The sequence below is a fragment of the Homo sapiens genome, chromosome 10 (genome assembly GCF_000001405.40).
Source record: "Homo sapiens chromosome 10, GRCh38.p14 Primary Assembly".
Taxonomy (NCBI): Eukaryota; Metazoa; Chordata; class Mammalia; order Primates; family Hominidae; genus Homo; species Homo sapiens.
In genome coordinates this window covers 5,946,928-6,381,908 of record NC_000010.11, presented here as the reverse complement: position 1 = coordinate 6,381,908, position 434,981 = coordinate 5,946,928, and the positions used below count along the sequence as shown (strand labels likewise).

The window sequence follows — 434,981 nt, the reverse complement described above, 5'->3', positions numbered from 1 at the left end:
AGTGGAGGAGTGGAAAGGTCTTGATATAGAAGTCCTCAGATCCCTGCCCCTGTTTCCACAATGAAGGCAGCTATGTATTTAACACTTGTCCAGCATCTACTTGGGTAACATGGCTTTCCTTGGGGTGCCCTCTCTGCTTTATGGTTTACAGGACAATCACAGTTATCCACCTCCAAAGAATTGTCCATCAAGTCAGTCCATGGAGAGACATGGTGATATGGTTTGGCTGTGTCCCCACCCAAATCTCATCTTGAATTCCCACGTGTTGTGGGAGGGACCTGGTGGGAGGTAACTGAGTTATGGGGGCGGGTCTTTCCCGTGCTGTTCTTGTGATGGTGAATTAGTCTCATGAGATCTGATGGTTTTATAAAGAGGCATGTTCCTGCACAATCTCTCTCTGTTTGCCTGCCACCATCCATGTAAGATGTGACTTGCTCCTCCTTGCCTTCTGCCACGATTGTGAGGCCTCTCCAGCCATGTGGAACTATAAGTCCATTAAACCTCTTTTTTTTCCCCAGTCTCAGATATGGCTTTATCAGTAGCATGAAAACAGACTAATGCAGTAAATTGGTACCAGTAGAGTGGGGCACTGCTGAAAAGATACACAAAAATGTGGAACTGGGTAACAGGCAGAGGTTGGAACAGTTTGGAGGACTCAGAGGAAGACAGAAAAATGTGGGACAGTTTGGAACTTCCTAGAGACTTGCTGAATGGCTTTTACCAAAATGCTGATAATGATATGGACAGTGAAATCCAGGCTGAGGTGGTCTCAGATGGAGATGAGGAACTTGTTGGGAATTGGAACAAAGGTAACTCTTGTTACGTTTTAGCAAAGAGACTGACAGCATTTTGCCCCAGCCCTAGAGATTTGTGGAACTTTGAACTTGAGAGAGATGATTTAGGGTATCTGGTGGAAGATTTCTATTTCTAGGCAGCAAAGCATTCAAGAGGTGACTTGGATGCTGTTAAAGGCATTCAATTTTAAAAGGGAAACAGATCATTAAAGTTTGTAAAATTTTCAGGCTGACAATGTGATAGAAACAAAAATCCCATTCTCTGAGGAGAAATTAAAGCTGGCTGCAGAAATTTGCATTAGTAATGAAGATCTGAATGTTAATCACCAGGACAATGGGGAAAATGTCTCCAGGGCATGTCAGAGACCTTTGCGGCAGCCCCTCCCATCACAGGCCTGGAGGTTTAGGAGGAAAAAATGGTTTCGTGGGCTAGGCCCAGGGTCTCTCTGCTGTGCGCAGTCTAGGAACTTGGTGCCCTGAGTCCCAGCCACTCCACCCATAACTAAAAGGGGCCAAGGTACAGCTCAGGCTGTTGTTTCAGAGGGTGGAAGCCCCAAGCCTTGGCAGCTTCCACGTGGTGTTGAGCCTGCAGGTGCACAGAAGTCAAGAATTAAGTCGACTCTACCTAGATTTCAGAGGATGTATGGAAATGCCTGGATGCCCAAGCAGAAGTTTGCTGCAGGGGTGGGGCCCTCATTGAAAACCTCTGCTAGGGCAGTGCAGAAGGGAAATGTGGGGTCAGAGTCTCCACACAGAGTCCCTACTGGGGCACTGCCTAGTGGAGCTGTGAGAAGGCCACTGTCCTCCAGACCCCAGAATGGTAGATCCACCAACAGCTTGCACCATGTGCCTTGAAAAGCCACAGACACTCAACACCAGCACATGAAAGCAGCCAGGAGGGAGGCTGTACTCTGCAAAGCTATGGAGATGGAGCTGCCTAAGACCATGGAAGCCCACCTTTTGCATCAACATGACCTGGATGTGAGACATGGAGTCAAAGGAGATCATTTTAGAGTTTTAAGAATTGACTACCCCGCTGGGTTTCAGACTTGCATGGGGCCTGTAGCCCCTTTGTTTAGGCCAATTTCTCCCATTTTGAATGGCTGTATTTACCCAATGCCTGTACCTCCTTTGTATCTAGGAAGTTACTAACTTGCTTTTGATTTTACAGGCTCATATGCAGAAGGACTTGCCTTGTCTCAGATGAAATTTTCAACTGTGGACTTTTGAGTTAATGCTGACATGAGTTAAGGCTTTGGGGGACTGCTGGGAAGGCAAGATTGGTTTTGAAATGTGAGGACATGAAATTTGCAGGGGGCCAGTGGCAGAATGATATGGTTTGGCTGTGTCCCCACCCAAATCTCATCTTGAATTCTCACATGTTGTGAGAGGGGCCTGGTGGGAGATAATTGAGTCACAGGGGCAGATCTTTCTTGTGCTGTTCTCATGATAGTGAATAAGTCTCATGAGATCTGATAGTTTTATAAAGAGGAGTTTCCCTGCACAAGCTCTCTCTCTTTGCCTGCTGCCATCCTTGTAAGATGTGACTTGCTCCTCCTTGCCTTCTGCCATGATTGTGAGGACTCCCCAGCCATGTGGAACTATAAGTCCATTGAACCTTTTTCTTCCCAGTCACAGGTACGTCTTTATAAGCAGCATGAAAATGGACTAATACACATGGTAACCACCCACTCATTCAAATAATAAATACCTGGGGAAGAAATATACATTGAGTGTTTGCTGTATGCCAGACTGGAACATGCACTAGTCAACAAAGATGAATAAGACAGGCCCACTGTCTCTCTCTCCTAAATACTTGTAGTCTATGTGAACAATGAACCACAGTGAGGCCAGGTCTATAAAGTCCAGTGATGTGCTAGAGCCAGCTTGTACCAACTCTTTTTTTTCCCCAGGATGGAATGCAGTTGTGCAATCATGGCTTACTCTCAGGCTCAAGTGATTCTCCCACCTCAGCCTCCCAAGTAGCTGGAAATACAGGTGTGTAGCACCATGCCTGGCCTGAATCAACTCTTGAGAACTGACATTACATATCTCTTCCCAGCTGCAAGTTCAGAAATCTCAAGTTGGTAGCTTGAAAGCAGCCATGGTGGGAGTATTTATACTACAGAAATTGGCAAACACCACAAATCAGGATTTTGGTGGTGTTGGTTTGGGTTGGGTTTTGTTGGCTTTTTCTTCATTTCTTTTTTGAGATGGTGGTTTTTTACCAGCACACATCTGTCTGTAACATTAGAGTGATTGAATTGCTGTAGCAGAGAGCACATTTTTCTGCTTTTAGGTGGTGGGATAAGGCTTTACATAAGAGATGGCATCTTGGTGGCACATTTCAAGTTGAGTAGCCTTCTACCAGGCAGCAAAAGAGGAACAAAAAAAAACCCAGAAAGAATAACATAAGTAAAGCCATAGAAGTTTCAAATTAAAAAAATAAAATAAAAAAAAATTTAAAAAAACCTCTATGGATTCAGAGGAGGAAAGCACTACAGTTGCTGAGCTGCCTGGGGAAGCCCAATTGGTATCTAAAGACTAGCAAGGTGATATGGTTTGGCTCTTTGTTCCACCCAAATCTTATCTCGAATTTTAATCCCCTGGTATTGAGGGAGAGACATGGTAGGAGGAGATTGGATCATGGGGATGGTTTCCCCCATGCTGTTCTAGTAATAGTGAGTCAGTTTTCATAAGAGCTGATAGTTTAAAAGTGGCAGTTCCCCCTTCACTCTCTCTCTCTCTCCCGCCACCATGTAAGACATGCCTTGCTTCCCCTTCACCTTCGGCCGTGATTGTAAGTTTCCTAAGGCCTCCCTAGCTATATAGAACTGTGAGTCAATTAAACCTCTTTTGTTTATAAATTACCAAGTCTCAGGTAGTATCTTTATGGCAGTGTGAGAATGGACTAATACCCGAGGTCTTCAGTAGATGGATGGGGGCAGCAGTGGGAGAGGAGCTGCGAGAGGGGGAGCAAGCTGGCTATCAGCATGAGCAGAACAAACTAGGCTGCTTAACTCAGTGGGGCAGAGGAGACTGTCAGCATCCTTTCTCTGACCCCTTTGATAGTTCTCCCATCATCTTCCAGATGAAAGGAAAACTCCTTAGCCTGGCAGGCAAAGCCCTGCAGTTTCCGCACACATCTCCCACCAGCCCCAGCACGGGGCCTACCCTCCTGGGCCATTCATTGTCCTCCTGACCCAGGCTTTTACTTTCTCACTCAGGTTTTCTCTGCCTACTGTAATTCCCTTCTTCCATCCTCCACCTTCTCCTGGAGAACTCCTACACAGCCTCTAAACCTCTTCTAACGTGACTCTTCAAATACTGCATGTTTTCATTCATAAGTGAGAGCTATAAAGGAGATCTCATGAAGATACAAAGTAGATTGGTGGTTACCCAGCTAAGGAAGGGTAGGGGGAAAAGCGGGTGAAGAAAAGATGATTAATGGGTACAAATATACAGTTTGTTAAGAGAAACGAGACCTAGTGTTAGATAGGTCGGTAGGGTGACACAGTTTACAATAATCTGTTGTGTGTTTCAAAATAGAAGAGAAGAATTCAAATGTTTCTAACATAAAAGACAAATATCTAAGGTGATGGATATCTCAAGTACACTGATTTGATCTTTACAAATTATATGAATGTATTAAATTGTCACATGTACCCCAAAACTACATACATCTATTATGCATCAATTAAAAAAAAAACATTTGGCCAGGTGCAGTGACTCATGCCTCTAATGCCAGTACTTTGGGAGCCCAAGGCAAGAGGATCACTTGAGCCCAGAAGGGCAGCTGGGCAAAATAGCAAGACTCCAACTCTACAGAACATTTAAAAATTAGCTGGGTGTGGTGGCACATGCTTGTAGGCCCAGCTACTCAGGAGGCAGAAGTGGGAAGATTGCTTGAGCCTGGGAAGTCGAGGCTGCAGTGAGCTATGATCACACCACTGCACTCCAGCCTGGGCACAGGGCAAGACCCTGTCTCTAAATAAATAAATAAATATATAAATAAATTAAGAACTTTCACAACTCCCATTCCCTGATCCTGTCCATCATCAAATTCCCCAAAAGTCATATGTGTTTCGTTGCAATAATAAACACTTAATGAACTGATGGAGGCTTATGTATGTCACTTGTCTCCCTACCAAAGTATAATGTTCTGTAGGGAAAGAATGCTGGGCTGTCTTCTCTCTGCACCTACAGTATCCGATACAGTGCTTTCTGCTGAATAAGGGATCAGTAACTATTTACTGAACTGACTTGAAGAAGTGGGGTAGGGTTGGGGAATGGAGCACCTGAAATTGGTGAAGACCATAAGGCTCACTGTTAAAAGTTTGCCAATGTCAGGTGTACACTTTTTCCATTTTTTTCTGACTGTTTTCCATCTTTTCTGACTGTTAAGCTAGGTTGCAGTTCATCCATGAGGACTCAACCACATGAGTACACAAACCACATTTAAGATGGTTCAGGGGATACACTTAGTGTTTGCCTAGGTTTTATTTTCCACCTGACAGTTATATTTTATCTGCATAAATGGCCAACATTGATTTTGCCATTTCTTTGTGGTAGTGTCTTCGTAAAATCAATGGAAATCAAAGTTGCTCCACTGTGGGGCCTCAGCTTCTACCATCTCCTTCTGCTTCTCTCCAGATGTTTTCAGGATTTGGAGGATTTTTCTAGAGCAGAGGAAAGGAGTGGGAGGAATCTGTTTTAACAGCTCTGCAGGTGCCTGCTGCATCCCTGGGAGCTTGTTAGAAACGCAGGTTCTCAAGCCTCACCCCAGACCTACTGAATCAGAACCTACATTTTAACAGGATCACGGGATGATTCTTTGCACATTAACACCTGAGAAACGCTATTCTAGAGTCCTGTAGAAGAAAGATCTTTTCCATTAGGAAATTGTCATCAAGAACTGTGGCTGGTTAAAAACGGCCATGCAGTGTTACCACTTCTTCCACTCAGAGATAGGGTCTGTCTCCCATCCCCTTAAATCTGGGTTGGCCTGTGACTACTTTTGATCAGTAGACTATGGCAGCCATTGATGCTGTGTCACCCACACGGTTGGGCTTTAAGAGATCTGAGGCTTCTGTCTCTTAGAACACTCCCTGGAGGGACCCAGTGAATACACTGTGAGAAGCCCCCAGAGATGCACTGTGGATGAGAACTAAGACATTTGACACAACGGTGAGGTTCTTGGCTGACAGCTACTGTGCAGCCATGTGAGTCAGCCTTCCTGGATGTTCCAGTGCAGGTGAGCCCACGTGGAGCAGAAGAATATACCAGCTAAACACAGCCAGCTATAGACTTGTGTTAGGTAATAAAGAGTTGTTTTTAAGCCACTAAGCTTTGGGACGATTTATTTTACAGCAATAGATAACTGAGACAGTACAATAACAAGAGAATCTATCTCCTGAAGAAGTCTCTTTCAGGAAAATGATTTGCTGGGGGGAGGAGCCAAGATGGCCGAATAGGAACAGCTCCGGTCTACAGCTCCCAGCGTGAGCGACGCAGAAGACGGGTGATTTCTGCATTTCCATCTGAGGTACCGGGTTCATCTCACTAGGGAGTGCCAGACAGTGGGCGCAGGCCAGTGTGTGTGCGCACCGTGCGCGAGCCGAAGCAGGGCGAGGCATTGCCTCACCTGGGAAGCGCAAGGGGTCAGGGAGTTCCCTTTCCGAGTCAAAGAAAGGGGTGACGGACGCACCTGGAAAATCGGGTCACTCCCACCCGAATATTGCGCTTTTCAGACCGGCTTAAGAAACGGCGCACCACGAGACTATATCCCACACCTGGCTCAGAGGGTCCTATGCCCACGGAATCTCGCTGATTGCTAGCACAGCAGTCTGAGATCAAACTGCAAGGCGGCAACGAGGCTGGGGGAGGGGCGCCCGCCATTGCCCAGGCTTGCTTAGGTAAACAAAGCAGCCGGGAAGCTCGAACTGGGTGGAGCCCACCACAGCTCAAGGAGGCCTGCCTGCCTCTGTAGGTTCCACCTCTGGGGGCAGGGCACAGACAAACAAAAAGGCAGCAGTAACCTCTGCAGACTTAAGTGTCCCTGTCTGACAGCTTTGAAGAGAGCAGTGGTTCTCCCAGCACTCAGCTGGAGATCTGAGAACGGGCAGACTGCATCCTCAAGTGGGTCCCTGACCCCTGACCCCCGAGCAGCCTAACTGGGAGGCACCCCCCAGCAGGGGCACACTGACACCTCACACGGCAGGGTATTCCAACAGACCTGCAGCTGAGGGTCCTGTCTGTTAGAAGGAAAACTAACAACCAGAAAGGACATCTACACCGAAAACCCATCTGTACATCACCATCATCAAAGACCAAAAGTAGATAAAACCACAAAGATGGGGAAAAAACAGAACAGAAAAACTGGAAACTCTAAAACGCAGAGCGCCTCTCCTCCTCCAAAGGAACGCAGTTCCTCACCAGCAACAGAACAAAGCTGGATGGAGAATGATTTTGACCAGCTGAGAGAAGAAGGCTTCAGACGATCAAATTACTCTGAGCTACGGGAGGACATTCAAACCAAAGGCAAAGAAGTTGAAAACTTTGAAAAAAATTTAGAAGAATGTATAACTAGAATAACCAATACAGAGAAGTGCTTAAAGGAGCTGATGGAGCTGAAAACCAAGGCTCGAGAACTACGTGAAGAATCCAGAAGCCTCAGGAGCCGATGCGATCAACTGGAAGAAAGGGTATCAGCAATGGAAGATGAAATGAATGAAATGAAGTGAGAAGGGAAGTTTAGAGAAAAAAGAATAAAAAGAAATGAGCAAAGCCTCCAAGAAATATGGGACTATGTGAAAAGACCAAATCTACGTCTGATTGGTGTACCTGAAAGTGATGTGGAGAATGGAACCAAGTTGGAAAACACTCTGCAGGATATTATCCAGGAGAACTTCCCCAATCTAGCAAGGCAGGCCAACGTTCAGATTCAGGAAATACAGAGAACGCCACAAAGATACTCCTCAAGAAGAGCAACTCCAAGACACATAATTGTCAGATTCACCAAAGTTGAAATGAAGGAAAAAATGTTAAGGGCAGCCAGAGAGAAAGGTCGGGTTACCCTCAAAGGAAAGCCCATCAGACTAACAGCGGATCTCTCGGCAGAAACCCTACAAGCAAGAAGAGAGTGGGGGCCAATATTCAACATTCTTAAAGAAAAGAATTTTCAACCCAGAATTTCATATCCAGCCAAACTAAGCTTCATAAGTGAAGGAGAAATAAAATACTTTATAGACAAGCAAATGCTGAGAGATTTTGTCACCACCAGGCCTGCCCTAAAAGAGCTCCTGAAGGAAGCGCTAAACATGGAAAGGAACAACCGGTACCAGCTGCTGCAAAATCATGCCAAAATGTAAAGACCATCGAGACTAGGAAGAAACTGCATCAACTAACGAGCAAAATCACCAGCTAACATCATAATGACAGGATCAAATTCACACATAACAATATTAACTTTAAATATAAATGGACTAAATTCTGCAATTAAAAGACACAGACTGGCAAGTTGGATAAAGAGTCAAGACCCATCAGTGTGCTGTATTCAGGAAACCCATCTCACGTGCAGAGACACACATAGGCTCAAAATAAAAGGATGGAGGAAGATCTACCAAGCAAATGGAAAACAAAAAAAGGCAGGGGTTGCAATCCTAGTCTCTGATAAAACAGACTTTAAACCAACAAAGATCAAAAGAGACAAAGAGGGCCATTACATAATGGTAAAGGGATCAATTCAACAAGAGGAGCTAACTATCCTAAATATTTATGCACCCAATACAGGAGCACCCAGATTCATAAAGCAAGTCCTGAGTGACCTACAAAGAGACTTAGACTCCCACACATTAATAATGGGAGACTTTAACACCCCACTGTCAACATTAGACAGATCAACGAGACAGAAAGTCAACAAGGATACCCAGGAATTGAACTCAGCTCTGCACCAAGCAGACCTAATAGACATCTACAGAACTCTCCACCCCAAATCAACAGAATATACATTTTTTTCAGCACCACACCACACCTATTCCAAAATTGACCACATAGTTGGAAGTAAAGCTCTCCTCAGCAAATGTAAAAGAACAGAAATTATAACAAACTATCTCTCAGACCACAGTGCAATCAAACTAGAACTCAGGATTAAGAATCTCACTCAAAGCCGCTCAACTACATGGAAACTGAACAACCTGCTCCTGAATGACTACTGGGTACATAACGAAATGAAGGCAGAAATAAAGATGTTCTTTGAAACCAAGGAGAACAAAGACACCACATACCAGAATCTCTGGGACGCATTCAAAGCAGTGTGTAGAGGGAAATTTATAGCACTAAATGCCTACAAGAGAAAGCAGGAAAGATCCAAAATTGACACCCTAACATCACAATTAAAAGAACTAGAAAAGCAAGAGCAAACACATTCAAAAGCTAGCAGAAGGCAAGAAATAACTAAAATCAGAGCAGAACTGAAGGAAATAGAGACACAAAAAACCCTTCAAAAAATCAATGAATCCAGGAGCTGGTTTTTTGAAAGGATCAACAAAATTGATAGACTGCTAGCAAGACTAATAAAGAAAAAAAGAGAGAAGAATCAAATAGACACAATAAAAAATGATAAAGGGGATATCACCACCGATCCCACAGAAATACAAACTACCATCAGAGAATACTACAAACACCTCTACGCAAATAAACTAGAAAATCTAGAAGAAATGGATACATTCCTCGACACATACACTCTCCCAAGACTAAACCAGGAAGAAGTTGAATCTCTGAATAGACCAATAACAGGCTCTGAAATTGTGGCAATAATCAATAGTTTACCAACCAAAAAGAGTCCAGGACCAGATGGATTCACAGCCGAATTCTACCAGAGGTACAAGGAGGAACTGGTACCATTCCTTCTGAAACTATTCCAATCAATAGAAAAAGAGGGAATACTCCCTAACTCATTTTATGAGGCCAGCATCATTCTGATACCAAAGCCGGGCAGAGACACAACCAAAAAAGAGAATTTTAGACCAATATCCTTGATGAACATTGATGCAAAAATCCTCAATAAAATACTGGCAAACCGAATCCAGCAGCACATCAAAAAGCTTATCCACCATGATCAAGTGGGCTTCATCCCTGGGATGCAAGGCTGGTTCAATATACGCAAATCAATAAATGTAATCCAGCATATAAACAGAGCCAAAGACAAAAACCACATGATTATCTCAATAGATGCAGAAAAAGCCTTTGACAAAATTCAACAACCCTTCATGCTAAAAACTCTCAATAAATTAGGTATTGATGGGACGTATTTCAAAATAATAAGAGCTATCTATGACAAACCCACAGCCAATATCATACTGAATGGGCAAAAACTGGAAGCATTCCCTTTGAAAACTGGCACAAGACAGGGATGCCCTCTCTCACCGCTCCTATTCAACATAGTGTTGGAAGTTCTGGCCAGGGCAATCAGGCAGGAGAAGGAAATAAAGGGTATTCAATTAGGAAAAGAGGAAGTCAAATTGTCCCTGTTTGCAGATGACATGATTGTTTATCTAGAAAACCCCATCGTCTCAGCCCAAAATCTCCTTAAGCTGATAAGCAACTTCAGCAAAGTCTCAGGATACAAAATCAATGTACAAAAATCACAAGCATTCTTATACACCAACAACAGACAAACAGAGAGCCAAATCATGGGTGAACTCCCATTCACAATTGCTTCAAAGAGAATAAAATACCTAGGAATCCAACTTACAAGGGATGTGAAGGACCTCTTCAAGGAGAACTACAAACCACTGCTCAAGGAAATAAAAGAGGACACAAACAAATGGAAGAACATTCCATGCTCATGGGTAGGAAGAATCAATATCATGAAAATGGCCATACTGCCCAAGGTAATTTACAGATTCAATGCCATCCCCATCAAGCTACCAATGACTTTCTTCACAGAATTGGAAAAAACTACTTTAAAGTTCATATGGAACCAAAAAAGAGCCCGCATTGCCAAGTCAATCCTAAGCCAAAAGAACAAAGCTGGAGGCATCACACTACCTGACTTCAAACTATACTACAAGGCTACAGTAACCAAAACAGCATGGTACTGGTACCAAAACAGAGATATAGATCAATGGAACAGAACAGAGCCCTCAGAAATAATGCCACATATCTACAACTATCTGATCTTTGACAAACCTGAGAAAAACAAGCAATGGGGAAAGGATTCCCTATTTAATAAATGGTGCTGGGAAAACTGGCTAGCCATATGTAGAAAGCTGAAACTGGATCCCTTCCTTACACCTTATACAAAAATCAATTCAAGATGGATTAAAGATTTAAACGTTAAACCTAAAACCATAAAAACCCTAGAAGAAAACCTAGGCATTACCATTCAGGACATAGGCGTGGGCAAGGACTTCATGTCCAAAACACCAAAAGCAATGGCAACAAAAGACAAAATTGACAAATGGGATCTAATTAAACTAAAGAGCTTCTGCACAGCAAAAGAAACTACCATCAGAGTGAACAGGCAACCTACAACATGGGAGAAAATTTTCGCAACCTACTCATCTGACAAAGGGCTAATATCCAGAATCTACAATGAACTCAAACAAATTTACAAGAAAAAAACAAACAACCCCATCAAAAAGTGGGCGAAGGACATGAACAGACACTTCTCAAAAGAAGACATTTATGCAGCCAAAAAACACATGAAGAAATGCTCATCATCACTGGCCATCAGAGAAATGCAAATCAAAACCACTATGAGATATCATCTCACACCAGTTAGAATGGCAATCATTAAAAAGTCAGGAAACAACAGGTGCTGGAGAGGATGCGGAGAAATAGGAACACTTTTACACTGTTGGTGGGACTGTAAACTAGTTCAACCATTGTGGAAGTCAGTGTGGCGATTCCTCAGGGATCTAGAACTAGAAATACCATTTGACCCAGCCATCCCATTACTGGGTATATACCCAAATGAGTATAAATCATGCTGCTATAAAGACACATGCACACGTATGTTTATTGCGGCACTATTCACAATAGCAGAGACTTGGAACCAACCCAAATGTCCAACAATGATAGACTGGATTAAGAAAATGTGGCACATATACACCATGGAATACTATGCAGCCATAAAAAATGATGAGTTCATATCCTTTGTAGGGACATGGATGAAATTGGAAACCATCATTCTCAGTAAACTATCGCAAGAACAAAAAACCAAACACCGCATATTCTCACTCATAGGTGGGAATTGAACAATGAGATCACATGGACACAGGAAGGGGAATATCACACTCTGGGGACTGTGGTGGGGTCGGGGGAGGGGGGAGGGATAGCACTGGGAGATATACCTAATGCTAGATGACACATTAGTGGGTGCAGCGCACCAGCATGGCACATGTATACATATGTAACTAACCTGCACAATGTGCACATGTACCCTAAAACTTAGAGTATAATAAAAAAAAAAAAAAAAAAAAAAAAAAAAAAAGGAAAATGATTTGCTGATTTATAAAATTGTAAGCATCACAACTTTCATGAACTTTCCCTGAAACTCTCACAGGTGGATAGTTGTAGTTAATTTGCAAGATGAAGAAGCCTGTGAGTTGAGAACTGCATCAAGGAAAGCCGTGAATTTGCGATTCAGAACAGAGCAACTTTCCCATCATTCACAGCCCAGGATGGCTGAGCACAGCCAGAAAAGAGTGCTCTTCTTTTGGCCAGGGGCACCTGCCCTACAGACAACAATTTCTTCTAGAGCATAAATTGTTCACCTGAAAATATTGTAAAGTGTTGGTACTTTTAGCAAGGAAAAAAGCTTATATTCTAGAAAAATAAATTCAGAAAGGACACCACTCATAATTTTGGAATTACCGATAATTAAATTCAAGTCAATCAATTTTTATGGAGTAAAGTCCAGGTAGTTAAAGGCATACCAAGTTAAATAAACTATTCCTGGCCGTCAACAGGTTAAAAAACTCTAGGAGGCATGCAGGACATAGTAAAGTATAGTGGAAAAAAACATAAGCTGGGAGCCAGGAAACCTAGCAGCTAGTCCTGGCTCTGTCATGTCCCAATCGGCATCTGCTGGTATCAAGAAATAGATGCCAAAATTATCTTTCATTTAAGAAGCGGGGTGGCTGGGTGCAAATGGGCTTTTGCTGGAACTGGAGCTGGAACCAGAGCTACCCCAGGAACCATGGAAGTGTTACAGGAAAAAGGGTCCTGATCCAGACCCCAAGAGAGGATTCTTGATCTCGCACAAGAAAGAATTCAGGACGAGCCTGTAAAGTGAAAGCAAGTTTATCAAGAAAGTAAAGTGGTGAAAGAATAGCTCGTCCACAGGCAGAGTACGGTATTCCTGAAAGCAAGAGGAAGAATGTGTTCACCCTAGGTACAACATTTGTTTATATATAGGATAAAAAATAGATTACAGGGAGATGTGTTCTGCTGCAAGGATTTGTGATAAAGCATTAATTTTCTTAATTATTGTATTTTGCAAGAATCGCTATTATTTTCTTTAAGGCAAAATTAGGAATGCTTCTGTTCTCAAGATATCAGGATACAAGAACACTCCTAAGCCTAGGTCTGTTTAGTAAATGTTATCCATCTGTTCCCTTAACCATAAACATCTAGAGGCCAGGAATACCTAACTTTCTGGGAGCGCAACCCAGCAAGTCTCAGCCCCATTTTCCTAGCTCTCACTCAAGATGAAGTCGCTCTGGTTCGAACGCCTCTGACAGAAACCCAGGCTAATTCCTCTCTCACATGGGCCATGTGGTTGCTCCTTCTAGGACTTTTGCTTGCCGAATGTGCCCTGTTCCCTTTACTCTCTCCTTTACAGTTCAGGCTCCCTCCCAGTCTCAACTGCATGCTTCACCATAGCCATGCAAATGCCCTCCATATTACGACATTAGCAATTTCAGCTTCCGTTTCTTGGTTCACATTTCTAAGGGGGGAAATCTGATTGGCCAAGGTCATGTGTCAAAGGTTGTGAACAAATCAAAAGATCGACTGTACATGGGTCAGATGACCATGCTGGTTCAATGGACTGTCACAGGGAATTGGGGTCACGAGTTTCCCAAGATAGCTACCTGCAGATAAGCCAGTTTTCCTTAGAAGGAGGTGTTAGTAAGACAGGCAATAATTCTCATCCTTCCACGGCCATTAACTGGTTGGGGTATTTGAAACAAATCACTTAATCCCCCAGCTTGACCTTTTTCAACTGTAAAGGGAAGCGTTCAACATCTCCAAAGCTTCTTTCTTCTAGTACTAATGTCTGGTCATATATACTACACAATACAGAATACAATGGCAAAATATAAAGAAACCAGCTATACCTACTGGGGATACAGGGATTGCTATGTACCCAAGACTTGAAAACAGCAAAGGTCTAGAGCAATGAGTATTTTCAGGAGCACCTGAAAAAAATCTGGGTTTCAATGGCAGGACTGTCTCAGGGTCTTTGAATTGCTTGGACTATATACCTCTTGGACAAGATGGCTTTTATTCAACAGGGTTGGTGATTACCATAGCTATGAAAATGATGATGACAATTTAGGAGCCACAGCTGCTCAATCCTGCACCCTTCTCTTCTCCCTTATTGCCCACCTTCTCTTACAGGACCCCTATACCATCCCTGCCTATAGTAAGAGCTCAGTGGCCAGTGTGCCACTTCTAACAAGTTACTTCTTTTCATCTTTGAGTGTCCTAACACCTCATTCTCCCATTTGTAATCACTGATTGAGAGAGTTTAGATGTTGTCCCCCACCAAATCTCATGTCAAAATGTAATCCCCAGTGGTGAAGGTGGGGCCTGGTGGGAGGTGATTGGATCATGGGGGTAGATTTCTCACGAATGGTCTAGCACCATCCTCTTGGTGCTGTTCTCATGACAGTGAGTTCTCGAAAGATGTGGTTGTTAAAAGTGTGTGGCGCCTTCCCCCTCTCTCTTCCACGTGCTTTCTCCATGTGGTGTGCCTGCTTCCCTTTGCCTTCTGCCATGATTGTAGCTTCCTGAGGCCTCCCCAGAAGCCAAGTAGATGCTGGCGCTGGTGCAGGCTGTACAGGAAGCATAGCTTGCAGAACCGTAAGCCAATTAAATTCCTTTTTTTATAAATTACCCGGTCCCAGGTATTTCTTTATAGCAATGTGAGAATGCACTAACACACTGATCAAAACTAAAATCTGAAACATCATTTATGTTTTAGGGTGAATGTAAATCAGTGTGTAACCCCTCCTAAGGCATTTGCATTTAGCCCATGTATGAAAAGGGAGGTGTTCATTTTAGACAAGTTGTAGGGGGGTATCAAAGAATTATTTCTCTCTCTTATTTAACTTCCATTTTTCTATGAGATGGGTCTTTTTCGGTGCATCGCTGCAGAGACTGATAAGTAACCCCTCACTCTGTGATATACATATAAGAAGCACATAATGCATTGGCAGAGATAGCACTCAAGAAAGAAGGAATTAAATCAGCCTTGTGCACTCCACATTGCACCTTATGCAGAGGGAGAAGGGCACCAGAAATGCCATGGGAAATTAGGCCTCATTGACATGATAAAAGAAAAACCTCAGCAGAATTAAATTTAAAGGAGTTCAATTGAGGAATGAATGATTCGCGAATTGGGCAGCCCCCAGAATCACAGCAGATTCACAGAGACTCCAGGGGTGCCTCATGGTCAAAACAAATTTATAGACAAAAGAAGTAAAGCGATGTACAGGAATCAGAAGCGAGGTACAGAAACAGTGAGATTGGTTATAGCTCGGCGTTTGCCTTATTTGAACACAGTTTGAACATTCAGCAGTCTATGAGTGGTTGAAGCATGGCCACTAGGATTGGCCAACACTCAGCCATTGTTACAGGTGCATACTATTAAGCTAGGTTTTCCATTTTTTCTGACTGTTAAGCTAGGTTGCAGTTCATCCATGAGGACTCAAATATAGAAGTATGGAGTCCTTCTCCGGCCATATTTAGTTTGCTTTAACAGGCATATAGATTGTTTTGAGCTAAAACAACCACATTGATTGCAGGACAAGGCCTTTACCTCTTCCCTTACTCCCTAAAACTGGAGTATATAAATTTCCCCTCCTGTAAAGGAAATTTACTTTTATAATGGAAATCTCCACTTGTAAAGACGTCCCCATACCACGAAGAGAGCTACTCTCCAAGACAACAACTCTCATCACCTGACTTACCTGCATAACAAGGCAAACTTATTTACCCTACGTCTCCTCCCCTCCCCTTCTCATAACTTGCCTCCCCACTCAGAAGCCCAAGACCCCTTTTTACTGTGTTTAGTCTAAGATGATACATAAGCCTCAATCAACTGGCCGCCTCCTTGAGCCATGTGTTTCCTTGTAAGCTTTTGTACATGCCTACATAATTTAAATTGTTTTTTTTTCCTCTTGTTAATCTGCCTTTTATCAGTTTGATTCTTGGGCCCAAGTCATTGAACCTAGGAGGGTGGAATGGGAAATATTTGTTCTCCCCTGCCAGGGCTGCAATGTCTTCATGTTAGGAATGTGTCAACAGAAGAGAGATAATAGAGATAGAATCAGAAAAATAAACATCCAAAGCTGTTCAGGATAGAACAGCATGGGATCTCGGGGAGAAATTTTTACCAATCACTGAAGGAAGGCATTGGCTGGGCTCCCACTGTGGCCTAAAAAAGCACCCCTGGAGAACACCGCTTTGGCTTTGTTCTGGTTCCACGGTCAGCCAAATAATGACCAGCTGACCAATGAGTGTGAAATAAATGACTACTGTTAAAAGCCTCTGAGATTTCAGTTATTTGTTGTATAACATAATTATAGCCAAAACCTAACCCAACTTTTAAAATTAGACTTTCCTCCAAAACTTCACAGCATCTTAAGGATGTCAAGCACACACACAAGATGCAATGCAGTCATCCCTCATCAGGAAAACACTGACTGCAAGCTATTTGTGGATCATGCACACACTGAGGGCATCGGAAGCATCTCAGCAGAAACTGTCAAGTGGCCTCCACTTCACAGACTCACAGATTAATGACAGCTCTCCATGGCCTCTGTAAAACAGACTCAGTCGTGCCTGGAGCATACTGGCAGTTCACTGCCAGGAAGCTTATCTTCAGAGGCACACACTGGGCTGCTGTCTCTACTAGAGTCAATGACAGTGGTTCTCAAACCTATGCAGGCTCTTTTAGCAAAACATTCCACGATGAATGAAATATGAACACAAAAGAGAGTTGTTTCCAAAAAAACTAAGTTGAGTGCTTTGAAACGACCCAGTTAGGCAAAGTGTTATACATATATATATATGTGTGTATATATATATATGTGTGTGTGTATGTGTGTGTATATATATATATACACACACACACATATATGTATATATTCAGAAAACAATTGGCAGCTTCTTTTTTTTTTTGAATGATGGTAAAATACATATAACATAAAATTTACCATCTGTTATGGACTGAATGTTTGTGTCTTTCCAAAATCCCTATGTAGAAGCCTAACCCCAGAGTGGCTGTATTTGAAGCTGCAACCTCTAAGGAAGTAATTAAGGTTCAATGAGGCCCTAAGGGTGGGGCCCTGATCCAATAGGATTAGTGTCCTTATGAGAAGTGACATCTGAGAGTGCTCCCCGACTCCACCCTGCCATGTGAGAACAGAGAAAATGCACTACCTTCAAGCCAAAAAGAGAGGCCTCACCTGAAATTGACTTGACCAGCACCTCGATGTGTCACTTCTAGCCTCCAGAACTGTGAGAAAATAAATGTCTGTTGTTTAGGCCACCCAGTCTGTGCTATTTTGTTATGGCAGTCAGAGCTGACTAAGACACCATTTTAACCATGTTTAAGTATGCAGTTCAGGGTATTAAGTACGTTACCATTGGTGTGCAAAATTGACTTTTTAATGCTGTTTAACTAGAGGTAAATAAGACCATTGTAAAAGATGGGGGATGAAATCATAAAAGCCTAAACCTCTGCATTTGGATTGCTTTTCAAGCACCTTTAAATTCTCACTCCTTTATAAGGAACCCAAACTGGAAAAGGAAATAAATATTCTGACAGTACTCTATGAAGAAAGTCTGAAGAACTTCTATTAGAGAAACCACACTCAAAAAGTCTTCCACCAAAGGGTCAATAAATGAATGTTCTTATGTTTTAAGTGAGAACGTTTTACTCTGTTGGTTTTATTTATTTTTTTATTTCCTTCTTTGACTGACTGACTCTTTTGATTAATCAGCTGATTGCTGGTGTCTACCATGTTAGATAAGGGAGCTTGTGCAAGTTCCATTCCACCTGGCTGGGTCTTAAAGGATGAATGGACTTCCACCAGGCAAGGAGAATGAGAACAAAAATCTGGGTGGAGGAAACAGGTTGAACAAAGTCACAGAAGCATGAATGTACATGACATAGGAAGGAATTGGTGCAATATCAAGTGTGACCAGGACATAAGGTCATCAGGGCCTCCCAGGAGGAAAAGTCAGCAAAGTACATTGGTCTCAGATTGCTCAATGCCTTGAAAATCATGCTAAGATACTTAACGCTTGATCCTCTGGGCAACCATTGAAGGTATTCCTTGGGGCTGTGATCTGACACAAGCTATGGTTAAGCGCAGCACATGCATTAAAGGAAGGGATAACTAACTTCAGATGTTTTCTGCAAGAGCCCATGTAAGAGATGACAGAGGTTTGAAATACATAGTGGCAGCAAAAAATGGATCTGTGGGCACAGACATGATAGGCATTTTGCAAGTAAAATTGACAGTCAAGAATAAAAAGAAGGATGTTTTTGAGGATAGTGTGGAGATTTCTGGTTTCAGCAATGGATAAAATTGAACTGGCAGGAAATTAGTCTGTAGCTTTCTTCCAAGCAAATATCCTTTTAACATGGATAAATTAATTTTAACTGGCTGCTACATATTCCCCTGATATTATCACTTTGAACAAAAGGTGAGAACAGTGTTTGAAGTGAAAAGGTTTAAGACTCTAGAGTTCAGAGTGACCTGAAACCATAAGCAGAACACCTGCCAAGGGTCTGAAATCTCCTGGAATCAGCTGCATAGCCCAACAAGAGTTGAGGTGCTACCTCTGTTGTTGTTCCTCTGGCATGATTTCTTAAGAATACCAACTGTGTGCCAAAAGCAGTCCTTTAAAATTCTCTTCCAATACAGCTGGAGAGTATATTTTTACACTGTCTTTTTTGAAACATAATAGGATTGTTAAATTGAAATAAATTGAATTTCATTGGTCAGTTGCCACTGAAAATAACCCTATCCACTTCAATTCCTTTTCAACAGGAATCATTTCAGACATTTTCATGAGAGTTTGGGCCTTAAGCCCTTTTTTTTAAATCACTCAGAGTCCTCAGTAGTAGTTAACAGACCATGAACATTAACGAGTATACCTGTTGGCTATATATTTTGTGTGTGTTAATAATTGGTAGCAAGAATGTCCACTTGAATTTAAGTTAACACTGTAATTATGTTTATCTTACCTGTGAGGTGCTTAGAATCTGACAGAGAGAAATTGATAAAAAAAATTATAACACAAGTAAAAAGTTGAAAGTATCATAGGGAGGGAAGAGGTATAATGTTTTACTATGAGGACCTGAAATGTTATCATCTTAAGCTTATAAAAATATTAACCTGGTACTCTATGTCCTCTTCCTTCATTTCTAATTTGTCTGATTCAATTCTTTGCCATCCAAATGCTTATTTCCAAAAATGGCCTCTATGTCTTATATAAAGTTCTTCCATTCTCTCTTATTCCTTTCATTACAGTCTGAGACAGGCAGTCTCTGAAGTTCTGGGATGGATGTGCACACTTGAACTTATTTAGCCCATTAATGGAGATAAAGCCTTATTCAAGTAACGCTCTAGCCTGGATTTTCTTAGAGTCAGCCTATTTTCTCTTGAGTGTAAACTTCCTAAAGTTAATACTCTGTGCGAAAAATCCAAGGAAGTGTAGATATTGTAAAAATACTAATGTCCCTCTGGTTTGTACTCCCAGACTCTAGTCCTAGAGTAAGATATTGATCTGTTTACCCTGAAGGCAATTAAGCCTGATTTCCTCTGGAATATCAACGTTGTGTTCCTTGTTATGTATTTCCTGAAAGTTTCCATTAGAAATATATCTGTTAAGAAGACAGGGACAGAGCAAGATGGTGGAAGAAAACTCTCCAGTGATTATCTCTCTGCAGAAACATCAATTTGAACAACTATTCACACACAAAAATAATTTTACAAGAGCTGAGGAAACCAGGTGAGAGATTGCAACACCTGGCATAGCACAATAATAAGAAAAAATACCCTAAAGGGGGCAGGAAGGACAGTTTTACATTTCCCACATCATTCCTTCCCCAAACCCAGGCAGCACAGTATGGAGAGAGATGTCATTCATTTGGTGAAAAGAGAGAAAAGTGAGTACAGGACTTTGCCTTGGTCTCAACACCGGTCCTGCCACAATAAAACTCATTATTGGACAGGCCCACATAGCCCCAGACCCCAGACTGGTACCTGCAGACTGAGCCTTTATACCCACTCAGGCACCAGGCAGGACACAGGGCAAGCCAACTTCAGTGGCCCTGTGATCCAGACTGCCCTCAGTGGCAGGCAAGCCTTAGTAACCCCAGGTTTCTGGCCTGCTCCAGTGATGCACCAGCCCCAGTATCCCCAAGCTTTAGAACCATGCCAGATAGCCTGTCCAGAATCTTTGGATGAACTGATTGTTGAAAGGCTTTCCCAGACGAAGTGCCTGGGCAAAGAATGAAATGAGTACCTACTTCAAATTTGCAGACATCAATGCACAATCACTGGGATCAAGCACAATCAGGAAAACATGACATCACCAAAGAGACAAAATAAAGTGCAGGTGACTGGCCCTAAAGAAATGGAAATGTATGAACTGCTTGAGAAAGAATTGAAAATAACTCTTTTAAGGAAGCTCAGTGAACTTCCAGAAAATACAGATAAACAATTCAATAAAATAAGGAAAATAATAAGTTATCAGAACAAGAAGTCTACAGAGACAGTGAAGTAATTTTTTAAAGAAACAGAAATCCTGGAGCTGAAAAAATACAATAAGTGAAATGTAAAATGCAATACAGTATCAACAATAGAATTTATCAAGCAGAAGAAAAGGATCTGTGACCCCAAAGACAAGTTATTTGAAAATATTGTCAGAGGAGAAAAAAGAATGAAAAATAAGAAAAGCTTCTGGTACTTATGGGACAACATCAGAAGACCGAAATCCAAGTCATAAGAATTTAAGAGAAGAAAAAGATAAAGAGGTAGAAAGCTCATTTTAAAAAATAATCACAGGACACTTTCCAAACCTGCAGAAAGATGTAAATATGCAAATATAGAAAAGTCAAAGATCTCCAATCAGATTTAATCCAAAGAAGACTACCCCAAGACATAATCAAACTGTTGAAAACCAAAGCAAAGAGAGGATTCTAAAAACATCAAGGTGAAAGAAGCAAATAACGTATAAGGAAGTTCCGATACAGCTATCAACAGATATCTCAGCAGAAGGCTTACAGGCCAAGAAAGACAAGAATGATATAGTGATATATTCAAAGTGCTGAAGGGGGGAAAAACAAACAAACAAAACACCTGTTGACCAAGAACACTGTACCCAGCAAAGCTGTCCTTCAGAAATGAAGTAGATTGAGATAAAGATTTTTCCAGACAAACAAAAGGTTAAAAGTTCATCCCCACTAGACCTGTCATACAAGAAATGTTAAAGGGAGTTCTTCAAGCTGAAAGAAAATGATGCTAATGAGTAATAAAAAACAATAAAAATCACTGGTAAAACTAAGTACACAGTCAAATTCTGAATACTCTAATACTATAATGATAGTGTGTAAAACATTTATATCATTAGTATGAAGGTTTAGAGGCAAAACTATTAACTACTTATTTATATTGTATACTATATTGTATAATAGCTACAATAATTTGAGACACATGCCATATAAAGATTATGCCACCAAAAATTCAAATTAAATTTAAATTAATTTGAATTAATTACATCAAAATTCAAAATGTTGGGCAAGTGTTGGACTAAAACTGTACAGTTTTATTTTCTATTTTTTTGCAATCAAAGTTAAGTTATCTGCTTAAAATAACCTTTTATACTTCAAGATGTTTTTTGTAAGTTTCATGGTAACCACGAAAAAGCAAGAAATCAAAACATACTACTAGAAAAAAAATACAAAGGAATATAGCAAAAAAAAGAACAAAGGATTTACAAAACAACTAGAAAACAATTAACAAAATGAAAGTAGTAAGTTCTTACCTATCAATACTTACCTTGAATATAAATTGATTAAATTCTCCAATAAAAACCACAGAGTGGCTGAATAATTTTTTTAAAACAAACCAATTATGTGCTGTCTACAAGAGACTCACTTCACCTGTGAGGACACACATATGCAAAGTGATTTCATGGAGAAAGATATTCCATGCAAATTAAACCCAAAAGAGAGAAGGAATAGCTATATCAGATAAAATAGAATTTAAGTCAAAAATTGTACAAAGAAATCAAGAAGGTCATTATGTAATGATAAAAGAGTCAATTCAGCCACAGGATATAACAACTTTATATATATATATATATATATATATATATATATATATATATATACATACATACATACATACATACACACACACACACACACACACACACAGTCAATCCCAATGTTGGAGCACCTAAATATATAAAGCAAGTATTAACAGATCTTAAGGGAGATAAATTTCAATACAATAATAGTAGAGGACAACACCCCACTGACAGCAATGGAAAGAAAGAAAATTAATGAAGAAACATTGAATTTAAAGTACAGTCTAGATCAAATGGACCTAACAGACATATAGAAAACATTCCATTCAACAGCTACATAATACACATTCTTCTCAACTACACATGGAACATTCTCCAGGATAGATTATATGTTAGGCCATAAAACAAGTCTTAACAAATTTAAGAAGATTGAAATCATATCAAGTATCTTTATGACAACAATGGTACAAAACTAGAAATCAATAACCGGAGAAGCTTTGGAAAATTCACAAATACATGGAAATTAAACAACATGCTCCTGAAGAACAAATGGATCAATGAAAAAAAATTTTTAATTTTTTTTACTTTTTGAGAAAAATGAAAATTGAAATACAATATACCAAAACTTATGTAATACAACAAAAGCAATCCTAAGAGGGAAGTTTATAGCAATAAATGTCTATGTCAAAACAGAATAATGATCTCAAATAACTCACCTCAATGAACTAAAAGAACAAAAACAGAAACCATAAATATCAGAGCAGGAATAAGATCAGTGAAACTATCGGCTGGCTTTTTCAAAAGATAAACACAAATAAACAAACCTTTAGTTAGACTAAGAAAAAAAGAGAAAAAAACAAAATCAGAAAAAAAGGAAGACATTACAAAAGATACAACACAAATACAAAAGATCGCAAGAGACTATTATGAACAATTATACACTAACAAATTGGATAACTTAGGAAAAAAAACACAGGAATTACTGGCTTCACTGCTGAATACTACCAAATCTTCAAAGAATATTAATTCTTTTCAAACTCTTCCAAAAATTGAAGAGGAGGGAATACTTCCAAACTCATTTTACAATAGCAACATTATCCCAGTACCAGAGCCAAAGACACTACAAAAAAATTAAAAACTACAAGCCAATGTATCTGAACATACATACAAAAATTCTCAACAAAATCAAATTCAACAGCAAATTAAAATCATTCACTGTGATCAAGTGAGATTCATTCCATGTGTGTAAGGATGGTTCAACATAAGCTAATGAATCAATGAAATTCATCATTTCAATAGACGCATAAAAAATTGACAAAATTCAACATTCTTTAATGATAAAAAATGTTCAACAAATTAGTTATAGAAGGAATGTACACAATACAGTTCATATATGAAAAACCCACAGCTAACATCATCCCTAATGGGGGAAAGTTGAAAGCTTTTCCTCTAAGATTTGGAACAAGTCAAGAACAAGCCCTGTTCTGTTCAACATAGTATTGGAAGTCCTAGCGAGAGCAAGTATGCAAGGGAAAGAAAAAGTCATCTGTCAATTTTGGCAGATGACTTTTCTTTCTTTCCCTTGCATACTTGCTCTGGCTAGGACTTCCAAAGCAAGTATGTTGGCAAATGGGATCTAATTCAACTAAAGAGCTTCTGCACAGCAAAAGAAACTACCATCAGAGTGAACAGGCAACCTACAAAATGGGAGAAAATTTTGGCAACCTACTCATCTGACAAAGGGCTAATATCCAGAATCTACAATGAACTCAAACAAATTTACAAGAAAAAAACAAACAACCCCATCAACAAGTGGGCGAAGGACATGAACAGACACTTCTCAAAAGAAGACATTTATGCAGCCAAAAAAACACATGAAAAAATGCTCACCATCACTGGCCATCAGAGAAATGCAAATCAAAACCACAATGAGATACCATCTCACACCAGTTAGAATGGCAATCATTAAAAAGTCAGGAAACAACAGGTGCTGGAGAGGATAGAGAAATGGGAACACTTTTACACTGTTGGTGGGACTGTAAACTATTTCAACCATTGTGGAAGTCAGTGTGGCGATTCCTCAGGGATCTAGAACTAGAAATACCATTTGAACCAGCCATCCCATTACTGGGTATATACCCAAAGGACTATAAACCATGCTGCTATAAAGACACATGCACACGTATGTTTATTGTGGCACTATTCGCAATAGCAAAGACTTGGAACCAACCCAAATGTCCAAAAATGATAGATTGGATTAAGAAAATGTGGCACATATACACCATGGAATACTATGCAGCCATAAAAAATGATGAGTTCATATCCTTTGTAGGGACATGGATGAAATAGGAAATCATCATTCTCAGTAAACTATCACAAGAACAAAAAAAGCAAACACCGCATATTCTCACTAATAGGTGGGAATTGAACAATGAGAACACATGGACACAGGAAGGGGAACATCACACTCTGGGGACTGTTGTGGGGTGGGGGGAGGGATAGCATTAGGAGATATACCTAATGCTAAAAGATGAGTTAATGGGTGCAGCACACCAGCATGGCACATGTGTACATATGTAACTAACCTGCACATTGTGCACATGTACCCTAAAACTTAAAGTATAATAATAATAAAACAAAACAAAACAAACAAAAAGAAATAAAAGTCATCCAAAATGGAAAAGAAGTTAAATTGTACCTATTTTCAGATCAGCATGATCTTATGTATAGAAAACCCTAAAGACGCCACCAAAAAACTATTAGAACCAATTAATAAATGAATTCAATAAAGTTGCAGGACACAAAACCGACATGAAGCTATGGGGGAAGAAATTTCTAGAAACAAAAACTAAAATATTTAAAGCAAAGTGAATAAACAAGTTTAATAGCAAATTGGACACAGCTGAAAAGACAATTAATGAATTGGAAAGTTTCTCTGAAGAAATTATGCAGAAGATAATCCAGAGAGTTAGAGGATGAAAATGTGAAAAAGAGAACAAGTGTCATGTCAAATAAAGAAAGTAAAGCATAATCATAGTTGTAAAAGAAAAGAGAATTGAACAGAGTCAACAGGAGAAAAAGAGAAAATATCACAGAGGCATTTAAAAAGACTGTCTCTGAATTTTTTGTCATGATGATAGACATCAATCTACAGATTCAGTATGTCTGACAAATCCTAAGAATTACAAAAGGAAATATAATCTGGTACACCAGAGGACAAAGATATTGATTAACAGTTAGAATTTGATATAGTCAGTATGAGTACTGTAATTTCTAGTGTAAGCAGTAAGTGAATAGAAATATATGACTTTCTAACTACTGGAGGGGAAAAAAGTAGAATGAAAAAAAACTAATTAATCCCTCCCCTTAAAAATAGCAAAAAGGACAAAGAAATTTCAGGACAATTAAAGAGCATAAACTTAGATGGTAGGAGTAAATATTAGTACATTAAATATAAATGAATTAAATATCTATTACCTGCTCACTCTGCCTCCATCCTGTCCTACTCCTGATACTACAATGTATCCAGGAACAGAAAAAGTCGAGCTTTTCTCTTTTACCTCCCCTTCCTTTAGGACTAGGATTTCACCTGCATCTAATCTCCTGCCTTCCCAACTGCACTGCATGGGGCAGTCTTAATGGCAAATAAGGTTCAGACTGAGGAATCAGCTTGCCTATAAAAACACTCAATCAAAAGATCTGTTGAAGATATTATATTCCACCATATATAGTAAATGTTCAGAAAACATTATCTGTTGTTTCTTTATTATTATTTCCTAACAGGCCCCTAGCCCTCAAGTGCACAGCTTGGAGTGGTTGCTATGGTTGTTTCTGTGGCATTTTCCATGTTTAATCATCACATTTTCCCAATGATGTTATAAGCCCTCAAAGGCAAGGACAACAGTAGCACCAACAATAGTAACAATAAACTAATACCGCTGAGCAGTTCTGTAATACGTATGCATACATACCTTCACGCCTGGGTTTTCCTTGCCCTTTCGTCCACCTGACACATATCCTTAAAGAATCAGCGTGTGCTTCACCTGCTCTTAAAACTCTTTTCTAGGCTGACTAGGGGAGGACTTGTCATACTTTATTGTGTTTGCTTATTTACAGATGTCATTTTCCACTATAAACTCCTCAAAGATAGAAACCGTGTCTCATACCTGTGTAAGTCTACTCTGCTCAGAATATCATCTCAAATAAATGAGTGAATTGACTGTATACTTACAATGCTCACAGCAACCTGCAAAGTAATTCATTCTTTCTTAGTTCAGTTTTGCTGAGTTACAAGGCTTAGAAAGTAAATGACTTGCCCAAGGTCACACTCACACTCTATTACCTGCTCACTCTGCCTCCATCCTGTCCTACTCCTGATACGACAATGTATCCAGGAACAGAAAAAGTCGAGCTTTTCTCTTTTACCTCCCCTTCCTTTAGGACTAGGATTTCACCTGCATCTAATCTCCTGCCTTCCCAACTGCACTGCATGGGGCAGTCTTAATGGCAAATAAGGTTCAGACTGAGGAATCAGCTTGCCTATAAAAACACTCAATCAAAAGATCTGTTGAAGATATTATATTCCATCATACATAGTAAATGTTCAGAAAACATTATCTGTTGTTTCTTTATTTTGTTTCTTTGTTCATTTGGTTATTACCAAATTCTCACTCTTCCCACTCTGCCACATTACCTCCTCAAACTGCCTGTGTCTTTACAAAGTCCCCTGAGAGTTTGCTGATTTTTGCTTATTGTGCATCAAATGAAGTTGTTTGACATGTCCTGCATTCTGTAGGTGATGACTTGGCTACCCAGAGAAGTGTCACATTCACCTGAGGTCCCAGAGCTGGCCCCTGGCAAACGGGAAATTTACATCCCAGTCCCAGTTCCCAAGCATTCACTTCGCATCACCACCCTTGTAGGAACCAGTGTATGTACAGGCCCTGGACTGGGTACAGTTATAGAGCTCAGCTCCCGTGATGACTGTGAGCATCTACTGTCAATTCCAGCATTGGATCTTCCAGCAGTGACTCTTCCTAGCTTTCAAGTGGTTTGAGTTTAGCAGGAAAAAAAAAAAAAAAAACACTTAAAATGTGTGCTATGTAGCATTTTTCCCCTTCCTTTGGCATTTAAAATTTTCCATGTATTTAAGCGTAATTCAATATGTGCATAAACACAAATTATCTCATCAAAATGAAGGCAGTAAGATCAGCTGGTTGTTTCCAAGACTTTTTGCCAAAACCTCTCTTTACTCTCTCCAGAGAGCCAGAACTAGGCTGCCTGTTGCATATTTAGCATTCGGGTGACACTTTTCAAACCCAGCATTCATTTTTAATGAATTATTGCACCTATAAGCCTAAACTGAGAGGTTGTGGAACACAGCTCTATTCTAAAAGTAAAAGACAGGTAATAGAGACATAATACATCCAAGTAGTAGGAATCTGTGTTAGTTTGGGAGATACTTTATACGTTATTAGTTTTATAATAATTTTAAAACCTCAAGTAAATAAAAGATTTCTGTAAGATAAAGTTTATCGTTAATATGCCAACTGATCTCAATCCATTCAGTCATTCAAAATTACCAGGTTCTTTGCACATCCAACAATTAAAGGTGAGAAGAACTATATATCTCTTCACCCATTACTGCAATACTAAGAGATACGTGATTTAGACAGCTAGACAGCACACCCCAAACCAAATTCTGCCACACAGAGAAATATTTATTAGCAAACAGGCACAAAGCCATTTCTATGAGTTTAATACAGTACCAGGGTTCAGACATTTCCATGAAATATTAACTCTAAACAAACATAACAGCATTCTAGCAGTAGTCTTCAGCTAACATGCTAATGGGATTAAGTTGCTAGAACCCTCTGTTAGTATGTGGACACAAGACAGATTGGCATACCTGGTTTAGGCATCACTCCAAACAAAGTTTGTAATCCAGGATTACTAGATTCCTAAACCCTATTTATGCAAGGACAGGGGTGTCTTTAAATAGCACTAGCCAAATCACATATCTCCAACACTCCTTAATTTTCCAGTGCAAAATAACTTCTTTTATTTATTAGGCTAATTAGGGAACCTTCTAGAACTCTCTAGAGATAAAGATCATTAAGGCCTTATAGTAGTCCTTCAAACACTACCAACCACTCCTAAAAGATGTGTGTCCAGTTAAAGTATTTTAAATTTTAGCTACAACCTTATAGAGGATTAAGAATACACACACACACACGCACACACACACACACACCTGTCTATACTAGAATATTTAAAAGTAAGTTATAGACAATATAATAGCTAGATAAAACAAAAGAATAAGGTATATGGGTTTTATAAAGACACACAGTATAATGATGGTGTCTCTGGACTCTTCCATAAAACAAAGGCATATTTTTTAAACTTTAGTTTGGTTCTTAATTACACAGAAAATCACAGCTTAGTCCATAATTAAATCCAAAGAAAGTGAGGCCCAGATAAATGGCATGACTTGCTGTAGGTTGTCCTGATAATTAACGGCAGCGTCAAAGCTGACACAAATCTTTAATCTTTTCCATGCTGCTGTGGGGCCCACAGGTAATAGATGTCCACAAATAAAAAAAGGTTTTCTAAATATAAAAATCATCCATAATTCTTTGTAGAAACTGTGAAAAAGAAAATACAAATGTAAATAATAAAATGTTAGTAATAATTCTAGCAGCACTCAGATACAGCCACCATTGGTGTATTTTTCTAGATACTGAGGTCACCTTGTAATTTTGGTTTACAAAATTTACATACTTCATGCGTGGTTTTGTGAACTGCTTTTATTTCATTTGGTTTTATATTGGAATCAATTCACCATGACATTTAATAGCCTTCAAAACAGGATTTTTGTAATGGCTGCGTGTTAGTCCATCATATTAACATTTATTTATACATTCCTCTATTTTGGACGTAACAGATACTATTTCGGAAGATTTGTTTTTTATAATCTCTCTAAGATGAATATTTTTCTCCTAGAATGTAAACACTATAAAGGCAGAGAGTTTGTCTTACTGATCACAATACCCTCAACCCCCCAGAAGTGCCTGACACATAGTTGGAGCTCAACAGGGATGGATGGATGGATGGATGGATGGATGGATGGATGGATGGATGGATGGATGGAAATGTATATTTGTATTTACCTCTGATAATTTCTCAAAAGTCTTCTTAGTTTGAGCACTAACATTGATTCTCTAGTTATGCTTGCTACACAGAATACAGGGCATCTATTTATCTGAAAATATTCATTATCCCATATTGTACTAGAGCCATATCCATTCTTTATCTGACACATCTGAAATTAGTTGTTATTTATCTGAAATTCAAATTTAATTTGATGTACCACATTTTAATTTGAGAAATCAGACAAACCTAGTTCTTAACATACCACCTTCACAAGACAGCCTGGCTAGAATACTCCACTGGTCTCTGAGCAAAAGCCTAATCCCCTTAAAGAGTCTAAGCCCATTAACCTATAGCAGCCAAACTGAGTGCTGTAAACAACCTCTATTTTTGAGCTCCTGATCTTCTCCATTAGTCAAGACAAATTAGAAAAACAATAAGAAAGAGAACAACCCATCATGACAATGGAAGAACCAGGCCATGATCTTTCCAAGCACAAACTGCAGCATTTTAGCATCTTCCCAGCACTGCTTCCCTGTCTATCCCTACCTGTCCTCCCCTGCCTCTGACATTAGTCATCATGATGCCTTCCTGCTTCTCCAAGGGACTCAGGATCTGATCCTTGCCTCCCCATCCAACCACCTGCCTGCCTGCCTGTCTCCCTCTCTGCACTCCAGCCAGCTTGCATGTCTCTTCGTTCCTCCCCTGCACCAGGCTCCTTCTTGCCACAGGATCTTTGCACATGCTCTGGCTTCTGCTTGGAAAGCCTTCTCTGTCTCCTCCTCCCTCCTCCCATTCCTTGGTTAACTCTTAGTCATCCATCATCACAGCTGCAAAGTCACTTCCCTAGGGAAGCTGTCCCTTTTTGCAGGCTGGTCAGCTTCCTCGGATCTAAGCTGTTAAAAGTTCTGTGTATTTTCCCTTCTCTACACTTACCATAGTTGACATTTTATTTTTGCTCTGGGATTATTTGGTTAATGTGCTAGAATCAAAACTCCAGAAGGGCCAGAACACTATGGCTTTTTTTGTTATCACTATGTTCCCAGCACTCAGCAAAAGAAAAATAAAAAACCAGACCCTCATTGTCACCTAATGGTGGTACTGTAATTCTCTCATTCCTTCCAAATGTATCAGCTGAATTTTTCAATAAAGAAGACATTTCCCTTATCAGCTCTTCCGTAACTGTGAGGTACAGTTTATACAAGAAAAGCAGAATAAATGCTTGAATTTTCCCCTTCTATTTACCAGTTTTCAGAATAATCAGAGGTGACAGACTCCTCCAAAGGTAACAAATGAGTTTGGTTTTACCGTTTTGAGTATTATGAATTCATGGATGTATACATGTTGATGTGTTTCAGTCCACTAAAGTCATTATTCTTTGGGATGCTCAAATTGTCTCATTGTTGGCCAGTAGAAGCCTGGGCCCTTTTGCCATGACCTCAGTTGTCTTTAATAGCTGTCCGGCTTGTATGACAAGACATTCTTGGATCCCCTTGTACAGCTCCTGACACCAATCTGGTTCAGCTATTTCTTCAAGAAGGCCTGGTTCCTTGTACATTCTTATTCACCTGTGGTTTCAATTCCCTAGTCTCTAAAAGAAACACTACAAATAGAAATTCTGTTCTGATTTTTCTCCTGTACAGCGGACCTGTATACCTAACAGATGACTGGGCATTGCCATCTCTGCCCACAACACACATCCTGAATTTGACTTGTTTGCACATGAAGTCATCATCCCTCCCCAAGATGGGCTCTCTATTATGCCTTCCTTGGGGATCAGTACTTGGAGTCGGGTCAGGGCAAGATACTGTTAGTGACATGTGGAATTCAGCCACACCATCATGAGAAGGTCCTCTCTGTGTGTTCTGGCTAAACCAGCCTTCTACCAGGTTAGCACGATTCTGGGCTTTGCAACATTCATGACCTGTTTGAGGGCACTGAAGGAGATGCTCAGCCACATCCCTTAATTTGCATGAGCCTGTAGGAAAAATATGTTTAAGAAGTCTGGCTGTCTGAGCAGGCCAAAGGAGAAGATGGAAGAGAAGGTGGTTTCCTGAAAGCATGAAGCTGTATCTGTTCATATTTTGACACCATCCCAGGAAGAAGAGGCTGAGGTAGGAAAGTACAGTCAGCTCTGGGAGTTCCCTCTGGAGAAGCTGGCTATGAGACGTGGAAGAAGCTCCCCAGCTGCAGTAGAAGGCACGAGAAGGTTTCAGGCTTTCCAGGTGGGCGTAGAATGGGCAGCAGCACAGGCATAACCTGGAGTGGCACAGGTGCCAGGGAAGAGGGCAGACGCCATGCGTGACATAGCAAGGGGATCACACCGCATCCATTGTGCATGAGACCACTTTTCACCACCCAGGCGACTCAAGGAGATAACTGGATGGGTGGTTCCAGGAAAAGAATGGACATCCTGCTAGGCCATCATATGCTGTCTCAGAGCACTGAGGTTTGATAAATGTGGTGAATTTGGAGGCACTCACAGCTGAGTCCCAGCACAGAGTGGGCACATAAGCAACACCATTTTCTCATTGCCCAAGCCAGCCCCTGCCCACAGCACCTCCACTTCCCAGAGCCACACCCAATCAATGGCCAACTTATGATTCTAATCTTGAATGTCTGTCGAGATCTTTTCCTTCTCCATCACTAAGCTCTCTCCTTTAAGTAAAAATTTTTCTCCTGGAGGAATGCCTCCTGGCTGATGCTTCTGCAAATCACCTCACTTCTCTTCAAGCCCTCCTCTGTTACAGACTATTCCAAATTTTTTTTTGTTTTTTTGTTTTTTTGTTTTTAACTTTTGCCTACCTTGTCGGCTCACGCCTGTAATCCCAGCACTTTGGGAAGCCGAGGTGGGTGGATCACCTGAGGTCAGGGGCTCTAGACCAGCCTGGCCAACATGGTGAAACCCTAGCTCTACTAAAAATTCAAAAATAAGCCGGGTGTGGTGGTGGGTGCCCGTAATCCCAGCTACTCAGGAGGCTGAGGCAGGAGAATCGCTTGAACCCAGGAGGCGGAGGTTGCAGTGAGCCAAGATCGAGCCACCGCACTCCAGCCTGGGTGACAGAGTGAAACTCCATCTTAAAAAAAAAAAAAAAAAATGCCTACCTAAATCTAACGTAAAACTTTGAGCTCACTCTGAAATATATTCATATTTACTTACAAGGGGAAAATGCCCTATGAACTGAAAATTATGTGTATTTTAGAACATACACAAAAGAGAAGTTAAAAGAAAATGAGAAAAATAAATAGATGTGATAATACTTTATTTCATTACTCCGATTAATAGTCTTACCAAACTCACCCGAAGACTGCCTGCAAAGTTCTTGAAGGAGCTTGGGATTGTAGGTGCTTTTGATGTTTTATTCAGACTGGACTAGATGCTTTAACCCTGAAGGTGCATCTTACGTATCTAAAAAAGACTTCCCTTAGGGCTAAACATAACAGAAAAGTGATGAATGAAGGAATCTGTCCAACATGTCATCTTTGATTGAAGATAAATACATTCATCTTATGGTTCTAGCTCTATTAAATTGAGTCTGTTTAATACACCCTGTCTGCAGCTAAACTAATTATTTCAGGCTGGATTTTCAATTTCTTACCTAGCCCTAGGATAAAACACAGAGTTGAATGGTTACGTAATCACCAGGTGCCGCTCAAGTGGTGATTTTTCAAATCAAGTATGGATCTCAAAGAAGAGAAGCAAATAACAACAGAGATACTTCTTGTGCTAGGGCCCTGGTTGCAGGACGGTGTCCCACCAGGCTACAGCTCTTAAATGGCAGAGCTGCTGCTGACACCTCTGTCGTTCTTGCAAGATCAAATACCAACTGCGTTGACTTCAAATCTGGCTTAAAAATAGGCCTAGCAGGCATAGTTTTCTCATCAAAACAAATTAGCCTAAAAAATAGCATTCCGAGAGACCAAGGGTTAGGAAAATTGTCCTGTGAGTGTTTTGAATTCTTTGTCACCCTTCATAACTGGTGCCGTTCATGAGGGAGCTTATTGGCTTGGGGGATGACAACTTGAACAGCAAAACAGGATGTGTCACCACCAGGCCCCCTGCTCTGCTGCAATCTACGAGAATTAATCAGTTTTGGGTTTTTTTGTTGGTGGTGACGGTGGTTTTTTTCCTTTCTTTCTTCCTTTTTTATGTCAGCGTCTCAGATGGGCACACACTGAAACAGCTTCTTATTTGCATGCGGTGTGGCCTGGCGAGGGTGAACTGAGGACACGCAGAGCTCCCTCTGACTTGGCACCGGCAGGAAGTCGGCGGCAAGAAGCTACCACTTTTCAAGCCTGGGTGGCTTTTTCTTTTTTCTCTGTCATTCATTTTGGAAGAAAGCATAAGTTTGATTTCAAACAGAACACAAAAACTTGGAAGGAGGGCCAAACACAGGCAGGCAGATGATTCTTGTCCCCACTTTTACTTTTTTAAAATTTAATTGGAGATGCTGCAGAGGTGGCAGAAAGGGGCCAGAGGATGGTAGGTGCAGACTCGCTGCGGTGACAATGCCCCGGGCATCCCCTTTCTGCACAGTGGGGCACGGCATCCAGGGGCAGCCTCCTCTCCAGACACCTGGGCAAATCCAAATCTGTGTTTCTTTGTCATTCACCTGAGGAGAAGTCCCTTATTCCAACGACCACTCCCGTGTGAGCGGTGACAGGTTTGAGCAGAATGAGTCAACGCTGAAATGATGCCTGTGCCATTTCACAGGAATTTGCTTCTTTCTCGCTGGTTTTCAGATGCAGTTCGAGGCTTCCGTTTTTTTCTCTGGATTTGAATCTCGTCCACAGATCACTGCTGCCTTGCAGCTGAGTGTGTCATTTGCAGCCCTGCTGTCTGGGGCCCGAGACTCCACACAAGATGTGCTCAGAGAAGCAAATGAACAACTCTGCTCTGATAGGGGCAGCAAAGAGGCAAGCAGCTACCAACAGAAGGACACTGAGTTTCTGGGGGTGGCATCTGGCCAAGGTTCCTGTCATCTCTCTCAGATAAAACACCAAATTCTTCCCCAACAGAAGCAGCAAAAACATATAATATAGGCCAGCGCAGCGGCTCACACCAGTAACTTATGCCTTGGGAGGCTGACGGGGGAGGATCACTTGAGGCCAGGAGTTGGAAACAAGACTGGGCAGTATAGCAATATCCTGTCTCTACAACAAAATTTTAAAAATTAGCTGGGCATGGTGTTGCATGCCTGTAGTCCCAGCTACTTGGAAGGCTGAGGTGGGAGGATCACTTGGGCCCAGGAGGTCAAGGCTGCAGTGAGCCATGATTGCACTACTGCATTCCAGCCTGGGTGACAGCGAGACCCTGTCTCAAAACAAGACAAACAAATAAACAAAAAAAACCATAATGTAGAGTATTTATAAGTTGCCTTATTCCAAGGAACAAAAAATGGTGGGAAACTATGACAGTATAATATGGTATGTGGTAATATTTAGCTATGTCTAAAATGTCACTTTGATGAGCAAGTTTTATCATTTTTATACTCATCCTAAATTATTTGTTTCCAAATCAGAGTGCAATGGCCCTTGGGAACTGGGAAAGAATGTCTTCCCAGACCTGGAGGAAGCTCCAAATGACTGGATCCTAATGATTCTACAGGTTCCTGGCTTTTCCCAGCAGTCCCTGCCCCCTGAGTCACCCTTCCTATAAATATCCCCATCCCACAAGATAATGGTCTTTTCAAATTTCATTAAGTTTTTGTCTCTTACCAAATTGCTCTCTATACTTTTAACAACGTTTCATCACCTGAAGAGCTTTACGGGGTTCGCTAACCCCCTTGCCTCCTCACTAGCTAAATATCTCATCTCAGATATCCCTTGAACTTGTACCTCTGCAAAATTAAAACGACTACATACTATGGAACGTCTTGAAGGTCAACACCAAAATACCACATCCTTTGAAGGGCCAAGAGTACACGCTAACCTATGTCGTAGGACAAATTTATAACCTGGTGATCCAGAAAAGGACCATCCTCTAAGATGGGGGCTAACCTGGCTTTCCCCTGTGTGGTCATAATACCTGGAAAAGACATGATTTGAAAGGTGAATATATTTGAATTGCTACAATAAGCCACAATCTAACAAGGGTCCATTTCTATTGGCCATGGAGCTTCCATTTCATTGGGATTTGCCACTCTGGTGATGTCCTCTTACCCAACTGACCCAAAGACTTTTAACATCACACTTTTTTTTTCTGGGCTTTTAAAGCAAGTTTTTGAGGCCAGAGTAAATCATGATAGGCTGTACAAAAGTCTTTACCTGGAAGCCCATCAAATATATATTTCTATAAGATCTGTTTTTATGTTTGTGCAATCAGCGTGTGTTGGCTGGAATGAATTCTCTATTTGTTTGTCATGTGGAAGGATAACCCATGACAAGCCAGCCTAGCAAAGTGGTTCAGTGTGTTGGGTTCTTTGGAACCACATAGACACTTCCAACCTTATCCTGCATTTAGCTCTTTGACCTTAGGCAAATTACTTTATTATCTTTAGCCTCATTTCTTAATTTGTGGAGTGGAGATAACAAGGCTCATAGGGTTGTTGTGAAGATTATGTATTTAAATTGTGTAGCCGCAGTGCTTGAAACAACCAATAAACAGACGATTGAGAGAGAGAGAGAAGATAGATGGATGGATGGGTGGATGAACAAATGGATGGAAGGATGCATGGATGGATGGGTGGATGGATGGATGGATGGATGGATGGATGGATGGATGGATGCATGGATGGATGGATGGATGGATGGATGGATGGATTAATGGATGGATGAACAGATGGATGGATAAGTAGATAGATGTATGGATGGATGGATGGATGGATGGATGGATGAAAATGGATGGATGGATGGATGGATGGATGGACAGATGGATGGATAAGTAGATAGATGGATGGAGAGATAGACAAATAGATGGATAGGCATCAGCAAAAGAAGAGTTGCTACTTCTGGGATCTGATACTGAATGACTTGAGACAAATCTTGTGATCTGCCAATATCACAGGGTCATATGGAGCAACTTTGCTCAGATATTGGCAGCAAAAGGCCAGCAGGCACAAACAGAAGGACACTGACTTTCTGTGGGTGAGAAAAGGGGAAAAGAGAAAAGAAAAAAGGGGAGTGGGGCTAAACAAATTAAATGATATTTAAGGTCATTTTCAATCCCCTGATTCTGAGAAAACAGGACTCTGAAGTGTTTGAGCACACTGAGAAGGGCATTTTGTTAACGACACTACTGTTTATTTTTGACTGTTTAACTTTCACCACAATACACTCTTTCATGTAGATTCCTCTTTGCCTTTTTTCTCAGTCTAATTCCTTGAATAAGAGTCCTATGTGAAGACCTAGGCTTGACTAAGAAAGCTTGTCTTGCAAGCAGGCTAGTCTGTATTGCCTAGTCTCCTGAATTATCTAGAAATGGCTTTTGTCTGCTATAAGCAGAGACCCAAAGTAAGCATGGCTTAATCACATTATGGGATGACTTTCTTTCACATGGCATGGTCTGAGGAGAGATGACCAGGGAGCATAGGAGGGCTCCACATTGTCAGCAGGAACCAGGTACCCTATATCATTCTGCTCCACCACCTTCGGCTGTGGGATTTTGTTCTCCAGAACTCACCTCATAGGCACAAGATGGCTGCTGGAGCTCCAGTCATTCCACTTCTTTGCAGATACAAAAAAGGAGAAGACAGAAGTACAAAAGGTCACTTTTTCCAGCTGGGTCAGCCACCTTCACAAAGCCTTCCCAGAATCCCATCCAGTGACTTCCACTTACATCTCCTTGGCCACAATTCCAGCAAGGGACACTGAAATATAGGCTTTTAGCTGGGCACGTGTTCACCTTCCTGTGATAGCAACAGTAGGGAAGAATGGATATTGAGGAGGCAAGTAACAGCCTCTGATACAGCTCCTTCCCCGAAAAGCCCTTGTAAAAGGCCGGGTACCCTGTGACAGGTTCTCCACCTTGCTCCATGGGCAGCCTGCATCCCTGCCTACCCCTTTCCACTGTCTTTCCTCCTCCCTGGTTCTTATAAGCAATCCTAGCTCCTCAGAGGCAGCCCTCTAGCGAGGCTCCATCTATAGAGCTTGACTTTAGACTTGGCCAAGCTCTGCTTCACCTAAATAAAGGCATCATCTCAATACTCTCTAAACTCATCCTCCCACTCCCAATGGGAACAAGCACATGGAAACAAACGCAAGGGGAGGGAGAAGGCGGTCTCTATCCTTGCTTCCGGGATGGCATTTCTACCAGTGTCATCACAGTCAAACATGGGTGGCAGTTTCCTTTTCTTAGACCTCCCTCAATGTGTGACATGCCCCATGGCCCTTTCATAACTAGGAGGAAAAGTCCACATCTTGCCAGTGAAGAGGAGGCCACAGCCTCTGCCAGGGGCTCCCTTTCCCCTACCCAGGAGGTCACGATGAGATTGGGGATCGCAAAGCCAATGCTGCTCTTGCCCACAACCCATCAGAGTCCTCTCTTGCAGGCTTTGCTTTGGCATAGGGAGGGTGCCTGCTTATTAAGCATCCAGATGAGCAAACTCTGCCACTGCAGTTCTCCACCCAGCAGCTGGGAGCCTGACAGCAACCAGATGGAACCAGGCTGGGCAGGAATAGGGAGGGGCAATTCCCTACAAGGCTGGCCCAGAAGACATGGCTGCAGAAGACTGCTGGCAAGTCCATAGCTGAAAAAGATCCCATGTCATACTTTGCTGCAGAGTGCTCTCTGCAGAGTCCCCGAATCACATTGTAATAAAGCCAGATGGGTATTGACAGTTCACCTGGCTCAGCTGCCTGCCTCTAGATGTGGCTGCGTGCAGTAGGAAGGCCAGACGTGGGGATATTATTGGAAGCAACACACACATGTGCACACACACAAAATGCACATGCACATACACAAATATGCACACAGATGTGTGCATGCATGTGAACAAATGTGCACACTCACGCATGCACACATATGCATATACACATGTCCTCACCCTGCTTTGAGCCTGCCTACATCCTGGCCTCAGATGCAGGGCTGGGCAGGAAGCAGAGGAGAATCCTCTGCCACAGAAGGCCTGGCACCAGCGTCAGGACCATCAGCCTCCCCACGCTGTGTCTCTGCCCCAGGAGGCAGGAGGCTCTCAGGATGCAGCACCTCTGGATCTACCATGTCCCTCCTACACCTGGCACTCCATCACAAAACTCTAGGTGCCCTGAACCTGGTTCCAGAGACATGCATAGCCCCTGTCCACCCCTCCAACTCCACCTGGCCTCCTCTCCCTACTTCATTTTTTTGGATTTGGGTCCGAAGTCCTTCTCCTTTGCCCTCCAGGCCGTGGTGATGCCAGGCCTAAATTCCTAGGCCTGGAAAGCTTGCCAACAGTCCACAACATCTCAAGGCTCGCTGGTACCTGCAGCAGAGCTCTTTCCCCACCAATTTTTCTGACAGCCCCCAGCAGACATCCACTTCTCACTTGTGCCAGCATAGATTATGGTAACCCCATCCTAATCCAAGTGTGTGGCTGGTAAACTCTCTCCAGCTGAAATACAAAATTTTAGTAGTGTTTACTCTTGGGAAGTTTTTTTTTGTTTTTTTTTTTTTGAGAGTCTTGCTTGGTCACCCAGGTTGGAGCGCAGTAGCACGATCTCGGCTCACTGCAACCTCTGCCTCCCAGGTTCAAGTGATTCTCCTGCCTCAGCCTCCCGAGTAGCTGAGATTACAGGCATCTGCCACCACGCCCGGCTAAGTTTTGTATTTTTCATAAAGTTGGGGTTTCACTATGTTGGCCAGGCTGGTCTCCAACTCCTGACCTCAGTGATCTGCCTGCCTTGGCCTCCCAAAGTGCTGGGATTACAGACATGAGTCACTGTGCCCGGGCGAGGGAAGTTCTTACATATTGAGGAAAATCTCCATTATTCTACAACTAGCTCCTCTCTGCTACCCACTTTGGGGCCAGCTGGAGCATGTCCAGAAAATGCAAACTAATTCTAAGCTCCAAAAGGAGTCTCCTGCAATTAAAAAAGAGAGACCAGGAGAGAGCAAGAAGGAATTTCTCCTTCAACATATGTACATGGTACGGTAACTGACATTTTTATGACCATTATAATAGGAGACTGGCATTGCCTCTTGCCTGAAGATGAGAACGCTTGCTGTGTGGGCGTTTCTTCACTCTCTTGCCTGCGATCAGCAAAGCCTCTGTCAGACTAATTGAAGGAAAAGGAGGATTGCTATGCAAACAAAATAGACGGCATACAGACACAGAGCCTTTGTATTTCAGGTAGACTGCGGACCTTGCTGCTCTATACCTCCTTTCCCTCCTAGCCATCACTGTTTTTCCTTTATGTCTCGCTCTCTCTCATGCTGGGCCTCTCCAAGCAGAGAGGGTTTGATGGAGTTGGTTTAGTAAGATCTGATACTCAATGCCTACTTAGGTTCCAACCTGACCCTGTCTCCTGCCACCAAGGGAGCCAGTCATCTGCATTTTGCAGCTTGGAGAACCAGAGGTCCGTGGGACTAGCAGGCCTGCCCTGTGTACTTCGTTTCCATGCATTTTTATATTATTTTTAATTGACAGATCATAATTGCATTACATTTACGGCATATAATGAGATATTTTGATATATGTACACATTGTGGGGTGATTAAATCAAGCTAATGAACAAATCCCTCACCTCAATTGCTTGACATCTTCTGTGATGATACATTGAGTTATTTTGTTACATATAACTTAGTTATTTTGAAATATGCATCATTGACTGTAGTTACTCTGCTGTGCAATAGATCTCAAAACCTATTTTTCCTGTCGAGCTGAAACATTGTATTCTTTGACCAATAACTCCCCTTTCTTCCCTCTCCCCGAGCCTCTGGTAGCCATCATTCTACCCTCTACTTCTGTGAATTCAAATCGTTTTAAATAGTGAAGCTCCATCTCTACTAAAAATACAAAAAAAAAAATTAGCCGGGCATGGTGATGGGCTCCTGTAATCTCAGCTACTTGGGAGGCTGAGGCAGGAGAATTTTGAACCTGGGAGATGGAGGTTGCAGTGAGCCGAGGTTGCGCCACTGCACTCCAGCCTGGGCAACAGAGCAAGACTCCGTCTCAAAAAAAATTAAAACAAAAAATTGTTTTAAATTCCACATGAAAGTGAGATCATGCATTGCTTGTCTCTCTGTACCCAGTTTATTTCACTTAGCAGTTTTAAATATCTAGCGACTGGCAACTCTCATCCAAGTGCTCATGTCTCTGGTTAAAGAGAAAAGGCTAATTTGCTGGGATTCAAGGCTGACCAGTCAGGCCTGGTGTAGGCTTGTTGCACCTCCTGGCCTGCATTTTTTCCTACTGCCCTTCACCCTCCACCTGAGCAGTCCCCTCTCTCCCTGTGGTTTCCGTGACATTCCCATTCTATCATCTCCCATTTCCTTCCTGGCGCGTCCTGCTGAGCTCCAGACCTGTGTATCCAGCCCCCTATTTAACGCCCACCCTTGGGTCTTTCGTAGTCATCTCAAAGGTGGTGTGTGTCCAACCTGAACACTTGAACCCCCACTGCCCCACCTGCCCGCACCACCAAGTGTGTCCCTCCCCCAGCGATTGCTGCCACACTCTGTGGTGTTTTTATTTTCTCATTGCTGGTGCCAGAACAGGGAGCAGCTATCCCTGGCACCTGGCTCTCCCCCTGTCTCACCACCTCCTCCCATCTGGTTCATCACCCAGCCCAGCATAGCTCACCTCACCTGTGAGCAGGGAACCCACCCACTCCCTTCATCTCTGCTGCTCCATCCTGCCCCAGCCATCCTGGGCTCCTCGTGGGGCTACTGCAAGACCCGGGAGGCTTGTTCCCCCAACACTGGTTTCCCTTCCCACCCTCATCCCCCACTCCCTGCTCCCCATAAAGCACCCATGATGAGCTTTGTTTTAATGTGTTAGAATATACATAACATAAAACTTACCACTTTAACCATATATATAGATAGATAGAGATAGAGATAGAGAGAGATATAGATATAGATATAGATTTTTTTGTTTTTTGAGATGGGTCTTGCTCTGTCACCCAGGCTAAAGTGCAGTAGTGCAGTCTCAGCTCACTGCAACCTTCGCCCCCTGGGTTCAACCGATTCTCCTGTCTCAACCTCTTGAGTAGCTGGGATTACAGGCACGCACCACGACAGCTGGCTAATTTTTGAGTTTTTTGTTTGTTTGTTTGTTTTTTAGTAGAGACAGGGTTTCACCATGTTGGTCAGGTTGGTCCCAAACTCCTGACCTCAAGTGATCTACCCACCTCGGCCTCCCAAAGTGCTGGGATTATGGGCATGAGTCACCGCACCTGGCCCACTTCAACCATATTTAAGTGTGCAGTTTCGTGGCATTAAGTACATTCAAATTGTTGTGCAAACATTCCCACCACCCACCTCCAGAACTTTTACTTCTTCCCAAACTGAAACTCTGTCCCCAGGAAACATAACTCTCCATGCTCCCATCTCCCCCAGCCCCTGGCCACCACCTCTCTACTCTCTGTCTCCTTGAGTTGAATATTCTAGGGACCTCATGGGAGTGGTATCACACAGTATTTGTCCTTTTATGTCTGGCTTATTTCACTCAGCATGTTGTCTTCAAGGTTCATCCACGCTGTAGCATGTGCCAGAATTTCCTTCCCTTTTTAAGGCTGAATAATATTCCATTGTGTGAACAGACCATCCCTTTCCTATCCATTCTCCATCAGTGGACACTGGGGTTACTTCACTTCCACCTTTTGGCTATTATGAATAACACTGTTATGAACGCTAGGGTATAAATATGTTTGAGTCCCTACTTTTTATTCTTTTTGGTATATACCCAGAAGTAGAACTGCTGGATCACACGGTAATTCCATGTTTAATATGTTGAGGAAGCATAAAAAACTTTTAAAAACATTAGTAAGATGATATCTTTCCCCTTTGTAAAGCCCTCCAATGACGTCCCATGGCACATGGTCAGCAGGTGCACAGCCGCTGGGTTCTGCCTGGCCCGTCCTGGCCTCTCCAGCCTTCTCCCCCATCACTCTGCCCCTCTCTTGCCTTATTCCAGCCTCATGGGCCTTCCTCCCACAGCTCAAGGCTCAAAGCTCTTCCCCAAATCACCACTTTCACATATTCTACTCTCCTTCTGGTCTCCGTTTGAATATTACGTTCTCAGGGAAGTCTGGCCTCCTGCCCCAGCCTGAACCCGATGCCCTGATGGAGCCTCATCTCTCGGTTGGTTGGCGTAGGTTCATGCAGGTGGGGCTCACACTCCCATCTCACTACTCCCCTCAGCATCTGGCACATGGAGGGATGAATGGAGAGCTCTGCTATGTTACGGGTTGTTGTTACTGCCGCTGCTGTAGTTTTGGAGCAAGACTAAAGCTTATCATATGCCAGCAAGGCAGGACTTGTCTTCATTAAGTGATGGTGGAGCTTCTCCCATCGGTGCTAGTGCCCTCGTCGAGGGCCACACTGGGCACCCCAGGCTCAGCACATTACATTCGACTGGTGTAGCCTGAGCATGTTATTTAGGCTGCTGTTTGTCTCCTAATATAATGTATTGCTCACACACCTGTTTCTATCACCAGACTTAAAGCTAGTTGTGAGTGGGAAGAACATGTGATTTTTTTTTTAATCTCACTTGTCATTGATACATCTGGAACCATGCCATCGGTAGGTGCATCTTTGAAAGGCGACTGAAATGATTTGGTGGCTTGGTTTGAATACGACTCTCGAAATTTTACCACGTATGAACATATTCTATTTCTAAAAACAGCCTCAAATCAACTTGGCTTCTCAAATGTTAAATAATTGTTGAATCTTTTAAATTGCTATCTAGCCATATTGCAATTAGAGCAAACATAGGATGCATCAGCTCTGCCAACTCATGAGTGGTTTCTATGATTGCATTTCTCCTTAAATTTGTGGATGTTGTATCAGCATTCAGACTGTGTACGTCAGTCATTTAAATGCCTCTATGTGCGTGTATATGAATGTTCATAAGAACTACCATTTACTGAGCTGCTACATCTCTTAAACCTGCAGTGTTAGGCTCTTACACTATGCTAAGGGATTCATATATATATATAATTGCTCCATGTATATTCACATCATATTATTCATATATATCGTTTATATATATGAATATATACATATATAGGGCTTCATATATAGGAATACATGAATATGTATGTATATACATATATAGGAAGATATATATATATAGCCCTTAGCAGAGTATAACAGACCAACACTATGGGTTTATATATGGCATATACATATATATTAATATGTATTCATGTATATAATTTATATATATTAATATGTATTCATATATATAATTTATATATGAATTCATATATATAAATTATATATATGAATACATACATCTTGTAAACCCATATGTTGGTCTGTTATACTCTGCTAAGGGCGATACATATATGTATATATCTTCATATATATAATTTAATCAGTATGCAATTAAACGCTGTAAATATAAGTGTTTTTATCCCAGGTTTATAGAAAGAAAATTTGATTTTTAGAAAGATTGAATAATTCCCTTAAGGCTACACGGCACATAAGTAGTAGCTCTGATTTAAACTCAGGACTATCTGACTTCAAACCCTGTGCTCTGTGTATTTTTCATGGATAATGAGCTGGCTTTATCTTCACTAAAATTCTTGCAAAGCCCATTTCCTTCTTCCCTGCATCCTCGGTGAGAAAGAAAACAACCACATCCTCTGAATGAATCTTATTTCTCAAGGCGGGGACGCATCCCTGAGGGCTGAGATTGCAGTGTAGGGAAAATATCCATTGCTATAAGAGTCAGGACAGGCTGGGCCATACCACAGTAAGAAACAACCTCAAAATCACATGACCCACAACAATAAACAGTTCACATTGGTGTGCATGGCAGGCCAGCTCAGCTTCCGCTCCACACCCGGAACTGAGTGGCAGCCTCTATCGGAAGCATTGCTGATCTTGAGACAGAAAGGAAACAGGAGATGGAGAAAACCCATCAAAAAATGGCTTCATTGGCCAAAGTAAGTCACAACTCACTAGAGTCCATTATAGAATTCTCTTTCCCTGTGGAAGAAGCAAACGATTCTAACCCAGCAGGAACACTCTCGCTCCTTATCTCACAAACCCACAGCACTGTGCTATTCCCAACAGAACACCATGAAAATTACTTTTTTTTTTTAATTTAAAAAGACATTTAATCTAAGAAGTTAGAACTCATATACCTTTCTTTGTTAAGGTATATGAAATGGAGGCCCTTTTAATAAACACAACCATATAAATAGAATAAAATTTTTCAAAATTTTCCGAAATTCAAATACAGAATTTTCTATGTATACATTGTATTTCCTGAGTAACAGGCATTAACTCAAAGATTAGAAATATTTTCAGGTCAGGTGCAGTGACTCCTGACTGTAATCCCAACACTTTGGGACGCCAAGGCAGGGGACCGCTTGAGCCAAGGGAGTTTGAGACCAGCCTGGCCAACATAAGGAGACCTTGTCTCTGCAAAAAAATTAGCCAGGCATGGTGGCACGTATCTATAGTCCTGGTTACTCGCTAGGCTTACATGTCAGGATCACCTCAGTCCAGGAGGTCGAGGCTGCACTCCAGCCTGAACAACAGACACTTCACCCTGTCTCAACAAAAAAAGAAAAGAAAAAGATAAAAAGGCTGGGTGTGGTGGCCTATAATCCTAACACTTTGTGAAGCCAAGGTGGATGGATCTCTTGAGCCCAGGAGTTCAAGACCAGCCTGGGTAACATGACAAAACCCCATCTTTACAAAAAATACAAAAACAAAAAAAAATAGCCTGGCTGCACCTGTGGTCTCAGCTCCTTGGGAGGCTGAAGCAAGAGGATTGCTTGAGCCCAGGAGGTAGAGACTGCAGTGAGCTGTGATTGCACCACTGCACTCCAGCCTGGGTGACAGAGTAAACCCATGAGAGAGAGAGGAGAGGAGAGGAGAGGAGAGGAGAGGAGAGGAGAGGAGAGGAGGAAAGAAAGAAAGAAAGAAAGAAGAGTGAAAGCAAGCAAGCAAGCAAGAAAGAAAGAAAGAAAGAAAGGAGAGAGGGAGGCAAAAAGGGAGGGAGGGGTATTTTCTCCACTGGATCTTGACCCTGAATCCTCACTCGAGCTCTCTGCCAGCATGTGGAGCGCTTTTCTGGCATTGCAGCTTGTTGTTCAGTCTCACTCTTTGGAGTGATTGGTTCAACAGGGCTGCCTCCGCCTGGCTCCTTAGCTGTTTGGTGATCACCCAGCATCTCCTCTACTCATCAGTACTGTCCCCTACAATGAGCTCCTGTTTGTCTGGGAACTTCATTCCATTTTCCTGTAATCTACTCTACTCTGCTTATTCAAATCTCCCATCATTTTCTCATGTGGACTGAGCTTAATTTAAACAGCTTCAGAAACTTTGAGTTTGCCAGCAACACTTTATTTTAGAGGCAAATTTTCCATATTTTATACCCTATTATGCACAATATGAGCAAGATCTGCAGAAATCCCCTAAGTAATTACTATTGCTACCATGACAGCAACAAGCCAGGCCACATCTGGACCGTGTGCAAAGTTTGCAAGTGCCGTGGAAGTGGCAGTTGCCAATTTCTGACAGGGGCATGAGTTTCCATTGAGTGTCCAATGCTCCTAGACCTGTCCATCATGCATGGGGGTGATTGCGATATCCCTTCCATCCAGTGCTCAGGTGGAATGGGCTTCCTCGGGACATAGGATACCTGCTCACCATGTTTGGTCATCAGTAGCTGGATATGAATCCCATCTTTGCCAGAGACTGGCTTGGGCAAATTATTTAACCACACCCTTTTTCAGTTTCAGCATCTATGAAAAAAAGGCACTAAAACTTATGGGCTGGGCGCGATGGCTCACGCCTGTAATCCCAGCACTTTGGGAGGCAGAGGTGGGCAGATCATGAGGTCAGGAGTTCGACACCAGCCTGGCCAATATGGTGAAACTCTGTCACTATTGAAAATACAAAAAAATTAGCCGAGCATAGTGGTGGGTGCCTGTAATCCCAGCTACTTGGGAGGCTGAGGCAGTAGAATCACTTGAAACTGGAAGGCAGAGGTTGAAGTGAGCCAAGATCGTGCCACTGCACTCCAGCCTGGGTGAAAGAGCGAAACTCTGTCAAAAAAAAAAAAAAAAAAACCAACACTTACTTCATAAGGTTGCTGTAAATATCAACATTTAAACAAGATTCTGGATAACTCCACTGGTAGACCACGTGACTTGTAACTGACCAATAAATGCAAATGACATGGGAGCAGAGTCTCTGTTTTGTTCCCTGCTAGGTCCCAGGAGAAGGGCAATACCTGGTCAGTATTTGTTGAGTGAAGATGTGAACAAGCTTGCGACCTAGGACCCAGGTGTTTAGCTGGTTGCTCGCTTTTCTTCCTGGTCAAATGGTTCCAGGGCAGGGGCTGTGTCTACCTGGCTTACCTCTGTATTCCCAGCACCTATTCCACTGCCTGGCACGGACAATGCTCTCAATAAATATTTGTCCAATAAATGAATTAACAAAGACAACATGCATAGCACATTTCCTTTCAGTAACAAGTACATGATGAATGTCAGCTGTATATCTGATAGGAGCTCCTGAGACCAAATGAGCCTACTTGAGACCTGATATTCCATAGATGTGAATATTACAGATTTCTTCATGTGCTGTGTCCTGTATCCTGCAGCAGCTGTAAGTGTCTTATTGGATACTCCTCCAGACTGATGCTCAGAGAGCATCTACAGCGGAACTGCCCAATATGGTAGCCACTGGCGACATGCGGCTATTTCAATTTACATTAACTAAAATTAAACAACATTTTAAAATTATGTTCCTCAGTTGCACTGGTCCCATTTCAAGTGCCAATAACCACATGTGGTTAGCAACTATCATTTCAGACAGTGCAAATATAGATACAAAATTCGCTACTACATAGAGATTCATTTTTATGGAAAAAGGGATACTACCATGGTGTCCTCTGATACTTCTTGAGCCTGTAAGCACCTATCCAAGGTGCTTCACAAACATCTCAAAATACATCTGGGAAGAAGAGGGGGAGGGTTAACCTTATGTATCAACTTGATTGGACCACAGATGCTCAGATATTTGGTCAAACATTATCCTGGGTGTCTCTGTGGGGGTGTTTCTGGGTGAGATTAACATTTGACTTGGTGGATTGAGTAAAACATCTAATCAATGTGGGTGGGCCGCATCTAATCAGTTGAGGGTCTGAAGAGAACAAAAAGGCTGAGTAAAGGAGAATCTGTTGTCCCTCACCTGTCTTCAAGCTGGGACACTTGTCTTCTTCTACCTTAGGACATGGACTCAGACTGAAATTATACCATCGGCTCTCCTGAGTCTCCAGCTCACTGATTGCAGATTTTGGGGTTTCTCAGTCTCCATGATCACAGGAGCCAATTCTTTATAATAAGCCTCTCTCTAGATATATCTTTTCACACAACACAAATATAGATGAAAAATTCTTTCTCTCTCTTTCTGTTTCTGTCTCTTTATATGTATTATATGGTTTGGCTGTGTCCCCACCCAAATCTCATCTTGAACTGTAGCTCCCACAATTCCCACATGTTGTGGGAGGGACACAGTGGGAGGTAATTGAATCACGGGGGCAAATCTTTCCCATGCGATTATCGTCATACTGTCACAAGATCTGATGGTTTTATAAAGGGGAGTTTCCCTGCACAAGCTCTCTTCTCTTGTCTGCCACCATGTGAGATGTGCCTTCCACCTTCCGCCATGATTGTGAGACCTCCCCAGCCATGTGGAACTGTGAGTCCATTAGGCCTCTTTCTTCTGTAAGTTCCCGGGTCTTGGGTATATCTTTATCAGCAGCATGAAAACGGACTAATACAATGTAGAATCTCTTACTGGTTCTCTTTTTCTGGAAAACTCTGACTCACACAAAGAGACCAGAAAATCTTCCTTCTGTACAGATGGCAAAGCTCTGATTGAAAGAAATAAGCCTTTTCTTGGGTCTGACCACAAGCAGAGTTTCTGGATTCCAGACTGGAATTCCCAGCTTGCCCGGAGCCCACAGCAGTGCAGAGGGACTGCCGTGCTCCATGAAGTTGCCAGCATCCCCCTCCACCCCAGCCCAAGGCAGCATGGACCAGTTGGGCTTTGATGCCTGTGGTTGCTTCCCTTAACCAGGCTCCAGGGATCTAACAGACGCCTGACCTCGCCACATGAAGTTCAAGGAAGGGAGCATCTGTCTTCCAAGGAGCTGCTGCATTCATGAGGCATTGTGCTCTCAAGTGGTCTGCCTCCTGGTAGGGGATTTTCAAGGACAAGGTCAGAGATTAATCTCCGCTGGCTTCATCTGCACCAGCCAAAATAGTCTTGATCATAATAACAACAAAAATGAAAAGAGCCAAATAACACGGGCAAGGACCAAACTTTCCATGCCTTAAGCCCAAAATCTGTTCAAGACCAAGGAATCAAACGAGGTCAAGAAAATTATTTTGTTCAGCTGAGGTGGCTCCACATGACTTTCTGCTTCACTTCTAAGCAGAGATGCACAGTAAATTGCTTGCCCACTCTTACCACGCTGGTTCTACATGATGCTAGCCTGCAGGTAAATAGGCTCAGCATGATACACCTGGCTTTGTCATTTACAATCTAGAATGAGTAACTCATCATCTTTGACCCTCGGGATCCTGATTTGTAAAAGAATTGTGAAAATATCTAACACATGCAATAACTGTAAAAATTGCAAACATTTCCGAGAGATCTTGCGTATGGGAGTTTCTCAACCTCAACATTATCGACATTTAGACGGGATAATAGTTTGTTGTCAGAGGCTGTCCTGTGCATTGTCGGATGTTTAGCAGCCTCCCTGGCCTCTACCCACTAGATGCCAGTAACACTCTCCCCAGCTGGGACAACCAAAAATGTCTCCCAACATTGCCAAATGTCCCCTGGGGGAGGGAGTTGCCCCTGGTGGAGAACCAGTGCTTATATATAAAGACATTTTGTAAAGTCAAAAAGCATTACCCAAATGTTCATAATTATTAACATGCAATAATTTTAAAGCAATCTCAGAGTTCCTTCCAAATATTGATTGGTTATATCATATTATTTGCAAGAGAACAGTGGCACTGAAAATGTAAAAGCCATTAGGATTCTCTACAAATGGTTAGTGATTGTTGCATTGCAGAATTGAAGCCCTGATCATTTGTGTTTCTTGGTTGTTTTGTTTTGTTTTGTTTTGAGATGCAGTCTCGCTCTGTCACCCAGGCTGGAGTGCAGTGGCTTGATCTCGGCTCACCACAACCACTGCCTCCCGGGCTCAAGCAATTCTCCTAACTCAGCCTCCTCAGTAGCTGGGGTTACAGGTGCACACCACCACACCTGGCTAATTTTTGTATTTTTAGTAGAGATGGGGTTTCACCATGTTGGCCACGCTGGTCTCGAACTCCTGACCTCAAGTGATCCACCCGCCTCAACTGCCCAAAGTGCTGGGATTACAGGCATTAGCCACTGCATCCAGCCAATCATTCGTGTTTCTAACAAAGCGAAAGCAAACATCAACCTTTGATAGAGAAGGCAGTCAAGTGATCCAGGCATCTGAGCAGCAGGGAAGAGCCAGCAACCACGTGTATCCCTCTCTCTTTCATCTTTGATTCTGTAAGCCACTGGGATGTGTTCCCATGAAGTACTGGGACATTTCTTCACCTTCATATTCTTAGCATCTGTCTTAATCAATGTAGGCTGCTATAACAAAATTATATTACATGGGGTGGCTTAAACAACAGACACTTACTTCTTACAGTACTGAGGCTGGGAAGCCCAAGATCGAGGTGCTGGCAGATCCCACACCTGGTGAGGACTCATCCCCATTTGCAGAAGGCCACCTTCTTGCCGTCCTCACATGGCGGAGAGGAGACAGAAAGAGATCATCTCTCCTGTGTCTCTTCTTGTAAGGGCTCTCTCTCACCCTGTCATGAGGCTCCATCCTCACGACCTCAGACCTGCCCGAGTCCCCACCTCCCAATACCATCACACTGAGGGTGTGACTTCAACATACAAATTTTGGGGGACACAAACATTCAGTCCCTACCAGCATCTGACGCCGTGCCTGACACATGAGAGGGGCTTCATATGTGAAGTTCGCGTTGAACAATAGTTCTCAACCGTGCTGGCGTACTGAAGTTACCTGTTTAAAAATTATCAGCTTATATGATCACACCACTGCACCCCACCCTGGGTGACAGAGACTCTCTCTCTCTCTCTCTCTCTCCCCCTCCCTCCCTCCCTCCCTCCCCCTCCCCCTCCCCCTCCCCCTCCCTCTCTCTCTCTCTCTCTCTCTCTCTCTCTGTAGATATATATAGCAGCCTCCCTGGCCTTTACCCATTTGATGCCCACTGTGGTCGTTCCCATTAACCAGGCTCCAGGGGTCCAACAGGCGCCTGACCTGTTCACACGAAGTTCAGGAAACAGAAGATCTTACATAGATATAAAATTATCAGCTTAAAAAAAGTCCTAATCCATCGACCCTATCCCGAGGGATTCTGCTCTGGGGCACAGTCTGGACATTTTAAGCTCCTCTAACGACTCTAACATGCGGTCAAGGTTGAGAACCACTGACATAGAAAGAACACCTCGGCCGGGCGCGGTGGCTCACGCCTGTTATCCCAGCACTTCGGGAGGCCGAGGCGGGCAGGTCACGAGGTCAGGAGATGGAGGCCATTCTGGCTAACACGGTGAAACTCCGTCTCTACTTAAAAAAAAAAAAAAAAAAAAAAAAAATTAGCCGGGCTTGGTGGCCGGCGCCTGTAGTCCCAGCTACTCCGGAGGCTGAGGCGGGAGAATGGCGCGAACCCGGGAGGCGGAGCTTGCAGTGAGCCGAGATCGCGCCACTGCCCTCCAGCCTGGGCGACAGAGCGAGACTCCGTCTCAAAAAAAAGAAAGAACACCTCAAAGCCTCCTGCTCTCCAGTGCACAGAGGGTCACGTTCCGCAGGGCTCCCGCCTGAGCAGCTGCTCCCTCCACCCGTGCTCCCGCCGCCCACGCTGCCCTCCAGCACGTCCCACCCATCATAGCAGGGTACGCGCAGCCTCCACACACACGTTCCTCCGGTCTGTTTTCAATTCTCCCAAGTGCATTTCTGCATCATTAACTTTCTCCCAAGAGTCAAAGGCCACTCACCCTCAAATCAAATGTAGGTTCCAGAACCTGGAGAAGTTCTGGAGCCTGTCTATAAAAAGTTAGGTGATTCAACCTGAGCAACATGATGAAACCCCATCGCTACAAAAAAATACAAAAATTAGCTGGGCGTGGTGGGCTCGCCTGTAGTCCCAGCTACTGGGAAGGCTGAACGGGGAGGATCCCTTGAGCCCAGGGGGTCCAGGCTGCCGTCAACAGTGATTGCACACCATTGCACTATAGCCTGGGTGACAGAGCGAGACCTTGTCTCAAAAAAAAAAAAAAAAAGAAGAAGAAGAAAAGATTAGGTGATGGGAAGGAAAAAGGAAGACTGAGGTGCTGGAAATGAGAGTGATAAAGGAGTCTCAACTCAAAGGTTTAGAAAAAGGCAAAATTATCCAATTAACTCACAAGGGTTTCAATAGTTGTTGCGCAGTGCTCAGGCCTGTTAATCCCAGCACTTTGGGAAGCTGAGGAGGGTGGATCTCTTGAGCCCAAAAGTTTGAGACCAACCTGCCAACATGGCAAAATCCCGTCTCTAAAAGAAATGTTTTTAAGAAATAGTTGTTAACAATGCCATGTGCAGCTCTGAAGAACACAGCTTTGGGAAAATGTCAGTAATATCACTGAAAGGGAATGTTGGGCTTCAAGAGCTTCTCGCATTCTGGAAGCACACCAGTGGTCAGCTTTCTTCTCCACCGGGTGGTAGAGATGTCTTTAACTCTCTGGAGGTTGGCGAGGGAGGAATCCCTTACATTGAGCTGGTGAGCAAGGCCATGCTCGAGCTGAAGCCTCTGGAGTCTTCAGACCTCACCAAAGTCGTGGTTTATGGCTACTATTTGTACAAGCTCCAGACCAAGTGGATGCTCCAGTCCGTGGCTGAGTGGCACCGCCAGCGCCAGGAGTGAGGGATGCTCAAACTTGCAGAGGCATGAATCCCCTCGAAGTAGGCCCTTGGATGAAGCCAACCAGCTTCCAGCCAATGCGATGAAGGCCAGGATGTAGAGATTACATTGTGCCCAGAGCTAGAGGGATTCCTCTAGTTTGGTTTAAACTCTGCTCCAGCCTGATAAGTTAAGGGAAAACCACCTGTTTAGGGGTCTCTGACCTTGCTCTGAGTCTTGCTGTAAATATCTCTTTCATGGTTGCCAGTAAAATAAAGTTAAAAAAAAAAAAAAGAAAGAAAATTGCAGAAGAGAAAGCAGAAGAAACCAGAGAGTTGAGCTCCCGAGTTTTGATTCCGTTGTGAGTCAATGTGCAGGAACCTGAGGAGCTGGGACACTGCTAATCTTAGACCTGGCTCAGTCCTACCCCGTGGGCAGCAGCTGTTGCAGGAACATGGACACAGGCTGGCACCAGCGTGTTTGGGTGCTGATTTGGGGCATATTTCTTTTCTAGTTGATTTGTCGTGGCATTAGGGAGCCCAGATGAGGACAACTATCAACTCTGAGGCCCTTAAAGAACAAGTTGGAAGTGAAACTGAGCTCTTCCTGGTTTCTTATTTGCTACTCTGGAGAAAAGAGGTGATTAATACTTATGCTATTGGGTCTTTGAATGCTCTCAGCACCTATAGGTTATTAACTGAGACTCTCAAACTTCAGATTATTTCACAATCAGTGGCTAATAACCTGAGCAGATGCATTCACTTATAATTTTTACATATGTACATGCAAGGCTTGCAACTATGAGTGCCCTCCAACAATGGAACAGATGCAAAATAGAAATCATGTTATCAGATGACGCCATAGTTGTCTCGCAATTGCTTTGCGGAAGGATTTTTCATGGGAATTTTTCCATCTCTTTATACTTTTCACACATAGGTTGTTGGCTTTAGCCAAGTGCGACGGAGAAGGACAGGCATGTGTGAAGAGGCCTGCCCAAATGTTACCCGGTGCGGAGGCCTTTGTTTAGCCCATTGGCAAGAGAAACACCAGCACCACATTCTTGGTGAAAAGCCTCTTTCACAGAGAGAGTGCATTCAAGGAGAAAATCAGCCTTGAATTGCCATTTCTGAGGCAGAGCTTGAAAGACAGATGGAAGGAGTAGGTTCCATGGGAAAGGAAAGGAGGAAAGAAAGGGGATGGCCTCACTTGCCAAAGTAAAGCTGGCTGTGGCTGAGAGCTCTTTCAAAACTGCCAGGAACCTTGGGAGCCGTACACTTCTCTCTCCCGGGAGGAGACCCAGGGCCAAGTGACACTGCGGTAACTGGAAATCCCTTCTCCAAGGCCAGAGCCCTGTGCAGAAAGCATGGGAAGACTTCAACAAAGCCCTCTCTTCTTCAGGGAAGTAACTGTGGAATCGGGAAAAGACAGAAAATTCCTGAGTAGAGGAGTTCTTAACTTAGACTCCATAGGCTAGTCTAGAGGGTCATGAATAAGCTCTAGGAGGTCTGTGCACAACCTGAATTTATGCAGAAGCTGAGTTTGGGTTCAGTTCAGAAGAAGGGTTCTATGCCCAATTGGTCATGTTTGGAGGACATGTTCATTTCCCAACCATTGTCCTGCCTGCATTTTCTATTCTTGACCAATGTAGATGTAGTTGGCCTCACCATGTTCCTTTTTGAGATACGTAATTTTTCTTGATGTTCTGAAGCACTGGTTGGTATATATTAAAAGTAGATGTTGTAAACGGACATATTTTCCAAATATCTTTTTGTTAAAATCCACATGAAACATTGTCTTTGGGCAATGGAATGGCCAAACCACCTTTTTGGACAGGACACGTTGTATTTGTGTTCTGGTCTAGGGAAGAGCAGAAAGGAGCAAATGCCCATGGGCTCCCTGTGGTGAGGCCGGATTAACCAGTGTCTCACAGGGCTGCGTTTTGTCTCACTTTGCTGTGCGTGTAGTGTATATGATCAGCAAACAAGTCCTAATTTTATAGCACCTACTCTTTCTATATGTTACAGAGGTTGCCAGCGTTTGACCAAAGTCCAGTTAGTAAGCAATTTTGTAAGTTTTGTGTTAAAATTCATAGGAAAGACTGTCTTCCAAAAATGACTTGTGGATATCGTGAACATCACCTCTAAGCATTGCACATGCGTAGATTTGCCCAGGGGGTTGATAGATGTGAGAAGGGGAAGGGTTCTAGGCCAGCATGTTCCTATGTAGAAGATGCTTTCAGGACACAGCCTTTGTTGCATGTGTGCAGTTAATGCGGATGAACTTCTTCCATCATCTCTGAATCATGTAGCGTAAGTATTTAGAAGTGCACATATATGTTAAAAGTAGATAATGTAAAATAATACACTTTCAATTTTTCTGCTAACTTACAGGTATGATTATCTTTTTAGAGTGGTGTTAAATTTGATCTCTTGGAGGAGAGGGGTGCAGAGGGAAGTTTAGACAATTTCAGCCTGTCTGACCATGGTTCTGTCTGTGTATTTTCATTAATTTTGGTGTCTAGTAAGGAATAAACAAGTCCTGAGTGCCCGAAGTGTGTTAAAAGCAGAGGTAGCAAAACAACCCCTTTATAAATGTGGGTTGTTTTATTACCTCTGCTTTTAACACACTTTAGGCATTTTTGTTTTGCCAGTTTATAGGAAGGACTGTCTTCTGGGAGCGACCTCTGTCAACCCACCTCTTGGATGGAGCCAGAAACGTTTTCACACTTCCTCGTCGGGGCAACGGAGCAGGGAGGAGAGTCACGGTGGAGCTCCTTACTGGTAACTCCATATCTAGAAGACAATTTGGGGTTATCAGCACAGTTCCAAATGTGCAGTTTTTAGTAAGTGCTTGTGTTTATTATAGACCACGTTCATTCTTTTCTATTTTTATTTTAAGTTCTGGGGTACATGTGCAGGATGTGCAGGTTTGCTACATAGGTAAACGTGTGCCATGGTGGTTTGCTGCTCCTATCAACCCGTCACGTAGGTATTAAACCCAGCATACATTAGGTCTTTTCCCTAATGCTTTACCACCACCACCACCCACACTCCCCTGACAGACCCCAGTGTGTGATGTTCCCCTCCCTGTGTCCACGGGTTCTCATTTTTCAGCTCCCACTTATGAGTGAGAACATGCAGTGTTTGGTTTTCTGCAGGCGTTAGTTTGCTGAGCATAAGGGCTTCTAGCTCCACCCATGTCCTTGCAAAGGTAGACCATGTTCATTCTTTATTTCACAACATCGTTGGTTTTTCAGATGTCTTGAGATGACAATGTATGATAAAAGGTAGAGCTAGTGAATTGGCCCATTTGTAAATGTTTTTATTATAATTAACACAAAAGAAGCCTCTTGAACGTGGTATTATGAAGCCACCTCTGAGCAGTGCACCCCAGGACTCATTAATTGGGTCAGCAACAGAGCGGCAGAAGGAGCATGAGGAAGGAACTATACAGACACATTGCTATTTCCATCTTGATGATAACCATTGATGTACGTGTGTATCTCTTTGGGGGTTACTATAAGAATACACTGCTAAATAACTCAGTGGACACATACCTTCTTGCTAACATTTTACTAGGACAGCTCTGATCATTCTCTTAGAAGGATTATATCCCATTGCTTTATACCCTATTTTAAATTGAGCATTAACGGAACACAGTATTTTAATTGTAACTCTGCCAACATCTTTATTCAGAGGACTGTTGCCATTTTTGTCTTTCAGGAAATTTTTGTCTCCATGAAAGGCAAAATTACATTTTTTTTCCTGATTGAAATGGTGTAGTGTATTCTTGGTTATCAAAATACTCTTGGCTTTGGGACTTTAAATTGATAAATATTCATTGTGTGTGAAAATATGATACATATTGTGTGATCTCAACAACATAACAATATGCATTCAATTATGTGTGTATACACACACAAGGACTTAGAAGAGCAAGGTCACATGTAATCTGCTTGTGATTACAGGTGACTTCTGAGTTCTGTCTTCCACGTGCTCTTCATTTTCAATAAGCACATGTTATTAACTTTGAAAGTTTGAGTGCTTACATTTTATTTTTAAAAATTGTATGCCAGGCTGGGCGCAGTGGTTCACACCTGTAATCTCAGCACTTTGGGAGGCCAAGGGAGACAGATTGCTTGGGTCCAGGAGTTTGAGACCAGCCTGGGCAACATAGCAAAATCCCGTCTTTACTAAAAATACAAAAAATTAGCAGTTGTGGTGGCCGGCGCCTGTAACCCCAGCTACTCGGGAGGCTGAGGTGGGAGAATCACCTGAGCCTGGGAGGCGAAGGCTATAGTGAGTCAAGATTGCACCACTGCACTCCAGCCTGGGTGTCAGAGGGAGATCCTGTTTCAATTTAAAAAAATTATATGCCAACACTTGTATGCATCTGTATATACCTATGTATGTATTTATGGGAAGAGGTAATAGCTTTATAAACAAAACTCGAAGAAGTTGTGAGCCCTAAGTTAAGATCCACTGCTCTACTTCCAATGCTCTCTTCTTTTTTTTTTTCCTTTAAATTGTGGTAAAATATATATAACATAAAATTTGGCATTTAACCATTTTTAAGTCTATAGTTCAGAGGCATTAAATACACATTAACAGCTGGGCGCAGTGGCTCATGCCTGTAACCCTAACACTTCTGGAGGCCGAGGTGGGTGGATCATTTGAGGTCGGGAGTTCGAGACCAGCCTGGCCAACATGGCAAAACCCCGTGTCCACTAAAAATACAAAAAGTATTAGCTGGTCGTGGTGGCGGGTGCCTGTAATCCCAGCTACTCAGGAGGCTGAGGCAGGCAAACCACCCAAACCCGGGAGGCAGAGGTTGCAGTGAGCCGAGATCACGCCACTGCACTCCAGCCTGAGCGACAGAGCAAGACACAGTCTCAAAACAAAACAAAACACATTAACTTTGTTGTGCAACCATCAACACCATCCATCTCCAAAACTCTTTTCCTGTTGTAAAACTGAAAGTCTATACCCACTACAGAATTTCACCGTAAGTATTAACCCCCTATTACTCCCCAGCTTGGCCCTGGTAACCACCATACTACCTTCTGTCTCTATGAATTTGACTACTCTGGGAATCTAATGTAAATAGAATCATATGGTGTCTGTCGTTTGTATCTAGCTTATTCCACTCAGCGTCATGTCATCAAGGTTCGTCCATGTTGTAGCATGTGTCAGAATTTCATTCTTAGTTAAAGCTGAATAATATTCCATTGTATGGGCAGACCACATTTTGTTTATCCCTTTGTCTATCCATGGACACTGGGTTGTTTCCACCTTTTGGCTATTATGAATAACACATCTATAAATGTGGGTGTACAAGTGCCTTGGGTTGTTTCTACCTTTTGGCTCTTGTGATTAATGCTGCTATGAACACTGGTGTTCATGTCCCTGCTCTCAATACTTTGGGGTATATGCCCAGAAGTAGAATGGCGGAATCACGCGGTAGTCCTCTGTTTCATTTTTAAGGAACCACCATCCCATTTTCCACAGAAGCTGCAGCATCTCACCTTCCTACCAGCAATGCACATGGGTTTCGATTTCTCTACATCTCGGCCAATACATGCTCTTTTCTGGTTTTTTGATAACAGTCATTGGCTTCGGTGTGAAGTGATACTGATGGTCTTTTCATCGTATTGGAGAGGCACGGAGTGAACAATTCTGACCTGAAATCCTCATCTCTCCAAGTGTGCCAGTTGAAGTAAATTTCTCAATCTGTATGTGAAAATTTTTTTCCTCTTCACTAAAGTAGAAAAGTTAAATTATTTATATAGTCAATACATGTGGAGTGCAAAACACAGAGCTAAGCGCTGCAGGGTAAGAAGTGAGAAAGGGGCATGAGGCTGGACAGGATATGAGAACCCTACTTTCAAAGGAGTTCAGAACCTGCCAAAGACACTAGCCTGTGAGCAGAGTGAGGTGAGGCATCCCTCTCTTTCTGCCTATGGACATTGAAACTCTTCCTTCTCGAGGCTTCGGCCTCAGATGGGAGTTACAACATCAGCTTTCCTGGTTCCCAGACTTTTGTACTTGAACTGAATGTCACCACTGGCTTTGCTGATTCTCCAGTTTGCAGACAACAGATCTTTAGACTTCTCGGCCTCCATAATTGCATAAACCAATTCCCATAGTAAATCTCTGATATATCTATGGATATAGATACAGATATATCCAATGGGTTCTGCTTCTCTGGAGAACTCTAATACCTGAGCATATCCTGTGTGAGGCTTCGAAGGCCTCCGAGGTCATGATGAATGATCCACAGAGGGATTCACATTCACTCATCTGTTTCACTCAACAGGCACCTGTTAAGTACTGACAATGTAACAGATGGTCTTAGGTCCTGGGGATGCAACAGTGAACCTGACTCACCAGGGTCTGTCCCCATGGAACTTACATTCTAATGGCAAAGACTGACAATAAACAAGTAAATAAAATAACTAGGATTATGAGAGGTTTCATTCAATGGGAAAAAAGAGTCACGACAGAGAATAATGAGTCAGACACACATTAGAGGAGGTGGACAGCAAGGCATCTTTCAGACGACACTCAAGCTGAGTTTCAAGAGATGAGAAATTTCTGCTGTGAGAAGAGACCAAAGAAGACTAATCCAGGTGAAAGGAAAGTCCATTAAAGACCTTGAGGTTCAAAGAGTTCAACATATTCTAAGATCTGAAAAGGACATCAGTGTTACTGGAGCATCACGAGCAAGGGAGGATGGGAGCCAGTGTGGCTAATGAGGGAGGTAAGGGAAGATTGCACTGGAATTTGAGGCATGGTGGGAAGCCATTGACAAGTTTTAAGCAAGGAAGTGAGATAATGTGATTGACATTGTTCAAAGATCATTCAGGCTACTGGGTGAAGTGTGGACTACAGTGGTCAAGAGTGGCCACAGGGAAGCCATTTAGGACTCTATTATCATGAGCCAGGTGAGATGATGATGGACTGTCCTGGGGATGGTGACAGAGGTGAAAAGTGGTAGATGGATTTGAGATATGGCTCTTTTGAAGGTGGAATCCATGGAGGTCGCCGAATGCCGAATGTGTAAAGGAAAAAGACTGGTGAGGAAAATGGAGACATTGAGGGTCTGGGGCTGTAGTAAGGGGGTAGACGGTGACAAGGTCGAGCTACAGAAACAGAGAACACTGGAAGAGAAATTTTAGATGAAGCAGAAAGGGAGATTTGAAATTCACATGGGATATGTTCCGTTTGAGTCGCCTGTGAGTCAGCAACTGAATATGTCAACAGACAATTTACCAGACTAACACCCAGGGGAAAGCGCTGGATTAAAGAGAGACATTTAGAAGTCACAGTTACATGGATGGTGTTTCATGGAAATGAATAGAGGTGGAAAGAGCAGAACGAATGGGAGAGAAGAAAAGAGGTCTTGAGCGGAAGCCCTGGGAATGTCTGTTTAGAAACCAGGAAGTGGAGGCGGAATCGGCAAAGGAGAAGGAGCAGCCAGTAATGAGGCCATCTTGGATGCTAGGATGCCTACAGGGTTGCACTGCAGAATTTCTACATAGAGTTGAGCCATCAGTCAGGTTTGCAATTCATTGTGAAGCCAGTTAGTGTGAGCTTCTCAAACAGTATTCAGCAGTTCAGTCCAATCACAAAGAAAGTAGATCATTGGGTTCAACCAGGGTTGGGTGAGTGAGTGATTTTTGCTGGGTGAGTGCAAAGGAGAGTAGGAAGTTAGCAAGAAGGAGGGAAGGTAGTAGCCAGGACACAGGGCATTTAAAATCAAGATTCCAAAAGAGATGCAGTTTCTGCTGATGACAAGACACAGAATAAGATGATGAGGGTCAATGGCTGGGGTTTAGGGAAGGAAAGGATCACACTGGAGGGGGAAGTTTAAAAAGTAAACAAAGGAAAAAACTGAGAAGCAGAATGTTGGGTCACATATTTCTTTTTTGTTTGATTGTTTACTGAATTAGAATGAAATTAGAAGAAAGGATACAAAGAAAAACTGAGAACTTAAAAAAACAACAGAGAATGGGCATGACAAGGAACTTACTAGGTGACGAGGACACAGCTGAGGGAGGAATAAAGGCATCAGTTTCAAAGGAGCATGGGGTTTTGCAAAACAAAAAGTTTCGGAATCAGCAGTTGGGAGGAGAGAGGACACACACCCTACTTCTACTTCCTGGGAAATGAGAAGAAGGAAAATATTTGTCCCACAGAGACCACCAGGCCCAGAGGGAAGGCTTTGAGAAGATGGATAAAGGTCAACTTTACATTTAAATTGTACAGAATGACTTCTGTTCTATTCCTCCCTTATGAGTTGGAGAACTGATGTCCACTGCAGGGTAAAAAGGCATCCTATTTCCATGGACAGTGGTTGGTTCAGAAATGGACACAGAACCCAACGCTCACCATTTAGAACTGGGCAGAAATTCACTGGAGGCCTTCAGCAAGGTGATTTCCCACTCTGAAGGCCATGGAAAGCCAGCCTCTCTCCTGTCAGGCACAAATGAGGGAACATGTGGCTCTGAGAGCTACTGGCAGCTGTTCCAGAACTGTGATGAGAGCCAGTTTTAGGTTAAAGTCAACACTGCAACAGGCAGGGTGAAGAACACAGACAGAAGCTGCTGCTTCTGGCCAGGCGTGGTGGTTCAGGCCTGCAATTGCAGCACTTTGGGCAACTGAGGCAGGAGGATCCCTTAAGCCCAGGAGTTCAAGACCAGCCTGGGCAACATAGGGAGACCTCGTCGCTACTGAAAAAATGTAAAAATTAGCCAGGCATGATGGTGTGCACCTGTGGTCTCAGCTCAATTGATCTCAGGAAGCTGAGCAGTGAGTCGTGACCGTGCCACTGCCCTTTCACCTGGGTAACAGAGATCCTGTCTCAAAAAAAAAAAAGAAGAAGAAGAAGCTGTTTCTTCATGACATCCATGAGCCACTGCTGCTACCTTGAAGGTCAGCCCAACCTCTGGATTTTCTCCTTTATAAGCTCATACATTTCTTCATTTTTCCATTTTTTTAAAACCAGGTTGAGCCAAAAGCATCCAAGGAATGACTTTGAGATTCCTGAGAACTACAGCTTCATATTCCTCATTTATCCACTGTAGGCTGTGTCTCTTAGAAGATGCATTCTTCATTAATTTTATTTTATGTTATTTTGAGACAGGGTCTCACTCTGTCACCCAGGCTGGAGTGCAGTGACATGATCACAGCTCACTGTAGCCTCAACCTCTTGGGCTCAAGCAATCCTCCCACCTCAGTCTCCCAAGTAGCTGAGACCACAGGTGCATGCCACCACCCCAGCTAATTTTTTGTATTTTTTCGGTGGAGACAGGGTTTTACCATGTTGCCCAGGCTGGTCTCCAACTCTTGGGCTCAAGTGATCCTCCTGCCTCAGCCTCCCAAAGTGCTAGGATTACAGACATGTGCCACTGCGCCTGGCCAGGTTCATTTATGTTTATTGACCTGACCAAGAATGGTCCCTTTAACAAGATGTTTTGTTGTTTATTTCTTGAAGGGAAATAAAACCAAATTAATTGGTAGAAATACAGAAAGATAATAGAATGTATCAGGAAGAAAGAGAATGTATCAAGGGAGTTAATTTTTTAGGACTCATTAGAACAAGAATTTTTGTCCATTTTTTAATTTTTATAGACTTAGGGGATTTTTTTTTTTACAATTTTACAATTTTTTACAATTTTTAAATAATTTTTACAATTATTTTTACAGTTTTGTTACGTGTTACATGGATATTTGACATAGTGGTGAAGTCTGGGCTGTTAGGGTAACCATCACCCAAATGGTGAATATTGCACCCAATAGATAATTTCTCATCCCTCACCCTCCTCCCACCTTTCCAAGTCTCCAATGTCTATTATTTTACTTTCTATGTCCATGTGTGCACATTAGTTAGCTCCCACTTATAAATAAGAATGTGTGGCATTTGACTTTCTGTTTCTGAGTTGTTGCACTTCAGATGATGTCCTCCAGCTCCATCCATGTTGCTGCAAAAGACATGATCCTTTTTCATGGCTGAGTACTATTCCACTGTGTATATGTACCAAATATTCTTTAACCAGTCATCCACTGATGGACACTTAGTTTAATTTCTTATCTTTGCTATTGTGAATAGTGCCACAATGAACATAGGAGTGCAGGTATCTCTTTTATAGAGTGGTTCCTTTTCTTTTGGGTGGATACTGCATAGCAGGATTGGTGATCAAATGGTAGTCCTATTTTTAGTTCATTTTGTTTACTGCTGAATCTCTAGCATCTAGAACAGATAAGGCACTTTTAGAATATTTATCAAAGTCTTCCTCCCGAGAATATTGATCAAGGGTCCACAAAGTATCAGACACTGTGCTAGCCTCCGTGTTAGGGTATGGGAAAATGTGAGTCTCAAATGGGAAAAAGCCAGGCTTCGGACCAGACCCCAGGGTGACCGTGGAACCCATGGAAGCAGCCTGGAAATTCTGACTTGGCCTCCAGACCTTCGCAAGTCCCACTCATGTTTCAGCAGGACACATCCTCATTTCACCGCAGAGACGGAGCTGGTCCCGTGGCCAGAGTTCACCACCCCGAGGACTGATTGCCTCCTGGGAATAATGTTTTTCCCCTTTACACAAAGTGTCAGAGGCCTCCCACACGATTCCCTTTAGGCCCTTGATCTGTGAGGCTCCTGGGATTTTTCCACAGTGGAGCAAATAACATCAGTCACGAGAAAGCTGCAGCAGACAAATCTTCGTGGTCAGGCAAAAGCGCAAAATGAGCATCTCTGTTGCAAGTCAAAACAGGGCAATGGATATTGGCAGAGGTGGGGCCAGCCTCGGGCGTGCAGGCAGAGGCTGGAGCACAGCTCCGGGAATGGACAGGATCCCCTCTACCCCCTGGGGAAGAAGGAGAGCTCACCTCTCAACTTTCCATCCATATCTGAGTTTCCGAGGGATAAAATCATCAGCCAATCAGGTTGTCCTTAGAATGCAAGGCCGTCATGGGGCTTCTACCAACAGAAGGAAGCTGGTGGTGTATGCTCCAATCTCCCCACTCCGATGGTTGTCCTCATCACGGAGGAGCCAGTTACAGTGATCCAAGATGCATCTGCTCCCAGGGGCAGCTTGAGAAGGAGCAGGTGGCCCTATGGGTGCATGGATGGGCAAGGGGTCCTCCCCACAGGAGGAGCCCTGCACCCATGCCTTCCCAGAAAGAGGAGTGCACTGCAAATCCAAAAGACACAGCCCTGCTAACAGTAGCTATTTCCCGGGAACTGAATTTAGGGTGGAGGGGGCATGGTGTCATGAAAAGGAACTTTCGCTTTTCAGGTTATGTATGTATAGTTTTCTGAACTGGTATCACAACCACATGCTGCTTCTGTGTAACACTGATTTGGTCAAAAAGCCCTGTTCCTCCTGAGAATCACCAAATTGCTTCCCAAAGATGCTATATCCTTCACACCAAACTTAAATCACTGGCTACTGAGAATACGCAGTCTTTGCGCACAATTGCGTCTTCTGTCTGCCCCTCCCGCAGGTCCCAGACACAATTTCTTCATGGCTTCTTCAGCCTTTCCACCCTCAGCCTCTGTCTCCAAATTGTAACCCATTTTACATGACCACACAGGGACACATCATCATTCTTTATGGAAGAAGGTGAGATAGAAACAAATAATGAGGTGTTGATTGATTGAATTTCCTGAATCCTAGACCTTAGGATCTTGAAATGCCCCTTTTCCTGCTACGATAGCCCATCCAATGCCTTCCGCTCCACCGGCTCCTCTGAGAGCTCAAACTCATGAATAACTCTCTACAAATGCATACTCTTTCTTCATGAACATGATGATTTTCTGGACTTCCTGCTCCCTCCTTTGCCCTGATTGAGTTGGACAATCTAGGAAGAAACCTGAAAATTGCCTACACCCTTTTCAGTCATCATTTAGCCTAAGATGCCAGCTTTTCTCTATTCCAATGTCAGCTCTCCTGCTTCTCAGGGACCCAAAGATCCCAGGAGAATTTATCTTCTCTTTATGAAGGTTCATTACCAAAGTCAATGAGGAAGGATAATTGAGAGAGAATGCCTGCCACCCAGGGAGATGCATCACTGCACTGCCTCTCATGGTTGTCCTGCCCAGATTGCAACCATTGCCCCTTGCTAGAGTTATAACTCTTGACAGTATCAAGAGCACGTCCCCCATGGGAGTATGAAGTGCAGGTGGAGAGTCAAATCCCAGGGCTCTTCAGGTGGGGTCCATGGGCTTCAAGGCATCCATGAATACCTTGAACTTGTATTCAGGATTTAGGGCTTCCATGTATGGTTGTTTTTTTCTGGGCAAATGAGCCAGAATTTTAGTTAGATTCTCCATACAGTCTGTGTGCCAGTTGAGTTCTTCCTGGAGAAGACTGCAGCAGTGTTTGGAGTACAAAAAGTGGACTGGGGAGTCATACTTGCAAAATGCAATTGGGCAGGGGGAGGGTCACACCATGATGCAGACCTGGCCAAGAGTCTTCCAGCCTAGCAGGGAGTTCCAGAGCAAAGGTAGACTGTACCTCATATGCAGAAGGCTGGAAGAAGATGCCACTCCCACTCTATAGTAAGAAAAAGCTTGGCCAGGTACAGTGGCTCATGCCTGTAATCCTAGCACTTTGGGAGTCACTTGAGGTCAGTAGTTCAAGACCAGCCTGGCCAACATGGCGAAACCCGGACTCTACTGAAAATACAAAAACTAGCCAGGTGTGGTGGTGCATGCCTGTAATCCCAGCTACTCAGGAGGTTGAGGCACAGGATCCCTTGAACCTGGGAGGCAGAGGTTGCAGTGAGCCAAGATCACACCACTGCACTCCAGCCTGGATGACAAAGCAAGACTCTGTCAAAAAAAGAAAAGGAAAGAAAAGAAAAAGCTTGAATGTATATTTAAATTATAACTTTTCCTGAACCCAGGATGTCCTGTGTTGGGCAGAAACAGAAAGGCTCTTGTGCCATTGCCTTTTGAAGTCATTGATCTTTGGTGGTCATCCTGGTGAAAGCATGCCTTCAGCTACCTCCACGTGGCTCTGACATTGGTCGAGGTGCCCCTGAGAAGAGTGTGACCTCAGCTCAACAGCCCAGGCAGATCGGGAAGGAGCTCCTAGAGGTTTTCAGCCAACCACACTCTTCACAGCTGGGCAGTGAGTCCTTTCTTGAAGGAGGATCCAAGGTGGGTGTCTACGTCTATCACAGTCCACCTCATGAACCTCACAAATCCACGTCTCCATACACATACACCACCTTACAGAAAGAATACTCAGTTTTAATCTCTTCCTTTTTCTGTATTCCACTATAAGCCATGCTATTATGCCCACATTTTCAGGAAAAGTCTCTTATATATAAATGGATTTGTAGTAATGGTTCTTTTTGGAATGAAAGAGAAAGAAACTATTCTGGATTCCATTCTTAAAGGATCAAATATATCAAATATACTGTCATCAACAGGAAAACAGCCTGACATTATGAGCCACATGGTATAATACAGTATGTATTATGTAGTATCACCTATTGTCCCAAAAGCCTTTCTTCTGAATCTAATCAGAAAATACTAGGGACAGGGACAGGCGTGGTGGTTCACGCCTATAATCCCAACACTTTGGGAGCCCAAGGCAGGAGGATCACCTGAGGTCAGGAGTTCGAGACCAGCCTGGTCAACATGGTGAAACTCTGTCTCTACTTAAAATACAGAAAAATTAGCCAGCCATGGCGGTGCATGTCTATAATCTCAGCTACTCAGGAGGCTGAGGCAGAAGAATGGCTTGAACCCAGGAGGCGGAGGCTGCAGTGAGCCTAGATCGCACCATTGCACTCCAGCCTGGACAACAGAGACCCCATCTCAAAAAAAGGAAAAGAAAAAAAGAAAATACTCGGGGACAGAGGAACAAATTAAGTGACACCTCCAAGAATAATCATGCAGCTCTAGAATGTGGGACATTCTATAAGGCAACTGGCCTTTACGTTCTTAATAAACTTGCTTTCGCTTTACAGACTCGTCCTGAATTCCTTCTTGCACAAGATCCAAGAACCCTCTCTTGGGGTCTGGATCTGGACCTTTTTCTGTAACAGTTTCATGCGCACTCTGGGATGGCATTCACCGCTGGGCAGCCCCTCTCCCTCCCCTGTTTGTTTAAGGAGCCTGACTGGATTCAGGCAGTTCGTGCCAAGTCCCTAGAAATGAGCCAGGGTTAAAGTCAACCAGTCAGGGCAGTTTCATTCCTTTTCACTGCTGTTTGGCCTAGGGGTGGGCAGGTGGGCTGGGTCTGGTGAATGCCACTTAGAGAGTCAGCTGGTAGCCTCTAGGGAGGCTTTTCCTCCTTAACCACAGAGTGAGCAATGTGAGGGAGAGTCCCTGCAGGGCTTCTGGCCATGCTTCCTGCCTGGACTCTGCTATTCAAGGCCATGCCCCTTTGAGCTGTGGCATCAGTCATTTCCTGGGACGGATAAAAATGCAGAGTGGAGAGAAGAGACGTCCTGGGGTAGGACCCAGCCCAGGAGATCCCTAGTTCCACATCAGCTTCTCATGATGGGTTCGTCACAAACTCCGCTGAGCCCTTCCCGTCAGGCTGTCTAGAAGGGGCAGCTCGTTAGTTCCTACCCTTCGACCCGGCCATTCCCCTTCCAGACACTTATCTTAAGGAAACTGTTCAGCATTTGCTCAGTGAATGATTCATGATTGTAAACAGCACAGGTATGGTTCTTAACAGTAAAAGCCAGTTTAAAACCAACTTAAATGTCCAATAATAGAGTGGGGGGTTGAAGAAGTCATCATATAATGGCACAGAGCAATATTAGCTGCTAAACGTAATACTGTAAAGAGCACATAGGACTATGGAAAGATGCCATGATACGTTATTAGGAGAAAATTACATCACAAAACAGAATGTGTATTATGGTTCCTTTTGATAGATCACACACATATGCACAGACACAGACAGAGACAAAGAAAAGATCTCTACCTAAATCCTAATGGCAATTATCTGTGGGTGATGGGATTATGGGCATTTTGAAAAACTTTCTTTCTGCCTATTTCCATTTTCTGATTTTTCTGCAATGAACATGTGCCTCTTTCCTGGTATTTTCCATAGACCCTAGAATCGTGCTGGACCACAGTAGGTATTCAATTAAACCAAAGTTAATGGAATGAGTAAAAAGAGGAAATCATTTTGGCCTTTTTGCTTCTAGATTATTCCCACATATAGAATGGTTTGGGGAGTGGGAATACTCTATTCATAGGCAATGTAAATTCATCCTAAGCTTTACTTCTCAGGAAACAGTGACTGCCCTTGCTTTGATGTCAAGGGACGCTGCACAGTTTCTAGAAGTCTGGATTTCGCGTCCCATTCCTCTGTATCCTCACCCATACCTGTCCCCTGCCTGCCTCCTCTGCCCACCACCTTGGCGCTAGGGTGAGTGTTGAGGTGTGCGAGGCAGCGGCAGGGGGAGCACCTGTGGAGAGGGTGTTAGCCGCTGAGCTGACAAAACAGAAAAAACTTAGCGTAAAGAACAGTCTCCAAGCCAAGCCTAATTTAATAGCTATTGAGAGCCACATCATTCTTCTTTCATTCCAAGAGTGATGATTTAGCACCCATTATGTGCCAGGGATTAGGCTGGGAACTGGAGACACTGAGATGAATGAGCTGTGATCTCTGCTCTCCATTAGCTCATCATCTAGAGGCAGAAAGAGACTAACAAATCATGAAACCGCAGCACAGCCAATGCAAGGATAAACTAATGCACAAAGGCAAGAAGGGAAATTAAAACCGATCATTTAGGCGAGATGGAATCGGAAGAGTCTGGCAGAGGAGGGGCTGTGAACTGAGTCTCAAAGTGGGAGCAGGAACTTACAAGGGGAAAAGCATCATGCTTGAAGGAACAGCAGCTCGGCAGGAGACAACCGGTCACACTGAGCAACCAGCACCCAGCGTGTTCGGCACCTGGGGCAGGTCGTTTTTAACACCATCTCCCTCCATAAACTACTGATAGTGATAATTATGAAATTAAATGAATGATAGTAACAGCCAGAGTAAAACTGCTGATTGTAGCATTTTCCTTTTATCAAACTTTGTGTGTCTCATGTCTAATCAGACAGTTACAAAAATTAGCAGTAAATGGCAATAAAATCAAAGCATTTGCAAAAGGTAAAAGGTAGGCAGCTATGAAATCATGTCACGGACATTTAATTTCTTGATTTGTCCTTTTGTTTTCAAACAAGCAATAATTAAAAAGCAGTTTCACGTTAAAGCTATCATCACATTTAGTAAGAGATTTCTCATGCGAGCTAAAACTTGCTCTTGCCAAACAAAAGTATTCTACCCCCCAGTTCATACAGTTTCACCAGTTTAAATTTTAAACACTGATTTAGAAATTCCAGGTGGTCACAGGGGATGGCAAAGCGAAATAACTCAAGTTCTGTTTCTTTTCCAGTCACTGATAATCATTGCTTATTTGATTCCACTGTTTAAACAGAAGAGTATGCAGCTCTCACTATGTGCAAAGTCAGCTAGAAGGATTCTGAACTATTAACGGCTTGCTCTTGAAACCAGGGCGTATAGCTAAGTTGACATGTGTTGGAAGTTGACTGTGAGCAGTCGGCCGGTCTCCAAATTTACTTCCATATAGAAAACAATATTTACAAACAAATGACTAATAAAAATCTGCTAATGTGAAACCTTAACATATCATTAAAACTCGGCCAGCACCCCAGCAGTTGTTTAGAACGCATACCAACCAGAGATCTTTTTTCTGGAAGGTGTGTTTAGTAGCTGACATTGTTTAGAATTGCCAGCACATGGCAAAAGTAGATTTTAGCCTATTTTATGATTGTTTTTAAATTTCTCTATGGGCAGTGTCCCTGTTATTGCCTGCACCCCAGGCAGATGGCTCACACGGCCCCATTCTTGGCACACCGCTGACAGTAGGTATTTCATTAGAGCTGAAACTTCAGATAAGATTGGAGCCGAGATGGAGAGACAGTGGTGAGAGATGAGGACAGGTAGAAAGAGCCCAGGCAAAAACAAATTGGAAAAAAATGTATATTTTATTCTTCCAAGATACAAATTATCCTGGTAGATAGAAAAGGAGCTTTCAATCCTACCTCTGTGTTCTTTACCGAAAAGTTCAGCCAAGCTTTCCAGCCCTCCACACAGAAGCCTGTCCGCCTAATCAGGACCCCTCCAAGAGATGACGACAGACAGCCAAGACAATCCCGGAGGCCAGAGCTAAGCACAGCCCCGCTTGCCACCCCTGAGATCAACCCCCAGAGCTTTCCTGTAACCTGCTACTTGGCTACTTTGTCATTTTCCCTTCATCATTTGGCACTTATTCCTGCCCCCGATTCTTATGAACAAGGCCCTCTTTAAATGTAGTCTGTGCCTCTACTTGCAGAAACGTGTGATTCTTGGAGCTATTTCAGGGACCTGGTTTGACATTGCAGCCTTTATACCTTATAGGGACAGATGAAGAGGAATGCAGTGTTCCCAGCTCAGGGAATGCCTGACTTCGACACTTTCAGGCAACTCCAGTGGTATTACTACTGCACACCATTGTGGGTTTGCCTTTACAAAGCATTTTCTTTTTTTCTTTTTTCTTTTTTTTTGAGACGGAGTCTAGTTCTGTCACCCACGCTGACGTGCAGTGGTGCAATCTTGGCTCACTGCAACCTCCGCCTCCCGGGTTCAAGTGATCCTCCTGCCTCAGTCTTCCGAATAGCTGGGATTACAGGCGCCCGCCACCACACTCGGCTAATTTTTGTATTTTTAGTATAGACGGGGTTTCACCATGTTGGCCAGGCTGGTCTCGAGCTCCTGACCTCAAGTGATTCGCCTGCCCCAGCTTCCCAGAGTGCTGGGCCCAGAGAGCCACTGGGCCCAGCCAACAAAGCATTTCTTGACTATAATTTGTAGTGGCTTGCTGGTAGGTCTTCCGTAGGGAACCTGAGAGGTTCTGCCAGAAAAGGAGGAATTAGGGAGAGCAAAAGGCCACAGGTGGCAGGAACAGAACTACCTGGGATCAGAGGAGTGCTTTTGGTGATTTTCCATGGCGGCCCATGCAGGGAGATAGGGGAGCATGGGAAATTGGAAATCAATACAGGAAATCACATTCCTGTATTGATAATGTCATTTTCCTATCTGAGAAAGGGCTGTGAATGTCTCTTTTCTGTCAAGGGCAGGATGAAAAGCAGTCGTGATATGACTGGAGAGGCTGTGAAACCACAAAGCGTGCGCTTCAGTTCTGTCTCTGTTCATTCCCATTAGTGAAGAGTGAGGCAGAAAACTTAGCTTTTTTTGAATCTTAATTTCAACATCTGTTTCTAAGAAGATGAAATTCCATGGGTTTTTTTTCTCTTTTAACTTCAGTTTATTAATCTGCAAAACATTGACCTGCTACCTCACAGCATTCTTCACATATGATAAGAAACAGCATGTTAAAATACTAAACAAAGTTTAAGAAATGATGCAGATATACTATTAGGGTAGATTGTAGATTATAGTTCTATCACTTATCTCTTTCTTATTTTCTGAGAAGCTCTTATGAACATCGATTTAATTATTTCTTTTCCCTCTTTATTTACGAGCATACATGTCTTATTCAAGATTTAAAATATCACTTGGAAATTAACAAGGCGTTTCACAAATATAGTAGTATTCCTTATTTGTTCACGATATTTTGTCCCAAAATGTTGCTTTTAAAAAAATAAAAGAACTACATATAAAATTGTGGTAGAGTAGAGTCAAGGCCGACTATAAACAAATGCTCGTCAGCCAACAGAAGAAATCTATCCTGCAATATGGGTGACTTTCCCAGTGTACCATGATAGTTCCTTAAAGCTGTTATGAAATATTCCATAAACCTGTATTTAGAGACTTTTTTTTTCGAATATCTTTTTAATGACTTAAACACCAGCGCAGAGACTCGCGATGTAAACAGCCTCATTTCTGTGCTCTGTGCTTTGGGAGGGACAGGGACACCATTTCCCACCTTGGCTGAGATAAAACCTGCCTTGTAAATTAATAAATAATTTCCTAACTAACACGGCAAAAAAAGAAAAAAAAATCCCAACGAGACCTAGTTTCCATCCAGGGACAGGATGTTTCTGGACACCCCCGGTCACTGCTCCTCCTAAGGGCCTGGCTGTGGCTACTGCAGGGAGGATGTAGTGAGAATGGCTTCCCTTCTGCTGTTTGCTGCTGTCTACACCGGCCAAGAACCTGCTCCTGTCTGCCTGGGCTGATGGAGTCTCGCTCTTGAGAAAAATCTTGCTGGGGCAGGTCCTCTGGCAGCCCCAGCACCTTACCCTGAGTCATGGGAGAAATTCCATGATTTATGCGAAAACAGCTAATGCCCGTCAATCCAAGCTGTTCAGAATATATTAGCTTACATCTATTCAAGTGAATAGAGTCATATAAAGTAATTCATTTCCTGCATCAGTAGATTGTGAGAATTGACACATTTTTAAAAAATGTTGTATTCAGGAAAGTGAAACATTTATGGAAACAGCACAGTATCATGAGCTGGTGTACCCATCACCCGGTCTCTGCAATCAGCACCTCATGACAAACGTGGCTCTTTCTACACTGTCCTCTCCCCCATTCCTGATTATTTTGAAGCAAAAATCCAAGACAGCCTATGATTTCATCCATAAATATGGCGATATGTCTAAAAAGTTATTCTTTAAAAAAATTATAATACTCTTTTGGCTGGTGGCCGGCGGGGGTGAGGGGCGGGGATGGAGTCTTGCTCTGTCGCCTGGGCTGGAGGGCAGTGGCACAATCTCAGCTCACTGCAACCTCCACCTCCTGGGTTCAAGAGGTTCTCCTGCCTCAGCTTCCCAAGTAGCTAGGATTACAGGCATGCACCACCATGCCTGGCTAATTTGTGTATTTTTAGTAGAGCCGGGGTTTCGCCATGTTGCCCAGGCTGGTCTCAAACTCCTGACCTCTGCCTCCCAGGTTCAAGCTATTCTCCTGCCTCAGTCTCCCAAGTAGCTGGGATTACAGGCACATGCCACACACTTCGGCCTCCCAAAGTGCTGAGATTATAGGCGTCAGCCACCACGCCCAGCGAAAAAATTATAATACTCTTATTACACCCCAAAAATGGCCAATAATGCCTTACCGTCATCAAAAACCCAGTTGGTATGCAATTTTCTAGTTTGTCGCATAAATGTCACAAATGTGTAGATTTAGGTTTTCATTTTTTACAATTTTTTTGAATCAGAATCCAACTAGGTTTCTCACATTGTAATTGGGGATCTGCCTCAAGTGCCTGTATGGAGACTGGACATCCCACCCGCCCTCTCTTTTTTTTATTTGTGCAGTGTTTTGTTGAAATCAGTTTGTTTGTCCTGTAGAGCATCCCAAAAGTCCCATGGACTTGTTGGCACATTCCCGTGTGCCTTTTAACTTGTTCTTCTATTCTTTGTGTGTCTCATAAATTGCTAGTTTCTTTTTGGCAAGACTACTTTATGGGGTGGCCTATCGGCATCTTTAAAATGATGTTTATAAAATGACTTTCCAGGGGATTCCAGAAACAAGAAAGATTTACACTGATCAAGAAGGTAAAGACATGGTCCTGGCTGATGCATGGTGATGATTTAATAATAACGCTCGCTGTCATGGGTGTAACAGATTAACTCACAGTATAATAAATAGGAAGTTTAGAATTAAGCCTAACTGTAGGCAGCAAATGTTTTTTTTAAAAGAGAACATGCCTTTAGCGCCTGTTTTTATTATCTGAATAAATTAAAGGAGTCTAAATGCACTTGGTGGTCTTAACTATAATGAGGTACATTCAAGCTGTTTTCTTCCCTGTTTATTTTATTTATTTTTTGAGACAGAGTCTCTCTCTGTCACCCAGGCTGGAGTGCAGTGGCATGATCTTGGCTCATTGCAACCTCTGTCTCCCAGGTTCAAGCTATTCTCCTGCCTCAGCCTCCCAAGTAGCTGGGATTATAGGCACAGACCACCACCATGCCCAGCTAATTTTTGTATTTTTGGGAGAGATGGGGTTTTGCCATGTTGGCCAGGCTGGTCTTGAACTCCTGACCTCAGGTGATCCTCCTGCCTTGGCCTCCCTAAGTGTTGGGATTATGGGCATGAGCCACCGCACCTGGCCTTCCCTGCATTTTAGAGAGAAGTGGGTGAAGTGTATTGAAAAGGCTGTTTTGAAGTCAGTGGCTTCCAAATCAAACAATGATGCTTTCTCCTTGTCTTGATCCATTTTAAACTGCTATAACAGAATACCGCAAAAATGGCTAATTCATAAAGAAAGGAAATGTAATTCTGGAGGCTATGAAGTCCCATATGAAGGTGCCAGCATCTGGTGAGGGTTTTCTCTGTGTTATCCCATAGCAGAAAGCAAGAGCGTGAGAGAAAGGAATGGGGAAGGGGGCAGAACTTGTTATTTAATAAGAAAATCACTCCCATGACAACTAACCCATTCCTGGCATAATGGCATTAATCCATTCATGAGACAGAGCCCTCATAACCTAATCACATCTTAAAGGTCCCATCTCTCAACACCGCTGCATTAAGGACTAAGTTTCCAACACATGAACTTTGGGTGACCCATTCAAACCCCGGCACTCCTCAATACCTTTCCCACTGGATGCATCTGCAAGGATTTTCATCACCTCAGGCTGTGGCACCAGACGGTGGAGCCTCAGATTCTCAATCGGGACAATACAGACAACCATCATGCCACAGTGGGGCAAGTATGGCATTGTGGCAGAAAGAAAGAAGGAAAGGGAGAAAGGGTGGGGGAGGGAGAGAAGGAGGAAGGAAGGAAGGAAGGAAGGAAGGAAGGAAGGAAGGAAGGAAGGAAGGAAGGAAGGAAAAAGAGAAGGAGATATTTTAAACTACAGTCTATAGTCCTAATTCATTCTCAGTACATAGAAATGTTCCTTTCTTTGGGGCCACTGCTGGTAGCCATCTACATCCTGATTGCGTTCTCCAGAGAAACAGAACCAGTAGGGTGAGTGTGTGTGTGTGTGTGTGTGTGTGTGTGTGTGTGTGTAGTACGCATGCATGTGTGTGTGTCTGCATGCATGCATGTGTGTGTGTGGTTTATTATAATGAACTGGCTCATGGGATTCTGGGGGCTGGCAAGTCCAAAATCTGCAACGTGAGCCTCAGCCTAGAGACCCAGGATAGCTGATGTTGCAGCTCAGGTTCGAGGCCATTGCTGTAGAAGCAGGAAGAGCTGATGCTGTGGATGGAGCCTGGAGGCCGCCTGCTGGAGGATTCCCTCTTGCTCAGGGGAGGTCAGTCTTTTGTTCTATTATAGTGAGGTCTTCAACTGATTGGACAAGGCCCACCCACATCAGGGAGGGTGGCCTGCTTTACTCAAAGTCTACTAATTGAAACGTTAATTTCACCCAAAAGCACCCTCAAAGAAACACTCAGCATAATGTTTAACCAAATATCTGGGCACATTGGCCCAATGAAGTTAATACGTAAAACTAAACATTACACTGATGAACTGAGAAAGTTGTCCTGTCACTACTTATGACCCCGTAACTTGGTTGTCTCACATCCTACTGGAAGAGCCTCATGAAAGAGACATGAGTGTGTTACATCTTTGGCAGGTCCCTGAGACCTGCTCTCCTTTGCAGGGCCCAGGACACGGCCTTCCATGGGGGAAGTCGTGATGAATAGTTATTATGTTGAATAGAGGCTCTGTGTCTGGAGTAAAGGTGTTATCTCCTTCCTCCACTATCTCAAATCTTAATTCATCTTTCTGGGTTTTCATACATTTCTTTTTTTAATATCTAATATGTAGGGAAATCTGTTACATTTTTGAAAAGCAACCCTGACTTCAGCTACTTGTTGATCTGAGCCCACGGCCATCCACCACATTGTGATGATGGCCTCTGGCCTGTCCCACAAACCCAGAGAGAGGCTGAAGACACAGCCTGTTTCCAGCCATCTGAGGACTAAATGCCCCCAAAATACCACTTAACCATTCCACAGATATTTTCAAATGCATCTCTGAGAGGTAATGCAATATCCAAGCCAGCTTGCATCCTGAGTTTCTGCTTTGATAGATGCATAGGGTTCAGGGACAGGAGACAAAGCCTAGAATCATCATAGAAAACTGGAACCCCCTTTGCCCAAAGGGCAAATCCTCAGAATAAGAGGAATGAGAAGGCCAAGTGCAGTGATGCGCACCTGGAGTGCCAGCCACTCATGAGGCCCAGGCGGGAGGATCACTTAAGCCCAGGAGTTTGAGGCTGCCATGAGCACTGATCACACCTGTGAAGAGCCTCTGCTCTCCAGCCTGGGCAACATAGCAAGACCCTGTCTCTAAAAATAAAAAAGAGGAAGGAGAAATTAACCCAATGTAAATAACAAAAAAATAAAGGAAACAAAACCTGCTTGTCTTGACCTCAGCACTCTGGGGAGAAGGGGAAAAAAACCTGCCCTTAGAAGTTGTTACCTCAAACCAGGTTCCAGGCAGATTTCCAGTCTGAATTCACATTACCTGTGTGATCTGAAAAGACCCATTTGGATATTTACGTTTAAAGTGTTCAGGGATGGTAGTCCTCCTAGGCAACTGACAGAAGCAGATATTCTCTGGAGAGATTAAGGTGCTTCAACCAGGCCTTAAAGAAGTCCCACAGATAAAGTAACCAGGAAAGTCAGCAGCTCACAGTAAAAGAATTTTTAAACACGAAAGAAAGAAAAGCCCTCTGTGTGCAAGCAAACAGAACCTCAGGCCCCAGAATCCCACTTGCCAATACTTCAGTGCTTAAGGAAATAAATCAGGAGCTTAAAAGCAAGAACGAGGAATGAGAGAGTGCAAGGAACGGCTAAGCATGCTTGAAAAGAAAACAAATTTCATAAATGTAGGAATGCCTACAAATTGGCTGGGTGTGGTGGCTCACGCCTGTAATCCCAACACTTTGCAAGGCCAAGGCAGGAGGATAGCTTGAGCTCAGGAGTTCAAGGCCAGCCTGGGCAACATAGTGAGATGTCATCTCTACTAAAAAAAAAAAAATTCCTAATATTTTTAATTTACAATAGTAAGAGATGGTGGCTTATGCCTGTAATCCCAACACTTTGCAAGGCCGAGGCAGGAGGATAGCTTGAGCTCAGGAGTTCAAGGCCAGCCTGGGCAACATAGTGAGATGTCATCTCTACTTAAAAAAAAAAAAAAAAATTCCTAATATTTTTAATTTACAATAGTAAGAGATGGTGGCTCACGCTTGCAATCCCAACATTTTGCAAGGCCAAGGCAGGAGGATAGTTTGAGCTCAGGAGTTCAAGGCCAGCCTGGGCAACATAGTGAGATGAGTGAGATGTCATCTCTACTAAAAAAAAAAAAAAAAAAAAAAAAAAATTCCTAATATTTTTAATTTAAAATAGTAAGAGATGGTGGCTCATGCCTGTAATCCCAACACTTTGCAAGGCCGAGGCAGGAGGATAGCTTGAGCTCAGGAGTTCAAGGCCAGCCTGGGCAACATAGTGAGATGTCATCTCTACTAAAAAAAAAAAAAAAAGTTCCTAATATTTTTAATTTAAAATAGTAAGAGATAGTGGCTCATGACTGTAATCCCAACACTTTGCAAGGGTGAGGCAGGAGGATAGCTTGAGCTCAGGAGTTCAAGGCCAGCCTGGGCAACATAGTGAGATGTCATCTCTACTAAAAAAAAAAAAAAAGTTCCTAATATTTTTAATTTAGAATAGTAAGAGACGGTGGCTTATGCCTGTAATCCCAGCACTTTGGGAGGTCGAGGAGGGCAGATCACTTGAGATCAGGAGTTTGAGATCAGCCTGGTCAACATGGTGAAACTCTGTCTCTTCTAAAACTACAAAAAATTAGCCAGGCGTGATGGCTAAGAGATAAAAAGAACATACTAGATACATTTAATGTCTAACGGTAGTAGTAGCCCGCAGAGGATGGCTGGACTGGCATATAGGCCTGCAGAAGGGATACGTGATGCTGTACAGAAAGATAGATGGATTCTTAGGGTGTGCTGAGCTGTGGGGACTCATGACCCCAAATCCACCATGTCTCAGGTTACACAGGTTTAGATCTGCTCCCTAAAGGGCAGACTAACTGCCCTGCTGGGTCAAGTTGTCATCAGTTACATCCATTAGTGCTTTCCAGAGAAAATAAAAGGGAGCTTTCTATCTAAATATTTAAATCTATCTGTTACTGCAGTAAGTAAACAATCTGAAAATCCAGATTAGCACAATTGGTCTTTAACAAGGATTCTTCACTTTAAGAAACAAGGTGCGTCTCTGGGGCACTAAAACTCTGATTAGAAAACAGATCAAAGCAGCACTCTGTGTTGATGGCTTCTCCACATGGTGACTCAGGGACCCAGGATCCTTTCATCTTGTGTCTCTGCCGTCCCCTGCACTCTCATTTTCATTTGGGTCCAGCCAGCCACAGGTGAGACTGTGGGGTGCATCCATGTCGTAGAAGCTTCAGCTAAGAGATGGGACACTTCACTCCTGTTCTGTTCTATTGGCTGGAACTCACTATCAACACTTATTTTTCATTTTCTTCATTTTTCCATTTTCTTTTTTTTTTTTTTTTTAGATGGACTCTCACTCTGCTGCCCAGGCTGGAGTGCAGTGGCGCAATCTCGGCTCACTGCAAGCTCTGCCTCTGGGATTCAAGTGATTCTCCTGCCGCAGCCTCCCGAGTAGCGCCTGCCACCACGCCCGGCTAATTTTTGTATTTTTTGTAGAGATGGGGTTTCACTATGTTGGCCAGGGTGGTCTCGAACTCCTGACCTCGTAATCCACCCGCCTCGGCCTCCCAAAGTGCTGGGATTACAGGCGTGAGCCACCGTGCCCGGCATTGATTTTTGTATTTTCATCAAGAGTAAATAAAGGCTATTTCAGCATTGATTGTCATTTTTTTTTAAACTGGACCCACTTATGTAATACTTAAACTAATAAAAATTGTAATATGAAACCATCGTTGCACTCTGAATAAACCTTATTTTGTCATGGTAGGATGTTGCTACATTGCACCATGTGCTCATATTTTTATTAGAATTTTCACTTCTCTATTTATGAATAAAACCAGTCTACATCTTTCTTTCTTTTTCTTTTTCTTGTTTGTTCTTGCATTAGGATTCTGCTACCTTTGTAAATAAATCAATGTATTCCTCACACAGCATATACATATTTATCAGTCTTGTAAGCTTAGAGCAGTCCATAAATCATAAAAGAGTTTAGGGTGAATTTTAGAAGAGAAAAACAAAAATGAAGTAATAAACAAACAGTTGCTGACAAACAAATATTTGTGCTTTATAAAGCCAGTCCTACGCTTGATCTTACCCACATGCCCTGGACAGATGACAGGAGGCCTGAGTTCTCATCTCTGCTCCGCTCCTGTGTTATCTCACAAGAGTCATGACATCCCGTTACCTCGAGCGCCCTTTCTATGCATAAAGAAGGCACTGGGGAGACGCCATGTCCAAGGTGCCTTCCAACAGTCTGACAGTTTTTCTAAATTTCAAAGATGACTTTCTCAATGCAAAAGCCAAGAAAGATCACATAAAACACACACACACACAAATATATATATATATGTGTATGTGTATATGTGTGTGTGTGTGTGTGTGTGTGTGTGTGTATACACACACATATTTTTATTTTGGGCTCCCACCAGAAAGGAAGATAGGTATAGAAAAACCACAAGTATGGGCCGGGCACGGTGGCTCATGCCTGTATCCCAGCACTTTGGGAGGCCGAGGCAGGTGGATTGCCTGAGGTCAAGAGTTCGAGACCAGCCTGGCCAACATGGTGAAACCCCGTCTCTACTAAAATACAAAAATTAGCTGGGTGTGGTGGCAGGCACCTGTAATCCCAGCTACTTGGGAGGCTGAGGCAGGAGAATTGCTTGAACCCAGGAAGTGGAGGTTGCAGTGAGCCAAGGTTGCACCACTGCACTCCAGCCTGGGCAACAGAACAAGACTCCGTCTCAAAAAAAAAAAAAAAAAAAAAAAAAAAAAAAAAAAAACTGGCCAGGCACGGTGGCAGTGGCTTATATCTGTAATCCCAGCACTTTGGGAGGCCGAGGCAGGTGGATCGCCTGAGGTCAGGAGTTCGAGACCAGCCTGACCAACATGGTAAAACCCCACCTCAACTATAAATACAAAAATTAGCTGGATGTGGTGGCGCATACCTGTAATCCCAGCTATTCAAGAGGCTGAGGCAGGAGAATCGCTTGAACCTGGGAGACAGAAGTTGCAGTGAGCCAAAATCATGCCACTGCACTCCAGCCTGGGTGACAGAGCAAGACTCTGTTTCAAAAAAAAAAAAGAAAAAGAAAAGAAAAGAAAAATCGCAAGTATGTTACCTTCGTATAAATAACAAAGTTAGCTCACTTCTCTGTTTCCTCCTGTTAGGAAGTGGATAAAGCAAAATGATCATCCAGTCACTAACCTGTGTGGTGGGGAACTTACGAGGTTGGTTAGTCATTAATCAGAGCAGATAATAAAGCATGTGACTCTCAGCCCAGTTCTCTGCACTGGAATAATGTGATCCTCATTTCCTGAAATTTAGTCATAACGAAGGAAGTGATTTGAAATTAGCTTCTCTTATAAAGATAGAGGAATCCTGATGAATTAGAGCTCCCTTTCACCTGGGACTTGCCTCCATCACACTTGGCGATCCCCACACCGCCCTTTGAGCTGAGCTGCTCTTGAGGGCAGACGAACTGCCCTACTGGGTCAAGTTGTCATCAGTTACATCCATCAGTGCTTTCCAGAGAAAATAAAAGGGTACTTTCCTCAATCTATCTGTTATTGCAGTAAGTAAAAAACCTGAAAATCCAGATTAGCACAATTCATCTTCAATGAGGATTCTTCACTTTAGGAAACAATGTGCTTCTCTGGGGCACTAAAAACAAGTTTATTTCCAAAACAAATTTTGATCAATGCTCAACAGTTTTTAAGGATGTATCTCAAATGATCTAAGAATATGCATCGACCATTATTTATAAGTAAGGGTGAAGGAAATGCACCTTTATGAAGTCCCTGAAGCACCCAGGGACTGTACCAGATGCCTTACAGGTGTACATATGTACTAGGTATAAAGGTTAGTTTCCTAATCTAGGTATGTGTAAATCCTCATCTTACTTTATTTCCTTGAGTCAAAGTCAATTCCAAGTCACCATTCCATTGAGATAATGAAAAGCCCAATGGTGGATGCCTCCTCCTAGTCAACATCTCCCCCCAAATTATAGGAAGGCACACAGAGCAAGATATCATCTCATGTTCACATGGCCCACGAAGTCTGGCCATGCCAAGCTTGGGCAGAGGAATCTTCTGCAAGATGGCAGCTTCCACTGTTACGGACCAGCCTCCATGGTGCACCAGAAAGGCACTCCCCTCAGGTGTCCTCCCACCTTGCTGGATGTTGCCAAAAATAAAAGAACAAGATTCCTCTATTTCTGGCACCCACAGCTTCCTGTCTCCTTTCAAATCCTGCGTAATTACCCTTCTCTCAAAGGCAGTAGCTTCTCTCTAGTACCTACAGCATAATCGCCTCAAGAAACCAAGGCTTCCAGAACTCAAACCCAGGAAGGAATCTAGGAGGATTCCAGAAATCAAGCCCAGGAATGAATCAAACCCAGCTGCACTCAACTCTGGACTTCCACGGTGCCTCGCGAGACTGGCTTTGCTAAGGCAAGGGCTTCTGGGTGGAGTTAATAAGAAAGCAGCATGAAAAGGTGCTTTGAGACACGACACATCGTTTCCTGCTAACGATCAAAGAATATACACAGCTGTTCCCGTTTCGGAGCAGTTCTGGCCCCAGGAGAGAGTTGCTGAGTTGCTTTCTGGAAAAGCTGGCTTTGACTTTTCAAGGCAGCTCATGCTGCTAAAGGTTGCATAGGCACAGAGAGAGGGAGCTGCCGGGGGCATGGGGGAGCCTTCCCTGATGCAACTGAACTTGAGCTGAGCTCACTATGTCTCTAGAATCTACTACCTATTCCTATTCAATAAATACAAGTATTTATTAAACATCTGTTACGTGCCAGGTCCTGTGTCAAATGATGGAGGAAGTGAAAATGCGTAAGACACAGTCTCACTTTGAAGAGTTCTCAGCCTTGTGGGCAAAGGCAGGAAGGTTCATTGTGTGGCTTGAGTGCACACAGGGAGGCTTTAAAGAATGTGAGAGGAATATGAGGAACAGATGCTGCCCTGGAGTGACTCGCATCTCGCCCGAAGAGACAAACAAGGCACCCAACAACCACAGAACCAGTAAGTGCCAAACCATGGGTACTAACCCTAACTACAATGGGTATTCTGAAAAGGCAGAAAAAATTTAAGTGATCTTAGCATAATCAGACTTGGTGAGGCTTAACATTCCTCCCTCTTCACTAAAAAAAAAAAAAAAAAAAAAAAAAAAAGTCTTCTGAACAGGCACTGCACTAGGCTCTGGGAATGCAAGCCTAGGAAAGTCCAAATCGACGCCTTAAAATGTTCAGCAGACAGTGAAGGAAACATGGAGCTCCAAACCAGGGGCTAAGTGCCACCCTCAACACAGCTTCAGGCCTTCACTCTTCCCAGGAACTGGGGACTGTTTCAGAAAGGGGGTGCCATCTCTGCTGAGCTTTGAAGGAAGGGTAGAAGTTAGCCAGGGAGCAAGGTTGGAGGTAAGGGGTTCTAAGCCCAGGAGACGCCAAGAGTATAAAATTGGGTAAATTCCTGAAAAGTCAAGGTCAAGCAATTCCTGTATAAGGAGAAGATTTGGTGAAATCAAAGAGAAGACAAACTTGAGGCCAGTAAATTATTACCCTTTATCGGTCTTAACAGACGGGAACTAACAATATATCCCTGCGAAAGATCAATGCCGGAGTGAGGCTCAAGTTCACCTCCCGCAGCCTGTGACTCACGGCACACTGACTCAGCCATGCTACCTGCAAGGAGGCACGTTAGGACAACGCAGGGACCCAGCACGTGCCAGTGAGTCTCTCTCTGTCCTAACTATGGGATGCCACCCTCCTGGGTCAGCTGACTCACCCCTGCCTGTAAATCCTAGTCAGGTCTGTAGGTGCCTGGGGAAGAATCCTACCTACCTCTGAGTAAAGACAGGAATAGAAGCTGGTTCGTCTAGAGCAGCAACACAACCAACGTTGAAAAAAGCAAACACCATTTCTGAAAATTGCATGCAGAGTGCATGGTATCAACTGACGTGTCTCCCCTAGGAGAGTGAGCCATTAATGCTTTGCTAACCACAGCGCTATCAAGACCATCGTTTCCAATCCTACAAAGGAAACACCAGGAAAAACAGAATTTAAAGGTTTTATTTGTCAACCTAAAGAGGAGGCAATCAATATCATTTGAGTGCTTTCATTACATCCGAGAAGGAAATGAAATCAGGATGCACCAGCATGGGTTTTAGGCTATGCAGCCAACAGAGATGAACCAGACGTGTCCTCAAGGAGCTTAGAATCAGGTGGAGAAAATAAGATGTCATATAAATTACCTAAGCAATAGTTGGCACAGCACTATAAGCCACCAAATGCTGCATTCTTTTTCCGCACCAACAGATCCGGTATGTCTTCAGGGAGCACCTGCGTTGGGGTGCGTTAGAGATCCATCTGGAAGGCCAGGAAGACATTCAGGACCATTCACAGCTGGAATGCTCCTGAACAGCTGCCCAAGATCCAGGCCTGGCCTTTCAGGATGCCCTGAAAATGCACTGAACAAGGCCAAGTGCAGTGGCTCACACCTGTAATCCCAACATTTTGGGAGGCCGAGGCAGGAGGATTGCTTGAGGCCAGAAGTTCAACACTAGCCAGGGCAACATAGCAAGACCCCATCTCTGAAAAATATTTAAAAATTATCCAGGAAGTGTGCCTATAGTCCTCGCTACTAGGGAGGCTGAGATGAGAGGATCTCTTGACCCCAGGAGTAGAAGGCTGTAATGAGCTATGATCACACCACTGAATTCCTGGGCAAAGAGCAAGACCTTGTCTCAAAAAAAGAAAAAAAAAAAAAAAGTGCCCTGAACCATAGAATAAGTGGACTCTGGACTCTGCCATTCTCCTACTTCCCTTTCTTGAGCCAGTTTCCACGGGCATTGGCCAAGGTAACCTAGGGTAATCCGAGGTTACCCTAGGAGAAGCAGAACTCACAGCTCACAGAGCTGAGACAGAGGAGAAGTGTGTTTGGCTTGGCTTAAACCTAGACTTCCTAGGCCAGGTCACAGTGTCTCCTCCACTTTTTCCCTTTAACTTTTGCTCAAGAGATCAGACTGATTTATAAGATAAACAGACTGCTAGCCAAGAAGTCTCCTTCCTCCCCCCTTCTTTCTGTTCTGGTAAGTTCCATACCTAAATAGAACATAGTGACTTATGGTTCCAGCCCAATTATTAAGAGCCTCTTCAGTCTGGAAGTGTAATGTATATGTTTGTTCATCCACATTCTTGACAGATGAACAGACTGATACCCCCAGGAAGTCATCAGCAGAAGAGAGACGGGTCTTTAGGAACACCTGTAAGCCAAGGTGTTATACAAGACTAGAGATGTGTGGAGCAGAGGTAGAAATACCCACAGATAGGAAAGAGGACCCTTCTGGGATATGGAGAGAAGGAAAGGTCAGCCTACTCAAAAGTATCCTCGATCACTTGACACACCCTCCACAGGGTCATCATCAAGGAGCTGTAATTCATCCATGACAAGAAGCTTCCAGCTCAAATGCAAACATTCCTGAGACAGTTCCCACAGGAGCTCAGAAACGTCCTCCACGTACCCCTCATGGGGACATCTTGCTCCTACAGCAGTAAACGTCTTGCTTCCCTCCAACGGTGCTTCCTTACCTGTCCCTACCTGTGCCACGACCACAGGATGCCTACAAAAAAAAAAAGAAGGACACCTCACTGGCACCTCTCTCCTGATTCTCATCTGCACTTTGTTACCTGGGCTCTGAAGCAGCCCTGCTCCTGCTCTTGGGCCACACAAAGTGCTCACGGATGTGGCCTTTTTATCTTTTGCCTACTCTCTCCCTAGGGTTCAAGCATCATCCCTGTGTCCTAACCAGGGAACAAGTGGCATGTTCCCTTTTCTCCCAGGAACCTACACACAATTGCTTCTCCGATGAAAGCCACTTCCACTGTGCACATCAATCAAGGCAGATGCATAGCAGGGGCCGGGGGACCCTGGGCTGCTCTTCCAGCACTTAGCCAAACACTGAATCTGTTTATGCTCCACTGGGACACAAAGGAATGTCACAGGCACTAAAATATTCCACTTCCTGGTTACGCCCAGGCAAGCCTGGTTGGTGTTAGGAGACCCAGATTCTACCTCAAGATTGTGCTGCTGTTTTCCCTACAGCATGGTTGGTCATACACAGGTGAGGTCCAAGCTTTAATTATCCCTTTACCTTGGGTTCCTGTCAGAGATGTTCAAACCAGAACAATTCCATCTTGAATAGGGGCTGGGTAAAATGAGGCTGAAACCTACTGGGCTGCATTCCCAGGAAGTTAGGCATTCTAGGTCATAGGAAGTCGGCACAAGATACAGGTCATGAAGACCTTGCTGATAAAACAGGATGCAGTAAAGAAGCCAGCCAAAGCCCACCAAAACCAAGATGGCGAAGAAAGTGACCTCTGGTCATCCTCACTGCTCATTACATGCTAATTATAATGCATTAGCATGCTAAGAGACACTCCCACCAGCACCACGACAGTTTACAAATGTCATGACATCAGGAAGTTACCCTATATGGTCTAAAAAGGGGAGGAACCCTCTGTTCCGAGAATTGCCCACCTCTTTCCTAGAAAACTCATGAATAATCCACCCCTTGTTTAGCATATAATCCAGAAGTCACAATAAGTGTAAGCAACTGAGCAGCCCACACCGCTGCTCTGCCTATGGAGTAGCCACTCTTTTATTACTTCACTTTCTTAATAAACTTGCTTTCACTTTATTCTATGGATTTGCCTCAAATTCTTTCTTGAGTGAGATCCAAGAACCCTCTCTTGGTGTCTGGATTGGGACCCCTTTCCGGTAACATTCCTCTAAACTAGGTCTGAGAGTCCTTTTTTTGAATTGAATGGCTACTGAGAAGTTTCCAACAATATTTGTAGAGATCAGTCTATAGTGGGTACACATCTCAGTCTACAAACTTACATTTACTTAAAAAAAAAAAGAAAAGAAAAGAAAAAAAAGAAAATGCCAACTTCCAGTAAAGAACTTGGAAGTCATCTCTCCCATTCTTGCAACAAGAAAAAAAGCTGAACAAACTAAAGATCATCAACTTTTTGATCCATCAGAGAATTGAGGTCACAGAGCCAATCTCTGTCCCCAAAACTGGAGAGACAGAAAAATACAAAGAATGACAGCTTCCTGGGAGCAGAAACTCACAGCTGGAGCCAATATCTGTTGTAGTGTGTGAAACTGTCATCAACTAGTTGCTGGAGGCTCAGTGTAAACTAGCTTGAGAATTGAAAGCTCTAAAGGGACCCAGTCTTAGGGAGGTGCCCACGCTTGTGTGAGTTTTGCCTTGGGGAATTCCACCAGGTCTCCATTGTGAAGATCAGAGAAAAGTACCCTCTAACTTCCAGCAGAGGAGGGGGAAAGTAACTGTTCTGAAATACACCCAGAGCTCTCTGTTCTCTTTAACAAGTTCTGCCCTCAAGGGAAACTACTTTGCCAGAGTCTAACCTACTGGGGTTTTACCAAGGCCCAGCTGGCCTGGGGGAAGAGAAACACCCAACTCAGGCTCACTAAAAGACTAAGACTTGATCAGAAAAGTAAAGAATGCTTCCCTAACCCCCACACCTCACCACCACATCAAGATGGCGCCTGTATAATAACGGGATTTCAGCTTAAAAAAAAAAAAAATTGGCTGGGTGCGGTGGTTCACGGCTGTAATCCCAGCACTTTGGGAGGTCAAGGTGGGGTGGATCACCTGAGGTCAGGAGTTCAAGACCAGCCTGGCCAACATTGTGAAAACCCATCTCTACTAAAAATACCAAAAAAATTAGCCAGGCGTGGAGGTGGGCGCCTGTAATCCCAGCTACTTGGGAGGCTGAGGCAGGAGAATGGCTTGAACCCTGGAGGCAGAGGTTGCAGTGAACCAAGATTGCACCATTGCACTCCAGCCTGGGCAACAAGAGTGAGACTCCTTCTCAAAAAAATAAAATAAAATAAAATCTACAAGCCTAAGACCCTATTCAAGGAGTCTCTAGGAAAACCCAAGACATCACAGGAGACAAAAACAAAAGTGTTCAAGAAAATTTTAATCTGTGACACTACAGCTACAGCAAACAGTGAACACAGCCTCACTCCTAGCCAGATAAACACACTAGAGATCAATCTATGTCATTTCCTTTTACCCAATACATCATATCTGACTTTCAACAGAAAATTACAAGGCATGATAAAAAAAAAAAACAAAAAAAAAACACCTTCTGAAGAAACAAATCAAACATCATACACAAACCTAGGTATGGCAGAGATGTGGGGATTATCAGACCAGAAATGTAAAATAACTGATTAATATGCTAAAGGCTCTAATGGAAAAGTTGGACAACATCCAAGAGCAGATGGGAAATGGAGGCAGAGAGATGGAAACTCTAAGAAAGAATCAAAAGGAGAGGCTTGAAATCTAAAACTTACTTATGCAGAATGACTGGAGGCAGTGATGGCAAGTGGGTCCTTGTGGTCTAGAAGAATCCTGCAAAAATATCTCTCTCCATCTCTCAAAGATTTGAAGGTAGACTAAATAATTCAGGCTCAAACTGCTTGATATGGTTTGGCTATGTCCCCACCCATATCTCAAATTGTAGCTCCCGTAATTCCCATGTGTCATGGGAGGGACCCGGTGGGAGGTAATTGAATCATGAGGGCGGGTCTTTCCCATGCTGTTCTTGTGATAGCGAATAAGTCTCACGAGATCTGATGGATTTATAAAGGAGAGTTTCCCTGCACACGCTCTCTTGCCTGCTGCCATATAAGACATGACTTTGCTCCTCCTTTGCCTTCCACCATGACTGTGAGGCCTCTCCAGCCATGTGGAACTGTGAGTCAATTAAATCTCTTTCCTTTATAAATTACCAAGTCTCAGGTATGTCTTTATTAACAGTGTGAGAACAGATTAATACACTGCTTTTGCTGCAAACCCTGCCAACCCAGCAATTTTGTCAGAAGCTTCTGTTCACATCTCTCAAGATGGAAACCTCTATTCCAAACTATATCCAGAGCTCTCTCAACACATAGGCCTGAGTTTAAATAAAGAAGAAACACATGCAAATATGACCATGGTTTCTGGTGCGCCAATTCAGGGCCAGTTGGTAGCAAGACCTTCCAGTACGAACTATACAATGGCTCCTATAACTGGTAATGATGTTGGAATTTGTAGAGCAGAAATTAAGCAAGGGATTCATGAAGCCATTGGATCAAGATGGAAAATTCGTGAAGCCATAAGGACCAAGATGGAAAAATTGAACTCTGGCTTAAATCAATAGATAATGGTATATGTGTTCAGCAAGTCAAGGATAACTCTCCAACCTTATTGGTTGGTCTGAGATTTGGGAACCAAGTACTCCAAATCAATGGTGAAAACTGTGCAGGCTGGAGCTCAGATAAAGTGCACAAGGTGCTCAAACAGGCTTTTCAAGAGAAGATTTCTACGTCCATTCATGACAGGCCCTTTGAATGGACAATTACCATGCATAAGGATAGCACTGGACATGTTGGTTTTATCATTTAAAATGGAAAAATAGACCGGACGTCGTGGCTCACGCCTGTAATCCCAGCACTTTGGGAGGCCAAGGCAGGCAGATCACCTTATGTCAGGAGTTTGAGACCAGCCTGGCCAATGTGGTGAAACCCCATCTCTACTAAAACTACAAAAATTAGCCAGGCATGGTGGTGCACACCTATAATCCCAGCTACTCAGGAGGCTGAGGCAGGAAAATTGTTTGAATCCAGGAGGCAGGGGATGAAGTGAGCCGAGATTGCACCACTCCACTCCAGCCTGGCCAACAGAGTAAGACTCCATCTCCGAAAGAAAGAAAGAAAGAAAAGATAACATCCATAGTGAAAGACAGTTCTGTAGCCAGAAATGGTCTTCTCACAGAACACAACATCTGTGAAATCAACAGACAGAAGGTCACTGGACTGAAGGACTCTCAAATTGCAGACATACTGTCAACATCTGGGACTCGAGTTACTATTACAATCATGTCTTCTTTTATCTTTGAACAGATTAAGTGGATGACACCAAGCATGATGAAAAGCCTAATAGACCACACCATTCCTGAGGGTTTAAAATTCATCACACGACGGAAATGTAGCTGAACGTCTCCGTTTCCTTCTTTGGCAACTTCTGTATTCTGCACGTGAGGCTTTCTGGGGCCAGCAATTGAGCATACGCTGCATGAGGATCTTTCCATCTCACATTATGGCTGGGAATCTTACTGTTTCATCTGATAACCTGTTCAGATTTCAAGAGAGCTGTAGCCTTATCCTGGTTTTATAGAGGTGAAACTTTCAAGAGATTTACTGACTTTCCTGGAATAGTTGCTTTTCCGGAAACCTGATACTTTCATAAGCCATTGTGATTAGAATGACTGATACAGGCTTAGCTTTGTGTGAGAACCAGTCACCTTTCTCCTAGGCCATGAGAAGTGCTGTTCATGTTACTTTAGTTCTATGGGATGTTTGCATTTTTAACACATTCTACCACAGTACACTTAGAATGATTGCCCTTGATAGTTTTTTTTTTTTTTAATTCTGTGTATGTGTGTATAAAATGCCAATTAAGAACACTGGTTTCGGGCCAGGCACGGTGGCTCACGCCTGTAATCCCAGCACTTTGGAAGGTTGAAGTGGGCAGATCACGAGGTCAGGAGATCGAGACCATCCTGGCTAGTAGAGATGGTGAAACCCTGTCTCTACTAAAAATACAAAAAAATTAGCTGGGTGTGGTGGTGGGCGCCTGTAGTCCCAGCTACTCGGGAGGCTGAGGCAGGAGAATGGCATGAACCCAGGAGGCGGAGCTTGCAGTGAGCCGAGATTGCGCCACTGCACTCCAGCCTGGGCGACAGAGTGAGACTCTGTCTCAAAAAAAAAAAAAAAAAAAAAAAAGAAAAAAAAAAAGTACACTGGTTTCGGCTGGGTGCTGTGGCTCACACTTGTAATCCCAGCACTTTGGGATGCTGAGGTGGGAGGATCACTTGAGATCAGGAGTTCGAGACCAGCCTGGCCAACATGGTGAAAACCTGTCTCTACTAAAAATATAAAACTTAGCCAGGCATGGTGGCACATGCCTGTAATCCCAGCTACTCGGGAGGCTGAGGCAGCAGAATTGCTTGAACTCGGGAGGTGGAGGTTGCAGTGAGCCAAGATCAAACCACTGTATGCCAGCCTAAGCAACAGAGTGAGACTTTGTCTCAAAAAAAAAAAAAAAAAAAAAAAAAACCACTGGTTTCCTTCCACGTAAGCATTAAACAGTGTATGTAGGTTGTAAGAGATGGTGATGATTGTTCTGAAATCTTAACTACCTTCACTTAATGTGCTTGAACTGTCGCCTTAACTGTGTTAAGCATCCAGACTAAAAGCTGAAATAGAATTACTGCTGCCTTTCTAAAACGCAAAATGTGGTTCTCTATTAATCTGAAATGTACACTAGCCCAGAGCAGTTTAATGATACTTAACGAGCTATAGCATAGCATAGCTGCTTAGTTGTATTTGAGATTTTCTAGTCAATGCATAATGGAAACTTCTTTCTTCTGAAAGTTGCCAGTAGCACTATAGATTGAATGTAAAAATTGTTCTAGTAAACAGGACACTTTTTTTTTTTTTTTTTTTGAGACAGAGTCTCACTTATTCCACTGCCCAGGCTGGAGTGCAGCGGCACAATCTCTGCTCAATGCAACCTCTGCCTCTTGGGCTTGAGCAATTCTCCTGCCTCAGCCTCTTGAGTAGCTGGGACTGCAGACATGCACCACCATGCCCAGCTAATCTTTTTATTTTTTGTGGAGACAGGGTTTCACCATGTTGACCAGGCTGACCTCAAGTGATCCGCCCACCTTGGCCTCCCAAAGTGCTGGGATTATAGGCATGAGCCACCACGCCCAGCCTGAACAAGATAAACTTTTGACTCCTCTTTTTTTTCATTTGTGGATTAAGTGGTATAATACTTAACTTTGGCATTTGACTCTGAAGATTATGTAACCTAGCCACTTCAGATGGTTTTAGAATATTTTTCTAGTAATTTGTTGCACTTCCTGATTCCTCCTTGCAAACTAAATGACAGGACACTTTATCCTGATTATTTTCTTGTTTTTGATTTATGCCTATTCTATTTTAATTAAATATGTACACATAAAGTTAAAAACAAAAATAAAAAATGAAACTCATGTATGCAACAAACATGTAATGGGAATACCACACAGAAAAAAAGAGAAAGAGACAGAAAAAAATATTTGAAGTAATAATGGATGAAAATTTTCCAAAATTAATGACAGATACCAAACCACAAAACCAGGAAGCTCAGAGGAGGATAAATACACCAAGCATGATAAATACCAAAGAAATGTACATCTAGAAAATCAAAGACAGGCCAGGCGTGGTGGCTTATGCCTGTAATCCCAACACTCTGGGAGGCCAAGGCAGGCAGATCACCTGAGGTCAGGAGTTCGAAACCAGTCTAGCCAACATGGTGAAACCCCGTCTCTACTAACAATACAAAAAAAAAGTTAGCTGGGCATGGTGGTGGGTGCCTGTAATCCCAGCTACTCAGGAGGCTGAGGCACAAGAATCATTTGTACCCAGGAGGTGGAGGTTGTAGTGAGCTGAGATCGCACCACTGCACTCCAGCCTGGGCAATAGAGCAAGACTCTGTCTCAAAAAAAAAAAAAAAAATCAAAGACAAAAAGAAAATCTTGAAAGAAGCCAGAAGATTATCTCAATAGATGCAGAAAAGGCCTTTGACAAAATTCAACAACGCTTCATGCTAAAAACTCTCAATAAATTAGGTATTGATGGGACATATCTCAAAATAATAAGAGCTATCTATGACAAACCCACAGCCAATATCATACTGAATGGGCAAAAACTGGAAGCATTCTCTTTGAAAACTGGCACAAGACAGGGATGCCCTCTCTCACCACTCCTATTCAACATAGTGTTGGAAGTTCTGGCCAGGGCAATCAGGCAGGAGAAGGAAATAAAGGGTATTCAATTAGGAGAAGAGGAAGTCAAATTGTCCCTGTTTGCAGATGACATGATTGTATATCTAGAAACCCCCACTGTCTCAGCCCAAAATCTCCTTAAGCTGATAAGCAACTTCAGCAAAGTCTCAGGATACAAAATCAATGTACAAAAATCACAAGCATTCTTATACACCAATAGCAGACAAACAGAGAGCCAAATCATGAGTGAACTCCCATTCACGATTGCTTCAAAGAGAATAAAATACCTAGGAATCCAACTTACAAGGGACGTGAAGGACCTCTTCAAGGAGAACTACAAACCACTGCTCAATGAAATAAAAGAGGATACAAACAAATGGAAGAACATTCCATGCTCATGGGTAGGAAGAATCAATATCATGAAAATGGCCATACTGCCCAAGGTAATTTATAGATTCAATGCCATCCCCATCAAGCTACCAATGACTTTCTTCACAGAATTGGAAAAAACTACTTCAAAGTTCATATGGAACCAAAAAGAGCCCGCATCGCCAAGTCAATCCTAAGCCAAAAGAACAAAGCTGGAGGCATCACGCTACCTGACTTCAAACTATACTACAAGGCTACAGTAACCAAAACAGCATGGTACTGGTACCAAAACAGAGATATAGATCAATGGAACAGAACAGAGCCCTCAGAAATAATGCCACTTATCTACAACTATCTGATCTTTGACAAACCTGAGAAAAACAAGCAATGGGGAAAGGATTCCCTATTTAATAAATGGTGCTGGGAAAACTAGCTAGCCATATGTAGAAAGCTGAAACTGGATCCCTTCCTTACACCTTACACAAAAATTAATTCAAGATGGATTAAAGACTTAAATGTTAGACCTAAAACCATAAAAACCCTAGAAGAAAACCTAGGCATTACCATTCAGGACATAGGCATGGGCAAGGACTTCATGTCTAAAACACCATAAGCAATGGCAACAAAAGCCAAAATTGACAAATGAGATCTAATTAAACTAAAGAGCTTCTGCACAGCAAAAGAAACTACCATGAGAGTGAACAGGCAACCTACAAAATGGGAGAAAATTTTCGCAACCTACTCATCTGACAAAAGGCTAATATCCAGAATCTACGATGAACTCAAACAAATTTACGAGAAAAAAACAAACAACCCCATCAAAAAGTGGGTGAAGGACATGAACAGACACTTCTCAAAAGAAGACATTTATGCAGCCAAAAAACACATGAAAAAATGCTCACCATCACTGGCCATCAGAGAAATGCAAATCAAAACCACAGTGAGATACCATCTCACACCAGTTAGAATGGTGATCATTAAAAAGTCAGGAAAAAACAGGTGCTGGAGAGGATGTGGAGAAATAGGAACACTTTTACACTGTTGGTGGGACTGTAAGCTAGTTCAACCATTGTGGAAGACAGTGTGGCGATTCTGCAAGGATCTAGAACTAGAAATACCATTTGACCCAGCCATCCCATTACTGGGTATATACCCAAAGGACTATAAATCATGCTGCTATAAAGACACATGCACACGTATGTTTATTGTGGCACTATTCACAATAGCAAAGACTTGGAACCAACCCAAATGTCCAACAATGATAGACTGGATTAAGAAAATGTGGCACATATACACCATGGAATACTATGCAGCCATAAAAAAGGATGAGTCCATGTCCTTTGTAGGGACATGGATGAAATTGGAAATCATCATTCTCAGCAAACTATTGCAAGGACAAAAAACCAAACACCGCGTGTTCTCACTCATAGATGGGAATTGAACAATGAGAACACATGGACACAGGAAGGGGAACATCACACTCTGGGGACTGTTGTGGGGTGGGGGGAGGGGGGAGGGATAGCATTAGGAGATATAACTAATGCTAAATGACGAGTTAATGGATGCAGCACACCAGCATGGCACATATATACATGTGTAACTAACCTGCACATTGTGCACATGTACCCTAAAACTTAAAGTATAATAATAATTAAAAAAAAAAAAAAAGAAAGAAGCCAGACGAAAGAAAAAAACACCGTACCTACAGAGGAACTAGGATTAAAAAGTATAATGGGCTTCTTTTTGAAACGAATGCAAGCAAGAATAAAGTGGAGTGAGATATTTAAAGTGTTGGAAGAAAAATAATCAATCTAGAGTATTGTACCCAGTGAAATTATCTTTCAGAAGTGAAGGAGAAATAAAGACACTCCCAGAAAAATACTGAGGAAATCTGTCTCCAATAGAACTGCCTTGCAAGAAATATTAAAAGAAGTTTTTCAGAGAGAAGGAAAACAATGTTGGTCAGAAGCTCAAATCTACATAAAGAAAGGATGGAGAAAGAATGAATGAAGGTAAATAAAATCTTTTATTTTTCTTATTCTTAATTGATCTAACAGATAGCAGTTTGTTCAAAATAATAATAGTAATAATGTATTTGGTGATTATAGCTTATAGATAAGTGAAATTAATGACAGCAATCATATAACGGACAAGAGGGAGGAACTGGGAGTACTCTGCTATAAAGTACAGTCAGGTGTCACTTAATGGCAGGGACGTATTCTGAGATATGTGTCATCAGGTGATTTTGTCCTTCTGCAAACATCACAGAGTGTACTTACACAAACCTAGATAGTATAGCCTACTGCACACCTAGGCTATATTGTACAGCCTATTGTTGCTAGGTTACAATCCTGTACAGCATGTTGCTGTACTAAATACTGTAGGAAATTGTAACACTATGGTAAATATTTGTTTATCTAAATACATAGCCAACATCAGAAAGGTACAGTAAAAATACAGTATTATAATCTCAGCCAGGTTCAGTGGCTCGTGCCTGTAATCCCAGCACTTTGAGAGGCCCGGGCAGGCAGGTCACTTGAGGTCAGGAGTTCAAGACTAGCCCAGCCAACATGGTGAAACCCCGTCTCTACTAAAAATACAAAAGTTAGATGGGCATGATGGTGACAGGTGCCTGTAATCCCAGCTACTCAGGAGGCTGAGGCAAGATAATTGCTTGAACCCAGAAGATGGAGGTTGCAGTGAGCTGAGATTGCACCACTGCACTGTGGCCTGGGTGACAGAGTGAGGCTCCAAAACAAAACAAAACAAAACAAAAAAACAGTATTATAATCTCTTATGGAAGCACCATTGTATATGCAGTCTATCATTGACTGAAACATCATTATACAGTGCACTATACTTGCACTACCTGCGAAGTTGTTCAATGTTATTTCCAAGTAAAACTAGATTAGTTGTAAATGTATATTGCAAATTCTAGGGCAACCAATTAAAAAGGTTAAAGAAGAAATATAATTGATAAGCTAAGAGAGGGAAGATAATTAAATCATATAAGATGCTCAATTAAAACCAGATAATGCAGAAAAAAGAGTGGAAAAAAAACAACAGCAAGGACAATGAGGCAATCAATACAAAATACTTATGAATACAGTAGATATTAAACCCACTATAAAAATAATCACTTTAAATGTGAATGGTCTAAATACACCAGTTAAAAGCAAAGACTGGCTGGGCACAGTGGCTCATATGTATAAACCCAGCACTTTGGGAGGCCGAGTTGGGCAGATCATGTGAGGTCAGAAGTTTGAGACCAGCCTGGCGAACATAGTGAGACCCCATCTTTACTAAAAATACAAAAATTAACTGGGCACGGTGGCCTACGCCTGTAATCCCAGCTATTTGGGAGGCTGAGGCAGGAGAATCACTTGAACCCAGGAGGCAGAGGTTGCAGTGAGCTGAGATCATGCCACTCCACTCCAGCCTGAGTGACGGAGTGAGACTCCATCTCAAAATAAATAAATAAATAATAAAATAAAAGACTGTCAGAGTGAATTAAAAAACAAGACCCAGCTATATGTTGCCTACAAGAAACCCAAATTAAAGATATAAATAGATTAAAAGTGAAAGGGCCTGGCGTGGTGGCTCACGCCTGTAATCCCAGCACTTTGGGAGGCCGAGGTGGGCAGATCACAAGGTCAGGAGATGGAGACCATCAAGGATAACACAGTGAAACCCTGCCTCTACTAAAAATACAAAAAAATAGCCAGACGTGGTGGTGGGTGCCTGTAGTCCCAGCTACTCGGGAGGCTGAGGCAGGAGAATGGCGTGAACCCGGGAGGTGGAGTTTCCAGTGAGCCAAGATCACACCACTGCACTCCAGCCTGGGCGACAGAGCGAGACTCCATCTCAAAAAAAAAAAAAAAAAAAAAAACAGTGAAAGGATGGTCAACAGATGAATGGATTTTAAAACGTAGTACATACATACAATGAAATATTATTCAGTCTTAAAAAAGAAGAAAATTCGGTATGACAATATGAATGAAACTTGAGAACATTATGCTAAGTGAAATAAACCAGTCACAGAAAGACAAATACTGCATGATTCCACTTACACGAGGTATCTAAAATAGTTAAATTCATAGAATCAAACAGTGGAATGGTGGTTGCCAGGAGCTGGGAGGAAGGGGAAATAGGGAGTCATTAATCAATAGGCATGAAGTCTTAGTCAAGCAAGATGAACAAGCTCTAGAGATCTTCTGCATAACATTGTACCCAGAGTCAACAATAATGTATTGTACACTCAAAAATCTGATAAGAGGGTAGATCTCACATAAAGTGTTCTTACCACAATTTTTTTAAGTAAAGAGATTGAGCTGGGCGCAGTGGCTCATGCCTGTAATCCCAGCACTTTGGAAGGCTGAGGCAGGTGGATCACTTGAGGGCAGGAGTTTGAGACCAGCCTGACCAACATGGTAAAACCCCGTCTCTACTAAAAATACAAAATTAGCCAGATATGGTGGCACATGCCTATAATCCCAGCTATTCAGGAGGCTGAGGCAGGACAATCGCTTGAATCTAGGAGGCAGAAGTTGCAGTGAGCCGATATCACACCATTGCACTCTAGCCTGGGCAACAAGAGTGAAACTCCATCTCAAAAAAAAAGACAAAAAAAAAAAAATAGAGATTGTAGCACTTGTGTATTGCTGATAGAAATGAAAATGGTACTGCTGCTGTGGAATAGTTTGGCATTTCCTCAAAACCTTAGACATAAAACTGCCATATGATCCATCCATTCCACCTCTAGATTCATACCCCAAAGAACTGAAAGCAGGAGGCTAAGCAGATACTTGTATACCAATGTTCATAGCAGCATTATTCACAATAGCCAAAAGGTAGAAACAACTCAAATGTCCATCAACAGATGAATGGATGAACAATACACGGTATACATGCAATGGAATGTTATTCAACCTTAAAAATGGGAAAAAATCCTGATTTATGCTATAACATAGATAAACCTTAAAAACATTATTGTAAGTGAAATAAGCCAAAGACAAAAGGACAAATATTGCATGATTCTACTTACATGAGGTAGCTAGAATAGGAAATTTATAGGGAAAGAATGTAACATAGAGGCTACCAGGGGCTGGAGATGGAGGAGAGGGAAATTGGGAGTTACAGTTCAGTGAGTTCAGAGTTCTTGTTTCCAAGTTCTGGGAATGGACAGTGGTGATACTTGGCAAACACTATGAATATTCCTAAGACCACTAAACTGTACACATTAAAATAGTTAAAATGGTAAATTTCATTGTGTATATTATGCCAAAATAAAAAATTTTGAAGTAAAAGGATGAAGAAAGTTACTAATCAATATTATGTGCTAACACTAATCAAAAGGAAGCTGGAGTATTTGTATTAATTTCAGACAAAGCAGACTTCAGAGCAAAGAAAATTATCAGGAATAAAGAGGGGCATTACAAATGATAAAGGGGTCAATTCTCCAAGAAGACATAACAATTTTTAATGTATATGTGCCTAATAACAGAGCATCAAAATATGTGAGGCAAAAACTGAAAGGACTGCAAGGAAAAATAGATGAATTCCCGATTATAGTTGAAGACTTCAACACCCCGGTATAAAAAATAGGTCTAGCAGGCAGAAAATCAGTAAGAACACAGTGGAACTGAACAGCACCATCAATCAACAGAATCTAATTGACATTTATTAATAATCCTTTCAACAACAGCAAAATACACAATCTTCTCAAGCTCACATGGAACATTCATCAAGACAGATCATATTCTGGGTCATAAAATCCACCTTAACAAATATAACGCTGAAGCACTGGATTTTCGCAGTGAGAAAGATGTATTGTGAGTCAACTCACAAGGAGAGAGGAGGAAGCTCTCTGCTCTGTCTCCGTGAGCTGGGGGCTGCAATGGGTTTTATAAGCATAGGGTAATGAGGCATGATGTGATTGGATCTTGCGATGAGATGATACTGGGAGGCATGATCTGACTGAATCCTGCCATGGGGTGGCACCAGGGTCCAATCTGATTGGATCCTGGATCCTGCCTGCAGTGTTCGCTCCTTAATTCAGTCCCCACTGCTCAGTCTGAGCACTTAGGTTCCACCCGTGGTTGCACGATTGGTTCACCTGGGCATGCTCACGTTACTTGAACTTCAATCTGGGGGTCCACAGCAACTGAAAAACAACTCGTAACTTTGTTCACTAAAAACTGAACAAGGTTGGTCTGATATGGCTACAGCTCCTCTCTCCAGTGCTTCCATCTTGCTTTATTTCTCACTTGCCCACCCTCTGCTCTTTCCTCTCATTCAGGGCTGAGTCTTCCAGCCTCCATCTTTCTCCCATGCTGGATGCTTCCTGCCTTCAAACACTGGACTCCAAGTTCTTCAGCTTTTGGACTCAGTAGGCACAGCAGGGATGGAGGTGGGGCAGCCTGTTGCCTCAAGATGGCCAGGCCTCCTCACCATTCCCATAAGGACATAGGCTTTGGGAAGAATAAAGCCAAAGAAACTTACTTCTGCTTTGAGTCATGTTCTACCCACCTGCCCCCATACGCACACCTCCCAAGGCAATAGACACAGAATTGTCCTGATTAAATAGAATAACTTGGCTGGGCGCGGTGGCTCACTCCTGTAATCCCAGCACTTTGGGAGGCCGAGGCGGGTGGATCACCTGATGTCAGGAGTTTGACACCAGCCCAGCCAACATGGTGAAACCCTGTTTCTACCAAAAATACAAAAAAATTAGCTGGGCATGGTGGCAGGCGTCTGTAATCCCAGCTACTCAGGAGGCTGAGGCAGGAGAATCGCTTGAACCTGGGAGGCGGAGGTTGCAGTGAGCCAAGATCGTGCCATTGCACTTCATCCTGGACAAGAAGAACCAAACTCTGTCTCAAATAAATAAATAGAACAACTAGCACAGCAGGAAAATATAGGGTGAGTGAGAAAAATAAATCACTCCATAGAAATTCCAGATTAAACCCCATACCTGGTAGGTCTAAAAACCAAACATTCAGACATACAAAGACAAAGGAACTTTCTATACTCTTATCGCTGAACTGAACACAGCTCCTATGTTTGTTGATGGCAGAATATGGCATAATTTTGCCAAGTCAGGGTAAACTCACTAACCTCTGAATCGTCTTCTCCTCTTTTGAGTAAATTCTTGGTTACTTTAAGGCTCACTTTCCCCCTTATTCGCACCTTCTTGGTGGTGATATGAGTTTCAAGGAGCTTTTATCTTGTCCTCAGAGAAAGAGAGACATTTGGCCTAGAGCGGCCTTAGGTCTATGCTTGTCTTTCCTGAAGGGTAGCCTGGCCCATTGGATGGTAGGGCTAAGCCCCAGCCTCACTACATCTGCTGCTACGGTCACAGCTGCTCCAGAATCCCTTTAAATTTACAGTGGTGCTATCATAATCAGAATAGTAATTTTAAAATTAAGCTGCCATGTTCCCAACAGACACACTGAGTCAGACCATGCAGCGGGAATCTGGAAACATACATTGAGCCGCCCAAGGGTATGTTATGCACAGAGAATCTGAGAACCAGTGGAGAGGCTCTTATGATCCTGTCTCTTGAGAATCTGACCCAAAGAGGAGGAGCCAGGGATCTGAGCCTGAATCCGGTCACCACCAATTCTTTTCCATGCCCTCAACTAGTCCATGCTTTCTCTCTAGCAGGAAAACAGATTTTACACCAGCACACAATCATCTCCATTGTGATCATTTTCATGATAAAATTCAGCCGGGCATGGTGGTGTGTGCCTGTAGCCCCAGCTATACGGGAGGCTGAGGCAGGAGGATCACTTGAGCCCAGGAGTTCGAACCTGTAGTGTGCCGTGAAGGTGCCTGTGAATAGTCGCTGCATTCCAGCCTGAGCAACATAGTGAGACCTCATCTCTTAAAAAAAAAAAAAAAAAATTCATGCTCTGAGTCCTTCAGGATTTATTCTTTGGGCTCAAAAATCTTTCCATTTTAATTTCCTTAGATTTCAAGCTCATGAATTTGTTTTAAAATCTACTTAGAGATTCAATCGATCTTTGCTGCATCTGCCTTCTTACTAAAGTGAAGCCTGCTTCAGCCTTGTGGGTCTAGTTCCCTAGGAGGATCCTGGAGTGCAGTGCCAAGTAATAGAGACAGAGGGAGATTAAGGAAACTTTAGTTAATACCTCAAAGTTTGCCCCAGTATAACTTTTTTTAAAAAAAGCATAGAAAAGAAAGAAAATCCTGATTCAACAGCTTTTCAGTGAGATGAACCCTACTTGGTTTAATTGGAGGGTGGGGGAAAAACAGTGGAATGTATCAGTTAAGAGAAGTGGCACTTTTTAAAACCTCAAAGAGCTGTCTGAGCCTCTATGGAAGATGCTGTTATGGGAGCCCCGATATCTGTTATTCTCTTCTTCTACCAATGCCAAATTTTTAGCTGGGCATGTGGTTGTCCAGAATCAAAACTACACAGTCTGGGCTTCACTTGCAGCTAGATGGAGCCGTTTCTGTATGCCCTAGGATGCAGTCTCCATCTCTGTGTTAGTAAGTAAAGTTAAACTGAGTCAGGCTGGCTGTTGTAACAAAACAATCCCAAACTTTCAGGAACTTTCCCAATTAAATGCTTCTGCCTCACCAATTCACAACTGCAAAAATGTGGAACCAACCAAAGGCCCATCAGTCAATGAGTGGATAAAGAAACTGTGGTGTATATATATATATATATGATGGAATACTAATCAGCCATAAAAAGGAATGAATATATGGCATTCACGGCAACCTGGATGAGACTGGAGAGTATGATTCTAAGTGGAGTAACTCAGGAATGGAAAACCAAACATCGCATGTTCTCACTCATAAGTGGGAGCTAAGCTATGAGGATGCAAAGGCATAAGAATGATACAATGGACTTTGGGGACTCAGGGGGAAAGGGTGGGAAGGGGGTGAGGGATAAAAGACTACAAATTGGGTTCAGTGTATACTGCTCGGGCGATGGGTGCACCAGAATCTCACAAATCATCACTAAAGAACCTGCTTATGTAACCAAACACCATCTGTTCCCCCAAAAAACTACAGAAACATAAAAAATTTAAAACAAAAAAAAAAGCATGTGCCTCACTCTCATAAAGCCCAATTCAGTGTTCCCAATCAGGGAACAGTCCCCCTTGCTTCTAACCAGGGACGCTGACTTCTGCTATCTGTGGCTCTGTCCTCCTAGAGAGCCTCATGCCCCTCTCTATTCAGCAAGCAGATGGAGAAGACAGCAGGGCTCCTGCAGAGAAGGTTTTTCTAGACTGGGCTAAAAGTGACAAATTCCATGGCCAGGATTGATGCTATGCTCACATCTAACACAAAGGCAGTGACAAAAGACATTACACGATCTAAGGGTGTGTCCTGAAGGATGAGGAACACAGGATATTGGTGAGCACTGAGAGCCACTGGCCCGTCCTACTTCCTCCCACCGTCAGGCGAGCCAGGTTCACAAACACTGGCTGATGCCTTCCACAGGCTGGGGCCATGCACATGTTTCTAGGGACATGACATGGCCCATGCCCAATCGTACCATCAAGGCGCTATCCGCCCAAAGGAGGAAGACGGATGGTCTACATATCCAAATAAAATAAGGCGGCAAGTACTACATACAGCTTAATAAAGGACTATGTCACCACAGAGGGAAAAATCCAATTCCTTCTGCCTGGTAGACGTGAGGCAGTTATCCTGGAGGAAGAGACGCCAGCACTGGGTCTTGATTGATGAAGAGAATGTCTCCAGAGAAGGGGTTTTAGGTAGAAGGGGCAGCTGAGCAAAGATGTCACAGCTCAAAGGTAACGAGCCAGGTGTGTCCGCTGTGTGACACGGACAGCGTGGAAAGCCCTGGAACCCTGTCTCCCAAAGCTATCCGGTCCTATCTGCCTATTGATGTCCTGCCCACCTGCAAAGCTCTGAGTCTTCCAAGAGGCCTTCCTTCACAGCCTTTCCTACACACACAGCATGCAGCCAGGGTCAGGCCAATGTCTAATTAATCCCCAGAACCCAGCAGAGAGTAGCCCAGCACCTTCCGCATAGGAGTGCCTTGAGAAGTCAAGATCAATGACTCCAGCCTCATTTATGTAATGGTAAATAGCACTGGTCTTTGTCAAATGGCTGGAAATTTTGTTCACCTCCTGGTGTCCCCGGAGCTAGTTAATGGTTAGTTTCTGATTGCCGCCTCATGCTGTCTGGCGGGAGGTTCTGAGTGACTCAGGGCTCTGCTGACATTCCAGGAGGTCACCGGAGAGACGGAGAGACATTCCCCCAAACGTGACCCCAGGCACACAGACAGCAAACACAGCAGGAAGCAGGAAAAGAGCCTTTCTCTCTTCTAAGTGCTCATACATCAACCAAAGAACCAAGATCCTTGTTGTTCCTCCAGATGAATTTATAATATGATGAACAGGAAAAATAAAATCTGCTCAGCCCATTTTTATAAGAGCAGATGCCCTTTCCCAAGGTTGATAGAAACCCGATTGGCGGCACAGAAAAGAACATTTCAGTCCTTCCAAATTTCTAAAAATATGCATACGATGTTAGATAGTTGACCACTAATGTTCCTAAGATAATAACACTAAGAAAGACTTGTTATTTAAAAAAGAAGTCAGTTGAGACATTTTAAAAATTCACATTTACATGACTTAAAAATTTAACCATGCATGAATATAGACTATATAAATGATATGTCCTCATTGGAGGGATAAAAGCATTCAGAATAAAAGCCATAATAAGTTAGTAGCTATTGCATTATTATGATCTTATGCACATCAATGATCTATTCATAGTAATCATCACAACTGAAGGTTAGTGAGCAATTGCTGTGTGGCAGACACCACACTCAGGGCTTCATGCATTTCCTCAGTGAATTCTCGCCGCAGCCCTATAACAGCAGTCCTGTTCCTATCTCGTTTTACAGATAAGGAGCAGAGGCCTCTGCATGGGACCTCTCAGGGAGAAAGTAACAAAGTCAGGCCTAGCATTCGAGTCTGTCTAAGTCTAAAACCTATGATTTTACCACCCACCACACTGTCTCCTTAAATGGCTCCTATGTGTCTATTCATTCCTTAAACGAGCATTTATTGAGCATCTGCATGCAAGCACTAGGCTAAGTCCTAGAGGATAGAAATGTGTACAAAAGTCTGCCCTCCGCAAACCTCTGCTCTAGAAGTTAGTATCCACTTTAGCTTTAAAATGGCTATGCAGATGGCTATTTTATTCCAAATAACCTCAAACTGGAAACAACCCAAATGGTCTTCAGGGGATAACTGGTTAAAAATCAACAGTGGCTGGCCAGGCACGGTGGCTCACGCCTGTAATCTCAGTACTTTGGGAGGCCGAGGTGGGCAGATCATGAGGTCAGGAGTTCAAGACCAGCCTGAACAACATGGTGAAACCCCGTCTCTACTAAAAATTACAAAAATTAGCTGGCTGTGGTGGTGCGTGCCTGTAATCCCAGCTACTCGGGAGGCTGCAGCAGGAGAATTGTTTGAACCAGGGAGTTGGAGGTTGCAGTGACCCAAGATCGTGCCACTGCACTCCAGCCTGGCAGCAAGACTCCCTCTTAAAAACAACAACAACAACAAAAAAAAATCAACAATGGCTGACCCAAACCACAGAATACCACTCACTAATAAAAAAGAACAAACTAGCCGGGCACTGCGGCTCACGCCTGTAATCCCAGCACTTTGGGAGGCCGAGGCAGGCGGATCACAAGGTCAAGAGATCGAGACCATCCTGGCAAACATGGCGAAACCCCGTCTCTACTAAAAATACAAAAATTAGGTGGGTGTGGTGGTACATGCCTGTAGTCCCAGCTACTCAGGAGGCTGAGGCAGGAGAATGGTGTGAACTCAGGAGGCAGAGGTCACAGTGAGCCAGAGATGGTGCCACTGCACTCCAGCTTGATGACAGAGCAAGACTCCATGTCAAAAAAAAAAAAAACTATTAATACAGAAATGACTTGGATGGATCTCAAAGGAATCCTTCTGAATGAAGAAGTCCACTAGCAGGTTACATGCTGTATTAGTCCATTCTCACACTGCTATAAAGAAATACCTGAGACTGGGTAATTTATGAAGAAAAGAGGTTTCATTGGCTCATAGTTCCTTAGGCTGTACAGAAAGCGTGGTGCTGGCATCTGCTCAGCTTCTAGGGAGGCCTCAGGAAACTTACAATCATGGCAGAAGGCAAAGGGGAAGCAGGCACATCTTACATGGCCAGAGCAGGAGGGAGGTGCGGGGGCAGGGATATGCCACACACTTTTAAACAGACAGATCTTGCAAGAACTCTGTTGTGAGCACAGCACAAGGGAAATGATGTAAACCATTAGAAACCACCCCCACGGCCGGGTGTGGTGGCTCACACCTGTAATCCCAGCACTTCGGGAGGCCAAGGCAGGTGGATCACTTGAGGACAGGAGTTCAAGACCAGCCTGGCCAACATGGTGAAACCCTGTCTCTACTAAAAATACAAAAATTAGCTGGGCGTGTTGGTGTGCACCTGTAATCCCAGCTACTCAGGAGAATCGCTGGAACCCAGGAGGCGGAGGTTGCAGTGAGTCCAGATCGCGCCACTGCACTCCAGCCTGGGTGAAAGAGCGATACTCTGTCTCAAAAAAAAAGAAAAGAAAAGAAAAAGAAAAAAGAAAGAAAGAAAGAAAAAGAAACCATCCCCATGATCCAATCACCTTCTACCAGGCCCCACCTGCAGCACTGGGGATTACATTTCAACATGAGATCTGGGCGGGGACACAGATCCAAACTGTATCACATACAATATGATTCCATTTATGCAACATTCTGAAATGACAAAATTACAGCAATGGGGAACAGGTTAGTGGTTGCCAGCAGGTGGGGAGGAGAAAGGAGGGAAGGTGACTTGAGGCTCTAGAGGGGTAGCATGAGGGAGCCTCCTGGTGATGGAGCAAAATCAAGATATATCTTGATTTGGGTGATGGTTATAAGAATCCACACATGTGATAAACCTGCCTACAACTACACACACACACACACACACACACACACAAATACATATAAAATGGGAAATCTAGGTAGGTTCTGTGACCCAATCTCAATATCATGGTTGTGATATTGTACTGTAGCTATGTAAGATGTCACATTGGGAGAAACTGAGGGAAGGGGACAAGGACCTTCCTGCACACTTTTTGTTTGCATCATCCTTGAATCTATAATTATGTCAATTTTTTTTTAATTGAATTACTCCTCAAGTTTTTTCCTTTATTGGAGGCTATTTAACCCCACTTGCAGCTGCAACATCTCAGCTGTTGCCCAGAGAAAGCGAAGTTCATTGGTACTTGGCCGACCCCAAATTGGAGTTATTGTAGCTAGTAGTTAGATAAGGCCAGCAATTAATCTGTAACTATCCTGTCTGCAGCTAAATGATAGTCTCCCATACAGAGATTTCTCTTTTTGGCATTTTTTGGTTTGTTTCTTGGGATTTTTTTTTTTTCTGAAGCATGGCCCTTTTATGAAATAGATCCATAAACACATTTTCCACTTTCATACATTTGCTAAGTTATGATCTAAAATATTTTTATGACACATACATATAAATAAACAACAACCCCTCCCATTCTAGGCCATGTTTCTGTTTGAAGAATTATCCCATTTGTTATCCTATTTCTATAGCATGCCACCCATGAACCTGATTCAAAGGCCAAAATCCCACAAAATAAAGATAGCATTTGGCTGATAATCCACTCCAAGCAAACAAAGCCTTCTCTTGGGTCAGTAGAAGTTTTGGTTCTGTTTTTACCAAAAATCCTCTCATTCCCTAAAGACAGACTCTGTCTTTACGCAGTCTATTTGTCAAATACAAGGTGCCATGAATTGGGAGACATCTTGATTTCAAGCATGAAATAGCAAGCATATTTCGAGGAATGAGATACTCCAGCATGAAGAAAGCCTGTCTCCGAATGGGTGGGCTGCAGAGGGAGCACCACCCTCCACATGGAGAAAGCATAACCCCTGCGTGTATTTGAAGAGCCATATACCCCTTAAGCCATTAAAAAAAAAATGTTTCATTCTTGATGATGTAATCCTCTCTATGAAAAATACAAAAATTAGCCGGGCGTGGTGGCCCATGCCTGTAATCCCAGCTACTCAGGAGGCTGAGGCAGGAGAATCCCGGGAAGCGGAGGTTGCAGTGAGCCAAGATCGCACCACTACACTCCAGCCTGGGTGACAGAACGTGACTCCATCTCAAAAAAAGAAAAAAACCCACAAGATCCAAACCAAGGTTTCCCTTTTGCACAATAAGAACGCGTGTGGGGAACAATTGTGTGGTTCTTTGCACTGCCCAGATGAGCTCATGAGAAAATTCCCAGCAAGAGCAGCGCCTGGGTGATGGCGGTGAGTCACCGGCAGAGGCCTGACTCCATCACAAGGCTGGGGACAGCGTTCCCGGCATGCAGTGTCAGCTACTTCCTGGCATGGAGTGTCAGCTACTTCCTGTCTGAGTCAGGCGCAGGCCCCGAGGGTGGCTCCGCTGAGGGAACTGGCACCTTCTCCACACACCTCCTTCGCCGAGTCACAGACAAGCTATGCAGAGAAATCTACCGGAGCCACGGCAAGGCTCTGGAAGAGGACAGAGAAGGGAGCAGCTTCCAGAGGCCACATCGGTTTGTCGCCATGACAACAGAGGGGCGGGGCCGTGACCACCTGCCCCTGGCACAAGGCCCCCAAGTGCCGAAGGGTCACTGAGTCTTAAGCAAAGAGCAAGAGGCATCAGCCTCATGGGACAATCCACCCAGAGTCGCCTAACCACAGACCCCAAAAGTCCCCTAGTGGACACCACCCAGTCCAGGAACAGATCAAATTCAAGAATATGTAAACTTGGGTGGGAAAAAAAATCTTTTCCTCCACTAGCCAGGAACTAATATTTAGCATTTTCATTATGAAGATAGGCAGCATACCACATGAGCAGCCTCTGTGTCGGTCACCAGTAAAAATCATAATATGTTCATGGCACATGATGGTTATTGCAGTTTTGTTTTTTGTTTTTTTTTTGAGACAGAGTCTGGCTCTGTCACCCAACCTGGAGTGCAGTGGTACCATCACAGCTCACTGCAACCTCGACCACCCGGGCTCGAGGGATCCTCCCACCTCAGCCTCCAAGTTGCTCGGACTATAGGCGTGTGCCACCACACCCAGCTAATTCTTTTTAGATGGGGTCTCACTATGTTGCCCTGGCTAGTCTCAAACTTCCGGGCTTAAGCAATTCTCCTACATCAGCCTCCCAAAGTGCTGGGGTTACAGGCATGAGCCACCACACCCAGCCTGTTGCAGATGTCTTGAAAGAGTATTTACCCTTCATCTCTACTGTGAAATTACGGTTGTTTTCAGACTTGCCACTATTGAATGCATTATTAAAGTGGTACATATATTTCTACATCGTAAATGTTTATATTTGGCATTTTGATATCAGTATTTCAAGAGTTCTCTCCTTCGTAATCCAAAGTGTGTTATTTTTTAAATGTAAACATTATTCTAAGAAGGGGCTCAGGATCAACCCTGGAGGACCAGAGGGGCTACAGCACACACAAAAAAGCTTCAGTACACTGTATTAGTGTGCTGAGGATGTCGCAACAAAGTACTTCAGATGGAGGGACTTACACAACAGTTTTTTAATTTTTTTTTTTTTTAGAGATAGGATCTCGCTCTGTCACCTAGGCTGGAGTACAGTGCTGCAATCATAGCCCACTGCAGCCTTGACCTCCTGGGCTCAAGCGGTCTTCCCCTTCAGCCTTCCAACTAACTGGGACCACAGGTAAGTGCCACCAGGCTCAGCTATTTTATTTTTTGTAGAGACAGGTCTCCCCATGCTGCCCAGGCTGGTCTCAGTCTCCTGGGCTCAAGTGATCCTCCTGCCTCAGCTTCCCAAAGTGCTGAGATTATGGGAATGAGCTGTCGCACCGGCCCACAACAAAAATTTATTTTCTCCTGATTCTGGAAGGTGGGAGTCCAAGATCAAGGTGTCGGCAGGACTGGGTCCTTTGAGGCTGCGGGAAGGAGCTATCCAGGTGTCTGTCCTTGACCTGTAGTCAGCTGTCTTCACTCCCTCTTCTCATCACCTTCTCTCTGCATGTGCCTGTCTCCAAATTTCCCTTTTTTATAAGGACATCAGCCATACTGGATTAAGGCCCATCCTAATGACCTCATTTTAACTTGATGGCCTCTGGAAAGACTTTTCTCCAAATAAGGTCACACCCTGAGGTGCTGGCGAGTAGGACTCCAACGTGCTGTTTTTGGCAGGGATGCAATTCAGTCCTTAACATACTCCAGTCCAATCTCCATGCTTTCCTTAGAGAACCCTCAAGCCCAGAGTGACTGACAGAACTGTCAACAGAACACAGGTTTCCCGACAGCCCCCTCAAGGTTTGAAGGGCTTTATACACTGTAAAGGGCCGTGCGATTGTAGGTTGCATGGCGGCGGGGATCCCTTAAAGAGCAGGCGTTCTCGGGAAGGCAACGCTTTTCACCCACGGGTGGCAAGCTCCTCGGGCCCCAGAAGAGGAACGGGGAAAACTCCAGGCCTCATTTTTGTTTGTTTTACTTTTGGTGGGCAGCTGCTTCTAGTCACATCTCTAATTTCACGGCCATCATGAGAATATGGATCACATCTGTGAGGTGGGCCCAGCAAACCCCGTCTCTACTGAAAATACAAAAAAATTAGCCGCACGTGGTGGCAGACACCTGTAATCCCAGCTACTTGGGAGGCTGAGACAGGAGAATTGCTTGAACCCGGGAGGCAGAGGTTGTCGTGAGCTGAAATCATGCCACTGCACTCCAGCCTGGGCAACAGAGTGAGGCTCCACTTCAAAAAAAAAAAAAAAAAAAAAAGCCTGCAATCTCAGCCCCACTCACTGCACAGGAGACATGTGAACACTTTAGGAGAATGGGAAGTATTTTCTTTTCCTTTATTTTCCTCTGAGACTTTCTCTATAAATCAAGCCCTCAGGCCTATTGTCCAAATCTGAAATAAAGCCTGCCTCCTCCATCTGACCCTGTTCTCAAGAGACCTGAAATGAAATCTTCCCACATAGCCCTTGGCATGCACAGATCCAGGATATGGAACAGGGCTGACGGAAACTCATGAAAGCACAGCGCGGCTGGGGCCCAGGTCGACCTATTTCTTTTTTCTTTTTTTTGAGACAGAGTCTCCCTCTGTCACCCAGGCTGGAGTTCAATGGCACGATCTGGGCTCACTGGAACCTCTGCCTCCCGGGTTCAAACAATTCTCCTGCCTCAGCCTCCCAAGTAGCTGGGATTACAGGCACCCACCACCATGCCCAGCTAAAATTTTTGTATTTTTAGTAGAGACGGGGTTCACCATGTTGGCCAGGCTGGTCTCAAACTCCTGACCTCAGGTGATCCGCCCGCCTCGGCCTCCCAAAGTGCTAGGATTACAGGCATGAGCCACCGTGCCCAGCCAGACTGACGTATTTCAACACGTTGGCCAGAATGCATAAATCCAAGGCATCATTCAGGGTTTAGTTAAGAAACCCCGATGTCCTAATAGGGCAATTGGAACGATCACCTTCACTAGACAGCCTGGAGTCAAGGGAGGGACACAGGAGACCATTACCTGCAAGTCCTAAGGGACAGAAGGGACATTTATCATCTCCCAGCACTGCCTTCATCAGCCATTCACCAAACTAGACAGTTACAGCCCCTGTCTGTGAACTCGGGGTGCTTTGCACTTGTTCATAACATACAACATACATGCACAATGGCAAGTAAGCACGTATGTAATGCTTCACATCTGCCCTCCCTGCTGGATGGCAGCCACCATCGGGGCAGGGGCAACTGTCTATCCCACCCTCTGGTCTATCCTCAGTGCTAAGCACAGATTCCCACACATGGTAGAGATTGGTAAATATTCCCTAAGTAAATAGGTACCTGCCTCTCCCACTTCCACACCCACCCTCTGATAGCCTATTGCCCTTTTGCAATACTTCTTCCCATTCAAGGTTGAACTAGGATTCATTTCAATTTAGCTTTAAAAATATAAATACATGCCCACAGTGTGGGGGAGAAAGCACACACAGATACCCATAGGCTCCACCCTCCACCCACGGGAGAAGGCGCTGTGGCTATTTGGGGTCACAGTATCCTGTTACCTTTATTGAACATTCACTTTTTATCAAAGGTCTGAGGTACACTGTCTCATTTATTCTACACAACCTTAGTTAGAGACTCATAGGCTTGGGGCTTGAACATCTTGTCCAAGATCACACACCTAGAGAGTACTGAACCAGGACTGGAGCTAAAAGAGGTCTGATTCAAACACTGGGCTTCATCAGCTCCCTGTGCTACCTGCCCGGAAGTGGCTTCATTACTCTCAAAGAATTCGGCTTCCCAGCCCTTCCGCAAGCACTGCTACCAGGCTCTTCATCCTGCCATTCAATAGACACATCTGAAGTTTGACTTCCCGCCTCTTGGCTCCCACACCCCCAGGAGGCAGCTGTCAGAGTCCTTCAGTGGCTAAAGGAACGTAGCCTGGGCCTCCCAGGCATCACACACGCACCAGGAAATCATAAATTGAAAGGTAACGCTCTTCGGTTCTCGTCCTTACCTTAGCAGAGGTGTTGGAACAAGGCTGACATTTACAATGCACAGGAGCTTGGCTACTTCAGCAATTGCATGGCCACTGGTGTTCTGGAAGAATCCATTTAAATGCTAGACACATTTTCTCTTGGCACTTGAAACTAGGTTCCAGACGGGGGAAGTGGTTGAATACTAATTACTTGTAGCAAGGCCATTGGAAGAGCATCTTTCACTTTCTTTCCCAATTTCAATAATCTGTTCCTGAATGCTTCTTATCCAAACCCACGTTTCAGAAAACAAGTTTAAGAACTGGGAAAATCTACAGTTAGGATGAAATGAATAAAAATGTCTTTCCTTCATTTATTTGGCAAATATTTAGTGGGTGCTTACTATCCCAGGCAGGGGGCTAGATCTTGGGAAGAGAGTGCTGAGTCAAAACTGGCCCAGTTCCTACTCTCAAGGTGCTTAAGTCTAGTGAGAGAACGGGCATGAAGCAAATAATGACACCAATAAAGGTGAAACTGCAACTCTGGGTGTCCTACAAAGGAGGCATGTGGTCCGATGAGCGCATGTCATAGGGCCTAATCTAGCCCGGAGGGTGGGAAGACTCCTTGATGCCATGACACCATCTGATGCATTAGAAACCACCTGGTAAAGAGGGAACCGGACCCTTACTATCCAGAGGAAACAGCAAGCACAAAGGTGTTACATGGGAGGGAGTGTGCAAAAACAAGAGTTCAAGAAAGCCTCTGTGGCCGAGGAGTGTAGGCTGAGCTGAGGCTAGAGAGACAGGCAAGAACCAGATGCCCCAGGACACGGTGAGCTGTGGTTAGGACGTGTGTCATTAAACGCAAGAGCAACAGGAAACCATTGAAGGGCTTTTAAACCTTGCATGACACAATCAGTTACCTCAAAAATATTCCTCTAGTTTCTTGGTAGAAGAATGAGTAATATTAGGTAACTTATACTTCTCATATGAAATGGGAAAAAGAAGGCATCATTATCTCCGTGAGAGATTTGTGGAGAGGGAAAGCAACTGGTTCCGGGTCGTAGCTCACCAGAAAGTAGAGCACAGAATTCTTGTCCCATGTTCCTGAGTCTTAAACACCCATATTCTTTTGTTGTTGTCGTTGTTGTTGTTTTGTTTTGTTTGTTTGTTTTTGAGACGGAGTTTTTGCTCTTGTTGCCCAGGCTGGAGTACAATGGCGCGATCTCGGCTCACTGCAACCTCCGCCTCCCGGGTTCAAGCAATTCTCCTGCCTCAGCCTCCCAAGTGGCTGGGACTACACGTGCACACCACCACACCCAGCTAATTTTTGTATTTTTAGTAGAGAGGGGGGTCTCACCATGTTGGCCAGGCTGGTCTCAAACTCCTGATCTCAGGTGAGCCACCTGCCTCAGCCTCCCAAAGTGCTGCGATTACAAGCGTGAGCCACCACACCTGGCACCATTTTCAAAATAAATAGATAAAACTGTGTCAGATAGAGTCACATCATATGGCCCTCTTCATTTATGCATTCTGACATGCTGACTTCTGAAGTTGTCCAGGTACAAAATAACTCAGTCAGTGACCAGAAATATGAGCCATTTAATGTCTACCCCTGGGAAGAGTTAAGTCTTACTGCCTCCTCTCTCCACACACTAAACCAATTTCTCTTCCCATTTCTCCACCCTAAGTCACTTCCACTTTCCTAACTGCAACGTCTTACCTATGGCAAAGCCTATATTCACTGCATTTTCCCCATGGCCTCATCACACAGATAACAGACCCCGGAATCTGGAAAAGGGAAAAAAATATATGTATGTGTTGCTCCTTAAGACAAGACCAAATCATCCTATCCAGGTGCAGTGGTGCATACCTGTAGTCCCAGCTGCTCAGGAAGCTGAGACAAGAGGATTTATTGGGCCCAGGAGTTCAAGACCAGCCTGGGCAACCATCTCTGAAAATAAATAAGTACATAAATCATCCTAGATCACTGAGTCTATAATTCAGTCTTAAATTTGTTTAGGAAAAGTTATTTATGTTCTTGGTATCTCAGTATCTTTATCTAACAGCTGAAAAAAAAAAAACGTAAAAATAATCTGCTTGGGCATATAGGGAAGTAAAAATATACTGAAGAATCGCCATTCAGGGAAGATGAAGACCCAGGGAGGGGAGCCCATGTTGACAACTACTGTTTTAAAAAGCAATTGTCATTTCTACATACTAGCAGTAAATAATTAAAAAATGAATTTTTAAAAATCTTTAACTTTTTTTTTTTTTTTTTTTTTTGAGACAGGATCTCACTCTTGTCTCCCAGGCTGGAGTGCAGTGGTACGATCTCAGCTTACTGCAGCCTCAACTTCCTGGGCTCAGGTGATCCTCCCACCTCAGCCTCCCAAATAGCTGGGACTACAGTCATGCACCACCATGCCCAGCTAGTTTTTTGTATTTTTAGTAAAAACAGGGTTTTGCCAAGTTGCCTAGGCTGGTCTCGAACTCCTGGGCTCAAGCAATTGGCCTGTCTCAGCCTCTCAAAGTGCTGGGATTATAGGCATGAGCCACATCACCCAGCCTCTTTAACCTCTTTATGTTTGAAATTTGTGAATGTATGATCCAGTACAAAAAAAAAAGTTAACTAGTCTTTTTTATTAAATATATTTATATAATTTCTATTTATTTATTTATTTGGAGACGGAGTATCATTCTGTCACCCAGGCTGGAGTGCAGTGGCACAATCTTGGCTCACTGCAACCTCCACCTCCTGCGTTCGAGTGATTCTCCTGCCTCAGCCTCCTGAGTAGCTGGGATTACAGGTGCACGCAAACATCCCTGGCTAATTTTTGTATTTTTAGTAGAGATGGGGTTTCTCCATGTTGGCCAAGCTGGTCTCAAACTCCTGACCTCAAGTGCTGGGATTACAGGCATGAGCCACCGTGCCTAGCCTTATATAATTTTTATAATAGTATAGAAAAGCACCCCCAAAAAGGTTCCTAGCATGAGGCATAATAGCAGCCACTTGAATTAAAAACCCTCTACGCAATCTCCAAAAAGAAGTTTATCAAGAAGTACAAATAAGACACACATGCTTTCAGCATTACTGGGATACAGAGTAACTTCAAATGATGCCAAGAATTCCACACCTAATCTCAACATAACCACCTTAGGGGCTCTGCCTGTGGCTTCCAGACCATGGAAGTGGCGTGGGGGAGGGGAGACAGGAAAATCCTTGAAAAGCAGCGGACATGAGAACTGCTCCGTCGCACAGGGCCCCATGCTCAGGACACTACACATGGTTTAACACTGTCATTGCCAGCTTGAAATTCTTAGTAATTTGATTTTTTTTTTTTTTTTTTTTTTTGAGATAGGGTCTCGCTCTGTCACCCAGGCTGGAGTGCAGTGGCACCATCTCGGCTCACTGCAACCTCTGCCTCCCGGGTTCAAGCGATTCTCCTGCTTCAGCCTCCCGAGTAGCTGGGACTACAGGCGCCCGCCACCATGCCTGGCTAATTTTTGTATTTTTAGTAGAGACGGGGTTTCACCATGTTGGCCAGGCTGGTCTCGAACTCCTGACTTCAGGTGATCCGCCCGCCTCGGCCTCCCAAAATGCTGAGATTACAGGCATGAGCCACTGCACCCGGCCAGTAATTTGATCTTTGAACTGATGTTTGAGAAGTGAAGCTTGCTGCCTTGATGGCTGGGAATTCAGCAAGTGAGTAGAAGGGGCTGAAAGGAAGCGTGCTATGTCTACAAGTGAGTAAGTAAGAACGCCAACAGCCCCGAGACACCGCACTTTCTGTTTGACCCAGAACTTGCCCTGACTGCAGAAAGAAGGCAATGACGTTCTAAGAAACTCTAACCACTAAGGAGCCTCATCCTGACCTCCTACTTCCCTGTATTAGCCAAGTACACATGCTGAAGTGAGGAAAGGGAAAGCCAGTGAAACCCACAGTTCCTTCTCCTTTCAGACCTTCCTCACTCATTAGTACGTACGTCCAGGGTAGCCAGCAATGGCAGAACATGAGCGTTATCAAGCGGTGAATAAAAGCAGTGAGTTTGTTTTGTACAATATCTCCATTGTTCTCATAAGAACAAGATACATATGCCTATACAAGCTGGGAAATACCAGTTGTGTGATTGTGGTGAACCCACTTATGAGTTAAATGCGCTTATGTTTGCATGTAAAATTGTCACTGCACAATATAAGGACGAACTGTAGAACTCATGCTAATAACTTGTTTCTTTATTTTGAATAACATTAAATAGCAAATTTTAAAAAACAACATGACAAGAGAAAAAAGGTGAAAGATTTATAATTTAGCACCTCTAAATTCTGCTTTTTTCTTTCACATAGTCCCCAAATTCCGCAGACAATCTTGCGTTACGCTGTCAATGCTGTGAGCCAGCATTCTCCCTGTGAGCATAATGGAGGCAAGGCCTGCTTCGCACGCATGAGACCAAGGCCATCATGCGGGGCCCCAGGTTTGGCAGGGACCCCTTGCCCTTTATTTGGGTTAATGCTCTGCTGTTGCTGTTTTGAAATACTGAATAAATTTTGAAAACGGAGTCCTACATTTTACTTGGACTCTGCAAAATATGTGGACAGTCCTGGGTGAAAGAAGAACATTTGCATTGAATTAGAATTGGAGATCTCAATATGAATGTATATTTCCAATAATACAACCATATATAGATATAGATACACACACATACATATTATAGTTATTGTATGGTTTTATTTACGCATATGTGAACACACACACATATTTATCCCAACTCTGGCCACTGAAACACCCTAGAAGCAATGACACCCACTGGCAATAACACAACTACAACCAGATCTAGGACCGAGGGCTTGTTAGAGACATCGACAGTCTTAGAGCTGAGACAGGGAAGGCACAAGATGAGCCTGGAGTATTGTACAGGCCTAGAAATCAACGACGTCCTCAAAGCAGAAGAGGAGAGCATGCCGAAGGATACAGGAGCCAGCCTGAAGATGCTCCTATGACCCAAATCTGGGACAATTTGAGTGTCAAAATAAATAAGGACACTATGGATTATAACTCATTAAATATAATAGGAATCAATGAATCCATAAAATAAACAGTCTCAAGCTCAGTGGCTCATGCCTGTAATCCCAACAATTTGAGAGGCCGAGGCAGAAGGATCACTTGAGCCCAAGAGTTTGAGACCAGCCTGGGCAACATAGTAAGGCCTTGTCTCTACAAAAAAATTTAAAATAACCAGGCGTGGGGCACAAGCCTATAGACCTAGCTACTCAGGAGGCTAAGGCAGGAGGATTCCTTGAGCGCAGGAGGTCAAGGCTGCAGTGAGCTATGATCATGCCACTGCACTCCCACCTACGTAACAGAACTAGACCCAGTCTCTAAAAAATGATAATAATAAATAGAAAAACAAAAAAAAAAATGAAGGACAAGAGAAGTCTCCTCCTGACAGCAGAATCCTGAACAATAAACACAGAAGGAGGGGGTGGAGCTGGAAAATTATGTTTCTGCAATCATTATAGCAAAGATTGGTTGAGACAAGAATCATCAGTGAAAGCTAAACTTAAAAAGAAATTTGGATGAGGAGTAGGATGTCTTCGTGGCACCAGTGTTTCCCCATAGATTGCTTATTAGCTCCAAGGGAGAAAATAGTAAATATACGGTGGAAAAATTGAACAATACCTTGGGCAGGTGGTCAAAATAATTACCCGCAAGAGGCAGGTGGGGTGACAGGCCTTCATAGGTGATACCCCAAGAGACACAACATGACTTCCATAATATTCTAGCCAGGGATGTATAGCCTAAACATAATAGTGGAGAAACATGAGACAAAATCAAATTGAGAAACATTTGATAAAATAACTGGCTTGTATTCTTCAAAATTGTCAATATCATGAAAAACAAAAAGCTTAAGAAACTATACCAAATTAGGTGAGGGGCGGTGGCTCATGCCTGTAATCCCAGCACTTTGGGAGGTTGAGGCAGGCAGATCACATGAGGCCAGGAGTTTGAGACCAGCCTGGCCAACATGGTGAAACCCCGCCTCTACTAAAAATACAAAAATTAGCCGAGCATGGTGGCATGCACCTGTAGTCCCAGCTACTCGGGAGGCTGAGGCAGGAGAATCGCTTGAACCCGGGAGGTGGAGGTTGCAGTGAGCCGAGATGGCGCCACTGCACTCCAGCCTGGGTGACAGAGTTAGACTCCATCTCAAAAAAAAAAAAAAAATGAAAGAAAAAGAAACTATGCCAAGTTAAAGAAAACTAACACAAATTGACAACTAAATGCAGTAGGTGTCTCTGAATGAGACCGTGTACCTCCAGGGAAACAATGCTAGAAAGGACATCATTAAGATGATCGATGACTTGGAAGATAGACTACATTATATACAAGTATTCTATCAAGGTCAAATTTTCTGAATTTGGTAACTATACCATGGTTATATGAGAGACTCTCTTTGTTCTTACAAAACACACACTGAAATATAAAGGAGTAAAGGAGCCTGATTTATGCAATCTACTCTCAGATTATTAAGGAAAAGATGGAAAATAAAAATAACATACACGTATAGAGAGAATGAAAAAGAAAGAGGGAAACAGAATAAACAAGTGAATGTGGCAAAATGTTTTGTTAAATGTTGAAAAACATTTTGAGTAAAGGGAACAAGGGGTTTCTCTGTACTATTCTTACAGCCTTTCTTTAATTTGGAAATTACTTCATAATAAAAAGTTAAAAAATCAAATACCTAAGAATAAATTGATAAAATAGGTGTAATACATCTACACAGAAGACATAAACATTAAACAAAAAACCCTAAATATATGAAGGAATAAGCCATATTCTTAGATTGAAAAAGTCAATATTGTAAAGATATCAGTTCTTCCCAAAGTTACCTATAGAGTTTATGTGATTTAAATTAAAATCCTAGCAAAATTTTCATGGAAATTAAAAAGCTTATTCTAGAATCAAATGGAAATCCAACGGGCCAAGAATAGCCAAGACAATCTTGAATAAGAACAGAGTAAGATGACTTACTCTACCCAATGTCAAACTTGATTTTAAAGCTACATTAAGGGAGTGTGATATTGGTGCAAGTTTAGACGAATACGTAATGGAACATCTAGAAGCAGTCCCTCTAGATTAATGACAAAGATGGCACTCAAGTGCAATGGGAAAAGGCAACCTTCCAAGAGTGGTGCCAAGTCAATTCGATATGGGGAAAAAGTGACACCAAACCCTTGTCATCATTCACAAAGACCAATTCCAGGCAGGTTTTAGGTACAGCTAAAAGGCAAAACCACAAGGCTTCTCGAGAAGATAACCGTGGCTGGACACAGTGGCTCACGCCTGTAATCCTAGCACTTTGGGAGGCCAATGCTGGAGAATCACTTGAGGCCAGAAGTTCAAGACCAGCCTGGCCAACATGGCAAAACTTCATCTCTACTAAAAATATAAAAATTAGCTGGGCATGGTGGCACACGCCTTTAATACTAGCTACTTGGGAGGCCAAGGCACGAGAATCGTTTAGGCCCAGGAGGCAGAGGTTGCAGTGAGCCGAGATTGCACCATTGCCCTCCAACCTGGTGACAGAGCAAGACTCTGTCTCAAAAACAGAAGAAAATAACCATTATTAAGCTCTTGTCTCTCAGCTCCACACCCACACTTCTTTGTCCTGCATTGTAATTCTGGGGCCAGGACTCTTCATTTCCCCCTTGCTGGTTGGCTTCCTGCTAGAATTTGCAATAGGAGCTGCTAGAAAGAGATGGAAATTCAGGAGGAGCGAAGTAGAGATGTCCTCTGCACTGTTACCATCACCTGGGCAGTGTTGGGAACAAGCCCCCCAAAATCTGGCCATAAACTGGCCCCAAAACTGGCCATAAACAAAATCTCTGCAGCACTGTGACATGTTCATGATGGCCATAATGCCCACGCTGGAAGGTTGTGGGTTTACCAGAATGAGAGCAAGGAACACCTGGCCCACCCAGGGCGGGAAAACCGCTTAAAGGCATTCTTAAGCCGCAAACAACAGCATGAGTAATCTGTGCCTTAAGGACATGCTCCTGCTGCAGTTAACTAGCCCAACCTATTTCTTTAATTCGGCCCATCCCTTCATTTCCCATAAGGGATACTTTTAGTTAATTTAATATCTATAGAAACAATGCTAAGGACTGGCTTGCTGTTAATAAATACGTGGGTAAATCTCTGTTCGGGGCTCTCGGCTCTGAAGGCTATGAGACCCCTAATTTCCCACTTCAACTTCACACCTCTATATTTCTGTGTGTGTGTGTGTCTTTAATTCCTCTAGCGCTGCTGGGTTAGGGTCTCCCCGACCGAGGTGGTCTCGGCAGGCCAGCATTTTGGTTCCAGCCTTCAGCTTCTTTCAACTCCCCTGGAACCAATCTCATCACAGCCCCTCTGGGCTATTAGCACCGCTGGACAGCAGCTCCCCCTTAGAAGTCTGAGTCTCCTCGCTGTGAGGGATCCCTTCTCTGAGCTACTAGGTTTTGATAACACCACCCTCTTGCCTTTGCTCCTCTAGTCTTTGAGGCAGTACCCATTTCTGAAGCTATTCTCTCTGTTACCTTAGGGCTTCTGTTTTGGTTTTCAGACTCTGAAACCTATGTGACCATTTCTCTTTATTAGATTCTCTCCCTTGAAATTTATAGTGTGATTTCTGTTTTCCTAACTTGACCATGACTGATACAATAACACACACAAATATCCTTATGGCCTTAGGGCAGGGAAAGATTTCTTAAGCAAGACACAAAAAGCACTAACCATAAAGGGAATAGTTGATAAGTTAGATTACATTGAAAATATCCAAAGACAGCTTTTTTTTTTTTTTTTTTTTTTTTTTTGAGATGGAGTCTCGCTGTCGCCCAGGCTGGAGTGCAGTGGTGTGATCTCTGCTCACTGCAGGCTCCGCCCCCCAGGGTTCACGCCATTCTCCTGCCTCAGCCTCTGGAGCAGCTGGGACTACAGGCACCCCCCACCCCACCCGGCTAATTTTTTGTATTTTTAGTAGAGACAGGGTTTCACCATGTTAGCCAGGATGGTCTCGATCTCCTGACCTCGTGATCCGCCCGCCTCAGCCTCCCAAACTGCTGGGACTACAGGCGTGAGCCACCACGCCCGGCCAACAGCTTTGTTTTTACTTTTATTTTAGGTTTGTGGGTACATGTGAAGGTTTGTTAGGTAGGTAAACTCATGTCATAGGGGTTTGTTGTACAGATTATTTCATCACCCAGGTATTAAGTCTAGTATCTAAGAGTTTTTTGTGTTTTTTTTTTTGTTTTTTGTTTTGTTTTGTTTTTGAGACAGAGTCTCACTCTGTCCCCAAGGCTGGAGTGCAGTGGCATGATCTCAGCTCACTGCAACCTCCGTGTCCCAAGTTCAAGTGATTCTCCTGCCTCAGCTTCCTGAGTATAGCTGGGACTACCGATGTGTGCCATGATGCCTGGCTAATTTTTGTATTTTTAGTAGAGATGGAGTTTCGCCATGTTGGCCAGGCTGGTCTTGAACTCCTGACCTCAAGTGATCTGCCTGCCTCGGCCTCCCAAAGTGCTGGGATTACAGGTGTGAGCCACCATGCCTGGCCTAATTTTTGTATTTTTAATAGAGATGGGGTTTTACCATGTTGGCCAGGCTGGTCTCAAACTCCCAACCTCAGGTGATTTGCCCTTCTCGGCCTCCCAAAGTGCTGGGATTACAGGTGTGAGCCACCACGCCCAGCCCAAAATAGTTATCTTTCTGCTCCTTTCCCTCCTCCCACTCTCCTCTGTCAACAAGGCCCCAGTGTCTGCAGTTCCCTGCTTTGTGTCCATGCATTCTCATCATTTTAGCTCCCACTTGTAAGTGAGAACATGCAGTATTTGGTTTTCTGTTCCTGCATTAGTTTGCTAAGGATAATAGTCTCCAGCTCCATCTATGTTCCTGCAAAAGACATGATCTCATTCCAAAGACAGCGTTTAAGGGATTAAAAGGCAACTGACAGATTAGGAAAAGCCATTTGCTACTCATTTAACAACAAAAGAAAGACCTTGCATCCAGAAAACATCCTACAAATAAGGGCAGAAAATTCAGTTTTAAAAAATGAGCAAGACTTCAAAATGTACTTCACAAAAGATGGTATCCAAATGTCTAGTAAACATATGAAAAGACAACCTCGTTTGTCATAGATGGAATGCAAATTAAAATCGTGAAGAGATACCACCACTACGTACCATCAGATAAGCTGAAATTAGAAAGACTGGTGGTACCAAGTGATGGTGAAGATGCAGGGAACTGACCTCCTGTCCACTACAGGTGGGAAGATAAATTAGTGCCACTGTTTAGGAAAGTTGTTCAGCACTAGCTACCAAAATTGAACACATGCCTACCACCTCCCATTTACATATCCAATGTAATCTCACTCTCATTTACATATCCAATGAAATGACTGCCCTTTTTCAGTGGAAGATGTGTGCAAGAATCATTATTCATAATAGTAAAAAAACTGGAAAAACACACATGACCAAATACAGTAGAATGGAAAATAAACTGTAGTATATTCATACAATAAAATACTATACAGAAATGAGAATCAATCACTACCTAATGAAACAGCAAGTATGAATTTCAGAATTTAATGTTGAGGAAAATAAAGTCACTGAAAGATACATACAATGTGATTTATGTAAAGTTTAAAGTAAAACAAACAGGCGAAAGAAAACTATAGCACTTGGGGATACATGCTTAGATGGTAAAACTATAAAAAGAAGCAGAGAAGCCACTACCACATATATCAGGATGGTGGTTACTTCTGGGGACAGGAAGCAGGTGGCAATTAAAAGGGGGCATGAAGGAGCCTTCTGGATGCTGGCAATGTTTGAATTTTTTTTTTTTTTTTTTTTTTTTTGAGACGGAGTCTCGCTCTGTCGCCCAGGCTGGAGTGCAGTGGCGCAATCTCGGCTCACTGCAATCTCTGCCTCCCGGGTTCATGCCATTCTCCTGCCTCAGCCTCTCCGTGTAGCTAGGACTACAGGAACCCGCCGCCATGCCCAGCTAATTTTTTTGTATTTTTAGTAGAGACGGGGTTTCACGTGTTAGCCAGGATGGTCTCGATCTCCTGACCTCGTGATCCACCTGCCTCAGCCTCCCAAAGTGCTGGGATTACAAGCGTGAGCCACCGTGCCCGGCCAATGTTTGAATTTTTTAACCTCATTGTATACATCTTTGTTTGGCGATAAATTATAGAACCATACTTTACATTTTCCATGCTTTTTTTCATGTATGTTGTACTTCACCATAAAAAGATTACAATGTGGACAATAATACACATATCTTAGGATGACCATTAGAATTAGAATTAAATGAGCCAGGGTGTACAGAAGGCTTTGCTAAGTGCCTGCCATTCAGCCAGCACTCATCACATAATGGATATTACTATCTGATGTTCCACTACTGAACAATGAAAATAACTACTAATGCTGGGCTAGGAGACAGCAAACTCTAATGAGAGGACTTAAAATTGTTTCTAGTATATTCTCAAAAACTGCAGGTAAAGGCTGGAGGTAAGATTTAAGTGTGTTTGCTGCAGGTAAATGCCAGGAGACAAGGTGACTACCACAATGCTTGGTACATGAGAGTCACTCAATAATTACTAGAAATATGGATGGAAGGATGGATGGATGGACGGATGGATGGATGGGTGGATGGATGGATGGATGGATGGATGGATGGATGGATGAGTGGATGGATGAGTGGATGGATGGATGGATGGATGGATGAGCAGATGGATGGGTGGGTGGATGGATGAATGGAATTATGGGCTGATGAACAAATGGATGGATGAATGAATGGATGAGTGGATGGATTTATGAATGGATCAATGGGTGGATGGATGGATGAGTAGATGGATGGGTGGATGGGTGAGCAGATGAATGGATGAGTTGGTGAATGGATGGATGGATGGGTGGATGGGTAGATGGATGGATGTAGATGGATGGATGGATGGTTGGGTGGATGGATGAATGGTTGGGTGGATGGATGGATGGTTGGGTGGATGGATGGATAGATGAATGGATGGGATGAATGAATAAATGGATGGGTGGATGGATGGATGGATGGATGGATGGATGGATGGATAGATGGATGGGATGAATGAATAAATGGATGGGTGGGTGGATGGATGGATGGTTGGATGGATGGATATAGATGGATGAATGAATGCATGGGTGGGTGGATGAGTGTATGGATGGATGAGTGTATGGATAGATGAACTGAAACAAGAGTGGTTTTGATGAAAATCTTGCAACCCCAAGGGTGTAAATACTTCCTCCATGCAGTTTTCTCTCTGCCCAAAGCTAAACACAGCACCATATATGATAGAGTGTAATTTTAGGCTTTGTGGTAACAGGAAAGTTGGTGGCCATTTTTGCAGGCCTTTCCATGGTCATTCCTGGCTGTTTACTGACCAGGGGAAAGAATTATGTCAGCCTGGATCTCTAACCTACCACCAAGTGGGAAGAGAGTTTATTTCACCTACGAATTTAATGTTCTGCCAAGGCCATCAATCCAGGCTGTGGGCAAAGCATGAGAGTAATTTTTCCACTCAGACAATCCCCTACAGGGAGCAGAGGCTAAGCTAATGAACATCCAGTGGATATTCAAACAGGAAGAGAAGACACTAGGCTAAGAGCAGGTTTTCCTAAGACAGCCTAAAATGACAATCAGTCATCCAAAATGAGGACCACTGAGGCCACAATTTCCAGTCCAGTATTATGTTTAATTGCAGACTTCAGAGTGCTGTTCATTCAAGGGAAACATCCCTAAATTCACCAAGTGGTCCCTATGGTCTACTTAGTGTGGCCTGTCTGGTCCTCAGGCCCAGAAACAGAGAAGCCCATTAACTGCACAGGCACATGCTCCTGCTGTATGGCAGAGGCCTTGTGCATTTCTGTCTTTTTTGTTCCTGTTATAAAGCAAGACATACCTGCTCATAAAATCTGAATGTCTCCATGATCCCTTCACCCCTCTTCCCCAATCTGAAACTCTCTTATAGTAACACAATAAAGAGTTGGGTCTGTTTCCTCCCAGACTTTTTTCTGTATGTGCATACACATATTTCTTTTTCCAAAAAAAAAATAAGATCAAAATATATATGCTGCTCAGTAGACTGCTTTTCTCACTCAGTGCTTACCATGAAGAAATTCCCGTCGATGTACTTTGAACTCTACTTCCTTCTTATTGATGGCTGCATAGTAAAGCAGGCCGTCTGCTTCTACCCGCCGGTCCCTTTCTCATTTTGGAGTGTCCATGCCTGGGCTTAGGTGAGCTTTTGCTTTAGGTGTTGACCCCTATAACTCTCTTCTGAGACCTGTCCTTGGGCTCCCAGAGCCATTGTGCTAGGAGGGGCTGAAGGATTACCAACACCTGGCTCCTTGTCTCCAGTGGGTGTAATCTACACTCCAGAGTCCCGCATGGGGATCAGGTGGGTGCCAGACCCGATCTGAAATTACATCCTGACTTGTTCCTTCCATCTCCCTTCCCAGCTTCCCTACTCCTTCACAAGGTTGTCCTAGGAACTCTTCCATAATAAATCCCATGCACAGAAACCCTCATCGCAGGGTGTGTCTGGGGAAGGTGACCCACAGCATGCAATACTCCATGGCACAGGACATGCCACCATTTACCTAACCAACCTCCTATTAGTGGACTGTAATGTTTTTTCCAATTTTTCCCATCACAGACCATTCTGGACACGGGCTAGCACACTAATCCTACAACAGGGTCCTCAACTGCCCTCCATCCTGGCCACTCTTACAAGTCCCTACCATGGTCAAGTCACTTGTCTGACCTCCCATCGTCATGATTTAAAAATAAGAATGTAAACATGGCTTCAAGGAACCCACCACCTTTATTAGTGACCATGAATATAAATGACTCGTGTGCTTGTTTATTTTTCCCAGAGTTGAGTTAGGATCAAAAAGTTCAGCCCACACAACTTCCTGAACCCCCTTGAGCTCAGACTCCCAGGTAATCAATGGTTGTTGTCACACAGCCTAGATACAATAGGCTGGAACCTGCTGGTGTATTTTCAGATCAATGACTCAGAAAGGGTTCTTTGTATGACAATCTGGGGTCTCACACAGCAGTGCCTGTCTCTTCCCAACTCCTCGGATGGCCCCAACTAAAGATGAAATTGTGATGATGGAAACACTTCATTTATGATGCTGCTGTTGGGAACGAATTGTGAGGACAGTGAAAGCAAAAGAAAGAAAAAAAAATTTTAAATATGATGCTGTTGTGATGTTTCCTGGGAATTTTAGAAAAGAAAGAGCTCTAAGTAGGTTGAGTATTTCTTTTTGAAACGTGAAGCTAAGACATCTAGAAATCTATTTGGAACGCTTTTGTCTAGGAAACCTCTGAAAATAAGCTAAACTCTCACTCTCTGGGGAAGCAACAGAGTGGAGTCTCCCTTCGCACGGTTCCCTTTGCCCAGAACCCACCACAGCAATGATCTGAACCCTTTCTTCCTCCCATGGGTCGATTTGAACATCCTATCCAGGTCTGAAAGGCCCTCCCATCTCTGCCTACAGGTTTCTACTTACTGAATAGTTCCTTCGTGAAGTTTCAGGATTGCAAAATGCAGAAGCTTCGTCACGTTAAATACACCTGGGAGGAGCCACGCCTCATTTTTAAAGCTTTCCAGGGCAATGAATGAAGTCAGACCACTGACAACAGCCACCTTGTGGAAAGAGAGGTGTGGTGGCTGCCATCTCCATGCACATGGCAGCCTGGCTGGAGATGAAGTATGCGAAGAAGGCGCTGCAGACCTGAATTTATTGGCACAACCCTGGGACCAGCTGGGGACCATGTAGAGCCTCGTCCCCTCCGGGTACTGTCATGCACATCCTTGGAAGAACAGACTCCATCCTTTTTTCTTTTTCCATGAGGGATGACGAAACTGAAGGTAGGTTCAGTTACCTACACCCCCCAAGTCCTTGAGTGACCTGCCACTTCCTATCCCAAAACAAAATCCTGCTTAGTCCCTGGGAATTCATGTCCTCTGGTTTAGGAGTACTACATCAAGCCACCCAAGAAAGGAGATTTAAACCTTCTCCAGAAAAGTACCAGTCTGGATGCTGAGAACAGAAGATAGAGTGGGTTCAAAGGGCACAGGCCCTAAACTCTCAGGGTTAGAAAGGAACCTAGAGATCAGACTGTGATGGGGCCGGGGGCGGAATGACTATTTTTCTGAGTTTATGTGGCTTATCCCAAACCAGCTCATTAGTGGCAAGTCAGAGGCTGCAGCCTACGCCCCTTGTTCCTGGCCTGGGGCTCTTCCCGCTGAAGCACGCGGCTAATGCTTTTAGAACCACGGCGAGCCCAGGAGGAACCGGGTGAATGTCAGGGCTGCCCTCCCACCCCGCCAACGCTCCCTTCCAGGATAATGATGATAGAATGCTGCTGTGACACGTCTCCCGCACACGGTGAGGCTGAAGAACTGAAGAGGAGGCAGCTGGGTACTTTTCCATCAGCTTCGTACCCCGCCTACCCAGTCCGCTTCTCTGAGCCTGGACATTGGAGCTTCCCCAGCCGACTGCTGTTGTTCAGAACATGGAGTTCCCGCTCACACCTTCACACAGCCGACAACCCTGGCAAACTCTGTCCCATCAACTACATCGTTTGTTTGGCCTGGCAGAGTTCTGGCTACTAAACAAACAAAACAGAAAAGTACACTCTATTCCTCCCAGGTGTACACAGTCAGATAAGGGAGACACACCCGTTGAAGTACCCTTCCCCGAAAATATATCTTGCATTTTTGCATTATTATGGATTAATTAAAAAACAAATGTATTAAATTTTGCTTCGCTTACATGGGGACTAGAAAGAAACAGAGGTTGGGCCAGTTGCGATGGCTCACGCCTGTAATCCCAGCACTTTGGGAGGCCGAGGTGGGCAGATCACCTGAGGTCAGGAGTTTGAGACCAGCCTGACCAACATGGAGAAACCCCATCTCTACTAAAAACACAAAATTAGCTGGGCATGGTGGCGTGTGACTGTAATCCCAGCTACTCAGGAGGCTGAGGCAGGAGAATCACTTGAAACCGGGAGGCAGAGGTTGCAGTGAGCTGAGATCAGGCCACTGCACTCCAGCCTGGGTAAGACTCCGTCTCAAAAAAAAAAAGAAGAAGAAAAGAAACAGAGATTGGCCAGGTCCAGTGGCTCACACCTGTAATCTCAGCACTTTGGGAGACCGAGGTGGGCCGATCACTTGAGATCAGGAGTTCGAGACCAGCCTGGCCAATGTGGTAAAACCCTGTCTCTACTAAAAATACAAAAATTGGCCAGGATGGTGGCACGTGCCTGTAATCCCAGCTACGCGGGAGGCTGAGGCAGGAGAACCACTGGAACCCAGGAGTGGGAGGCTGCAATGAGCCAAGATCGTGACACTGCACTCCAGCCTGGGTGACAGAGCGAGATTCTTTCTCAAAAAAAAAAAAAAAAAAAAAAAAAAAGAACAGAAAAAAATAAGAAAATATCATAAGTCAAAGATGCAGTTGAGAACACCTAACCTACCAAACATCATAGCTTAGCCTGGCCTCTCTTAAACACACTGAGCACACTTACATTAGCCTATAGTTGGGTAAAATCATCAAAGTCTATCTTATAATAAAGTGTTGAATATCTCATGTAATTTATTGAACATTGTACTGAAAGTGAAAAACAGAATGGTTGTATGGGAACTCGAAGCACTATTTCCACTTCTACAAAATGCGTATCTCTCTTGCATCATTGTAAAGTGGAAGTGTCATAAACTACCCATCATCCATTGGAGACCTCTGTATTTTACACAACTGACACTGACCTGGGAAATCCCACATAACCACAGCATAAGGGAAGCTTCTCAGAGTCCTCAGCAGCTCAGGTTAATTGGTCTCTTTCAGCCAGGTATCATTAGGAGCCGCTTGCCGCAGAGCCAGAAAGGTGAGGAAGCGAGACCAGTCTGGGCTCCGGGATGCTTGGTGCAGCCCCGGGTCCACTCCTGGATGCCACGGTCACCTCTCTGGGTATCCAGAGAATGCTCTGCCCTTCAGGGGGCTGGACTGGTGGCTCAGGGTCCCTTCCAGGAATTCCACTCTTTAACTCCTAAACAGGAAGGAGTACATTGTGGATTAGATTGAGTGGATACCTCAGAAAGGGCTAAAGAGAAAAAAAAAAAAAAAAAAGCCATCTGAAAGTACATGGATGAAAAAGACCCTCCATTCCTCATCACCCTTTTTTTGAGACGGAGTCTCACTGTCGCCCAGGCTGGAGTGCAGTGGTACGATCTCGGCTCACTGCAACCTCTTCCTCCTGGGTTCAAGCGATCCTCCTGCCTCAGCCTCCCAAGTAGCTGGGACTACAGGTGTGCACTACCATGCCTGGCTAATTTTTGTATATTTTTTAGTAGAGACGGGGTTCGCCATGTTGGCTAGGCTGGTCTCAAACTCCTGACCTCAACTGATCTGCCCACTTTGGCCTCCCAAAGTGCTGGGATTACAGGCGTGAGCCACCGTGCCCAGCCAGCATATCACCTTCCTGAAGACTATGCTTTCTCTTGTCTAGGTGAAGTCCAAACTGCCCTCTCTATCCCTCATCCCCCACCACCAGGATATGACCGCATCTTTTTTTTTTCTTTCTCCTCTCTGCACCAGCACCTGAGGCAGGAGAATGTTGAAATCAAAGATAGTGGGAAGACATTTCTGAGCTCATGTCACAGAACACACCCCCGTCCCCCGCTGGCACCCTGGCCTGGGACAAATCCAGCTCCTTTAGGGTACCACTTCCCTGATGCATGGCCATTGACCTTAGCCAAGGGTGTCTGCAACCTGGCCTGGTGACTCGTTCACCTCAAAGCAATTGCCCAATTTGTTAAATTTTCGGAGAGCACTTTAATAGAGAGAGTAATTTGTTTTTCATCCTTCAAAAGGCAGCCAAGCTTATGAGAAGCCACCTAGGAAGAAGACTAACAGTCAAGCCTTTTCAAAAGAAGCAGTTACGATTTTATGATTTTTAATTACAAGGGCAATCGATGTAAATGTTCTTGTTGTAAAAGATCCAAATATAGGCCGGGCATGGTGGCTCATGCCTATAATCCCAGCACTTTAGGAGGCCGAGGCGTGTGGATCACAAGGTCAGGAGTTCAAGACCAGCCTGGCCAAGATGGTGAAACCCCGTCTCTACTAAAAATACACAAAAATTAGCTGGGTGTGGTGGTGGACACCTGTAATCCCAGCTACTCAGGAGGCTGAGGCAGAGAATTGCTTGAACCCAGGAGGTGGAGGCTGCAGTGAGCTGACATCGCGCCACTGCACTCTAGCCTGGGTGACAGAACGAGACTCTGTCTCAAAAACAAAAACAAAAAAAGATCTAAATATAAAAGTTTATGGAGTAAAACAGAAAGGTCCTTTTATCATCCCTCTCCCCTACTTCTAAAAAACTATTTACCTCTATTAACAGTGTGCTATGTATCCTTCTAGTGTTTTTCTATGCACTGGCATAATATACACATAGAGAGAGACATGAATGGAATTATACGATACAACAATATGTACTAGAGATATTTTCAAATCTCTGCATATATATGACCCCATTATTTTTAATTATCACATAGTTTTCCATAGTGTTATATCATATCTTTTAACCAATTCCATATTGATGGCCATTTAAGCTATATCAGATATTTTCATAATCACATATGGTTCTAAATGTGCGTATTATATATATCTCATTCTTCTATGTAAATAAGGTATTTCAATCATTTCTAAGTTTGTCCTTATCATAAATAACTTTCTTTATAAGCCTTTGTCTGCATGTATGCCTTGGGAGAGATTTCTAGAAACTGAATCGATGAATCAAGAGAGATGAACTTGTTAAAATGAAACACTTACATGTTTAATTATCCAATTACTAATCCACAAGTATACACTATTGTTAACCCCAAACTACATCAAAAGAAAAAAATCGCAAAGGAAACTTACAGAGAAAGTTCTGGGTATCTATTACCAATTATACCATGAGTTTGGCCTGAACCATCTCAGCCATTCTCAGATAAAATAGAGTTGGATGTAGCAGTCACAAAAGCCAAAAGGCTCTCCCATAAATACACCAGGATAACAATTTAAGCCAAAGAGTTTTACTTCTGTATTAGCCACTCCGTAGGAACAGTGGGTTCTTGCAGCCAGTTACACAGATGGTGTAGACAAAGTGTCCAGGTTTTAAAGATGGACAGGCATGAATTTGAATCTATCCCTACAAATTGAAATTTATTCTCTCATAAGGCCTTTATTTTATTTTATTTATTTATTTGTTTTTTTGAGACAGAGTCTCACTCTGTCACCCAGGCTGGAGTGCAGTGGCACAATCTTGGCTCACTGCAATTTCCACCTTCCGGGTTCAAGTGATTCTCCTGGCTCAGCCTCCTGAGTAGCTGGGATTATAGGCACCCGCCACCACACCTGGCTAATTTTTGTATTTTTAGAGAGATGGGGTTTCACTATGTTGGTCAGGCTGGTCTTGAACTCCTGACCTCGTGATCCACCCTCCTCGGCCTCCCAAAATGCTGGGATTACAGGCATGAGCCACTGCACCCAGCCAAGGCCTCTCTTATTTGTCTCTTTCCATCACAATCTGACACTGCCCTCCTCTCTGCACACATCCCTGTTCTCCTAAATTTAACTTTTCCTGCCTTGGCCACCAGATTGATCTTCCCCACACACCAATTCATCTCTCTCTTCTTGCGAGGCTTCCCAATGCCTAATAGGAATAGTTTTGCTTCCAACTGAAATGTACAAGGTTGTAACAAACCATCACATCCACAGCTACAACAACTGAAAAAAGAAAAAGGAAACTGGATAAGCTAACAAAGACATATTTTTCAAAAAGCTATTGGGGAACTATTAATTCAAAAAACTCAAGAGAGCAAGGACTCTTCCTGGGTGAATGGAGACGGGCACCATTCCCTGGAGATGACGGCTGAGTCTGGATGGGCAGGTGGGTGGCTGGTTTTGCCACAGACTAAGGGAGATGCAGGGACTTTTTGAAGATTCAATGAGATAAAAAGATATCAGTCTGGTACTCTCTTTCCACCCCATCCTTGCCTTCTGAATATCCAAAGTCTATTTACATTGATTTCAACTTGTGAAATATTTGAGCTGGAAAATATATTTTGGGTTTTCCTGGTTCAATGGTTTCAACCTAGGCTGCAGATTAGAATAGCCTACAGAACCTCTAAAAATACCCATGGGGACGGGGGACAAAGCAGTATTCAAACCAATTAAAACAGAATCTCTGTGGGGTAAGGCTCAGACCTCAGCACTCGTGAAAGGTCACAAGATGATTCTGGTGTGCGGCTAAGTTAAGAAGCGCTGGCGTAGTTCAACCCACTCATACCATCCTGACTAAGACAGGTTGTAGTCCCTTAGTCCATTTGCCATTTGGGCCGGTTATAACAAGATTCCTGGGACTGGGTCATTTATTAAAACAGAAATGTATTTTCTCACAGTTCTGGAGGCTAGGAAGTCCAAGATCAAGGTGCCAGCATCCGGTGAGGGCCTTCCTGCTGTGTCCTCAGATCACAGAAGGTGGGAAAGGGGAAGAGGGAGCCAATCTCTCCATCAAGGCCCTTTATAGGGTACCTAATCCCATTCACAAGGGAGGAGCCCTCAGGGCCTAATCACCTCTCAAAGACCCCACCTCTTTTTTTTTTTTTTTTGAGACCGAGTCTCGCTCTGTCGCCCAGGCTGGAGTGCAGTGGCGTGATCTTGGCTCACTGCAAGCTCTGCCTCCCAGGTTCATGCCATTCTCCTGCCTCAGCCTCCTGAGTAGCTAGGACTACAGGCGCCCGCCACCATGCCCGGCTAATTTTTTTTGTATTTTTAGTAGAGACAGGGAGGGTTTCACCGTGTTAGCCAGGATGGTCTCGATTGCCTGATCTCGTGATCTGCCCGCCTCGGCCTCCCAAAGTGCTGGGATTACAGGAGTAAGCCACTGCGCCTGGCCGACCCCGCCTCTTAATACTGTCACATTGGCAACACCTGAAATTTGGAGAGGACACATTCAAACCATAGCACATCTCTTATATTTTATGTGTTAAACTATTTTATACCATAGCCTTTTACCTCCTGAGGGCTCAGGCTATTTTTGGGTCACCCTTGTCTCTTCCACAGCACCCAACATAACACTTTCCCTGTAGTAGGAGTCCAATAATTGTTTGTGAGGTGGTTGATGCAATATGCTTCCAGGAGATTTAGCCTTTAGGAATGCAGCATCAGGAACAAAATGCTTTTTTAAATGTTCACATTTTTAAATTGTAAATTGGCAAATAATATTTATATATGGCTAGGGTACAAAGTCTTGTTTAGATTTATGAATACAATGTGGAATAACTAAATCAAGCTAATTAACATATACGTCACCTCAAATACTTATCATTTTTGTGGTGAGAATATTTAAAATTTACTCCCTTAGCAATTTTGAAATGTACATTATTATTTTCTATAGTCACCATGCTGTACAATATCACACACACACACACACAAATATTCCACCTGCCTGAGATTTTGTACCCTTTGACCATCAGCTACCCATTTCTCCCATACTCCAGCCTCTGTAAACACCATTCTTCTCTCTGCTTCTTTGAGTTTGACTGTTTCGGATTCCACATATAAGTGAGGACATGCAGTATTTTTCTTTCTGTGCCTTGATTATTTAATGTATTTAAATGTTTTCCAATTCCATCCATGTTGTTGCAAATGACAAAGTTTATTTTTATGGTTGAATAGTACCCCATTTTGTATATATGCCATATCTTCTTTATCCATTCATATGTTGCTGAACACTTATGTTGGTTCCATAACTTGGCTATTGTCAATAGTGCTGTGATGAACATGGAAGGGCACACATCTCTTCAATGCAGTGATTTCAAATATTTTGAATAAATACCCAGAAGTGAGATTGCTAGATCATATATTAATAGTAATTCTATTTTCCACATTTTGAAGAACTTCTATACAATTTTTCATAGTGGCTGTACTAATTTACATTCCCACCAACAGTGTACAAGGGTTTCCTTTTCTTTTCTTTTTTTTTTTTTTTTTTTTTTTTTAATTGAGACGGAGTTTTGCTCTTGTTGCCTAGGCTGGAGTGCAATGGCGCAATCTCAGCTCACCGCAACTTCCACCTTCTGGGTTCAAGCGATTCTCCTGCCTCAGCCTCCTGAGTAGCTAGGATGACAGGCATGTGCCACCATGCCTAGCTAATTTTGTGTTTTGTAGTAGAGACAGGGTTTCTCCATGTTAGTCAAGCTGGTCTCGAATTCCCGACCTCAGGTGATCCGCCTGCCTTGGCCTCCCAAAGTGCTGGGATTACAGGCGTGAGCCACTGTTCCCGACCTAAGGGTTTCCTTTTCTCCACATCCTCACCAACACTTGTTATCATTTGTCTTTTTGACAATAGCCATTTTGACAGGTGTGAACTAAAAATCTCATTGTGGTTTTAATTTTCATTTTCCTAATCCACATGAATGCATTAATGACGCATTAATCAACATTAGTAATATTGAACATATTTTTATATATCTGTTGGCCATTTGCATGTCTTCTTTTGAGAAACATCTATTCAGATCCCCTGCCTTTTTTTTTTTTTTTTTTTTTTTTGAGATGGAGTCTTCCTCTGTTGCCCAGGCTGGAATCCAGTGGCACGATCTCAGCTCACTGCAGCCTCTGCCTCCCAGGTTCAAGTGATTCTCATGCCTCAGCCTCCCGAGTAGCTGGGATTATAGACACGTGCCACCACACCCAGCTAATTTTTGTATTTTTAGTAGAGACAGCATTTCACTATGTCGGCCAGGCTTGTCCCAAACCCCTGACCTCAAGCCATTTGCCCACCTCGGCCTCCCTCCCAAAGTGCTGGGATTACAGGCATCCTTGAACATTTTTTAATCAGATTATTTGCTGTCTTTCCGTAGAGTGGTTTGAGAAATGCATTTTGAAAACCACACATTTAACACTTCAAAACAAGGAGAGAGAATAACATTTCCAAGCCAGCAAAATGAACAACTTTATATTGGCCCAGGAAAACTGGGGGTGAATATATTTCCAGGGAAATCACAACAATAACAGTGAAAGAAAAGGTCAGTTTTCATTCTCAAAAGGCCCTGCTCCACTGGGTCTCTTACCTTTCTGGAAACTGATTAACTTTTCTCCAATCCAAGGTGAGTCCAGGAAAATAACAAAGGCATTGGCTTGATGGCCACTTGGCAGCCATTGTTACCTGATTTATTGCCTGCTCTACCCAGGGTGACCTGTGTGATCTGGGGCAAATATTCTAACCTCCTACATTTTTAAACCTCTCAGCCTGAGTTTTTTCATATATTAAATAGGAAAAAATAAATAACCAGCTCATAAAGTGGTGGGGAAGATTTCATGGGATGCTCTAAGACTAAAACCCACTGCAGGTATTCTAATAGGACACTTGTTTCTTCTTTGAGACTATTGATTTATTCATTCCCTAGTAGGAAAATCAAGTTCATATGAGACACCCCTGTCAAGACGAGGAAGGGTTCCTTAGGAGGGGTCTGGAGGACACTCCATCACGGAAGTGGAATGGGTCAGGGCTCTGGACTGGCCAGGAGAGGAGAGGGAGGCGTTCCTTAGGAGGGGTCTGGAGGATAAACCTTCACAGTGGAATGGGACAGGGCTCTGGGCTGGCGGGGAGAGGGGAGCTCAGCTTTTCGCTTAATGAAGGGAGAGCTGAACTCTTGAACCGATTGGATGTATTTTTCCTTTGTTTGGCCTTGGCCTGAACTGGCCAAGAAGCAGTGGGCGGATGGATGTCACTGCCTATTTCCTCCCAGTTGTTTTTGCAGGCCTACATTTTAGAAGGCTAATTGTTAGAGTCCTCATTTTTCTTCCCCACAAGAAGAGGGCTTTGTTCAACAATTAAATCAGGCTGTGTCAGAGGCAAAGCCTTTCCATTTTTGACCAAGGTTTGGCTCCAAACATAAAAGAAATTTTGGCTCTATTTCATTTAGCTGACAATGTTTCCTCCCTCAGAGCCTGAACCGAAGTTTTCTACCCAAAAGAAACACTGGCCCCACCGTGACGTATCCTAACATCCAAATACCAGGAGGTGAGATCCCTGGTAGCCAAGCCGAGAATGAAGACAGCCGTTTAGACATCTTGCTTCTGCTTCCAGTGAATGAATGAAGCCAATGTTGCCCTTGGTTTATCTACATAATGGCCTCGGCCCTTCATCTGACTTCGTTTGGGACTTGTTGCATGTCCGGGTCTGGGCAACAGACCCACAGGGCAAGGGCGCCGCACCAGCCTCGGGTTAGGGATGCAAGCTGTTGCATCTCAGGTGGCTTCTTCGGCACCTAACTTGTAAAATGGACATTTTTCTCCAGCGTCCTAGAGCTGCTGTCTAAAGCAACTGCTTACGATGGGAACAGCAGACACTGGGGATTCCAAAAGCAGAGGAGAAGGCACGGGAATCAAGGGTACTTAGTTCACTTCTTGGGGGACAGGATGATTAGAAGTCCAAGCTTCAGCATCATGCAATATACCCACGTAACAAACCTGCACATCTCCCCTCCAAATCTAACATTTTAAAAATATTAATATATAAATAATACATAAAATAGGCCGGGCGCAGTGGCTCTTGCCTGTAATCTCAGCACTTTGGGAGGCCGACGCGGGCGGATCACCTGAGGTCAGGAGTTCAAGACCAGCCTGACCAACATAGTAAAACCCCATCTCTACTAAAAATTTTTAAAAATTAGCCAGGCGTGGTGGCAGGCGCCTGCAGTCCCAGCTACGCAGGAGGCTGGGGCAGGAAGAATTGCTTGAACCCGGGAGGTGGAAGTTGCAGTGAGCCGAGATCGTGCCACTGCACTCAATCCTGGGAAACAGAGTGAGATTCCATCTCAAAAAAATTAATAATAATAATAATAATAAATAAAATAAATAAAAATAAAAATGTACATCAAGAAAAAAATAAATAAATCAAGTGATTGTTACCGGATTAAAGGATTGTGTTCTGTGTTTTTAATCTGAGTGTAAACTGCTCCAGTCCTTTCTTTGGGAAATTCTGTCCAAATTTCCCTGTGCAAGTCACATGGCAAATTCACTGTGTCAATGGGAGACCCTCAGGAAGCCTGGGCCCAGCCGGGTGAATGGCCATCACCAGAGATCAACCCAGGGCATCCAGGCCATGGGGAGGAAGTGGGAGGCTAAAGGGATTGCATAGAGGGTCTTCGAGAAGAAGGAAGAGGAGGCGGCTTTCAGGAGAGAGAAGGAAATTGTCTTCTTATCAGTTAGCCGTAGCTGCCATATCCGGCATCCTAGAACATTCTCCCTAATGCTACTTAGAGCTTCTGACAACTCCCAGGGCACTGTTTGCCTTCTCACTCTTTCCAGGTAAGTAGTTTTAACTGAAAAGAGAGCCACATCAGGCTGGTCTGAGTGCAGTAGTGCTTACAACTAATTGATCACAATTCATTACAGATTACTTTGTTCCTCTCCACTCCCATTGCTTCACTTGACTAGCCTTCAAAAATAAAAAATAAGGCTCACACTTGAAATCCCAGCATTTTGGGAGGCCGAGGTGAGCGGATCACTTGACCCCAGGAGTTTGAGACCAGCCTGGACAACATGGAGCAACATGGAGCAGAAATTTAGTCTCTACTAAAAATACAAAAATTGGCTGGGTGTGGTGGTGCACACCTATAGTCCCAGCTACGGGGGAGGCTGAGGACGGAGGATCCCTTGAACCTAGGAAGTTGAGACTGCAGTGAGCCCTGATCGCACCACTGCACTCCAGCCTGGGCGACAGAGCCAGACCCTGTTTCAAAAATAATAGTAATAATAATAATAATAATAAATCAAATAGGCCGGGTGCAGTAGCTCATGCCAGTAATCCTAGCACTTTGGGAGGCCAAGGCGGGCAGATCACAAGGTCAGGAGTTCGAGACCAGTCTGGCCAACATGGTGAAACCCCGTCTCTACTAAAAATATAAAAATTAGCCAGGCATGGTGGCGTATGCCTGTAATCCCAGCTACTCGGGAGGCTGAGGAAGGAGAATTGCTTGAACTCAGGAGACAGAGGTTGCAGTGAGCTGAGATCGTGCCACTGCATTCCAGCCTGGGCAACAGAGCAAGACTCCATCTCTAAATAAATAAATAAGAGAGCTAGACCACAAGTCAAGTTGTTTAGTCCCAGCAGCTGTGACACCTGACCTCGCTTTCCCTCTGTGAGCCTCAGTTTCCCCACCTGTAAAGTGGTGGAGTTTAAACTTGCAGATCTCGAAGGTCCCAGCTCAAGCAAACTGGGCTTCTAAGACTAAAAATCTCATTTTATGGTGAGTGTATGCTAGGAACTGTTTCTTTCATTCATATCTTATAAAATGAACTCCTAGCTTTCAGCACAATCTCGGGCCATTAATAGGAACTCTCCCTCTCAATTACGAATGAACGAATGAACCTGATTTAACCCAGCCTTTCTCACTTTTACATAACACCCTCTGGGTGATGAGGGCATTTCCAGTCCAACGTGCTTATATCCTTAGCTGCCCTTTCCAGCTTCTCATCCCTCCCTAATCCTTTGTGAGCTGTGGATTTAGAAGACCAAGAATTACTTGTCTCGGTCTAATCTGCTTGCAAAAGAACTAATTTATTACCGTGTAAGAGAATAGCGACAGAATCTTAGCCCAGATTCTCAACTGGGCTAAGGTGTGCTTTGTAGGAGGACCTGCCCCAGAGCACCTGCTAAATACAGCTTTTCTGGATGCTGCGCCCAAATTCTCAGGCCTGCCCCGAATTGGAATACGGTTAGTGTTTTCCTCAAAAAGAATGAGCAGCCAAGTTGGTCCAGAAAGACCATGGTCCCTCCAGAAATTCCCTTCCCCATGGGCTTCACTAATATTCCTGCAGCCTGTGGTGGTTAAGCTGCCTGGGAAACAGGAAGTTTGGTCTTCACTACGTGGCCTTCACTTCGTGTTTCCCTGTGTGTGTGGTACATTCTCAGCCCTAACAAGCGAGTTGATGTCTGCTCTTCATTTGACATCCAAACAGCTGAGTTAAGGCCACGCTCTCCCCTCAATGGGATGAGGAAGAAATCGCTGACACCAGCTTCAGGTGCAGTGGCTCACACCTGTAATCCCAACACTGGAGAGGCTGTGGAAGGATTGCTTGAGCCCAGGACTTCAAGACTAGCCTGGGCAACATAGTGAGGCCCCATTTCTACAAAAAATAAAAGTATTAGCTGGGCGTGATAGTATGTACCTGTAGTCTCAGCTACTCGGGAGGTTGAGGTGGGAGGATTGCTTGAGCCCAGGAGTTCGAGACCAGCCTGGGCAACATAGTGAGGCCCTATCTCTACAAAAAATAAAAACATTAGCTGGGCATGATGGCGCACACTAAGTAATCCCAGCTATTTGGGAGGCTGAGGTGGGAGGATCACTTGAACCCAGGAGTTGAAGGTTGCAATGAGCTATAATCGTGCCACTGCACTTCAGCCTTGGGCGACCTAGCAAGACACTGTCTCAGAAAAAAAGAAAAGGAAAGAAATAGCTGACACATTGCACTCCTAAAGCCTGGCAGTTATAAAATGACAGAAGAATAATTTCTCTCACACCTTCCCCACTCCATTTGAGGAGCTCTGCAAAGTTGAATTAGGGAAAGAGAACAGGCCCCAGAAGGAAAACGTCTCAGCCTCTATGGGGAGCGTTGCAGGAAGCGGCTGCCTCCACTGATGGGACTAGGGTGACAGCACCCAGAGCCTGCCCAGGGTCGTGTCCCAGTTCCCTTCCCAGGGGGAAGAAAGGGTGTCTCCAAAGCGAACACTGTGGGCTTCCTTTTCTTTCTTCCTCCTCTCTCTATGCTTGCCATTCCTGACTAACTTCATCCATGATGCCTTCTGGGATTTAATAACTAAGTAAAGATAGTCTTGGTTGAGTTTCCTTCAAATCTCAGAACTGACAAAATATTCTCAATATGTTGTCCCAGGACCAGCTGCTTGGGACGTGCGGCAGTTCCGAGGATTACAACATGGTTGTTAAAGGGATCTCTCTTTTTTTCTCTAATGAAACGCGCTCTGGAGCACTGGCTTTCTTCACAGATCTCTTGGTTGTCTTGGAACTTGAAGGACCTGAGCATTCCTAGAGAATCAATTAGACGTTAGCTCTGGTAGGGTGTTGCCGAGTCTTCCAGTATTTTTTTATCCCTAATACTTAGAACAGTGGCTTGCATATAACAGGCATTCAGCAGATACTTGCTGATACAGACAGCCTCCCCCAAGTCATATTATAAAAGCCTCACTGGAAAAACTAAGACAAGCCCCTTTGGGCTGGTCAGTAACTGAATCTGCTATAAAGTAAATTATAGAAATAAAATGTTTAGGCCGGGCGCAGTGGCTCACGCCTGTAATCCCAACACTTTGAGAGGCCGAGGTGGGCGGATCACCTCAGGTCAAGAGTTCGAAACCAGCCTGGCCAATATGGCGAAACCCTGTCTCTATGAAAAATACAAAAATTAGCTGGGTGTGGTAGTGTGCACCTGTAATTCTAGCTACCTGAGAGGCAGAGGCAGGAGAGTCGCTTGAACTCAGGAGGTGGAGGTTGCAGTGAGCTGAGACCACACCATTGCACTCCAGCCTGGGCAACAGAGCGAGACTCCGTCTCAAAAAAAAAAAAATGTTTACAGAACACTGCTTCAGGGCACTACGGTGGGAACAGTTTCATCCCACAGGTTCGCCTGCACACATTAGAGACCATGCATAATAGTTAAGGCGCATGAGGAAAACGAAGTGAGGATGTGGCTGGGCTGCCATCAGGCTGGAAAACGAGGTACCTGCTTCTGTACATAGGGGTGATGGTGTACCCTGGCCAGGCCCGTCCTGGGCAGGAATATAAAGTGTTAAATATTCTGGAGAGTGGGAGGCAAGGAGTTCATGGAAATCAGAGCTTGCAGAGACTTAGTTCAGAGACTTAAGAATTCATCTACAAAGGAATGATCATGAGTCCACAGTAGTATAAATAAATGACTGAATAAGTAAATAAATGGGGAGACGGAACAGATTTTCCTTATGAAAGAATTACAAATAAGTGTAAAAGGAATAAGGAAAATTGAAACTCACGAATAAGGGCCTGGCAAGGTAGCATAAGCCTATAATCCCTGCACTTTGAGAGGCTGAGGCGGGAAGAATCACTTGAGGCCAGTTAAAGACCAGCCTGGGCAAAATAGTGACACCCAACTCCACAAAAAATTTAAAAATTAAGCAGGACATGGTGGTTCACACCTGTAATCCCAGCTACTCGGGGGGCTGAGGTGGGAGGACTGCTTGAGCCCAGGTGTTAGAGGCTGCAGTCAGCTATAATTGTGCAACTGCACTCCAGCCTGGGTGACAGAGTAAGATCCCCATCTCTTAAAAAAAAAAAAAGAAAAGAAAGCAAAAAAAAATTAAAAAAAAGAAAACCACCATTAGAACACCACAATACAAATAATATCTGCTGCAAGGAAAATACACTAATGGATGCTAAAATTAGAAAGTGAAACATTAAGGAGAAACAGGATATTTACATACCCTCAAAGTATCTCCTTCACTGGTAGTTTTTGTATGTTGAGATGGGGTCTCACTATGTTGCTCAGGCTGGTATCGGACTCCTGGGCTTAAGCGATCCTCCCACCTTGGCCTCCCAAAGCACTGAGATTACAGGCATGAGCCATGCGACCTGGCCTGGTGATGGTTTTAACACATGGCCACAGATTCTTTGATACTGCTCCCTTCCGGAGGTGGAGCTCATTGCCCTCCCCTTGAAAGGGAGCTGGACTAAGTGACTCCTTCCTAAAAAATTGAAAGTTGAAGGGGAAAAATACCAGCCTGGTAAGAGTGGTTAGACACCACCTTCACCAAAGATCAAAGTTAACATCCCCAGAAGGAAGTCCTGTGTGGCCGTGTCCCCTCAGAGAGGATGTCATGAGAAGGGCGCTTCACCTCGGTGGGATTCTTCCCAAAATCCCTAACCAGACTCAGTCCCATCATGAGAAAACATGAGACAAACCCAAACTAAAGAACATTCTATGGCCAGGCGCGGTGGCTCACAGCTGTAATCCCAGCACTTTGGGAGGCCAAGGTGGGTGGATCACGAGGTCAGGAGTTCGAGACCAGCCTGGCCAACATGGAGAAACCCCGTCTCTACTAAAAATACAAAAAAATTAACCAGGCATGGTGGTGTGCACCTGTAATCCCAGCTACTTGGGAGGCTGAGGCAGGAGAATCACTTGAACCTGGGAGATGGAGGTTGCAGTGAGCTGAGATCATGCCATTGCACTCCAGCATGGGCAACAGAGTGAGAATCTGTCTCAAAAAAAAAAAAGAACATTCTACAACATACCTGACTAGTACTCTGCAAAAGCATCAAGGTAATAAAAATAAAAAGGAAAGAGTGAGAAATTGTCACAGATTGAAGGAGTCTAAGGAGATAAGGTGACACCCTGGACTCTGGATGCTGAAACAGAAAAACGGCATTAGTGGAAAAACTGGTGAGACCTGAATGAAGTCTGTAGTTTTGTTACTAGTACTGTACTAATCATGTTAACTCATAGTTTTGACAAGGGTACCATGTTGTTGTAAGATGTTTATATTACGGGCAGCTGGGTGAAACATAGACAGGAACTCTCTGTACTGTCTTTGCAACTCTTCTGTAAATCTAAAATTATTTCAGGCCAGGCGCGGCGGCTCACGTCTGTAATCCCAGCACATTGTGAGGCTGAGGCGGGCGGATCACCTGAGGTTGGAGTTCGAGATCAGCCTGGCCAACACAGTGAAACCCCATCTCTACTAAAAATGCGAAAATTATCTGGGCGTGGAGGCGGGCACCTGTAATCCCACCTACTAGGGAGGCTGAGACACAAGAATCGCTTGAACCCAGGAGGCGGAGTTTCCAGTGAGCCGAGATAGTGCCACCGCAGTCCAGCCTGGGGGACAAAGCGAGACTCCATCTCAAAAATACATACCTACTTACATAAAATAAATTATTTCAAAATAAAAAGTTTTCCAAAAACCATCTAGTCTAAGCCCTTTCTTGTACATGTAAGAAATCTAGGAATGCTAACTTGCAAACGTCCTGCATCCTAGCACTGAGCATGAGATAAATAGGAGCTTGGCCTATTGTTTGCAAAGCAGTAAAAGACTATTGTGAATGTAAGCAAACTTCTCAGTCTGTTTTAGAAAAGGGTGAATGTGGAAGTTGGGGATCCGAAAACATTCCCTTAAAATTATCTATGCAAATGTACCCCTCAGAAATTCTTCATTGTCAGGCACGGTGGCTCATGCCTATAATCCCACCACTTTGGGAGGCCCAGTGGGGCAGATCGCTTGAGTCCAGGAGTTCGAGATCAGCCTGGCCAACATGGTGAAACCCCATCTCTACTAAAAATACAAACATTAGCCAGGCGTGGTGGCGCACACCTGAAGTCTCAGCTACTCGGGAGGCTGAGGTGGGAGAATGGCTTGAGCCCGGGAGTTCAAGGCTGCAGTGAATCGACATCATGCCACTGCACTCCAGCCTGGGCAACAGAGCAAGACCCTCTCTCAAAAAAAAATATTAGAAAGTCTTCATGTTCTCCAGGAATAGGAAATCCCCAAAGATGCTGTCTGGAAGAGGTAGGGAGGGAAAAACACATAGCCTTACAGAATGGACATCTGGTCCCCAACGTTATGTGAGCATCTTGAGTTATGACCCACTCCAGAAAATCTGTTGTTCGTCTGGACACTGACAAACCTCTCCACAGCCCCAGGGACAGGAAACCCTGCTTGCTAATTAATATGCGACTCAACTCCCTTTCCTGTGATCTGCTGACTCATGCAGGAGCATCCTGGCAGTCTGTGGAGCCCTTAGGCTGTGATGTGACTCATCTGCGAGTCTAACAGACCTGGTTTATCTCAGTTATGGCTGAGCAAAATCAAGCAGCGTCCTTAAGCTCTCCTGACTACAGTTCCATATCTGAAAGGTGGGGATAATAGCATCTACCTTGCATTTGAAACGCCGGGCATGCATGCTCAGATGAATAACTACCACAGCGGTGCTCTCTCTGTGCCAGGAACTGTCAGGCGTGTTTCATTCATATTTCATCTTCCCCAGTGGGGCAATTCTCAACCCCTAAAGTCAGAAATACCATCCGACCCAGCAATCCCATTACTGGCTATATACCCAAAGGAATACAAGTTGTTCCGCCATGAAGACACATGCACGCGTATGTTCATTGCAGCACTACTCACAATAGCAAAGACATGGAATCAACCCAAATGCCCATCAATGATAGACTGGATAAAGAAAATGTGGTACATACACACCATGGAATACTATACAGCCATGAAAAGGAATGAGATCCTATCCTTTGCAGGGACATAGAAGGAGCTGGAGGCCATTATCCTCAGCAAACTAATGCAGGAACAGAAAACCAGATACCACATGTTCTTACATTTAAGTGGGAGCTAAATAATGAGAACACATGGACACATAGAGGGGAACACCACACACTGGGGCCTATCAGAGGGTGGTGGGTGGGAGGAGGGAGAGGATCAGGAAAAATAACTAATGGGTACTAGCTTACTGCCTGGGTGATGAGATAATCTGTACAACCAACCCCCATGACACAAGTTTACCTATTTAACAAGTCTATACATCCTGCACATGTACCTCTGAACTTAAAATAAAAGTTAAAAAAAAAAAAAGATTTAGTTCTCCCAATAAGTCTGAGAACTATGGCATTCCTTCACATCTTTTTTTTTTTTTTTTTTTTTTTTTGAGATGGCACCTCAGCCAGGCTCAGTGGCTCACACCTGTAATCCCGGCACTTTGGGAGGCCAAGGCAGGTAGATCACCCGAGTTCAGGAGTTCAAGACCAGCCTGACAAACATGGCAAAATGCTGTCTCTACTAAAAATATAAAACTTAGCCGGGCTTAGTGGCATGCACCTGTAATCCCAGCTACTCAGGAGGCTGAGGCAGGAGGATCACTTGAACCTGGGAGGTGGAGGTTGCAGCGAGCTGAGATTGTACCACTGCACTCCAGCCTGGGCAACAGAGCCAAACTCTGTCTCAAAAAAATAATAAATAAATAAATAAAAATTTCTCCAAAGACATTTCTCAGGGACTGCGCCAGGGGTCCTCTTTAGTCCCAAGGGCTGAAGTGTCATATTTTGAGGCGATTCGGGTGTCTTTATGGGGGTTTTCTTTTCACCTGGTCTTAGGAGTATGTCAGAAACTGTAGGTTGAAACCAGCGCCTTCACAAATTGTCTAGACCATCAATGAATTGACTGGAAAGACCGGCTCACACACCGAGAACAACTGAATCCAAACCCACTTATGTTGTCTTGCAAAATATGAGCTTAAAATGAAGTTTATAAAACAGTCTTTAGCTGGGCGTGGTGGCACACGTCTGTAATCCCAGCACTTTGGGAGGTTAAGGCAGGCAGTTCACTTGAGCTCAGGAGTTCAAGACCAGCCTGGGCAACATGGCGAAACCTCATCTCGACAAAAAATACAAAAATTAGTTGGGCGTGGTGGCACATGCCTGTAGTCCCAGCTACTCGGGAGGCAGAGGTGGGAGGATGACTTGAGCCCTGGAGACGGAGGTTGCAGTGAGCTGTCACACCTCTGCACTCCAGCCTGGGAGACAGAGCAAAACCCTGTCTCAAAAAACAAACTTTAGAACTCACAAGTATTGTGAAATTCAGATTTTGAAAACTCACAGAAGGCTTTGAATTTTTGTTAATACAATATTTTTAATTCAAAAAAAGTTACTTTCAACGACATCTTTGCTCACATTTCCTTTCTTCTATAAAGCCTTCCTAAGCCTCCTTCTGCAAGCTGAATGAACGCCTCACTCTTCACCAGCACATCATCTGGGTCTTCTCCCCAGCACTGGTTATCCATTTAGTGACAGAGCCCACTGCGGGCCAGGTCCGTATGGACGATGACGGGGCACAGGGAGCTGCCCTGCTCTCCGGGATCTTAGGCCCAGGTTCAGGAGACAGAGGGCAAGGCATTCAACACACACTGCGAAAGGTGTGCAGGGACTCGGGAGACGGGAGGCCTTTTTGGCATAGGCTTTGATAACTGAATGGGGATGGGGAGGAAGTGTCGGGGAGAACCCCGGATAGCTGGGGAGACCTCCCAGGGGAGGGAGCGGCACTCTCGAAGGCCCTGCGGTGGGTGCACGTTGGCAAGTTCGAAGACCTGCAGGAGGCCAGTGTGGCCGGAGCTAAGGGAGTGAGAAGTGGAAGGAACCGAGCCCAGGCAGCGAATGGAAACGACTGGTGTGTACAACGTCCACCCCTCTCCGGCCCCAGCCCTCCTCTCCCCGACAGCATCCACCCGGTTACTGAATCTTCCGTATTTAGTCAGTGACTGTGGACCTAGCCCATCTCTCAGATGAATCTCAGAGCTGGCCCAAAAGGTCAGAGCCCCTGTGGATCCCCACAGCCCGGCCGGCCCAGGACCTTACGATACACAGACATCCTCTTTGGGAGCAGTCTTTTAATTTTCTGGGTAGTCAGCCTGAAAGGCTAGGCCAGATTTCCGTCAACGCCACTGCTCCATCCCTGCACCTGACACATCTCACGCCATCAAACGTGGCTCAGAGCTTGAGGAGGTGGCCTCAGGTTCCCCAGAACGCTCTGCCCCGTCACGCTGCAGCCAGATCGCAACCCTGGGAGTCATCTCGCAACAGAGGTGCCAAGTCTCTGCCGCCTGTTCTCTTCACAGCGTGGGCGGCAGGCGCCTAAGGGATGAAGACTCACTGGGGAGTCAAGGCTATTTCTGGAGCGCAGCAGTGGGGGGCTCCGGAAAAAAAATCAGACCAAGCAAGACGCTGGTCACGCATACCAGCTGCAGAAGGAACCACTCCAGGGCTTCCTCCACGCATGGTGTTTGCCACGCTCCACCCTGAACCCTGCCCCATCTGCAGAGATGCAGACGCTGAGGCTGGAAGTGAAATAACCGGCTCAACCTCTGGCAGCCAATGAGCGGCAAAGAAGTCACAGAAGCTTGAGTTTTATTCCCTGCAGAAACATGGAAGAAGCCAGGAGATGGGGAAGGGCAGGTGAAAGGAACCTAACATGAAAGATACCTTCTGTAGTGCCAATGAGGCAAGAACTGGTGTTTAAAAGGGCGCGGGGAAGGGGTATAGAATGAAGGGAGTAAAACCGACGTGGGGCCAGGCACAGTGGCTCATGCCTGTAATCCCAGCACTTTGGGAAGCCGACGCAGGCAGATCACCTGAGGCCAGGAGTTCAAGATCAGCCTGGCCAACATGGTGAAATGCTGTCTCTAATAAAAATACAAAAATTAGCTGGGCATGGTGGTGCACACCTGTAATCCCAGCTACTAGGGAGGCTAAGGCACGAGAATTGCTTGAACCTGGTAGGAGGAGGTTGCAGTGAGCTGAGATCGCGCCACTGCACTCCAGCCTGGGCGACAGAGTGAGAAACAGTCTCAAAAAAAAAAAAAGAAAAAAAAGAAAAAAATTAAATTAAAAATAAAAATAAAACATGAAGCCTATCAATTAGAAGAAAAATTGAGACAGCTCATTCTCCCCAAATGCAGGCACTAGACACTCTGTACTTGAACATCCTGTTGAAAGGAAGATAATGAAGTGGTGAGTTGGCAGCTCCGTGGCGCATCTGCCGTAAACATCAATTAAAGACTCTTCTTTCCCCCACGAAAAGACCAGAGGTTTACTTCGTCCATGTATTTCAACCAGGTATTTTATTGGTCTGGCAACTGCAAAATATACAAATTTCTGAAAGGCATCTCCTGTTTGAAAGCTAGCATAGCTTTATATCCCAGGTCATTAATTCAGACAAATACACAGAACACAGAGAAGTCATAAGTCACACATAGGAGGCTCCCAAACCAATTAACAATGAAACCCAATCTCTACAGCTTTCTATTGTTTAGGCTCCTTATACATATTAAATAAATAAATAGCACATCTGCTATCAAAATAATAAAAAAATAAATTTCAAGTATTACAAAGAAAAATATCATTGGTGTGGTTCCAAACAGTTTTTCTTCTCTCTCAAAATGAAGAGCTTTGCCCGTGGTCTCAGGACAGAATAAGGAGGGGGGAAACTCACCCAAAAACAAATAGGCAAAGTTAAAAATATTGGTCCCCGTTATTTTGTGGGGTGGAGAGTTGGAGGAATCAGTAGACGCCAAAAGTTCATGACTGTAGCTCAAACCCAACCCCCGCCCCCGGCCCCCGTCCAATGTCCCCTCAAAAGGCAGGTCACTGGCTTGCAAAGTAGGCAGTGTTCTCCTTTCTATAGTATCTCCCTCCCTGTCCAGATTCATGTTACCTCTCTCCCTATCTAGGCCCTTCGCAAACTAAAAGTCCCGTGTTAGACCAAGGCTTCTGTATTTAGGTATTGATTTTAGGTAGTCAGAGGGGAGAGGGGACCACAGCTATCAAGCCCCTATCTGTATCAAACTTCAGAGTCGATGTTCAAAGAATGAGGCCTGCGAGGGGGACACGAGAAACTATTCTCAAGAGCAAAGCAACAGGCCTTCCATGTCAAATCGAAAAATACAACCAAGTTAAGCACAATCATGCACCCGTGCACGTCCACCCCCTACCCACATATTCTGATGAGACTCAACATCCAGGGAGAGAGAGAAAACTGCGCGAGCCTGGAGCTGCACGGGAATGCGGACAGAGACATCCTCTCCAGCAGACGCCAGCCAAAGTGGGTGCAACGGGCGGGGAGGGCTTGAATGGTTCAGCATGAAAATCCCCCACTTGATTGTACCATACCTGAAGCACAGCCTCAGTTCCTACTCAATTCCAACCAGGAAAAAAACATGCATTCTTTAAAAGCTCTTCCCAAAAAACAAACAGCAACGGCTCTTCTCTCCACGCCCAGTTTCAGGTGTCTAAATCTCCCACCCTCACCCAGGACCTGTCCCTTGAGCTGGGAGGAGGATCTCAGGGCTCACAGCAGAAGGCAGGAAAGAAAAGTGACCTTTGGCACAAGCTTTGAGACATCCTGAAAAGGGTCATTTGGACAAACTCTGCTGCCGAGTTTCCAAATGGTTTCATCTGGGCACGAGACCCCCCGTCCCACCTACCCCAGGGTTTGAGGCAATGAGGAGAAACCAACAGGCTGAGACGACAGGTCCCATGCTTTCCATCACCACAAAAGTGTCATAGACGCCATGAAGGGAAGGCCAGGACAAAGTCCACTCTTCCGACCTTCCCAAGGCACCGGCAGAGTGCCAGGCACAAGGCAGATGCTCCAAGACAGTGTGCAGGCAGCTCTTGAAGAAGTGGCTGCGAGTGAGGCCTTGCTTGGGCCACTGTCCCCACCTGGGAAGAGCAGGGACGGTAATGCAAGTGCTGGGGAAGGATGCCAGGTGTTCCGCTCCCCACCTTCAGAGGTTCCAAGCCCCCCAGGGCAAGACACCCCAACATCTACGTTCCTGAAGAGAAGGTGGGACTCTCAGGTCACACTTCTGCCATCAAAAAAGTGCAAAAGCCAGCAGCTCCAGGAAAGTGTTTCTCAGTTCCCCCCAAGTCCAGGTGGGAGGAGAGAGGGGCCCTGGAGCTCCCTGGGAGCAGGAGGCCCCAGTTCTCATATTTCGGCAAAATACTTCCCTCTCCCCGTGCAGCCAGCCTGCCCTTGCACATCTTTGGAGGCAGGCCACAGGCCTGGAAGGTGTGTGGACCTGCAGGAGAGCCAGGGTGCGGACCACCCAGCCAACTTGCGTCTCAGCTCAGGGACTTCCTGCAGAAGAGGCCTCAACCCAACACCTGTCCAAGTTCGTTCCCATGAGGCGTCTTCCCAGGTCAAGATGCACCAAACAGTCACGTGGAGGTTTTACACATTCCTTAACTTTCAGCAACTAGGAGCCTGCCTCCTTTAATTTTAGGATTCTGCCACCAGTGTGGTCTTCCCAGCTCCAAACGTGCCGGGAGATCACAGAAACGAAACAAAACAGCACAGTGTCCCCAGCGGCCTCCTGTCAGGACCAGCACTCATCACCCTCCCAAGGCTTTGTGAAGGTCTCCGAGGCTGGACATTCCTAGGAAACCCAGAGAGTGGAGGTGGGGGCCCCACGGCTAAAGGCAGGGCGCCAGGGACCCACGTGGCTTTCTGGTGTCCAGCGGCCGAGGGGACACAGACGGTGCCAAGCATGGTTCTCTTCGGCCAAGGCTCCCCCGCTGCTCCACCCCACCCTCTCCGGAAGAAGTCCTCAGGATACGTTTTGCCTCGGGCGGAGGGCAGGACACAAGCTAAGCTGCAGAAATGGAAATGGAATGGAACCGACACGTCTGCCTCAGTGTTTCCTGGAGGAGTCAGCGCTGCTCCGGGAGCCTTTCATGTTCTGTTTTCAGGAGAAAAGAGAGGTGGGGAGGGAGTTAGGATTTGTAGCTGGCTGAATTCTAAAGCAGAAGACGCGAGCCATGCAACGGAGAATTCTTCCCTCCCTCCATCCCAGACAAAGAACATGATCCAAGAAAGGTGCTGCCAACCTCACAGGCGGGAGAGAGCCCAGGTGGGCCTCAGAACATGACGCAAGATAACCCCAGAGTCTCAGAGAAGGGGCTGGGCACCAGGCCTGGAGCCCGCCTGGTGGGGGCCGTGTGGCTCCTGGAGGACCGTGAGCTGCGCGGCGCTGGGCACCAGTAACTACAGGAGCCTCATGCTCACGACCCCATAGAAATCCCACAAACCACAGCCAGGCAGAGGATGAGCCCGGGGCCTCCAAGGACACACAGGGCCCCTCCTCTCGACTCAGCTCAAAACAGAGCCACACTCCCAGCTCCTGCATCCAGATTCTGGGAACAGAGCTTGACAGGCAGAACACAGGTGATACATGGAATGGCTGGACGTGGTGGGGAGGCCCAGGTGGGGAGCCAGGCAGAGGGGTGTTGTTAAAGCCCTGCCCCACTTCTGATCACAGTGGCCCTCGCAGGGAGTTCCACCCCTAAGGCACTGGCCAGTACCAAACCCCCCCGCCACCCACCCCCCGCAAAAAAACATGCTCCAAAATCAGCGAGGAACACAACTGACTGCAGCCACTGCACAGCGGGCCTCCTTCCGTGACCTGCTTCACCTACGCCTCAAAAAACAAGAAAACACACAATGTTTAAAACTATTCTCTCCAGTCCTGAGTGTCTCCACCTGGACTGCTCTAAAGAGGGTGGGAGAGAGCCCAGGCACACAGGGCCACCGTGGCCCATGCCCACCCCACACAGAACTGGGGGTCCAAGGCTGGAGCCATCCACAGGGAGGAAAGTCACGGGGCTGGGCAGCATCAGAGCTATCGCCCAGGCGTGGGCCAGACTCAGGAACCCAGGTGATGGGTGCCCACCGGGAGGTGATGGGTGCCCGCCGAGAGGTGATGGGTGCCCGCCAGGAGGTGATGGGTGCCCACCGGGAGGTGATGAGTGCCCACCAGGAGGTGATAGGTGCCTGCCAGGGGATGACGGCTGCCTGCGGGGGTTGATGGGTGCCCGCCGAAGGATGATGGAAGTGATGGGTGCCCACTGGGAGGGGGCAATTCTCTTCAGAGAGCCCTGGGTCCTCATATCTAGGGAGAGCCCCAGCCGGGCTGTGGGATCACAGAGCAGGGCTGACATTTCCCTCCGCATCTGCTGGCTCCAACCTGTCCTCAACACCACCAGCCCACAGCTTCCGGCACCCACAGGTGATGGCGATGCAACAATAACAGTGGAGAGCCTGCAAGACCGGGTGATGTCCACGTCCTTCACCCAGGGGCCCCAGCTCAGGACACGTGGGGGGTGAGAGACAGACTAGAAAGGACCTCACGACAATGGTGTTGCACTTAACAACCTCGGCATGGAGACAGATGAGCCCCGCATTGCACGATGGCCAGTCTGCACACAGACCCAGATGCCGTGACGCGGTGCGGGACAGAGGGACATGCACCCAGGCATTTACCTTCCACAGTTAGTAAGGAGAAAACTTTGAGAAAATGTGACAGACAGTTCGTCTTTCAAGCAGAGTGGGGGAGAGGAAGAAACAGGTTGGAAAAGGAAAAAAAAAAAGAAAATCTTTAGTAGGATTTTCTAGTGTGCATTTGAAATTTTAAAAATGAAGGTTGCATCACAAATGCCAGGTGATCTCTCGATCCCAAGCAGCCGGCACAGCCCCCAGGAAGGCACCCCAGAGCACCAGGTCCGGACAGTTGTTCGTCCCCATCTTACTGGGAAACCAAGATCACAGGGGTGAAGACTCTAGGCTGGGCGTGGTGGCTCACATCTGTAATCCCAGCACTTTGGGAGGCCAAGGCGGGTGGATCACCTGAGGTCAGGAGTTTGAGACGAGCCTGGCCAACATGGTGAAACCCCATCTCTACTAAAAATACAAACATTAGCCGGGCATGGTGGCGGGCGCCTGTAATCCCAGCTACTCGGGAGGTTGAGGCAGGAGAATCGCTTGAACCCGGGAGAAGGAGGTTGCAGTGAGCCAAGATCGCGCCACTGCACTCCAGCCTGGGCAACAAGAGCAGAATTCCATCTCAAAAAAAAAAAAAGACTTCAGGCCATGGCCTTGAGACCCCAGGGATTTCCCCTCCCCAAGTCTGGGTGTTCCTGCTGCCCCAGAGAAGAAATCCCTCAGGTTACAGGAGGGTATCCAAAGGCTGACCCAATGCCAGCAAGCCCAGAAGTCTCCACAGGCCCAGGGCACCAAGTTCCTCCCTGATAACAACAGCAGCCGTCATCCCCCACGCACTTCCTAGGGGCCAGATATTGTGCTAAGTGCTGTATCTATAGTCTCATTATGACAACTTTATGAAGTTATTATCTCCATATTACAGATGAGGAAGCTGAGGTCCTAGAATTGCTTTAACTTGCCCAGAGTGCCAAGGATAGAGGCCAGGAGGAGTAGAACCAAGATGCAGGCCTGGCTTGGTCTGACTTTCATCATAAATTCTGGTCACAGAGCCCAGGTGGACTCCTAGAATCAGATGTGGCTACAATCCTAGATGTGGGGTCACGCACCCAGGATGGACGGGACAATGGGACTCCAGAGTGAAATTCCAACCTGAGTCAGGTGTGATGGGTCCATCGGATGTATTTTTGCTGAACAGGAGGGATTCTAGCAAACGCACTATTATGTTCATCTTGGAGATAGGTAAGATCAGCTTTAGCGGGTGGGGGACTATCCCCGAATGGCTCCTCCCAGTAGAAAGATTTCTTTCCTGGCAACATGAGGCCACGTGTCTAACGCAGGGGTCCCTAACCCCTGGGCTGTGGACCAGTACCCAGTCCATAGCCCACTGAGAGGCGGGCCACACAGCAGGAGGTGGGTGGTGGGTGGGCCAACATTACCACCTGACTCGGAGGAGCACACACGAGGGATCTAGGCTGTGCGTTCCCTTCAGAGAATCTAATGCCAGACGATCTGAGGCAGAACAGTTTTATCCCCAAACCATCCCCTACCCTGCCATGGTGGGGAAAATTCTCTTCCACGAAACGGGTCCCTGGTACCAAAAAGGTCGGGGACTGCTGGTCTAAAGGATCAGGACATGCACAGATGTAAAACCTTCAGGCTCCAAGTCCAAAAAGTTTCACACAAGGAGAAGCCCAGATCCTGAAGCACTGCACGCTGGCCCCGCGCATCACAGACACTGGCCCTGAGGATGGAGGGTGCGCCCCAAGAAGCTGGAAGTTAAGGGCAGGCCCACCTTAGGTAAGCAAAGCCTGGCTGTGGGAAGCAGCTGCAAGGGGGTGGCTGTGGGGGTACACGAGGGTCCAACAGCTGCCCATGCCTTGCGGGTCACAGGGCAGGGGCCTCAGGACAGCAGCAGGGAACGGGCACCCAGCCCACTCCCAGAAGCCGCAGAGAGGAGGCGGCCGGCTTTCTGAAGCAAGGGGCCTTTCAGGCCCCGGCTCTGCGGCTCACCTGCTGGAAGCACGGGCCGGTCACTCAGCCCCTCAACCATTAAACGGGGGACTGACTGCCCTGCCGACCTCCCAGGGTGGTCTTAAGGAACGTGGACATGGAGGACACTGGTACATCCTCTGGCCCTTCACCCCTTTGCCACCAAAATCTGAGCGCCATGCCAAACCTCTCCCATTTCCAAAGCCAGTCATTCTTTTCAGCATCTCAGGCTGCATTCCTCATCACACCTTTCCAGTTTCTGCATAAAGTAGTTAAGGTAACTTAAGGAGCAAACAGGAAATAAAGGGGCGGGTGTGTTTTTGGGGGGGCAAGGGGATGACACTTCATGTGGCTGTCATTAAAGTTCTGTGGCAGGAAGGCCTCTGCTCCTGGTGGGGAAGGGATCCCAGAGCAGTGGGAACACAGCCCCAGCTACCCAGTGGCTGCCAGAGCTAAGGCTGAACCTGAAACTCTGCAGAGAGCTCTGGGAGGAGCAGAAGTGACCACATGGGTTAGAGATGGAGGCTGCACCCAGCCCCGGGCGTGACTATGACGCTGAGCAGGCTCCAACCCAGGACAAACGGATCCCCAAGGGTCTCCACTCGGAGCTCTTTTGGGGTGTGGGGGGTCCTCATGGGGAGGGAGAGGCTCAGAGCTCAGGCCCCACCACACTCCCACTATTCCCCATAGGTTTGGTTTACAGATTAGGCTCTGAGTAAGTTTTCCTTCCAAAACAAAGGACACTCCTGGGGCAGGAGGGGGCTTTAAGGCTAATGGCACCTGGCACAGATGCAGCTCGCCACCAAGATCTGATTCTGATAAGGAAATGTGGATTTATGCCGAGCCCTAAACCACGGCCATTACACACCACGACCTGCAGCCCTGAGAGGGTAGGGGAGAAGCCAGCGGTCGTGCGGCGGTGTCGGAACACACCCAACAGTAGTGCAGCCACCATGACCGCCTGCACGCTTTTCCAAAAACATTCAGGAATCTCTCCTCCCTACTCCTACGCCCATCTCCTCCTTCCCCCACGGAAGACCTCACATCACAAAACTGCTCTCATCCTCAATATTTTAACAGGCAGGAGGCCAAATGAGCAAGCAGGAAGAAAGCAGTGCAAGCAGCAGCGATGATCGGAGAGATACTTACAGACAGGCTTGCCCTAGCAAAGGCTGCGGAGGAGAAGCAGAGAGAGAAGTCAGTCAGGAGGCAGGGCGCAATCTGCAGGGACGAAGCCCTGAAAAACCCCACGCCGGCCCAGCCAGCAGCTTCAGACGTCCCTAAGAACCTGGCCACCCTGAAGGACTGTCCTCCCAACGCCAGGGGCAGCTCTGAAGCGGACAGGAGGATGCAGCCCCTGCCACTGCGTCCTCCACGACGGAGGTCTGTGCAGCTCAGGATATCAACCCCCTTCCCCAGCCTGGTCCCCCCAAGCATCAAAGCAGCGGCCTCTGAACTTCCAAATACAACTGCACATTTCCATCAGAACGGATGCCACAGGGACACCATTTCAGTTCTGCTGGCTTTTCATAAAAACCCTCAGATCTGAGACCTGCAAGGGAATATGTATGAGAGCTCTCCCAGTCCTGCTCCTATCATGTGCAAAGCTAAGGAGACTGAGGGCCTGGGAGGGGAAGGAACCTGGGCAATTAAATTGCTGCACTCATGTTAGTGTGGAGCTACCACCAAAGCCAGGCCTCCAGGCTTCCGCTAATCACAGCCACCTCACCGTGTCTACGCGTCCCCACCACATGCCCGACACTGGGCCTGATGCAGGGCATGAATCCCCTCATCTGATCTGACTTCTGCACTGCCATTATTCCCCCATTGCCTGGATGAAAAAACTGAGGCCTGGAGAGGTTAAGTGACCTGTGGAGGCTGCAGCATCTCCCAGGTCACATTCCAGACATCATGAGGTCTAAGGAAGTCTCGGAAAAGGCGGGAAGAGGTGGCAGGCTGAAAAGGATGCTCAGAGCCAGCACCAGCATCCGGCTCATCAACAAACCTGACCGGAAGCTGCACTGGGCTGATTTGTGGGGGCAGGCCTGGAGGGTGGAGGTAGGGCAGACCCTTGGGTGGTACCTGAATTTAAGCACAGAAATTCCTACATCTCACATATTTGCAAGGGTTCCAGGCTGTAAAGGAAAAGACCAGTTTTCTGAAAACAAACAGTTTTCTGAAAACAAATCTTAATGTCTGACAACCAAAATCTTCCAGGCCTGTAACCTTCAAAATTAATGAAATAAGTGAAATCGGGTTGGGGTTTTTTGCTTTTTTTTTTTGAGACGGAGTCTCCCTCTGTCACCCAGGCTGGAGTGCAGTGGCACCATCTCGGCTCACTGCAACCTCCGCCTCCTGGGTTCAAGCAATTCTCCTGCCTCAGCCTCCTGAGAAGCTGGGATTACAGGCGCCCGCCTCCACACCTGGCTAATTTCTGTATTTTTAGTAAAGACAGGGTTTCGCCATGTTGGCCAGGCTGGTCTGGAACTCTTGTCCTCAGGTGATCCGCCCACCTCGGCCTCCCAAAGCGCTGGGATTACAGGCGTGAGCCACCGCGCCTGGCCTTGTTTGTTAGGTTTTTTACTACCTGCTGGGATAACCATGTTATTTATGTGAGAAAGTAGCCACTTTCTTTGTTTTAGAAATAACCATTCACGAACGTGAACGGGTCTTGGACATCTCACTCTTCCTTCTGCACTGCCTGCTTCTGCCCTGTAAAGACCCCATCCTCAGAAAGGAGGCGAACGCAGTCACGGTTGTCACCAGCAAGGAAAGCCCCCAGGATCTTAACTTCGGAGGGTGCTTCCTATGTTCTCCCTCAACACGTGAGTGTGTGCACATGCCCCCACAACACACGTGCACAGACACCTACAACATACGCACGCGCACCCACACGCACCCACGCACGTATTCTTGCAAACACACACGCACGCAATCCCAGATCTGTGGCATCACGCCCGGCATGCGTCCCCCAGGCAGGAAGGAAAGGGGAGTGCACTGACTTGTCCAGGCAGCTGCGTGGGCACCTCCGGGGGCAGGCAGCTGGGCAGGGCGGCCGAGGTGGAGGCCACATGCTCCTCAAAGCTGTTGATGCGAGGCTTTTTGGTGGGTTCGGGGCTGGCTAGCGGGGTGACACTATTGCGTCTCATGAGCGGGTTAGGTCCCTTCTTTGCATCCTAAGCAAGACAAAGACAAAAGAGAGAAAGGCGACAGTTACAAAGAAGGGGAGGAAAATTAGCCCCAAAAAAGTTTCTCTGCTCCTGGATTTTAGAGAGGCAAAAAGACTGACCGAGGGGAGTGGCCGGGACCACGGGCCAGGGACCATGGGCTGCTGAGTGTGCGGTGACTGCCAGGCAGCAAGAATGGGGGCAATTCCCTCCCATGCCCCCTTCCTCGGATGGTACCAAAGGATTCCCCACACAGACAAACACGGTGCTTGCAAAGCAAGGAGGGAAAGAATGATGATCACAGCAGAGCGTGAGGTCGGAGAAAAGAGCTTTGCTTCCAGCCTCTCTTGAGAGCTGAGGAGGGGCATCTAGGAGGGAGAGGCTGGGCCTGAGGCTCACAGGCTGGGGAGGGGAAGGCAACTGTGCTGACTCCCTTCCGCTGACCCGAGGCAGGATCTGAAGAGCCATCTCTACTACACAAAGGGCACCCTGGCTTAGGATGGGGCACGGAGGCTGCAAAACAAGCCTGGAGACCAAAGGCGCAGAAAATGTGCAGCAGGAAGCAGGTTCTGCGGCCAGGACCAGACACAGCCCTCCCATGAGAGGGACAGCGTGATGGGGTGTGGGCCTCCAGCCTCAGAACCGGGATCTGTCTCCATCATGGCCCTGCCCCCATTCCCTGCAGGGAAGAGCTCCAGGACCGGCTCAGGCCCAATCCCATAGCGGGGGCAGTGGCTCCCTGACCAGGGCTGTTGTCATATGGCTAAAGGCAGGACAGCATCCGGTGACCCACATTCCGAAGTGGAGGGGGTGACAGGGACCAAGGCGGCCAAGGGACCCCAGCCTCTCTCAGGTCAGCCCACCAGCCAGGCAACTGCCAGCGACTGGGGCGGACACCTCATCCCTTCATGCCAAAATCCGAAGGCCAAGCTTCCTGGGACTAGACAGTCACCTGTTTCGGGAACGCCATGACAGAAAGTCACGCTCGGTCTAAGAGAAAGGTCTGACTAGTACTAGCACAGTGTTGTACTTTTGGCAGCCTGTACACGGTGAATTCAAACTCACTTTCACAACACGCGTCCACCTGAGCAGAGGCCCACTCTACTCAGTCAGAGGCAGCCTGGCCCACCTCCAAATGTCAGGCCTCCCCCCAAGGTAGACAGCAGCTGCACGGCCAGGCCTCGAGGTCTCCTGAAGCGCCTCCCCACCCGCCACCCCCCAGGCCTCTGCTCTCCACGCCTCCCGTCTCTCAACACCGTGTTCTTGGTGGTTCTGAGCCTAATCACAAGCACATGGCGGCGCTGACCTGCTGATCCTGTTTGAAACAGTAACTCTGGAAACTGAAAGCACTGGTTTTAGCTGCCAGAAAGGAAAGGCAACAAGAACTGTGCCATGCTGATGTTAAAGAGAAGAGACGCTGGGCACAACGGCTCACACCTTTATCCTAGCACTTTGGGAGACTAAGGCAGGAGGATCACTTGAGCCCAGGAGTTCAAGACCAGCCTGGGCAACACAGTGAGACCCCATTATCTAAAAAAATGAATAAATTAAAATTAGCTGGGCATGGTGGTGCGCACCTGTAGTCTCAGCTACGCGGGAGGCTGAGGCGGGAGGATCACTTGAACCCAGGAGGTTGAGGCTGCAGTGAGCCGTGACTGCGCCACCGCACTCCAGCCTGGGGAACAGACTGAGACCCTGTCTCAAATAAAAAAAAAGAGAGAATGTATCTTCCTCACTAATATTCATATCTCGAGCTCAGCAGAAATGGGAGGAAGAGGACACAGGAAGAAAGAAAATGAGAAGGCCCCAGAAGCCACAGAACAGACAGGCAGGAACAAAGAGGTGCTGAGGAAGGCAGCCAGCAGGCCCATGGCCCCAGACAGGCCAGCACCTGCAGGCAAGCGGCCCCGGGGCCTCCTGAGCGCCCATCACCCACTAGGGCTATCGTGTGATGATGGCCAGGATGAGGCTTGGGGCCTCCACTCACCTCTGACCTCTCCCGGTGTGTGCAGACGGACTCCACGTTCAGGTAGATGGATTCCACACGGCAGCCTGGAGGGCGTGGGATGGGGGCAGAGGAAGCTGCTGTTAAAGGGACAGCACCGCTTACAGCCCACGGCCACAAGAAGCTACTGTGGCCACCTTCAGGGGGACAGGGCTTGGCAGGGGTTGCTACTCACCATAAGCGACAGGCGTCAGTTTCAGGACGGTGTGAAGAGGGCATTTCAGGTAGGGCATCTCCTCTGAAATTGAAATTGTACACCCACAGTTAGAAATGAGACACGGCCAGGCGTGGTGGCTCACGCCTGTAATCCCAGCACTTTGGGAGGCCGAGGCAGGTGGATCACCTGAGGTCAGGAGTTCAAGACCAGCCTGACCAACATGGCAAAACCCCATCTCTACTAAAAATACAAAATTAGCCAGGGTGTGGTAGCACATGCGTATAATCCCAGCTACTCAGGAGGCTGAGGCAGGAGAATCGCTTGAACCTGGGAGGTGGAGGTTGCAGTGAGTGCATGCATTGCACTGCAGCCTGCGCAAGAAGAGCAAAACTTTGTCTCAAAAAAAAGAAATGAGACATGAGGGTGGGGGAGGCATGGAAAGACCTTTACGGTCCCCCCAACAAGGACCCTCGGAAGCCCTGTCGGGCAGGGGCATCTGTCCCCAGCCACAAGCTGTCCCGGGCAGCAGCTGGCCCCAGAAGAAGACTTTAGCCCAAAGAGTGCCATCAAACCAAACCAAAAGACTCGCCCTCACGGTGACTTAGAGTTGGGAAAAAGTCACTCCCAAACAATTTAGGTCTGTCTAGGGATTCAGCTGCACTGGACTGGACATGCTAAGACTTAACATTTCAATGGGATTGTCAGAGTTTTCCGGGCTGTTTGTTCCTTAGAGGGCACTGAAGAGAAGTGCAGCCCCCACCCCAAGCCAAGACCCTGGGATGTGTGGAGCCAGGGGCGGGTCTCAGGGAGCTGTTTATGAAGCAATGAAGTCCCCGGCATCAACCTGGGCTCCACAGCATTTCCCAAGGGCTTCAAGGAAGCGCTGGACAGAGAGGACCTGAAGCAGCCGGGAGCCGACACCTGTGCCCTTCTCCTAACACCCCATGGCACAGCAGCCAACACAGGGCAGGCCACGGCAGGTCTGCGGCTGACCCCCCGCCGAGTGCCAGTCCCCTCCTCCCTCCATCCCGGGGCCACGACCTGCCCGAGGTACCTGCACTCTTATCCAGGAAGTAGGCAAGCAGGCAGCGCAGGACGGCCTGGTGGCAGATGACCAGCACATTCTCCTGCCGCTCCAGCTCCATGATCACTGGCTCCAAGCGCTGGACCAGGTCCTGGTAGGACTGAGCACAGAGGGCCGGGCCCACGTGAGCTCAGGGCACTCGGGAGGGGCTCTGCCGCTGGCCACAGACTGCATCAGACCGGCCAGAGAGCCACGCAAAATCAATCATCCATCATCAGCAGTGGTTGAGAAGGAGCAGGGTTTAACGTGGACTATTGCTCAGCCACAAAAAGAGTGAAGCCCTCCCCACTCCGCTCCCACACGGGGGAACCTGGAAAACTCAATGCTGTGTGAAAGAACTGGGCGCAAAAGGCACGTGTGGCATCTGACTCCACTGACATGGAATGCCCAGAATAGGCAGATCCAGATGCAGGAAGCAGACGGGCCGGTGCCGGGGCTGGGCCGGGCAGGCGGGAGCGGCTCCTAACAGGTCTGGGTTTCTTTGTGCAGTGAGGGAAAGGCCTGGAATTTGTGGTGATGGCTGCACAGCACTGTGAGTACACTAACATGCACTAAATCATAACTTTAACGTGATGAAAGTGGTCAATTTTAGGTTATGTGTATTTTCTATCAATTTAAAAATGTAAAAAGAAGCAGGAGGGCTGTGACTTTAGAAAAAGACCAGAAAAGCTCCTGCTCCTGTGGGCTCTCTGCTGTGCTAACCAGGGCCCCGGTGTGTAAGGCTTAGTCTGAGGCCAGAGGACAGTGGGCCTGCAGGGGCCTGAGGCACGACACTGCTCAGCAGGGCACGGGCAGGGAGGACACACCAGGCCCAGGAGGATCCCATCGGCAGAGGAGGCAACAGCGTCCTCAGCCACAGCCACCCGGGCACCGTGCACGGGGAAGCACAGACGCTGCCCAGGGGATATAGAGCCACCCCTCCTGCCAGCCTGCCCACCACCCTGCCCAGTGGACCTTCACACACCACCTTCCTCCTCTCCCATATAGTTCTATGTCCCTAGGGAAACACATCTCACTTCTGCTTATGGGAAAATGCACTTCACCCCAGGCTGTTAGAAGGTTCAGTTTGGGGGGACTCAGTTCCAAGGTGGAGGGTGTAGGAGCCCCCAGAACCCACACGGAAGTGAACTCCCTGGAGGGGTGGCCCAGCCCTGCACAGCAGTGGTCATGTGTGCTGGGGACCGTCAGCCCGCCCCAGCCTGCGCTCACCTCCCCGGTGGGGTAGCGGTAATAGTACTTGTCCTGCTCCCGCAGCGCATACTCCTCAGGGTAGGTGTCCCTGATCTCCTCGTAGGTCAGCTCCTCACAGACGCCCTGCGGGGACCCAGTGGTCACTCAGGGGAACAAACCACAGGGGTGTCTAGGGCCTCTTGGGAAGCCGCCCCATGCCCGAGGGTGAGGCTGCCTGCCCGCCTCCCAGGACTCACCGCGTCGATCTCATTGAGCGCCTTCCACTGCTCGTAGGGCAGCCGCAGCGCCTCGGCCGTCTGGATGGTGCTCTTCAGCTGGCTGGTCCACACGCGCAGGTCCTTCAGGTTCTGCTCCTCCACGAACTTGCTCAGAGCACTGGCAAACTGAGAGGTGGTGGAGGGGGACCACTGATTCCAGATGCCCGCAGCTCCTCCAAGAGCCAGGGCTGGAGCAGGCAGCCCACGTAGGGCTGTGCACTACCTGGTTACACCGTGGGGGCCCCAGGCCACTGGGACAGCCACAGCCGCACACACCCTACCCAGAGACCAGGCTCAGCTCTTCCTGCCCCTTCCCTTCCTAGTGCACAACCGCGCACACATCACACACATGCACAGAGATACACACACCAGAGACACACATACAAACACATACAAAGTAACACAAAGACACACACACACAAAGCCACATGGATAGGCGTAGACACACACACACACAGAGCCATACAGAGATGCACACAGATATGCATAGAGACGTGCAGGCGCACACACAGATAACACACACAGCAAGCACACCAAGCAGCAGCAGCAGCAGCAGCAGCAGCACACAGCTCCCCACCCACCCTATAGACCCTGCAACCGCCCTACAGCCAGAACGGCCCATGCGGCAGCACACCCCGCACCTTCTTGCCCCGGCTGGACAGGCCTGAGTCGCCCCCGATGCGGCCCTGGAGGTTGTGCTCGTTCTCGCCGTGCCGGCACAGGTAGATGGTACGCGGCTGCACGTGGATGTTCATCAGGTAGTACACGATGCGGCTCTGGATGTGGTCCTGCACCCGGTTCACCAGGAACCTCCGGCCCACGTCAATCACCTTGATCAGCGACAAGTCCCTGCAGAGAGACCCCACCGAGAACCACAGCTCAGGCCACCACCCACAGCAGGATGCACCTGGCCCGTCTCCGAAGATGTGATCCCCAGAGAACAGCAAGGCGGGACCGTAGGCCCCTCCAGGGCACAGACTGAATCCTTCTAAGGGGCAGAGCATATGCGTAAGACAACTCCCACAGCTGGTGTCTGGCTGTGAGGCTGGCCTGCCTCCCAGAAAAGGGGGAGAAAAAAGAAAGAAAATGGAGAAAAAAAGAAAGGGGCCTGTGCAGTGGCTCATGCCTGTAATCCCAGCACTTTGGGAGGCCGAGGCAAGAGGATTGCTTGAGTCTAGAAGTTCAAGACCAGCCTGGGCAACATAGCAAGACCTCATCTCTACTAAAGAAAAAAAAAATTAGCTGGGCGTGGACACCCACACCTGTAGTCCCAGTTACTCATGAGGCTGAGGCGGTAGGATTACTTGAGCCCAGAAGTTTGAACCTGCAGTGAGCTATGATCATGCCACTGCACTCTAGCCTGGGAGACAAAGGGAGACCCTGTCTCTAAGCAAGCAGGCAAGCAAGTAAGTAAGTAAATAAATAAATAAATAAATGGAAAGAAAGGAAAGAAAAAAGAAAGGAACTATCGGAGGGACAGTAGCAAAATCAGGCTCAACTCTATGTTGACTTCCTGTACTTCTACACAGTGTTCAAAATATTCCCACTGAATATGATTTGTCATCAAGGATTGTTTTTAAAAGATATTTTCAAAGAGAGTTGATAAAGGTATCCAGCGGCTGTATGTGGATCACCTGAGGCCAGGAGCTCAAGACCAGCCCGGGCAACATAGCGAGACCTCATCTCTACAAAAAAAACTGTCTTAAAAAAATTTTTTTAAAGGTATCCAGGAGCAAATCCTTTGTGGGAACATCAAGAATTCAGTAAGAACCCTCATGTGGGTCTTGCAGAGACGGCCAGCCACGGGAATCACCTGTCGCATTTGTCGGGGTCGAGGGGCTGGTAGCTGGCTTCATAGCAACTGATCCTCTTCATGAAGTCGTCCATGGCTTCTGCCGAGTTGCAGTCTTTGTAATCCGGGCTGGAGATTTTAACTTCCTGCAACACCACAAAGGGGTGGCTGATAAATCACGCTGGAAGGCTTTCTGCTGAGATTAAGCAGGATTTGGGGCTTTCAAAAGGGGAGCGCACAGAAGGCTCAGTATAAAGATTATCCGGCCCAGCGTGTAAGAGAAAGGGAGAAAGATGCTGGGGGCTGAGTCACAGCCTGATGTTACATGGGGAGGATTCCCTGGGGAGATGGAGAACTGAAGCCGGAAGGACAGAGACAGGAAACCCACAGGGATTCCATAATGAACACCTCTGAATGCTCCAGCAAGTCAGGATCTGTCCCGTGCCCGAGTCACCGCCAGACAGCCTGGCGCTGAACTCAACCGAGCTCCACGTGAGGATCCGCAATGCTCCCCGTGCCGGGAGGAGGCTGCTGGTTCTAAGGTATGCTCAGGAGTTCCCAGAGATGCCTCTGGCCTTGTGTGGTTTCTCCTCCACCCCCCACTGCCTGAGGCAGCCCCAGTGTGACCAGTCCGTGGTTAACTGCTTCTCCAACTAGGGCTGTGCCGGCTCCTTTGCAGGGCTCGCTCTCCTAGGCAACAACACAGGTCTACCAACACCCACAGTGGCACAGGCCCCAGAAACCAGGTGGATTTTAGGGAAACTCAGCATTTCTGAATGCCTGGGCTCTTTTTCTCATCAACCACTGCCGTCACTGAGAGGCAGCCACTCTTCAAAGATCGAGTCAGTCGGGAGCTGTGCCTGTGTCCTGGCACAGTTTCAGCCGGGGAAGATGAGAAAGTCCTGCGGATAGAGTGTGGCGGTTGCCCAACAATGGGAATATAATTTGCTGCTGTACTGCACACTTAAAAAATAGCTAAAATGGCCGGATGCAGTGGCTCACGCCTGTAATCCCAGCACTTTGGGAGGCCAAGGCAAGCAGATCACTTGAGGTCAGGAGTTTGAGACCAGCCTGGCCAACACAGTGAAACCCCCGTCTCCTCTAAAAATACAAAAAAAATTAGCTGGGCGTGGTGGCGCACACCTGTAATCCCAGCTATTCGGGAGGCTGAGGCAGGAGAATCGCTTGAACCCGGGAGGCAGAGGTTGCAGTGAGCCAAGACCGTGTCACTGCATTCCAGCCTGGGCAACAGAAGGAGAGTCCGTTTCAATAAATAAATAAATAAATAAATAAATAAATAAATAATAAAAATGATTAAGATGGTAAATTTTACATTATGTATATTTTACCACAATTTAAAAAAAAAATCTAAGTTCACAAATGCCTGGCTCTACCAAGCTGCTTTGAGATTTCATCAGAAAGAGATTTCTGAACATGGTGGGTTGGGGCAAATGATTATCTGCTAGTGGACAACCAGACAAATGCTAAACTCCTTGCTAAGCACATTGGTGACCACTCACTGGGAAAAATGACTTCACAGCTGCACCCTGCTGTCTACCAAGGGGAACAACGAGTGCCCAGCCAAAGAAAGGTGGCAAACCCTCATACTCTGAGCCTCCTGCTCCCACTGGACAAATCTAAACTGACTTTTCACAATTCAAATAGCCCTTCCTGAAACAGGAATTCATTTCCTAAAGATATCTAGAAATACTTCCACCACCTTGGGGAAGATACCGGGGCTAACACATGCTTAGCATCCCCTCTAAAGGTGCAAAGATGCCAGCACCACAGCGTCCCAGTGTTAAGTTTTCAGAACTGCTTTTCTTTATAGAATTGTCATATTCTGATATGTTTAAGCTGAAGAGGAAATTATCTCCAACACAGGGTGGCAGCTTGTAGTAAGTCTCCATAGTAACCATTCCTGTTTATATATATTGCTATCAAGTGGTAACACTGGAGAAATTCATCAAGTTATGATGCCAAGTGCCCTCAATTTATCTGGGCAAGCTCCCCTGCACAGCACAGACAGGAGGGTTTGTGGCAGGTTCACGAGATGCATCAGCAGGAGGAGAGTCTTACCTCCCAAACTCAGGAGGCTGCTGAGCCCTATGGACTTTTGCCAATGCCCAAGCATTCTTACCTCCTGGAGCTGTAGCAAGTGATCCACTTGCTGCCACCTGTCCCATTAGGGGCAGTGAGCGGCCCTCTGCCCCAGCAGCTCCATCACCACTAGCTGTCAGGCTCCTGCCACCAACAGAAACTAATCCTATCTCCCTGAATTATTTCCTACGTCCCATCCAAGCCTGCCCACTGCCCTGGATGGAGCTAGTCCCTCACAGGACAGGCCTCTGGGTTAAAAACCGCTCTGTAGGTCTGACCTCCCAATCAACAGCCAGCTGGGGGCTGCTCATCCTAAGGGCTCAGCTGCGCTTCCGAGCCGGACCCGGTCCCCCACTTCCTCAGACTGCAAATGCCCTTGTGGTCTACGCTGCCGCAGAAGCACGGGGCTCCCGGCTGTCTTACCATGATATTGGAGGCCACAACTGTAGGGTCGTCGCACACCGACTCGATGAAAAACGCCTGGTGGAAGTGAGGTGGGGATGTTAGAAAACAAACACCACGAAGGATCAACCTTGCCATCACTGCGATGTCATCACCCGGACAAGGCGGAAGCACGCCACCCACCAACTCCCAAACACAGGAAAGCCCACCTCCTCACTGCAGCCTCTGGAACGCCCCATGGCCCCCAAGAGCCCTACCACACAAAGGCCCAAATTTAAGGCCACAAAACGTGGGCAGCAGGAGGGGAGGGACCGAGCAGGACTAAGGAACATGGGCAGCAGGAGGGGAAGGACCAAGCAGGACTCAGGCCGCTTCCTGAAGCCTTTTCCTCTCTCCCGAGCCCTCTAGCACAACACAAGACGCTCAGCTCACCTTAAAGTCATTTTCTTTGGCAAAATGAAGGATCATGTGTCTCCTCTCTCTAGTAGTATTGGTGGCATCGAAAACCTGATATGGAGAGCAAAGGGCCAGGAAGAAAACTCTAAGTTTGAGTTTAACAACGTTTACCAGAACAGCAAAGATGCCAGACCCATCATCTCCAGGAATAAGCCCCAAAAGTGCTTCAGGGGAGCTTGTGCCTGCCCACAGTCCTCTCCAGGGAGTGCTTAGGAGGCAGGCCTCCCGCAACTACCAACAGCACTCAGGGGTGGTAGCGTGGGGGAAATACCCCAAAAGCAAACAAGCAAAACAGTAATGTGCAATGGGACAGTGTACAAGGAAGGGCCAGTGGTCCTGTGGGTAACTCGAGTCCTGCCCGCCCTGGAGGTGTGGGACTGGCCACAGAGGGGGTGGGTCCCTGAGTCCACCCCACATCCTCCTTCCTGAGCCATTGGGCTGCCCTGGCCACCTGCTTTCCTCCACCCTCAGGGCCAGAGGCACAGGTCTCGGTACACCCCAGGCCGGTGAGGACACCCTCATGGGTGGGACTGGACACCGAGCCGGCTACATTGCCTGGACTTACCGCAATTTGTCCCCCTTCTTTCGCCAGGTAGCTTTTGACATCTCTCAAGGCAGCTAAGGCACATTGCCTGGAATGCACAAGACATTGCCCGAATGTCAGCGCCGGTGCATCCGCTGGGGCAGCCCAAGCAACTCCCGACACGCCCCGACAAGCAGAGTAACTGGTGGTTCCATTCTACACTGCTTAGCGCTGGGCAGGCTGGCCAGCACCCCTCAGGCCCAGAGGCTTCCAACCTGGGGCCCCACACGGGTGGCCTCAGGAACCCTCGGGAGGCGGTGCTCAAACCGGGCTGCACGCGGGAACCACTCCTGGGGAGCTGCTAAGAAATGGCTGCCCAGAGCCACCCACAGAGTTGCACTAACTGGTCTGGGGTGGGGCCTGGCATCAGGGATTTTAGCATCCCCCAGGAGACTCCAGCATACAGCCGGGGCTGAACACCCTTGCACTAGGGTTTCACAATCAACTCGCACTTAACAAGAAATCCTTTCCAAACATAAACAGACACTCCCGATGAACAGGACTTGCTAATTCTCAGTGAGGGTGCTTCTGCGGCTCTGTCCCAGTGAGGGTCAGCTCAGCGAGACCCTCAGGGGACAGATGAGAGCAGCAACCTTGTTCCCACACTGCACAGCCCTGAAGCCACCAGCAGGACCCACCCGCAGGCCGGCTTTCTCTGCCTCCTACAGAGCCTGGCTCAGAACAAAGCAAGCCCAAGCCCGCAGCCCAGCCTTACACCCGCAGCCCCGCAGCCCAGCCTTATTCCCACAGCCCAGCCCTACGCCCGCGGCCCAGCCTTACTCCTGCAGCCCAGCCTTATGCCCGCGGCCCAGCCTTATTCCCACAGCCCAGCCCTACGCCCGCGGCCCAGCCTTACTTCCGGACTTTCATGGCTTCCTCATTGTCGGGGCGGAAGAAGTTGTAGGAGCTGTACTGCTTCACAGCCTCCCGGCGATACTCCCCGACGTTGAACACTGTGGACGGGAAAGAGAACAGTCTGGATGATCGAGCAGGAGGAAGGGGCCAGCTCACACCGGGACCATAGGATCGACCAAAGGAAGAGCCACCAGGCCAACCACACCGACTTGAATGAGATGGTGTGGAAGCAATGCCGGCGCCCAGTCCTACGCTACCCTCAACTCCTGAGGACAGCAGGGCACAGGCTGCCCGGCTTCCCCAGTCCAGCTGCAATGCCCCTGCCGCATGCTCTGCGACACTGTCCCCTCCAGCCAAGTCTACAATCTCAGTCCCACAATATCCTAAACCAGAGACTGAGACTGTGAGGATGGGTGGGGGGAGGCCCCAAGTCTAGCAAAAATAGGGACAACACATTTCCACCAATGGTATCAGAAAGCGAGTGGGGCCTCATGCCCACCGCCAGATCTAGGTCAACCCTTCTGCTGGTGCAGCCGCCAGGGCCAGGGCCGGAGACATGTGTCCCATGGTTCCTGGGCACTGAGCTGGGCACAGCGGGGATGGTAAACATAAAAACCATCCTTTCAAAAGAGGGGAGGGTGGGAGATGAGCAAGGGTTAAAAAATAACCAGTTGGGTACAATGTTCACTATCTGGGTAACAGGTTCACTAGAAGCCCAATCCCCAATCAATATGCAATATACTCAGGTAACAAACATGCACATGTACCCGAATCTAAAATAAAATTAATTGAAAAAAAAAAAATACCCAGTGCCTATCCACAAGATGTTCCCCATCTAGTTGGGAAGACCAAGCAGAGATTCTTAAATGTGTCATCCACAACAGCAGTCCCCATCCTTTTTGGCACCAGGGACCACTTTCGTGGAAGACAATTTTGCCACGGACAGGGAGGGGTTGTGGGTGTACGGCTTTGGGATGAAACTGTTCCACCTCAGATCATCAGGCATTAGATTATCATAAGGAGCACACAACCTAGATCCATCACATGCCCAGTTCACAATAGGGTTCACTCCCATGGGAATCTAATGCCACCACTGATCAGACTGGAGGCGGAGCTCAGGCAGGAATGCGCACTCACTGCCACTCACCTCCTGCAGCCAGGTTCCTAACAGGCCACCCAACATAGCAGTCCACAGCCTGGGGGTTGAAGACCCTTGATCTACGGTAGGCAGTGCTTAGGGCTATCAGCAGAGGAATGTTAGCTAGGACTGAGTGCGACAGGAATGTAAAGGACTGAGGTGGCTGGAGATGGCTTTGAAGGAGGTGAAATCTGAGTCGGGGCAGGACTTAGAGGAGTGGGAAAGAGAATGGCCAGTGAGGAGAAAACCCCAACAGAAGAAAAAGGGTGTAGACACAGTGTGAAGGGGACCCAGCTGCATGGGAGGCAGGATCAGACTCCCCGACCAGGGGACAGAGGCGCCCAGGGGTGGTCCTGCCTGTGAAACCAGCAACTGAGATGGAAGGTCAAGTTTTTGCACGAGCAGGGGTCCGGCCTCGAGACCCAGTCTCACCTTTTGTGGGGACGCCAATCCAGTTGAGGTAGCGAGTCAGCTTCTTGGAGATGTAGGTCTTGCCCCGGGCGGGGAGGCCCACCATGACGATGACGGTGGGGGAGTTGGTCAGCTTTGGCCCACAGGCTGGAAAAACAAGCAAGAAGGGTGTGTCATCAACCAAGTGACCGGAGAAGAGGAGCAGAGGCCACACCCAACAATAACACTGAAGAATTTCACCAAAAATGTTTTTGAGACAGGGTCTCACTCTGTTGCCCAGGCGGGAGCACGGTGGCCACCATGATTACTGCAGCCTCAAACCTCTAGACTTAAACAATCCTCCGGCCTTAGCCTCCCCAATAGCTGGGACTACAAGTGTGTACACCACCATCCCTGGCTAATTTTTTATCTTTGTAGAGATGGGGTCTCGCTGTGTTGCCCAGGCTGGTCTCGAAGTCCTGGTCTCAAACAATCCTCCCAGAGTGCTGGGATTACAGGCATAGCTACCACACCCAGCATTCATCGAAATTTTCATTTCATCTCCCCATCCTGAAGCCCCTGGCATTGTACCACAGTGGGACCAGGCAACCCTAGTGGCCACAGCCCCCCAGCCACACCCTGTCCCTCAGTCCTGCCTTTAGGTTCTACTTGGCAAAGACAGTCCCAACCCCAAATTCCTGAGCTGATACCCAGGGCGCTAAACCTAGCAGGGAACCAGTGACTGACACCACAGTGAAAGTGGAAATGCTCCTGCGGGTGGGAGGAAAGGATTCCTCTCCCGAGGGAGAGTGGGGCTAAGAGTCAAGAGGGTGGATTCCAATACAACATGGGGACAGAGGGGCAGGGGCTGGGGCCCAGGGGTCAAGAGACAGAGAGGCCCACCATCAATATCCAAACCTCCACACAGAGGTATGGGCAGAGTTTCTAAAAAAAATCTTTAAAAAGGCAATTTTTAAAAGTAGGAGTTTACAGCCAGGCGCGGTGGTTCATGCCTGTGATCCCAGCCCTTTGGGAGGCCGAGGCAAGAGGATCACTTGAGACCATGAGTTTGAGACCAGCCTGGGCAACATAGCAAGGCCCTGCCTCTACAAACAAATAAATTAAAAAATAATTAGAAGAAAAGAGTTTATCAAATGAAAGTAGGTCAGGGAGGCAGAATGCTAAAATTACCCCAGTGGACAGGTAAATCCTCCACCCGAGCCTCTCACGCCCTGTCTGACCCCCTCTTCTGGTGCCAGGCTCGGATGAATGCTGGGGCCCTGCCGAGGGAAGGGCCGGTCACGAAGCCTCAGCCAGGGGCCGGCTCCACCACTGTCTCCAGGAAACCTGGAGATGCTCTTGCCTGCCAGCTCCCTCCTGGCTTCCGCTGCTACATGACGGTCTTGGCATCTCAGTAAGACAAAACAGCAGGAAGGGGGGTTTTGCTGGGTTTTTCAGAAAGCAGCCAGAAGCCCCCTGTTCTGGGAGCCGAGGGCCCAGTATCTCCCCGGCTGTCGCCTGGCCCTGGGAGTCTCAGGCAACTCCCGCATCCTGCCGACATGCAAGCTCCAGGGCCAGATGATACCCGCCAGCTCCCGCCTGGGCGGCACGGCCCAGCACTCACTGCCACGTGGTTAGCCTGGCTGTCCTCATCATTCCCAGACACAGCCCACATGGCCTGCAGGAAAACCTCTGAAAGCCGCACACAGAACCAGGCAGATGTCAGACTGGACAGAGGCCCTGATGTCCGAGCTGAGCAGGCTTATGCTGCGGGAGCCACCACCCCTCAGACGGGCCGCAGCTCAGGAAAGAAGCCCCTCTGTAAGCCGGAGCCCCCAGCAGGGCTCCAAACTGAAGTCAATGTCCAGGATCTGCCGCTAGGCCTGGAGGTGGGGGCAGGGAAGCAGGCATGGCATGCCGGGCCTTTGTCCCCTCCATGCTATTTGGAGACCATTAGTGGCCTTCTCAGCAGGCAGAGTAAGGAGACAGACAGGCTATCAGCAGATGAGGAGACGCTAAAAGCCCTGGGCTGCCATGCTCTTGATGTCCAGTGACCTAGAACAAACAGTTCCTCGAAAACAGATGCTTTTCACTGCCCAGGGTGAGCCGGGCATCCTGAGCACATGAGTGGAACAAACAAGCACAAAGCACCAAGCACCCAGGGGCTTTCTTGTGTCCCCAGGGGCACACGGAGAGATGGTGGCCTCCCCGAAAGCCAGTGAGGCACACCCCACCGTGCCCAGGGTCATTCTGGCAGCTGTAGCTGCCATATCAGGAAAGTAGCAGCAACTCCTTGGAAACAATACCCATCCACTGACCCTTCCCCTAGGCCAAGGGTCCCTCCTGGTCTTACCAGGTGTCCCCACTGCACCGCTGCTCCTAAGAGCACCCAGATATGCAGAGACAGACGCACACACATACTCTCAGCTGTGCACATACGCAGAATATTTCTGTCGGAACCACGCCAAGGAAGCAGAGGCTGATTGATTTATCCAACAGGGGATTATGTCTACCCACTAATCATAGGAACAAATGTCCTCTGGCAGTAGACATTTAGGGAGGGAAAATAACAATAACAACAATAAAGACAGCAGAGTAAATACACAGGGCAAAAGGTCAGACTGGATTTCAAACCCAAATAAACTGCCAGTCCCTTCTTGGCAAAGCAGAGCCATTCTCCCTATGCACTGCTCTGTCGCATAGTAAGATTCAAAGAGAGGGGCGCTATAACTGGGGATATAGCTCAGGGGTAGAGCATTTGACTGCAGAACAAGAGAGGGGCGCACCGGGCACGGTGGCTCACGCCTGTAATCCCAGCCCTCTGGGAGGCCGAGGCGGGTGGATCATGAGGTCAGGAGATCAAGACTATCCTGGCTAACACGGCGAAACCCCGTCTATTAAAAACACTATCAAGACTATCCTGGCTAACATGGCGAAACCCCGTCTATTAAAAACACTATCAAGACTATCCTGGCTAACATGGCGAAACCCCGTCTATTAAAAACACTATCAAGACTATCCTGGCTAACATGGCGAAACCCCGTCTATTAAAAACACTATCAAGACTATCCTGGCTAACATGGCGAAACCCCGTCTATTAAAAACACTATCAAGACTATCCTGGCTAACATGGCGAAACCCCGTCTATTAAAAACACTATCAAGACTATCCTGGCTAACATGGCGAAACCCCGTCTATTAAAAACACTATCAAGACTATCCTGGCTAACATGGCGAAACCCCGTCTATTAAAAACACAAAAAATTAGCCGGCCATGTTGGCGGGCGCCTGTAGTCCCAGCTACTCGGGAGGCTGAGGCAGGAGAATGGCGTGAACCCGGGAGGCGGAGCTTGCAGTGAGCCGAGATAGCGCCACTGCACTCCAGCCTGGGTGACAGAGCGAAACTTCGTCTCAAAAAAAAAAAAAACAAAAAAACAAAAAAAAACAAAAAAAAACAAAGAGAGGGGCGCCTGAGGTGTTTGCACCTGTCCCTCCCTTCAGACACCCACCACTGTCTTGGACAGATGGGGTAATCACAAATCCTTACTAAATCTTTTTGTCTTATTCTCCAACCTCAGCCCCTTTTAAAAACTCACAGCACATCTCATGTTTCTAATTCTGTGACCCTCAGTTTCTTCTTCTCTTCTCAATGGGCCTTTTTACCACCAAAAAAGAGACACCCCCCACCCGCCTCATCACCCTCCCTGGCAAGGCACAGTGATTAGAAAAGATAAGTATTAGGCCGGGCACGGTGGCTCACGCCTGTAATCCCAGCACTTTGGGAGGCCGAGGCGGGCGGATCACAAGGTCAGGAGATCGAGACCACAGCGAAACCCCATCTCTATTAAAAATACAAAACATTAGCCAGGCGTGATGGCAGGCGCCTGTAGTCCCAGCTACTCAGGAGGCTAAGCCAGGAGAATGGCGTGAACCTGGGAGGCGCAGCTTGCAGTGAGCCAAGGTCACGCCACTGCACTCCAGTCTGGGTGACAGAGTGAGACACCGTCTCAAAAAAAAAAAAAAAAAGAAAAGGTAAGTATTGGCTGGGCATGGTCTCCCAGCACTTTGGGCAGCAGAGGAGGGCAGACCACCTGAGGTCAGGAGTTCGAAACCAGCCTGGTCAACATGGCAAAACCCCGTCTATACTAAAAATACAAAAATTAGCCAGGCGTGGTAGCAGGCACCTGTAATCCCATCTGCTGAGGTAGGAGAATCGCTTGAACCTGGGAGGCAGAGGTTGCAGTGAGCCGAGATTGTACCAATGCACTCCAGCCTGGGAAACAGAGCAAAACTCTGTCTCAAAAAAACAAAAAAAAAATTATTGAGTTTAACACAAGATTTTCCAAAGAGTATTTGTGTCTCATTTCATTTTATGTAAATGTTCAATATTTTAACTTCTTTTTCACACACCTAAAGTTTTTGAAAGTTGTGAAACTTAAATGTGTTTAGATGTGGACTTTAGAGGTCAACTGAAACATGCCTGGGGGAACACAGATGTCACCGGGTTACAGGGGAAGGAACAACTGTGTAAAGACCCTGGGTAACAGACTAAACACCCGAATTGAATCTGGGGGACTCGAGCTCAAAGTGTTGTCATGGTTACAACCATGGCCACGTGGGTAAGTCCTCCCAGAAAGTCACCAAGTCCCAGGCACGGAACTTCAATTCTGCAAGGTTGCTACGTTCATGACACGCTCGCTCACTGGGCACATGCACCAGGTACATGCACTGGGTACCCGTGAGACAGAGGCTACTTGGGGGATACAGGGTCAATGTGGCTGAGTAGTGCCTTTGGGCTAAGCCCTGGCTGTCTACAAGCCCGCAGTACCATTAGTGTACAACGGAGACTGCCTACTGGGGCCCGTTCCCTGCAGGCAAACATACACAGGAAGCCAAAAGAAAACTGAAGGCTGGCTGGTGAACACTCAGCCGTGGGATACAGTGACACAAGGAGCCAGTTATGGAAAGCAGCAGCCAGATGGATGGTGAATCCCCCACCTGGACAGTGAGAGGCTGGCACCCCCGGGTTCCTACTCCTGCTCTCCCGGATAGATTAAGTTACTAACCTCTCTGATGGTGTGCAATGCACAGACAGACAGGCAGCAGCCCGCACAGCCTGTATCCCCCACTGACTCAAACCCTAACACAGAATGCATCCCCAGTAAATAAACTGTAGGGGCTACCCAGGGATAAGGCAGGGATTTCTCTAGGACATCACCCACCCAGCTTCCTTAAGCTAGAACACCAGCAGCCGGCGTAACTCGCTACTGAGATGAAAGTCTTTCTATCCGTATTTGAGTGCCACATCAACCTTTCTTCAGACTCAATTTCCCATGGTGTCTAAATCCTGAGCAAAGACAAGCTGGCAGTTTGTCTCATTCCACTGTTTTTAAGAGGCAAAAAAAAAAAAAAAAAAAAAAGGCCAGGTACCCTGGCTTACACCTGTAATCCCAGCACTTTGGGAGGCCAAGGGGGCATTGCTTGAGGCCAGGAATTCGAGACCAGCTTGGGCAACATAGAGAGACCCCGTTTGTGCAAAAATATTTTTAAAAATTAGCTGGGCGCAGTAGCACATGCCCCTAGTCCCAGCTACTCAGGAGGCTGAGACAGGATTGCTTGAGCCCAGGAGTTCAAGGCTTCAATGAGACGTGATTGCACCATTGCACTCCAGCCTGGGTGACAGTGAGACCCTGTCTCAAAAAACAAAGTTTGGTGCTTTAAAAGGCTGTCTTTTACCTGTTGCTTACAAACCTGCACTGGCCTGACCAGTACTAATACCCCCTCCTTTGCTCCACTGATCATGGCAACTTCTGATGTAATGCCAAGTCCCAAGCACCATCTTAGGACTCAGCCCGGTACCCAGGATCCCTCAGAACACACAGGCTCTTGAATTTTAGTGACGATGAACAGAAAGGAAAGCTAGACCTTGCCAGTCAAAAAGGTACTTCTTGACCATTATGCTGACTCACAAATTCAGTAAGTCAGCAGGAGTTACAGGATGCATGCGAAGGAAGCTACAGGTTTTGTAAGAAGCATTTACCATCATGTTGATGTAGCAACAGGGCATCCCGTTAAGGTGCCTCCAAGGCAAGAATATAATGCAGCTTATTGATATAGTAATTTTTGTTTTGTTGTTTTACTGTTCTTTGTCTATAAAAAGCAGGGTCCTAGACACCCTCTTCAGCAATAAACCTCAGGGAGGCTGGGAATGGTAGCACATGCCTGTAACCTCAGCACTTTGGGAGGCCAAGGTGGGAGGATCACTTGAGGCCAGGAGTTCGAGATCAGCCTGAGCAACATAGCAAGACCCCATCTCTATGAAAAAATTTTTTTAAGCTCCAGCTCCCTCTCCCTCTCCCTCTCCCCACGGTCTCCCTCTGATGCCGAGCCAAAGCTGGACTGTACTGCTGCCATCTCGGCTCACTGCAACCTCCCTGCCTGATTCTCCTGCCTCAGCCTGCCGAGTGCCTGCGATTGCAGGAGGCGCCGCCACGCCTGACTGGTTTTCGTATTTTTTTGGTGGAGACGGGGTTTCGCTGTGTTGGCCGGGCTGGTCTCCAGCTCCTAACCGCGAGTGATCCGCCAGCCTCGGCCTCCCGAGGTGCCGGGATTGCAGACGGAGTCTCGTTCACTCAGTGCTCAATGGTGCCCAGGCTGGGGTGCAGTGGCGTGATCTCGGCTCGCTACAACTTCCACCTCCCAGCCGCCTGCCTTGGCCTCCCAAAGTGCCGAGATTGCAGCCTCTGCCCGGCCGCCACCCCATCTGGGAAGTGAGGAGCGTCTCTGCCTGGCCACCCATCGTCTGGGATGTGAGGAGCCCCTCTGCCTGGCTGCCCAGTCTGGAAAGTGAGGAGTGTCTCTGCCTGGCCGCCCATCGTCTGGGATGTGAGGAGCCCCTCTGCCTGGCTGCCCAGTCTGGAAAGTGAGGAGCGTCTCTGCCCGGCCGCCACCCCGTCTGGGAAGTGAGGAGCGTCTCTGCCCGGCCGCCCATCGTCTGGGATGTGAGGACCCCCTCTGCCTGGCTGCCCAGTCTGGAAAGTGAGGAGCGCCTCTTCCTGGCCGCCATCCCATCTAGGCAGTGAGGAGCATCTCTGCCCGGCCGCCCATCGTCTGAGATGTGGGGAGCGTCTCTGCCCCGCCGCCCCATCTGGGATGTGAGGAGCGTCTCCGCCCGGCAGCCACCCCGTCCGGGAGGGAGGTGGGGGGGTCAGCCCCTGCCCGGCCAGCCGCCCCGTCCGGGAGGTGAGGGGCGCCTCTGCCCGGCCGCCCCTACTGGGAAGTGAGGAGCCCCTCTGCCCGGCCACCACCCCGTCTGGGAGGTGTACCCAACAGCTCATTGAGAACGGGCCATGACGACAATGGCGGTTTTGTGGAATAGAAAGGGGGGAAAGGGGCGGGGAAAGATTGAGAAATCGGATGGTTGCTGTGTCTGTGTAGAAAGAAGTAGACATGGGAGACTTTTCATTTTGTTCTGTACTAAGAAAAATTCTTATGCCTTGGGATCCTGTTGATCTATGACCTTACCCCCAACCCTGTGCTCTCTGAAACATGTGCTGTGTCCACTCAGGGTTGGATGGATTAAGGGCGGTGCAAGATGTGCTTTGTTGAACAGATGCTTGAAGGCAGCATGCTCGTTGAGAGTCATCACCACTCCCTAATCTCAAGTACCCAGGGACACAAACACTCTGCCTAGGAAAACCAGAGACCTTTGTTCACTTGTTTATCTGCTGACCTTCCCTCCACTATTGTCCTATGACCCTGCCAAATCCCCCTCTGCGAGAAACACCCAAGAATGATCAATTAAAAAAAAAAAAAAATTTTTTTTAATTAGCCGGGTGTGGTGGTGCACACTTATAGTCCCGGCTACTGGACAGGCTGAGGCGGGAGCATCACTTGAGCCCAAGAGTTGGTGGTTACAGTGAGCTATGGTCGCACCACTGCCCTCCAGCCTGGGTGACAGTGTGAGACTCCACCTCAAAAATGAATAAATAAATAAATAAATAAATAAATAATAAACCTCAGGGAACTCTGCTGCAGACCTCCAATGAGAAGGCCACTTATAAAGGTGGCAACAAGTTTAGGAGAAAGAAAACCCACCCAGCTGGGCGTGGTGGCTCATGCCTATAATCCCAGCACTTTGGGAGGCTGAGGTGGGCGGATCACTTGAGGTCAGGAGTTCAAGACCAGCCTGGCCAACATGGTGAAACCCCGTCTTTACTAAAAATATGAAAATTAGCTGGGCATGGCGGCGTGCGCCTGTAATCCCAGCTTCTCGGGAGACTGAGGCACGAGAATCGCTTGAAACCCGGAGGCAGAAGTTGCAGTGAGCCGAGATCGCACCACTGCACTCCAGCCTCGGTGACAGAGTGAAACGCCATGTCAAAAAAAAAAAAAAAAAAAAAAGGAAGAAAGAAAAACCCACCCAATGTCCCAAATGCCATTAGAGAATCGAGGGAGGGTGTCAGGAAAGATACCAAATAGAAACACCTTCTTCCCTCCATTCCAGTAAGAGTTAAATGTGACTATATAAACTGAGAAAGACACCACCACTTGAAATAAGGATGTGCGATACCCAGGCTGCGGATCTTTTTACAAGAAGGAATGTGTCTGAGACTATACCTCAAAGCCACACAGGAGGATACCAGCAGTAGGCGGGACAAAAGAATTAATCCATTGGCTTTAGCCAAATTCCCACCCTCCAGCTCTGAATGATTCTGACAGGGATTCTTAGGCAAATCTCTCACTGCGTGTGAGACGTGCAGGTTGATGGGGTCTAATGGATCAGGATCCAAGCCTGGAGGGAGGACGCCTTGGTGCACGCTGGAGTTCTCAAGATCACAACTGAGCTGATGCCAACAGATCTCAGAGCCCTGGAAGTCACGGGACACTCCTCTCAGACCCGTGGGCATTCGTATACAATCACATGTATTTACATATGTGGGACTAGCCTCCAATGCAGTTTACAAAGTGCTATAGAGATAATACTTGCTTTATGCAAAAGTTGTTTCTGCATTTGGCCTTGGCCAAACCTCCCTGGGGATTTAAGAGCTGCATTCCACTCCACTTACAGGTTTTACACAAAGACAAGAGAACCATGGGCCACCCCAGTTCAAGCGCATCTGACTGGGCTGGGCAACACACCCACATCCCCCAGTCCTGGGCTACCTCACAAAGAGGGGGAACAAGACCTCTCCTGAGGGCTACCCCAGAACCCTGAAGTCCACCAGGGTGGATCTGCTGACGTCCCCACCCAGGGCACACCATGGGGGTGGGTGTGGGGAGAGGGGCAGGTCTGGACGAGGCCGGTGATTCAGACCGAGCAGGGCTCCAGGAGAGCTGCCAAGTCCCGCGGGGGCCGTCCTAAGAAACGTAGTAGCCGGGCAACCCTGCCTGCCAGCCGCCTGCGCTCAGGCGCCTTCGGATGACCCGAAGCCACCTCGAGAGTTTGCACCTGGATCCCACGGTCACTACTCAGGCTACGACCTGACCTGGGCAAAACCGCACCAGGCGGCTCCCTGTCCAGCCCATGGGAGCCGGGGCGCATTACCTGGAGAGGCAGCGTCGCCCCTCTGCGCTGCCCACCCGCCCTTTTCCGCGGCGGCGCTCCGCAGCTGAGGTGGAGCTCGAGGTAACCCTCTCCCAAGCGATCGCTGGTGGCGGGGGCGGCGACCGGCGGGGCGGGGCAGGGTACTGCCAGCCAATTCCGAGCACCGGGGGGTGCGTGCGCCCGGGGCGCGTGGAGCAGCGCCAACCGTGCACTCACCAACCCACCGACCCTCCCCAAAGCCGGGGACACAGGCGTGGCTCCAGGTGGCTCTCCTGGCGCCCCCAGCACGGGCGCCCCCATGGCACTGGAGATGCACGGAAGAGAGAGAAGGAGAGAGAAAGAGATAAAAGCAGAAAGAAACAGTGGGAGAGGAAGGAGGTAGAAACAGAGAAAAACAGAGACATATATATCGAAAGAGAAAACAGGACAGAGAAATAGGTTATTAAGTGAAGCGAGGGGATAGGAATGCATAGCAAGGCGGGAGAGGAGATGGAAACATGCAGAGAGAGGAGATCCGGACGGTGAAAAGGGGCGGAGGCGCGAGCGGCCGGGTCCCTGGGCTGCGCTCCGGCGACGGCCGCCCGAGACGGGTGTCGAGGACAGGGATCGCGGAGGATGTGGATCCCCTCCCTGGCCTGCCCAGGCGCGCGCGTCCCTCCGTCTCGGGGTACGCAGCCCGGCCGGGCGCACTCGCCGTTTCCGGGCCGGCGGGGCAGCCACCGGGACAAGGGCCACAGCGCCCCCGCCGCCCGGCCAAGGACGCGCAGCCCGCGCCTCCGCCCCGCCCCGCCGGCGCGACCCGCACGGGCGCGCCCCCCGCAGAGGGGCGTCGGCACAAAGCCGCCCCACACAATGGCCCGGCCCGGCGCAGCCCGCCCTGCAACCCGGCTCCGCGCAGCTGCACTCACATCTGGGCAACGAGGGCCTGTGGTCCACGGGCACCCAGATCTTCTGCACTCGGCTCTGCGTCAGTTCCAACGGCATCTTCGCGGCTGCGCCCGACGGCCCGCCTCCCGGGGCCGAGATCCCGACGCTGGCAGGAGAGCGGCCGCCGACCCCCGGAACAAAGGAGGAGAGGGGGGCGTGCGCCGGCGCGCGGCCGGGCGTTTCCTGCGCTGCCAGGGGAAACGTGCTTTGGGCTAAGTTCCGGACCCTCGCCTGTGCGGGGCTCGACGTGTGCTGCGAGGGTAGCGAGGCTGGGGATGCCCGGCACGGCCGGCTCGTCCGCTCGGAAAGCTCTGGGATGCTCGGGCGCAGTGACAGCCGCGCTCTCGCCACCAGGCCCTGCTGCTCGCCTCCTCTCCGGCTTGGCTGGGATGCCCCGCGCACCGCCGGCTTTTAAAGAGTCCGGGCTGGCCGCAGACGCGTACGTCAGCCTCGGGGCGGGCCGCATTCCTTGGGTCCCAGCCCCCTTCCACGTGGGGAGGAGGGTGGGCGAGCCGGGAAGCAGCCTGCGAGCTCCCCCTGCGGGCCGGCGACGGCGGTGCACCAGCTCCCGCCGCCCTGCCCCGGGCCTGGAGCGCGCCCAGCCCTGCTGAAGGGTCCTGGCTGCTGTTATCCCCTCGTCCCGTTGTCCCCTCGGGACGTCTGGCACAGCTTCCCCGACTAATTCCGGCCCCTCACCTCAACTGTGCTGGCCGGGAGGAGAGCAGAGACGCAGTCCTGCCCAGTGTAGACCGTGGACCCCGCAGCCGAATCCCTTGGGAAGCTGCTTAAAGTGCATCCTACCAATGCAGCTCCTTTAGGGCCATGGAGCCCCAATACTCTGCATTCCTAACACGCGCTGTGGGGCAGGCGCAGTCCAGGTAAGGACATGGGCCAGGCTGCTCCCTGATAATACCCGTGAGCCCATCCCCCGCCACGACCCGGGCGACCCGCGGGGAGGAGGCTTCCCTGATCCTCCCACCTCACCTCGTCCTTGTCCACTTTGCTGAATCCCTTAGAAACCTGGACTTGAACTGAGCCTTGCTCCCCTCCCCTAGCCCAAAGACTGGGAACCTTGAGAGGCCCGCGGTGCTGGGTACGAGGAGGGGGCGGGAAAGCCCCGGGGAGCTGGACTGAAGTGGACTGGGGCTGGGGGCAGCTGGCATCTGGTTTTCACACTCACCATGTACACCATTCAATAAACCTTTATCGCCCCGAGTAGAAGAATGAATAAAACTAGACCCATTTCGATCTGCAATTCATTACCTAAGTCGAGGGAAAACTATTGGGGGCGGCCCCTTATTAGGCAGACTCCTAAAATTCACTCCGTTATCCTGCACACCCTGCAGCTCTGCCTCCCCACTTTTTGGTGCATGCGTGCCCCGTCTCCTTTCCCGGCCCTCGCAGTTTGCACCAGCTCGCGACTTGTGACAGTCGTGCAGTCAGGTCAGAGGCGTGCGGGGAAGATCTGGGTTGCTTTTGGTGGGGAACCGCCGCCCGCGCCGGGACGGATGTAACTTTTGCAAACGAAGCCTCAGTACGGGAGCGCTGCGCCGCCTTGCAGAGAGGTGCACACTTAGCGCTGAGGCTGGGCTGTGATTGGAGGGAAGGCGGCGCTCGCTGAAACCTACACCGCGGCGGAAAAGTCTGCGCAGAGGCTGCCACACGTCGCTCACGTCCCGCATGCTCCACAGGGAGGGCGCCCGCGCCCAGGCGGCGACCGGGGCTGCTCCCGCCCCGCGCGCCCGCCCCACCCGGGCCTCCACTCCTCCCGACCCGCCGCCTGCCGAGGGGCCCCGGAACGCGCAACATCGGCCACCTGGCCTGTGCCCCGCCACCCTCCCCCACGCCTCGACCCCCACTCCCCCTCCCGCCTCGACCCCCACTCCGGCACCCCGCCCCCCGCGCCGCCCTCTCAGAGCCCCTGTTCCCGCGACAGCTTTGCTGACGGTCTGGTTTCCGCGCTCTGGCGGCTGTTCAGAAACCCGATGCGTTGCATTTGGACTTGTTTTCTGCAGTGGGAGCACATGCCAGAGGCGACACCCTAAACGCCCAGGGGAGAGTCCCACTCCACTCCTGAAATAAGAGTGGGCTGACCCGAAGAGGGAAACAGCAGGCAGCGAGCGCCCGCGCCACCGGGACGAGTTCCCGCCCTGGGGTTCGCGGGGGTCGGGGAGGGCTGTAGGCTGCGCGCGGGGAGAGCGGCTGCACCCCTGCAAAGAGCGCCCGCGGTTCCTGGGGAATGACGGTGCACCTGCGCGCCCGCTGCTTGCCCACCGATTTTGCACACGTACAGGCGAGGCAAGCGGACCAGGGGGCCTTCTTCCACACTCCCTACAAGCTTGCAAACACTGCTGGTTTCAGCTCACAGGGAGAGCAGAGAGACGGCGTCTGCCCCAGCAGCGGCACATCATTCATCTCTTGACCTAGATAACGCATCTGACAGCGGTCAGCTCTTAGGGCACAGGGAGTTGATGTCCCGGAGGTCCAGCTGAACTTTCGCAGACCGGGCACTTTTCCTGTCTGTCAATAACGCGTTCCGAGTCTAGAGGGAAGACTATGTTCTTCCCCCATTCGCCTCCTGCACTTGCTCTGCAGCAGGCAAAAGGAAGTTAACTCAATCCCCGCCCCACCACCACCCCCCGCCCCCCCCCCCCCCCCGCTCCTTACATCTAAGTGCAAACTGGGAGTGCGTGGGAGCAAGGACGAATGCACACCTGTTTTTGTTTTTTTAATGGCCAGCTAGAACTCCTGGCAGCCTTTACAGCCCCAGGTAAGTTAGGGTAGAGCCCTCATGAGAGATGAAACTGCTTCACTACAAAATCACTTATAAACAACCCAACTGCAACTGTATTCTGGTAATTTACTGGTTCCGAGTTTACTAGTTTGGACATCCTCCTAACTCATTCCCTAGCTCTGCTAATGCCCCATCTTCACCCCAAATGTCCAACTAGGGCTTGGCCAACTTCCCTCCTACTAACCTGGGTATCACAAAGGCGGCCCTTCAGAAAACGCTCCCAATAACGTAAATGTTCCTCTAATACGATGATTCTTTTACAGCTACAATAACACCAAGGCTAGCGCAGATTGATGATTTCTCCTAGGTCGTGGTCCTAGAAACTATGAAAGATAGAAGGAAACTTCAAGACTACCTAGTCAACCCCACTTGCTTTATGGGAAGAAGTAAAGGGAGTTGAGATTAGAGTAGTCAAGGAACCAGGTCAGAGATCAAAGAAGAAAGCCAATTAGGAGCAGAGTTTGCTGGGGTTTTTGTTGGTTTTGTTGGTTTGTTTTTGTTTTTCCCTTCTGCTTGACACGGACGCAGATAGCTAGCTCCCTAGGAGACTCATTATAGGGCCACCCTAACCCCAGGGTGCTGAGTGGAATCCTAATTTAGCCGCTGATCAGGCTGTGATTCAGACTCACCTAGAACAATTGAGCTGTTTGGGAAGGAAAGGTCAGAGAAGGACCTTCCGTGAGTAGAATGAGACATTAGCAGGGCAATTATTGAAAATGATCCTGGCCAGTGCAGTGGTTCGCACCTGTAATCCCAGCACTTTGGGTGGCTCAGGCGGACGGATTGCTTGAGCTCAGGAGTTAAGAGACCAGCCTGGGCAACATGAAACCCCATCTCTGCAAAAAAAAAAAAAAAAAAAAAAAAATTTAAAAATAGCTGGGCATGGTGGCTCGCACCTGTGGTCCCAGTTATTTTGGAGACTGAGGTGGGAGGATCACCTGAGCCCAGGAGGCAGAGGTTGCAGTGAGCTGTGATTGCACCATTGCACTCCAGCCTGGGTGACAGAGTGAGACCCTGTCACAAAAAAAGAAAAAAAAAAAAGCAAGTGCCTGGTGAGGTGCTCACATAGCTGAATTCACTGAGCTCGGTCCAGCCTTGAGAGGACAGTGGAGTGGTTTTTCTCCAGGATCACCTTTGTTCCCACACTTCTGTGCCAGCCAATGTCATCTAACTCCTACCAGTGCTTCCAAATGCTGCTGTAACAACAAACACAAGCAACCGCATTTCCGTGATCCTGTGCCAGCCATAGCCAGGTTAAAACGTTCAAACCAAGCTAGGACCTACCCGCTGCCCCAGAGAGAGTGAGGTGACAAGCATGGTAGTCTGGGAGCAATCAGAAGTTGCTCATTAGACACCAAGTGTCACTATTTGCTCTTGAGAAAAATCCCATGTATGAGGGAGAGAAGTGAGACACCAAACAAAACACTGAAACAAACCCTTCCATCATCACCAGCCAAAGACACGGGGAGGGGGCTCTTATTTCAATAAATTATTTGTAACTCACACATGATTGAGAACAGAGACTGAGACTATCCACACAATGTCATGTTGGGGGTTCGAAAAACCAATTCATAACATGCACATAGATGTTTATACCAGCTTTATTGGTAATTGTTAAAATATGGAAACAACCAAGATGTCCTTTGGTAGGTAAATGGATAAACTATGGAACATCCAAACAATGGAATATGATGCCGTTCTAAAGAGAAATGAGCTATCAAGTCATGAAAAGACATGGAGAGGCCAGGTGTGGTGGCTCACGCCTGTAATCCCAGTACTTTGGGAGGCCAAGGCGGGCAGATCACTTGAGGTCAGGAGTTCGAGACCAGCCTGGCCAACATGGCAAAACCTCGTCTTTACTAAAAATACAAAAATTAGCTGGGTGTGGTGGTACACACCTGTAATCCCAGCTACTCGGGAGGCTGAGGCACAAGAATCACTTGAACCCAGGAGGTGGAGGTTGCAGTGAGCCAAGATTGTGCCACTGCACTCCAGCCTGAGTGACAGAGCGAGACTCTGTCTCAAAAAAAATTATTATTTTTCTACAAATATCATATATTTTTCTCCAATCTAGTGGACTTAGTGTCTCATTAAGTGGATGTGAGGAGAATACACAGCAGCCATAGCCTGGCTCTGGGTGAAGTGACTCAAATTGCTCAACTTAAGTCCCGGCAAACCCTCCAGTAAGTTTCCATTTCTCTCTGCCCCGACCCTGTCACTCCATCTCCTGTGGGCATTTCCTTTTCTTTTCTTTTCTTTTTCTTTTTTTTTTTTTTTTGAGACGGAGTCTCATGCTATCACCCTGGTTGGAGTGCAGTGGTACCATCTCGGCTTACTGCCACCTCCGCCTCTCAGGTTCAAGCGATTCTCCTGCCTCAGCCTCCTGAGTAACTGGTATTACAGGCTTGTGCCACCATGCTTGGCTAATTTTTTTTGTATCTTTAGTAGAGACAGCATTTCACCATGTTGGCCAGTCTGGTCTTGAACTCCTGACCTCAGATGATTTATCTAAGTAAATTGTTCCAGAAAATAGAAAAGAATAAAAGCAACTCTAGTCATTTCTGAGGCTAGCATAACCTTGATTGGTAAAACAAAAAGTAAAAGAAAAGGAAATTTTAAGTTCATTTTATTTATGACAGACAGAGATATAAGATTCCTATGTAAAATATTAGATCGTGAGAGCCAACCATATACAGTTGACCTTGAACAACACATTTGAATCACACAGGTACACCTACTTTCTCCTGCCTCTGCCACCCCTGAGACAGCAAGACCAGCCCCCTCTTCCTCCTTCCCAGTCTACTCAACATGAAGACGACAGAGAGGAAGACCTTTATGAGGATTCACTTCCACTTAAGGAATAATGAATATGTTTTATCTTCCTTAAAAAAAAAATAAAAGATGTGGAGGATGGCTTGAGCTTTTTGTGTATTTCTCAAAAGTTTTAAGATGTCCTAATTTATTGGTCAAGCAAAAGAAGAAGAAAAGAAATACAGTCATGTGTTGGCTAATGATGGGGATATGTTCTGAGAAATGCATCACTAAGCAATTCCGTCATTGTGCAAACATCACAGAGTGAACTTACACAAACCTAGATGGCAGAGCCTACTACACATCTAGGTTACATGGTATAGCCTGTTGCTCCTAGGGTACAAACCTGTACAGCATGTGACTCTACAGAATACTGTAGGCAACTGTAACACAATGGTAGGTATTTGTATATCTAAACATAGAAAATGTACTGTAAGGCCAGGTGCTGTGGCTCACACCTGTAATCCTAGAACTTTGAGAAGCCGAGGTGGGTGGATCATCTGAGTTCAGGAGTTCGAGACCAGCCTGACCAACATGGTAAAACTACTAAAAGTACAAAAATTAGCTGGGCATGGTGGCGGGGACCTATAATCCTAGCTACTTGGGAGGCTGAGGCAGGACAATCGCTTGAACCTGGGAGGCAGAGGCTGCAGTGAGCCGAGATCACGCCATTGCACTCCAGCCTGGGGGACAGAGCAAGACTCTGTCTCAAAAATAATAATAATAATAATAATAAGTACAGTAAAAATGCAGTATAAAAGATTAAAACAAGCCAGGTACAGTGGCTCAGGCCTGTAATCCCAGCACTTTGGGAGCGTGACGGGGGGAGGATTGCTTAAGGACAGGAATTTGAGACCAGCCTGGGCAACATAGCAAGACTCCATCTGTGATGGTGAATACTGAGTGTCAAGATGATTGGATTGAAAAATCCTGGGTGTGTCTGTGAGGGTGTTGCCAAAGGAGATTAACATTTGAGTGAGTGGACTGGGAGAGGCAGACCCACCCTCCGTCTGGGTGGACACCATCTAATCAGCTGCCAGCAGGGCCCGAACAAAAGCAGGCAGAAGACCGTGGAAAGACTAGACTGGCTTAGTCTCTGCGCCTACATCTTTCTCCTGTGCTGAATGCTTCCTGCCCTCAAACATCAGACTCCAAATTCTTCAGCTTTGGGACTCTTGGACCTTTGACCACAGACTGAAGGCTGCACTATTAACTTCCCACTTTTGAGGTTTTGGGACCTGGACTGGCTTCCTTGCTCCTCAGCTTGCAGACGGCCTATTGTGGACCTCACCTTGTGATCGTGGGAGTCAATGCTCCTTAATAAACTCCCCTTATATATACATCTATCCTATTAGTTCTGTCCCTCTACAGAACCCTGACTAATCCACCATCTCTACAAAAAATAATACAAAAAATTAGCCGGGTGTGGTAGCAGGCGCCTGTGGTCCCAGCTACTTGGGAGGCTGAGGTGGAAGAATCGCTTGAACCGGGAGGTGGAGGCTGCAGTGAGTTGTGATTGCACCAGTGCACTCCAGCCTAGGAGACAGAGCGAGACTCCATCTCAAAAAAGAAAAAAAAAAAAAAGGCAAGCTCACGAGGCAGCACCCTGCTGCCCGTGCTGTCTCATGTGCCTTGGCTCTCAATATCTCTCCCGCCCTCTCCCCCGAATAGTGTTTGTCCTTATGAAAGCAAAAGAGGAAGGAGAGCCAGAAAGCTTGATTCTGGAAAATTCCTCTCAAAGTCTTGAAAACAAGGGGAGGGGTAGAGTAGAAAAAGAGCAGGATGTTGGAACCCGCAACCTTGCCACATTAAGTAGTGACGGGCCTCACCTCCCCAAAGGAGATCACCATCTGCCATGAGAATAAGTGAATGGAAAATGGACTGAGAAACTCACGTATCACACCACCTTGGCTCTGCCAGAGCAGCCAGGACAGTAGCCCGAATTCTCCCTTCTCTGCCTCGCCACACACAATGGCCCCTAACTCCCACCTACCTTCTCCCCCAAGAGAATTCTGCGGGGAGCCCCCCGAATACTCTCTGCTGGCAGTTGTGATCCTCCTGGAAGTGAACCACGTTTATCTGCATTCTCTTACCAGTTTGCTTGGTGACTCAGTCTCCCTGGGTACACTGCCAAAACCAACTTCTAGAGGAAAGTCTGAGTCCTGGGCCGCAGTGACCCCATGCAGACATGGCCAGCCACCTAGGAGGCATGTCAGGGTTGCAGGGGCCCTTGAACACTTGGATCTTGCTTGTTTTCATGCTTAGCCATGGAACTATGTCCTAGAACATGAGTAGCTTTGTTTCTTGCCAGACAATTCCTCAGTATTGTGCAGACCCAGACACAACAAGATGAAGAAAACTCTAGACGTCTGTGAGGCCCAGATAAACCCGATGGAACAGCCCTGGGCAAAGCCCCATTCAGGGTAGGGGAAACATGGCCACTACTAATGCCTAAACCACCCCACCCCATGTCTCCTCTCTAAGGGTCTTCTATGACCCTGACACCATCTTCTTCCAAAGCGTGGATGAAAAAGGAACAGGAGGCGAGCGCAGTGGCTCACGCCTGTAATCCCAGCACTTTGGGAGGCTGAGGCAGGCAGATCACTTTAGCTCAGGAGTTCAAGACCAGACTGACCAATGTGGTGAAACCCCATCTCTATAAAAATACAAAAATTAGCCAGGTATGGTAAGAGGTGCCTGTAATCCCAGCTACTCGGGAGGCCAAGGCAGGAGAATAGCTCGAACCTGGGAGGCGGAGGTTGCAGTGAGCCGAGATTGCGCCACTGCATTCCAGCCTGGGTGATAGAGCAAGACTCAGTCTCAAAAAAAAAAAAAGAAAAAAGAAAAGAAACAGGAGCAAAAGCCCATCCTTGCCATGAGAAGAGTGTTGGTGTTCTATGCCCTTCACAGAGTGAAGCTCTAAGTGCAGCACCAGGCAAACTGTGCAAAGGGACAAATCAGGTGGTCACTCCAAGGCCCTTGAAAGCTCTTGGGCCAGCTTCCCACTGAATCCACAAACCCCTGTTGAAGAGTCCTGGGATCCTCAGCTTAGACCTCTGGCTCTTTGGCTCCAAGCTGTTTGCTCCATTATCAGATGGCGCTACTGGCTAGAAAGACATTGCTTACACTAAGCTGAGTTGATCTTCCTGGAAATGCCCCCTTGTCTCTTTCTGTTGCTGCACATGGGTTAAGCCTGCATCCCCCTCCAACAACAGGTGCTCGCCCTTAAATGTTTGAAAGCAGCTGTCACGTCCCATTGAAACAGGCATCCTTCAGGCTAAGGAGCCCGCTCCTAGACTTTAGCGCAGCGGAAACATAGTTTTCAAAAGTCTGTGCAATTCACCAAAGAGTGAGTTCATCTTGTGATGTCAAGAGCTGAATTAATCAGGGACTCAAGAAGCAATTCCAGGGAACCTCTGCATATCTAGGTTTAGAGACTCAACCGTGATGAACCAGGCTTGTCTTATCTCCAAAGCTTTTATCCAATAGGAATGGGAGGGCAAGACAGTGACTGCGGTAGGTGGCTGGGGACGTGGCTTGGGAGTTAGGAACCCCAACCTGGTTTCTGACCCTCTCTACACCTCGTCTAGACCTCTGCTCCCTTATCTGTCTAAGCATCTCTTCCACTTCCCAAATGGCAGACACCAATGGTTCCCATTGTTCTCAATGAAATACAAATATTAATAGAAACTGTCAGGCCTCTGAGCCCAAGCTAAGCCATCATATCCCCAGTGACCTGCACATATACATCCAGATGGCCTGAAGCAACTGAAGATTCACAGAAGTGAAAATCGACTTAACTGATGATATTCCACCATTGTGATTTGTTTCTGCCCCAACCTAACTGATCAATGTACTTTGTAATCTCCCCCACCCTTAAGAAGGTTCTTTACAATCTCCCCCACCCTTAAGAAGTTTCTTTGTAATTCTCCCCACCCTTGAGAATGTACTTTCTGAGATCCACCCACTGCCCCCAAAACATTGCTCTTAACTCCACCGCCTATCCCAAAACCTATAAGAACCAATGATAATCCCACCACCCTTTGCTGACTCCTTTTTTGGACTCAGCCCGCCTGCACCCAGGTGAAATCAACAGCCTTGTTGCTCACATAAAGCCTGTTTGGCAGTCTCTCCACACGGACACCTGAGACAGAAACCTGAGAGTAATCACTGGACTACAGGCAACTTAGAAACAGGGACAGCTGTTCATCTTTGAATCACCAGATCCTACCACAGTGTCCGACATGGAGAAGGTGTTCAATCTATGCTTGCTTAATGAATGAATGAATGTTTACCTTTGCAGCGATTCAACTAATGGATACACAATACTTTTTTGTTTTGTTTTGTTTTGTTTTTTTGAGACAGGGTCTGGCTCTGTTGCCCAGACTGCAGTGCAGTGGTGCAATCACACAAACTCTAGTGCAGCCTAGAGTTTCTGGGCTCAAACTGTCCTCCCACTTCAGCCTCCCGAGTATCTGGGATTATGGGCGCATGCCACCACACTCAACTAATTTCTATCTTTTGTTTTTGTAGAGACAGGGGGTCTCATTATGCTGCCCAGGCTGGTCTCAAACTCCTGGCCTCAAGCAAATCTCCTGCCTTTCAAAGTGATGGGATTACAGGCATAAGCCACCATGTCCAACCTCAATATATAATCCTAAGTAGGAGCGAGTACTGGCTCACATAAGAAGCTGGAAGCAGCTTCCATAAATCCTGCAGGGCTCTGAGGTGGACAGACAGCCATTCACAGTAAAATCATCTGTAGAATGAGAACAGCAGCCCCATCTACCTCAAGAGGTCCTTACGAAGACCAAACTGGATATGAGCAAAAGCACTTTTGGAAAAACTATAAAGTATTAGGTCAACCAATCCCTGGATGAGCACTTTTTGTAACTGTGCAAGCCCACCCCAGATGTCTGAATAGATTCCCTCTGATCTGGGCTGCTCTATGATTTGGTCTTCACCCCTTGGTTTCCCCAGCAGATCAGTGACATCCCCCAACACACACACACACACACACACACACACACACACACACACACACACACGGGTGAGGGGAAGAGTCAATGTCAAAACAACTGAGTTTCCTAACCCAGGACTAGGGAGAACAGAAACTGGAACCCAGATCACGTTCTGCTGGGTATGGGAAGCATGCCCGGGTGACCCGCAGGGGCCAGGCAAGGCCGGCCCATGACTGCAGTGTAAACACATGCCACGGAGCAACCCTAGGCTGGCAAGCCACAGCTGGCACCTCTCCCTGCTCTGTTCCCCTCATATTTCTTCCTTCTCCCAGTGGAAAACATTCTAAAAATAGAGCCAAATCAAGCCAAAAAAAAAAAAAAAAAAGAAGAAAGAAAAAAAAAACGGGCAGGTTTTGGACAGCGATGCTAGCTGCTGACGAGATGTTAGGAAACCTCCAGGCTGGGCTGGATCAATGTGTAGGGTTCATATGAGAGAATGGGACGGTCTGTCATCGCCAGTGTTGAGACTGGATCGTGTTCCCTTCTGTGTACTCCTCCTCAGAAAGCTGTGTGTGTGTGTGTGTGTGTGTGTGTGTGTGTGTGTGTGTGTGTATTGGGGAATGTCATTGACTCTGCTGGGTAAATCAAGGAGTGAAGGCCAAATCACAGAGTAGCCAAGATCAGAAGAAATCTATTCAGACATCTGGGGTGGGCCTGGATAGTTAAAAAAAATACTCATCTAGGGATTGATTGAATACAATTTTACCAAGAGTGCTTTTGCTCATATCCAATTTGGTCTTCATAAACTCATCTACCCCCAGAGAACGGCGACCAGGGTGTCCGAGCCACCTGGACACCATCCCTACGAGAAACGGCTAAAGAGCGAGACAGGGAGAAGGAACAAGGCTGTGACAGGAGTTAGAGCCACTGACGAAGGCGCGGGGGTTGTCGTGCATCGCGTTGCTCCTGTGAACAGAAACCAGATGCTGATTTGAAGGTAGAAAGAGATGCCTTCTCTGTACAGTGGACAGCGGTGGGCCAGAGGGACGGCAAATGCAGCAGCCAGATCCTACCTGTCGAAACCATTCCAGAGGGACTTCCCCAACAGCTGCGACTCAAACTCGCTGGCTTCTGACTAGCCCTGGACGTAAGGATCCTGTGATTCTAGGGGGGGCCCGAGCCCCCATCCCAGCTCTACCTCTCAGCAACTCTGTGACTTTGCACAATGCACTGTCCTGCACCTCAAGTTCAGAATGATCTCGGGGTTCTCTGTGTAAAAGTCTCTGAGTCTAGAACTGCTATATTAAGTGAAACCGCTGATGGAACAGTGAGGCATACATTTGACCAAGTTGGGTAGTCCAGGGGCTAGGAGCCCTAGATTGGGTGGGACATTCCTTTGTCAAGACCCTTGGCACGCAACGGGTCTTGAGCGGTCCCTGCTGGTGGGGATTCAGAGTGTGATATGGGGTTCACACCCTAAGTAGAAATAGTTCTGTTTCAATTTCTAACTTCTTAATCAATCAACGTATTTTTAACAAATGTATCTTTAAATAATTTTCCTGTGGCAGCCTTCGGTGTTCGGCCACTTGACAGCTTGAAATAGATTTAATCTTTGTTATTTCGTATGTCATGTATACCCACAATTGATCACTGTTGAAAGACAGGAAGTTGGCTGGGTGTCGTGGCTCACCCTTGTAATCCCAGCACTTTGAGAGGCCGAAGAACTGGGAGGATCGCTTAAGCCCAGGAGTTCAAGACCAGCCTGGCCAATATGGAGAAACTCCATCTCTACAAAAACTACAAAAATTAGCTGGGCATGTTGGCAGACGCCTATAATCCCAGCTACTCAGGAGGCTGAGGCACCAGAATTCCTTGAACCGGGGAGGCGGAGGTTGCACTGAGCCAAGATCGCACCACTGCACTCCAGCCTGGGTGACAGAGCAAGACCCTATCTCCGAAATAAATAGAGACATGAGGCACAGAAAACCCTGATGTTGAAATAGAAGTTAATGGGAAGATGATGTGGATATATCAAGAAACACACGAGCCTATTCTAAAGGGTTCCCCACTGGCCAAATCTGGTACAATCTGTTGTTTTTGTTTTTGTTTTTTTGTAGGGATGGGGTCTCACGATGTTGCCCAGGTTGGTTTCAAATTCCCAGCCTCAAGCAGTCCCCCCTGCCTCAGTCTCCCAAAGTGCTGGATTATAGGCATGAGCCACTGCACCCAAAATCCTGTACAATGTGAACAACAAAATGAATAATGATAGTAATAGACTAAAACCCAGAGAAACATAGGAACACATGAATCCACTCAACTGTGGATACAATGAATGAATGAATGCATGTAGGAGATGGGAAAGCTTTTCCTTAGAGTAGAATATCAACAAATAAGTACAGAAGGAACGACGGAATCTGTAGGTCATCCCTGGGTAATCACTGCAGGAATAATTGTTTCACACAAGAATCACCGAGTGGGTGGAAGCTTGATAACAAACAAGATATTTGCAGCTGGGCGTGGTGGCTCACGCCTGTAATCTCAGCACTTTGAGAGGCCAAGGCGGGTGGATCACTTGAGGCCAGGAGTTTAAGACCAGCCTGGCCAACATGGTGAAACTCCATCTCCACTAAAAACACAAAAATTAGCTGGGCGTGGTCATGGGTGCCTGTAATCCCAGCTACTCGGAAGGCTGAGGCAGGAGAATCACTTGAACCCGGAAGGCAGAGGTTGCAGTGAGCCGAGATCACACCACTGCACTCCAGCCTGGATGACAAAGCGAGACTCCATCTCAAAAATAAAAAATAAAAACAGATATTTGCAGAGACTCAAAATATCTCCCCACAGAATCCTTACTTATCACAAAGGGACAAAATAGTGACCATATAGTAGAGAAAACTGGCGGGCACCATCTTTAAGCAAGTGATAAAGTTACCCTCAAGCCAGGTGCAGTGGCTCACGCCTGTAATCCCAGCACTCTGGGAGGCCGAGGCGGGCGGATCACTTGAGGTCAGGAGTTCGAGACCAGCCTGTCCAACATGGTGAAACCCCATCACTACTAAAAATACAAAAATTAGCTGGGCTTGGTGGTGCATGCCTGTAGTCCCAGCTACTCGGGAGGCTGAGGCAGGAGAATCGCTTGAACCTGGGAGGTGGTGGTTGTAGTGAGCAGAGATCGCGCCACTGCACTCCAGCCTGGGTGACAGAGCGAGACTGTCTCCCAAAAAAAAAAAAAAAAAAAAGTGAACCTCACCATCAGCAGTCTGGTCTGTGACAGGCACATCACTACTACTCGAGCATCCCTGACAAACACACAGAACCTAAAGCTAATTAGGAAGAAGCAACAGATGGACCCAAGTTCTAAATATTCTAAAAAATTCTAAAAAATAAGTGACCTTATTTTCTAAAAACTAAGGATATTCTAAAAAAATTAGGGATATTCTAAAAAATAAGTGACCTGACTCTGGAAGAGATACGTGCACACGTATGCCCATTGCAGCATCATTCACAATAGCAAACAGGTAAAGCAACCAAAGTGTCCATCGACAGATGGAATGCATGAGCCAAATGTGGAATTTACAGACAATTGAATATTAGCCTTAAAAAGGAAGGAAATCGCCAGGTGCGGTGGCTCACGCCTGTAATCCCAGCACTTTGGGAGGCCAAGGCGGGCGGATCACGAGGTCAGGAGATCGAGACCATCCTGGCTAACACAGTGAAACCCCGTTTCCACTAAAAAATTTTTTTAAAAAATTAGCCGGGCAAGGTGGCGGGCGCCTGTAGTCCCAGCTACTCGGGAGGCTGAGGCAGGAGAATGGCGTGAACCTGGGAGGCGGAGCTTGCAGTGAGCCGAGATCGCGCCACTGCACTCCAGCCTGGGGGACAGAGCGAGACTCCGTCTAAAAAAAAAAAAAAAAAAAAAAAAATTAAAAGGAAGGAAATCCGTCAGAGCTACACCAGAGGTCAACCTTAAGGACTTTTTGCTAAGCGAAGCAGGCCAGATATAGAAAGAAAAACACCGTATGATTCCACTTACACAAGGTCACTACAAGAGATTCACAGAAACAGAAAGCAGAACGGGGGACGTCAGGGGCAGGCGGTGGGGGAAATTAGGAATTGTTGTTTATTGGGTGCAGAGTTTCAGTTTTATAAGATGAAAAGGTTCTAGAGATCTATTGCACAATGGCGTGAATACATCTAACACTACTGAACTGTACACATTTAAAAATGATTAAGATGGTAGATTTTGTGTCACACATTTTTATCGCATTTTAAACTTTTGAAAAAAAATGTTTAAAAAAAAATCAGTGCCTGCACTTTTCAAAAATACAAAGGCCATGAGAGGCAGCAAAGATTGAGGACACACTAGATGAAAGGCTTGTGAGCCTGGATGAAACCTTGAATCACTCTAAATGTTGTTCTTGATTTTGCTAAAGGTAAAGAGCAGTAGTGGGAAAATTGGTGAGACTTGAAGTTTGCATATTAGATAACAGAACTGTATCAGTGTTGATATCCTGATTTCAATCATGATACTGTGCTCGTTTTGAGGAAATACACCCTGAAGTACTTAGGGACAAAAGGGCATCATGTCTGCGTCTAACTCTCAAATGGTTCAGAAAAAAAAATAGGGGCTGGGCACGACATATATTTCTCTCTGTCTTCAGACACACACACACGCACACGTACACACATATATCCATATAAATATATTTTCTCTTCCTCTTTATGAGGCAGATATATATATATATATATGTAGGTAGGTAAATGGATGGATGGATAGATAGATAGATAGATAGATAGATAGAAATGGAGAGGGAGAGAATGATAGAGGAGTCAAATGGTAACACTTGCAGAATCTAGGTGAGAGTGCTATGGAACACTTTGCACTATTTCTGCAACTTTTCTATTAAGTCTGGAATTATTTCAAAACAGCTAAAACTCAGAAATGTTAAAGTTCATGAGAAGTATAAATGCTAATAATTCTGCACATTCACCTCAAAAGGATGATCCTCAGTTTCGGAAGGTGCACACTTCTGAGCAAAATTCTTACCTTTTTTAAACCCATGGCAGCTAAAAATTCTATTTTGAATAAACAATGAATCAAGACATCACTAATATTTCAAACACCAATGCTGAAAGATAATGACAAATACATTTAATTTGACTTTCCATTTGCTGACAACGAAAGACCTGCCCAACGTGAAATGAGTAATTTGTAGAGACGCAGCCTAGAGCAGTTGTCTAAACTTCTCCCATCTCATCACTTACTGTACATGAGACAGCGTAATATAAACCACACTGCACCTGTTACACTATTTAAATACCAAGCTACTACTGGCAGTAAGGCGAAGTGAGATAGGACAAAAAGGCCCTTGCCTTTTCACTTTTTTTTCTGAGACGGAGTATCACTCTGTGGCCCAGGCTGGAGTGCAGTGGTGCAATCTCAGCTCACTGCAACCCCCACCTCCCTGGTTCAAGCAATTCTCCTGCCTCAGCCTCCCAAGTAGCTGGGATTACAGGCACCCACCACCATGTCCAGCTAATTTTTTTTTTTTTAGTAGAAACAGGGATTCACCATGTTGGCCAGGCTGGTCTTGAACTCCCAACCTTCAGTGATCTGCCCGCCTTGGCCTCCCAAAATGCTGGGATTACAGGTATGAGTCGCTGCGCCCGGCTGCCTTTTCACTTTCGAGACAACTTTTCAGAAGCCCACACCGCACTTCCACATTGGTCTCCCCTGCCAGCTTCAGTCGTGGCGGCACACCTCCCCGCAAATGCAGGGAGGCAACATAGCCTCTGAGCTGGGCAACTGCCTGGGATTCTGCTACTGAGGAAGCAAGGAGAAGGGGTATTGGGGGATGCTAGCAGTCTCAGCCACAGTATCTTCTTCCTATAACATACTTTTTCAACAAGCACCTTCTAAAACATAGCCTTTTATTACAAAAAGAACGAATAAAGGCTAGGTGCAGTGGCTCACACCTGTAATCCCAGCACTTTGGGAGGCTGAGGTGGGAGGATGGCTTGAGACCAGGAGTTTGAGACCAGCCTGGGCAGCATAGCAAGACCCCATCTCTACAAAAAATGAGAAATTGTTTAAGAGCGAGAAAAGATACTACACTTTGCAGCCAGACAAGACCATGATGTTTATACATTTAATCTCCAATCCACATACACAGTGCCATTCTTGAAATGATCTGTGACAAATTCAGTTTCCCCTGATAACTAAATAGCATGTAGTAATAGTAAAAGAAAGGTGAAGGTGAATTTCACTTTATGTGGGGGCACTGTTCACTGGTATACCTGCGACCACTCCACACTGCTCAGCTGAATGAACCTTGATTGGCTAATGGAGGGAGACAGAGACTCCCAGTTTCAGAAAAAGTTATTTTCCATTCCATCCACAGGAATGAGTCATCACTGGGCCCATCTACCCCTTTGCTGAGGATGCCACAGGATGTGGTCGTGTGATTAGTTCCATGGAGTTAAGCCACTGCTGGTCCAGTATCCAGTTACTTACAGCCAAAAGCATCCCTAACTATGAAGTATATTATGAATATCATTAAAATGCTAATACAAACTTTCTAATTAGAATATTAATATTAAAATAAAAAACAAAATAGTTTTATTTCTAATCATTTCTCCATCATATACCACCGAAAACACCACCAATCACCTTCCTATTCTGGCCTTGCTCTATCTCTGACAGCCAGGGTCACCAGTAGTTCTACTGGGCCACCAAGGTTCCTGCTCTTCCCTATCAGCAAGACTTTATACCACTGGGAGAGGGGCTCGAGTTCTTAAAACTGGAGGACAGGGGCCAGGCGCGGTGGCTCATGCCTGTAATCCCAGCACTTTGGGAGGCTGAGGCAGGTGGATCACCTGAGGTCAGGAGTTCAAGACCAGCCTGGCCAACATGGCGAAACCCTGTCTCAACTAAAAATACAAAAATTAGCTGGGCGTGGTGGTGGGTGCCTGTAATCCCAGCTACTCGGGAGGCTGAGGCAGGAAAATCGCTTGAACCCAGGAGGCAGAGGTTGCAGTGAGCCGAAATCTCACATTGCACTCCAGCCTTGGTGACAAAAGTGAAACTCCATCTCAAAAAAAAAAAAAAAAAAGGAGCGGGGAGGAAGTACTGATCTGGTATAACTGGGTGAGGGCCTGAGTGCCAGGTAGTGACCCAGATGAGCCCCTGGCTGGACCACAGGTCCAGCAGCACCCGGTGGAAGAGGGGCGAGACCAGAGGTGAGCCGATGGGAGACCCTGGCGTCCCTCTGCCGTCTCCTCGCCCCCGCAGTGGCCTGTTTCTATGGTGTGTTCTCTCCATCCTTGTGAAAACGTGTTTTCAGAAAAGAATGTAAGCCTCATGTGAAGTTATCAATGACTGATAAACAGCTTAGTGGCTAACCCTCCTGCCACTGTGAGTAAGCGGATGAGTGGAACCAGCTCGGAACGGCCCACCCCAAGGGGCCTTGTAAAGAGATTACGGAGGAAGCCAGCAGTTCTTTCTGTAATCCACCCCCAGCAGAGGGATCAAAGGAGAGGAGCAGAGAAAGAGCTGAGAGTCCTTGTGGGCAGAGAGTGATGTGTCTCAAGGCCACAGAGGCCCTCGTGGGGCGTGCCGTGGTCACCCTAGTGCTTCTTCCTCTAGTGTCCTCATGGAAATAACTGGGCCTCCTGGTTATTTAAATCAGGGTTTTTGTGTCGGGTTTCAATAAATTGAGATCCAGGCTAACTTGTTAAATAATCTGGGGAGAGAAAAAGAGTGAACGTGCGAAGCTGATGGCTAAGTCTGACCATGGTGGAGATCAGTGGCTTTCAATACCTGTGGCACGTAAGAGCCATGAGGAAGGCCGGCAGGCTGGCTCACGCCTGTAGCCCCAACACTTTGGGAGGCCGAGATGGGAGGATCACTTGAGCCCAGGAGTTTGGGACCAGCCTGGGCAACACAGCTAAACACGCTCTCTTAAAAAAAAAAAAAAAAAAGGCCAGGCGCGGTGACTCACACCTGTAATTCCAGCACTTTGGGAGGCCGAGGCAGGTGGATCACCTGAGGTCAGGAGTTCGAAACCAGCCTGGCCAACGTGGTAAAACCCCCGTCTCTACTGAAAATACAAAAATTAGCCAGGCACAGTGGTGGGAGCCTGTAATCCCAGTTCCTCAGGAGGCTGAGGCAGGAGAATCACTTGAACCTGGGAGGCAGAGGTTGCAGTGAGCCGAGATCACACCATTGCACTCCAGCCTGGGTGACAAGAGTGAGACTCCATCTCAAAAAATACAAAATAAAAAAAAGAATCACCAAGGAACTTCAAAACTACCCATTGTGTCAACCCCATCCCAGACCGATTAAACCAGAATTGCCAGGATGGGGCTTTTGGGGGTGCAATGTTTAAAAAGCTTCTCCAGGCTGGGTGTGGTAGCTCACACCTGTAATCCTAGCACTTTGTGGAGCTGAGGCAGGCAGATCACCTGAGGTCAGAAGCTCGAGACCAGGCTGGACAACATGGCGAAACCCCGTCTCTACTAAAAATACAAAAATTAACCGGGCGTGGTGGTGGGCACCTACAACCCCAGCTACTCGGGAGGCTGACGCACAAGGATCACTTGAACCCAGAAGGCGGAGATTGCAGTGAGCCGAGATGGCACCACTGCACTCCAGTCTGGGCAACAGAGCAAGATTCTGTCTCAAAAATAAAATAAAATAAAATAAAAAACAAAAAGCATCTCCAGTGATGCTCATGCCTGTCATGTAAAGATTCCAGCTTTGAGGCCAGGCGCGGTGGCTCACACCTGTAATCCCAGCACTTTGGGAGGGCGAGGCGGGTGGATCACGAGGTCAGGAGATCAAGACCACCCTGGCTAACACGGTGAAACCCCGTCTCTACTAAAAATATAAAAAAAAATTAGCCGGGCGTGGTGGCAGTTGTCTGTAGTCCCAACTACTTGGGAGGCTGAGGCAGGAGAATGGCGTGAACCCGGGAGGCAGAGCTTGCAGTGAGCCGAGATCACGCCACTGCACTCCAGCCTGGGTGACAGAGCGAGACTCTGTCTCAAAAAAAAAAATTAAAAAAAAAATTCCTGCTTTCAAAACTATACATGTAATTATTTATATATTATTTATATACATATATATATATATATATTTTTTTTTTTTTTGACCAGGCTGGTCTCGAACTCCTGACCTCAGGTGATTCACCTGCCTCAGCCTCCCAAAGTGCTGGGATTACAGGCATGAGCCACCACACCAGGCCAGACTCCAGTTTTCACTGCCACCTACCATGGTGCCAGCTACAAGCCCAGCTTCAGGCTGGTGGGGCTGGGGCACCTGACTGCAAGCATTCTATTCCTTGTTGAGGAAATGAGACAGGTGCACAGGAAGCAGTTAGTAAACAGAATCCTAGTGGAGCTGGAGGTGTTTTAGAGATAATTTGTGAGCAAAAAAATAGTCTAGATTCTAGAATAAGCCAACCCCAAAGTTGGCGTGGTGCTGGGCCTGCGGACTTTTCTCCTGTGTGGCTTATGACAAGCCATTCCGCAGCTGTTCAAAGTCTTTGTGCTTTGTTTTTGAGAATGAAGAACTGGGTGATCTTCTGAAAGAAGATTGGATAAATTCTTAGGACCCTAAACTACTAGGTAGTTTCCAGAGAAAATCCCCTGCAACTCCAGGGAGAACAGAGGTGTGACACAGAAGGACCAAGTCTCCTAGGTTTGGGGCTGGGGCGTGTATGGGCTGTGGCTGTGCACTGTGTCCTGGAGCCAGGGACCGTGCTGGGCACCGCCCCATCCATGTTCTCAACCTGTGGCGACAGGTGGGTCTGTGGGGCCCCATAGTCCTTCCAGCTGACCCTCTGTGAAGCAAGTGAAGACCCTGGGGGGCTGGGAAGGGCACTGCTCTGTCTGGCAGAGGCTCAGCCCTCTGCCCTCCTGCCCTGGCCATGGACACTGGACTGCAAGGCGAACTTCACTGCATTTGGATTTCGCCCAGCTAAGCCAGGAAAGCACTGGGCAGTCCTGCCCGCTCCTCCAGCTCCCCCTGCCCCCACACCCAGGCTCTGATTCTTAGCCTGGTGTGGCACAAGCCTAGAAGGGGAACAGGGCCTGAGGCTGGGAGACAATGACAGGCGGGGGCCTCGAGGCCACATCCCGGCACTCCCGCTCGGGACCTACTGCTCTGCTGGAAGCTTTGCACTTGTGATGAAACACAGTGCTGGCGTGGAGACCTGGCCTGGGAGGTCTGGCGAAGGGATCGGCCTGGGACTTCAAAGGCCCCTCATTCTCCCCAGCCAGCTCGGCCCTAGGATGGAAAGGCTGCCGGCAGCACCAGGACCGCTTCCTTCCCAGCCTCCACTCCAGATTAGTCTTAGGTGCAGGACAACTTGTTTGTGACACTGCTGCTGCAGTGGGGAGGTCTCCCAGCTCAGACCCTCCTGCACCCAGACCCCCAGTCTAGACCTCAAGGGGTGTGTGTGTGCGTGCTTCTGTGTGAATGTTGGGGGGATGCATATGCAAGAGAGAAGGGGGTGGTGAGAAGCGGGCTGGCCTTTGCCCAGAAAAGCCAGGTGAGGGATTAGAGAGAAAACTTGGGGAGACAGGGAGGAAGAATCCGCCAAGACTGAGGAGGCCAGAAGCCAGGGACCTCAGCTCCAACTCTTATCTTTTGCTTTTTGTTTTATTGTAGCAAAACATACATAAAATTGTCCATTTTCCCCATCTTTAGGCACACAGTTCAGGGCAGTAAGCACAATCACAGTGTTATGCAGCCATCGCTACCATCCAGCTCCAGAATTTTTCCATCTTCTCCAATGGAAACTGTGTCCCCATTTAAACACCAGCTCCCCATTCTCCCTCCCCAGCCCCTGGCCACCTCCATTCTACTTTGTCTCTGTGAGTGTGATTCTTCTAGAGATCGCATATGAGTGGAATCATGCAGTATTTGTCTTTTTTTTTTTTTTTTTTTTTTTAAACGGAGTCTTACTCTATCGCCCAGGCTGGAGTGCAGTGGCACAATCTTGGCTCACTGCAGCCTTGAGCACCTGGGCTCAAGTGATCCTCCCACCCTAGCCTCCTGAGTAACTAGGCCCACAGATGTGTCCCACCACACCCTGCAGTGAGGCCTCGCTATGTTTCCCAGGCTGGTCTTGAACTCCTGGACTGAACCAATCCTCCCGCCTCAGCCTCCCAAAGTGTTGGGATTACAGGCGTGAGCCACTGCACCCAGCCAGTATTTGTCTTTTTATGTCTCGCTTATTTCACTCAGAACATTGTCTTCAGGGCTGATGTATGTTGTAGCATATGTCAGCATTTCCTTCTTGTTTAAGGCTGCATAATATTCCACTGTGTGGATGGGCCATATTTTGCTTATCTGTTCATCCCTCCATGGAACTTGGGTTGCTCCCACCTCTTTGTTACTGTGAATAATGCTGATATAAACATGGGCGTGGGCTGCGTGCAGAGGCTCATGACTATAATCCCAGCTACTGAGGCTGAGACTAGAGGATCACTCCAGGCCAGGAGTTTGAGACCAGCAGAGCCAACACAGCAAGACTTTATCTCTACAAAACATTTTTTTGGAAATACTAGTCAGGTGTGATGGCACACACCTACAGTACTGGCTGCTTGGGAGGCTGAGGTGGGGCGATAGCTTGAGCCCAGGAGTTTGAGGTTACAGTGTACTATGACTGCACCACTGCACTCCAGCCTGAGCGACAGAGCCAGACTCTGTCTCTAAAATAATTACAAATGAAAATAAAATAGAACATGGGTGTGACAAATATCTGTTCTAGTCTCTGTTTCACTTCCAAACTTTATCTTTTAAAGAGGTATCAGCCTCTGTCACGTGATCAGGATACATCTTAGTTTTAGGAACACATACCACAATTCTGCTACTTGCCAGAGAACTAACACACAGAGTAGAACATCTTAGTTTGGGTCATTAAAAGTAAAGCACTCAGAACACAGAATTGCATACATTGGTGATAAACTATATTAAAATAACCTAGGGCACGGTGGCTTGCACCTGTAATCTCAGCACTTTGGAAGGTGAGGTGAGAGGACTGCTTGAGGCCAGGGGTTTGAGACCAGCCTGGACAACATAGCAAGACCCCATCTCTACAAAAAATTTAAAGATTAGCCAGGTGTGGTGAAGCACACCTGTAGTTTCAGCTACTCAGGAGGCTGACACAAGAGGATTGTTTGAGCCCAGGAGTTTGAGGCTGCAGTGAGCCACGGCTGAGCCACTGTACTCCAGCTTGGGCAAAGTGGGAGACTCTGTCAAAAAACAAAACAAAACAGCAACAAAACCAAAGGAAAGAAAAGAAAAAACTTGAAGAAAATTGAAATGTTAACAATGGCTATTCTGCTATGTAATTATGAATGATTTCTTTCTTCATATTTTCCTGTCCTTTGTACAATAAGCCTGTTGTTAATGTTAGGAAAAAATATTACATGGTCCCCCTCAATCTGATTGCTTTAAGCCTGACTCTGGAACCTGAGGTTCATGCTGTCTTGCAAAGCAATCATTCATTCATTCCTCCATCCATCCATTAAAAAGAATGTCAATTACAGCATTTTTTTTTTCTTTTAGAGACAGGGTCTCACTATGTTGCCCAGCTGCTCACAAACTCCTGGGCTCAAGCAATCCTCTTGCCTTGGCCTCCCAAAGTGCTGGGATTACACGCGAGCGCCACCGAGCCTGGCCCACACACATTTTTAAAGCTGGTTATTTTGAATGGTTAAATGCTGCGAGTCCAGCAACTCGACTCAGGACCCGACTAGCACCTGGATCCTGTCACCAGGATCGACCTCACCGGGCGTTTGTCAGTGGATGCTCCTGGTCTCGAGTTAGTTACATGCTTGGGTGTCACTCTGGGGGCTCAACGGTCTTCTCATCACTTATCACCTGGGAACAACCACTCCCTCCCCACTTTGGAGCCAGCAGCCTTTGGGGAAGGTGGGCTCTCGTGGTTTCTGTGCCTGGCAGAATGTCCTATAATCCTGGCGTCTGCATGCTCAGAAAACAGGGTCCCCTTCCCATCTGAGCTGCCGCAGCCTTGGCACCTTGGTTTACCAGTGCAACACAGCCCATGATGATCCAGTTGAGGGGAGACGGGTTCTTCCTTTTCTCCCCTCTTGCCTGCAGTCCTCCTGGGCCTCCACACCCGTCCTTCGACGACCCCCATGGACAGCAACATCCCACCATAGGAGAGAAACCCTTCTGTTCATTCCCGGGGGGCTCGCTAGGGAAACGCCTGAGTGATCTATTTTACAGCCTCCCCCATGCTCCATTCCTGCCCCTTGCAGCTGGGGGTTGTCCAGCACAGAAGGGAACAAGCTGTTAACTGATTAATGATCACAAAACTTCGAGAGAAAATAAAGGATTTGGATGATCCCTTATTTGGATTTGTGTGGCTCAAAAGCAGCGCAGCGCAGATGAGTTTGGGCTCTTGTCGGCTTCGCCCTCATCCACTGCTCTTCCCCAGAGGGAAGCCAGACTGCCAGGTTCAAATTCCAGCTGCCCCTTCCTTCCCGACTCACACGCTGTGTGACCTCGGACCAATAACTGAATTTCTCTGTGCCCCACTTTCTCCTCCAGTAAAACAAGGCAGATAAACAGAGCTCAAGAAGTGTTCACTGTTTTTCTTCTCAGCTGTTAAATGAATACTAGCTCCCTTTTATTGAATACGGCAGGCACGTGTTGGGCACTTTGAACACATTGCCTTTCATTTTTAGAACGACTCCACCAGGGAGATAGTACTGCTCTTCCAGAGATAAGAAAGCCGCCTCAGAGATGAAATCACCTGCGGAGGACCCCGTGCTGGGGAGGTGGTGGCTGGTAGTGAGACGGGAACTGGGTTGGGGACACTTCTCAAGGGAGTCAGGCCTCCAAGGTAGGGACCAGTGCGCTGCGTCCCGGCTCAGCCAGGCCACTCTCCAGAAGCAGATTGGGGCCGAGGGGCAGGTGGGGCTGGACACACCCCAGGCCCTCTGCCTTCAAATCCCCCCCAGTCCGTGCTGCACACGATGGGGTGGCTCTGACAGCAGTAAATCCTTTCAGATCAACTCGAGGCCGAGATGCCCACCCTGGCCCCGGGGAAAATAACGCCCAGCTGCTCCCCAGTCATCTCCACGGCCCAGGGCAGGCACCGAGGGAGGGCAGGAGGGACCCGTGGGGCGGACTCTGTCCATCCCGGAAGCTCTCCAGCAGCTCCGGGTCAGTGGCTTCACCTCCCTGTTGTGACCCTGACCCAAGTCCCCTCTGAGCCAGGCCTTCCTGGCCCCAAAGCTCCCGCCTGAGCTTGCAGCCCCCTCTCCTGCCTGCGTTTCCCCTAAGCCCATATCAGCCGCATGTCCTACGCCTCCTTCGCTGTTCTCTTGTTGCTGGTTGTGTCTCCCCAAGAGGACAGGGCATTTTTGTTTCTGTTGCTGATGGACCCTGGAACCAGCCTGGCCCACAGCAGGGGCGCCCCACACAGTGGTCAGGTGGGTGAGTGGAGGAGGAATGAATGAAGCTGCGCACATCAGCAGGTGCCCAGCATCACAGACAGGCCCAAAACTGGGGCAGAGACGCTGGGCAGATAAAGCCCGCCAGCTCCCCACAGCCCAAGGTCACCGGGCTTCAGATTCCCAAAGGTCCTGTCATCACCAAGACTGGGGCCAAACCAACACTTGCAGCCTGAGGGCCTCCTTGGACGCCTTGGCTCCCTCCTGACTAGGGTCTTCATGCCAGCCCTGAACCAGCATCCACCCTCTTGACAGCCACCCTCATGATATCCACCCTCACGTGTGCACCTCAGGTGACCACTCACACCCACGTGTCCACCCCACGTGCCCACCTCAGGTATCCACTCCCAGTGTGTCCACCCCATGTGCCCCAGGCCGTCAGTGGTGTACACCATTTCCCAAGTTCCCCACCTTATCCCTGCATCAGAAACATCCTGGCCAGGCACGGTGGCACACACCTGTAATCCCAAACTTTGGGAGGCCAAGGCGGATAGATCACCTGAGGTCGGGAGTTCGAGACCAGCCTAACATGGTGAAACCCCGTCTCTACTAAATACAAAACAAAATTAGCTCAGCATGGTGGCGGGCACCTGTAATCCCAGCTACTTGTTAGGCTGAGGCAGGAGAATTGCTTGAACCCGGGAGGCAGAGGTTGTAGTGAGCCGAGATCGCACCATTGCACTCCAGCCTGGGCAACAAGAGTGAAACTCCGTCTCAAAAAAAAAAAAGAAAAAGAAAGGAAAGAGAGAGCGAGAGAGAGAAAGAAAAGAAAAAGAAAGAAAGAAAGAAAGAAAGAAAGAAAGAAAGAAAGAAAGAAAGAGAAAGAAAAGAAAGGAAGAAAGAGAAAGAAGAAAGAAAGAAAGAAAGAAAGAAAGAAAGAAAGAAAGAAAGAAAGAAAGAAAGAGAAAAGAAAAGAAACATCCCACAAACTCCGTTTTATTGACCTCTACTATGTGTAAGAGAAAAAGCAATCTGGTGAGCATTCTAAGACATGAACGCCCATTTCAGTCAGCAGGCAGGTTCTGAATTTTCATCCTAACTACTCCAAGCAAACCACAGAAGCCGGTCAAGCCTACCCTGTTAGAGTTCACTGTAGAGCTAAGGAATCTGCCACACAGGAAACCATTAGGGAACAATTCAGTGCTGAACCAGGACACTGCATGACCAGGAGAACTTGAAGCCACAGGATCTGAGAGGCCAGCCTGGGAAATCAGGCCCCAGTGCAAGAAGCTCGTCTCCCACAGCAGGCAGGAGCGGGAAGTCAGGCACTGCCACCCACATCCTGGAGCCCAGTGACAGCCGTCTCCTGTCCTGTCCGGAACTCACTCGTGAGTCCCACCAGGTAGCATTTTATGTTCAGATTGCAGGTAAGGGCTTGTTTGAAGAGAGGGTTCTGTGGCTAGGACAGATCTGAAAACCACGATCTCATCCAAGCCATTAGTCTTCCAGAAAGTGGAACCGGAGACAGCTTGAGTCACTCACAAGTTAGAGACAGCCAGGACTAGGGAGGGCCCATGTCTCCTGGCACCCAAGTCACTTTTCAAATAAACATATTATGGAAATATAACATGGAGGCCGGGTGTGGTGGTGCAAGTCTGTAATCCCAGTGCTTTGGGTGGCCAAGGCAGGAGGATTGCTTGAGCCCAGGAGTTCAAGAACAGCCTGGACAACAAAGAACTTAAAAATTAGCCAGGCATGATGGCGCACACCTATGGTCCCAGCTACCTAGGAGGCTGAGGTGGGTGGATCACTTGAGCCCAGGATTCGAGGTTGCAGTGAGCGATGATGGGCCCACTGTACTCCAGCCTGGGCAACAGAGGGAGACCCCATCTCTTGCACAATTAAACAGGTAAATGAGAAGTATAGAATACATTCAGAATGCACAGCTCGACGATCCTCACAGGAAAGCATGCCTATGCAACCCCCACCCATCAACCAGGTCGCTACAGAAACCCCCGTGCCCCCTCCCATCACCACCTCAAGGGAACCCATGTCTTGACATCGGATACAGACGATCTGCAGGGTCTTGAACTTTCTATCTGTTTTACTTGGCCTGGTTTCCTTCCCTCAGCATTTTCCCCATAAGATTCTTCCACCGTGTCCCTTCCTGCAATAGCTGGTTCTTCTTCATCCTTCTGTAGTATTCCACTGCACGAACACCACACTTGACTTCTCCACACTGATGGAACGTTGCATTCTTTCCGTTTGGGGGCTCTCACCCGTTGGGGTGCCGCAGTGAACATTCTTCTGTGCACCTTGAGTGCATGCGTCTACGCCAAGGCGGGGGCTTCCTGGATCCTTCTGTGTGCAGATGCTTGGCTCTGGTAAATGCTGCCAAGATGATTGTATGGATTTCTACTCTGATATGAGAGTTGGTGTGAGTCACAGTCTCCCCAACATGTGGTCTTTTTCTTGTTAGCCACTCTAACTAAAACAGGTGTGGAGTAGTATCTCACCGTGGCTTTAATTTGCATCTCTTGAATAATTAGGGAGGTTGAAGTGCTTTCTATGCTTACGGGCCATTTGGGTAGCCTCTTTTATGACCACCACCAAATGTAGAACTGGGTCCCCAGGCTAAGCTTTTTTTGGCTTACTTGGTTTGGATTTTGTTTTGTTTTTGTCTTTCTCTACAGTGACTTTGTTGATCTAGGCAAATAAGAACAACACTGTTCCCGGATAAGAGCCCGGGCCCTGGAGCCAGCCAGCCAGGTTCCTATTGCAGCCCTAGCGCTGGTCAGTGAGAGATCCGGGCTAGTTGGCGCCTGCGGTGCCCCAGCTGTGCCATCTGTCATACGGGGATGACAACAGCACTGTGGTCCCCACACTCGGATGAGTTCCCACCTACAAACACGCAATCCATGCCAGGCAAATCCAAGTGCTCCCCACCTCAGGATATTTACTGTTATTGCCAACACTCTGTGTACCTGAAAGTGCCCCAAAGTGCCATGATGGAAAGGAGGGAAAGAAGAGAGGGGACGGAGCAAGACTGAGAGATGCAATCTCACAATTTTCTGGTCATAATGGCCATTGAAATGACAACCTCATATTCTCTCTACTTGTGCATGGGAACCAAAGAGGGGGTAAAACTGAGGTTTGAGGAGAGAAGCTGGGGACAATTTAATTTTGAAAGAAAAGAAACAAAACAGTCTGGGGGCACTGGCTCACGCCTGTAACCCCAGCACTGTGGGAGGCAGACGCACGGAACACTTGGGGTCAGGAATTCAAGACCAGCCTGGCCAACATGGTGAAACCCCATCTCTAATAAAAATACAAAAATTAGCCAGGCCTGGTGGCAGGCAGGTGTAATCTCAGCTACTTGGGAGGCTAAGGCAGGAGAACCCCTTGAACCTGGGAGGTGGAGGTTGCAGTGAGCCGAGATCGTGCCACTGTACTCCAGCCTACATGAGAGTGAGACTCCGTATTAAAAAAAAAAAAAAAATTAAAGAAAGAAACAAAGTAGAAGCTATTCCTCAGGCCCAGAGTTTTTACACACACAGGGACCCCAGAGCTTCCCCCAGCAGAGCCGTGGGAGGGCTGCACGGAGATCACAGGGCCAGAGCCACCAGAGCGCACCTTCCTCTGGGGCTTTGTGCCCGCACACTGGTCCCAACCCTGGCTCTCACCCTGCGCCAGTCACTGGGTCTCCACAGTCCAGGGGCAGCAGGCCCAGTGCCACAGAAACAGAAACACGCCTGACAAGCGAGCCCCAGCTCCTGGCTTTCTCGGCGGGGGCCGCAGGCAGCTCCAGGCCTCCAAGCCCAGGTCAGCCCGGGCCACGGAATCTCTCGCTCCACAGAACTTGAGCTGATGCCCGCGTCCCATCTGCCAGTGTGACGTGGCCAGGCAGGTGTGGGGGCACCGCGAGGCAGACGGAACAGCACTTGTTTATTGTTTACCAGAGAGGACTCTTCTAAGAACCCCTGTCCTGGATTGATAAACTAGGCTGTAAGGCTGGACGGGAAAGGTCACGATGTCTGCTTCTCCTGGTAAACAGGCCTGGGTCATTGGCATGAAGGAACCAGCAGATCTGTGCCAGGAGTCCAGAACAAATAACAAGAGATCCAAGCCCGTTACTTTACAGAAGAGGAGACTAAGGCTCAGAGAAGTCAGCAGAAAAAATACAGGCTTTGGAGTAAGGAGCACCGTGTAAGGACTAATGACTCCTTCTACTGGAACTTGCCTCTTCAAGCCGCTCCAATCCCCACACCTGGTCAATCCCCAAATCTCAACTCCCGCACACATCATCTATGTTCTTTCCGTGCCTACTATCTGTGCGGATTAAATTCTAAATGCCGCACCTGGACCACAGGCCCTCACTCCCCATCTCTTCCTCCCCGCCTCCCGTTTGCGTCCACTGCGCATTCCGCTGACAGGGACTCATCTTCCTAAGACAGTACTTTGGTTTTCTTCCCCTGCTCAGAAACAATCACTGGCTCCCGACTGCCACTAAGACCAAGTTCAACCTCCTTAGGCTTCACGGAAGGTCCTCTACAATGAGGCCTCAAGCAACCTTTCCCCTCCCTCTCTCTGCACCCCCGCAGCTGATCTGCTTCTCTCCCAAAAAAAGCCTTCCTGCACCTAGCCCCCCAGATCTCTGGAGACCCAGAAACCCCCTTTGCCTCTGTCTATTCCCTCTGTGTCTACTAACATCCCTCCCTTGCTGTTCTCCAAGCATTTATTTTCTGCACTACCTCAAATACTTGTCTGCACCTTTTCACGTGAGCATATATAGGTGGGGGAAGGGGTGTGTGTTTCCCGCCACACCCTAGGCCTCTTTAAGTTTGTATCTTGTTCTCTGCATTCAGCACAACCCCTAGCTCAACTCCTTCACAGGAAGCGGTGCTGTAACCATATGCACAGGACACATAAAAGCTGCACACAAGTGGACAACCTCTTCCTGAGCGCCCCCTCCAGGCTGAAAGCACACCACTGCCCGGCCCCAGCAGCTGAGGACTACAGGTTGCGCCTCGACCTCTTGTGGGCTGCTGGCAAACACAAACATGACCACCAGCAACGGCTGTGGTGGGACAGTTTCTGCTGTGGAAATGCCCAGGGTGAGGGCTCCAACTCTGCCTAGAAAGTCAGGGAGGGCTTCCTGGAGGAAGGGTGTGAGGTGAGTGGTGAAGGAGAGTTCCCGAAGTAGACAAGTAGGGCACAATGAGGACAGAACTGAGAGAGAGTGGACGTCCCAGGTTGAAGGACATGCAGGCCAAACCATGAAGGGAACACAGATCCTGTGTAAGGGGATGCTGGGAAGAGCTGGGCCACTGCAGTGGACGCTGGCCTAACAGGAGGTGAAGGTGTGGGAGATGAGCATGGAGCGGCCTGCTTTCAGGACAGAGGACAGATGCGCCCCAGCACTGCAGTCACAGGAACATCTAGCTCTGCCCTCCCTGGACAAGTTGTCTGCCTTGGGTGAACTTTTTTTTTTTTTTCTGAGATGAAGTCTTGTTCTGTGGCCCAGGCTGGAGTGCAGTGGCACAATCACAGCTCACTGCAGCCTCGACCTACTGGGCTCAAGCAATCCTCCTGCCTGAGCCTCCCAAGTAGCTGGAACCACAGGTATGCGCCACCACACCCAGCTAATGTTTTAATTTTTTGTAGAGATGGGGTCTCATCATGTTGCTCAGGCTGGTCTCAGATTCCTGGGCTCAAACAATCCTCCCACTTGCCATTTGCAAGCCCTGTGGTCTTGGATAAGTCACTTAATCATTCAGCACCCCGGTTTCCTCATTTGGAACATGGTAAAAAGAATACTGGCCCTGTGAAGTTGCAATTTTAAGTAACAGTGTTTAAATGTGCTTTCTGAACGTTTGCTCACACTGGTCGCAGTGTCACCGAGTGACAAGTATGAGGCCAGGAAAGGCCAGCGAAGTGTCCTGTCTGCCCAGCTCAGGGCTGCAGCAGAGGAACTGCACCCAGCTTGGACTCCTCTGCCTCCTCTGCTCCAAAAGGCCCGCCTGTGCGCCTCCCTCTCCTTCCTGCAAAGGAGCATGCTTCTCTCAGGCTGCACCACACCTTGCCCTCCCGACGTGGGCTGCAGAAGCCATGGGACCAAGAAGCAAATCGATACCAAGAAGCACAGCCGCATGCCTGATGGGAACTGATCCCAGCAAACGAGTGAGCCAGCAGGGGCTTTCTCGCAGTCCCCAGGGTGTTCCGGGAGAATGCGTCAGAGTATCTGTCCCGGACACCGGTGGTTTTCGGGTTTCCCTCCATGACTAAGACTCTCAATGGAGTACGGCGGCAAAAAGAGGAAAAGCACCAACTCATGTTTTCTGAATCAGCCCGCCAGCTGCAGAACTTTGGGCTCCAGCCAGATCTATGGAACAAGAATCTGCATCTGAACGCCATCTCCAAAGGACTCCTAGGCATTTGAGCTTGAGAAGCGCGGGCTCCCTCCCCACTCTCATCGTGGCTCTGAGCTGAGATATCCAAACTTTTCTGATCTGATATCCAAACTTTTCTACCCCCAACAACCTGTTTATCTATATCTAATATACATGTGCTATTGCACGAACACATTATGTACATGATAGAAATTTCATATAAAAAATAGATATCTAGGCCAGCAGTGGTGGCTCACACCTGTCATCTTGGCACTTTGGGAGGCCAAGGCAGGAGAATCTTTTGAGTCCAGGAGTTTGAGACCAGCCCGAGCAACACAGAGGGACCTCATCTCTACAAAAAATAAAATTAGCCGAGTGTGGCAGCACACGCCTATAGTCCCAGCTTCTTGGGAGGCTGAGCCGGGAGGATTCCTTGAGCCCAGGAGGTTGAGACTGCAGTGAGCCAAGATCGCGCCACTGCACTTCAACCCGAGCAACAGAACGAGACAGTCTCCAAAAAAAAAAAAAAGAAAGAAAGAACAATTTTAAAAGATGAGTTAAAAATAGAGAAGAAGGGCCGGGCCCGGTGGCTTACGTCTGTAATCCCAGCACTTTGGGAGGCTGAGGCGGGTGGATCACCTGAGGTCGGGAGTTCAAGACTAGCCTGACCAACATGGAGAAATCCCGTCTCTACTAAAAATACAAAATTAGCCAGGCGTGGTGGCATGGTGGTGCATGCCTGTAATCCCAGCTACTCGGGAGGCTGGGGCAGGAGAATCACTTGCACCCGGGAGACGGAGGTTGCGGTGAGCCAAGAACACGCCATTGCACCATTGCACCACTGCACTCCAGCCTGGGCAACAAGAGCGAAACTCCGTCTCATAAAAAAATAATAATAATAAAATAGAGAAGAAAGACTTTGTAATATTTCCTTCCTGCACGGAGTAATCCTTTTGCCCTAAGGAAGGGCCTGAGGGTATCCTGTCTTCCCAGCTGCTGGATTAGGCAGATTTCCCCTGGGGACCTGTCATCTTCCTCTTCCTGAGCTTTTCTTTTTTTTTTAACCTTTAATCTCTTTGGACTTTATCCTTGGGCTTTTCTGAAAGCACTTTCTGTCCAGCCCTTGCTGTCACCCAGCCAAACCTAGCTCCTCACAGCCCCCAGCAGCTTTCCTGCTCTGCTCAGCCACCGCCTCCACCTCCATACATTGTCTCCACCTCCATACCCTGTCCCCACCTCCATACTGTCCTCACCTCCACACTGTCCCCACCCTCTACTTTTGCTCCCTCTACTTTTGCTCCTGGTCTTTCCATTTGCACCTCAATGACCCCATGGATTTTTGTGGTTGAAAGTTTCTAGTCTGGTTTAAATATACTTTTTAAATTTTTTGTAGGAAGGAGGTCTATGTGGCCCAGGCCAGTCTCAAACTCCTGGCCTCAGGCAATCCTCCTTCCCAAAGTGCTGGGATTACAGGCATGCACCACTGCACCCTGCTGTAGTCCAGTTTATATTTTCGTCTTCTATATTTCATTTCTTAGAGGAACAAGAAAGAAAACATAAAGGAGGGGTGGGGGAACGAGTGAGTCTAGAAGGTGGGTTTCTTTAATGTTGAAGCAATTAGCGTTCTCTCTCGTTTCTAGATTACCAAACAATCCAAAAAGTTGCCCAGGATAAAGTGACTAGTCAAGCTATGGAGGCTTTAAATTGCTTCTAGACACACCATCACCTCTGTTTGGGGATTAAATATCTATTTCCAGAGTTCTGGTTAATGGTAAACAAGGTTCTTTTGCTTAAAAGGAAAACCATCGTCTTCATTAAAGAACCACGGGGTGGGCCCAGGCATGTCCTCCCACCCCCACTTCAAAATAACCACAAACAGAAGTCCCAGAAATTCAATGCAAAAGAGGGTCCCAAAATGTGACTAATTTAAGGGAACTGCAAATAGGCAAGAGGAAAAGTAAAGCCTTTCCAGAGAGCAAGGCCAGTGCACTCCCAATGTTTCAATCTTCTCAGTGTCCTAGACCCAGAACCAAAAGGAACCTGGGAAAGGTTTAAGGAAATACACATCCAAGACATAACAATGTTAGGGAAACATAAAACCGGGAGCCAGGCAGAAGCCAGTCCTTCCTCGGTGCTCAGACCCTCCTGGCCACTCCCATATATAGAGCTCAGGGCTGGGATTTCACCCTGGGACATAAACATTTAGAGAGTTCCAAATTCTGAGTGACTTTTAGATTCCACATGTTTGTAAGCCTCTAGAGAGCCCAGGATACATCACCGAATTCTTAAGCAGTACTGGACGCACTCTTCCTGTTCCTCAGCCACCCGCCTTCACCATCAGCGCAGCAAGTTCATACCCATCTTATCCCAGGAGAACCCTCAGGGCCTGGGGAACAGACACAATGGCCCAAGATCACAGTCAAATATCCTGGAGGAAGTGGGTCTACTCTGCATTTATGGGTGACGCCAGTCTCCTACCCACACCCCGACAACTCCATGGTGGCCCAGGTCTGAGCATTCGTGCCCCTTGCTCACTAAAATTAAGACCCCCTACCCTGCTCACAGCCGCCAGAGTCCCAATCACAATCCTCCCTGCGTAAGACTAAGAAAAGAACAGAAAATGTGCTCTCCCCCAGGTAGGTGCACCTGCCACCCAAGCAGATGCACTGTGACAAGAAAATATAAGAAGACTGGGCGCGGTGGCTCACGCCTGTAATCCCAGCACTTTGGGAGGCTGAGGCGGGGGGATCACTTGAGGTCAAGAGTTCGAGACCATCCTGGCCAACATGGCAAGACCCCGTCTCTACTAAAAATACAAAAAATTTGCCGGGCGTGGTGGCACATGCCTGTAGCCCCAGCTACTTGGGAGGCTGAGGCAAGATAATTGCTTGAACCAGGGGGAGGTTGCAGTGACCAGTGCACTCCAGCCTGGGTGACAGAGCGAGACTCTGGCTCAAAAAGAGAAAGCATAAGGAGTGGGGACTTTTAGATAACTTTTCGGGGGGCAGACGGGAGAGGCATTCAACGAAGGACCACTTTAGGAGGTTGTCTGGGCAGATGGATTCCGTGAAGTGCTTTGAATGTAAGTCAGACCACTGGGGCTGCCTCGCTCCTGTCGCGCACATTCACCCACATCCATCCCCAGGCCTGAATGTAAGGGCTCAAACAGACCTGCAAATACACTCGGCACCTGCGAGTGGGCAGCTGCTGTGCAGACCACCCCATCCCATTTTCTGGTCCGTTAAACTCATGCATAATGGTCGTAGCAATGGCCAAGTTGTCATTGCTGGGCAGAAAGTTCCTTTAAGACAGGAATAATAAGGCCCACTTAGGAAGCACTCTGGATTGTAATAGGGTTTCCAGTGGCCACCAGCAGGGTGGCATCCTGATTTTCTACCAGGCCATGTAGAAGCCTTTTGTGCTTAGCTGCTCGTGTTAATCCTCACAACTGCATAAGGCTGACACATCAGGGAACTGAAGCACAGAGATGTTTGGGAAATTCTCCAAGGTCACACAGCTACTCAGTGGTGGAGGTGGCATCAGAACCCAGGAAGGCTGACTGAAGCCACCGTTCTGCCTCGCTCACTGGCATCCTCAGCCTCCAGCCTGAGGCAGGACATTCTAGGACAGCTGATGAATACAAGCATGGTCAGTGTGGGTGGCCAGGGCCCTCGCTCAGCAAGTGGGAGCAAAGTGGAGGATTCCAGGACTCACTACCTCATGATCTTCCACCAGCCTCCCACTACCTCTAGTCACCCCTACCTAAGCTGCCCCTCTGTATGAAAATGCTGGGGTTGGAGAGTGGGGCAGGCTAGGGAAAGAAGACAATGTGATTTAACCTGTCCCTAAATGGTTAGATAGCATCTCTGGAGTTAAAGATCTCAGCTATCAGTTAAAATGCAAACTGAGCTACTATCTGTCATTTAGAGATGACGCAGATGAAGAAGCTGAGGATGTGACCTAGAAAAAAGCAGGAACGACCTAGGGACTTAGCAAGGGACAAAGGACCAGAAACAGGCAAAGAGAAACAAAATTTAACCTTCTCTACAGTGTCGCTTAGGGCTGGGCTGGCTATCTCCATAGATATCCAATTCCTTAACACCTAAGGGCGTAGGAGAGGAATGAGACCAAGGTTTAGGATGAATAATCTAGGAAATCCCTTGAAAGGAAGAAAAGAGGATCATCAGAGACATCTTCTGGAGCTCCACAAACTGCTCAGAGCAGAGAGGCCACCAGATACGAATGCTGCCTCAGATAATCCAATGGAGGAAGAGGGTTTGGCTGGTATTTTCTGGCTGAGTTCTTGATAAGAAACTGTAATCACATCTGCTAGCTAGGGATCCAAGAAAAACAAGATATTGTCTCTTTATACACATTCCACAGCCCCTACCTTCTCTCAAGAGATGTTAAAATGGCTTAAAATGTGTTAAAATGTGACAATTTAATAAATGTGGCAGAAACAAAAAAGAGACTCCTAAAGTATTCCTCTCTTCAGAGAGTATGAAGCTATTAATTCAGCAAATGAATCCAGGAGCTCAGAAAGGGTTACCCCGTTATGCATCCTCACTACAGACTCAGTATCAGACAGACACTGAGGACCGCAGAGCTGAATGAGACCCGCACAGGCGTTTTCCTCCCGACTTCTCAGAGGACTGTACCTGGTACCACCTGGAGGGCTGAAACGTACTCAGGTAAAAGTTACTCACTCCTCCAGTCCTCAGCTCTTCCTGTGTGAGTCCCATGCTGGCCTTGTCTAGGCACATGGGGTGGAGGGGAGGAGTGTCAGATTTGCAAAAAAGAAAGGCTAGGAGGCCAGGCAAGGTGGCTCACGCCTGTAATCCCAGCACTTTGGGAGGCCGAGGCGGGCCCATCACCTGAGATGGGGAGTTCCTGACCAACATGGAGAAACTCCATCTCCACTGAAAATACAAAATTAGCAGGGCATGGTGGTGCATGCCTGTAATCCCAGCTACTCGGGAGGCTGAGACAGGAGAATTGCTTTAAACTGGGAGGCAGAGGTTTCGGTGAGCTGAGATCGCACCATTGCACTCTAGCCTAGGCAACAAGAGCCAAACTCTGTCTCAAATAAAAAAAAAAAAAAAAAAAAAGAAGAAGAAGGGCTAGGAGAAGTGGGAAAGGTGGACTGCAGTGGAATACTGTGACCACATTTGTTAAACTCAAAGTCATGATTATTCTTCTAGCAAGTCCAAGGGCACCTGGGCCCCTTGTTAAAGGGGCAATGGGCCGAAACAGGTGCTACTCAAGATCCGACTTGCGGTGAGATGGGAGGCTGCCTCCGTCTGAGAGAAGCCCTGGCATTCTCCTCTGACCAGCGACAATCTCCCTCTTCCCCTGAGGTAGACAATGACAAAGCTCAACAGGGCTGGGCAAACCCTCCAGTCCAAAGAAATCAATCAATACACAAACACTTTATTACTTCATGAATAACTGCAACATCATTGTTCACAAAGGAACCCATTCCACTAAAATAGATGCATTGAGTGGAAGGAGGAAGAGGCTCAGAAAAAAAAAAATACTAAGCCGGGCGGTGGCTCATGTCTGTAATCCCAGCACTTTGGGAGCCTAAGGCGGGTGGATCACTTGAGGTCAGTAGTTTGAGACCAACCTGGCCAAAATGACGAAACCCCATCTCTACCACGGTAGCTCACACCTTAATCCCAGCACTCTGGGAGACCGAGGCGGGCGGATCACCTGAGCTCAGGTGTTCGAGGCCAGCCTGGCCAACATGGAGAAAGCCTATCTCTACTAAAAATCACAAAAATTAGCTGGGCGTGGTGGCGGGGCACCTGTAATCCCAGCTACTGGGGAGGCTGAAGCAGGAGAATCGCTTGAACCCAGGAGGCGGAAGTTGCAGTGAGCCGGGATCGTGCCACTGCACTCCAGCCTGGATGACAGAGTGAGACTTCGTCTCAAAAAAAAAAAAAAAAAAAGTTGAGCCTGGTGATCCACGCCTGTAATCCCAGCTACTCACGAGGCTGAGGGAAGAGAATCGCTTGAACCCGGGAGGCAGAGGTTGCAGTGAGCGGAGATAGCACCACTGCACTTCAGTCTGGGCGACAGAGTGAGGTTCTGTCTCAAAAAAAAAAACAAAGACAAAGAAAAAAGAAAATAAAATACTGGGTACTAGGCTTATACCTAGGTGATGAAATAATCTACAACAAACGAGTTTACTTATATAACAAACCTGCACATGTACCTCTGAACTAAAACATTTACAAAAAAATAGACGCATCGAGAAAAGGCAAGGGCTTTGGAGTCTGGCAGATGAGAACTTGCATCTGAGCTCCACTATTCTCCCACTAACATAGGTAAACATCTGGCTCCTGCAAAGAACGCCAGACATGTTCATCCCTGCCGGCTCTGTGTAACTGACCTGAAATTCTCCACCTGGGAAAATCTGTTTTGTGCCCCCAGGGAGAAGGAAAGTCTAGCCTCTTCCTCATAAGGAAGTTGTGGGGAAAAGAGAGATCAGATTGTTACTGTGTCTATGCAGAAAAGGAAGACGCAAGAAACTCCATTTTGATCTATACTAAGAAAAATTGTTTCTGCTTTGAGATGCTGTTAACCTGTAACTGTAGCCCCAACCCTATGCTCACAGAAACATGTGCTGTATTGAATCAAGGTTTAATGGATTCAGGGCCGTGCAGGATGTGCCTTGTTAACAATATGTTTGCAGGCAGTATGCTTGGTAAAAGTCATCGCCATTCTCCATTCTCGATTAACCAGGGACACCATGCACTGCAGAAGGCTGCAGGGACCTCTGCCCAAGAAAGCCTGGGTATTGTCCAAGGTTTCCCCCCACTGAGACAGCCTGAGATATGGCCTCCTGGGAAGGGAAAGACCTGACCGTGCCCCAGCCAGACACCCGTAAAGGGTCTGTACTGAGAAGTAGTGAAAGAGAGGGGGCCTCTTTGCAGTTGAGATAAGAGGAAGCCTTCTGTCTCCTGCTCATCCCTGGGAATGGAATGTCTCGGTGTAAAGCAGACCAATCCCATTCGTTCTATTCTGAGATAGGAGAAAACCGCCCTGTGGCTGTAGGCGATATGCTGGCAGCAATACTGCTCTGTTACTCTTTGCTACACTGAGATGTCTGAGTAAAGGGAAACATAAACTTAGCCTATGTGCACATCAGGGCACAGTACCTTTCCTTGAACTTATTCATGATACAGATTCCTTTGCTCACATGTTTCCCTGCTGACCTTCTCCCCACCTGTTGCCCTGCTACACTCCCCTCGCCAAGATAGTAAAAATAATGATCAATACTGAGGGAACTCAGAGACGGCCACCAGTGCGGGTCCTTCGTATGCTGAGTGCCAGTCCCCTGGGCCCACTGTTCTTTATACTTTGTGTCTTATTTCTTTTCTCAGTATCTCCTCCCACCTGACGAGAAACACCCACAGGTGTGGAGGGGCTGGCCCCCTTCAGAAGTCTTTCAAATACTTCCAGACAGGGGTCAAGTGTGCCCAGTCCTGCCATGTCTGGGTTAAACATCCCCAATTCTTCAACCATGCCTCCTGTGACTTATTTCCTGACCCTTCACCCGCTCACTCACTCTCCCCAAATTCACCGCAGGCCCTGTTCATGAAGATTCGGATGGAGCCACAGACCCAACGCATACGAGGTCCTCAGGGAGTCTGTGTCCCACACTGGGGGCTAGGAGCGGTCCCCGGGTGCTCACTGGCGGCGCCTCCACCGCGGACCTGCCCCAGCCCCGCATCCACGCGCGGGGTGGGGTGGGCCGCCCACTTCTCCCGCGCCCTCAACCCACAGGGAAACGGGCTGCGCGCCCGGGCCGCCCCGCAGAGTCCAGATGCCTAAATCCCTCCTAGTCTGTTTCCTCATCTGCGGCCTGCACGCCCGCCGCAGCCACACCCAACGCCGGGACGCGCAAAAACACCTGCCGGGCCTATTTCCTCTCGGGTATTATTTACAGCCGCTCCCAGGCCTTCTCGGAAAACATCCTTTGCCGGAAACACAACCCCAGGTCCCCAGAGCGTAGGGGGCCCAGCGCCGGATCCACGCGGAGCTCACGAGCCGGACAGTCGCCGCAGAGCAGGCTGGGGCCGCGCGGCGCACGCCGGGAGGGCGCGCGACAGCACGTGAACGCGGCGTGCCGCACGGCCCGGGAAGGGCGGGGTGCGCGCTGACCGGCTCGTGCGCCGCAGGCAGCAGCCAATCCGCGCGGACCACCCCCAGGCCCCGCCCCCGCCGGTCCCGCCACGCCCCCGTCGGGCCCGCAGCTGCTCCCGGGGCCCGGGACCCAGCTGGCTTAGGCGCCCGAGGTGCACCTGGGAGGAAGCAGGCGCGGGGTGCAATGGAGGGTGGAGGCGCGCACCGTGCCCAGAGCGGGGCTCCCGGGAGCTGATGTCCCGTCTGGCCCCCCTACCTCCCAGCTGGGTCCCCACCTACCCGCCCTGTCTTACCGCCCTCAGCACAGGGACCTGCCTCTGTCCCCACGACGCCAGGCTCCAGGTGTATCTAGGACTAAAGAGTTGACATCCAGTCTATATAGGGTTGTGGGGGGTTACCTTAAAAGTTCCTTTTTGTTATTAAAAAAAGTAATATACACTTGTGCAGTGATTGAGAACAATAGAGGGAGGGAACATAAAATATTCGTGATGGAGTTCCCTTCCAGACTTCCCGTCTCTGGAGATATTTTCTTAAGCCCCAGGAGGCTTGGTCTTGGCCCCCACCTCTGCATTGAATGTCTGATCTCCCTCAACTCGGTGTCATCACACATGGGATAGGGGTCAGAGGTTATCACGAGGAATTTTATGTTGCTAATGAGTACAGCCAGTAGCAAAGGAGATTCAAGATGAAGACAACATTCCTGGGGAAAACACAGAAAGCAAATGAAAGATACAATTATGGGACGGGGGAAGGAGAGGAAGAACTCTGTGCTGCTGGACTGGAATAACTGATCCGTTTGAATTTACAATTTTAAAATGTTTCCCAGCTCCATCCATGAAAAACGCCCTGGAAACACGGACACTCCGGTAGCAAGAAGAGGCACACAAAAGCCCAGATCCAGCCTTCTAAGGACCATCCTCCACTGAAAGTACCCAGGGATCCTTGGAGGAGTGGCTGCTCCCAAGGCCGAGACTGGGAAGGACACAAGGAGCCTGGAACAGGAGTTAAGACAGAGCTCAAAAGCTGAAGGGGGCGTGTCAAGGACACAGCAGCCAGCCTGAAAGGGTTCTCACCCAAACTGGGAGTGGCTTGAGCATCAATTGAGTATGTCAGGAATGGATTCTAACACATGCAGTCATAATTTTAAAAATCCCGGAGTCCACATTGGTACTATTACTACTATTAATAATGATGATGAAATTAAAGCTAGTAAAAGGGAGGATGGGCAGGAAAGAGCTTCTTTACAAAAGAATGCCAACTAATAAATGTGGAAAGAATGACAAAAATGGTAAATAGCCATTTTACGGACACTCTGATAAGTGTTTCACTCAAGAATCATCAATAGATGCTAAAGCTATGAAATAAAAGATTATTCCTTGTATATACACACCCCAAAGAATTGAAAGCAAGGTTTCAAAGAGATGTTTGTAGACCCATGTTCGCAGCAGCATTATTGACAACAGCCAGAAGGTAGAGTAATCCATGTGTCCAACAACAGATGAATGGATACACAAAATGTGACTAAACACACAGAACATTACTCCGCCTCCAAAAAGATGGAAATTCTGACCCATGCTACAACGTGGATGAGCCGTGAGCACTTGATGCTAAGTGAAATAGGCCAGGCACAAACAGACAAATGTTGTAAGATTCCACTCACATGAGTTCCCTAGAATAGTCAGATTCAGAGACAGAAAGAATGGTGGCTGCCAGGAGCTGGGGATTGTGAAGAATGAGAGTTATTGTTTAATGGGTGCAGAGTTTCAGTCTTGCAGGATGAAAAAGTTCTAGAGATGGTTGGTGGTGATGGTTGTACAACACTGAATATATTTAACACCACTGAGCTGTATACTTAAAAATGTTGAAGATGGTAAATTATAAGTGTATTTACCACAATTAAAAATGTTTACATTAGAAATTAAAGGCCACCCTGGGCAACATAGTGAAACCCTGTTTCTACAAAATTAAAAATTAAAAAATTAGCCAGGCATGGTGGCACCCTCCTGTAATCCCACCCACTCGGGAGGCTGAGGTGGGAGGATCGCTTGAGCCCAGGAATTCTAGACAACAGCAAGTCCTGATGGCACCACTGCACTCCAGCCTGGGTGACAAAGTGAGATTCTCTCTCTCTCTCTCTCTCTATATATATATATGTGTGTGTGTGTATATATATGTGTGTGTGTATATATATATGTGTGTGTGTATATATATACATATGTGTGTATATATATACATATGTGTGTATATATCTATGACTCAAGGACATGACAAAATGAAATAAAATAATTTTTTAAATTTTTTATAAAGATTATTGGGAACAGGATATTTTATTCACACTTTGTGAGTGACTGCAAAGGATCCCTCCACAGATAACTTTTTAGTTACAAATGGGAAAAGTTACCTTTACAAATGATCCAAACAAATGGGATCCTCATATTGCTGGTAAAGAGTCACCCTATCACTGCTCCAGGCAGGGGGAACTTGCAGAGGCCCTGAGTCGTAAGTCTTGAGTGTTTGAGCAACAGAAAGAAGAGGCCAAATGAGGTCAGGCGCCGTGGCTCACACCTGTAATTCCAGCACTTTGGGAGGACAAGGCAGGTGAACCATCTGAGGTCAGGAGTTCAAGACCAGCCTGCCCAACATGGTGAAACCCCGTCTCTACTAAAAATACAAAAAGTAGCTGGGCATGGTGGCAGGCACCTGTAGTCCCAGCTACTCGGGAGTCTGAGGCAGGAGAATTGCTTGAACCCGAGAAGCGGAGGTTGCAGTGAGCCAAGATCACACCATTCCACTCCAGCCTGGGCTTCAAGAGTGAAACTCTATCTCAAAAAAATAAAAAAATAAATTAAAAAAATTTAAAAAAAGGCCAAATGCATCAAGGTTGGGAGATGACTGGAGAAGTGACCTGTCATTTCTCTTTTAACTTCTCATTTTGACGTAATTTCAAATTTAGAAAATTTTTAAGTAGTACAAAGAATCTCCATATATCTTCACTAGTTATTAACATTTTACCATATTTACCATATTTGCTTCATCCTCTTTTTTTTTTTTTTTTTTTTTGAGACAGAGTCTTGCTCTTGTCGCCCAGGCTGGAATGCAATGGCGAGATCTCAGCTCACTGCAGCCTCCACCTCCCGGGTTCAAGCAATTCTCCTGCCTCAGCCTCCTGAGTAGCTGGGATTACAGGTGCGTGCCACCATGCCCAGCTAATTTTTTTGTATTTTTAGTATACAGTGTTTCACTGTGTTTGCCAGGCTGGTCTCGAACTCCTGACTTCAGGTCATCTGCCTGCCTCAGCCTCCCAAAGTGCTGGGATTACAGGCGTGAGCCACCGCACCCAGGAAACTGCTGATCTTGTAACAGGTCAAAAGGGAACTCTTCATTCTTTCTTGCTTTCTGGACCTCAGGTAGAGAGGGTGGGAGCAATCACAGTCCTCGCCTCATCTCAGGCTCTCATCACTGATCCCTGAATGGCCCTCTTTTGTATTTGTTTGTTTAATATAACAGACAACTATGACCCCATCAGCCAATTGACATCTCAATTATTGACATTAAGTGACATGTATTTGTATATTCCCCCATCCTCTGCTTCTGCCTCCCTTCAAATGGAAGTAACCATTATCCTGAATCTTGTAAAAATACATAGTTTTATTATGTATATATTCCTAAAAAGCATTGTTTAGTTTTAGTTGTTTTAATTTTATTTTAAAAAGTATCGTAGGCCGGGCATGGTAGCTCATGCCTGTAATCTCAGCACTTTGAGAGGCTCAGGCGGGAGGATTGCTTGAGTCTAGGAGTTCAAGACCAGCCTGGGCAAGATGGCAAGACCTCGTCTCTATTAAAAAAAAAAACAATAGCCAGGCATGGTGGCACACACCTAAAGTCATAGCAACTGGGGAGGCTGAGGTGGGGGGATTGCTTGAGCCTGGCAGGTCAAAGCTGCAGTGAGTCACTGCACTCCAGCCTAGGTGACAATCCGAGACCCTGTTTCAATAAGTAAATAAATAAAAAGTACCTTACCATATGTAATGATTTTGATGTTTTTGGTTTTTGGTTTTTTGGTGTTTTGTTTTTTTTTTTTTTCCTCAGACGGAGTTTCACTCTTGTTGCCCAGGCTGGAGTGCAATGGTGTAATCTCGGCTCACCGCAACCTCCTCCTCCCGGGTTCAAGCGATTCTCCTGTCTCAGCCTCCCGGGTAACTGGGATTACAGGCATGCACCACCACACCCAGCTAATTTTTTTGTATTTTTAGTAGAGACGGGTTTCTTGACAGCTGGTCTCAAACTCCCCATCTCAGGTGATCCCCCCGCCTCAGCCTCCCAAAGTGCTGGGATTACAGGTGTGAGCCACCATGCCTGGTGCTTTTTTTTGTTTTTTTTAATTAAGACAGAGTCTCGCTCTGTTACCCAGGTTGGAGTGCAGTGGCGCGATCTCCTCTCACTGCAACCTCCACCTCCCTTGTTCAAGCGATTCTCCCTTCTCAGCCTCCCAAGTAGCTGGGATTACAGGTGCCCACCGCCACGCCTGGCTAATTTTTGTATTTCTAGTAGAAACAGGGTTTCACCATGTTGGGCAGGCTGATCTCGAACTCCTGACCTCAAGGGATCTGCCTACCTCCGTCTCTCAAAGTGCTGGGATTACAAGTGAGAGCCACAGCGCCTGGCCTGTTTTGGGATTTTTTAATAGTCATCAACAATATTGAGAGTTGCTGTCTATTTGAGTGTAGCTTATTTATAATATTGCCTTGTGTGAATATACTAAGAATAATTTATCCTCCTGTCAAAGTGCATTTGTGCTGTGTAAAGGTTTTTCTATGAGAGTGCTGCTATGAACATGATTGTGTGAACATCAGCAATACTAGGAACGGTATTGCTGGTTTCGAGTAGGTGAATTTCTTTTTTTTTTTTTGAGATGGAGTCTTGCTTTGTCACCCAGGCTAGAGAGCAGTGGCGCTGCGATTTCAGCTCACTGCAGCCTCCGCCTCTTAGGTTCAAGCGATTCTCTTGCCTCAGTCTCTGGAGTAGCTGGGACTACAGGTGTATGCCATCATGCCTGGCTGACTTTTTGTATTTTTAGTAGAGATGGGGTTTCACCATGTCGACCAGGCTGGTCTTGAACTCCTGACCTCAGGTGATCCGCCTGCCTAGGCCTCCCAAAGTGCTAGGATTACAGGCGTGAGCTACCGCACCTAGCCGAAGTATGTGAATTTCAACTTTACACCAAAGAAAAGACCAAACTGCCTCCAAGGCATTTGTACCACTTATCGGCCCACCAGCAATGTGTGAGGGGCTTTTGTGGTCCACATTCTGTCAACACTGAAAGCCATCAGGCTTCCTCATTTCTACCGGGCACACAGAGTGAAACGTGTCTTCATTTTGGTCTCAATCTGCATTTTCCTGATCACTAAAGAGGTGAAGTTTCTTTATTTCCTTTTGTTACACACTGCCTGACTTTTATTTTATTTTATCTTATTTATTTATTTATTTTTAAGATGGAGTCTTGCTCTGTCCCCCCAGGCTGGAGTGCAGTGGCGCAATCTCGGCTCACTGCAAGCTCTGCCTCCCGGGTTCACACCATTCTCCTGCCTCAGCCTCCCAAGTAGCTGGGACCACAGGCGCCCGCCACCACGCCCGGCTAATTTTTTTTTTTTATTTTTAGTAGAGGCAGGGTTTCACCATGTTAGCCAGGATGGTCTCGATCTCCTGACCTCGTGATCCACCCGTCTCGACTTCCCAAAGTGCTGGGATTACAGGCATGAACCACCGCGCCCAGCCACACTGCCTGACTTTTAAAAGGCTTTACCCGTCATTCAGTTATTTCTCACAGAAGCCAGAGAAAAGAACACAACCACAGAGAAACAATGGACTGCCTGCTTATTCAGTCAAGTCGGTTTTTCCATAACGTGGATTGGGATTTACTGTCAGGCCATGTGTTACATATTACTCATTCAAAAATGAATTTTCAAAAGTTTTAGAAGGTTAAGAAATCCATTTCCTATAAAGCAGTCATGATAACATGACCTTTTGCTTCACTGAAATCATAAGTGAAAAAGCCTTTCTATAATCCAGGATTTGAACAACAGATGATTTCAGCTTGAAGTGGGTTCCCTTTGTCATACCCCATTTATAAACAGGACCCGGGAAATGGGGTGACAATAGCAGACGAGATTCTTGGAGGACCACATGCTGACTCATTTATTATAAACAGATGACGTTCAACTTCTAGAATGTTTTCACCAAAGACACAACTATTGGCTGGGCGCCGTGGCTCATGCCTGTAATCCCAGCACTTTGGGAGGCCGAGGCGGGCGGATCACGAGGTCAGGAGATCGAGACCATCCTGGCTAACACGGTGAAACCCCGCCTCTACTAAAAATACAAAAAATTAGCTGGGCGGGGCGGCGGGCGCCTGTAGTCCCAGCTACTCGGGAGGCTGAGGCAGGAGAATGGCGTGAACCCAGGAGGTGGAGCTTGCAGTGAGCCGAGATCGCGCCACTGCACTCCAGCCTGGGCAACAGAGCGAGACTCCGTCTCAAAAAAAAAAAGAAGACACAACTATTTACAGATTCAGACACCTTTGTTGTTACTATGAGGCAGCAAGTTGATGACAAAATCCTTGTTTCCATTTTCTAATAAGCCTGGCAGAATTGCTTTTTAAAATTTTTTATCATTTATTTTTATTTTTTTCAGATGGAGTCTCGCTCTGTGGCCCAGGCTGGAGTGCAGTGGCACCATCTCGGCTCACTGCAACCTCTACTTCTTAGGATCAAGCGATTCTCCTGCCTCAGCCTCCCAAGTAGCTGGGATGACAGGTGCCTGCCACCACGCCCAGCTAATTTTTGTATTTTTAGTAGAGAAGAGGGTTTGCCATGTTGCCCAGGCTGGCCTTGAACTCCTGTCCTCAGGTGATCCACCTGCCTCAGCCTCCCAAAGTGCTGGGATTACAGGCGTGAGTCACCACGCCCAGCCCAGATACTTTAAAAAGAGAATTTGGGCCAGGCACAGTGGCTCACAACTCTAATCCCAGCACTTTGGGAGGCCAAGGTGGGCGGATCACGAGGTCAGGGATTCGAGACCAGCCTGGCCAACATGGCGAAACCCCATCTCTACTAAAAATACAAAAATTAGCCGGGCATGGTGGTGGTGGGAGGCTGAGGCAGGAGAATCACTTAAAATCTGGGAGGCAGAGGTTGCAGTGAGCCGAGATTGTGCCACTGCACATCAGCCTGGGCCGCAGAGCGAGACTCCATCTCAAAAAAGATAAATAAAAAGTAATTAATTAATTAATTAATTTAATTTAAAGTGAATTTGCTCTTCTTTGGAGGCTGGACGTGATGACACATGCCTATAATCCCAGCACTTTGGGAGGCCAAGGTGGGAGGATCATTTGAGCCCACGAGTTGGACACCAGCCTGGGCAACACAAGGAGACTTTGTCTCCACAAAAAGTTTGAAAAAAAAAGCAGACTGTGGTGGCGCACACCTGCGGTCCCAGCTACTCAGGATGCTGAAGCAAGAGGATTGCTTGAGCCTGGGAGGTGGAGGTTGCAGTGAGCCATGATCGTGCCACTGCACTCCAGCCTGGGAGACAGATCACAACCCTGCCTCTAAAAATACACACACACACACACACACACACACACACACACATATATATGTACATATATATAATATCTCTTCTTTGGGAGCTAAACAATGGGTAACACACAGACACACAGGATGGAATAATAGACATTGGAGACTCCAAAAGTTGGGAGGATGGCAGCGGGGGTGAGGGTTGAAAAACTGCCTATTGGGTAGGATGTTCGCTATGTGCATGTAGAACATATCTCCTAAACATAAAAACATTTTAAGAAAGAAAAATATCTTCCAAAGTTTCAAGCCAGTAGCCCAGGGCCATAAAGCCTACTTTCTTATTCTTTCTTTCCATGTTCAAACACGAATGAGGTTTTTAAATCTGTTTTTCTAAAATGAGGCCATCTAACTTTCAACAAGCCTGTGGCACGAGGGTTAGCTGGAGGTAGGGGTGACCTGACTGTCGAGGTTGAAACCGGGGAAATATGGACAAACCAGGACAAGCCAGTATCCTGATTTGGAAGTGAACCCGGTCAGCAGGTGCCTGGGTGGGGTCTGTCCAGGAAGTCTTCCTGGAGTGGGGGTCCATGCTTCCCCCTTACAGTGGAGCCCTTGACATTTATGGAAACGGAGGAAGGACAGACATTTGGTTGGTAATTGTGTAGTATTTACACGGAAACCCTGGGAAAGTGAAAAAACTCGGCCAGGTGCGGTGGCTCACGCCTGTAATCCCAGCACTTTGGGAGGCTGAGACGGGCGGATCACGAGGTCAGGAGATCGAGACCATCCTGGCTAACATGGTGAAACCCCGTCTCTATGAAAAATACAAAAAAAATTAGCCGGGCGTGGTGGTGGGCGCCTGTGGTCTCAGCTACTCGGGAGGCTGAGGCAGGAGAATGGCATGAACCCGGGAGGCGGAGCTTGCAGTGAGCCGAGATCGCGCCACTGCCCTCCAGCCTGGGCGACAGAGCGGGACTCCGTCTCAAAAAAAAAAAAAAAGAAAAAAACTCGTAAGTGCTTTTCTCCCAGCTTGGAAGAGAGCATGCTCAGTGCCCGGAGTAAACCCCTCAGAACCTTTCGGAATTCTTTGCCAGTGGCAGTAAGCATCAGCCCCCATTGTCCAAGTCATTTGCTTCTTGAAATGGCTCTGTCTGATGACTGACCTGGGGCACAGTGGACTTTTCTGGAAGGCTGCTTACTGGGTCCCATCCTTTTGAACCACAGACAGAAACAGAGCTGCTCATGGAGGTCACCATGACCTCCTACGGGCCACTCACAGCCTCTACCAAGGACAGGGCCTAGAGGAGGTGCAGCTGCTGTGGCAGTGCGGGCTCCCCGCAGCTCACTACAACCCAGGCCTCGACCGCCTCGGCCACCTGGCTCCCAGCGTCTCCCCAGATCAGACAGAAGGCAGCTGGGGGAGCTACCCATGATTCACTCTCTCTCACCCCACAGCAAATCCATCAAATCCCGCCGCCTCTGCCTCCTAAATATATTCAGAATCCAGCCACCCCCAACACCACCCTGATCGCAGCCACCTGCAGCAGGCCCAGAGACTCCCACCTGGTCTCCTGCCTCCCCCGCCACCCCACAGTCTGCTCTCAGGATAGTAGCCACCCGTGGCGGAGACGTTTTATGGTGTCACGTTAATTCAGCCCACCAGGCGCGGTGGCTCGCGCCTATGATCCCAGCACTTTGGAAGGCCGAGGCGGGCAAATCACTTGAACTCAGGAGTTCAAGACCAGCCTGACCAACGTGGTGAAATTCCGTCTCTACTAAAAATACAAAAAAATTAGCTGGACGCGGTAGCATGCACCTGTAATCCCAGCTGCCCTGGAGGCTGAGGCAGGAGGATCGCTTGAACTCGAGAGGCAGAGGTTGCAGTGAGCCGAGAACGCGCCACTGCACTCCAGCCTGGCCAACAGAGTGGGACCCTGCCTCAAAAAAAAAAAAAAATTAATTCAGCCCACACCTCCACCAAAACCCTCCCAGGCCTTCCTGTCTCCAGCTGAGAGGCCAAACAAGGCCCTACCATGGGAGATGAGGACGTGCTGAGCCGCCACTCCCTTCCTAAGCCTGTGTCCACCTGGCTTCCACCCTCTCACCCTGCAGAAGCGGTGCTGGCCCGCAGGTTCCTCCTGCACTCAGCCGCTCTGGCCACAGGACCTTTGCCTCGCACTTCCCTATTTGGACATGCTCCTGAGCTAATGGTACTGTCTGCTGCCTCACTCCCCTCAGGCTGTCTCACTCCCCTCAGTCTTGGTCCAAATGTCCCCTGGAGTGACCATCCTGTGTGCAACCACAATCCTCCCTCCCGGTCCCTGACTCCCTCTCCCCTCTCTTTTTTTTTTTAGATGGAGTCTCGCTCTGTCTCCCAGGCTGGCGTGCAGTGGCGCGATCTCAGCTCACTGCAACCTCACCTCCCAGGTTCAAGCAATTCTCCTGCCTCAGCCTCCTGAGTAGCTGGGATTACAGGCACCTGCCTCCACACCCAGCTAATTTTTGTATTTTCAGTAGAGACAGGGGTTTCACCATGTTGTACAGGCTGGTCTCGAACTCCTGACCCCAACTGATCCGCCTGCCTCGGCCTCCCAAAATGCTGGGATTAGAGGTGTGAGCCACCTCGCCCAGCCCCTCCCCCTCCTCTTTCCTGAGTTATTTTCTTCTTGGCATTCACATCCATTGACACATGCAGCGTTCACCTGCTCACCAACCCAGGGAGGTCACCATGACCTCCTACCAGCCACTCAAAGCATCTACCAAGGACCAAGCCACACAGGCTTACCCCATTCACATGTAAGCTCCATGGCCGAGGTTTGTCTGTTTTGTTCACTGCCGCAGCCTCTGCACTTACATCCGCCCCTGGCCTACTGGGCACTGCTGAAAGGACCGAAGAGCTTATGGAAGTGACTTCAGTTGCATCATAAATGAGGGTAGGCACCCGCAGGACAGGGCAGCCCATCGGCCTTTCAATTACATTTCTTGCTTTTCTCTGTTCTTATTTCTTTCTTTCTTTCTTTCTTTCTTTTTTCTGAGACAGAGTCTCGCTGTGTCTCCCAGGCTGGAGTGCAGTGGCATGATCTTGGCTCAATGCCTTCCAGTTCAAGCAATTCTCCTGCCTTAGCCTCCCGAGTAGCTGGGATTACAGACACCCACCACCATGCACAGCTAATTTTTTTGTATTTTTAGTAGAGATGGGGTTTCACCATGTTGATCAAGCTGGTCTCGAACTTCTGAGCTCAGGTGATCTGCCCACCTCAGCCTCCCAAAGTGCTGGGATTACAGGCGTGAGCCACCGTGCCCAGCCTCTTCTTCCTTTTTTTAAAGACAAGGTCTCTTTCTGTTGCCCGGGCTGGAGTGCAGCGGTACGATCAAGGCTCACTGCAGCCTCAACTTCCCAGGCTCAGGCAATCCTCCCACCTCAGCCTCCCAAGTAGCTGGCACTACAGGCACATGCCTCCACACCTAGCTAATTTTTTAATTTTTTATTTGTAGGGACAGGATCTCACTATGTTGCCCAGGCTGGTCTCACTCTCCTGGGCTCAAGCAATCCTCCCACCTCAGCCTCCCAAGTAGCTGGGGCTGCAGGTGTGTGCCACTGCACCTGGCATACATTTCTCGCTTTTCTACTGAATTTCCTCAGCTACCAGATCCGCAGCCCTCCTCTATTCATGGGTTCGGAATGTTCCTCGTGCAAACGTCCCAGAGAGATTTAGCCCTTGCAGGTGGCTAGTTATCGTGATGCCTTCCACCCTCCTACCAGACGCTTCCTCCCCTGCTGCCTGGCTTGGGGAGCCTCCATGGAGGCTCAGAGGCTCCACAGCAGTGTGGACGGGTAAAGCCTCCAGCAAGGCTTCTGCCTCACTTGGACCACCTAGAACTTGCCGCAGGACCTGAATCACACTGGAGACCGGCTGCAGGAACTGTTCCAGGCATCAGTTCCCACTGCAGAGCCTGGGAAGGGAGCTGTCCGGCTCCCCAGGCTCTGCAGTGGGAGGTGATGCCCGGAACAGGCATCTCAAAAGTGTGGGTCACCACCCATTAGTGGCCTTGAAATCAATTTACTGGAATAAGACCAGAATCTTTCTTAATGAAATGGAACAGACTAGAAAACATCAGCATGTACAGTATTGTCTGAGGTGAAGTATTGTTTCAGGACATTTTTTGTCTAGGCATCAAGGCAGAAACTATCAAATCAGAATTTCTGGGGCATCAGGTTTTTTTTTTTTTTAGCTCCCCAGTTAATTCTAATGTGAAGCCAGGAACAGGAGCTGCAGGAGGGCGGTTCTGTCCTTCCGAGAAACAAGGCGTCCCCACCACGGCTGTGAGCCAGTGCCTGCCGCCCGACAGCCACAGCACTGTGGCACTGAGGACCAGCTTTCCCTGAAGTCCGCCTGCATCAAACAGGTCTACCCCATGCCTAGGCAAGACCTTCCTCTTTCTCACTTCCTTTTGAAAGTCCACACTTCTCAGGGAGCGGGGAGGGTACCCTCCCGACTTCCCGTTTGCCCCTGCCTGCCTGATTGGATCTTTCTCCACTGCTGTGGCTGGACAAGCCTCTGGGACGACTTCAGCAGCCTCAGGAGAGGACTTCCAGAATCTGATCGCCAGGGGTCAGTATCTCAAGCAGACAGTCACGACAGCAGACCAACTCCACCCTAAGAAAGCACAGTTGTCAGTCACCCCTCAAACAGAGGTAGCACCCCAGTGTCCTCACCAATGCAAGGGGCCACAGCCTCTGGGAAATCTGCTTCTTGCTTCTCTGGCCGAGGACTGGGGCATACAGGACCTCACTTTCTGACAAGTGAGTGTTGAAGCCCAGGCCAGGGGGAAGTGTGTTTTTGAACTGTCATGTCAGAGCACCTTCCGGAGCTACAGCTGGAAAGGCTGCTTGCGGAAGTGCCAGGACGACCAAACCCCGCTGCTCTTCAGACACCTTGTGGCTGCCCCAACCAGAACCTTGGATGCTCCTGGGGCCACGCCCCCTAGCTCAGACCCGCACACAAGATACCACCAAGACTCATACACACTGCCAGTGGGGAGCTACGGTAAGTGGGATGGTGTTCCACAGACTGGGGCTCCCTCCCTGTGTCCGTCTCCCTGCTGTCCTGGTCCACCGTCTCAACCGCCCAGCTGGAAATCTTGGAACTCTTCCCCTGCCGTCATGAATGATAGGCAATTTTTGCTTTTTGTTGTTGTTGTTCTGAGACTGAGTTTGGCTCTGTCGCCCAGGCCAGGGTGCAGTGGCAGGATCTTGGCTCACTGCAATCTCCGCCCCCCCAGGTTCAAGCGGTTCTCCTGCCTCAGCCTCCGGAATAGCTGAAATTACAGGTGCCCGCCACCATACCTGGCTAATTGTTCATACTTTTAGTAGAGACGGGGTTTCACCATGTTGGTCAGGCTGGTCTCAAACTCCTGACGTCAAGTGATCCACTCGCCTCGGCCTCCCGAAGAGCTGGGATTACAGGCGTGAGCCACCACGCACAGCCTGGGTATTGTCTTTATTTTAAATTACGCATGGGGAAATGCCATCATCTTTCAGCATTTAGGGTTTATAAGGATTTATTATTATTGTTATTTTTGAGACAGTCTCGCTCTGTCGCCCCGGCTGGAGTGCAGTGGCCACGATTTCAGCTCACCACAACCTCCGCCTCCTAGGTTCAAGTGATTCTCGTGCCTCAGTCTCCTGAGTAGCTGGGATTACAGGCGCCCACCACCACGCCCAGTTAATTTTTGTATTTTTAGTAGAGACAGGGTTTCACCATGTTGGTCAGGCTGGTCTCGAACGCCTGGTCTGAAGTAATCCTCTGACCTTACTCAGCCGTCCAACGTGCTGGGTTACAGGCATGAGCCACCGTGCCTGGCCTATAAGGATCTTAATGTGGCTCTGCAACTACTCATTCCAAAAGAAAATGACAGATTAACCAAGTAGAAGAATTTATGAAACACTTGCTACCACCAGGTCCAATATAAGCATGAGGTATAGACCGTAACTCAAATAGCTCTCCAAGTTACCATGCAGAAAGCATTCTGAGAACAAATGAGTGTTCCGGTCTGGTTATGGGACAAGATATGCCTGCAAGAGGTGCTATGTGCATAGAATCAATGGAAAAGGTGACAGAAAAGGCATGAACTTAAAAGGCGTGAAGAGACATCCAAACCCCAAGTTTATTGCAGCGCTATTCACAACGGCCAAGACATGGAATCAACCTAGGTGTCCAACAACAGATGAATGGATACAGAAAATGTACATATACAACATGGAATACTACTCAGCCATAAAAAAGAGTGAAATCCTTGGGATGGAACTGGAGGATATTATAGTAAGGTCACACAGTGCATTTTGAGAGCTTGTTTGGAGGTTCTAGCAGGGGAGTGCAGCTACTCGTGTACCCTTGACTGAAGATGAGTCCTCCTCTATTGGGGATGGTCATCCTCTTGGACCGAGCACACAGCTTTGGGAGGGACGCACATGGAGTGGTGAGGGAGGAAGGGGACACCCACCTAGCCAGCCAGATCAGCCAAATCAACCCTGACGATTACTGGGGTGACAGATGTCACAGCCAGATTGCCCTCACATCCCACACAGTGCATTTTGTATCTTTTTTTTTTTTTTTTGAGAGGGAGTCTCACTCTGTCGCCCAGGCTGGAGTGCAGTGGCACGATCTCGGCTCACTGCAACCTCTGCCTCCTGGGTTCAAGTGATTCTCCTGCCTCAGCTCCCCAGGTAGCTGGAATTACAGGCGCCCACCCCCACCCCTGGCTAATTTTTGGATTTTTAGTAGAGACAGGGTTTCACCATGTTGGCCAGCCTGGTCTCGAACTCCTGACCTCAGGTGATCCACCCGCCTTGGCCTCCCAAGTGCTGGGATTATAGGCATGAGCCACCGCACCCGGCCTTATTGTTATTTATTATTAGAACTTTCACCTGCTATTCCCTTGTCCCTCTGAAGGTGGAACGTACAAAAATCCTTGGAACACTGCTGTCTGAAGACATTGTTATAGGATTCTAGACTTGAAAAGGACCTCAACGATTTATTCAAGACCACAGTCTCTTAGAGCCACGCCTCCATCACCTGAGATGAGTCACCGTCTACACCATCTGTCTTATTTATTTCTCTTTAGAGAGACAGGGTCTTGCTCTGTCACTCAGGCTGGAGTGCAGTGGTGTGATCGTAGCTCACTGCAGCCTTGAACTCCTGGGCTCAAGCAATCCTCCCATCTCAGACTCCAGAGTAGCTGGGACTACAAGTTCACGCCACCACCCCCAGCTGATTTTTAATTTTTTTGGTAGAGAGAGGGTCTCGCTATGTTGTCTAGCCTGGTCTCAAATTCCTGGCCTTAAGTGATCCTCCCACCTCGGCCTCCCAAAGTGCTGGGATTACAGGCATGAGCCACCACACTGGCCCATCTATTCGATTTCTAAGGAGAGAAGTTCTTGCAGAGGAAGAACTGCCCCAGCGTCCCTCCATTGTGGTTCCCAAAGTTAGTCATGATATGCATGACTTTCCTCTCCGTGTCCAGCTGAAGTGCTTCCTGCCTCCTTTTCGTCTCATGAATTTCTTTTATGTTTCACGTCAAGATACTAACTTCTCCTTCTTCTAGACAGATTGGCCAAAGACTCAGACCTTCCTCCCACTCTAACCACCGTCACCCTGGAGACCCACAGGAAGAGCTGTGAGCCCTGAAGGCAATGCTTGCACCATCCTTCCCCCACCTGGGCCAGGACTGCCACTGTCAGCTGCTGCTCCAGCCTCACGCTGAGCATAGGGGACATGGCCCAGATGCAGCCACCACCCACTTGATATGGTTCCTGCCTGCCACGTGCCATACCACTGCGGTCCATGTTGGACAGGTGCAATATGAGGTCTAAGTCCCTCTGGCTCCATTCTAGCCAGCACCATGGCACCAACCTAACCACAGCCTGTGTGACAGTCCAGGAGGTCAACCAGTGCCACACCCTCTCCATGCGGAGTTCAGCCTCCTCAGGTGGGGCTTCCTACTGAGAACTGCTCTACATTTGGACTTCTGACTCCCCTCCCTGGCACTTGCTGGAGAGCACAGGAGGTGGGCTCCAGGGAGGAGACACCATGTCTTGCTGTTCAGCTGGTACCTAGCGTGTGCTGGTGCATAGCAAGTGCCCAATCTAGAGAATGAATGAATGCCGTGGTACACAACCACTCATCTTTCCCATAACTACATTCAGTAGCTGTCCACTAGTTCCTCCCATAAGTGAGGGACAGGACCAGCACCTAAGATCTTTGGTTGCTTCTCTGTTGTACCCTGAAGACCCTCTCTCCTCCAAAAGGGAAATCCACCCAGCTCTGTGTCCCAGCAGACTCCCCTGTATGGACCACCCCGTCAGGCTCCCCTGTATGGACCACCCCATCAGGATCCCCTGTATGGACCACCCCGTCAGGTCCCCTGTATGGACCACCCCGTCAGGCTCCCCGGCCCTCTGGCTGCCAAAGCCATGAGATCAGAGGGAGGAAGGAGTGAGGTCTAGGTTGAGGATTCTCCCAGCTCCCTCTCTGCAGGCTACACACTGCCCGCCCCCTCCAACAGAGGCCACAGTCCCTGTCAGGCTGTCCCTAGTTTTGGCTCTGCCACTTGACATTTTAAACCTCAAGGTGCTAATGCCCAGGGCTCTGCACTATCCCTTACGGTTTTCCTATCTCCTACCCAAATCTCCCCATCATTAAACTCCTCGACTTGCCTGGTACCCGCTGGGCCCCTGACGGAGCTGATCCCAAAGTCTGAAGCTTGTCAAGAGGCAGAAGCACAGCCTGGGGAGGGAATCCACAGTTGTCCCTGCTCAGCTTCCAGCCCGCAGAGGATGGACGCCTTCTCCGGATGGCTTCTCTTGGTTTTGGGAGCAGGGCGGCAAAGTCTTTTCATTTCCCAATTTTTAAATTACTTTTCTGAATAGTTAACACATTCAGATCGCTCAAAGGTCAAAAAATACAGAAGAGTAGCTGCACTGGCGTCTCCTGCACCTCCGTCAGTGCAGGGTTGACGTGCCGTGCTGTCCCTCACAGGAGGACCTTGTCCCCTCCAGGCAGCTTCAGACCACGGCTCAGCACCAAACCCAGCCGCGGCCTGGCTCCCTGCAGTTCCCACTTGCTGTGCTTACTTCTAAGTGAGAGGTCCCACCTGCAACTGGGGAAGCTCTGCCTCGATAAAGCCTCCAAGAGCCTGTGCCCTGGCTCACACCAGGGTGACCGGGAAACGCAGACAGCACTTATGCCAAGCAACAGTTTCTTACACTCTGGGACCTCCAGGAAGTAGCATCTGCCAAATGCAAGGATAACATTTTCCTCTTCATGCAGCAAGGTCTCTTCAGATTAAACAATGATAATAACCAAAAAACCAAAGCTTACCTTGGTTGGCAGTTTGCAAATGTTTTGTCCTGTGTGATCTAATAATGCACTAAAATACGCTGTCATAAAGCAAAATCTTCATATGCAAACAATACATTAGCAGCTTGGCTATTTAATACTTTGCCGCATAAGGCTCTCTACTGAGCGCACAAGTAAACAGAAGTCTGTCCCTTTTAGGAGTTTCCCAACCAGAGCCTACATCGACAAAAGTGGGCAGAAGCGATGAAGTCAGAGATAAATGATTGTCCCCTGCAGTTAATGAGTAGGGGGGGAGGGACACTCTGAGAGCCTCCAGAGAACCCACAGAGTCAAGGTGGCCGAATCATACCTGGATTAATGGAGACACCGAAGACAGTGGCCTTGGGACTAAACGTGTCCAGCTGACAGAGGAGTGGCAGAGCCCCTGCTTGCTGGCTGTCACCTTCCTTCTGGCCACCCTCCCCCATCTCTCTACCCCAACGGGACAGGAGAGTCAGCAGCCACCCCCTTCACCGCCAGGAGCCCACGCTGATACCTAGGCACCCTCTGTTTGAAAAACAAGTCCGGTACAGCCTCCAGGCAACCGTAGCATCACGCTGGCCGTGCCTCTGAGTTATGAGAGAAGAGAGGCAGATGGGTGGGTGCGGGAAGGGAGAGACGGCACAGCACAGGCCCAGTGCCAGGGGAGGCCAGGCTCCCCCCACACACACCCCCAGTCCTCAACGTCCTTAGTGTGCCCAGGTCGCAGTGGGGGAGTCTCGGGTGTTGAGTGACAATCATCACCAGAACTCAACCCCTCCCAACCCAAACAGACGGCGCAGGAGTCACACAACTCTGATTTGAAAGTCAAATCGAGGCCCCCCTCCCCACACTTCTGCAGCTCCCACTTCTCTCCCGGGTCTTTGAGCTGAGAGGGGCCCAGGGCTCTGGGCAGTGCTGGGCCTCCAACCACCCGGCCTGTAAACCGGGGTCCGGTGCGCTGGGACCCCCCGGTGCGGGTAGGAACACCAGGTAGCCGGGCCTTTCTGGCACGCAGGGCGGAAAAGGCGGAGGGCAGCCCCTGCAGGAGGGGCCGGGCCGCGCTCATCAGCGGGCCTGAGTTTGCTTTTCTGGGGACGGCTCCCATCCTCACGCGGCCGTCCCTAGCCATCTGTCGGTTTTGCCCAGGAGGCAACTGGGGCTGGGGGCTGAAATGACTGCCCGGGGGTCAGAGGGCGGGAGGGGCAAAGGTGGGACTCAGGCCAGAGCTGCCCACCTCCCGCGCCGCGCTGCCCCTCTCCGTGCCCCCGAGCCCACCAATCCCGCCCTCAGGACCCCGGGCCCCGCCGCCCTCCGGGTCTCTCCGGGTCCGGAGCCCTGGTATATCTGCGGCCCGGGGCTGGAGCGCAGCGGGAAGCGGGAATTCGCTGCAAGTGCCGCCCCCGGCTCGGGCACGTGGTGGCGGCCGGAGTCGCCAGAGGGGACGCGCGGGTCTGGAGGAGGTAGCGCGGGTCTGGAGGCACAATGCGGGGCTGCAGAGGAGACGCGGGGCCGGAAAGGAGACGCGAGGCCGGAAAGGAGACGCGAGGCCGGAGGGGGACGCGTGGGGCCGGAGGGGACACGCAGGACCGGAGGAGACAGTGCGGATCTGGAGGGACACGCGGGTCCGGGGCGCAGCGCAGGGCGGAGGGGACAAGGCGGAGCGCGTCTCGCTTGGCCCCGGGCGGCACCGCCGCAGCCCGGGTGCACAGTGCTTCCGCGCCTGGCGAGGACCCAAGGCTCGGGTACCCACAGGCGGCCGCTCAGGTCCCCGCGCGCGCTGGGGGCGTGGGCCGCGTCACCGGGACTCCTACCTTTCCTGAAGGGCATCGCGCCGGGGGCGCTCCCCGCGGGGCCGGCCCGCGACACCCAGACAGGACGACGTCCAAGCGGCAGCCCCGCGACTCGGGGCGCCTGCGGGCGGCGGGGCGGGCGAGGGAGGGGAAAGGGACATATTTGGTCAAAGCCTGGCGCGTCACGGCGCGGAGGAGGATCCGCGGCGAGGCAGGAAGCGCGGGGCGGCGCCAGCCGTGAGCTCCGGGCGCCCTCGGGCTGCTGGGGGAAGCCGGGGCGTGGGCCGGGCCGCCCTGTCCCGCCCAGATCCCCCCGGTCCCGCAGGGGCGGCCCGCAGCCCCCCAGACGCGGAACTTGCCGGCCTTGAAGCTGCCGCCTGTCTTGTGGACTCCACGGGACAGGGGAAAACTGGTCCGGGAAGAAACCAACTCCCTTTTCTCTTTCGGGCTGTTCCGAGCCATCCTTCCCGAAGGACGAGACCTGAGGGAATTCCATCTTATTTTTACTTTTATGTCCTACGGGCACAGGGGACACGCTCGAATCACCAGCTGACTCAAATTGAACAAACTGAAATTGTGTAATTTTTTCTTTCTCTTTTTTTTTTTTGTTTGTTGTTTTGGGGGGTGTGTGTGTGTGTGTGTGTGTGTTTTGAGACAGGATCTCACTCTGTCGCCCAGGCTGGAGTGCAGCGGTGCGATCATAGCTCACTGCAGCCTCCACCTCCCCAGGCTCAACCCATACTCCTGCTTCAGCCTCCCAAGTAGCTGGGATTACAGGCGTGCGCCACCACGCCCAGATAATTTTTCTAAATGTTTTTGTAGAAACGGGTATTGTCATGTTGCCCAGGCTGGTCGGGAACTCCTGGTTTAAAGTGATCTGCCCACCTCGGCCTCGCAAAGTGCTGGGATTACAGGCGTGAGCCACCGCGCCCGGCAGAATTGCAATTAACTGCTGGCTAGAGGGAGCACCCCGGAAACTCGCGTCTTTCACTGGGGGCCTCCCCACTACCTCGGTTTAACCTCGACCCTTCCACGTCCCGCCGGCTGCCTTCTCTCCACCGCACGGGTCACCGCCTGACCGACTCCCTATGTGCTTATTAGTGTGTGGGGTCTATGAAAGCAGCCAATTTGTTTTTATTTTGTTCGCTGTTTTCCCGGAGCCTGAAACAGTCTCTCACACACAGCTCAATAAATATTACTCAATATTACGTCCCTTACTCAAGGGAAGTAATAGTGCGACTTAAGAAACGGACATACGGAAATGCAGGGAGTCACCTCCCGGCACCACTGACCTTGCCTCCGCAAAGGCCAACATCTGAGAAGATGCCTTCTATTCCTCCCTAATGTCTAACAAGCAGACCTTCTTTGGAGCCAGTTAACAGTTAATTGTTGTGAAAAGTGCTATTTTCTGTTGCACTTCGAAAAAAAATTATGTCAGGAGCAAATCTCCTGATCTCCTGATATTTAAAACACCCAGGCAAATAGCAATTGGCCCGCTTCCCATGCGGTGGCAAAAATCATGCAGGAAAGGTACAGCCAGTAGGTGTGGGTGGTTTTTTTTTTCTTTAATCTTTCGTAATCATAATTTGTTTCTTAGCCTGCTATCGTTCGTGGGTAATAGTCCAAATTCCTCCCTCTTTGGAAGGGAGATGACGCCACGGGGAGGAAGCCACTGTCGGGTGGGACGGTGTCTTGCCAGTTGGCTTGGGACACAGCTGCTGGTGGAGCCTTCAGAACAGACCCTGCTCGTGGGCCTGGCTGTAGATGGAGTCCTGAGCCCTGATTTCAGCTTCTGCGCCACCGCCTTTGGGGGTGTGAGTGTCAGCGAAGCAGGAAGTGGGGGAACAGAAGGGTGCCCCAAATCCAAAGTTAGGTGTAATCGTCAGCTCCCTCTGTCCTTTTCCCTGCCATAATTGCAATGGCAGGTGGACCTGGACTTAGCTCCATGGACGTAACTGCTACAGAAGACAAATTTTATCCAAGGCCAAGGGTTCCAGATAAAGCGTGCATCATCCCGCCTGTATCAGACTCGCCACCGCCGCCGTCATAGTAAGGCCAGAGCACATGCCCTCAGAGGTGGATGGGGCCGTGGCTGCATATTTGGTCTTTGATCCTGTTTTCTGGTCCAGAGCTTCCAAAACCCTTGGGATCTCCAGAGGGATGAGTGTTTTTTGAATGTCAGTGAGAGGACTGGGCAGCTCCAGGATGGGGGCTGGGAGCTGGAATTAGTCAGAACTTTCAGCTCAGACCTCTGACCTTTGGGGAGGGGAGAGGGGCTGGAGATTAAGTTAATCACCAACAGCCAGTGATTAATCAATCATGCCTACATAATGAATCCAAAAAAAAAAAAAAAAAGAGCCCCAAATGACAGAATGTGAGCCAGGCAGGGTGGCTCACACCTGTAATCCCAGCACTGGGAGGCCGAGGTGGGTGGATCACTGGAGGTCAGGAGTTTGAGACCAGCCTGGTCAACATGGTGAAACCCCGTCTCTACTAAAGGTACAAAAATTAGCCAGACATGTGGCAGACACTTGTCATCCCAGCTGCTCGGGAGGCTGAGGCAGGAGAATTGCTTGAACCCAGGAAGCAGAGGTTGCAGTGAGCCGAGACCGTGCCACTGCGCTCCAGCCTGGGTGACAGAGCAAGACGCTGACTCAAAAAAAAAAATGTGGAGAATTTCTGGGTTGGTGAACACATGGAGGTGTGTTGGGAGGGGTGGCAGCCTGGAGAGGATGAGGAAGCCCCTTGGCCTTCCACCCCCCTCACCTCGTCCTAAGCATCTTTTCCATCTGGCTGTTCTGAGTCCAATGCTTTATATTAATAATAAACCAGTACCAGTAAAGTGCCTTCCTGAGTTCTGTGAGCTGTTCTAGCAAATTACTGAATGTGAAACTGGGAGGGAGGGTGGGGGGAATGTAGGAAACCCCCAACTTTGTAGCCAAGTTGGACAGAAGTGTGGGTACCCTGGGCTGGAGTCAGGAGGCTGGCGTCTGAACTCAGGGCAGTCCTGAGGGACTGAGCCTCGGAGCCTGTGGAGTTAGTGTCACGTTTGAACGGAATCGTAGGCCACCCAGTTGGTGTCTGGAGAGTTGGGAGAACTGGTTTTCGGTGTGAAAAAAACCCACGCACTTGGTATCAGAGGTGTTGTGAGTAAAAACAGGTCAGATTCATGTATTCTGATCTCGCTACTCTGAGTTCGTTTGAATCCTGTGTAGAAAAAAAAAAGAACATTGGAACTCGTTACTGTCTTGTTTCTGTTCCATGTTCAGATAACCGCCCTCTCAGATTTTTGTGGTTGTTTAATAGTCCCTGGGAACATTTGTCCTCTCACCACCAACCAGAGTCAGCCAACTAGGATCGATGTCAGTGTCAAATAACTCAGAGTGGTTCTGTGTTGTCCTTCGCGGAAGGCAAATCCACCCGGCAGGAACGGCTGCCTCTGCAGATCCATGCGGCGATAGAACAGGGCGGAGGGGGTTGGATTTGCTGAGCCATCCGGGATTGAACAACGAACTCGCCACAGCCGTGCTGGTCAGGGAAACGGCGGGGATCGTGGGCACGGTCCCTCTGGTTTTCAGACCTGGAGAAAAGATCCGAAGCAATTTTAAATTAAGACTATATTCCCAGACCTGTCAACACTATAGTATGAATCACGGAACTGAGTACTTTCATTATTACTCACCAAACTTGCAAGTGTGTCTGCTGACATCTCCGTGCTCAATCTGCTGGACTATTGATGTGAGCACTGCTGTGCTCCAGAGGAGTTCTTAGCATGTCCCAGTGATGTTCAAAATGTAACCCGATTGCAAGGGTTCATGAGGAAACCAAGGATTGCCCGGCCAGGCTCAAGTCTTCCTCATCCTTCTTCCTTCTGCCATCTTTTGAGAATGGTCACCGTAAGTGGCATGATTTGGTAACCGGAGGTCCTGAGCACAAAGGTTCTCAAACCTGAACAGATATCGGAACCACCCACCTGGAGGGCTGGGCACACTGATTGTTTCCCGAGTTTCTAACTGAGTAAGTCTTGTGGGGATTGGGGGCAAGAATGCGCATTTCTAGCATTCTAGGCGGAGTCCCAGGTGATGCTGACCATTGTGCTGCTTAGTTCAGTCCACTACTTCTGGACCACACCCCAGAGCTGAAGAGGAAAGGAGCGACTTATGCCTGCAGGTGACCAAGGGTAGGGACCCCAGGGCCCCAGGGGCTACAGACCCCTTATGCAGCGACCCCTCCCTGGGCAGACCTACCCGCAGATGAGCTGTCAATCCTGAGGCTCCTGTGGCCAGGGCAGGGGAAAAGGGAGGCGCCGCCTTCCTCCCTTACGTCGGTGCCCAGGCTCCGGGGACAGCAGGTGCCGTGGCCACAGCTTCCGGTTGCCCTCATTGCAGGAAGAAAAGGGCTCCTTCCTGGAGTTCTCTCCAGTTCGTAGGCTGACGGCTCCCATGCTGTCTCAGAAGGGAAAGTGGCACTCAGTAGGAGGGGATCTGACACTCCCTACTCAGAAACTCCTGCCTGCCACAGCCTCTCTCTGGCTGCATGTTTGCATTTTGGGCCTTTCCTCTCTGATGATAGAAAGTATGGCTTTGTCTCCCATTCCCAGCAAAGGAATTCCAGGCTGTGGGAAGCATGCTGGGATCCTTTGATGCGGGCGGGGACAATGGCAATAAAGAACCTGTGTGAAGGAGTGCGGCGGGCAGGGCCAGCCAGGTCCACGGAGTACTTGAGGCCAATGCCTTTCCTGTGCACGCCCACCCGAGGCCTCTGCCACATCTCCGATGTGAGAGTCCAGAGCCCACCCCAAGGCCTCTGCCACATCCCCGACGTGAGTGTCCAGAGCCGTTCCCACTACCGGGCTGTCCCCACGCCACGGCCCGCGTGTGGTGTGGATCCGCCTCCTCAAGCTCCCCATCTCCTTGGAGTTTGCCAGAAGGCTGGGGGATCTGGGATGGGTCTGAGTCCCTGCTGGGTCCCTTCCTATGCTGTGTGAAAAACGGTCTTTGAGCCTGTGTTTTGTCCATGCAGCACAAGGAGAGCTTAATAAATGGGTGCTTCTATTGTTATTATCATCAGTATTACCATTATCATCATCATTATTATATTACCATTATCATCATCATTATGATCATTGCCATTATCATCATCATTATGATCATTGCCATTATCATCATTATTGTTTAGCTGGGAGCAGAGAGGGGCTGCTTTAACCGCCCCAGGGTAGTGAATAGGAAGCTCTGGTCTCCAAGAAGAGTGAGGAGGAGGGGGCGCCTGGGTGGGCACCACAGCTGAGAAGGACAGGACAAGAGAAACCCCACCTGCTGGGGCATGGGCTCTCAGACCATTCGTGTGTGTGTGCACGCACATGCATGTAACTGTGAAAGGATTCATGATTCACAGCATCGGAGAGAACTATGAACACTGCAAGTAAGTAAATGAGGCCGGGCGCGGTGGCTCACGCCTGTAATCCCAGCCTTTTGGGAAGTCGAGGCAGGTGGATCACCTGAGGTCGGGAGTTTGAGACCAGCCTGGCCAACATGGTGAAACCCTGTCTCTTCTAAAAATACAAAAATTAGCTGGGCATGGTGGCACACGTCTGTAATCCCAGCTACTCAGGAGGCTGAGGCATGAGAATCACTTGAACCCAGGAGGCGGAGATTACAGTGAGCCGAGATTGTACCACTGCCCTCCAGCCTGGGTGACAGAGCACGACTCTGTCTCAAAAGAAGCAAAAAAGCAAGCAAGCAAACAAACAAGCAAGCAAGCTAGAAGAAAAAAAGAAAGTAAATGAGTGCATCTACCTCCCAGGTCTTGGTATTCTAAATACCATCCTCCAATTAAAGGAACCAGGAGATCTCAGAGGGTTAGAGGGTTAGGGTGGGAAAGCACAACATGAGCTGGGAGCATCTGTGGTGCCCCAAAACGATGGGGACATGTCCCAAAGACACCAGGGCTGACCTGAAGGGGCTCTTCTGGGACAGTCTGAAGAACAAGATAGTATGGTAGTAGATGGATTGTGACCCATGGAATTAAAGAAGAATCTTGAGCCCATACTGATTTAAATAAATAGATGAATGAATGAGGGAAGAGAGAAAGCTTTTCCTTACAGTAGAATTCCAACCAATACATGTAGAAGGAATCATGGAACTAGAAAAATCACCATTTGGTGAATGCCACAATGTACTTGTTTCAGGGAAGAATCATCAGTGGGTGTTAAAATTAGTGGGCAAAATACCATGAGAAACAGGATATGGACAGATTCAAAGCATCTCCCCACCAGACAATTATCCATTACAAAGGGGAAAATGGTAACTTTATAGGGGAGAAATCTGGCAGACCTCACCAGGAATGGGCGGAATCAACGTCACGTCCTTCCCGACATGGTTCATAGGAAAGGATACCGAGTCACATCTGTGGTATTCCTGCCAAAAATGCATACGCTGAATCTGATCGCAAGGCAACATGAGACACCTAAAATAAGGGATGTGCAACAAAATACCCAGCCAGGACGTCTCAGAAATGTCCAAATCACGAAAGACAAAGCGGGTGGAGGAAGCGTTCCACATTCAAGGAGACTGAAGAGACATGATGACCAACAGCCGCACCCTGGACTGATCCTGAACCCCCAAAAGGCTATTCATAGGACAGTTGATGAAATGCAAGTTAATTATTATTCACTGATTATTAGCCAGTTATTAATTCTCACATTTTGATAATTGTGCTGTGGTTATGTGACGTTTAGGGAAGCTGAGCGAAGGATAAAGTCATAATAAGTCATTTAGCCACGAGGATGCATTCTCAGATTGGCCAGGTACAGTGGCTCATGCCTGTAATTCCAGCACTTTGGGAGGCCAAGGCAGGAGGATCACTTGAGGCCAGGAGTTCAAGACAGCCTGGGCAATATAGCAAGACTCCATCTCTACAAGAAAATTTTAAAAATTAGCTGGGTGTGGTGGCAGTGCACGCCTGGACTCCCAGCCACTGGGAAGGCTGAGGAGGGAGGATGGCTTGAACCTGGGAGGTTGAGGCTGCAGTGAGTCATGGTCACGCCATTGCACTCCAGCCTGGGCAACAGAGAGAGACACGTTTCGAAAAAAAGGAAAAGAAAAATCAGTTTTCTTCCACTAAAACAGTAAGTTTAATTTTCCTAATTTGCTGTTTGTACAGTATGGTCCTCTGCTCCAAGCTTAAAACAAAAATCTATAGGAAACGTCACCTTTCTAGAGGAAGCTGAGATGGAGCAGCTCTCGTTCTACAGGAGGGGCTGCACAAGCTCTCACCACACATCTCTGTCCTCAGGAAAAGCCTGTGCTGAGTGACCAGGAGTTTCTTGTCACTGCTGCATTTTCTTCTTCTTGTTTTTTGTTTGTTTGTTTGTTTGTTTTTGAGACAGGACTGTGGCCCAGGCTGGAATGAATGCAGTGGCGTGATCACCGTTCACTGCGGCCTCAACCTCCCGGGCTCAAGCAGTCCTCCCATCTCAGCTTCCCAGATACCTGGGATCACAGGTATGTGCCATCACACCCAGCTAATTTTTTGTATTTTTGGTAGAGACGGGGTTTCACCATGTTGTCCAAGCTGGTCTTGAACTCCTAGGCTCAAGTGATCTGCCTGCCTTGGCCTCCTGAAGTGCTGGGATTACAGGTGTGAGCCACCACACCTGGCCTCATCCCTGAAGCATTTTCTGCCACGTCTTAGGCTGCATTGGTGACATAATCTGGGGGCTGCCGCCCCTCACAGCTACGTGACTTCATATGCAAGCTCCTTGGCCTCACTGTGCCTCAGTTTCCTCATCTGTAAAATGGAGACAATAATAACACCTGCCCCTAGGGTGGCTGTGAGCATTGCATGAGATAACATGTGTGTCAGTCAGGAGTTTTGGCTGCAAGCTAGGGATCCAACTCTGGGTGATTAAATCAGAGAGGAATTTATTGGAGGGTATCGAGTAGCTCACAGGTTTGGGAGAAAGTCAGGAGAACTAGCCAAAGCTGCCAGAACTCTGGCCAAATTCACATCAGAGGGCGGCTCTGGCAAACTCAGGACGCTAGATCCGCATGGGGGCACCGCCTCTTGAGCCTGCTCCTTTGTCTCTTGAGTTACCTTAAGAGGCTGGGCAGGAGCTTCTGGCTCCCCCCGTGGAGGTCTCAACCTCACCCCCTTAGCTGCAGGGAAGGCTGGGGAAGTATCTGATGGTTTCAGCAGCTACTGCTGCCTCCATGGTAAGACATACCTAGTTATGAATAACTAACTAAAATAAGTCTGTAAGGTGGGGAATTCCCCAACCTAGGAAAGGAGCTCAGATGAGGAGCAAGAGAGAAAGAAGAGGGGATGGGGTGTGGAGAAGAGGAGAGGGTGCCTTTGGAGCAGAAGCCAGCCGTGGCAAGCACACGGGTTGGTCATCGCGGGTGTCCTCCACCACCCCAGGCTCCCTTGCCTCCCCTTGGACTGCTATCGGATCTAAAGAGGCTACTGAAAAAGAGGAGGCGCAAAACAGAGGCATGAGTTGTTCAAAGTCAAAGAACACAATGAGGGAAGAATTAGTCATTTCAGAACTGGAATGAAACTTACAGCTCATCTAAACCAGATGCCCCATTTTACAGAGGAATGAGGCATTCGCAGGCTAAATGACTCGTGCGGGTCCCCCAATAGCTGATGGCGAAGCTGTGAATTCAGACCCCCACTTCGCTTGAGCAGTGACGGGAAGCTGGTGACTTCAGGCTCTGGCAGGTCAGCCCGGGGTGCAGGGGGCGGCTCCTGGGCTCCTGCTCAGCAGGAGGTGGAGGGGGTCTCTCCCTTCCTGAAGCTTTGAGAGCTGGGGTGCTGAGTACATTCTTGGGCTGTTGGGTGACACCATTCCCCTCTCTGAGTCCCCCAAAGGAATAGCTTTGGCTTCCTACAGTTACAGGGCTTCCTATATTAAATCTCAGCTCTTCGAAACACCCAGAGTAGTTTATCTTGTTCCGACTGGACCCCAATTGAAACGGACAGAACACAAGGAAAAGAGCCCAGGATTTCAAGGTGGAACCTGGTTTTGCCACTTACCATTTGTGTGGCTTTGGGTAAGGCATGTAACTTTTCCACCTTAGTTTGTCCGTCTGTAAAGTGGGCATATTCATACTTCACATTAGGTCTATAGAATAGACATTTCATCAGGGTTGAATTTTTTATGTGCTTATATAAATGAATTTCTTTCTTTGTAGGGGTAAATGGGCTCAGATGGCTCAGAAAAAAAATACGCACTCGCACATGATACACACACACAGAATGATTTAGCAAATACATAGACAACTGGTGAGGAACAATTGGTCAGTGTGGGAGAAGAGGATAGAGGTGTTTTTCAGTTTGAAATTGTTTCAAAATAAATGCTTTCAGGGCCGGCATGGTGGCTCATGTCTGTAATCCCAGCACTTTGGGAGGCCAAGGCAGGCAGATCACCAGAGGTCAGGAGATCGAGACCATCCTGGCTAACACGGTGGAACCCCATCTCTACTAAAAATACAAAAATTAGCCGGGCATGGTGGTACACGCCTGTAGTCCCAGCTACTCAGGAGGCTGAGGCAGGAGAATCATTTGAACCAGGGAGGTGGAGGTTGCCGTGAGCTGAGATCGCACCACTGCACTCCAGCCTGCGCAACAGAGTGAGACTGTGTTTCTAAAACAAAACAAAACAAAAAAAATGCTTTCAGGAAAGAAGAGACAGCTGTGCTAATTTACATCTACTGAACTTCAATACATGTGCAATTTAATGCAGGGGATGTTCGTTTACTTTCTATTGCTATGTAGTGTTCTTTTTTTAAAAAAACAAAAAAACACACACACACACACACAGAAATTTTGTGGTTTAAGCCCCACCCCTTCATTAGCTCCCGATTCTGAAGGTTAGAAGTCACACTGCCTGCCTGTGGCTCTGCACAGACCTCGCCCAGCGGAGATCAAGGTGCTGACTAGCTGAGTTCTCATCAGGAACCTCTGGAGAAAACTCCACTTCCCAGCTCCTCCTTGTGGGCACAATTCAGTTCCTGTGGAGTGGGAATAGGGTCCCCATTTCCTCGCTGGCTGTCAGCGGGGTCACTCCTAGAGGCCACCCTCGTTCCATGCCACGTGGCTCCTCCTTCCGCAGGGGCAAGGGCAGGTTGGATCTTTCTCGTGCTTTGAACACTGATGTCTTCTTCTGGGTCCTGCAGGAGAAAGCTCTCTGCCTTAAAGGACTCCGGCCCCCAGCAATCTCCCATCTTACAGTCAACTCATGGGGACCTTAATTCCATCTGCACAGCCCTTCCTGGCAGCTCCTAGGTCAGAGCCGAGCTGAACACCTGGGAGGAGGCGCACACACGGGCCCAGGAACCTGGCAGCAGGCTGCTGGTGGGGGGCATGGGCTCCCCAAGGGCCCACGGTTGGCCTGGCCCAGCCCTAGCACAGCTGGTGTGCTGTGTGCACTCTTTCTGTCATCCTCCCCTCAAAACGCAGCTCCTACGTGCTGCCCTGGCTCTGGGGAAAGGTGATGAATTATCCTTTCTCCTCCATTCAGCTGAAGTTTCAGACATCAGGATTTCTCTCTAGGGAGAGGCTCTTTTCTTCTCTGTGGTGATGTCCCCGACAGAAGAAGAAGAGCGTTGTGTTGATTGTCCCGCCGTCCTGGCAACTCCACAACCAGGGGAGCAGGACAGTGCCCAGGACCCACAGGTCGGGCAGCCATCCCTTCCTTCATAAGGAACGAGGGGCCACAGGGAGGCTGTAGAGTCCGGGAAAGGCTCTTGCCAGCTGTTCACAGCGTCACTTGGGGCCTCCACAGCCCGCTGAGCCCAGGACAGTGTCACAGGGGAGACGGAGGCCCTGAGGACCCCAGAGCCGTCAAGCACGCTCAGCTGTTCCCTGTCCACTCTCAGAAAGCCCAGCCCCTGGCAAATATGCAACAGGTTTATTTTATTTTATTATTTTTTTTAATGTTGCAAAGAACCTTCATATAATTTTTTCCATAGCATCCTGACAAACTCTGGATTCAAGCGGAGGCAGCATTCACCCATTTCTCTGCCGACAAAGCTGGCCTCGGCCAGGGTAGTGACTTGCCCGGATTGCTCAGCCAGACCAGGGGCAGAGCCCCAACACCAGGTCTCCTGGCCGGCGCTGTGTCTCCTCCCGCCTCCATCCTCATCCGAAGGTTGGGACGTCACAGTCCTTGGAGGCTCGCTTAGCTGGGAACTGAGGACCTTCAATTTCAATGTACTGAGTCTTCATGACCTGCATAAGGCCGAGGAGCCTGGCTGCCTCTTTCCCAGAAATTAGTCTCAGTCTCCTGGGCCAAGTGGTTGCTTTCTACTGCATTGCGCTCCTGGAATCCTGGAATACGCTGCTGAATTCTGCAGAGGAAATCAGAGTCATGGTGACTTCAAATTAATCACATAAGCACTCCCAGAGAGAAACGGGATTCTCTGTGGTGGGGCTGCACTTTGCTTGTAATGAGGACGCTTTAGAGGCCAAACTAAACCAGGCGGGAGAGCCAGGCCGTGGGGGCGGGGCGGGGCCTCTGCTCCGGGCACTCCCTTCCTCCACCTGTTTCCTCACCTGTAACATGCAGACAGTGTTCATCAGTGGCCAAATGTGAGGAGCAAATGCCCTTTTTTTTTTTTTTTTGAGACAGTCTCGCTCTGTCACCCAGGCTGGAGAGCAGTGGCACAATCTCAGCTCACTGCAACCTCCGCCTCCCAGGTTTAAGCGATTCTCCTGCTTAACAAAATAGGATTCTCCTGCTTAACAAAATAGATTTTTCTCCAGCTCAGGCTGGAGTGAATTGGCGCAATCTTGGCTCACTGCAACCTCCACCAGGTTCAAGCGATTCTCCTGCCTCTGCCTCCCGAGTAGCTGGGATTACAGGCATGTGCCACCACACCCGGCTAATGTTTGTATTTTTAGTAGAGACGGGGTTTCACCATGTTGGCTAGGCTGGTCTCAAACTCCTGACCTCAGGTGATCTGCCTGCCTCAGCCTCCCAAAGTGCTGGGATTATAGGCGTGAACCACCACGCCCGGCCTGCACCCAGCCTATTTATTTATTCTTAACTTTAACTTTTTTTGCAATAAGCCTTTTGCAGTCCTACATTTATTTATTTTTAACTTTTATTTTAGGTTCAGGGATACATGTACAGATCTGTTATATGGGTAAATTGTATGTCACAGGGGTTTGGCGTACAGATTATTTTGTTACCTAAATTATAAGCATAGTACCCAACAGGTAGCCTTCTTTTTTATTATTTTTTTTAAATTTGAGGCAGGGTCTTGCTCGGTCACCCAGGCTGGAGTGCAGTGGCATGATCATGGCTCACTGCAGCCTCTACCTCAGGCAATCCTCCCACCTCAGCCTCCCTAATAGCTGGGACCAAGGGCATGCAGCATCACATCTGGCTAATGTTAAGTTTTTGTAGAGATGGGGTTTCGCCATGTTGCCCAGGCTGGTCTCAAACTCCTGAACTCAAGCGGTCTGCCCTCCTTAGCCTCCCAAAGTGCTGGGATTGCAGGTGTGAGCCGCCGCGCCCGGCTGACAGATAGCTTTTTGGTCCTCACCCTCCTCCCACCCTCCACCCTCAAGGAGGCCCCGGTATCTGTTGTTCCCTCCTTTGTGTCCTTGTGTCCTCAGTGTTTAGCTCCCACTGATAAGCAAGAACATGCGGTATCTGGTTTTCTGTTCCTGTGTTGGTTCGCTTAGGATAATGGCCTCCAGCTCCATCCATGTATAACTTTATTTTATAATACAGAAAACATCGAACAGTCATTGTTAAGGAAAACTTTGATGACTGTTCCCATTCAGAAATTTATTTATTTAAATGTCCTTGAAATTTTTTCTTTTGGAGACAGAGTCTTGCTCTGTCACCCAGGCTGGAATGCAGTGGCGTGATCTCTGCTCACTGCAACCTCCACTCCTGGGTCCAAGCGATTTTCCTGTCTCAGCCTTCTGAGTAGCTGAGACTATGGGCAGGCGCACACCGCCATGCCTGGCTAATTTTTTTATTTTAGTGAAGACAGGGGTTCACCAGGTTGCCCGGGCTGGTCTCAAACTCCTGAGCTCAGGCAATCCGCCCGCCTCAGCCTCCCAAAGTGCTAGGATTAGAGGCATGAGCCAACGCACTTGCTGCCTTAAAATTTTTAAACTGCATTTATAATATTAATACTTTATACTTTTAAATACTTTAATTTATTCACAAGCATTCTCAAGTGCTTAACAACTAACTCTGGCGAATCTCTGGTTTTTTTAAATGTTCCCATACTGCCTACAATCTTAATAAATTGGCGTTGAATATCTGAGTTTAAATCACAAATCTATATCAATTACCCAATCACATATTTTGAATTGGAATCAAGAGGCCAGTCCATTCATTGCATTTAAAATTACAAGTTAAAATATGCCACATCCTCTTAAAACAGCAACTTCTTAAAATATCAAATATGTAAAGATTGCCTAAACGTAACCCCAAAATATCAAAAGTATGAGTTGGTTTCACACTCCTCTGTGTAAACAGACTTTTCCAGGGTTAAGAGAGACTTATCCGGTAAAGAAACAACGATGTCATTACCAGCAAGTCTGGGGTCCTGTCCCAAGGAACTGAAGTTGCTTATTGACCGGGACAACCCCTGCTCAGGACCCAGAATTGAATTCTTGCCTGTAAAAGGGACAGAAAATACGGAGGCCTGTTGGAGCTCTTATAACAGGAGCTCCTGGCCCCCCACGGGGAAGGGGTCCCCAGCACGCTTGCTTCCAGACCTGCTGACTCTCCTTCGAAGACCATGGTGGTCTCAGGGGGTCAAGAGCCCACCCGTCCAGGTGCCTGGCTGGTTGGCTTGGGACACCCCTGGCCCAGTCACACCTCAATTCAGGTGACAGTCCAGGAGCTGTCAGCAGACCCCCTCCTGGGAGTGTGGAGAATGAGCATTTCTCTATCCTTGCCAAAAAGCAATCTCAGTTAGGGCAGATGCAAGAAAACCACATCATCTTTCTCTCCCTGTGGGGCAAGAGCTAGCTTTATTAATTCTGGTGTACAAATTAGTCATTGCTGTCATTCCAGCTAAATCGAGGTCAGCTTTCTCCCAATTTATGCTGAAATTAGCAAAGACCCTTCTGATTTGACAGTCAAATGGGAAGGGAATTGATGGATCCCAGCACAGAGGTTGAAGGTGAGAGGCTGCAGGCATCCCAGGGTGCCCTGCGCTTCTGTTGCAGTCTTTTTTTTTTTCTTTTTCTTTCTTTCTTTCTTTTTTTTTTTTTTTTTGAGATGGAGTTTCACTCGTTGCTCAGGCCGGAGTGCAGTGGCATGATCTCGGCTCACTGCAACCTCCGCCTCCCAGGTTCAAGTGATTCTTCTGCCTCAGCCTCCCGAGTAGCTGGGATTACAGGCACGTGCCACCACACCTGGCTAATTTGGTATTTTTAGTAGAGATGAGGTTTCCCCATGTTGGCCAGGCTGGTCTCGAACTCCTGACCTCAGGTGATCCACCCCCACCCTCAGCCTCCCAAAGTGCTGGGTTTACAGGTGTGAGCCACTGCGCCTGGCCTTCTGCTGCAGTCTTGATGCCACGTGCTTTACTCCCTGTCTCAGAGAAAGAAAAAATTTTTTTGCTCTTTCCCTAGAAACCAAGAAAAGTAGGTTAATCAGACAAACAAGTGGTAAAGATAAAAGACTCCCCCGCTCCCCACTGACCGCACCACACACACACACTCACAATCACACAGACACACACACACACACACACACACACACACACACACACTCCTCCAGGTCCTGGCTCTCCTCCTACTGCCCCAGCAGCTGAGCCTGCAGCTCTCCCTGCTCCCACCTCCACCTCAGGGGCTTGGACTCCTCTGCCCTCTGCTCACCTTCCCCATGGCTGCCCAGTCATCCCCAACTGGCAACATTCACTGTGATGGGAAGGGCACAGGCAGCTCAAGACTAAGTCGCTTCAGGAAGACGGGAATCCCCCTGTTCACACCACAGAATGAGGTTTCCTGTGTGCAGAGGAGGAGGAGGGCTGGGAAGAAGAAGCTGGAGACAGGAAGGAATGACGTGCAAATGATGTGAAGAGAAACGACACTTCTAAGTCATCAAGAACAGAGTGCTAAGGGGAAAGAGGTCTGTACTAGAAAATGAAAGATTTGGATTACATGGAGAAATTTTCTGAAAGTGAAATCTGTTACAAATAGATTTGGCTGGCCAGGCGTGGTGGCGCACGCCTATAGTTCCAGCACTTTGGGGGGCCGAGGCGGGCAGATCGTCTGAGGTCAGGAGTTCGAGACCAGCCTGGCCAACATGGCGAAATACTGTCTCTCCTAAAAATACAAAAATTAGCCAGGTATGGTGGCACACACCTGTAATCCCAGCTACTCGGGAGGCTGAGGCTGGAGAGTCACTTGAACCAGGGAGGTGAAGGTTGCAGTGAGCCGAGATCGCGCCATTACACTCCAGCCTGGGTGACAGAACAAGACTCTGTCTCAAAAAACAAAACAAAACAAGAAAGAGAAAAAGAAAAAGAAAAAGAAATGGCTTCTGGGATATAGGATCTGCAATGCATGAAACCACAGCCTGGCTTTCTGTCCCAAGCTCCTGCGCTGCCGTCTACACTCCTGGTTGTTCAGGCCCCTCCTAACAGCTGTGTGTGCATGTGTGTGCATACCACGCAGATTGCGTGTGGCTCTGCATGTAGAAGTTCAGGCATCAATAACAGGACTGCTGGAATTATTTTAGGTAGGGAGGCCTCCTCAGTGCACCCCAAATCTCACCCCCTGGGAAGATCACTAAGCTGTTAACATGAAACCAGTGTTGACTGAAAAATGTTCATCAACTTCACCTAATGGTTTTTGCTGATGGGGTAGAATCTTATCTTTCGAGTGTGTTTGCACCCTTCAGAAATGCTTTCGGCTACATGTAAATGAGAACCTGACTCATGGAGGCTTAAACACATTGGGATTTGTTTTTCTCACAAAACAGGAAGGTCTGGAGGCAGCAGCAGTTAATCCTGCTTTGAAGGCTGAATCATGTCAAGGACAGCCTCTGTAGCTCCTGCACCCTCTTCCTCAAGGCTGCAGCTGGGCTGCGGTAGTGGCATCACGCTGCATTTGGGATTCGGGCAGCAGCGTATGTCCCTTTAATCCGGAAGGCTCAGCACTCTCGGAACTCCTCCCCACCCCCAGTGGATGTCTGCTTGCGTCTTCTTGATTAGCTGCAAAGTGGTGCTGAGAGAGAGCAGATGGAACGTTTCTGAAAAGTTAAATACAAGAAAGGGTTTGGGAATGTGAATCGGGTTGGTCTTTTCCCAGGTCAGCCCCAGTGCACCTCTTTCTAGAGAACACACTGCCCCCGCCAAAGGCTTGGAGGGCCACCCTCAAGACCACCTGAGCCATGGCATCCACCTTCCCGAGTCCTGCATATCCAGATGAGGTGCAGGCGTCCGCCTGGGGTCCAGAGGGAGCTCCTCATGATCCCACCAGCTATAGCCCAAAGACTTGTAGTCCATCATCAACACATGCAGTAAGGAATGGTGGAAGAGGAAACAGACCATTGCAATACAATCCCCCTTCAGAAACTCAGAGGATGGGAAGACAAAACGAGTCACACGCAAGATCCCGCTGGAAGGAGCAGTGAGGTCTCCCTGCCCTGGCGATACAGCAAGCTCCCCAGTGAGCCAGCCTGGCACCTCGTATCAGACCTTCCCACTGACTTCTCTGGTCTCTGGGAGGGTCCTCCAAGACCTCATCCAAGCAGGGCCCTGGGCGGGACACCCCTGATGGAGAACATAGGGTTTTGCAGTTCAGTTCTTGAGTATGGGTTCAGGGGCTGCAGATGGCTTCACGGCCTGAACAGACAGGGGCTACTGCTAGCCAGCCTGAGGGCTGCTTTGTTCTTTGTTGCTGTTTTTGAGATAGGGTTTCACTCTGTTGGCCAGGCTGGCGTGCAGCAGTGCAATCATAGCTCACTACAGCCTCGACCTCTGGGGCTCAGGTGATCCTCCCACCTCAGCCTCCTGCATAGCCGGGACCACAGCAGGCATGTGCCACTGCACCCAGTTAATTTTATTTTTTTTAGAGATGGGCTCTCACCGTGTTGCCCAGGCTGGTTTCAAACTCCTGGGCTCAAGTGATTCTCCCACCTTGGTCTCCCAAGGTGCTGGGATTACAGGAGTGAACCACTGCACCCTTTGGTTTCTTGGACAATGTAATTACCTTACACATCTAGCTGTAAATTCCTGGTCTATTCTGTTTGGTCCCATGCTCAAGCAGCCATAGCAAAGGCCTTCTCTCCACACATCATCCAACCTAACACCTTCCCTCTCCCAGAGACTGGCCCTGGTGACCTGCCCACCTCCTCTTCTGTCTCCTGGAGGCTGGCCCTGGTGACCTGCCCACCTCCTCTTCTGTTTCCCAGAGGCTGGCCCTTGTGACCTGCCCACCTCCTCTTCTGTCTCCTGGAGGCTGGCCCTGGTGACCTGCCCACCTCCTCTTCTGTCTCCTGGAGGCTGGCCCTTGTGACCTGCCCACCTCCTCTTCTGTCTCCTGGAGGCTGGCCCTGGTGACCTGCCCACCTCCTCTTCTGTCTCCTGGAGGCTGGCCCTAGTTGCAGGAAAACAGGCTTAGGGCTGCCACTGATTCTACATTATGGTGAGTTGTTTAATTATGTCATTGCATATTACAATGTATCAATAATAGAAATAAAGTGCACAATAAATGTAATGCTCCTGAATCATCCCCAGACCGTCCCTCAACCCTGGTACGTGGAAAACTGTCTTCTACAAAATTGGTCCCTGGTGCCAGAAAGGTTTGGGAACCACTGTTTTACGCTACAGCTTTAGTCTCTAGGTCTCACAACAGGTGAGCATGCAACTGATCATTCACCATCAAGCAGGACCCTGATTTTCCAGGCTGAAGGAGTTGGGTCCCCGCCCCACCACTGGACCTCCTCTTAGCCAACGCCGTACATTAGTGTCTGTCCCCTGGAGCCACTGGCTCTCAGATACCAAATTCCCTATCCGTTAGGTATAGGTCTGTTTTTTGTTTGTTTTTGAGATGGAGTTTCGCTCCTATTGCCCAGGCTAGAGTGCAATGGTGCGATCTTGGATCACCGCAACCTCTGCCTCCTGGGTTCAAGCGATTCTCCTGCCTCAGCCTCCCGAGTAGCTGGGATTACAGGCATGCACCACCATACCTGGCTAATTTTATATTTTTAGTAGAGACGGGGTTTCTCCGTATTGGCCAGGCTGGTCTCGAACTCCTGACCTCAAGTGATTTGCCTGCCTCGGCCTTCCAAAGTGCTGGGATTACAGGCGTGAGCCACTGTACCCTGCAAGTGTACATCTGTTAAGTAACAGAAACCCCAACTTACTGTGACTTAACAAAAAGGGATTTCTTTTTCTTGTAGAAGTCAGGGTGAGCAGTCCAGGACTGGTGCAGAGGCTGGATAATGTTCTAGTCCACCCACTGCAGTGGGCTGGAGTTGCTCACGGTCTGAGCCCTCCCCTGCATCTCCAGGCACCGGGCCCCAGTTCAAGGTTGAAACCAGGGACACAGGAGTCGCAGCAGCTGTGTTTTTCCTTTCACCAAGAAAATGAAAGCTTTCCCCAGAAGATGGAGATATTTCCACTTTCATCTCACCGGACAGAATGATGGCACTTAGGTGCTGGGGAAGTGAGAAATTTGTTTCCTATAGAAGGGGTTTCCCGGAGAAGGGCTGGAGATGACAGGTCACCAGCTCAGCAAGGTCCACAGCGCTGCTCTCTGGGTAGGAGGAGACGGCCTCTGCCGGCCTGCAAGGCCTGTTCAAAACACCCTGAGCCTGGGGTATTTAAGGTGCTTCGTGCCTGATTCCTTACAACTCACTCAGAGCAAATGGTTTAGACAAGCACCAATCTTGAAGGAATTGAAAACACTTTGCTAAATAAAATGAATCATTTCAGATTCCCAAGATTAACTGGCGTTCTGTAGGTCGGCACAAAGTCGTGGCTTTGCCATCTGACGGAGGACGCGCAGCGGTCGTCTCTGGCTGGGTAGACTGAGACCTGAACGCTGAGGGACTTAGGACCAGCAGTGCCGTCCAGGCCTGGCTGCAGACGGTGAGTCACTCTGCCGCTCCAGGATCAGTCAAACTGTGCAAGCCAGTGTTAACTTTTGAAGTTTTGGCGTGGATGAGAGTGTTCAGTGGCTTCAGTGAAGGGTTCACGCTTTGGAATTACAATTTTTTTCTTTTTTTTCTTTTTTTTTTGAGACCGAGTCTCGCTCTGTCGCCCAAGCTGGAGTGCAGCCGCGCGATCTTGGCTCACTGCAACCTCCGCCTCCTGGGTTCAAGCGATTCTCCTGTCTCGCCCTCCCGAGTAGCTGGGACTACAGGCGCGTGCCGCCACACCCAGCTGATTTTTTTTAATTTTTAGTAGAGACAGGGTTTCACCATGTTAGCCAGGATGGTCTCGATCTCCTGACCTTGTGATCTGCCCGCCTCGGCCTCCCAAAGTGCTGGGATTACAGGCGTGAGCCACCGCACCCGGCTGGTTTTTTGTTTTGTTTTGTTTTGTTTTTTGAATCTTCAGTCACCAGAATTGTTTTTGTTTTAGTAAGGCTGTAAAAGCCAGAAAGGGGGAAAAAAGTAATATATTTTCTCTAAGCTCTGAACGTGGGGGTTTCTTGGGCCAAATTATATTATACCTTCATTTGTTTACTAGCATTGTTGTTTACATATTTTAGAATCATATTTGTGTCTTTTTGAATAGGATTTTGGGGTATCTAATACTTTAAACAAATTCTCATACTGCCTAATAGTAAGCTCTTAATAAATCCCTCTTCAATGGTTAACTTCAATGCTATAAAAATATATACTTTCCTGAATATTTCTTACTCTGTGGTTAAGTACAGAGGTGGCATCTTTCAATACTGGAAAAAACAAGTTATATCACTATTTCCTCCTTGCCTAATATTTCCAAATTCATTTGTTTCAAAAAGAAGTTCTGCCTTGAGTCTCTCCTTCCCGTCACGCCCAGGGAAGATAATCTACCCAACACAAATCAGCTCACTATGGGCCACTAAACAGCTCAGCAAATCCGGTGGCACCACCCCGTTGGAAATGTTATTTCAGTCTCTGGAAACAAGTTCTGGGTGTGCCCGAAGGATTGGCATTAGCGGGAGGGGACTCACTTCTCGGAGCGAGAGGCTGTGTGGGAGAGCAGTGGGAAGCCTGAGAGGACATGTGAGCCGGAGGGATTATTTTTGTCATAAAACATGCTTTGTCCAAAGGCTTGGAGGAAAAAAGCACTGGCTTCATTTCTGCACAGTCATTGTTGTTAAAATAGCACAATTGGTGCCATGCAGAAGAATGTGAAGATTCTGTATCATCCTCCTTGCAAGGGAGAAGGTGTTTGTGAGCTTTACATGCCAATGTCCACCATGAAGGCCAGAGGGCATCGGAGACTTTTTTTTTTTTTTTTGAGACAGAGTTTGACTCTGTCACCCAGGCTAGAGTGCAGCGGCACAATCTCGGCTCACTGCAGCCTCTGCCTCCTGGGTTCAAGTGATTCTCCTGTCTCAGCCTCCCAAATAGCTGGGCTTACAGGCACACGCCACCATGCCAGGATAATTTTTGTGTTTTTAGTAGAGAGAGTGTTTCACCCTGTTGGCCAGGCTGGTCTCGAACTCCTGACCTCAAGTGATCCAATATTGTTGAGCTGGATCAGCAGGTGTTAGGCATCAGAACTGCCCTTGAAGGCTGGTATGGTGGCTCACACCTGTAATCCCTTGCACTTTGGGAGGCCAAGGGTGGAGGGTCGCTTGAGCCCAGGAATTCAAGCCTGCGCGACAAGAGCAAAACTCTGTCTCAAAAAAAAAAAAGAAAAAAGAAAAATGCAAAAACCAAAACAACAACAAGAAAAAAAAACAAGAACTGAATGTGTTTTCCTTTGGAGAATGGGACTGGTGGAGGCAGAGTGCTGTTCTGATTTATGAGTATTTGAAGACTTAGTTGATTTTATAATTATGTACAGATATTATTTTGACAAAAACTAAAATTAAATAGGAATGCCAACTGTAAACTTACTTTTCAATCCAAATTTTGGTAATAATTATGCAAAATTCAGTTCAGAATGACTTAATCCAGTTGCACCCTCATAAAATACCTGTGTATACAGCGGTCATCTGGGAGAGTTTATTGAGTCACCATCAGCTTACTTCTGAAGAGATTCAGCGTCAATTATTGTTACTTAGTTCCTTATTCTGAACCTAAGCACAGTACTGCAAGTAACTGCAAAGCATGTCTGCCAAATTATCAGACTTTTATTCCATTTATTCCTTCTGCTTTTTTCCAAGAGAAATGAGTAATAAAGTTCCCTTAGCAACCCCCTTCTTGTCAAGCCACTTCCTCCCCTCATGTGAAACCTGGTTTCAGCAAGCCAGGGACCCACAGGGGTTTGTCACGAACCCGTCCATGGATAGACACTGTCTTAGCTTATCGGAAACCTTATGTTTTCACTGCTTAGACTTGAGCCTTAAGTTGTGGGAGAAAAATGCAACAGGAAGAGAAGAGGATAATAGAGATTTAATAGGAGGTATTTTAATATTGTGTGAGAGTACAGAGGAGGAAAAAAGGGTGGTTACTAAATGAAAAGACCCAGCTGTTATCAAATCTGCAACTTGCTGATACCCTTAGACCATATTTAAAAATGCATTGACCAGGTGCAGTGGCTCAGTGCCTGTAATCCCCACACTTTGGGAGGTCAAGGCAGGAGGATTGCTTGAGTCCAGGAGTTCGAGACAAGGCTAGGCAACATGGTGAAACCCCGTCTCTACAAAAAATACAAAAATTAGCTGGGCATGGTGGGATGTGCCTGTAGTCCCAGCTACTTTGGAGGCTGAGGTGGGAGGATTGCTTGAGCCCAGGAGTTTGAGGTTACAGTGAACTACGAATTTAATAATCTTGACATTTCATATAAATGACATTTCAAAATCTTTACAATATCTTGCTATAAATAAAGTAACGTGTATGGCTCCATCATTTACATAAATCTAGACCCTCACGGCTCTGGTCAGGACTCAACCACCTCTATACCTTAGTTCCTTAGATCAGGGTTGCCAATAAAAGAGAAAAGAGAGAGACCAACCCAGAAATACACTGACTAGTAAAAGTCCCAGAAAGAGAAATACAGTGAAGGAAGGAGGGTCAGTTATCAAAGAACTATCATGAGAAACATTTCCAGAATTGAAGGATATGAATTTCTAGAAAGAGATCATCCCCTGGCCAGGCACGGTGGCTCATGCCTGTAATCCCAGCACTTTGGGAGGCCGAGGTGGGCGGTTCACTTGAGGTCAGAAGTTCAAGACCAGCCTAGCTAACATAGTGAAACCCTGTCTTTACTAAAAATACAAAAATTTGCCAGGCATGATGTGCATGCCAGTAATCCCAGCTACTCGGGAGGCCGAGGCAGGAGAATCGCTTGAACCTGGGAGGTGGAGGTTGCAGTGAGCCGAGATCACACCACTGCACTCCAGCCTGAGCAACAGAGCGAGGTTCTGTCTCCAAAAAAAAAAAAGAGGGTTCATCCCCAATGCCCACCATGCTGAACGAGAAGAGGTCCACGGCATAGTCGTGAAACTTCCAGACAGTGGTTCCAGAACCTTCCAGAGAGAAGAAAAACAGGTCAGCAAGGAGGACACTGACTTTACCAACCGCAAAACAAGAAAATGAGAATGTAGCAATGCCCTCAAAATTCTGAGGGAAAATGGGTTTTAATCAAGAAGTCCACGTTTAGTCAAACTAGCAATTCAGCATGACAGAATTATGATTTTTGTGGGTGGTGGTGAGTGCCTGTGGTCCCAGCTACTCTAGAGGCTGAGGTGGGAGGATCGCTTCAGCTCCTGAGTTCAAGGTTGCAGTGAACTATGACCGCGCCACTGCACTCCAGCCTGGGCAACGGAGACCCTGTCTCAAAAGAAAAATAGAAAAAGAAAAATGCAGAATTAAGATTTTTCAGACATGCATGGCCTAACAAACTGTATCTCTCCTGTATCTTTTCTTAGGAAACTACTTCAAGATAAGCTCCACCAAAAATAGAGAGGAAATCAAGAAGATTAAGACGCAGGATCCAGCGCAACGCTCCAGCACAGGAGAGACCAAAAGAACGTTTGACAATCCACTGACTTCCTAGAAAACAGAAGAGTGGGCTGGGCATGGTGGCTCACGCCTGTAATCCCAGCACTCTGGGAGGCTGAGGTGGGTGGATTACCTGAGATCAGGAATTCGGGACCAGCCTGGAGAAACCCCGTCTCTAAAAATACAAAAATTAGCCGAACGTGATGGCGCACGCCTTGTAGTCCCAGCTACTCAAGAGACTGAGGCAGGAGAATGGCGTGAACCCGGGAAGCAGAGGTTGTAGTCAGCCAAGATCGCGCCACTGCACTCCAGCGTGGGAGACAGAGCGAGAGTCCGTCTCAAAAAAAAGAAAAAAAAAAAAAAAGAAACAAAGTTTAGCTTTCCCATGCCCCCACCCCCCGCACCGTTGCCCGCCGCCCCCCCCCCCCCCCCCCGCCCCATTCATTCTTTCAAGCTGGGCCCAGGGCAACATTAAAAAACAAACCTGTAATCAGTATTTATATGATATGGCATTTTGTGTATTCATCTCAGCTGAGTCAGTTGTATATCATGGTTAATTACCATTATTTTACAACTTTGGAAAGCCCCTCATCTTCCCGCTCCCGGATGGACCACGAGTTCTCCAGGCCCCTGTATGGCTATGGACCAAGACTTCTTTCATGATGACCTTGGGAACTGCTTTCGTCTCTCCTACTTTGGGTTCCCTATTTCCCCGAGTCAATGCCATCTTTTTCTGGGTTTACTCCTTCAGTTGTAGCGAGTTAAAGACTGAATGGAGATGAGGGAGGTGGAAAGTAAGTACAGCCTCTTCTTCCGAGACATCTGCTTAGGAAGAGAGGGAAGGAGCCTCATGAGGATGTATTTAGAAGTATGGAGGCAGAGACCAGCAGCAGGCCAGCTAAAAAGTTAAAAGTAGTTCCCGCGGGGGAGGTGTGCAGCTGGGGACTGTTGTTTCTCAATTATGGGGCTGTGGTGCCAATAAACCTCGCATGAGTAGCAACTCAGCAGGCCCAGGATACGTGTTGGAAGGGGAATGAGGGAAGGGGCAATTCTCCAGGCAGCAGGGAGAGCGTGAGCAGAAGTCACTGCCAACACTCCCACCACAGGAACCTAAGGGAAGGCGCGGCGCAGCGAGGGCAGTGAGAACGCCCCGGCTTCCAAGCAGGAGTCTAGACGCGGTAAGGATTGTGTATACGGGAGTGGCTTGAACAGCTGAGGCATTGCCTTGGAAGATGAGAGGGGTGCACGGTTAAAGCAGGGAGACCAGCGGGAGCCCATGGGCCTACTCCCAGGAGATAAGGGGTCAGAAATGAAGGAGCTCCACTGTATTACCATGAAAGATGGAAAAGAAACAGAACCGGCGGTCCTCAACTACAGACTGGATCTAGATAGAAGGGAAAGTGAGGAATCGAGGGTGATTCTTGGGTTTCTGAGTTAGATGACTGAATAGATGATGCTTTCCCCCAAATCAGAGAGTTTAGCAGGAGAGCTTGAAAGGGAAGAAGTGAGTTAAAGTTCGGGACATGTGTTTGAGGTGCAAAGGGGACAGCCAGGGGATGATGTCTAATAGGCACTTGGATACAGATCTGAAGTTTGGTAAGGAAGACTGGCTGAGATTCAAATACAGGTGAGTCACAGAAGCAGCCCAAGGCCAAGGTAAGGAGATAAAAACACTTGGGAAGAGGTAAAGCGTGAGCGATACTGGCAGGGCCGCGGTCTCCGTCCTCGGGAAGGGAGTGGTTACCAGCGTCAAGTGCCATAAAACGTCAGGAGACTCACCGCACGGCTCTTAGCTGAACTATCAAGGAGGCCTGGTGGAAGCAGAGGTCTAATTTGTAGTCGACGCAGTCCTCATTCTGCAAGTGTGGGCTGAGTGGAAGAGGCAGTAAGAAGCAAGGAGGTGGAGGCGGGATGTTGGGATTCTCTGAGAAGAATGGGGACACCAGGGAGTTGGGGAGTGGCTAAAAATTCAAGGTTTGACCTATTTCCATTAAAGATGGGAGAGATTTGAGGAAATTTATATGCCAGTACAGAGTTTGAAAACGGGAGAGACAAAAGGAAAGTCTTACCATGTAATCCAGCAGTCTCACTCCTAAATATGTACCCCGCTAATGTGAAAACGTGTCCATGAAACACCTGCACATGGATGCTTATAGCTTTACTCATAGCTGCCAAGAACTAGAAGTAATCAATATGGCCGTCAGTAGGTGAATGGATAAACATATGGTGGTACATCCGCACAGTGGAATAAAGAACGAGCTATCAAGCCACAACAAGAGATGCATGAATCTGACAGGCACGTTGCCAAGCAAAAGCAGCCAGTCTGAAAAAAGCTGCATGGTATGTGCTTTCCAGTTACATGACATTCTGGCAAAGGCAAAACTATAGACAGTCAACACATCAGTAGTTGCCAGGAATGCAGGTGTGGAGTAGGGTGGAAATTTCACTACATAGATGAAGCACAGGGGATTTCTTAGGGCTTTAAAGCCATTCTGTGTGATACTGTAAAGATGAATACATTTTATTTTTTTATTTTTTTGCGACAGAGTCCCTCTCTGTCACCCAGGCTGGAGTGCAGCGGCACAATCTTGGCTCACTACAACCTCCGCCTCCTGGGTTCAAGCAATTCTCTGCCTCAGCCTCCTGAGTAGCTGGGATTACAGGCATGCATGCGCCACCGCACCTGGCTAATTTTTTTTTAGTAGAGACAGAGTTTTGCCATGTTTGCCAGGCTGGTCTCAAACTCCTGACCTCAGGTGATCTGCCTGCCTCGGCTTCCCAAAGTGCCGGGATTACAGGCGTGAGCCACCGCGCCCGGCCACGACTAAATCTTAATTTATGTACATTAAAAAAAAAAAAACCAGGCCAGTGGCTCACATCTATAATCCCAGCATATTGGGAGGCCGAGGCAAGCCATAACACCAGCCTATAGTCCAAGGAACAGCAGCAGCTTGGCTAAATGCCTCACCACCAAGTAACGAGGTTCACCAGTTCTTCAGCCCAGGGAAACCGGGTCCTTACCAGTCCCATCCTACCTCCTCCATCTTTCATCTTTCAGGATTTGTCATGTGCAATCCCAGCTATCAATCTGTTATCAGTCAGGGGTCTTAGGTGCAGATTTAAAAATTCACTCTAGCTTGTTTAAGCAGAAAGAAATCTACCAAAAAAAAAAAAAAAAAAGGATTGGGTGCGGTGGCTCATGCCTATAATCCCAGCACTTTGGCAAAAAGATAATTTGAGCCCAGGAGTTCAAGACCAGCCTGGCCACCATGGCGCAACGCTTTTTCCACTAAAAATAAAAAAATTAGCCAGGCATAGTGGCACATGCCTGTAATCCAAGCTTCTTGGGAGGCTGAGGCACAAGAATTGTTTGAACCTGGGAGGTGGAGGTTGCAGTGAACTGAGATTGTACCACTGCACTTCAGCCTAGGCAAGAGTGAGACTCTTGTCTCAAGAAGAAAAAAAAAAAGGAGGCCGGGCGCGGTGGCTCACGCCTGTAATCCCAGCACTTTGGGAGGCCAAGGCGGGTGGATCACGAGGTCAGGAGATCGAGACCATCCTGGCTAACACCATGAAACCCCGTCTCTACTAAAAATACAAAAAATTAGCCGGGTGTGGCGGTGGGCGCCTGTAGTCCCAGCTACTTGGGAGGCTGAGGCAGGAGAATGGCATGAACCCGGGAGGCAGAGCTTGCAGTGAGCCGAGATCGCGCCACTGCACTCCAGCCTCGGCAACAGAGTGAGACTCCGTCTCAGAAAAAAAAAAAAAAAAAAAAAAAAAAAGGAAAAGGCCAGGGACAAGCCGCAGGTTTTATGTAAAGCAAAAATCCCAAACCCCTCCATAGACTGCTCTGCCAGATACCACACACCAGCAGAGGTGACAAGGTCTCTGCCACTGCTGCCCCCAGTGCCACACAACACTGTGCAGAGGAACCCTTGCCAAAGTCAGACGACAGACTCTTCACACAGCTTCTCTCCCACACTGCGGTGCCGGTCTGATCAGAGATCCCAAGCGCACAACCCTACTCAACCTGCAAGACAGGCTGGGAAAGCAAGTTTCTAGTCTCTTGCGGGGAGGAGGGAAACAAGGAAGTTCCCCACACAGAAAAAGGCGTTTCAGGCTGGGCTCGGTGGCTCACACCTGTAATCCCAGCACTTGGGGAGGCTGAGGCGGATCACGGGTCAGGAGATCAAGACCATCCTGGCTAACACGGAGAAACCCCGTCTCTATTAAAAATACAAAAAATTAGCCGGGCGTGGTGGCGGGCGCCTGTAGTCCCAGCTACTTGGGAGGCTGAGGCAGAAGAATGGCGTGAACCCAGAAGGCGGAGGTTGCAGTGAGCCCAGATCATGCCACTGCACTCCAGCCTGGGCGACAGAGCAAGACTCCGTCTCAAAAAAAAAAGAAAAAAAAAGAAAAAGGGGTTTCAAAAACTCACAGATGGGCCACCAAGAATGACAAACGTCTATTACACGGAAACTTGCCAGTTACATTGTAGCTTACATAATTTTTAATTTTTATTGAAATTTAAAATTTTTATATTAGCTTAAATGTTAATATTGAAAATTAATTTCAAATTTCTCAAGTACTAACTTGCAGGAGATTTAGAAATTATTCGACTATCAGAAATTCATTATAAATAAAGCACTAACTGATTAACACAGTTATTTTAAAAATAAAAGACTGGGGAGAAAGGCACACACCAAGCTGTCCTCATGCGAACGGAAATCAAGTAGTATGAGTTGGTTGCAACTCTCTGGTTGCTGACCATGAGAATGTTAGGAAAAGCCACCCATTTAGGTGCAAACAATGTTTTACAAAGCATAACAACAATAAATGCATGCATGAAAGGTGGGTTGGAACCATTAGTTTCTAAAATTAAACAAGCACACTCCGGTACTTGTAAGCACAAACATGGTTTCCACTTGAGGAATGGTATGCCTAATTCCATAGATAACTGAAGTTCCAGGGCTGCTTTTGATTCTGTCTTCCACAATGTTCAATTATGTAATTTACCTCACATTCCTTAACCCCAACTTACTTTACAGAACAGGTGCACTTTTATCATAAAACTCAATTTTATTCAATAAAATAATACCACAAAAGATAAAATGTTATTCTTTTATTTATGTTAAATAAAAACATGAGAAAATCCTTTTTTAAAAAGGGTCAGAATATTCCTTATGTCTCCAAACCAAGTCCATGGATGCAAAGAAATGCTGAGTTCTTGATACACTTTCATGTCATAATAACCAAAGGAGACAGCACGGGCTCGAGTCTTTCAGCTGCCGCTTAGGAAAGTCACATGCAGTATTTGGGAAAGCAAGGAACAGAACACAGGCATGAGTATTTTCTGGAAATACCTCCTGCCCTGGCAATGAACCTCAGTACCAAATATTTTTGTTTTCTTTTTTGTGGTCCTGATAAATTTTTAAGCCACACATCCTACTGAACTTCAATGATACAATTTCTCACAATTCCAGAATTCTATTGGCAGTACAGTTTACTTGGCCAACGTGGATAATCTTATAAATTTTAAAATTACATACAATAGAACACTATTGCAAATTTTGCCAGTAGAAACATGACCCCAAGGAACTGCCATTTCCAAAACATAACTGGGCACACATTTACAATGCACCTGCTAGGTTTTGAATTCATTTGTCATTTCTGATCTACCCTTAAGACTATGCTTGAATCTCTGAAAACAAATGCTAGATTCATGATTTCTATACCCACATACTCCATAAATCCATCACAAACCCTACAGTCTGATTTAGCCTACGGCAAATGATTCATCCAATAGGCCATGGTATGTTCACAATTCTTCAATCTTATTCAGGTTGTAAAGACGTTTTTCTACGACTGGAGTCACTAAGAATTTCTCTGTTAGAGAAAGCATCATTTTCACCTTTGGCACACTGCCAAGATGATACTTTACTACAGAATTTATGAAACTACAATTTAGTAACTTGCAGGCTTTATTAAAAGAAAAAGAAAAACAAAGAATAATTTAATATAACCCCATGTCCCAAAACTTTCTAGTTTTTTTTTTTTTTTTTTTTTTAGTGCAAGAAATGCTGCATCATTGAAGCACTTGAGAATTACCATGAAATCTAACAAAAAATGTCATCAACTCAGGAGTAATAATAAAAAAGAGAAACAACCAGAGAGGCACACAGATTGTTGTTTTTTTAAAAGGATTTTTATACTATATTAAAAAACCACAAAATAAAAAAGGGATCAATCAACATATATCTTAGAAGTCCTTCCAAGAGTCTTGGTATGCAACAGCCATGGAGGCTGTGACCTTTTTCCTTCTTTTCTCAGCCTGCAGTTCATTTAAGGATCACCGGAGATGACTCGTGCTCTAGTTCTTAAAATCAAACTTGTTCTGCCAAATCCAAGACCCTGAATTTGTCCAAATTGTAGAAACATGCTTTTACCACCCGTCCACCAAAATACCTCCCATTCAAGTCAACAACCGCTGAAAGGCAAACAAAAGACAGTTAATACAGGTATCCTATAAGATAAAGGTTTAACTTTAATTAAACAGTAACTTTACTTGTAAAGATTAAGGCTGTAAATTCAACTTTTTTATTCTTTAATATTTAGCTGTACCACTAACCTTTAATTGCTGATTCAACTCTCTCAAATTCTAAAAATATCCGTACTGCTTCATCATCAGGGGCACCAGGAATCTGGAAGAAAATGAGAGCGTGATGAGTAAAGGCATTTGAGATTGCATTGAATGAGTTTTCTCTTTTAAATGATTTCTCAGAGTGGATATTCTAATTATCATCATATACAGTCAAGTAGTTGTCAAATACCAAGGAAATAAGTATAATTTGTTCATCATCAAAAACGTACTGAATGCCTGTTTTTATGACAGGCATTGTTAGGTGCCAGGAACACAGGGCTAGGCAGTCTCTGACCTCATAAAGGCCCTGTGCCAGCTGATGACGTAAACAAATAATTATGTGGTCAACAAACAGCAACAGGATAAAGAAACAGAGGAAGCAGAGCTTTCAGATTAAAAAGGCTGGTGCCCTAGTGGCCTTTCACATCAGGTCTCATTTTGACTAGCTCTGTCTAGCTTTCCTAGCCCTCTGTAATTCCACCCACCTAAGCACTTCTGCTAATCCCCAACAGGCCCATCCATTCCATTTTGGTAGTCCTGATCTTCACTGTCTCCTACGAGCCATTATCCCAATCAGAATACCCTTCCCTGCAAATCCCACCTGTTCGTTTCAAAGCGCAGCCCATATCTGCTATTGCTCACAAGGCAGTCTATTTTTTCACTGATCTAATCCTTTTCTCAACTCCTGAACTTAGTCAATACTACCTAGTCTAGTAACTGAATATCTTTCAGTTATTTTATGTGTTTCTTCAACTGAACACACCACTGAGAGTACAGAGCATGCTTCCTGTAATCCAAGTGCTCTCCGCACAGTGCAGTGCATGTGAGAGGCACTAAATACTCACCAAATGACTGAAACCAAAGGCATGTCTAAGGAACTAAACTACTGAGCACGCTAGAATCAAGGTCTTCAGTCATCATACTGATCCTCAATCATGAAGCATTCCTGTTTCTTCATCAAATAAAACTTGAAATCATTGTCTTTATGTTTAAAACTGTAATAATTGAGCAAGAGAAGTACAAATAACCAACGCCTGTCACCTTCTGCAGTAAGAATGTTACTTATAGCATACCCTGTCCTGTTTGTAGAAAATGTTTTGTAATGTGCCAATTACAACTTGTGTTATAAACATCAAAAGAAAACACTCTTACTTCAAATATCACACATTTTCCAACTTTGCCATATTTTTCACATTCTTCCTTGGTTTCAACTTCCAAGTCTTCATCCACCTCTCCCGCACCAACCATGTTCTTTAAACACAAAAATAAACAAATTCAAGTACCAAGTATAACTTACAAACACCTAGCAGAGGTATATAAATATGACTTAGTGATGGTAAATGTTCTCAATCCCAAACGACATAATGAAAAATTTCATCCCCAAAGTACCCAAAAGTTAGTATTTCTTAAAACACTAAAACATATATTAAGCCTGTAAAGAGTTACAAAAGCATCTATGCAAGCACCAAAATGTATAAACTATCTGAAGCTCTAGCAATTTCAAATATTTAATTACTCACTGCAGTCTTAAACACTGTACTTAGCAAAGAGACTTACACATTAGTGAAAAATCTAAAATCAGCCTTACGTGGGATCTGCCCAAAGTATTATTTGCAAAAGTATCATTTTCAGTTTTAACTTTTAGGGGGAGCAGGGTAGGCTGGGGTGACACACACAAATCTAGGCAGGCAGAGAGCTTGCTTTCCTCAGCTTCTTACCCTTAGTAAGACCACTTTAGTAGGACACTTAAGTATTTCAGTCAGCGGATTTGAATCTGACTTCTTGGATGCATCTGTATCAAAACATACCATTAGATGTGTTACAGAACTGAGCAGCATATCATTAGATGTGTTACAGAACTGAGTCCTACTTACAATAATTAATTTAATTTCAATAGCGATCCCCACCATTTATGTCCTAGGCATCTACACAATTGGTCTCTGAGCGAAAACACAGCCTTATCTGCAATAAAAGCCTCTGCTTTGCTTTGGCATGTTTTTACAATAGCATCTGGATGTTTTGAGCCTCCACCATTACTTGCAATTTTTGCTCATCTCACTTCCCAAAGGGCTGACAGGGCATGTGAGTGATAATTCCTATAGGTGAGTTGACTTGGAGCAAACGTTCAAGGTCACGGGCCCAGGGGAATATGCAGTTACTAATCCAGCCACCGGCTGCCTTACTTCAGATAACCTCACAAGTCGGGACAACTGTTGGTTTCTGGCACTCACCTGTCAGGCTCGTGATGTATCCTAAGCTGTGCATGAACGGGGCTGCCAGAAAAGTTTTCTTCTTTCTTTAGCAAAGGAAGTTCAGCTAGGCTGACTCAAACTTAATTCCCTGATTAAAATGCTAACATATGTTTGTCTCTTTCCTGAATTCCCTCAACACAGAACAGACTGTAAAAATTAAATGAAAATAAAACACCAACTAGGCATCATTTACCAAGAGACTGCAACATAACATCAGATCTCGCAAAGCAAACAATCTGTAAGAGAATCAGAAATCACATCTATACTGAAAGGGCAAAAGGGAAAAGTAGAGACGACCTCTGAGATGGAGATAGCAGGTATATTCACTGCCACACTATATGGCTCTGTCCTTCATGCTCTAAACACATAACCAAGATTTCTTCCTGAGGACTACTCATTTTCTGCCCAAGTCTCTCACCATCTTTTCCTCCACAAGCCTTCATCTCTCTACGTCTGTTCTGAAAAAATAAAGATGAGCCTCAGGATTCCTGGTTTCACAAAACGGAAGTGGCAGTGCATCATATGAACAGGACGGCCTGTGTTCTAGTGATGGCAGGGCCAGCCCTCTCCCTCTGGCCACACGCCTCATTGTCCCCCTGCTGACACATGAGGATCAAGACTGGCCATGTCTGATATGGATGGGGCCAGTCCTTTCCCTCTAGTCACACGCTTCCCTGGGGACACACCTTTCTCTGTGGCGTCGCCCACGATGATCTTGCCGCCACGCTTGCTGGTCTTCTCCACTGACAAGGCAGTGCTCAGGCCCTGCTCATGCTTCCCCAGACCCTGGCCCTCCCGGAAGCCGTACTTCTGCATGATCTTGTGCGCCACCGTGCCCCTGGCAGGAGAAGAAGGGAAAGGACTCTTAGCCTTGACATCGTCAACTGGAGATAGGTTGCATTTTTCCATCACAACAACCTCCTTCTGGAGAGAGTGCATGCTCCACAGGGGCTTCAACAAAGTCACTCATTAACTAGGAGTGGGCTATTAGATGGAAGCTGTGGGGATGTGCAGCATGAAAGAAATAGAAAAAGCTATGAATAAAATCCAGAACATCCTGTTGTCTTGGAGGGGAAATGTCAGTTTCTCTGGTGGAGTCTCCTCAGTGCCCTGCTAGGAAACACAAGACCTTTTGTGTGCTCCGGACCTGCACTGCCACATAGCTTATGACCACAGTTTATTAAAAAGTGGCTATCAAAAAGTAAGTATGAAGTTTCGTACAATGAAGATGATCCCATTTTCCTAAATAGCACAGGAGAGTTTCCAATGACAGACTATACAAATGAAAGAACCCTTAGAGATCACCTATTTAACAAATGAGAAATAAACGGAGGCCAAGATTAGCTGACTAGCTTAAGGGGTGGACTTAGAAGTAATGCAAGACGCCATATTAGAAATTATTTGTACAGGCTGGGTGCAGTTGATCACACTTATAATCCCAGCACTTTGGGAAGCCGAGGCGGGTGGATCACCTGAGGTCAGGAGTTCAAGACCAGCCTGGCCAACATGGTGAAACCTCATCTCTACTAAAAATGTAAAAATTAGCTGGGCATGATGGTGTGCACCTGTAGTCCCAGCTACTTGGCAGGCTGAGGCAGGAGAACTGCTTGAACCTGGGAGGCAGAGGTTGCAGTGAGGCGAGATCGCACCACTGCACTCCAGCCTGGGCGACAGAGCGAGACTCCATCTCAGAAAACAAATAAATTATTTGTACAGCTGTTAATGGTAGAGCTGAAACTGGACCCCACAACTCTCAGTCACTGCTTTCTGTAACAACCAAATGGCTCTCACACTGCGCTCTGAGGCGCAGCATGGGTCTGAAGGGCACCCCAACCCCATGACCACTGCTGCTTAGGGCTTAAGCCACAAAATCCCGCTTCAACTGGAACTGCACCTACATTACTTCTTGTATTTAATTCCCTTAACATTTTCATTTGAACAAGCTATTCTAGGGCTAAAAAGACCAGAAACTGCTGAATGGTACCATCTTGCATCTTTCCTAAGCACAAGTTAAAGATGTAATTCCTGGTTAAAAGCAAATTCGCTAAAAAGTCAGTTTTTATCATAAACAGGGAAAACAAAACAAAACAAAACAAAACCAGCTTCATGTCTGTCCAACCCTCCAGTACACAAAGCTTCCTGCAGCCACGGCCATGTCCTATGTCTGCACCATCCAACATCGTCACCACTTGCATGTGGTCACTGAGCACTTGAAAGGAGACTAGTGAGTTTCAACCCCACTCACTGTCTCACCGGCTGCATTTCTGCTACAGGCAGCAGCCAGCAGATGCAACACAGCACAGAACAAAGCCTTCATGTGATACTGCTTCATGGGACAGCCGTCTCACAGGATCAAAGTCAACAACACAGAATATCCTCTTAACCAAAATGTTTGCCAAGCCCAGCACAGTTTAAAAAAATCCCCAAGCCCCACCTGAGCGTCAGCCTTACAGTCAAATTTTATATGCTGGCAAACATGTCAACTTGTAGTTAGAATGACCCCGAGTTTTTTAGACCAAAGGTTTAGAACCATGACCTGAAAGCAAATGGCCCACTTTATCAGGAAAAAAAAGGTATCACCTGCCCTTTGGAGACAGTAAGTCAGCTCTGATTCATATGAGCTATTTTATTTGCAAACGTTATGAAGGCAAATGTAAACATTAATCAGGTTCTGTGCCTGTCTAGGAAAATAATGTTCAACATCAAAATGAGTCAAAACTTCTACTGGGAGGTTGCTGTTTTGAACAAGCCCCATCATTACACTGGAACACGCTCCACACGATTGAGGCAGGTACCGTGTGACCTGCACACACCAAGGGTCCTGAATGTCCTCAGTTTCAAACAAGCTGCATCTATTGAAAGGGCTATCAACGCTTCACACTGTCTCTCAAGTCCTTAGATAAGAACATTAAATCATTACCCCATGTTAGCGAGGAAGGAGTTGCTAGGTCCGGTTGGAGATCTCGGTCTGTCTTGTTCCTCGTACACTGGGGGAGGAATGGCTGCTTTGGAAGACTGTGATCGAGGTCTTGAGTCCTCTTCATAAGGAAAATCTCGGGGTACTATTGGAGAAAAATAAAGTAGGCTCACCAAAATACTATAGAAAACACTCTGAAACCTCACTTGTATCAATTATTTATCTTGAACAAATTTAACCTACTTTTTGGTTTACCACAAGGAGAGAAAAACACCAAATCAATTTTACAGCCTTTATACGACTTTTTTTAAAACCACAGAGGGAGGACGCTACTTTCCTGATTCTAACTTTCCTTTTGCTATTTCTATCTCCTCAAACGTCTTTTTTATATCTTACTGAAATGTTATTCACCCTTTAAAATCTTCTTGAATGAATATTCTTGCCGGAAAGATGTTCTGTATGTTCTAAGGAGATACAATCTGGCCATCTTTTGACTCCTGCAGTAACTTGGGTGCACCTGTCTAGACCCCGACCTCACTATCTCATCAGCTCATGGCCCACAAAGGTGTCCGAGGTTAGGGGCTACGCACTGGAGCGGTGGCTTCAACCCTAGTTAGATGAAAGTCAGTAGGACGCTTTAAGACCATCCAGATGCCTGAGCCCCACTCCCAGAGACTAGTTTCAATTGGGGTTTATTGTTTGTCTGTTGTTTTCACATAATAGGTATTTCATAATATCTTAGAAATTATCTTCTTTAAAAGATAAAGAATTCAACAAGTTTTAAAAAGTACTATAAATGAGAATATCTGCTTGGGATAGTTTAAGTATGGTCCAATCCAGAGAATGGGAAAATGACCTAGATGATATTCAGAAGTCCAGTCCCAACCCCCAAATTCTAGAGCAGATCACTGCGAGAAGGAACAGTGGGTGAGGGTGTTTTGGCAACGCAATGACACGCAAACCCACCTGCAGTGAAATGGAACGGGAAGAAAAAATCTAATCAAGGAAGGCATTGCCACCTTGTGGAGGATCATGAATATAACAGCCTCTAAACCTCTGAGTTAAAAAACTGTAACGATCTGCTGTTTTAACTCCAAATGAATCTAACAACAAATAAGAAATGTTAATGAAATCAAAGTGAATTGCATAAAAAAGAGATGGATCCCACTGCATGAAATCCAAGCCTCAGAGCCTGGCGTAGAAAGGTCTCTCTCTGCAGGAGGGCGCTGCATTCTGAGATCCAGGTGCGGCCTCAGGTGACAGAGCCAGGCAGGCTTGCAGGCCGTTTCCCTCTACGCTCAGGAAACCTGGGGGCCCAAGCTGAGATCCCCCATGGTTGGGTTAAAGACCTGTATCAGAATAAAAGAGGAAGAAACAGATCTACTTACACTCTTTGTCTTTCTCTACCAGAGAAGTGGGTGGGGCAATGGCAGCTCCGCCCATACCTGCAAAACCACAAATCCAAGCATTAAAGGAGGTTTCCGATGCCAGACTCCCAAACGACTATGACACACCATATATCTATCACCCACCCCCCTAAGAAAAAACTAAAAAAGGAGGACCTGCTACTTCAGATGACCTCCTGCTACATATGAACAAACCTCTGATGCTAGGATTTAAAATGTAGAAAAGTGGCAACACTCCCTCAGATATGCAAAATTGTTCCTTCATAAAAGGAACTCAAGAGCCCCACAATGTAGTCTGCAAATGAATTTTAAGGCAAAACAATACAACCAAGAGAACCAGCAGTTACTTAAAAAGAGAGTAATGTAACTATTTACCGAGAGCAATACCCATTAGGCCCTTTATACACATGGCCTCGTTCAGGCTTCACAGACCTCTGAAGTAGATATTACTGCATCCAGTTTACAAATAAGAGAATGATCAGAGGGGAGTGAATCAACAGAAAGGGAGTAAACCCAGCTCCCTGCGTTGCCATATCTCCCCCACCACACAGCACGCTCCTTTTCCAGTGTGCAAACCACTGGAACTAAACACATATTTGAAAGCGTGGGTCCTTCTGGCTCCTGAAGAAACTGCTGCGTGTTGTCACTATTCCTGGTGTATTTCCTGGACAACGAATGGTGAACACAAACAAACCAAAAGAGATAAGACAGATCTTTTTATCTGGTATCCGACAACTGGAAGGAGAACATCAGTGGAGACCACAAGGAATTTTGCATTAGGCATAAGTCCTAACATATATGGATTACGTATACATAATATTACATAATACATATGTATTATGGCTTAATCAACAATGAAATAAAAACAAAATGTAAAACTTTAAAAATTGATTACAAAGTCATGCTGCATCAGCACAAAATGTTTGACAAAAGAAATTATTCTGGCTGGACGCAGTGGTTCACTCCTGTAATCCCAGCACTTTGAGAGGCTGAGGCAGGCAAATCACTTGAGGCTAGGAGTTTGAGACCAGCCTGATCAACATGGTGAAACCCCATCTCTACTAAAAATGCAAAAATCAGCTGGGCATGGTGGCACACACCTGTAATCCCAGCTACTTGGGAGGCTGAGGCAGAAGAATCATTTGAAACTAGGAGATGGAGGTTGCAGTGAGCCGAGATGGCGCCACTGCACTCCAGCCTGGGCAACAGAGCAAGAGTGTCTCCAAAAAAAAAAAAAAAAAAAAAGAGGCCGGGTGCAGTGGCTCATACCTGTAATCCCAGGACTTTGGGAGGCTGAGGTGGGTGGATCACTTGACGTCAGGAGTTTGAGACCAGCCTGGCAAACATGGTGAAACCCTGTCTCTACTAAAAATGTAAAAATTAGATGGGCGTGGTAGCGCACACCTGTAATCCCAGCTACTCTGGAGGCCGAGGCAAGAGAATTGCTAGAACCCAGGAGGTTGCAGGTTGTGGTGAGCCGAGATTGCACCACTGCACTCCTGCCTGGGCAACAGAGTGATTCCATCTCAAAAATAAATAAATTCATTCTTCTAAAGAATTATTCTAGAAATTATTCTAAAGCCAGTGTCCATGCATTTTGATTAACAGGACTGGATGATATAAAATCCTCAAGGAGAAATATGAACCTGAGTAAAACCTTCTTCTATTTCCTTTGAAATACTTCCATGATCATTTTACTAACCTTGTCACTAGGACCTAGAGTGATTACTGATTCTGAAAAGCAGATTAGCTCTAATAAGTTCAGTTAAAAAAATTCAGGGTGATTACTGGAAATCTGCTACTAATCACATTAAAATAAGAACATCAATCTGTCAACAACTATACATATGATGGGCATGCCACTACCTCCCTATCATGAGCTACAAGGTCAAACAAAGTCTTCTCATTCAAAGCTATCTAGTTCCTGCTGGTGTTTAAGAAAAAAAAACAAATGTCCTTAGTATGGAAAGCATGCCTCCTTATTAAAAAGGGCAGTCAATTTATAAGCTGGAAAAATGAGACCTACAAATATTCAACCTATATACTGAATTCCAAAAGAAGTTAATAAAAACCAAACATTTGGGGATTAACTAAGATAGCGGATATGAAATGTGTCACAATGCCCAAAACAGACACACTCAATGTTAACTATGCTTCCCCCCTAAGAGAAACAACAGAGTGGATTCAGCATCGGCCAACTGGACTGTGCTGCAGGTAAAGACAGTGCAGGAATAGATTTTAAGCTAGTCCCAAAGTATCCAATAAATAAATGTTAGAAAGTGGTTGTGAAGCTCAAAGGAAAATACATATGAAAACCCAATATAAATTAAAACTGTGACGCAAATGTGTATTGCTGGGATTCCAGAAAGAAAATTACCCAAATCAATGTCAAATGAACTATTTATCAAACTGAAAAGAAAAAGCACATAGTGGAATTGCACTTCCAGTATTTATATATGTTTAAGACATATTTGTTCATGCCTTACTTCTTTTCCTCCTCTCTCGCTCATAATCTTCATCTTCATCAGAATCTGGATCTGGTCTCCTTGCAAACCCACTTGCTTCATGTCTGTCTTTACGCCTTCTGTGATAACAAAGGAAATAAATGTTCATCACAGATGAACCAATTTAGAGACCTGAACCTGGGATGACTTCCTCTTGACCAGAAGATATCCAAATCCTGTCACAATCAACTATGAAGTTGCAGGGGTAGAGGGGGTAGGAAGCATAACTGGTAAAAGACTAAAGTAGATAAAAGTATGAAAAGTGAGAAAAATTCAAGAGATAAATTGAACCAATAAGTATACGAGAGCAACCAGCATGAAAAAAAAGGTTCCTTGACATTGACCTCTTCCAATGTTAAAGCCTATCAACATAGTAATAGTTCAATCATTTCAATAGTCTATAACACTTTCACTCATGAAATGATTCAATAAATGGGAAACAGTATATTAATATTTAATACATGTTAACTATTTGATAATACTAAATATTTTTAAAAAGAACTACAAATACATCCTACTACTCGTACTTTGCAAAAACATAAATAAAAGCTGCATATGAATTTTTAAAAATTCCACCTGGCTCAAAAATAGTAAAGTTAAGAAGAATATTTCAAGTACTTTAAATAGCTGTGATTTTACAAGTTGAGAATCCCTTATTCCAAATGCCTGGGACCAGAAGTGTTTCAAATTTTGGAATATTTGCATTACAATTACCAGTTCAGCATCCCTAAGCCAAAATCCCCCAATGCACATTTCCTTTGAGCGGCATGTTGGCATTCAAAAGATTTTGGAGCATTTCAGATTTCGGATTTTTGAATAAGGGATAGTCAACCTATAGCAGAGTATCAGCATAGAAAAAAATTTTCAACATCAGGTTTATAAGTTATTTTTCTAACAACTCACTCAAAATATACACTTTAGGTCTTCAGTCTACAGGTGAAGTTTGCTGTGATTCTGAGATGTAACAGGTACAAATCGTAAAACAGTTTGATTCCTTGTAGTGACTGCTCAGATCACCCATGACAATTAACTTCAGCCTTACAGACAGCAGCGACGCTCATTCGTTAACATTTTAATGAACATTTCAACTGTAAAATATCCCCAAATCCAAAGGAAGCCTTACTTTTCCCTTTCTTCTATTTCCTTTTGTCTTTCCAGCTCCCGCTGTCTCTGTCGTTCCTCTCTTTGGCGCTTCACTACTTTCTCATAATCATTAGGAAACATAGGGTCATATTCGTCAGCTAAGGGAATCAGAACTTCCCCTGCAGAAAACCCACTGGGAACAGGATCCTGAGGAAGGTAAAAACAGCAGTAAGAATCCTCTTTATATCTTACCAGTTTACTCACAGGATTCAGGTCAAAGCGTATGGGAGATAAAAGGACTCTGAACATCATCTAGCCCCTTCCTCTGTTTTAAAGACAAAGAAAACAAATACCAGACAAGGCCACGTGCCTAGTCAGGTGGTAGCAGAAACAGGACACAAAATTTCACCTCTTAGATTAGTACTATTTCTATAATACTCTATGGCATTTTTCCTGGAATTCCTAAATAAGCCACCACCAGCTAAAATATAAGTTACTAGTACTTTGAGTCAAAAAATTAGAATACTTATAGTAAAGCACTGAATACTTGTTTTTATAGATCTCTATGACAACTTAAAAAATAAAACAACCATGAACACCACAATCATTCTTGCAGTCATCATTTTAACAGAATAACTTCAGATTCTGATTACATGGAGATAAGAATATATGGAGATCTTAGAAAGCATCTTCTTGGTCTTTCTAATCCTCTGAACACATGTCCCTTCCCAGGTAGGCTGCATTTCAGGCACTGAGTTTGACACAAGGGGATGTAATGTCCCTTCCAGCATCATAATTTTTTTTAAGGTTCACTAAAATCAGGTTTAGATAACACTTCGTGTTTTCTCGTCTATACATTCAGAAACTTGGTCTACTCTTTGAAAGAAAAGAGGTAGCCATGACAAAGAAATTAGCAAAACGAGAGGCAGAGCACAGCCAGTATACTAGGAAATACATGAGCAGACACAGAACTTTACCCTAGGCTGGCAGCCTCGGTCTACACGTGGTGCTGGAAGCCCTGACCCCACTTTCCTAAACCTTCCCACACTTTCTCCTGTTAGTGTTCTTAGCATAATTCTTCGTTATTATCTGTAACAATAAGATGCCTTCTCTGGTTTTGAAAGACACCTCAAACAAGCACAGGTTAGGATTAGTGTCCCCATTTTTTTTAAAACACACATGCAAAACAACAAGGATTCATGTCCTTGAGCGCCCAGTCTGTACCTCTTACAGGAGGTACAATGTCCAACTGTATCAAAGGCAAGAAGGTCGTTTGTAAACGTGTTTCCTGCTTGAACACAGAACTGACAAAATCAAGACAGCTTACACGCCATATTAACAGACCTAAATCGAACAGTTCCTGTGTTTCATGGTTCGGTGTGACATTTTGCACTATAAAACAAACACTTCACCATTTCCTTACGACGAAATATCAGGAAATGCTATGATCCAATGAATAAGAGCAATTAGGAAAATAACTATAATCACCTCCCAGGCCCTACCCACTGGAAAATGTATTTAATGTAGGGCTCCTAAAGGTTAGTTATACATTTGTATTCATTTTATAAAAGACATTTAAAAAATACAAAAGCACATGAAGATTTCTTTTCAGTTATTATTTAGAGAGAAAATGACAACCAGCCACTCAATTTATCTAACACAATTATCACAACGTGTCTAAGAGAACAAACTGTCAATATGAAGGTTCATTCTCTGACACTTCAAAATTTCAAAGAAAAAAACTTTTACATATAAACCCTGCTATGCTTAACAATGAAATCAATCATCCTTTTCTAAATGCTGCAATGAATAAAGTGATTTGTTCAATTTAAAAAAATTAAAATGTTAATACCCTCAATGCTGAGGGGGGAGGATGGGGTAAAATTCACCCTCATATGCCTGAGGTGATACTGTGCACTGCTGGGAGTAAACTGGTGCCAGAACAGATTGGCCATAAAAATGGCTGATATCTTAATGCCACCTCAGAAAATCTAAGAAAATAACCCTAATTACATAGAAACATCTCTGTAAAGATGTTCATTAGAGGGCCGGGTGCAGTGGCTCATGCCTGTAATCTCAGCAATTTCGGAGGCCAAGGCATGTGGATCGTTTGAGCTCAGGAGTTCAAAACTAGCCTGGGCAACATGGTGAAACCTCATCTCTACAAAAAATTAGTCAAATGTGGTGGCATATGCCTGTGGTCCTAACTACTCAGTAGACTGAGGTGGAAGGATCGCTTGAGCCCAGGAGGAGGAGGCTGCAGTGAGCCAAGATTGCACCACTGCTCTCCAGCGTGGTGACAGAGCAAGACCCTGTCTCAAAAATAAAAACCACAAAAAGATGTTCATTAGAGTGGTATTTATAAAGGCAATGTAAAAGCAAATCTAGGTGGTTTTACAGTTAGGGAATACTTGTGTAAATTATGATGCATTCGCTTAATGAGAATTAAAAACTGATCGTGAAAACTATGTAACAAGGAGGAAAAAGGCTTACTCATTAAATAGGAGACTAATATTATAGGTACTAGAACCAATACACGATTACAGAAGAAACTATGAACCAGTTTTTAAATTAGATGTAGCAGGAATAAACTAGGTATCAAATTTATGGGGGAAAATGCTCAATGACTAGGAATCAGCAAAAAAACACCTCCACCATGTGGTGCTTCCCCTCCAGAAGAACTACCAGCCCTCAGGAACAGCACCCGCTCCCCTCAGAAAAGGACAACTCAAGGGTAAGCTGCAGCCACAGACTGGCCCAGAACATAAGCAGGACAGGCAGGAGACGGAGCCCAACCCAGAACAGTGACGTGAAACAGATGGGCAGGAGTGTGCCCTTTGCCCCAGCCTGATGCAGCCCTTCCCACAGGTGGTGGGGAGGACAGGCGCGCCTTGCTAAGAAACTGTCTCGATAGCACTATTATTAATCTTTTGGTCATTTTTCATCAAGCGGTTTTGTGCAATTCATGATGCTGTTTAAATGACCACAGTCATTATTTGAACGCCATCTGTGGAAAGATAAATGTATACTTAAATTGTGGGTATAATTTTAACTAGTTTATTCACTCATTTTACCTCATTTTGTCTAGTTTTAACTATGATTTTGAGTTATCCTTTTCCAGATCTTCTTCATCCTCAATAACCCAATTTATAGAGTTGACCACATGTTTGTTTTTAAGCATATGTAAAATCACTGGAATCATACAGGTTAGGGTGGTAGAAGTGGGTTTTAAAACCCCTTTCTCTGTTTTAATCCACAATAAATCAGTAAGTACTAACACTGTTTATGATAGCAAAAAATAGAAACAACCCATATATCCAGCATTAAAGGAATTAAATTATAGTCCATCTATATACAAGGGAATATAGTGAAGCCATAAACGTGATCATACAGTCCTGTATTTTTTGACAGAGTCACAACGTATTAAGTAAGAAAAGCAAGTTAGCAGAAGGTGGAGTAGGCACAGGATGGAAAAATATTACGTTTTTCACTTCCGGATTGTATGACTGAAGGTAATTTGTTTTTCTTTCTGCGTATCTCTAGTTTCTGATTTTTCTACAACAAACTATTTAATTTCAAATAGATACATTTTAAAATTGGCAAAACAGAAGTAAAAATTAGGTGGAAAATGATACTAACTTGGTTTCAAAGGCCCACCAAGGAGGCCATCTGTTAAGAGTAACTCATATGCAAAATAAGCCACATGGGAACAGAGACACGTATCAAGCTCACAGGCAGGCGCGGGCTTACCTTCAGCCCAGCTGCTACATGCGGTGGAGTGTCCACAATTTGCCGGTCATCTGAGGAGCCACCTCGCTTCAGGTCAATGACTGGGGCGAGGACTGTACTTTGTTTCGTCCTTTGGCTCTAAAATCATCAAAAACAAGGAAAACATACTGAAGTTTCAAATTAAAATTCACACTGTTTGCAACAAAGATTTTCTTTCTGGTCCCTGCAACAAACCTTTGAGATATGAGAAAACCATAATCTCAAAACAACAGCCTTTTAATTTATTACTATAATCATATATTATTTTCTTTCAGCTTTTTCAAAAACATGAGATTTTCTCCATTTCTGTGAAAGGTTTACAGTAAACTTAGTCACTTTCAAAAGATACTTGGGGATAAGAGTTTTGTTCCCTCCTACTAGGATATAGAATCCTTCCTATCTCCTTTATTATGAATCTACAAAAAAAAGTTTTTAAAAGAAAATCATTTCTATACATTCAATTATTGTTAATGTTCTACCATACTTCTTGCCCTTACACCTGTATTTTTTGCTAGACCATTTGAAAGAAAGTTGGAGACATCATGACACTTCACCCCAATCTCCTGAAACCGTGGACATTCTCCTGTCAGATTACTACCCCTAATAAAATCACTAATTCCCATGTCATTTCCCATCCAGTTCACATTCAGATTCTCCAAGATATCCCAAAAATGTCCTTTAAACAGCTGATTTTTTTTTTGAACCAGGATCCTACCAAAGTTCCTGAAATGCTTTTGGTTTTTAAGTGTCTTGATTAAGAACAGTCCCTCTTCCCCATCATCATCATCACCATCATCTTCATCTCCTCTTCCTTTTTTTCCTCTGACACTATCTTGTAAAATGCTGTTTGTTCTAGATCTGTCTAATAACTACCTGGTTATTTAGTTGAGCTTGTTCCTCTATGCCTTGTAATTCCTGAAACCTGGAGGTTAAAGGCCTGATCGAATTCAGGGTAAAGCTTTTAGGCAGGAACACTTCCCAGGTGAGGCAGTGTGCCCCTTCCTGCAACACACAGCAGGCACACTGCGTCAGGCCGTCTAACAGCAATGCTAAGGTTGATCATATGGGTATGGTGGTAACCATTAGATCTTTTGATTAGAAAGGTTTAATTTTTCTCTTTTGCAATTTAAAGTGTTACAAATTTTCATTACCACTATAAAAGGCACAAAATAAGCCTTCATCTCTCTTGAATATAACAATACTTATAAATTTAAGCAAACAAAATTTAATCCAATTAACAACTCACAAAGTAAATACGAAAGTTTACAGAACGGAAGGGGGATTTATTAGAATCACATATTTTCTTTCTTTCTTTTTTTTTGAGATGGAGTCTTGCTCTGTCACCAGGCTGGAGTTCGATCTCGGCTCACTGCAACCTCCGCCTCCCAGGTTGAAGCAACTCTCCTGTCTCAGCCTCCAGAGTAGCTGGGATTACAGATGCACGCCACCACACCGGGCTAATATTTGTATTTTTATTAGAGATAAGGTTTCACCATGTTGGTCAGGCTGGTCTCAAACTCCTGACCTCAGGTGATCCACCCGCCTTGGCCTCCCAAAGTGCTGGGATTACAGGTGTGAGCCACCACGCCCAGCCAGAATCACATATTTTCTATTATTATTATTTTCTATTCAATATAGAGTTGGCCCTCTGTATCTACAGGTTCCACATCTAACCCCAGGCTGAAAATATTAAGAAAATAAAACAATACAACAAAAAATACAAATAAAAAAACCAATACGGTATAACAACTTTTTACACAGCATTTACATTGTGTTAGGTATTGCAAGCAATCCACAGATGATTTAAAATATGGGAGGATGTGTGTTAGTTACGTGCAAATACCACACCATTTTATATAAGGGACTTGGGCACGCTTGGATTTTGGTATGGGCAGGGGGGTCCTGGAACCAATCCCCTGTGGACACCAAGAAACAACTGTATTTTTTCAAATGGAGATACAAATGAAACCACAGCTTCAAATTTTCTCTACCAAATAAATACCTTTACAGGTTTGGCTAGGCCAATCTAGTATTCTGAGTAACTAAACAGCCTAAGAGAATGCAATCTTCACTTCCCTTAAAAAAAAAAACCCACAAAACTAACTGTACATAGCAATCTCAAAAGTTTTATAAAGTTAGTAGAAATAACTTCACAAGCTACCTCAAGTTTTAAAAATCTATATGAGGCCGGGCACGGTGGCTCACACCTGCATCTTCCCTGCAAAGCAAAAGTTACATGAAATCTACAAAGATTTTATAAATGTACTTTTAAAAAAAATTAAAGAGAAAAACGAGGTTTTGCTAACCCTCCTTACATTTGGAATGAAACCTTGTTTTAAAAAAAACACAAAATACTGGCATCCAAAAAATCTAAATTTGGTAATGATGAATTTTAAAAACACAAAAAAACCTCTCTACAATACTGAACAATCAAATGTAAGCACTTCCATGTAAGTATCTATTGATGTGGTAAAGGGAAAAGAAAAATGAGTAGAACTTTTAAGAAAAAAAACCTGTGTATTGGCCGGACACGGTGGCTCACGCCTGTAATCCCAGCACTTTGGGAGACCAAGGCAGGCGGATCACGAGGTCAGGAAATCGAGACCATCCTGGCTTACAAGGTGAAACACCGCAGGCGCAGTGGTGGGCGCCTGTAGTCCCAGTTACTCAGGAGGCTGAGACAGGAGAATGGCGTGAACCTGGGAGGCGGAGCTTGCAGTGAGCTGAGATCATGCCACTGCGCTCCAGCCTGGGCTACAAAGTGAGACTACGTCTCAAAAAAAAAAAAAAAAAAAAAAAAAAAAAACAAAAAACCTGTGTATTACGGAAATTTTCAAACATGAAATTAGAGATTAATATTAATTCTTAAGTCTCTACTATCCACATCCAGTTTCAACAATTATCAACTCATGGGTAGTTCTGTTCTTCCCTCCCTCCCCTGCCCGGGACTGAATTGTTTAGAAGTAAATCCCAAAAATGACATCATCTTATCGGTAAATATTTCAGTACACATCTCTAAAGTACTTTTTCTCAACTTTAATTACTGCCTCCCCAGCAAGGAGCCTTTGACTAAATTTTCTCCCGCACATGAAATTTTCACACCACAGATACACTGTGCACAACACGAGCAAGGTTTTTTCACCCCCAAAAAGACCAATATTCGCTCTGTTTGGGGGGATATAGCCTCCATTACGAATGCATACTCTAGAACATAAAGATCTCTAAAGTAGTAAACAAACCATAATACCATTCTCATGCCTACATTTTAATGGCAAATATCCAGTCGACAACTAGGTTTTTAATGTTTTACATGTTATTTCAAGGACATTGCCAATACCCAACATGTACACAACAGAAACAAAAGCAATCAGCATCCAGACTACCTATGCCTGACGCCTTCACAATCAACCTGAGCCCTCAATAAGTTGCACGCAGCAGCTTAGGTATTCTGTGGAGCTTCTTCCCAAAGTGCTGCTTCCAAACTACCTCCACCAAACCAGTAGGAATGCTACTTAAAAATTCCCACTCCTGGGGCTCCAGCCTGAACTACAGTTTACCAGAATATCAGGAGTAAGGCTACAAAATTAGCACCTTAAACAAGTTCTCACTCAATCTTAGACCTCCACTACTTAAGTTTGAAAAGCAGTGTCACTGCTGGTTCAGAGTACTGTTTTTTTGTTTGTTTGTTTGTTTGTTTTTGAATCGGAGTCTTGCTCTGTCGCTCAGGCTGGAGCGCAGTGGCGCGATCTCGGCTCACTGCAAGCTCTGCCTCCCGGGTTCACGCCATTCTCCTGCCTCAGCCTCCCGAGTAGCTGGCAGTACAGGTGCCCACCACTGCGCCCGCGGTGTTTCACCTTGTTAGCCAGGATGGTCTGGATCTCCTGACCTCGTGATCTGCCTGCCTTGGCCTCCCAAAATGCTGGGATTACAGGCGTGAGCCACTGCGCCCAGCCCCCGCAGAGTACTGTTTTTCTTCATTCCTACCCCACGAAATGTTCCTATTCCCAGGAGCCAGGAGTAGCAAAGTGGCCTTAAACTCCTCATTCCTCTCCCCCTACAAATGCTTAACACCATTTACCCAATACAAAGGCAGAAGAGCAAGCTGAAACCAAATTCCTTGTCATCCTAATGAGGAACCCACTCTGGAGGCCTCTGCTCTCATGCTCTGGGCTTGTCTTTACCTTTGCCTGAGTGAGAGCTGCCTTCTTCACCTGAAGCTGAGACTGCAGAAGTTTGAAGTTTTTGGACCAGCCTTCTGTTTTTGAGTCACTGGTCTCCACTCCTAGGTCATCGTACAGGGACATCTTTTCTTCAGTTTAATGCTGAAAGGCAAAAGGGGTGGGGATTAAAGAATGCACAATTCAATAAAGGCTTTTCATGTTAAAATAAGTATCATGAAATTTTAGAGGTAAAAGGTCCAGGACCTTTCAGCAACAGAGGCCCAGGCTCCTGGTACCATTAATGTAGGGCTATTCCTGATACATGAAGCTAGACCATGGATTATTTTTAAAATAAGCCTCTAAAATTCATTTTTCCATCTATAAGATCATGCAGTCAAGTGATCCATGAGTGAAATCCTTCAATGCTAGGGCACATAATGAGGTAAGAATTGGAACATTATTAATTACATATATCCAATTTTTAAAAAATTCTATTTATGTCAGTGCCAAAAAGTAGAAGCTTTACAAAAACACCAATTAGCAGGTTGATGTAGCACAATTAGCTACCCTTTTATAAAGAAAAAATTTAAACGTACTCCTAGGGAAAAAAATGACAGAAATGATCTCTTAGATGTGATTTTGTCAATTACAATTATCAAGGGGGGAGTAGACTGGTTACATCTTAAATACTCTGATTTCCTCATATCACACCAAGTGGAAATCTGTCATCTTTAATGATAGTGATTACAAAGAGACAATCAACAATCTGCATGTGAACGAGCAACACACAGCTTCCGTGCAGAACAGAGGAACACGTGGAAACAAAAACCGAGTCAGCAGGCGCAAAGCATGACATGCAATGCAGCATCGGCAGCAGGTCCCATGAAAGCCCAGCACTGCACAGACATGGATGCTGGGGTTTAGGGAATCAATCTGCCCAAGGCCACAGCGGAAGCCCCTTCCAACCCAGCCAGGCCAACTCCAGAGCCCTCGCCAGTGAACCCCAACTGCCACTTTTTAAAAAAAAAATCAACATTCTGAAACCCACCAACATAGCTTACTTCTTCAAATAAGAAATCAATCTCACAGACAGAAAGAGAACTTAATTTAAACAGAAACCCACAAATTGCAAGTAAATGCTTAGCACAGTAGTTCCCAGTTTATGGACAAATAAGTCTGTCAGTTCCCAGGGGGCCCATAAAGCATTTTCCCATGGAAACCGTGTTATTGAAAAGCCTAATTTGCTTGTGTTCTGTGGCTCAGGAGAGGAGGAAAATATTTAACACATACCCTCCTTAGGTCTGATTCGGCAAGCATTTCTCTTGAAGGTACTCTTACTTCTCAGCTCCCCCATTACAGGGATTCTAAGACCCTGCCGCCCCAACACCTTCGCTGATGTTGGTACCACACTGTGTGGAGTGGGGGACGGAGTGCACACCAACTTCTGTTCCCTCAGAAGAACTGCCCTGGTCTTAAGTACAGTAACTCCCTGCCTGAAGTCAGCACCCCAGAAAACTGTCACCACTTTTTAGTTTCTTCCATTCCTTCATACGTGAACCCTCAAATTAACTAAAACCTCTCCATTTTGATTTTTAAATGAAAGGTCCCCGCAAGGCCGTAGAGAAGCAGGGAAAGCAGACTGTCCAGGGGTATTGATGGCCGACTGCTCAAATGAATCACATAAGAATGAAGGGATGGTCAGGCACGGTGGCTCACGCCTGTAATCCCAGCACTTTGGGAGGCATAGGTGGGCGGATCACTTGAGGTCAGGAGTTAAGAGATCAGCCTGGCCAACACGGTGAAAACCTGTCTCTATTAAAAATACAAAAATTAGCTGGGCGTGGTGGTGGGTGCCTGTAATCCCAGCTACTCCGGAGGGTGAGGCATGATAATCGCCTGAACCCGGGAGATGGATGTTGCAGTGAGCCAAGATCACACCACTGCACTCCAGCCTGGGTGACAGATAAAGACTCCGCCAAAAAAAAAAGAAAAGAAAAGAATGAAGGGATGCCGGGATGCAGACAGACTCTCCTCCTGATAGATGTCTTCAGTGCAAAACTGACCTTTTTCAGGAACTTGGGGATGTCTCGTGACAGGCCTGAAGCACTGAGGCCAAATCAAGAAAAAATAATGAACTCCATTCCTTAAGAAATATGGATGAAATATAACCATGTCCTCAAAGTCTTGGAGGGAATCCCCTGATGTCCACTTCAGAGCCTAGTTTAATAACTCTGAACTCCAAGAAAACCTAGATCCAGGTTGTTCTGTTCACTGCTCTATCCCCAGACTAAGATCAATATCCAACCCACAGCTAAATAGGAAATGAGGCCAAACTGCAGTTTATACTCCATTTGCGAAGCCCTCTCAATTAGAAATTTCTGGCCAATAATCACTGGCCAGAAGGAACAACACTGCACCAAACAGCTTTTGAGGCTTTTGTACACTTTTCTTCCAGCTTACCCAGAACTCAAAACTCATTGTTCACATCTAGATACATACCCTTAAATTTTAATCTAAGAAAACTCAAACAGAGCAACAGCACAGAAAAACCATGCTGAGTGTCCAGCTTAGCACTGTGGCTCCCAAACACATTTCTTCAGAAATGACCATGCACCTTTCATCTAACTTAGTTTAATCTTTTGAGCCCTCTTCATCCAACTGGTCAGCAAACCAAAGCCTACTGAACTACAGGTTCTTCTGTTCTTTCTTTATTCTTAAAATGGAAAGGGAATACTAACAGATTCTGAGAAATAAACAATGCGACTTTCTGGGAAATCACAAAGATAAATCAAAATTTGTTTGCAACTCAAACTAAACTCTAGATATTTGCTTTTCTCAATACAGACTATCTCCAGTATGAAAATCTGAAATCCTTCAAAACCTAAAACGTTCCGAGCAACAACATGACCCCAAAGTAGAACATTCCACACCAGGCCGGGTGCGGTGTCTCGCACCTCTAATACCAGCACTTTGGGAGGCTGAGGCGGGTGGATCACGAGGTCAGGAGATCGAGACCATCCTGGCTAACACGGTGAAACCCCGTCTCTACTAAAAATACAGAAACAAAATTAGCCAGGCATGGTGGCGGGCACCTGTAGTCCCAGCTACTCAGGAGGCTGAGGCGGGAGAATGGCGTGAACCCAGAAGGCAGAGCTTGCGGTGAGCCAAGATTGCACCACTGCATTCCAGCCTGTGTGACAGAGTGAGACTCTGTCTCAAAAAAAAAAAAAAAAAAAAAAAATTCCACACTTGACTTCATGTGATGGGTCACAGTCAAAAACAGAGTGAAATCTTTTTGCATGCATAAAATTATTAAAAGTATGACATATATTGCATATTCAGGCTATGTGTAGAAAGTATATATGAAGCATAAATGAATTTTGTGTTTAGACATGGGTCGCATCCTCAAGGTATCTCATTATGTATATGCAGGCATTCTAAAAATCTAAAAATATCCGAAATCTGAAACACTTCTGGTCCCAAGCATTTTGGGTAAGGGATACTCAACCCATTTCTCTTTATAACTTGAGAACTTTACCGAAAGTGTTTATGAATACGTTAGTGCCACCAGAAATGGGTTAACCAAATGCCCATTAAACTTCGAGGGGAAAGATTCACTTATTTATTTTTGCATCTACAATTTCTGTCATATAGCAAGCATTTAATAAGCTTTATTAAAATACTAATAATGGGCCGGCTGCGGTGGCTCATGCCTGTAATCCCAGCACTTTGGGAGACCGAGGCGGGCGGATCACTTGAGGTCAGGAGTTTGAGACCAGCCTGGCCTACGTGGTGAAAACCCATCTCTATTAAAAATATAAAACTAGCCAGGTGTGGTGCTGCACGCCTGTAGTCCTGTCCCAGCTGAGACAAGAGGGTGAGATAGGAGAATTGCTTGAACCCGGGAGGCGGAGGTCGCAGTGAGCCAAGATTGCACCACTGCACTCCAGCCTGGATGATAGAGCGAGACTGTCTCAAAAAAATAAAATAAAAAATAAATAGGCAAAGAGGCAGCACTGGGGAATAAGGGAAGGAAGTAACCCCCAGAGAGGGAGGCAACACTCCTCACCCTCCCCAGAAGAGTCAACTCTGATGAAAAGAGTTCTCTAAACTTTGAGGCTAAAAATCTAGCAGTGTACTAGATCTCAGCTGCCAACAGTTCTTCCATCAATAGATTCAATATTTAGCAAAAATTAAATAGTGAATTAATGAGATTTTATGAGACCACACATCTCCTCTGATTCCATGTCATTTAAGATGGCTGACTGACAATTCCAGTTGATTTGCTGCATTGCGCAAAAGTTTCAGAAATCATCAGGCAGCAAATCTCATGCTCATTTAAAGGTCCTCATTTCTCTTCTCAAACCTGCAAAACGCTTTAAATATTAGAAACTGATGTCATCTTACCAGCACCTGCTAGTTTTCTGTAACATTGAGCTTATAAAATCAAATCTCTGCATCACAGCAAATGCAAAAGTGCTTTCTTCGTTTTTCTCATTTTCACTGAATTTTAAGTTCACAGAATGGGATTAATCATAGTAACATCACACTCTCATCCATTCACACACTTATTACCTGCTTTTGTTTAATTATTATAATGCTGCAAGCACCTGTGAATTCACCACCCAAAACAAGACAGGATCTAGACTAAGAAACCACACTCAACCATACTACTCCCCCAACCCATTCATGTAATTTCCCCGGAATCCTCTTCTCATTATTTCCTTGCTTTCCTCCTTTTATGTTAATTTTATTTACAGTTTTAGTTAATCTATTCCTTAAAAAGTGTGTATTCTTTATTTTCGCTATATTAAGCATTTAATATACAATAGTTTGTTCATTAATTCTCCCCACCGCAACTACTGAAATGTAATAAGTACATTAATAAGACTGCCAAGACCCAAACTTACCCTAATTAACGTTGACATTATTACTTAGACAACATAACACATTTATTTCATTAGGTCTGCTGCCAGGTAACAAAAAGCTGTACTTTGTAACAACTGGATATACCATAAGAAGCCAGGATCAAAAGTAAATACAAATTGCTGGTTTTTATAACTTTAAAATATTTGCTATTTCCTTCCTTTTTGTGGCAACACTTCCCTTTGAGCAACCCACGTTTCATATATGCTACATTTTTTCTTAGGAAACATAACAAACATGGTTCTGCCAGAAGGAAGAATGGTGAGTTTTCAAGATTCCACCCAAGCTGGAAAGTATTTTTTTAAAACATGTGCAACTGGCAGGAAAAAGAACATGGAAGAGTCTTCTCAGAAGCACCCCACCTACTTATCTTTCAAGTGCATCTCAGAAGCCTTTAGTGACTATTGCCCCCACATAAAACTAACCCCCCCCAACTGGTTTCCTCAAGCATACTCAGATCACAGCAACCTTGGCAAGTTATGCTGCCTATTGTTTCACACAGCGGTTTCTTCCTGCAGTGTAAGCCCCCTAAAGGCAGGGGTGTTTCTTATGTTCAGCTTTGTATCTCTAGCTCAGCACCATGCTTGAACATTGTTAAGTGGCTCTATTAATATTTTTTAAATGTGTTAGTGAATGGATGAAAAATGTTAGTGCACCTATTTAAATCACATTATTATGAAACAGTGAGATCTGCAGATCTGCTTTTTAAGCACATAACTTATGATAAGTAGGATAAAATTTAAATTGCAAACCATAATTAAGGAGAAAAAAACTACCACCACCACACAACCAATAACGAGTCAAGGTCTGAGTTCTGAGCACCTAAAGAGGCAGGCTTGTTAGCAAGAAATATTTCTATCACTAAACAGATATTCATGCATCATAAAACAAAGCATGCCTCTTTGAAGCCTAAAGAATATGGCAAGACCGGGCCCAGTGGCTCACGCCTGTAATCCCAGCACTTTGGGAGGCCGAGGCAGGAGGATCACTTGAGATCAGGAGTTCGAGACCAGCCTGGCCAACATGGTGAAACCCCGTCCCTACTGAAAATACAAAAATTGGCCGAGCATGGTTGCGAGCGCCTGTAATTCCAGCTACTCAGGAGGTTGAGGCCAGAGAACCATTTGAACCTGGGAAGTGGAGGTTGCAGTGAGCCGACTTACACCGCTGCACTCCAGCCTGGACTATAGAGTGAGACTCTGTCTCAGGAGAAAAAAATATATGTATATAAATATATATATAAAAATATATAAATATATATAAATATATAAATATTTATATATTTATATACATATATATGGCAAATATACCCAGAAAGGAACAGGAGGGGTGGTGCACTTTGGTGTCCGCAAAAAATACAGCTTAAAAAGCATCTACCTCAAGTATAAGATCTACCATGACTTTCTAAAGAATTAAAAAAAAATTTTTCCCATACCTCCATCTGACGCCCTTGTCAGTTTAATCTTTCCATTCAATCCCACCCTCTGGCTGTTACCAAAATGCCATAGGCTAGTATTGCAAACACAGTCCACTACAGTCACCTGTAATTTAGGCGAATAACAGAACTTCCTTCACTATTGACTATTATGAAAGGTTTGAGAGATGACTAGCCTGGGATCATCTGTTCCCTGCTGGGAGGAGGTCTGAAAAATTCATAGGCAGGGGAGAATGGGAAGGTAAGTTAAAACAAACCAGGTAAAAAGAAATCCACTTTAAATAAAGCTGCATTTGGAAGTGTACAACAATTCTCTCAAGAGCCTCCAGAAAGGCTGCCTTTGGTTCCGCAGAGCTCCACAACCGCACAACCTGCTCTGTTATAAACTGGACAGCACGCAGCACCTTGCTTAACTAACTCTAAAAATAAAGCCCTCTCGTTTAGCTCACTAAACTGTTACCCCATATTCCCTAAAAGCTGTCATTACGATCAAAATGTCTGCAGCCTTTACAACTAAAAATGTGGAAACTTGTGTTGCATCCTTTTAAAAACTCCATCTGCTGCGGGGAGCCAGTGCACATCTACCCATCTATTTGAGTATATGCGAATCTTGCCCTTATCTAGAATATCCTATTTCCCATCCATATGCCTGGCTCTAGCAAAATAAGGACCCTCAATGGCGCTTCTTTACTGCTTCTCAAGAAACCTCCATGTTCTGACCTGACTACTCCTGGAAACACAGCAGCCCCTCCTCAAACCTTTCTTTCTGCCTAACCTGCAGCTTCCAGAACGCACTACGGGGCTTCGCTTCTGCTACTTTCGCACTTACTTCCTCCGCCGGCAGCCTTTTTCCCACCTCTCACATCTAACAACGTACCTTCAAGACTCAACATAAGCATGACCTCCTCTCTCAAGAGAGGTCCTTCCAGACCCCACTTGCGTTTCTCAAATCAACCCGGGCCTGGGTTTTCACGCCTGCTTTCCCAGAAACCAAACTCCTGCAAGCAGGGGCAGAACCTCATTCCACCTGCATTCTCCGATCATTACACATTCTCGGGGCAAGAGGCGAAGCTCAAAGACTGCCTGGGGTCGGACGTGAGCGCTGAAACACCGCTCAAACTGCACGAGCCGAGGCGACGCCGGGGTTAGGGCTGCATTCCTGTCCCGGGCAGCTCCGGAGTCTGAGAAACGCCAACGTCTGCACTCCCAGTTCTGAGACCCCGGGAGGAACCGGCTCCGAGCCCCAGAGAGGGGCAACCGTGCAGGGCCAGGGGGGACACGCTACGGGCTACTCGGTTCTGGTGACCAGACAATTTCGTCAGGATGCGGTGCACGAGACGGAGAAGAAACGCTCTTCAGCACCAAACAGCCCGAGGCAGACATGAGGAGGAGGAGGAGGAAGGGAAGAGGGAGAAGGTCAGGGCCAGGGTCACCAGAGGCGGCGGCGGGCGGAGGGTACCGGGCCGCAGCCGCGTGGAGAGACCAGCGCCCGCCGCGGGGACTGAGACCCTCGGAGGCTCCGGCTGCGCTGGCCCGGCCTCCGCCCCTCGCGACGGGCCTAAAGCCGCGGGCTTGCGTCTAGCGCCTCCCGGGAAGGCGCGCCCGCCTCAGGTCCCGCCAGGCCACCCACCCGGGGCCGCCGGGGCGCCACTTACCCGGCCCGCCCGGCCGACTCTGCCCATGAGCCGCGCCGGCGGCAGAGCGGAGCCGGGCGGCACTCCGCGGAAACCCGCCAGCGGCAGGAGGCCTCGGCGGCGCCCACCCTTCGCTGAGTCCTCAGGGCGCTCGGCGGCGCGGGGTCAGGGAGCGCGGGCTGCCGGGAGAGCGCGCCCGCGCCTGCGCCCCGCCTGCGCCTGCGCCTGCTTCGGCCTCTGCGCCTGCGCCGAGGGCGCCTTGCCGCACTGCCCCCTGCCCGCGGGAGGACCGCACTGCACGCTCCCCTCCGCCGGCGTCTTCTTACCATCAAGAGGTGTCGCCCTGGCGCACATTTTCGAAATTCCACAAGGCTTGGGGAGCGCGGCAGCGCCCCCAGATGGTGAGGAGGAGAAGTGGTCCGAGGCCGGGCTTTCTGATAGGGGAGGTGGGGGAAGTCCCTCCAGGCCCCTCGATCTCATTCATTCAAAGCCACTCCTATATAAGCAAAAAGTTGAAAATAAGTCTGCATAGGCCAGATGCTGCAAAAGGATGGCAAGGAGCACGAGGTTAAGCGTAAGATTATGGAAACAGATGCCGCGATTAGGGGTACAGAAAAGAATGTCAATGCTATAAAGCCTCGGTCTTTAAAAACGACGTCGCTGACAGAAGCAGGGAGGGAAAGGGAAAGTGGGACTTCGGGTAAATATGATTTTTACATCTGTAATTAATTGGGTGTCAAATAGAGTTCAAGCCGATAAATCAAATAGTAGAGATTTAAGCAGACGTCTTAGTCCGAAGGAGTATACCAAGAAAGTTACTATAATCCATTAAAATCCAGTCATTAAGAAAACGGGAAAAGGGGGAAAAAAGAAATACAGTGGAGAGACAAAAGACAATCTAAAGAAATAGAGGATTAAGGACGTCATGGGATGGTATGATTCTGAGGGTAACCCAGAACAAAACTACAAAGCTTTCAAATAATCCACACATACATGCACCCACACATACATGCATGCACACACACACACACACACACAAAACCACAGCAAAAAAAATATATATATAGGGAAATATTTTAAAAAGTTACAAAACAGAAAGCGTAACCAAACTATATGACAGAACAAGACCAAATGTCTCACAAGAAGAAATATAGACCTAAGCTTACCTACTAAAAAACTACAATCTCAGATAGGAGCACAAACCATCATGCAACTCAGTGTTGTATACAAGAAAGTGCTAACGTTATTCTGAGTTTGAAAATACAAGATTGGAAAAGATATACCAGGAATATGCAAAAAAATTAAAAAAATCAGGAATCACAAACCGCTTACTACAAAGTTGATTTCAGGGCAAAAAGCATTAAGTAAGATTAAGAAGGACATTTTATAATCTTGAGGAGCACAATTCACAATCAAGAAAAAAATAGGAAAAATAGGAAAATCTTTGCACCAAATCACATAATCTCATTATTCATAGCAAACACTGTAGGAGTGAGTGAATAGACAGAAATAATTGGCACACTCCTTGCCAGACGAAGAGTACAAAAAGTAAATGGGGATTGAGAAGACCTAAAAATACAATTCCTATGATAGATCTAATATATCAAACACTGTCCCCTAAATAGACATTACATCTTTTCCAGTGTCTAAGGAATATTCACAACAATTAGTCATATTTTAAACCACAGAGAAAAATCTTAACATAGTCCAATAAGTAGAATCATATCGGTAATATTATCTGCAGCAATTCAATAAAAGTAGAAATTAATGAAAAAACAGAAAATAAAACATGCCTACCCCTTGAAAATTTTTAAATGCTTAAATAACACTTGGACTAAAAAGGAAAACAAAATCAAAATAACATAATATCTAGAAAAGTATGAAAATGACATACTCATGGGATTTAGCTCAGAGAGTACTAAGAGGAAAATTCATGGTTTTAAGTTTTTGTATCAATTAAAAACTTGGAAAAAGCTAAATGAATTAAGCACTTGTGCAAGAAACTGGAAATAAAATAAAAATGTGAGAAGCAGAAGGACGTACTTGGTCAATAAAAGAAGCAGAAAGTAATAGCGTGTAAACAGAAAAAGGAAGAAGGGCAAAGATAGAAGGTGTCTAGACTGGGTCTCTCCCCACCCCGTGATCAAAGCACCGGTGGGGGTGCAAAAGCCCTGATTAGGAGGTCCAGAGCTGCAGGACTTCCTCCAGGTTGAACCTGCTGTCTACCTGTACTCCCTAATCTGCTTGGCGTCTCCACTCTGCAGTCTGAGACCACTCCTTCCTCCCTTTTTGGTTGAAAATTTGTGCCTTTGTTCCCAAATCATTCCATCATACATACACAAGTAACTTTTTGGTTTACAGACCATAGATGCAATCACATCCATTGTTTAGGAATTTTCTAGTTTAACTTCCAGGAGGAAAACTGCCTTACTTCATTTCCTAGTACGTGAGCAGTCTCATGCTTGCCTCCATTTCCTGTCAATAGTAACAAATATCATCTTTATTTTATGCACCGAGAATCCAAAGCTTAACCCAATGGGGGAACAGAACCCAGGCCATGCAACTATCAGAAAGCGCACACAAAACGGTGGAGCTTTAGAAGAGGGACAAGACAGACGCGCTGGAGCGCCCCCTCGGGGCTGCAGAGCAAACATCGGTAGTGACTCCTGCGTAAACAAGTCGTGTGATCTGCTCCAGCTGTGCTCAGCGCCTGGCAGGAGGCTGGCAGGCAGCAGATGGTAGAATTCATCGGAAACTGGGAATTAGCAGGGCAGATGTTCCAGGAAGAAAGAAGATAAGGGCGGTGTTTGGGCTGGCAGGAAAGGCTGGGTGAAATGCTACAGTATGCAGCATGGATGGAACCGGGGGACCCCGAAACAGGAAAAGAAAGGGGTGTGGGCCCTGGAGGGAAGACAAGCTAGTTAAGACAATTTGATCAGATTATAATTTGATCAAAAACAAGTATTCCCAAGGATTCTGTGTGTAGGGATGCTTTCGGTGCACCGTGGAGAATGATTTTTGTCTCCTTTTTTGTATCTTTTTTTTTTTTTTTTTTTTTGAGACGGAGTCTTGCTCTTGTCACCCAGGCTGGAGTGCAATGGAGTAATCTCAGCTCACTGCAACCTCCGCCTCCCGGGTTCAAGCGATTCTCCTGCCTCAGCTTCCTAAGTAGCTGGGATTACAGGTGCCCGCCACCATGCCCGGCTACTTTTTGTATTTTTAGTAGAGACGGGGTTTCACCATGTTGGCCAGGCTGGTCTCGAACTCCTGACCTCCGGTGATCCGCCCACCTCGGCCTCCCAAAGTGCTGGGATTACAGGCATGTATATCTCTAAGCAGCTTCGGCCATTTCAGAAATCTTTCCTTCCTTCCTTCCTTCCTTCCTTCCTTCTTTCCTTCTTTCCTTCTTTCCTTCTTTCCTTCTTTCCTTCTTTCCTTCTTTCCTTCTTTCTTTCTTTCTTTCTTTCTTTCTTTCTTTCTTTCTTTCTTTCTTTTTCTTTCGATGGAGTCTCTCTCTTGTTGCCCAGGCTGGAGTGCGATGGTATGATCTGGGCTCACTGCAACCTCCACCTCCTGGGTTCGAGCAATTCTCCTGCCTCAACCTCCTGAGTAGGTGGGATTACAGACGCCTGCCACCACGCCCTGCTAATTTTTGTAGTTTTGGTAGAGATGATATTTCACCATGTTGGCCAGGCTGGTCTCAAACTCCTGACCTCAAGTGATCCACCCGCCTTGGCCTCCCAAAGTGCTGGGATTACAGGTGTGAGCCACCATGCCCGGCCCATCTCACAGATTTTTTAAAGTTTTTTCACTTTTTTTGTCTTTCTAAATCATTCTCTACAGTTATTCCTGCTCTGTAAGGTTTCTAATAGTAAAAATATAGGAACAAACTAGCGAACAATAACAACTTAGGGAAATTCAATTATGTTGAGAGACAAATAATTTACATGGAAGGATCCCATTTTTGTTTTAAAAATTTATAAATATATACAAAGTATCTATAAGGTATTTGCCAATATGGCTGGCTCCAGATAGGGATTATCAGGATTCTTTATTTAAATTTTTTTGCTTGTTTGCCTTTTTTATCTCTGAGTAATATGCTTGCATTGCTTTTGTAATAAAAATAATGAAAGAAGGCTGGGCGCGGTGGCTCACGTTTATAATCCCAGCACTTTGGGAGGCCAAGGTGGGTGGATCACTTGAGGCCAGGAGTTCCACACCGGCCTGGCCAACATGGTGAAACTCCGTCTCTACTAAAAATACAAAAATTAGCCGGGCATGGTGGTGGGCGCTTATAATCCCAGCTACTCAGGAGGCTGAGGAAGGAGATTCGCTCAGACCTGGGAGGCAGAGGTTGCAGTAAGCTGAGATCTCACCACTGTACTCCAGCCTGGGCTACAGAGTGAGACTGTCTCAAAAAAGAGAAAAATAAAAATAAAAATATAATGAAGGAGATCATCAATTTTTAAAGTACATAGAATTTTCTGAAATTTTTAAAGTTTTAATTCATCTTCCACCTAATTGGTGTCTGTTCTGCTTGTTTGAAAATATTTTCATACATTTTTAAATTGCATTGATTAGTTGAAAACTAATCTTTTCAATAAGAAATTTACTTTTTTAAAAACATAACTTTTGTGTGCAATTTATGGCTTTCATATGCATATTTTTTATTTTGATATAGTTTTGAGACAGGGTCTCACTCTGTCACCCAGGCTGGAGTGCAGTGGCATAATCACTGCTCACTGCAGCCCCGAAATCCCAGGCTCAAGCAATCCTCCCATCTCAGCTTCCCAAGTAGTTGGGACTACAGGCATGTGCCACCATCCCCAGCTAGTTTTTTTGTATTTTTTGTAGAGACGGGGTTTTGCCGTATTGCCTAGGCTGTTCTTGAACTCCTGAGCCCAAGTCATCCACCCACGTCAGCCTCCCAAAGTGCTGAGGTTACAGGCATAAGCCTGCACCTGGGCTCGTGTGGATATTTTTTAAGTGCCAAGCTTACATATGCACACAACCTAAAATGGTCAATAAAATGATAAACTGTTTTTATCCTTTCCCAGCTGGGAGGTTCCCACTCTTCAGCCAGTGAGGCCAAGAGCTTCATCTGTGAGTGATGCCTCCTTGGGGCACTGTTATCCTTTCCGTTGTGCCCTTTAGTGCTATCCCCAGAGAACAGGGGCAGAACAGCAAACCTTGCTCCAACGCTTTGAACAGGAGTACAGCTTTGAGTGGCAACCTTAATGTGGTCCCCAACGTGTGATCAGGTTATCAAAGCCAGATCATTGGCTTACGTGGCATGATCGGGAAATGAGTTTATCTGTGATCTGAGGGTTTCGAGGGATTAGTAACCCTTTCAAGTTACATCCTCCCCCTCCGTGGAGCAAAAGTGTTGCAAAGAGCAGTGACAACAGCTCAGCACAGAGGAAAAACATTCCTAGGAGAGTCGGGGAGAACTACTGCCAACCGTGTGCCAGGGGTTTTAGTGTAAATTATCTCACGCATTCCCAGTGACTCAACAAGACCGGTGTTGTTATGCACATTTTTCAGAACAGGAAACTGATCCTCAGAGAGGTTAGGGGATTTGCTGAAGTCGGACAACCAGTGAGTGACTGAACTCTGATGAGGACCCAGGGTTGCCTGACTGAGGTTAGTGTGCTTTTCAGTATCTTAAGCTGCCTCATAAGGGGAATATGATTTAAATAATGAGCAGGACAGCGATGCTCCCACGAGGCGTATCTCTGGCACTGTACTGTTTAGTCCCCCCAATCCCATTGGAAGTCTGCCATTCTTCCCACTCTGACAATAATGTCGTTTAACAAGCACTTCCTATGCACCAGGCTCTGGGAAGAGTGATTTACATATTTTAGCCAATGTAATCCTCCTATAGGCTTTACATGGTAGCTGTGATCATCTCCATTTGGCAGCTTGAAGTTATTTCTCCAAGGTCATAAATACCTGGACCCAGAGTTCCCAGCTTCCAAAGCCGTACTCTGAAATTCCACGCCTTGCTCCCCCAGGAAAACATGGGCAGAGCTCCAGCTCACTGTGACACACCATCTCTGTACAGGGAAACAGATTTGCAAGTCTAAGATAGCATTTTTATTTCTAACAACATTCGGGTAAGACTTGGGAATTTGGGATGATTCCTTAAAATGTTTGAATTCCATCTTGGAATTTCTGAGTCTAGTTTATTAGAAACTCATCCTAGATCTGTATCATAGTTTATTGATGAAGAATTCTATTTGGCTTTGACTGTTACAACCCAGGCTGAGCAAGCGCTTGAGTTTTAAAAGGGAGAAGTTGAGTTGGCCCTGGTCTTTGTCATCTTAGATATCACCTGAAGCCACAGATGGATAAGAAACAGAAGTGTAGACTTGGTCTTTAACCAGAATACGCGTCTGACTCTAGACTACAGGAAATGGCTGCCATATGCAGGCAAAGAAAAACAGGACAGGATAACGCTCCCTGCGCTGAGCACCTCAGGTACCAGAATAGCACAGCCCTGCACAGTAAGAGGCTTACATAGATGAGCAAAGCCAACATTCCCTTGCTTGGACCAATAGAAATGGGATGTGCTCCTGGCTGCTTTTGCAATGCAGGAGAAGTAGAAGAGGCAGTGATCTGGGGGATGAGGAATCACACTTTTGCGGGAAGCAGACTGTGACTGAGGTAAGTAAAAGAAAGAAACTGTAAGCATTTTTGCAGCTGCTGATGGAGTGAAATAAAGGCTAAAAGAACAGATTCTACACACATCCTCCCTGTGTCTAAGAATTTCTGCTACTCTGGACCAGGACCTCAGGATATTCCCTACCCACACCCCTATAAATGGCTTGCTTAGGAAGGAACTGACTCAGAAATTTCCACAAAAATGAAAAAAGGTACCCAACACAGATCAACTCAATGTTAAACCAAAAAAAAAAAAGGGGGGGAAAGTAAAATAGCCCCAGAAAGAGATTGTGATGGAACAGGCAAACACCTGGGCTGAGTATACAGTCATGGATTTTGTTAATATAATAGAGCAGTAACCTCTATAAACTAAGAGCTTAAAGCAGAGATCTAAGGGACAATATGGTGGGAAAAGGAGGTGAGACCTGGGCTGATTGTGCTCAGCAAATTAGAGCAGAAGTTGCTGTGAAAGTAGGACATCAGATAACAGACCCTGCCAAAAACATAAGAGGCCCAGATGGAGAGACCAAGAAAAGATAGCAAACCTCAATGGACATGGACAGTCATAATTTTAGCAAACTTTCCAGGTGCACTGGGATGGGATACCTGGGCAAGGGAGGGCACTAGCTGGTGTGTGATGTTAGGTGTTTGAGAAGTGCGGGAAAATGGTATCTCTAAGGACCATGGAATTCGACGGCTGTTGCTAGGTTCCATTGACGTTCTACAAAAGGTAGCTGTAGTCCCTGCTACTCGGGAGATTAAGGCAGGAGAATCACTTGAAGCTGGGAGGCGGAGGCTGCAGTGAGGCAAGATCACACCTCTGCATTCCAGCCTGGGCAACAGAGCAAGACTCTGTCTCAAAAAAAAAAAAAGGGTGTCAGAGACAACTGGGTGTGTCACTCGGTACGTGTGTCCCAGCACACCCCTGAGCAGTGGATTCCAACATTTTTACGGATGTGGCAGCCTCCAGCATATTATTAAGAGTCCCTCCCACTCTCTGCAGCTCATGTGCCTTATGGGGACTTCCAACACGTTAGCTACTTCGTGCTCATCTGGCCTGGTTGGCAAAATATCCCCGTGATGTTCAGCAGAAGAGCTGGACCATCCAGTTCTCTTCCCCATTATTACAGAGGGCAGGAGAATTAACGTAGGCCTAGGATAAAACTGTGAATGTATATTGTTCCCCCTTGCAGCTATTTCTGATTCTCTTTTATGGTTAAAAAATAAATAGCCGGGCATGGTGGCTCATGCCTGTAATCCCAGAACTTTGGGAGGCCAAGGCGGGTGGATCACCTGACGTCAGGAGTTCAAGACCAGCCTGACCAATGTGGTGAAACCCCATCTCTACTAAAAATAAAAAATTAGTGGGGCATGGTGGTGCATGCCTTAATCCCAGCTACTTGAGAGGTTGAGGCAGGAGAATCACTTGAACCTGGGAGACAGGTTGTGGTGAGCCGAGATCACACCATTGCACTCCAGCCCAGGCAACGAGAGCAAAACTCTGTCTCATAAATAAATAAATAAATAAATAAATAAACTTGGCCAAATCGTAATGCTGCACACAAGCTACCTGAGGCTGTGTTAATCTGCTCTGGTGGCTATGACTATGGCTTCTATTTCACTGATTTTGTGGTAGTCTGCTGTTGTTTTCAGGATCTCTCTGGTGTCTTCCAAGGTCAGACTGGTGAATTTAATGGAAATATGATGGGGACCACCACCCCTGCATCCTTCAGATTAGTAGTCCACCATCTATGACCCACGGGCCAAATCTGGCCCACTTCCTGTTTTTATACCACCTTTGCTCTACAAACGGCTTTCACATTTTCACATAGTTGGTAAAAAATCAAAAGAATAATAATATTTTGTGATATGTGAAAACTGTATGAAACTCAAATGTTGGTGTCCATAAGTAAAGTTTTATTCAAACTGAAAAATGTTCATTCATTCACAGATTGTCTCTAGTTGCTTGAGTGCTGCTATGGCAAAGGCAAACGGTTGCAATGGAGTCTGCATGACCCACGAGGTCTAAAATTTTAAGCAAGTCCTGCTTCAGATCCTTAAGCATGGCACTCATCTTTGCCATCCTTGCCAGCCCCTGGGCTGTGATATTGTCTTTGTTTTTTTGTTTGTTTGTGTTGAGATGGAGTCTCACTGTGTTGCCCAGGCTGGAGCGCAGTGGCACAATCTCGGTTCACTGCAACCTCCGTCTCCCAGGTGCAAGCAATTCTCCTGCCTCAGCCTCCAGAGTAGCTGGGATTACAGGCACCCGCTACCACACCCAGCTAATTTTGTATTTTTAGTGGACACGGGGTTTCACCACGTTGACCAGGCTGGTCTCAAACTCCTGACCTAAGGTGATCCACCCACCTCGGTCTCCCAAAGTGCTAGGATTACAGGCGTGAGCCACCACACCCGGCTTGTGACATTGTCTTTAATTTTCTATCTTGATTTTAGAAGAGGAAGCTTCAGCATCTCTCTTTTGGCTTTTCTCACTATGATGCCTTCACTCTACAGACCAAGGAACCGCCTTGGGGAGTGTGCCAGTTCTCTAGAATGTCAATCCCAATTGCATATTCAGAGACTGGGAAAATGGACCATGAGGTGGGTTCACGTAAACTGGACCTTGGCAAGGAATTCATTATTTTCTGCTCTCTACACCCACAGTCTAACCTCAGATCTCAAGATAACAATGTCAACACTAATTCTTCACATGGTTGGTTATTTTCCTTTCCGTAGGATGTTTGCCCAAGTAAAGGATCACAGGCCCATTTGGTGAATGACTGGGGAGTTATTATTATTATTATTATTATTGGGATGGAGTCTCATTCTATCACCCAGGCTGGAGTGCAGTGGTACGATCTCGGCTCACTGCAACCTCTGCCTTCTGGGTTCAAGTGATTCTCCTGCCTCAGCCTCCCAAGTAGCTGGGATTACAGGTGCCCACTACCACACCTGGCTAATTTTTGTATTTTTAGTAGAGATGGATTTTCACCATGTTGGCCAGGCTGGTCTCGAACACCTGACCTCAAGTAATTCACTCACAGCCTCCCAAAGTGCTGGGATTACAGACAGACATGAGCCACTGTGCCCTGCCGATGGGGAATTATTACACTGGATCCTTGCAATGGTGTTGCAGATTCCTTCCTCCTGGTGGGGAGGGTGGTCAATGGATGCTGGGACCGATCATCGCCTTAGAACTGAATACTGGACAAAGGATCATGATTTTCTACGGGGATGACTCCCCAGCTCACAGGGGAGGGAAAGGCCTGAGCTTGTTTTACATAAGCAAGTTCATTATAAAAATGCAAGCCAAAAATAGACAGCAGATGCATCCCAGCTTCACTGAGGAGTGGCCTTGAAAAATGACAGTGAGAGAAAATCCCTTCAATGGGCAGAGCATTGAGGGGTACACCCAGCCATCCACTCTGTGTGGGAAGGAGACGTGGTTTAAGATTCCAATAGACACCTACTTGTGAGTGGTATAGAAGACTTGGCTCTCTGGTCAGAGATTTGGGAAAGACTGGGTGTGGTAGCTCACGTCTGTAATCCCGGCACTTTGGGAGGTCAAGGTGGGTGGATCATCTGAGGTCAGGAGTTCAAGACCAGCCTGGGCAACATGGTGAAACCCCATCTCAACTAAAAATGCAAAAATTAGCTGGGTGTGGTGGTGGGCCCCTGTAATCCCTGCTACTTCGAGGCTGAGGCAGGAGAATTGCTTAAACCTGGGAGGCAGAGGCTGCAGGTGAGCCGAGATCATGCCATTGCACTACTGAAAAAAAACAAAAACCAAAACAAAAAAAACAAAAACAGAGTGAGTGTGAAGCATGAAGGTCTTTGTATCTCATGACTTTGCTCCCAGGAAGCATCCATCACAGAAGATGCACTAACCAATCAAGCAGACAGAACGACAAAGCCAGCCCTGGTGACACCAGCCAGCCCTGTCATTCATTGGTCACCCAAGTGCTGGCATGGTAGAGCCATGAAAGAAGTGGCAGGATAAGAGACACAGAGGCTGTCCTGGAGCCCTGCAGCATGGACTCCCACTTCCCTAGGCTGATCACACCACAGCCTGCACCACGCAGAAGCTGCCGGCCCAAGCATTGAAATAGTTGGCTAAAGGGGCACTAAAATGTCAACTCAGAGGTGACAGTGTGTGATGGTGGTGCACCATTCTCCAGAATGCAGTATACACTTTGAATCAAAAGCCTTTACGCTGCCGGCCCTGGTGGCTCAGGCCTATAATCCCACCACTTTGGGAGGCTGAGGCGGGCAGATCACTTGAGGTCAGGAGTTGGAGACCAGCCTGGCCAATGTGGTGAAACCCTGTCTCCTCTAAAAATACAAAAAATTAGCCAGGCATGCAGTGAGCCAAGATCGTGCCATTGTACTCTAACCTGGGTGACAGACTGAGACTCCATCTCAAAAGAAAAAAAAAAAAAGCTTTATACGGTCTGACCCCCCCCAGTAGGAAGAACACATGGGTCTGGAAACCAAACGGCATAAGTGGCCTTATCATTGCTCCCGAAGACCCAGCAGTGGACCTTGTGTTTCCTAGTCCTGCAACTCTGGGCTCTGCAGGGCTGGAGGTCCTGATCCCCAAGGAATCACACTTTTGCCAAGGGACACAAAAGTCTCAGTGGATTATGAGTTGCACCTGCAACCTAGGCACCTCCGGCTTTTTGTATGACCCTGATCAGCAGATCAGGTGCACCTCAGCTCCTCAAGTCACTCCTTGTGCCATTTGTGATGCCAACTGGACTAGTGTATCCTTTCTGGCCTAAGAAGGACATGATGACCAGGGACACAGACCCCCCAGGGATGAGGGCTGACCACCCCACCAGGTAAGCCCCCAAGACCAGCAAAGATGGTGGCTGGGCCTGCGGCTCTCCGGGACACAGGGTGCAGGTGAGGATGAGCATCTGCTGTGGCTCAGGGACAGCGGCGGCAGCAGGAGTTGCAGGTCTTCCTTTTAACCTCCCTCTCCTCACTTTCCCCAGAAGAGAGGTCAGCAGCAAGCTGGAGGGCCTGTTTCTTGGTGTCCATGGAGAAGTCTATCCGAGCAGTGCTGAGATGGATGAAAGGGAACACAGAGGTGCCCAACCAGGCCCCCAACGAAGGACATAGCCAGCTGCTGGGAGCTAACAGCAGATAGACTTTAGCCAGAGTTGTATTCTGGTTGGCCTCAGCTGTAGAGAACTACCTCACCCACTTGGATACCCTTCTTCACAGGATCCAAAATGACAGATAGTGGTGGGAGCAGACAGGGTCGGCCATGCCGGCGCACCCCAGGATGACTGACCCGCCAGGTGCTCTGCAGCTCCCATGGCTGGCAAAGGTTGTGTGGCAGTTTGGCTTCTCCCGCTGCCCAGTCCTGTTTCTTCCTTCCCCGTCTTTTCACAGAGGTTGATCCCAATCAGTATCCTGCAATCCCAAATCCATCTCCTTGTCTGCCTTCTGAGTGTCTAGACAGCACTGATGACTATGTATGCAACATGCTCCTACACACTTAGAAAACTCTCTGGACAAATGCACACCAAAAAACTGGTTCGTCTCGGGGGAGGGTAAGTGGGTAGCTTGGGACAGGGAGTAGAGGGGAATGTACTTTTTATCGTTTTCCCCTTTTGGATCATATAAATTTTTGTACAATAAACATGTATTTCACTCAAAAACAAAAATTTTAAAAGTCCAAAGAAAAGAAGGTCTAAATTATTAGTATAAGTTATTGTTTGATCTTGGTATAATGAGTGGGATAGAAGTTAAAAAAGAAGAAATGTTCAAAATGGAAAACAGCAGGAGAGAAAGAGAAAAAGTAGAGATAAAAAGAAGAGGAAAAGTAACAGCAAAGCAGAGAAAAAACATTTTATGTGGTGGTTTGGAACGTTTGGGTAGTGTGAAAAGCTTGCCCTTGGTGTCTTCCAATTTCCCCTCTCAGACCTGCTCCCTATCCTAACAAGCACCACCTCTATCCCCCACAACCTTCCACCATGTTATCTCTTGCTGTCCCTTGGAAGCTCCAAGCACAGATCTCTTTGTTGTTGTTGTTATTGTTTGAGATAGAGTCTTGCACTGTTGCCCAGGCTGGAGTGCACTGGCACAATTTCGGCTCACTGCAAACTCCACCTCCCGGGTTCAAGTGATTCTCCTGCCTCAGCCTCCCTAGTAGCTGGAATTACAGATGCATACCACCACACCCAACTAATATTTTGGATTTTTCATAGAGACAGGGCTTCATTATGTTGGCCAGGCTGGTCTCGAACTCCTGACCTCAGGTGATCTGCCTGCCACAGCCTCCCAAAGTGCTGGGATTACAGGCGTGAGCCACTGAACCCAGCCAGATTTCTTTTTTTTCTTCTTTATTCTTCTAGTGTCCAGACTTTGATTATAATTAATCAATTAATTCATCGAGCAACTATTTATTAAATATTCAGGGTATATTTACAAGGGAAGAATTGTGGTATATATTCCAAAACACAATCATGTTGAGGTGTGCATGAATAACATGACCCTGATTAAGCGTTAGCCAAGACGTTTGATTTAAACATTTAAAAAGAAAACTCCAAAGATATAAGTGTTGGAAATACTTAGAAACTAATAGTGAGCTCACCTCTGTGCTGTCCTGGTGCACAGGTGGTGTGTCTTTACATTGCTCCTGGTGCTACAAAAACAGTTAGACGGCTATTGTCATTTTAAGACCATGTGTACAGATTCCAGCTGTCCAGGATTTCAACATCCCAGGTAGTCACCTATTCACACCTGAGTGTATGCAACTAAGCTGTGCGCTGAATACTTTGTGCAAAAACGCCCAAAGGGGACTGTGGGGTGGAGGGGACTGGGGGGTGGAGGGGACTGCGGGGTGGAGGAGACTGTGGGGTGGAGGAGACTGGGGGGTGGAGGGGACTGCGGGGTGGAGGAGACTGTGGGGTGGAGGGGACTGTGGGGTGGAGGGGACTGTGGGGTGGATGACTCCCAAGTGCACCAGGCAGGTGACTGGTGAATATGCTACAGTGCTCGGAAATATACCAACATACCCCCCACACATATTTATTTTCAGGAAGGGCTAACTGTTGCAATTTCACCCCCCTTTCTCCCAGAAGAATAGATCGTACACCGCTCGGTTGAAATGAAGTAGTTTCATCAGTTCTAACAAATGCGCCACGCTGGTAGGGGTGTTGATAGTTGGGGCGCTGTGCGGGTGTGAGGGCAGGAGGCACAGGGGAACTCTCTCTCCCTTCCACTCGAGTTTGCTGTGCGTCTAAAACTGCTCTAAAAACAAAGTCTATTTGAAAAGAAACCTCGCAGTTGCAGTCCCCACAACTGCCTCCCGCTGCTGCCCCATACCCTCTGCTCCACTTTGGAGCACAGCCTCTCAGATGAGCTGTTGGTCCAGCACCTCTACAGCATCTCCATGCAGGTGCCGATTGCCACGGCCGGAGCAGAGCTCTCAGCTCCTCATAATCCTAACCAGCTCCCTATCTTAGTAACTTATCTTAGTAACTGGCAACATCTTTCACTGAGTACGCAAGCCAGAAATCTGAGTCACGTTGATTCTTCTCTTTTCCTCCCACTCAACCCTGCTGCATCCAATCAATCAAGTTCTGTGGGTTCCACTTTTAAAGTAGATTCCCTAAGTGGTCACTGCTTACCGTCTCCACTGCTATGGCCTCAGACCTCACCACCGCCTCTTCGGCTGACAAATGCAATGACCCCATCACTTCTCCTCTGCTCCCAACCTTCCCATAGTTTCCCATCAACTCAGAATACAATCCCAAACTCCTCACCTGGCCTACAAGTCCTTCACTGACGCAGCCCCTACCTACTTTTTCCACCTGCATCTCTGACCTGGGCCCCTGGCTCATGCAGTCACGCCAGCCTGCTTGCTGTTCCTGGGACATCGAGTCTTTCCTCCTCAGCGACGCTCTTCCCCCAAACAGAGACATGGTTTGTTCCATCACTGTATCCCGGCTCCATCCAATGGCTTTCCTCAACTTCGTCACCTGAATGAGCATCCTCTCCACCCCATCCCTGGCATGATTGACTTACCTGCATTGTTCTTCTCTGTGAGACTCACCATCCAGAGCATTACACCATATTTTCATCTGATTATTTGCTTCTTGTCTGTTCACCTCCTCAGAACTTGAGCAGCATTATAATAGCATGGATTTGGTCTGTCTTATTCTCAATATGATACAAGTACTTATGTACCTGGCACATAGTAGGTACTCAATAAATAGTAGTGGCAACAGAGCACCAAAAATGAGCTCGGCAGAAAATGAAGAATTCCATTATTTGTCTTAAAAAGGCAGACAAGCTAGGCACAGTTGCTCACGCCTGTAATCCCAACACTTTGGGAGGCTGAGATGGTTCAATCCCTTGATCCCAGGAGTTTGAGAGTGGCCTGGGCAGCATGATGAAACCCTGTCTCTACAAAAAATACAAAAATTAGCCAGGCAAGGTGGCACGAGCCTGTAATCCCAGCTACTCGGGAGGCTGACTGGGAGGATCACCTGAGCCCGGGAGTTAGAGGCTGCATTGAGATCATGCCACTGCACTCCAGCCTGGGCAACAGAGCAAGATCCTGCTGTCTCAAAAAAAAAAAAAAAAAAAAGGCAAATAAGTTACTAACATGGGGAAATATGGGTCATAAAGGAGAGAGCTGGCTTTTTCAGAAAAAGACAGTTATTAGGTATCCAACAACAGATAAATGGATAAAGAAAATTTGGTATATATACACAATGGAATACTGTTCAGCCATAAAAAAGAATGAAATCCTGTAATTCTCAGCAATATGGATGGAACTGGAGGAATTATAAAAAATGAAATAAGCCAGGAACAGAAAGTTAAACACTGCATGTTCTCAGTCACATGTGGAAGCTAAAAAGTGTCAGTCTCACAGAAGTAGAAAGTAGAAGGAGGATACTTGAGGGTGGGAAGGGAGATGGGAAGGGAGTGATAGGGACAGATTTATTAAAGGATACAAAATTACAGCTAGACAGGAAGAATAAGTTCTAGTGTTCTGTACTACTATAAGATGACTACAGTTAATAATGTATTACATAGTTTCAAATAGCTAGAAGGAGGTGGGGCGGTGGCTCACACTTGTAATCCCAGCACTTTGGGAGGCCGACGAGGGTAGATCACCTGAGGTCAGGGGTTTGAGACCAGCCTGGCCAACATGGTAAAACCCTGAGTCTACTAAAAATACAAAAAATTAGCCGGGTGTGGTGGCGGGCACCTGTAATCCCAGCTACTTGGGAGGCTGAGACGGGAGAATTGCTTGAACCCGGGAGGCAGAAGTTGCAGTGAGCTGAGATTGCACTGTTGCACTCCAGCCTGGGTGACAGAACGAGACTCCATCTCAAAACAAAAACAAAAACAAAAACAAAACCCAAAATAGCTAGAAGGAGGATATTGAATATTCCCAACACAAAGAAATGATGGATGTTTGAGATGATGGATGTGCGAATTATGCTGATCTGATCACTGCACGTCATATGTATCGAAACATCACTATGTACGCATGAATATGTACAGTTATTATTTGTCAGTTTTAAAGTAAAATTTTTAAAAAGAAAGAGAAAGAGAAAGAAAAAGACAAGTGAGAGAACTAGAAATTCATCCCACACCCACCAGGGATGAAATTAGCCTAATCTCAACAGAGTTCAGTCTCTTCATCTAACAGACAAGGAACAGAATCTTTCATCGCATGTTGGGGAGGGGAAGAATGAGGTTACTCAAACAAAAAGTTTCGAACTTCTCAGAAAAAAAATGAATTTCGTCAATTCGAGATACTGTTAATACCCCATCTGGCCATGATTGACGAAACAGACCTTTGGATTCCGTGAAACGAACCCCTTGCTAATGTCGCTTCTGGGTTCTTCAGACCTTCTTGGCAGGTGGCTGGCTTCTCTGTTCTAACTTAACCCTCCAGATGTCACATGAAAAAAGTATGCTTGTTATGAAATAATCCTCTGGCTTCATTACCCAGGAAGTCCCTGCTTTGTTTTTGGTCTTTGTTTTTATTTTCTCAAGCTCTGACAGAAGTTTCTGGGGGAAACTGTGGGTCTTTATGGATGAGGGTGAAGTTGTTTAGAAACTAAAATAAACAAGATACTGTATTTTCTTCCTCACGCTCTCTTGCTCATGCACTCAGAAGACAAAGGTACCCCCTTCAGTTCCCAGAAGCTGGTCTGCTCTTTTTTGTTTGTTTTAATTGTAGAGACACGGTCTCGCTCTGTGCCTAGGCTGGAGTGCAGTGGCACAATCGGTAGCTCACTGCAGCCTCAACCTTCCAGGCTCAAGGATCCTGCCACCTCAGCCTGCTGAGTAGCCGGGACTACTGGCACGCACCAACACACCCAGCTAATTTTTAATTTTTTTCTAGAGAATCTGGTCTCACTATGTTGCCTAGGCTGGTCTCAAATTCCTGGTCCCAAGCAATCCTCCTGCCTTAGCTTCCCAAAGTGCTGGGATTACAGGTGTGAGCCCCCACACCCAGCCCACTTCCGCTCTTAGGGAGAGGCGAGTGCATTTCAGAGAGCACTCGATGCTCCCAAAAGAAGAAGTTGACAGAGCCCACGTCCCCTCAGCCCTTCACACAGCCTCCCCTTGTCTTCCTCTCCTACTCAGCACTGTGGCTGCACTAGGACCCCTCATGATGACCAAGATCCTCATAAAGAGGACAAGAAGTTCATCCAGTACCAGTCAGGCCAATATCCCAAAATTAGCATAACTGGCAGAAATGCAGAGGCATCAACAACTCCTCTTGACAACAGGGTTGGTAGAAGAATCAAGGGCCTAATTTTGATGCCTGGCACAGGTTATGGGAGCAGCAGAGTACATGCTGCCCAGCGGCTTCCAGAAGCTCCTGGTCCACCCCGTCAAGAAGCCGGAGGTCCTGCTGAGGTGCAACACATCTCAGTGTGCTGAGACTGCCCTCAATGTTGCCCCCAAGAACTGCAAAGCCATCCTGGAAACAGTGGCCCAGCTGCCCATTGGAGTCACCAATCCCAGTGCCAAGCTGTGCAGCAAAGAAAAGGATTAGACTGCTCATGTGCACGTTTTATTTGTTTTTAAATTAAAAAACAAAAAAAAGAAAGAAGGAGGAAGTGGAGGAAGAGGAAGGAGGAGGGAGGAGGAGGAGGAATTTACATCAGCAGGCCGATCACATACTAGTCCTTGAATTCATGGTTGAATGTACTGACCATTCTCCCTACGGACACTTGAAGGTTTCCATCAAACCCTTCATAACATATTGCATAATTGTGGACTCTAGACTTGGGCCACAACTGAGTGATTTTTTTTTTCTCAAACCCAATTCCACAAAGTAAAAGCCTGATGAAATACAGTGAAGGCTGATGCCTTATTAACTGTGTTTCCCAAATCCAGAGCTCTAAAAAGGTTCTGCATACAGTCATTCATTCAATGCTTAACGACTGAGCATTAATTCCATGCTAAGTACTGAACTCAGCACTAGGAATAAGAAGGCGACCTAGAGGCATATCCTCTCTCTAAAGATGCATAGAGCCTCATTGGAATGATCAGCCGTGTCTCCAGAGAGCTACAAGGCAGTTTTCAATTGGTAAATGCCCTGAGAGTGATGGGCTTGTGGCATGTGTAAGGGTTAGACAGACCTGGGACCTAGACATGACACCACTCCTGACGAATTATGTGAGTGTGGGTGTTTCACAACCACAATGAGATGCAATGCCTGCACTTGTAACATGGAAATAGTGATGGCATGCCGGCCCCGCCAGATTGCTGTGAGAAGTCAGCGGCAGAGACATGCAACATTCTCAGCACAGTGCTTGCCATGTAGTAAGGGCCTAGTCAGTGCTAGTGATTCCTTTCAATATTCCTAAGATGCAGATAAGGGAACAGCCCAGAGGAGGGGGAGCACTTCCAGAGGGAGGGATGCGGTGAGACTTCCTTCAGCAGGGTAGCACTGGAGCTGGGTGTTAAGGAGTGAGTGAGCTTTGGGCTTATGGATTTAACAGAGGAAACCAAGAAAAGAGGAGGCGGTGTTGCAGGAACAGTGAGCAGTTGATGATTTTTATTTTGTTCTCTGGTCTGCTTGGGAACATTTTTGTGGCAAAGACAGCATGAAGGATAGCGAAGAATTAATACTGAAGAGATAGGCCAGGGCAGGTTATGAAGGATTTTGAATACCGGGCTAAGAAATGTGGGCTTAATTTCAAAGACATTATGGACACTCCTAAAATGTTACGTTGTAGATAAGGGAAAAGTATTCTTCCAGAAGATTAAATTGGGGCTGGGCACGGTGGCTCACGCCTGTGATCCCAGCACTTTGGGAGGCGAAGTGGGCAGATCACCTGAGGTCAGGAGTTTGAGATCAGCCTGGCCAACGTGGTGAAGCCCCATCTCTACTGAAAAAAAAAATTAGCCGGGCATGGTGGTGGGTGCCTGTAATCTCAGCTACTTGGGAGGCTGAAGCAGGAGAATCACATGAACCTGGGAGGCAGAGGTTGCAGTGAGCCAAGATTGCACCACTGCATTCCAGTGGGCGACAGAGCAAGACTCAGTCAAAAAAAAAAAAGATTAAACTGGAAGCAATGGGTAAGAATGGTGGAGTGGAGAGACACATTTGAGTGAGGGAAGCCAGCTGAAAAGCTGTACAGACGTCTAGACAAAATGTGACACAAGCATGCCTTCACCTCCCTGCAAAGACCACAGACCACTGAGCTCCAAAGGGGGTTTGGAATCCTTGTCCTGGGCCGCCATTGGTAACTCATCAGTGCTGGCTTGAGAGATAAACTCTATTATCCATCCCTGAACTAAAATCATGACAGAAGTGGCCAGGGAGCTTTGCTGCTATCCCCCCAGGAAACACGTCCTCCACTCAAATGGAAAGAGGACCCTCTGACAACATCTGTGGGACCCAACAGCACTGGTCACCACAAGCCACAAAATGTTAACAAAGTCAGTTTTCAATTGTTAGGGACGGAGGACTCAGTTCATGATTCATACAAACCAACTGTTCTCTCCCAGTGTTTTCTGGGTGGCACAACCCACAAGTCAACAGTGGCTTGGGAACTAGACATTTGAGTAGAGTTGGGTTATTTGATTCATAGTGGATTTTGGTTTTCCACGGGACCCCTGTGCCCTTGTCTAGTAGAATCTGGTGGAAATTACAAACTGCAGAAATTCAACTCAGTGCCGCAATAACAGGATGCACCTGTAGATTTCGTAGAATTAGCAGCAGCATTCTTTCAATACCAGTTTGAGAGAAATAACCCTGTTTGCATAGTGCCAACTGGGGCAGAATCTGAAGTGTCTTGCCTGCCTCTCGGCCATGGGAGGCACCGATCTCAGCAACATCTATCCAACCGCCATCCACTTAACAAGCAAAGATGGAAGGCCCTCGTGCTCCAGGCTATCCTGCAATGGTTCATTTGCTTTTGATGGGATTATCACTTTGACAGATGTGCTTGCAATTAACTGGGGGCTTTCTGCTTCCAATCCAAATTCCCACAGGTGGATCACTGGCTCTTGGGGAGCAAAAACCCTTCTTTGTTTGTTTTTGCTTCTCCCAGAGCCTGGGCAGAGCTCCCCATTCCTGGATCCTACGTTGATATGCACTGAATTGAATTATACTAAAGGGTGCACCCAAGAGTGCATGAGCGAAGTAAAATGTAATTTGTGGGACCTCATGTGGACATTTCAGGTCCGTGTGTACAAGATAAAGGAGAGAAAATCCTGGGGGACACCACAGGCCTGGGAAAATGACCTCCTACTAAGCCTAACAAGAACATCCAGTACATAAACAGCAGGCTCTCTGCAACCGCTTCAGTCCTTCCACTGCCACGCTCCCAGAAAGCAAAGGGTTATCTCCTGTTCGGATTTTGGCTCTGAGACCACAGCTCAGCACATCACTCCTCTAGAGAAAAGAAAGTCTAAGATGAGAGAGTGAGGCTGCTTTCATGTGGTGCCAGCGTATAGTGCAGGGCAGGCCTGATTGCTGAACGGATCCCTGCAGACGTGAGCGGTCACTTCCCCTTTTGAGGGCCCATTTCTTTTCCTCTTTGAGGAGACTGTGAGCGTCCTCAGTGCAGGGCTATGTTTTAGCTTCTTGGCTCTCCTCACAGGTTCTAGCATAATTCTTTGATTAATTGCAGTCAACGTTTATTGATGGATTATGTGACAGAGGTGAAATTCTTTGATCTGGGTTTCAGCTTTTCCTTTCCCCCACTCCCTCCTTTTTCTTTTTTTTTTTTTTTTTTTTAGAGGCGAGGTCTTGCTCTGTGGCCCTGGCTGGAGTGCAGTGGTGCAATCATAGCTCATTGCAGCCTTGACCTCCTGGGGTCAAGCGAACCTCAACGTCTTGGCCTCCTGAGTAGCTGGGACTATAGGCATGCGCCACCACGCTCAGCTTCACCTTTTCCTTTCCTTGTGCTCCCCTGGCAGATATGCTGGTAAACAATGAACCAGTCAAGAGGACAGCAACAGGAGGAAAATGGGAGAAACCCCATTATTCGTGGACTAAACAGGCTTCCCACTAGTCCTGGCTCACAGAGGAAGTCATGCTCCATGTTTCAAATGTCCTCAAAGCTCGTTCAACTCCAAAATGCATGAAGACAAAATGGGAATTTTACTCAAGATTTTTGTGGGCTGTTGGGGAGAAGAGTTAACATTGCAAAGCATATTGCAAACTCTTATCTTCAAATGATTTTAAAATTTTCTTCCAAGCTCTTTATTATTTCTCCAGAGCTGCCCTGCTCTTCCCACTCTGGGTCCTTTCTCTGCCACTCTCCTCAGCATGACTTCTCCCTAATCGGCCAGCATTTCTTTTATTCTATAGAGCAAGTTTTCTTGCCCTGGGCACCTCTCATTTGCATGTTATACCACCACACCAAGTGAGCCTCAGAGCACCAGTGTTTTAATCCCTGAAAACAGTCCTTACGGGATTCAGCACAGAGGTCCTCTTGGCAGCCTGTAGTCTCCAGAGTGACACGTCCTCAACAGTCAAAGTGAGCAAGCTATGGTGCCCATCACCAAGTGGGGCTCACCATTTCCCTCTGCGTTCACTTCTCTCCTACCTTCTTCCTTATCCCATCCTTCCTCCTTCCTTTTTTTTTCTGCATTCAATTATTCATGGTTATTCATTTCATACGGGCATCTGTGCCACTTGGTTCTACAGGCATTTTTTTTTTTTGAGACAGACTTTTGCCCTTGTCCCCCAGGCTGGCGTGCAGCGGTGTGATCTTGGCTCACTGCAATCTCCACCTCCTAGGTTCAAGCAAGTCTCCTGCCTTAGCCTCCCAAGTAGCTGGAATTACAGGCATGTGCCACCAAGCCCGGCAAATTTTTGTATTTTTAGTAGAGACAGGGTTTCACCATGTTGGCCAGGCTGGTCTCAAACTCCTGACCTCAGGTGATCTGCCTGCCTCGGCCTCCCAAAGTGCTGGGATAACAGGCGTGAGCCATCGTGCTCGGCCGGTTCTATGGGCATTGTGGAAGTGACCGTTAACAAGCCCCAAGGGTAAGTAAAGGAAAATGAAAGGTGATTGATTCCTCACCACCTCTCCCCTTTTTTCCTCTACTCTTTGCCCCTGCTCCCCAATCTAGACTCTAATAAACAGAAATGATTTTTGTTGCAAGCTGAAAACTCGTTCTTGTGGTTGGGGCTAGGGGGGTGGCAAGTCAAGCTTTAGAGTTGTCTGGATAATAAATGCTGTCTTCAAGGACTGTCCAACATTGTAGGAACAAGAGAACAACCCAAGTGAACAACTAACTCCTGTTCACAAATGCTACTGCCTCTCTGCCATCCCCTAACCTCAGCCTCACACACTTGAATTTCGCCAATCCATTTGATGAGCTCAAATCAGTGAATTTTCTCCTCGCCAAAGCTCACAAATTCTGTTCCCCGCTTCTTGCCCCACATCCAGGCATTACCAACTGCATTTTCCCTTTGCCTGATATTCTGGCATCAAGCCTCCTTGCCATTCCAATTTATTTCACCTTCCTCCAGTCCTTATGATTTCCTTCCTGAAGAGTATTTCAGCATCTCTATGCCTCAATCTTCCCTGCACACCACACCAGCTCGGCCTCATCATCACATCACTTGGCTATGTCCCGCCTGGGTTAGACAGCTTCAGTGGCTGAAGTCCATAGATCTTATTCTGTTTTTCGAGGTCCACCTGACTCTGAATCCAGCTGATATTTCTGCCCTTAGCTTCTACCCCTCTCTACTTCTGGTTAACTATGGACCACACTCTGCTTCCTCAGGAACCACCTACCAAGGCCGTATCCATCCTTCAAGGACAATACGTGGGCCTTTCCTGATCACATCAGCTCAACAACTTTTCCCTCCTACATTTCAATTGCTCTTCTTACCATAATCATTAGTATTCACCCCACTGTACGTCTAGAAAGAAAGTGGTCTTAAACCTAAGGGAAGGCAGTCTAGGTCAGAAATTTGTTGTCCGCTGTTCTGAGCAGTTTCTTCTAGGAAGTACCAAACATTTCTGATAATAGAATTGAGCAATTTCCTGATGAAGTGAGACTCAGCTTGCACTGTTGACCGGCTGTCCCTGGATGAACCTAGTTACTTTTAACCAAATGTTCCTTTCTTGAACTTGTTCCTTTCTTGAACTTAATCTACCAATGTTATCTAGATAACTTTCCTCAAAAAAAAAAAAAAAAAAAAAAACCCTCTACTAGGAAAGAAATCTTTGAACCGGACTTATTGGAAATTACCTCCTTGCAGCAGGTTTGAAACAAAACTTTGAATTTGCCTCACAAAGAATTTGTCTGAAACTGCTTTAGTATATGCTAGTTATATTTGTATGCACATGTGGCTTCATACATAGTGGTTGGACACCCATATGTGTTATGCACTTTGTTAGGTGACGTAAGTTCACAGATAAACTGGACATAGGGCTATCCTCTAGAGGCCCACAGTTTGACACCTTAACCTGAGATCCTTGGACCTTTGAAGTTCAGAGTGCCCACAACCGCTGGGTGTGGTGGCTCACACTTGTAATCCCAGTACTCTGCAGGGCTGAGGTGGGAGGATCGCTTGAGTCCAGGAGTCTGAGACCAGCCTGGGCAACATGACAAAACCCCATCTCTACAAAAATTACAAAAAAAATTAGCCAGGCCTGGTGGTGCATGCCTGTGGTCCCAGTTACTTGAGAGGCTGAAGTGGGAGGATCACTTGAGTCAAGGAGGTAGAGGCTGCAGTGAGTTGAGATGGCAACACTGCACTCCAGAAACCCCATCTCAAACAAAACAGAGCAAAACAAAACAAACTGCCCATAATGCTCCTGAAACTTCCTACGGATTTATCCAGAGTATGTGCTGATGTGCATTTTTTCCAAGGAGGGAAACCAAAGGTTCTATCAAATTAAGAAAAGAGTTTTTACCATTGTGGAAGACAGTATGGCGATTCCTCAAGCATCTAAAATCAGAAATACCATTTGACCCAGCAATCCTATTACTGGGTATATACCCAAAGGAATAGAAATCATTCTACTATAAAGTCACATGCACCCGTATGTTTATTGCAGCACTATTTACAATAGCAAAATGGAACCAACTGAAATGCCCATCAATGAGACTAGATAAAGAAAATGTGATACATATACACCATGGAATACTATGCAGCCATGAAAAGGAATGAGATCATGTCCTTGGCAGGGACATGGATGAAGCTGGAAGCCATTATCCTCAGCAAACTAACACAGGAACAGAAAACCAAATGCCGCATGTTCTCACTCATAAGTGGGAGTTGAACAATGACAGCACATAGACATAGGGAGGGGAACATCACACGCCAGGGCCTGCTGCAGGGTGGGGGGTGGGGTGTGAGGGGAGGGAACTTAGAAGACAGGTGAGTAGGTGCAGCAGACCACCATGGCGCACTTATACCTATGTAACCAACCTGCACGTTCTACACATGTATCCTGGAACTTAAATTAAAAACAAAAAAGAGTTTTTAATCCAAAAAAGATTAACAGCAACTAGAAGAAAGAAAGAGATATAAACAGTGAATTGCAATGCAGCACGGCAGGTGTTATGATGGAGTAGAAAGGACTGGAAAAGGCCTCCTGGAGGAAGGGACACTCAAGTGTCTTTCCATTTCACCTGTAAACTCATTAAGGGCAAAAGCTTTGCTACAGCTTCAGTATGAGATCCTGGGCAATCCGTGACAAAATGGGTCTGCTTTTGCACCCCCAACTTCTTCTCACATCCCTGCATCGTGCCATGCAGCATCAACTGGAAACCTCAGCATCAGCAAACGACGACAGAGCGTTCATCCGTAAGGTGAACCAGAAAAGCCAGTTCAATGACTTGTTTAACCATGGTCCATCTCAGAACCAAGAGTTGGGCCTCTTATTTACCAGAAAAATTGTGGGGGCTTTGTGATATGGCTTTAAAAAAATCTTGTAATTGCCAGGCGTGGTGGCTCACACCTGTAATCCCAGCACTTTGGGAGGCCGAGGTGGGTGAATCGCCTAAGGTCAGGAGTTCGAGACCAGCCTGACCAACATGGTGAAACTCCGTCTCTACTAAAAATACAAAAACTAGCTGGATGTGGTGACGCGTGCCTGTAATCCTAGCTACTCAGGAGGCTGACGCAGGAGAATCACTTGAACCTGGGAGGCAGAGGTTGCAGTGAGCCAAGATTGTGCCATTGCGCTCCAAAAAAAAAAAAAAAAAGACATTAACATAAATTTAAATATTTTATAATGACAATCCACATTAACTACTTAAAGCATAAGCTATTTTCCAGGAGAGGCAGCAAGTGCATTCTACTCCCATGCCCAAGAAGAAAGGAGCGTGACTTTGGTGGGAGTACTAGGAGTTTCTACTGGAGCACTTGCCCGCAGAGTGAGAAACGTTCCTAGAGAGGAAGTTATACCTGCTGTGGAATTTAAGAGAATCTTGTCATATTTTGACAAGTTTTTTGAGATGGAAGTCTCACTCTGTCGCCCAGGCTGGAGTGCAGTGGCGCAATCTCAGCTCACTGCAGCCTGCACCTCCTCGGTTCCAGCTATTCTCTTGTCTCAGCCTCCTGAGTAACTGGGATTACAGGCGCCCGCCACTACGCCTGGCTAATTTTTGTATTTTTAGTAGAAATGGGGTTTTACCATGTTGGCCAGACTGGTCTCAAACTCCCGACCTCAGGTGATCTGCCTGCCTCAGCCTCCCAAAGTGCTGGAATTACAGGCGTGTGCCACTGCGCCTGGCTAATTTTTTTTTTTTTTTTTTTTTTTTTTTTTTTTTAGTAGAGACGGTGGTTTCACCATGTCATCCAGGCTGGTCTCAAACTCCTGACCTCAGGTGATCCACCCACCTTGGTCTACCAAAGTGCTCGGATTACAGGCATGAGCCACCAGGCCCAGTCAACGTGATGTGTTTTGGAACCCTGAATTCCTTGGCTTGCCCGGAGGGTTTTCTTTTTGTTAATATCTTTGCTTGCTTTCTAGTATTTAAAAAATTGTGTTTTGCTCTAACTATGCAATGGCTTTAAGTCTTAGACAAATTTCCAGGGAGCAAAACACACTCAACCATTTCATAATAATCAGAAGAGAGCTCTGATCAATAAATAAGCAAGACTGAATTTTACAAAATAATCCAAAGTTTAAAACCAAAGCCCACTTTTTGCATGATCCTTTAAGAGAAAGAAATCTGGAAGCAAAACACCTTATAAAATGACAATGCACTTTCAGGAGCCCAGGGCACTGTGGTGAAATGATGATGGCTAGTACAGGTTATAAGCCTTGGGGAATTATTTATGAATTCTCAGGATCCTTCAGTTCGCCGCATCCTTCTCCATTATTTGAATATTGGAGGCTGCCTGACCAGAATCTTGTCAGGACTTTGCTCCTTCATCCCAGGTGGTCCCGGCTGACTCCTGAGGACGTTACAGCCCTGAGGGGAGGACTCAGCTTATGAAGTGCTGGGTGAGACCACTGCCAAGAAGTGCTTGCTCACCCTACCTTCAACGGCAGGGGAATCTCCCTCTCCTTTTATGGGCGTAGCTGAAGAAAGGATTCATAAATGAAGTTCAATCCTTCTCATCAACCCCAGCCCACACCTCCAGCAATTGAACTTGAAAAAAAAAACCTGGTTTGAAAAATTACCGCAAACTATATTGTCATCAAAAAAAAAAAAAAAAAAAAACACTTCCTATATTTGAGATGAGAGAAGAGAGTGCTAGGCAGTTTCCTGGCTGAACACGCCAGCCCAATACTTAAAGAGAGCAACTCCTGACTCCGATAGAGACTGGATGGACCCACAAGGGTGACAGCCCAGGCGGACCGATCTTCCCATCCCACATCCTCCGGCGCGATGCCAAAAAGAGGCTGACGGCAACTGGGCCTTCTGCAGAGAAAGACCTCCGCTTCACTGCCCCGGCTGGTCCCAAGGGTCAGGAAGATGGATTCATACCTGCTGATGTGGGGACTGCTCACGTTCATCATGGTGCCTGGCTGCCAGGCAGGTAAGGGCCTGTGGGTGCCCCCGGAATTCCGGGAAGGCTGATGGGCATCCCTCTTCCCAGCCACAGAACCAGAGGGAGTCCCCAGGTAGATGGTTCCAAGAAGGGAGTTGAATCTTGGGTTCCACCTCTTGCCTGTGACCCACGGGGACCCCAGTTTATGCCTCACTGTTCCTTGGTCTGTCAAGAGAGCCTGAAATAGCATTAGGTTCTCCTGTCCTTCTCAGTCCTTGACAATTAATTCTGGGAAGAATAGTGTGGCATGATATTTGGGATATTTGGATGTTAACAGGGTCCCGATGAGCAGGTTTCTCAAGAAATTATCTTTTATTCTTCAATGAATTTCCTTTTATTCTCTGCACTCCCACCCCCCAACTAAGAAGCTATCAGGAAGCTCTTTAAGTTCAGGTTAATTTGCTGGAGACATGAGTACTCATATATCAAACACTGGGAGAATTTAAGATCTCAGAAAAGTTTAGCTTCAAGGATGTATACACTGCTTTTACGTCTTAGGAAATAACACCTAGGAATTTCCTTACAAGTGCAACTTTACAGAAATTTTTAAAAATATGCATACTCACTTTTAGAACATTACTACTTCTCATAATCCTATGTATATACATGATATGTATATGTATACGTGTTTATATATGCAAATTTTAAATTTCATTCCTTGTTTCAAATGGATTTTCTCGAAGATTTTTTTTTTTTGACACTGTCTCTGTCAGCCAGACTGGAGTGCAGTGGCGCGATATTGGCTTACTGCAACCTTCGCCTCCCAGGCTTAGCGATCCTCCCACCTCAGCCTCCTGAGTAGCTGGGACTACAGGCATACGCCACCACACCTGGTTAATTTATTTTTTTGTAGAGATGGGGTTTTTGCCATGTTGCCCAAGCTGGTCTTGAACTCCTGGGCTCAAGTGATCCACTCACCCTGGCCTCCCATACTGCTGGTACTACAGGCATGAACCACCGTGCCTGGCCAATATTTTTTTTTAAAGAAATAAAAAACCACCAACTTCTACCTCAAACCACTCTTCCTAATTGAGTGTGAATTTTCTAATAATGTCTTCCCTTTGCTTACTCAGGAAGACAGATAAGAAAGTTTATAGTGTTTTTTGAAAGTCTATAATGGCAACAAGTAGAATGCTAACTGGCTGTAGAAAGAATTTATTAAGAAATGAAACATAATGATGCATTTCAGGAGTCTGCTTGCTTGTTTAGGGGAAGTGCCCAGTCATGCTGGGCTGTGTACTGGCCCAGATGTAGGAGTGTCTTTAAAGAGGGCATTTTATTTACTTATTACATTTTTATTTATTTTTTTTTTACTTTTTGAGACAGAGTCTCACTCTGTTGCCCAGGCTGGAGTGCAGTGGCGTGATCTCAGTCCACTGCAACCTCCACCTCATGGGCTCAAGTAATTCTCGTGCCTCAGACTCCTGAGTAGCTAGGTTTACAGGTGCGTGCACCACCACGACCAGCTAATTTTTGTATTTTTAGTAGAGATGGGGTTTCACCATATTGGTCAGGCTGGTCTCAAACTCCTGACCTTGTGGTCCACCAGCCATGGCCTCCCAAAGTGCTGGGATTACAGGTGTGAGCCATCGCGCCTGACCTATGTGTTTTATTTTAATAGGTTTTGGAGGACAGGTGGTGTTTGGTTACATGAATAAGTTCTTTAGTGGTGATTTGTAAGATTTTGGTGCACCCATCACCTGAGCATGTATGCTGTACCCAATGCGTTGTAAGATTTTGGTGCACCCATCACCTGAGCATGTATGCTGTACCCAGTGCGTAGTCTCTTTTCCCTCACCCACCTCGCACCCTTTCCCCTGAGTCCTCAGAGTCCATCGTGCCGTTCTTATAAAGAGGGCATACTTTTAGGAAGGTTTTTCAATGTGATTTCTACATCCACAGGGTCTTTGCTAACTCAGTCTAAGCCAAGAACAGGAAAATCTTGACAATTAATCATGCTCTGCCTCTGGAAGACACATTTCAAGTAAACTCGTGTTATTTCTAGCTATTGGTGACTTATCCAAGGGTCTGAGTGGTCTTGGAGGGAGCAGGGGAACTAGAGTCCCATAAGGACTCCTTCACGCCATTCTCAACATCTATCCATACCCCATCTGCCCCTCAACACTATAGGAAATACAAAAATGAGGGAGATATAGTCCTGACACTTAAGCAACTTATAACCTGGTGAGGAGGAGAAAAACATAGATATAAATATAGTAATACCAGTCAGAGTGTGGTAAGATCTACGGAGCGTTGGGCTATCAGAGAAGGCTTCATGAGGATGACATGTAAAGGGAGCCCCAAGGGACCAGTAAATTTCCATCAATGAGATTCCAGGGAGAGAGACCCCAATGAGCCAAAACACAGGAGTGCCTTAGGGAGCAGCAGGTGGTCCAATGTGCTCCTGCCCTGGACAGGGAGGGTGGGGATATGGGGAATTCAAACTGGAAAGTTAGGATGAGGTAAAATGAATCATCTAAGGCATTAGGCATTTTTAGTCTGTATATTGCTGGGCCCTGGGATGTGGTCAGAAAGAGAATTCTCCTAGTGATAACTTCTTAACTTCACCTAGTAGGCAATAAAGAACTACAAGAAAATTTAAAACTACCATTTATAAAGTAACTTCTATGTGCCAGATATGTGTCCTATTGTAATCTTCATAGCCACTTTGCAGTATGGATATCATGAACCCCTAGATGAAGCAAGAACCCAAAACTCAGACTCGCACAGGCAGTGAGAGTGCCAGGGTTTGAACCTGGTCTCCCTGGATTGTTCTGTTTCTGTTCATTGCAAACAGGGTCAGCGCTTTATGGAGATGATACTGGCATAGAGTGGAGAGAGATCAGGTGCACAGAGACAGGTCATGAGGCTCTTAAAATAGTCCAATCACAAGGCAAATGAGGACCCAGTGGCCAAAGACAATGACAGGGGTCAAGTTTCTGGAATCAACAGGAATTTCTAGGCATCACTCCAGGGTAAGAAACCATCTCATCACAGACTTTTTCTCCAAGAGGAACCTAGTCTTGAAACAAATCAGACTTTTTATTCCTCAGGGTAAGAGTTCTCTAATGAAATCAGACTGTCAACAGATGCAATTTCTAGCTGATTCATAAGGGCAGATTTTCATTCTGAAAATTTCCAAAGCCACCATTTAACATGGCAAGGGTTTATGAGGACATATTAGTCAACTTGAGTGTTTTTAGTCTCTATATTACTGGGCTCTGGGATGTGGTCAGAAAGAGAATTCTCCTGGTATTACCAATATGGCACGTTATTGAAGGCACCTTTCTCAGAACTGTGGAAATTCTGAGAGCTTGTATGTCCCTTGATCATCTTTCTTTCATTCTAGGAATTCTGTGATCAAATCTTTATCCTCTAGACTCAAAAATAATTCTTTAAAAAAACAGTGTGGAAACCCATTGAGATAATGTGTTTGTGTAATTATCCATTCTTGTAAAGACAACTGCCCACAATGGAATTTCCCATCTTCACCTTTGTCAGTCAAACACAAAATGTTTAACCCTTCACATTTAATCTTTCAACTTCTTGAGATCCCAAAGTATTATTGCTACTGTTACTTCATTCATCTTCAAGACATGTCTTGAGGCTGTAAGGGCTTTCCTAAACATTGGGAGCTCTTCATAAGACAGTTGCTACTTTCCTTAAAACAGCATGCCTTAAATAGGCAGTTTGATAAATCACCTGTGCATATACTTCATTTTAGATGTGAGAATTGAAAAAGAAAAAAATTGACTTCACAATTCTGCACCAAAAGAATGAGTTTCACGAATGCGTCAGTTAGAGGTGCTAATATAGAACGGTTGCTGAGCTCTAAAACTCCACTACTCCACCCCACTCCCCTGATAGAGAAGTATTCCCAGACTGGTTTTTGCCTAAAGCCTTGGGTATTCTGAATACCTCTTTGTGATTTTTTTTTCTCTTCCTTTTTGAGACAGGGTCTCACTCTGTCACTCAGGCTGGAGTGCAGTGGCGAGATATTGGCTCACTGCAACCTCTGCCTCCCGGGTTCAAGTGATTCTCCTGCCTCAGCCTCCCCAAGTAGCTGGGATTACAGGCACCTGCCACCACGCCTGGCTAATTTTTGTATTTTTAGTAGAGACGGGGTTTCACCAAGTTGGCCAGGCTGGTCTCGAACTCCTGACCTCAGGTGATCTGCCCACCTTGGCCTCCCAAAGCACTGGGATTACAGGCATGAGCCACCGCACCCAGTCCTCTTTGTGACTTTTTTGTTGGAGTCATTCTTCTGCGAGCTATGGATATCATCAAGGCAGGCAGTCCCTCAACGTGGCAGCTGTTCCCACCCTTCCCTGCTCCTCTTCTTGCCCAAGGATGAGCAGAAACTTTACAGAAAAAGAGAGAATTCCCTCAGGAAATGAGGCATGTTGCTTGAGGTCACAGGGAATAGAATTAGCAGGAAAATAAACCTTGCAGGAAGCAGAAAGTGGGCCAAAGCACTGAGGAGAGGACACGGGGAGGGCGTGAGTTTTTGACAGATTTCTCTCTGTAAAATGAGGAGGTCACCCAGGGATCTTGAAACTCCCTTCCAGTTCCTTCACTCTATGTCAAGGATTCCAGAAAGGAAATAAAATAAGCTCTGCTTAAAAGGCATTTTCAAGCTGGGGAACTTTGGGATGAAAAAGTTTCCCAAATGAAGACATACTGGCACGGTCAGGGTTGAGCGACTTTTGTGTATCAATGCACCCAAGCCTGATGTCTCATTGTGGGTTATTTCCAGCTCTGAAGAAGTACTGCCTGGCAGCCAGCATGACCCACTGCTTCTGTAATTGCTGCAGTTGCAGGTGTCAACGCAAAAACTCCACTCACTCAATTCTCAAAATCTATCCAATATCTCTCATGCCCCTTTTCAATACTATAGGAAATGTAAAAATGAGCGACATAGTCCTGATCCTTAAGAGAGTCATAAGTTGGTGAGGAGGAGAAAGGCATAGATATAGTCATGGTAACACAAGTCATATGTGGTAAGATCTACTGAGCATGGGGCTATCAGAGAAAGCTTCATGAGGGTGACATGGAAAGGGAGCCCTGAGGGACTGGTAAATTTCCATCAGTGACATTCCAGGGAGAGAGGCCCCAAGACACAGGGGCAGCAGGTGGTCCACTGTGCTCCTGCCCTGGACAGGGAGGGCGGGGTCCTCTGCTGTTTGTTTGCTTGTGTAGGAATTTTCCCCTCAAACAATGTCCTTGTCTCCCATGGGAGAAGTTTTACATGAGTGGGAACCTGTTTCTCTTCTCTATCCCAGGCCATTCCCTGAGAGAAGAGAAAGGGGAATCTTTTTTTTTTTTGGACAGTTTCGCTCTGTCGCCCAGGCTAGAGCACAGTGGTGCAATCTCAACTCACTGCAACCTTCAGCTCCTGGGTTCAAGTGATTCTCCTGCCTCTGTCTCCTGAGTAGCTGGGATTACAGGTGTGCACCACCATGCCTGGCTCCTTTTTTGTAATTTTAGTAGAGAGGGGGTTTTTGCTATGTTGCGTAGGCTGGTCTTGAACTCCGAGCCTCAAGCCATCCATCTGCATGGGCCTTCCAAAGTGCTGGGATTACAGGCATGAGCCACTGTGCCCAGCTGAAAAGAGAATCTTAATTCAGTTGATTACTTCTAAAAGTTATAAGACCTTCTTCACTGAAAGAGTTCACATAGAAGCTGAACTTGAATCCAGCCCTCTTAAATTTCAGTTCAATATTCCCTGCACATCTGCACATCTTTACATGAATTCTCAGTGATATTCCTTCATCCATCCATTCATGCATGAGGATTACAGAGATGAAGAAAGTTCCAGCTCTTATCCTCTTGTGCTCACAGTTTAACACGGGAGATGAAACTGCTGCTGAATGGCTCCCATTCTGAAGTCAGCCAACAGTGTTTGCCAATAGCCCCCACTGAATACCCCACCATATTCTCAAGTAACTCACTCATTTAGGGGAAAACAATAATATAATTGTCTCTAGAAATTTTAGGTATTCTCCACTCTAAGATTACTCAGTGTTTTGACTGATCTCAAGGCGACTCCGTGGTTTGCTTCTGTCAAAAAGAAAACACAGTTCCCACTGGGAAATGTGTGGAGAGTAATGGTTCAAAACGCCAGCTGTACATTAGTGTATATCCAGGATGCTTTAAAAAGTGATGGCCAACCCCTACTGGGAAGTGAGGAGCCCCTCTGCCCGGCCAGCCGCCCCGTCCGGGAGGGAGGTGGGGGGAGTCGGCCCCCCCGCCCGGCCAGCCGCCCCGTCCGGGAGGTGGGGGGCGCCTCTGCCCGGCCGCCCCTACTGGGAAGTGAGGAGCCCCTCTGCCCGGCCACCACCCCGTCTGGGAGGTGTGCCCAACAGCTCATTGAGAGCGGGCCAGGATGACAATGGCGGCTTTGTGGAATGGAAAGGCGGGAAAGGTGGGGAAAAGATTGAGAAATCGGATGGTTGCCGTGTCTGTGTAGAGAGAGGTAGACATGGGAGACTTTTCATTTTGTTCTGCACTAAGAAAAATTCCTCTGCCTTGGGATCCTGTTGATCTGTGACCTTACCCCCAACCCTGTGCTCTCTGAAACATGTGCTGTGTCCACTCAGGATTAAATGGATTAAGGGCGGTGAAAAAAAAAAAAAAAAAAAAAAAAAAAAAAAAAAAGTGATGGCCAAGACTCATAAGATGAATTAAGCGGACTCTCTGGGGAACAGAACCGAACATCACAATACCTTCCCTTCCAGTTCCTTGAATACTTCCAAATCGCACTTAGGATTGAAACTCACCAAATTAGAGAGATGGAATAATGATTTCCATGGTTGGTCTGATTCACTAGGAACAGGTATGCTCAAGCAGTACTTCTCAACCTTTAATGCATTTAGAAATCATCCAGGGATCTTGTCACGGAGCAAATTCTGACTCGGGAGGTCAGGGGTTACCGCCTAAGATTCTGGTGCAAACAGGTTCCACAGGAGGCCTATGTTGTGGGTGCATGAACCCCATTTTGAGTAACAAGGCTATCAAGTCAGAGAATAAATACGCATTGCTTTTACCCACACAGAACTTGCGACTGAAATGAGAAAATAGGCTGAGTGTGATAGCTCATGCCTGTAATACCTGCACTTTGGGAGGCCAAGGCAGGAGGATCCCATGAGCCCAGGAGTTCAAAACCAGCCTGGGCAACATAGTGAGACTCTGCCTCTTAAAAAAAAATTAGAAAAAGGGAAAACCAATCTGGGAAAGATCAAATATTGATCAAACATTGCAAATAATGCCATAAATGATCAGAATAGGGAGAGTAACATGCTACCTGGAGAACTAGAAAAAAAATTCTCAGAGAAGGTGGCCCTGGGACCTCCTGGCTCTGAATGGTGGTTCTGAATATCAGGAGAGGGGCTGGAGAATGGTGTTTTCTAGTGATGCTGCTGGAGTCGTGTACATGGACCGTGTTCCATGAGTAGTGAGCTGACCAATTAGAGAGATGAGGGGTTTGCCAGGACAACTACATAATGAGCCATATTTCAACATACATGAAGTTTTGTGTGTGTGTGCCAAGCAAATGAGTCTCAGATTCTCGGACAAAAACGAATACTTTTGCTCAGACAGACAGCATGTGAGTGCTTCTCCCCCAGCTTCAACCCTGCAGTGTCTACAGGTGTCATTGGTCCCCGGTAGACGTCCTCGGTTCAATGGGTCACTGATCACTTATCACCAGCACCACATGACCCTGGATGGCAGCCAAAGAGTTCCTGGGTCTTGTTTCCCTACCTCCACATTTTTTTCCTGACCCAGCCCGAGCCACGTGCACACCACAGGGCTGGAGTCCCAGTGCTTTTGTCCTGACAGCCCATTCTCCCACTCCCACACCCAACCAGTTCCCCGGGGGGTTTTTGACCAGCAGCTCCGCCTGCAGCCCTCGACCCGGATCCAGGCATCCTGCTTAAGGAGGGGTTCAGGTGGCAGGAAACTCCAGGGCAACAAAGTGTGGGTGGCATGGGTGGGGTTGACCGGAAGGTCACTGTGCTGGGAGGAAGAGGAACGGGTGGAGGGAAGGCAAGATACGGATCAGGAGTATTGACATCCTGTGCCAGTAGAGGGGCCTGCCCCATGGTGGAAGGTGTGGCCGGATGAGCTCGCTGGCCCATGTCCCCCCGTTTCCCAGGCTTTTTCCTCCCACGCTGTATGCAGTGCAAGAACAAGCTGGTGCAATTGGACTAGCAGCAATTGAGTCCTTTTACCCAAAAGAAGAAGAAAGAGCAATGTTTCAAAAGAATAAAAAGGAAGCTGCAGCCAGGTGCAGTGGCTCATTCCTGTAATCCCAGCACTTTGGGGGGCCAAGAGGGGAGGATCCCTGGAGCCCAGGAGTTTGAGACCAGCCTGGGCAACATAGTGAGACCCCACCTCTATTTTTTAAAATGATAATTAATTTTAAATAAGGAAGTTTGTGAAAGCCATTGGTTTCTTTATTCTAAAGAGCGTGGAAAATAGGACAGTCTCCAACAGGCCCTGATTTCCTTTGGTAAGAAAATGAGCAAAGCTATAGACTAGGAAACATGACTGGTTAAAGCCGGCCCATGCACCAACTCCGATACTGATAGTTATGTTTCCTTTCGTTCTTATTTGCTTCAAGCTTTGTTCCAGAAAACATTTGAACACTAGCTAGAACCACCACAGTGAATATCCATTGCCTAAATGCTATCTTTCAGGTATTATGTTCAGACATAGTATTACTTTGGTTAATTCTCAAAATAAAGTAGGTCATATGATTATCCCCATTTTCTGCCTGGTGAACTGTGGTTAAATGGGCTTACAGAGATTAAATGGGTTGCCTGATGTAGCCCAACGAGGAAGGGGCTAGGATAGGAAGCAGGCGCTCTCATTCCAGAACCTGCCTTTTTTCCTCCTGTCTAAACTGCTGCTAAAGGTCAAAGACAAAGGTGCCATGTGAGCAGGGAAGTTATTTTTGTTTTTTACAAAGGTGAAGTAATAGGCTGTGAGTAATGCCCACTGCTCCTTCAGCCCCAGGTACATGCAGTGAGGCGGTACCCACAGAGCCGCGTGGCACTCCTCAACCTGCTAGAGCAGCCGGCCTCCTGCAGGATGGCTTAAGGACCACCTGGTCCTTGGGGTCTGGGTTCTCCGGGTCCTGCTGTTCCCTGCAGCCTTCCTTCTACCCCCAGAGCAGCTTGGGGGCATCTTTAGAGAAAGCGGCAGTGTCGCACCTGCCCCAGCAGCCACAAAACAGAGGAAATTCTGAGCACCTCCGGGCGTGAGTCACCATACCACATTCAGGAATTGCCACCTCTGCCCACAGAATCACCCACTCTTTTCTGTTTGGGACCAAAATAGATACCTCCTTCAGAAGCCGCTGCTTTCTGTACTCTCAGCAATAAAAAAACAAAGGCTAGGATAGGTGTGTGCCTCTGAGGCGTGAGGGGGGGCGCGTTTTCTCCCCTGGGAAGGTTTTCAGAGAGAAGTTGTTGCTACAGCAGTACAGGCAGCTGATGGGTTGAGGGTACAGGAGGAAGAGGGAAAGTCAGGGAGATTGGAGACAACCTCTTGTGTGGTAGGACTTCCGGCTATTGGTTTGTTCATTCCTTTGTTCATTCATTCATTCAGCAAATGTTCATTGAGGAACTGCTATGTGTCAGGCACAGGGTTTGAGACACAGAGATGAATAAGAGCCCATCCTTGACCTCTGCACAGACAATTATGACACAGGCTAAGTGCTGAGATACAAGTTTAAAGAAGGAGTCGATGGAACACACAGATCGATGTTCATTACCCCTGCAAAACCCAGCACATCTCACATCAGGGACTGCCTCATTCACATCATGTTAGATGTGACAGAGAGGACAGCAGAGAGCGTTGTTTTGTCATCAACTACTAAAATTATTAAAACCAAACACCACTAATTTTGAACTTCAGGTAGACAGAGGATGTAGAGTTTTCCTTTGCTCAAGAAATTCCTTTACAGAGAAAATGGGAACATTTCAAGTGGGAGTATTTCAATTCCTTTAATAACAACCTGTTTTCTAGCTCCCACATTCCCCAAGTATTCTAGAAGCACCTTTCATAATGGACAGCTCTGACCAACTGCCCCACACACATGCATGTGAACCGTTCTCCAATCCTAAAAGTCTGTGACTTCTCCAAGGAAAGGAGGAAGGAATCGTATTAGTCCAGTTTACATTATTATATACTTTGTAGCAAAGCAGCAATGTTTCCTTAAAAAATTCTATATATATATATATATATATATATAGCTGGGCATGATGGCTCACGTCTGTAATCCCAGCACTTTGGGAGGCTGAGGCGGGCAGATCACCTGAGGTCAGGAGTTCGAGAACAGCTGACCAACATGGTGAAACCCCGTCTCTACTAAAAATACAAAAGTTAGCCAGGTGTGGTGGCACATGCCTGTAATCCCAGCTACTCAGGGAGGCTGAGGCAGGAGAATCCCCTGAACCTGGAGGCTGAGGTTGCAGTGAGCCGAGATTGAGCCACTGCACTCCAGCCTGGGTGACAGAGGGAAACTCCGTCTCAAAAAAAAAAAGAAAAAAAATATATATATATATATATATATATTTGTGTGTATTTTCTCCTCATGAAATGAGCTCCTTGAAGCAAATCGGCCCATCTTTTCAGAGAAAGATCAGTTTATTACGTCACCAAGTAAAGGGCAAAGGAATCATTTCTAAAAGTTTCGTTTGAAGTCCCCGGAGTTAAAGTTGACGTCAGCCTCTTCCTGCCCTGGTGCCCCGAGAGTTTCCCGGGAGTTTTGGGGATGACACCCGGCTGCATGCGTGACATCTCGCTGGCTGGGGGCAGGCCTGGTGGCTTCCCCGACAATGAAACCAGGCAGAGCCTGCAACCCAGCTGAGCACCAGTGTGGTCTCTGCTTCCGGTCCTTGTGGTAGCACCTCTGTTTACAGCCTGATTTAGAACAAAAAGAACTTTTGTAAAGGAGAAAACTCCTTATATTAAATGGAAAGCAAAACAAACAATTACCAAAAAAAAAAAAAAGTTGGAGGGGTGTTTCAGAATAAAAGAGCCGTCTCTCCAGACATCTGTCTGACGCCCAGGTGGCGCTGAGACCACAGGGTGAGCCTTTTGGCTGGAGATGTTGATCCCTGGTTTACTGCACTTCGGGCTTTCACTACCTTTCACCCACCGGACCATCAGTTTCACTTTCCCTCTCCCAGCGTCTCTCAAGCTCTGCTTCTCTGGCCCCGTTTTCAATCTAGTGCAAGAGGACCTGTAGCCAGGGCACCCATCCTCCTCCTCCTCGTCCTGCACTGGGATCCCAGCTCTGAGCACTCCCGGGCCAGGGAGGCCTTGCTGCGTGCTCTGCTTCTGTGATCTTACAGATTCCTCATGGCCACCATAGGAGATGGGGACTGTTAGCACTATTCCCCCACCCCAACCACCTTTTTTTTGAGACAGAGTCTCACTCTGTTGCCCAGACTGGAGTGCAGTGGTATGATCTCGGCTCACTGCAACCTCTGCCTCCCGGGTTCAAGAGATTCTCATGCCTCAGCCTCCCCAGTAGCTGGGATTACAGGCATGCCCCATCGCCATGCCTGACTAATTTTTGTATTTTTAGTAGAGACAGGTTAGTAGAGACCATGTTGGCCAGGCTGGTCTCAAACTCCTGACCTCAATTGATCCACCAGTCTCAGCCTCCCAAAGTGCTGGGATTACAGGCTTGAGCCACCACGCCCTGCCACCATTCCCATTTTACGGATGAGGAAACTGAGACCATGAGGCAGTAATTCACTCTCCCAAGAAAGCAAGGAGCCAGTAGATCTGAGCAGAACCCATGCATTCAGGCCGACACAGGAAGCAAGCTGTCAACAGGCACTGTTCATCTCCTGGGCTGCCTAGGCAGGCCCTGAAGCTCTGGTTTTCAGTCACCCTGTTATTCATCCCCAAGTTAATCTCCCCTGAAAGCACCTGTCGTGATGCCCTTTCGGCTGCAAGAGCTCCAGTCATTTCCATTGCCTCAGGGGCACTTTGCTACCTCCTCTGCCTGGCACACAACATGCTCCCCAGCCAAGACTGTTCCCTCAGCACATAGCACGCCTTGGCCAGCAGGTCTCCTCCTGTCCTTCAAAGGGAACCTCCTCATTTGTGATTTCAAAGCTGGACTCCCAGGAACACCCTCCTCCCTTACTGGAACAATCTTCCCCATCTTGTCTGCCTACCGGAATTTTTCCCAACCAGAAAAGCGTCTTGAGAGAATGGAAAAGTCTTATGAATTTGGAAAGTTGACAGCTTGAATTCAAATCCTAGCTTGAACTTGTGAATTTCTACTTTCCTTTACGAAAACCTTTGCATGCCATTCTGTGCAGGCACTAGCAAGGTGGTGGGAGGGAGATGGATACAGTAGGGTGAGTGCCGTGTAAAGAAAAGGGAGCAAAGTCTGGGACTGCAGAGAAATGCCACAAAGCACAGACAGAAGAGTCCCGGAGGCTTCCCAGAGAAAGATGACAGCCAATGGGAGACCTCCAGGGAAAGCAGGAGTTAAGAAGGTAGAAATGCATTAGGGAAGTGTGGCATGAGCATGATGGTCAATTTCAATGTGTCCACTTGCCTGGGCTAAGGGATGCCCAGATAGCTGGCTAAACAGTCTCTCTGGGGGTGTCTGTGAGGGTATTTCCAGGAGACACTAGCATTTGAATTGAATAGACTGGGTAAATTTCTTGTTGGTAGACTGAGTAAAGAAAATCACCCTCACCAGTGTGGTGGGGATCATCCAACCATAGAGGACCAGAATAGAACAAGAAGGCAGAGGAAGGTTGCATTCTCTCTGTTCAAGCTGGGACATCCGTCGTCTGCTCTTGGACATTTGCACTCCTGGTTCTCCAGCTTTTGGACTCTGGGACTTACAGCAGGGCCCCTCTGCTCCTCAGGCCTTCAGTCTTAGACTGAGCCACACCACCAGCTTTCCTAGTTATCCAGCTCCAGCTGGCATATTGTGGGACTTCTCAGCCTCCATAATTGAGTGAGCCAACTCCCATTATAAATATTCTCTTATTTATCTACATACATCCTATTGGTTTTGTTTCTCTAGAGAAATTCTGTTTCCCTGAATAATACAATGACCAAGGCCCAAGACAAAACACATGGTGAGCTCCAAGAGCCACGCAGAGTCCCGCAAGGCAGGAGAGCTCAGGCACATAGTGGAAGCAGAGATTTTGAAGTTGGGCATGAGCTGTGTCTTGGAGTCTCCCCATGTCACTGGGCTTAAACTGTGTCCTGGAAGGAACAGAACATCCCAGAGGGGTCTCAGTCAGGGCATGGCTTGTACTTTGGAGAGACAGCATTGGGTTTATGTGAAGAATGAAGGAAGAAGAGAAAGCACTGGGTTTATGTGAAGAATGAAGGGAAGCAGAAAGGCAAACCCATAGGGCATTGAGTAACCTCCATGGAAGTCCATGAGGGTAGGGTTTTAACCTCGGTGGGCCTCAGCTTCTGTTCGTATAAAATGGGAATAACACAGACCCTGCTGGGTGCTGTAAGGCTACATAAGCTAGCCTGCCTAGAGTGACCAGAGCACACAGTAGGTGCTCACTAAATGTGACTTGCTGGGCTTCTAGTCTGCATGGCCAAAGGCCCTTCCCTCGGACCTTTCCGTGTGGATGCCTCACAGGCTGCTCAGTCTACACATCCAGAACTGTCCTCCCTCCCTGGAACCTACTCTTTCTCCTCTCTTTGCTATCTCAATGAATGGCACCCCATCCTCCCCATCGCCCAGGAAATCTGGGCAAAATCCTCATTTCTTCCTTGCTGTCCTCCATGCACCTAATAATCCAGCCTCAATTTTTGGCAATTCCAACTTCTAAAATCTCTTAACGCCAGCAACCCCTCTTCTTGCTTACTTATCACCACCCACCTCAGGACTCCCATGACAGCCTTCCTGTGATGCATGACGGGCACATGACAAGGGCAGTTGAGGGTCAGGGGCCACGGGAGCAGGATGCAGCCAGCACATGAGGGAGGATAGGCGGGAGGACAGGCAGACACTTGTGCGTAAGAGCACGCACTTGTCAGGCTGCCTGGGTCCAAGTCCTAGCTCCACCACTGAGGGGCTGTGTGTCTCTGGGCAAGTCACTGGGCCTCTCTGTGCCTTAGTTCCTGCCTCTAGAGAACGGAGATGAGAAGAACACATCACCTCATAATTAATTACTGCATAAGTAATAATTTTAATTATATTGACTATTATACTCTATTAGTGTATGATGTCTTTTATTATATATATTTATCATATAATATACTAATTATATTAATGAGTATACTATAGTATTTTATATAACATACCCTAATTGCTTATTATATATCTGTATAATTATTTTATCATATAAGATAATTTCATAAGCTAAGATGGTATTTTATATATTTCATTTATTATATATTTATATTTATATACTTTATTGTATTTGAATTGTGATGTCTAATAAAATAATAGATACGTTAATTATCCTTCATATTCATAATAAGCTCCTTCATTGGTGTCTGGGAAGCCGAGAACATTTGTGCGTGTGAGCTCTCCTGTGTGTTCGGCATGCAGTGTGTTGCGTCTCAGCTGACGTGATTGCTGTTTTTGGTGGCCCGGAGGCACAGGGTGCATGCTACAGGCAGGAAGAGCTTTGGAGCAGGCTGACTCCTGAGCTCTCCTCTGGTGCCGTGGCTTCTGAGGCCCCCAGGTGACAACCAGCCTTTGCCATTCTAGTGTTTCCTCTATGTTCATCCCGCGTTCTGAGTGTGGCACAGGCCACACTCCTGACCCCACCAGCATCAGGTGCTGTGCACATGGTATGAGGTCGGGATGGAGTGCTGTTGGCATGGGGGTTGTTCCTTGGGCTACCTGTGTCCACATGGTCTGATTAACCCCTTCTGCACATCAGCAAGGGTTCAGCACCTCCTCAGGGTTAGGGCATGCGCAGGGCATGCAGGGATTTGAGGGTCCTTGGACAATGCATGTTCTCCATGCAAGCATGCAGAGACATGGAGAGGGTCTTTGTCCCTTTCAGTCCTAACATTCTGTGGCTTCATAACTACTTGTCCCACACCCGAGTAAAAAGCAGGATCTTCTCAGCACTGTGCTGAGGAAGTCTTTAAACCTTCCAGTAGGACATGGGATCCCTGCCTGCATCTTAAGTTCCCATGTCCTTAGGAAACGTGGCCACCTTGGAATTCAGCTCTCCAAGAAGCCCAGTGTGAATGCCCATTGCAGGAGCATCTGAGCTCACCCCCACTAACCCTGAGGTATCTGTTGAAAAGAATAGAACCCACCCACTGAAACTATCAGAGATCAAATGTTGTGTGTTGACTAAGAATTTGTGTTAAGGCAGGGATAGTTGAGCACCAATGCTTTCAAGGAACTCTGGAGAAATGCAAGCCTGTATTTCCTCTCAGCATGGCTGCAGAAGAGGGCCAGGGCAGCAGACAGGCATTTTGACCCACTCACAGATGAATACAAAGACTAAACTCAGCAAAAGCCTTGAGGTTGCATTTATGTGTCTGAGAACAGTCCCTGGAGCACAGGCATGGGCTTTTGGTACCACGTAACCTACAACCGTAAGCTCTCTGCTCTATGCTGTCCACTCCATCAATCCCACAGTGCCTGAAATGTCATTGTCTTACCCGATGTCTGGGGTAGCATCTGTGAACACACGGATTTGACACTTTTATGATGCTGTTTGTCTCTACTGAACCCTTCTTAAGCAAAATCACAGTAGACTAGCAGATCATGGTAGTATCTGAAAGCGCCAGGACCCCAGAACCTCAATCAGTGCTCCCCACTTCCCATGGTTTTCTCCCTGTGTTTCCACATTTGGATTGTCATTGTCTGTGAAAAGGCATGATCCCTGTCAACAACACACAGTGTATGCAATGTGTGTCTTGTGTAAAACGGAGTGTGAATTCTTGAGAGCAGGAAGGAAAAGGGGTACAAGAGGTTCCCCTGCGAGATGGGTGAGGAGCAGGGCAGAGTGAGCCTGGCTGCTGGGAACCCCTGAGGAGAGCTCTGGAGAGGGTTCTGGACACGTGGGCTTGGTCAGCCTGACAATTAGGATTTGTGTTAACAGGACCGGCCCTCACCTGACACCAACTGGACTGAGGTTCCCAGGAGAAACTCTTAGCATCATGACTTTGGAGGTTGCCATCATTTTTGATGACTTTTTCTTTTTCCTTCTTTTCTGTTTCCCTCTTGTCAAGTTTCTACCTGTAAGTTATACTTACTTATTCTGTGTTTCTTTACAGTCTCAGGGGAAATTCCGTTGAGTTGAAAATTTCCTCAGCTCCTCGCTCCAGTTTCTCAGAAGAGTCTCTCTCCTTGCAGAAAAGACTGTGGGTGGGAGTCACCAATTTAGCATATTTCTACTAAAAATATGACTCCATCCCAAGAAATTGGTTTTAAAGATTTGAGGAAAAACTGCTTTTAGATTTCAGAGAAAGAAAAAGAGTGTGTTTCTACTTCCCCCTTTTAAATCTGATAACTTTTATTTTAATCAGGTTGACATTCTGTGGTGAGCTTGTGGTTAACTCTTTCATGCCCGGAAGCCTGTTGTCGACCGAGAAGACTCCCAGGATTAGAACATAACCAGCGCCCAACATTTCATTTGCAGAAGCATCTGAGGTCCCAAAATGTGATGGTTTAGCGGCAGCTGCTTGTAGGGGTATTTTTGGTTTCCTGCTTCTTTTTTCCCTTCTAAGTAAAGACAAAATAACTAGATCCCTCCACCCCACCACCCCATCATTTCGTTGTTGTTTAACAAGTGTTGAGTAAGGCACAGTTGTTCTCCAAAAGGGTCTTACCCTGTGAGTTACTCATTTTAGGGTTACGGAAACTCTGACTATTTGACCCAGTCAACCAGGCCTCAGAAACTGTGGGTCAGATAACAAATAACTCATGGTGCTTCTGTGCTAATTACTGCAGAGATGTGTCCAAGTGCTCGGAGATCTCCTCCTTGAAGCCAAGGTCTCCTCCTTGAACCACACCGCCTTCTTCTCCTTTCCCGAGGGAATCAGGCAACTTTTCTTTGATGACAGCAACTTCCTTAAATCCCCCAAGCCCTGAGACAGGCACTTTACTTCTCCCACATTTCCTTCAACATTTGTGCTTGCTGAATGAAACAAGGAAGGTGAATGTTTGCTTGAATGAACCAATCAATGGGTAACAGCACCAGTGCTAATGCTAATACACTCAACTACTCATTCAGAACCTACCATGGCCCAAGGCTTGTGCTCTGCTCTTGGGTGCTGATCCAGCAAAGAGTGGGTGGAGGGGGAGTGGGAGGTGAAGTCCCTATACCACCACTTATATTTTGCACTGTCTTATTTTTTCCTCTGGTCACATGCATACATAAATTTTATATCTCTGTAATTATGCCATTTAAAAATCTTCCTACTGAGGTAGAAGTTGGGACTCAACCCCCGAGGCAGGGCTCAGACATCGGACAAAATTGAGGACTAGCAAAAACAGGATTGGGGCAGAAGCAGCTTTCCATAAGACATGCTCATGAGTGTGCCATGTCAGTTTACCATTGCCATGGCAACACCCAGGCGTTCCTGCTCCTTTCCATAGCAGTGACCGGATGACCCAAAAGTTACTACCCCTTCCCTAGAAATTTCTGCAAACTGCCCCTTAAACTGCGTGTAATTAAAAGCAGATATAAATATGAATGCAAAACTGCCCTGACCTACTACTCTCTGCCTATGTGGTCGCCCTGCTCTACAGAAGCAGTCACGGAGCTGTAGCACAGCCGGAACTATAACATTGCCACTTCAATAAAGCTGTTTTCTTTTATTCTACCACTGGCTTGCCCCTGAATTCCTTCCTGGGCAAAGCCAAGAACCCTTGCGGGCTAAGCCCCACCTCGGGGCTCGCTTGTCCTGCATCACTACCACCTTCTCTAGGAAGATGCTCTAGGCTTAATCATTGTGTTGAATTCAGCTGCTGAGGACTGAGAGGTGATTTGGATGATTGACTTCATAAATAAAATTGGGAGTTAGACTTTCCCCGCTGTGGACTTGCCACTGAGTTTGGGGAGAGGGGGGTTTCTTTCTCTGATAAAGTTCCACATCCACAGACAGAAGGAAAAGGCCCTGAACTAATCACTTCCTTTGGAAGAAGCTTTGGTAAAGAATTAACATTTGGGAGGTTGTCAAGAAAAACCTATTTGTTCTATAAATATTTAAAAATTATTAAAATTTCAACCAATACAGAAAAACACAAAGATTAATATAACCAACATGTGCCCATCATCAGGATTCAGTAAATGTTTACAGTTTACCTTGGTTGTTTCATGTCCTTTTTGTTTATTTTAAATACATGCTCTTGTCGTGCGTGATGGCTGATGCCTGTAATCCCAGCACCTTGGGAGGCCGAGGCAGGTAGATCACCTGAGGTCAGGAGTTCAAGACTAGCCTGGCCAACATGGTGAAACCCCATTTCTACTAAAAATACAAAAATTAGCCTGATGTGATGCAGGCGCTTGTAATCCCAGCTTCTTGGGGGGCTGAGGCAGGAGAATCACTTAAACCTTGGAGGCAGAGGTTGCAGTGAGCCCAGATCTCGCCATTGCACTGCAGCCTGGGTGACAGAGCAAGACTCCATCTCAAAAAAAAACAAAACAAACACAAACAAAAACAAATAAATACATGCTGTAGATACAGTGGAGCTCCCTCTCGGTCCAACCCAATCTCATTCTTCCCCTCCAGTAATTGCTCTCTTGAATCTGGGCTGTATCTCATGATGCAATATACACTACTGGTTTGTTTTTTATTTTATACATAAATGCATAATATACTGTTTCTATTTGCAACTTTGCTTTTTTCACTCAGCAGTGTTTCTGAGATTCATTTTTGATGTTTATTCTTTTTAACAACTGTACATTATTACATTGTATAATAATACAGAGTTCTTGATAATGCCAAGTTTATTAATCTAACCTTCTTTTGATGGACAATTAGATTGTATCTGATTTTTCCCTATTACAAGCAATGCTCTAATAAACAGCCTTGAATGTGTGCACATATGCAAGAATTTCTCTAGGAATATACCTAGAAGTGAGATCACTGATCCTAGAACATGGACAGCTTCAATTTTACTGCTATATTTAAAATGTTCTCTTTGAAATCGCTATGCTAATTTATAATCCTCATCAGCAATTTATGAAATTTCCTGAATTCCTCACATATTCCTCATCATCACTTACCATAGGGAAATTTTAACATTTTTTGCCAATCTGATAATATAAAATAAAATCTCATTACTATCTTAAGTTTCATTGATACCTGGTGATATTGAGAATGCTTCCACATGTTTTTTTGGTCATCTCTGTGGCCTCCTTGTTCATATCCTTTGTCCCTATTTTTATTGGGTTGTTGGCCTTTAACTTATTGATTTGTAAGTCTTCCTTATGTATTACGGATACTGAGTCTTTGGATAAGTATAGATTCTTGGATCTTCTAAGTAGACGTTATTACTTATAAATGACAATTTTATTTTTTGTTATCCACTTCTTATTCCTCTAATTTCTTTTGCTTGTTCCATTGCATTAGCTGGGGTGTTCAATACAGTATAGAATAAAAGCAGGAATTGTATATGTTTCCACCATTAAATAGAAGGCTTTTAAGGTATCACGTACATGTTATTTTCTGTAAGCTTTCAGTGTCTACTGTCTATTGGTTAAATAAGTTTCTTTTTATTTCTACTACCTTAAAAGTTTTTTTTCTTTTAATCAATAATGGATATTCTTTTCATCATCATTAGATGCTCTTCTTCATCTATTAAAATGATTGTGTAGGTTTTCTTCCTTTATACCATAAAAGTATTTAAGTACATTGAGAGATTTTCTAACGTTAAACCATTCACTATTGCTGGGATAAACTCTGACTGATCAGAATTTTTTTTTTTTTTTTTTTTGCTTAATACATTGCTAGCATCAGGTGCAAATGTGTTAACATTCTCCAGTTTGACTGTAGAATTAATTTCTTTTTGTAATTCTTCACCTTATCAACCATATGTATTGTTGAGTGTATACATGTTCAAGATTATCATAACTTCCAGAATAATTTTTATTTGTGAAAATGCCTTTTTGATCTAGTTTCTCTTATGTTATTGTAGCTATGGAGCTTTCTTATATCTGGCTACCTTATCAACAATATGTATTGTTGAGTGTTTACAGGGTCAAGATTATTATAACTTCCACAGTGATATTTATCTGTGAAAATACTTTTTTGGTCTAGTTTCTCCTGTTACTAAAGCTATCGAGCTTTCTTTTGGTTGCTAAATATCTGCATATAATGTGTTTTCCAGCCCTTTAGTTCAACCTTCACATGTCACTGTATTTTAAAGACGTCTCTTGACATAACAAAAATAGACCTTGTGCAGGACTTTGGGGGAAATTTTTCCCCCTCAATCAGAATACCTCTGTCTTTTACAAGCAAGCTTAATTGATTTATATTTATTGTACTACATTTGGACTTATTTATGCTATTTTACTTTGAACTTTTATTAACCATTATTTTTCTTTTACTGTTGTATTTATCTTTTCTTGTCTTCTGTTAAATTGATTGAGTTTCCTTTATTTTCTCTTTTCCTTCTACTGGTTTGTGTATTATATGTTTTAATTCTACTTTTAGAATTAAGTCACCATTGGCCGGGCGCAGTGGCTCCCCCCTGTAATCCCAGCATTTTGGGAGGCCGAGGCGGGTGGATCACGAGGTCAGGAGATTGAGACCATCCTGGCTAACACAGTGAAACCCCGTCTCTACTAAAAATACAAAAAAATTAGCTGGGCGTGATCGTGGGCGCCTGCAGTCCCAGCTACTCGGGAGACTGAGGCAGAATGGCCTGAACCCGAGAGGCGGAGCTTGCAGTGAGCCAAGATTGCACCACTGCACTCCAGCCTGGGAGACAAAGCGAGACTCCGTCTCAAAAAAAAAAAAAAAAAAAGAATTAACTCACCCTTTAAGTTCTCAAAGTACTCGTGATGTTAAAAGTCCACAGTTAATTAACATCTCTCCCAGTTCCAGGATCTTCTGTTCAGAACTTAGCACATTTCTGGCAACTAAGGATTGACAACTGTTAAAAAATATCATTTCCCATTATATTTTTGGATTGGTTGTTGCTGATATATAAAAAATGTTGAATTTTATAAATGAATTTTCTATCTGGCCACCTTATGAAACTCTTAATAGTTCTAATACTTTAACCGTCTTGGGTTTTCTAAGTACTTAATTAAATTCCTCACATAGAATGATTATTTTTATCTTCTCTTTTTCCAACAATTGTATGCCTTATCTATGTTACCAGTTTTATCAGATCACTAATAACGAGGGTTCTTTTAAAGTCAATTGGAGTGAGAAAAACCCAAAGATGCCATTAAGTCCTTGAGTGTCTTTGGGGAAGAAAAGGTAGGTTTAGGAAAAGAGAGACAAAAGGCAAAGTGAACAACTAAGACAATACCATGTATTGCAAATTTAGGTGTGATTTAATGATGGCTAAGAAAAAATTCTAAATTATATATAAAAGTGTATTCGTATATAAGGTAGTTTAAATAAATAACAGGTAATGTGGGCAGGCAACAACCATCAAAAATGACTGGAAATATTCAAATTCAACCATGGTGATTTGGTTGGCAGCAATCAGAGAATTGACTATGCTTCAGTAGATTGAAATCCGTTATAATCTATTAATGTGAATACAGGTGACAGGAAACAACCGAATACAGCATTCTCATAAATAGTTCTTAGAATATGAATTCAAAAGAAACTCTATTTCCTCGTTGTGACACAATCAAGCTTTAAGCAATGAACGCTTTAATTATTGTTTTTCAGCTTAGAAAGTAACTATATATTTTATCATTGGGTTCTAAAAACAACACCGCTCAAGAGGTCATTGTAGCAACAATCAAAATTTGTGGAGCATTTTACAGATTTCAATGTCACTTATGTTATTTCAACTGATCCTCATATTTCCATCCTTCATACCCTCACGATTCATGCTTCAGCAAAACATTCTACCTGTAGTCTCTTGTATCTTCCATATGATGATGCTGTTTTACACTTTTACACATTCTCTGCCAGAATGGCCTGACGTGCCTAACCTTCCAGTTGAACTCCCACCCACCTTTCAGGCACCTTATAGTTAAGAGCAGCCTTCATTCTGTTGCCTGGCTCATGGGCAGGGGCAGGATTCCCAGCAAGGGGTACTATGTCAAGAGGCCTAAAAGGACATATCAGCATGGTAAAAGGAAATGGCTTGGGGTGTATGAGAAGCTCCTATGGTTACATGATTGGGAGGAATTCTTTTCATTTCGTGTTACAGACGGAGCATCTGAAATGAGAAGGGACCACAGTGAGCCAGTGAGTGAAAGAGGAGGAAGATTCTGACACCCAGAGCTTTACCTTCAACATTTCCTTCTGTTTATTCCTTATCTAGACTTCCATTTTCCTACCCCATAGATACCCACTCTTTGCCCCTAACTTGCCTTCAACTCCTCTACTGCCTTGTAAATGTCCCATGTGTGCTTGAAAAAAGAGTGGGCTCTGCTATTGTTGGAATCAAATTTGTTAATTGTGGTTATCACATTTGATTGTTCTTACTGATTTTCTGTCTGTCCTATCCATCATAAAGGAAGACACTGTTAAAATTTCTCATTATGATAGTAGATTTCTAAATTTATCCTTGTTTTGTCAATATTTGCTTTGTGTATTTTGAAGTTATGTTATTGGGTGCATAGAAGTACGTAAGTGTTATGTTTTCCTGATTCTTGATTTGTATATTTTGAAGTGATGTTTTTGAGTGCATACACATATAGCATTTTTATGTTTTCCTGGTGAATTGAATCTTTAGCAATACGTACTGACTTCTGTATTTCTATTAATGCTTCTGCCTTGAAGTCTGATGTTAATATAACTCCTTGGATTCAATTGTCCATTCTTTTAGTTTCAAACTTTTGGAGCATTTATGCTTTAAGCATGTCTCTTATAAACATCATATAACTGCATATTTTTAAAAATATATGCAGTCCAACATTCTGTAACTGCAGGGTTAATCTATCCACATTGATAATTATTACTGATATAGTTTGATGAATTTCCACTGTCTTATTTTGTTCTTTATTTTTTACCTTCTCTTTCTATGCATTTCCCCCTTCTTTTGATTTAAGTAAGTTTTTATCCTATTTTATTTTCTTCCAATAGCTTGTAAGTTATTCACTTTACTCTGTCATTTTAGATGTAATTTTTAACATCTTAACATGAATCCAGACTTTACAAAGCCTAGATTTAACCAATATCATAGCCTTCCTCTCAAATAATAAATAACCTTAGAACAAATTGCCTCCACAAACCTTTTCTACACAGTTCCCTCCTCTTCCTCCTTGCTTCTTTGTGCGCATTTATGTTTGCTATTTGAAAGAATTTCCTGAAAGTAAAAGTGAGATTTTTTAGAAGGCTGACATGAGGGCAGCAATAGTAGACTTTCACGTGACTCCTGTCCCACCACCTTGAGCTGTGTGGTTTAGCCAACTTACTTAATCTCTCTGAACCTCAATCTCTTGCTTTCTAAAGTGGGGATGACAGTATCTACCTTCCAGAGCCATGGTGAGCATTGAAGGTAATATATGCAAAGAAGCAGCACATAGGCAGGGCTCAGACATCATAGTTATTATTATATAGATAACCCCAAATGGAGGGCCTGGGCCCTCTGACTTCTTCAAAGATAATAATCTGAACTAAACCACAACATCACACAAACACCTCCCAGCACCCAGATAGTTTAGACATAGCTCCACCTCTTTGTAAGAGATAACCTTCAACAGATAGGTGAAAAGCACGCTCCTTCCTGAAGATTATGATTCTGGGTGTTGGAAAAGCACTGAACTAGGAGTCAGGGAACCTGGTGATCTGTTGTAATCCAAGGCTTGCCACAAACTTGTGGAATGACCACAGGCCCAGTGTTCTTATCTATAAAATGTAGAGGTTGGCCTAAATGATCTTTGAGCTCTCTTCTAGTTCTCATATTCTATGATACCATTAAAAGGGATGTTCTACATCCCTTTTGCACCCAAACCACTTACTTTCTATACGGCCTAAACTTCTGGTTTGGGTTTCCCAAGGAAGCGAGAGACAACCTTCAATATTAGGCATATCTTTGGAGTTCTTATTAAACAGTAAACCTCACCTCACTATCAAAGATAGCCTCTGGCTCCAGCGTCCTCTTTCCAGTCTCCCACAGAGATTTCCTCTGGGAGTCAACGAGCTTAAGGTGAAATTTGGCTAGGGGTCTGGGAGGAATTCTTTTCATTTCATATTACAGACAGAGCATTTGAAATGAGAAGGGGCCACAGGGGGGCAGTGAGCGGAACAAGAGGAAGATTCGGGTCTCTGACACCCAGAATCTATCTGATTCTGACACAGAAGATGAACCGCGTTAGAGCAAGAACCAGATCCCTCTTTACCCAGTGGCCCAAGCTCTTGATGCGTACCTGTGTCCCTTGTAAAGCTCAGTGAAATCATCACCTAGACATTTCCTGTGCTCCGTGCGTTATTCTAATCTTCACTGGGTACAAGTAGAGCTTAAAGTTCTGATATATGGACAGGAAAGAGAAGAGGGATGAAGCCTTTATCCAGGGCTGGCTGGGCTAAGAGTAAAACAACTTCACCTGGATTCACCCAAGGGGCAAAGAATCTTATCTCAGACTCGGTCCACATCTTTATCAGCCCCCTTTTCCCTTTATCTTTCATGTTGCTCACATGGGCTCCAGGGGCCAGATGAGTTTTCTCTTACTTTGAACATCAGAGAAAAAAAATAACGACAAAAAGTTACTCAACCGACAAACGTTTCTCACCCACACACCTTTCCTCCAGTCAATGACGTTTCCACTGCACCCTGTTAGACGCTGAGTGAGGAAGCATCTGGGCACAAACCGCTGTGGATGCAGATTGAGCAGCACTCACTGTGCACTGGAGGGATGGGAGTCCTGTCCTCACCCAGGGGGCAGATGGAGAGGGGGCAGAGAGAGCAGCCGGGGCTTCACTCCCTGGAAACTCTCATACTCCAAGTGCGGCCTGGGGCTCTGCAGCCCCAGCATCATGTAGGAGCTTGTTAGAAATAGCCTCAATGTCCACACCTGCCCTGACAAATCCCAGTCTGCAAGATCCCGGGGGCTCTGCACACACGCTGCTGCGAACAACCTCAGCATCCGTCCTGCCGGCTCTAGAGCAGCCAACCGGGATATCCTTCTTCTTCAGCAGTGGTGTCCGCTCTCTAAAATGACTGTCCCCCACATCTCTTTCCAGGGTTGGTATTTCTGGTTAACTCAAGGGACACAAAAATAGCTCAGGGAAAAATTAATTTTCATTCTACTCCAATTCTAATAATGAAGTGGTAAAAATTAAAGGGACAGCTTTCAGATTATGGGAGTGCAGCTGCGGGTATGTGGCAAAATCGAAGAAAGAGGGCTCATAATTCCACGTCAGGGAAGAGCCGCTGGCCTGCCCAGGCTGCTGTTTATCTTTACTGTGAATGGGGCCTCTTTTTTGTTTGTTTGTTTTGTTTTGTTTTCACTTAACCTCAGTGGCAAGAAAAATGGGGCCTCTTGCCAGGAGGAGCAGAGAGTGACGCGGAAGGCAAAGACCACCTCATTTCACCAAGTTCCTCGTCTTTTATTTGAAATCCAAGACATAGAAGCTGCACATTTGTCCTTCTGGGAAGAGTGACGAGTGACTGAGAGTGGAGTCGAACACTCGAAAGGAGAGAGCAGGTGCCTGGGAGTCAGAAAAGCTGGCTTGAATTCCTAAATCTGTCGCCGTTTGTCCTGGGTGAGGTCATTCTGGTCATCTGTGGCAGGAGGACTACAAATGCCTGGCTTTTCCCTTTCTAGCGGGCACACAAAGAGACAGAGAAGTTGAATCTTTAGCAATCCATTGAAGGGGAAACCCCACAATGCAAAGAGAAGCATTGTCGAGGGCCCTTCACCTGCACCCTCTGTTCTCCCAGACCTGTTCCATGATGCATTCCAGAGGAGGTGGCTCTCCGTCACTGTCACTTGCGATTGCCAAGGCGTCAGCCAGACAAGGCAAAAGCTCCCAAGGGATGTTACCCTTCAGCTGCATACAGAACTCCTAGAGGCAACAAATCCACAAGGAAAGATACACCCATGATCGTGTATTTCAGCCACAATGATGGAGGTGAGGTGGAAAAGGACGAGGAACAAGTGGGATTCTGCCCATGTCTGTCTAATGAGCATCCACAGCAAACTCCAACGGAAGATGTGAAACACGCTCAACACTAGAAGAACTCGGTTTGACTCTGTCTTGGTGTGGGTCCCAGGCCAAAGCCCTCGGCATTTTCAGGATTAATGATCACTGCTGGCTGTCTCTTTTTCCCTCTGCCCACATAAAAGGCACAAAAACTAAAGAGGAAGGCCACATCACCGCAGAGCCCGTGGTTCAGGATTCTCCTCCTGGGAGCCCCGATTTCTTTTCTTTTCTCACCTTAACAGTGTCCAGAGTACTTTTATTGCCAGAATAGAGATATAGCCTGCTCAGAGCCTCATGTGCGGCCCACCACTCAGGAACAAAGGGAGAGACAGATACTAAGCATGTGTGCAACAGAGAAAATCCAGCCCACGAAACCGTGTGCAAGAGCAGCTCCGTCCTGCCTGAATGTGGCTTTGGGAAGCCCACCTAGAACTTGGCCTGGCGCCAGTCACCCACTCAGAGCCTACTGCCATGAAGGCAGGCCCTCACTCTCCATCCCTGCCCACACAGGGAGACCCAGGGCAAACAGAAAGTCCCCTAGCGGGGGCCCAAGGAACCCCTGGCTCTCTCAGGGTCCCATTCAAGTTTCTGGGCTAGTCTTGCAGACTAAATACCACTCAGTTGCCTGGTGGGAGTAGGTGCTGGGCAGGGTGGACAGGAGCCCCACTGCTTCTCAGCCCTGTGCCAACCCCTTTGTGTGAGACCCTAGTGCAGGGTGGGGAGCCCCAATTTCTAAGCCTTGAGTGTTTACCACCCTACACCCCCACCTCCAACTCCCGAATTGATCATCTCAAATTTTCCCACAGTCCATAGGCACCAGACACTTCAAATAATCTCAGAAAAGAAGGTGATGTCTACATCCAGAATCGTGCCAATACTTTAAAATTACAGGGAGAAAAATATTCCCCTTCCCCTCTTCTAAGGAAAATTCTGTCTGCCTCCCAAGCTCCCAGGTCCCTTGGTGTGAGCTGGGGGAGTGCGTAGAGCTAGGAATTGGAAAATATTCCGGGAGAGAATGATTTATGTTGAGAAGACCCATTGGGAGAAGCAGGAAGTGGGTCTGGAAAGACAGGAGGAAGTGTAAAGGCAGAGAAAAGCCCTTGTTAGCTGAATTTTGAGAAGTAATTTTTGGCATTGTTAGTGAGTAAAACTAGAGAATGAGGACAGTTGTATGCTGTCTTAAAAAATAAAAGAATGATAATATAGGGAAAGATGATTTCAACATTTTGGAGTCATATAAGTGGAATCCTCCTGTTATTACTGTGCAAGACTTTTAGACAAATTATTTTTTATTCTTTTTTTGGATGTTGTTCTGTTGCTGCTTTTATAACACTACACTGAGAAGGGCTAAAAAAAAAATCCCAAATTTATTCCTATTAGATTGAAAAAGAGCAACCCTCCAGCGTACCTTTCCACACACTCTTCTACCTCCTGCTGCCTTCAGGTGATGTTTGGCACTTCCTGACAAGGCCTTTCAGGGAAAAGGATTATAGCCAAGCTCTTTAGTGGTTACTGAGCTACAGACCTGGAGGTGTCAAGATCCTAAATTCCAGGAAAGATTCTTTATGAAAGGAAAGTCTGTGAGAATAAGAAGTTCTGGAACTTCCCCTTGTCCCCGCATGACCTCTTCAGACACTCGGGCTAATTTATGATGACTCTGAAAATGCCCATGACCTCATCTAGAAAAACGCACTCTCATGGAATTCAAGAGTTTCTAAGGGCACAAAATAGCTTCCAAGACAATTTGTTTCCTTCTTTTCAAATTGATGTGTTTAGAAATGTTCTTGGCTTGTGATTGACATCTCAGATTCCAAAAACATCTGAGGTCAATCCTGGTTATTTGTGCTAATGAATAATTACAAAAGAGTAGCTAAATATGCTTCTCGCTCATTTTGTTGAGCTAAAATTACTTATAAAGAAATGCATAGATCTGCGGCATACAATTTGATGAGTTTTGACAAATGTGTACAGCTGCAAAAACGTTTTCATCACTTCTGCCTTCTGGTCAATACCCACCTACCACAAGAAACCACTGTCTGCTTTCTATCTCTGGATATAACTTTTGTCTTTTTGTGAACTTCATATAAATGAAAGCAAAGTGTATGCACTATTTCGTGTTTAGCTTATTTTGTTCAACATAACATTTTTGAGATTTATCAATATTGCCTGTATCAATAGTTCATTATTTTTTATTTTTGAATGGTTTCTATAGTATGACTATATCATAAGCTACTTGTCTGTTCTCCCAATGATGGATGTTTGAATTATTGAGTTGGTTATTATTAATAAAGCTACTATGTACTAGAATGGAAGGGGCTTAATAAAAGAAAGAAGTTACTATAAATATTTTATAAAAGTCTTTCTGTAGACACATCCCTTCATTCCTCTTAGATAAATACCTAGAAGTAGAATTGCTGAATTGTAGGGCAGGTATATATTTAACGTCAATAAAAATACTTTCTTTTTTTGTTTTTTTTTTGTTGTTGTTTGTTTGTTTCTTTGTTTGTTTTTGAGACAGAGTCTCACTCTGTTGCCCAGGCTGGAGGGCAGTGGCGTGATCTCAGCTCACTGCAACCTCTGCCTCCTTAGTAGAGAAAGGGTTTCGCCATGTTGACCGGGCTGGTCTCAAACTCCTGACTTAAAATGATCCACCTGTCTCAGCCTCCTAAAGTGCTGAGATTACAGGCGTGAGCCACCATGCCTGGCCAAATACTTTCAGATAGTGTTCCAAAGTAATTACATTACTTACACTGCCACCAGTAACATAAGAGAGTTCTGGTAGTTCTACTTCCTCCCCAGTATTTGACGTATCAGTCTTTTATCCATTTCCTCCATTTCCCCAATGGGCTATCTCATCATTGTTTTCAACTTGCATTTTATTGATATCTGATGTTAAATACACTTTCAAGTGTTTATTGATAGTCGTGTATCTTCTTTGGGGAAGTGATTGTTCAAGTCTTTGCCCATTTATTGGGCTGTTTGCCTTTTACTCTTGCTTTGTTTTTCTTTATATATTCTGGACACAAGTATTTGTGACAAATATATATATTGCAAATATTTTCTCTCAGTCTATCATTTACTTTTTCATTTTTTTCTTTTTTTTTTTTTTGAGATGGAGTCTCGCTCTGTCACCCAGGCTGGAGTGCAGTGACGCGATCTGGGCTCACTGCAAGCTCCACCTCCCAAGTTCACGCCATTCTCCTGCCTCAGCCTCCCCAGCAGGTGGGACTACAGGCGCACACCACCACACCCGGCTAATTTTTTTGTATTTTTAGTAGAGACAGGGTTTCACCGTGTTAGCCAGGATGGTCTCCATCTCCTGACCTTGTGATCTGCCCGCCCCGGCCTCCCAAAGTGCTGGGATTACAGGCGTGAGCCACCACACCCTGCCTACTTTTTCATTTTCTTAATGTCTCTGGATGAGTAGACATTCTCAATTTTTTTCTTTTATAGTCAGTGCTTTTGCATCCTCTATGAGCAATCTTTGCCTATCTCCAACTTGCAAAGTCATTTGCCTTAATTTTCTTCTGAAATCTTTTTAGTTTTGCCTTTTATGGTTACATCTATAAGATATAGACCTAGTACATAGATCTTTATCTTTATATATATAATAAAATTAATTCTTGCATAAGATGTGAGTTTTTTTCTCATACATTTATCCATTTGCTCCAGAAGCATTTGTCGAAAAGATTTTTCCTTTCTCATTGAATTTCCTTGGCACATTTATTTGTTTAAAAAAAAAGCAGTTGAACAAACATGAGTTGAGTCCATTTCAGGACTTTCTGCTCTGTTTCATTACTGTTTGTCCTTATGCTAATACTACGCTGCCTTGATTTCCATAGTTTTATAGAAAGCCTGAATATCAGATGTCATGAATCCTCCAAATGTATACATCTTTACGATTGTCTTAGATATTCTAGGTCTTTTGTGTTTCTAAGGAGCTTTTAGAAATAACTTCCAAATTTGTACTAAAAAATTGTGTTGGATTTTTAAACTGTAGTTGCCTTGAATTAATTGATCAATTTAAGGTGAATAGATTTTTTAAATGAATGTTACAATCTATAAAGATAGTATATTTTTCCATTTGCTTAATTCTTTTAAAATATGTCTCAGCAATATTTCAGAGTTTTCAGTTTAGTGGTATTACAAGTTTTTGGTAGGCTTATTTACAAACATTTTATGTTTTTTGATGTAATTGTAAATACAATTGTTTTTAAATTTTTAATTTTCTAATTGGTTGTGTCAGTATATAGAACTAACTACAAGTGATATATATATACATATATATACATATATATATATATATACATATATATATATATATATATATATATATATATATATATGTATATATATATACTGAAATTGCTAACTTGCTAAATTCTGGTAGCCATTTTGCAGATCCCTCAGTAATTTTATGTAAACAATCATGTTATCTGAGAATAATGTTCCTTATCTTGAAATCTACTTCCTGATATTAATATAACCATACCAGCTTCCTTATGCTTATCTTTGTAGATTATATCTTTTTCTATCCTGTTTTCTCAACCCATCATTTTTATTGTATTTAAAGTGTGTTCTCTTGAAGACAGCATATAGTTGGGCCCTGCTGTTTAATCCAGTCTGAAAGTTTCTATCTCTTAAAGTATGGATTTTTGTCCATTTATATTTAATGTAATTACTGATAGGGTTGGCTTCAAGTCTACCTTCTTGCTATCTGTTTCTTAGCTGTTCCTTTTCTATTTTTATTACTCTATTCTTCCTTTTCTCTCTTCAGTTTGGCTAACCAAACAAATTTAATATTCTTTTTAGCTACACTCTTTGTGGTATTATTTGGTGGTTTCTCTAGGCTATTCAGCATGAATCCTTAACTTATCACTATCTACTTACTTAATATTGTACCATTTTCTATATGATATAAAAACCTAAAACAGTACAATTCCATTCTCCCTAACTTTTATACTAGGACTGCTGTATATTTTACATTTACATGTTCAACAGAACCCACCATACCATATTATTATTTTTGTTTTAAACAGTTGTCTTTCAAAGATGTTAAAAACAAAAAGTGGCCTTTTCACTTATCTAAATATTTACGTGTTCTTTATTACTTCATGTCGATTTATGTTTCTAGCTAGTGTAATTTCTCTTTTGCTTGAAAATTTTTCTTTAGTGTAATGCAGATGTGCCATAATAAATTCTCTAAGCTTTCTTTTATCTGAAAATATACTAAATTCACCCTCATTTTTAGAGGATATTGTCTCTAGGTAGATTTCAAGGTTGACGGGTTTTTTTCTTTTAAAACTTTGAATATGTTGTGCCATTATTTTCTGCTTCTATTGTTTCTGTTGAGAAGTCAGTTGTTATTCATCATCGTTCCGCTGTAGGTACGTGTCCTTTCCCTCTGGCCACTTTTAAGATTTTCTCATTATCTTTGGTTTTCAGCAGTTTAGCTACGATGTATATAGATGGGCTTTTCTTTATACGTATCTTGCTTGGTGCCGTGAACATCTGGATCTGTAAATCAGTATCTGTCATCAAATTTCAAAAATTTTTGGCCATTATTTCTTCATATATTTTTTCTGCTCCATTCTTTCTCTTCTCTATCATTGGGAATTCAATTAAATGTAGGTTAGGCTATTTAATATTGTCTTACAGCATGCCAAAGGTCCATTCTTTTTCAGATTTCTTGTGTTCATCAGTTTGGATAATTTCTATTGATTTGCCTTCAAGCCCCGGCTAGGCTCATTTCAGATATTGTAACTTTTAGTTTTAATTTTTTATGTTTAAAAATATTGGCTGGGCACGGTGGCTCACACCTGTAATCCCAGCACTTTGGGAGGCCAAGGCAGGTGGATCATCTGAGGTCAGGAATTCGAGACCAGCCTGGTCAACATGGTGAAACCCCATCTCTACTAAAAATACAAAAATTAGCCATGTATGATGGCATGTGCCCGTAATCCAAGCTATTTGGGAGGCTGAGGCAGAAGAATCACTTGAATCTGGGAGGCAGAGGTTTCAGTGAGCCAAGATTGTGCCACTGCACTCCAGCCTGGGCAACAGAGCAAGACTCCATCTCAAAAAAAAAAATTACAAGTTTTCATTTATCTACTGAGATATCCTGTTGTTTCACTCATTATAACCATTTTTTCTTTAAATTAGCAGTTGGCAATTTTTTTTCTGAAAGGGCCAGAGAGTAAATATTTTAGGCTACCTGGCGATGTTACTCCACTGCAACTACTCAACTCTGCCATTATAGCAGAAAAGCAGCCATAGACAAAATGTAAATAAATGGGTGTGTCTTTCTTCCAATAAAACTTTATTTATAAAAATAAACCACTGAACACAGTGTCTCACTCCTGTAATCCTAGCACTTTGGGAGGCCGAGGCAGGTGGATCACCTGAGGTCAGGAGTTCGAGACCAGCCTGGCAAACGTGGTGAAACCTCATCTCTACTAAAAACACAAAAAGTAGCCAGACGTGTTGGCGCACACCTATAATCCCAGCTACTTGGGAGGCTGAGGCAGGAGAATCGCTTGAACCCGGGGGGCAGAGGTTGCAGTGAGTCAAGATTGCACCATTGCACTCCAGCCTGGGCAACAAGAGCGAAACTCTGTCTCAAAAATAAATAAATAAATAAATAAATAAATAAATAAATAAATAAATAAATAAAATAAATGGCAGCAAATCTGCAGGTCATAGTTTACTGACCTCTGCTTTAAGTCATTGAGTGTAATTACAACTGTTTTAAATTCCTTTTGTGCTAATTCCAAAATCTAGGTCATTTTAGGGGTCTTTTTTTTTTTTTTTTGAGACAGACTCTCACTCACTCTGTAACCCAGGCTGGGGTGCTCGGCTGACTGCAACCTCCACCTCCCAGGCTCAAGCAATTCTCCTGCCTCAGCCTCCCAAGTACCTGGGACTACAGACATGCGCTGCCACACTCGGCTGATCTTTTGTATTTTTAGTATAGATGGGATGTCACCATGCTGGCCAGGCTGGTCTGGAACTCCTGACCTCAGATGATCCGCCTGCCTTGTCGCCCCAAAGTGCTGGGATTACAGGCATGAGCCACCACACCCAATTTTACGGGTCTGTTTCTATTGAGCACTTTTTTGAGTAGGTCAAGTATGTCACATTTTCCTGTTTCTTCACATGTCTAGATTTTCTTTTAATTTGCTGGATATTATGAGCTATACATTATAAAGGGTCTAGATTATCTTATGGTCCTTTAAAAGGTAATGCATTTTGCTCTGCCAGGCAGTTAAATGACTAGCGCATCCTCTTGTCTATTAGGCTTGGTTTTAATCTTTGTAAGGGCAGGTCTATTTTGGTTTTGAAATTCATCCTAGGGATGCCTCTTTCTCTAAAGCAGGATTGGAAAACTACAACCCACAGCTCAGACACCTGTTTTTATAAATAAAACTTAGCATAACTCTTCTTCTCTCAGCCCTCACAATGGACAATCAGGGCTAAGTTTCACTGAGTTCTGCCCTGTTCAGGTTCAGACCAGCTCTTGGCTAAGAACCTGAGGTGGACCCCTATACATAATTTTGGGGCGACCTTCATGCAGTGTCCTCTCCAGAGCCCCACCCCACAAATCCCAGTCATGTCACGTCAATGAAACCACTCTGCTTGGGTTCCACCTGGGTGCTGCCGGGAAGGAAAGCACCCCAGGAAGGAAGCCAGGGCAACTGTGGGCGCCTCTCACGTGTTTCCCTCCTCCAAAATCATGTAGCCCTGAGCTGCCTGTTGTTCAGCACCTGAAAGCACTTGCTGTATACATTTGGACTGGTTTTACAGCTGTTTCAGCAGAAACGTAAGTTTTGGTCCCAGTTACTCTGTGATGGCTGGAAGCAGAAGTCTTCACTGGTTTTTCTGATTATTATCCATGTCTTGCTTTAGTAACAGATTTATCTTCTGATACTTAAAATATTGGTTGGTGTTGATCCATAATAAGTGCCAACAAATGGTACCAGTGATATGAGAAGTACAGAGAGACAAACTTTTGCAGGAGTTAAAGGTTAAGGTAAACTTCAGTCCAGTCTCTATCTGAATTACCATTCTCTTCTTCTGGACAGTGAGAAAAAGGAAAGGAACAGAACTACCATCTATTCCATACCTGTTATTTTCCAGGCTTTCTTCAAGTTACCTTAGTATATTATTTGCTATAATCATTAAATCAATAAAATAATAATTATTACAGCACGAAGCTGAGCCTTAGAGAAGTAAAATAATAAAACTATGTAGCTTGTAAGCTGCTGGAGCTAGAAGTTAGAAACCCATCTTTCTCCTTCCCACCATGCTGCTGCTCTTGCCTTATCATGAGATTACCAGCATTTATTGAGCACTTATGTTGCCTGTTCCACTGTAATTTCTGGCCCATGGAGCCCATTTAAATTGCTTTTGCTTAGTCCCTTGTTGGTTAGAGATGGGCCAAGCTGTCTGATTTCTCCCTATCTTCGTTTTTTTTTTTGAGACAGAGTCTTGCTGGGTTTCCCAGGCTGGAGTGCAGTGGCGTGATCTCGGCCCACTGCAACCTCTGCCTCCTGGGTTCAAGTGATTCTCCTGCCTCAGCCTCCCAAGTAACTGGGACCACAGGCACATGCCACCACGCCCGGCTAATTTTTTTGTATTTTTAGTAGAGACTGTGGTTTTCACCATGCTGGCCAGGCTGGTTTTGAACTGCTGACCTCATGTGATCTACCCGCCTTGGCCTCCCAAAGTGCTGGAATTACAGGCATGAGCCATTGCACCCAGCCTCCCTACCTTCAGTTCTTAGGGGAGACAGGAGAGTCCTGAGCCATTGGATGGGGATGGTCTTCCGGAGGACAAGGTGCTGGGCAGAGTCTAAGGGCACAGAGAAGCTTCACTTAACCTGAATGACCAATACACAACCGGCCAACCCACAGCCATAAGTACAGCCAGCAGCCCTGATCAGCCTCCGTGTGGGCTTCCATTGACGGAGAGGCCACAGACTCCTGCTTTCCTGCCTCTTCCTGTCCCTGTCATCTCCCCGTCCACTTCCTTTATCCAGCATGTGATATTTCCCCCCAAAATCTAATCTCTTAGAGCAGAGAACTTGTTGCAAAGTAGGCAATGGAATTATTTTTCTGATTAGACCTGTGCCACTTTTCCTTTTAATAGTTTGATGTTTGACCACTGCTTCTGGTGCCTTTAGTGAGATACCAGAGTCCATTTTTCAGGCTGAGGGAGGCTAAGGTCTTCATAATATAAGAAGGTATTTGGTGAACTCAGAGGTGGGCAGGTGGGTGAGAAATACACATTTCCTATTTGCCAGACATTGAGTGAAGCACTTTCTGTATATTTCTCAAAAAATGGCGCACAGTCATTAATTATAGAAAGTCTAACAACTCGTATATCCTTAAAAGTATCTTGCACAGACATATTTTGCCCCTCAATTAAATGTACGTAACTTTGCTTCTTCCTTTCTTCACATTCCTTGACCCTCCTCTCTCCATACTTGCTTGACATGAGGCATATTCGGAATAAAACCTTGTTAATTTCTACTCATCTAGTTTGAAATACATTGTGCTTTGGAGAGGAGCTTGGTTGTAGTTAATTTTTGAGCCAGCTCTGATACAAAGCTTTCTAAAGAACAATGGTAGCAGCCTTAGTTGCTTTCTCACAAAAAGTAGGGCATACCATCTTTTAAATAAAGTGAAGAAATATGTGATTAAGTCATTATAGGATTAAATATGTGAGTACTTGCCTGGGGCCTCTTGAGTTCCTAATAGGCTTCTTTTGCTTTGCAGAGCTCTGTGACGATGACCCGCCAGAGATCCCACACGCCACATTCAAAGCCATGGCCTACAAGGAAGGAACCATGTTGAACTGTGAATGCAAGAGAGGTTTCCGCAGAATAAAAAGCGGGTCACTCTATATGCTCTGTACAGGAAACTCTAGCCACTCGTCCTGGGACAACCAATGTCAATGCACAAGCTCTGGTAAGTGTCCCTTCTGTGACTACCAAGAACAAAAGAACTGCAGCAAAGAGTGAGACAGAGCCCAGCTTTTGTTCACTCAGCCCTATAGACACAAATGGGCCAGTCCAGTCTACAGGATAACTAATTTTAGTGGTTCCTGAAAAGTCATTCACTAAACACAATTTTTTTTTTTTTTGGAGACAGACTCTCACTCTGTTGCCTAGGCTGGAGTGCAATGGCACGCGATCTCGGCTCACTGCAACTTCCGCCTCCTGGCTTCAAGTGATTCTCCTGCCTCAGCCTCCTGAGTAGCTGGGATTACAGGCACCCTCCACCATGCCTGGCTAATTTTTGCATTTTTAGTAGAGATGGGGTTTCACCATGTTGGCCAGGCTGGTCTCAAACTCCTGACCTTGAGTAATCTGCCCATCTCAGCCACCCAAAATGCTGGGATTACAGGCATGAGTCACAGTGCCCGGCCACACAATTTTATTTTTATTTTTGAGACAGTCTCGCTCTGTTGCCCAGGCTGGGGTGCGGTGGTACAATCTCAGATCACTGCAACCTCCACCTCCTGGGTTCAAGTGAATCTTGTGCCACAGCTGCCCAAGTAGCTGGGACTACAGGTGTGCACCACCATGCCTGGCTAATTTTTTTATTTTTAGCAAAGATGGGGTTTCGCCATGTTGGCCAGGCTGGTCTCGAACTCCTGGCCTCAAGTGATTCTCCTGCCTGGGCCTTATAGGCGCACACCACCATGCCTGGCTAATATTTTGTATTTTTTGTTAGTGATGGGGTTTCCCCATGTTGTCCAGGCTGGTCTTAAACTCCTGGGCTCAAGCAGTCCTCCTGCCTCAGCCTCCCAATGTGCTGGAATTATAGGTGTGAGCCACCACACCTGACCTAGACACCCTCTTTTATCCTGAGCTGGAATACTGATCACCCCCCTCACTGGGGCACTCAGACTCAACTCCTTTGCCAAACTCTTCACAATAGAGAGGGCTGTTCTAGAAGTTTCCTTGTCATTGTGTTAAGATGGCGTCTCTAACTTCAAGCATTCTGAACAGCCTTAGGGAGCAAAGGATCAGTGTGTTGTGGAGTGAGACCACTCCTGCTGCTGTCAAACAACACAGAGACAATTGACAGCAAGCAAGGAGTCCCTTTTGGTGAGAGACACACACATGCACACATAACATACATGACATACACAGACACGTAACATACATGGCATACACAGACACGTAACATACATGACATGCACAGACACGTATACACACGCTCAAAAACATGTCGTGGGCATTGCCATATGCACTTGAATACCCAGAGGCCGGTGCTGGGAGGGCATACTCTGGTTTCGTATTTGTAAGCTCAGCAGCCAGACACCACCAGACACATCGTGGGCCCTGGACAGGTGTGCTTCTCAAGTGAATGAATACATGAACAGTGTTTTCTATGAAGCATTTGTGAAATTATCTGCATCATTCCATCTATATTTTCTAGCCACTCGGAACACAACGAAACAAGTGACACCTCAACCTGAAGAACAGAAAGAAAGGAAAACCACAGAAATGCAAAGTCCAATGCAGCCAGTGGACCAAGCGAGCCTTCCAGGTGAGAGATGAATCTGTCCTCCAGCTAACTCCTGCTAGCGCACCCTTCTCCTGCAGGCAGATGATGTGTACCCAAAGGAAGAAGGTCTGCCCTGCCTTCTATAAACACATGCATGTGGCTCCGTCCTCCCAAGACATCATTGCAGACAAGAATTAGTGCAGAGTTGCTCAGAGGCTGTTTGCTCAGCAACTAAAGCCAATCTGACGGCAGCCAATCCAGGTCTGGGCTTACTCCCTGGTTTGGTAACTGGCCAAATAGAATTCAACCCAAATTCAACTCAACTTAAAAGCGTCTGTTGGGTCTGTGTGCCAGGCCCTGCTGATAGAAGACACAAACAAGAGTGTGACAACGATCCCTGCCCTCAAGGAAACGCTCTGCGTCTTCCCCTTAAGCACAAGACAACGCACCGCAAAAAAATTACTTGCTTCCCAGTATTTCTTCCAGGGCAAGGTTGTAAAATGTGCATGCCACACTTGTGAGTCTCAAAAGCTCCAGATGCGTGTGTCCTGGCCAGCAGTCTGTGCATGAGTGGGCACTGTGGCTGTCCCTTGTCTGCCCTCTGCTTTCCCACGACTGAATTGGGATTCAGTTATGGTGTCAAGAAAATGGGCTGGGCGCAGTGGCTCACGCCTGTAATCCCAGCACTGTGGGAGTCTGAGGCAGGCAGATCACTTGAGGTCAGGAGTTCGAGACCAGCCTGGCCAACATGGTGAAACCTTGTCTCTACAATCATACAAAAATTAAGCTGGGCATGGTGGTGGATGCCTGTAGTCCCAGCTACTCAGGAGGCCAAGGCATGAGAATTGCTTGAAATCAGGAGGTGGAGGTTGCAGTGAGCAGAGATTGCATCACTGCACTCCAGCCTGAGTGACAGAGGAAGACTCTGTCCCCCCTCAAAAAAACAAAACAAAAAAGAAAAAAAACCCACAGAACCTGCTAGGAAGAATTGAGCTTTCTAAGGTCAGGCTAGCCTTAGGAGACTTCAGAGCCCTTTGCTGATTTTACAACCTTACAAAGAACTGTATCAGATACCATCCCATTTGAGCCTGGCTATACAATGAGTCAGGACCAGGAAGGGTTACTTCAACTTACTGAAGAAACTGAGATGCACAAAAGATAAAAAGATTTGGTTAAGCTCACATAGTAGGGCTGGAATCAGACCTCAGGTCTCCCAGATTAGATGAGGAAACTTTCTGCTGATTACTTATTTTAAAAGAGTTTGAATTTACTTACAGCTTCCATTATTTTATTTTTTAAAACAGACTAATCTAGGGGCACAGTTGCAACATGATGCTCTTACTCCTTCCCCTTCCGACTTTGTCCTGGAATGGTGTTTCCAAGCACATTTGTTTGTTTTGTTCTACTTCCCCCATATCACCCTGCACAGTTATTGGAAGGCTTCAAAGAGGCCAATGCTTGTTGTCCTTTCTCGAAGGCTGGCTCTGCCTGAGGGATGTTTCAAAGATTGTCTCAGTTTGGGTGTTTTCATTGGAAAGAAGCAAACCCAATTCAAACATGTTCAGACAGTTACGAATTGTACTGGCTGTCAAACAACCTTTTATCCTGAGACCAAAACACAAGTTCAGTCGTGATGTTCAAGGTGCCACATGGCAGGAGCCAGCCTGGGACAGGGCCACCCAGCTTCCTGCTGGGGAAGAGGCTCTGGAGGATATTTACAGAGGCTCTGTTGGGTATGCAGGGTTGGGGAGAGTCTGGAAGTTCAGAGCACGTGCGCAGTTTCACAGGCTGGGGTTAGAGGGCACATACAATTCCATATGTCCAGGTTGGGGGCTGTGGGTGGGGAATTCAGAGATTTAATCAGAACAAGACATGGTCTCAGGCCACAGGTCCGTCAGGCCTGGGATGTAGTTGGGTGAGTGGAAAGTTCTGGGGATGGGAAATTTTGAGACGTCTTGAAAGGGCGCATGTGTGTCAACCTTCAGGTGTGGCTTGATCAGAGATGGTGCTCCATTTCTCTGAGGTTCCCTCAGCCCGTCCCTCCTCCTGGCTTTGGTGTTGTCCCCAATCCTTCCGACATCATCCCAAGATGCCCAGCCGCTGCCCCCAAGAATGCACTTCCTCACTTGTCCAGCAGAAATCCAAGGTGGTCTTCATGCTCCATTGGCCCAAATAGGCTTGAGCCTACCCTTGTGTCTCAGCTGAGACTGCCCCGCCCACTCCTGTCCACTGTCAACACCTGCACTGTCTTCCAAGAGGCAGTTGTGGCGTTCCTGTCTCGGGGCCGCACCAACCAGAATGAATCGCTCATTCCTCTGTGTTCCCATTGCCAACGTCTGCTATCCTTCACATGCCTTTCTTACCCAATCCACTGTCCACCCCTTGCAGGAGTGACAGGGTCTTCGTGCCTTCCTACAGGGCCTAGCAAACTTCCCCACGCTCAGACGTTCTCAACATATATTGGTTGAATGAAAGGATGAGCAAGCAGTCAAGAGAGTAAGAACCAAGGTCCAGTCCCTAGCAAGAGGCAACCTGGACTCACTCGCGGTGCTGTCCCCAACTTGCCTTCAGAGCATTCCTTCCATCTTCCAGGTCACTGCAGGGAACCTCCACCATGGGAAAATGAAGCCACAGAGAGAATTTATCATTTCGTGGTGGGGCAGATGGTTTATTATCAGTGCGTCCAGGGATACAGGGCTCTACACAGAGGTCCTGCTGAGAGCGTCTGCAAAATGACCCACGGGAAGACAAGGTGGACCCAGCCCCAGCTCATATGCACAGGTGAAATGGAGACCAGTCAGTTTCCAGGTAGGGTGGCTCCCTTCTGGGGTCCACAATGTTGCTTTGCTCCATCAGGCTGACCAGAGTGGAATCCCTGACCACTCCTGCTGGACAAGAGTGGTCCTTGGACAAGACCCTTGATCTCCCTGGGCTTCCATTTTTTCTCATTCTGAGAAAAAAAAAAAAATTTAAATAGACCAGATCAGATGGACTCTAAGGGCTCCTTCAATGAAGGTCCCCCTGTGCCCTGAGTGGGGAGAAAGGTTGGAGACAGAAGAGAAGGAAAGCCCTCTCCTAAGCACCCTAGATGCTGCCTCGTAGTTGGTCCTAAGTCCACTACTTCTCTAAGCCACCAAGGCCTCCTCTGGCTCCAAGGGCAAGTCCAGTTTCCCACTCACACATTTTTCCTCTTACTGGTGATCGTGTAAATGCATGATCTGAACAGCCCTCCACGGTCAGCATGTTCCTTCCCCTTGTGCCATTCCCCAGCTGAGCTTGTAAAAATAAACATAAAATGTGCAGAGTCGGGACTTACTCAGTGCACATGCGCGCACACACACACACACACACACATACTCATGCAAATGCTCAGCCCACCGATGTCGAGGTCTCCTGCTGTCTTCCTTCTGAAATCTTATTAGTATCACGACAATCAAAAGTGACTTACATGCAGGCTGGGCACAGTGGCTCACACCTGTAATCCCAGCACTCTGGGAGGCCAAGGCGGGCAGATCACTTTAGGTCAGGAGTTCGAGACCAGCCTGGCCAACATGGTGAAACCCCGTCTCTACTAAAAATACAAAAATTATCTGGGCGTGGTGGTGGGTGCCTGTAATCCCAGCTACTTGGGAGGCTGAGGCAGGAGAATCACTTGAACCCAGGAGGTGGAGTTGCAGTGAGCTGAGATCACACCACTGCACTCCAGCCTGGGCAACAGCAAGACTCCGTCTCAAAAAAAAAAAGTGACTTACATTCAACCACAAGTATTCCTGGTTTTCTTGCTCACTGCACTTCTCATACTCCATGTCCTTCTCTTGGGTTCCCTAGGGAGGCTGTTTTGTTCCCTTAGCTGCTTCCCTGGGCCACCCTGACAGCCAGGGAATGCTTGCTGCTTCCTTGGAAGAGGGTGAGAGGCAGGGCAGAGCCAGGGTTGCTGACCCCTCAGGAGAAGTGGAGAGCCTGGCACAGAAGCAGCTGTCCCTTAGTGCATCTCTGCTCCATCCAGTGGTTCAATGGCATTCGTATTATTATGACCTGTTTCCAAGTCACAGATGGAAACCAGGACTGGGGAGGGAGGCTGGGGAGAAAGCATTGCTCAGAGTTTTGGGGACAGCTAGGGTCAGAGTTAGAATTCAGCCTCGTCTGCTCTGCTGAGACCACTTCACCGCTTCCCAGTGCCCCTGCTGTGGAACCATGAGGGGTGGCATCCCTGGCGAAGTGCCCACACCAGGATTCCTGCCTCCTCGGGCGTGTCTGGGGCCGGCTGCCTGGGGCAGGCGGGGTGGGAGTGAGGCCCTGACTCCTGTGTTTAGCTCCACCAGCATCACTTACTCTCTCCCCCAGGTGAAGAGAAGCCTCAGGCAAGCCCCGAAGGCCGTCCTGAGAGTGAGACTTCCTGCCTCGTCACAACAACAGGTGCGGGAGAAGACAAACGCTGGACCACAGAGGCCTAGTCCAAAAGGGCAGAGGTGACCAGGAGCCAGGCTCAGGGAGATAGGCGGAGGTGACCTGTAGGGGAGAAGCCCACAGCAGCCTCCTCTCCCTCTGAGCAGGGACAGGGCCTCAGCAACCTGCAGGCCCCAAAGCAAGTGTCAGAAAGAGGGAACCCAGGACCAGGACCAAGCACGGTCCCCAGGCAGAGATGGAACACCTTCCCTCACCACCACCACGTGTCTCCCACCAGCCTCTGAGCTTCTCATTCACAGAGACACCCTGACTTCCTTTAGCCTCGTGCTGTCCTAAAGTCACGGTAGCAGGAGTGTCTCTCTTTATCTCTTTTTCACAGATTTTCAAATACAGACAGAAATGGCTGCAACCATGGAGACGTCCATATTTACAACAGAGTACCAGGTAGCAGGTGAGTGGGGCACTGGCTTTGTGGACAAAATGTACACCAGGCTGAGATATGGACAGGTTGACTGGTTAGTAGGTTGGTTAGTTGGTTGGCTGGTAGGTTGGTTAGTTGGTTGACTGGTAGGTTGATAGGTAGGTTGGCTAGTTGATTGGTAAGTTGGTTCGTAGGTTGGGAGGTTAGTTGGTTAGTTGGTTGGTTGCTTGGTTGGCAGGTTGGTTTGTATGTTGGTAGGTTAGTTGATTGGTTGGTAGGTTGGTAGATTGGCAGGTTGGTGGGTTAGTTGGTTAGTTGGTTGGTAGGTTGGTTGGCAAGTTGATAGGTTGGTTGGTGGGTTGGTTGATAAGTTGATAGGTTGGTTGGTAAGTTGATAGGTTGGTTGGTGGGTTGGTTGATAAGTTGATAGGTTGGTTGGTAGGTTGGTTGTTAGGGTGGTAGATTGGCAGGTTGGTTGGTAGTTTTGTTGGTAGTTTGGTTGGTTAGCTGGTTGGTTGGTTAGTGAGTTGGTTGGTAGATAGATTGGTAGATTGGTTGGTTGGTTAGTTTGTTGGTAGGTTAGTAGGTTTGTTAGTTGGTTAGTTGATTGGTAGGTTGGTTGGTTGACTGAAAGGACCCCTTCCTTACACTGCAGAATGTGTGAGTGAAAGACTAATCCAGATACTGACGTAACTCAGAATTCGCATGAACCAGTTACAGGATGCTGTGAGCAAAGTCTCAAGTCAGCCCTATCAGCTCCTCTCAAGCTGATCTGGAAGGGCTGTACCCCGGGCCTCTGCCAGGGGTCAAGAGTGGGAGGAAGGAGCCACGTAGCCAGTCAGAGAGGACAGGCTTCCAGAAACACTGCCATTGTTTCCTGGTAGGAGGGAAAAACAGACTCTGAGTCTGCATCTGCCTAGAAAGTAAACAAATGTCAGCCTCCAAAACCTCAGCAGAGCAGCATCTGGAAAACCCGACCTCTTTCAGGAGATGTTAATGTGCTTCTCATCATCTTCATATTTCAACATTTCTTTTACCAGGCGCTCTCGGTGTCCTTAAACGAGGCCTGGCCTCTGAGCCTTTCTGAGGGGCTTTTGTGAGAGAAGGGTGCCTCCTGAGGGGAAGCTCCCTCCACCCTCACCCTGTCCTCCCTGCCCTGTTCCTCAAGACTCCTAGGAAATCCCATGGGGAGGGACCTACTTCCTGAGACAGGGAAGAGAGGCTGCAGCCTCCGCCTTGCTCTTTGGGGATGTCCTCAGCCTGCCCTGTGGCCCTGGCTCCTGCTGCCCCCATGCCAAGCCCAGGGCCCTTTGCTGAACTCCCTCTCTCTATTGACAGTGGCCGGCTGTGTTTTCCTGCTGATCAGCGTCCTCCTCCTGAGTGGGCTCACCTGGCAGCGGAGACAGTAAGTGTGGCATCACCAAGGCAGCCCTTGGTCAGATCAAAGTCCTGTACCCAGCCCCACCCTGCCTCCCCCCTACCCCCTCCATGCTCTCTCTAATCACCTGCAGTTCAGGGAGTGGCAAAGGGAGAGGCCAATCCATGCCTCGGAAAGAGTCAGTTAAAAAGAATTAAAGCACCGCCGGGTGCAGTGGCTCACGCTGGTAATCACAACACTTTGGGAGGCCAAGGCTGAGTGGATCACCTGAGGTCAGGAGTTTGAGACAAGCCTGGCCAACATGGCAAAACCCCATCTCTACTAAAAATACAAAAAATCAGTTGGGCATGGTGGCAGGTGCCTGTAATCCCAGCTACTTGGGCGGCTGAGGCAGGAAGATTGCTTGAACCTGGGAGGCGGAGGTTGCAGTGAACAGAAATCTCACCACTGCACTCCAGCCTGGGTGACAGAGCAAGACTCTGTCTCAAAAAAAAAAAAAAAAAAAAATTAAACGACCAGGGAAATGGGAAGGCAAAGGAGCCTCACATTCATTGAGCACCCACTATACACCAGGCTTGATGCTTGTTTTATAAACATTATTGAAATCTACCTTCTCAGAAACCTTTGGAATAGCTGTGGCCTAGAGAGATGCAACAGCTTGGAGAAGATGGCACAGCAGAGGCCAGCACTGCAACATGAATCTAGAGCCCATGATTTTCCCACCCAGCCCCTACCTATAGAGGACCCAGGGCAGCATCTATGCTGAGCTTTGCCTATCCTGTGCTCCCCACCCTCCCGTCCACAGAAGCTCACACCGGCATCCCCTTGACCAGGAATGTAAACCATGTGTGGTCTTTTTGCATTAACTCAGATTTTCAACCCTGCATGCATCTTAGAACATCCAGGAGACAGTCTTCTAAAATACCAGTGAGTGGCAAGATATGAGTAAATTCCACAGGAAAAGGAAGGCAGTCCAAAGGGCTGTGCTTCTCCTGTGGCTCAGTGTTATTCATAGCTGTGACATCTTTTAAGAGAGGTTTACAAGAGGGAAATCCTGTCACCAAAACCATTGTGACCCACTTTGAATTTGGGGGGAATCTTCATTTGCAACAATAGAAGAACAAATTTGTTGCAATAGGAAATATTTTTGTAGCTTATGTAGGTTGTTCAGCCAAAACAGCATAATAATTTAAAAAGTTAAAAGATAGCCCAGGAGTTGTGGCTCATGCCTGTAATCCCAGCACTTTGGGAGGCTGAGGCAGGTGGTTACCTGAGGTCAGGAGTTCAGGACCAGGCTGGACAACATGCTGAAACCCTGTTTCTACTAAAAAATACAAAAATAAGCCAGGCGTGGTGGTGGGTGCCTGTAATCCCAGCTACTTGCGAGGCTGAGACAGGAGAATCACTTGAACCCAGGAGGCGGAGGTTGCAGTGAGCCAAGATCGCGCCACTACACTCCAGCCTGGGCAACAAGAGTGAAACTCTGTCTCAAAAAAAAAAAAGAAAAAGGTAAAAGATATCAATGATTGGGCTCCAGTCAGAATGTCTGGGGTGAGCCCAAGACATCAGTACGTATTTTTAATTGAGATAAAATTCATCATTTAACCATCATAAAATGTACAGTTCAGTGGTGTCTTAGCCCATTTTGTGCTACTGTAACAGAATGCCTGAGACTGGGTAACTTATAAAGAACAGAGATTTATAAAGAACAGAGATTTATAACTTATAAAGAACAGAGATTTCTTACCATTCTGGAGGCTGGGAAGTCTGAGGTCGAGGGGCCCCCATGTATCAAGGGCGTTTGTGCTACGTCATCCTGTGGCAGAAGGCAGAAGGGCAAGAGAGTGAGAGACAGCAGGAGGGGCTGAACTCAGCTTTTATCACAAACCCACTCCTGCAATAACAACATTAATCCATTCATGAGGCAGAGCCCTCGCGACCTGATCACCTCTTCAAGATCTCACCTGTCAACATTGCTGGATTAGGGATTAAGTTTCCAACACCTGAGCTCTGGGGGATGTATTCAAACCACAGTAAGTGGTATTTAGTATGTTTGCAATGTTGTACAGCCATCCCCACTGATTCCAGAATACTTCCATCATTCCCAAGAGAAGCCCCACACTGCCAAGTTCCCCATTCTCCCCAGCCCCGGGAAACCACCACTCTATGTTCCGTCTCTATGGATTTGCCTATTCTGGACATTTCGTGTAAATGGAATCACGTGGCCTTTTATGTCTGGGATAGTCGTACGTTTTAAAGCCCCTCAGATGTATCTAATACATATGCATCCAGGTTTGACAACCCTACACCCGGCCATTGGTTTTCAAACTTGAACTAGCACCAGAATCATCTGTAGGAACATAAAGAAACGATAAATGTTTGAGATGATGGATATGCTAAATACCATGATCTGATCACTGTACCTTGTAGGTATCAAAGCATCCCTACATACCTCATAAATATATATAACTATTATGTGTCAACTTAAAAACATTTGTTGAAAGAATCATCTGGAGGCCTTGTTAAAGCACAGATTGCTGGGTCCCACCTGTGGAGTTTCTGACGCAGTCGTCTTGCTTAGGTCCAGGAATCTGTATTTCTATCAGGTTCCCAGGTGATACTGACGCTGCCGTTCCAGGGAGCAGACTCTGAGGATCACCGCACTAGGCTAACAGCATTAAGAATCAGGGAAGCTGGCCAGACTCACGCTTGTAATCCCAGCACTTTGGGAGGCCGAGGCAGGCGGATTACTTGAGGTCAGGAGTTTGAGACCAGCCTGGCCAACATGGAGAAACCCTGTCTCTTCTAAAAATACAAAAATTAGCTGGCTGTCATGGTGCGCACCTATAATCTTAGCTACTCGGGAGGCTGATGCAGGAGAATCGCTTGAACCCAGGAGGCAGAGGCTGCAGTGAGCTGAGATCGTACCACTGCACTCCACCCTGGGTGACACAGCAAGACTCTGTTTAAAAAAAAAAAGAAAGAAAGAAAAAAGAAAAGAAAGAAAAAGAAAAAGTAAACTCTAGAAACTCCCTCTGTCTCTCTCTTGATTATCCAGGGCCTCCCTGACCCCTGCCAGCATCCACTCTGGCCAACCCTGATACAAACTCCACAGTAAGACCCTGAGAAAATACAGATCCACTCCCCCAAAACCAAAGCCCTTAGCCCAGCCAGAGAGAAAAATAAAATATCTCTTCCCTTCTTATATGGGTCATCAGGTCCATAACATACTCCTAATTTTCCTCATGGGAATTAAAAAGTATAAATTACTGCAGTGCAAATGATAAGCCCCCTAGGGTTATTGTAGCAGGAATGATTCATATACCCGGCAGTCTACCAGTTTCTCTAAGGGGTTAGCTGACTCCTAAGGTGTCATTTTAGGCTTCCAGGAGGGGAAGGATGTGACGTGGCTGACATGTTGTACGTGTACTCAGTACTTGCATCCTCTCCTTCCTCAGGCTGAACACCTGACAAGCCTTAACACCTTGCAAGGATTTTTTTCATTTGTTAGTTTGAAGATCAAAAGCCTTCGGGCCCAGAGGACAAAGCTATTTGGAAGTAGGAATGGTTCAGTGTTTATGTTGTGAAACAAATAACTGTGTGAACCTATGTGAGTTCCCACAAGGTCTCCCAGAACTACAATCTTTGGGGAGACTCAAACATACATCTAGAAATGACCCCTCTAGTCAGTTTGTCCAAAAGCCTTCCTAGAATCTGATATCAACCCATGGTGCCCTCTTGTGGCAACAGAAATGCTGCATTTGAATTACCGAAAGATCACTGTAGCCCAGCCAGAGAGTTTTGGTTGGGGAAATATTTTTTGTTTGTTTCGGGCAATGACCAGGAGCCCGTGATGTGCTACAGAAGGCTCACAGTGGCTTGTGAGAGCCAGCGGTTAAATTTTCGGGACTTCTGCAAACTGGTTTTTAAGCATAGCCATTATGGAAAATTAAAGTATTTAGGCTGGGAGCAGTAGCTCCTGCCTGTAATTCCTGCACTTCGGGAGACTAAGGTGAGAGGCTCGCTTGAGACCAGCCTGGGCAACAAAGTGAGACCTTGTCTCTACAAAAACATTTTAAACTTAGCTAGGCGAGGTGGCACATACCTGTAGTCCCAGCTACTGGTAAGGGCGAGGTGGGAGAATCCCTTGAGTCCAGCAGTTCAAGATTGCAGTGAGCTGTGACCATGCCACTGCACTGCAGCCTGGGTGACAGATTGAGACGCTGTCTCAAAAAAAAAAAAAAAAATTAAAATATTTAAATTTACAATTTAATAAATTATATTAAAAACAAAGGCAAGAATTACTTACAACTGATCACTTCCTAATTATTTGCTACCTTTTACTGTTATCTTTGTTCGCTGGGTGGTTTACATCTATTGTGTCCGCATGGTGGAAATACCGTTTGACGGTGGCTACCGCGCATCTCTTCCCAACCGCGTGATCAGTGATGTCACATTGCCAGCTGGAAGCTGTGTGTGGAGGGAGGATTGACACCAGGGAAGACAGGCAACCGTCATCAGAGAGCTGCTTGTTAAACATCACCAGCACACCTCTGCTTGGAGTCTTGTGCTATGGGAACTCTGTGCAAAGTAGGGAGTAATTAGAAATTCCCATGAGCCAAATAAGAACTGGGAAAAGGCTAAGACCGTATTGTCCAATACAGTAGCCACTAGCCACCTGTGGATACTTAAGTGTATTTAAACTCAAATAAATTAAATACAATTAAAAATTCAGTTCCTCGGTTGCACTAGCCACATTTCAAGCGTTCCCTAGCCACAGGTGTCTGTGTTATCGGACAGCACAACTGCAAAAGATTTCCATCATCTCAGAAAGTTCTATAGCACAGTGCTGGCTAGAAACCAAGTGCTTTACTGCATGCACATCATTTAGCACAGTTAGTTGCTGTTTATTATTCCTGTTCCACAGCTATTGTCTGCCATATAAAAACTTAGGCCAGGCACAGTGGCTCACACCTGTAATCCCAGCACTTTGGAAGGCCGAGGCAGGCAGATCACAAGGTCAGGAGTTCGAGACCAGCCTGGCCAACATAGCAAAACCCCATCTCTACTAAAAATACAAAAATTAGCCAGGCATGGTGGCGTGTGCACTGGTTTAGAGTGAGGACCACATTTTTTTGGTGCCGTGTTACACATATGACCGTGACTTTGTTACACCACTACAGGAGGAAGAGTAGAAGAACAATCTAGAAAACCAAAAGAACAAGAATTTCTTGGTAAGAAGCCGGGAACAGACAACAGAAGTCATGAAGCCCAAGTGAAATCAAAGGTGCTAAATGGTCGCCCAGGAGACATCCGTTGTGCTTGCCTGCGTTTTGGAAGCTCTGAAGTCACATCACAGGACACGGGGCAGTGGCAACCTTGTCTCTATGCCAGCTCAGTCCCATCAGAGAGCGAGCGCTACCCACTTCTAAATAGCAATTTCGCCGTTGAAGAGGAAGGGCAAAACCACTAGAACTCTCCATCTTATTTTCATGTATATGTGTTCATTAAAGCATGAATGGTATGGAACTCTCTCCACCCTATATGTAGTATAAAGAAAAGTAGGTTTACATTCATCTCATTCCAACTTCCCAGTTCAGGAGTCCCAAGGAAAGCCCCAGCACTAACGTAAATACACAACACACACACTCTACCCTATACAACTGGACATTGTCTGCGTGGTTCCTTTCTCAGCCGCTTCTGACTGCTGATTCTCCCGTTCACGTTGCCTAATAAACATCCTTCAAGAACTCTGGGCTGCTACCCAGAAATCATTTTACCCTTGGCTCAATCCTCTAAGCTAACCCCCTTCTACTGAGCCTTCAGTCTTGAATTTCTAAAAAACAGAGGCCATGGCAGAATAATCTTTGGGTAACTTCAAAACGGGGCAGCCAAACCCATGAGGCAATGTCAGGAACAGAAGGATGAATGAGGTCCCAGGCAGAGAATCATACTTAGCAAAGTTTTACCTGTGCGTTACTAATTGGCCTCTTTAAGAGTTAGTTTCTTTGGGATTGCTATGAATGATACCCTGAATTTGGCCTGCACTAATTTGATGTTTACAGGTGGACACACAAGGTGCAAATCAATGCGTACGTTTCCTGAGAAGTGTCTAAAAACACCAAAAAGGGATCCGTACATTCAATGTTTATGCAAGGAAGGAAAGAAAGAAGGAAGTGAAGAGGGAGAAGGGATGGAGGTCACACTGGTAGAACGTAACCACGGAAAAGAGCGCATCAGGCCTGGCACGGTGGCTCAGGCCTATAACCCCAGCTCCCTAGGAGACCAAGGCGGGAGCATCTCTTGAGGCCAGGAGTTTGAGACCAGCCTGGGCAGCATAGCAAGACACATCCCTACAAAAAATTAGAAATTGGCTGGATGTGGTGGCATACGCCTGTAGTCCTAGCCACTCAGGAGGCTGAGGCAGGAGGATTGCTTGAGCCCAGGAGTTCGAGGCTGCAGTCAGTCATGATGGCACCACTGCACTCCAGCCTGGGCAACAGAGCAAGATCCTGTCTTTAAGGAAAAAAAGACAAGATGAGCATACCAGCAGTCCTTGAACATTATCAAAAAGTTCAGCATATTAGAATCACCGGGAGGCCTTGTTAAAAGAGTTCGCTGGGCCCATCTTCAGAGTCTCTGAGTTGTTGGTCTGGAATAGAGCCAAATGTTTTGTGTGTCTAACAATTCCCAGGTGCTGTTGCTGCTGCTACTATTCCAGGAACACACTTTGAGAACCATTGTGTTATTGCTCTGCACGCCCACCCACTCTCAACTCCCACGAAAAAAATCAACTTCCAGAGCTAAGATTTCGGTGGAAGTCCTGGTTCCATATCTGGTGCAAGATCTCCCCTCACGAATCAGTTGAGTCAACATTCTAGCTCAACAACATCACACGATTAACATTAACGAAAATTATTCATTTGGGAAACTATCAGCCAGTTTTCACTTCTGAAGGGGCAGGAGAGTGTTATGAGAAATCACGGCAGTTTTCAGCAGGGTCCAGATTCAGATTAAATAACTATTTTCTGTCATTTCTGTGACCAACCACATACAAACAGACTCATCTGTGCACTCTCCCCCTCCCCCTTCAGGTATATGTTTTCTGAGTAAAGTTGAAAAGAATCTCAGACCAGAAAATATAGATATATATTTAAATCTTACTTGAGTAGAACTGATTACGACTTTTGGGTGTTGAGGGGTCTATAAGATCAAAACTTTTCCATGATAATACTAAGATGTTATCGACCATTTATCTGTCCTTCTCTCAAAAGTGTATGGTGGAATTTTCCAGAAGCTATGTGATACGTGATGATGTCATCACTCTGCTGTTAACATATAATAAATTTATTGCTATTGTTTATAAAAGAATAAATGATATTTTTTAAAAAGTCTTGGTTTTTATTATAAATATGATAAATATTGCTAGCTATAATCTACATAACCAAAAACCTTTATAGTTTTTTGGTGCTTTTTTTTTGTTTTTTTGTTTTTTTTTTTTTTGAGATGGAGTGTTGCTCCGTTGCCCAGGCTGGAGTGCAGTGCACAATCTCGGCTCACTGCAGCTTCTGCCTGCTGGGTTCAAGTGATTCTCTTGCCTCAGCCTCCCAAGTAGCTGGGACTACAGGCACCCACCACCAAGTCCAGCTAATTTTTGTATTTTTAGCAGAGACGGGGTTTCACCATGTTGGCCAGGCTGGTCTCGAACTCCTCACCTCAAGTGATCCACCCAACTCAGCCTCCCAAAGTGGTGGGATTACAGGCGTGAGCCACGGCACCCAGCCTGGTATCCTCTATAGTTTTTAATAGTTTTAAATAACATGCAAAGATCCTGTGAAATGGCCAACAAGCACATCAACATCACTGGTCATTTCAGAAATGCGAATCAAAACCACAATGAGATACTACTTCATACCCATTAAGATGACTTTAAGAAAAAGAATAGGAATGCTCACAGATGGCTGGTAGGAATGTCAAAATGTGCAGCCACTGTGCAAAACAGAGTCTGTTTTGGCAGTTCCTCAAAAAGCTAAACATAAATTTGTCCTATAACCCAGCAATTGTATTCCTAGGTACACACCCAAGAAAGACAAAAACGTGTCTAAATACAAACTTGTACACGACTCTTTATAACAGCATTATTCATACTCACCAAGAGGTAGAAACACCCAAATACCCAACAACAAAGGGATGGATAAAGGCCGGGCATGGTGGCTCATGCCTGTAATCCCAGCACTTTGGGATGCCAAGGTGGGCAGATCATTTGAGGCCAGGAGTTGGAGACCAGCCTGGCCAACATGGTGAAACCTCATCTCCACTGTCTCTACTAAAAATACAAAAAATTAGCTGGTCATAGTGGCGCGCATCTATAATCCCAGCTGCGTGGGAGGCTGAGGCACGAGAATCCCTTGAACCTGGGAGGCAGAGGTTGCAGTGAGCCAAGATGGTGCCACTGCACTCCAGCCTGGGCGACAGAGGGACTCTTCTCTCCAAAAAAAAAAAAAAAAAAGAATTGATAAGCAAATCATGGCATATCCCTGCCAGTGGAGTATTAGCCACAGGAAGGGATGAAGTATTGATCCATGCTGCCATTTAGATGAACCTCAAAAACATTATGCTGAGTGAAGGAAGCCAGACACAAAAGATCACTACTGTATGACTCATTTAACATGAAATATCTAGAATAGGCAATTCCATGGAGACAGAAAGCAGATAAGTGTTTGCCAGGGGATTTTTCTGGGGTGGTAAAAAAGTTTTGAAACTAGAGGGAGGAGGTAGTTGCACAACATGTTGAATACACGAACAGCCACTGGATTGTATACTTTATCATGGTTAATTGTGTGTTATGTGAATTTCGCCTCAACTTTTTAAAAAGGAGATCCTGAGGCCAAAATATTTAAATATTGCTTATCTTATTCTTGATGCTCAAAGAAGGGTCATCAGCCCAGAAGGATCCTCCTGAAGTCTTTATGGTGACTTTAGTATTCTACTAAGTGAGTTATCAGGGGACCCTGAATTTTTGTTTTCAAAAACCAAAATTAGCATATTACTAAAGTTTATGGAAGACTCCACTTTGGTATTCTATCGAGAACGTAAAATTTGCATAGCTCCCAGGAAGGCTGCTGTTCCTGATGCATCACCAGAACTATCGTGAGTTGGTTTCAGTTTTTACTCGCTGGTATTCCTTCAGCTAAATGATGAATTCCTGCCAGTGATTTTCATGGAGGGGTTGTGTTGGCTGGCTCCCAACGTGCATAATCAATTAATTTGCTGTGGGTTGAAAATCTGAACAAACTGAAAGTCAATAACTCTTCTTAGGTCTGTAGAAGTAAGTAAGATTACAGGGTAGCTCACTGTCCCCAATATTGGAGAGGCAGACAGGCTGATACAGGGAAATCATAACCTCCTGGACCAGAAACCCAGGAACAAACCCTGCTACTGGAACCAGCAGAGGGGCAGGAAAACCTAAACTGGAACTGACAAATTGCTGGAGGCTCAGTGTGGACACTTCTGAGAGATAAAAATTTCAGGGGAGCAACCCAGTCACAGGGGGTCCCCACTTTCATGACCTTTCCCTCCAGGAACTCAATGAGGTCTTCACAGTGAAGATGGGAGAAAAACTTCCTTGTGCTTTTGACGGGGGAAAGAGAAAAGGTACTGTCACACGCATCCGTGTGAAGAGAGTCCACCAACAGGCTTTGTGTGAGCAACAAGGCTGTTTATTTCACCTAGGTGCGGGCGGGCTGAGTCCGAAAAAGGATTCAGCAAAGGGTGGTGGGATTATCATTAGTTCTTATAGATTTGGGATAGGCATACAAAGTACATTCACAAGGGTGGGGAGAATATTACAAAGTACCTTCTTAAGGTCAGGGGAGAACATATCGTATCAGTTAGGGTGGGGCAGGAACAAATCACAATGGTGGAATGTCATCAGTTAAGGCTATTTTCACTTCTTTTGTGGATCTTCAGTTGCTTCAGGCCATCTGGATGTATACGTGCAGGTCACAGGGGATATGATGGCTTAACTTGGGCTCAGAGGCCTGACAGGTACCATTCTGAAATATGCCAGAGCATTCAGTACTTGTCCAACAAGGCCTGCCCTCAAGAAACAGTATTTTCCTCACTATCTTAAATTTTACCATAGTCTAACCAACCTAAATTTTACCAGTGTCTAACCAACCTGAAAGAAGGGAAATAACCAGCTCTAGCCTCTCTGCCCTTCTTGTCTCATCTAAGGGAGGAGGCGAATGAAAAGCACTTGTGAAGGTCACAGCCCAGGGGTACAGGCTTGCTGAAGGCTGAACCTAATCATAAGACTATGGAATGGTTCCCCTCCCCCTGCACCTTACCACCACATCAGTGGGGCTGTTGTGCGCTCACAGGGGACTACAGTGGAAACAACTGCACATTTCAGTCCCTCTTTAAGAAGCAGTCTCTAGGGAAGCCCAAAGATGAGAGGGGAGACAAAAACAAAGACACTAGAGGGAATTTTAGCCTCTGACATCTACAGCTACAGCAAATAGCAAACACAGCCTAACTCCTAACCAGGTAAACATAAAGGCTCACACTAAAGGCCTATTTACCTTGGTTCCTTTTATGCTGTATATCAGGTCCAGCTTTCAACAAAAAATTACAAGGCATGCTAAATGGCAAAAAAACACAGATTAAAGAGGCAAAGCAAGCATTGTAACCAGACTCGGATACTACCATGTTGGAATTATCAGACTGGGAATTTAAAACAACTACACAAATAAGCCATTATGACAGAGATTTCTATGGTCCTGTAGATCCATTCTTCCCTTCCACCATCAGTAATAAAATCCCCAAATTTTAACCCAACACATTTCTGCCCCTAGCTAAAGACAACACTTTCTAGCCTCCCTTGCAGCTAAGTGTGGTCATGTGACTAAATTTGGATGAGATGTAAACCAAAAAGTATCTGAGACAGGTCTAAATCCATTCAGAGGTTTATATTGCCAAGATTAAAGACCATGACCTGTGATACAGCATCAGGAGTTCCTGAGAACATGTGACCAAGGTGGTTGAGTTACAGCTGGGTTTGATATTAATGCATTTTAAGGAGACAGAAATTATAGGCGAAGACATAAAGCAATACATGTAAGGTATACATTGGTTCAGCCTAGAGAGGTGGGACATGTCAAAGTGGGAGGCTTCCAGGTCATAGTTGATTCAAAAGTTTTCCGATTGGCAATTGGTTGAAAGAGTTAAGCTTTGCCTGAGGAGTTGAAGTCAGTAAAAAGAAATGCTTGAGTTAAGATAAGGGGAGTGGGGTTGTGGAAGACACTGTCCTTGTCATGTACACGAAGCTTCCAGATAGCAGGCTTCAGAGAGAATAGAGAGCACATATATCTTATTGGAACTTAACAGACGTCAGACTCTCTGGAAAAGACCCATTAAGAGAAGGGAGATTCCTCCAGTATGAAAATTAAGAGACAGCTTTGCAGGGCCACTTCAAAATATGTCAAAAAATATTTTGGGGTAAAATAATTTTATTTCCTTCTTGGCCTGTTATATGTCATGTGATGCTATACCAGAATCAAGCTGGGATTGGGTATCTTGTTGCTAAAGCATCTGTTTCTTAGGTCTTATGATCTCTATTTTAATGTAATCCTGGTCAGTTGATGCCTGAATTCCAAAGGAAGGGATTACAATGAGGCGTGTCAACCCCCCCACTTCTTGTCATGACCTGAACTAGTTTTTCAGTTTCTTGGGGATGCCCTTGGCCAAAAAGGGGCTCATTTAGTCAGTTGGGGGCTTAGAATTTTATGTTTGGTTTACAGAGATATGAGCAGAAGGGACGTGTGTGACGCCCAGGGTGTGCCCTTGAAGAGAATGTGCACACCCTCCTTCATCTCCTCTCACTGGTGGCTGCGTGCTCTTGCTCTCGTGAGCTAGAACCACCGGGAGGATAGAAGTCACACATGAAGCCTGAGAGGGAAAAAAAAATCCAAGGAGGCTGGGAGTCTGACCCCATGAGGTGCCCCAGCAGCAGTGCACACACTCAGACTGCATATGAGACAGAAATAACCCTCCCATTTGCTGCGATTTTTGCCCTTGTTAGGGCAGCATCCTAACTGTATCAATCACCCACACTCCTACTAAAATGACACCCTCGGCTATCGTTTGGATATGGTTTTGTTACCACAAAGGGGTCCTGCTCCAGACCACAAGAGAGGGTTCTTGGATCTCATGCAAAAAAGAATTCAGGACGAGTCTGTAAAGTAAAGTGAAACAAGTTTATTAGGAAAGTAAAGGGATAAAAGAATGGCTACTCCATAGACAGAGCAGTTCCGAGGGCTGCTGGTTACCTATTTTTATGGTTATTCCTTGATGATACGCTAAACAAGGGGTGGATTATTCATGCCTCCCCTTTTGAGACCATATAGGGTAACTTCCCGATGTTGCCATGGCATTTGTAAACTGTCATGGCAGCGGTGGGAGTGTAGCAGTGAGGACAACCAGAGGTCACTCTTGTCTCTATTTTGGTTTTGGTGGGTTTTAGCCGGCTTCTTTACTGCAACCTGTTTTATCAGCAAGGTCTTTATGACCTGTATCTTGTGCCAAACTCCTGTCTCATCTTGTGACTTAGAATGCCTTAACCATGTGGGAATGCAGCCCAGTAGGTCTCAGCCTTAGTCTATCCAGCCCCTATTCAAGATGGAGTTGCTCTGGTTCAAACACCTCTAACAGTTGTTTATCCCAAGCAAATCTCATGTTGGACTGTGATTCCCAGTGTTGGAGGTAGACCTAATAAGAGGTGTTTGTGTCATGAGGGTGGATCCTTCATGAATAGATGATTGCCCTCCCTGGGTGAGGGGGGTGAGTGAGTGCTCATTCTATTCATTCCCGTGAGAGCTGGTTGTTAAAAAGAGCCTGGCATCTCCCCCCACCCTTTCTTCCTCTCTCACCATGTGACCTCTGCACACAACAGCCCCCCTTCACCTCCCACCAGGAGCAGAAGCAGCCTAAGACCTTTCCCAGTGTAGATGCCCAATCTTGAACTTTCCAGACACCAGAACTGTGAGGCAAATAAAACTTTTTCTTTATAAATGATTCAGTCTCCAGCGGGGCATGGTGGCGCACACCTGTAATCCCAGCTACTCGGAGGCTGAGGCAGGAGAATCACTTGAACCCAGGAGTTGGAGGTTGCAGTGAGCAGAGATCGCGCCACTGCACTCCATCCTGGCCACAGAGCGAGACTCTGTCAAAAAAAAAAAAAAAGAGAGAGAGAGAGGGAGAGAGAGAGAAAGGAAGGAAGGAAGGAAGGAAGGAAGGAAGGAAGGAAGGAAGGAAGGAAAAAAGCAAAGAAAGAAAGAAAGAAAGGAAAGAAAGAAAGCAAAGAAAGAAACAAAGAAAGAAAAAGAAAGAAAGAAAGAAAGAAAAGGAAGGAAGGAAGAAAGAAAGAAAGAAAGAAAGAAAGAAAGAAAGAAAGAAAGAAAGAAAGAAAGACCAGTCTCAGGTATTCTCAGGTTACAGCAACACAAAACAGACTAAGACACCCTCTCCACCAAAATTCTGTTTGTATAGCATATTAGTATCAAAATCTTTTCAATGGAAAATGGACTCCAGAATCAATATTCAACATGACAGCAGAGTTTCAAGTAAATACATGTTTTCTGTTCCATAAATATTATCTGAAAAAGATTTCCCTACAGGAGATAAACAAGTAGATAAGATAAAATAACATTGGTTCTCTTTATTAATTTGAATACTCCCCTACTTTTCTTCAGAAAATCACTGCATTCATTCTCCAACACCCCTGAAGCCTTTCTGAAATGTTGGCTCACATGGAGATGTTCCTTTTGCCTGATGTCTTCTGGCTAAGTCAGAAACTGCAAAGGGAAACCTGCTGAAGTTTTAAAAACTTTTCCCTGTTATTTCCGTTTCTCCTCTTAAAGAGTGCAGTGCGAAACACGTGTCCTCTTCTTCTACGATGTTGATGAACATACCTTCAGAGCTAGCCTATTGATATGAAGGTAAGGATGAAAAGAAATCTGTTATCTCAGGGCAGTAGGATTATCAAGCACCATATCAGCAAATGCATCACTCGAAACTAAATTGTAAATATAGCCATGCACCGCATAACAATGTTTTCATCAACAACAGACTGCATATACACGACAGTGGTTCCATAAGATTATAATACCATATTTTTACCATACCTTTTCCATGTTTAGACACACAAATACGGCCAGGCGCAGTGGTTCACATCTGCAATCCCAGCACTTTGGGAGGCCAAGGCGGGTGGATCATCTGCGGTCAGAAGTTCCACACCAGCCTGACCAACATGGTGAAACCCCGACTCTACTAAAAATACAAAGTTAGCCAGGTGTGGTGGCGCATGCTTGTAATCCCATCTACTTGAGAGGCTGAGGCAGGAGAATCGCTCGAACCTGGGAAGCGGAGGTTGCAGTGAGCCAAGATTACACCGTTGCACTCCAGCCTGGGCAACAGAGTGAGACTCTCTCTCAAACAAACAAACAAACAAACAAAAAGATACACAAATATATACCTTAGTATCACAATTGCCTGCAGTATTCAGTATAGTAACCTGCTTTACAGGTTTGTAGCTAGGGACGACAGGCTATAGCAGCCCCAGAGTGCAGTAGGCTCTACCATCTAGGTTTGTGTAAGTTCACTCTGCGACGTTTGCACAAAAACAAAATCACCTAACAATGCATTTCTCAGAAAGTATCCCCATCATTAAGTGACTCGTGACTGTAATAGAAAATGAAAACCCACTGTCTCTCATAACTGTGTACCCTCCAGTGGTGCTTCCTGCATGGCTCAGCAACCTTATCAAGAACCTGGTTATGGGTATTTTTTCTTCTCTCTTTTCTGTCTCCAATGATGTCAAATTTATTCAAAGACCAGCTTAGCCTCGTGATAGCCAACAGGTTGTAGCTATTCCAGAATTAATATCAGATTATCACATCTAGAAATAAGAAAAGACATAAGGTTCCCTCGTTGGAGCTTCCAGCAAATGTCTTCTCCAGTCTTGTTGACTCAAACTAGGTTTCATATCTACTCCTGCACTGTGACCAGAAGATGTGAGATGATTCTGATTTCGTAAGGCCCAAGCCACAGACCTCACTCCTAGAACCAGTAATAAAGAGAAGATCTTAAAAGCAGCCAGAGAAAAACGAACCTTTGCAGAGAAATATAAATAAGGACGACAGCCAGACCCGATGGCTCATGCCTATAATCCCAGCACTTTGGGAGGTCGAGGCAGGTGGATCACTCGAGGTCAGGAGTTGAGACTAGCCTGGCCAACATGGTGAAATCTTGTCTTTACTAAAAATACAAAAATTAGCCAGGCATGGTGGCACATCCCTGTAATCCCAACTACTCAGCAGACTGAGGCAGGAGAATCACTTGAACCCAAGAGGTGGAGGTTGCAGTGAGCCAAGATCGCACCACTGCACTCCAGCCTGGGTGGCAGAGTGAGATTCTGTCTCAAAATAAATAAATAAATGCAGATTTCTCTCTGGTAACAGTATAAGTGGAGCAATATCTTTAAACTACTGAAAGAAAAAACTGTCAACCTAAAGTTCTATATGCAGGGAAAATAGCCTTCAAAAATGAAGATGAAATAAGTATTTTTAGACATATAAAAGTTGAAAGACTTCATAACCAGCAGGCTTACATGCCAATAAATATTAAAGGACTCGGCTAAAATTTCACTGGGTTGAATAATGTCTCCCCAGAATTCATGCCTACTTGGAACCGACAAATGTGGCCTTGTTTGAAAATAGAATCTTTGGAAATGTAACAAGTTAAGATGAAGTCATACCAGATTAGGGTGGACCTTAAACCCAATATGACTGGTGTTCTCATAAGAAGAGGGAAATCTGGACGCAGACCCACACAGAGGGAAGACAGCCAGGTGAAGACAGAGTCAGAGATTGGAGGATTTTTTTTTTTTTTTGAGACAGAGTCTCACTCTGTCACTTAGGCTGGAGTACGGTGGCACCATCTCTGCTCACTGCAGCCTCTGCCTCCCGGGCTGAAGAGATTCTCATGCCTCAGCCGCCCAAGTTGCTGAGATTAGACGTGTATGCCACGACACCTGGCTAATTTTTGTATTTTTTTGAGTAGAGACCGGGTTTTGCCATATTTCTCAGGCTGGTTTCAGACTCCCGGTCTCAAGTAATCCACTTGCCTTGGCCTCCCAAAGTGCTGGGTTAGAGAAGTGAGCCACTGCGCCCCGCTGGAGAGGTTGGAGCTTGATGCCACGAGCTGAGGAACACCAAGGATTGTCAGCAATAATCAGGTTATACACTGTTTGACTCCATTTATATAAATTTCTAGAAAATCCCAACTGCCCTATAGTGACAGAAAGCAGATCAAACACTGTCAGGGGAAGATGACAAAGGAACATTATCTTGATTGTGGTTTTAGGGGTGTGTACTCATGCCAAAACTTACCAAACTGTGTACTTCGAATATGTGCAGTTTTTCAATGTTCACTAAACCCCCAATAAAACTCTTTCTCAAAAAATTACCTGTTTGAAATTCCTAGCCAGGTTCTGTTTTTTGGACTGGCCCCTGAGTGAATCTCTCCTGGCCTCACCAGCCTGCAGGTCCAGATGAAACTGTGCTCTTGGTAATAACCCGTACATACACACACGATCTCCTTCAGAGCCTGCAGACTAAGGTGACGCCGTGTTCTTGGTAATAACCTGTAAATCACACACACACACACACACACACACACACACACACACACACACACACGCAGTCTCCTTCAGAGCCTGCAGGTTCAGATGAGACTGCAGTCTTGGTGATAACACACACACACACACACACACACACACACACACATGGTCTCCTTCAGAGCCTGCAGACTCAGGTGAGGCCATGTTCTTGGTAATAACCTGTAAATAACACACACACACACACACACACACACACACACACACACACACGCAGTCTCCTTCAGAGCCTGCAGGTTCAGATGAGACTGCAGTCTTGGTGATAACACACACACACACACACACACACACACACACATGGTCTCCTTCAGAGCCTGCAGACTCAGGTGAGGCCATGTTCTTGGTAATAACCTGTAAATAACACACACACACACACACACACACAGAGTCTCCTTCAGAGCTTGTAGGTTCAGATGAGACTGCACTCTTGGTGATAACACACACACACACACACACACACACACACACACACACACACACACGGTCTCCTTCAGATATTTTTAGGAGTCCACAGCATCCTGCAAGGCAGCCTTCCTGGGCTCCGCCTATGGGAGGGGAACACACTCCTCCTTCCCATTATATGTCGTATTTTATCACCTGGGCACTAAGACAAGTTACTGTGTCCTAGTGTCTCACAGAATCCTTTGTGAATCCTGCATCCCCGGCTTCTGCCACCAGCTTTGCTTTCCACAAGGTTTTGACACAGACCCATGGAAGAATCTCTGAGACAGGTACCAGGATGTCCTCTGCGTTCCTCCCTATTCTTCTCCCCCAGCCTCACTCCTCCAAAAATGCAACTAGAGTCACGGGTCCTGTCCCATATGTTTCCCAGAGGTGCCCAGATCAATCCCAATTCTAGGGGTGAACGCAGGTGGTCGGAAACCCCCGTCCACGTGCCTCACGATGAGGATGTAACACCATCTGCTAGGACCTCTGGACTCTAGGCTCTTCATGTGTTCATTTTACGAATATTTAACGGCACGCCTTAAGGAAACCCTAGACACAGGAGGCTCCATTGCCGTTGGGACAAAATGGCGTGTAAAGTGTTACAGTGTGGCAGAGTTCCCACATTAAGGCTCCACACCGTGTGCTCTGTTCCCATGCAACGCTTCCAGGCGGACTTGTGAGAACAAAGTCACCAGGTGCTCCTCTGTTGGGGGCCAGGAACACTCCACCAGGTGCAAAGCCCAAAAGGTGGGGAAACGGGAGACAGGCAGGAGAACTGGTTTCCTTCCCACCCAGGCCGCTCTCTGCTGTCACTGTGAAGGAAGAGGAAAGGAAAACAGAGATGGCGAAGTCTGTGCCCCAACTCTGTGCTTCTTGCTGCTTGGCAATTTGTGGAGGAAGGGTAGGTTCTAATAGGCAGAATCCATTCAGTTGTGATACCCAAAAGCCTAGGGCAGTCCGGCTGCGTTTTGGAAGCAGCAGCCAGGAGTACAAGTCCTGCCCACGGGAAGGAGGAAAAGCTGGAGAAAGCTTCAGACAGCCCTCTGAGGATCCCTCGGGCAAACGTGGCCTGAACGAGATCCAAATGTCCCCGCACTTCCAACTGGTGAGGGATGGCGAACTGAGAGCCTGAGCAGGCACACCTCCCAGGTATTAACAAGGGAGGGGCCTGGCTCCCCACCGATCCCCTGCAGACCCGCAGGCAGCTGGGGCCAGAGCTGCAGGCAGGTGTCCCTGCCAGGAACTGAACGGGCACCCGGGATCTACAGGTGCCACCCACTGGGAATCCTCAGCACCTGCAGACACCAGGGACAGAAATGGAGGGACCCCAGCCCGCCTCCCGTGTGTGGCCCATCGTAACCAAGCCGGGCCCCCTCCCCACAGGGCTCCCTGGGTGCGGACCCCTAACAGTAGCTCTCCAAGGAAGAGGGGAATGAAATCCTAAGGAGGGTTTTGAACCAAACTCTGACTGAATTAATAATTCACCTGAGAAATTACTGAAGTAGACAAGGGGAAAGACACAGAGTGGATACGGTTCAGTCAAGAGCCCCAGGCAGATCAGGGGTTTGGAAGGGGAAATGACGGGTCGGGACTCTCAAATATGCGTCTCCCCCCAGGTCCTGCAAGGACCGTCTGCCCACTCTACCCAGAAGAATCAAACGGCATCTCTCCTCCACGAACCACAACTGTGGGACTCACAGGCTTTTCTTTCCTCTTCTCCAGTAGTTTCCCTGCCCAGAGATGTCTCAGGGTTATCATTTTATTTTTTAATTTCTATTTTAGATTTGGGGGTGCATGTGCAGATGTGTTACGTGATTACGTTGCATGATGCTGAGGTCTGGACTTCTCATAAGGACGGTTAATCATTTAAAATTAATAAACCAGCCGGGCACAGTGGTTCCTGCCTGTAATCCCAGCACTTTGGGAGGCCAAGGTGGGAAGATCATTTGAGATCAGGAGTTCGAGACCAGCCTGGCCAACATGGCAAAACCCTATCTCTAATAAAAATACAAAACTTAGCTGGGCATGATGGTTCACACCTGTCATCCCAGCTACTTGGGAGGCTGAGGCAGGAGAATCGCTGGAACCTGGGAGGCAGAGGTTGCAGTGAACCGAGATTGCAACACTGCACTCCAGCCTGGGCAACAGAGACTCTGTCAAAAAAAAAAAAAAAAAAGAAAGAAAAAGAATTCTAAGGGCTAGCCATCAAACCTGACCCTTGATATGCTAGAGGGACATTAGTGACCATTCTCTCTGGAGAAAGTAACCTGGCTGAGAAGACTATTGATTGTTTTGCTTCAAAATCCTATTTTAAATATGCCCCTACTAGATGATCCAGTCATGCTTCTCCTAGAAAAGTTTTAGGATAAATTAAAATGTGTGTGTATATATATATTTGTGTATATATATGTATATATATATATATATTTGTATGAAAATGTTCATCACAGCTTTATTTATTATTGCCAAAAACAGTAAACAACCCAAATATCCATCAACAAATTACATATTCTTTTTTTTTAAGACACTATTTCACTCTGTTGCCTAGGTTGGAGTGCAGTGACACAATCTCAGCTCACTGCAACCTCCACCTCCTGGGTTCAAGCAATTCTTCTGCCTCAGCCTCTTGAGTAGCTGGGACTACAGGCACATGCCACCATGCCCAGCTAATTCTTTTTTTTTTTTTTTTTTGGTAGAGATGGGATTTCACCATGTTGATCAGACTGGTCTCGAATTCCTTACCTCAAGTGATCCGCCTGCTTTGGCCTCCCAAAGTACTGGGATTACAGGCATGAGCCACCACACCTGGCCCAAATTATATATTCATTTAACGGAAGACTCTTCCACAACCAAAGGGACAAGCTACGAGTGCACACAACAGGCAGAAGCGCAAGACAAAATGCTGAGTAAAGAGGCCAGATGAGAGATCATGCACCATACAATTCTGTTTCTGTGACTTTAGAGTAGGAAAACTCATCTGTGACAAAAAAAAAAAAAAAAAAATAGAACAATGTTTGCCAGGGACAGAGGGTAGTGTAGGAATTGACTGTAAAGGGACACCAGGGATCTTTCTGAGGAAAAGGAACTATCTTATGACTTGATAGAGGAAAGGGTGTTTGCATTTGTCAAAACTCATGTAAAGCAGATCTTAATTTAAAACGTCAACGCTATTTGAGTATCAGAAGTGTTTCATTAAATCTACATTGCTATAAGATTCACCATGATTTTATTTACTCCTAGGAAATAAAGGGGAAAAGAGCATCACCACTAAAACTGTGACACACTGTAGGCTGTAAGACACATCTGACTTAGAAATGCTAAATGTGAGGGTTAACATATGTTTTCGAATCAATGATCTTTAAGAGTTTAGTCCTTTCTTTGCGTTTCTCTATAACAATCCTAAACTCATCACTCCCCACAAAACAGGTAGATGCCCCAGGCCAACAAAAATAAAGACTGAGGTCTCAGGAAGACAAAAGAGAAAAGCACGTTAATTATTTTCTAAATATAATTCTTATAAAACAGACATATCAACCCACAGTTCTTAATTAACTTGTTTAAGTTCAAAGTCTGTCACTAATTACTGAACTGTTTTTATTTGATTACTAAAGAGACAAGGATACTCTTCAGCCCCGACTTTAGTGCAAAACTGTTCTCTTTACAGCAAACTGAAATCTGCGTTTATCACATTTAGCTTCTGCTTGTGGAAATCTGTTTAGCAAGCTCCCCTTCTAGAACACAAGTCTCTAGATTACAATGGTTGGTGAATAGTGGAAAGAAATGTCTTTGAACTCAAAATTTATTTTTTCCCCTTATTTAGCAGTGTATCTGGGAAGGTGGAATTTACATTTATTTAATCCTGGGTCCCAATCTCTTCTCTATCGGGATGGATATTCCTCGTTACCATAAAACACAGCTTCTTATCCCCATTATGAGTACTGGCCCCTTCGTTATGCAAATGTGCAGCAGTGAAGCAACTCTGCCCCTGAGGAAAGCGTGTAACAAGACCTTTAATCAATGGAAAGGCCACCCTTCCAGAACTGACCTTTCAGCTTGCAGGGCTTCTCAGTAGGCAGTAAGTAAATTTCCAAAGGCACTTCCTGGGAAGAGAGAATCTGATACCCAGACACCTTCCTTTGTGAGGCTCAATGTGTATAGAATTTCTCTAATATATGAAGATGATCCCAATGAGGTGTGCTGATGGAAAAATACATCACAAGTTACAACACACCGTGAGGTCACAAGAAATCTGTACTGGTGATCCAGGCCCAAAGCCACGTCTTGAATATTTCTGGGAATGGCTAGAACTAGCACAGCACATAAATAAGTCTGTTCTAGTAAACATGCACTGGGAGTTGTTTCTATCAGTATCCAGCCAAGGGGGTAAAAACCTTTCTATGGGCCGAGTGTGGTGGCTCATGCCTGTAATCCCTGCACTTTGGGAGGCAAAGCCAGGCAGATCACCTGAGGTCAGGAGTTCGAGACCAGTGTGGTCAACGTGGCGAAACCCTGTCTCTATTAAAAATACAAAAATTAGCTGGGCATGGTGGTGCATGCCTATAATCCCGGATACTTGGGAGACTGAGGCAGAAGAATCGCTTGAACCCAGGAGGCAGAGGTTGCAATGAGCCAAGATTGCGCCACTGCATTCTAGCCTGGGCAGAGCAAGACTCTGTCTAAAAACAAACAAACTAACTAACAAAAAACCCATCTTTCTATGTATTTGAAACAGAAGGGGATTTAATACAGGCAACTGGTTACACAAGTTTTGGAATTTTTAGCAGAGCAAAAGGTGGGGTTACCTACAGATCAGTGTCTAAAGGAAGTCCCTACTGCCCCCAGAGTTTGAGTTACAAAAGGTATTATTACCAGAGCCTATGAGCACATACTTGCTGCTATGGCTGCTGTTACGGCCACCTCTGCTACCAGGGAGGTGATATTCCTACTGATGTTGAGGATCCTGGAACTCTATGATCCTTCTAAATCTGTTGCCAGGAGTAAAATGGCTTTTGCATTCTTCCTACTTATAATTTTGTGTTATTGAACAAAATCACCTGGACTTAATTGGTAAGAGAGATTAGGAAATGTAGTTTTCAGACTTCTAGACTGAGCAGTAACAGAGAGTATATGGAAGGACTACTATGGGACTTAATACCAACAGTCAATATCTGGCACAGGAAGAATGATTGAATGTGACTGAACTTGAGTGAAACTTCATTAAATTCTTGGACGGGAAATCACCAGGGGCATCACTACAGTAATGGACAGAGATGTATCAGGCCATGCCAAAATTATTTTCAACAGTGACGCTAGTGTATGGTAATATCAGAAACAATAGAAGTAGTAGACTAATTAATGTCGCAAATTCTCTGCCTCTGGTTTTTGTCAGATGTGGTTGGAATGGCCACAGGTTGGCTTCTGTGAATATCAAATTATCTTTCTGACCTCTCTATGGAAAGCGATCTTATAAAATCATTGTTGGCTGTGTGTGGTGGCTCACACCTGTAATCCCAGCACTTTGGGAGGCCAAGGTGGGCAGATCATTTGTTGTCAGGAGTTTGAGACCAGCCTGGCCAACATAGCAAAATCCCATTTCTACTAAAAATACAAAAAAAAGAAAAAAGAAAAATTAGTCATGCATAGTGGCTCATGCCTGTAATCCCAACTACTCAGGAGGCTGAGGCGCAAGAATCACTTGAACCCAAGAGGCAGAGGTTACAGTGAGCTAAGATCATGCCATTGCACTGCAGCCTCGGCAACAGAGCAAGACGCTGTCTCAAAATAATAATAATAATAATAAATGCAGCTGAAAACATTATAGAAGTATGTTAAACAATTAATTTTTAACATATTATTTTTCTAAATTATGTAATATTTGTGTTATTTGCAAACTTGTCAAAATATGTAATTTGTTGTGTTTTATTTTATCATTCCTTCACTTTTATACCTATAAAAAGAGAGAAAGGCTATGGCCCAACCTGCTTTCAATGACCATTAGGACCCCAAACTGCTTTCTGTCCATTCTTTAACTCATTTTATTTTTAATTTGTGTCTTATGTCATTTGAGAAAATAGTCTGGGATTGGCAAGTGGCACTGGTGTTCATTTAAAAATAAATAAAAAGTCTGGCTACAGGGTTGTGCGTTTTAATGCTTGTTTCAAAACAAGCTATTAGTATCCTCAATTTTCTCTATTAATTTTGTTTTAATTTCATTGGCTTCTGCTGGGTTTATTATTTGCTTCATTCTGCTTACTTTCCGTTTTATTTGCTTTTCTTTTTATATTTTCTTTAGGTAGAAGCTGAGATCATTGAGTTGAGATTTTTCTATTTCTCTAATATAGGCATTTAATACTATAAATTTCCCTCTAAGCACCGCTTTAGCTGCATGCCTCAGATTAAATAATGCATTCTCATCTCACTCAGTTAAAAAAAATTTCTACCTTGTGATTTCTTCCTTGACCTGTGGATTATTTGAAAATGTTTTGTTGAATTTTCAAATATTTGAGAATTTTCTAGATGTCATTCTATTAATGATTTTCATTTTAATTATGTTGTGTAGATAATATACTTTATATGATATGAATCCTTTTATGTTTATTGAGGCCCAGAACAGAATCTATTTTCAATGGTTCAGAGAGGGTTCTCTCTTGGTGAACGCTCCATGTGTGTTTGTAAAGAATGTGTATTCTCTCTGCTGTTGTTGGATGGACTGCCTTAAAAGTGTTTTCAGTCTTCTATATTCTTACTGATTTTTTTATCCACTTGTTCTATCAATTACTGAGAGAGGAGTGTTGGACCACACTTCAACAATAATTACAGATTTTTTAAAATGTCTCCCTTTAGTTCTATCAGTTTTTGCTTAATGTGTTTTGAAGCTCTATTATTAAGTACATTCACATATAAGATTGTAATGTCTTCTTGATTAATTTACCCTGTTAGTATGTGATGTCTTTATTTATCTCTGGTAATATTCTTTATCCTGAAGTCCACTTTGTCTGATATTAATGTAGCTATTTTGGGTTTCTTTTTATTAGTGTTGGCATGTTTTTTTTTTTCATTATTTTACTTTTAACCTATCTGTGTCTTTATATTTATAATGGGATTGTTGTAGAAAGAATACAGTTGGGTTCTGCTTTTTAAAATCCAATCCGATAATTTATCTAATTTCTGGAGCTGTTTAAACCATGTATATTTAATTTAATTATTGATATGACCAAATTTAAATCTGTCATCATTCTATGTGTTTTCTATTTGTCCCATCTGTTCCTTGTTCCTTTTTTTCTTATGCCTTGTCCTTGTTTTTGATTAACTGAGTTTTGTTTTGTTTTGTTTGTTTGTTTGTTTTGAGATGGAGTCTTGCTCTGTTGCCCAGGCTGAAGTGCAGTGGTGTTATCTTAGCTCGCCGCAAACTCCGCCTCCCAGTTTCAAGCAATTCTCCTGTCTCAGTCTCCTGAGTAGTTGGGATTATAGGCGTGCACCAACATGCCCAGCTAATTGTCATATTTTTAGTAGAGACAGGGTTTCACCATGTTGGCCAGGCTGGTCTCGAACTCCTGACCTCAGGTGATCCGCCCACTTCAACCTCCCAAAGTGCTAGGATTACAGGTGTGAGTCACTACATCTGGCCAATTAACTGAGTATTTTTATGGTTCCATTTTATCTCTACTCTTGGTTTACTAGCTATACTTTTATTTGTTTTTTAGTGGTTGCCGTAGAATTTATAACATATATTTTTAACTTGTCACAGCCTATCTTCAAATAATATTATAACACTTCCCCTTAAATGCACAATCTTTTAGTAGTATATTTCTATTTTCTCTTTCCCATCCTTTGTGCTGTTATTAAAATGCATTATACTACTACATGTTATAAATCTCATAATATATTATTACTATGTTTGCTTTAGGGAGTTGATTATCTTTTAAAAGAGATTAAAATAAGAAAAAATGTTTTCCATATTTGCCCACATTTTAATATTTTTTTCTGTCACTATGGCAGAACAGTGGTTTCAAGCACTCCTCATTCCTTTGTGTAGATCCAAATTTCTTTCAATTCTCAGATTCCTTCTGCCTGGAGAATTTACTTTAACATTTCCTGTAGTGTAGTACTTACAATGAAAAATTCTCTTCTATTTGCCAAAAAAAACCTTTTTTTATTTATGAAATATTTTCATAATTTAAAAAATGTTCACTGAATATGATTCTAGGTGGATTTTTTCTTTGAATATGTTAAAGATGTCATTCCATTGTCTTCTGCTTGCATAGTGCCTAATGAAAAGTCTGCTTCATAGAATGTCTTCCTTATGGACTATTTCCTTATTCTCTGGCTACCTTCAAAGATTTCCTCTTCACGCTGATTTTCAACAGTTTGTCTAGGATGTGCTCAGGTGTGTTTTTATTCATTTTTATCTTGCTTAGGGTTATCTGAGCTTCTTGGATCTGTGGACTGTTGTTTTTCATTCATCTGGGGAAAACCTCAGCTGTTATCATTTCTTCTGACCTCTTGTCTCTTCTTCTGGGACTCAATTACATGTATGTTAAGCCATTTCATATTATCCTACGGTTTTTGAAATGCTATTATTTTTCTCCTCTCTTTTTACTCCTTAAGTTTCAGTGTGGATAATTTCCACTGACCTCTCTTCACGTTCACCAATTCTTTCTTCTGCTACATTCATTTCATGAATAAGCCTGTTGAAGGAATCCTTTAAAGCTGAGACCATGATTGTATTAGTCTGCTAAGACAAGCTCTATTTCCAAATACAGTGACACTGGGGACTAGGCTTCAATATATAAATTTTGAGATACACAAGTCAGTCTATAACAATCATTTTCATTGCTCATGTTTCATTTAACTCTTTTTTTAGAGTTCCCATCTCTCTGATCAAATTCTCCATCATATATGTTGTCCACCTTTTCACTAGACTCTTTAACATATTAATTAGTTAAAATCTCTGCTAGTTTGAGCATCTGCAGCATCTCTCTGTCTGATTCTGTTGACTGTTTTGTTTTTAGGCTCTCTTAAAATTTGGATTGAATGCTGGACTTTGTGTGTAAAGGAATAGCAGAGACTGAGGTAAATAATACTGACAACTAGAAATGGCTTGTATCTTCTCCTATCAGCTGATTAATGTGGGAGCTGATTCAATTTAGGATCTACCCAAGGCTGGGTTGATGGGCATGTGGCCTGGGCATGTGACACAGGCCGTCATTGCTTAGAAGGGCCCTGAACTTGGTTTGATGCTCTGCTGTTACCACACTAAAATTCTTAGGAATTTTGAACAAGGGACCTCATGTTTTCATTTCTGCACTGGGCCTTGCAAATTATGTAGCTCATAAGTATGTTTTTGTCTGCTTCAGAAAATCTGGAGATAAGAAATTCTCTACAGAAATGATGAAAAAGTCAGGAGGACTTTATGTATCAGTGTTACTAAGTTAGAGAGTACAGATGGTTGAGTAAATATATCCAGTTAATAACATAGTGTTTTTCAAAAGCCACAGAGATCTGCTCTGGAAATTGAAGGTCAGAAACCAGTAATACAACCAGCCATTGCCTCAAAGACATAAACCATAAAAATTTATCAATTAGACCAGGTAGATAATATGACTAGCCAGAATTTCCCTTTAAAATCAGACTCACCAGGTTAAATGAAGAAATGCCCAATATGAATATGTTTTTAATAATGTAATTCTTAGAATAATCTTGTATGCATTATAACTTTATGAATGTTCTTTCTATTACATTATAACTTTAAGTTTCTTACAATAATAAACTTTCTCTTTAAAAATATAATATCACTGTGTGTTCTATATAACTGTAATATAATGAAATTTGTTTTAAATCACAAAAATGTAATGAAGATGTGGGGATAGGCTTACTAGTATGTTAAAATTGATGAAAATAAACAATATACTATATGTCTTTCCTTCCAGCAAGAAAATGAAAACACTATAGCTAACACAAAAGAAATCTACAAGGGAAAAAAATCCAAGCCTATTGAAAATGTATTTTCTCTTTTTAGACATATTGTCAGGAGAAAATTTAGTTGTTAGGGCCTGGCGTGGTGGTTCATGCCATGTAATCCCAGCATGTTGGGAGGCCAAGGTGGGGAGGATCCCTTGAGCCCAGGAGTTCAAGACCAGCCTGGGCAACATAGGGAGGCTCTGTCTCTTAAAAAGAAAAAGAAAAAAAATTAGTTGTTAGAGAAAAACCAAAAAAACAAAAATAATGACAAACAACATAGATGTTCTCCTTCACATTCAATAAATTCAAAGAAAGACAGACCAGGCTGGTTTGGTTCTTCTGGTGTCAGGGACTCACCCTCTTTCCATCTTGTTCCTACTCTATGGATGGCTTGTGGCTTCCATTTTCAAGAATCCTCATGGTCCAGTGTGACTGCTGGGGCTCCAGTCATTATGGCTGCATTCCAACCAGCAAGAAGGAGGAAGGGTTTAGAGTGGCACATTTTCTCCTCTCAAGGCCATTTAAATTAAATCACAAGACATAAAGCACATCTCTTGTTTTCATATTTACTTTGCATCAGTAAACAAAATTTGCCTATTGCTTTTGGGAGAGCATGTAGAGAGAGTTTCTGAAATAAATGAACCTTCTTTTGGGTCTAACAATCTTCCTTAGCTGAGACACCTCAGTCTACCAGGATCCAAATTCTAAATCTGTGCTTGGAGCCAGCTGCGGTGGCTCATGCCTGTAATCCCAACACTTTTTGGGAGGCTGAGATAGGAGGATCACCTGAGCCCAGGAGTTTGAGAATGGCTAGGCAAAACAGCGAGACCCTGTCTCTTAAAAAGTTTTTTAATTAAACTAAATTAAAAAGATAAAATCTAGTATTGGTTATGTATTTTGGAAACAGTTTCATTTTGAAGCCTGTTTACTTTATTTTATTTATTTAAAGCAGCTGTCTTGGATGGCTTTTTAAAAATACTTTGTTTATGACAGCTAGAGAAATAATTTGGCGAAAAAAGAGAGAGAGAAATGACTCTAACTCCAGAGAAGCAAATAAAATAGTTTTAGATTCATAAATAGCTTATGGTTCAACTTAGAAGCCTATAAATTTTTACATTTAAAAAATTATAACATCTATAAAATGTTATACCTTGTAGATATTTTATTTTTAACATTTTAGGTCAAGGACTCTTGAAAGAACTAATAAATAATTATTTGTCAATTTAAAAAAATAGGCTGGGCCTGGTGGTTCATGCCTGTAATCCTAGCACTTTGGGAGGCTGAGGCAGGTGGATCACTTGAGGTCAGGAGCTCGAGACCAGCCTGGCCAACATGGTGAAACCCCGTCTCTACTAAAAATACAAAAATTAGCCGGACGTCTTGGCGTGCTTCTGTAGTCCCAGCTACTCAGGAGGCCGAGGCAGGAAAATCACTTGAACCCAGGAGGTGGAGGCTGTAGTGAGCCGAGATCGTACCACTGCACTCCAGCCTGGGCAACAGAGTGAGACTCTGCCTCAAAATAAATAAATAAATAAATAAATAAATAGGAAAATAAAATAAAATGAAATTCATGAACCAAATTCATTTCAAGTAAATTAAATATTTCTGATTTTCTAACACGGTAGGGGAACAGAAACACTTCTAATAGTTGCCAGGGCTAAAAGACGATTGCTATGAATCAGATGTCGCAAAGGCTATGGCTTGACTTTGACTTGCATGGGATTTTGATTTTTTTCTTTTTCTTTCTTTTCTTTTTTTTTCTTTTGAGACAGAGTCTCACTGTTGCCCAGGCTGGAAGTGCAGTGGTGTGATCTCCTGGCTCACTGCAACCTCTGCCTCCCAGGTTCAAGCAATTCTCCTCCCTCGGCCTCCTGAGTAGCTGGGATTACAGGCATGCATCACCACACCAAGCTAATTTTTATATTTTTAGCAGAGATGGGGTATCACGTTGTTGGGCAGGCTGGTCTTGAACTCCTGACCTCAAGTGATCCACCCACCTCAGCTTCCCAAAGTGCTGGGATTACAGGCATGAGCCACTGCACCCGGGCGGATTTTGATCTTTTTTCTAAAACGATAATCACTGTTTATAAACTGAGAGATTTTACACAAGGACCTATAATTTCAAAGTCTCTTCAAAAACTGAAAATATGCTGGCCTAGTGCCTCGTGCCTGTAATCCCAACACTTTGGGAGGCCAAGAAGGGAGAATTGCTTGAGCCCAAGAGTTCGGCACCAGCCTGGGCAACATGGCAAAATCTGGTCTCTGCAAAAACACAAAAATTAGCCTGGTGAGGTGGCGTGCTCCTGTAGTCCCAGCTACTTGGAAGGCTGAGTCAAGAGGATCATGTAAACCCAGGAGGTAGAGGCTGCAAAGCGCTGTGATCACGCCACTGTACTCCAGCCTGTGTGACAGAGCAAGACCCTATCTCAAAACAAAACAAAAAACCAAACTAAAAATATGAGCGTAGTAGACATGCATTGCTCTCTTATACTCTACCAGAGCTGGCAGCCCACTCCCTCTTGTCTGGTGCCCCCGACCCTGTGGCCTGTACCCTGTAGGCATTTGGGTTTGCAATTCCCAGATACATCTTGGGTTTACATTTTTTAAACCCTGAGGTTCTATCACTCTTCCCTTTCATTTTATCCTGAGATCACTAAGAGATGAACCAAAAAACAAAGGTGAAGGCAGAAAGCTCTTTAAAGATTTCCCTTCTCCCAGGTTCTTACCAGGAGGTAAGGAAGGTAGAGAAGGGTTTGGAGATGGAAGAGAAAGGGCAACCAATCTTTGGTGAGGTGAGGGAAGAGACTGGTGGGCAAGAGGCCACGCTGTGCTCTTAGGAGGATGATGGCAGTAGGGGAATTACAAAGAGGAGGGGACATTAAGCCACTTCCTCTTGGGGCAATATGTTTTATAGTTTTACCATCTTAGCTGGGCATTGTCTTGCTGTAAGAAGGGACAGCAAGAGACCTGGAACATTGCTCCCGGCTGTTGGAACTCCACTCAGGGTGGGGTTTTTGTCTTCACTATCTGTTCATGGGACCTCCCCACCCGCCTTCTCCCCACTCTGGCGTTCTGCCTGGACAGATGGCCCTAGCTTAGTATCACAGATAATATTTCTCCAGACACTCTTCAACCTCTAAATTGTACTTAACATTTTTAGCTAACAACTTTCTCCACAATCACCTTAGATAGTTTACCAAGGACAACATATTATAGAGTATGTGTTGTCTATTTCATACCTAACATGTACTGAGAGCTTATTACATGTTAAGCACTCTTCAAAATGCTTTTGTCGACTCATTTAATCCTCTCAAACACCTTATGGCGTAGGTTCCATTATTTCCATTTTACAGATGAGGAAAGGAAGACACAGAGAAGTTAATAACTTGCCCAAAGGAACCCATTTGGAGATAGATACATGGATAAATATATAGATACAGATGCACACACACAGACGTAAAGCATACATAAATATAAAAGCCAGGCTGGACACAGTGGCTCACACCTGTAATCCCAGCAGTTTGAGAGGCCAAGAGAGGAGAAGCCCTTGAGGCCAGAAGTTTGAGACCAGCCTGGGCAACATAGTGAGACCTCATCTCTACAGAAAAATTTTTTAATTAGCTAGGTATAGTGAGCATGCGTCAGTAGTCCTGCCTACTTGGGAGGCTGAGGCAGGAGGATTGCTTGAGCCCAGGAAGTCAAGGCTGCAGTGAACTATAATTGTGCCTCTGCACTCCAGCCTGGATGACAGAGCAAGACTATTATTTTTAAAACTTATGAAAACCTATCTCATAATTCTCATTCACAATATGTGATGCTCAAAAGCAGATATTCACAGGGCTTCTGCATAAGAGATGCAAGGTATTACAGAAATAAGAAAGCAAAAAACGAAATAAGGTAGAAAATAAAGAGGGTCTTCTGACAGTGAGTGGTGGGTGTAATTCAGATGTTCTTGAAGACTCAGAAGAGGTTTGAAATTGTGCAAAGCCGCTGTTTTATTCACATGACATTGTTTATCATTGCCTTCTACATGTGCACAGTGCCAGGAACAGAGACTTATGGCCAATAAAACACAAAAACTGGAGAGAATGTGCTTCCAATTAAAAAGTACAATTGCAAAACAACTTTGAGTTCAAAATCAGGCCAGGCACAGTGACTTACGCCTGTAATCTCAACCCTTTGGGAGGCTGAGGCAGGCGGATCACCTGAGGTCAGGAGTTCGAGGCCAGCCTGGCCAACATGGTGAAACCCCGTCTCTACTAAAAGTACAAAAATGAGCCAGGCATGGTGGTGCACGCCTGCAGTCCCAGCTACTCTGGAGGCTGAGGCTTAGGAGGCTTCAAATTCATATAACTGGGTGAATCATCAAGAAATAGGCTGGTCTCTTGGGAATTTTTCCTTTCAAAGATCCATCACAGGAAAAAAGAAAGTGAAGGGTGATTTTCCCCGAGAGCAGACCAGTTTTGTGTTCTAGAATTTGGGGTTCTTTCACTCCAGGGATGCAGTTCACTGACTGTTTATGTGTTTGATGTTGATTTGTTTATCTGACTGCAGGGTGCCAGGGAGACTGACCAAATAGGCATTTTTTGGGAGGAAGAAGGAGGCTAATTAAAATAATCTGGCTAGATTGTCAGTGAGGATAAGTGGATATGCAAAAAGTATTTGGGAAGAGGTTAACTAACTAGAGGGGAGTGAGGAGGGTTTGCTGAGGACAGAGGGCAAGGTGGGTCTGGGCAATGACTCGCTTAGTAGTGACCAAGGCCACCCAGGCCCAGGCTACCTCCCTCTATTTTTCCTGGGTTTTGGCACAACCTCAGAGAAGGGAAGAGACTTATTTGCCATAGCGGGGAGTGGAGGGAAAAACAGTATTAGATTTTTATTGATCTTGGAAAGTGGAAGCTCAGAGCCATATCTGATATAATTTACAAAAATAAGGAAATGTGATGTTTTTTCTACTTGAGTATCGAAAAGCAGTTCCTTCTTCTATACCCATGCTCTTAAGCAAAACCCCTTCTGTCAGTCGACTCATTTTCTTTCATTTTCCCCACTTCAGTCTCACTGCCTTGAGGTCTCCAGGTTGGCTGCAGCAATTGGATTCCCTCATAGGGCCCCCTACAGACTCTAACTGGCCCTTGTTCCTAAGTCAAAAGCCAAGTACACCATTACTAGGTGACCATTAGAAATGCATCACCTCGGCAGGGCGCAGTGGCTCACATCTGAAATCCCTGCACTTTGGGAGGCCAAGGCAGGAGGATCTCTTGAATCCAGGAGTTTGAGACCAGCCTGGGCAACATGGAGAAACCCTGTCTCTACAGAAAGTACAAAAATCATCTGGGCGAGGTGGCGTGCACCTGTCGTCCCAGCTACTTGGGAGGCTGAGGTGGGAGGATTGATTGAGCCTAGGAGGTCTAGGCTGTAGTCAGCCGTGATCACTCGACTGCACTCCAGTCTGGGCGACAGAGTGAGACCCTGTCTCAAAAAATAAAAATAAAATAAAATAACATGGTGAATTGTATTTCATATGAATATATCTCCACTTAAAAATCTAGGATTCTAAAGCAAAAAAAAAGAAAAAAGAAAATCCCTTAACCTGAGCCATGGCTCTCTTCTTCCTGATATATCCATCTACCATCCTCCCCTCTGCCTGGCCCCGTCCGCCATCCTCCCCTCTGCCTGGCCCCATCTGCCATCCTCCCCTCTGCCTGGCTCTCCTCCCCAGCTGAGTCCTCTGTCTGCATCTTGCCGACAGTCTGTGGCCAAAGACCCTGTCACTAGGACTTTTCTTTCCAGAGCCTGAGCCTCATCCTCACCTCCAGCTCTGTTCTGAATGATGACTGCTGAGCTGATCCCCACCCTGCATGGGTCCCCTGCGAGAAGCTCCAGAACGACCCCCACCTGAGTCTCTCCTGAATGGTGGACACTCAGCCAAGGAAGCCCACTCTTCCCAAGCCATCTCGTTTCCTTTGGTCTGAGAAAATAGATACTGGACTTTGCTCTCAAAAATAATGATGTCATGTTGTTATGAGTTGAAATGTGTCCACCCAAAAATATATGTTGAAGTCCTAACCCCTGACCCTCAGAATGTGACCTTATTTGGAGATACGGTCTTTATTTTTTTATTTCTATTTTTTTTTTGAGACGGAGTGTCACTCTGTCATGCAGGCTGGAGTGCAGTGGCGCGATCTCGGCTCACTGCAGCCTCCGCCTGCTGGGTTCAAGCAATTCTCCTGCCTCAGCCTCCCAAGTAGCTGGGACTATAGGTGTGCGCCACCCTGCCCGGCCAATTTTTTGTATTTTTAGTAGATTCAGGATTTCACCATGCTGGCCAGGCTGGTCTTGAACTCCTGACCTCATGATCCACCCGCCTCGGCTTCCCAAAGTGGTGGGATTACAGGCATGAGCCACCGCACCGGCTCTGGAGATAGGGTCTTTACCAAGACAATCAAGTTAAAATGAGGTCACTGGGATGGGCCCTGATCCAATATGACTGGTGTGCTTATAAGGAGACAGAATTTGGATGTCAACATGCACAGAGGCAGGATTCTGGGAAGAGACACAGGGAGAGGACAGCCATGTGGCAGGAGCAATGGCAAGGGAATGACAAGGACAGCTGGCAAATGCCATAGCCTGGATGTGGCCAGGAAGGACTTTCCCCTAGAGCCATCAGACACCTGCTGACACCTTGATTTCAGCCTTCCAGCCTCCAGAACTACGAGACAACAAATTTCTGTTGTTTCAAGCCACACGGTGTTTGGTACTTTGTTGCGGCAGGCTTAGGAAATTAATACACACAGAAAAGGCCAGGCGTGGCTGAAGTGTGGATGGGAGGGTCATACATTCTAAAGAGAGACTCCCATGTTGCTCCTAAAAAGGACCAAGCTGTTCATCCATGCAGCAGCTTGAATGGATCTACAGAGAATTGCACTGTTTGCAAAAGCTGACCTCGAAAGGCTACACGCTGGATGATTTCATTTATATAGCAAACGTTCTTGAAATGACAAAGTTGCAGAGATGGATAGCATTGTGGCTGCCGGTGCTGAGGGAAAGTGGAGAGAGGCGGATGGCTGTGGCTATAAAAGGGCAGCACAAGGCAGCCTGGTGTGCTTCATCTTGCCCTGCATCTTGGCCGTGGAGGGGCCACAACCCAACCGCCTGCAATGTGACAAAATTGTGTAGAATTACACACGCACACACGCATGTAACACTGGCAAAATTCGAATGTCTATATGTTGTATCCATGTCATTTCCTGGTTGTGATATTGTACTTTAGCTATTCAACATGCTACCATTGAGGAAAACTGAGTCAAGGGTATACAGGATCTCTCTGTATCATTACAACTACGTGAGAATCTCTACTTACCTCCAAACAAAAAGTTTTTTAAAGATACCATCAAGTCATATCAGTTTAACCCAGGAAAGTAGTCCCTATGGAATATGGATGAAATTAAGTATTATTTCCATCTAAATACAATTCAAGATGTTGGATCCTTTTGTTTTTTTAAGAGGTAACTGACAATCCGAAATAAAAATTCGAAATTTCATCTGGATGAACAAACATAAGAATATTCTTTAAAAGGATAGCAAAGAAACCTTGGGGAGGAGGAACTTACGGGGCAGACCATCCCCTGCAAGATTTGGAAACATGACAGAGCTATAATAACTGGCGGAGACTGTGGAACAGAGTAAGTATCCCAGTAATGGACTAATTATCTAAGTGAAAATAATTTATGGAAACAGTATTTCTAAAAAGGTTAAAAAAAAAAGAAGAGCCTTTGAGTGTACAATGGCATTCTAAATCAATAATTGGCCTTGGTCTTTTCCAGTTTCCTGCTAAAACATTCAATTTATACAATGAGGGAAAGTCTAGACCAGCACTGGACACTACCTGAAGCTTTTAGGAGTTATGGCAGAAAATAGCGCAGATAATAGCAGAGTATAGCAGGGTGTAACAGGGCGTAATACTATCTAACAGTTAAAATTAATGACCTACCACTACATGTATCAATGGAGAAATTAATGCTAAGGGAAAAAGAAAGTTTTGGAATGACATGACAGTGCAGGTTGAGTCTCCATTATCTGAAATGCTTGGAATGTGAAATATTTCAGAATTCAGATTTTTTCAGATTTTGGAATATTCACATATACACAATGAGGTATCTTGGGGATGGGACCTAAGTCTAAATATAAAATTCATTTATGTTTCATATGTACCCTATACACATAGCCTAAAGGTAGTTTCATACAATATTTTTAATAATTTGTGCATGAAACAGTTTGTGTCTATTGAACGCCCAGAAAGCAACGTTGTTGCCACTGCAGTCACCCACGTGAACATCTGCGGATGATTGGCATCACCACCATTCCTGACTCTGACTCTGAATTTATGGGCTACCCTTACAAACAATCGTTTTCTTACACTTATTCACACATGAGTACTTAACAGTAAAAAATATGACATAGCATTAAACCAGTGAAAACATAATGTGTTCAGGGTCACTAAGCAGCCCAGTGGTGTCATCAGAGACCTGGATCAGCCGACAGACAACAGCAACCACGACAGTGGGCTTCCATCTCCATCAATGATGCTGTGTTCTGATTAAACGATACTGTAGGCCGGGCTCGGTGGCTCATGCCTGTAATCCCAGCACTTTGTGAGGCCAAGGCAGGAGGTTCACCTGAAGTCAGGAGTTTGAGACTAGCCTGGCCAACGTGGTGAAGCTCCATCTCTACTAACAATACAAAAAAAAAATTAGCCGGGTATGGTGGCAGGCGCCTTTAATCCCAGCTACTCAGGAAGCTGAGGCGGAAGGATCACCTGAGCCTGGGAGCTCAAGGCTGTAGTGAGATGGAATCACGCCACTGCACTCCAGCCAGGGCAACATAGTGAGACCCTGCCTCAAAAAAAAAAAAAAAAAAAAAGGAAAAGTTCACTATAAGCTAAACCTTGAGCCTAGAGCACGTGCAGAACCCTGGAGAAGTTCCTACCCCCAAGGCAGGAGTTCGTAGCTAATAGCTTCTTGGGCTTTTGGTGCAGACTGGCTGGAGATTGGAGAAGCTACATCATGAGAAAGGGGCTTTTGTTCTCTTTTCTGGGCCGAATCAGGCAGCAGCAACTTGTAACCATCTGGCCATCTGCTGGTATCTTGTAGGGCAGCTTATCTTGCAAAAGCACTAGGTGCTGACGCAGGAGAGTTGCAAGCAAAAGAAGACTCTGCAAAAGGGTCCTTCAGGGCTTCGCACAAGGGGACAAGTTGGTACAGGGTCCTCATCTTGCTTACCCTGCCTCGAACACCCACCGTTCTAGTCCTTCAATGAGCCCATCGCATGCTTTCATCATGGCGCCTGCAGGTGCGTGTTCTGCTGTGATAACAGCATTATGTTCGTCATCACTGTTAGCACAAGCACCTTGGTTCAGAACCGTTTTGCCATTGTTCATCATCGGTCAATGAACGAACAACTGGAGCCACAGTATAGATGTTAAAAACCTGTATATCCACTTCGTCCAGCATGCTGACACACTCTGAAGGTATATTTTTTGCCTGCATAGGGAGGTCAGACATCATTTTTTTCCCACTTCACATATGGAATACTTCCATGTCATCACCTTGTTCATCATCATCACTGAACATAGTCGCAGACCAGAGGTTGTGCCATGCACGCATGGCTGTGTCGTTAGTCACTGAGTTCCAAGCATTGGAAACAGCATTGGCATCCTTCATGCTAAACACCTTTTGAAAACTTCCACACCCACCCCTCTGTTCACTGCTGCTAGCGTGCAATGTTTCCATATTTACTCTCCATTGATCTCCATTGATCTAAGGATACCCTGGTCACATGGCTGAAGTAATGAAGTCACATTTGGAAGAAAGCCCATGGCATAAACATTATTTTTAATGAGAGTTTCAGCTGGAGGATGAGCAGAATGGTTGTCAAAGAAAAACAAAATCTTGCAGTCATCATCCAGTCCACCCTCCCTACAGTGACACAAGCCACTGGTCCAAAATGTTTGTGAGACTAATCAGAAAAGATGTCCCTGATTATACATGTAATCTCAGCTACTCAGGAAGCTGAGGTGGGAGGATGGCTTGAGGCCAGGAGTGTGAGACCAGCCTTGGCAACATAGTGAGACCTCATCTCTAGAAATAAATAAATATCAGCCAGGTGTGGTGGTGCACACCTATAGGTGTGCTGTGTTGCCCAGGCTGGTCTCGAACTCCTGAGCTCAAGTGATCCACCCACCTTGGCCTCCCAAAGTGCTGGGATTACAGACGTGAGCCACTGCACCCGGCCAACATTTTCAACATCATTAGACCAGAGAGCAGAGAATAAGCAAAAATAGCACAGTGAGAAGTGCACAGAGGCGGGGCTTGGCTCCATATGGGGAATTGTCGGGACCTACCATGGGTGTGTTCGACCTGCACACAGGCCATTTTACCACCTTTTGTGTGCGTGCTTGCATGGGGGAATCTGGGCATGCACAGAAAAGATATCTCTCAGCTGAAGGCGGCTGGGAGAGTCTTTTTTCCCCTTGGGGATGCTGAATAAACAGTGTGTTATGTGCCTGTGTTTTGATTGCCACCCACCCCACGAGATCAGGTGTGGAATTTTCCACTTGTGGCGTAATGTCAGAGCTCAAAAAGTTTTGGATTTTGGACCATTTTGGATTTGGGATTTGGAGATCAGGGGTGCTCAATCTGTATGGTACTGTTCATATGAATTTTTTTTTTTTTTTTTTGAGACCGAGTCTCTTTCTGTCGCCCAGGCTAGAGTGCAGTGGTGTGATCTCAGCTCACTGCATCCTCCACCTCCCAGGTTCAAGCGATTCTCATGCCTCAGCCTCCCAAGTAGATGAGATTACAGGTGCGTGCCACCACACCCTGCTAATTTTTGTATTTTTAGTAGAGATGGGGTTTCACCATGTAGGCCAGGCTGGTCTCGAACTCCTGACCTCAAGTGATCTGCCCACCTCAGCCTCCCAAAGTGCTGGGATTACAGTCATGAGCCACCACACCCAGCCTTAATCACATGAATTTTTAAAAATGTAAGCCATCCTGTCCGTTGCACATGGACATACACATGGAAAAGGGGCCTAAGAATGCCTGGGAATGATGAGTACCAGTTTCAAGAAACATTTACCTGCGAGAAAGTGGAAGACGGAGGAAGAGAAAGATGCAAGAATACAAAGGGGCTTCAACTTTATCTGTAATTTTTTTATTCCAAAAAATATCTGAAGCAAACATTGAGCAGACATATTAAGTTTTGACAGGATGAGGCAGTAGGCTCATGGATATCCACTATATTTATTGATTGCTATAGTTCGAAGTATATTTGAAATTTACATTATTTAACAACGTATATATATGTAATGAAATAGAGTTCTTTAAGCATACCAAATTTACAATTTTATTTTCAAATTTTAAAATTTACTTTTGGTCAGAATGCAGTAAAATGGGTACTTTAACACAATCAATGCTAGTTAGAAGGTATATTGATACAAGACTTTTGGAAAGCAAGATAGAAATATTTGTTTAAAAGAGAAAAAGCCTTTAAAAATATTCCCTACCAGTTGACTCAATAGTTCCACTGTAGGAAATCTATTCTAAGCGATCTTAAATTCACAAGATTTTGTAGAAAGACATTTATGACAATGTTATCTTTAATATTAAAATAATAGAGGGGATGTTAAACTATGATAATTTGCAGCCATTAAAAACTTTTACAAAGAGTCTGTAATAATGGAGAAATCTCTACTTCATAAATGTCCATAGAATAAAAAATGCTCTATTGTATACATGCTATGCTTAGCCTGCATTCAATAAACCCTCAATATATTTGAGAATATTAAGGAATATTGTTAATTTTTAAATTTGATCTTATCATCTTGAGATTTATTATTAAGTATTGAGAGAAATTGAATAATGTGGGATTTCCCCAGTTGGAGTAAGGGTGGCTATTCCTGCTTAGAAAAAAAGAATGGACCTTGTGTGGTCACTGCCGGATGGTAGGTTCATTATTCTTTCTACTTTTTTTTTTTAAATTTAAGAGACAGGAACTGGCTGTGTTGCCCAGGCTGGAGTGCAGTGGTGCGATCTCAGCTCACTGCAACCTCAGCCTCCTGGGTTCAAGTGATTCTCCTGCCTCAGCCTCCTGAATAGCTGGGATTACAGGCGCCCGCCACCATGCCCAGCTAATTTTGGTATTTTTAGTAGAGATGGGGTTTCACCATGTTGGCCAGGCTAGTCTCGAATTCCTGACTTCAGGCGATCCACCTGCCTTGGCCTCCGAAAGTGCTTGGATTTCAGGAGTGGCCACCGCGCTCGGCCCTAAATTCTTTTATTTAACTTTTAAGTTCAGGGTTATAAGTGCAGGTTTGTTATAAAGGTAAACCTGTGTCTTGGGGGATTATTGTACAGATTATTTCGTTTTCAAAGAGAATTTGCAAGTATGTCACAAAAGCCTCATAAACACGTTGTGAGATTTTAAGAGGCAATGACCGAGGCTTGGAGATGTCTCGTCCTGTCCAATGTCACCGCTAGACCTGAGAATCTGCACTTGGGAGCTTACAGACCCGGTTCTCAGGCTTCACTTGAGACCCCAAGAAAGAAAAAAACCCACCAGCCAAAGAGGAGGATGGCAGCCTGGAAGAACCTAAGGAAGCGAGGCTCAGAGGTGAAGCACTGTGGCTCCTCTCCCCCTTCTCCCCCCTCCGCCCCCTCTCCTTCTAAGATGAGGCATTTTCTAGGGGAGCAAAGCTGCAGCAGGAATTCGGCGAAGTGGCGGAGCTGGGGCCCCAGCGGGCGCCGGGGGCCGCGGGAGCCAGCAGGTGGCGGGGGCTGCGCTCCGCCCGGGCCAGAGCGCACCAGGCAGGTGCCCGCGCCTCCGCACCGCGGCGACACCTCCGCGGGCACTCACCCAGGCCGGCCGCTCACAACCGAGCGCAGGGCCGCGGAGGGAGACCAGGAAAGCCGAAGGCGGAGCAGCTGGAGGCGACCAGCGCCGGGCGAGGTCAAGTGGATCCGAGCCGCAGAGAGGGCTGGAGAGAGTCTGCTCTCCGATGACTTTGCCCACTCTCTTCGCAGTGGGGACACCGGACCGAGTGCACACTGGAGGTCCCAGAGCACGACGAGCGCGGAGGACCGGGAGGCTCCCGGGCTTGCGTGGGTAAGGTCCTGGGTCCCCACCGGGCACGGCCCATGCGTCCCGGGGACAGGGGTGGCTGTGCGGTGCCGCGGCGGCCGGCGGGGCTCCTTCCCCAGCAGGGGTGGGGACGCTGAGTCACGGATCTGTCACCGCTTTGCACCTCTCCGAGCCCTCGGGGGCCAAAGCAAAAGCGAAAGCGAATGCGACTGGCGGGGCGGCAGGTCCCAGAGCAGCGCTCGCCACCTCCCCCCGGCCTGGGCAGCGCTCGCCCGGGGAGTCCAGCGGTGTCCTGTGGAGCTGCCGCCATGGCCCCGCGGCGGGCGCGCGGCTGCCGGACCCTCGGTCTCCCGGCGCTGCTACTGCTGCTGCTGCTCCGGCCGCCGGCGACGCGGGGTAGGGAGCTGGGAGCAGGGGCGCCCGGGCGGGACTTGGAAGGGGGCCGGGACGTGGAGCTGGAGGGAACCGGGCGCCCCATCTCCCCGGGCCGTGCGGGGGCGTCGGTGCCCTCGGGAGCGCGGTGCGCGCAGGCCCAGGCCGGGGAGGGGACGCGGCGCCGGGCAGGAGGGACACGTGCCGGGAGCCGGGGTCGCAGGGAGAGCGCCGCCGCTGCGCCCGGGTCACCCACGTAAGGGAGCGGGCGGCCTGGCTGGGGTCTCCGAGGCCGAGGTCAGGAGCAGTTCTGAGAAGCCCGTTTTGGCCACGGGAGCGCGGAGCCGGCGGCGTCCAGCAGTTTGGAGACACGGGCGAGTGCGCTTCTCCCAGGCGCCTGGACTGCAGGGCGGGTGTTGCATAGCACGCGGTCCTCGGAGGGGTCCGGGAGAAACTACTCCTCCCGACTCCCAGGCAAAAGTAAATTATGTCAGTGGGAGCTGGGAGGGTGGGGAGGAGCTGTGTCCCAGGGGGAAACGCGTCGGGCAAGTTGCACACCTGGGGACCTGGAAACAACTTCCAATTCTTAAGCGATCAGGAAACCAGCAGAGGCGGTCGGGACCGGATGGGGGTGGGGAGTGGGGGCCAGCCTGGAGTCTACACTCGCAGAAAAAGGGGGAAGAGATCTGTGATCGCTTGGTGTATTCGAGAAGAAAGCGGGTCGCGGAGCTCTGATCTCGGCAGGGAGGACGGAATGAGCGATTCCTAGGGGTTTTGTCCCGGCAGCCAGAGGAAGGAGGAAAACAGTAGCAGGGTCTAGCTCTATCCTTGTCAGCGCTTCTTTATCTTTTTATAGTCAGGGAGCTCTTGGAGGGTCTGATGAAAGCTATGAACCCCCGGCCCCCAGAAAAATGCATGAATGAACATAGTTACAAAATGTGCATATGATTTTGGGGTCAAAGCCCCACTGAAGGCCATCCATGGACTCTCTATAGGAATTAGTAACGCCATGATCTGTGTGTGTTTTTAAGCGAGACCCTGAATAATTTACATCCAGTCGGGCCAGTCTGCCCAGGCCCTGGCCAAAGCCATTCCACGCACAGTTGCTGCTGCCTGGTGTGGCCTGAACGCCCCCCCACCCTCTGCCACCCCCACCCCAGCTCTGCGAGGCTTCTTGAAGTTTCGTTTTCATGAGACTCTGATGCTTGGATTTCCCCCCACATCTGAGAAGCAGAGTTAGTTGGTGACCGGTTGGTTCCTCCCAGTTGGCTAGCAGTGTCACAGGACCCCATAGCTGGCAACTGGGGCAGCTGGATTACACAATATGAAAGTGAAATGCAGCCTTAGTCAAAGCCCAGCAGAGAGGAGGTGTCTTCCTTGAAGACTGAGTGGATAGGGGAGCACCACTGTGAGATCTCTGATCTCATCAGCTGCACAGCCTTGCCCTTTGACCTTAGAAAGATGTTGCTACCTTCCCTTCCCAAAGCTCTCAATGTTTTTTCTTTTTCTTTTTCTTTCTTTCTTGTTTTCTTTTTTGAGACGGAGTCTCACTCTGTCACCCCGGCTGGGGTGCAGTAGCGCGATCTCAGCTCACTGCAACCTCCGCCTCCTGGGTTCAAGCGATTCTGCTGCCTCAGCCTCCTGAGTAGCTGGGATTACAGGCGATCGCCACCACGCCCAGTAACTTTTGTGTTTTTAATAGAGACGGGGTTTCATCATGTTGGTCAGGCTGATCCAACATGGTGATCACTCCTGACCTTGTGATCTGCCCGCCTCGGCCTTCCAAAGTGCTGGGATTACAGGCGTGAGCCAGCTTGCCCAGCCGTTGTTTTTTTTCCCTTTAACAGCCTTATTGAGGTATAATTGACCGACAATAAACTGCATATATTGAAGTTGCACACTTTGATAAGTTTGGAGGTAAATGCATACATACTCATGAAACCACTGCCACCACCAAGAGTGAACACAACTATCACTCCCAAAGACTTCCTCATGCCCTGCACAGTCCTCATCTCCCACCTCGCCCATCTCCCAGGCAATTTGATGCACTTTCTAAAATTTTTTATAAATAGAATTACACGGTAGGAACTCTTTCTTGTTTGGCTTTTTTCACAGACAGTAATTATCCTGAGAATTTATCCATGTTGTAATTTGTATAAGTAGTTCATTAGTTTCTACCATTGAGTAGTAGTATTCTACCCATGGCTAGCCCATCATTTGTTTAGCCATTCACTTGTTAAGGGACATTTGGGTTGTTTCCAGTTTGGGACTATTACAAAGAAAGCTGCTATGAACACTGACATACAGGTTTCTGTATGGACACATGTTTTCATTTCTCATGGGTAGAGAATGGTTGGGAGTAGAGTGGCTGTGTTATATGGCAGGTGTATGTTTAATTTTTTTTTTTTTGAAACAATGTCACACCATTGTTTCCCAAGCTGGAGTGCAGTAGCATGATTATAGCTCACTGCAGCCTTGACCTCTCAGGTGTTTAATTTTTAATTTTTATTTATTTATTTTTAATTTTTATTTATTTTTAATTTACTTATTTTGAGACAGAATCTCACTCTGTTGCCCAGACTGAAGTGCAGTGGCTCCATCTCTGCTCACTGAAACCTCTGCCTCCTGGGTTCAAGCGATTCTCCTGCCTCAGCCTCCTGAGTAGCTGGGACTACAGGCTTGCACCACTACGCCCGGCTAATTTTTGTATTTTTAGTAGAGATGGGGTTTCACCATGTTGGCCAGGCTGGTCTCGAACTCCTGACCTCAGGGGATCTGCCTGCTTTGGCCTCCCAAAGTGCTGGGATTACAGGTGTGAGCCATTGCACCTGGCCTCAGAAGTTTAATTTTTAAAGAAACTGCTAAACCATTTCCCAAAGTTGTTATACGATTTTACATTCCCACAGCAGTGTAGGGAAGTTCCAGTTCCTTCACACCCTTGTCAGCTCTTGGTATGATGAATCTTTTTAATTTTACCCATTCTACTAGGTATGTAGGGGGTCTCCCCTTGTAGTTTTAATTTGCATTTTTCTACAGCTGGTGATGTTATGTGCTTATTTGCCATGTATATATCTTCTCTGGTAGTATCTGTTTATATTTTTTTTGCTCTCTTAAAAATTGAATTGTATCAGCTGGGTGTGGTGGCTCACACCTGTAATCCCAGCACTTTGGGAGGCCAACGCGGGCAGATCACTTGAGGCCAGGAGTTCGAGACCAGCCAGGTCAACATGGTAAAACCCCTTCTCTACTAAAAATACAAAAATTAGCCAGCTGTGGTAGCCCATGCCTGTAATGTCAGCTACTCAGGAGGCTGAGGCAGGAGAATCGCTTGAACCCTGGAGGCAGAGGTTGCGGTGAGCAGAGATCGCGCCACTGCACTCCAGCCTGGGACACAGAGCGAGACTGTCTTTTTTTTTTTTTCTGACTCTGTCTTATGTATAAAAAATTGAATTGTATCATTACTGAATTTTGAGAGTTCTTTATATATTCTGGATACGAGGCCCTAATCAGGTATATGATTTGCAAATATTTTCTCAGATTCTGTGGCTTATCCTTTCTCTTAGCAGTGTCTTTTGAAAAGCAGAAGTTTTTAATTTTTATGAAGTCTAATTTATTAATTTGTTATGTTGTGTTTTGGGCTTTTGGTGTCATATCTAAGAAATATTTGCCTAGCCTAAGGTTACAAAGGTTTACTTCTATGTGTTCCTCTAGAAGTTTTATAGCTTTAGGGTTTACATTTATGGCTGTGATCCATTTTGAATTAATTTTTGTTTATAATGTGAGGCATGAATTAAAGGTTGTTTTGGGATTTTGTTTGTTTCTATATATGCATATCCAATTATTCCAGCACCCTTTATTGAAAAGATTATCTTCACTGACCTTCTCTTATACCTTTTGAACATCAGTCAGCCATATGTGTCTAAGTTGGTTGCAGTATACAAAACACCACTACACAAAAATCAGTTCTATTTCTATACATTCACAATGAACAATTAGAAATTAAAAAACTTTAAAAAGTCATTTGAAATAACATTAAAAAGCATTAGATACTTACGGATAAATCTAACAAAAGATGTGAAAGACATCTTTCATATATGGAAAACTACAAAGCATTGCTTAGAGAAATTAAGGAACAAAATCAATGGAGAGATATACCATGTTCATGGGTTGGACAAATCAATATCACTAAGGTGCAAAGTCTCCTTCTTGTGCTACTATGCACAACAAGTTGTTGCCAGTCTGTTCTTATTTAAAAGGCCTGATGTGCAGGGGCGTCCATTATGTTGGGTAGAAGGTCACTGACTTCTTAGAGAGCATTTCAGTCTGAAAGATTGCGGGCGATGGCCAGAAGCAACTGAGAAGACTGCTTTGTTTGAAGACAAATATCCCTAGCCACCAATTTCAGTTCGCTTTTTTTATGTAAGGTGTAAGTGCACTTGGGGTTGTTTTCACAACTTTTCATGTGTCTTTAAGTATTTTTAAGCCATTTTTCAGAACTTTAGGGGTCTTTTCCCAAACCTTTTATTTTTTATTTCCTATCCATTTTATCTAGTTGTTACTGCTTCTTTGCCTCTACTGATAGCAAAAAAGTGGTGAAAACGTGAGTGTATAAAACATGAGATTTGTCAAAATCAACATAAATTTTAAACAGCGGAGGACTGAGTAAATAAAATGGAGTTGTTTTCAAGTAGTAGACATCATATGATTCATTTTTTTACTAGAAGAAGATCAAGAAGTAGTTGTCATTGAATGGGGAAGATGTCATGTGTTGGTCATATGTGGGCATGTATGCAGTTGTCTGCCCTTTCTTATTTTTCTGCCATAATTTGAATTGTTTTGTAATAAGAAAAGTAAATAAATAAAATTACAAAAGAAATAGCACAATTAAGATCCAGAATTTTGGAGTTTTTTCTAATTCATCTTTAATTATAGCTGATCTTGTCTGGCAATGTTTTCATGACTTTACGAAAGCTTGTCCAACTCACAAACACTTGTCCACTGCATTCCAGCCTGGGCGACAAAGCGAGACTCTGTCTCAAAAATAACAATAAAAATAATAACAGTAATAATAATATGTATCTAAATGAATAAATATATATGAAACTCCTCAGTATATATCGTGGGAGTCATATCAGTGTTGCTCATTGGACATAGTTGATGTGATTTGAATGCTTCTTCTTGGAAAGGCATGATTCCCTTCTGTGCAGTGGGGAGTCCCTGAGGGTTTCTGTGCAGGGGAGCATTACTGGAGCTGCATGGTGGAAAGGTTGCTCTTGTTCAGAGTGTGAAGAATGAACTGTAGTCAGGAGACTCCAGAGAATAGGAGCTGCATTGAGGTTTTTGAAATCGTTCTGGTGGGTGGTGATGAAATCCTGAACACAGGCGGTGTCAATGCAGGAGACAGAAGAGGCCAGATGTCTTCTCGAGTCCTAAAACTATAGAATGTATTTCATTACTTTCCTTTCATTTGCTCTTCAACCTGTAGCCCTCAACTCTTGCAAGACTCCAATAATCATTATTTAAGGATTCGAGTTATGGAGAAATTCACCTGGCACACAAGAGGTGGGTCAGGAAGCTCAGTTAATGAGTCTGAGAGAGAAAGAAAAGAATTGCCAAGTTTCAGGCAGTGAGCTGGAGACAGTCTGTACTTTTTGGGAACTCCAAAAGGAAGTGTGTTGACTTGGCTGACATTTCAGCGGGGAAAATAAGGAAGGAAGGTGATGGGTGACTGTGAGGCCAGAGGCCTTTGCCTTTTCCGTACACCAGCTCCACAGTGAGCATCCTGAGGGCAGGAACCATATCTGACACATCTCTGAATCCTACCACCCTTAGCTCGTGCAGGCATTTGAAAGGTGCTGTAAGCGAGGGGAATGTTGGAGTCCATTCTGACTCTGCTCACAGGATTGGGAGCCACGCTAACCCGACAACCTCTGAACTCTGGATATGGAACCAGGCCGAGGCTGCCAGCTCTTATTAGACTCTGTAAACCAACCTGATAGATAAGGAAGTGTGATTCACAGGTTCTGGGAAACAGAAAGAGGTGTGGCCTCATACACTATTTTGGTGACTTCATTTAAATGATCGTTAGGACTTGTTGTATATGTTTTTTGGCTACTTCAGAGTTTTGAAAGTCCTAGAGCCATAAGTTTACTCCAATTTCCATTACTTCATAATTCCATTATATGTATTCAGAAAATATCTATCGTATACCAGCCGTAGGAAAGTGAGAGTACCACAGAACTGTGAAATATACATACCATCTGCAAGGAGCTTATAATATTGTAAACAAGGTGAGACTTGTTTACATTGAATAACTAGGGAACAATGTTATGAGAGAATATATAGAAAGTATAATTCAAGTATCTAAAGATGTGATTAAGGCATGTGGAAATGAAGTTATTGCTTCAATTAAATGTATTATCTCTGGAGGACGGCTTGAGTTCAGGAGTTTGAGACCAGGCTGGGCAACATGGTGAGACCCCATCTCTAGGAAAAAAAAAATTAGCCAGGTATGGTGGCATGTGCCTCTAGTCCCAGCTACTCGGGAGGCTGAGGCAGGAGGATTGCTTAAGGCCAGGAGTTTGAGGCTGCAGCGGGGCATAATCATGCCATTGTGCTCTAGCCTGGGTGACAGAGCTAGACCCTGTCTCAAAATAAAATAAAATAAAATAAAATAAAATAAAATAAAATAATAATGAAATAAAATAAAATCATTTTAAAAATAAAATAATAAAATGAAACAGTGTTAGTAATATCACCAATATAGTTATGAGACAGTCCAACTTTATAAAGTAAGTAACTGGCCACCATTTGCCTGGTTGGATTGGCTGTAGTACATTGATATCCTTGTACATTCAAACATTAACTATTCACAGATTTATCTTGGTTTGAGGACCGTTCAGAATGGAAGAACCACTGATAGACTTCCTTTCTCAGCAAAATGACAGAGTAGATACCAAAAAACCCTCCTGCTACAAAAACACCCAGAAATGATAAATAATATAGTGCAAATGCCTTTTAAAATCCTGAGCTGATAAACAATAATCAACTGTTTAAAGCAAAATAATAACAATGTGTCATGGGGTATAACATATGTCAAAGCAAAACATAGAACAATAGCACAAGGGCTTGGGGGAGAGACTGGAAGTCTGCTGTTTCAGATCTTTACAGGATATGTATGTGGTGGTATAACATCACCGGAAGGAAAACTGTGATAAGGTAAAGATATATAGTGGACACCCTAAAACAACCACTAAACTAGTACAACGAGTTATAGTTAATAACCAACAAAGGAGATAAAATGGAATCATAAAACATACTCAGAGAATCTATGATGTGATCATCTCCATAGGAAATCATATGGAATCTACAAAGCTGCTATTAGAATAAGTGAGTTTACAAGGGTGCAGAATACAGAGTCAAGACACCAAAAAATCAATATGCAAAATACTAGCAACAAACAATAAGAAATCGAAATAAATATCATACCATTTGCAGTGACATAAAAAATATGAAATACTTAGGGATATGTCTGACAAAAGATGTACAAGGCTGGCACGCTGAAAATTATAAAACATTTCTGGAGAAATTGCAGAATTCTTAAATAAATCAAGAGAGATACCGTGTTGATGGGTTTTTAAGAAGACTCAATATTATTAAGATATCAATTCTTCCCCAAACTGATCTTTAAATTTAATGAATTCCAATCAAAATTTTAGCAGGCTTTTGTTGGTAGACATTGATACACTGTTTGTTAAATTCAGTAGGCCAGGCGGGGTGGCTCACGCCTGTAATCCCAGCACTTTGGGAGGATCCCTTGAACCCAGGAGTTTGAGACCAGCCTGAGCAACATAGCAAGACCTCATCTCTACAAATTAAAAAAATAATAACTAGCTGGGCATGGTGGTGCACATCTGTGGTCTCAGGTACTCAGGAGGCTGAGGTGGAAAGATCACTTGAGCTTAGGCAGCTGAGGCTGCAGTGAGCTATGATCATGCCACTGCACTCCCCGCTGGGAGACAGAGTGAGACTCTATCTTGGAAAAATTTAATTTAATTTAATTTAATTTAATTTAAAAAATTTAATTTAAAAATTTTAATTTTAAAAATTTAATTAAATTAAAAAATTTAATTTAAAAATTTTAATTATAAAATTTTAATTAAATTTAAAAATTTAATTTAAAAAATTAATTTAATTTAATTTAAAAACAAAAAAACAGTAAAGGATCTAGAAAAGCAAACTCAGCTTTGAAAATGATTAGCACAGTAGGAGGACTTATACTACCTGACTTTAAGACCTATGACAAAGCAACAATAATCAAGGCAGCACGGTATTGGTGTCAAAACAAACAGACACATAGATCGATGGAATCGATTGGTGAGTCAGCCAGAAACACACACAATACACTTAGTCCTTGCTCAGGATCCTACACAAACAGCCCTGGAGGTCCACGGCTGCTGGAAATGGGCAGGGAACACTTCCTGTACAAAACCTGTTACAGATGCAAGAGACAGGCTGGCTGTCCTGGCGGGAAGGAGCAGAATATCTGAAAGCTTCAACCATGAGGTCCAGACACACGAGGCCTGCGTGAGACTCAGGACAATGGAAAACTGCCCCCAGTGCCACCACCATCGGACAAGCAGGCAGCAAGCAGGTAGCACAGCCATCTATCATGGAGGGCAGGATGGGGTGGGCAAGTGTGGAGAAATAACACTCTGTGGTTTAGGCAGGTAGAGAAGGACAGAAGATCAGTGTGGAGCAGAACATGGAGAAAAAGCCTCTGACACTCCAGCACCAGATAGCACCAGAGGCCTCAAAGCCAGTGGGGCTCTGCAGGTAACCATAGCAACAGCAGCATCCAAATCCACCTCAACAACTTGTGAGATCGACTCCATCTCTCACGCCATCAGCTTAGCAGAAGATGTGTCCTCATTGGAATGGGGAGTAGTGGCGGCCACTGGACAATAGATGCCTGAGACAGGAAGTGAGCAGAGCGCTGCCCCTGTGACAGAGGAGAAGGCTTTGGGATGGGAGTTGAATGGAAAGAACAATCTTGAATTTGAGATTTCTCCCCTCCCACCCTGCCCCCAGCCTGCCTGGTACAGGATCCTTCAGAAGCAAGAGCAGAGGTCATGGAATTCTAACAGGGATGTGTTAGTGAGGTTTGGGATGTTTTTGTGTGGACTTAGGTGATGGCTCTCTTGTGACTCACCCACTGTGTCCTTTGCCCAGTTAGGCCATTAGGGTATTTGTCTTGTGTTGATTTTTATAAGAATTCTCTCCGTGCTAAGGTTCTTAACACTTTGGCATTTGTTGCTAATGTTTTTTGTTTGGTTGGTTTGTTGGTTTTTGGGGGGTTTTCTGTTTGTTTGAGACAGATTCTTGCTCTGTCACCCAGGCTCGAGTGCAGTGGCACAATCTTGGCTCACTGCAACCTCCGCCTCTCAGGTTCCTGTGATTCTCCTGCCTCAGCCTCCTGAGTAGCTGGGATTACAGGCGCCCACCACCACATCCAGCTAATTTTTTGTATTTTAGTAGAGACGGGCTTTCACCATGTTAGCCAGGCTGGTCCTGAACTCCTGACCTCAGGTGATTCGCCTGCCTCAGCCTCCCAAAGTCCTCGGATTACAGGCGTGAGCTACCGCACCCAGCCTATTCTTTATCGAATTTACTTCCGGCCACACTTGCACTTTTCCAGGGGCATGTACCAACAACTGTAACTAAACAACACCTGTCACTTCCAACAGAGCTGAGCTGTGTCCATTGGTTCATCCACTCTCTCTCCAATGCACTATATCCTGGGAATGGAAAGCATTCCAAAATGTATGAATGACCAACCAGAGCTGAAAGCAACAGCAGCCTTTGGGAAAATGATGCTTCATGGGGAATAAGGTGTCTTTGCAGTTGCAAAGGAATGATCTGATCTTGGCCGGGTGCGGTGGCTCACACCTGTAATCCCAACACTTTGGGAGGCCAAAGCGGGATGATCACAAGGTCAAGAGATCAAGGCCATCCTGGCCAAAATGGTGAAACCCTGTCTCTACTAAAAATACAAAAATTAGCTGGGTGTGGTGGTGTGCACCTGTAGTCACAGCTATTCAGGAGGCTGAGGCAGGAGAATCGCTTGAACCCAGGAGGTGGAGGTTGCAGTGAGCCAAGATCGTGCCACTGCACTCCAGCCTGGTGACAGAGTGAAACTCCGTCTCAAAAAAGAAAGGCAAGGCAAGGTAAGGCAAGGTAAGGCAAGGCAAGACAAGGCAAGGCCCGATCTTGCAAGTACTGCCAAGCTAACACACACATGTGCACACACAAGGGAGTGGATTTTTGAGATGGAGGTGGGAGAATTTGATCCAGTTAAAAACTATTAGAATAGAAATTCAGGGCCTGGCATGGTGGCTCACACCTGTAATCCCAGCACTTTGGGAGGCCGAGGCGGGCAGATCATTTGAGGTTAGGAGTTCAAGACCAGCCTGGCCAACTCCCAGGCTAGAGTGCAGTGGTGTGATCGTGGCTCACTGCAACCTCTGCCTCCCAGGTTCAAGCAATTCTCCTGCCTCAGCCTCCCCAGTAGCTGGGATTACAGGCGCCTGCCACCACGCCCGGCTAATTTTTTGTATTTTTAATAAAGATGGGGTGTCACCATGTTGGCCAGGCTCAAAGATGCATTTCTAAAGGTGATGCTGGCCGCAGAGACCTGTGGGAGAGCCTGCAGGGGGCCTATCTGGAGGCACTTGCTGTCGTTCAGTGAGAATTGGAGGCTGGGTCCACGGTGGAGAGGGGTGAAGACTTTAAGAGAGACTGAGGGCTTGGAGAGGGGTGGGAAATGAAGGGAGAGGGTGTTTCATCGATGACCCTCTCCCCACGCCCTCATCTGTAGTTTTGCTGGCTGACTGGCACTTCAGGCGAGGCTCCAGGAAGGCTTCTGGGTGAGGATGCTCTTCCTGTACATCCTCCACGTGCCTGGCACCTGGGGCTTGTCCTGAGGCACCCCTAGGATAAGCTGGACACTGACTACCGCTGCGTGTGCCTGGAGAACGCCTCTTACAAGTGGAAACCTCTTCACCGTCCCCTGTCCTCTGCACTTTCGCAGGCATCACGTGCCCTCCCCCCATGTCCGTGGAACACGCAGACATCTGGGTCAAGAGCTACAGCTTGTACTCCAGGGAGCGGTACATTTGTAACTCTGGTTTCAAGCGTAAAGCCGGCACGTCCAGCCTGACGGAGTGCGTGTTGAACAAGGCCACGAATGTCGCCCACTGGACAACCCCCAGTCTCAAATGCATTAGTGAGTAGCCCTTGCCACCCCACCTTCCTCCCTCCCCCACCCTGCCAAGGCTGCACAGAGAGAAGACCCCATCTCAGGGGTCAAGGGATCTGTGCTGAGGTCTGAGGCTAAACACACCAGTGGGGGCCGGGCACGGTGGCTCACACCTGTAATCCCAGCACTTTGGGAGGCCGAGGCGGGAGGATCACTTGAAGTCAGGAGTTCCAGATCAGCCCGGCCAACATGGTGAAACCCCGTTTCTACTAAAAATACAAAAAGTAGCCGGGCGTGGTGGCAGGCGCCTGTAATCCCAGCTACTTGGGAGGTTGAGGCAGGAGAATTGCTTGAACCCGGGAGGTAGAGGTCACAGTGAGCCGCGATCACACCACTGCACTCCAGCCTGGGTGACACAGCAAGACTCCATCTCAAAAAAGAAAGAAAAAAAGAAAGACACCAGTGTGATCCTCAGCAACAGCTCCTGGCGTTGGAAACACACAGGTGCTGGGGTCACAGGATTCTGGGTTTAAATCCTGGCTTTGCCGCCTACCACCCAGGAGGCCTTGGGCAGCTCTTGTGATATTCTGGCACTCTGGCTGGTCATCTGGAAAACGGACTTGATATCCACACTGCGGGCTGTGGGAGGGTGGCGTGAACCCTGGTAAATATTAACTCTTATTACATGTAGTGCTTTGATTTGAGACGATGCTGGCAGGAGAATTTGGCTGCAGAGCTGGGCGGGCACTCATGAGCACGCTAGTGTGAGAAATGTTTGGATTTCCCATGAGAAGGTGGATGTTGGAAGCCATCACTGCTCCTCTCTCAGTACCCAGCCCCGGGGATGGGCACAGGCCCTGGAGCAGGGCTGCCCTTTGCTCAGTCACCTGTGCATGGTGTCCAGCAGGGGTGAGGGAAGGTGGCAAGAATCAACTTTTTTTTTTAACTGTCTGCACCTGGATAAACGTCCCAGAAGCAGCCAAACCATCTCGGGTGGGAACCACTTGGAGCTGTTTCTGGAACACTCAGGCCCACCTCTGCAGGCTTCTCTCCTTCCCCAGTTCATCTCTGGGGCAGGGATGAGCGCGCCCCTGCATGGAGCGGCCCCATAGCTCACGCCCTCTGCAGCAGGGGACAGAGGGGAGCTCCTTGAGGCGCTGGACATTGCCACTGGCTTGGTAGTGGTAGCTCAGCCTCCTCCCCCAGAACAGAGCGAGTCACACAGGCAGCAGAGGGAAGGCAGGGAGGAAGCCTCCGACTTGTTCCAAGAAATCACTCGCTGGGGACACAGCACCCCGTGGCATCAGTGAGTGAATGGGAAAGCTGAGCGTGGCGGGGTGAGCAGGATCTGTGGGAACCACGGTGGGTCTTACTCTGCCAGTCCTGGGACTCCCTGGAACCTGTCTGCCCGAGGTAAAATGAGGGCTTTCTCACTGCAGGGCAAGTCAGGTCTCCTCGACACTCCATGTCCTTTGGGCAAATGAATCCGGGATGGAGAAGAGCTATGGGCTCCAGGGTCAGGATGGGAGAGGAAAGAAGAGAACCCGGAATCAGGATTTTAGAGTCCAAAGACTGGAGGCCTCTTTAGGTTTCACCTAGCCCAAAGGATCCTTCCACGTTCTGATCACTCACAACTCCCTCTGTTATGCTTCCCAAACTCTTGTGCTTTGAATGACTTTTTTCCTGCTCAACAAGTGAAATGTAAGCCAGGTATGGTGGCTTACACCTGTAATCCCAGCACTTTGGGAGGCCGAGATGGGAGGGATTTCTTGAGACCAGGAGTTCGAGACCAGCCTCAGCAACATAGCAAGACCCTGTCTCTACCAAAAAAATTAAAAGATAAAAATTACCTGGGCATTGAGGCACGTACATGTAGTCCCAGCTACTCAGGAGACTGAGGCAGGAGGATCTCTTGAGCCCGGGAGGTCAAGGCTGCAGTGAGTTGTGATCACACTACTGCACTCCAACCTGGGCAACGGAGCAAGACCCTGTCTCAAACAAACAAAATAGAATCTATTGAGTGATCATTTATTCTCCCAAGAATAACCAGCATTATAAAATTGAATTGATATCATTAATATAATCTCAGCCAAAATAAATTTGATATTTAACTTGTGCAGTCTTTTTGGAAATGCAAGAAAAATAGTTTGCAGTCTATCTTTGCATTCGGGTGGGGAAACATTGTTTCTTATGCTTTTAACCTGTCTGAGGAAGCCAGAGGCCTCCACTGTAAGTTCATGTGTTGATATATTTTATTTGTATCCCGTTCTGAAGCCAGCCCAGGTTCCAGGCTCAGGATCATAAGTGCCATGTGGTTATCCTCTCTCTAGGAGACCCTGCCCTGGTTCACCAAAGGCCAGCGCCACCCTCCACAGTAACGACGGCAGGGGTGACCCCACAGCCAGAGAGCCTCTCCCCTTCTGGAAAAGGTAGGAAGGTCAGAAACTTCTCGAGGACATTCATTCCCTCCCAACACCCAGAGGCCCGCTCACCAATCCTGCAGACTCACGGACCTCTGTGGTGTGCCACTGCAGACTTAGGCAATAGCGCAAACGTCTTATTCAATCAAGAATAAGAACGTCCAACTTAATTTTCTTTTTCAAATCAAAGTTGCTTGATATCCAGGTGTTATATGTGCAGAATTAATAGTGGTTTAAAACTCACTAATATGTCATATCAAATTTAGTTGTAGACACTTATCTTTGTCAAGAACTGAAAGCAGACTGAGGTTTGAGGTTGCATGTGTGTTAGCCCTCAACATTTTCATGGGTGCTGGCAGAAAAGAGGGCACTCCAGGATGGGAGGCCAGCAGGCAGCGGGAGCTTCAGCATGTTTACATCAATTCCCTCGTCCCCTAGCCAGCAGGGGCAGCACAGTTGGGCCTGAACAGATGCCTGTCCACTCAGCGGGCTGCACTGTGGGAGAGGAAGCCTGGGCTTCCGAGACCCAAGCGTTTTGTCATGGGCAGTAATCACACCTGCTCTCTGCTCCAGGGGAGACCATGTCCCCGTCTTCCAAGGCGCTTGCTGTAGAAGCACCCTTGAGAGGATGGTCCAGAGAAAGGGCCATCAGCTCCTCTGTCTGCAAGATGTGCAAAAATGTGAGAGACCTGTGGAGAGCTGCCCCCACCAGACCTAAACACCAGCACATCCCAGTGACTGCTCTATTATAGAGGCGCTGCCTGAAGCTGCCAGTGTCCTGTGTTTCAACAGAGTCTTTGGTGCTTGTCAGGCCCAATTTCCTCAGCGCTTTCTCAGTGTTCAGAAAATTTGAAATCTTGGATGCTTTCTTGGGATCCTCCGCCCTGCATGCTATGATACCTTTGTGCTACAGTTCACTCTTGGCTTTAGTGTTGCATCGTCCAGCCTGTGGCTTTCCCTGGTCCTGTCTACTCCTTTGCCCCCGGGGGGATGGGCCTGTCTGTTGTCATTCATACTACAGGACTCAGCCATCCTTTGCGGAGTGTCAGTTGTCAGCCGTGGGTACACACTGACATCACCTGGGCACTCCAGTTGGCCTGGGTGCAATCTGGGACTCACGCCTCTCCAGCCCCAGGTGGATCTTTTTTTTTTTTTTTTTTGAGATGGGGTCTTGCTCTATTGCCCAGTCTGGAGGGCAGAGGTGAAATCTTGGCTCACTGCAACCTCTGCCTCCCAGGTTCAAGTGATTTTCCTGCCTCAGCCTCCCAAGTAGCTGGGATCACAGGCGTGCACCACCACGCCTGGCTAATTTCTGTATTTTTAGTAGAGACAGGGTTTCACCATGTTGGTCAGTCTGGTCTCAAACTCCTGACCTCAGGTGATCCGCAAGCCTTAGTCTCCCAAAGTGCTGGGATTACAGGTGTGAGCCACTGCACCCAGCCCACAGGTGGTTCTTAAGTGGCCAAGGCTGAGGCCTGCATCTTAAGGGAGGAAGAAGCAGCTAAACAAGGTTCCCTCCTAGTGAGTCACCTGCACAGGGAGGAAGGGGTTGAGGGGCTGGCTCCATTTAAACTTGAAGTAATTCTACAACCCCTTTGATCTGAGTCACACCTGGTTCACCCAAGGAGGAGAATGATCAAGTAGGCTCTCCCAGCCCCACCTTCGCATCCCCAATACCTGGTCCGATGGCCATTGTCGAGACACAATGGTGCAGTCAGAAGCCCCGATGTGACAGCAGCCTTTGACCCGAGCTGGCACGACCGTGGGCACTTGGCTGAGGATGCCTTGGTGCGTCCTGTGCAGGGAGCCCTGGAGCATTGGCAGTGAGCGTAGGGCAAGTTATATGAAAGGTGGTGACACAGGATTAAGGGGCGTGAGGCCTTCTCATGACCTGTGTGGCTGGGAGACCATGGGAACGCGGCAACAACAGTGCGTCCAGAGAGCCACAGCGCTTGGCCTCACGTTTCCTAGATTCCGTGGCTGTCACAATGGAAGACACATTTTTCATGGAGAGGGAACAGCACAGTTACGCCACACCCTTACAGTGCAGGGGCAGCCACCTTCCAGGGAAGGACAAGGAAGACAGGGAAGACGCTGAACACAAGGCAGCCTCTGTTCCTGAGAGCAAGCTCATCAGGACGCTTTCCTCCCACACAGCCCGGAGAGTTCAGGCCAGAGCCCAGGCTTCCCGTGTTTCACACGCAGCCGCTCCGAGCGTCCTCGGCCAGCGCAGCTTCACCTGCTCTCAGCTGAGCCTCCAGCGTTGGGCCTGCCTTCTCTAGTAAACAAGCTGAACGACTCAGATCTTTGACACCTTTTCTTTTCTTCCCCCCACCTTTTTTTTTAAGAGACAGGGGTCTCACTCTGTCCCCCAGGCTAGAGTGCAATGGCTCAATTATAGGTCACTGCAGCCTCAAACTCCTAGGCTAAGGTGATTCTCTTGCCTCAGCCTCTCAGATAGCTGGAACTATAGGCACATGCCCACCACACCTGGATAATTTATCGTTATTCTTATTTTTGTAGAAACAGGGTCTTGCGGCAGGGCACAGTGGCTCTCGCCCGTAATCCCAGCACTTTGGGAGGCCAAGGTGGGTGGATCACCTAAGGTCAGGAGTTTGAGACCGGCCTGGCCAACGTGGTGAAACCCCATCTCTATTAAAAATACAAAAATTAGCTGGGCGTGGTGGTGGACACCTGTAATTCCAGCTACTTGGGAGGCTGAGGCAGGGAGAATTGCCTGAACCCGGAAGGCAGAGGTTGCAGTGAGCTGAGATCGCGCCACTGCACTCCAACCTTGGCAACAGAGCAAGATTCCATCTCAAAAAAAGAAGGAAAAGAAACAGGGTCTTGCTGTGTTGCCCAGGCTGGTCTTAAACTCCTGGGCTCAAGTGATCCTCACACCTCAGCCTCCCAAAGTGTTGGGATTATAGGCATGACCCACTGTGTCTGGCTGATCTTTTCTTTATACGTGCCGTGATAGTAGCCATGTTCTTTAGTGTTTTCACAGGTCCTATGGCCCTTCCAGAGGAACGGCTATGTCACCCTCTCAAGGAGCAGTTGGCTGTGAGAGAGGGAGGGCTGGTCAGGGTGACTCACTATGGCAGCTCCCACATCACCCCGTGCTGCAGCTGAGAGGAGGGGAGTCTGCACACTGATGTTGTCCCTGCCTTGGACTCTCCTACAGAGCCCGCAGCTTCATCTCCCAGCTCAAACAACACAGCGGCCACAACAGCAGCTATTGTCCCGGGCTCCCAGCTGATGCCTTCAAAATCACCTTCCACAGGAACCACAGAGATAAGCAGTCATGAGTCCTCCCACGGCACCCCCTCTCAGACAACAGCCAAGAACTGGGAACTCACAGCATCCGCCTCCCACCAGCCGCCAGGTTAGCACTCGCTTTGCCCCAGGAGAGGTCAGTTCCCCATTGCTGCTTCTGAGATCGGGGCTGAGATCCGGCACAAGGCAGCTTTATACCATCAATCCAAAGTCAGGATTCACTGGGCAGCCTGCTGGCCCCGGCCACCAGCCACGGCGTCCTGGCCTGACCTCTTTCTCCGTGGCTTTCTCTGTGGCTGGGGCAGCTGCAAAAGCAAGCCCACACCCCCCCAAGATGTGACAGGGCCAGCCTTATCACCCGCATGGCAGAGCCTGTGCAGCTGGGAGTGGCATCTGTGCCCTCCTGCAGTAGGAGGTGGTGAAGCTGCCTACAGTCCGGGGCCAGGATCTGTGGAATGGAGGAGCTGAGGGTAATGGGGACCTTCTGTAAGGCTTATCTGATTCTTAAGTGTGGCCAGCACCTCAGTGAGCTACCCTGCTTGTTCTTTGCTAAAATGAGTCTGGTTACGCCAGCCACGAGTCTCCCAGGGTGCTAAGATGGGAGCCAAGCCATGCAGATTTTCTCCTGCTTCATGAGGAACTAGGACCTCTAGGACTCGAGCCGTGATGCTGTCCTCTCTTTTCCGCAGGTGTGTATCCACAGGGCCACAGCGACACCACTGGTAAGTGTGTCCCTTTGTCCGGTATGTTTATGATCAGGGTGACCGCAGTCCCAGGGTGCTGGGTGGTCCTGGCCCAGGCCCGCTGCCCCAGCACAGCCCTGACAGCAGCCCCTTCCACACTCAGAAGGCCTCCATCAGATAATAAGTTAAGTAATAGCTGATTTATGGAATTCTCTGTTTGATGTGCCCATTTTTCTAAATATTGGTAGCTTCTAGCTGTCAGGCTACTGGGGTTGAACCCAGAGAGCTGGCACCCCAAATAAGGGCTCAAGGTCAGCTCTTCACAGCAGGGTGCACCTCTTTTGCATGGAGCATCCAAAACTACAGGTGCTGATGCCAGCACTGACGTTACAGCATCTCTGCCAGAAGCTGCCAATTCCTCTCCAGGGCGTGGCACCGTGCACTTAACAGAGAAGCTGTCCACATTTTCGGTATAAAATGCTACTCTTGGCCAGGCATGGTGGCTCACACCTGTAATCCCAGCAGTTTGGGAGGCCGAAATGGGAGGATTGCTTGAGGCCAGAATTTGAGGCCAGCCTGGTCAACATAGCAAGACCCCATCTCTATTAAAAAAAAAAAAAAAGAAAAAGAAAAAGAAAAAAAGTTAACAAAACAAAATAAAACCAAAAATCTGCTCCTCTTTACAGAAGTCACACGCAATGCTAAGGCTAGGAGAATAGAAAAGAGAACGTGCAAGTGATGATAAGGAGGAAAAGGGGAAAGCGTTTACAAGACTAAAAGAAAAAGCTGAAGGGAGGGGAGGAGAGCTGAGAGAGGAGGGGAGAACAGGAGGAAGAAGGGAAGCAGGCAGGGAGGAAGAACGCAGGTAATGAGAAGAATGCAAGTCATGCTCCAGGCTGACAAGCTTCCAAAGTAACAAAAAACCCAACTGTAATTTGATATGGACAAAAATTATTTTAATCTTCTGTTCATAAATTTTTCTGCTAGAGAATGACTCATATTTTTGTGGTGTCATTTTTACCTGCATCAAACGTCATCTGGGAAAACATCAAGTGACTTTGGACATTTTAGCAGTTAATTGATTAGAATCGTTTAAAAAACAATCAGGCTGGGCGAGGTAGCTCACACCTATAATCCCAGCAGTTTGGGAGGCCGAGGGGGGCTGATCACTGGAGGCCAGGAGTCCCAGACCAGCCTGGACAACATGACAAAACCCCATCTTTACTAAAAATACAAAAAATTAGCCAGACATGGTGGCACATGCCTGTAGTCCCACCTACTCGGGATGCTGAGGTGGGAGAATTGCTGGAACCCAGGAGGCAGAGGTTGCAGTGAGCTGTGATCACACCACTGCACTCTGGCCTGGGCAACAGGACAGGACCCTGTCTCAAAAAAAAGACGAAAAGCAAATCCCATTTCTAACTCAAAAATCCCCTTGCAGGAAGGAAGCAACACTTGCTACCAGATTTCCAGGCATCCTTCCAGAGAGACTGTATAAATAAACATATAGAGGATAAGGAATGCTGGACAGTTGCTTCTTTTCTCCTTTTCTGTACCATGTTTGTTTCCACTTGCTGGTATACCTTGTAGATCCTCCCATATCAGGACACAAAAACCATCTCATCGTTTTTAACAGCTACAGAATATTCCACTGTATGGAATTCCTACCATTAATTTAGCCAACCCCCTATCTGGACATGTGATTGCTACATTCTGTTGTTATCTTACAAACAGCCATTAATTGAAAATCCATAGGTGCAAGAACATCTGTAGGATAAAATCCTACATATAAAGTTCAGGGGTCATTTTTTCTATATACATTTTCCAACAACTATTTGATGATGGGCTATAATCTATAATCTGCTTTTGCTAGTTCATGACTTTTATTAGATTAAAAAATCAGCCGGGCGCTGTGGCTCATGCCTGTAATTCCAACACTTTGGGAGGCCAAGGTGGGCAGATCACTTGAGGCCAGGAGTTCGAGACCAGCCTGGCCAACATAGCAAAACACCATCTCTACCAAAAATACAAAAATTAGCCAGGTGTGGTGGCAGGCGCCTGAAATCCCAGCTACTCAGGAGGCTGAGGTAGGAGAATCGTTTGAACCTGGGAGGGGGAGGTTGCAGTGAGCAAACTCGAGCCGCTGCACTCCAGCCTGGGCAACACAGTGAGATTCCGTCGCAGAAAAAAAAAAAAAAAGAAGAAGAAAAGAAAAAGTTGGCCAGGCGTGGTGGTTCACGCCTGTAATCCCAGCACTTCGGGAGGCTAAGGCAGGCGGATCACGAGGTCAGGAGTTCAAGACCAGCCTGCCTAACATAGTGAAACCCTGTCTCTACTAAAAATACAAAAATTAGCCGGGCATGGTGGCACCTGCCTGTAGTCCCAGCTACTCGGGAGGCTGAGGCAGGAGAATTGCTTGAACACTGGAGCTGGAGGTTGTAGTGAGCTGAGATCACGCCACTGCACTCCAGTTTGGGCAACAAAATGACACTTCATCTCAAAAAGAAAGAAAGAAAGAAAAAGTTGTAGGTAGACTGGACGCAGTGGCTCATGCCTGTAAACCCAGCACTTTGGGAGGCTGAGGCAGGTGGATCACTTGAGGTCAGGAGTTTGAGACTAGCCTGGCCAACATGGTGAAACCCCGTCTCTACTGAAAATACAAAAAATTAGCCAGGCGTGGTGGTGTGTGCCTGTAATCCCAGCTACTCAGAAGGCTGAGGCAGGAGAATCACTTGAGTTCAGGAGGCAGAGGTTGCAATGAGCCGAGATAGTGCCTCTGCACTCCAGTCTAGGTGACAGAGGGAGACCCTGTCTCAAAAAAAAAAAAAAAAAAAATTGCAAGTGAAAAAAAAATGAAATTGGAAGGAAAATGGCACTGTGTGCTATTGTTTCTAAATCTGTGAAGTTGAAGCAAAGTGGGCGTTGTACTGGGGACAGCAGAGGAGGGGTGTGTCCCTGTCTGCTTTTTCAACCCTGGCTTTAGCAGCAGGAATGCTCTCTCCTCATCGCACTCTTGGCTTTGCCCTTGAGGCTCTTACTGCTCCCTCCTGACTTGCTCCGTCCCTGCCCCGTCACCCCAGGCACTCTGCCTGAGAAGGACAAGGATGAGGAGCAGAGGTGTGGGACGACTGGGAGCTGGCACCCTCAGCAGGAAAGAGAATGTGTTTTTGCCTAGACATAGAATCGGGGGAATTGCATGGACCTTAAGAAATGTCCTTAGCAGGAGGCTGGTTGGGAGGCACTTGGATCCCTCTGTAAGAACATCCATGGTAAAGAATTTGTGGTTCGTAGCAATGAATGTGCTTCTGGGTATCTCAGCGTGGTCTCCTCCCTTTCAGTGGCTATCTCCACGTCCACTGTCCTGCTGTGTGGGCTGAGCGCTGTGTCTCTCCTGGCATGCTACCTCAAGTCAAGGTGAGTTGCACTGGATACTCCCTCTGCAAGAGTTAGACTTCCCCATGAGAAAAGAGCTGCACCTGGCCGGGCGCGGTAGCTCACGCCTGGAATTCCAGCACTTTGGGAGGCCAAGGCGGGCAGATCACTTGAGGTCAGGAGTTTGAGACCAGCCTGGCCAACGTGGTGGAACCTCGTCTCTACTAAAAATATGAAAATTAGCTAAGCTTGGTGGTGCACACCTGTAATCCCAGCTATTCGGGAGGCTGAGGCAGGAGAATCGCTTGAACCCGGGAGGCGGAGGTTGCAGTGAGCCAAGATTGCGCCACTGCACTCCTACCTGGGCAACAGAGCAAGACTCTGTCTCAAAAAAAAGAAAAAGAAAAGAGCCCCACCATAGTGATTCCAGAATGCCCCCTCCCAAGAAGGACGCCTTTCCTGGCCATCGGCTCTCACACACCCCTTCTCTAGGAGCCAATGAGTGCCAGAGCCGAGGAGCAGTGAGCTAGGCCCAAGCCCAAGTGCCCCCTACCCCTGCTCATGGTAGAAATGGGGCGGCCAGAGAAAGTGCACCAGGTGGCCAACGCGTGCAGTCCTACCCATTCTTCTTGTGATACCCTCATGAATATATTCTTGAAAGTCCTCATTGAATAGGGGTATGCCTTCTTATAAATATACTGATTCATGTTAGCCTTAATTTTGTATTTCTAATCATTGAAATTCTGCATCTCAGCATTTCTGGCAAAAATATTTCTGCCACTTGCTAACTTTTTTAATTTTTCTCATTTTTTTAATCTTTAGGCAGTATTATTATTCTTTGATTAAAGCCTCAAATGGCATTCTAGCCTTCATTTTGTACTTCTATCAATTAGTAACCAGTATTCCAGCATTCCATACTGATACGGATATCAGATTTGTCCAAACTAAACTTTTAGTTACTATTAATAGTTATAAAACATTCTTTTCTAAATGTGATATCAATATAAAAATTATGTGACCCTGGCTGGGCACGGTAGCTCATGCCTGTAATCCCAGCACTTCGGGAGGCCAAGGCAGGCAGATCGCGTGAGGTCAGGAGTTCGAGACCAGCCTGACCAACATGGAGAAACCCTGTCTCTACTAAAAATACAAAATAAGCAGGCCATGGTGGTGCATGCCTGTAATGCCAGCTACTAGGGAGGCTGAGACAGGAGAATTGCTTGAACCAGGGAGGCGGAGGTTGCAGTGAGCCAAGATCACACCATTGCACTCCAGCCTGGGCAACAAGAGCAAAACTCCATCTCAAAAAAAAAAAAAAATTATGTGACCCTTTGAGCCTAATTTTGACAAAATGCACATTCCATGAAATGCTACTATAAAGTCAAAATGAAAACCAGTATCTAAAACTTCACATAAATCTTCAAAAGCTGTGAATACCATCCCGACCAATAAAAAAGCCATAAACCTTATAAACAGTTGAGAAATTAACAAACATTGATATGTTACTCAAAAATTTGTCCAAAGAATTCAAAAAATGAAAAATGTTGACAAAACAGAAAATGACTTTTAAGACAATTTTCAAAATATCACTATTAATAACTACAGAATTTCCAATATAAAATGCTGAATTTGGAGTTATATTCTTAACCAGTTATAATGAATAAATATATTCACTGAATATATTTTTTAAATGTACATACCATCTCTTTATGAATAATACATTAAAATATATTCTTAAAAAGGATTTGTAAATTTGGTATATACGGCCAATAAATATGTTCATAAGAGGAAAATAGCAATATTTACTGGCTATATGAAAGATATCTCAGTTGGGTATGGTGGCTTATGCCTGTAATCCCAGCACTTTGGGAGGCTGAGGTGGAAGGATTACTTGAGCCTAGCAGTTTGAGACCAGCCTGGACAACATAGTGAGACCCCATCCCCCCACACACAAAAAATCTAATTTTTAAAAAGCTCAAAAAGTAAAATAAATATATCTTTAGGAAGAATTGGCATGGTCGGGCATAGTGGCTCACACCTGTAATCCCAGCACTTTGGGAGGCTGAAGTGCATGCATCGCTTTTTTTGTGACCAGCCTGGCCAACATGGTGAAACCTGATCTCTACAAAAAATACAAAAAGTTAGCTGGGCGTGGTTGTCTGCAGAGGCTGCAGCAAGCCAGCATCACACCACTGCACTCCAGCCTGGGAGACAGAGCAAGAACCTGTCTCAGAAAAAAAAAAAAAAAAAAAGAAGAATTGGTAAATTTGATGAGTGTAATTACTTGGTCATTTGGTGAATTGATTCTTTCCATAAACTTGTTTTTTGCAAATGGGTTATTAGTTAGATTTGCCATTTGACAAATTGGCTGTTAGCAAATTATTGTCAGTGAATTGACCCCCATCCTGCCTTATTTTAGCTCTCACTCCAGGGAGCTCACACTGCTTACCTTAAAATGGCCTAAAGAGCTGCTGCTCCTCCGGAGGGACATTTCACCAGCCCTGGTAGAAGGTGCCGGCCAGATGCCCAGGGCATCAGCACCCAGGCAGCTCCAGACAGGCCAGCCACGTATGACCAGTGTCCTGCCTCGCCTGTGCTTGTCATTCGGGAGCTGATTGATTTGTGTATTTCTTTATTTATTTCACACATACTAAGTGCTAAGAACTGTTTTTAAAAGCTTCATGAATATTAAATCACTTTTTTCAAGATGATCAACTCTGGTTTGGCTAGGCTCCCAGTCACTCTCTCCTTCTCTTGTTCCTGCCATTTGAATGGCTTTTTGGCAGAGGACTGGCAAAGCGTGGGGTGATGGCAGGGTGGCGTAAGTTGCTCCAACAGCACTTGGTGAGTCTTTGGTGGATGGGGAGGTTGGAAATACCTGGAGAGGATTTATTCTCATCATATTGTCCTGGTTGGTCTTGAACTTCTGGGCTCAAGCGATCCTCCCACGACAGCCTCCTAAAGTGCTAGGATTACAGGCATGCGCCACCACACCTGGCCCCTAGATAGGATTTAATACACTCGGTAGAGGTAGGCATTCTAGGTTCTCTCCATCTCTGAGGACTAAGTGCTCTCTGTCTGACTCCCGTGGCAGGGCCTCTGTCTGCTCCTGCCATCCCCGCAGTGCTGGACATACATGCTCAGTGGGAAGCGTCTGTTGATTTGAGGGCAACCCCCTCCTCTTTTCAAAACCTATGAACCACCTGCTTTGCAGGCAAACTCCCCCGCTGGCCAGCGTTGAAATGGAAGCCATGGAGGCTCTGCCGGTGACTTGGGGGACCAGCAGCAGAGATGAAGACTTGGAAAACTGCTCTCACCACCTATGAAACTCGGGGAAACCAGCCCAGCTAAGTCCGGAGTGAAGGAGCCTCTCTGCTTTAGCTAAAGACGACTGAGAAGAGGTGCAAGGAAGCGGGCTCCAGGAGCAAGCTCACCAGGCCTCTCAGAAGTCCCAGCAGGATCTCACGGACTGCCGGGTCGGCGCCTCCTGCGCGAGGGAGCAGGTTCTCCGCATTCCCATGGGCACCACCTGCCTGCCTGTCGTGCCTTGGACCCAGGGCCCAGCTTCCCAGGAGAGACCAAAGGCTTCTGAGCAGGATTTTTATTTCATTACAGTGTGAGCTGCCTGGAATACATGTGGTAATGAAATAAAAACCCTGCCCCGAATCTTCCGTCCCTCATCCTAACTTTCAGTTCACAGAGAAAAGTGACATACCCAAAGCTCTCTGTCAATTACAAGGCTTCTCCTGGCGTGGGAGACGTCTACAGGGAAGACACCAGCGTTTGGGCTTCTAACCACCCTGTCTCCAGCTGCTCTGCACACATGGACAGGGACCTGGGAAAGGTGGGAGAGATGCTGAGCCCAGCGAATCCTCTCCATTGAAGGATTCAGGAAGAAGAAAACTCAACTCAGTGCCATTTTACGAATATATGCGTTTATATTTATACTTCCTTGTCTATTATATCTATACATTATATATTATTTGTATTTTGACATTGTACCTTGTATAAACAAAATAAAACATCTATTTTCAATATTTTTAAAATGCATTAAGAGAATCACCAAGGAGAAATGTTCCACATAAAGGAGGAGAAAGAGTAGGAAGGCAGAGTCCAAGGTGACTGAGTTCAGGTGTTCTTTCCAGAAGGAGAAAAAGCCTTGCCTAAAGCTGGCTCCGGTCACAGTTTTGGGGAATTTCCCACAATTCCATGTGAGGAGAAGCAGCATTATCTAATCCACACAGTGGCAAGTCTGGGCTCAGCTCCCCAGTGGTATACACATCGTCTCTTCCCTTCTTCTTCTCTTACTTTCTTTGCTGTTTTTGACATTTATTTCTAAAATCATGGGCCTAACCCCACCTCCTCATTTTATAGATGAGAAATTGAGGACTGGAGAAATTGTTCTGCCTGCAGCCATGAAGCTTGGTTAATGCCAGAGCTGGATCAGAGCAGGAGCTGGGACACTGGGCGCAGTGACTCACACCTGTGATCCCAGCACTTCAGGAGGCCGAGGCAGGAGGATTGATCGAGCCCAGGAGTTCAAGAACACCCTGGGCAACATAGTGAGACCCCATCTCTATAAAAAAAATTTTTTTCTTGAAGCAGTCTTGCTCTGTCACCCAGGCTGGAGTGCAATGGCGAGATCTCAGCTCACTGCAGCCTCTGCCTTCCAGGTTCAAGCAATTCTACCTCAGCCTCCCAAGTAGCTGGAACTACAGGCATGTGCCGCCACACCCTGCTAATATTTATATTTTCTTAGTAGAGATAGGGTTTTGCTATGTTGGCCAGACTGGTCTCAAACTCCTAATCTCAAGTGATTCACTCACCTCGGCCTCCTAAAGTACTGGGATTACAGGCGTGAGCCACGGCGCCCAGCCAAAATTTTTTTAAAAAACAAAAGTAATAAGAAGTGTAGGTGGGGCGGGAGGGGAGCAGTCCTGGCTGAAAACCAGCCACCAACTGCCCCTTGTACAGCCAGGGGGAAGAGGGAGCCACTGTGAGCATTTGGGAGATGGGGCATGGGCATAGTGCCCAATCCACATGTCATCAGACATTCTCAAAGTGCCATTTTTCACTGACTTCTTTTTTTGTGGGGGAGGGGACAGAGTCTCACTGTGTCACCCAGGCTGGAGTGCAGTGATGCAATCTTGGCTCACTGCAACCTCCGCCTCAAGCAATTCTCATGCCTCAGCCTCTGGAGTAGCTGGGACTACAGGCACAGGCACACACCACAACACCTGGCTAATATTTTTTTTTTTTTTTTTTTTTTTTTTTTTTTTGAGACTGAGTCTTGCTCTGTCGCCCAGGCTGGAGTGCAGTGGCACAATCTCGGCTCACTGCAAGCTCCGCCTCCTGGGTCCATGCCATTCTCCTGCCTCAGCCTTCCCGAGTAGCTGGGACTACAGGTGCCCACCACCATGCCCGCCTAATTTTTTGTATTTTTAGTAGAGCCAGGGTTTTGCCATGATGGCCAGGATGGTCTCTTGAACTTGTGAGCCCAAGCAGTCTGCCTGCCTCGGCCTCCCAAAGTGCTGGGATTACAGGCATGAGCCACCACACCTGACCATTTTTTTCACCGATATCTGCCTGCCTTCAGCTTAGATGCCTTCATCAAAATCAGAGGAGGCTTCTCCACGTGGCTGCTTGGGCTTCCTCACAGCACGGTGGGCTCAGGCTAGTCACACTGGCTGAAAGAACATAGAAACTGCCAGGCCCCTGACAGGCTGGTCCAGACACTGGCACGCATCACTTTTGTGGCATTCTATCCGTCGAAGCGAGTCACAAGGCTGGCCCAGGTTCAAGCGGCCAGGAATGATGAAAGGGAAGGAAGGAATCAACACAGGTCCTTTGGCACCCATCCACTGTACCTTTCAGGGCCATCAGGAAGTGCAATTGCCTTTCAGTCCTCAGCACTCAGTAAATGCCAGCAAATATTTGGGTGAATGAATGGGCAGAATGACCAGGAGGTCAGCATCTGCCAGGTGCTGGGAAGAGTCCGTCCTTTTTTATTTTTATGTTGAAATGGAAAGAGTACACAGAACTCTGAAGGGTGATGGGAGCACCGTATTCTAAATCTCAGCATCACACAATATACCCGTGTAACAACCTGTACATGTTCTCCTGAGTCCAAAATAAAAAAAGAAAGTTCTATAGCTGTGAGGCCTTCAGTCCCCACGTCTTCAGCTGCCACAAGTCTAAATGATTCACATCTCCTCCTCTTCTCTCCTTCCCTGCCCTACACATTTGCCTTGAAGAAAAAGGATTACTCTTCACCTTTTATATTTTGCCTTGATTTTTCTTGATCAAGAAATAAGACTTTTTTTTTGAGACAGAGTCTTGCTCTGCTGTCCAGGCTGGAGTGCAATGGTGCAATCTCAGCTCACTGCAACCTCCACCTCCTGGGTTCAAGTGATCCTCCTGCCTCAGCCTCCCAAGTAGCTGGGATTACAAGCGTACACCACCACACCTGGCTAATTTTTGTATTTTTGGCAGAGACAGTGTTTCACCATGTTGGCCAGGCTGGTCTCGAACTCCTGACCTCAGGTGATCCAACCGCCTCAGCCTCCAAAGTGCTGGGATTACAGGCTTGAGCCACCGTGCCTGGCAAGAAATAAGACTCTTAACTCCCCCCACCACTTTTTTAAAACCACTTACGTTCTTTATTCCCTTGTATAGATGCAGATTTCCATTTTCTTCCTGCCTAACTTTTTAAAATATATCTTGTGGTGTGACTTTCCCCGTTTAAACCCTTCTTCAGACATTAGGAAGTGGGAGAGCAGGGATCAAAAGACACCCTGTTTCTCACTGCTCACCCCCCTGTTCCCCAAGGACTTCTTCCTCTTGGCTGAGGCTGCCACCTCCTGGCTTGGAATTTCACAGCACAGAGCGGACTCCCCGAGTACTGCGGGTTTGTCTCACCCCAGGGCTGTGCTCCTTGCAGGCAGGACCAGCCCGACCCAAATCACAGCCTCCCCCACCTCACACTGCTAGGCACTAATCAGAACTCAATGTGTGCATATTTTAGGTAATATTAGGCACTATATTACCGGGGGATTTAATTGACACTTTACTTCCCTAAGTGACTGTAAATCCACCCATTCTAGTGGTGCTGTTCTTAGCTATTCAGGATGAAACACCTCCTCCTCTCCTGAAACCGTCCGTCCCTCATCCTGACTTGCAGCTCACAGAGAAAAGTGACATACCTGAGGCTCTCTGTCAATTACAAGGCTCCTCCTGGCGTGGGAGATGTCTATAGGGAAGACACCAGCGTTTGGGCTCCTCCCAATGACCCTGTCTCCAGCTGTGCTGCACGCACTGACAGGGAGCCGGAAAAGGTGGAGGAGATGCTAAGCCCAGTGAATCCTCTCCATCGAAGGATTCAGGAAGAAGAAAACTCATCTCAGCGCCATTTTACATATATATGCATTTATACTTCCTTGTCTGTTATATCTACACATTATATATGATTTGTATTTTGACATTGTGCCTTGTATAAACAAAATAAAATATATATTTTCAATATTTTAAAATGCATTAAAAGAATCACCAAGGATGGCCGGGCAGGGTGGCTCATGCCTGTAATCCCAGTACTTTGGGAGGCCGAGGCGGGTGGATCACCTGAGGTCAGGAAATTGAGACCAGCCTGGCCAACATGGTGAAACCCCATCTCTACTAAAAACACAAAAATTAGCCTGGCGTGGTGGTGAGCGTCTGTAATCCCAGCTATTTGGGAGGCTGAGGCAGGAGAATCACTTGAACTCTGGGGGTGGAGGTTGCAGTGAGCCGAGATCATACCCCTGCACTCCAGCCTGAGAGACGCAGCGAGACTCCAATTCAAAAAAAAAAAAAAAATCACCAAGGAGAAATGTTCCACACAAAGGAGGAGAAAGAATGGGAATGCAGAATTCCACTGGGGCTCCTCCATCCTGTTGGGGTGCCTCATCACCCACTGACACAGACGGGCTGACCTCCCCTCTCCCTGCTCTCCCCACGCGTGGGCACCTGGCCTGGGCGTGGCCTCCAGGGCCTCTCAGCTAGACTACAAAGCTGTTGAATACAGAGAATGAAGAGCACAGAACTCACAGGGCAGTGGCCAGCAGTGGCCTCAGAAGCTCTGACTGGCTGCTGGGCCTCCTGTTCTGGGCTCTCCAGGCGTCTTTAGGTCCTAACCATATTCCAAACCTAAGCCTCCCATTTTCCGGGATTCTATGAGCCCCTCGTATCTTTCCAATACATTTTTTTTTCTTTATAACAGATTCTGTTTTCATTACTTGTCACTGAAAAGTTCCTAGCTGATATGAAATTCGGTACCAGGAGTGGGTATTGCAAATTATGGAGAAGAGGGGAGATAAGGAGTGTCTGCGGCTGGTTATCTGCCTTAGGGACGAGAGAAAAGAGTGAATGTTCTGATGATATGCAGAGACAGGAATGGAGCGGCCCAGGGAATTCGGTAATTAGTTCGCCAGGAGGTGCCTGGGATGTCATGCCTGCTGCAAGCCTGGCTCTCAGAGACTATGTTGCGTCCATCCTGAAATCGTATGGATATGAGAAATCTGAGCCCATAGTGGGTAGCTGCTTTTAATGTCACTGAAAAACTTAGAGAATAAGAAGTTCAAATCTCTAAAGTCTGAATTCAAGCCACAGGCTGAAACCTAAAGACTGCCTAGAACAACGCGGAATTTCATTCCTTACAGATGCGAGGCCAGGATATCTGAAAACCCATCTTAAGAGTCTGAGCCTTTGGCTGGGCGCCGTGGCTCATGCCTGTAATCCAAACACTTTGGGAGGCCGAGGCAGGTGGATCGCTTGAGTCCAGGAGTTCAAGACCAGCCCAAACAACATGGCGAAACCCCTGTCTCTACAAAAAATACAAAAATTAGCCAGTTGTGGTGGCATGTGCCTGTAGTCCCAGCTACTCAAGAGGCTGAGGTGGGAGAACTGCTTGAGCCCAGGAGGTAGCAGTGAGCCGAGATCATGCCACAGCACTCCAGCCTGGATGACAGAGGAGACACAGTCTCCAAAAAAAAACAACAGTCTAAGCCGTCAAGTTGTTGGAAGAACATTAGCTGAATCCATGGCCCCAGCAGGTTTCCCAGCTGAAGGGAGAGCACTGATTGGAGAAGGGCGAGGTTCCTGTACTGGATTAAAAATGTAGGGGGACATTTGGAGGACTCACAGGATCCCCCACCCTCCCTTGTCCTCAGAAGCAGCCCTCTGTTCTGCCTGACAATGCTGCAACATTGCCTCCTGCTCGAGGGGGGCATCTTGCAAAAGGAAGTCTGTTCTGCTGACAATTTCCTCCCCCTGTCCCATTCTGCATGGGGAGAAAACTTTGCTGAGAATCCCAATCAGACCCTCAGGATCCCAGGAATCAGCCTGTTCCGTGGAAACAAGAGCTCCCCAAGGCTGGGCCGGGCCCTGCTGCAAGCACCTCCACCCCCACGTCCCACCTGCGGCCTCCTCACAGGCCAAGCCCGTAGCCAATGCCCAATGC

At 46.1% G+C, this 434,981-nt stretch overlaps 4 protein-coding genes, 8 long non-coding RNA genes, 3 other non-coding genes and 4 pseudogenes across 75 annotated transcripts, besides 77 other annotated features; 9 read left to right on the top strand and 10 right to left on the bottom strand.

The window, feature by feature from the left end:
• Positions 1 to 28,100: 28,100 nt before the first annotated feature.
• Positions 28,101 to 31,593, bottom strand: LINC02656 (long intergenic non-protein coding RNA 2656). The gene has a single exon (NR_148966.1). It is a non-coding gene; the product is annotated as a long intergenic non-protein coding RNA 2656 (long non-coding RNA).
• Positions 33,399 to 33,899: a transcriptional cis regulatory region, noted in NCBI's record as "chr10:6389972-6390472 region (GRCh37/hg19 assembly coordinates) targeted for CRISPR interference". NCBI's record gives its function as "positively regulates PFKFB3 gene expression in Jurkat T cells {active_cell/tissue: Jurkat}" and the evidence as "EXISTENCE:mutant phenotype evidence [ECO:0000015][PMID:33828297]".
• On the bottom strand, positions 45,927 to 55,365 carry LINC02649 (long intergenic non-protein coding RNA 2649). Its single transcript, NR_040079.2, has 6 exons — positions 55,267 to 55,365; positions 52,099 to 53,977; positions 50,893 to 50,956; positions 50,603 to 50,698; positions 50,306 to 50,408; positions 45,927 to 46,652 (listed from the first exon to the last, which is right to left on the bottom strand). It is a non-coding gene; the product is annotated as a long intergenic non-protein coding RNA 2649 (long non-coding RNA).
• DPPA5P3 (developmental pluripotency associated 5 pseudogene 3) lies at positions 52,432 to 52,850 on the top strand (annotated as a pseudogene).
• On the bottom strand, positions 55,272 to 236,988 carry PFKFB3 (6-phosphofructo-2-kinase/fructose-2,6-biphosphatase 3). 19 transcript variants are annotated; one of them, NM_001323016.2, is made up of 16 exons: positions 236,896 to 236,988; positions 168,161 to 168,286; positions 166,592 to 166,688; positions 165,718 to 165,784; positions 165,129 to 165,203; positions 164,718 to 164,774; positions 162,216 to 162,340; positions 161,044 to 161,251; positions 160,382 to 160,528; positions 160,164 to 160,268; positions 158,925 to 159,054; positions 157,889 to 157,951; positions 157,696 to 157,760; positions 155,544 to 155,717; positions 153,691 to 153,713; positions 146,377 to 149,014 (listed from the first exon to the last, which is right to left on the bottom strand). In NM_001323016.2, the coding sequence occupies exons 1-16, from the start codon at positions 236,909 to 236,911 to the stop codon at positions 149,008 to 149,010; spliced, it is 1,485 nt and encodes a 494-aa protein (NP_001309945.1). In that variant the 5' UTR covers positions 236,912 to 236,988; the 3' UTR covers positions 146,377 to 149,007. The 19 variants fall into 19 exon arrangements, 18 of the variants coding, with proteins under 18 accessions (XP_047281297.1, NP_001350474.1, NP_001309945.1 ...); NM_001314063.2 differs by lacking the exon at positions 236,896 to 236,988 and adding an exon at positions 178,573 to 178,977; XM_047425341.1 differs by lacking the exons at positions 146,377 to 149,014; positions 153,691 to 153,713 and adding an exon at positions 55,272 to 55,363.
• Positions 66,523 to 67,023: an enhancer, noted in NCBI's record as "H3K27ac hESC enhancer chr10:6356849-6357349 (GRCh37/hg19 assembly coordinates)". NCBI's record gives its function as "activates a minimal SCP1, AML or CMV promoter by ChIP-STARR-seq in primed H9 embryonic stem cells {active_cell/tissue: H9 hESC(primed)}" and the evidence as "EXISTENCE:reporter gene assay evidence [ECO:0000049][PMID:30033119]".
• Positions 67,024 to 67,524: an enhancer, noted in NCBI's record as "H3K27ac hESC enhancer chr10:6356348-6356848 (GRCh37/hg19 assembly coordinates)". NCBI's record gives its function as "activates a minimal SCP1, AML or CMV promoter by ChIP-STARR-seq in primed H9 embryonic stem cells {active_cell/tissue: H9 hESC(primed)}" and the evidence as "EXISTENCE:reporter gene assay evidence [ECO:0000049][PMID:30033119]".
• Positions 81,823 to 83,022: an enhancer, noted in NCBI's record as "P300/CBP strongly-dependent group 1 enhancer chr10:6340850-6342049 (GRCh37/hg19 assembly coordinates)". NCBI's record gives its function as "activates an origin of replication core promoter dependent on BRD2, BRD4, P300/CBP, MED14 and CDK7 cofactors, with strong dependence on P300/CBP, by STARR-seq in HCT116 cells {active_cell/tissue: HCT116}" and the evidence as "EXISTENCE:reporter gene assay evidence [ECO:0000049][PMID:35650434]".
• Positions 85,920 to 86,149: an enhancer, noted in NCBI's record as "active region_2967". NCBI's record gives its function as "activates an Ori minimal core promoter by ATAC-STARR-seq in GM12878 lymphoblastoid cells {active_cell/tissue: GM12878}" and the evidence as "EXISTENCE:reporter gene assay evidence [ECO:0000049][PMID:35858748]".
• Positions 87,169 to 89,003, top strand: SDCBPP1 (syndecan binding protein pseudogene 1; annotated as a pseudogene).
• Positions 101,836 to 102,590: an enhancer, noted in NCBI's record as "NANOG-H3K27ac-H3K4me1 hESC enhancer chr10:6321282-6322036 (GRCh37/hg19 assembly coordinates)". NCBI's record gives its function as "activates a minimal SCP1, AML or CMV promoter by ChIP-STARR-seq in naive H9 embryonic stem cells {active_cell/tissue: H9 hESC(naive)}" and the evidence as "EXISTENCE:reporter gene assay evidence [ECO:0000049][PMID:30033119]".
• Positions 102,109 to 102,403: an enhancer, noted in NCBI's record as "tiled region #6271; HepG2 Activating DNase unmatched - State 5:Enh". NCBI's record gives its function as "activates a minimal TATA promoter and a strong SV40 promoter by Sharpr-MPRA in HepG2 cells {active_cell/tissue: HepG2}" and the evidence as "EXISTENCE:reporter gene assay evidence [ECO:0000049][PMID:27701403]".
• Positions 106,215 to 106,654: an enhancer, noted in NCBI's record as "active region_2966". NCBI's record gives its function as "activates an Ori minimal core promoter by ATAC-STARR-seq in GM12878 lymphoblastoid cells {active_cell/tissue: GM12878}" and the evidence as "EXISTENCE:reporter gene assay evidence [ECO:0000049][PMID:35858748]".
• Positions 106,805 to 106,914: an enhancer, noted in NCBI's record as "active region_2965". NCBI's record gives its function as "activates an Ori minimal core promoter by ATAC-STARR-seq in GM12878 lymphoblastoid cells {active_cell/tissue: GM12878}" and the evidence as "EXISTENCE:reporter gene assay evidence [ECO:0000049][PMID:35858748]".
• Positions 109,737 to 109,937: a silencer, noted in NCBI's record as "peak863 fragment used in MPRA reporter construct". NCBI's record gives its function as "represses an SCP1 promoter by STARR-seq MPRAs in K562 erythroleukemia cells {active_cell/tissue: K562}" and the evidence as "EXISTENCE:reporter gene assay evidence [ECO:0000049][PMID:32103011]".
• Positions 111,198 to 111,247: an enhancer, noted in NCBI's record as "active region_2964". NCBI's record gives its function as "activates an Ori minimal core promoter by ATAC-STARR-seq in GM12878 lymphoblastoid cells {active_cell/tissue: GM12878}" and the evidence as "EXISTENCE:reporter gene assay evidence [ECO:0000049][PMID:35858748]".
• Positions 111,377 to 111,577: a silencer, noted in NCBI's record as "peak862 fragment used in MPRA reporter construct". NCBI's record gives its function as "represses an SCP1 promoter by STARR-seq MPRAs in K562 erythroleukemia cells {active_cell/tissue: K562}" and the evidence as "EXISTENCE:reporter gene assay evidence [ECO:0000049][PMID:32103011]".
• Positions 156,272 to 156,441: an enhancer, noted in NCBI's record as "experimental_13537 CRE fragment used in MPRA reporter constructs". NCBI's record gives its function as "activates a minimal promoter by MPRAs in K562 erythroleukemia cells, with activity observed for the non-introgressed 10:6267516 variant allele {active_cell/tissue: K562}" and the evidence as "EXISTENCE:reporter gene assay evidence [ECO:0000049][PMID:34662402]".
• Positions 162,304 to 162,803: an enhancer, noted in NCBI's record as "H3K4me1 hESC enhancer chr10:6261069-6261568 (GRCh37/hg19 assembly coordinates)". NCBI's record gives its function as "activates a minimal SCP1, AML or CMV promoter by ChIP-STARR-seq in naive H9 embryonic stem cells {active_cell/tissue: H9 hESC(naive)}" and the evidence as "EXISTENCE:reporter gene assay evidence [ECO:0000049][PMID:30033119]".
• Positions 162,804 to 163,305: an enhancer, noted in NCBI's record as "H3K4me1 hESC enhancer chr10:6260567-6261068 (GRCh37/hg19 assembly coordinates)". NCBI's record gives its function as "activates a minimal SCP1, AML or CMV promoter by ChIP-STARR-seq in naive H9 embryonic stem cells {active_cell/tissue: H9 hESC(naive)}" and the evidence as "EXISTENCE:reporter gene assay evidence [ECO:0000049][PMID:30033119]".
• Positions 177,006 to 177,508: an enhancer, noted in NCBI's record as "H3K4me1 hESC enhancer chr10:6246364-6246866 (GRCh37/hg19 assembly coordinates)". NCBI's record gives its function as "activates a minimal SCP1, AML or CMV promoter by ChIP-STARR-seq in naive H9 embryonic stem cells {active_cell/tissue: H9 hESC(naive)}" and the evidence as "EXISTENCE:reporter gene assay evidence [ECO:0000049][PMID:30033119]".
• Positions 177,825 to 177,904: a silencer, noted in NCBI's record as "silent region_2107". NCBI's record gives its function as "represses an Ori minimal core promoter by ATAC-STARR-seq in GM12878 lymphoblastoid cells {active_cell/tissue: GM12878}" and the evidence as "EXISTENCE:reporter gene assay evidence [ECO:0000049][PMID:35858748]".
• Positions 178,135 to 178,644: a silencer, noted in NCBI's record as "silent region_2106". NCBI's record gives its function as "represses an Ori minimal core promoter by ATAC-STARR-seq in GM12878 lymphoblastoid cells {active_cell/tissue: GM12878}" and the evidence as "EXISTENCE:reporter gene assay evidence [ECO:0000049][PMID:35858748]".
• Positions 178,765 to 178,874: a silencer, noted in NCBI's record as "silent region_2105". NCBI's record gives its function as "represses an Ori minimal core promoter by ATAC-STARR-seq in GM12878 lymphoblastoid cells {active_cell/tissue: GM12878}" and the evidence as "EXISTENCE:reporter gene assay evidence [ECO:0000049][PMID:35858748]".
• Positions 178,765 to 179,752: a biological region, named in NCBI's record as "H3K4me1 hESC enhancer GRCh37_chr10:6244120-6244624". NCBI's record gives its function as "regulatory_interactions: PFKFB3".
• Positions 178,783 to 179,314: a transcriptional cis regulatory region, noted in NCBI's record as "chr10:6244558-6245089 region (GRCh37/hg19 assembly coordinates) targeted for CRISPR interference". NCBI's record gives its function as "positively regulates PFKFB3 gene expression in Jurkat T cells {active_cell/tissue: Jurkat}" and the evidence as "EXISTENCE:mutant phenotype evidence [ECO:0000015][PMID:33828297]".
• Positions 178,925 to 179,254: a silencer, noted in NCBI's record as "silent region_2104". NCBI's record gives its function as "represses an Ori minimal core promoter by ATAC-STARR-seq in GM12878 lymphoblastoid cells {active_cell/tissue: GM12878}" and the evidence as "EXISTENCE:reporter gene assay evidence [ECO:0000049][PMID:35858748]".
• Positions 179,152 to 184,304, top strand: PFKFB3-AS1 (PFKFB3 antisense RNA 1). The gene is made up of 2 exons (XR_007062045.1): positions 179,152 to 179,469; positions 184,114 to 184,304. It is a non-coding gene; the product is annotated as a PFKFB3 antisense RNA 1 (long non-coding RNA).
• Positions 179,248 to 179,752: an enhancer, noted in NCBI's record as "H3K4me1 hESC enhancer chr10:6244120-6244624 (GRCh37/hg19 assembly coordinates)". NCBI's record gives its function as "activates a minimal SCP1, AML or CMV promoter by ChIP-STARR-seq in primed H9 embryonic stem cells {active_cell/tissue: H9 hESC(primed)}" and the evidence as "EXISTENCE:reporter gene assay evidence [ECO:0000049][PMID:30033119]".
• Positions 180,285 to 180,504: a silencer, noted in NCBI's record as "silent region_2103". NCBI's record gives its function as "represses an Ori minimal core promoter by ATAC-STARR-seq in GM12878 lymphoblastoid cells {active_cell/tissue: GM12878}" and the evidence as "EXISTENCE:reporter gene assay evidence [ECO:0000049][PMID:35858748]".
• Positions 180,285 to 180,823: a biological region, named in NCBI's record as "H3K27ac-H3K4me1 hESC enhancer GRCh37_chr10:6243049-6243565".
• Positions 180,307 to 180,823: an enhancer, noted in NCBI's record as "H3K27ac-H3K4me1 hESC enhancer chr10:6243049-6243565 (GRCh37/hg19 assembly coordinates)". NCBI's record gives its function as "activates a minimal SCP1, AML or CMV promoter by ChIP-STARR-seq in naive and primed H9 embryonic stem cells {active_cell/tissue: H9 hESC(naive and primed)}" and the evidence as "EXISTENCE:reporter gene assay evidence [ECO:0000049][PMID:30033119]".
• Positions 180,824 to 181,341: an enhancer, noted in NCBI's record as "H3K27ac-H3K4me1 hESC enhancer chr10:6242531-6243048 (GRCh37/hg19 assembly coordinates)". NCBI's record gives its function as "activates a minimal SCP1, AML or CMV promoter by ChIP-STARR-seq in primed H9 embryonic stem cells {active_cell/tissue: H9 hESC(primed)}" and the evidence as "EXISTENCE:reporter gene assay evidence [ECO:0000049][PMID:30033119]".
• Positions 194,355 to 194,414: a silencer, noted in NCBI's record as "silent region_2102". NCBI's record gives its function as "represses an Ori minimal core promoter by ATAC-STARR-seq in GM12878 lymphoblastoid cells {active_cell/tissue: GM12878}" and the evidence as "EXISTENCE:reporter gene assay evidence [ECO:0000049][PMID:35858748]".
• Positions 198,616 to 199,207: an enhancer, noted in NCBI's record as "H3K27ac-H3K4me1 hESC enhancer chr10:6224665-6225256 (GRCh37/hg19 assembly coordinates)". NCBI's record gives its function as "activates a minimal SCP1, AML or CMV promoter by ChIP-STARR-seq in primed H9 embryonic stem cells {active_cell/tissue: H9 hESC(primed)}" and the evidence as "EXISTENCE:reporter gene assay evidence [ECO:0000049][PMID:30033119]".
• Positions 208,450 to 208,499: an enhancer, noted in NCBI's record as "active region_2963". NCBI's record gives its function as "activates an Ori minimal core promoter by ATAC-STARR-seq in GM12878 lymphoblastoid cells {active_cell/tissue: GM12878}" and the evidence as "EXISTENCE:reporter gene assay evidence [ECO:0000049][PMID:35858748]".
• Positions 215,268 to 215,767: an enhancer, noted in NCBI's record as "H3K4me1 hESC enhancer chr10:6208105-6208604 (GRCh37/hg19 assembly coordinates)". NCBI's record gives its function as "activates a minimal SCP1, AML or CMV promoter by ChIP-STARR-seq in naive H9 embryonic stem cells {active_cell/tissue: H9 hESC(naive)}" and the evidence as "EXISTENCE:reporter gene assay evidence [ECO:0000049][PMID:30033119]".
• Positions 217,487 to 217,596: an enhancer, noted in NCBI's record as "active region_2962". NCBI's record gives its function as "activates an Ori minimal core promoter by ATAC-STARR-seq in GM12878 lymphoblastoid cells {active_cell/tissue: GM12878}" and the evidence as "EXISTENCE:reporter gene assay evidence [ECO:0000049][PMID:35858748]".
• Positions 218,007 to 218,486: a silencer, noted in NCBI's record as "silent region_2101". NCBI's record gives its function as "represses an Ori minimal core promoter by ATAC-STARR-seq in GM12878 lymphoblastoid cells {active_cell/tissue: GM12878}" and the evidence as "EXISTENCE:reporter gene assay evidence [ECO:0000049][PMID:35858748]".
• Positions 229,632 to 229,713, bottom strand: MIR3155A (microRNA 3155a). Its single transcript, NR_036111.1, has one exon. It is a non-coding gene; the product is annotated as a microRNA 3155a (primary transcript).
• On the top strand, positions 229,647 to 229,702 carry MIR3155B (microRNA 3155b). Its single transcript, NR_039698.2, has one exon. It is a non-coding gene; the product is annotated as a microRNA 3155b (primary transcript).
• Positions 230,294 to 230,343: an enhancer, noted in NCBI's record as "active region_2961". NCBI's record gives its function as "activates an Ori minimal core promoter by ATAC-STARR-seq in GM12878 lymphoblastoid cells {active_cell/tissue: GM12878}" and the evidence as "EXISTENCE:reporter gene assay evidence [ECO:0000049][PMID:35858748]".
• On the bottom strand, positions 232,036 to 232,286 carry RN7SKP78 (RN7SK pseudogene 78; annotated as a pseudogene).
• Positions 233,153 to 233,202: an enhancer, noted in NCBI's record as "active region_2960". NCBI's record gives its function as "activates an Ori minimal core promoter by ATAC-STARR-seq in GM12878 lymphoblastoid cells {active_cell/tissue: GM12878}" and the evidence as "EXISTENCE:reporter gene assay evidence [ECO:0000049][PMID:35858748]".
• Positions 236,517 to 236,666: an enhancer, noted in NCBI's record as "active region_2959". NCBI's record gives its function as "activates an Ori minimal core promoter by ATAC-STARR-seq in GM12878 lymphoblastoid cells {active_cell/tissue: GM12878}" and the evidence as "EXISTENCE:reporter gene assay evidence [ECO:0000049][PMID:35858748]".
• Positions 236,706 to 237,206: a transcriptional cis regulatory region, noted in NCBI's record as "chr10:6186666-6187166 region (GRCh37/hg19 assembly coordinates) targeted for CRISPR interference". NCBI's record gives its function as "positively regulates PFKFB3 gene expression in THP-1 monocytic cells {active_cell/tissue: THP-1}" and the evidence as "EXISTENCE:mutant phenotype evidence [ECO:0000015][PMID:33828297]".
• Positions 236,706 to 237,276: a biological region, named in NCBI's record as "CRISPRi-FlowFISH-validated PFKFB3 regulatory elements GRCh37_chr10:6186610-6187110 and GRCh37_chr10:6186666-6187166". NCBI's record gives its function as "regulatory_interactions: PFKFB3".
• Positions 236,727 to 237,276: a silencer, noted in NCBI's record as "silent region_2100". NCBI's record gives its function as "represses an Ori minimal core promoter by ATAC-STARR-seq in GM12878 lymphoblastoid cells {active_cell/tissue: GM12878}" and the evidence as "EXISTENCE:reporter gene assay evidence [ECO:0000049][PMID:35858748]".
• Positions 236,762 to 237,262: a transcriptional cis regulatory region, noted in NCBI's record as "chr10:6186610-6187110 region (GRCh37/hg19 assembly coordinates) targeted for CRISPR interference". NCBI's record gives its function as "positively regulates PFKFB3 gene expression in Jurkat T cells {active_cell/tissue: Jurkat}" and the evidence as "EXISTENCE:mutant phenotype evidence [ECO:0000015][PMID:33828297]".
• Positions 237,367 to 237,486: an enhancer, noted in NCBI's record as "active region_2958". NCBI's record gives its function as "activates an Ori minimal core promoter by ATAC-STARR-seq in GM12878 lymphoblastoid cells {active_cell/tissue: GM12878}" and the evidence as "EXISTENCE:reporter gene assay evidence [ECO:0000049][PMID:35858748]".
• Positions 238,428 to 241,241, bottom strand: LOC124902369 (uncharacterized). The gene is made up of 3 exons (XR_007062043.1): positions 241,122 to 241,241; positions 240,557 to 240,752; positions 238,428 to 240,454 (listed from the first exon to the last, which is right to left on the bottom strand). It is a non-coding gene; the product is annotated as an uncharacterized LOC124902369 (long non-coding RNA).
• On the top strand, positions 240,278 to 260,325 carry LOC101928080 (uncharacterized). Of its 2 annotated transcripts, none has more exons than XR_930619.3 (3): positions 240,278 to 240,891; positions 255,798 to 255,953; positions 259,897 to 260,325. It is a non-coding gene; the product is annotated as an uncharacterized LOC101928080 (long non-coding RNA). The 2 variants fall into 2 exon arrangements; XR_930620.3 differs by having other exon boundaries at positions 255,826 to 255,953; positions 259,897 to 260,111.
• Positions 245,037 to 245,336: an enhancer, noted in NCBI's record as "active region_2957". NCBI's record gives its function as "activates an Ori minimal core promoter by ATAC-STARR-seq in GM12878 lymphoblastoid cells {active_cell/tissue: GM12878}" and the evidence as "EXISTENCE:reporter gene assay evidence [ECO:0000049][PMID:35858748]".
• Positions 246,679 to 247,226: an enhancer, noted in NCBI's record as "H3K4me1 hESC enhancer chr10:6176646-6177193 (GRCh37/hg19 assembly coordinates)". NCBI's record gives its function as "activates a minimal SCP1, AML or CMV promoter by ChIP-STARR-seq in primed H9 embryonic stem cells {active_cell/tissue: H9 hESC(primed)}" and the evidence as "EXISTENCE:reporter gene assay evidence [ECO:0000049][PMID:30033119]".
• Positions 247,227 to 247,775: an enhancer, noted in NCBI's record as "H3K4me1 hESC enhancer chr10:6176097-6176645 (GRCh37/hg19 assembly coordinates)". NCBI's record gives its function as "activates a minimal SCP1, AML or CMV promoter by ChIP-STARR-seq in primed H9 embryonic stem cells {active_cell/tissue: H9 hESC(primed)}" and the evidence as "EXISTENCE:reporter gene assay evidence [ECO:0000049][PMID:30033119]".
• Positions 251,712 to 251,791: an enhancer, noted in NCBI's record as "active region_2956". NCBI's record gives its function as "activates an Ori minimal core promoter by ATAC-STARR-seq in GM12878 lymphoblastoid cells {active_cell/tissue: GM12878}" and the evidence as "EXISTENCE:reporter gene assay evidence [ECO:0000049][PMID:35858748]".
• Positions 251,802 to 251,881: an enhancer, noted in NCBI's record as "active region_2955". NCBI's record gives its function as "activates an Ori minimal core promoter by ATAC-STARR-seq in GM12878 lymphoblastoid cells {active_cell/tissue: GM12878}" and the evidence as "EXISTENCE:reporter gene assay evidence [ECO:0000049][PMID:35858748]".
• Positions 251,932 to 251,981: an enhancer, noted in NCBI's record as "active region_2954". NCBI's record gives its function as "activates an Ori minimal core promoter by ATAC-STARR-seq in GM12878 lymphoblastoid cells {active_cell/tissue: GM12878}" and the evidence as "EXISTENCE:reporter gene assay evidence [ECO:0000049][PMID:35858748]".
• Positions 255,268 to 255,387: an enhancer, noted in NCBI's record as "active region_2953". NCBI's record gives its function as "activates an Ori minimal core promoter by ATAC-STARR-seq in GM12878 lymphoblastoid cells {active_cell/tissue: GM12878}" and the evidence as "EXISTENCE:reporter gene assay evidence [ECO:0000049][PMID:35858748]".
• Positions 260,326 to 264,461: 4,136 nt separating the features above from the next.
• Positions 264,462 to 292,875, bottom strand: RBM17 (RNA binding motif protein 17). 2 transcript variants are annotated; one of them, NM_032905.5, is made up of 12 exons: positions 292,716 to 292,875; positions 284,721 to 284,861; positions 280,522 to 280,638; positions 276,812 to 276,978; positions 275,671 to 275,768; positions 273,167 to 273,223; positions 271,782 to 271,923; positions 269,548 to 269,699; positions 268,328 to 268,401; positions 267,762 to 267,860; positions 266,598 to 266,670; positions 264,462 to 266,456 (listed from the first exon to the last, which is right to left on the bottom strand). In NM_032905.5, exons 2-12 carry the CDS (start codon positions 284,841 to 284,843, stop codon positions 266,353 to 266,355), a joined length of 1,206 nt encoding a protein of 401 aa, NP_116294.1. In that variant the 5' UTR covers positions 284,844 to 284,861; positions 292,716 to 292,875; the 3' UTR covers positions 264,462 to 266,352. The 2 variants fall into 2 exon arrangements, with proteins under 2 accessions (NP_116294.1, NP_001139019.1); NM_001145547.2 differs by lacking the exon at positions 292,716 to 292,875 and adding an exon at positions 291,938 to 292,563.
• Positions 265,817 to 266,017: a silencer, noted in NCBI's record as "peak861 fragment used in MPRA reporter construct". NCBI's record gives its function as "represses an SCP1 promoter by STARR-seq MPRAs in K562 erythroleukemia cells {active_cell/tissue: K562}" and the evidence as "EXISTENCE:reporter gene assay evidence [ECO:0000049][PMID:32103011]".
• Positions 273,404 to 274,099: an enhancer, noted in NCBI's record as "H3K27ac hESC enhancer chr10:6149773-6150468 (GRCh37/hg19 assembly coordinates)". NCBI's record gives its function as "activates a minimal SCP1, AML or CMV promoter by ChIP-STARR-seq in primed H9 embryonic stem cells {active_cell/tissue: H9 hESC(primed)}" and the evidence as "EXISTENCE:reporter gene assay evidence [ECO:0000049][PMID:30033119]".
• Positions 284,386 to 284,986: an enhancer, noted in NCBI's record as "NANOG-H3K27ac-H3K4me1 hESC enhancer chr10:6138886-6139486 (GRCh37/hg19 assembly coordinates)". NCBI's record gives its function as "activates a minimal SCP1, AML or CMV promoter by ChIP-STARR-seq in primed H9 embryonic stem cells {active_cell/tissue: H9 hESC(primed)}" and the evidence as "EXISTENCE:reporter gene assay evidence [ECO:0000049][PMID:30033119]".
• Positions 285,090 to 285,589: an enhancer, noted in NCBI's record as "H3K4me1 hESC enhancer chr10:6138283-6138782 (GRCh37/hg19 assembly coordinates)". NCBI's record gives its function as "activates a minimal SCP1, AML or CMV promoter by ChIP-STARR-seq in naive H9 embryonic stem cells {active_cell/tissue: H9 hESC(naive)}" and the evidence as "EXISTENCE:reporter gene assay evidence [ECO:0000049][PMID:30033119]".
• Positions 285,590 to 286,091: an enhancer, noted in NCBI's record as "H3K4me1 hESC enhancer chr10:6137781-6138282 (GRCh37/hg19 assembly coordinates)". NCBI's record gives its function as "activates a minimal SCP1, AML or CMV promoter by ChIP-STARR-seq in naive H9 embryonic stem cells {active_cell/tissue: H9 hESC(naive)}" and the evidence as "EXISTENCE:reporter gene assay evidence [ECO:0000049][PMID:30033119]".
• Positions 291,379 to 292,217: an enhancer, noted in NCBI's record as "H3K27ac hESC enhancer chr10:6131655-6132493 (GRCh37/hg19 assembly coordinates)". NCBI's record gives its function as "activates a minimal SCP1, AML or CMV promoter by ChIP-STARR-seq in naive H9 embryonic stem cells {active_cell/tissue: H9 hESC(naive)}" and the evidence as "EXISTENCE:reporter gene assay evidence [ECO:0000049][PMID:30033119]".
• Positions 292,144 to 292,203: a silencer, noted in NCBI's record as "silent region_2099". NCBI's record gives its function as "represses an Ori minimal core promoter by ATAC-STARR-seq in GM12878 lymphoblastoid cells {active_cell/tissue: GM12878}" and the evidence as "EXISTENCE:reporter gene assay evidence [ECO:0000049][PMID:35858748]".
• Positions 292,474 to 292,563: a silencer, noted in NCBI's record as "silent region_2098". NCBI's record gives its function as "represses an Ori minimal core promoter by ATAC-STARR-seq in GM12878 lymphoblastoid cells {active_cell/tissue: GM12878}" and the evidence as "EXISTENCE:reporter gene assay evidence [ECO:0000049][PMID:35858748]".
• Positions 292,574 to 293,013: a silencer, noted in NCBI's record as "silent region_2097". NCBI's record gives its function as "represses an Ori minimal core promoter by ATAC-STARR-seq in GM12878 lymphoblastoid cells {active_cell/tissue: GM12878}" and the evidence as "EXISTENCE:reporter gene assay evidence [ECO:0000049][PMID:35858748]".
• Positions 293,174 to 293,223: an enhancer, noted in NCBI's record as "active region_2952". NCBI's record gives its function as "activates an Ori minimal core promoter by ATAC-STARR-seq in GM12878 lymphoblastoid cells {active_cell/tissue: GM12878}" and the evidence as "EXISTENCE:reporter gene assay evidence [ECO:0000049][PMID:35858748]".
• Positions 297,748 to 298,248: a transcriptional cis regulatory region, noted in NCBI's record as "chr10:6125624-6126124 region (GRCh37/hg19 assembly coordinates) targeted for CRISPR interference". NCBI's record gives its function as "negatively regulates IL2RA gene expression in anti-CD3- and PMA-stimulated Jurkat T cells {active_cell/tissue: Jurkat(+anti-CD3 and PMA for 4hr)}" and the evidence as "EXISTENCE:mutant phenotype evidence [ECO:0000015][PMID:33828297]".
• Positions 309,467 to 309,516: an enhancer, noted in NCBI's record as "active region_2951". NCBI's record gives its function as "activates an Ori minimal core promoter by ATAC-STARR-seq in GM12878 lymphoblastoid cells {active_cell/tissue: GM12878}" and the evidence as "EXISTENCE:reporter gene assay evidence [ECO:0000049][PMID:35858748]".
• RPL32P23 (ribosomal protein L32 pseudogene 23) lies at positions 309,988 to 310,398 on the top strand (annotated as a pseudogene).
• Positions 313,199 to 313,288: a silencer, noted in NCBI's record as "silent region_2096". NCBI's record gives its function as "represses an Ori minimal core promoter by ATAC-STARR-seq in GM12878 lymphoblastoid cells {active_cell/tissue: GM12878}" and the evidence as "EXISTENCE:reporter gene assay evidence [ECO:0000049][PMID:35858748]".
• Positions 315,957 to 316,157: a silencer, noted in NCBI's record as "peak860 fragment used in MPRA reporter construct". NCBI's record gives its function as "represses an SCP1 promoter by STARR-seq MPRAs in K562 erythroleukemia cells {active_cell/tissue: K562}" and the evidence as "EXISTENCE:reporter gene assay evidence [ECO:0000049][PMID:32103011]".
• Positions 319,159 to 319,789: a transcriptional cis regulatory region, noted in NCBI's record as "chr10:6104083-6104713 region (GRCh37/hg19 assembly coordinates) targeted for CRISPR interference". NCBI's record gives its function as "positively regulates IL2RA gene expression in anti-CD3- and PMA-stimulated Jurkat T cells {active_cell/tissue: Jurkat(+anti-CD3 and PMA for 4hr)}" and the evidence as "EXISTENCE:mutant phenotype evidence [ECO:0000015][PMID:33828297]".
• IL2RA (interleukin 2 receptor subunit alpha) lies at positions 319,542 to 371,220 on the top strand. 3 transcript variants are annotated; one of them, NM_000417.3, is made up of 8 exons: positions 319,542 to 319,821; positions 355,884 to 356,075; positions 357,555 to 357,665; positions 360,216 to 360,431; positions 361,968 to 362,039; positions 362,410 to 362,481; positions 363,790 to 363,856; positions 369,013 to 371,220. In NM_000417.3, exons 1-8 carry the CDS (start codon positions 319,758 to 319,760, stop codon positions 369,035 to 369,037), a joined length of 819 nt encoding a protein of 272 aa, NP_000408.1. In that variant the 5' UTR covers positions 319,542 to 319,757; the 3' UTR covers positions 369,038 to 371,220. The 3 variants fall into 3 exon arrangements, with proteins under 3 accessions (NP_000408.1, NP_001295171.1, NP_001295172.1); NM_001308242.2 differs by lacking the exon at positions 360,216 to 360,431; NM_001308243.2 differs by lacking the exons at positions 360,216 to 360,431; positions 361,968 to 362,039.
• Positions 319,782 to 319,831: an enhancer, noted in NCBI's record as "active region_2950". NCBI's record gives its function as "activates an Ori minimal core promoter by ATAC-STARR-seq in GM12878 lymphoblastoid cells {active_cell/tissue: GM12878}" and the evidence as "EXISTENCE:reporter gene assay evidence [ECO:0000049][PMID:35858748]".
• Positions 328,883 to 329,383: a transcriptional cis regulatory region, noted in NCBI's record as "chr10:6094489-6094989 region (GRCh37/hg19 assembly coordinates) targeted for CRISPR interference". NCBI's record gives its function as "positively regulates IL2RA gene expression in anti-CD3- and PMA-stimulated Jurkat T cells {active_cell/tissue: Jurkat(+anti-CD3 and PMA for 4hr)}" and the evidence as "EXISTENCE:mutant phenotype evidence [ECO:0000015][PMID:33828297]".
• Positions 330,405 to 330,674: an enhancer, noted in NCBI's record as "active region_2949". NCBI's record gives its function as "activates an Ori minimal core promoter by ATAC-STARR-seq in GM12878 lymphoblastoid cells {active_cell/tissue: GM12878}" and the evidence as "EXISTENCE:reporter gene assay evidence [ECO:0000049][PMID:35858748]".
• Positions 330,765 to 330,894: an enhancer, noted in NCBI's record as "active region_2948". NCBI's record gives its function as "activates an Ori minimal core promoter by ATAC-STARR-seq in GM12878 lymphoblastoid cells {active_cell/tissue: GM12878}" and the evidence as "EXISTENCE:reporter gene assay evidence [ECO:0000049][PMID:35858748]".
• Positions 330,905 to 331,284: an enhancer, noted in NCBI's record as "active region_2947". NCBI's record gives its function as "activates an Ori minimal core promoter by ATAC-STARR-seq in GM12878 lymphoblastoid cells {active_cell/tissue: GM12878}" and the evidence as "EXISTENCE:reporter gene assay evidence [ECO:0000049][PMID:35858748]".
• Positions 343,345 to 343,404: a silencer, noted in NCBI's record as "silent region_2095". NCBI's record gives its function as "represses an Ori minimal core promoter by ATAC-STARR-seq in GM12878 lymphoblastoid cells {active_cell/tissue: GM12878}" and the evidence as "EXISTENCE:reporter gene assay evidence [ECO:0000049][PMID:35858748]".
• IL2RA-AS1 (IL2RA antisense RNA 1) lies at positions 345,487 to 346,499 on the bottom strand. Its single transcript, XR_001747349.2, has 2 exons — positions 345,847 to 346,499; positions 345,487 to 345,724 (listed from the first exon to the last, which is right to left on the bottom strand). It is a non-coding gene; the product is annotated as an IL2RA antisense RNA 1 (long non-coding RNA).
• LOC124902368 (uncharacterized) lies at positions 360,415 to 366,451 on the bottom strand. The gene is made up of 3 exons (XR_007062042.1): positions 366,378 to 366,451; positions 365,577 to 365,645; positions 360,415 to 360,573 (listed from the first exon to the last, which is right to left on the bottom strand). It is a non-coding gene; the product is annotated as an uncharacterized LOC124902368 (long non-coding RNA).
• Positions 364,715 to 364,855, top strand: LOC124902573 (small nucleolar RNA SNORA14). Its single transcript, XR_007062403.1, has one exon. It is a non-coding gene; the product is annotated as a small nucleolar RNA SNORA14 (small nucleolar RNA).
• Positions 378,658 to 378,817: an enhancer, noted in NCBI's record as "active region_2946". NCBI's record gives its function as "activates an Ori minimal core promoter by ATAC-STARR-seq in GM12878 lymphoblastoid cells {active_cell/tissue: GM12878}" and the evidence as "EXISTENCE:reporter gene assay evidence [ECO:0000049][PMID:35858748]".
• Positions 399,929 to 400,223: a silencer, noted in NCBI's record as "tiled region #4656; K562 Repressive DNase matched - State 5:Enh". NCBI's record gives its function as "represses a minimal TATA promoter and a strong SV40 promoter by Sharpr-MPRA in K562 cells {active_cell/tissue: K562}" and the evidence as "EXISTENCE:reporter gene assay evidence [ECO:0000049][PMID:27701403]".
• IL15RA (interleukin 15 receptor subunit alpha) lies at positions 403,168 to 433,009 on the top strand. Of its 39 annotated transcripts, none has more exons than XM_011519461.3 (9): positions 403,168 to 403,640; positions 404,051 to 404,132; positions 412,981 to 413,133; positions 415,570 to 415,764; positions 418,068 to 418,166; positions 421,342 to 421,542; positions 422,123 to 422,155; positions 425,455 to 425,530; positions 432,669 to 433,009. In XM_011519461.3, exons 1-9 carry the CDS (start codon positions 403,461 to 403,463, stop codon positions 432,952 to 432,954), a joined length of 1,305 nt encoding a protein of 434 aa, XP_011517763.1. In that variant the 5' UTR covers positions 403,168 to 403,460; the 3' UTR covers positions 432,955 to 433,009. The 39 variants fall into 39 exon arrangements, 38 of the variants coding, with proteins under 38 accessions (XP_011517763.1, XP_011517770.1, XP_011517767.1 ...); XM_011519468.2 differs by having other exon boundaries at positions 432,592 to 432,834; XM_011519465.2 differs by lacking the exon at positions 432,669 to 433,009 and adding an exon at positions 428,703 to 429,538.
• Positions 403,603 to 404,272: a silencer, noted in NCBI's record as "silent region_2094". NCBI's record gives its function as "represses an Ori minimal core promoter by ATAC-STARR-seq in GM12878 lymphoblastoid cells {active_cell/tissue: GM12878}" and the evidence as "EXISTENCE:reporter gene assay evidence [ECO:0000049][PMID:35858748]".
• Positions 404,363 to 404,742: a silencer, noted in NCBI's record as "silent region_2093". NCBI's record gives its function as "represses an Ori minimal core promoter by ATAC-STARR-seq in GM12878 lymphoblastoid cells {active_cell/tissue: GM12878}" and the evidence as "EXISTENCE:reporter gene assay evidence [ECO:0000049][PMID:35858748]".
• Positions 405,633 to 405,712: an enhancer, noted in NCBI's record as "active region_2945". NCBI's record gives its function as "activates an Ori minimal core promoter by ATAC-STARR-seq in GM12878 lymphoblastoid cells {active_cell/tissue: GM12878}" and the evidence as "EXISTENCE:reporter gene assay evidence [ECO:0000049][PMID:35858748]".
• Positions 405,843 to 406,112: an enhancer, noted in NCBI's record as "active region_2944". NCBI's record gives its function as "activates an Ori minimal core promoter by ATAC-STARR-seq in GM12878 lymphoblastoid cells {active_cell/tissue: GM12878}" and the evidence as "EXISTENCE:reporter gene assay evidence [ECO:0000049][PMID:35858748]".
• On the bottom strand, positions 407,845 to 421,154 carry LOC107984200 (uncharacterized). Its single transcript, XR_001747348.2, has 3 exons — positions 419,835 to 421,154; positions 417,588 to 417,725; positions 407,845 to 409,915 (listed from the first exon to the last, which is right to left on the bottom strand). It is a non-coding gene; the product is annotated as an uncharacterized LOC107984200 (long non-coding RNA).
• Positions 416,438 to 416,937: an enhancer, noted in NCBI's record as "H3K4me1 hESC enhancer chr10:6006935-6007434 (GRCh37/hg19 assembly coordinates)". NCBI's record gives its function as "activates a minimal SCP1, AML or CMV promoter by ChIP-STARR-seq in primed H9 embryonic stem cells {active_cell/tissue: H9 hESC(primed)}" and the evidence as "EXISTENCE:reporter gene assay evidence [ECO:0000049][PMID:30033119]".
• Positions 416,938 to 417,439: an enhancer, noted in NCBI's record as "H3K4me1 hESC enhancer chr10:6006433-6006934 (GRCh37/hg19 assembly coordinates)". NCBI's record gives its function as "activates a minimal SCP1, AML or CMV promoter by ChIP-STARR-seq in primed H9 embryonic stem cells {active_cell/tissue: H9 hESC(primed)}" and the evidence as "EXISTENCE:reporter gene assay evidence [ECO:0000049][PMID:30033119]".
• Positions 433,010 to 434,981: the final 1,972 nt, after the last annotated feature.

What these genes read in the sequence shown, in the direction of transcription:
- PFKFB3 (NM_001363545.2), bottom strand. Translation starts at nt 178,648, where the DNA reads ATGCCGTTGGAACTGACGCAGAGCCGAGTGCAGAAGATCTGGGTGCCC. An exon ending in GATTGGCGTCCCCACAAAAG is followed by an intron (nt 166,689 to 168,160) that starts GTGAGACTGGGT and finishes TCCCGTCCACAG; the next exon opens with TGTTCAACGTCGGGGAGTAT. An exon ending in TGTCCAGCCGGGGCAAGAAG is followed by an intron (nt 160,529 to 161,043) that starts GTGCGGGGTGTG and finishes ACCACCTCTCAG; the next exon opens with TTTGCCAGTGCTCTGAGCAA.
- RBM17 (NM_032905.5), bottom strand. Translation starts at nt 284,843, where the DNA reads ATGTCCCTGTACGATGACCTAGGAGTGGAGACCAGTGACTCAAAAACA. An exon ending in GCGAGAGAGGAGGAAAAGAA is followed by an intron (nt 273,224 to 275,670) that starts GTAAGGCATGAA and finishes GTGGTTTTGCAG; the next exon opens with GTATGGGCGGAGCTGCCATT. An exon ending in CTAAAGTGGTCTTACTAAGG is followed by an intron (nt 267,861 to 268,327) that starts GTAAGAAGCTGA and finishes TTGTGTTTAAAG; the next exon opens with AACATGGTTGGTGCGGGAGA.
- IL2RA (NM_000417.3), top strand. Translation starts at nt 319,758, where the DNA reads ATGGATTCATACCTGCTGATGTGGGGACTGCTCACGTTCATCATGGTG. An exon ending in GGTGCCTGGCTGCCAGGCAG is followed by an intron (nt 319,822 to 355,883) that starts GTAAGGGCCTGT and finishes TTTGCTTTGCAG; the next exon opens with AGCTCTGTGACGATGACCCG. An exon ending in CTGCCTCGTCACAACAACAG is followed by an intron (nt 362,040 to 362,409) that starts GTGCGGGAGAAG and finishes TCTTTTTCACAG; the next exon opens with ATTTTCAAATACAGACAGAA.
- IL15RA (XM_011519461.3), top strand. Translation starts at nt 403,461, where the DNA reads ATGACCGAGGCTTGGAGATGTCTCGTCCTGTCCAATGTCACCGCTAGA. An exon ending in CCCCAGTCTCAAATGCATTA is followed by an intron (nt 415,765 to 418,067) that starts GTGAGTAGCCCT and finishes TCCTCTCTCTAG; the next exon opens with GAGACCCTGCCCTGGTTCAC. An exon ending in GGGCCACAGCGACACCACTG is followed by an intron (nt 422,156 to 425,454) that starts GTAAGTGTGTCC and finishes CCTCCCTTTCAG; the next exon opens with TGGCTATCTCCACGTCCACT.